Source organism: Leopardus geoffroyi, chromosome B2 (genome assembly GCF_018350155.1).
Source record: "Leopardus geoffroyi isolate Oge1 chromosome B2, O.geoffroyi_Oge1_pat1.0, whole genome shotgun sequence".
In the NCBI taxonomy this organism is placed as follows: domain Eukaryota; kingdom Metazoa; phylum Chordata; class Mammalia; order Carnivora; family Felidae; genus Leopardus; species Leopardus geoffroyi.
In genome coordinates, this window is record NC_059332.1 from 30,638,174 (window position 1) to 31,174,187 (window position 536,014).

The 536,014-nt window shown below is 51.0% G+C and overlaps 49 protein-coding genes, 5 long non-coding RNA genes and 3 other non-coding genes across 194 annotated transcripts in view; 28 read left to right on the top strand and 29 right to left on the bottom strand.

The window, feature by feature from the left end:
• Window positions 1-1,774: 1,774 nt before the first annotated feature.
• Window positions 1,775-3,794, top strand: AIF1 (allograft inflammatory factor 1). 3 transcript variants are annotated; one of them, XM_045497635.1, is made up of 6 exons: window positions 1,775-1,889; window positions 2,067-2,128; window positions 2,221-2,287; window positions 2,653-2,694; window positions 2,877-3,039; window positions 3,589-3,794. In XM_045497635.1, exons 1-6 carry the CDS (start codon window positions 1,865-1,867, stop codon window positions 3,671-3,673), a joined length of 444 nt encoding a protein of 147 aa, XP_045353591.1. In that variant the 5' UTR covers window positions 1,775-1,864; the 3' UTR covers window positions 3,674-3,794. The 3 variants fall into 3 exon arrangements, with proteins under 3 accessions (XP_045353591.1, XP_045353592.1, XP_045353590.1); XM_045497636.1 differs by lacking the exon at window positions 2,653-2,694; XM_045497634.1 differs by lacking the exon at window positions 2,221-2,287 and having other exon boundaries at window positions 2,556-2,694.
• A 4,819-nt stretch (window positions 3,795-8,613) lies between these two features.
• PRRC2A (proline rich coiled-coil 2A) lies at window positions 8,614-23,801 on the top strand. Of its 5 annotated transcripts, none has more exons than XM_045497637.1 (31): window positions 8,614-8,821; window positions 10,661-10,835; window positions 11,331-11,508; window positions 11,863-11,962; window positions 12,058-12,130; window positions 12,468-12,611; window positions 12,769-12,920; window positions 13,103-13,182; window positions 13,569-13,711; window positions 14,012-14,102; window positions 14,196-14,412; window positions 14,819-15,293; window positions 15,671-15,861; window positions 16,112-16,409; window positions 16,807-17,017; window positions 17,209-19,074; window positions 19,446-19,711; window positions 19,909-20,039; window positions 20,268-20,397; window positions 20,503-20,588; window positions 20,785-21,018; window positions 21,155-21,295; window positions 21,415-21,483; window positions 21,600-21,767; window positions 21,958-22,040; window positions 22,208-22,418; window positions 22,510-22,605; window positions 22,738-22,950; window positions 23,066-23,160; window positions 23,265-23,355; window positions 23,467-23,801. In XM_045497637.1, exons 2-31 carry the CDS (start codon window positions 10,724-10,726, stop codon window positions 23,605-23,607), a joined length of 6,486 nt encoding a protein of 2,161 aa, XP_045353593.1. In that variant the 5' UTR covers window positions 8,614-8,821; window positions 10,661-10,723; the 3' UTR covers window positions 23,608-23,801. The 5 variants fall into 5 exon arrangements, with proteins under 5 accessions (XP_045353593.1, XP_045353594.1, XP_045353595.1 ...); XM_045497638.1 differs by having other exon boundaries at window positions 19,449-19,711; XM_045497639.1 differs by lacking the exon at window positions 21,415-21,483.
• Window positions 11,009-11,139, top strand: LOC123610066. The gene has a single exon (XR_006718091.1). It is a non-coding gene; the product is annotated as a small nucleolar RNA SNORA38 (small nucleolar RNA).
• Window positions 23,802-23,906: 105 nt separating the features above from the next.
• On the bottom strand, window positions 23,907-36,307 carry BAG6 (BAG cochaperone 6). Of its 49 annotated transcripts, none has more exons than XM_045497647.1 (26): window positions 36,018-36,288; window positions 35,231-35,357; window positions 34,017-34,134; window positions 33,701-33,897; window positions 33,413-33,466; window positions 33,177-33,251; window positions 32,287-32,525; window positions 31,628-31,757; window positions 30,970-31,167; window positions 30,500-30,752; window positions 30,069-30,146; window positions 29,850-29,957; window positions 29,615-29,727; window positions 29,424-29,508; window positions 28,943-29,226; window positions 28,213-28,504; window positions 27,886-28,055; window positions 27,643-27,696; window positions 27,410-27,512; window positions 27,190-27,314; window positions 26,872-27,018; window positions 26,714-26,773; window positions 26,458-26,604; window positions 26,273-26,380; window positions 25,595-25,741; window positions 25,130-25,309 (listed from the first exon to the last, which is right to left on the bottom strand). In XM_045497647.1, exons 2-26 carry the CDS (start codon window positions 35,342-35,344, stop codon window positions 25,214-25,216), a joined length of 3,495 nt encoding a protein of 1,164 aa, XP_045353603.1. In that variant the 5' UTR covers window positions 35,345-35,357; window positions 36,018-36,288; the 3' UTR covers window positions 25,130-25,213. The 49 variants fall into 49 exon arrangements, with proteins under 49 accessions (XP_045353618.1, XP_045353615.1, XP_045353634.1 ...); XM_045497644.1 differs by having other exon boundaries at window positions 29,424-29,511; XM_045497646.1 differs by lacking the exon at window positions 36,018-36,288 and adding an exon at window positions 35,853-36,004 and having other exon boundaries at window positions 29,424-29,511.
• Window positions 36,308-38,210: 1,903 nt separating this feature from the next.
• APOM (apolipoprotein M) lies at window positions 38,211-40,553 on the top strand. 2 transcript variants are annotated; one of them, XM_045497706.1, is made up of 6 exons: window positions 38,277-38,603; window positions 39,001-39,155; window positions 39,441-39,514; window positions 39,613-39,711; window positions 39,892-39,990; window positions 40,410-40,553. In XM_045497706.1, exons 1-6 carry the CDS (start codon window positions 38,490-38,492, stop codon window positions 40,433-40,435), a joined length of 567 nt encoding a protein of 188 aa, XP_045353662.1. In that variant the 5' UTR covers window positions 38,277-38,489; the 3' UTR covers window positions 40,436-40,553. The 2 variants fall into 2 exon arrangements, with proteins under 2 accessions (XP_045353663.1, XP_045353662.1); XM_045497707.1 differs by lacking the exon at window positions 39,613-39,711 and having other exon boundaries at window positions 38,211-38,603.
• A 125-nt stretch (window positions 40,554-40,678) lies between these two features.
• On the bottom strand, window positions 40,679-42,348 carry CB2H6orf47 (chromosome B2 C6orf47 homolog). The gene has a single exon (XM_045497701.1). It carries the CDS (start codon window positions 42,346-42,348, stop codon window positions 41,455-41,457), a length of 894 nt encoding a protein of 297 aa, XP_045353657.1. The 3' UTR covers window positions 40,679-41,454.
• A 1,901-nt stretch (window positions 42,349-44,249) lies between these two features.
• Window positions 44,250-47,455, bottom strand: GPANK1 (G-patch domain and ankyrin repeats 1). 9 transcript variants are annotated; one of them, XM_045497692.1, is made up of 4 exons: window positions 47,208-47,455; window positions 46,372-46,590; window positions 45,405-46,121; window positions 44,250-44,865 (listed from the first exon to the last, which is right to left on the bottom strand). In XM_045497692.1, the coding sequence occupies exons 3-4, from the start codon at window positions 46,013-46,015 to the stop codon at window positions 44,421-44,423; spliced, it is 1,056 nt and encodes a 351-aa protein (XP_045353648.1). In that variant the 5' UTR covers window positions 46,016-46,121; window positions 46,372-46,590; window positions 47,208-47,455; the 3' UTR covers window positions 44,250-44,420. The 9 variants fall into 9 exon arrangements, with proteins under 9 accessions (XP_045353648.1, XP_045353649.1, XP_045353651.1 ...); XM_045497693.1 differs by having other exon boundaries at window positions 47,328-47,448; XM_045497695.1 differs by having other exon boundaries at window positions 45,405-46,118; window positions 47,208-47,448.
• A 10-nt stretch (window positions 47,456-47,465) lies between these two features.
• Window positions 47,466-51,755, top strand: CSNK2B (casein kinase 2 beta). Of its 2 annotated transcripts, none has more exons than XM_045497704.1 (7): window positions 47,466-47,801; window positions 48,412-48,494; window positions 49,210-49,312; window positions 49,904-50,019; window positions 50,466-50,541; window positions 50,689-50,878; window positions 51,523-51,755. In XM_045497704.1, exons 2-7 carry the CDS (start codon window positions 48,423-48,425, stop codon window positions 51,611-51,613), a joined length of 648 nt encoding a protein of 215 aa, XP_045353660.1. In that variant the 5' UTR covers window positions 47,466-47,801; window positions 48,412-48,422; the 3' UTR covers window positions 51,614-51,755. The 2 variants fall into 2 exon arrangements, with proteins under 2 accessions (XP_045353660.1, XP_045353661.1); XM_045497705.1 differs by lacking the exon at window positions 47,466-47,801 and adding an exon at window positions 47,887-48,080.
• A 112-nt stretch (window positions 51,756-51,867) lies between these two features.
• On the top strand, window positions 51,868-54,299 carry LY6G5B (lymphocyte antigen 6 family member G5B). The gene is made up of 3 exons (XM_045497703.1): window positions 51,868-52,655; window positions 52,803-52,931; window positions 53,225-54,299. Exons 1-3 carry the CDS (start codon window positions 52,535-52,537, stop codon window positions 53,623-53,625), a joined length of 651 nt encoding a protein of 216 aa, XP_045353659.1. The 5' UTR covers window positions 51,868-52,534; the 3' UTR covers window positions 53,626-54,299.
• A 2,662-nt stretch (window positions 54,300-56,961) lies between these two features.
• LY6G5C (lymphocyte antigen 6 family member G5C) lies at window positions 56,962-63,304 on the bottom strand. Its single transcript, XM_045500903.1, has 4 exons — window positions 63,224-63,304; window positions 61,229-61,340; window positions 59,985-60,152; window positions 56,962-57,210 (listed from the first exon to the last, which is right to left on the bottom strand). The coding sequence occupies exons 1-4, from the start codon at window positions 63,302-63,304 to the stop codon at window positions 57,047-57,049; spliced, it is 525 nt and encodes a 174-aa protein (XP_045356859.1). The 3' UTR covers window positions 56,962-57,046.
• Window positions 63,305-65,569: 2,265 nt separating this feature from the next.
• ABHD16A (abhydrolase domain containing 16A, phospholipase) lies at window positions 65,570-79,620 on the bottom strand. Of its 2 annotated transcripts, XM_045497708.1 has the most exons (20): window positions 79,420-79,620; window positions 78,381-78,437; window positions 77,584-77,650; window positions 77,285-77,371; window positions 74,411-74,496; window positions 72,672-72,745; window positions 72,390-72,512; window positions 70,133-70,247; window positions 69,938-70,039; window positions 68,942-69,005; window positions 68,476-68,525; window positions 68,028-68,151; window positions 67,460-67,564; window positions 67,165-67,228; window positions 66,857-66,913; window positions 66,648-66,710; window positions 66,424-66,500; window positions 66,241-66,339; window positions 66,094-66,140; window positions 65,570-65,901 (listed from the first exon to the last, which is right to left on the bottom strand). In XM_045497708.1, the coding sequence occupies exons 1-20, from the start codon at window positions 79,549-79,551 to the stop codon at window positions 65,818-65,820; spliced, it is 1,677 nt and encodes a 558-aa protein (XP_045353664.1). In that variant the 5' UTR covers window positions 79,552-79,620; the 3' UTR covers window positions 65,570-65,817. The 2 variants fall into 2 exon arrangements, with proteins under 2 accessions (XP_045353664.1, XP_045353665.1); XM_045497709.1 differs by lacking the exon at window positions 67,460-67,564 and having other exon boundaries at window positions 79,420-79,618.
• Window positions 66,335-67,891, top strand: LOC123608144. The gene is made up of 2 exons (XR_006717117.1): window positions 66,335-66,526; window positions 67,711-67,891. It is a non-coding gene; the product is annotated as an uncharacterized LOC123608144 (long non-coding RNA).
• A 1,530-nt stretch (window positions 79,621-81,150) lies between the features above and the next one.
• Window positions 81,151-89,778, top strand: LOC123608145 (lymphocyte antigen 6 complex locus protein G6f-like). Of its 3 annotated transcripts, XR_006717119.1 has the most exons (7): window positions 81,157-81,808; window positions 82,314-82,655; window positions 82,738-83,001; window positions 84,228-84,383; window positions 84,544-84,610; window positions 84,744-84,929; window positions 89,759-89,778. XR_006717119.1 is itself a non-coding variant. In XM_045497710.1 (6 exons), the coding sequence occupies exons 1-6, from the start codon at window positions 81,754-81,756 to the stop codon at window positions 84,766-84,768; spliced, it is 909 nt and encodes a 302-aa protein (XP_045353666.1). In that variant the 5' UTR covers window positions 81,157-81,753; the 3' UTR covers window positions 84,769-85,006. The 3 variants fall into 3 exon arrangements, 2 of the variants coding, with proteins under 2 accessions (XP_045353667.1, XP_045353666.1); XM_045497710.1 differs by lacking the exon at window positions 89,759-89,778 and having other exon boundaries at window positions 84,744-85,006; XM_045497711.1 differs by lacking the exons at window positions 84,228-84,383; window positions 89,759-89,778 and having other exon boundaries at window positions 81,151-81,808; window positions 84,744-85,006.
• Window positions 86,312-87,694, bottom strand: LOC123608150 (lymphocyte antigen 6G6e-like). Of its 2 annotated transcripts, none has more exons than XM_045497720.1 (3): window positions 87,571-87,694; window positions 86,831-86,956; window positions 86,312-86,701 (listed from the first exon to the last, which is right to left on the bottom strand). In XM_045497720.1, the coding sequence occupies exons 1-3, from the start codon at window positions 87,620-87,622 to the stop codon at window positions 86,478-86,480; spliced, it is 402 nt and encodes a 133-aa protein (XP_045353676.1). In that variant the 5' UTR covers window positions 87,623-87,694; the 3' UTR covers window positions 86,312-86,477. The 2 variants fall into 2 exon arrangements, with proteins under 2 accessions (XP_045353676.1, XP_045353675.1); XM_045497719.1 differs by having other exon boundaries at window positions 86,831-87,016; window positions 87,571-87,686.
• LY6G6D (lymphocyte antigen 6 family member G6D) lies at window positions 89,131-91,292 on the top strand. The gene is made up of 3 exons (XM_045497721.1): window positions 89,131-89,215; window positions 89,295-89,441; window positions 90,962-91,292. Exons 1-3 carry the CDS (start codon window positions 89,161-89,163, stop codon window positions 91,174-91,176), a joined length of 417 nt encoding a protein of 138 aa, XP_045353677.1. The 5' UTR covers window positions 89,131-89,160; the 3' UTR covers window positions 91,177-91,292.
• Window positions 91,293-92,057: 765 nt separating this feature from the next.
• On the bottom strand, window positions 92,058-94,943 carry LY6G6C (lymphocyte antigen 6 family member G6C). The gene is made up of 3 exons (XM_045497722.1): window positions 94,813-94,943; window positions 93,229-93,339; window positions 92,058-92,751 (listed from the first exon to the last, which is right to left on the bottom strand). Exons 1-3 carry the CDS (start codon window positions 94,862-94,864, stop codon window positions 92,537-92,539), a joined length of 378 nt encoding a protein of 125 aa, XP_045353678.1. The 5' UTR covers window positions 94,865-94,943; the 3' UTR covers window positions 92,058-92,536.
• A 1,018-nt stretch (window positions 94,944-95,961) lies between these two features.
• MPIG6B (megakaryocyte and platelet inhibitory receptor G6b) lies at window positions 95,962-99,605 on the top strand. 5 transcript variants are annotated; one of them, XM_045497715.1, is made up of 6 exons: window positions 95,973-96,473; window positions 96,673-97,020; window positions 97,178-97,268; window positions 97,598-97,638; window positions 97,754-97,852; window positions 97,963-98,079. In XM_045497715.1, exons 1-5 carry the CDS (start codon window positions 96,413-96,415, stop codon window positions 97,822-97,824), a joined length of 612 nt encoding a protein of 203 aa, XP_045353671.1. In that variant the 5' UTR covers window positions 95,973-96,412; the 3' UTR covers window positions 97,825-97,852; window positions 97,963-98,079. The 5 variants fall into 5 exon arrangements, with proteins under 5 accessions (XP_045353673.1, XP_045353674.1, XP_045353672.1 ...); XM_045497714.1 differs by having other exon boundaries at window positions 95,976-96,473; window positions 97,773-97,852; window positions 97,963-99,605; XM_045497718.1 differs by lacking the exon at window positions 97,178-97,268 and having other exon boundaries at window positions 95,972-96,473; window positions 97,963-99,605.
• A 320-nt stretch (window positions 99,606-99,925) lies between these two features.
• Window positions 99,926-103,389, bottom strand: DDAH2 (dimethylarginine dimethylaminohydrolase 2). Its single transcript, XM_045497712.1, has 7 exons — window positions 102,967-103,389; window positions 101,770-102,132; window positions 101,559-101,658; window positions 101,362-101,435; window positions 101,080-101,199; window positions 100,447-100,596; window positions 99,926-100,257 (listed from the first exon to the last, which is right to left on the bottom strand). The coding sequence occupies exons 2-7, from the start codon at window positions 102,064-102,066 to the stop codon at window positions 100,141-100,143; spliced, it is 858 nt and encodes a 285-aa protein (XP_045353668.1). The 5' UTR covers window positions 102,067-102,132; window positions 102,967-103,389; the 3' UTR covers window positions 99,926-100,140.
• A 117-nt stretch (window positions 103,390-103,506) lies between these two features.
• CLIC1 (chloride intracellular channel 1) lies at window positions 103,507-108,765 on the bottom strand. The gene is made up of 6 exons (XM_045497713.1): window positions 108,462-108,765; window positions 106,317-106,426; window positions 105,974-106,099; window positions 105,708-105,814; window positions 104,908-105,089; window positions 103,507-103,903 (listed from the first exon to the last, which is right to left on the bottom strand). Exons 1-6 carry the CDS (start codon window positions 108,498-108,500, stop codon window positions 103,742-103,744), a joined length of 726 nt encoding a protein of 241 aa, XP_045353669.1. The 5' UTR covers window positions 108,501-108,765; the 3' UTR covers window positions 103,507-103,741.
• Window positions 108,766-111,681: 2,916 nt separating this feature from the next.
• On the top strand, window positions 111,682-137,072 carry MSH5 (mutS homolog 5). 9 transcript variants are annotated; one of them, XM_045497729.1, is made up of 25 exons: window positions 111,682-111,788; window positions 112,196-112,352; window positions 112,626-112,749; window positions 113,207-113,287; window positions 113,471-113,533; window positions 114,474-114,595; window positions 114,770-114,879; window positions 115,150-115,185; window positions 115,725-115,807; window positions 116,601-116,646; window positions 120,888-121,026; window positions 121,148-121,210; window positions 129,078-129,206; window positions 129,499-129,571; window positions 129,735-129,844; window positions 130,081-130,161; window positions 133,434-133,521; window positions 133,750-133,939; window positions 134,056-134,182; window positions 134,835-134,984; window positions 135,598-135,672; window positions 135,881-136,024; window positions 136,159-136,368; window positions 136,530-136,603; window positions 136,816-137,072. In XM_045497729.1, the coding sequence occupies exons 2-25, from the start codon at window positions 112,209-112,211 to the stop codon at window positions 136,925-136,927; spliced, it is 2,574 nt and encodes an 857-aa protein (XP_045353685.1). In that variant the 5' UTR covers window positions 111,682-111,788; window positions 112,196-112,208; the 3' UTR covers window positions 136,928-137,072. The 9 variants fall into 9 exon arrangements, with proteins under 9 accessions (XP_045353685.1, XP_045353689.1, XP_045353686.1 ...); XM_045497733.1 differs by having other exon boundaries at window positions 136,231-136,368; XM_045497730.1 differs by having other exon boundaries at window positions 111,703-111,788; window positions 112,079-112,352.
• A 106-nt stretch (window positions 137,073-137,178) lies between these two features.
• On the top strand, window positions 137,179-139,061 carry SAPCD1 (suppressor APC domain containing 1). 2 transcript variants are annotated; one of them, XM_045497740.1, is made up of 5 exons: window positions 137,179-137,681; window positions 137,920-138,060; window positions 138,559-138,654; window positions 138,767-138,856; window positions 138,952-139,061. In XM_045497740.1, the coding sequence occupies exons 1-5, from the start codon at window positions 137,568-137,570 to the stop codon at window positions 139,042-139,044; spliced, it is 534 nt and encodes a 177-aa protein (XP_045353696.1). In that variant the 5' UTR covers window positions 137,179-137,567; the 3' UTR covers window positions 139,045-139,061. The 2 variants fall into 2 exon arrangements, with proteins under 2 accessions (XP_045353696.1, XP_045353697.1); XM_045497741.1 differs by having other exon boundaries at window positions 137,920-138,055; window positions 138,572-138,654.
• Window positions 138,644-148,731, bottom strand: VWA7 (von Willebrand factor A domain containing 7). 3 transcript variants are annotated; one of them, XM_045497725.1, is made up of 17 exons: window positions 148,470-148,731; window positions 147,898-148,146; window positions 147,281-147,562; window positions 146,441-146,537; window positions 145,766-145,876; window positions 145,127-145,322; window positions 144,839-145,008; window positions 143,441-143,553; window positions 143,092-143,208; window positions 142,443-142,628; window positions 141,827-141,959; window positions 141,561-141,713; window positions 141,354-141,446; window positions 140,616-140,917; window positions 140,395-140,534; window positions 140,008-140,254; window positions 138,644-139,901 (listed from the first exon to the last, which is right to left on the bottom strand). In XM_045497725.1, exons 2-17 carry the CDS (start codon window positions 148,129-148,131, stop codon window positions 139,737-139,739), a joined length of 2,739 nt encoding a protein of 912 aa, XP_045353681.1. In that variant the 5' UTR covers window positions 148,132-148,146; window positions 148,470-148,731; the 3' UTR covers window positions 138,644-139,736. The 3 variants fall into 3 exon arrangements, with proteins under 3 accessions (XP_045353681.1, XP_045353683.1, XP_045353682.1); XM_045497727.1 differs by having other exon boundaries at window positions 140,008-140,182; window positions 148,470-148,726; XM_045497726.1 differs by lacking the exon at window positions 148,470-148,731 and having other exon boundaries at window positions 147,898-148,413.
• A 145-nt stretch (window positions 148,732-148,876) lies between these two features.
• On the bottom strand, window positions 148,877-164,103 carry VARS1 (valyl-tRNA synthetase 1). Of its 2 annotated transcripts, none has more exons than XM_045497724.1 (30): window positions 163,714-164,103; window positions 163,023-163,445; window positions 161,816-161,950; window positions 161,582-161,720; window positions 161,219-161,343; window positions 161,046-161,130; window positions 160,718-160,818; window positions 160,454-160,581; window positions 155,732-155,896; window positions 155,422-155,503; window positions 154,803-154,922; window positions 154,612-154,720; window positions 154,425-154,519; window positions 154,057-154,147; window positions 153,694-153,818; window positions 153,505-153,608; window positions 153,261-153,419; window positions 153,040-153,130; window positions 152,807-152,912; window positions 152,646-152,716; window positions 152,434-152,559; window positions 151,970-152,074; window positions 151,819-151,887; window positions 151,654-151,732; window positions 151,405-151,532; window positions 150,881-151,036; window positions 150,494-150,700; window positions 150,310-150,421; window positions 149,872-150,197; window positions 148,877-149,024 (listed from the first exon to the last, which is right to left on the bottom strand). In XM_045497724.1, exons 2-30 carry the CDS (start codon window positions 163,407-163,409, stop codon window positions 148,956-148,958), a joined length of 3,795 nt encoding a protein of 1,264 aa, XP_045353680.1. In that variant the 5' UTR covers window positions 163,410-163,445; window positions 163,714-164,103; the 3' UTR covers window positions 148,877-148,955. The 2 variants fall into 2 exon arrangements, with proteins under 2 accessions (XP_045353680.1, XP_045353679.1); XM_045497723.1 differs by having other exon boundaries at window positions 161,046-161,133; window positions 163,714-164,093.
• A 627-nt stretch (window positions 164,104-164,730) lies between these two features.
• On the bottom strand, window positions 164,731-171,330 carry LSM2 (LSM2 homolog, U6 small nuclear RNA and mRNA degradation associated). The gene is made up of 5 exons (XM_045497742.1): window positions 171,087-171,330; window positions 170,375-170,442; window positions 165,529-165,559; window positions 165,352-165,411; window positions 164,731-165,252 (listed from the first exon to the last, which is right to left on the bottom strand). The coding sequence occupies exons 1-5, from the start codon at window positions 171,087-171,089 to the stop codon at window positions 165,127-165,129; spliced, it is 288 nt and encodes a 95-aa protein (XP_045353698.1). The 5' UTR covers window positions 171,090-171,330; the 3' UTR covers window positions 164,731-165,126.
• A 1,599-nt stretch (window positions 171,331-172,929) lies between these two features.
• Window positions 172,930-176,843, bottom strand: LOC123608159 (heat shock 70 kDa protein 1-like). 2 transcript variants are annotated; one of them, XM_045497739.1, is made up of 2 exons: window positions 176,567-176,843; window positions 172,930-175,175 (listed from the first exon to the last, which is right to left on the bottom strand). In XM_045497739.1, exon 2 carries the CDS (start codon window positions 175,160-175,162, stop codon window positions 173,237-173,239), a length of 1,926 nt encoding a protein of 641 aa, XP_045353695.1. In that variant the 5' UTR covers window positions 175,163-175,175; window positions 176,567-176,843; the 3' UTR covers window positions 172,930-173,236. The 2 variants fall into 2 exon arrangements, with proteins under 2 accessions (XP_045353695.1, XP_045353694.1); XM_045497738.1 differs by having other exon boundaries at window positions 176,720-176,788.
• Window positions 176,844-177,093: 250 nt separating this feature from the next.
• Window positions 177,094-190,386, top strand: LOC123608158 (heat shock 70 kDa protein 1). The gene is made up of 2 exons (XM_045497737.1): window positions 177,094-179,218; window positions 190,022-190,386. Exons 1-2 carry the CDS (start codon window positions 177,302-177,304, stop codon window positions 190,028-190,030), a joined length of 1,926 nt encoding a protein of 641 aa, XP_045353693.1. The 5' UTR covers window positions 177,094-177,301; the 3' UTR covers window positions 190,031-190,386.
• A 5,594-nt stretch (window positions 190,387-195,980) lies between these two features.
• On the top strand, window positions 195,981-216,680 carry LOC123608166. The gene is made up of 6 exons (XR_006717128.1): window positions 195,981-196,502; window positions 196,691-196,729; window positions 196,950-196,989; window positions 197,870-198,076; window positions 198,255-199,943; window positions 216,653-216,680. It is a non-coding gene; the product is annotated as an uncharacterized LOC123608166 (long non-coding RNA).
• Window positions 196,783-196,845, top strand: LOC123610062. The gene has a single exon (XR_006718088.1). It is a non-coding gene; the product is annotated as a small nucleolar RNA SNORD48 (small nucleolar RNA).
• Window positions 197,705-197,773, top strand: LOC123610059. Its single transcript, XR_006718085.1, has one exon. It is a non-coding gene; the product is annotated as a small nucleolar RNA SNORD52 (small nucleolar RNA).
• A 3,630-nt stretch (window positions 216,681-220,310) lies between the features above and the next one.
• On the bottom strand, window positions 220,311-224,108 carry NEU1 (neuraminidase 1). Its single transcript, XM_045497754.1, has 6 exons — window positions 223,835-224,108; window positions 223,195-223,387; window positions 222,210-222,472; window positions 221,516-221,698; window positions 221,162-221,384; window positions 220,311-221,058 (listed from the first exon to the last, which is right to left on the bottom strand). Exons 1-6 carry the CDS (start codon window positions 223,997-223,999, stop codon window positions 220,832-220,834), a joined length of 1,254 nt encoding a protein of 417 aa, XP_045353710.1. The 5' UTR covers window positions 224,000-224,108; the 3' UTR covers window positions 220,311-220,831.
• A 321-nt stretch (window positions 224,109-224,429) lies between these two features.
• On the bottom strand, window positions 224,430-236,504 carry SLC44A4 (solute carrier family 44 member 4). 2 transcript variants are annotated; one of them, XM_045497752.1, is made up of 21 exons: window positions 236,422-236,504; window positions 234,445-234,493; window positions 233,810-233,883; window positions 233,601-233,679; window positions 232,703-232,802; window positions 232,497-232,622; window positions 232,278-232,338; window positions 230,944-231,031; window positions 230,780-230,863; window positions 230,294-230,529; window positions 230,088-230,187; window positions 229,345-229,437; window positions 228,975-229,077; window positions 226,745-226,998; window positions 226,564-226,658; window positions 226,379-226,482; window positions 226,194-226,267; window positions 225,902-225,972; window positions 225,700-225,794; window positions 225,539-225,623; window positions 224,430-224,677 (listed from the first exon to the last, which is right to left on the bottom strand). In XM_045497752.1, the coding sequence occupies exons 1-21, from the start codon at window positions 236,453-236,455 to the stop codon at window positions 224,556-224,558; spliced, it is 2,127 nt and encodes a 708-aa protein (XP_045353708.1). In that variant the 5' UTR covers window positions 236,456-236,504; the 3' UTR covers window positions 224,430-224,555. The 2 variants fall into 2 exon arrangements, with proteins under 2 accessions (XP_045353708.1, XP_045353709.1); XM_045497753.1 differs by lacking the exons at window positions 230,088-230,187; window positions 230,294-230,529.
• Window positions 236,505-236,913: 409 nt separating this feature from the next.
• Window positions 236,914-250,287, bottom strand: EHMT2 (euchromatic histone lysine methyltransferase 2). Of its 10 annotated transcripts, XM_045497748.1 has the most exons (28): window positions 250,211-250,275; window positions 249,498-249,564; window positions 249,181-249,399; window positions 248,830-249,083; window positions 247,906-247,990; window positions 247,770-247,810; window positions 247,496-247,651; window positions 245,276-245,413; window positions 245,045-245,159; window positions 244,773-244,874; window positions 244,405-244,553; window positions 244,161-244,304; window positions 243,846-244,081; window positions 243,584-243,766; window positions 243,384-243,466; window positions 242,951-243,057; window positions 242,727-242,849; window positions 242,540-242,641; window positions 241,669-241,773; window positions 241,399-241,553; window positions 241,148-241,315; window positions 240,559-240,703; window positions 240,134-240,211; window positions 239,766-239,881; window positions 239,570-239,656; window positions 238,079-238,157; window positions 237,762-237,937; window positions 236,914-237,417 (listed from the first exon to the last, which is right to left on the bottom strand). In XM_045497748.1, the coding sequence occupies exons 1-28, from the start codon at window positions 250,250-250,252 to the stop codon at window positions 237,237-237,239; spliced, it is 3,636 nt and encodes a 1,211-aa protein (XP_045353704.1). In that variant the 5' UTR covers window positions 250,253-250,275; the 3' UTR covers window positions 236,914-237,236. The 10 variants fall into 10 exon arrangements, 9 of the variants coding, with proteins under 9 accessions (XP_045353704.1, XP_045353706.1, XP_045353705.1 ...); XM_045497750.1 differs by lacking the exon at window positions 247,496-247,651 and having other exon boundaries at window positions 250,211-250,287; XM_045497749.1 differs by lacking the exon at window positions 244,773-244,874.
• Window positions 250,288-252,269: 1,982 nt separating this feature from the next.
• ZBTB12 (zinc finger and BTB domain containing 12) lies at window positions 252,270-254,622 on the bottom strand. The gene is made up of 2 exons (XM_045497763.1): window positions 254,409-254,622; window positions 252,270-253,885 (listed from the first exon to the last, which is right to left on the bottom strand). The coding sequence occupies exon 2, from the start codon at window positions 253,863-253,865 to the stop codon at window positions 252,486-252,488; it is 1,380 nt and encodes a 459-aa protein (XP_045353719.1). The 5' UTR covers window positions 253,866-253,885; window positions 254,409-254,622; the 3' UTR covers window positions 252,270-252,485.
• A 31-nt stretch (window positions 254,623-254,653) lies between these two features.
• On the top strand, window positions 254,654-297,244 carry C2 (complement C2). Of its 2 annotated transcripts, none has more exons than XM_045497761.1 (18): window positions 254,654-255,133; window positions 285,893-286,099; window positions 286,710-286,895; window positions 288,626-288,799; window positions 288,886-288,984; window positions 289,181-289,314; window positions 290,405-290,543; window positions 291,151-291,291; window positions 291,948-292,037; window positions 294,876-295,016; window positions 295,142-295,236; window positions 295,333-295,444; window positions 295,562-295,727; window positions 295,837-295,913; window positions 296,055-296,146; window positions 296,351-296,477; window positions 296,638-296,687; window positions 296,841-297,244. In XM_045497761.1, the coding sequence occupies exons 1-18, from the start codon at window positions 254,728-254,730 to the stop codon at window positions 297,015-297,017; spliced, it is 2,613 nt and encodes an 870-aa protein (XP_045353717.1). In that variant the 5' UTR covers window positions 254,654-254,727; the 3' UTR covers window positions 297,018-297,244. The 2 variants fall into 2 exon arrangements, with proteins under 2 accessions (XP_045353717.1, XP_045353716.1); XM_045497760.1 differs by lacking the exon at window positions 254,654-255,133 and adding an exon at window positions 285,599-285,760.
• A 205-nt stretch (window positions 297,245-297,449) lies between these two features.
• Window positions 297,450-303,989, top strand: CFB (complement factor B). The gene is made up of 18 exons (XM_045497762.1): window positions 297,450-297,804; window positions 297,906-298,139; window positions 298,545-298,730; window positions 298,876-299,049; window positions 299,294-299,395; window positions 299,496-299,632; window positions 299,931-300,069; window positions 300,396-300,527; window positions 301,082-301,183; window positions 301,272-301,409; window positions 301,887-301,984; window positions 302,109-302,226; window positions 302,471-302,624; window positions 302,730-302,806; window positions 303,003-303,115; window positions 303,220-303,352; window positions 303,433-303,482; window positions 303,780-303,989. Exons 1-18 carry the CDS (start codon window positions 297,741-297,743, stop codon window positions 303,933-303,935), a joined length of 2,307 nt encoding a protein of 768 aa, XP_045353718.1. The 5' UTR covers window positions 297,450-297,740; the 3' UTR covers window positions 303,936-303,989.
• Window positions 303,990-303,991: 2 nt separating this feature from the next.
• NELFE (negative elongation factor complex member E) lies at window positions 303,992-309,979 on the bottom strand. The gene is made up of 11 exons (XM_045497767.1): window positions 309,860-309,979; window positions 309,336-309,418; window positions 307,861-307,930; window positions 307,612-307,757; window positions 307,048-307,122; window positions 306,888-306,925; window positions 306,363-306,700; window positions 306,099-306,243; window positions 305,890-305,944; window positions 305,535-305,637; window positions 303,992-304,300 (listed from the first exon to the last, which is right to left on the bottom strand). The coding sequence occupies exons 2-11, from the start codon at window positions 309,408-309,410 to the stop codon at window positions 304,203-304,205; spliced, it is 1,143 nt and encodes a 380-aa protein (XP_045353723.1). The 5' UTR covers window positions 309,411-309,418; window positions 309,860-309,979; the 3' UTR covers window positions 303,992-304,202.
• Window positions 309,980-310,069: 90 nt separating this feature from the next.
• Window positions 310,070-321,610, top strand: SKIV2L (Ski2 like RNA helicase). 2 transcript variants are annotated; one of them, XM_045497758.1, is made up of 28 exons: window positions 310,070-310,180; window positions 310,260-310,363; window positions 310,978-311,087; window positions 311,168-311,303; window positions 311,391-311,505; window positions 311,624-311,698; window positions 311,982-312,035; window positions 312,135-312,325; window positions 312,504-312,632; window positions 312,857-313,002; window positions 313,567-313,713; window positions 313,845-313,929; window positions 314,119-314,225; window positions 314,794-314,940; window positions 315,018-315,114; window positions 315,298-315,510; window positions 315,593-315,703; window positions 317,678-317,908; window positions 318,622-318,759; window positions 318,926-319,063; window positions 319,208-319,312; window positions 319,653-319,800; window positions 319,896-320,022; window positions 320,173-320,383; window positions 320,539-320,649; window positions 320,729-320,947; window positions 321,140-321,280; window positions 321,369-321,610. In XM_045497758.1, exons 1-28 carry the CDS (start codon window positions 310,159-310,161, stop codon window positions 321,567-321,569), a joined length of 3,759 nt encoding a protein of 1,252 aa, XP_045353714.1. In that variant the 5' UTR covers window positions 310,070-310,158; the 3' UTR covers window positions 321,570-321,610. The 2 variants fall into 2 exon arrangements, with proteins under 2 accessions (XP_045353714.1, XP_045353715.1); XM_045497759.1 differs by having other exon boundaries at window positions 311,186-311,303.
• A 57-nt stretch (window positions 321,611-321,667) lies between these two features.
• Window positions 321,668-324,070, bottom strand: DXO (decapping exoribonuclease). 3 transcript variants are annotated; one of them, XM_045497766.1, is made up of 7 exons: window positions 323,682-324,070; window positions 323,165-323,533; window positions 322,759-322,994; window positions 322,451-322,670; window positions 322,198-322,333; window positions 321,962-322,056; window positions 321,668-321,879 (listed from the first exon to the last, which is right to left on the bottom strand). In XM_045497766.1, exons 2-7 carry the CDS (start codon window positions 323,518-323,520, stop codon window positions 321,729-321,731), a joined length of 1,194 nt encoding a protein of 397 aa, XP_045353722.1. In that variant the 5' UTR covers window positions 323,521-323,533; window positions 323,682-324,070; the 3' UTR covers window positions 321,668-321,728. The 3 variants fall into 3 exon arrangements, with proteins under 3 accessions (XP_045353722.1, XP_045353720.1, XP_045353721.1); XM_045497764.1 differs by having other exon boundaries at window positions 323,781-323,979; XM_045497765.1 differs by having other exon boundaries at window positions 323,753-323,979.
• Window positions 324,071-324,195: 125 nt separating this feature from the next.
• On the top strand, window positions 324,196-330,006 carry STK19 (serine/threonine kinase 19). Of its 2 annotated transcripts, XM_045497769.1 has the most exons (7): window positions 324,196-324,306; window positions 324,437-324,573; window positions 327,708-327,803; window positions 328,123-328,262; window positions 329,076-329,173; window positions 329,281-329,428; window positions 329,574-330,006. In XM_045497769.1, the coding sequence occupies exons 1-7, from the start codon at window positions 324,207-324,209 to the stop codon at window positions 329,617-329,619; spliced, it is 765 nt and encodes a 254-aa protein (XP_045353725.1). In that variant the 5' UTR covers window positions 324,196-324,206; the 3' UTR covers window positions 329,620-330,006. The 2 variants fall into 2 exon arrangements, with proteins under 2 accessions (XP_045353725.1, XP_045353724.1); XM_045497768.1 differs by lacking the exon at window positions 327,708-327,803.
• A 565-nt stretch (window positions 330,007-330,571) lies between these two features.
• On the top strand, window positions 330,572-345,732 carry LOC123608167 (complement C4-A-like). Of its 2 annotated transcripts, XM_045497755.1 has the most exons (41): window positions 330,573-330,708; window positions 330,848-331,046; window positions 331,513-331,714; window positions 331,924-331,994; window positions 332,075-332,163; window positions 332,375-332,457; window positions 332,639-332,735; window positions 332,896-333,001; window positions 333,102-333,234; window positions 333,715-333,830; window positions 333,936-334,112; window positions 334,261-334,443; window positions 334,574-334,759; window positions 334,875-335,033; window positions 335,310-335,436; window positions 335,614-335,688; window positions 335,967-336,164; window positions 336,256-336,367; window positions 336,459-336,529; window positions 337,037-337,176; window positions 337,292-337,501; window positions 337,749-337,800; window positions 337,917-338,006; window positions 338,143-338,352; window positions 338,532-338,607; window positions 338,770-338,926; window positions 339,028-339,144; window positions 339,251-339,422; window positions 339,621-339,853; window positions 339,927-340,094; window positions 340,468-340,527; window positions 341,523-341,616; window positions 341,696-341,882; window positions 342,005-342,095; window positions 342,232-342,306; window positions 344,155-344,257; window positions 344,418-344,507; window positions 344,591-344,689; window positions 344,790-344,873; window positions 345,155-345,287; window positions 345,451-345,732. In XM_045497755.1, exons 1-41 carry the CDS (start codon window positions 330,644-330,646, stop codon window positions 345,590-345,592), a joined length of 5,232 nt encoding a protein of 1,743 aa, XP_045353711.1. In that variant the 5' UTR covers window positions 330,573-330,643; the 3' UTR covers window positions 345,593-345,732. The 2 variants fall into 2 exon arrangements, with proteins under 2 accessions (XP_045353712.1, XP_045353711.1); XM_045497756.1 differs by lacking the exon at window positions 344,591-344,689 and having other exon boundaries at window positions 330,572-330,708.
• A 2,325-nt stretch (window positions 345,733-348,057) lies between these two features.
• LOC123608177 (steroid 21-hydroxylase) lies at window positions 348,058-351,381 on the top strand. Of its 2 annotated transcripts, none has more exons than XM_045497780.1 (10): window positions 348,058-349,033; window positions 349,118-349,207; window positions 349,311-349,465; window positions 349,555-349,650; window positions 349,765-349,866; window positions 349,965-350,051; window positions 350,207-350,407; window positions 350,623-350,801; window positions 350,879-350,982; window positions 351,073-351,381. In XM_045497780.1, exons 1-10 carry the CDS (start codon window positions 348,835-348,837, stop codon window positions 351,336-351,338), a joined length of 1,479 nt encoding a protein of 492 aa, XP_045353736.1. In that variant the 5' UTR covers window positions 348,058-348,834; the 3' UTR covers window positions 351,339-351,381. The 2 variants fall into 2 exon arrangements, with proteins under 2 accessions (XP_045353736.1, XP_045353737.1); XM_045497781.1 differs by having other exon boundaries at window positions 348,918-349,033; window positions 349,288-349,465.
• Window positions 351,368-410,038, bottom strand: TNXB (tenascin XB). Of its 9 annotated transcripts, XM_045497779.1 has the most exons (43): window positions 409,886-410,034; window positions 399,382-399,792; window positions 397,180-399,018; window positions 396,570-396,685; window positions 391,671-391,827; window positions 391,225-391,488; window positions 389,634-390,383; window positions 388,098-388,466; window positions 386,749-387,042; window positions 384,673-384,963; window positions 384,013-384,318; window positions 381,772-382,131; window positions 378,188-378,490; window positions 376,398-376,697; window positions 374,639-374,926; window positions 374,068-374,376; window positions 373,227-373,535; window positions 372,799-373,101; window positions 372,054-372,404; window positions 370,192-370,515; window positions 369,447-369,797; window positions 367,540-367,836; window positions 365,194-365,544; window positions 364,451-364,789; window positions 362,076-362,408; window positions 360,214-360,537; window positions 359,473-359,823; window positions 358,589-358,876; window positions 357,925-358,200; window positions 356,399-356,686; window positions 355,276-355,599; window positions 354,641-354,976; window positions 354,231-354,353; window positions 353,969-354,112; window positions 353,709-353,828; window positions 353,462-353,605; window positions 353,235-353,365; window positions 352,970-353,102; window positions 352,722-352,873; window positions 352,525-352,621; window positions 352,272-352,433; window positions 352,029-352,192; window positions 351,368-351,661 (listed from the first exon to the last, which is right to left on the bottom strand). In XM_045497779.1, the coding sequence occupies exons 2-43, from the start codon at window positions 399,779-399,781 to the stop codon at window positions 351,557-351,559; spliced, it is 12,966 nt and encodes a 4,321-aa protein (XP_045353735.1). In that variant the 5' UTR covers window positions 399,782-399,792; window positions 409,886-410,034; the 3' UTR covers window positions 351,368-351,556. The 9 variants fall into 9 exon arrangements, with proteins under 9 accessions (XP_045353735.1, XP_045353727.1, XP_045353728.1 ...); XM_045497771.1 differs by lacking the exons at window positions 364,451-364,789; window positions 365,194-365,544; window positions 367,540-367,836; window positions 369,447-369,797; window positions 370,192-370,515 and having other exon boundaries at window positions 362,076-362,388; window positions 372,367-372,404; window positions 409,886-410,035; XM_045497772.1 differs by lacking the exons at window positions 353,709-353,828; window positions 364,451-364,789; window positions 365,194-365,544; ... (1 more) ...; window positions 369,447-369,797; window positions 370,192-370,515 and having other exon boundaries at window positions 362,076-362,388; window positions 372,367-372,404; window positions 409,886-410,037.
• A 5,454-nt stretch (window positions 410,039-415,492) lies between these two features.
• ATF6B (activating transcription factor 6 beta) lies at window positions 415,493-424,775 on the bottom strand. Of its 9 annotated transcripts, none has more exons than XM_045497784.1 (19): window positions 424,623-424,770; window positions 424,166-424,245; window positions 423,954-424,032; window positions 423,612-423,703; window positions 422,951-423,086; window positions 421,269-421,361; window positions 420,507-420,592; window positions 420,229-420,364; window positions 420,009-420,140; window positions 419,730-419,863; window positions 418,873-419,058; window positions 418,688-418,779; window positions 418,088-418,267; window positions 417,810-417,920; window positions 417,546-417,627; window positions 417,267-417,337; window positions 416,932-417,043; window positions 416,708-416,792; window positions 415,493-416,179 (listed from the first exon to the last, which is right to left on the bottom strand). In XM_045497784.1, the coding sequence occupies exons 1-19, from the start codon at window positions 424,726-424,728 to the stop codon at window positions 415,950-415,952; spliced, it is 2,223 nt and encodes a 740-aa protein (XP_045353740.1). In that variant the 5' UTR covers window positions 424,729-424,770; the 3' UTR covers window positions 415,493-415,949. The 9 variants fall into 9 exon arrangements, with proteins under 9 accessions (XP_045353740.1, XP_045353739.1, XP_045353738.1 ...); XM_045497783.1 differs by having other exon boundaries at window positions 424,614-424,762; XM_045497782.1 differs by having other exon boundaries at window positions 417,267-417,334; window positions 424,614-424,746.
• Window positions 424,776-425,239: 464 nt separating this feature from the next.
• FKBPL (FKBP prolyl isomerase like) lies at window positions 425,240-426,855 on the bottom strand. Its single transcript, XM_045497792.1, has 2 exons — window positions 426,659-426,855; window positions 425,240-426,401 (listed from the first exon to the last, which is right to left on the bottom strand). Exon 2 carries the CDS (start codon window positions 426,311-426,313, stop codon window positions 425,264-425,266), a length of 1,050 nt encoding a protein of 349 aa, XP_045353748.1. The 5' UTR covers window positions 426,314-426,401; window positions 426,659-426,855; the 3' UTR covers window positions 425,240-425,263.
• A 14,176-nt stretch (window positions 426,856-441,031) lies between these two features.
• Window positions 441,032-444,640, bottom strand: PRRT1 (proline rich transmembrane protein 1). The gene is made up of 4 exons (XM_045497803.1): window positions 444,501-444,640; window positions 443,069-443,607; window positions 442,258-442,443; window positions 441,032-442,115 (listed from the first exon to the last, which is right to left on the bottom strand). Exons 1-4 carry the CDS (start codon window positions 444,517-444,519, stop codon window positions 441,939-441,941), a joined length of 921 nt encoding a protein of 306 aa, XP_045353759.1. The 5' UTR covers window positions 444,520-444,640; the 3' UTR covers window positions 441,032-441,938.
• Window positions 444,641-445,773: 1,133 nt separating this feature from the next.
• Window positions 445,774-447,030, bottom strand: LOC123608192. The gene is made up of 2 exons (XR_006717130.1): window positions 446,823-447,030; window positions 445,774-446,417 (listed from the first exon to the last, which is right to left on the bottom strand). It is a non-coding gene; the product is annotated as an uncharacterized LOC123608192 (long non-coding RNA).
• PPT2 (palmitoyl-protein thioesterase 2) lies at window positions 446,076-453,436 on the top strand. The gene is made up of 9 exons (XM_045497802.1): window positions 446,076-446,238; window positions 447,170-447,363; window positions 447,616-447,769; window positions 448,230-448,325; window positions 448,414-448,521; window positions 449,277-449,360; window positions 449,480-449,564; window positions 452,395-452,449; window positions 452,623-453,436. Exons 1-9 carry the CDS (start codon window positions 446,229-446,231, stop codon window positions 452,764-452,766), a joined length of 930 nt encoding a protein of 309 aa, XP_045353758.1. The 5' UTR covers window positions 446,076-446,228; the 3' UTR covers window positions 452,767-453,436.
• Window positions 453,437-453,560: 124 nt separating this feature from the next.
• Window positions 453,561-457,141, top strand: EGFL8 (EGF like domain multiple 8). 4 transcript variants are annotated; one of them, XM_045497806.1, is made up of 9 exons: window positions 453,561-454,496; window positions 454,948-455,074; window positions 455,285-455,407; window positions 455,510-455,619; window positions 455,718-455,813; window positions 455,921-456,091; window positions 456,165-456,244; window positions 456,327-456,480; window positions 456,749-457,141. In XM_045497806.1, the coding sequence occupies exons 2-9, from the start codon at window positions 454,974-454,976 to the stop codon at window positions 456,832-456,834; spliced, it is 921 nt and encodes a 306-aa protein (XP_045353762.1). In that variant the 5' UTR covers window positions 453,561-454,496; window positions 454,948-454,973; the 3' UTR covers window positions 456,835-457,141. The 4 variants fall into 4 exon arrangements, with proteins under 4 accessions (XP_045353762.1, XP_045353763.1, XP_045353761.1 ...); XM_045497807.1 differs by having other exon boundaries at window positions 453,561-454,490; XM_045497805.1 differs by having other exon boundaries at window positions 453,561-454,454.
• AGPAT1 (1-acylglycerol-3-phosphate O-acyltransferase 1) lies at window positions 457,061-464,397 on the bottom strand. Of its 2 annotated transcripts, none has more exons than XM_045497810.1 (7): window positions 464,119-464,397; window positions 460,068-460,276; window positions 459,717-459,850; window positions 459,248-459,423; window positions 459,016-459,111; window positions 458,818-458,890; window positions 457,061-458,303 (listed from the first exon to the last, which is right to left on the bottom strand). In XM_045497810.1, the coding sequence occupies exons 2-7, from the start codon at window positions 460,265-460,267 to the stop codon at window positions 458,119-458,121; spliced, it is 864 nt and encodes a 287-aa protein (XP_045353766.1). In that variant the 5' UTR covers window positions 460,268-460,276; window positions 464,119-464,397; the 3' UTR covers window positions 457,061-458,118. The 2 variants fall into 2 exon arrangements, with proteins under 2 accessions (XP_045353766.1, XP_045353765.1); XM_045497809.1 differs by having other exon boundaries at window positions 458,818-458,871; window positions 464,119-464,381.
• A 2,415-nt stretch (window positions 464,398-466,812) lies between these two features.
• On the top strand, window positions 466,813-469,014 carry RNF5 (ring finger protein 5). 3 transcript variants are annotated; one of them, XM_045497815.1, is made up of 6 exons: window positions 466,813-467,042; window positions 467,990-468,008; window positions 468,104-468,216; window positions 468,327-468,381; window positions 468,457-468,574; window positions 468,681-469,014. In XM_045497815.1, the coding sequence occupies exons 1-6, from the start codon at window positions 466,903-466,905 to the stop codon at window positions 468,776-468,778; spliced, it is 543 nt and encodes a 180-aa protein (XP_045353771.1). In that variant the 5' UTR covers window positions 466,813-466,902; the 3' UTR covers window positions 468,779-469,014. The 3 variants fall into 3 exon arrangements, with proteins under 3 accessions (XP_045353771.1, XP_045353770.1, XP_045353772.1); XM_045497814.1 differs by having other exon boundaries at window positions 466,844-467,042; window positions 467,990-468,216; XM_045497816.1 differs by lacking the exon at window positions 467,990-468,008 and having other exon boundaries at window positions 466,944-467,042.
• Window positions 469,015-469,453: 439 nt separating this feature from the next.
• Window positions 469,454-472,832, bottom strand: AGER (advanced glycosylation end-product specific receptor). Of its 4 annotated transcripts, XM_045497799.1 has the most exons (11): window positions 472,336-472,499; window positions 472,054-472,160; window positions 471,730-471,922; window positions 471,484-471,548; window positions 471,253-471,340; window positions 470,970-471,152; window positions 470,727-470,854; window positions 470,385-470,526; window positions 470,089-470,112; window positions 469,849-469,975; window positions 469,454-469,725 (listed from the first exon to the last, which is right to left on the bottom strand). In XM_045497799.1, exons 1-11 carry the CDS (start codon window positions 472,385-472,387, stop codon window positions 469,626-469,628), a joined length of 1,209 nt encoding a protein of 402 aa, XP_045353755.1. In that variant the 5' UTR covers window positions 472,388-472,499; the 3' UTR covers window positions 469,454-469,625. The 4 variants fall into 4 exon arrangements, with proteins under 4 accessions (XP_045353755.1, XP_045353756.1, XP_045353753.1 ...); XM_045497800.1 differs by lacking the exon at window positions 472,336-472,499 and adding an exon at window positions 472,627-472,832 and having other exon boundaries at window positions 471,730-472,160; XM_045497797.1 differs by having other exon boundaries at window positions 472,054-472,620.
• Window positions 472,833-472,944: 112 nt separating this feature from the next.
• Window positions 472,945-478,086, bottom strand: PBX2 (PBX homeobox 2). The gene is made up of 9 exons (XM_045497801.1): window positions 477,851-478,086; window positions 476,843-476,916; window positions 476,358-476,605; window positions 476,069-476,259; window positions 475,751-475,886; window positions 475,482-475,635; window positions 474,999-475,087; window positions 474,806-474,892; window positions 472,945-474,679 (listed from the first exon to the last, which is right to left on the bottom strand). The coding sequence occupies exons 1-9, from the start codon at window positions 478,069-478,071 to the stop codon at window positions 474,587-474,589; spliced, it is 1,293 nt and encodes a 430-aa protein (XP_045353757.1). The 5' UTR covers window positions 478,072-478,086; the 3' UTR covers window positions 472,945-474,586.
• Window positions 478,087-478,964: 878 nt separating this feature from the next.
• Window positions 478,965-481,098, bottom strand: GPSM3 (G protein signaling modulator 3). 2 transcript variants are annotated; one of them, XM_045497811.1, is made up of 5 exons: window positions 480,929-481,098; window positions 480,658-480,702; window positions 480,340-480,448; window positions 479,944-480,143; window positions 478,965-479,720 (listed from the first exon to the last, which is right to left on the bottom strand). In XM_045497811.1, the coding sequence occupies exons 1-5, from the start codon at window positions 480,998-481,000 to the stop codon at window positions 479,583-479,585; spliced, it is 564 nt and encodes a 187-aa protein (XP_045353767.1). In that variant the 5' UTR covers window positions 481,001-481,098; the 3' UTR covers window positions 478,965-479,582. The 2 variants fall into 2 exon arrangements, with proteins under 2 accessions (XP_045353767.1, XP_045353768.1); XM_045497812.1 differs by lacking the exon at window positions 480,929-481,098 and having other exon boundaries at window positions 480,658-480,908.
• Window positions 481,099-482,371: 1,273 nt separating this feature from the next.
• NOTCH4 (notch receptor 4) lies at window positions 482,372-504,999 on the bottom strand. 3 transcript variants are annotated; one of them, XM_045497794.1, is made up of 30 exons: window positions 504,823-504,999; window positions 503,942-504,023; window positions 503,459-503,751; window positions 501,591-501,938; window positions 501,391-501,513; window positions 501,036-501,272; window positions 500,766-500,921; window positions 500,263-500,457; window positions 498,752-498,865; window positions 497,421-497,534; window positions 497,211-497,333; window positions 496,044-496,203; window positions 494,710-494,855; window positions 494,281-494,433; window positions 493,948-494,065; window positions 493,643-493,730; window positions 493,127-493,280; window positions 492,136-492,320; window positions 489,927-490,179; window positions 489,587-489,699; window positions 488,236-488,759; window positions 487,295-487,678; window positions 487,014-487,189; window positions 486,260-486,479; window positions 486,034-486,106; window positions 485,792-485,930; window positions 484,970-485,265; window positions 484,593-484,740; window positions 483,978-484,075; window positions 482,372-483,600 (listed from the first exon to the last, which is right to left on the bottom strand). In XM_045497794.1, exons 1-30 carry the CDS (start codon window positions 504,878-504,880, stop codon window positions 482,908-482,910), a joined length of 5,964 nt encoding a protein of 1,987 aa, XP_045353750.1. In that variant the 5' UTR covers window positions 504,881-504,999; the 3' UTR covers window positions 482,372-482,907. The 3 variants fall into 3 exon arrangements, with proteins under 3 accessions (XP_045353750.1, XP_045353749.1, XP_045353752.1); XM_045497793.1 differs by having other exon boundaries at window positions 486,025-486,106; XM_045497796.1 differs by lacking the exon at window positions 501,036-501,272 and having other exon boundaries at window positions 486,025-486,106.
• Window positions 483,597-487,130, top strand: LOC123608191. Its single transcript, XR_006717129.1, has 4 exons — window positions 483,597-483,705; window positions 485,795-485,911; window positions 486,218-486,482; window positions 487,017-487,130. It is a non-coding gene; the product is annotated as an uncharacterized LOC123608191 (long non-coding RNA).
• LOC123608193 lies at window positions 498,872-503,134 on the top strand. The gene is made up of 3 exons (XR_006717131.1): window positions 498,872-499,794; window positions 502,093-502,274; window positions 502,373-503,134. It is a non-coding gene; the product is annotated as an uncharacterized LOC123608193 (long non-coding RNA).
• A 25,932-nt stretch (window positions 505,000-530,931) lies between the features above and the next one.
• Window positions 530,932-536,014, top strand: part of LOC123608194 (butyrophilin-like protein 1) — a 14,747-nt gene continuing 9,664 nt past the window's right edge. For 2 of the 8 annotated variants that reach the window (XM_045497824.1, XM_045497825.1), the window contains exons 1-3: window positions 530,932-531,281; window positions 532,132-532,260; window positions 534,683-535,030. In XM_045497824.1, the coding sequence (XP_045353780.1) occupies window positions 532,176-532,260; window positions 534,683-535,030 (433 nt within the window). In that variant the 5' untranslated portion in view covers window positions 530,932-531,281; window positions 532,132-532,175. Of the gene's footprint in view, window positions 531,282-532,068; window positions 532,261-534,682; window positions 535,031-536,014 lie in introns of all 8 variants that reach the window. The other 6 variants (XM_045497823.1, XM_045497822.1, XM_045497819.1 and 3 more) reach the window with 6 other exon arrangements.

The window sequence follows — 536,014 nt, forward strand, 5'->3', positions numbered from 1 at the left end:
TGCAATAAAGGGAAGTCAAAAAGTCAGAGTTCACCCCAGCATCTCCCCTGAACTACATGGGTCAGGGAGAGGGCAGTAAGAAGTAAATACTCCCGGCTGCAGAAAGGGAAATAAGGTGGAAGGAAGAGGAGAAGGAAAGGTGTCTCCATCAATGCTGGGGCAGGGCGGGTAGAGCTCTGGGTGGAGAGTTTGAACAAAATGTCTCAGTGAGGGGAATGCGCTATCCTCCCCTCCCCTAGAAGCAACTACCCATACAGCAAAAAAAGGAAAGCATATATATGTAGTGAAGACATTTATTAGAGGTTACTTATCCACTCTCTTGAACCCACGGTGACTGGCATCCCCCCACACGCACACACACATCCCTAATGTTGGCTTCACCTCCTGGCTCTTGTGTCTACAAATGCTGTCTCTCTCAGTAACACTTTCAGTTCCTCCAAAGAATCCACTTAAATTCTCAAATTCCTGAGCTCTGTAGATTTCACTAAATATTTCAAAGGAGATAAGATGAGTGGGTTACAGTGCACATCCTAAAGTGAACAAATAAAACTCATTTGGGGGCACCTGGGTGGCTCAGTCAGTTAAGCGTCCAACTTTGGCTCAGGTCATGATCTTGTGGTCTGTGGGTTCAAGCCCCGCGTGGGGCTCTGTGCTGACAGCTCGGAGCCTGGAGTCTGTTTCAGATTCTGTGTCTCCCTCTCTCTCTGACATTCCCCCACTCAAGCTTTGTCTGTCTGTCTGTCTGTCTCCTCTGTCTTTCAAAAATAAATGATAAAGATTAAAAAAAAAAACTCATTTGTTAGACATTTCCACATTTCCAAGTGCCTCCGTGGAACTGCCAGACCAGAGAGTGAAGCTTCTCTCCCTTTCTGATCCCTCACATCTTGCATTCCTCCCAGATGTGCCAGTGGACTTCAGATTTTTCTCCCATTCATGGCCTAGAAAAATTCAGTCAGCCCTTCCTCAGCTGTCTATCCAAACCTGCATACCCAGACTCATGAAACCTGAGAAAATGCAAGCCTTGAGGGTTACCTGACCCTCTGGACCTGTTCAAAGACCATTTGTTCCTGAGAATAAATACTCCTCCGTCCCTCCCTACCGCCATACTTCCAGTGGCTTCTTTCCTTTCTTATTCTTCTTTTTTTTTCAACGTTTATTTATTTTTGGGACAGAGAGAGACAGAGCATGAACGGGGGAGGGGCAGAGAGAGAGGGAGACACAGAATCGGAAACAGGCTCCAGGCTCTGAGCCATCAGCCCAGAGCCCGACGCGGGGCTCGAACTCATGGACTGCGAGATCGTGACCTGGCTGAAGTCGGACGCTTAACCGACTGCGCCACCCAGGCGCCCCCTTATTCTTCTTTTTTAAGATTTATTTTTGAGAGAGAGAGAGAGAGTATGAGCGTTGGTGGTCAGAGAGAGAGAGAGAGAGAGAGAGAGAGAGAATCTGAAGCAGGCTCCAGGCTCCAAGCTATCAGCACAGAGCCCGATGCAGGGCTGTACTCACGAACCTGGGAGACCATGCATGACCGGAGCCAAAGTCCGAGAGTTAACAGACTGAGCCACCCAGGCGCCCCCAAGGCTTCTTTCTTTCATGCACACACTGGGCTCTCCTTAAGAGGAATTTGGGAGAATGCTATTTTCTCTTCTCCATCCTGCAGCACCCCCCCCCCTTCCTTCTGGGGTGCTCTTGTCAGCAAAAGCTGATGGGGAAGTGAAGCCTGGGACTAGAGGAAAAGAGAATAAGGGGAAAGGGGAAGTCTGGGAGGGAGGCGTCAGAAGAGGCTGATGGGAGAGGAGACAGAGAGGGCGCCAGCTTGGTCTGTACCCACCAGTCCACCGGCCTCTCCAGCAGCTGCTGAGCTATGAGCCACACCAGAGATTTACAAGGTAGGGAAGGTAGAATCGGCAGAGCCTAAAATGAGAGTAAAGAGATGGACAGACCTGGGCGGGGGCTAGGGGGTGGTGAGCAGGCCTAGGAAGGCAGAAATGTGATGGCCCTGGGCGGGTGTGGGGGTAAGAAGAGGAATGTGAGGTAAGGAAGCATTAACCTTTGTGCCCCCTCAGGAGGAAAAGCCTTCGGGCTGCTGAAGGCCCAGCAGGAAGACAGACTGGATGAAATCAACAAGGTAAAAGGAAGATCTAAGGGGGCAGGGCCTGTGGGAAGGGAACCCTGGACCAGGGGACCTATCCTGCCTCTTGTTCCCCCCCCCCCCAACAGCAATTCCTGGATGATCCCAAATATAGCAGTGATGAGGATCTGCTCTCCAAACTGGAAGCCTTCAAGAGTGAGGGGAAAACTGTCGGGGGGAGGGGGGGGGAGTGAGGAGGGCAGGATTACCCCAAGGACAGAGAAGAGACAGCAGAGACACAAAATCTACATTTGTGGTGGGAAGAAGGGAGGCTGCCCCTATTGCCCCCCTAGTTGCCGTCCCTTTCCTTGGGCTGCCCTGCCCAGCACCCTCTCTGTTTCCCTACACTTTAACAGGGCCCCTCTACCCGACCCGCACTTCCTCAGGCTGCCCTACCTCCTCCTTTCACATCTTCCCCACCTAGGGCTTGGTTAGCAACTCCTTTCTCAATCCCCTGCCATGCCCCCTCCCGCGGACCCTCCAGCCAGCGCTGACCCTATCTGCTTTCTCCCCTCACCCAGAGAAATACATGGAGTTTGACCTGAATGGAAACGGAGATATCGGTGAGAAAAGAGTGATCTGGGGAAGTGTGCAGACCCAGGAAGAGGGAGGTGTCTCCTGCAGTTCTTAGTGGTTTGGGAGAGGGCCCAGCTACCAGAGTAGGAGGGAGGAGAATGGGAATGTGAAGGTGAGGACAGAGAGAGACAGAGGCTCCTCTCCTCTCACCCCCATCCTCTGCCTCTAGATATCATGTCCCTGAAGCGAATGCTGGAAAAACTCGGGGTCCCCAAGACCCACCTGGAGCTGAAGAAACTAATCAGGGAGGTGTCCAGCGGCTCTGGGGAGACTTTCAGCTACTCTGACTTTCTCAAGATGATGTTGGGAAAGAGATCTGCCATCCTAAAAATGTGAGGGTCCAGTTCCAACCTCTCCTATACTTACCTGTTTTCCCCTCACCCCTATCCCCGTCCCCAGGCTCACCTACACATTACTCAGCATCCATTTCTTCCCTTCTTTGAGGGATCCTTCCAAGTTCCTATCCCTACCCCTTGTTCTAGTCCCCACAGCCCCAAGCTCTCCCATCTCCACTTTCCTTCCTCTTCCTCCCACCATAACAACCCCCATCCTCTTCCAGACTTTCTTAAAAGGTTTTTTTTTTAATGTTTTTTATTTTTTATATTTGAGAAAGACAGAGAGACAGATAGACAGAGCTCAAGCAGGGGAGAGGCAGAGAGATGGAGACAGAATCTGAAACAGGCTCCAGGCTCTGAGCTGTCAGCACAGAGCCCTATGTGGGGCTCGAACTCATGAGCTGTGAGATCATGACCTGAGCCAAAGTTGGCTGCCCAACTGACTGAGACACCCAGGCGCCCCTTCCAGACTTTCACAGTAGCCTAAAACGTATTCTCTTGAGAAGGCTATCTCCTGATCCCTCTGTCTTTTCCCATCTCAACCAGGATCCTGATGTACGAGGAGAAAGCAAGAGAACAGGAGAAGCCAGCAGGTCCCCCAGCCAAGAGAAATATCTCTGAATTGCCCTGATTTATGGTAGGGGAGATGTGGTGGGATTGATGGGGTTCCTAATCACCCCAGCATGGAAAAAGAACACAGAATTGTGAGCCACAGTTACACTAAATTAAATAAACTATCCTCCTTCTCCAGATCAAGTCAGCTCGGTCTCCGTTTGGGGGGAATTTTATCCTGGGTTTAGGGAGAAGTGAGGCCCTTTGAGGGAAGGGCAGCGAGGATTTGCCCAAATGAACAATCCATCCATGATTTTGTTTTAAATGTTTATTTATTTTTGAGGGGGGGAGGGGGAGAGAGATAGGAGGACAGAGAATCTGAAGCTGTCAGTGCAGAGCCTCACACAGGGCTCAAACTCACAAACAATGAGATGATGACCTGAGCCCAAGTCAGAGGCTTAACTGACCCAGCCACCTAGGGGCCCCTCCTTCACAATTTTGTAAAGTGTCAACCACAGCAGATGGTTTTGTACTCCAAGGGAGATTCCAGATATATGATAGTCCTGATCTCAAGGAATTTAGATGGAACAAAAAGACATGTGCAAACAAACAAACAAAAAATCACTCAGGTCCACAAGGAAGAGCAAGGATTATTTTTTTTTTTTTTAAGATTTTATTTTTTTTAAGTAACTTCTACACTCAACATAGGGCTCCAACTCACAACCCCAAGATCAAGAGTCACGTTCTCTATTGACTGAGCCAGCAGTCATCTCGAGCAACGATTACCTTGAACTGATATTCTCCATTACTAGTCTTTGTAAATTTTTAAAAGATGTTTATTTATTTTTGAGAGAGGGAGACAGAGAGAGAGCATGAGTTGGGGGGGGGGGGTGTTGCAGAGAGAGAGGGAGACACAGAATGTGAAGCAGGCTCCAGGCTGTGACCTGTCAGCACAGAGCCCTACATGGGGCTCAAACCCACAAACTGTGAGATCATGACCTGAGCCAAAGTCAGAGGTTTAACCAACTGATAATTTAAATGTTAAATTAGTCACTGAGGTCGTTTTGGGGAACAACCTGCAGAAACTAAGTTTAATGAAGGGAAAGGGGGCTTCTTTTAAGAGGTTATTGAGAACAGATACAGGGGATACTGAATCCCTGGGTAGCAGAAAGGATTAAAAAGCCAGTCCCAGGAAAGGCAGGAACCTCAGAGTTCCTGAGCCTTCAGTGAGGCTATCACTGGACCTTTCCTCCAACTGTAGGGAAAAATCTGTTTTATGATGGCTGACAGGACTGATCAGGGAATTTCAGTCCCTGCCTGAAGACTTCCCTTCCGGGTTCTTCTTCCCACCCTGCTTGCCTCAGGCGCCAAATTACTAATAATGAGGAACGCAGAAGTAACAGACTATAAATTGTCCCCTCTGTTAATGTTCTGTGCTCAGACCTCTGGAGAATGATCTCCTCTGAGCCCACCGTTGTAAATAAGCCTCCTTCCTTCCAAGATCTCCGAGTGCCGCTTGGTTCTTCTGCCGGGTGATCCAGACCAGTTTGTGTAACACAACGTGTCCAGATGAGTTAACTTAGCAACTCCCAGTTACTGGCTACTACTTCTGATTTCCTGACTTTCCGGGAAGAGGTAATCCAATTAGCCCAGCTCGTTTCAGGTACTGAGGACAGACTGTTGGCTCTTCCCAATGGTGAAGCCAGGTTGGCCTCCTAAAGAGCGCTACAGTAACAACTGTATGGGACTTCAGATGAGGAAGAGGTCATTTCAAGTTGAATAACATATCCGAATATAATGAAATCAACAGCTAACTTTATTGAGCACCTACTATACGTGAGATACCAGCCTAAATGCTTTCCATATATTAATTCTCTTAATCTTTGCAACAACCCTGGTGATACTAGGGAGGATACAAAGGATCTAGAGCTTAAATAATTCGTTCACCCAGGATAAATAAATTGGGTTATATTCATACCTCAGACTATTATTATGCAGCAACGAGAATGAACAAAGTACAACTATATCAACAATGTGGAAGAATTTCATTAACATAATGTTAAGCAAAAGAAGACAGATGCAAAAGAACCCTTACTGTACAGTTCTATGTGGATACAGTACAAAATCGGGTAAAACTAATACATGTAGCAGGATGGTCAGGGAAGATGAAAATTTTGAATGGGTGATCAGGGTAGGCCTCACTGAGAAGATGACTAACACTGAACAAGACCTCATGGAGGTAAAGGAGCGAGGCATGTGGGTTTCTGGGGGAAGAACCAACTTGGCAGAGGAAAGAGAAGCAAAAGGGTCCCAAGGTGAGACATGTCTGGTAGAGGTAGGGAGAGTAATAAAATCAGGGGGCAAGTCATTTAGGGTCTTGCGGGCTACTCCAAGGACTTTAAGAGAAACAGAGGCATTATAGGACTTTGAGCAAGGGAGTCCTTTGAGGCTTCCTTTGAGGAAAGGTCCACCCTGAGTGCAGTGTAGAGGACAGACTGTAGGGACAGGGGTAGGGACAAGTGAGGAGGCTGTTGCTATAACCCAGGTGAAAATTGAGAGTGGCTCAGATCAAGGTAGAAGCAGTGTATGTGAAAAAGCTGGATTCCAGGTATTTTCTCAAGACAGGAGTTCCTGTCTAATTGAGAGTGGGGAGTGAAATAAAGAAGAGAGTCAATGAGGATTCCAGGGTTTTTGGCTTAACTGTAATTTTTAATTTCCATCAGCTGACATGTGGAGAGGACAGGTTTTGAGGTTCCGGAGATCAAATGTTCAGTGTTGGACCTACTGACTTTGAAATGTTCTTTCAGAGGGGCACCTGGGTGGCTCAGTCCAACTTCAGCTCAGGTCATGATCTCGTGGTTTGTAAGTTCGGGCTCTGTGCTGACAGCCCAGAGCCTGGAGCCTTCTTTGGATTCTCTTTCTGCCCCTTCCCCAGGCACGTGCACTCTCTCTCTTTCTCAAAACTAAAAAATAAAACACTAAAAAAAAAAAAAAAAGAAATGATTAGATACCCAATAGGAGATGTCAAGTACATATATGTGTCTTCAAGTCTGGAGTTTGGGAGAGAGGTCTGCGATGAAGATATGCATTTGGGAGTCATCAGCACAAAAATGCTATTTCAAGTCAGGAGATTGATGTTCATGACACACGCAGGTTGGGTAAAGGGCTGGGGTGAAGGCTTGACTGGAGTCAGTTTAAGAATGCATGACAGGAGGGGGCCTGGGTGGCTCAGTCTGTTAAGCATATGACTTCTGTTCAGGTCATAATCTCACATTTCGTGAGCATGAGCCCCACTTTGGGTGAACATGAACCCCACTTAGGGTAAGCCCCCCCTTCTCTCTCTGCCCCTCCTGGGATACTCTCTCTCTCTCTCTCTGCCCCTTGCTCACTTGCACGCTCTCCCTATCTCGCTCAAAAAAAAAAAAAAAGGGGGCGCCTGGGTGGCTCAGTCGGTTAAGCGTCCGACTTCAGCTCAGGTCATGATCTCGCAGTCGGTGAGTTCGAGCCCCGCGTCAGGCTCTGTGCTGACCGCTCAGAGCCTGGAGCCTGTTTCGGATTCTGTCTCCCTCTCTCTCTGACCCTCTCCCATTCATGCTCTGTCTCTCTCTGTCTCAAAAATAAGTAAACATTAAAAAAAAATAAAGAAAAGAAAAGAAAAGAAAAGAAAAAAGAATGAATGGCAGGAAGGAAATCTGACTGTAAGTATGGATAACTCTTCCAAAAAATTTTGCTGTGGTAGGAGACCTGGAAGAGGGGATAAGAGAATCATTTTGAATGTTTAAGAACTGAACTCATCTCAACTATTGTAATGAAGCTCAGGATAAAATTCTTACCTGGTTCTTGCTAATTTTTCTGCTCTAATTTTCCATACTAGAGAGGCAGTCTCTTAATTTAGTCACATCAGCTGAGGCACAGATCCCGAAAACCATGCCTCTGCTCATCAGTTCACTGGGCCTGAGCTGTGCACCCTTTCCTCAAACTTGGCTAAATCCTAACTAGTTCTTCACATTTTTTAGTAAGAGTCAAGTTTTTCTAGAAGCATTTCTGAACCTCCCCAGGCAGGATCTGATTGTATTCCTCTACTTCCAGAATGTATTGTGGATGTCTCCGGCGGCTTCATAACAGTTGTGGAAGGATTTACTGAACGGTTAGTAGGTCTGATTGGAGCACAGTAATAGAAGACAAAGGAGGAAACTAGTACCGCATTTCGTAGAATAAAGCCCATCGTGAAGAGAATACAAATTGCCAATAGTATCAGATATATAAATACATTCATGAAAATTGTTATAAAATTAAATGTCTTAGTCATTGGTTGCTGATATGCTAATGAAGAGGTTATTCCTACCCTATCTTTGTTCAAATGATTTGCATGTATTATGCAAATAAACAACTATCGAAAGAATGCCTACAGTGCACGGTGCCGACGATACACTCCCCTGGACCTCAGGATTGGCCTGTCTATCCACTTCATTTGCATGACGTGATTTAATAACTAGAAGGCCCCACCCCTCTGGAGCTTTCGCCCCTTACAAATGGACGCGTGTGTCGGGGACTCTTCCCTATTATCTAGGCTCCGCCCTCCGGCAGCTAATCCTTTCTGTCCCCTGCGTTCGCTCGGTCTCCTCCACTGAAAGCACTATCAGCCTTGCATCGTTTCCTTCATCTTCGCATCCCTACGTCTCACCGCTCCCATCTTTCCACGAACGCACGACGCACGCTCCGCCTCTCCTCCCTCCCCCCCACCTGCCCCTATTCGTCGTGCAAATTCTGCGCCCCAACCGTCCGGCCGACAGACGCTGCATTCCCTCCCCCTCTACGCGTCTTAACGGCCGACGCCGGGGGCGCGTCTCTTTAGCCAACCGGCGTCCTAGCGCCTGTAAGTCCCTCCTCTTTATGCAAATTACCTGTGCCTGCTCCGCACGCCCTGCTTTTTTTTTTTTAAATAGGGACAGCCCTCAAAGTAAAGAAGGATAGGGTGGGAAGTGCCCCGCCCTTTATGCAAATCAAGGGGCGTGTCGTGCGCTGAGGGAGGCGGGAGGTGGGGGGGTGCTCCCGGGGGCGGCGGTTGCCCGGATGGGCCGTTAGTCGGAGCCCAGCCGCGGAGTGAGCGAGGGAGACGGGAGGAGCCGAACCCGGCGCCATCCGCCGCCATCCGCCCCCGCCCCACCGCCATCCCACCTCGGGGAGCCCCTAGGCCCCGGTCCCGGACCCCCGCGCACCCGGCCAGGTGAGTCTGGGGAGCCGAGTGCTAACGCCCTTTTCCGGCGCGGGAGCGGTGGTGGCGGCGGCGGCGGCGGCAGTGGCGGGCCGGGGGGAGGAGAAGCTGCCATTAGCCGCCGCCATTTTGTCCTCCTGCTGCTGGGGCTTGCCTGCCCCTCCCCCTCCGATACCCCCAGCTTGGTACCCGCACCTCCAACCCCTCACACAGAGTGTATGCCCTGCCCCTTATCACCCACTGTCCTGGTTTCTTGGAGTGACCCCTTTCTTGGGCCGGTAACTCCACACCATCCGTTGCGCTCTTGGCCTCTTCACCCCAATCTGTGGGTCCCCTTCGCTACCGCCACTCTGGGGTGGGCCGCGCCCGACGATCCTCGGAGTGTCTCCTTTCCTCCATATTGGACCCCCTCCACCATCAACCAGTGCTTGAGTTCCCCATTCTTGACCCTCCTGTTCGCGTCGAGTCACTCCCACCCTAGAACCCTGTTTTTATCCTGCATCCTTGATTTTTACGTTCCTCAGTCTTCCTCTGCTTTTTAGTTTTTCCTGTGTCTTTTCCCCTCTGTGACTCAACCCCCGTTTTCTTCTTGGGTGTCTTGACGTTGCCCTTTTATTTTGTTCTGTCTTTACCGTTTCTGCTTGAGTGTATTATTTTCCACCTGCTTTCGTGTTGATCCTTCTTTATTAGTGTTATTCCACTATTCTTCTGTGTCCTTTTCTTTCATATATTTATTTTCAAACATTCAGAGTCTTTAAACACCTACAGAGCAACCCCCATTCCCTCATCTTACCTGTCTTAAAGTTCTCCCTGATTTTCATCCTGATTTTACCCACTTTTTGCCCTGTGTTTGCCTGGATTTCCCACCACCTTCCATCTCTTTCCTGTACGCCATTCTTTCCTATAAATGAATGCCTGGTCACTCAGGAACTGACTGATGATGCAGAGTTTGGCCTGCTTAGGGAGGAAGGGATATTGGGGAAAGAAATGACTGCTGATGGATATTCTTACTGAGGGTAGGAAAATGAAGTTGGTTCTGGTTTTGGCCCTATGATTATGGAGTGTGCTTGAGGTAGCTCCATAATGTTGTTTTTCTCACATCTACGTAGGGTTAGTCAGAGCCCAGCAGTGTTCATTTCATCTTGACACAAGATTTTTTTCCAGGAGCTGGGATAGGGGCAAGTGCAGGAAATGATGGGGTGAATGTTCCAAATACTTGGGGTTCTGTAGCTTGGGAGTATGTAGAGCCCCAGTTGTTCCATAAGGAATTACCTGGCACCAGCCCTCAGTCTGGCTGAGCAGGCTCGTAAAATTGTTAAACTCCCAGCATACCTTCATGCAAACCTCCCCAGATGGGAGTGAGGCTTCTGGGAAAGGAACCTGGGGCACAGTTAGGGAGTTGGTGGTCTAATAAGTGGGGGATCTGAAGTTCTGTTACTTGCAGAATGGAGCTTTATGCCTTTTTCTGCTTTTGTCTAAGGCTGGGACTTGTCATGTTTTATTGTACATCTCTGGAATGATTTCTGTGGGGGGAGAAGAGATTATGAAGAGAGATAATGAAGTAGCTGCTACCCTTTATAGCCTGGCACAAAAGGAAGAGTGTGTTTACTACTAGGAGGATACTAAATTTTTTATCTGGATTTGCTTGGCAAGAGGTGTCTGGGGGAAAGAGGCACCATGGCATTTGGGCTCTGTGGGAGTTTAAGGGACTGGGGACTTTGAATAGGCTGGAGGCAAAGACACCAGAGGGCCACATATCTGGGTCCCTAATGAGAACAAAAAGGACCATCTAGGTTCTTTTGGAGTTAGTAAAGGGAGCAGAGACTGAAACACTTGGTGTCTGGCCCACAGGCTCCGGCACGTTTTGGGGGAGGTGCCTGCAGGACCCAACGTACTCAATGAGCTTCCAGCGCAATGTCCGATCGCTCGGGGCCGACTGCCAAGGGGAAGGATGGAAAGAAGTATTCCTCGCTCAACCTGTTTGATACGTATAAGGGCAAGTCCTTAGAGATCCAGAAACCCGCTGGTGAGGGTCCTGCGAAGATGTTCCTAATTCCTAGAGGCTGGGCATACATTTTAAAGCTCTTTGAAGGGAAATGGTTATAGTGCAAATATCAAAAGACTAGAGAAACACTAGAGACTTCCAAGTTTTATTTTAGGTCCCATAGGGGACGTTGGTCTTTGGATGAACACCATTTACCCTCCTACAAAGGCGTGTCTGTAGTTCCCTGTCTTTGGACACGTAAGAATCGGAGGAAGAGAAACGTGGATTTGGAGAAGTCTGGGGCCAGCTTGCTTCATGCAGGCTCAAGATCAACCATCCAACAGAGAAGCATCAAGTGTAATTAATGCATCTTAGTTTTTCCAGTGGAATTTCAGGGATTGCTGAAGGCAAAGAAAGGAGTGGTTTCTAAAAGGAGTTTGTCTATAAGACATTAAGGGCATATAAATGGGACTTAGGAGAGAAAGCTGTCAGATCACCCATGTGGGATGTTTTTTCACCCTCTCATCTTTTCTCCAGTTGCCCCTCGCCATGGCCTGCAGAGTCTTGGGAAAGTTGCCATTGCCCGGCGTATGCCACCCCCAGCCAACCTTCCAAGCCTGAAAGCCGAGAACAAAGGCAATGACCCCAACGTCTCACTAGTGCCGAAAGACGGAACAGGATGGGCAAGCAAACAGGAGCAGTCCGACCCCAAGAGGTAGACAGAGGCCTGGGGGATCTAGAGTGATGAGTATTTTAACTTTGAACTTCAGAATGAGTTGGGGCTTGGTCTAGCCCAGCCACATAAGATCCAGAGACAGAGGGAAGCCCCTTTCTTGGCTATTCCAGGACTCCTGTTAGAGGACTAAGGAATGACACTTTCAGCTTTCTGTCAGGTGGCAGGAAGGCATCAACAGACAGCCTACACAGGGTAACTAGGTTATAGTATTTTGTCGGAACTACTTGTGAACAGTAACAAATGGGCCTGGGTTCACTTATCCTCCATGAATCGGAGAAGTAGGGGAGGGCATCGCAGATTCTGGATAACTTTCCTGTCCTACCATCCCTTTAGTTCCGATGCCTCAACCGCTCAGCCGCCGGAATCGCAGCCACTGCCGGCTTCACAGACGCCTGCCTCCAACCAACAGAAACGACCCCCAGCAGCCCCCGAGGTATGTGAAGAACTGGATGTTACTGAAGGGCTGGAGGCAAGAATGGTTTGTAGCTCCACCACCCACCATCACGATTTATTTTTCTGCTTCCCCAGAACGCTCCTTCGGTTCCAAGCGGGGTAAAGTCCTGGGCACAAGCCAGCGTCACCCATGGAGCACATGGAGATGGTGAGTGCAGGGCTGCTTGGGGAGCTTGCTCAGTGCTCTTGTGGTAGGTAGGAGCCCTGCACTATACCTTCAGCAAAGTGTTCTCAGTCCTCTGGCTAAATTTTGGGCCCTGTATTCAGTTTCATGGGCCACATAAGCAAATTCATGTGTCTTACTGGAAGGTGAAGTGGTGTTCCAGAGCTGACCTTGTTTCTTGGGGAATGAGTATGCAGTACGTAGGGGGTGAATTTTAAGACAGGAACTTGATGATCTGGTGCCTATCAGAGCCTTCCACTTTCATGGTACGTTGTCTCATGGTAAATATGCTTCTGTCTTCTGTGCACCCCAACCCCAACAGGTGGAAGGGCATCAAGCCTACTGTCACGATTCTCTCGCGAGGAATTTCCGACCCTGCAGGCGGCTGGCGACCAGGACAAGGCTGCCAAGGAAAGGGAGTCTGCCGAACAGTCGTCTGGGCCCGGACCAAGCCTCCGCCCCCAAAGTGAGTGGTTGCCATTTGTGAGTTGAGTGGGTAGTGAGTGGTTGGTTATTTTTTGCCCAGAGCAACACCTTATTCTATCTCAGAGCCAAGTGTTGGCTTATTCACCTTCTTCTCCATTTTAAAGCTATGTTCCTTCTTTGCTTTTTCCAAAATAAAGATTCTACAACTTGGAGGGACGGAGGTGGGCGTGGCCCTGATGAGCTGGAGGGCCCAGACTCCAAACTTCATCACAGCCATGATCCCCGGGGGGCGCTACAGCCTTCAGGCCCACCCCAGTTCCCTCCATACCGCGGAATGATGCCGCCCTTTGTGAGTTTGCACATCTAGTTTTTGAGTGGTTGTGCTTGAAGCTTGAGATTTAGCAATTAGCACTTAGTTTTTGGAGGGGGCAGAGAGAAAGCAGGGGCCTATGACAGAGGGGAGGACAATAGGTTTAGGTAGCTGGTTGGCTCTTTGTCCCTCTAAGCAGCTGCTGTTGGGACGTTTTGCAGATGTATCCCCCGTATCTCCCGTTCCCTCCGCCCTATGGACCCCAGGGGCCTTACCGATATCCTACTCCTGATGGGCCCAGGTGAGTAACCCAGCTCTGGGTTTGTGATTGGGGACGGGAAGCCTATTAGGAAGGGAGATGATCTTCAAGGCCCAGAGTCTTCTATGTGTATTTTTTTGGTTTTGTTTTCTTTTGTTTTTGACATTTATTTACTTATTTTGAGAGAGGGGGAGCAAGCGGGCAAGGGGCTGAGAGAGAGGGAGACAGAGAATCCAAGCAGGCTCCACACTGTCAGTGCAGAGCCTAATGTGGGGCTCAAACTCACAAGAACTGACAAACTGTGAGGTCATGAGCTGAGTGAAATCAAGAGTTGGACACTTAACCGGCTGAGCCACCCAGGCACCTCTTGTATGTGGTTCTGTAACATGCTTTTACACTCTCTCTCCTATTTGTCTTTTCATATGCAGCCGTTTCCCTCGTGTGGCGGGCCCTCGGGGCTCAGGGCCGCCGATGCGCCTTGTAGAACCTGTGGGTCGGCCTTCGATTCTTAAAGAGGATAATCTCAAAGAGTTTGACCAGTTGGACCAGGAGAACGATGATGGTTGGGCAGGTTAGTGGATATGAAGGATGAAGTGTTTTGGTCTCAAAAGGCAAAATCCCCTGAATAAATAGGCGGTTGTGTTGGGAGAAAAGGAGACACCAAAGGGTAGGGCAATCACAGGGGGGAAAGCCAAGTCTTGGTAAAGAACTGGGAGGTGTGGGAATGCCAAGACTCACAGTGGCATTCACTTCACTCAGAGGGGGGTTGGCGTTTCCAGTAGTGCCTCCTGTTACGTAGTTCTAGACCCCTTTGAAAGTTACCTGAGATTGGAGAGAACACTTGGGTTATTGCTTTTCACTTTTCCCTCAGGGGCCCATGAAGAGGTTGACTACACTGAAAAGCTCAAGTTCAGTGATGAGGAAGATGGGCGAGACTCTGATGAGGAGGGAGCTGAGGGCCAGTGAGTTCAGAGGCTCAGTTTTTCTCCAAGTAATAAACTCTTAAGTGAGCTGTTTTACAGCTGATTTTAATTCCACTGTTGGTCTGCTCACAGCAAGGAGTCCCAATCAGCTGCTGGTGAGGAACGGCCCCCTGAAGCAGATGGCAAAAAGGGCAACTCCCCCGGCAGCGAACCGCCCCCTCCCAAGACGGCCTGGGCAGAGACCTCTCGGCCTCCAGAGACAGAGCTGGGGCCTCCTGCCCCAAAGCCTCCCCCACCCCCACCTCACCGGGGCCCCGCCGGGAACTGGGGCCCCCCTGGGGACTACCCAGTGAGTGTCTACAATGAGGGGTCAAGAAGGGTTAGTTGTGGGAGATGAGTGTTGGCTGAGAAGTTGAAGCAGTAGTAATAGAGGAAACTGGAGGGAGGGCCAAGAATGGGCTATAGGACGTGTAGAGCGGTAGAGTATCTCTGCAAAGGTCTGGAACATCTTTGGTGTTAAGGGAGTCTGGGTTATAAAAGGAAATTGGGATGCTAATGAGGAAGAACAAGGAGACCTGGGTGTCTCGGAAAGGAGAGAAGAAACAAGATTAGGATGAGTTTGCCCCCTACCCAGAGAGGCCACCAACCCAAGGCCAGTGCCTGCACCCGCAGCTAGAGACAGTTGATCAGTCTGTACAAAGATCAAAAACCTGACGACTGACACGTCTGGCCTTGCCGGATCTGCCCATTGACAGGATCGGGGGGGGCCTCCCTGCAAGCCCCCAGCACCCGAAGACGAGGATGAGGCCTGGCGGCAGCGGCGAAAACAATCTTCATCAGAGATCTCCTTGGCTGTGGAGCGGGCCCGGCGACGCCGAGAAGAGGAAGAGCGCCGCATGCAGGAGGAACGCCGGGCAGCCTGTGCCGAAAAGCTCAAGCGACTTGATGAGAAGTTTGGGGCGCCCGACAAGCGGCTCAAAGCAGAGCCTGCTGTCCCACCTGCTGCCCCTCCTGCCCCGGCTCCACCACCTGCAGTCCCCAAAGAACTCTCTGCGCCTCCAGTTCCTCCACCAGCACCAGCCCCAACACCAGAAAAAGAACCAGAAGAGCCGGCCCAGGCCCCTCCTGCCCAGTCCACCCCCACTACAGGTGTGGCTCCAGCTCCCACCCTGGTGAGTGGTGGTGGCAGTACCAGTAGCACCAGCAGTGGCAGCTTCGAAGCCAGCCCAGGTATGGAGATGGGGCTAGGGTACTACCAGGTGTCCCAGCTCTTCAGTGTTTGGGCTGAGGGTACAGGTGGTATGGGTGGGAGGAAATGAAGTTGGTTTATTGGACTGTGGCAGATGAAAAAAGCTCTTTGCTCGTGTGGATATTTGAATTCCTGGATATGTAGTGACCTAAAACCACTTCGTATAAGCTCAGTCTGGAGCAAGGGGTAGAAGGCGTCTGTCATTTTGGTGGTTTCATGGGAATTTAATGCCACCGTCATTGTTTTTAAAAGTAAGTGCTTATCTTGAGAGAGGGAGGTGAGAGCTGAGGTGATGGGTATTCGTGGCATACCTGTTGGTGTACTGGGCCACTGATGATTATCTTTTTTATCAACGCAGTGGAACCCCAGCTGTCCTCAAAAGAGGGTTCTGAACAACCAGAAGAGGTTCCTTCTCCTGCCACAACCCCTGCCCCGAAGGTGGAACCCAAGGGTGATGGGGTTGGTCCCAGCCGACAGCCCCCCAGCCAGGGCTTGGGCTACCCCAAATATCAGAAGTCATTGCCACCTCGTTTCCAGCGGCAGCAGCAGGTGAGATCAAGTTATTTCCCCCATTAAGAGCTGTTTCTGTCCCTGGCTTCGATGTTTATCCCGTTTGTAAGTTGCCTTCCGGGTCCCTCTACTACCTCTTGTCTCTCTTGTGTCTCTTTGGTTTCCATGTCGTCCAAGTGTTGATCACATGTGTGTATTAACTTTGCCTTGTTGTGTGTTTCTCTTTTTCTGTTGAGGGTGGTGTGGGGGTTTTGAGGTCTCTCTTGTCCCCTCTTCTGTCCTTGCCCAGGAGCAGCTTTTGAAGCAACAGCAACAGCAGCAGTGGCAGCAGCATCAACAGGGTTCTGCCCCACCCGCTCCGGTACCACCATCACCGCCCCAGCCTGTGACCATGGGGGCTGTGCCAGCTCCACAGGCTCCGCCCCCACCCCCCAAGGCCCTGTACCCAGGTGCTCTGGGCCGGCCCCCACCCATGCCCCCAATGAACTTTGATCCCCGGTGGATGATGATTCCTCCTTATGTGGACCCCCGGCTCCTCCAGGGCCGGCCCCCTCTGGACTTCTACCCTCCTGGTGTGCATCCCACTGGTAAGGGCCCTTGCATGGGAGTGGGTAGGGGACACTTCAGTCCCAGGAAGTGGGTATCGGCATCTTGCTGTGGGAATAAAGGGTCACCGGTGAAGGAGGTTGGGGCAGGTATGTGGTTGTATTGCTGAGGTGGCTCTTTGTTTCAGGACCATCTTTGGGAAAGAAACGGTGGTCTTTCATTGGCCAGGATTTACTTGGGATTCGTTGATTTAGTCTGGGCAAACTGAGTGGATAGGGTAACTCTTTCAGGAGTGCGCATCAGGCCCAGACTTGGCAGGTATAAGAGAGGAGTTGACATTGATGTGACTGACAGAAGCAGATTGGGGAGATGCTTTTTGAGCTGCAGGGCCTGTCATGCAAGAGAGGGTTAGCTTTCTCATCCCTCTTGTTTTCTTAGGCTTAGTTCCCCGGGAGCGCTCAGACAGTGGGGGTTCAAGCTCAGAGCCGTTCGAGCGCCATGCACCTCCCCTGTTGCGGGATCGGGGCACCCCACCAGTGGATCCAAAGTTGGCCTGGGTAGGAGATGTCTTCACCACCACGCCCACTGACCCCCGCCCGCTCACCTCCCCGCTGCGCCAGGCGGCTGATGAGGATGACAAGGGGATGAGGTGAGTCTGTAGTGAAGTGAGTGCATTGCCCCTGAAAGGGTCTGGGCTAGGAGAAAAGGTTCTTTGGATTATTGGTGCAGTGACAGGAATAAGTGTGAGAGGAGCGTCTGGGTGGTAATAAAGTGTTCTCTTTCTCCACCTAGTTGCAGTTTTTTTCATTCTAATTTCCAGTTTTTTTGTTGCCCTTTTAGGAGTGAGACCCCTCCAGTACCTCCCCCACCACCCTATTTGGCCAGTTATCCAGGCTTTCCTGAGAATGGAGCCACTGGGCCCCCGATCCCTCGCTTCCCCCTGGATGAACCAGCTCCTGCAGGGCCCCGTCCACTCCCTTGGCCCCCAGGCAATGATGAAGCCACCAAAATACAAGCTCCCCCGCCGAAGAAGGAAACCCCCAAGGAGGAGACTCCACAACTGACGGGGCCAGAAGCCAATCGAAAGCCAACCCGAGGAGTTGGAGGCCAAGGCCCCCCTCCACCTCGCAGAGAGAGCCGCACTGAGACCCGCTGGGGTCCTCGCCCAGGCAGTAGTCGTCGTGGGATCCCTCCAGAGGAACCAGGGGCCCCTCCCCGCCGTGCTGGGCCTATAAAGAAACCCCTGCCACCTACGAAAGCTGAAGAGCTCCCTCCCAAACCCCTGGAACAGTGTGATGAAAGCCCCAAGGTTCCAAAGCCAGACCTCCTCAAGACAGCAAAGGGGAAGATAGGGGTCCCCAAGGAGACCCCACCCAGTGGGAATCTTTCCCCTGCCCCAAGGCTTCGGAGGGACTACTCCTATGAAAGAGTGGGTCCTACCTCTTGCCGGGGCCGGGGCCGAGGCGAGTATTTTGCCAGAGGGAGGGGTTTTCGGGGCACCTATGGGGGCCGGGGGCGGGGAGCCCGAAGCCGAGAGTTCCGCAGTTACCGAGAGTTCCGAGGAGATGACGGGCGTGGAGGTAGTGCAGGTGGACCCAGCCATCCCCCTGCTCCCAGAGGCCGCACTGCCAGCGAGACGCGAAGTGAGGGTTCGGAGTATGAAGAAATCCCCAAACGGCGCCGGCAGCGGGGCTCAGAAACGGGTAGTGAGACCCATGAGAGCGATCTGGCCCCCTCAGACAAGGAGGCTCCTCCACCCAAGGAAGGAGTGCTCACCCAGGTTCCTCTTGCTCCTCCACCATCGGGAGCCCCTCCTTCACCAGCCCCAGCCCGATTTTCCACCGCCCGTGGTGGGCGCGTCTTCACTCCCAGGGGAGTGCCGTCACGCCGGGGTCGAGGAGGAGGGCGGCCCCCTCCGCCCATTTGTCCAGGCTGGAGCCCTCCGACCAAGTCCCTGGCCCCCAAGAAGCCTCCAACAGCTCCTTTGCCACCGAGTAAGGAGCCTTTGAAAGAGAAGCTGATCACAGGGCCTCTGTCCCCCATAGCCCGGGGAGGCAGCAGTGGAGGCAGCAACGTGGGCATGGGTGTGGAAGATGGGGAGCGGCCCCGACGGAGGAGGCACGGGAGGGCTCAGCAGCAGGACAAACCGCCTCGGTTCAGGAGGCTGAAACAGGAACGGGAGAATGCGGCCAGAGGGACTGAGGGCAAGCCCTCTTCCCTAGCCCTTCCAGCCCCTGCCTCTGGAGTGGAGGAGACACTCACGACAGTTTCCATGCCCCCACCCCCACGCCGGGCAGCTGCCAAGTCTCCCGATCTGTCAAACCAGAACTCCGATCAAGCCAACGAGGAATGGGAGACTGCATCAGAGAGCAGCGACTTTGCCAGTGAGCGCAGGGGGGACAAGGAGGCTCCCCCGCCAGCATTGCTGGCCCCCAAAGCTGTGGGAACTCCCGGGGGCAGTGGAGGCGGAACCGGACCAGGCATTTCAACCATGTCCCGTGGAGATTTAAGCCAGAGAGCCAAGGATTTGAGCAAGCGGAGCTTCTCAAGTCAGCGGCCTGGCATGGAAAGGCAGAACCGGCGCCCAGGCCCTGGCAGCAAGGCTGGCAGCGGTGGCAGCAGCAGTGGAGGAGGTGGGGGACCTGGAGGGAGGACTGGCCCAGGGCGAGGAGACAAGAGGAGCTGGCCCTCTCCCAAGAACCGAAGGTGGGTAGGGACAGGCTATTAAGTTTATTCTAAGGTTAGACTGAGGGGGAAGGGAGAGAATCTGAAGGAAAGGGAAGTTGGGCACCATGACTTTGAGATCTAAGGGCACATGGGCTGCTGGGCGCTGGAACACCCACATGTAGGGAAAATAGAAAGCAGTTGATTGAGTCTGGAACGTGTGTGTATTGTATGCATATTCTCTATTCTTTGCTCTCTATTCTGTAGACCCATGCCATACACCTAGAATTTGTTAGATGTGCTTAGAAACACCTGGATTTTAACAGGGAGGTGGGAGAGGTTGGAAGACTTGACTGGTAGGGAAAGAGTTAACAATTCCATGAATATTAGAGTTGATGCTCTGTTCTCTTCAGCAGACCTGAGGAGCGTCCCCCAGGGCTTCCTCTGCCTCCCCCGCCTCCCAGCAGCTCGGCTGTCTTCCGCCTGGACCAAGTTATCCACAGCAACCCTGCTGGCATCCAACAGGCTCTGGCCCAACTCAGCAGCCGCCAAGGGAGTGCAGCTGCACCAGGGGGGCACCCAAGGCCCAAGCCTGGGCCTCCCCAAACCCCCCAGGGCCCCTCCCCTCGGCCCCCAACTCGATATGACCCTCAGAGGGCCAACAACAGCGTCGGTTCGGGTAAGCTGGAGGGGCTAAGGGTGGGAATGTCTCCATCCCCAGAAAAGGTCAGGTGCTAAAGGGGGCAGAGTCTGCCCTAGGGACCTTGATGGGTGTCTGCACTGACCAAAGGTGGAAGGCTTGGGAGGGGCTAACAGGAAAAACTAGGATCAGATGTAGACCAAGGCAGATGCTGACGGATTTCCCCTTTTCCCCAGACCCCCACTTCGAGGAACCAGGGCTGATGGTGAGGGGGGTGGGCGGAACTCCCCGGGACTCTGCCGGGGTTAATCCCTTCCCCCCGAAACGGCGGGAGCGGCCTCCCAGAAAACCGGAGCTGCTGCAGGAGGTGAGGGATAGAGCTTGAGATTGTGTTTCACTGCTCTTACTCCTGAAGGTTCTCACTTATGTTTTCTCCACTTTCTCCTGTTCTGTCATTGCGTCCTTACCCCCAGATTCTCCGTTATGAGTCACTTCTTGTCTCCCTTTTTGTCCCACACCTCATTCTGGCCCAGCCACTTCCACTCCCCAGTTCCCACCTCACTTATGTTTTGTTTCTGGCCTTTCTCACCTTTAGGAATCTTTGCCGCAGTCTCATAGTTCTGGATTTTTGGGCCCCAAGCCTGAGGGCCCAGGCCCTCAGGGAGAGTGCAGAGAGGCAGGGACAGAGGCCCTGACTCCTCACATCTGGAACCGTTTACATACTGGTGAGTACAAATGAGCAGTGGTTGAAAAGGGCGATGTTAAAGAGCCAAGAGGGCAAGGTGGCCTCTGGACTGCCTCTCATCTCTGCTGTCTGGTGCTCTACCCAGCCGCTAGCCGGAAGAGTTACCGGCCTGGCTCCATGGAGCCCTGGATGGAACCCTTGAGCCCTTTTGAGGATGTTGCTGGAACAGAGGTAAGTGACGATGGGAAGGGAGTGTCTGAGCTGGGATTCTCTTGTGCACTGGTAGAGCTTCTCCACCTGGTCTGGGTTGTCCAGGGCTATTTGCTCACATAATTTCTCCCTTTTCTTCAGTTTGTATTTTGTAAACGTTAGGTACTGACTGCTGACTTGACTTATTTTGATTTAACTTTTTTCCCACTCCTCTCAGATGAGTCAGTCTGACAGTGGGGTGGACCTGAGTGGGGATTCTCAGGTGTCATCAGGTCCCTGCAGCCAGCGAAGTTCCCCTGATGGAGGACTCAAGGGGGCAGCAGAGGGGCCTCCCAAGCGGCCTGGAGACCCCTCACCCCTGAATGCTGTTCCTGGTGAGGGTTCACCTGGCTCTGAATCCTCTGAACCTCCTAGGAGACGGCCACCTGCTCCCCTTGATGGGGACAGAAAGGTAAAAGAAAAACAAGAGGAATGTTTCTGGGCCTCTGACTTTGGCCCTACATTTGTCGTCTCCTCTGTGCTTCTGTGTTTTGGGGATTCTTTCATTTGGGAGACGTGACTTGACTTCCTTTACTTCCCCAATGTAGGAGCTGCCCCGGGAGCAGCCTTTGCCCCCTGGCCCCATTGGCACAGAACGGTTGCAGCGTTCGGACCGAGGCCCAGAGCCCAGCTCCCTCCGGCCGTCCCATCGATCTGGGCCCCCGGTCCAGTTTGGCACCAGTGACCAGGTCTGCATGGGCAGGATCTGAGTACCTTGGGTTGGGTGAAGAGGGGAAAATCTGGAGGTGGGATGTGGAGGATACAGGTCTTGAGTCATGGGACAATCTCCCTTGCATCACTACCACAGGACTCGGACTTGCGCCTAGTGGTAGGAGACAGTTTAAAAGCAGAGAAGGAGTTAGCATCAGTCACTGAGGTGAGTGGGAGAATGAGTTTGGTGTAAAGGCCTTCGGTTTTTGGAAAAAATGTCTGGGTGTGACCTGGAATCCAGGAAGCCCAAACATTGCTTCTGACAAGGCTTTTTCCTCATAGGCCATCCCTGTATCCCGAGATTGGGAGTTACTCCCCAGTGCTTCTGCCTCAGCTGAGCCACAATCCAAGAACCTGGGTCCTGGGCACTGTGGCCCAGAGCCCAGTTCCTCAGGCCAGCGTTTGTACCCTGAGGTCTTCTATGGCAGCCCTGGGCCTCCCAATTCTCAGGTAGGTCCTATTTCCTGTCCCATGACCCCTTTCTGCCTGCTGCCCCTTAGTGTCTGTCTTTCTGATTTGTGTAGTTGTAAAATGCCATTTTGTTATTTCATTTTTCTCCTTGGCTTTTACTGTAGTAGGTGGGGTGGGAGATCCTTTCTTGACCAGAAAAATGAGCTATTCCAGCCTTGCTCTCCCTCAGGTCTCGGGGGGAGCCATAGACTCTCAGTTACATCCCAACAATGGAGGCTTCCGCCCTGGGACACCCTCACTTCACCCTTACAGGTGAGACTCAATGACTGTTGATCTCAGAAGGACACGCAACTGTGTCTCAGTGGGAGGGAAGGGGAAGACCTGTTTCTGGGGTATGAAACACTAGTAGACTTAACTTGGAACAAACGATTCTGGTTTCCTGACTCCTTCTCCCCACTTGACTTTTTCCCCCCCTCCAGATCACAGCCCCTGTACCTCCCCCCGGGCCCAGCGCCCCCCTCAGCACTGCTTTCTGGGGTAGCTGTCAAGGGCCAGTTTTTGGATTTCTCTGCACTGCAAGCAACAGAGCTGGGGAAGCTGCCAGCTGGGGGAATCCTCTACCCTCCACCTTCCTTCCTCTACTCTCCAGCTTTCTGCCCCAGCCCTTTGCCCGACCCACCCTTGCTTCAGGTGAGAGGTGGGCAGGTGCTGGGCTTCGGGAGTTAGGGGTGGGGGAGAATGCTTTTGGGAGTTGACATTTCTCCCTGTTGTCTCCCAACAGGTGCGCCAGGATCTGCCATCCCCCTCAGATTTTTATTCTCCTCTGCAACCTGGTGGCCAAAGTGGGTTCCTCCCCTCAGGGGCCCCTGCCCAACAGGTACCTTTTGTTACTTGTCCCTCATTGTTTCTCTACCCAATTTCTAGCTTTTTTGTCTGAGTTTGTTTCTGGTTTTATGACCTTCCTCCCTGCCCTTAATACCCTCCCCTCGACATTATTTCTTAATTACAGATGCTTCTACCCATGGTGGACTCACAGCTGCCTGTGGTGAACTTTGGCTCCCTGCCACCAGCGCCACCTCCTGCCCCACCGCCCCTTTCTCTGTTACCTGTGGGCCCTGCTCTGCAGCCCCCCAGCCTGGCTGTGCGGCCCCCACCTGCTCCTGCTACTCGGGTGCTGCCTTCACCTGCCAGACCCTTCCCCCCTAGCTTGGGGCGAGCCGAGGTAAGGTATAGGAACTGAAGTGTGAGGGAACTCCTAAGAGCTAGGGGTAGGGATTCAGAATCTCCAGGTGAATTGAGTTGGGAGGCAGGAGGCTCATGAATTTTTTTTCCTTCAGCTGCACCCAGTGGAACTAAAGCCCTTCCAGGATTATCGGAAACTGAGCAGCAACCTTGGGGGACCTGGGTCGTCACGTACTCCCCCAGCTGGAAGGCAAGAGGAGGGAGTGGGGATGCAGACTGCTCACCCTTAAGGGCTTTCTTACTAAGGGGCCAGGGAACAGGGGTCAGGCTTGCCTTAAAAACTTTTTCCTTTAGGTCATTCTCTGGCCTCAATTCCCGTCTCAAGGCCCCACCATCTACCTATAGCGGAGTCTTCCGCACCCAGCGCATCGACCTCTACCAGCAGGTGAAGGGGAGACCCCTGTGGCCCCAAGTCTGAATCCAAGAGTTACCATCTGAGTTCCTGTCTTTTCCATCCCTGACTTCCCAGTATGACCTCTATGTACCTATATCCTAGGCCTCCCCACCGGATGCCCTGCGCTGGATGCCGAAGCCTTGGGAGCGGACAGGGCCACCTTCTCGAGAGGGGCCTTCCCGACGGGCAGAGGAGCCTGGGTCTCGAGGGGACAAGGATCCTGGGTTGCCCCCACCCCGCTGAGGGAGTTCCCCTTGCCCCCCACCCCCCGGGGCTTGTATATAGATTATAAATATATAAGGGGGAAAGGGGTGGGTGGGGAGGGGTTGTGGGGCTGGGGCCTCACTTCCCCTCCACCCCCCTCCCCTGGTCCCCTATCCCTGGGGCCGTTTGTTAAAAAAGAGTAATAAAAGGATTAAAAAATTTTTCTGAAATGATTTTGGGGATGGGTTGGTTGTTTGCAATCTTTTTGTACCATAGTACAGTCCCCAGTGAAGTGGTTTTATGGAATTTACTTACCCCAGTGATCTGTTGTAACGAGCTATCTCAAAATTTGACCATTTTATTGTATATTGAAGTCTTATGGACTGGGAATTAGAGCTGGCTTCCACTGGGCGATCGGTTTCTTGTGCCAGTGAGTGAGGTCTGTTGGTTACCAGTCTGCAGCTGATGGTTGGGCTGGTCACATAGGGCTACCCTCAGGTGTCTGGGGCTTTGGTGGCACACCTGGAAGGTAGAATCCCACTGGACTGTCACTAGGGACATCAGGCCAATTATGTCCTTGAGCTAGTGCTCAAAGAGGTCCTGGTGGCTGCTGTAAAGTGTAGCACCTGGCCTTAGCAGGGCTCTTCTGCCACATCCAGTTGGTCCAGCACGGAGCTAACAAACATGGAGGGGACCACAACTGCATCTCAAAGGGAGTAGCAAAGGATTGGCATCCTTGTGTCGTTTTGGTCCTGGCTACAAACTTGAGAGGACATGCCTTTAAAGTTGTCATGGACTCCGTTCAAGCATGAACAGTAGGCTCCTTGGACCAGGTAGAGGAGTTCCACCATTGTCAAACTTGGCTAGGCCTGCTAAGAGTGTATTGAGGTCTGCAGCTGCTTGGAAATTAAAAGGCTTTTTACTGGATAGTCTGACAGCCCTATGCTAGCCTGGAGTAAGTTTTGTTCTCTCTGAACTCTTATTCACATGTAAAATGCTTTTGGGGTGCCTGGGTGGCTCAGGCGGTTAAAGGTCGGGATCTCAGTTTGTGAGCTCAAGCCCCAAATAGTGGAGCTCTGGCGAGGACAACCAGGAACCTGCTTGGGATCCTCTCTCCCTCTCTGCCCATCCCCAACTCGCACGCATAGGCCCTCACTCTAAATTTAAAAAAAAAAAAATGCTCCTGCATGAAAATGTTCCCTGTAAAGGGCTGTAGCTGTCAACAGGCTCATTTTAGTGTTGTGCTACATGAACAGTAAACCATGGTAGTGCCCATCTCCCAGGGAAAGGTTAAAAGTGGTCTTACACAGGTTCCTAGAAATTCTTAATTTTAAACAAGTTCAGAGAAGACAATGTACTGTTTTCATTTTTGAGAGGGCGTGTGTGAGTGGGGGAAGGGCAGAGAGCAAGGGGGAACAGTTTCTGAAGCAGGCTCTAGGCTGAGAGCAGAGAGCCAGATGGGGGCTCAAAACTCCTGAACCCTGAGATCATGACCGGAGCCGGAGTCAGACACCCCTGAAGTACTTAGGCTATTTAAGGAAGACAATTTAGAGACCAAAGAGCCAGGAAAATCTGACTTTTATTTCTTAAATACTGTGAAGGAAGATGGGGGAAATGGTCCCCTGATGAGGGAGGGCCACAAGAGCTAGGGATCATCAGCAAAGGCCCGGTGGGCATTAGGGAAGCGCTGGGGGCTGTAGTTGGGGTCTTCCTGCAGTCGCTTTTGTATATCAGCCCGGAGCTAGAGAGAGAGAGCAAGCAGGTCGGAGGGGCAGCGGCCAGGCCCCTAGGATCCCAGCAAGCACGCAAGGCCATCCCTTAGAAGCTAACACTTCCCCACCAGCCACACTGTCAGCCCAATATGGTATCGCCGAGCCTTCCCAGATGCCACTAGGGAAAAACTCTTTAAAAAAATCACATGGTAGCCCCAGACTGACCAGTTCATCTCTGAAAGGATCAGAAAAGAGGGGCCCTAGCCCAACCCCTCCCACTAGACCATCCCTATCCTGCTTCAAGGTGGGGGCACCTGCTGCCTGTAGCTCTCCTGAACCTCTGGTGCCTCCAGGTCCCGGCTCAGGCTCTCGGGGCTCGTCAGGGGCCGAGCTCCGGCTGCCTTAGCTGCCCGGCTCACGGCCTCTGAGAGAAGCAGCTGGGGGCCCTCACCCTGCATCGTCTGGGGGACAGGGGGTCGGGAGGGAAAAGAGGATCAACGTCAGATCCAGTGCCACCACCCAGCTCACCCTTTCCAGGAGTCAACCACTGAGTTCCTATGCTAGTGGAGAGAAGGGGACTAGTCCAGGCGGTTTTGACAGCAGAGATACCTTCCTAGTTTTATTCGGCTCTGGCCGAAACATGGCATTTGAGTGTGCTGGACTCGCTCTTCAAAATAAGAGGGGCAGGATGAGTCAGGCCAGCCAGCACTCTGAGCTGGCTAGTCCACAAGAGGAAGCCCACCTTAAGGAAAATAGGCCCTAGTCACATTCCTAGCCACCGGGCAGCTGAGGGAGGACAGGACTGCTGGCAAATGCTAACGTGAAGGTGTGCTGCAGCGACCGTGAGCAAGTCAATCCCCGGGAAGGTGTCCTCAGCCGTTAAATGACGGGACTAAACTAGGAAGAATTCCTTCTGACTCTGAGTAATTGGATTCTAAACACGACAGGGGAATTTGGATAAAGAGAGATCCTCAGGGAAGAAGCAGACCAACCTTGCGTCTCTTGGCAGGCATACCACTGAGGTAGGCATCGCTCAGGGGAGGCTGCGGCTTCACCTTCCGCTGGCTCTGAATGTCCTGCTGGATAATCGGAACCCACTCCTGGGGATGAAAAGGGGATGAGTAACTGGCACAACTTTCAGCTGCCTTGGCCCACCGGCCCACCTCCCGACACTTACTGGGGGGACTGCGGCCGCCCAAGGTTCTGTCTCAGCTGAAGCTCCATCCTGTTCGTCACGGGAGCCGCCGCCCTCAGGAGCAGGAGGCGGACCTCGGGACATGGCCTCTTCTGCTGTTGTTCCAGGGGCCGGGGAAGCATTCTCCCGCTGGGAGCCAGACACGTGGGAAGACACGGGCTTCAGCACACCCAGCTCCAGCCATCCCGCCCCCGGTCCCCCACTCCACATCACCTGGCCCCTCAACTCTCCCTGGTACCTGAGGCTCAGGGGAAGTTCTCTCTGATCCCTGAACTTCCATTGGCTCCTCGGGAAGTGGCTATAAAATTGGACAGAGAAGGAGAACACAGAAAGCCGTCTCAGGCCTCTCCAGTTCCCTCAAGTCCCCTGACCCCAGAGCCCATCTGGGTCCCTTACCTGGGGGGGATCACCAACCCTGCGAACATATCTGAGAATGGCATCAGGGCCTACGGGCATGTGCTCCAAAACCACCTGAAGCCTCAGTCCCATCATAGTGGTCAGCCAGCTCACCAAGGACGGGTTCACCCCACGAGACATGCGACGCTAAGGGCAAAAAGCAGCCTTAGAACACAGCATCTTCAACGAGCTCTTGAAAAGTGTCAAAGAGTAAAGGACGGCAGTTGGGGGAGAAAAAATAAAAACCGCAGGATACCAGAGAGAATGGAAACCCAAGGAAACAGAAGGCTGGGGCTCTGGGGCAGAGGTGGTGCTTACAATTCGGCCATTGATGACCGCGGCAAGCTCCATCTGCTGTCCCCCCAAGCAGTGCAGGTTGAGGGCCAGGCATTCAAACAGGCCCTGGTTACACAACTCAAGCAGGCGGGCCCCAAATCCACTGTCTGTGGGCAAGACACAAGGAGGAGATGCTGGCACCCGACAGCTCTGCACATCTAACACCCCCGCCCCACGGCCCCCCGGCCCCGCTGCCCCTAACCTGTGCAGTGCAGCACATGAGCAGCGATGCTATTGAACTGCTCTTGGAGAAATTCCAGGTTTGTCCGGATGATGTCCACCCCTGGCTGAACCTGCACCAAAGACTGAGAAACAACACACACAAAGACCCTCCAAATCAGGAACCCTGGGAGACCAGGAACCGAAAGCGGTAGCAGGAACAGGAGCTACCCTGACGGGACCCAGGAGAAGAGGGAATGTGGAAGGGGTACTCACAAAACTCTCCCGCACGTACTCTTCCAGCCCTGTGATCAACGTGTGGGTTGCCGTCTATGGGGGAAACAGCGCAAGTTTAGATCCAAGCCCCAGCCCTCAAGACACTGCCACCCCCTCTACCTCCAGTAAGTCCAGGGCTTGAGCTGGAGCAATCATAGCTTTAGATGACAGATAAAGAGAGTCAGGAATAAATAACAGAAAGTGACTAGAAAGAGAGCTCTGGGGTCCAAGATCTTCATTTACCCGTATGTTACCAGGTGTGGGCTCTTGGCCACCCAGGTAGTGCTGGTGGAAAAAGGATCGCAGCTGGGGCTGGAGCCGCTGCAGTGGCTGGAAATGCCCATGAAGAAGCATCACCACATCCACCATGGAAAAGTTCTGGCACAGCAGAGAGAGTAGGGCCCCAAAGAATCCTAGAGACAGAGACAGAAGTCAGCAGCGGCCTCTACCACCTGGCCTGCCCACCCACCACAAGCCCATTGGCCTCATCCCACCTCGGCAATACCCCTCAACAGAGACCATCGACCTATCCCTCCCTGTAGAAGGCCAAGGCACTCCCAATTTGCTCACCGAGGGCCCCATCAGCCCCAGGCTCAAAGATGTTGCTTGATCCACTGAGGCGCTGTATGAAAGCAGCAATACTTTCACTACTGCCAGCCCGAGCCCCCAGGGAGCCCAGCAGGGAGTTCAGCACGCCCTGCACCACGGAGGTAAAAAACTCCGGTGAAAGGCTCTCAAGACCCAGGCCTCCAGGACTCCCTGCGCCACCAGGAGGGGACCCTGGTGGGGGCATGGTCTGCTGCTCTGGGGCCGGGGGTGGGGGTGGGGGTGGTGGTGGGGGCGGAGGGGCCGTCTGCGTCGCCTGGCAAAGAGAAGGAACAAACAACAGAACACAAGGTGAGCACGGAGACAAGGATGTAAAACGACACCAGAAAGGCACAAACCAAGAGGGCCGTGGAAGATGGAGAGCTGTAATCTGCTCTTTACTCCCCAAAGCACAATGCACACACATAGTTACACAGCGGCAGGATGGGGCAGAGCACCGACCCTCTCTCCCTCTCGATGGGGTAGGTTACAAAGCAGCAACACCAATTACTTCGCTTTCACAGCCTCAATTTCCTCATCTCCAAATCGGGGCAGGGGTGGGTGGGAATCCGAGTCCACAAATTCCCAAGGCTCCCTCCCACCAACATGCCACCAGAGACTGTAGCCCAGCAGCAATACCACAGCAACAAGGCACCAGCGCCTGGCCGAGCCAAGGGAAAGGCAGGGTGAGGTGATGAGCAAGCTAGGCACTTACCTGCAGAAAGTCGGTCATGCCCTGGAGAAAGGCAGGGACACCAGGCATCGCCACGGTGATGGTGGGAGAAGCCATGCCAGGCCCTCCGGCCCCTGGCCCCGCAGGACCCAGCAGGTTCCCTAGGAGCTGTGAGAACTGAAGATCGGCCGCTGAGGGTTGAGGGGGTGGAGGCTGGGCGGGCCCCCCGGGGGCAGGACCAGCTGTGGTTGCTGTGTTGGTGGTGCCTGCACTGGCTGAAGCAGTGGCAGGGGCTGGAGGTGGTGCCATTCCTGGGGTCCCCTGAGCTACAGAGGCCAAAAGAAAAAAAGATGAAATCCAGAGAAACGAGACCCCACAGCATTTCCATTCTGATCTTCCCAGCAGGAAAGCAAGAACGAAGGACCTATGAAGAGAACTGGGAAGCACCAGTAAGGAGATTAAGGAGCATCAGCAGGGCCGTGGGAGTGACTACAGCTGGAGACAGGGAAGAACAAGGACTCACCCACAAGAACGGGCTGCATAAGAAGCTGCCCCACGAGGCCGCTCACCATCTGGGCCAAAGAGGCATTGGTACCTAGTCCAGCGCCCTGCTGAAGGGAGAACAAAGGGGGCTTTTAGTCCTGCCCTTTTCATTCCCCACCACAGGATTCTCTCCCCGAACTTCCCCACCAGAACCCCTCCACCCTTACTCACTAGAGTACCCGAGATTGGGGGCCCCCCAGGATGGGAAGGCCGAGCCTGTGGAGGGGTGGGCCGAGCAATCACCACCCGGGTCGGAGCTGTCGGGAAACCTGGCACCTGCTGTCCTGTGGGTGGCAGAGGGGAGAGACCAGAGAGGGCTGAAGGCTGGGCCCCTGACTGCCAGCCAACGGCACCCACCACCGTGGACCGTGCCCCGCCTCCCAAACTTCCCCTTCCAGGTCATTACCTGCGGCCGCGGAGGCAACAGCTGCCACCATGGCCTGATGAGTGATCTGGTGGGCGACGGCGTGCATGAACTCAGGGGGCAGGGAGGGCAGCTGGATGAGGGTGGAGCCTGGGGGGCGGGTCTGATGTAACCTTGAACCTGGACCCCCTTCAGCCCACCCATTCGGCCCTACCCCTTCTCTACCCAGAGCTCTGCCTGCTCTGATGCCCTCACTCTTACCCAGGGTTTGGCCATGACCAGGGGGTCCTAGGGGGCCAGTGGGAGCACTCGGAACTCCACCGGGCTGTGTGCCAGAATCTGGGCAAGGAGACAGAGAGAGTAGCCCTGAGACAGGCGGGGCCAAAGCCTAACTATATCCTCCTGAGACTGGCATCCTTCAGACCGCTACTCCCCCCACCAAAAAGCCTGCCTCTCCCTCCATCTAGACAGGAAGGCGGCACTCCCTTCACCATGCAAACAAAACTGCAAGGACAAGCAGTCACTCCTGCCCCTCCCCACGCATGCCAACTAAAAGTTTCTAGTCTGGTTAACCCTGCTACCTCCATCAGCCCTGACTTCTCCCTTCCCCACCCTCCCTCTCTCACACCTCGCTACAGACCCCCCTCCCAAGCCACATTGCTCTTCTCTACCAACAACCAATCCTAACTCACCTTGGATGTTCATGTGCATCATGACTACAGGTTCCACGCTCTGGTGGGAAATCCGGATGACCCTTGGGTGGCTGGTGGTCGGGGGGGGAGCCGGCCCTGGTGGGGGAACACCCTCAGTTGAGGACTCGACAGTGGTAGAAGTGGGAGCCAGGGATGAGCCCTGCCCAGGACCAGGGGGAGCTGCCTCCGCATTAGAAGTCGGGGGGGGCCGAGTCCCATTCCCCGTCATGGTCACGGTGGTTCCCACGTTGATCTGGAGGAGACAGATGAATGACACAGAAGTGAGTAAAATAAGAGCCTAACCCACGGCACTCCGTGATATACTTCCGAAGTCTCCCCCATTCTCCGTCACTACGTATTTCTAAAGTCCCTACCTCTTCTCACTACTGTCAAACCCGGTAGCTACCCTGGGTCATGCCACCACCAGCCATGCGGTCTCCCTCACACCAGGCTCCTCCCCTCCGACCCACCTGGATGGGAATGGCTGCCTGCTGGAGCACCATGGGGGTGGTGTAGTGAGACATGGGCCGGACCACATGCAGGTGTCGTGGGGGCGCACAGGCCAGGTTGCAGCGCAGGTCAGACAGCGCCACAAAAGTGTTGCCCAGCAGCCGTAGGCTCTCCCCCACCAAGTTGATCAAGCGCTGGTCCTCTTCGCGGCCCTCTTGCTATATCCCCAGGGTCAAGCACAGAAAGGCCAAAAATATTAGGCTGGGACGAATGTCAATAACAAAAGCAGTAACACCTTTGAATGACACCACGTTCTCTACACCCCCAGGCATAGCCTCAGAAGCTTCCAAGTAGACCCAACCTCTATAAATAAATTCTACTTCGTGCACACGGAAAGTTTCCTATTACAACAAACCCTACAGCAAATCAGTACAGCATCATCTGCCAAATTTCCTTACTCTGCCTAAGTTTCCTAATTAACCCAAGGTATGAAAAGGTACGAAGACAGTAGGTATCACAGAGATGATGACCCTCCCTATAAACAAGGAAAACATCACTTACAAGTCTACAGAGGAATCATCCTGTTGCAGACAATGTCTTTTTCTGGGGAAAGGATTAGCTGTATTTCGGCCTATTCCATTTGGGGCAAATGGGGGTGAGGGGGTAGGCGGGGCTCACGTTGTTGTTGTAGTCCGTGGTGGCGGCAGCGCCCAGAACCTCATAGTAGCGCTGCATGAAGGGCTGGAGGCGGCTCTCAAGCCGCTGTAGCTCCTGGAGCACTTCAACATACTCCGCAGGGGAAGGATGGCTGTGGGCAACCCCGAGAGGCAGTGAGCCAAGGCTCTCCTCAGACCCCCAACCTCAAAGTTGACACAGACTACACCTGCCCTGTCTGTCCGCAGCCTCCCCGACCCCTGGCCCAATCCCCTCTGGGACGAGCAGAGCATCTGTGCTTTACCTGTACCCACGGGAAGACAAGAGAAAATACACTGCTTCTCCCTTTCCCACCACATGATTCTATACCTGTGATGACAAGAAACTAACTCTGAAGAAAGAGGCGTGGCCTGTGAGAACTCAAGAGAGAGAATCTTAATCAGGCTCAGGAAACACCATCTGGACTTTCTTGCCCCAGGGACAGCAGTGCTTCTGGCTCAGATGCCAACTCTAACCTCATCAGCCGGTCCAGAGCCTCTCCCTGTCCCCCCCCCCCCCCCCCCGACACTAGCCCTACAGGAGAGACTGTCAAGCAGCCGTCTTCTCCCATCATACCCTTCTTGGCTCTCACACTTCACTTGGGATCCCCAAACCCCCTCCCAAAGGGTCCCTCTGTTTCTCACTTGGGTGCATTGGTCTCTGGGGCAGGTGTTGGGCCTGCTGGAGCTGGGCCGGAAGGGGTGAGCTCCGGGCTCTGGGCTGGGGCACGCTCCTCCACTTCTTCGGCCTCCATGGGCTCCCGAGGAGGCACTTCACTTTCAACTGGTTCTGATGTTTGAGAACTCAAGGCTACAGACTCCGGGGCCACGGTTGGCGTCTGTGGGGGCGGCTGACTGTGCTGTGCTTGGGGTCCCCCTCGACACTAAAGGGGAGGGATTCAGGATACCAAAGGCAGGATGAGACTGCTGCAGAGAATCACCCAGGACAAAGGAGACTGAGTGGAGAAGGAGCTCTAGCTGGGCTCCCTGCAGGCAGGGCTTTGCATTGGCCTCTTTGATTCCCTAACCACCAACGTAAAACTTAAATAAGATGCACAACAAACAGCTGTTGTACTTGTGAATTACTAGCAAAATACAAAAAGTATGGTTCACTAAATCCCCACAAAAAAAGAAAGAAAGGTCACAAGCTACAACCACAACACAAACTAATGAAAATAGTATCAACTATAGCAATTTAGAAACTAAAAAAGCACGAACTGCTTCTATAATAGAAAGAAGCAGCCGTGAGAATTATCTAACAAGTTTGAAACAAACTTCCCGGATACCAGGCACCCAGAGAATTGGCAGGAACAAGATAGGCTGACAAAGATACTTTTTCCTGCCCCGAAGACTGAAGACTGCAGAGAAGAGACCAGATTAGACAGGGACAATCCAACTGATATGGCCAGTCATGCCTTCACCACCATGCCTTCACCACCACTGGCCTTCACCACCAGGCCAGTCATGCCTTCACCACCAGAGGGGTAAGGGAGAATGAAGAGACAGACAGACCCTAGCCAGCCTTGTCCACTGACCTCCATCCGGGAAAGTAAGGTCTGTATATCTCTGATCATGTGCTGAGCCATCACCAGCCGTACTCGGGGCTCACTCTACAATAAGAGAGGGAAAATCAGGGTACACCTGAGATGAAGCCATGAACTCTACCACCCACTGAACCAGGTCCCAGCCATCTCCTTGGCCAGGTTCAATCCCCACCTCATGGCCTCCTTCTCCCAGATCCCCTTCCCTGACCCTCCCAGGCCCGTGATACCTGAATCGGGGCCTGTTCCATGTTGATGTGAACATCCACAGCAGAGCCGTCACTCTGAGAAAAGGGTAAGGGAAGTTGCTCTGGGAGAAGCCAAATACTAAGGCCCCCACACCTTCAACTCATTCTCTAGAGACCCACTCTTTTTCTCAAAGACTGAGGTCATGTCAGACCTCAGGGCCCTGGAAACCCAATCTAAAGACCAAGATACCTGTCTTATAAACTCTCTGCCATTACCACAACCAAACCACCCTTCCCACAAAAACCGTCCTATGTGGAACACAAGCTTACAGGAAGATTGAAGGTTCCAACCATGACATAGCTGTTGGCATTCCGGTCATGAACAGAGGCCCCAGGCCCCCGAGTACCAGGCGGGGGTCCCCCACCATGGGTGGCTGAGGCAGACCCTATCCCAGAAGATGCCCCAGAAGGCAGCTGCGTCTGAGGAGGAGCCCGTTCCACCAGGTGAATAACCTTTCCCCCAACATCTGCAGGAAAAAAAAAAAGATACACACCAAAGCATTATATGATCAGGTAAGCTCAAGGCCTCAGTTCATCCCTCTAGACAGCTGCCTCAACCTCTAAACTGCCTCCCCCAAACTCTTACTGTATTCCTGGAGCTTCTTATCATCCTGCAGAACTCGTCCCTGATAGATGAGCCGTTGTTTCTCAGAGGGAATGCTGACAGAGGCAGCGATGTGCTCCTTAAATTCCTTTACATTCATCTGCAAGGTAACAGAAATAAAAAACTATCAGCTAATGTAGGAAAGGGAAAGGACAGAAGGCGAACAACTGACTTTTGGGCATGAGGGGTAAAAATCACCCAATCATAAAATCACTACCCATTTGTCTTGATTGTGAGGTAATTATTGTGCAAAGCCCCAAACTAAGACGTGTTAACACCTGTCAAAACAGACAATAAATGTTAACAAAGTTCAGGTTATATGCCCAGAAGAAAATCACATGGCTGGATACAGAAAAGCTAACTGACCTTCACTTCTCTCCCTGGCTCCCAAAGGAATGTGTGTCTAAAGATACCAATGACCCCTCCCCAAACACAAAATGATACAACTCTGCAATCTCCAAAATAAACGCAATGATAAGGAAGGTGGGGTGGAAAAATCAAGCCAGAAAACTCAACTAAGTACAAAAAGAGAAAAGAGCAAACACTTTCCTAACTGGACAACATACTCTTGGGATGTACCAGAATGTTTACATACATCTAATCACGAAAGTCTACACGGTCTTCTTGTATGTGTTTTAAAAACTACAGACCTCATGATTTTCTCTCCAAGTATTAGAGGAATTAATGGCATAAACAGCTGTGTCTGTGGCATTACAATCAAGACTCAAATTATGCCACAAATACTAGAAAATCCACTCAATAGCCTATTAGGGCTCTACCTGCACTATGGGCTCTGATTTCCAGCCTTTAAAAACAGAGTACAGACTTGACCAATTTTTGCTTTTAAGACTTGTGTTTTGGATCTCCATTCTGTTTCCCTTCCCAAAAGCAAGAGCTAGGTCTGTCCCTTTGGGCTGGGGTTCCCTCATGATGATGGCATAGATTTCCCCCTTCCTCCATATTTCCCTCTGCATGAGTTCTATCACAGTGGAAAAAGGCAGAATGAAATCTGCCTCATCCATACCTTCCCACTCAACAAGCAACACCAGAAAGTATCCTGTCTAAAACATGAACAAAGGAACCGATGAAAGAAGATTTGAGGACCCCCCCCCAAAAAAACCAGGCTCTTCTCTCAGAATAAGGGGACTACAAGAGGAAGGGTGAATGGGGGTCTTCCAGAAATACTGGGGTCTCACCTGGGCCCCCACAATAAAGGTCCGAGTCTGAGAGTCCAAGGTCTTCACCAGCACCTCCAGGCTGTCAGGCTCCTCCATACTGGTAGTGGTACTGGTAGTATCACTGGGCTCCATGGCCGACAGCTCTCTAAGGAAGAATGGAGGGAGGGAGGCCTGCTGTCGCCCAAAGCAGATTTTATACACCCGGAAGCCTTCCCAGCCTGAGTCTCCGCCCTAATACCTAAAGAGTTTCTCCCACACAAGCACACACACACACACACACACACCCGCCCCCATCCCCCTTCTGATTCCGGGGCACAGGGAGAGAAACACAAAGGGCAGAAGATCGACGGCACAGAGAGCTGGAAGACGGGGAGATGGGAGGGGCTCCACAGTGCCAATCACAATAAGGGAAGGCCACTCAGGCTAGGAAGCAGGAAAGATAAGAAAAGGAGACCAGTGTCATCATCAGTCGCGATACGACAAAGGCCCCAAAGTTCGGCAAACCCTGGGGGACACGCGAAAGCTGGGGGGGGGGGGGGGGGGTCGCGCCAGACTCCGCGGAGACAGTGGTTTCGCGCACGCGCGCCACGCCCATCGAACCCGCCTAAGTCACGACAGACCCGAGATGACGGACACTCACGGGGGGCCAGACTGGCTAGCTGACTGCCCCCCTCTTCCACCTTCCCTCGACGCTCCAGCAGAGCGCCGGAACCAACACACACCAAACACCCCCCCCCCCCCCACACACACACACCCACACACACTACCACCACCCCGGACTCCGCCCCCCACTTCCCCAAGGTACCGTCACTTCCGGTCTCCCCCAACTTGCCACCGATGGCCACTTCCGTTTCCCCGATAGTATTTGGGGATCGCAAGGCGGTACTTCCGGCTCCCCCAGGTCCCCAAGATTTACTTTTGTGGGGCACGATGAGGAAGTTCGCGGCCCCCAACAGTGAGTTCCTTGGGGCGAGACGGGCCGGGGCCGGCCTGGATGGGAGGGAGCCGAGCACCCCGAGGAGCCGCGGCCACCGTCGCCCGGGGGACCGTACTGCGCCTGCGTGCGTCGCTCTACGCATGCGTACACTCTTAGGCACCGCCCACCCCCGCTGACGCTGTTCATTTCTTCTGTGCACGCGCTTGAGCTGTGGGAGGTTGAGGTGGCTACTATAAATGCCTGAAAAAAATTACTAGATGAGACTCTACGCCTCGAGAAGCTTTGGACAGTTGTATGCAACTTGGAGTTTGGGGACTGGGGATTGCGCCTCATCAATCCATGTTATTAAAGTCGTGGCCGGCAGAGAATTTAAGGCGGCACTGTCCTGGCCTCCTAAAATTCTGTCTTGTCACTCTGGCCCTCGAGGCTCTACTCCTTCGGCGCCTCCGGAAGTCATCCTTTCCTTAGACGGTTGGAGGTGGTTCGCGAGCTGGGCGTGCCGTCGCGTCGTTGGGGCTGACCTCGGTTCTGCTCGGTGGGCGTTTGGCGGGCTGTGGGCGCCATGTTCCTCGCCGGCGATGTGCGGCCAAGGGGACGCGCCATGTTTTGGAGAAACTAGGATTTACTGTTTCTTAGGACTTTCGTCAAAAAGGGGACCTCAGAGTTTGGGAATTAGGAGCAAATGGACTCAGATTGGACCGAAACACAAGAATCTGACCCTGGGGTTTTGAAGGGGGTGTTGAAGGGCTTCCGCAAGCCCCGGGTCCGCGGGCAGGCGGGACGGTGTTCGCTGCCTAAGCCCTCCAGCCCACCCGCTGCCCTCGGGCCAGGGCCTTGGCTCCCTGGCGCTGCAACTTTCCCAGCCAGGCCGGTTGCTGCCGGTGTGCCTGCCTGCGGTGTCCATAGCCTTTCTGGGATTCGTAGTTTCTACCCAGGTCCCAAGGACCATTTCGGTTAAGAGTTCTAATAAACACCTGTTTAGAGAGCTCTTGGTTTGTGTCAGCCACTTTACTAAGGGTTTTGCGTACTGTCCTTAAAAGCCTTTCAACACCTAGGATAGTTACTACTTACAATTTAAGATGAATATACCTAGGCGAAAGTAAGTGGCAGAACTGACAAATCCAGACCTACCAGACCCCGGGTAGAGCACTTCTACCAATAAGTTGTTGTATTTTACATGTATTTGTTTTTTATGATAAAAAGTAACAAACATTACCTGTAAGTAGTAATAATGAGCCCTCATATACCCATCACCCAAATTTTGTTCTTTTAATTAAATCGCAAGCGCATAGCAACCTCACCTCTCAGAACAAATTTTTTGGCAGTCTGTGGGTTATACATAATCTATTAAGGAAGCCATCTTTCATTGCATTAACTCCTCCACCCACTTGGCTCTCCTTACTATTATTTGAGAACTTAAAAACCACCAGAAACTGTAGTAAGTGCTTTTACAAGCATTAGTTATAGCGAATATTTACTTTGGACTTAACTATGTGCAGGCCTTTGTTAAGGACTTTATGTGCATTGTCTCTTTTAATCCTAGCAGATTGATGATTTGGTCATTTTACAAATAAAAAACAGACATAGAGATTCATAAAATTGTCCAAGATCTAACAAATAGTGGAGTTAGGGTTTGCACCCTAACACCAGTACCTATCCTCTAACCGTTAGATTATGTAGCCTCTTGTAGTAATAAATGTTGAGCAAATAGCCTCATGTCCGCGAACTTTCTCAGGGGTGTACATATTGTTTCCCCAATTATAAACTTCAGAGGGAAAGTTTTCCATCCACCAGGCCCCAGCGCCTATTTCATACCTGTTCTAAAACACTTACCAGGTTGTATTGCAATGATTTTTGTTTACATAGCTAGTTTTCTTTTTACTGCTTCAAGGCCAGGGACTATGTCATTCATTTTTATGTCCCTAGGGCTTAGCTGACAAACAGCTGGGACTCAAAACAGTTTGCTAAGTGAATGAATGAATCAGTCCACCTCTCTTCAGTGCTGCACAACACAGCAGAAACCCAGCTCAGATATAAGTTGAAAGGCCATAGGCTTCTACTTAAGAGGGCTCAGCTTTCCTAATTCTTGAGAGACCCTTGGACATGTCAGGGTGTATTCTGGAGTACTGGCATCTAGAAGAGGGGGAGGAAGGCCCAAACACTGTAAGTAATCCAGGCTTGGGTTGGAAAACAAGGTTGAAGTTACTCATTAGCAGGTGAAAGGGTCAAGGGTCAAGGCAAGGGGGCTGGAAGCCGAGTGGACTGAGTAACTAGCAGGGGGAGAGAGCAGTTAAGGCACCAGCCACTTCACGAAGAGCACCAGCTCCCTCCTGCCTGAAGATGTTCTACCAAATATGGGCAGCTCTATTCTACCTCTATGGTATTCTCCTTAACTCCATCTACCAGTGCCCTGAGTTCAGTCAACTGACAACTCAGGGAGTGGATGGGAAAGAGGTATGGACTGCGAATGGGGGGAGCTTATGGTGGGGGCTCTGAAGGATTTGGGTGGGTGGCCTTGAGTGACCGGAAGCCACACTGGGAAAGGGAGAAAGGGCGTGTGTGTTTGTGACAATGAATGCAAGAACAAGTAAAAAAAAAAATAGTAGTATGGCCATCAATGTGGAGACATGGTAGAATTGGGGGCGGGTGGTTACTCAAGGTGATTGAGAGGAGACAAAGGAAGACTCACTTAATGGCTCCCTGTCATAACCCAAACCTTAGTTGGAAAAAACAGCCACCACTCCACTCCTAAGTCTTGCTGTCTTAAGAGTGATGATGAAGAGGTTGAAAGGATCTTGTAGTGGGGACCCACCCTTTTCTGATCCCCTCCCCCCCACCTGGTTCTCTGCAGTTCCCAGAGCCACACCTGGGCCGGTGGTACTTTATCGCAGGGGCAGCTCCCACCAAGGAGGAATTGGCGACTTTTGACCCTGTGGACAACATTGTTTTCAACATGGCTTCAGGCTCTGCCCCCACACAGCTCCAGCTTCGTGCTGCCATCCGCACGTGAGTGGTGAGGAGGCAGAGGCACCAGTAGGTGCAGTCTCTGTTCAAAATATGAGCACCCACCCACAAAGAACTCGGCTCTTTGGGGTATCTGCTATTCTTGGCCCACTGAGTCAACAGTTCTATTAGTTTCCTTCTGAAGAGAGATGGGCCTAACCAACCATACCTTGGTAGCTTGATACTACCAAGGGGATCCAGGCTTCAAAAAGAAGTAAGATAAATAGAGGTTGGTATTGTGTGGTTGGGGTGCCACTCAGCCCTTCCTCCTTGTCACCACTTCTGCAGGAAAAATGGGCTCTGTGTGCCCCGGAAATGGATCTACCACCTGACTGAGGGGAGCACAGATCTCAGAACTGAAGGTTGGTTCTCTCCAGCCCTCATGCTCCCCAAGTCCCCTGGGCTTGCTTGGTTTTGCATCTCTGCCCTGACACTCTCCCCACCTCCCCGCCCCAAACAGGGCGCCCAGACATGAAGACCAAGCTCTTCTCCAGCTCATGCCCAGGTGGAATCATGCTGAAAGAGTCAGGCCAGGGTTATCAGCGCTTCCTCCTCTACAGTGAGTGGAGATGCCAGGCAGGAAGGGTTGGAGGAAACACTTGGAGGGCAGGAGCCTCTCACTCTGGGTCCTATGATATCATCCCAGGAAGGGCTGGGTGCCTCCATGAGGTCCTCACCAGGGTGGCGCTAAGAAACAGGGACTTTGATAGGCCTGCCTGGTTCTGCCTTGCTCTTCCAGATCGCTCACCACACCCTCCTGAGAAGTGTGTGGAGGAATTTCAGTCCCTGACCTCCTGTTTGGACTCCAAAGCCTTCTTACTGACTCCCAGGAATCAAGGTGAGGGGGTAAAGTCCCACAGAAGAGGACTAGGACTCACCAAGTCTTCTGTGCCAGATGAAAGGGACTCAAGTGATGTCACCGGAGGACATGGCCAAAGGCTGACATCATTAGAATGGCGCTGTTGACACCTCCGTTTGTGTCATAGGCTGTGATGGCATCAGAAGGATGTGGCCAAGAGCTATGATGTCACCCAAGGGAGCCAGGATGGGCTCTGGGCTACTCAAAAGAGAGGTTTCAGAGTTTGTGGTGTATAAATGGGGCAGAGGGGCAGAGATGTAGGGGGAAAGGCCTCAGAGACCCCTTCTTAGATGTGGGGAAAAGCAGGAATGCATTCTCCTCTACCCTGTTACCACCAGTGTTGCCTTTCTTCCTGGATTTCCTTCCTTTTCATCCTCTTTTCTCCCTCCTCCCACCAGAGGCCTGTGCGCTTTCCAGTGACTGACCTGTGGCTTCATCTGTGCCCCAGATGGATATGGTGGGAGCTGCAGTTGTGCTGCAGGGAGAAGCTGGAGACTCCCAGCTCCCTTTCAAGAGTAATAAAGATGGTTTTTCAATCCTCATCTCATTTTGGGTTTGTCTCCAGACATCAATCCCACTACCTCCATTTCAGTACTCCCCCTGGGTCTTCTGCCACCTAAACCCCCAGCTGGACGGCGTCAGGAAGGACACTGAGTGGCGGTATGTCTCACTTTGTAGTGATATATTTAGGATTTGGTGTGACACAGTTATTTATTGCTGAGTGTGCAAACCCCTAACCCCTAACCCCAGAGTGGAGACTGCAAGCTCCAATGCTTCCCCATACTGCCTGTCTGAGCTGCCAGTCCCACTGAACTGGCCCTCCTTCCAATACTGCCTGCACCATTCCCACTTCCCCTGGCTCCTGGGAACACCCAGACCCTCCCTGCAGGCTCCCTGTCACCTGGGGTCCCTATCTACACCCCCTAATCCACCCACAGAACAGTCCCATTCTCCTCTAGATGGCTCAGATCCCAAGATCTAAGGGGATCCTTTGGGGCTCCAACCACCCTCTAACCCTAGTCAGAGGTCTGTCTGTCCTGCCTCTGGTCTCCTCCAGCCCTGGGTAGTTTTGAAAGGTAAAGAGGACCCTTTAGTCTTTATTTGTCACCACCACACTTTTTTTTTTTCTTTTAAAAAGTAGAGGTGGAAAGAAAAAAAACGAAAGTGGGGGAAACGTAAAAGCAAAAAGTAACAACAGCTGGTGAATTCAAGGGCAATATCCCCATTGTCCATAAACAGATACCCTAAACAGCTCTATTCTCCCCTGTGTGTGAAGGGGGGGCCCTATGCCCTCATACCCTGGGGTTTATTCCCCATCCCTGAGGTCCCTGTGCTTACAATCTGGGTCATGACCCCCACTCTCCTCCTAAAGGCCACACTATCTTCACCCTTGCTCCCACCCCACTCAGGGTGGGGGCACTACGGTCACCCCCTATCCCGCAGTCACAGCCCCTTTCCCGGATCTCCCCTCCACTCCTCACCCTCCCTCTCCAACTTCTCACCCTCCAAGTCAGTGGCCTCCTCATCCCCACTGGGCTCCCGGAGGCTGACAGCCAGCACTAGGGCCTGTAGGAGACCAAAGAGGCAGGCAAAGTGCAGGGGGTGAGCAGTAAGTAGGCTCAACACAGCATGGAGCCCATGCAGGGCAGCCAGGAAGCACAGCAGCCCATGCAGCCAGAGGCCCACGGGTCCACGCAGGCCCAACGCGTCCAAAGCTGCCCTCAGAGGCCTTGAGCACAGCCCCAGCAGTGCTGAGGCCAGCAGCTCCAGCAGGTGCAGAGTCAAGTTGGTTGAGATCTGCAGACACTCCTCTGGGCCCCCCAGGTACTGCAAGGGAGCCCCTGCTCCCCCATCTGGATCCCCCCGTAGCCAGCCCAGCAGTTTCTGATGCCGCCCTGGCTTCTCCACTGGGGCTTCAGGCCCGGTGGGGCTCAGTCCCCCTTCAGGGGACACTCCAGATCTCCTGGTGCCACTTGAGTCCACAGGATCCCGTCCAAGTTTGGGAATGGTCTCTCCAGTCTCCAGTCTCCCAGACTCTTGAGTGTTAGAGATAGTCTTGTCCCACTTGAGGGAATCCATTCTTTTGCTTCCCAGTTGCTCATCTTGGGACTCCCTGCTTGGCTGTGGAGCAGCCCCACAGCTCCTCCGTACCCCTGGGTCTTTGGCCTTGGGAGGCTCCACATCTCCCATGGTTTCTGGGGCACTATCCCAGTCACTCCCTGAATTCTCAGAGGAGCTGTCCACTGGTCTGGGTTCTGGGGCAGGCAGGTCAGGTTTCATTGGTTTCCGGCGGCCCCAGGGGCGAGGTAGCCAGCCACCAAGTCGTCGCAGGAACATGGCTGGGATGTGTAATGAGCCCCCAAATTCTGCGGCTGCTTCCTAGCACTGCTTAGATTCTCAGGTTTAGGGGCTGAGTGTCTCCTCAAAAGCCAGGATCTGTTCAAGCTCAGAAAAACTGTTATCTTTTTGGTGATTCCTACTCTGAAATCAGAAGTGGCTCCACACTTTCCTGAATGGTCGTGCAGCTTCAAGTGTGACAAGCAGCTTGTTTCCTTTTCAGTTCTGAGGTAAAGAAGGGAGGCACATCCAAATTCATTCACCACCACCACCCCCCCACCACCCCACCACACAAGATTCAGAACAAGAATCTCAGGATCTGACAAGGCCTGGGTCACCCCCACGGTGACCTCCCTGCGTTTCCGGGTTTCCTTTCCTGCAGGCAGCACCCCAAGTTTCACTCACCAAGGCCACGCCCCAAGGTGCCCCAGAAACTGGGGAGGCGGTGCTCCATCCAAGAAGGAAGGAAGGTGGCCCTGGGTTCTCAGCTGCTCCCAATCTGGAGAGTCCTGAACTGCTGACCTAAGGGAGCTCAAGAATAGGCAGTCTCCTATTGGGGGGTTAGGAGAGAGGTGTTGAGCAAATTCCACTCAGCAGCGTTCTTCCTTTGATTTAGAGACCTATGAATCCTACAAAGCGGCCCGACCGGGACCCGAGCACGCAGCTGAGACGCGGCCTCCGCAAGGTCAGGCCAGAAATATCTTGGGAGATCCTCGTCTCGAGGCCAAGCGCGGGCCTGCCTGGGGATCCAGGCGTCCGGGCGCTGTGCGCTGCGACCCCTCCCGGGCCCGGCGTCGGGGCCGCGGCCTCACCAAGCCTTCTGGAGCCGCAGAGCCCGGAAGCAGCTGCACCGGGGCTGGAGGGACAGACGGGGGCGGAGCCCGAAGCTCGCGGGGCGGACCCTGCGGATCCACCGCCCCCCGCGCCCCCGCGCCTTTAGTACGCGCCACTCCGCAGGGCGCGAGTGGAGATCAGGCAGGGCCAGGGCCTGAGTGTAAACCTAGCCCCCCATTTTCGTCGCCCACAGGTGCTCCCCTAAACTCGCCCGCTTCCTTTAGTCCCCTGCCCTTTGGTTCTTCCCTGCAACACCCCCCACCACCACCACTCCTTCTCATGTCCAGGACTTCATGGAAGGGTTTTCCGAAAAAGAAAGGTGCTTTTCTGGGACTCGTGTAGCTCTTCCCTGCCGTTCTACGCAGATTTTACTTCCTGGATCTGACAACAGTGAGCTCTCCATGTGCCTGGCACCTGGCATGAGCAGCGGGAAGAAGGGGGAAGAGGGAGGGAAAGACAAGTGCAAACAAACAGAATGTGCTGCTTGCCCTCAGTTTTCAGATAGTAAAATGAAGAACCTTGACTTAAAGGTTACATTTGGGAGGCCAGAGTTCTGGCTCTAGGTTGGCTAACATAGTAGAGGATGTATATTCCTAGGCCCTCCCACCCATTGGCCTCTTCCTGCAAGATCCTACCTACTCTCATGACCTCTGTCAGCCTTCCCAGGTTTCCCCTAACACCATGCATTTTATACTGATCACATAGCCACCTCCTCCTCTATGAGCACTTAGAAGGTTGGGAATTTTTTTTATTACTCTTCTTAGCACGTAGTATGCGAACTTGTTTAAAATCAGTGATTGAATAAAGACAATGATTGAATTGGCTAGAGTAGTCAGGAGATCCTTCCTGGGGTAGGTGAGACTTGCATAGAACTTGGGCCATTCCTGGTTCAGGGGATTCAAAGAATAGGTGGGGCATTCCAGGCAGGAGCTAGGACGTGGAAGTGAACCAGACTGGCAAGGAGGTGATCGTATTATGCCACCTGGCTGAGGTGGGATTTGCGTGTGGCCCCTAGACTTGTTTGGTTTTCCCACAATAGCTTCCAGAAAAGTGAATAAAACACAAAAGAGGGAAAAGATCGATTTATTTTTCAATGCTCAGCCCCTCTCTCCCAAAGGCAGAGCCCCCTAAACAAAACCTGAGGATCTAGAAACTGGGCAGACCCCAGGAAGTAAAAGCCAAAGTGCGTACGTCCAAGTTCAGACTTCGCAATAGACCATGATCAGACCTTACCAAGGTCACAACTCAAGGTTCATGTATGTCCTTAGGTCCCGCTCCCAGGCCCTGTCCTTCTCCTTCTGCTTTCTTTCCTCCCTGCGGCTCAGTGTGGTCACCCGAGGGGTTCTCTCCCTCCCAGCCACAGCCCGAGTATCCCGAGCCAGGAAGTGTGTGACTCGGGGTTGGGGCACTGATCTGTAGCCTAGTCCTTCTTGGTCCCTCTTGAGGACAGTGGGGATGGGGTTGGTGCGGCCCTCACCCCGCGGTCCCAGCCCCATTCCAGGCTCCCAGCCTCCCCTCAGCAGCAGCTTGAAGCCTGGGCTGGAGGTGGGCACCCCAAGGGGCAGGTTGGGGGACCTGAGATCGCGGGACAGTGACAGCAGGTGAGCAGTGGATGTACAATGGTTAGAGTCTTGGAAGTGGGCATCGCAGGTCTCACAGTACCGGGGGGAGGGTGATTGTGACCTGCAGAGAAAAAAGAGAAAGAGTTGAGGGCAGGGGAAGGGTTGAGGCCTCAGAGGGGGGTGGCAAGGTGGGAAGTCCTTCTAGTCTTTCTGTTAAAAAACAAACTGCCTTCCAATCCACTTAGCAATGAGGGACCCAGAAGGGAACAGCTAGGAGAAGAAATAGCAACCAGGCTTCACAAGCTCTTGGCAAAGCATAATTATTTATAAGGCACTTATTATACGGGAAGCATCGTTCTAGTACTTTACATATATTGGTCCATTAAATCCTAACAACCCTACAACAAAAGTGATCTTATTGCCCCCATTTCTCAGATAAAGAAAATGAGGGACATAAAAATTAGATTAATTGCCCAAGTAAGTAGTCAGAATTTGGACCCAGGGAGATCATGTTCATTACTACTCTACTACACTGTCTTATCAGCCTACACTGGGGGATCGGGGAGAGAACCCTTCAGCTCTGTTCTGGACCCTCTGGTATAAAGGGGCTAGGAAAGACAGAACACACTGAAAGAGGCATGAGCTAAGGCTTCCCCTCACCGGTTCTCTGGACTCCTTGTCTCTCCATGGCTCTCTCTGACCATGCGGGCCACCTCAGGGAAGCCTGCTTCTTCAGCCAGCTGAGCAGCATCCTTGCCACCCAGCTCACAGACCCCTACCCAGGCAGCTCCACGGCCCAGGAGATAGCGCACAGCAGCTCCCTGGCCTGCTCGAGCAGCACACATCAAGGGGGTCCACCAGAAGGCATCCCGAGCATTGATGTTGCCCCCAGCTCCCCCTGCCTCATGGGGATCCAACAGCCTTCTTAGTTCTGCTAGGTCACCCTCTTGGGCTGCCCTCAGTATCCACTGGGTCATTTTGTCCTCCGCCTCAAGGGATCTCCTTTGTCCATGTCCTCCTGAGGTTCCTGCAGCAGCTTCCCTCATTATTCTTCTCTTCTTCCTCTTTCTCTTACTGGCAGATTCAGGCTGAGATCTCTGGGATTCAGGGGCACTGCTTTCGTCGCCAATCAGGGCCTCATAGAACGCCCGGGCTGCAGCCCCATCCAGGGTGGGCTCCAGCTCTTCAGGCTGTGACTGCTGCTGCCCATCTTTCCAGAGGTCACTGGCACTGGTGGCCGGGGTGAAGGTGATGAGGGAGGGCCTGGACATGGCTCTTGGGTAAACTGGGAGGATGAGACTAGACAAAGGGAGGCTGAGACAAGCAAGCCAATCGCTTCGTGGCTCTGCATTGACCAGAGCCACCTCCGGAGACCTGCTGGGATGAGGAAAAATACCCTTAAAGTCAAAAAACCCTCTCACTCCCTAAGTGAGCCCACAACCTAGGACTCTGCAGGGCCTAAGGACCATAGGTCATGTGGAAAAACAGAACCCTACAATAGCAGCCCTTGCCCCTTACTAAAGGTTAATTTAACAAAGACTCAGTGAGAGTTGCCACCAACCCCATCCTCAACAACAATAAATAAAAACAGCTTCTATCTAAAACTATTTGACCAGTTAAGACATACCATTAAGGAAACAATCAGCCTGGCCCTTTAAATCTTCCTTGATCCTACGGTCAGGGTATTCTTCCCAAACAAGAACAGACTTTAACACTTCTACGGAAGCAAGAAGCTAATTTAAGGGAGAAGCTCCAGTCTTGGTAGTCTCCGTACGGCAAACAGCACTACTTTAAGCAAAGGAGCTGAGGATCAAATAGCCACACGACCCCTAACACGCATGCGGGACTGGAAAAAAACAACAAAACAACACAAAACATTACTTGAGGACACAGGCCTGTGCTAAGCGCCAGGTTCAGCTTCCCCACCCTGGGATCTTTTCCAGAGCATCCGCTCAAAATGCCACGTGCTTAAGTAGCGCGAGGCCAGTCTGTCGGTTGGGGTCCTACTTTTACATAACGCCCCCACAATGCCTCTTGCCTCCCTGAACGTGGCCCCCTTTCCGAGCTCATTTTTTGGAACTGGGAAACCACTCTCTGAGTTAAGAAAGGCTCTGAGTTGGCGGAAGGAAACCTGTGGAATGCACAGAAGCTGTGAAATGAAATAACATCACCCTGCCCCTCACCATTATTCTGACCAGGGTTCGAAGGTCATACTTAGTGCCCGCAGCATAAGGCCCCCTTCAAGCCCTAAGAGGAAATGGAGAAGTGCAAGGGGACGAGCAACAGAATGGCTGGCGCCACCTCAGGTTAGAGCACGGGGCCGTCCCGGTTCTCACATCGCTCACCTCAGCCGAGCCCACCCTACCGAAGTCCCTCAGCAGGGAGCCCGGCCTCACCTCCCGCCCGAGGAGACCAGACGCCGGGGTGAAACACAAAGTTCCCCTCCCCCCCCCCCCCCCTCACCGCGAAGCCTCCAGTGGCGGGCCTAACTCGGGCGAGGGGCTCGATAGGCAATAAGGACCGGCCGGTTAGCCGGGGATGAGGTCAGTCCCCTGAGTAGGAGGGGAGCGCCTGGGACACAACCTCGCTGCGTGAGGGTAGCTGCAGGAAACCAACCAGCCAGCCAGCCTCGTTCACTTCCCCGCCCCCTCACGGCCCCTCAGTCGCGGGATCCTACGACTATATTTCCCAGGCTCCCCGGCCCAGAACGAGTACTGGACTTCCGCTTCCGGTGGCACCCCGCTGCGCTCGCCCCCGAGCGTCTGGCTCAGGGGCCTCGCGACACAAGGGTCGTGCGTGGGTCATTCTGGGATTCGTAGTTCACCTCTCCCTCGCTTCGCCAGTTTCTTTTTACCGGAGACTCCATCTCCCGGCGTTCGCTGCGGCGCCCGACCCTTGGCGCTTGCGCGTTGCCCTCTCCCCACCCTCCCCGATTTCCACTCCCCCCACCCCACTTCGCCTGCCGCGGTTGGGTCCGCGGCCTGCGTTGTAGCCGTCGCGGTTTCTTGGAAGCGGCAACTCCCCTCCCCCACCCTGGTCCCGGTCCCCGTCCAGCCGGTGAGTCTGAGGTAGTCGCCGCGCCTAGCCCCCTGCCCTTAGGCGCGGCACATGGGGTCTCCGCGCCTTGATGTGGGGGTGGGGAAGGAAGTGACCCGGTCCGGAACCGGGGGAGAGAGGGATGGCCTGAGGGGCGGAGGTGGCATGTGGGGACTCCTGTGAAAGGGACTTCACGGCCACCCCCAGGCCATGAGAGAAAAAGGGTCCCAGCTCTTGCACGGAAAGGATAAACTTCGGGACCCTTGGGAAAGGCGCCAGGGACATGCAGAGACCGTCGAGGTAGGGAGCTCGAGCCTGGGGCTCTGCTGGAGTTGACAGGAAGGGAGAGTGGGCTGGTCTTCTGGAGCGATAGGGATGTGGGTAGGACTGGTGGGTCAAGACCTGTCGGTTTCTTGAAAGCGGTGGGACTCCAAAGAATCTCTGATCTCAGAGAAAAGGGGCTGAGATGTGAATAAGAGGGGCCGGAGAGAGGTGCTCTAGAGTCTGGGATCCTTTAAGAAAAGGTTGCCCCAAATTCTTCCATGGTTAGAGATCTAAGTGTGGGAGGAGGGAGGATACCAGAGGCAAGGTGGGAGAGCTTGGACTTAACTTACACTCTCTTTTTTCCCAGCTGACGTGAAGATGAGCAGCTCAGAGGAGGTGTCCTGGATTTCCTGGTTCTGTGGGCTCCGTGGCAATGAATTCTTCTGTGAAGTGAGTTCTCAGTCTCCCAGCTATCTCTACACAAAGTTTGGCTTATATTTTCCCACATATTTAGCTTCCACACGCTTCTCTTACAGGCTTCCATAGAAACTTTTCCTGTCAAGGAAGAGTCCCATCAGTAACTCCCCTCACTAATTTGTGAAGTGGCAAGACTCCCCAGGTCCCAAACCTGCTACCCTCTGTAACATGGGACAAGTCAACCCTTTTATTGTTATTAAAGTTATTATTAGACTGGTACTGGGAGTGCTTCCCATTGGAGTGTATTAGAATTAAAATGTCACATGTGAAAATGCTTTGTAATGTGGAAAGTTGTCTACTAATAATATAAAGGATTGTAACTATCCACAGGACTGAAGCTGTTGAGTCTCCACTTTCCTTAGAGACCTAGCTGCTCTTAAGGAGAGGACAAAACTGGTTCCTAGGGATGAGGGCAGGAGTAGGAACAGGGCTTTTGAAAGGAATGTCTCTTTAAGTAGGAGATTGTTGTAGCTGCTTATCTGTAGAAAAGAAAAGCCAAAGCTTTTATGGGAAGGCTATGTATCTGAACTGGGGAGAGAGACTCAAGTACTTCTGCTGAGCTGGGGTTGAGGAATAAGGGGAAACCAAAGCAGTTGTGTTGAGAATAAGGCACCAGTTAGAGCAACGTGCCCAAGTCAAAGCTGAGGATTCTGCTGTGGGTTTCATCTTGACTTCCACATCCTGACAGGTGGATGAAGACTACATCCAGGACAAATTCAACCTCACTGGACTCAATGAGCAGGTGCCCCACTATCGACAAGCTCTAGACATGATCTTGGACCTGGAGCCTGGTGAGGCACCCTCAGTGTTGTTTAGTGTGTATATGTTCGTGGTTTTGTTTTTTGTTTTTTGTTTTTTTCATGTTCCTGTTTATCTGCTTCTTGGATTTCCATATTTCCTTTTGGTTCTCTGTCTTTATCCAAAGTTCCCTACTTCATTTTGGTCTCCCATCTGACTCTTGCCCAGTTTTGTGACTTACACCTCCTGTTCCCACACTCTGGTCCTGTAACTTGGCTCTGTCTCCTAATGCTAGTTTCTCCTTGGGTCACCTTTCCTGCTTTTTTTTTTTTTTTTTTTTTTTTTTTTTTTTTTGCCTTTCACCTTTCAGTTTCATCTTCTGCGTTGACATCTTTGCATTTATGTGTTGAGGAGGGGTTGGGAGGGAGAGAGAGCAGAGGCTGAAGAGATGTGGAAAGAAGGCAGAGCTGCCTTGGGTTGGTGGAAGGGTCAGAGGCCCAGGTTTCTGGGTCAAATGCTCAGGTGATGGGTGACTTAAAGATGGGTGCGGGGCACACTGAGTAGCTGGCAATCCCTGGCAGTGGGTGGGGCATCTAAGAAAGCTGTAAGACAAGTGGTTGCAATTGGCTGGGGCTATGTTTCAGATGAAGAGCTGGAAGACAACCCCAACCAGAGCGACCTGATTGAGCAGGCAGCCGAGATGCTTTATGGATTGATCCACGCCCGCTATATTCTCACCAACCGTGGCATCGCCCAGATGGTGAGGCCTCTCTGCTCCCACTTGACTCCTCTGAGGCAATAAGGGAAACAGAGGTTCCTGCAGCACGGGAGTCAAACGTTTCAAGCTTGTCAAGGAATGTAGCCGAGAAGAGGGGAAGAACCCCACAACCTGGCCCTGGGAATTAAATCCTAATTGGGGTTTGTGCTGACTGAGGTGTTTTTGGGGAGGGAGACATGACCTTGGACAGGGAGTTGTTGCAGTCTGCCTTTTCCTTAGGGAACAAACAGCGAATGGCTCTGATGGTCTGTACCCTGCCTCACTGGAGGAAAGGAAGCAGAGGAGTATGAGGGCCTGTCTGGGCCTGCTTAGAAGGGGTCTCTGGACAGAGGCAGGAGTTGGGGACAGTGACGTGGCTTGGGCTGAGGAGGGGATTGCCTCTTCTCTTTGTACCTACCTACCAACCCCTTTCATTTTATTCACCTCAGTTGGAAAAGTACCAGCAAGGAGACTTTGGCTACTGTCCCCGTGTGTACTGTGAGAATCAGCCAATGCTTCCCATCGGTGAGTGTTAGAGAAGGGGAAGGAGGCCACATCAAAAGGCAGGTCCTCTGGGAAGGAGTTGGGGTTCAGCAAGTCGGGGCCTCTGTGTGGGAGGGAGGTTGGGCAGGGTTGGGGACGCCCGGCCTGCTGAGTCTGGCTGTCTCCCAGGCCTTTCGGACATCCCAGGTGAGGCCATGGTGAAGCTCTACTGCCCCAAGTGCATGGACGTGTACACACCCAAGTCATCGAGGCACCATCACACGGACGGCGCCTACTTCGGCACCGGTTTCCCTCACATGCTCTTCATGGTGCACCCTGAGTACCGGCCCAAACGGCCCGCCAACCAGTTTGTGCCCAGGTGGGGAGCAGGGCTAGAGTCACCATGGGTCGAAGGAAAGGTTCGGGATTCCCCAGAGAGGAGGGAGAACAGGGCATGGTCCTTTCTTGAGGTTTGCTTCTCCCACAGCGAGTGACCTTGGGGAAGGTATTTGATTGCCTGTGCCTCAGTTCCCTTATCCATGAAACGGGGGTGATGACAGTACCTGCCTGATGGAGTGTATTTAAATATACCTGACAGAGTATATTTAAATAGTGAGTTGCTTTGAATAACATTTGGCACTGGAAGTACCATTTAAACGATAACTTTTTGCCATCATCTCGGGCGCTCAGCCTTTTGCCAGGAGAAAGTGTGGTTTATCTTCCTGGAACATCATGTGTACTGGGAAGAACAGTTTGGTGTTCTGTTGAAACAAGTGCACACAGAAGCAAGCAGTCACATTCCTATATGTGTGTGTGTATGTTTACGTATATCCTAGAGTAAGAGTTTTAATGGCTATTTAAGGTATATTTCCCAGTATTCTGGAGGGAAGATGTTTGGGAACCACTGTCCTTAAGCACTTAGCAGACCCATGGAGAAGCTGGGGTGGGGAGGGAGAAATGCAGGCCACTGGCAGGGCCAGAGTGGGGCTCACCCTACTGCCTCTGATCTGTGCCCTGGCCCAGGCTCTACGGTTTCAAGATCCATCCAATGGCCTACCAGCTGCAGCTCCAAGCCGCCAGCAACTTCAAGAGCCCAGTCAAGACGATTCGCTGATTCCCCACCCAACCTGTCCCTCTGCCTTTAACACCTCTATTCCTTTGCTGCCACCCTTTCAGGAACCCTCTATGGTTTTTAGTTTAAATTAAAGGAGTCATTATTGTGGTGGGAATATGAAATAAAGTGGAAGAAAAGGCCATGAGCTGGTCTGCTGGTGCTTGGGGATGGGGGATGGGAGGGTAGTGCTGTGCTTGATCCCAGGGGCCCTCATGGCCCAGCCCACCCTCAAGTTGAAAACCAGCACAGATTTGTGCCCAGTGGATTTGGGTGTTTTTAGCAGTAGAGCAGAACTAGTAGTGGATGAGGAGATGTGCAACGTCACATGGAAAAGACCTAGGGGAAAATCCACTTTCAAAGACTGGAGACATAATTTGTTCTTTTTTGGCCACCTATGGCTGTACATTTATACTGTAAGGAGTATAATCAACAACAAAATATTTCGGTTTTGATTTTACAGGGAAAGTGGTCCTGAAATAAATAGAACGGTAAGGGGTGGAAAGAGGGACAAGGTCCAGAGTTGCTGCTGGGTGGTGTCTGTGCGCCCCCTGCTGGGGGAGCTGACACGCTCATCTCAAGGACAGGGACCCTGGGCGCCTGGCCCAAGTGTTTCCCAGCACGGTAGGGACTTGCTGTATGTGTGGGGAGGACAGCAGGTGGTACCAGAGACAGACACTGGTCCATGGACCCTTGAGGTGTGGGAATAGATTTTTTCAGGGCATGAGAGAGACAGACAACTGGATAAAGGCCCAGGTGTTGTTCTTGTGTAGGCCACTGTTCCCACGTCCAGGAACCTGACCTTGTGGGTGAGGACATGCCGTCCCTCCAGCCAAGTTAATAACTGCCTCCCCCAGCCAAGGGATATAGCTCTACGTCTACAGCAACTCCTGCTCAAACTATCAAAATCACCCTGCAAGGAACATGGTCACAGGAAGGTGGGATTTCAGGATACCCCTCAGGGACTGCCCTTCTCAGAATTCCATCATGAAGTTCCATGTACTTGTAGGTGTGCTGGTCATGGTGGGCTTCGCAGTGGGAAAGGGTAAGTGGGGCCCAGGGGCAAGGAGGGAGGGGTGACTGAGTCCAGGAAGGGCGGGGGTGCTGTAGCCCTCGGTTCACAGGCTCCCTGCAAGGCAGAGAACTTGGAATGAGCCAACATTCCCATCCTTCCTGTTTTCTGCTTCCCCAGCTCCTGTTTCTGAAGTCCAGACCTGTCACCTCTGCCTCTTAGAAGACCCTTCTACAGGGTGCATTTCAGGCTCAGAGAAGTGCACCATCAGCAGCTCGTCGCCATGCATGGTGATAACCATCTATTATGGTGAGTCAAGTCCCAGGAGGGAGCTGCTGGTGGGATAGCCTGTGGCTTGGTCTCCTCTCCTCTCATAGATGAGGGCTGCTTAGGGCCTGGGGTGCAAGAAGAAGACAGGAGGATCCTGAAAAGAGGAGTCTGGGGTTCTCGGGGGTCAGCTAAGCCAATTTTTCTGGCCCATTCTGAAGGAGTCTGGGCTAGAAGTCAGGTCTGGGTGAGGGATGGGGAGAGTCTAGGGTGAGGATACCAGGTTTGGGGACCATGGGAGGCAGCAGGGGTATTAGCTGTTCCCTCTTCTCCAGATACCAAGATACGTTTCTTCATCCGAGGCTGTGGACAGTACAATTCTTACCGCTGCCAGGAAAAACGCAATACCTACTTCTCGGAGTACTGGTACCAGGCCCAGTGCTGCCAGTACGATTACTGCAACTCCTGGTCCAGCCCCCAGCTCCAGAGCTCCCTGCCTGATCCCCCTGCTGGGGCCTTGGCCCTGCCCCTGTCGGAGTTCCAAATCCAGTGGTTCTACAAGACTCTGAACCTCTCACTGCCCCTACCCACCTTCTGTGCTGGGAAGGAGCCTGAAGGCCTCGACCCCCTGGCCACCCTGCTCCTGAACCTGAGCTTGTCCATCGCTGACCTGCGCCACATATACTTGTCTCTCAACGGCTCAGGACTTTTGGTTCTTCCCTGGGCTGGGCCCTGATGCCTTATCCTTCTTGGATTTTACTCTTCCAGCATCTCTCTCCTAACACCCCAGCACCTAGTGCTGCCCTCCTAGAACACCCACATTCTCTGGTCTGTGATTTTTCAGGCCTCCCTTCCTCTGTGCTTCCAGCATCTGTATGGCTTAGGTTTCATTTCCTTCCCAGAAACCGCTGTGGCACTGCACCAGTACTCTTCTTTCTCCTAGAAAATACCAAGTTCACTTTCTGCCCAGGTTGACCTAGGGAAGGCACAGTGGTTTCCTCATGCCTTTCCCATCTTCCGAGTCCATCAGCCCCCTCATCTTTCCAATCCCCTGTCAGTCCGGCCATCTGCTATCTCCATTCAGGTCTGGTTGTAGATTGCAGCCCATGCCTATCTTAAGACCCAGACTGAAGTTGTAGCAAGAAGAATGAAGCGTAGACATCTGTGCAGATTTCCTGACCAGGCACTCTGGTGTCCCTACTTCACTGCCTCCACCTCTACTCCTGCCCTGGTTTCCTGCTTCTCTCCTTTTGCCAGTGTCTCTGGCCTCCTCAGCCCCACTTCACATCACTGAGTCCTGACACCCACTTCCGTAGGTTCTAGGGGAGAGGAGAGGCGAGGGTCTGCCCTGCTCTGCACTGTATCTCCCGCTTACTCTCCAGAACCTCCACAATAAATGGACTGGGCTAAGTCTGTGTCACACTGTTGATGGGGTCAGGCTCAGATATGGACAAGTGTAGACCTGTTAAAGTTAATTGGGCATGGGGAGCAAACAGTTTACAGCCTGGCCCACTCCACTTGGCCTTTGTGGCTTTCTCATGGCCTGCCCCCAAAGGGCTTGTATCCATCCACCTTCTGATTAGCTAGGACTTCTCCCAGCCTTTAACTTACTCCACAGGGGCACCTGTGTGGCTCAGTCAGTAGAGCGTGTGACTCAATCTTGGGGTTATAAGTTTGGACTCCACATTGGGTGTAGAGATTACTTAAAATCTTTAACAAAACAAAACCAAAAAACTTTGCCCTACAAAACCTAGAGAATTAAACGCTGGTTACATTGGCTTTTCCATCTAACAGAGGAGGAAAAACTCTCCTTTAAACCAGAAGAACTCAGGAGCAAACCAAAGGGTCCAGGCCTGTATCTGAGAGTCCCCTGGTGCTGAGGAACCTGGGTTCTTGCCTGTGTTTTCAGGATCCTGGCACCCAGGACCACCTCTTTAGGGAGCTAGGTTTGGGGGTTGGGGATGTTCACAAATTATACAGGTGAGGCTGCAGTTTAGGTCTTTGATTTTAATGTTTTATTTTTGGAAAACTACAAGCCTACAGAAAACAGTAGTGAATATTCATAACTTTTTTCATACATGCAGTTAAACACACTGTTCTGGGTGTGGTGTTATTGAGTACAGCCAGGTGCCCACCCTTCTGAAACTCACAACCCAGTGCTGGGGTTGTGAAACCTTTTTCTAAAAAGCAGTGTGCACTTTGTGGTTGGGGGACCCAATTCCAGCTCCTCTGCCACTTGGATAAGTTGGTTTCTGTCTCACTTTGGTCACCTGTCAAGGAGGGATAGTACCTCCTAGGATTGAGAGAATGCATGTTTGTGTGCACAGGTGAAAATTAAAGCCTCAAAAATAGACACATGGGACAAAGGTACCTACAGATTGTAGCATTTATGTATGTATGTATTACTACTACTTAAAAAAAATGTTTGTTTATACTGGCGCCTGGATGACTCAGTTGGTTAAACATCCGTCTCTTGGTTTCAGCCCAGGTCATGATCTCACAGTTCGTGAGATTGAGCCCCACGTCGGCTCTGCTGACAGCATGGAGCCTGCTTGGGATTCTCTGTGTCTCTCTTTGCCCCTCCCCCACTCATTCTCTCCCCTCACCTCTCAAATCCATAAACTTAAAAAATAAAATAAAACTTTTATTCATTTTGAGAGAGAATCCCAAGCAGGCTCTGTGCTGGCAGCAGAGCCCAATGGCAGGGCTCAAACTCACACCACAAGATCATGACCTGAGTCAAAACCAAGAGTCAGACACTTAACCAACTGAGCCACCTAGGTGCCCCACTACTTTTTAAAGTAATCTCTATCCCCAATGTGGGGCTTGACTCACTACCCCGAGTTCAAGAGTCACATGCTCTACCAACTGAGCCAGCCAGACACCCCTGGCCTATTTTTAAGCCTCTGCCAAAACATACCAAAGCCTACACATACCATAATGTGGGTTTTTCTGAACTTCACACCCAGATCACCAGTCCTCAAGTCACTATAAAGGCCTATATCAGCACCCAAAGCAACCTTCGTGCACCCTCCCAGGCACTTCTAACTTGGGTAGCCGCTGTCCTGAGTTGTAGCTGCTTAGAGGAATTTTGTCTGTGTGCTTGGTACAAAGGGCATCATGCAGCATATACTCTTACACAACATTTTGCACATATGTTAGCAGAGATCCCTGGTCCTTTAAATAACCTATGCTCTGGCAGGAAACCCCAATATTAATTGGTAGGTAAGAGAGCAGTGTGTGTGTGGGGGGGGGGGGGAGGTGTACAAAAATAAGTACAAACCTTCAGTGTGCCCCCCTGTCTGGGCCCACTTTCCCCCCATCATCTCTGACTTCAGTGTAGAAGTCTAGGTTTATACAGCTCTAGCAAGTCGAACTAGACGATGGTCTCAGAGGCTGAGGAACCCAAGGCCCAAGATTCAGCAATAACTTCCCACATGGTCCTTGAAGAGGGAAGCTGAGCCTGGGTTCCGGCCAGGGATCCACTAGATCTAGCGGCTCTTCCACAGGGTGCTTCTCCCTGGGCCTGGTCCCAGGCCTCATAGCTCCACTCCCGCCAGCCCTCACCTCCCACACCGTGGACCTCCCCAACCCAGGCCCCACATAGCACTGCCAAGGGTGCCCACTGCCCTTTTGCCCTTCGCCACAGAAAGGCTTCCAGTTCTTCACCTTTTGTGCCTAGAGCTGAATCCAAGACATGGAGGTCGGGCAGAAGCAGAGTTCAACAGAGCTGGGAGCCCCGAGGTGGGGCAGTCAGGTGGGACCTCAGCTTTCCTCAGCCTCCACCACTACCAGAAGAGAGAGACGAGCTCTACAGTTTGTACACCAATTTATTTGCGAGGAACACCTGGGGACTTGAGGCTAGAGAGGCCCATGGTGGGAGAAGGGGCAAAGCAAGGCCAAGAAGCAGCTGAGAGATGGGAGGAGAGAAGAGTAAAGCCATCAAACCGTGAGGACTTGAAGGGAAAACTCAGAGAATTCTGGAGAGGGGACCTGGGGGAGGGGCTGAGTGGGAAGAGGGGTGTTGGGTGTCAACTAGGAGGCCAATAGGGCCGGTAAAAGGGACTAGAAGTTGTTCTGGCTCTGCCACCCAGATGGAAATCAGGAAGGTGGATGGCAACTAGCAGGGTTTTATTCTAAAAGTCTCTGCGGAAGTTCTAAGGAATATAGAACACTCTGTTCTGAGGGTTATTGCAGAACTCCAGGAAGCAACATCGAGAAAATATCCAGAAGCCAAACAGTGGAGAAGAGCGGGTATACGAACAATCACTCATCTGCTCCTTGCGGCGGCAGTCACTCACCATGATGTCAGAACCACTGCCTGGGGAAGGATGGCAGCAACCAGTGATACAGACATCTCAGGTCCCAGGCACAATCCCAGACTCTTCCATCCCCTCCCTCCACATGGACTTACCATCACTGATCCCACACCCTTCCCTGACCCCCCCCAAATGCCAAGATTCCTGGAACTGGACAGGGGCAGGAATGCCAGGGAGTCACCAGCTATGGATCCCGTGAAAGGTTGGTGGGAAAGAGCCATTCAAAATAAAGTGATGCGGGGCACCTGGGTGGCTCAGTTGGTTAAGCATCCGACTTTGGCTCAGGCCATGGTCTCACAGTTTGTGAGTTCAAGCCCTGCATCTGGCGCTGTGCTGACAGCTCAGAGCCTGGAGCCTGTTTCAGATTCTGTATCTCCCTCTCTCTGCCCCTCTCCCACTTGTGCTCTCTCTGTCTCTCTCTCTCAAAAATAAATAAATATTAAAAAAATTTTTTTTTAAATACAGTGATGGTTGGAGGGGGCTGAGTTGGGTCTTGCTGGGGGAGAACCAGCACTTCAGCTGGGACCATATAAAAAAAAGTTGGGAGATGTATTGGAGGTCAGATTGCAAAGAAAAGGTGTTTGTCATCATTTTATGGAACAAAAGAGAAGAAGGTATCTCTTGCTATTGTATATATATTAGAGGGGGAAAAAAATGTGTTCACAGGGACATTCATTCCTGCCCTGCTTGAGAGAGGAAAAAATTAGAAGCAACCTACAGATCCGTCAATAATGGGATTGTCAAACTCTGCTATGCCCGTGCCATGGAGAACCATGCAGCAGGTCAGAAGAACAGGGAAGCTGTTTACTAACTGATAATGGAAACTTAAAATTCCCATGACTGTTCATTTTAAAAAACCAAGTGCAGGGTGCCAGGGTGGCTGAGTCAGTTGAGCATCTGACGCTTGATTTTGGCTCAGATCGTGATCCTGGGGTCATGGGATTGAGGCCCACGTTGGTCTCTGCTGAGCGTGGGGCCTACTTAGGATTCTCCCTCTCTCTCTCTCTCTCTCTCCCCCCGCCCCCCACCGTCTTCCTCCCTCACTCCCTCTGTCTCTACCTCTCTCTCTCAAAAATAAATAAATAGATGATAGATAGATAGATAGATAGATAGAGGCACCTGGGTGGCTCAGTCAGTTAAGCATCTGACTTCAGCTCCGGCCATGATCTCGTGGTTTGTGAGTTCAAGCCCTGCATTGGGCTCTGTGCTGACAGCTCAGAGCCTGGAACCTGCTTCAGATTCTCTCTCTCTCTCTGTCTCTCTCTCCGCCCCCCCCCCAAATAAACATTTTTAAAAGTTTTTAATTAATAAAAATGTATAAAAAGCAAGTGCACACCAGTGTTTACAGTGGTATGCTACTGTTTATGGAGGAAAGAAAAAGAGGTGAAACAACATATTTGCATAGAGTGAGATGTACACAAAAGATCACAGAAAGGATATCAAGAATGTGGAAAGATGTGGGGCATCTGGCTCGCTCAGTCAGTAGAGCATGTGACTCTTGATCTCAGGGTTGTAAGTTCGAGCCCCACGTTTGGTGTAGGGATTACTTAAAAATGAAAAAAAATCTTTAGGAAAAAAAGAGAATAGGAAGATTAGTTTTGTGTTGTTTGTGCATGAGAGCTGGGTGGCTTGTGCCAGGAGTGGGAGGGAGACTTCTCTTTGATGCGGTTGAGTACTCTGATATTGAACCAAAAGCATAATAAAAGGACTTGAATTTTAATTTGAAGGCAAGTTTATGCAGTGGTTGTTAAGAGCACCATCTCCGGAATCACCACAAATTGTGGTTCAGCTTCTAGGAGAGTTGGGCAAGATTTTGACCTTTCTGGGTGTCTGTTTCCTCATCGGTAAAATGGGGATAACAATAATTAAAAACCTGTCTGAGAGGGTGGTAAGTGCTTAGAACAGTGCTGGCACATAATGTGTTCTGTGTTTGTTAAAAAGAGCGGAGGAGGGGCCCCCAGCTGCTCAGTCAGTAGAGCATAGGACTCCTTGATCTAGGGGTTGTGAGTTCAAGCCCCATGTTGGGCATTGAGCCCACTAAAAAAAGCAGGGGTGGAGGGCGGGGAGTGAGGGATCGTGTGGAAGAGCAGGCATGAGAAACAGGGACTGCAGTTTCAGGAAGTTGAAACTGAGGTGGAGCTGTCCAGAGGGCAATTTCACATGACAATTTGGCCTAACATTCACATTCATAAGGAAGCAGAGCAAATCCTCTGGGGAGAGTGAAGTGGGAAGACAGCTAATGCCTAAATTTTGGTGAACGTGAACCATTAGGGGTCTCCCTGAACAGAGAGAAGGCAGCCTGAGGAGAAGCCGGGGGATCTAGTGATCACAAGCCTCCCCCACAAGGCCGGGTGCTGTAAGAAACGCATACGCCATGGGGCGCCTGGGTGGCTCAGTCGGTTGGGCGTCTGACTTCAGCTCAGGTCATGATCTCATGGTCCGTGAGTTCGAGCCCCGCGTCGGGCTCTGTGCGGACAGCTCAGAGCCTGGAACCTGCTTCGGATTTTGTGTCTCCCTCTCTCTCTGCCCCTCTCCTGCCCTGCTCTGTCTCTCTGTCTCAAAAATAAATAAAAACATTAAAAAAAAGAAACGTGGACACCAGCCAGCCCCATGAGGGAACAGGAGGGGTGGAAGTGGAGACAGAGAATGGCTCTGGAGGTGAGGAAGGAGAGAGCATGACGAGCACTATCTAGGTAGGGGTTGTAGGAACCAGACTGTGGGGTACAGCTGAGAGATGCAGCTCAGGAATGGGTCGGGCCAAGGACAAGCAGCTCACTGTTCTTTATGAGCAGAGTCATGCAGCTGCTGCCAGGAGGGGCAAGGCAGATGTCAGATCCCAGAAGGCATCCCAACTCCTTGGTCTCCAAGAGGCATCGATAGCAGCGCAGATATTTGGAGAACTGAGCTGGATGAGGGGGTTCCGGATTGACAGGATCAAAATTACCTAGAACACAGAGCAACACTGACTCCAACCCCACCTAATTTCCAGGCTGGTCAAGCCCATTCTTCCCTCCCCAGCTTCCCATCTCAGAAAACCATGAAATCACCCGTTCTTTAAAACCATCTGGCTTAATCCTCTATCAGAGGCTTTCGTCAGTTTTAAAACCTCCATTCTCTGCTCTTATACCTCCTGAAATAAGGAACTCATTAAGGAATTCATTTACTCATTCAACATGTATTTTGAGGTACTACCATGTGCCCAGCACTCAGCAAGCTCCTAAGTTCAAAGACTAAGCAGAGGCAGTTAATTCCAGCCTGGGCAGTTCTGTGAGGACAGTTCTTCTGGGACTTGGTTTCACAGTCTCCCCACCCCTATGGACCCCCTTTTGAATATGCTTTCTTAATCTGTAATGTTCAGTGAAAACAAGAGTGCATCACCACAGGACAAGAGGAATCTATGCTTTGTGTGGACAGGAGACTTCAAGTGGCCCCCCATCACATTATTTGGTGGTCTAATCACTGGAAAGACCCATATTAAACTTTGTCCACCAAAGCCTTCCCCACCTACGTCTATATATGCTCCCTCTTCCTCTTGTTCCAGGCCCAGATCACATGTCAGTGAGTCCCCAGACCCAGCAGAACACTTAGTGGGAGGCAGATACTGAACAAAGACTTTGAATCCTGTTTCTATATAGACGGTGTTTTGCAGCCATGTTGAGGAGGTTATCAGGCTAGATTCAGACTTGTTCTACTGGGTGGATCCCAGTTCTGTTATCTGGCATGTTCTCGGAATCCTCCCTATTCTGTACTGCCCCAGATTTAAATGGAGTCCTTTCAGTATCTGCATTTAGGTCACTGCTGTTGAGACAGCCCTGGGGTAATAACTAGAGATCTCCCTCAGAGTGAACAGCAGTCCATTACCAGTCCCTAGGCATTATCTCACCAAGTCCATCCATCCCATCTTTCCCTCTGCTTGGTTTTACCTGAGCATCCTGGGCAGATGTGCCCAGACACCTGGTATCTGTGGGTCTCTCTATCCAGCAGACCAGGAGACCCTTCTGACCCCTTAGAGCCACTTACCAAACACCAAGCTCCTCATGACCAGCACTATTAAAAGGACCATGTACAGGGCTTGGGAGGTGCTATGAAGGCCCATGGGCTCCATACTCCGGCTACCTGCAGGGCCTGCTGCCTACTAGCCTCCAGTTGGGGCTTATATTGGTGAAAGAGAAGTTGGCCAAGAGGAAAGAGAGAGGCAACACCCATTTGGGGTGGAGATCAGTCCCAGAACAGCCAGAGAAACAGAGTGTCCTCACCCACGGCCACTCTAAGACCTAACATCCTGGCTTGGGGACAGGACCCAGACAAAAGGGGAATGAGAGGGAAACTTTTTTTTTCATATTTATTCTACAGAAGTTTACTGAATCACTGTATCAGGTGTTGGGGATACAACATTACACAAAATCCCTGCCCCCACAGAGTTGTCTAGTGGGGGAGACAACAAACAATGATGGGGGGATGGAGGGGGAAGGATGAGTACTTCCCGGGAGCACCTGGGCAGTCCTGAGCACTGACCAAAGGAGCAACAAGATCAGAGTTCTGTTTGTAAAAGATTGCCGAGGCCGGGAAACCAGTTAGGAAGCTATTCCTGAGTCCCGTCACAAGATGGCGGCCTGGTCTGGCAGAAGAGAGGCAAGGAAAAGACGAATGAATCTGACATTTATTTAGAAGGAAGACTGGACAGATTTGCAGTTAGACTGAATATGGAAAGAGGAAAAGTGGGGGATAGGCTTGCCCAAGGAGGTGATTGGTGGTACCATTTTTCAAGATGGGAACAACGTGGAACTGTCAGAAATCTAGAAGCGAGGACACCTGAGTCCCGACTGACCTATTCAGCCCAGTGGCCCCTGTGGGTTCCAGGTAACTAGCCAGCACCTTTCCTTACGCCCCCTTTTACCCCACCCCGCCTAAGCTCCGCTGCAGGTCAGTAACTCTGATCTCCGGCGCCCACAAGGCTCCGGCGCCGGGCTCTCGCTCTCCGAGCCTGACTGCACTTCAGGGCTCCCAGGAGGAAGCGGGGGCGGCCCTCTGGCCACTCTCAGTTCTCTGCCGGGGGGGGGGCGGGGGGGGGAAGGGGGCGGGGGGGGCTGGCTGGCAATGAAACCTGGGAAAACATGCCTGGCGTCAGACCTAGCCTTCCGCCCCTAACAGACGCCCAGAGCACCACGCGGCTTCCCCGGAAGGAGGCGCTGTGGCACCACCAACCCACCGGGCCGGAGGCTAACGCCGCAACCAAAGAGCGGAGGTGGGCGTCCCAGGAGCCCCGCCCACGTCCTTTGCTGGGGGCCGCCTTTACCGGGGGGTTCGCCCGCTGAGCTCCTTCAAGCGAGCAGCTCAGCACGCACCTCGCCAGGTCAGGATCTCTGAGAGACTCAGGGTTTTCCCTTTAAGGGTCGGGGGTGCTGTAGTTAGAGCTCGGCGTACAGGAGCGAACCACCTGCTCCAGTTTCTGGTCTGGAGGTTTGGGGTGCGGCCCTGAGGGAGGGCTCCCTGCTTACAGTCCCAGACCATCCGAGAATCATTTGGCCTCGGGGCGCTGATGGGGAAGATGGGAAGAAATGGATTCAGATTTGAGTCAAGAAAGACGGACAGGAAAGAAGGAATACGAAAGGAAAACGCACGCCACTGCGTGCCCAAGAGCCTTGGGATAAATGAAATCAGACAATTGTATTATTGAAAAGTCGGAGTAATGAAGATTTGGGGAGGAGCGCCTGGCACCTGCATAAATGTCTGCTGAATGAACGACAGAGTGGTAGACAGAATCAGAGATCGGAGGCTCCTCTTGAAGCGAACGGGGCAGAAAGGAGTTAGAAGGGAATTTCACAGCGTCCTCTGAACCCGGCCTGCGGATAGCCGGAGGGAAGATAGGGGCGGTATTTCGAGGCCGGGTTCGGTGCGAGCTAGGAGAGTGGTTCCACGGAAGGGGCGTGGCCTCAGGGCCATTAATCCAGTCCCAGTTTCATTTTGCTACTCCTCAGTCTAAACGGCTGGGCGCGGCCAGTGCGCCTGCCGAGCCTGGTGAGTTCGTTGCCGCGGTGATGGGCTTGGTGGAGGCTTTCCAGGGGTGAAGAGGCGGGGCGCTGCTGTAGTCGCCATGGTGATAGCAGCCGAGGACAGTTTCTGCGCGGAGTGCCTTGGGGACGCGGGATACCGGTGGGGGTAAGCAGCCGAGTGACGAAACAAAGGAGGTGGGGCCTGAGGAGAGAATGCTACAGTCAGGGCTATGGGCGGGGCAAACAAGGGGGCGGGGAGCCAAGTTCTGTTCGCTGAGCAGCTAGACCAGGCGGTCTGGAGTGGAACTAGACAGCAGCGATCTTTAACCCGCATATAAATGAATGAAAGAAAAAAAAAAAAAAAAAAAAAAAAGACTTGGTTCCTGAGGGAGTTGGGATGGCTTGTTGGATGGATGAATGAACGGATAAGTACCTGGCCCTCACTCACTTGTGACAGCTGGGAGGGAAACACCTGACCCTCTCGGGGGAGTCGAGCAAATCCTCAGCCCAATCACCAAGCCCTGAGCCTACTCCCGCAACTCACACTGAAAGCAGCGCAGGGCGAGCCCGGGCCCAGCCCAGGGCCCACCTCTCCCTCCCAGGTTTCCTGCCCAGGTGTTAATCCTTCTTTGTCCCAGCCTCCATCCTCTCTCCCCGTGTACCCAGCTCCTCGGAGGCGCCTGGGCGTCCAGACCTTGCCTGGTGCCCAATAAGGCAAGGTCCAGAGTTCCAGCAGATGTGGGGTCTGCATCTCGGCTGTTCTTCTCCTGGGACTGTTCTTCTCCTGGGACTGTGGTGTGTGGTGGTGGTTCTAAAAACAAAGAGCTGATGTGAGCTTTATCACGTGGGGAGTAATCTAAGGAGGTAGACTGAGGCCCCTGGGGTTCGGTGGTCCAGAATTCAAATGTTAAGCCTCCCCTCTCCCCACCCACTTCAGTTATCTGAGGGCTCTTCATGGCATCCACTGTTCTTTATGCCGGAAGAAGGGGAAGGGGGAGGGGATGGTAGAGGTCAGTCAACAGAGTCCCTAGTGGCCTTGGCCAGGAAGGGGGAGTCCTTTGTCTCCAGGGTGTGGGAGGTGGGGCTAAGTGCCCCCTATTTGCATTCAAGGAGGTTGTTACCTTAACTGAACAGACTTGTTTTCCAGGAGGCTAACTGTCCTGGTGGATCCTGGAAGGTGAGGTTCAGAACCATCCAGCTGGACCTACAGCTTCATGCTCCACACTCCCCACCCTGTTTGCCCCCTGGGATGGGACAGAGGAACAGAGTGCCAGTATCAACTCTCCAGTGTTTGCTAAAGGTGGAGCATTCTGGAGCTGTGGCCACCTCTTCTCTTTTGACCCCAATTATCAGGTATATCACCTGACAAGTCTCAGATCACCCTTCCAGTGGAGACTCAGTATGCCCCCACTGAAGGAGCTGGTGAGCTGGTGAGGGCAGACAGCCTCTGCCCAGAGACTGAGGAGGAGCTTCATGCCCTGGGGTTCCAGGAGACACTGATATTAGCCAGAAGCTATCTAGGATATCAGAACATTGTTGCTTGCCCACGTTGAGCTTGTTCAAAACAGAGGGCCAAGGAGGGTAACCCTGGGAGCGTTTCAGCTAAAAGAGGTTTCCCAAGAAGAAGGTGGCCAGGCAACAAACTGACAGGTGGGAGGAAAACTCATTCTGTTCCATGAAGTCTGAGGATTGGAAATAGGACAGAAGTTACAGGAAGCCAATTTCCTTGGGTTCACCTTAGGGATTTTCTTCTAATAGCGTCCAGAAAGGTGAAGTGTGGCTCTGGGAAGCCTCAGTCCCTGGCAGGCCCTGTCACTGAACTGCAACAGATGCGTGAAAACGACAAAGGCACGGTGAAGAGGTGTGTAGGGTTTGCCGCAGAAGACATGGGGAGTGGGCTGTTCCTCACTCCCCCTTGGAACAGCAAGAGCTGAGTAAGGAAAACTGGTGATACTTAAGGTGAAGCCATGCAGGTTGGAGCTGGAAATCTGTAGAAGAGCCAAGTAGGGGAAATCAGGTACTAGAAAACACTTTGTAAGTGAAAGCTCTGGAGCTCTTAGCAAAGAGGGGGCAACCGTGAGCTCCTACAGTGGCTGCAGGGTTATGCAGGAAGGACTGGGGCGCAGGCTGGGGAGGCTGTACGTGTGATACTACTAGACACACTAGCCAGTGGGGAGGCTTGGGGACCCACTGCATGAGGATAGCTCAGTTGGGGGCTGGAGGCCTGGGAGAACAGCAGGGATGGGGAGGGTTAAGTTGGCCGGCTGGAGTCAGGTTCCCCAAAGCCCGGCTCTTTGCAGCTTCAGCTGTCACCACTACCGGCCCCAAGCTCCTGGACACTTGGAAAGTCACACAATTAGCCAGCCTGTAGAAAAAATACCTTTTTATTAATTATTGGGAATAATCCATTCACTGAATGCGGGGTATATGTTGGGGAAGGTTAGGTACTGCCAGATGGATGAGGGGAAACGTGCAATAGGGCAGTGAGAAGGGGGACAGCCCCCCACTTTCCACAAACTATAAATAGCAACGTGAACACAGAGAATCACAAATAAGAAGAGCCTTCCTCATGTCTCCTCCTATCCCACTCTTTCAGAACGAGTCCCACTGTGGTCCCTAGAGGTGCCAGGGCATCTGGAAGTTCGGGGCCGGGAGCGGGGTGCAGTGCGTGGCCTCGAAGTTGTGCAGATACTTCTGAGCCTGAAGGAAGAGGGCAGGACAGGTGGGGTGCAGAGCACCGCAGTATACAGCACCCCCAAACACCTCCACAGCCTCTGAAACCACCTCCCACACCCTACAAGCTGCCACTTCCAATGCTTACATGGTATCCCCTGTCTCCAAGCCCCCTGGCCATCCCGGCACCCCTTTCCTGCCCGCCACCCCTCAGCTCACCAGAAACAAGGCCAGCTGCCGCCTTCCGTCTGCACTCATGTCCTCCCCTGTGGAGAAGAGCCGCTCACACATGAGCCATACATCTGGGTATTCATCCCCCTTCCTGGCTTCTTCCCAACACCCCCTCCTGCCACAGGACGTCCTTACCCACACTCCAGGGGAAGTCAGGCCCGTGCTCTGCCTGGTAGGAGCGGAGGACGGACAGGCACCAGTCCTCCTCCACCTCCCAACGGCTATAAATCGAGGCTGCTCAGGGAGAGAAAGGAGGGCTTGTCAGTGACCTGGCCTGGCCAGGCCCCCACCCAAAGGCCTCACCGCATCCCCCTGCACCTTCCTCCAGCTGTGAGGAGGCTTCCAGCCACTGCCTCACCACTCGAAGACCCTCCTCTGCCATTACACGGGGATACCTACAGAGGGAGCACCAGGACGAGAGGTCAGGACCCAATTCTCTTCACTCCTCATCCCTAAACCCTCTTCCCTCCCTCCCTTGCCACGCCAGTGTCAGTAAACACATGCACACACACGCGCACGCACACACACACACTCCCGCTTACCGATACTGTAGGAGCTTCAGCAGGAGGTCATTGCCTCGGTTGGACATGATGTCCTCAGGAACCCTGGGGGTGAGAACAGTGTACACTGGAGGGGCTGGAGGTTGGGGAGGAAGGGTCTGGATACCTAGGTTTCTGGTGGGCAGAGGTGGGAAGGGCAACTTCCTAGCTACATCTGGAATCTAGGAGGGCAGAGGCTCCCAGGCACTCACGTGGTGGTGATGATCTCATCCTTGGTTCTGCGGATCAGCAACACAGGGCCCTGGTACCTTCAGAGGACAGTGTGGTGCTCAGAGGGAGAGGACGAGTGGCCACCCCACCCTTGCACTGGCTGCAGCCTAACCCCCTACTATAGCAGGGCCCCACAGGCTAGCCCTTCACTCAGGGGTGAGAAAATATTTAAGAACAGGCATGGCCCACATTCTGGCCTTACTGGGAGATCTGCTTGAATACCCAGCAAAGCCTGTACAGTGGGGAAGTGGGGAAGGGAGTTACACGCCAGTTACTGGCCTGCCCTCACCTGCACAGCTGTTCTGCGTTGTTCAGATTGAGATGCTGCCTCACGGTCCTGGTCACAAGGCCCCCTAGAGTGGGATCAGAGTGACGGGATGGCAGAGACAAAGCCCTTGCACAACATATAGTTCCCCACTGTTCACAAAGAAAACTAAGGCCCCAGACAGGGGAGCCCTCCTGCTTTTCATCCCGTTGGGTGACCCACTCCCCACCTACATAAAAAGGAACCATCTCCAGTTAGAATAGTTCCCAGTTCCAGCCCACCCCTTCCCTGGAAAGGCAGGCCTGGGAGCTGCACTCACTCCAGCTATCTGGCATAACCTTCAAGGCCAAGGGCACCAAGTCATCAAAGGAGGCATCCAGGATCACAGCACTAATGTCTGGGTAGGACATGGCTGCCCATGTGGCTGGTACCAGAACAAGGAAGAAAGGTGAGGACTGAGGAGCTCCTGCCCACCACCCCACCTTTGTCCCAGTGACCCTACAGGCTGACACCACCATCTCTACTAGGTTAGCCCCAGGTCCCCCTTAACCCCTCACTTCACTTGGCCAGGGCACTGTATGGAGAAGACGGAGAGAGAATATCAAAGTGCATCGAAGACCACGTGCAGAGGAAAACTTCACTTCCCTGATCTCCCCCCTCCAGGACCCTGGTCTGCTTCTTTTCATAATGGGCATAAGGTAGAAGGAAATGTGAACGTATACAAATAGGATAGGATACCATCTTCCAGACACACGCAGATATCCCTCCTCCGTCCTCTCCTCCCTTAAGCCTCTACCCCACTGCTGGGCTCTCAGGGCATTTCCCTACTGCTCTTTGAGGGGGGTGGGGGTGGCATAATTTGCCCAGGGAGGGGGGTAGGCTGGTACCAGTGAAGCCACCGATGGACCAGGCATAGATGATGATGTCCTGGGGCTGGAAGCCCAGGCGGTGGATGGCAAACTGGACCACCACATCCATGGCATTGGCCTCATTCTGAGGAAATGGCACCCCCTGCAGGAAGAAGGGCAAACGTAGGAGTGGGTTAGCACCAGAGGCTGGTTCATGGGCCACTTGCACGCTTCCAGCACAGAGCTACCCTACAAGAGACAGAGGGTGCAGAAGAGAAGGGTGGCGAGAGGGCCCGCACTCTCCAGAAATGCCACTTCTCACTGTGGGGTGGCGTCATGGTTCCCTGTCCTTGGCACCCAGGTGACAGATGAGTGAGAGCCACCAGAGAAATATACACCCCTTTTCCTAATTCCAGTGGCTGACCAGAGGGAGACAGACCATAACCATAAATTCAGGAAAAGAAAGGGATTTCAGAGAGTGTCTCACCGTGCTTCCAGCAAAGCCTGGATGATTCCAGCCCAGGACAGAATATCCAGCTGCAACATAGGAGGAGGAGGAGGGGCTATGACCTTGTGGCCCACACCTCCCCCACCTCCAGCCCCGGGGGAAAGACCAACACAACATGGGAGCTCTAAACAACCCCAAATTTAGAGATGAGTAACTCCAAGCTTTCTCAGAATGGGGAGATGACACCAGAGGTTCTGAGGCAGCAGAAGGGAGAGATGTGATTATGTCATGGGGACAGAATGAAGGCCATAATGTTAGGGACACAGCCCACAGGGAGGGAATGTAAGGTTGGCAAAGCGAATGGGGAGTAAACTTTCCCCCCAAATGTGAGAATTTCAAACCTCACTCAGACAAGGTGATCTGGCCCAGGGAAGTTATACTGGTGTGGGAAGGTGGGGACATTCCATTCCAAAGGGCAGAGACGAGTATTGTGCCCTGGGCCTACCTTCCAGAGGTGTAGAAATGCAGCCCACCTCATAGAAGCCCGCGTTCCCCTCACAGCAGATCACCTACGGAAGGAAGCAGGAAGGAGGGCTGGGAAGGAGCCAAGCTGGGACTGAAAATCCCCTGTGTGGCAGGACGTGGGAGCTTTACAGGGAAGAGGAAAGGGCCTGTCGTCTTCAACGGGAATAGAAACTTCTAATTTTACAAGGTGCATGAGAGGCAGAGTGGATGCAAAAGCTTAGCAAACTGAGGAAGACGAACTGCTCGACCACTCAGCAGTGTCGTTTTCCTTGGAAGACCACTGGAGGACAGCTCTCAGAAATGGGGTTATGGATATTTTTTTTCCTTTCTAGTTTTTGGGTCTATTTTTTTCATGACTGTTTCTTTTGTGTGGCATGCCAATCACTTTCCATCTCTGGGCCCCAGACTTAGAGTCAGATAAACTTTAATTTCATGGGGCCACGAGCCCAAACTCAGAGATGGTGGAGCTTGCATGGATTCTCATAGCAGCTGGGCAGTGCCGGAACCAGGAGTCAGCTCCCTGGACTGCTGACTCAGTGCTCTTTCCATGGCTCCCTCATGGAGGCAGGATATACTGGAGGCCAGGCTACCTGGGTTCAAATCCCAGCTCTCTCACTTACTGTGTGGTCTGGGAAAATTATCCCAGGCTCAGTTTCATCATCTGTAAAATGGGCTCTCCTAAAAATAGTACCTCTTCTGCAGGGTTGTTTTGAGGATTAAATATATGCCTTCTATGTGATAAATGTTGTCTAAGTGGTGACTATTACAAGATTACTTTTTGGTCCTTGAATGTCAACTCCTACTTCATCTATTTCCCTGTGGTAGGGTTTTCCTACGCCAACATGTCTTGAGGGTGGGGTGGGAGATGGGATTATCCCCAGATGTACTTCTTAGGGCTGCTGTAGAACTGAGGTCCCCAGAACCTCTACTGCTCTCCCCGCACCACTTTTGGGCTGGGCTCCCTGCTCCCTCTCACCAGCTTCTGTCCCTGAGGCTCAGCCGTCCCCCGCCGGTCCACAAACATGGTGTCGATCTCGTTGCCATCGCAGGCCAGCAGCTTTGCCCGGCGCCCGTTGCACTGAGTGGGGGAGATGTTGTGAGGGGCAGGAGGTCACATCCCTGGTAGGGGGAGAAGGACCATCGGGGGTGGGGTGGGGGCAGGGGGCCTCACCTCTTCCACCAGCCGGGCCTGGCCCTGCAGCAGCATGGGCATGAGGGCCTTCTGGAGCAGGTACACTGAGCCTGGATATAGCATCCGGCGCCCCAGAGTGTGCGCCACCAAGTAGCTGTGGGGAACATGGGGTTAACGAACCCTTGACCTCAGTAGGACCCAGGAATCATCCTAGCCCTAGCACTCAGAGACTCTGGGGCCTGCTTCACCCCTGACCTTTACAGTTTTGTTTCTTGACCTTTACAGCTTTGTTCTCCTCTTTCAGGACATAATGAAGTAATATATGTACCAGGCTGGTGTTCTTCAAAATTTTTTTTACTACAACCTTTATAATATGCACATTTTATATTGTGGCCCAGTACACACATCTATATTTATAATATTGAAAATTTTAGGAGATAATATTTTCTATATGCGATAAGTAATTCTTATTAATTAAGAGAGAGGGAGATACAGAATCGGAAGTAGGCTCCAGTCCGGGAGCTGTCAGGACAGAGCCTAATGCGGGGCTGGAACTCACAGACCGCGAGATCATGACCTGAGCCGAAGTCGGCCGCTTAACCGACTGAGCCACCCAGGTGCCCCTATTCTTTTTAATTTTTAAATGTTTATTTATTTATTTAGAGAGAGTGCGTGCACAGGTGGGGGAAAGAGAGAGAGAGAGAGGCAGAGACAGAGAGAGAGAGAGAGAGAGACAGGGAGAGAGAGAATCGCAAGCAGGCGATTCTCCACTGAGTGTGGAGCCTGACACGGGGCTTGATCTCACGACTGTGAGATCATGACCTGAGCCGAAATCAAGAGTCAGATACTCAGCCAACTGAGCCACACACGGACCCCAAAGCAAAGTTATTATTAACTATGATTCTGTTAATGTATAAATGCAACTTATTTAAAGGCCCCCTATAATACTTTAAAAAATGACAGCTGTAATTCACTCGATTTCAAGATTCATGAATGGACGGTAGTTTGAAATACACCACACTAGACTGCAGACTCCACCAGGGCAGAGACCTGACTGTTCTGTTCTGCAATATGCCCTATTCTGCCACGTAGCAGGTGGCTAGAGCCTGACAAAGAGGGGCTTAATAAATATTTACTGAACAAATGCACTAATCTAGACAGATAAGCTGTGGTAGGTATCTGAAAAAGACAATTAATCATTTCCAGTTAATCCTGAACTAGGATTTGTCCCCAGAAAAAAACAGGTATGTACCACCCTGTCCAGCATCCCCTCAAAACTGCAAATTTGGTTTGTCCCTCTGACCAATCGTCACACAGGCAACACTGATCACTAAATCCATCCCTTTCCTTGGTATCTTGGAACTGCCTCCCAGCCCCCAACAATAGAAAATTACCACAGCATCTGCTCTACTGTAAGGGAGGAAGGCTTACTGTTGTCACTTCTGACATCATCAGTAGCCACAACTTGGGCTTTGCTGTCAAGTACCCAGGCAAAGTAGTAACCCTTCTGAATATGTTACTCTACTTAATATACCAATCCTATAAAGTGCGTTATTCACGGATGCAGAAATTGTAGCTTGCTTAAGGCAGAAGAATCTAGGAGTAGAGAGGCCAGGTCAGGGGCACAGCTGTCACCAGATGCCACTCCAGCTAAGGCTATGTGTCTCCACCACACTCTCAACCTCATTGTTCTCTCTCAGCCTCGTTAGAAGGGCTTTTGTGGGGTGTCTGGCTGGCTTAGTCGGTAAAGCATTTGGCTCTTGCTCTTGGGGTCGTGAGTTCAAGGCCCATGTTGGGTGTAGAGCTTACTTAAATAAATTTTAGCAGCACCTGGGTGTCTCAGTCAGTTAAGCGTCTGTCTTTGGCTCGGGTCATGATCTTGCCATTCGCGGGTTCGAGCCCCACACTGGGCTCTCTGCTGTAAGCACTGAGCCCACTTTGGGACCTCTGTCTTTTCCTCTCTCTGCCCCTCCCCAGATCTCTTTCTCAAAAATAAATAAACATTTATAAACAAGTAAATTAATTAATTAAAAATAATAATAATAAAATAAAAGAGCTTTTGTGTCAGACAGAATTATTAATATCCCAACCCTTCATTCACCATCTGTGAGACTACACCTCCCTGAGCCTCTTTTCTTCACATATAAATGTAGATTAAAAACCATCACAAATAATACAAAATACATAGCACTAGGCCCAATAAATGGCAGCTATTTTATCCATAGCACCCAGTCCTGGAGTCCTCACCCGATGTCCCCTCCACCCCAGATGGCCTCTCTTCCCTGCTGCTTCTCACCTGGTGATCTGACAAGGCAGCTTCTTGACCCGGTTGAGGAGAGTGTCTGCTGTCCCCCGATGCAGGGGCTCTGGGCGAAGCAGGGCCACGCCCTGGCGGGAAGGGCCCCCTCGAGACTCCTTCCTGAGGATGGAAAGATGTAGGGGAGGTTGGAGTCAGAAGCAGCAAGCTGAGGTCCAGGAATGAGGAGATGGCACTGGAAAGGAGGCCCTGGGGCCCAAGATGGGGATGGAGGTGTGGGACAGGACAGAGCAGGATGGAGTGAAAGAACTGGGGCCTCACCGGCTGCTGGGCTCTTCCCAGTGGAAGTCCACTGGCCAGCTCTTGAAGTCAAAGTTGTAGTTGGCGAGCTGCCTCTGTGGTGGGCAGGGAGAGAAAGAGGAGGGGAGGAAAAGGGAAACTAAGAAATTGGGGCAGGCCCACCTACCCACCCTTGGCACCCTCATCCACAGGACTGGCCCCCACACATCACAGGGAGACAAGTCGAGGTCAACACACTCCTAGTTCATAGAGGGTAAGCTCTGTCACAGTCAGAAAAATCAGGCAAGAGAGGATACCCTATCAGGTATCAAAACTGGCCTGTCTGCTTCCAGAAGAACTACTCAACACTCTGCTTTTCCAAAATATAAAACTGACCCACCCCAAGAAGGGGTGGCTGGAGGTGCTGGTGCTTTTGAGGGAGGAAGTGGGGGCGGGGTCTGTTGGCTGGTCATACCCCTTGCCCCCACCGGGTCCTTTGCATGATGTTGCCCTAGAGGATCAAAATGACTGTCCTAAGGTTGGGTGAGAGGGAACAAGGGAAAGTAATGTCTACAGTGAGTGGTTCCTTTGCATTGGAATCACCTCCTGAACGAAGCCCTCTCTGCTCCATCCTCACAGCCACCTCCCTTCTCTCACCTTCGGCAGCCATGGGCTGGTGATGCCAGCCAGGCTATCGATGCCTCCAGTCACCCCACGAAGTCTGTCCACGTGCTCTCTGAGGGTGGCGGGAGCTGTGTCTGACTCTCTGCTGTACCCCCTCCCTCACCCTGAGAGCTCCCAGTGCTCTATTTTGAGAGCTCTTTTTATTTTCTGTCACAGGAAATTTTTTTGACATTTTCAAAAATAACTTGACTAAGGAAGAACAACAGAAACACTGTACAAAAATGTAAATGGCAAAACAAAACAAAATGGAAGAAAAGCAAATTTCAAGCCGGCTTTGCTCAGACCAGGCCTCAAATCCAGACCCAGCCCCTTCCTTTGCTCTGTGACTCTGCTTGTCACTTAACCTCTTTTTTCCTGTGTCCTCAGAGGTATAATAATGCCACCTCGTGTGGCTATTGTGAGGATTGGGAAGGGCGTACGCAAAATGCCTCAGACAGCGGCGTGGTAGAGCTTCATTACGTAGCTCTGTAAACGGCGGCGTGGAACAACCAGTAACACGATGATGGTAGGGTCACAGCTCTTTGATCCCAGGAATTCCTAACAGGGAAGAGCTTTATAGGGCCCCAAAGCCCCTTCTCAAAGATAATCACACTCCAGCACCAGCTGGGCTGGCACAACTCCAAGGACACTATGCCCTGGCTTTTCTCCCTCCTGGCACCACGCTGTGCTTCTGGGCACAACAGTGGACACACCTGTCCATCTTGACCCATCCCTGAACAAAACTAGCATGGTGTTCAATGCACACAGCCAAAATAAACAACACTTACAGAACCGAGCTGCTGTGACAGAGAGAAGACCCCCTTCTAAGATGTGGAATATTTCCACATCTAGACAATTCTTACAGATGGAGGGGAGAAGGGTGGAGGATTGTTCTAGTGGAACATCCCGTTAGAAGTGGTAGGGAGGAAAATTCTCTGGGTGGACAGTTCACTTGCACAGGGGAGAAGGGCTACAGCAATGTGCAAGCAAAAACCTACTGCCATGGGTGGCAACACAACTCCTCGCCCTGGCAGAAGCTGGTGCCCAGTGCTCTGGAGAGGCAGCTGAGAAAGCTGCTGCCAGGGCACCTGTCTGGCACCTTTCCTGGGACCCCTTACCTTGTTTTCTGCAGATTGGTTCCTATGTGTTGCCTCCAAGATGGTGATGAACTGCCGGTACTGGGGGTTGGTCCAGCGGCCGATGCCTGGTAGAGAGAGGATAGGAGACAGTGTTAGGAAAACTGGGAAGAGCAAGCTGGGTAAATTTCAGGAAGAGGATTGGAGATGGGCATGGAGAAGGCCCTGGAAAGGGAAGTGGGAGGGAAAGGAACAGGTGGCCCAGGGTCTGGGGAAATAGGAGAGTTGAGCTGACCCCCTTCCTCCATATCTAGCAACTGGCTTCAGTGTTCTGCTACCCAGCTTCTTCAGTTTGTTTCTTTATAGGCTGGCAACCCTCAACGTTCCAGAATGTTCACTTTGCTAGTCATGCAACCTTACTGTTGCATGCAACACACCGTCATGCAACCTTACTGTTCATCCTTGTGAACACTGAGTCCCTCTTTTTTTCCCTGCCACCCTTCTTCACTGCTTGCTTTCCATCTCTTTTCTGTATAGTCTAACTCCCTGCCATCTGGCCTCATGGCTCCTGCTCTTGCCCTGTAATCACTTCCTCACTGAATCCGAAGTCTCCTTCCTCCATCCCCACTCTCTTGCAACTATGCCTCTCTACACTATTCCTGTCCCCTGAGACTCCTTCTCTGCTTCCTGGGTCCATCTTTGCCACCTTCTGAATCCTGGACCGCTCCTCCCCTGCCTCCATTCTACTTCCCTCTCTGAAATAAGAGCCATCCTCAACACTACACTCATTCCTCTCTTCACCTGGCCCTTTGGCGATCACATCTGCTCTCCCTTCACTGCCAAGGAGTCTCAAACCCTGACTTCTCTGCTTCCGTTGACCCGACAGGTGTCATGTGCCAGGCACTGTCCTGACATGGGAGATAGCAGGAAACAAGACACACAGGTCCCAGCCCGGAGAGCTAGCACTTTGGCTGGGGGTGGGGTGGGGCTGGAGAAAGACAATAAGCAAGTAAACAAGAACATTTCAGAGAGGATTAAGTGCTATAAAGAAAAGAAAACTAGAATCAACTAGAATGCTATTATTATCAAGGGTAGAGACCCCAGACAATATTAAGAATGAAGGAAGGTGCAGAATGATTTGTATAATGTGATGCCATGTGTCAAAAAGGCAAAAATGAATGGCTATATATGGTTTATGCTTACCATATTTCATAGATTCTAAAATGCATAGTTTTTCACATTTGAAAACTGAAATTGGAATGTATTTTACAATTCCTAACAGCTTAGATTTGATCAAATGAGGTATATCTTTCATAAAAGGATAAAAATGTGGACCAGGAAAGAAACCACACCAAGTGACAATGGTTACCTCTGGGGAAAGAGGAACACAGAAGTGGGGAAGATTCCAACAGGAATGCCAACTCTGAATGCAATGCTTCAGAACTTTATTGACAAAAAGTATGTGAAGCTACATGACAGAATATAAGCATTTCAGTTCATGACACTTTGTTCTCTGGACTTCTCTATATTTAATTTATGTACCCAAATTAAGAATAAATAAAATTTGGGCTGCCTGGGTGGCTCAGTTGGTTAGGCATCCAACTCATGATCTCATAGTTCTTGAGTTCGAGCCCCACATCAGGCTCTCTGCTGTCAGCACAGAGCGCACTTCAAGATCCTTGGTCTCCCTCTCTCTGCCCCTCTCCCACTCATTCTCTCTCTCTCCCTCTCAAAAAAAAAAAAAAAAAACTTAAATAAATATGTAAAATTTAAAAATAAGACAAAACCCACTTTTAGGTGAGGTGGTCAGGGAACGCCTCTCTGATGAGGGAGCCCACCCCAATGGAGATCAGGAGGCAGGACACCGAAGGCAGAAGGTCCCCGCCCCAGGCTGGATATGACTGCAGCCATGCAGCTCCTAGTCTACCACCTCTCTCCAAGCATCCCCTCACCCAGTTTTCTTCACGTGCATCGGCCGAGGGGCAATGATTTGGACTCTCTCTTCATTTTTAAGTTGTGAGATATAACATACGTGTGTCCAATATATATCCAGTTTAAAAAATACGAAGCAAACATTCCTGTGACCATCACCCAAGTCAAGGAAGAGAACAAAGTCACGTCCCTCCAGGAGCCCTCCCCATCCTGTTCCCTCCCTCTCCCAGGTAATCACTCTCCTGACTTTCAAGATAAGCATGCCTGTGTTTTGCCACTTCTGTATGCGTCCCTCTTGAACTTTACATAAGTAGAAACACACTGCATACATCATTTGTTAGTCTTCTTTAAAAAAATTTTTTTTTTAATGTTTATTTATTTTTGACACAGAGAGAGACAGAGCATGAATGGGCTAGGGTCAGAGAGAGAGGGAGACACAGAATCTGAAACAGGCTCCAGGCTCTAAGCTGTCAGCGTAGAGCCGACGCAGGGTTCGAACTCATGGACTGTGAGATCATGACCTGAGCCAAAGTCGGACGTTTAACCGAGTCAGCCACCTAGGTGCCCCTTGGTAGTCTTCTTCTTGCATTCAACATTACAATTGTGAGACTCATCTGTGTTGCTGAGTGTAGCTTCAATTTGTTCATTTGCATTGCTGTATTGTGTTCTGCCCTAGAACTAGAATCCCTGCCATCCTACTATTTGTGGCCATGGACTTGTTTCCAGTTTCGGATTATTACAAACATATATACGGACATATGTGGAATTATTGTAGGGTATATGCATCTCTTCTAGATAGTAGCAAAGTGTTCTGCCAATTAGCTTTTCATACTTACAACCATGCCCTTTAAGAAAAAGATCATGCCTTCAACATTCCCAATTATTCCCCCTCAGGGCCCAACACAAAACTGTATTTGCAGAAGTGACTTCATAAATATTTACCCAGTGAGGGATAGATCCAAACCAGGCTCCCTCTCAACCTACCTCGGAGGCAGGCCACTCCTGCCAGGAGTAGCAGCAGTGTCCCCGCATAGTGAGAAAACGGCACCACTTTGGACAAGCTCAAGTAACCTGGGAGGGGAGAGGCATCACATGAGAAGCTCTCCCCACTGCCCCAACCCCCACCCCGTACCCTCTCTTTGGGACAGCCATGCCCTCTGAGGAAGAAGATGCCTGATGGAAGAGGGAAGCCAAGCCATCCTCTCAGGTCCCCTCTCCTCTTTAGGGGGGGGGGTCAGCTCAGCTGCCAACAACCTGCCCACCACCTTTGAAACCACACTGACCTTTCCTGTATAAGTAGAAGAAGGCGAAGGGAGAGGAGTAATAAGAGATGGACCAGAAGACTGAAGCCTGCAGCAGAGAGATGGGGACAAGCAATCAATACACACACACACACACACACACACACACACACACACACACACACACAGGTCTGCCATTTCCAGGCCTAACCTCTGAGCAAAGTGGATAACCTGAGGGAGATCATATCAAGTACCTATTCTGTGCATGACACAGTAGGTGCTTAATATTTGTTAAAAGGCAACGTATCAGAGCATAACAGAAGCTGGGAAAATTAGGTACGGGTTCTGTTTTCTTCCTCTCATCTCCAGACATAATTTCATCACATTGAAAGGCCAGTTTCTCTTTCTACTCAAGTTAATCAAGCCTTTTCACTCGGCCCACTCAGGACAGCACCTGGCCTGGTCCCCAAGAGATGCACAAACGTCACCATAGGAACCCTGCCAGAGAAAACAGCTGTCTTTGCAGCCAAAGAGGTTAGTTGCCAGGGAGGACAGGTCACTGGGGACCACAGGACTCAGCACCTGCAGATGGTCCCAAAAGTAAGCACAGTTTCCTCAGGGCTCAGGCTGCCCCAGAGAAAAAAAATGCACACACCAAAGGGGACTGCCAAGTATGTGCACTTGACAGCACATCCGTGTGTGTGTTGAAGTCTCTTGCAGAGCCCAGAACATCCCCACCCCCGGGGGCACTGCCTTCTCCCAAGCTGCGGGGGAGAAAATTCGGGAGGGCAAGTGGGTCGGAAAAGATGCAGTAGTCCCAGATGGCAGGGCAGACGTACCAGTGCCAGGATGCTGTCCGCATGCTTCTCCAGGGCACGGGGTTGATAGTACGTATCCTGCCAAAGCAGATGGCTGTGTCAAGGGCCGAGTCCATTGACAAGTCCTTCCCCTTCTCTTTTGAAAGCCCTGATTCGTGTCCTCTGGTTCTAGCCTTCAAAGCTATCCCTCCTGGGACATCCCTGTCTCCCACAGAAGCCCCTCTTCCCACCCCCCACCCCCACTCCAAACCTCATTTCCTATCCCAGACCGTGAGCTGGGATAGGACTTGGGAGCAAAAGTGAAAACATCACTGGATGATTTCTGCTCCCAGTTTCAGATGGGTTGTGGGCATGTGCATATGGGGAGAGGGGTTAGAGCAGCAGAAAGGAAAGGCACCATAACAACTTTAAGAGGGAAAGAACAGAAATAACAGTGGGGTGATTAAAGAAGAGAATGTGGCTGAGGGTGGACGGTTTGTAGAGGACAGTAAACATAATCTGAGACTACCAATAAAAAGGTGGAGACCGTGTAGGGGCACACCCTACCACCACCCTCAGCTTTCACGAATGCAAGGACCCTGGGGTCTCCAAAGTAGGTTGGGCGGTTGGGTGGGGGGCAGCGGGTCCGTGACATATTCAAGTCATGTTGAAATTCAAGGCCACGGTAAAGGGAAGATAAAACAGAACCAGGGAAGCACCTAGCAGGAAGAAATCGAGAGTTTGACGGCAAAATCATCCAGCTCTCGAATCCGCGCAGGGTCTCTTCCAGGACGTAGAGTCAAATGGGACCAGCACGAACCACGACAGACAGGGTGGGGGGCCGCGAGAGGAAAAAGCAAGGAGTGGTAGTCGGAATGAGAAAGCGGTGGCAAACCGCGATAAAGGAGGCAGCCAGTCCGCAGGCGTGACTTTAACCCAGGAAGCACAAAGAGCACTTCGCAGACAACTGGCTTGACAACCAGGCTCCCCCGATTTCCAATAATGGGCGCTTCTGGGGAGCAAAGGCCGCAAAGGGGTTTGGGCCGTACCATGTTTTTGACCAGGGGAGAACTCGACTCACCCAGGAGCTGGAAGGGGGGGTAGTGACTGAAGTTGGAGTCTCGGGGACGCCGGACGGGGCCCTTTCCGAGTCCCTTTCCCGGTAGATTTTGTAGAGCCGGGGGCCTAGGACGCAGCTCAGCAGCTTCGCCATGGCCCCCGCTCGGGCCGCTGCTCTCCCAGCAGCAGGTCCCCCTGCTGGCCCCGCCCTTCCCCGGCCTCTAAGGTATTGCGTGCCCTTGACGTCAGCACGTACCGGCTCCGCCTCGTGCCGAGCGGAGACATTTTCCGCGCTGCCTGAGACGGGCTTCGGGCAATTGGACCTACGGGTAGAGCGATGGTCAGAAATTAGTTGGAGGCGTTTGGAACGCGGAGAGTTACAACCTTATCAGGTGTAGTGCAGTCACTTATTTCTGTCCCTTAATATTGGCAGACTCTCGAGCGAAGTGGGAACGAGAGGCAGGATTAGGAGCACTTGACCAGAGAAACGGAAAAGAAAAGGTGTCTAGGAATACATCAAATCAAAGAAATGCAAGATTTTATGAAAAGAATTACAGAAGTTTTTGAAAGAGGTAAACTGAAGGCTTGAATAAGTGGAGAGCTACGTCGCAGTCATGGATATGGATAGGAGGACTCAGTATTGTTAACGTGTGTGAAATACTGGTTTAAAAAAATAAAGGATACATTATCGTTCTTAAGCGTGGATGAACCTCAAAACCGTAGTACTGACTGGAAAAAAGAAAGCCATAGATTACATACAACCTGACACCCCGTTTCAAAAAGAAAATTTAATGGTCAAGTAAGTGCAAAATAAAGAGCAAATTTGGAATAGTGTAACAGCATAGAGGATCTGTGAAATGGTAATACTGTTATTAAATAGACAGGTTTGTCTTTTCTTTGTACGTTACACCTACATTATATGTAAATTCTTTAGCTTTTTATTGCAGTAAGCATATATACATAAAAGTGCACCATTTGAGTATATCGATGTAATCAGCATCCAGGTAATACCGGGGGCAGGGGGGACATGGATTAAATAGGTGATGGGGATTAAGGCATGCACTTGTTGGGATGAGTACCCTGTGATGCATGGAAATGTTGAATCAGTATATTGTACACCTGAAACTATTATAACACTGTATGTCAACCAACTGGAATTAAAATAAAAAAACATTAAAGTGGCTCCTGGGTGGCTCAGTCAGTTGACCATACAACTTTGGCTCAGGTCATGACCTCACAGTTCACAAGTTCGAGCCCCACATCGGACTCGCTGCTGTCAGTGCAGAGCCAGCTTCTGATTCTCTGTAACCCCCCCACACCCCCCCATCCCTCCCCTGTTCACGTGCTCTCTCTCTTCTCTCAGTAAAAAATAAAAATATAAAAATATATGCCATATATACTACTTTAAAAGTAAATAACTTTTAAAAGTAAATAACACATTAAGAACTATTAGAGCTAGGGTGCCTGGGTGGCTCAGTTGTTAAGCATCTGACTTCAGCTCAGGTCATGATGTCATGATGTCGTGGTTTGTGAGTTTGAGTCCCACGTCAGGTAAGCACAAGCCCTGCTTTGGGGGAACGCTGCTTCCCTGCTTCTCTTTCTTTCTCTCTCTCTCTCTCTGCCCCTCCTGTGATTCTCTTTCCCTACCCCTCACTCACTCGTGCTCTCTCTCTCTCTCTCTCTCTCTCTCTCTCTCTCTCTCAAAAAAAAAAAAACCTCTTAGAGCTATATGAAGATCTGTTTTGAGAATCCTATCCTACCTGGGGTAGAGAGGTGAATTGGTGAATTCTGCAAACGCTTGTTATTCTCTTCTTTTAATAGTAACGTAATATACTCATCAGGGGTTCAGAAGAGATGTGTGGTGTGCCATAAGCCACACGGAAAATCATTCTAAATTATTTATAGGGTATTGGCTGGGTGTGCAGTCTTGTACTGAGTTCTGTGGAGACCAACGTGAAGATTCAGCTTCTGCATTTTATGGTTGGCATCTCTTAGGGTGAAGGAGAGAGCACAGAATGTACTTCCAGACTGAATGGAGGTGAACAGCTGTGCTCCCTTCTGTGCAGGCTTTTTAGCCTGAAGAGTCTTTAATCTGTGTCCTTCAGCTGATGTAGAGTCAGAAGTGTGAGGAGATCATCTTCAGAACAGACTGGACTGGGTCTTTTCCCCCTTGGGACTGGAAGGTGGTGGTCACTTTTTCCCCAGTAGACAGGAAGCTGGGCTTTATCTCCCCAGCATTCCCATCCCCTCAAGAGGACCGTGTCACTCCAGACCGGGGAGTGTGAGTCTTTATCTGGGTTCTGTTTCCTCCGTGGGGCACCAGGTCCTGGGCAAGAGAACTTGGCAGGCTCTCCCCATGGCGGTCTTATTCCTCCTTCTGTTCCTATGTGGCCCCCCGCAGGCTGCTGCAGGTAAGGAGCGGGAGGTGGGGGATTCTTCAGCTATTTGCAAGGTCGTGAGGAACTATTGCTGTTTCTCCTTAGGGGCCTGCAGATGGCATGTGACTCAAGAAGATAGATTTACCCCAACTGACTTCCCCCTACCTCTAATTCTGGGGAAGATCCAGAGAAAATGAGGGTCCAGATCATGGACAGTTTCCTTTAGAAAATAAGAATAGACACATAAATGCTTCTAGAAAAGGAAAAATGAGAGGAAGAGAGAAGGGTATGTGCCAACTATTCCAGCCTTTTCTCTCTTGCCTTCAGATTCTCTCACCCACTGGAGGAGAGAGGAAGAAAACCCTACCCTCTTCTCCCCTCCTCAACTTTTTTTATAGCTGTCATTTGAGAATTGTGCTCATAGCACATAGACCCATGCTGGGAGACCCCAGAAGGAGCAGAAGCCAGGAGTTAGAGGTCAAGTGGGAGCTGTTGATCTGATGGAGGTTTCTAGAACCATAAAACCCCCTCTCCACAGACAATATCCAGACCATCTATGTAGCCTTGGGGGAGGCAATGGAGCTGCCATGTCCCGCACCACCCACTCTGAGTGGAGACGAACTCCTGTCCTGGTTCCGCAGCCCTGCAGCAGGCTCCTCCACTGCCCTGGTGGCCCAAGTCCAAGTGGCCAGGCCTGGGAGGGGGCCTTCCCCAGAGCCTGGGAAGTCTGTAAGGGCATCCAGGCTCAAACTGCTGGGGAACTACTCTTTGTGGCTGGAAAAGTCCAAAGAGGGAGATGCCGGTCGGTACTGGTGTGCTGTTCTGGGTCAGCACCACAAGTACCAGAACTGGAGGGTGTATGATGTCTCCGTGCTCAGAGGTGAGTGGAGGCATGCAGATGGGGGGGCCACCGGGGGCCAGGAAGCCCAGCAAAAAACTAAGCGGTCCCTCTCTCCCCACAGGATCCCAGCTATCCGCGAGGGCTGCGGATGGATCCCCCTGCTCCGTCCTTTTATGCTCTGTGGCCCCTGCCAGACGCCTAGACTCTGTGACCTGGCTAGAGGGAAGGGGTCCTGTGAGGGGCCATGTACAGTCATTTTGGGGCGATGGGGCTGCCCTGCTCTTGGTGTGTCCTGGGGAACAGCTCTCTGAGTCCAGGGAACAGAGACCAAGAATCATCAGCTGCCTCATGCCTCATAACAAAGGGGTCAGCTTTAGCCTGGCAGGTAAACTGAAGGAGGATATGGGAGAGGATGTTGTCTCTAGCACATTCTGCACCTGCTGGCCAGGGGAGGAGGACGTGACTTTGTAATTGGCCAGATTTGGGTTGGGGGTGATTTCTGGTGGAGCAGACCATCACCTGTAGGGAGAAGGCTTTTTTCTCATTGGCCAACTCTGTAACAGAGAAGGGGGTTGATTAAGCCATCTTTCTGGTGGAATAGACCATTGGCCATGAAGAACAAAAAGGATTCCAGTGGGATATGCCATTATTCAGAAATAGGGTAACCTAGGATTTTTGTGGGCTATCCCATTTCAGAGAGGAAGTAAATAAGAATTATTGATGGGGGAGTTGTCTTTTTTTTAATTTTTAAAAAATTGTTTACATTTATTTATTTTTGAGAGACAGAGTGAGAGTGGAGGAGGGGCAGAGAGAAGGAGACACAGAATCCAAAACCGGCTCCAGGCTCTGAGCAAGCGTTCAGCACAGAGCCCGATGCGGGGCTCGAACCCATGAACCGTGAGATCACGACCTGAGCCGAAGTCAGACACTTAACCGACTGAGCCACCCAGGCACCCCGGGAGTTGTCTTTTGAAGAAAAGATATATGCACTGATGTTATAATGGCCTACTGAGAGTGAAAGGAGAAGGAGAAAAAAATGTATCATTGTTTTACAATTAAAAATCCATTATACACAGACAGAATGCCATTAGATGTAGAATAACCCATTTACAAGGCAGGAGGGAGGAGAAAATTGCCATTAGTTTGGAAGGCAAAGGCCAGTTAATGAGCAGTGCCTGGGTCTTATTTCTCTCTACATCTACAGCACCTAATGTGGCGCCTGGCATTTGGTGGTCACTCAGTGAATGCTTATGGAGTGAATGAATGAAAGAATGAATGAATGGAAGGCACTTTACTTTCTCTTGAAACTTTGGATTACTATTAAGGATATGAGGAAAGATTGCTCATATGGCTGCCAGTTATGGCCGCCAGTCTGCTCTGGAGTTAGCTGTTCATATATGGGAGGGGGTGTATTGCTATTGGTTCACAGGCTCAGGATGAGAGGCTTGAAAATGGGCAGAGTGGGTTGGTGGAAACTGGGGGCAAAGATGCATATGAGGTCTTCTGGTGGGAAGAGCCCACCAGACTATGGGGAGAGGCCTTTCTTTGGGGTATGGGAACAGACCCCTCACCACCTCCCTCCTTATCCCTATTGTCTTGCCCCTACTGTAGCCTCCATGGATGCCTCCCCTGCCCTCTGTGCCCGTGCAACGGGCTGGGATGTATCCTGGATCCTGATGCTGTTGCTTGCAGCAGGTCAGGGGTTCACCATCGTGGCCCTCAGCATCATGCTCTGGAGACAGAGGGTCCAGAGGGCTCAGTGCAGAGGTGAGTCCCTCCCTCCCAGAGGAAAGAAGAGAGCATGTGGGTGTGAGGCAGAGGGTTGCCTCTATACCCTATTTCTCTAGGGGAGGAGGGCAGTAAGGAATATAGCTCTGAATTATCTGATAATTTCTCTGCTGCACCCCATATGGCTCCTTCTTCTTAGATGCCTCGATTCCTCATTTCAAACCTGAAATCCAGGTCTATGAGAACATCCATATGGCCCGTCTCAGGTAAGAAACAATAGGGGGTACAGGCTTAAATCCCAGAGGAGACTGGGGTTGGGATGGGTGTGGAATCCTAATTCTGAGGAGGTGGAGTATGGAAGTATCCTTAATCTATCTTTCTGCTTCACAAAACCCACAGCCCACCTGCCCACAAGATCAGATGATCTCGATGACATCTGCTGGGAAGTGTGACCTGCTGTCTCTCCAGCCATCTGGCACCTGATTCGCCTGAAATCCCTGGCAAGGGGGGAGGGGCTGAGAGTGCTACTTTACAGTCCAGCTGGTCTCCAGCAGTCAAGCTGTGTGTGTGTGTGTGTGTGTGTGTGTGCACGCATGCTTGTGTGTTGGGGGGAGTTGTTGCTGAAGGAAAGGAGAAGCATTATCTTGTGACATCACCTATGAGAAAGTGTGGTCTCCTGTTTTATAATAGCCAGTGAAGGGGTGACCCTAAGTGCCCAGTCCCATGGGATTGAGGGGAGCCTGGGGTAGGGGGCAGGGGGTGTGGAGGGGTGGGGATGGACAGAGAGGAGACAGAAGAATCCAGAGACTTGAGCAATGGTGGAGTATCAGTCTTGGGGAAACCAAAGGATAAATGGAGGAAAGTGAAGAAGAGAGAAGGCAAGGACTCAAGTAAGAGGAAGAGATGGACAGAAAGAAACAAATGGAAGCATCAAGTAGGAGGATGGAATGACAGAGAGAATGGGAAGAAGACTCAGGTGGCCTCTAAATTAAGCCAGACCACCCCCCACCTCCAATCCTTCATCCCTGCTCAGTCTCATTTTCCCAGAGAAGAAGGTGAGGGAGAACAGGCACCTTTAATCAGACCCCAGACTTCCTTGCATGGAAGGGGAGGGCACTGAGTCAGGATGAGGGGTGGCTGTGCTCAGCCCCTACCCTGAGCCACCCTCCTTATCCTAGCACTTCATTGTGGCATCCGGAGTGGCAGAGGCTTATCAACATCCTGACATCCTGGGAGCTCCAAGAGTCCCATGGTATCTCCCTGGGGAGAGGGAGTGTCCACAAGGGTGGGTGGGTGGATTCACTGGTGGGGTGTGTAATTGGGCCCTGTGTGCTGGGCTGTCAGTGAACCCTGGACAAGTCTGGGCTGGCCAAGCAGGGAAGGGCATTGGCGCTCCCAACTTGTCCACTCCCCGGTCTCAGGCAGAAAGGAGCTGGACTCCCAGCCACATCCTTTTGTGTGCTCAAGCCTGGACCTCAGTGGAGAAAAGCTTTCACAGGAGTGTCACCAAAAGCCTTCATACTACAGCAGCTTAAGCTGACCTGTTAGCAAGGAGGAGGACGGGAATGACACAGATGGAGAGTGAGGTGAAAGTTAGGGTTCTAGTCCCAGCACCCCAACCAAACCCACCAAGCAGCTATAGTTTGTTTTTAGAGAGCACACGCACATACACACCACACAGAGCAGTGTCCTAGACTCACAAATAGCACTTTTATTAAATTTACTCTTCATAGTTCCCCAAGAACCTCCTTCCTGAGTTCCTAACCTGCCAAAGTAATCTTTCCTAGCAAGACTGTCCTCCTCACCATACCTGGTGCCCCTTCAATCCCCATGCCTGGGACCCACAGCTCCATCAAAACACCTGCCTTGCCCAAGACCTGGAGCTAAGATAGAGCATCAACATCGGGCAACTAGAAAAGACAAAAGGCATAGAACAGGTGTTCTTTATGAGGCTGGGCTCTGGGCAGGTACCTATAGGGGTTAGAGCAGTGCCCGTAGGAATCAGGCCTTGGGAAGGGTCTGGGAAGGTATTGGGCCAGAGACCTGAGGTCTCTTCAGAATCAGGTACTTGGGCATATCTCAGGTGAGGTGTTTCCAGGGTGGTGGTGATGGTGGAGGAGTCCTGGTTTGAGGCTAGTGGAGGAGGTGGGCTCCCCACATGAAGCTGGCCACGAGGAGGAGCAGAGTGATGAGGAGGGGGCTGGGGAGCCGCTGCAGCATGGTGGCTGTGTTGCACAGGTTCTGCTCACAGCAGTGGTGCCGCAGAGCATAGGAGCGTGACCAGTAGGTGGCATGGCCCTGCAGAGGGCACTGGGCCCTTGGGAGGCAGCCTTTCCGCTCGATGATCTCACTCTGCTCTGTGGGACAAAGAGGGAATGCTGAGGCCCGGGCAGGAAGGAGGCAAAGACTGTGTGTGGGGCAGCAGGAAAAGCAGGATGGATGGATGGAGATGGGCCTGGAGTAGAGCCATGGGACCAGAGTCCTACCTGAGGTGCCGATACTGATGCCACAAACTTCGTCATCCTGACACTCGGTGAGAACAGGATAGCAGGGTTTGCTGAAGCTGCAGGTGTAACAGCGGAGCCGTCCCCGGGTGGGGGACGTGGTGAGACCTGGGGGGTCAGCAGAGATCAAGAGAGGCAAACAGGCCAGTGAGAGGCTCGAGCCCAGACCTGCGACAGGGATTCACAGAGAGATGTGACACACAAAGTGGGGAGAGGGAAGTGGTGAAAGGGAGGGAGGAGGGCAGGCAGAAGTAGAAAAAAGACACAGAGGAGGGTGGGGGGACAACTCAGGAAAAGAGAAAGACACAGAAGCCAGAGGGATACAGAGGTTGTGAGAAGTGCACAGACATGACAGAAGCCACGAGAGTCAGAGATGAATGCAGAGAGTGACACAAAATGCCAGACCGGGGAAGGTAGGGTGGCGGTAAAGAGGATAAGTGAATGGTGCCACAGACAAGAGCGAATTAAGAACCGACACTGACACTAACCAAGGGACCCAGTAAAGAAGCAAAAGATGAGATAAAGGACAGGGGAGACAGAGGTCAGAGGCATGTCCAAGAGATGCTGCAAGGAAGAGATAGTTATTCTCAAATGTCTTCGGAAAGAAACTTCTTGTTCCACCTTCGCCTGGCCTGAGGCCATTCCCGGTAGCTCTTCCTTCTAAAGCCCTTACAACTCTCTTCTCCAGTCTTCCCCGCTTCTCCCCACTGGCCCACCCTTACCCAGTGCCCCACAGAGGAACAGGAGGCACAGACAGATGCTGGAGGTGCCCATGGCTGGACCCAGGGCTCAGGAGTCTGGGAGAATGTGATCTGCACCCCGAGGTCCCGAGAGTTGGAGCATCTGAGTGAGACAGGGAGGGACCAGTAAACAAACACACCTAGGGAGTGAATCTGGGGGGGGGGGGGTGGAACCAGGACCAGATCCACCAGCCTGACGTGGGAGGATCCTGGGCCTCTGCTCTTGCATCCCACATCTCTCACATCCTTTCTTCCCCCTACTTTAGTCTGCTCCAGTCTTCAGGGTCTTCTCCGTTCTGTGTTTGTTACTCTTGGCTGCGTCTGCCGCTCCAGAGTTATGTCTGTCACCTTCCCCCTCACTCCTCCCTCCCTCCCCTCCTCTCAAGCTGTTCTCAGCTCTGTCAACTCAGCTCCCTGTCTTTGTTTGCTCCATTTTTCCCCTCTCCAAGCATTTGAGTCTCTCAAGGTCACCCTCCTGGAAGCCCTGACCCAGAATGGCTCCAGTGTGGTGTTTGAATGTGAAATGAACACTACCCTCTTCCACCTGCCCCTCCACACAAAGCTCAGCTGTCTAAGTGGGACCCCACCCAGCTTCAGATCCCTTTGATCCCCCCAAGCCTCAACATTTGTACCCTATAATTATCCCTCCCAGCTTTACTACCACCAGGGAGGAATTAATCATGGGTGGGGCCAGAGGGACAGATGTGTTTCCACTGGGGGGGGTGTGTGGCTCAGAAAGACTTGGAAGGAATGTGGGGATAAGATTTAGAAGGTGGTGGTAGATTCTGGAAAACTGGGTTTAAGACATTGGGGAGGAGAGCCTGATCTGAGGCATCAGAACAGGGATGTGCCAGGAGTAAGATAGAGGAGGGAAGGCAGAGGAGACAGATCTCCAAAACATTTTTTTTTTTTTTTTAATCTCAGGACCTTCACCTCTGAAAAATTACTGAAGACAGAGCAGAGTTTTTCTTTGTGGGAGTTAATATTGGTATTTACTATATTAGAAATCAAAACAGAGCAGTTTAAATAGGTTTATTTAAAAATAAAAATAATAAACCTATTACATGTTAACAAAACAGTTTTGTGAAAAGTAACTTCTTTCCCAACAACATAGAAAAGTAGTATCCCTCCACACTTTGGGGAATTACATAAAAGTCAGGCTTAAGAGAAGATGGCCAGGTTTTCACATCTTCTTCTGCACAAAGTCTATTGGGATATGTTGTTTTGGTCGAAGTATACAAAGAAAATCTGACCTCACGTAGGTATGAAGTTGGAAAAGGAAGAACACTGAGGACCTTCCAAAAGGGTCTTAGGGCCAGGAATTCGGGGGCCACAGCTTTAGAACAGCTGCTGAGGAAGGAAGAATCTGGGGACTCCAGAGGATGCTGAGGGCTCTTCCTGCCATTGGGGCCCCTCCCTGTCCCCAATGAGGCCCCAGTGCCTGCTGGGGGAGATTCTTTCCTCCCTTTTTATTGCCCTATAAAGCCCAAAGCAAGGGGGATATAAGGCTGGCAGAGCAGGGCCAGGGAGGGGGGGTGGGAGAGAGAGGTGATCCTGACACAGGCAGACACAATGAACTCCCCAGTTGTCGGGGTCCTGCTTGGCACCCTGCTGGGGACTGCCTTGGGTAAGGAGGCAGCCCATCCCCCTCTACCCACACTGGCTCCTCAGTCAGCCCGGGTCAAGCACCTCTTCTTTCCTGCCAGGAAACCAAATGAGGTGCTATGACTGCAAAGGAGGCCCCGGCAGCTCCTGCAAAGAAACCGTGGCCACCTGCAGGGAGGGAGAACGCTGTGGCTTCCTGGAGCGCAAACCCCAGCCAGGCCTGGGACCGAACAAGCTATCTGGAAACCGTGAGTCCTCAGTTTCTCCCTCTTCCCCCAGCCCTTCCCTGCCTTCAGCTCCTACTTCGATCCTTCTGGTTTCCAGAACCTTCTAGGCTCAGTCTGGCTCTGGGCAGATGGTGCCATGGCAGAGTAGAGCAGTCTTAGAGCCCTCTGGCTCTGGCACAGCCCCTCAGCAGCCCACTGTCCCTATGTTCCTACTTCCCCCTCTTAACTCTCCAGAGTCTCATAGGCCCATTCACTCACAAATGGTTGAAAAAGTTCTGTCCCTTGAGGTCAGGGACCAAAATAGTAAACCAAACTTGCAGACATTAGATAAGGACCAGGTGTGTGTGTGTGTGTGTGTGTGTGTGTAATTTTGAAATAATTTTTGAAAATTATTTAGTAGAAATAGTACAGAGAGTTCCTGTATATCCTTCACCTCCCTTCCTCTAATGTTAACATTTTATATAGCCACAGTACTATTATCAAAATCAGAAAATAACAATAACACTGGTACTACCAACTCATCTCCAGACCTTATTCAGTTTAGCCAGTTGTTCTACGCATGTCTTTTTTTGGGGTCCTGTACTAGAGCCAAACCGAACGAGAGTTCATCCACTTGCTGCACAAGAAGCCAATAAAAACAGGCACCGAGCTTTGGCAGAGAAGAAAGATAGGCCATTTATTGGTGTGGTGCCATCCAAGATAATGGGGAGCTGATGCTCCAAAGTCCCACCCCCTCCCCAACTGCTTACCCATGAGGGTTTTTGAGGACAAAAGTGGGGATAGGGTTCTTCTGAGAAAGTGGACACTGTTGACTGGAAGTCCATGAGGTCATGCTAGCAGGTGTTCTAGTGCTACTTCGTCTGGTCCTCGGACATCTTTTCCATCTCAAGAGACTTGGAATCTCAAAAATATCTTTATTCTTTATGTTAGAGATTTCATTAGGTACATCTAATGATCATATCTTTAGGATAGTGCTGATTTTAATTACTTGTCTTACAGGTTCCTTCGAGTGAGACGCAAGCATTCCTATCCCTTGAGCCTAGGCTACGTGTTCCTTTGGCCAGCCCGGCTGTGCCTGGGGCTGATAGGACCTGTAGTGTTCATTTCTGCATCTGAACTGACAGTCCAGGACCCAGACCAGGATCCCACATTACATTTTAGCTCTCGTGTCTTCTTAGTCTCCTCTGATCTGTGACAGTTCTGAGTCTTTGTCTTCCATGACCTTGACACTTTTGAAGAGTCCTGATAAGTTATTTTATAGACTCTCAATTTAGATTTATCTAGTATTTTCTCATGATTTCTAGATTGCAGTCATGAGTTTTGGGCAAGAACAGCACAGAAGTGATGTTGGTCCGTTTCAGTGCACTGAATTAGAGGGTTCACAGTGTCAGTGTGTGGATTTTGGTCATTTGGTTTCATGGAGCTGTTTTTTTGAGGGGGGTAGAGAATCCCTTTGGGCTCCTTGAAGTCACATCCACTCTGCCCTAGAAGGCAAGTCCTCATGCGAAGAGTCCAACACCCCAGTCTCGTTCTCTCCTCAGCCTCAGTGACCTTGATTCATCACTATCCAGCCTGCGTGGCGGCCCATCATTGCAATCAAGTGGAAACAGAGTTGGTGGGAGATGTGACTTACACAACCCACAGAGACTGCTGCGTCGGAGACCTGTGCAACAGCGCCGTCGCGAACACTGTGGCCCTGCCATGCCTCCTGGCTGCAACAGCCACCACACTGGCCTGGCTCTTGCCAGCACTGTAAAGAGGGTAGTAGGCTCAAGGGAAGGGAAGGGCACAAGGGAGCGAGGGAACAAAGGAGATTCGAGGTGAGAAGACAAACAGCCCTCTGTGAGCCATTAAAATCTATCCACCACCCTAGAGCTGACTGGAAAATTCTATCTTTTTTGATGGGAGAATTGCAGGAGTATTATGGGGGCGTCCATGCTCTAGTTTAGGGGTTATCAAGCATCAGTGGACTTAGTTATAATGGTGTACTCCTTAACCAATGAAACCCCAAGGGACAATGGAGAATCTGCTCTAAGTGACTTCTGGTCCTATTGCTAGGGAGAGTCTTCCCCGGCAGTGAGGACCATGAGGGCATGAGGGGACTGGTCTCTGGGCTAAGTGGGGGTCATCAGAAATCAAAGAAACTGTTTGGGTTTGTTCCCCTTTCTCCCATTTGCCACTTGGTTCCCAACGTGACTCTATAGGATTGAGAAAGGAAACGTAAGCACCATGCTAGGAAGGTTGCTTGGTGCCCTGCTTAGTAGCCTGGTCAAGTGAGGCCCTTGACTCTAACCTGAGGGACTGAGGCCTGTTAAGAGGGTCCTGGATTCCATCCCCATGCAATTCTCCTACCCTTTTTGGTGAGCCCTGAAGCCAGGCTGCACCTCCTTCTTGGCAGTACACCAGAGGTGTGGCCTAAATTTGGGATAAGAATTGTCGCTCCAAACACTGAGACCTGTGTGCCAACCTCAGGCACAGGAAGGAAGGATAGAGGCCTGAAAAACCCATTTCTCTATTTGCCCCAGCCCAGCCTCTCAGGGAAACCCTTGAAGGATTCTTGGGGGAGGGAGGGAGCTGAAAACATCATTTCCCGAAAGGGGGCCTCTGACAAGAGGTCTGTTGACAATAAACACACAATTTATCAGACATAGACATTTATTACTCAAAATGGAAAGAGGTGATCATGGGAATGGGGTATGTATGAGGGCCAGGGTTTGGGGAATCAACCCCAGACAGTGAGGTCATCAGGTCCTTCCTAGGAGCCTTCGCTGGGGACAGGACAGAAGACAATTTCAGGCCCAGGTCCCCATTGCTCCCGGAGTAGGGCACGGTAGAGTGCAGGAGGAAAAATAGAGTGAGGAGCTCTATTGGGGAAGATTTGGAATGGTCTAGAGGGATATGGGCAGGGACTCAGGAGAAGCAGAGTGGAGGATGTAAAGTGGCAGGATGGGTAGAGAGACCATTGTCTAATTAAAGAAATGTGAAGAGTCTGGAGAAATGTTTTTCTGAGCAAAGGGAGCTAAGGAGAGGCCATTGTAGGGAGCCGGGGGACACAGAGACACAGGGCTCAGCTCAAGTTAAGGCAAGTGGGAGGAGGGGCAGCAATGGAGTGAGTCTCAGTGCAGCAGCCAGAGGCCAAGGCCAGCCAAAGAGGTCAGGAGGACAAGGGCCAGGGCCGGGGTGGGCCGAGGGGCTGGGCTGTTACAGTTGTCCTTGCTGCAGCAGGTAGTGTTATAGGTCAGACCCAGCTTGTGGTTGGTTTGGTTGAAGGTCTCCCGACAAGGCTCTTCGGGTGTGCCACATCGAAGGTTGGAGAAAACCCACATCTTACCTGAGGGTAGGAGTGGACAGTGGGGTCAGCTAGGATGGGCACCTGGCATGCCTGTGCCCACCTCCCCTCCCCATGCACCCACCTAGGAGGCTTCCTTCCCTACTCTGCCCCTGGCCCTCCCCTCTTTATCTCTTCTCAGTAAGTCTGACTGTCCTCCTTCACTTCCTTCCCCCACCCCCTCACCCCAGTCTTGGTCCTATCACTTGTTGGCTGTGAGGCCTTGGACTTGTCAGTGTCTCTTTCTGAGGCTGTCTCCTCAGTGTAATGAGAGCACCCACATCATAGGATTCTTGAACATGAACTCAAACAATCCATGTAAAGTCAGAGAATGGTACCTGGTACCTAAGAACCCTGGGCCAAATATCATCATTCCTGTGATTGTCTGTTCCACCTCAGTCTGAGCTGGAGTTGGGCCTCAGCCCTCACCAATAGAGTCTCCCACCGGTCCCCTCTCCCCACTAAAGAGGGGGATGTTACCGAGGTACACATTTGTTGTCAGGCACTGTTGTCCTGGTTCTAGGCGGCAGGACTGCCGGTCCACACAGCCCAGCACAGGGACCTTGTAGCAGGAGTGACAGCGAATGTCAGCTGGGAAGACACAAGTCAGGCTGAGGTGATGGGGTGTCTGACTCACCTGGGGACCAGCAGAGCTGTGGGGTAGGGTGGAGAAGAGCCAATCAAGTAGGTGTTCTAACCTGTTTGGTTTGGTAGTGACAGAGGAGGTGAGTAAAGCAGCAACAGTGGAGGTAGGGGAGGGTGGAGCACTGCTCTGTGAATGCCCACACACTAAACACTGTCCTTCACCCCACCCCATGGGGAATGAGTCAAGAGGGGTAGAGCTACCAACAAAAACACAGGGCTGGGGATAGATGGAATGTGAGAATACCGTGGGCAAGGAATGGAGGAGGTGGGGGAAAAGATAAAGGAATTCAGAAGACGTCACAGATGGAGACTTGAAATTGGGAGAAATATTACAAATAAGAATGATGGTTGCAGCACTTGCATAAATGGCTTGTAACTTGAGGCTGGCAAGAAAGCCACCTAAGGCCAGCTTTTTTTTTAATTTTAATTTTTATTTTTTTTAAGCTCATTTATTTTTGAGAGAGGCTGCGCTGTCAGCGTAGAGCCAAATGCGGGGCTCGAACTCACGGTGAGATCATGACCTGAGCCAAACCAAGAGTTGGACGCTTAACTGACTGAGCCACCCAGGTGCCCCTGTGGTCAGCTTTAGCAATTTACTCTCACCACCTGGGACCGCCGTAAGTGTGGGATCCTGTCATCCTGGCGGCTTTGAGGAAGAAAAGAAAAATATCTGGGAACCAGATCATCAGATTCCACCTGAGCACCTTACCAAAAGGGAGAGAATGGAAGCAGAAAGTGTCACCCTCCAAGTTCCCACCTCAGCTAATTGCAGGTTTGGGTGAGCCAAGTGTGGCAAAGGAGGGGTTCAGTCCAAGAGTAGAGGGGTCCGGTGACTGCACCTCTGTGCAACAAATCCATTTCACCCTGGGCGTGAGCAGCCTTGGCATTCCCTCCCTAGGAGGCTGGGATATCTCCCCAGTTTCCCAGGAGATTCTAAAAGATCCCTGGGACCCTCCAGAAGGCTTGTATCCCTGGGGGTATGCTCCCCAGGGAAGCCCAAGGGTGCACTAGAAAAGGCCACTGCCTCTCAGAATGACTGAGGACAAAATCTGATGGAGTAGATGGAGAGGGTGGGATGCACAAGAAGTCCCAGACTGGATGCCTAGGTTTCTGGGAGGACTCTGCTGAGTGCAGATGGTAAGAGGAGAAAGCAGTAAGCTGGGTCCCAGAGAGTTTGGTAGTGGAGTAGGGGAGAGGGGACCTGGAGCCCTGGCAGGTCTTGGAGGTGGGGAGAAGTGTGAAGGAGCCAGGAATCCTTGAGAAATGGAGCAAAGACCCTGTGACGGGGAAGCCTGGTCCTGGAGGCACAGGAGAACTGAGCCACCAGTTGGGGCCCTTGGGATCCTGAGCAGTGGGCAATGGAGGGCGGTGGGGGGGGGGGGCAAGCTGTAGAAGTCCTTGGGGCCCCTAGATGCTCACCTGAGACCCAGCAGAGCAGAGCAGACAGGGTGAGCAGCAGAAGACCTTTCATGATGAGGATCCTGAGAATGGTAGCAAGTACAGCAGCTGACAGTAGATTTTCAGGGATCCGGCTCTGGGAGTTGAGTGGCCTTTTTGGAATTTATAATCCCAATGGTCCCCTCCCTTCCCTGCCTCTGGTGGCCCCTCCTTCTCTATTTACACACAGCTGACCAGGGATGGGGAGGTACTAAGCAGAACTGGGTGAAGGAGTGGGGATGGGAGAGAGAGGTAGCGGAGGATAGGTGAACTAGTGGCCAACTCCATTTTGGTTCTTGATTTCAGGTCACGACACCCCTCCTGGTTCCCAGCTGACAGCCCTGCCTGCCCAGTCCTCTGAAGAGGCATCACCAAAGGCCCCTGTGATAGTACAGTGGCTGTGGTGGCGGTGCCTGCTGCTTCCTGGGAAATGGACAATGGGATGTGGTCTACATTAACTGCCAAATTTGGGTCCCTGGGGGGAACTGGTAGGGACAGGTGAGCAGAAACTGAGGATGGAGAGGCTCCTGGGTGGCTCAGTCAGGTGAGCATCTGACTCTTGATTTCAGGTCATGATCTCAGGGTCTGTGGGACTGAGCCCCGCATTGAGCTCCACTGCTGAGCATGGAGCCTGCCTAAAATTCTCTCTCCCTCTGCCCCTCTCCCCTGCTTGTGTGCTCTCTCTCTAAAAGAAAAAAGAAAAAAGAAATTAAGGATGGAAGAGGCCAACTTAATCTTGATTCAGCCCTGACTTGATCTTCCCAATCCCTGCTTAGCCACAGGACAAAGGATGAAGGGTTTTCGATGTCACCAGGGGCTTCCATGATGTCACAAGAACAGAGGCATAGGCTGGGGCTGCCTGCTAGGGAGGTGCTGCCTCAGGCCCTTAGAAGGTTCTCAGAACTTGCCCTGGCTAAACTAGGGCTTGGTCTGGCCTGGGTTGTTCTAGTTCAGTGAGGGCCAATGAAGTCCAGGGTGTGGGGCACGTGCACCTGCTCCAAAGTGTCTCTCAAATCAAAACCTGCCAGTCTGGGTGGGGCACCACTGGCTGGGAGGGACAGCGTGGGCACAGAGGTGAAGTAGAAGCTAAAATAAGAATAGAAATAATAATAATAATAATAATAATAATAATAATAATAATGGTGAGCACTTAGTGCTCCTATGTGTCAGCCATTGTGCTAGGTGTTTTACATGTATTACTCTTTTTCTTTCTCAATCCTCTATGAGGTAGGTGCTTTTATCCCTGTTTTACAGATGAGCGAACATGCCCAGAGAAGTTAAGCGACTTGCCCGCACGTGAAGTCAGGATTTGAACTCAGCCAGCCAGCCCGGACGCTCTGGGCCCCTGCTAGCTGTAGGAGTTAAAGTTTTGCGAAAGTGTTCTGTAACCAGCCCGAGCACCACTTTTAACCGAGTATTGTTTGAGAGCTGTGAAGGGCTCCTAGAGGGATCCCGGCAGCTGGTAGCCCCGCCCTCCTTTTATCGGAGCGCCCAGACCCGCCCCCCCACCCCCCCAACCCCTTGGTTTCCCTCCGGTCTCCTCTGCTGATCCACTCCCTCCTCTCCCCACCACATCCCAGTCATGGCCCTGGTTCTGCAACTGCTGCCGGTGCTGTTGGCGAGGGCCCAGGGAGACCCTGGGGGTAAGCCATGCCCCCAGGAAAGTTGGGATAGGTGCCAGGAAAGACCGAGGCAGGGGGCGGCGCGGGGGTGGGGGAGGGGAGGGTGGTGTGTGTGGAAAGATGAGGAGCGCAGGAGAGCAGAGGAGAGGGGAGAGAGAGGAGACGGGAGTGGGATTCGTCTCTGTGGACTTGCCCTAACCACTGCTCCCTCCAAACCCAGCTTCACTGGACGGCCGCCCTGGAGACCGGGTGAATTTCTCCTGCGTAGGGGTCTCGCATCCCATCCGCTGGGCCTGGGCGCCTAGCTTCCCGGCCTGCAGGGGCCTGTCCAAAGGACGCCGCCCAATCTTGTGGGCCTCATCCAGCGGGACCCCCACTGTGTCTCCCGTCCAGCCCTTTGCTGGTCGCCTACGTGCCCTGGACCCTAGTATCCGGCGGCTGGAGCTGCTCCTGAGCGCGGGGGACTCAGGCACCTTTTTCTGCAGGGGCCGCCGCGAGGAGGAGAGCCGTACTGTGCTTCATGTGCTAGGGGACGGGGCTGACTGCAGGGCTCCGGGGCCTGCCCACGGTAGGTCCAGGTCTTTGCGCACGGGGGCTTAACTCGAACACAGACCCTGGGGAGGGAGAGAGGCCTTGGCTGGACGTTCTTGACCTGGAGAGCTAGTTCTCTGTTCTCGCACCCCTGACCTCGGCATCCACCACCATCCCCTCCTCCGTTTCCCCAGGGTCCATGAATCCCCAGCTCCTGATCCCACTGCTGGGCGCTGGACTAGTGCTGGGACTCGGGGCGTTAGGCGTGGTCTGGTGGTGGCGCAGGTGAGCACAATGGGCGGGGCTTGAGGCGGGAAGGGCAGGACTAGAACCTTCGCAGACTTTAGCTAGATCTAGAGCTGGGGCATGTGGTTTAGAGAAAAATGGGGGAGGTCACAACTTGGGCCGAGGCCACAGACTGGTGTGTGGAGCCCTGGCTTGGAAGGTGAAGCTAGAGCTGGAGGAGGATCAGAGCATGGGCGGAATTATCGGTGGGAGTGGAGCCCAAATTGTTTGTGGGTCTGACCCTTCCGAGTTGCTGGGTTGCTGTTGGTCCCGAGGAGAACGAGAGACAAAACTGATGGCACTCAAAGACTCCTACACATCCGTTACAGGCGATCACCCCCGCCCCCACCTCAACCACTCCCCAGATTTGGTGAGACTAATTCCACCTCATTTTCCTTCTGCTCCCGCACTTCCCATCTTTCAATTCTTGAGTCTGAGCCCTTCCTGGGAGCAGACAAGTTGGTCACTTTCTCTCAATTCTTCAGCTCTGTCCCCCCCATATAGATCCACTGGTGAAAGTCGAGACCCAGAGGCCAGCAAAGGAGGAGGAGCCTAAGATCACAGGGGACCTGGACCAGGAGCCGGTAAGGGCCTGGGGATTGGAAGAGGGCTGGCCAGAATCCCCGAGGAAAAGCCTGTATCTCCCAGGGAGTCAGATCTCTGAGACCCTTCTGCTTTCCTGCCCACCTTTCAGAGCCTGCTCTATGCAGACCTGGATCAGCTGGCCCTCAGAAGGCCCCTCCGGTTAACCCCAGTGGTCCCTGCTGATGCCTCCACCATCTATGCGGTTGTAGTTTGAAGGGAAGTCCTTATTCCAAACCTCGAACCTCGCAAGCTGGGGCTTCTCAGCTCTCCACAACTTTCGGCCCCTCCTTGGCTCCTCACTTGGAAAAGGAATCCACCATGGGATAGAATCGAGCACTAGCCTGAGAATCAGGAGCCCTGGGTTCCAGGCTATCTCTGCCACTGATCTTGCTCCTTCAGCTACCCCATCTCATAACTTTCTTGTCTCCTTCACCACTGGTGCTCTCTCTAAACCTGATCAAGCCCTGTCTCCCTATCTTAAGACATCAACAACTCCTAGATAGTTGTCCTACTCTTCCCTTCCCTCCACAGTCCAGCTCTTTGAACCAGGGGCCTACACCCATATTTTCTTCTCCTTTACTCCACCCCCACTGCTCATCTGCTCTCTATGAGGTTGCCAGTGAGGTCCTGATGGCCACACCCAGTAGATTTTTTAGCATCATCTGGCTTGGTCTTTGATCACTCCCTTCTTTAAGCTCTGTTTTTCTTTATTGCTGGTGTCTTCCTTTTGGACTCTTTTTCCTTGCTCCCTACCCCCATGGTATTCCCCACCATTCTAGGTTTGTCCTTTCTTTATCAGACTTCCCTCTCTTTGGGAATCTGCCATCCGCAGCCAGTTCTCAGCCCTCACCTCTGCAAACAACTCAGAACTCTCTCCAGCTCACATTTCCGGGAATGGGATCTCCCAACTATCCCTGAGACATCTCTGTCTGGTTGGCCGTAGGCATTTTGCACACAGCATATCCAAAACCCAACTCATTGTCACTTAATACTTCTCTGCATTCTCTATTGATCAACCCAGTTGCCTAAGCCAGAAACTGGGAGTCATGCAGACCTTCTTCCGCTCACTCCCACACAATGAACCAAGTCCTATTTTAATGTCACTGTGAAATCCTACCCTTCTTCACGCCCAGGGCTACCACCCGAATGTACTCTCATTTCTTCCCTGGTCACCCATAGCCCCACCTCATCCTCTTGCCCTTGTCTTCCTCCCTCAAGCCAGAGGGGTCCTCCCCAAATGGTAACCTACTCCTCATGGTCTACATTCCAGAACTGCAGTATTTCTTTCCATAACCTTCAGCTCTGGAGCCATGGGCCTTAGCTTTGGGTACAAGGTACTGCAGCACTCTGCCTACTCTCCAGGCTTGTCCCTGTCACTCCACATGCACACAACGTGCCAGCCTTGGAGAGATTCTCTCCAGCCTCCAAATATGCCTTTGCGCAATGCAAGTCCTTCTTCCTGGATCACTCTTCCTCCTCCTCCTCCCCACCACCTTCCTGGCTAATTCTTCTTTATCCTCAGTTGAAATGTAGCCTTTCCTGGGAAGCCATTCCTGACCCTCTTTGCCTACCTCTGCGTACATCTTGATGCCTTAGGCAGTCTCCTTATTTATGTCATAGCAACAACATCCTGTGAATTGTTCCATCACAACCTGTATTTCAATTTCATATACTGTGAGTTCCCTGATATCAGGAGACTGACCCTTTTTAATTTTACTGCTAAGCCTCAGTAAATGAGTGAATGAAAATGAACGTCCCTGGAAGTGTCACTTCTTCCTCTCTATCATCTAGGAGTGGGTTGGTAATCTACCAGTTTCTGAATCATCTGACATTTGGATAAATTGAGTGATCCACCCATACTCTTTCTTCTCTCCCTCATATGTGCTGCCCACAATAGAAATTCTATCCTGTCCATCTTGTGCCCAAACACCTATGATAGGGCTGGGCAATGAGTCAGTAAGTGCCTAATGAGGGTTTGATGAATGAAGGAGGCCTCCTTCCCAGCACTAACCCCAGATTTCAGCCCTGCCCCTACCCCTCTGCCCCAATAAGACACAAGCCACAACCCAGTCTAAAAGGTCGGTTCTGTTTATTATCTCTGAGGAAGATGACTCACCCAGTGGACTCCATCCTTTTTCCCACACTAAGCCCTCCCCCCCCCCCCCCCCCATCTTGGGGCCCTCTCCGCACTACTACCTATTCACTGTCCTCTATCTAAGCCTCCTTCCCCTTCTCATCCCTACGCTGCCCTACCCCTGGCCAGCCAGGACCCCCCAAGGCCCGGCCCTCAGCTGTGGGGGCGTGTGCTGAGCACCAGGCAGAGGGAGCTGAGCCCAGCGCCTGCCTTCTCCAGTTCTGAGCAGGACACAGGTACCAGCGTGACATCAGAGAGCTTCTGCAGTGCCTGCAGGGAGGATATAAAGTGAGGAGAGGGGAGTAAGATCCTGAGGCCACAGCCAGGCCCTTCTTCTAGCCAGCTCAGGGTGGCACCACCCATGTGTCCAGAGACGGTACCCCTTCTTCCTCCCACTAAGAAGGCCTGAGACCCCTTTCTCTGGTTGGTGGCAGTGGTGGAGCTGCTGCCTTCCCTCACCTCCTGGCTATTAGGCAGGTCCCCGCCTCCACGGTGCAGGAGAAAAGGGGGCACACCAGGCAACCCAGGACGCAGAAAGAGACAGTCAGCAGCTGCGTCATCTGGGAGCGTCAGGGACGCATAGGGGTGGTCCGTCAACACTGCCATCGCCTGAGGGAGAGGAAAGAGGAAGTGCTGAAGCTCAGAGGGCTGAGGACACAGTTACATTTGCTGTATAATAATGCTAGCAAGCACTTAGCCCTTAGTATGTGTCAGGCAGTGTTCTAAGTGATTTAGTTACCTCTGTTCCACCTCATACTCACATGCACTTCTTTCTACCTCCAACCCTCTTCTCCCCCTCTCCAGCCCCTCCCAGTCAATTTCATGCATCCTTCAAGTCATAACTTAGTTGCCATCTTTTGGGAGTTACTTGAAACTCGGGAAGATGATGTGAATCTGCTGTGTTCCCTGTCCTTGTCCTGCTAGTATAACAACTTGCTTTCTCACAGGTTTTCACACTAGATAGTCCGCCCCATGAGGGCAAGGTTTGGAGTTAATTCTCTGAACCTCCCTGCTTTCAGCCTCTAGGGCCGGGAGCCACACCCACTTTTGTGGCCGAACCCCAACCTGCCCCACCCCTGCCCCGCCTCTCACCCTGACAGCCTTTTGGGCGGCTTCGCTGCTACCTGCTACCACAGTGCGGGGTCCCCCCATGCCGCAGAGGCCGCGCAGGTGGGAGGGGCTGGAGACTGGCACTGTGGAGACAGCGAAGTCCTAGGGGCAACAAGGGAAAGAATTCAGGGAAGTGGGAGGAGTGAGAGGATTCCCTAAAACACAAGCTGCTTTTGGCTCCTCCCTACGCCGCGCCCCACCCCGCGCCCTTCCTACCCCATCAGCTCCTGGCTCCCCCAGCACGAAGCTGGTCCTGCTCCTCACCCGAAACGTGTCCGCCACGATCTCAGCTCCTCGGTGATTGGTCCACTTGGAGAGGCCTACGAAAAACTCCCGGCCTGAGCCCAGGGAGGCCGCGGGGGTTTAAGAGCGAGAGTGAGTTGGAAACAAGGCCCGACATGGCCCAGTCTCAACTCTGCTTCCCAGTGCAAAGCCCAGGAATGCAGGCACCTCAGCCTCACCGGTAAAGAGAACATCAGTGCCATCCAGCGTCGCGTTCTCATCTCCCATCTCCACGATCCGGAGCCCAAGGTCCTGAAGGGCTTTGCGGACTCCATCGACCTTAGGACAGGAAAAGAGGGCGCGGGGCAGAGACATTCCCACCTGCAATTCTTAAAACCCCGTACGGCCAGCTACCCCTCTCCTCTTACCCACCCGCACCCTGGCGCTCACCTCCGGCCTGCGGGCGGGGCTCCAGGGCCGCGTGATTAGGGCCGTGTCCCCTTGGATCACGGCTGTGTCACCGAGAAGCGGTCCCAGCGGCAGCGACTCTTCAGGAGGCAGTTCTAGCAGCTGCAGCCCCAATCGCTGCCTCAGTTTACCCCCCAGTACTCCGTGCTCCCTCTGGGCTTTAGCCAGGTCCAGAGCCGGGAGGCCCGCTCCCGCACCCTCCCCCGAAGCCAGGCTCTCTGGGACCCCCCGGATCAGGGCATGGGAGCAGCGGCCCAGCCCCTCCCCCGGCGTCCCCATCCCATCCACACAGTCTCCCCCTCCGGCCGCTATGATTTCTTAGTTTTCTCTTTTTACTTCACCTGTCTGGGAGAAGAGACAGAAAGGGAGGAGGGCAAAGAAAGAGACATGCACAGAAGGGCGTAGGGGGTGGTTAAGAGCGCCCGGGTCTTCCTTCTGCCATCTCCGGGCGCCCCTCCCACTTCGCCCCACCCCCTCCAGACGTTCCCCTCCCGCCAACTCCATTCCACCCCGCACCCTTCGGGGTCTGCTTCTTTGGAGGGAGTCCGAGGAACAAGACCGGGACCCCTAATCTCTAAAACACCTGTTGCCCCTGTTCGGGGGCTTCGCGAGGTCCCTGCTAGGCGCCCCTCTTGGCAGCCGCTAGGATGCGCTCACTCCCTAAAAATGCAACGGCCCCGCCCCCTTAACCCTCAGCTGCTCGCTGCCATAGGGACCCGAAGTGAGGCAAGGGACCCAAAGGGGTTATGGGACAGGAGGAGACAGCTGGGGAGACAGTCAGGGCCTGGGAGATGGAAGTCCTGAATGCCCAACAAGAAAGGGAGAGAGGGGCAACGAGGGAGGAATTAGAGCCTAAGGAGTTAAATATCTTCTCTCCACCCCTGCCGGTCCTGCTACCCCTAGCACGACCCAGTAGAAACCAGACCGAGTCCCGGAGGACTGGGAGAGGTCTAAAACGAAATCCAAGGGGCGGGGAAACCGGGGGCGTGGTCCCAGGGAGCGGGCACCACTCCCGGCTCCAGGACCGTCTCCCCGTCCATCTCCCCCAAAGTCTACCCAGCTCAGCTCCGCACCCAAATTTCGGCCTCCTGCACTCTGTCGGGTATCGGGCACGGGCCCGGCAACCTCAAACTCTGGCCCGCACACGGTCCGGGGGACATCTCCAACCCCTAGACTTACCTCTAGCGGCCACCCAGACTCCAGCGCTCTTGTGTTCTTGGCTGGGGCCCCACCCCCCTGAGGACAGAGTTGGTTGGAGAAGGGAGTCCTAGTCTTCAAGCCTCGGGGGCTGGAGCTCTTGGCTTTTGAGGGGTCCCTGGGTAAGGCGAGCTCAAGAACCACGGTGGGGCGGGGGCGCGACTGTCTGGCGGCTCCGGGGCATTGTCTAAGCGGGACGGGGCGGGGCTCCTCGAGGCCACGCCCATTCCGCCCTGCTACGCCGCGCCCGCTCCACAGGGACTGCGCTCCCCTTCTCCGAACTCGGCCCCGCCCCGTGAGTGCTGCCCAGGCCCACCCAGATATGGAGGGCCCTGTCGGCTGGGCAGCAAATGCGACATGGACCGCAAGACAGCGTTATGGTGGACCGGCACGAAAAATGGAAGCCTGACCACAAATACCCCTCTTCTAAATTCCTGGCTTCTGCCCTGAGCTCAAGGTCACTGACCCACCTTTCATTCTGTTACCCACACTGCAGCCACCTTTGTGCAAAACGACACTACATTTTCATTCTGTATTTTATTACTGAAATACATTGTCCTACCCACACCCCCACACAATAAAAATCTTACCTAGATTCCCCATCTTTCCCCTCAGCCCCCCAGTCAGCCCTACACAAGTGCTCCAGGATTCTCTGCCCACTGGCCATTTTGGAGTGTGTCCATTGGGTAGCCACGTGGAAACCACCTGGTGCCTTTGTGGAGAAAATAGAGGGGGGACACAGAGCCCCAGGAGGGGCTTATTTGAGGGCCTTGGCCACTTGCTCGTAAGCCAGCTCGATCTCCTCATCATCTGGACAGGTGGAGGCAAACTCTTCCCGAGCATAGGCATTGCGCAAGTATCGATGCACTCCGCGGAACACCTCTGGGATGGAGAATCCCCTGTACTTCTTACATACCACCTGGGGGTGCAGAGAGGAGAGGGACCAACATGTTAGCCTCAGGGGAAGCCACAATGGCTCTTGGTCTTTCCCTTCTCCCAAGGCTTACATGATAAAATCTAGCCTTCCTGTCCAGGCATTCAAGAACCTCTACTATCTGGCTTCTCTTCCTGTAATTCTTATCTCCCATATGAATCATTTTCTCCAATGGGCTTTCTAACTCCTTGCTTTCTCCTACTGTCTTCACCCTTCCTCTCCATTTACTGAAATCCTGGTCATTTATAACCTGCTCCTTTTCAGACCACCCCATTCCATGGTGCCACTTCTCTCCTTGATTATATTGAGACATAATTCACAAATCATAAAATTCTCCTCTTGAATTTCCACAATAACTTTTGTCCCTATTTTTCATTTGGCTTTTATCATGTATTATTAATTCACTTTCATGTGAATGTTTTATCTTCCCAGCTAGATTTCAAATCCTTTGAGAGCAAGAACCAATCATTGTACATCTTTGTGTCTTTCAGCGTCCAGTACAGTTTTCAATACAGAGGTCTGTAGCAGACTGACATTAGGCCCATGTTTCACAAACTAAACCATAGCTTTGAGGCTAAGACAAAAACATGGGAACCGGCAGTTTTCATCTTTCATCACAAGAGGAAGTGGAGACTGATGCTATAAAAAGAGTTAAAGCTCTGATTTTAGGAAAAGCCTGCTTTGTCTTATCTGGGGATTTGGCAGTGACAGAGATAGGAAGAACACTCTTGATAGCAATACTGGGATATGTTACTCTCGGCCAATCTGTTGCACCCACAGCCTATGTCACGGAATGTAATTCTCTCAAGCCCTGGTCTGCAGCAATGGCTGCCGAGAAGGAATGGGGTAGTATCTGCTATTGGTAGCAATCCACAGAAACCATCCCAAGAAAGAAACCACCTTAGGAGTGGTTGTCATGGGAAACCTGTGTGGGAGCTTCTTAAAGAGCCATCCAGTGGCCACCTTCTACTCCTACAATGACCACCCACCTGCACTATGTGGAGCTTTGGCAACAGGTTGCAGTCAGCCAGAGTGAGCTCATTGCCATCCAGAAACTTCCTCTGAGAGATACCCTCATCCTCAGCACTGGTCTCATCCACTTCTTCTGGGAGGGGGGATGTCAAGTAATTGTCTAAAACTTTCAGGGCTTTCAGGAGCCCCTTCTCCAGATCTGTGCAAGAAAGGGGAATTGGTAAGAACATCAAAAGATCAACATAGTCCGGGAGGACCTAGGGAGTGGAGGGTGAATGAATACTAATGGTGAGGCCAGTCCAAGAGAATAATACCTAACACGAACGTAGTTTTCCATGTGTTATTCTAAGCACTTTACACACAACAACTCATCTAATTCTCACATCAACCCATGAAATAGGTATTGTTATCTTCATTTTATAGATCTGGAAATGGATTTACAGAGAAATTAAATGAATTGCTCAAAGTCACATAGCTAGTAGTGTTTGTACTCAGGTAGTCTGGATCTAGAGTTACTGTTCTTAAGCACAACCTATTCTGCCAGAAAACAGACCAGCAGCTAACCCAACTAATGTCCCCAGTGGGGCTGGAGAGACTAGGTAAGAAATGAGAGAAGCTTAAAGTCACAGCCATCATAAATACGAAGAAATACGGGGCTTAAGTAAAAGTAAGGTGGCTGGGGCGAGAGGCAGTGAAGGTTTGCCAACATCTGCTCCATCTCCCTGACAGCTGAATTTCCAGGTGCTCCTAATGTTTCCCAATCCCTATATCTTCTCCATTACTCCTAGGACCCTGGCCTCCAACCCGTGAAACTCACTGTCATTGAGTGCTGGGTTGGAATTCTTGATGTAAGCGGAAAATTTGGCAAATATGTCCAGCCCAGCCGTGTTGGATTCAGGGTTCAGAGCTGCCAACTTGGGGTACCTGAAAGCCAATGGAAGAAACAGGATAAGATATCTTCCGGGAAGGAGCCTCAGCTCCCCTGCTCTAGCCCATCACCATTCCCATTTTCCATTTCTTCAACACCTCTTTTTCCTAGAGTTTCCCAGTTACCCAATCCCTCCTTTCCAAGTGCCCTTATACCTGGGAGGGCACAGCACGGCCTCCAGAAACTCCTCAATCTTGTTGGTGTCTGTGTGCACTTCGGTGCCATACAGCAGGAATGGGAGCTGCCCTCCTGGGCACAGCTTCTGTACTGTCTCAGTCCGCCTGGAGAAAAGGCCAGGCATCAGGACAGGAAAAGGGGGTCAGGGAGAACCAGAAAGGGGAGATGGAGGGATGTGGGAAGAAAAAGGAGCTCTGGGTAGAGGGAGGGGGGGAAAAGGTGCAGGATGAAGGGCTAGGATTAGGTGAGTGTATGTGTGTGCATATATGTGTGCACATATGTGTGCACCAGGGGTGTTTAGAGGAACAGAAATTGGCCCACCTCTTGGTGTCAACAGTGGTGACGTTGAAGGTGACTCCCTTGAGCCAGAGTACCATGAACAGTCTCTGGGAGAAGGGGCAGTTCCCAATCTTGGCCCCATCACTGCCAGCCTGAAAAGCAACCCCCACCCCAAAGTTAGGCCTGGTACACCCCACCCAACCCCAGGCCATTCTCTGAACCTCCTACTCCCAGATCTAGCTGTTTTCTGCCTTGTCATAACATTCAGTCTCACCAGTTAAAGCTCCCCCAAGAAGTGAGCTCTCCACTCTGGAGGTAGAGCAAACCTAGCGCAGATCACTGGGAACATTTTCTGCAAAGGGCAACTTCTGGTTCCCCAGAGGGGTCAGGACAGGTGGGAATGAGGCAGAGGGATGGGGTTTTGGAGAACTTGGAGGATCTGGACCATAGAGAGGGAAGACTAAACAGTAATGCAGTTTTCTATATGCTATTCTCAGCACTTTACATACAAACACTTATTTAATCCTCACATCCATAGAGAGGGACTTGGTAGGTTAGAGGCCTGGATTCCTGGATTCCTGAACGGAGTAGAGTCTGCAGATTGGCAAGGTGCAGCAGGGTTTGGAAGCCAGGGTTCTGGTTCTTTATGTCTCCACCAAGCTGTTTCTGGCAGCCAGGTAGGGGAGTCAAGGGGCCCAGAGCCTGACCCTAAAGATGTAGAGGGCTTTGCAGAGGGGGGCTGCCCTCTAATTGGCAAGTGGTGACCTCATCCCCCAAGGGACCTCCCCCTAGGCTGAGGATGATTCATCTCACTGTGTCTCCGGCATTAGCAGCTTCCTTCCTGGCAAGGAGTGGGGGCAGGGACCTGTGAGGCTGAGGCCTGGGCAGCGGAGGGCCACCTCCCTCTTCCCCACACACTACTTGCGGGATCTCCCAGCACATGGCCCGTAGCTGCAGATAACTGTCCTCACACAGGACCCAGGGCTCTGTAGAGCAGCCTCACCCAGGAATAAAAATAGCCCTTGAGGCGAGTATGAGTGAGGTGGGGACCACACCTAAGGGGGGCGGGCCCAGGCACGGCTGGGCACAGGGAGAGGGAATGGCTTCCCGAGAAGCCCCAAGCATAAAGAAGGGGGAAAGCGGCAGGACGCACAAAGAAGGACGAACAAAGAGGGGGAAGTGGAGAGAAAGGCGGCAGGAAAGTGAAGGGTGGGGAGAATGTGAAAACAAGGAGACACAGATGGAGAGGGAGGTGCAGAGATGAGGTCCAGGATTGGGTAAGAATGCCCTGGAGTGGGGAGGGGAGCAGAGCAGCAACGGTGGAGTCTGCGGTCTGTGTTTTCATATTCTCAAAGGCCAAAGGACCACCGCTCTTCATCTACACCCACAGAGAGAGGAGAGAGTTGGGGTGACTCTTTTTCTCCTGTTTCTAAAACCCCCAAACCATGAATGCCCTAACCCAGGCTTCCCCCTCCTTCTGATACCTCTCTCCACCTATCCTTGTGGGAGCCCCAGCTAAACTCGCATCTAGCGACCTCCCTTTTTCTGGCTTCTGCAAGTCCCTGGTACCCTTCCAGACCCACCCCATCTCCAGCCCCGCTGCTATAACTCCACTTCCACTCTCTCACTTCCTTCCACCTACCAGTCCCTCCCCATGGATCCCCTCTCGGCCTCCCTTACCACACCCTCTCCCTTGAAACCTACCTTGCCACACACACACACTTGCACATTTCTCCAAGTCTCCCCCCAAGACACTCCTCACTCTGGTCTTCTCATAGGACCACCTGTCCTGATGTTTCCCTCTGACCCTCCAAACCCTGTTGGGTCCCACTGCACCATTCTCCCCCAGTCTTTCCTATCCGACCCTTCCCCCAGCCTCGTCAATATTCTCAACTCCTGGGAACCCTCCTAAGGCTGCTGGAAACTTCTACAAACTTTTCAGGATTGGGCATAGAATTCTCATTACCACCCCCCCACACAAACACACACACGACAATTGTCTTCCCTTTCCGAAGCCACCCCCCCCCCAACACACACACACACACACACACACTAAAGATTGCACGTGGGGTTGGGGAGGGGGTCAAGGAGGGAAGAGATTGGGGAGTTAAGGCTGGAGCGGGGTAAAGGTGAGAGTTGCCTTCCAGGAATTGGGAAGCTGGCCTAGGAGGGAGAAGGTGTTCCTACCTTCACGAACAATTCGACCTGCGGTTGTTCTTCAGCCATAGTTGCGACGGGGACCAGGAAGCGGTCGGCGCTGGGGAACTGGGAGGGGCCCGGGCCAGGGAAGGCGGGTCTCACAGGCAGGGATTCTCTACCCCCAAACCTAGGGCTGTCCCTTCGGCGCAGCACAAGCCGGATCAGACCCGCTCACACGAGACGCGACCTCCCCACCAGCCCAACGCACCCCGCACCCCGCTCCTCCAGCTCTATCCCCTCCCGGGCTAGATCGGGGAGCCGCTGACTCACGGGCCGGGCCCGCCCCGCCCTGAACCTGGGGAGGGGACTGGAGGGGGCGGGACTCGACGATCTAGGGAGTAGGTCCAGAGGGGAGATCCTCAGGTCTCTTCGAGGATAAGGGATGGGGGTGTTAAAGAGAGGGAATCCTGGGAACCTCCTCGTTTTTCCGCCAGTCTCTTTGAACACAGGATTTTTTTTCCTGCCTCAGTTTCCCTGCTGCATTAATCAGAGGACACTCGCACTCCTCCCTCACACGAGAAACAACATCAGCAGCTTGGTCAAGCCCATGAGGGTCTAGGGAGGGAATTTTAGAATGTGAAGGTGGTCGTTTATTCCTTTTTCCATATTCCTTCCAGACTCCAGGAGGACAGGGACCTGGAAATGGACACTGAGATTGGGGGAAGAGAGTGGTGAAAGGTAGGGCAGGGGATGGGAAGGGAGACAACCAGGCCTTGTGCTAGGGAAACAAGAAGCTGAGCCAAGGGGCCTCATCACTGGGGGAGGTCTGCTCCTCCTCAGTAGCCTGGTCAGCTTTAATACTTCCACTTCTGCCCCCATTCTGGGCCCCTTCCTGTGCCCCTTGTCCTTCTCTGACTGATTGATTGAAGATGGGAGGAGCGGGGAAGGGTGGGATTTTTATGGCCACAGAATAGAGCTGCACTGATCCTGGAGGGGATGGTAGCTGGTCCTATTATGGAAGAAAAAAAGCAAAGATCAGATGGAATAATGTAAGTGGAGTCCTTGGGGACCAAATAAGTAGGGAGGCAGAGGAAGAGTAGCTTGATTTTCGAGGTTCTGTCAAACTCTTTATGATCTGCTGAAAAATGGCTTAATAATACATCCTCCAAACTGGATATATTCCAGCCTCCATATCCTGAATCTCCCTCCTACCCTACCCTACCTTCTCTTTCTTCCTCACCACTTGCTCACAAGAGACCTACAGTTCCAGAAAAACATGGTGGAGTGCAAGCATATAGGAGCAAAACAGGCCTTGACACTTAAAGAAAGGGAGAGACTTGGGGGAGGACTGGGGCAGAGTGAGAAACATGCTGCTGGAAACTAACAGTTAGTGGTTTCCTCTCCTGCTTCCTTTTCTGTGGGTTTTCTCCTCTCTGGGGGAAGGCCTATCTCTCTCCTCCCCAGAGAGGAGATATATTGTGTTTGCTTCCTTGAATAGTAAGATCCTATAAGGTTGTAGAATGATTCCATGAGTGTGTATGTGTGTGTGTGGGGGGGGGGGGGAGTCTTCTCCATGGGTGATCCTCAAATTCTGCACACAGGACCCCTTCCATCTGAGGAAAGGAGGTCAAACCAGCCCTATTCCTAGGGTCCTCTTCTGTTTCAGCTGGTCAATGTCCATCAGAGAATATGCCCCACAAAGATCTCCCTTCTGGGAGACGCCTCAGGCAAATAGGGCCAGCCCTGAGCTGAAACAGGTTTTGGCAGCTTCTTCTCTGCCTCTCTTTTCTCTCCTACAGCTTTATAGCTAGAGCTGGCTTGATTATCAATATTGACTTTGGCTGGCTGGCTTGGCTACCCAAAAGGTATTTTGCCTTAATTTCCCAGATGACAGGTAATGCTGCCCTCTCCCGGTACTATTCAGCAGAGCCCCCTGGATTTGAAACCAGGGGCTGCAGCCTCAAATCCTGCATCAGAGAAGTGTCCCTCTGGTGTCATCTCCTTACCTCTGCTTTTCTCCTATCTTAATATCTATCCTTTTCTTTGAAAGGTGGTTTCTTTTTTCACTCCCTCCCCTTCCTTGGCTTGGTAAACCAGTCCCTAATCTCTTTTCACCCCAGATTGGAAGGTGTGTCCCTCTCTGACACGCCTTAGAGTTATGATGGTCTCTTCCAGGTTTCCATAGTTCCATTGCTCAACCGTTTGCCAGGGGTAACCATTAACCTAGCACTTAACTCACTCCCCAGCTTTCTTGCTAGAGGGGATTTCCCAATCATTGTTTAGCAGAGCCAGATTATCCCACCATCTTCTCTAACCTCTTGGATGGGATCTCCCCATCTCAGGGTACCCTGGACAAAGTTGGGGAGGAGGATGTATTTTTTAAAGTATATACTTGTTTATTTCTGTCCCCCTCACAATCTTCTCACTTACCCTCCCGTCACACACACTAAAAAGTTTCATGAAGCCCATACTTAATTAATGTTCAGTACTTTGGGTCTACCACCTGACCCAGAATAGGCACTAAATAGTTGCTGAGTGAATGAATAACACCCCTCTGTACTTAGGGATGTGGGTGTGTGTGCATCTGTAGGAGGGGTACAGACATGTCTCAGCAGGAGTGTAGCTGTTCTTATCAGGTCTACTTCTCTCCACCAGACTTTGGTGTAACTCGAATGCTTCCACTTCCTTGTGGGAGACAAAAATTATAATTGAGACCCAGTAGTTCCCTCGTTGGGGTGGTAATACCCTGAACCAAGGATATAGGCAAAAGAGGACTAGGATAGGAGTCTTGCTTATTTCTGTTTATTTATTTAAAACACGTGGCTTTTACTAAGTTTACCAGGCACTATTCTAAGCTGTTCATAAATACTAGTTCAGTGGGTACAAATATTAATTTAGAGTTGTTGGTACAGGTTTAATAATGTGCTTATCTTCGCTCTCCGGAAAAAAAAAAAAATGCAATTCGCCTCTGCCCCTTTAGGCTGCTCCCCCCAACCCGCCTAGACCAGTTAGTTCTGTAGGCTCTGAGTCAAGCTCCGCTTCCGACTTTCACAGGCTCCACCCCGCGTCAATCAAAGCCCAAACCGGGAAGGCCTAAGGCCCGAGTGCTAAGCAACGGCACTGGCGGCGGGAAGTTTGAACGTTCGGACACCGCCCCATATGCGAATAGACCAATCAGCGTCCAGCCGTCTTAGCAACAGCGATCCGCTCCTCCCTCCAGTCCTGTCGAAATCTTAAGCAGGATCCGGATCTCTCCGGCCAATAGCGGCTTAGAGGGGCGGGGCGTGTGCGCGCGCACCCCGCCCCCACTCAGGTGTGCCTCTCTTGCGGGAGGGCGTCTCTTAGTGAAGCGGTTTCGCGCACGTAGCTACCCAGGTGACTGAAAACGCGGGAAAGTGCCGCGAGTGTCCGCAACTGGGGTGGGAAGTCGTGAAGTTAGGGCAGCGATAGTGGGGGCGTGGTTGGCAGAGGCGGGGAGAGGAGACGTGCAGACTCGGCCCTCAGGGCCCTCCAGCCAAAGTACAAGCTCCGGGTGACCGGAATGTGGGTGGGGCACGTGGGGTTTTGCAGTCTGGACTTTGTTGATATACCTAAGAAGTCGCGCGTCAAAATGTCCGCAGATGTTAAAAACAAAACGTTACCGCATCTCTCCCCGGCCCTTGCAGCCCTGCGCCTCAGCCCTCTCCCAGTTCGGGTGGATTTGCGTGTCTAAGCACCCCCTATCCCAGCCTCCTGGCGGTGAAATCCCGCTCCTGAACCGTCTTCGTTTTCTGCGCCCGCAGAGCGTCCAAGGCCATGTTCTCCGTAGGAACGATCCCAGGCGGGACGCCGCAGAGCCCGGAGCCGGGGGCAGCTTCAGCCATCTTTCCCAGCCTGGCCCCAGTGTCGGGCCGTGGGGAGGCTGAGGAGGAGGAGGACAACGAGCAAGAGCCGGCGGAGGTCTCTGGGGCGGCGGTGTCTGATGTCTGGTGGAGCAGGCGCTTGGATCCTGAGAGCAGGGAGTTGGTTGGAACTTCGGGATGTTAGAATCAATGGGCTTGGAATAGCTGGCAGGTCACTTGCCTCTGCTCTGTTTGACACTGACTGAATGGGGACGATGATACTTATCTCAGGGATTTGATAAAATGATTAAAATTAAGTAGGACATGGCATAACCCTACACTTACCAGCAGTTTCCTTTCTTGTCGGTTTCCTTTCTTCTTCCTGGGATAGATCTATCTGTGTGCGCTGTGGACTTCGGGATACTTGGGCATCGCCTACTATGACACTAGTGACTCTACCATCCACTTCATGCCAGATGCCCCAGACCATGAGAGTCTCAAGCTTCTCCAGAGAGGTGGGAGCAGAACCATGGATTCCTCTCCTCTGAGACTGGAAGTGTATTTCACTCTTCTATCCTTACCTGTCTCAATTTATTTTATTGACTCCCAGAAGTTCCCCCTGTTGTTTATAGGAATTCATTTCATTATTCAACACTTATTGTTTATAATGTATCAGGTGCTGGGCAAATCAGTCATGTCCGTCCTGCAGGGCTTTGGAGTCTAGTGACAATCTCCAGGTCACTCTTCCCTCCTGCCACCCTGCCAGTCTTCTCATTCCTCAATCTCATGCCTGACTCCTACCTATGCTCCCAATATGCAGAGCACCTCTTACTTTTAGAGGGAGGAAATGAGGGTGCGTTTGTTTGTTTGTTTGTTTGTTTTGGAGGGAGTAGAAGGAAATAGCAAGGGGAGGTCTATGGATACCCCCTTAGAGGATCCTTTTACTCATTTGGTCTCCATTCTTCTTCCAAGTGTTGGATGAAATCAATCCCCGGTCTGTTGTTACGAGTGCCAAACAGGATGAGAATATGACTCGGTTTCTAGGGAAGCTTGGTAAGGACTGGGTAAGGGGAAAAGCAAAAATGGGAAAGGAGTGAACTGTGGAATATTCCAGGAGACTAAAGGGTCTTGGAGGAGCAACAGCCAGGAGGCCAGAATTGGGTGAGAGGGAAGGTGGGACAGAGGCAGAGGACTGAGATGTTCAGACTCATGGCCCTTTCTCTGCTTCCCCCACAGCCTCCCAGGAACACAGAGAGCCTAAGAGACCTGAAATTGTATTTTTGCCAAGTGTGGATTTTGGTACTTCCTTTCCTTTGCCCAATTCCTCATCCCATTTTTCCTACCCCTTTCTCCTTACTCTACTTGAGCTCCATCAGAAGTCTCTCCTCAGCCTTATCTTATCCTAACCCTTTGTGTTCTCCAAGTCCCATAAGCAGTCTCCTCAAGATCTCTCCTGCTCCTTACCCTTTAATAACCTGAAACCTTGTGAAGTTTCCACATAGGCGTGTCTAGGGATGAGGGCCTTCCCTGAGAAGAGGAAGTGGTGACACTTTGTGGATAGCTTTGATTGTTGGGATTTTTACCTTTAAGCCAAAGCCATTTGTCCCTTAAAAAAAAAAAAAAAAATAGACAAAACCTTCCCAGGTTTGTAAAAAAGATAAGGAATGTTCTATTCTACTTAGATATTAAGACATTAGTATTATTCATTCCTCTATTAATATGATCCTTTGACCCCAAAACCCAAATTCCAAATAGATACCTTAGGAATAGATATTCTGAATCACTTGTATTTCTCAGGTTGTGCTCTCAGCCAAAGATCTTTATATTCTAGGTAAAATAAAGAGATAATTAGACTAAGTCTGAAAATTTGGTACATTATTATTAGTATCATCATCATCATCATCATTTTATTTTGAGAGAGTGTGTGAGCAAGGGAGGGGCAGAGAAGGAGAGAGAGAATCCCAAGCAGGCTCCACGCTGATAGCACAGATGCAGGGCTCAAACTCGAGCTCTGAACCATGAGATCATGATTTGAGCTGAAACCAAGAGTCAGAAGCTTAACCAACTGAGCCACCCAGTCGCCCCTGAAGATTTGATTCTTGTTTCAGCTTTCCATTAACTGCCTGTGTAACTTGGCAAGTCACATCCTCTCTCTTGCTTCTATCATCTCATTCTTAAAATAGGGTGAAAATTGGGCTACAAGACCTTTCCCTTCCCTCTCATGCTTCCCCCAAAATAGGTCTGGAGATAAGCAAACAGCGCCTTCTTGCTGGAAACTACTCCTTCATCCCAGACTCCATGACTACCACTGAGAAAATCCTCTTCCTCTCCTCTATTATCCCCTTTGACTGCCTCCTCACGGTAGGAAGGGTCCTGGGAGATGAGGGCTGGTTGGAGAAAGGGACCAATACCCATTCCTAGGGTCGAGTCCTGGGAGGTACTAGTCCAATCCTGGAAAATAATAGTTTTCTCTGGTGTTGTCCAGCCTCCAGGACATTGGGATTTACCTCAACTCCATTACTGATTTCCTCCCAGGTTCGAGCACTTGGAGGGCTGCTCAAGTTCCTGGGTCGAAGAAGAATTGGGGTTGAACTGGAAGATTATAACGTCAGCGTCCCCATCCTGGGCTTTAAGAAATTTGTGTTGTAGGTGATTTACCCTAACCTCAAGCAAAGTAAGGTGGGATTGGGAGGTCTTAATAGCAAGACAAGGTGGGGGGGTGGTGGGAGGAGTGGGCAGTGACCCATCAGGTAAAGTGCTCTAGGACACATAGGAGCACCTGAAGGGGGTGTGGAGCTCCGGGGAGATGACTGAGACAGTATTCCAGGAGGGGGATCTAGGGGGTGGAACCTAAGAATGAACTCACACCGCTCCTACCCCAGCCACCTTTCTTTCTTCTTGTTTTCTGTCCTCAGGACCCATCTGGTGAGCATAGATCAAGACACTTACAGGTAAGGAGATGGAGGCAGGCTGTCGTCTCTGGGGAGAGAGAAGGATTAAGTTTAATACTCTAATAATCCCAGTGAGGCTCCAGTTTCTTTAATCCAGGGGTTATTAAGGTCTCTCTCCTTGAAGAAAAGGGAAGAGAGGGAGAAAAGCCCAAAGGTGTCACCCTCCTTTTCTAAAGAGAAAAACTGATAGAGAAGTGAGGGACAGACCTTACAACAAAATTTAATCTCAGGAGGATGTTCCCAATCTCCCTTCCATCTTCTCAATTCCCTTTAAAAAATCCAAGTTACCTTGGGGCTCCTGGGTGGCTCAGTCGGTTAAGTGTCTGACTCTTGGTTTCAGCTCAGGTCATGATCTCATGGTTCAGGGTTCAAGCCCCGTGTCAGGCTCCATGCTGACAGTGCAGAGCCTGCCTGGGATTCTTTCTCCGCACCCCCCCCCCCCCCCGCCTCTCCCCTGCTCTCTCTCTCTCAAAAATAAACTTAAAAAAAATTTTTTTTAAATCCAAGTTACCACAAGCTCCTTCACTTCTCCCTTACAGTGTTCTGCAGATATTTAAGAGTGAGTCTCACCCTTCAGTGTACAAAGTGGCCAGTGGACTGAAGGAGGGGCTTAGCCTGTTTGGTAGGTATGCCCCTTCCCTCATCCCACACTACAAAATGCTGCCAGAAAAGCAGCTGCCTCCCAACATGTGTCCCAGTCCCTCTTCCCTCCCACTTCACTCCTGTTGCCAGATGTCTCTTCCACTCCAGTCCAGCTTTCTTATGCTCCTTGTACCCTCCCTGAGCTTGGGCACCCTCCCCCCCCGCCCATCCATAGTTGTCCAGTGTCATTTGCATATCATCTCTTACTTTACCAATTCCATGTTCCTTCCTTGGGTTTCTATGGATGTTTCTGCTGGTTGTGCACCTGTCTAGGGACTTTGGGAGTCCCTATGTTTAGAGGAGAGTTATATAACTGCATAACTGTCCATAACTTATGCATAACTTATTTGCATTGAGTCTTTGTCTGCTGTCTCTGGCTTTAGGGTGTAGTGGGGACATCTCCCCAAGTAGCCGCATGGTTTTACTGTGCATACCTCAGTACCTCAGTGGATTGTGTCTAATGTTTACATGTATGTGTTGGCCTCTTTGTGAATCCAACCACAGCTGCTCTGTGTATTTTTCTGGCCAACTGTTCCTCTGAGTGGCTATCCCTCCCTAAGCCCATGGACGATAATCCTGGCTCAGACTTGTGGCCAGTCGCTGGCTTTAGCTGCCTTTGTGTTCTGTATCTGCGGAACGCCCCCAGGCCAGCCTGTCCAAACTCTGTCCTAACCGAACCTCTGGCCCGGATGCCTCAGTTTAGACACACCCACACATTCCTTTTTCTGCCCCTGCCTTGTAACAAGCTCACTGCCTGCCCCTGCTCCCCACAGGAATCCTCAATAGATGCCACTGTAAGTGGGGACAGAAGCTGCTCAGGTAAGTCTCACACATGTGCTGCAGGTTAATGCATTCATTCTACAGACTCACACAAACCACCCCATCTCATAGTGCTGAGAACTGCCATTTCCCAAATGCTGGCTAAACACGTTTAATCCTCACACCAATCCCGTGTGGTAGCTAGTATCCTCATTTTGTGTTGTCAGCACAGATATACGTATGCCCATTGATGGTACAGACTGGCACACATGCAAGCAGCAGAAACAATCACAAAACACTAATGCACACATAGTAATATCTTTTTTTATTGAAGTGTAGTTGATATACAATATTATATTAGTTTCAGGTATACAATATAGTGATTCAGTGTTTATATACGTTACGAAGTGATCACCATGATAACTCTAGCTACCATCTGTCACCATGCAAAGTTATCACAGTATTATTAACTATATTCCTTATGCTATACATTGTGTCTTTTTTTTAATAACTGGAAGTTTCGACCTCATATGGTACTATCTTTACTTTTTTTAAGATTTTTAAATTTTATTTTAAGTACAATCAACTTCCCAACGTGGCGCTCAGACTCATGACCCTAGGATCAAGAGTCACATGCCAGGCCCCACATGGTACTATCTTTAATTATAAAAACCACACTTCACATTTGAGCTATTGTCTGTTGACTTTCAAAATTGTGTCTCTATTTCTGAGCTGTATATGTGGAATGCTCACCGCACATCATCACCAGTTGCAATTTCTATAGGCAGTTCAAGCTCAGAGCATCTAAACTGATGCCCACTGGACCTGTTCGTCTTCCTGCATCCTTTTTTATCTGCATAATGGCATCGCTGGCAGTACTGCTTCTCAACCTTGGATTGACGCTTCTCCTTCACCCTTCATATTCAATTATTCACTAAGGCCTATTGATTGTACCCTGAAATGTCTTTCTCAGCCATCTCTCTCCCTCTTTCCACTGCTCTAACTCTGGCTGTAATCATTTCTAACCTTGGGCATTGTATTCACCTTCAGATTGGTCTCTGTGCTTTGAATCTCTTCTTTTTCCGATCTGTCCTTCGTTCTAAAATACTTGTCATTCCACAATAGAGATCTGAGCATGTCACTCCACTTTTTTTTTTTTTAAACCTTAAGTAAAAACAAAATAACATAAACCTCAGACTTCCCCGTTCTCCGTGGGATGAAGATTAACATCTTTAGCAGTATGATGTTCAGGGCCCCTCCCATTCACCCCAATTTAAACTTCCATGATTATTTTCCCAAGCCCTTCCTAAATCCATCCTTACTGGATCTGCCCTATGGTCCAGTCATTTGGGCCACTTTCCATCATGGAAATACACCATGCCTATGTTTATGCAGTTCCCTCTGGAAAGTTTTTCCCTTGTTCTTCACCTGTCAGAATCTTACATCTTCTTCAAGGTACAAGCCAACTATCACCTTCGTGGTGAAACTTTCACAGGCACCCATAAGGAGACTGACACACACCTTCCCATTTGCTCTCACGTTGCCTGTTTGTTTTCTAGTTGCACTGTCACGTCAGGTTGGAGTTAGCGGTCGGTGAATCTGCTTGTTCTCATAGCTGTGAGCTCCGTACAGCGGTCATTCCTGTTACCTCAGTGCCTGGCACATGGCCTTGTATGTAGTAGCACCGAGTGAGTGAGTAGGTACACAAATGCAAACACATTGGTCACGTCATCTGTACAAACTCAGAGCTGAAACCTTTGCTAGCCTACAGGTGCGCAATCCTTTACCCACCTCACCTGCCCTGCACTGTGTGTCTTTTAGAGGTTAATTTAGGATAATCTGAGGTCATCTTCAGGTAATTGGGATGCCTTCATTACCCACACATTCTACAGGTGCAGATCTCTAATCTCAACCAGGGATGAGAGAGAAGGAATTCTCAGGGGAGAAGAGATCAGCATTAAAGGGGAGGGGAGGAATGCAGATCCCCCCAGGTAGGATCCAGCAGGGCATGGAATCACAACCTGAATCATGAACTAAGGACCCAGTTGGCCTCCAACTGGACAGGGCACCAGGAAGGTGACTGAATGTCACATTATGCTCTAAAGAGCACTGTGCTCACAGTCTGGAGACCTGAGTTTGAGACCCAGCTCTAGATTTTGGACAAGCTGCTTGTCTAAGGGCTTCATTTCCTCAGCTATAGAATTAGGAGGTTTAGCTTGACTAAGATTTCTCCTGGCACTAGCAGTACGTGAGTCAGAAAAACCTAAGTATTTTTTTTAATGCTTATTTATTTATTTATTTATTTTTTTTTTTCAACGTTTATTTATTTTTGGGACAGAGAGAGACAGAGCATGAATGCGGGAGGTGCAGAGAGAGAGGGAGACACAGAATCGGAAACAGGCTCCAGGCTCCGAGCCCTCAGCCCAGAGCCCGACGCGGGGCTCGAACTCACGGAGCGCGAGATCGTGACCTGGCTGAAGTCGGACGCTTAACCGACTGCGCCACCCAGGCGCCCCAATGCTTATTTATTTTTGAGAGAGAGAGCGAGAGAGAGAGCGCGCTAGTGTGAGCACAAGTGGAGGAGGGGCAGAGAATCCAAAGTGGGTTCTGTGCTGACAGCAGAGAGTCCCATTCAGGGCTCAGACTTGCAAGCCGCAACATCATGACCTGAACCAAAGTCGGATGCTTAACTGACTGAGCCACCCAGGCGCCCTGAAAAACCTAGGTATTTTACAAGAAAGTCTGCTTGTACTCTCCAAGGTGGGGAAGGGTATTCACAAACTGACCTACACAGCTGCTGGTGGAGCTCTCTGTGGCTAAGGAGCAGAGGTGCCTAAAACCTACCCTCGAATCCAACCTAATTCTCCATTTTACTCTAACCTGGGGTGTTCTAACCCAGGGTAACTGGCCATAGACTATATAGTGTGAGATACATATCCTCGGGCCATAGTGTCTCCATAGGTTGGTTCTTTATATAAAGTAGCATGCCTGGGGTGGCTGGGTGGCTCAGTCCGTTGACTTTGGCTCAGGTCATCATCTCACAGTTTGGGGATTTGAACCCTGCATCGGGCTTTGCGCTGAGAGCTCAGAGCCTTCTTTGGATCCTCTGTCTCCCTCCCTCTCTGCCCCTCCCCCCCAAAATATATAAACATTAAAAAAATAAAGTAAAATAACATGCCTAATGGCTTGCTCTAATACAGAAAAGAATTCATGGGCTCACAGGTCCTTGCAGAGTCTCACACTCTTCATAGCCATAGAGAAGATAGGGGCACCCAGAATTAGACAAACACAGAAGAAACATTTATTACCGTATACTAATTTATTAGGAAATACCTCAGGCACACAAAATGTGGAAGTAATAATAATACAAACATCTATGTTTGCACGAACAAATTTAAGAATAAGGCAATGTTTTTGAAGGGGCGCCTGGCTGGATCAGTTGGTAGAGCATATGACTCTTTTTTTAAATCATTTTTTTTAAATGTTTTTGACAGAGAGACAGAGCATGAGCAGGGGAGGGGCAGAGAGAGAGGGAGACACAGAAGCCAAAGCAAGCTCCAGGCTCTGAGCTGTCAGCACAGAGCCCGACGCAGGGCTTGAACTCACAGTCTGCGAGATCATGACCTGAGCTGAAGTCGGACGCTCAACTGACTGAGCCACCCATACACCCCAAGCATATGACTCTTGATCTTGGGGTCATGAGCTTGAGCCCCAGAGTGGGTATAGAACTTACTTAAGAAAAAAAAAAAAAAAAAAAAAAGACAATGTCACTGAAGCCTCTTCAGTATCCTTCCCAATCCTTCTCTGCAGAGATGACCATTGTCATGAATTGAGGATTATCATTCCACATGGAATGGTTATATACTTTTACAGAACAACAAGAAAAGATGAACGTGTGTGCAATTACACCCAGAGACACTTTCACAGCTAAATGCAGATAAACTCACGCTGACTCACCGTCTCCTACTCAGCTGCAGAGAGAACTAGAGTGTTGGCACACAAATACCTCAATACGCTACACTCCCTCTAAATATTGACAAGCTCCATTACATATCCACATGGAATGACACATGGTTACATCCATCAAAACCATGATAAACAGAGTCGTGCTCACATGCAGAGATTTTTAGATCTGTGTAAACACGCCCGCATAGATAGGACACTGTACTTGCCAGTACAGATACTGATTACCACAATCCCCAGGGACCTCCAGACACACATTTTCACAAACTGGGATCAAGATAATAACGAGAACAGATGTAATTTCTGTCCCCACCCCCCGTGTCATGCCTCACTTCCAGGCTATGGTTCACACGTCCGACTCACGACCTGGGAGAGCTAAATTCTCGGTTGGATGTCATTCAGTTTTTCCTACTACCCCAGAATCTGGACATGGCTCAAATGCTGCATCGGTTGCTGGGTCATATCAAGAATGTGCCTGTGAGCCAGGGGTGGGGGCCGGGAGGTGGGTAAGGAGTTTGAGGGTCAATATTGGACATGGGGCTTTTTGAGGAGCATTAGAGTGGGAGAGGGAAAACAATGGCTGTCCTTTTGACTGTAGCTGATTTTGAAACGCATGAAGCTGTCCCACACCAAGGTCAGCGACTGGCAAGTTCTGTACAAGGTAAGTTCTTCCTTCTTGAATCCCAGAAGTCCAAGTTAAGTCCCTCAGCAATGATCCAGACCTTCTGTACTCTGGTCACCCTCTCCAACTTTATCCTGACACTTTTTTTTTTAATTTATTTATTTTGAGAGAGAGAGAGCGCACGAGTGAGAGAGCAAGCATGAGCCGGGGGGTGGGGGGGAGGGCAGAAAAAGAGGGGGAGAGAGAGAGAATCTTTTTTTTTTTTTTTAACATTTATTTATTTTTGAGACAGAGCATGAACCGGGGAGGGTCAGAGAGAGAGGGAGACACAGAACCTGAAACAGGCTCCAGGCTTTGAGCTGTCAGCACAGAGCCCGACGCGGGGCTTGAACTCATAGACTGTGAGATCGTGACCTGAGCTGAAGTCGGATGCTTAACCGACAGAGCCACCCAGGCACCCCGAGAGAGAGAGAATCTTAAGCAGGCTCCATGCTCAGCTCAGAGCACGACTCGGGGCTTGATCCCCCAGACCCTGGGATCATGACCTGAGCTGAAATCAAGAGTTGGACGCTCGACTGAGCCACCCAGGCACCCTATCCCAACACTTAAAAAAAAAAACAAGAGGGGCGCCTGGGTGGCGCAGTCGGTTGAGCGTCCGACTTCAACCAGGTCACGATCTCGCGGTCCGTGAGTTCGAGCCCCGCGTCAGGCTCTGGGCTGATGGCTCGGAGCCTGGAGCCTGTTTCCGATTCTGTGTCTCCCTCTCTCTCTGACCCTCCCCCGTTCATGCTCTGTCTCTCTCTGTCCCAAAAATAAATAAACGTTGAAAAAAAAAAATCTATTAAAAAAAAAAACAAGAAAAAAACTTTGTATTGTAGAAGTTGTGAAAAAAAAATTTTTAGAGTAATATAATGAGCCTCCATGTACCCACCATGCAGCTTTGACACTTGGACTCATGCCAATCTTGTTTCATGTATATCTTCTCCTTGCTTTCCCCTTCCTGGATTACTCTGAAGCAAATTCCAGCCATCATATAATTTCACCCATAAATATGTTAATATGATTTCTAAAAGAAAATTTCTCTTTTTTTTAAATGCTTATTTATTTTGGGGGCACCTGAGTGGCTCAGTCGGTTAAGCGTCTGACTTCAGCTCAGGTCATGATCTTGCGGTTCGCGGATTCAAGCCTCGCATCAGGCTCTGTGCTGACAGCTCAGAGCCTGGAGCCTGCTTTGGATTCTTTGTCTCCCTCTCTCTCTCTGCCCCTCCTTCACTCACACTCTGTCTCTGTCTCTCTCAGAAATAAACATTAAAAAAAAATTTTTTTAAGCTTATTTATTTTTGAGAGAAAGAGTATGAGCATGAGAGGGGCAGAGAGAGAGGGAGACAGAGTATCAGAAGTGGGCTCTGCACTGATAGCAGCTAGCCCAATGTGGGGCTTGAACTCATGAACCATGAGATCATGACCTGAGCTGAAGTCAGATGCTCAACTGACTGAGCCACCCAGGTGCCCCAAAAATTACTTTAAAAAAAGTTTTTAATGTTTATTTATTATTCAGAGATAGAGCATGAACATGAGAGGGGCCGAGAGAGAGGTGCCCCCCAAAACTACTTTTAAAAAGGAATAATGGGGGTGCTTGGGTGGCTCAGTCAGTTAAGCATCAGACTCTTGGTTTCTGTTCGTTTGATCTCACCATTTGTGGGATTAAGCCATGCTTTGGAGCCTGCTTGGGATTCTCTCTCTCCCTTTCTTTCTGTCCCTCTCCCCCACTTATGGGGGTGCTCTCTCTCTCACAATAAATAAAAACTTAAAAAAACATAAAAAGGAATAACAATATCATTATCTTACTAACAATCAGCATAATTCTTGAATATCACAAATTGTCCGATGTTCACATTTCTATTCTTTTTAAAAGCAGGTTTTTAAAAATTTTTTTGTAATGTTTTACTTTTGACAGAGAGAGAGAGAGAGAGAGAGAGAGCAAGCGGCAGTGGGGGAGGGGCAGAAAGAGGGAGACACAGAATCTAAAGCAGGCTCCAGGCTGTCAGCACAGAGCCTGACACGGGGCTCCAACTCATGAACCATGAGATCATGACCTGAGCCAAAGTTGGAAGCTTAACTGACTGAGCCACCCAGGTGCCCCACATTTTTTTTTATGTTTATTTATTTATTTTGAGAGAGAGAGAGAGAGAGAGAGAGAGAGAGAGAGAGAGAGAGAATCCCAAGCAGGCTCCATGCTGTCAGCATAGAGCCCCAACTGGGGCTCGAACTCATGAACCATGGGATCGTGACTTGAGCCAAAATCAAAAGTCAGATGGGGCGCCTGGGTGGCTCAGTCGGTTAAGCGTACAACTTTGGCTCAGGTCATGATCTCGTGGTACATGAGTTCGAACCCTACATGGGGCTCTATGCTGACAGCTCAGAACCTGGAGCCTGCTTCAGATTCTGTGTCTTCCTCTCTCTGCTATTTCCCTGCTCTTGCTCTGTATCTCAAAAAAAAAAAAAAAAAAAAAAAAATAGGATGCCCAACTGACTTGAGCCATGCAGGCCCTCCTGATGTTCACATTTCTAATCCTCTCTTAAATGTCATGATTTTTAAAACATTACATTTTGTTTAATCAGGATGCAAATATGTTCAACATATGGCAATGGTTTGATGTCTCTTGAAGTCTCCTTTGTGGGTTCCTTTTGCCTTTCACAGTTCTCCCTCCATCTCTATCTCAATCTTTATCTCTCTTTTTCCCCTTGCAAATTATTTGTTGAAGAATTTAGATTGTTTGTCCGACAGAATTTCCCTTAGCCTGGATTTTGCTGAATGTAATCAGTAGGTGTTTTTGACAAGTTTTACGCTCTTCTAGAATTTCTGTAAGTAAATAGTTGAACCTAGAAGATCGATCAAATCCAAGTTAGATTTTTTTCAGTACTGTTTTATAAGTGGAGGAATATAATGTCTCATATGTCTGTCTCTCCTTTTGTGATGTTAGCAGCTTTTGATGTTTAATACCTAAGTCCATTATTTCCTTATGGATTGCAAAGTAGTATTATTCTGTCATCCTTTCTTCATTTATTAGCCAGAACATTTCTGTAAAGAGAAACCCTCTCATCTGCTTTTTGGTTTTCCAGTGATATATTTCATATCATAGAAATTGCTTGATTTCCCTCCCCCTGCTTTTATTTATCAGCTATCAGCATATAGGAAATTGGTTCCCTAACATCCTCCAAGGTAGCCAGTGTGTTTTTTGTTGTTGTGTATCATCATGAACTCAGATTTATGCGTGTGTTTCAGTCCTCTGCAATTTTAGTCTTTCTACATGTTCAGATTATTCCATCTTTGGCCAATGGGAGCCTCTTCATGTTGGCTTCTGAGTCCTTTAAACATGACCCCAGTAGATTTTCCCACTTGGCAGCTTCCCTCCTGCTCTCTGATTTGATGGGATCTAACAAAAATATCATTCATATTTCCTGGTTTTATTTTATTTTATTTTATTTTATTTTATTTTATTATTTTTTATGTCATCTCTGCACCCAAAGTGGGACTTGAACTCTTGACTCCAAGATCAAGAGTCACATGCTCTTCTGACTGAGCCAGCCAGGTGCCCCTACATCTCATATCTCCTGGTTCTGACCCAGGATGAGACATTTCTCCAAGGAGCCCTGGTTCCTTTTAGTGAAAAATTGTATCACAGGCTGTCTCAGTCTGAATGCTAGAGGTGCACAGCATGTTTTACTTATTGTTTTTAAGACTTTTCTGTGGACATATATAGGAACTTTTAAAAAGTAAAATACATGCATGATAAAATTGGTACTGATACCACCAATTTAAATTCAGAAGTACAGCATCCTTACCTTATATATTCCTTTACTTATCTTCTTCAGTATTTCTTCTTCATACTGAAAATTCTGGTTCTCAATAACACTAGCAATGAGAAGATTAGAATATCATTCATTTGCCTTTTCCTACATTACATCCACAACGATCTTAGTATAACACTTCTAGCACTACTATCAATGATATTATTGAAAATAATTTAAGATTTTTTGGGAGGAGGAGGGAAGTTCTTTTTGTCCCTACTAAGGATATACAGTCAAATTACTGTGTTTTAGTCACTTGGAATAGTGCCTCTCTGTGTAGTTATGTCACTATCTGGACATACATTTATGTTCATTTGTTTCATTCTATTTTTGATTTTTAAGAATTTTTAAAATTTCATTTATTTTTATAATTACATAAAATATTTATGTAATTCCAAACTATTATGTAGTCAACTAATTCTAGTTTCTATCCACCCCCCCACCTATAGATAACATTTTCTTTTAAAAATTTTTAAGATTTATCCTTCTGTTGCTTTGTTTTAAATTCTTTTTTTTTTTTTTTTAATAATTAAGATGTAAAGAAAAGTTGCAAAAATTGTACATGGTGTTCTCACATATCCTTCATCCAGTTTCCCTTAATGTTAACATATTACCAAAACAATGTTGACATAACCATAGTACAGTTATGTCAGAAATCTTTTATGAGTTATAATTCAGTGTTGTATTTTTATTTTACTCAAATTTTTCTAGTTTAGTTCCTTAAGAGTTCTTTTCAGATTGACTTTTAATATACCCACTTATTTATTTTTTAATAGTTTTTTAAAGTGTATTTTTATTTGAGAGAGAGCTAGAGAGCAAGCAGGGGAGGAACAGAGAGAGGGAGATAGAATCCCAAGCAGGCTCTGTGCTGCCAGCACCCAGCACAGATCTTGATGTGGAGCTCGAACTCATGAGCACGAGATCATGACCTGAGCTGAAGTCAAGAGTCCGACATTTAACCGACTGAGGCACCCAGGCGCACACCCCGCCTTTTTTAAATAGTTTTTTTTTTTTTAATTTTTTTTTAATGTTTATTTATTTTTGAGACAGAGAGAGACAGAGCATGAACAGAGGAGGGGCAGAGAGAGAGGGAGACACAGAATCTGAAATGGGCTCCAGGCTCTGAGCCGTCAGCACAGAGCCTGACGCGGGGCTCGAACTCACAGACCGTGAGATCACGACCTGAGCCGAAGTCGGACGCTTAACCGACCGAGCCACCCAGGCGCCCCTAAATAGTTTTTTTAAAGTGTATTTTTAATATGCCCATTTAGCTTTTAGATTGGCTTTTCAGATTCAGGTAGGCTTTTGATATGCCCTTCTGACATGGCCCCCAGTCCATTTTTGAGCACTTCCTAACTTTTTACCACTACAAGATGCTCCAGAGTCATCTTATATTTTCCTTGCCTAAGCCCTAGAATCAACCATTTCTCCAAGGAGTCCTGGTTACGTTTGGAGAATAGTATTAGAAACCAAGATCTGGACACTAGATGTGGTTATTGCTACTGGGGTATCTGTCACTTCTTTTCACCACAGACAGAGCTAAAGAAATAAATGCAGTATGCTAACCCATGCATATACATCTGTATTCCTGAATCGATCTATCTATATAAGAATCCATGAGTTCATACTCATACCTCTGATACCACAGAGTTCACTCTATACCACAGTCAATACCACAGAGTTCACTCCAGACTTCCTCCTTTCCTCATTTGTAACTTCCTTCTCTGCCAGTGAGAAACCTGCTTCTTATTATCTTCAGCAGATTTCTTTTAACATGAACAGATATGTGGAACTATTTGTATCTTCCATTCTTACCACTGAACATTCATCAGCCAGGCCAGGCTATGCATTCAGGGACTCTGCACACTGTGTTCTCAACGTAGCGTGGTGGTTAAAAGCCAGACACCTGGGTTCAAATCCCAGCTCTTTTATTTACTCTGTGAGACCTTGAGCAAATTATGTTATTTCTTTGTGCTTCCAGTTGCTCCTCTGTGAAATGGAGATAATTCCTATCTCCTAAGATTATTTTGAGGATGAATGAAATTAACATATGTGAAGAATTTAGAACATTGCCTGTCACCTAGTAAGCATTCAATAAGTGTTGGCTCTTACTCCTACCTCTATTCATTTACTCATGCTCTTGCTTTCAAACAGAATACTCTCCTTCCTTTTGAATAGCCTTATTCACAACCAAGTTCATTTCCTTTTTTCTGTAAAGATAGCCCATATTAGTCTTTTTTAAAAAAAATGTTTTAAATGTTTATTTTTGACAGACAGAGCATGAGCGGGGAAGGGGCAGAGAGAGAGGGAGACACAGAATCAGAAGCGGGCTCCAGGCTCTGAGCTGTCAGCACAGAGCCCAACGCGGGGCTCGAACTCACAGACCGCGAGATCATAACCTGAGCCGAAGTCGGATGCTCAACCGACTGAGCCACCCAGGCACCCTAGTCCATATTAGTCTTATTCTCTGAACTTATTTCATAATTTTAATCAGTTCCATAACTTGGTCAATCTGTTTTGTGGGTATCATTATTTTTGCTGCTTGTTTATTTCCATCATGGCTAGAGTATAAACCCTTTGATTTATTTACTTCATATATCTTCTACCACCAAGTAAGGCTCAGTAGATGCCCTATGGATTTGGTCTGTCTGCTCAGTCTAACCTTGGCAGCCACCTCAGGGCCCTGAGCTTCACCCTGGGTAATTAACTGTCAGTGACTCTCACTCTTTCTCTCTTCTTGCTGTCTTTCCCCAGTGCTATCTTGCTCCTTCTGCTCATTTACTGTTCTGCCTTCCATATCTCTACTTCTCTTTCTCCTTCCTCAGTATAAAATCCTTTCCTCTTAGGGGCACCTGGGTGGATCAGTTGGTTGATCATCCAGCTTTGGCTCAAGTCATGATCTTGTGGTTCATGGGTTCGAGCCCTGTGTCAGGCTTTGTGCTGACAGCTCAGAGCCTTCTTTGGATTCTCTTCCTGTCTCTCTGCCCCTCCCCTGTTGTGTGCATGCGCATGTGCACTCTCTCTCCCTCTCTCTCTCAAAAATAAGTAAACACTTGGGGCGCCTGGGTGGCGCAGTCGGTTGAGCGTCCGACTTCAGCCAGGTCACGATCTCGCGGTCCGTGAGTTCGAGCCCCGCGTCGGGCTCTGGGCTGATGGCTCAGAGCCTGGAGCCTGTTTCCGATTCTGTGTCTCCCTCTCTCTCTGCCCCTCCCCCGTTCATGCTCTGTCTCTCTCTGTACCAAAAATAAATAAAAACGTTGAAAAAAAAATAAGTAAACACTAAAAATAAATAAAAAGTTTAAAAGATTCTTTCCTCTACTGAAGCACCTACCACTTTATTTTTACTTATTTATTTATTTACTATTATTTTTTTAATGTTTATTTATTTTTGAGAGAGAAAGAGACAGAGTATGAGCCAGGGAGGGTCAGCGAGAGAGGGAGACACAGAATCTGAAGCAGGCTCCAGGCTCTGAGCTGCCAGCACAGAGCCCGACACGGGGCTCAAACTCACGAACTGTGAGATCATGACCTGAGCTGAAGTCAGAGGCCCAACTAATGGAGCCACCCAGGTGTCCCTATTTATTTATTTTTTAAGTTTATTTATTTTTCTTGAGAGAGAGCACGAGCAGGGGAGGGGCAGAGAGAGGGAGAGAGAGAATCCCAAGCAGGCTCCACCCTGTCGGTGCAGAACCCAAGAGGGCTCGAACCCAAGAACTGTGAGATCGTGACCTGAACCCAAACCAAGAATTGGACACTTAAACAACTGAGCCACCCAGGTGCCCCTATTTTTAAATCTTCTGGGTGTATTTCTGTCTTCCTCGTTTGACCAAGAGCTCATCTGGGACTGGGCCCATTTTAGTTCTTTGTAGTCTCACTATTTAGTGTAGTGCCTGACACAGAATTTTACAGATGCCATTTTCCTCACTTACTGTTTCTTTTTTTGCCTTTGAGATCTTCTGTCTTTTATATTGTGTTTCCCCCTGCTGCTCTCTGTTCTTCTCAGTCCATCCCTGTCCCCTCACCTCAGCCCATCTTCTGTCCATTTCTGCTGCAGACTGTGTATAGTGCCCTGGGCCTGAGGGATGCCTGCCGCTCCCTGCCCCAGTCCATCCAGCTCTTTCAGGACATTGCCCAAGAGTTCTCTGATGACCTGCACCATATTGCCAGCCTCATTGGGAAAGTGGTGAGTGGAAGACAGAGGCAGAACCCCTGGGGACCTAGGGAAGAGAGGTGGGATTGGAGGACACAGAAGGACTGTGCTCTGGGGAATGTGCTATGGAAGATGAGAGACATCAAAGTCAGTTGGATGACCAAAGAATGAGATGGTGAGAGGAAGTGTCAGAATGTCAGAGACCTGCTTGGAGGGTTAGGGTTAAAGCAGGAACTGCAGGGAGGATTGGGACCCGAGTAGAGGTGAGGAGCAGGATTGGGAGATGGTTCTGGGTGATGAGCAACTGGACTTTTTATCTCCTCAGGTGGATTTTGAGGGCAGTCTTGCTGAAAATCGTTTCACAGTCCTCCCCAACATAGATCCTGAAATTGATGAGAGTGAGTGTTGGGTGCGCAGTGGGGCCTATGGGCCCCAAACACGAGCCTGCCCAGTGATGGGGTACCATCATCAGTAGGTGGCCACTACAACTGGGGCTAACTAACCATGGCAAACAGGGCAGGAACCTTACTTTCGATACTCATATGTCTTCCACCCTCCTAGAAAAACGAAGGCTGATGGGACTTCCCAGTTTCCTCACTGAGGTTGCCCGAAAGGAGCTAGAGAATCTGGACTCCCGTATTCCTTCATGCAGTGTCATCTACATCCCTCTGGTGAGGGCAGGAGGACGGGTGTAGCCTCCCGGGGTCTTTTATGGGAGATATTAGGTTTATGAAGGACACACTGCTGGATAAGAAAACCCCTGGGGAAGTGTGAAGAATATGAACACGGTGGTGGCTTTAGGCCCTTGAGAGAAGCACTGGAGAATACTGGGATCTCTGGCATCCTCTGGGGAGATAAGGTGCCCAGTACTTTACTCCCTGTTTTAACTCCTCTGCACTCTCCCCAGATTGGCTTTCTTCTTTGTATTCCCCGCCTGCCTTTCATGGTAGAGGCTAGTGACTTTGAGATTGAAGGACTGGACTTCATGGTAAGGCCCTTGACTTCTATGGGGGGGGGGGGGGAGGGAGGGTGATGAGGGAAATGAGTCAGCAGCTGAGGGAGGGCCTTCCCCCATCAGCACTGCCCAATATGGGATGTCTCTTCTACAGTTTTACTTTGATCTTTACCAGCTCTGAGATAAAAGAGAAAGAAGTCAGGTGAGAAAGAGATAAAAGACCTGTACCCTGAAAACTACAAAATGATGAAAGAAATTGAAGATGACATAAAGAAATGGAAAGACATTCCATGCTCTGGAAGTAGAAAAACAATTGTTGTTAAAATGTGGATACTACAGTTTACAGATTTAATGCCATCCCTATCCAAATACTAACAGTATTTTTCACAGAACTAGAACAAAGAATCCTAAAATTTGTATGGAACATCAAAGACCCTGAATAGCCAAAACAATCTTGAAAAACAAAAAACTGGAGGTATCACAATTCCAGACTTCTAGTTTTATTACAAAGCTGTAGTAATCAAAACAATATAGCACTAGCACAAAAATACACACATAGATCAATAGGACAGAATAGAAAGCCCAGAATTGCAATAGAGAGGGGCACCTGGGTGGCTCAGTCAGTCAGTCTGACTCTTGGTCTCAGCTCAGGTCTTGATCTCAAGGTCGTGAATCAAGTCTTGCATTGGGCTCCACGCCAGGCATGAAACCTACTTAATAAACTCAAAATGGATTAAGGACCTAAATGTGATACAGGAAACCATAAAAATCCTAGAAAGAGAGCACAGGCAGTAATTTATCTGACATTGGTTGTAGCAGCATCTTTCTAGATACCTCTCCTGAGGCAAGGGAAACAAAAGTGAAAATAAACTATTGGAGCTACATCAAAATAAGAACCTTCTGCATAGCAAAGGAAACAACCAAAAAAACTAAAAGGCAACTGTGGAATGGGAGAAGATATTTGCAAATGACATATATGATAAAGGGTTAGTATCCAAAATATGTAAAGAACTTATAGGGGCATTTGGCATGCAACTCTTGATTTCACGGTTGTAAGTTTGAGCTCCATGTTGAGTGTAGAGATTACTTTAAAAAAATTTTTAAATATTTATTTTTGAGAGGGCGGGGAGGAGCAGGGAGAGAGAGGGAGACACAGAATCTGAAGTAGGCTCCAGGCTCTGAGCTGTCAGCCCAGAGCCCAACGCGGGGCTCAGACTCACCAATGGTGAGATTGCCATCTGAGCTGAAGTCAAACCCTTACCCGACCAAGCCACCCAGGGGCCCCAAGATTACTTAAATAAATACAATTAAAAAAAAAGAACTTATATTACTCAATAACAAAGAAAAAACAAATAATCCAATTAAAAACTGGGCAGAAGACATGAACAGACATTTCTCCAAAGAAGACATCTAGATGGCCAACAGACACATGAAAAGATGCTGAACATCACTCACTGTCAGGGAAATACAAATCAAAACCACAATGAGATATCATCTCACACCTAAAGCCACACTTTAGTCAGAATGGCTAAAATCAAAAACTCAGGAAACAACAAGTGTTGGCAAGGATGTAGAGAAAAAGGAACCTTCCTGCGCTGTTGGTGGGGACAAAAACTGGTGCCATCACTGTGTAAAACAGTATGGAAGTTCCAAAGAAAATTAAAAATAGAATTACCCTATGATCCAGGAATCACACTGCTATTTACCCAAAGAATACAAAAACACTAATTCAAAGGGATACATGCTCCCCTATGTTTATAGCAACATTATCTACAATAGTCAAACTATGCAAGCAGCCCAAGTGTCCACTGATAGGTGAATGAATAAAGAAGATGTGGTACACACAATGGAATATTACTCAGCCATAAAAAAAGAATGAGATCTTACCATTTGCAATGGCATGGAAGGATCTACAGAGTATTATGCTAAGTAAGATAAGTCAGAGAAAGATAAATTCCATATCATTTCACTCATATGTGGAATTTAAGAAACAAAAATGAACAAAGAAAAAAGACAAAACCAAAAAACAGACTCCTGACTATAGAGAACAAACTGATGGTTACCAGAGGGCAAGTGGGTGAGGGGATGGGTGAAACAGGTGAAGTGGATTAAGAGTACATTTATCTTGGGGCACCTGGGTGTCTCAGTCGGTTAAGCATCCAACTTCGGCTCAGGTCATGATCTCAGGGTTCGTGAGTTTGAGCCCCACATCGGGCTCTGTGCTGACACCTCAGAGCCTGGAGCCTGCTTCAGATTCTATGTCTCCCTCTCTGTCCCCCTTCCCCACTCACACTCTCTCTCTCTCTCAAAAATAAACGTTAAAAATAAAAATAAAAAGAGTACACTTACCTTAATAAGCACTGAACAGTATACATAGAAGTATTGAATCACTATATGTACACCTGAAACTAATATAACACCATATGTTAATTATACTAGAATTAAATATATATATATATATATATATATATATATATATATATATATATCAGAAATTATCAAGGGGAGGCATAACTAAACTAGTGTTTAAGAATGAATATTTGGGTGATAAACTTACAAAGAAAATAAAGAATCGATTCCCAGAACGGTCAGAATAGAGGTTACTTTTGAGGAGCTGGAGAAGGTTGTGATAGGATGGCTCTCTGGGGTAGCTGGCAAAATTTTAATTTCTTAACTCAATTTGTAACCTACATGGTTAGTCACAAGGGTATTTGCCTCATAATAATCCTTCTACACATTTGTTTAATTCAGTTTTTTTTTCTTTCAATGTTTATTTTTGAGACAGACAGACTGTGAGCAGGGGAGGGGCAGAGAGAGGGAGACACAGAATCCGAAGCAGGCTCCGGGCTCTGAGCTGTCAGCACAGAGCCCGACGTGGGGCTCGAACTCAGGAACTATGAGATCACAACCTCAGTGGAAGTCAGATGCTTAACCGAGCCACCCAGGCGCCCTGTTTTATTTTAAAATATAAAGTTAACGGGGCGCCTGGGTGGCTCAGTCAGTTAAACGTCCGACTTCGGCTCAGGTCATGATCTCATGGTCTGTGGGTTCGAGCCCCGCATCGGGCTCTGTGCTGATAGCTCAGAACCTGGAGCCTGCTTCCGATTCTGTGTCTCCCTCTCTCTCTGCCCCTCCCCTGCTCATGCTCTGTCTCTCTCTGTTGCAAAAATAAATAAAAACATTAAAAAAATTAAAAATAAATAAAATATAAAGTTAAAAAAAAAGTTGGGGTGGGGCTGGAGGTGATGTTAGAGAAGATGGAGACCAAGAATGCAAGGCCCACAGCTTTGAACTCTTGCACCCAGTTTCTGTCAGAGGAGAAGCTGCACTATCGTAGTGCTCGAACCAAGGAGCTGGATGCATTGCTGGGGGACCTGCACTGTGATATCCGAGGTGAGGAGAAGCAAAAGGCTGGAGGGGAGCGGGCAGCTTGGAGGATATTCTAACAGGCTCCTTTCTTCCTGCTCTCTCACTCTGACTTTTACCTTTTCCTCTCAATGTCTCGGGGTGTCTCAGACTCTTTCTCTGCAAGCCTATTTCCAGGTCTTTCTGCTGGCTTCTTTGTCTCTTCTTCATTTTCTCCTGGAGCTAATGTCCACCCCCTTCCTCCCCTACCTTTAGACCAGGAGACCCTGTTGATGTACCAGCTGCAGTGTCAGGTGCTGGCGCGGGCAGCTGTCTTGACCCGTGTGTTGGACCTTGCCTCCCGCCTGGACGTCCTGCTGGCTCTTGCCAGTGCTGCCCGGGACTACGGCTACTCAAGGCCCCGTTACTCCCCACAACTCCTTGGGGTCCGAATCCTGAATGGCAGGTGAGAACAGAAGGGGCTGGAGGCATAGACACAAGGGGCCCAAAGGCCCCATCTCTGGTGCCTTCATTTATCTGGATTCACAGGCCATGTGCGAGGTAACTTTCTACCCACTGCAGACATCCACTGATGGAACTCTGTGCCCGAACGTTCGTGCCCAACTCTGCAGAGTGTGGCGGGGACAAAGGGAGGATCAAAGTCATCACCGGACCCAACTCCTCAGGGAAGAGCATATACCTCAAACAGGTGAGGAGAGGGGCACATGGGTAGCTCAGTCAGGTGAGCACCCAACTTCAGCTCAGGTCATAATCTGACAGTTCATGTGTTCAAGCCCCACATCGGGCTCGCTGCTGTCAGCACAGAGCCTGCTTTAGATCCTCTGTCCCCCTCTGTCTGCTCCTCCCCTACTTCTACTCTCCCCCAAATAAAACATTAAAAAAAAAAAAAAAAAAAAAAACAAGTGAGGAGAATCCCTGCACACTGGGCCTCTGGCATCTTTTTCATTGTCTCCATCTCCCACCTGCCTGCAAACATGGGTCCCTACAGCTCTTCCCCTGTGTTCTGACCCGATCTGTCATGAAAAGTCTGTAGTGCACACTCCCTGCTCCTCTACCTCACGTGTTCCCATTCTGTACTTGAGGGAGAGCCATGCTCTAACAGATCTTTCTGTGCCCTGAAATCCTCTCCCCCATCTCTGAATAGATCCATGCCATTCCCAGGTGTGCCTCTGCCCCCTCCCCCCTTCCTTTTTCCTGATTCTAAAGAAAGCTGAAGGGGCTCTACTCTCCTATTAAACTGTGTCCATCCCTCTTTGATCTATAATTCACCCCTCAGCCTTGACTCACCTTTACCCCAGCCCACACCATCAGGCCCCAGGCCCTGTCTCCTCCGTTTCTAGGTAGGCTTGATCACATTCATGGCCCTGGTGGGCAGCTTTGTGCCAGCAGAGGAAGCCGAAATTGGGGCGGTAGATGCCATCTTCACCCGGATTCATAGCTGCGAATCCATCTCCTTGGGCCTCTCCACCTTCATGATCGACCTTAACCAGGTCAAAGGGAGCAAAGGGGGGTGGGATTGTGGGAGGGTATTAGTAAGGAAGGAACTCTACTCTTGAAAAATAATCAGGGGCACCTGAGTGGCTCAGTTGGGTGGGCGTCTGACTCTTGATTTCAGCTCAGGTCATGATCCCAGGGTTGTGGGATCAAGCCCCGTGTTGGGCTCCATGCTGAGCATGGAACCTGCTTAAGATTCTCTTCTCTCTCTCTCTCTCTCTCTCCCTCCCTCCCTCCCTCTCTCCTCCTCTGCCCCTTCACACCCCCCCATGCTTTCTCTCTAAATGAAAAAAAAAAAATCTAAAAAGAAAAATGATCAGAACAAGAAAAATCTTCATTCTGCAGCATGCCTTCTGTATTAGGGGCAGGAAGCACCAAATTCAGAGACTGGGAGAATCAATACCATGAACTTTTACTGAACCTTTGATTTGCATGAGACACTGTTGGCAATGAAAGGATGAATGAAATGTGTGTCTTACCACTGAAGAACCTGCAGTCCAGTAGGGTGGACACATATATAAGCAGCTTTATTCACAGGCAGACTGTGGTCAGTGCATTACAGGCTTGAATGCCAATGAAATTCTCCCTTGTCCGCCTGGTACCCAGCAGGTGGCGAAAGCAGTGAACAATGCCACCAAGCAGTCTCTGGTCCTCATTGATGAATTTGGAAAGGGAACCAACACGGTGAGGAGACAAAAGGATGAGAAACTGAGGAGGGGAAGCCGGGGGAAGACAAAGGAGCACGAGGGTGACGCTGTGCCTCGGGAAAGGAACAGGGGTGCATGGGGCAGGAAAGAAACAGAAAAGTGCAAGATGGGGCAGGCCAGGGCAGGTGGAGAGGTGTACACAGGGCACCTCTGGTTCAGTACCCTCACCCCTGCCCTCTGCGCAGGTGGATGGGCTTGCGCTTCTAGCTGCTGTGCTACGACACTGGCTGGCACTTGGACCCATGTGCCCTCACATCTTTGTGGCCACCAACTTTCTGAGCCTTGTTCAGCTACAGCTGCTGCCACAGGGGCCCCTTGTGCAGTATTTGGTAAGGAAACCCATCTAGCCCTCTAGGGATCCATAGGATGAGCATTTACCAGAACTGAGGACAGGCTCTTCAGGTACGACAGGGGCTCCCTGAGCACAGGAACCACGTCCCTTCCCATTTCTCACTCCCCACAGGGATTGGCCAAGGGTTTCAGGGCAGGAAGCAGAGACATTGATGACACACTGTCCCCTTGTATCTCTTTTAAGACCATGGAGACCTGTGAGGATGGGGACGACCTAGTCTTCTTCTATCAGGTTTGTGAAGGTATTGCCAATGCCAGCCATGCGTCCTACACAGCTGCCCAGGCTGGGCTTCCCGGCAATCTCATTGCCCGTGGCAAGGAGGTGAGATCCAAACGTCAAGTACCTCCATCAGGGCTCCCTTCCGTTAGCCTGGCTTTCTGGGTCCATGGGATTTCTGACCCTTAGTTCCAGTTCTCTTACCCAACTCCCCCTCCTCCACATCCCACCTCCACCCCCACCCCCACCCTCCTTCTGGTTCCTAGGTCTCAGATTTGATCCGCAGTGGGAAACCCATCAAGCCTGTCAAGGAGTTGCTAAAGGAGAAGCAAATGGAAAAGTGAGTGTGTGGCCCAGTGTCCCAGCTCTCTCTAGCATGTCTGCAGCTCTTCTCCCCCTTTCAGGGACTCAGCCTCTTTGTCCTTCAGAGACCCACGATTTATCCTGAAATCCCTAAATTTTCCTGGGCTCCCTGTGCCATAGCCTCTCTCCTCTGCCTGGGGACTCAGTTATCTCTTCTCCCATAAATCCCATTTTTCTCTCTCCCATTAGTTGCCAGACGTTGGTAGATAAATTTCTGAAACTGGATTTGGAAGATCCCAACTTGGACCTGGACATTTTCATGAGTCAGGAAGTGCTGCCAGCTGCCACTGGCATCCTTTGAGAGTCCTTCCTTGGCTTTCCTCCACTTCCCAAGACCCCAGTGAGCTGCCATGCCCTGTCTCTTTCCTGGTCTCCCTCAGGCCCAAAATTCTCAATTTTCCTGGAAATTCTGTTTCACGTTAGGAATAAAGTTTATTTCAGAGCAAGGTATTGTTTCTTTAGAGCAGCCATCACAGAACAATAGGAAAGACATGAAGCACCAAGCAGAAGTCCACAGAGGGGCCTGCCCTGCCTCATTAAGAACACAGTGACACTGGGGCACCTGGCTGGCTCAGAGGAGCGTGTGCCTCTCAATCTCGGGGTGGTGGGTTGGAACTCCATGTTGGGTGTAGAGATTACTTTAAAAAAACAAGCTTAAAACAACACAGTGACACTGCTGTAGGGGGACCCTTGGGTTCTACCCAGGGGACTTCATGAGAACCAGCTCTTTCAACAGACCCTACAAAAGCAGATGAGAAGGAAGACAGAGAAACCCAATGGAAGTGGTCTTTTCCCCTTAAGTAGGAACATCCCAGCCTCAGAGAAACAGCAGGAAAGGCTCTGAGAGGCTGAAAAGGTGGGATGGGCACCAGGCAGGGGGAAGGGGAGGGACCCACCCTGAGCACCAGTGGGCGTGGCTCCACCCTTCCCACCTCCGAGCCATGGGGAGCCAGGGGCCCGGAGGGCTGCCCCTGGTACAGGCCCCCTACACAGTTCTGCTGCTGCCATTAGGGACAAGCCGCCAAGACCCAGGGGCCCGGAGCTTCTTCCTCTGGGTGAGTATTAGCCCAGCAAGAGGTCCCAGGGAAGCCTACTTCCTGGATCTGCCCTTACATTTCCACTCAATTTTCAGGACCCGTAAGTCTTCTCCCCTGCTTCCCCTTGCCCTCCAGCTCAGGGGTCAGTCTGGGTTCACACTCAGTGACCAGTGAACCCAACCAAGGGTTGAGAGAAATGGCCGGGGCTCAGAGCCCTGCTGGGGAGCAAGTCAGCCTCTGCTTCTGGCCTTTCCAGCTGCAGAAGATGCAGGCTCTGGAGAGGGAGCAGGACGCCCTGTGGCAGGGGCTGGAGCTGCTGGAGCACGGCCAGGCCTGGTTTGAGGGCCGTCTGAGGGAGGCACAGCAACAACAGCTGCGTCTGGGGGCTCTTGGTGAGGTACGGGGCTTCTGTGCGGCGCAGGGGGGCTCTGGGGGCACGGGGGACATGTGGACACAGCCTGACACCACCCTGGAAAGGCAAGAGTTAATGGGCAGGGATCATGAATTGTAATGACTGGATGCCACCAAGTGCAGGTTGGTGTTCATTGTCAGGATTGGAGGAGGCCGGTCTGCATTCCATTCAGAGGGACCTGATTTGGATCACTCCATTGAGATGGGGGAGTGGCCTGGATTATTCCAATGGGTCAGGACTGGACAGGGAGGATCCATAAAGAACAGGGAAAGGGGTACTATCCCACCTGAGGGGGATGTTGAAACGGGACTGTTAAAGAGATGGTAGGGAGAGTATTGGATTTTTCTACCTGTCTGGGGGGGGGCGGGGTGCGGTTCTGTGGTGAGGGGATCCAGCTGGAGAGGTAATGGCCTGTGGTGACAGAAGAGCGGCAGATGGACCTCAAGGTTTCACCATGTTGTCAGCCTCTAACTCCTCCTTTAGAATTTTCTATCAGATTTACACTCAGAGCCTGGTGGCCCCCAGTTAGCCCAGATTCAAAATATGAACATCTGTTTGCAGAATCTGATTCAGGAGAAGGTGAGTTTATTGTTTTTAGTTTGTACTCTCGGGAAGTGGGGGTAGAGAGGGGACTTGGGGTCAGCACTGGTTTAACAGAGAAAAGCAAATCCCAGCCTCCTCTCCCTCCCAGTTCTCCCCACATCCCTCGAATCAGGCTAGTTCCTGTGCCACCCAGGACTGGAAGGGAAGGCCAAGGAAGCAGACGGCATGGCAGCAGCAGGTAAACTGTAGGGAAGTGGGGGGCAGGGCGGAAGCCCCGGCCCACAGGTGGGGGAGGAGCACAGATGCCCACACCGGTTCTCTCCTCCTCTCCAGTTGTCAAGGCAGCAGAAAGGAGGCACTCAGCCCAAAGGGGAGACTGCTCAGCTGGGCTGTCCCAATATACGGAGGGGCCCCACCCGTGTGTGAAGCCTCCTCTCGATTTCCTCAGTTGGTGACAGGGGAGGCTGAGTCAGAACCCCCAGTCTCCTTATCCTGCTTCTTGACTTAACAGATAATTGGCTCCAGGTGGTGGGCCAACTGAAGTCCTAACATCTTGGTGTAAAGTTTCTTCTCCACAACTGAAAACTTCATTTCATCTGCTTGGTGTCTTATGCCCTCACTCGCCCTTAAGTGATCTGCATAAATGATCTTTCTTTGAAATCCCTCTCTGGAGAAGACATGTTTATTGAAACTGTCCTTCAGCTTTAAATACAAAAATAAAATAGGAGCTTCCTCAGAATTTCAAGTAAGAACAATTCTATAAATAAACCCCCCACTCTCAACTTTAGTCTCCTCCCCATATATCTTTCCTTCTACCTGAGCTTAGGAAAGCATGAATAAATAGTGGAGTAAAGAGATTTTGCTACAGAGAAATAGAGGCCAATTTTCTCCAAAAAGGAGTATTTGCTTTGGTTCCCAGCAGGGTTGGGGAAAGTGCATTGTGGGAAAGTCCATTGCCCTCTATCCCAATCTCACAAAGAAAGAGAGGGACAAGTGTGTGAGAAGGAAAACGTCCATCCCAGCTGGGAGAGGTCGGGTCCCAAGGCCCGGTTGCCTTCTCACCAGTGGGGCCAGACTGAAAATAGCGCTGCAGGCACATCCCTCTAGGGGTTCTGGTGTCACCAGGAGGCCAGGCCTAGCAGAAGCAGCACCCCTCCAACTGTGCCCCACCAGGGGTTGCCCACCAGCCCTCCCCCAGCCCTTCCCCGAGTCACCGAAGTGGAGGCAGGGCTGGTGGAGGCGAGGATAGGGCCAGATGAGTGGGCAGGGGCAGCCAGCGGGTCCTAGGGAGAAGAGGGAGAGCCGGTCAGCGTGTCTGCACCCAAATTAAGCCTGCACCTACCACCCCTTACACTGCTTATCCTGCAATGGAAAGTGGGGGTGCTTCACCTGCGGGGTGGGGGCCAGCACCAGGAGCCGGAGGAAGGCATGGGTCGGGGGCACTGGGCTGGCTTCTGGACCTGTCGCAGTCACAGTCACCATCACCACGGAGTCTGGAGCCGCTGAGTCCGGGATCTCCAACCACAGGCGCCCCCAGGCGGACTCATTTGGTTCCAGGCGAACCCTGTCGAGTACGGACGCCGGGCTGAAGGCCCAAGCTCTCGAATAGTTGAGAGCCCAGGGTCCGCGCCCAAAGCTGGAGGGGAGGGGAGGGGAGGCGAGAATCTGAAGGCCAAGCGAAAGTGGCTGCTGTGGGCGGGGCTTAAAGTACCAGCTCCCACGCCAGGGGAACCGAAAGGTGGGCCGGAACTGAACCGGAGAGTTCAGGAGCAATACCTGGAGAGGTTGGAGGTGAGAGCGAAGCTGGGCTTGACAGAAGTCCTAAGATCGAGATCCTGAGGGCCCGAGAAGCTGGCGATGCGGAGGCTGAGCGGGGCCTTGCTGCCTGGAGCCAGGAATCCCGGGGAGCCGCTGAGCTACGGAGGAGGGCGGGTCAGGCGAGGAGGAGCCGCTTCAGCTCTCTCCAGCCCTACCTGCACCTTCTTCCTGCGTCTCACCTCCAGAAGGACAGGGACCACGGTGCAGGGCTGGGGAGCAGCTCGGTGCAGGCTCTGCCCCTCTCCGTCCCGGCCAATCAACTCCAGAGAGAAAGGTCCCGCAGTGGACAGAAGTGCAGACGGTAGCGAGGCCGCGAGGAAACCTCGCTCCAGCGGTCCCGTGGGCTCCAAAGGCACCCGGCCCAGCTCGACACCTTCCGGGACCCCTCGTAGGACGACGTGAGAGAAATGCGGCAGAGGAGCTCCAGGGTTGCCTCTGGAGCCCAGCCCTGTCACCTCTACCAGCAGCTGGGTCTGGAGGCCTGGGACAGGGGAGGGGAGGGGAGAACACTGGTCCACAGGAGATTCAGAGACAGGGAGAAAGGAATGATCGGCTTTTGGAATAGGGGTTACCTCTGGGGATGAGTATGAATGGAGAAAAGGGGTTACCTCTGAGGGCTATTGTTGGGCAGGGTCAGGAAAGATTCTGGGATGCTGAAAATGTTCTAAATCTTGAGTCGAGTGATGGTTACATGAGTGCATTATATGAAATCCACCCAGCTGTATACTTAAGTTATTGCACTTCATTATATGCAAGTTATAACTCAATAAAAGGATATATATATATATATATATATATACACACACACATAATATACATACACAATATACAATACACATATGTATATAGACATATACATATACAATATATACATGTATATATATTAGTGGACAAGTTGGGGGGGTGGGTAGACGTACCTGCAACTGGCTGAGTCAGGGGGTAGAGGCCAGGGTGGGGGCCATCCTCCACAGGGATCCCAAAGTAGAAGAGGAAGTCCAGGGATGTCTGGGCTGAGGAGGGCCAAGGCAATCAGAGACCTTCCTGAGATGAATGTGATTGATACCGCTCTCTGAGCTCTGCAGCCTTCCCGTCCCTTCCCTTCCCAGCAATATCTCCCTCCTTACCTTGCACTCTCACCCGGGGTGTGCTCTCGGCTGTGACCAGGATCTCCCAGGTCCCTGTCTGTGGGGGGTCACTGATGGTAACTATCCAGAACTGCCCAAAGCGGCGAGTGTGACCTAGAGGTCCCTCGCCTTCCTCCTGGCCCTGGGAGACCCCTGGTGGGGGTGGGGGAGCAAGAGATTGGCACATGAGCTAGCTCCTGTCCCTTAGGATGTCACCCTTCATTCTCCATTCTTCCCTCTGCCTTGAGACACACGTGTGGAAATACCTGCAGGGTTCCTGATCCAGAAGCTGCTGACCTCCCCATGGATCCGGACTGTGACCCTCTGGAGCAGTGCATCCACGCTGAACACAAGTGGCCTTCCAGACACTACAACAGGAGGTTCCAGGGGAAGGGTAACCTAGAGGGACGGGCAGAGCCAAAAAATAGGGGAGAAGATGAGGCATTGAATGAAGTGGGAACAAAGACAGGAGAAAGGTGGAGACAGAAAGAAACTAAGTCACACATGGAGAAGGGATACCAGTGAAAGAGGGGCCCAGGACCAGGGATGAAGTTACGGTCAACGACAAATTGGAGGCAAGGGATTAAGGGTGAGGTGATTGCTTCTTGTCCCTCCTTAAAAGATGGCAGGACTTCCGAGGACAGACTACTAGAGGCCAAGACTGGGGGACAGGGGGCGGTGCTAATAGGGAAGGAGCAACGTGGAAGTTGGGTAGCCATGGATCTCAGAGAGAGAGAGAAACTTCCTTTCCCACCCTTCTGACTGCAGTGGCAACACAGCAAGCAGTGTTAAACTATTAACCTATGAGAAAGAGCAGTGCTGTGTTACCTGTACCCTCAGTTCTGAGCCAAAAGCATTAGTCCCTCCAGCCCTCATACTTACCAGGTCAGCCATGCTGTCCCCAACAACAGCTGCCACATCCTGAATGTGCTGGTCTTTGGTGAAGATTACCTCTCCTCCTGAGGCCAAGGCCACTGCTTCATAGGGCTCAAAACGCAGAGGGGACAAGACCTCACGCCGAGCTCGGCCCTGAACCCTCGATGGGTCCTCGGTCACGAGGAATGTTACCTGTGCCCAGAAAAAGAGGCCAGTACTGAGTACTCCAAGTGCTGTCTACCATTGTCAATGAGGATCTGTGCTCAAGTGTTCTGCGGAGCTGATGAGGAGGAGTAAGGTCTTGGTCTACCCTCTGACTGTTCCTGCAGGGTCTCCCAATGACACAGCCCCAGGCCTTCAGTTAGTAGTTGCCACTCCCTGTAACTGTCTCCATTTGTCATCCACAGCGGATTGCTGGCAACTAGATCTCCAGTTCTTCAAATGGTTTATTGGAGACCAGTTCAAATATGCACTCAGCATCATGTAAGGGATCAGAATGTGTTATACTCATTGTCTGCTTCTCCCACCCCATGCCAAGGCTGGTTCAACCACCAGAGTGTGGTGTGATCCTTGTTACGAGATAGTCGTCAACAAGGTATGGGAAACCCCATATCTCTGGGTGGCTAACATCGGATGTCCCATCAGCTGTGCTCACTCTGCAGCGCCGCTCCTGAGTCAGGGTCTCCACCCGGTTGGTGAGAAAGGCATCCTTGGGGGAGGCGTCGGTGAAGACAAAGATGTCTGAGAGTGGAGGTGTGTGCAGCAGAGCCAGCTGGCAGAGAGAGAAAGTGCTCGTGTTAAAAATGGCAGCAGCAGAGGAATGGGTAGAGGAAGGGAGGGCAGAATAGAAAGAAATATGGCCCTGGAACCCTGGAGTGAAGCTAGTGGAACTAGGCTCTGAAGGTGGGGTGGAGGGTGGAGGTCCCAGGAAGCCTCTAGTTCCCCTTGGTGGTGGGAACTGGAAAGGAAGGGGGAAGAAGGGAAGGGGGAGGGGGAGGGCAGACCTCCAGGGCTGACAGACACATCTCGGGCTCATCTCCACCCCCCAAGGCATGGATCTCATTGAGTTGTTGCCAGAAGCTGTCAGGGTCACTGGTGGTAAAGACAGGGCCAAACCCTGGGGAGGAAGAAAGAAGGTTGAGATGAGTGACGAGAGGGCTCCCCTCATCCCTACCCAGGGCCACCTCTCACCCCCCAGTCAAGAGGCCTCGCTGTGCTCCTGGGGTGAACAAGTATTGAAATAATAATATTCTCTGATATTTCTATAGGCAGGGCTGGGTAAGGGCTAGTTACCTTTGCGGGGAAGTGGACCTCATTTCCTTAACAAAATGGCAGCATTTCCTGTGGTCCTGAGAGGGCCTTTATTGGATATGTGCGTAAGTATAAAAAAACACCTGGGGCCTCAGATTCCTCACCGGAAAAACCAGAGAAATAATGGTACCTACCTCAGAGTGTCATTAGAAGGACTAAATGAGTTGATTTTGTAAACCTTAGAATAGTGACTTAGCATATAATTAATGCTAAACTCAAAGCTTCATCAAATATGTGATAAACCAGGGCGCCTGGGTGGCTCAGTCAGTTAAGCGTCCGACTTGGGCTCAGGTCATGATCTCACACTCTGTGAGTTCGAGCCCCACGTCAGGCTCTGTGCTAACGGCTCGGAACCTGGAGCCTGCTTCAGATTCTGTGTCTCCCTCTCTCTGACCCTCCCCTGTTCATGCTCTGTCTCTCTCTGACTCAAAAATAAATAAACATTAAAAAAAATTAAAAATATGTGATAAACCCCCGTTAAATTCCAGCTACTATGAGATTTGTGCAGGTAAATCAGACTCAACGCTTGCCTTTAGGGAATTCTCAACGCTGTAGCTATTTTATTTGATGGCCATTTCAACCCTAGAAAATCCTGCCTATCTTCTAGGGTTGAAATGGCCATCAGATAATATGGGTCAAGTACTGACTCATTTTATCGATGATGAAACTGAGGCAAAAAAAGTCTAAATGATCAGCCTAAGCATGCACAGTGACTGGTCAACCCGGGTCAGTTGGTCTAACTTCCAATCTGTCTCAGAGGCTTCACAGAGGCCTGGACCCATCCTCATCCCAACCTCTGTGTACAGCAAATGGGGAGAATTGAAAATCACTGACTAACATGGAAGCCTAAGAAAGCAGAGGCCCCTGGCTAAGCACAGATCATGATTAACCTCATGTGGAAAGTGCTGCCATTTTGGAAACAGAGGAAGAAGTGGCCGATTGTACACACAGAGGTACCAGTAAAGGCTCAACCATAGGAAACGTCACCATTTTAAGGAAGTGGAGCCATGAGGCCCTTTCCCCCACCAGTGGCATTTACCCCTTGCCCTAGACTTTCCTTCCTTCTGCTATCCTCGCCAGACCACAGTTACCTGGATCATGGAAAGGGACCAGAATGTAGTGGACAGGCTCCATGGGGCTGCCCCGTCGCTGTTCCACAATGTGGCGAGCCTGGATTTTGGCAGCATTGATCTCCTCACCCATACTGCCTGTGGTGTCTAGGACGAAGCTCAGACTGGAGGCTGGGCTGATGTCCAGCAGCCTGGGGAGCAGGCCAGAGATACGGTGAGGAGTCTGCACATTTGTCCCCAGCCCCCATTTACTCAGCTCCCCTAGGAGCACATGCGCATTAAGGAGCACATCGCCCAGAGGCCACTCACCTGGAGAAACCCCTGTCTCCCAGCCGGTTTCGCAGGAGACTGAGGGCCTGGATGGAGGCCAGAAGGGCCAGTTTTGCTGCCTGGAGGTGCAGCATGTGATGGGGAGAGAAGCCTGGGGATGTGCTATCCTTGTTGATGCCTCCCCGTGGTGGCTGGGAGCTGCTCTGGTCAAAACGGCCCCCATGGCTACATTTCCCTGGTTTGGGGAAAGAGATCTGGAGGGTGGAGGTAAAAAACCCACTGCCTCCTAAGAAAATGAGGCCCTTTTTGACCTGGCCTGACCTCTCACTCTTCAGCAAAGGATCAGCAAGAAAGATGACATTTGTGGAGGGCCAGTCTGGAGTAAATCTAGAGGGGTCAGTCATCACAGTACATGGTGGATCCCCTAATCCCTCCAGTCCATCCCCCAAAGCTACCCTTGGGTAACGGAGAAGTCTTACTGGTTGAATAAGAAGCTATTCCCCCACCCAACAATCATGGCCACTTCAGTGGGCCTCCATCCATTTACCCCATCCCCAGCATCCACTCCTTCCAGAAGTGATGCCATAGGAAATGGGACAAGGGCCTACAGTTCTGAGATCCCTAGGGAGAGGGTCAGGGGAAAGGAAGCGACTTTCTCCCCTTATTTCTGCCTGGTACCTGGAGGTTTGGAGGGATGAGTTCCAAAGTAGCCAGAGGTGAGGAGTGTAAAGCCCAGCAAATTCCTGGGGCAGCTCAACTCCTCGCAATCAGAGCAGGTAGGATCGTCCACTGGGAAGAGAGGACAGGGGTCTAGATCCCAAGATCCTGCCACCACTGACCTTTATCCCCATCCATCCAAACTTTGGCTTTTCCCTGAGCTGGCAAAAGCCTAAATGTACCCTTCTAGGATTTCTGAACAAAAACCTAGAGATCATCTAGTGATGAGACTGAATATGTGAGACCGGGACTGTGCTAGGAAACCCGGAAGCGTAAGCTGTGGACAGGAAGTGAACTTGTAATGGACAGAAGGCCGCGTCATAGCTCAGGTGGAAGGATGAGGGGACTGTGAGGAACAGCCCTGTATGTTCCATCCCATGTTGGAGGAGGAAGCCACACGAGAGAGAACTCAGCTGAGGTCTGCAGACCTTGGTCCTGGCTCTGTCCACCCCTGTGACCTTGGGGAAGCTATCTAACTGACCTGGCCTTTGGCTGGACTGGGGGACCTCACAGGTCGTTCCAGAGAAGAAACCATGTCACATCCTATGTGACCTGAGGATGTGACACAGTGTCTGGGGAGGCTGAGAGGACATGGCTTTAGTGGGCTTCCCCCATCCCCTGGGGTCATGGCCGTACCTTGTGCCAGGCTCCGGAGCTCCTGCCTAGGCCAGAGGAGGTGAGGGTGTGGCTGCTGCTGTCCCAGTTCCACCCAGTTGCTGTGACTGTAGAAATCCTGGGGGGAGGGAGGGCGAAGGGGAATGAGGCGCTGTCTGACCATTCTCACAATCTCCAGCGCTCATTCTCCCTCCTGGAAAGCCTCCTCCTACCCCCACTGCTGCTGTCAGATACCCCAAGTGCCCTCCACACCCTCTGCCTGTCGCCCAGAACAGAGCTCTCCCCAGGTGGGAGCCTCCCGGTTTTTCCTCCCTTCCCACTCAGAGTCCAATCAAAGGCCCTCCAGTGGCCTTCAAGGCCCACTCCCAGCCTCATGCCTCGTCGCTTTTCTCCAGCCACACTGGCCTCCTGGCTCTTCCCACAGGGAGAGCTGCCAGTTTGGAGGTGGGGGAACTAGGGACCAGTCTCAGGGCACTGGCAAGCAGTGCCCCATCACTTCTTGAGTAGGGGGAGGTGTGATTAAGAAGGCACCATTAGGGGGCGCCTGGGTGGCTCAGTCAGTTAAGCATCAGACTCTTGATATCTGTTCAGGTCCTGGTCTTGTGGTTGGTAAGATCAAGCGCTGATGGTGCAAAGGCCATTTGGGATTCTCTCTCTCCCTCTCTCTCTGCCCCTCCCCTGCTTTCTGTCTCTCTCAAAAATAAATAAATAAACATTAAAAGAAGAAGAAGAAGAAGAAGAAGAAGAAGAAGAAGGAGGAGAAGAAGAAGGAGAAGGAGGAGGTACCAGGAGGAAGTCTGTATCTGGGGGACGGGAAGACCCGGGGTGAAGAAACCCCTGCCCATTTTACGCAGTTCTCACCTGCAAAGCATGAAGTGCAGCCCCAAGGCGCTGGCGGGCCAGGGTGTGGTCAAGAGCTCTGGCCGCCACCAGGGCCTCCCGGAGAGCCCCCACTAGGCGTGTGCGCCCCTGGCCCAGCCGCTCAGCATCAAAGTGCAGGTCAGGGTCATTCCTGGATGTTGGCAGAAAGTCCTGGGCTGCGTTGGCACGGGAGACCTCACCTAAGGCTGCTCGGAACCTCCGGGAAGGAGACCCAGGTCCAAAGTAGGCAGCAAAGAGGTCGTCAGCAAGGAGGGTGCGGCCCTGGAGAGAGTGGGTTAGGGGACAGGGGCCCCTTGGGTTGGACCATTGCCCACATTTTCTTAGCAACTGGCACTCAGGTTGGGTGTGCAGGGAATTGAAGGTCCTGGGCCCTACGAAGGAAGGACAATTCTGGACCTTTCTAAGGGGCGGGGGGGGGGGGGGGACTCCTGATTTTAGGACCAGGACTCTTGGGTATTGTTACTGCAAGGGGTAGAGGTGGGGAGCCAAGGAAGAGAAGGATGTCCCTCCTCTTGGCCAGCAGGGCCCTGAAGAAGTAGAAGTCCCAGGGAATTGGGGAGTCCAGCTGGGATGTAACAGGACCTGGGGACGCTCACCAGGAAATCCTCAAGACGAAGCGGGGGACGGCCCGGGGGTGGCTGCTCCAGGAAGAGCTGCAGGGTGACATTGAGTGCCGCCTCCTCAGTCAGGTCCTGGTGGGTGACGGACCCGGGGGCAGCCAGGAGGCTCCAGATGTTGGGGAAGAAGGAGGATGCAGGGAGCAGCAACTGCAGTAGCAGCAGCAGCAGTGAAGGATTCAGGTGGGCCAGGGGCACATCTGCAGGGAGCATGGCTGGGACATGGACCTGAGGGACAGAAGGCTCTCGAGAGCAGGAAGCAGCAGCGGGTCCAGGGCAGGCCCAGCTCTTCAGCTTTGTCTCCACCGGCACCTGCTTTGGGCCCTTCCTCTGCTTTGCCTGAAGCACCTGGATCTGCCCCAGCCTGGCCTCCCCTCTCAGTTGCCTAGACAAACTGAGGGCCTTAATGGGCTAATGGGGACATACACCTGCAGGAAGGAACTGAGGCTCCTTCCCCAAGACCCCCTTCCCCACCCCCAGACCGACACCCACACCCCCAAACACCCAGCACAGAAAACCTGATGAGTCTCCTCTCTAGGCCTCTCCCTTACCTGGTTGCTGGGTCTCCCGCAGGGCCGCTGGGGCGTGGTGTCACAGGGCACTTAGGTCAGAGTTATAATTAACTCAGGACGAGTGGAGGGGGAGGGAGGCCCCGGCAGGATGGGGGCAGGCCAGACAGCCCCTGGCCCCTCTACTCGTGCCCGCCCAAGGCCACAAGCGGCAGCCGGCACCAGGGCGGGGCTCCCCCAGCAGCAGTGCAGAGGTGAGTGGAGAAGAGCTGGGAGGAGGAATGAGTGAGCAACATGACTCAGGCCTGGCTCAGCGCCAGGGACAGACCCAGGCAGACGCACCTCTCTGCTCACCCGGCGCCTCTTGCTCAGCCTGCCGCCCTTCCACTACCTTCCCAGGCACGGGCCCTCAGTGCCCCTCCCCGGCCCCACCACACACAGACAAGAGATGATTTTGTGGCAAAATATTTTATTGCTGCCACCCCCATGGCGGACTGCTGGGGGTTATGAAGGTCAGAGTTGGGTGCATCACAGCATCTTCTGAAATAGCACGATGGCCTCGTCCACCTTCCTGAGCTCTGCTTCTGTCTGCTGGAGCTGGGGGTGGAACAAGGGAGAGGGGGTGGTGGGTGGTGAGGATTCAGGCCCAAGAGAGACCTCCAAATTCTCGCGATGGCAGAGGGGTCCCAGTTGGAAAGATGGGTGGGGACCGCAGCAGGGAGTAGTTTGGGGACTGTGTGAGCTTGGCTGGCCTGTTCCCTCCGAATTCTCACCAACCTCCCCATCAGCACCCACCTTCCCCTCCATCATCACTGGCCTCTCAGGTCTTGCCTTTTGCCAGAGTGGTCAGTCCCCCAAAACGAAGGAGCCCATGTGCTCTAGCCGGCAGCCCGACCCCCAGCTGGACGGCAGCACACAGGGGTTAGGGACGCAGCCTCCCAGGCAGGCACTGGGCCTTCATTTGTAAAATGGCAATGGGGACACCCCCTGCCCTGAGCAGGTTTCCGGGAGATTGGACTGAGCCCTGCTCAGCGACCAAGGCTCCGTAATGCAGCCTCCGCTCATTCCTCTCTGCGTCCATGTGGTTCACCCCACTGCTCCTCCCTGGAGAGATCCCAGGTGAGCCCGCCAGGCTTCCTGGCTGTAAGTGGTCCTGAGACCAGCACCAGGCACTCAGGATGTTCTGGGCACTGGGTGGGGCACGAGGGCTCTGGCTGGGAGGCAGGATACCTGGTTCTAGGTCTGTCTTCACCTTGCTTGTGTGACCTTGGGCTGTGCCCCTGCTGCTGACCGTTTCTCATGTAAGAGGAGGGATTACGTGGGCCCCGCCTATGCAAGGGGCCCGGGCGGCCTGCTCCCCCATGGCTGCCCAGGGCTGGGCCTGATGATGGAGGGAGCAGATGGTGTGGGCAGTGGAGAAAGAATGCCCACCCACACCACACACCTTGACTTTGTCTGCCTCCTGGACGTCAAGGGGCACCTTCGTAGGGTAGTTCGAGGCAGCGCGGCGCTCCCGCAGACGCTGTGCCTGCCGCTGTGCCTCACCACGCTTGGCCTGCAGCTTGCCCAGCTCCCGGGCCGGGTCTACCAGTCCCTGCAGCTGCAGGTGGACGGAGCAGCGGTCAGAGGCCAGGGCCACAGCACAGCCCTGTGGCGCGGGAGCCCCCAGGGCCAGGACAGCCACCACGCCCGCGCTGGCCAGCGCCTGCACGTAGCCTGACACAGCCGATGCCAGAGCGCCCGTGGCCTCATCAGTCACTTCTAGGAAACCTGCGGGGAGGGAGGAAGGTGAGATGTGGCCCCAGGAGACGCAAGAGGAGGCAACCACGTCGGACAAGAGTCCCAGAGTGGACTGAGGGGCCAGTGGGACGAGGTGGCTCACAGTCAGGCCGGATCCGGGTGAGGTTGTAGTCGGCACGCAGGGAGCGCACAGCTCGTGTGATGCTTAGGGCCAGTTCCATGGCAGCTTCTGCCTCAGGGTCCTTCCAGGAGCACTGTGGGATGGGAGAGGGGGTGAGGGAGGCAGGGGGGCAGGCCAGAGCCCCCCTCTAGGCTACACCCCATACCTCCGAGGGCTCCGGATAGGGGGTAATACAGAGGCTAGGCGGAGCTTGTAGCGTCCGCCGGGGCAGCCTCTGGAACAGCTCCTCGGTCACGAAGGGCATGAAGGGTGACAGCAGCCGCAGGCCAACGTCCAGGCAGGTATAGAGGGTCTGGCGAGCACACTCGGCCACCACCTGGTCCACCCCATTCAGCACGGGCTTCAGGCACTCCTAGGGGACCAGGAAGCACAGAGCACGAGGCTCAGGGACGGAAAAGGCCCAGCCTGCAGCCCTCACTGTGCCTGTGAGGACCAGGAAGGGGACAGGTTGGCTCAGGTCTCGTGGCCAACCACTGGCAACGTGAGGTCCAGGGCTCTGCCGCCCCCCACCCGTCTCTCAGCTCCTCCTCACCAGGTAGACATCACAGAGCTCATAGAGCCAGAAGCTGTACTGGGCAGTGGTGACAGCTGGGAAATCATAGGCCTGGAAACCTTGGTTGCTGAGTCTCACGGCCTCAGTCAGCCGGCTGCGGATCCAGCGGTCCACCAGGCTCTCATGGCCTCCAGGCTTGGGAAGAAGGGGCACATCAGTGAGGAAGTACCATAAGCCCAGGGGGAAGGAGGCAGAAGCCCATGGGCGGCAGGAACCATGGGCAGATCGGCATTCCAGCAGCCTGATACGTCTGAAGCAACCACCATGTGCCCAGCATCTGGAGGAAAAAGGACCCCCACCCCCTTCTTGGAGGACCCCGATGCTCAGGCTTTCCCTGTATCTATCTGTCCCACCTGTTGCAGGAAGGCTCCTCCGGGGCAGGTGCTGGGCCTCCTGACTCAGTGGCTACAATCGTGACACAGCACGGACCATGCTCGATGCCTGAGCGGCAGATGAGCTGCCTGTGTGGGTGCTGCCCACCCTGCCGCCTACCAGGCCCTTACCTCAGAGGTGGGTGACGGCACAAAACCCTTCCCAAGGCCACGCAGGGCAAACTTTGTGGCGTTCCAGAGCTTGTTGCAGAAGTGGCGGTATCCCAATATCCGGTTCACATCCAGGTTGATGTCGCGACCTGGGCGGGTGTGAAGTGTGACTCCTCACTATTCTCCCTCCCAACTCGTGCCCATGGCGAAGGAGAAGGGTGGGCTCAGGGAAGGAGGAAGGACTCAGTGGAGAGGTTTTGGGGGCCATACCCTGGGACGTGTAGGCACACAGTCCAAACCGGAGGGCATCGGTGCCGCACTCGGGAATCCCCGCCGGGAAGTCTGCCTTCTGTGGGGAGGAGTCAGTCGGGGGCGTCCTGAGGCAGCCTCACCTACCTCAGCCCACACTGTAGCCCCAGAGCCCGTCCTCGGTACCTGCCCTTCTTTAGCCTTCTCCACCTCACTGGGATCCAGGTTGCTGTTCAGTAACTGGTCGTGGAGGCCCTGAGGGTGAGGTGGGAGCGGTCAGGGGGCCGTGGCCACAGCCCCACAGCCCTTCCCAGCCCGGCCCAGGGCGCAGCCCCACCTGCAGGGAGACTCCGTGGATGACGTCCAGGGGGTCGATGACGTTGCCTAGAGACTTGCTCATCTTTCGGCCATGGGCATCTCGCACGATGGCGTGGAGGTAGACCTGACAAGCAAGGGCAGGGAAGGCCCATGACAATGTGTCTCCTCACCCACACCGCAATGCCTGCCGGGGCCCTGCATCCGGTCTGCCCCGTTCTGAACCTCAGGCCCCCACGGTACCCCTGCCAGTGCATCTGGCACCTTCATGGGAATTAGAGGCGCTCCCTCATCTAGGAAGCCATGGCACAGAATCACTGAGTGGAACCCGGGCTGGCTTTCAGTCCCCACAAGCCCTCTCTGGCTAGGCCCACCCACAGCTGTCCGTGGGCTGTGCTGTGTCCCCATGTGTGTTGAGCCTGAGCTGTGGCACAGGAGGGTTGGTGATGGTAGGGACTGTGGGAAGGGTGTCGGCAGTCTTATCACCTCTCTGAAAGGCAGCTTGCCAGTGAGCTTCAGGCCAAGCATGACCATCCTGGCCACCCAGAAGAACAGGATGTCATGGCCCGTCTCCAGCAGCGTCCCCGGGTAGAACACATTCAGATCTTCTGACTGGGGGCAGAGCAGGGCATGATGGGGAGCCAGCACCCACCTCCAAGACCGCCATCCCACCCTGGGCTGGTCCCCCAGGAACATACGTGGTTGGGCCAGCCCAGGATGGAGAAGGGGAAGAGGCCAGAGGAGAACCAGGTGTCCAACACATCCTCATCTGAGGGAGGCCAAAGGTCAGAGATCAGAGGGGACAGAGATGAGGATCAGAACCCCGGCTCTGCCCTTCACCCCCAAGGCCCTGACTTGCCTTGCTGGAGACTGATCTTGTCAGGGGACACTCCAAATTCCTTGGCTGCCTTCTCCCGGGCCTCGGCCTCGCTGCGCCCGCTCACCCAGTACCGCCCATCAGGGTCCTGCCAGAGGTAGGGTGAGTGCCAAGGGGGTCCCTCTGCCTTGCCCTGACCCCTCCCCCCAGCAAGGACCCCACAGACCCACAACTCCCTGAGATGTGCCAGTGTCCAGCTCTGGCCCAGTTCTCACCTCCCCTGGGGGCACAGCTGGGTCACTAACTGTGATGAAGTAGGCTGGGATGCGATGGCCCCACCACAGCTGCCGGGAGATACACCAGTCCCTGCAAATGGTGGGGGGCAGGGGGATTAGGGGGAAGGGACGTGAATCAGGCAGGGGAGGGAGGTGCCCCGGCTTGTGCCCTGCTTAGCCTCTCACCCAATCACCCTCCCACATCAAGGGCCCTGACGCACCGGATGTTGTCCATCCAGGCGTGCCATGTCCGTTGATGGGCCTCAGGTAGGATGCGGAGGTCACCCCGTGTCACAGCAGCACTAGCGGCCTGGGCCATCTCCCCACAGCGCACGTACCACTGTGGCCTCAGGAGAGGCTCCACCACGTCCTTGGACCGGCTGTGAGAACACACGGGTGGGAGATCAAGAGGTGAGCACCCTGAGGAGCCCCTCCCCTGCCCTCTTCCCAGGCCCCCGTCCTCACTTGCAAAGCGGCACCACCATGGGGTTGTCCTCAATGCCTCGGAACAGTCCCCGCTCCTTCAGTGCCGCCAGCACTGCCTTCCTGGCCTCAAACCTCGGTAGGCCCTGGGTATGAGACAGGCCTCATCACGGCCATGCCTACATACCCCACCATCTCTCGACCTGGCCACCACACCCCAGGTAGTCTCACCAGGAAAGGCGGGGGCACGTTGATGAGGGCCCCTCGGGAGTCCATGATGCTGATGGCCTCCAGCCCGTGCCGCTGCCCAACTTCATAGTCATTCTGGTCATGTGCGGGGGTGATCTTCACTGCACCTGGGGTGTACGTGGGGGTGCCGGGGTCACGAGAACTCAGTGGAGTCTCTATACACACCCTCTTTTGCTGAAAGATGTGGCCCCCAGACCACCCTTGTCTCCCACCTCTCGAGTACAGCCCCCTGAAACCCAGCCCAAATCCTGCTGGTTTAGGAAAAGCTTCTTCTTTTTCTTCCAGGGGAAGATGAATGACCAAAGGGTGCCTCCTTCTCTCTCCAGAGGACAGCCCCCGGCTCACCTGTGCCAAACTCCATGTCCACAAAATCGTCAAAGACGATGGGGAGGCTCTGAGACGAGAATGGGTGAATCACGCTCCTCCCCTTCAGGTGCTGGGGGCAGAGGGAGACATCAAAAATTCAAGAAGGCAAAAGCAAACAATAAATCATTTCAAAGATGAAAAAAAATTCAAAATGGGCTGGACCCAATTCCTCTTACCCAGGTCCCTGATTGTCCCAAAACCCAGGGCCAAAAAGGAGCTGAAAATGAGTTTCTGATGCAATTTTCTCTCAGCCAAGAGGCTGAGCGCCCATCCCAACCTCATTCACAGTGTAGGAGCCCCTTCCGACCAGCACTCCTCCCCAGCTGTGGGCAGCACCCCTGCCACACCTGGTATCTCGGGTCTTTGGGGTGCACAGCTACGGCCACGTCTCCCAGCATCGTTTCAATCCGAGTTGTCGCCACTACCACCTCCTCGTCACTGTCTAGGGTGACACGAGGACTTGTGGTCTCAGCTCTGGCCCCTTCTCACCTCCTACCTCACCCAGCCTGGGACCCTGATGCCCCTGGCTCCTACCTGAGCCTTGGACCTTGTAGGCAAAGGAGACAAGGACCCCAAACTCCACCTTCTCCTTGTAGCCAGGCACGGAGAGCAGAGTGCGACCTGTCAGCTCCTTCTTATCCACCTGTGAGATGGGTGTTAAATAGCCAGGGAGCTGGAGTGGGGGGGCGGAGATGGAGAGAGCCTGGGTGGGGGTGGGGACACACCTCGATGTCAGAGATCGCAGAGTTGAGGGTGCAGGACCAGTTGACGAGACGGGTGCTGCGATAGATGACTCCTTCCTCATGGAGCCGGACGAAGGCCTCTGTCACAGCTGCTGAGAGTTTCTAGGGAGCAGGGGGAGTCACGCATGGGCCCAGGTGCCTAGGGACCCAGGCAGACTTGCCAAAGCAGCGGGATCTGGCGAGACTTGGGCTGTCCAGAGTCCCACCGTCAGCACACAGACCCCTTTGAGGGCTAGAGGGCAGAAGTATTTTTCTTGAGGAGGAGAGAGAACTATGGGAACACAAAGGCAGGCAACAAGCCTGAAGACTCTGAAGATGGCAGGGAAGCCACTCAGCTAGGGACAGGTGCTGGTGAAGACAATCCTGGGAGTTCAGGCTCCATAGGAGAGTGAGGCCCCAATGTGTGCCACCTGAAAGAATGTGAGCTCCCAGACCGGGTGACAAAGGGCCATGATAAGGGACAAGAAGTGGTATTTGCAGCTGAGCCCTTAGTGATTTCCTATGAGCAGTGGGCTCCCCTCCTAGGGGAAGGGTGCTCTCTTCTGTGGGTGCTCTGGGAGCTTCCCTGTCCTGCCTCAGCCCCAAGACCCCTCCTACTCACAGGGTCCATGGTGAAACAGGCTCGATTCCAGTCCAAGGAGCTGCCAAGCTTCTTCAGCTGGTGGTAAATCCGGTCACCCTTCCTGGAAGTGGACAAACAGGCCGGGATCAGCACTCAGGCCTGGGCTGGAGAGAGACACTGAGCAGCTGATGGGGTATTTTCACCCGTCCCTCTGAAAATGACCTGGGCCCCAGAGCCCACTGACCCTCAGCCTCCATGAGGGTCTGGCTCTGCAGCCACGGCCAGAGGCTACAGAGATCTTATCTGGACAGGGGGACAGGAGTGGGGGGGGGGGGGGCTGCGTACTCACTCCTCTTTCCATTTCCAGACCTCCCGTAGGAAGGCCTCTCGGCCCAGCTGGTGCCGGCTCAGCCCCCGTTCGCGCCAGAGTTTCTTCTCCACGACCACCTGAGTGGCAATGCCAGCGTGGTCACAGCCAGGGTTCCACAGGGTGGTCTCCCCTCGCATGCGGTGCCTATGGGAAGAACACGAGGACCCAAGGGGAGTGGGCTGGTGGTCCTGGCATCAAAGGAAGAAGGGGCTCCTGGGCAAGGAGTCAATGGACTCAGGAAAGAAAGGGGCCCAATTCTAAAGTTATAGTCAGGGAGGGGTGCCTGGATGGCTCAGTCAGTTAGGTGTCCGACTTCAGCTCAGTTCATGATCTCATGGTTCATGGGTTCAAGCGCCATGTTTGGCTCTATGCTGACAACTCAGAGCCTGGAGCCTGCTTCGGATTCTGTGTTTCCCTCTCTGCCCCTCCCCGACTCATGCTCTGTCTCGGTCTCTCAAAAATAAATAAATGTTAAAAAAAAATTTTTTTTTTTAAATGTTCTAGTCAGGGAGCAATGTGCAAGGACAGCCAGAGCAATCTGGCAAAAGAACAAAGAAACAAAGACGCTCTTGCCCAACTAGAAAACAAAACGTATGAGAAAGTTATGATTATTAAACAGTAAGTTACTAAAAAAATAAATAAATAAATAAAAATAAACAGTAAGTTACTACATAGAAACAAAGTTACAGATAAAGGGAACCAAACCGTGTCTAGAAACAGATGCAAGCACATTCAGTATTTGTCAAAAGTTGCATTTCTTATCAGTAGGGAAAGGATGAGCTACTGAATAAGTCTGTTTAGGACAGCTAGCTAATTAGTTCCCTACTTCGCAACACTCACAAAGATAAATTCTAATCAGACTGATGAACTCAACACTATCAGAAAAGCATTAGAAAAAAATAACACACTTTTCAAACTAAAAAAAAGACCAAGACACAGATGAGACTGTGACTCTGAGGTAAGAGAGGCCTTTGTTAACAAGACGCAAAGATAAAGCTAAAGAGCCCTGACAAATCAACTAGACCAAAATGTAAAAACCTCAGAATAAGACCCCTAAGTAAAGTTAAAAAGCAAGTGATAGGCCATTTAGGGGGAAGTGACTAGAAGCTAGTAACACATTAGGGAACTAATCAGGAGGTGAATTAGAGAAAATAGAGTAGCATTGCAGGGCTACATCTGCCACGCTCTGGTTCAAGTTCGTGCAGCTTATGCTTAAGCTCTCTGCTGATGTGGCACATAAAGCCATTAAATTCCAATGACCTTTTCTGTGACCTTTTCGAACTAAGCACATTAAAGCGGGGAGAGGAAATTATTATATAAACAGAGGCAACTGGGTGGCTCAGCCCATTCAGCTTTTGACTCTTGATCTCAGGTTCAAGCCCTGTGTTGGGCCTGGAGCCTTCTTAAAAATAATAATAATAATGAAATAAAATAAAATAAAGATATTAAAAAAATAACAAAGAAACACTACCTACACATCACTTTCAAAGACTCATCAAACTATATTATATTCATTACTTTATAATCTGATCATCCCCACTACAGTTAGATCTCCTTGGGTCCTGGGGAATAGGGACTAAAGCAACTCCACTCTCCTGAGCTCTTCAATCCTCAAAGTGTTGGTTAAACATGTACTGGATACGGGGGCACCTGGTTGGCTCAGTCGGCTAAGCATCTGACTTCAGCTCAGGTCATGATCTTGGGGTCTGTGAGTTTGAGCCCCGCATCGGGCTCTGTGCTGACAGCTCAGAGCCTGGAGCCTGCTTCAAATTATGTGTCTCCCGTTCTCTCTGCCCCTCTCCTGCTCATGCTCTGTCTCTGTCTCAAAAATAAAAACATGTACTGGATACAAACATGTTTTATGAAATCTGGTGTTTGTTAGGTATTACCAAAGAAGTAAAACATAACAAATGAAAATACAAAGAATAGGGGCGCCTACGTGGCTCAGTAGGTTGAGCGTCCGACCTCGGCTCAGGTTATGATCTCGCGGTCTGTCTGTGAGTTCGAGCCCCACGCTGGGCTCTGTGCTGACAGCTCAGAGCCTGGAGCCTGCTTTGGATTCTCTGTCTCCCTCTCTCTCTGCCCCTCCCCTGTTCATGCTCTGTCTCTCTCTGTCAAAAATAAAATAAACATTAAAAAAAAGAAAACACAAAGAATATTTTACTAAAAGCATTTCTCAGGGTTTGTATAAAGTTGACCAAAAAAAAAAAAAAATCAGTAAAATGTCATAGGTATTTGCATGAAAGTACCCTATTCTCTGCTGGGGAGAAAAAGAAAAAATATAGATATACAACCCACTTTTATTAATAATGTTTTGTTGATGGAAATATTTAATGTTGTGTTTCACGTGTTTTTTTTTTTAATTTACATTTATTTATTTTTGAGAGACAGAATGAGACAGAGCATGAGTGGAGGTGGGGCAGAGAGAGGAGACACAGAATCTGAAGCAGGCTCCAGGCAAGCAAGCATTCAGCACAGAGCCCAATGCGGGGCTCAAACCCATGAACCACAAGGTCATGACCTGAGCCGAAGTCGGACACTTAACCAATCGAGCCACCCAGGCACCCGTGTTATTTTTGATTCTAAAATGTTGATAGAAATCTATTTCATTTAAGTAAATGGGAGTTTCTAACATTTTATTTAGGCCATGTTCATTAGAAAAAAGGCTGCTACCTTAAAAGTTCTTTTTTTTAATGTCATTTGCTTCTTTTTTTTAAGTTTATTTATTTATCTTGAGAGAGAGAGAGAATGTGAGCGGGGGAGCAGAGAGAGAATCCCAAGCAGGCTCTGCCCTGTCAGTGTAGAGCCTGACTCAGAGCTGGATCCACCCAGGGGCCCCACCTTAAAAAGTTTTCTAAGAAGTGTTCATTCTTTTCTAGTGTTACTAAGTTGACTGTTGTATGTTACATGTATTTAACACAACTCTGTATTTTCAGCTTTCAATTCCTCACAAAATTCTAAATCTTATGTTGTATCCCTAGTGCCCAGAGCACAGCTGGCACATAGTGATGCCTGATAAGTACTTCCAACCAAATTAAGTTAGTAAATAAGACTCCAGAAAAATTTCTCAGAACTTAAATTAAAATTAAATAAACCCTGGCTTCTAAAGATAAAAAGTTGTTTTAAAATACTTTTCTAGGGGCACCTGAGTGGCTTAGTCGGTTGAGCATCTGACTCTTGATTTCAACTCAGGTCATGATTGCAGGATTGTGGAATCGAGCTCTGCTTTGGGCTCTTTGCTAAGTGTGGAGCCTGCTTAAAATTCTCTCTCTCTCTCTCTCTCTCTCTCTCTCTCTCTGTCTCCTTCTGCCCCTCTTCCCTGCTAGCACTCTCTCTAAAATAAAAGTAAATAAATAAATTGAATTAAGTACATTTTCAAAGAAACTTGCCATCTGGAATATTAAATTATATAAATTGTTAACTAATTAAAATATTAAAATAGTAAAAATTAGGAAGGAACAAGTACTAGAACAGGAGAAAACATACACAACAAACCAAAAAAAAATCAATATCTGAATATTAAAGAATCTTCCAACAAACCAATTAAAGGAAAAAAAAAAAAAAGAATCAATAGAAAAATGGACAAAAGATGGGTACAGACGATTCATATAAAAGGAAACCTGACCGGCCAAACATGAACAGGCACAGACTCAGTAATCACAAACAAACACGGATATGTCCAGGGTCGGAAAGGGAACAGGGAAATGAATACCCTCACATGCAGTTCACATAAGTATAAATCACTGAAGCTGCTTTGGGGGCAACTTAATATAAGCATGTCCCTCAGACCCAGAAGTTTCACTTCCTGATAGTATACCAGAGAATCCTTCCACTTGCACTTGAGAAAGCATATACAGGAATGTGTATTCCAGCAAGGTTTTCAAGAAAGAAAAATCAGAAACAGCCATTAATAAAAAAGTGATTCCAGGGCACCTAAGTGGCTTAGTCAGTTGAATGACTGACTCTTAAGAGCCTGCTTAAGATTCTCTCTCTCTCCCCCTCTGCTCCTCTCCCCGTCTTGTGCATTTACTCTAAAATAAAATAAAAAAAAAAAAAAAGTGATTATTACAGCACAGCCACATTATAGAATGCTATGGAGCAATGAAAGAGAATGAGATCAGTCTATGTATAAGAACAAGGAAAGATCTCCAAAGTAAACTGCTAAGTGTAAAAAAAAAAAAAAAAAAAAAAGTCGTAGAGTAATATGTTTGGGGTGAGCCCTTTATGTTAAAGAAGAGAAAAAGAAAAACCCACTCAAAAGGAAAATTATACAGTTCTATGGGCATGCATATTTGTAAGTAGATAGGAAAGATCTGGAATGATACACATCAAAGTGGTAATAATGGCTATGTTTCAGGAGGGAGTAGGTCTAGAGAGACGCAAAGAGACTTGAAGCTTTAAATTTCTTACAAAAACATATTCACAGATTTCTTGTTTAACTCAAAATAATGTTATTTTCCATAGCAAGAGCAGGGAGAGAACAGCATCTGCAAATGAGGGGTGTTGGTTGCTTGACTGGGGGAGCATGCTGAGGACGATGGGAATGATTACGAGAGAAGTGTAGCACCACCAGGGGGCACAGCTGAGGGCCAATATGGAAGAAGGGAGGACAGATGGCCTGTCAGGGAACAGAAGGGAGGACAGGAGTGAGAAGCCAGAGAAGGCAGAGGGAACCCGTTGAAGGAGAGGACAGGAACTCACCATCGGGTCAGGGAGTCCTGGATGGCGTTGGTGAGTGCGTGGCCCAGGTGCAGGGAGCCTGTCACATTGGGGGGTGGGATGCACATCATGAAGATTCCCCGGGGATTTGGTGCTGACACGCTGGCACGCTGATGGGGGAGGAAGGACAGGCACATGCTAAGGCCTCATGTCACCTCTCCCGGCCCCCTCCCAGGCAACCTGTCCTCTGGCCCTGCTGTCCCCCTCCCACATCTCCTCTAGGCCTGGGCAGTGGAGGCCACTCACTCCATACTCGGGCTTGAAGAAGCCCTGCTGCTCCCACCAAGGGTACCAGGCAGCTTCCACGTACTGAGGGCTGTAGGAGTCAGGCATGGTGCCACTGACATCTGGGGGAGAGAAGGGGAGGGTCAGTGCCTGAGGCTGGGAGCAGCTGGACCGATGGGCCTCTGGTGCTCACATCACAGGACAGGCATTGGGAGATCCGGGGGCTGTGCAAATCCTCACAAGCCAAGCAGTGGGAGCAACGGCAGAGTAGGAAGGGGTAACACCGCGCAGCAGCAGCAGCTGAAGAGGGTGGAGGTGAAGCGCTGGGGTCCCTACCCCCTTCTAGTACCTTTCTTTTCCCCAGATGGGGTTGGGAGGTCGTAGGTAATGACCCCAGGATCCCGTTTCCCCCTCTTCTCTGGTTTTGGTTTCTTCTGCTTGGGAGGGAAGAGATACAGGCACAGATATCATCCACCCATGTGTGCTACCAGCTTTCTTCCAGTCCTACCCTTAGCTTCTCACCTCCCCTGGGGGTGGCTGCTGCTGTTGGCTCTTCTGCTTCTGCTGGAATTTCTCTAGCTTCTCCCGTTTCTTTGCCTCTTTCTTGAGTTGCGTAGCAGTCTTTGGAGGTGCAGGGACCTCAGAGCCTAGGCAGAGGCACAGAAATGCCAACTTGGCCCATTGGGGACCCTCTGTGAACCTTACTACTATGTTTCAGATGGCCTATTCCAGCTGCCCAGTGCTCCTCCATGCTGGTCTCCCATCTCACCCTTCCTCAGGCCCCTTCCCCAGTGATTCCAGAATTCATAAGAAAAAAAAAAAGAAAGTGAACTACACGGAAAGCCCAGAGGAACCCCTCCCATTTTACTCCCTACCCTGCCTCACCTGGCTGTTGGGAGAGCAGTCTGGCCCCTGAGTACAGAACCACCTCCCCCAGCACTGCACGGAATTCTGGCTGCTGGACACAGGTGATAAACCAGCGTGTCACATTACCCCAGATCCGGCGCGCAGAGGGGTCCAGGACCTGGGATGGTGACAAGAAATGAAATAGCCTTAGTCACCCTATAATGAGGTCTGAGGGGAGCTTCCGTCATTCTTCTCTAGGCCCCGGTGACTTACGTAACGGAAAGGCAGCAGCAAGGCTGTGACAGCCGCCAGGTCAGCCAGAGTGGGAGCCTCCCCAGCCAGGTAGGTGTGCAGCCGAAGCCACTCTTCCAAGGGGCTCAGAGCCCTCCCCAGGGCCCCCAGGGCAGCCTAGCAGGAAAGGGAAGAGGTTATGAATACGATAAGGCTTGGCTCACCTCAATTCCACCCCTTACCCCCACCCAATCCAGGTGACCCCCTTCTACTCCACAAATAACCACCTCTGAGGTCAAATGGTCATAAAAATATTCCCATTTGTTCAATGAATTCCTGCTGAACACTTACTATGTGTCAGATGCAATATATCAAAGACAAGAAGTTAATGTTAAGATTACATGAGACAGCACAGTAATTGCTTCAAGAAGTATTAAGTACCTACTACAGGCCAGACACTTCTCTAAGAATGAGGAGATGAAAACAGACCCTGCCTGGTGGAGTTAACACTCTAGTGGGGGAGACAGACAATAAATATGCAAATATATAACACATTACCCTATTTTTCTTCCTAAGTGCTCTAAAGAAAAATAAATCAGGCTGAAGTGGGGACAAGGAATTCCAGAGAGGGAAACTCTATTTTAGACAGAATAAGCAGGATATAAGGAAGCAAGTCAGGGTCTAAGTCATATATTCATTTCATTCATTCATTCATTCATTCATTCATTCATTCATTCAAGAAATACGAAGTATCCACCATGTGCTCAAAACTCTGCAAGGAGGTGGTTGCTTTGAACAATTCCTGGCTACAGTCTGGTACAGTTCTCTCTCCTCTCCCTTCCAGCCCTTCCTCATTTCCCTCTCCCTCATCTCCTTCCAGCAGGGGCCACCTCTCACACCCCACTTGCCTCTCATCTCTCCTTCACCCAGTCTTTATTTTCTACACTTCACAGTAACCACGGCCTTCATCAGCCTCAGACTCCTCAAACTTCTGTGCCCAGACTTTAAAACACCTGGCACCAGACTGCTCTGCACACTTCTTTTAATCTTCTCGAGTTCCTCAACATGAAAACTTCTCTTTTCATCAACGGGAAGACCAAGTTTAAGAAACTGGCCCAAGGTTATCATACCAGGTGGCAATCTGGGATTTGATCAGTGTTTCTCCACATCTGACATGCTATCTTCACTACCCATTCCACCTTCTTTCTTCTAAATTTCCCCCTCTCCCTCTTCCCTTCTCCCCAATCACCTGGGGGTCCTGGGCAGAGCTTCGGAGTCCCAAGGCCGGCAGCGATGCTCCACAGGCAGCTGGTATCAGCTCCGTGTCGGCGTAACTGACCCACTGTTGGACCAGGACGGCGGCCCGGCTACCGCCAGGGCCCCCCAGGCCTGCTGGCCACAGCAGCTGGGCCACAGCGGTGGCCCCCCACACCCAGAGCCCGCCGGGCCCTTGCTCCAGGGCGGGCAGGCGGGGTGGGGGAAAGGGAGTCCTGCTGGTCGGGGGTGGCTGAAGACAGACGCGGGGGTGGGCTCCTCCCCAGCCCGGTCCCTCCCCAGCCTCCCCATAACGCGCAGCGATAAGGGCACGGAGGCTGGGGAAGGCATCAGGATGAGGGGAGACATACAGGATGGACATGGTTACGCAGGGGGTCCGAATGAGGTGGGCAAAAACCTAAGGAGAAGGAAAGACGGGAAGACTGAGGAACCCAGGGGCGTCCTACTGGAGGAGAGAGGGTACCCCCGTGGGGACTCCTGTACCGCAGGTGCCCGAGACCCCCAGGACTGGAGGTCTGATAGGGCCTTAAAAGCCAAGGGCCCGGCTCTCGGAGTGGCAGTGCCAGGGGAAACTCCCCAGGATCGCGCGTGCTCGGGGACTGCGGGAGGCGCGGGGTAGACCCTCGGCTAGCGGCAGGACGCGGGCTCGGGCCGCCGGTACGTACTGGAGAGAGGTGGTCAGGCCCAGCCGGACAGCCACCTCACGGCCGGGCGCCGGCCGAAGGTGGACCGGCCTGGAGGCCGGGGCCGAGAAGTCCGGCGGGCAGGGACGGTGGGCGGTTCTCCGGGCGATCCTAGCTCCCTGCGACCGCCGCCGGGCCGTGTGTGCCCACGTGTTCCCCCCCTTTGTGACAACAAGCGTTTCCGGGCCCGCGGGTCCTGGCGCGGGCGGCCGTGCTCCGCCTGCGTGTGCGGGTGCGGCCCTGCCCGACACTGGCCCGGGGCCGCGCCACCCGCCGCCGACCGCGCTCACGAGGGACCGCGCGGGACGCGGACGCAGGAGCGGAGGACGCCCCCGCAACCGCTCTTCGGTCAGGCGCCATCGCGGGCACCTTGCACGGGTCCTCGGGCGGGCCAGAGGAGGGCGGCGCCCAGCGGGCAGTCCGGGAACCTGCCGGCCGCGGCCGAGGGCGCCCCGCCTCTTCTCGGGGCCTCATTCCCTCCGCAAAGAAGAGGGAGTCAAGCTGGAGGGCCCGTAGGGTCCTCTAGCGCTGAGAACTCCTCTGTATAGAAAACTCCTATTTGCTGAATCAGCCAGTTAAGAATTCAGTTAATTCCCAGTTACAACTCTCCACAATAAAAATTGTCACTTATGTTAAACCTCTATAGATATTCAGGAAGCGTGTAGTGATTTGGCTGGGTTGAGGCGGCATGATAGAGCAGCATCAAACGCATGTTGGGGTCTCATTAACTGTCAGGTTAACAGAAGGACAGAGATGGAAGGGCAGCAAGTACTCGTTGTGGGTATAAGCAGAAGACCACGGTAGGCAGGGGCAAGTTCAAGAAACATGGTGTAGCCAGGTGAGGTATTACATGGTTTACGCCAAGAAGAGGGGCAGACAATGCTGGGAAGTTGGGTTGGATTCTTGGCTGAGGTGATGAGAGTAGCAGGGCTTGAATGCAACATCCCTTTCCCACCCTCCAGGCTCCTTCCCCAAACACACACAGAACTAGAACTCAAATGTGCATCATAAGTTTATTCCCGATGCGGGACAGATTCCTTCCATCCCCAAAACGAATCACATGGTGCCCTGGAGAAATCTAGGAGATTCTTCCACCAGAATCTAGGAGATTCTTCCCACTCCAGGGAAGGAGTGAGAAGGACAGATGCTGAGGACAAGGCAGACTTTGCAGTTCCCCAGCCTACTTATCCTCCCCTCCTCAACAGAGGAGAGCTGCTCCACACTATTTCCTCTCATCCACTCATCGCTGAAATAATAATAGGAAAAAAAAAAAAAAGGCTCCACTATTTAAAAAAAAAAAGACAACAAACCCTCAATATGGGGAGGGAGGGGTCCTGGCTGGGACTTGAGGTTAAAGGTCACCAATAGAAGAGGGACAGGGAGGAGAAGGAACCATCACTGTTTCTGCTGCAGGGCCTCCTTCCTTGCTGCGTCCTGTAGCAACTGTGTGTCGACCTCATCTGCCGGCAACTGCACATAGCGGACCACTGAGCCCCGGATGAAGCAGTTCTTCACTGATAACTAGACCAAGATAGACAAATGTGAAAACACCCTTAAAAATATCTGCTATACACCCGGGAGCATCCTGCTTCTGTTTCCTCTTCACCATCGCCAACTCACCATGTGAGGGTATTTCTCAGGGTCTGTGACACTGATGTCAGTTAGTTTGATGTTGAGATACTAAGAAAAGAAGATGAATAGCATCATCAGCTCTAGAGAAAACATGCAAGTACCCAGCACCGAAACTCTCCCCTCTCCTTCCCCAAGACCCAATTCTAGGCTCCTACGATATCTCACCTGATCCACAGAATGGAGGGTTCCACAGATGCTGCCGGGGGAGATGGAGGAGAGAACCAAATCAGTTTAAACCAAAATAAACAGAGATGTCTTCAGAGCATGGATAAGAACATGGTTGGGGGAAGTCAAGGACTTAAGGAAGCCAGAAAACGTAGAACCAAAAGGGGGCATTCCTAAACCCAGGAGCAAAAAAGACAATGCTTTTACTGCAATATGTTATTTTACTTATTTAGTTTTTAAATGTTTATTTATTTTTGAGAGAGAGAGAGAACGTGAGTGCATGAGCAGGGGAGGGGCAGAGAGAGAGGAAGACACATAATCTGAAGCAAGCTCCAGGCTTTGAGCTGTCAGCACAGAGCCTGACTCGAGGCTTGAACTCATGAACTGTGGAATCATGACCTGAGCCAAAGTCAGACACTTAATCGACTGAGCTACCCAGGTACCCATGCAATGTGTTATTTTAGATCTCATGTCTCCTCTCCTAAAACCAACTCTTTTAAATTTTTTTTTTTTATTTTTGAGAGAGAGAGACAGAGTGTGAGCAGGGGAGGAGCAGACAGAGAGGGAGACACAGAATCCGAAAAAGGGTCTAGGCTCCAAGCTGTCAGCACAGAGCCCGACACGGAGCTTGAACTCACAAACTGCAAGATCATGACCTGAGCCAAAGTTGGCACTTAACCGACTGAGCCACCCAGGCGCCCCCAAACCAACTCACTCTTAACAGCTACCATTAAACAACTGTCATGCACTAGACCTGTATTCCACATATTTGCAGTCTTTCTAGCCACTTTGCAAGATAGCCATTACCCTCTAGGGACTCAGAGATTGTGTAAGGTGCCCAAGTTTAGGACAAACAGGGACTTGAATCCAGGTCTGTCTGATTCCCCAAGCCATCAGCTATTTTCAAACATTTCTTGCCTTGGAACCAGAGCCCCATAGGTTAAGTAGACAAAATAGCTTAACATTGTTCTTGATGCAGGCACAGGGATGTCCTGTCCCTTCCTCAATCCCTGGGCCCTCTGAAATGTGAATGAGGAATGCTATCAGAACACCAGTACTCCAAGTCATGCTACCTCTCTTTCCCAACCTCTTTAATTTCTGTCAATGGCTTCAACAGTCTTACAACCTCAAATCCTGAGTAGTACTTCACCATCCTCCATGACCCATGTCCCCATCATTTGATGACATTTTTCTAACATTTCCGTAATTCTCTTTCCAATTTGACTTCTACAAACCAAGGTCTAATTACACCTCAATCCAGGTCAGCTTCCATCCTGGCCGCCCCGCATGTCATCACAATTCTATGTTCCTTAGGACTGTGGTTCTCAAACACTGATGTGTGCTCAAAGGTTTCTTAAGTCTGTGACAAAAGAAACACAGGTTGGGGCGCCTGGGTGGCTCAGTCAGTTAAGCGTCTGACTTCAGCTCACGATCTCACTGCTTGTGAGTTCGAGCCCTGAGTCGGGCTCTGTGCTGACAGCTCAAAGCCTGGAGCTTGCTTCAGATTCTGTGTCTCCCTCTCTCTCTGCCCCTCTCCTGTTCACGCTCTGCCTGTTGTTTAATAAACAAACATTAAAAACAAAACACAAGTTAATACAGCGTGTGTTGAGTGTGTATGTAGTGTGCTAAAGATTACCAATATTCTTCCCTAAGAATAACTCTTTAATTGCCCTTACTTTCTGGTATGAACAAAAATTTTTAATAAAAATGATTATAATAAATGGTAATTTTAGAAATGTCCTTGCCAAAAATAAATTGGCAGTTCTCTGTGGACCCCAATTTTTGTTAAATTCTAAGTCTCTGAAATCCAGAGACATACTGCCTCAGTGGTGGCTTCCCCACATCCCTGACTGCTGAAAAGCCTTTGAGAGCACCCTACTACCATCTGCAACAGCGAAGTAACTTTCAGGAATTGTGTAAGGTGGTGTCATTTCATTCAGTCCTTTAACAGTATCTGGCAGAAAAATAGTATGACATCAAGCATGAGAGAAACAAGCTCTTCCCCCAACCCAATGGACTACTTTCAAATCTTGTAAATCCCTGTCGTAGGGCATGTAGAAGACCCAGGAAGGAGAGAAGAGGAAAACCAATCATCTCACAGAATTGCCTAGGGTGGTTTTGGCTTCCACACTTGTCTCTCTATATGGCCCCAACCTGTATACCATCAATACCATATGCATCACTAGTGCCATAAATGGGAATCTCTGATCTAAAAGGCAAGTCTAGGGTGCCTAGCTCACTCAATCGGAAGAGCACGCAACTCTTGATCTCGAAGTTATGAATTCAAGCCCCACATTGGGTGTAGAGACTACTTTAAAAAATAAAATCTTAAAAATAAATAAGGCAAGTCCCTCTCTTCATCATTCCTTACGACATCAACGTTTCCCCAACTAAGAAATTATTTCACAAAGAAACATGGAAGATATTGTTGGGGGTGGGGAATACACTGATTCAAAGTTTCTAAAAGAGGGACGCTTGGCTGTCTCAGTAGAGCGTGTGACTCTTGACCTTGGGGTTGTGGGGTTGAGTCCCACACTGCGTGTAGAGATCACTTAAAAATAAAATCTTAAAAAAATTTGAGGGGCACCTGGGGTGCTCAGTTGGTTGAACGTCTGACTTCGGCTCAGGTCACAATCTCGCAGTTCGTGAGCTCAAGCCCCACATCAGGCTTGCTGCTGTCAGCCTGTCAGCACAGAGGCTGCTTTGGATCCTCTGTCCCCCTCTCTCTGCGCCTCCCCTGCTTGTGCTCTCCCCAAAATAAATAAATATTAAAAAAAAAAAGTTGGGTATTAAGGAGGGCACTTGTGATGAGCACTGGTTGTATGTTAAGTGATGAATCACTAAATTCTACACCTGAAGCGAATATTACACTGTATGTTAGCTGGAATTTAAATAAAAACTTGGAAAATGAAGTTAAAAAAATAAAGTTTCTAAAGGAGAGTCAGGTAATAAGTAATGATACTTTAAATATACACTTCATTCAAAGGATTTTTTTTCCTAAAGAAAGAGATGGGAACAAAGATGCATGCATGAGGATGTCCAGGGCAGCATGATTTATAAAAACAAGGGACTGGAAACAGCCTAAATGTGCAACAGCAAAGTCGGTTAAAGTAGTTCCAGCCAGCGAATAAAAATGCCATACAGACATTAAGAATGTTAAAGATCAACTTTATTGACATGGAAAATATCCACAACATACTGTCAGATGAAAAGCAAGTTTCACAACTGCATAAAGAATATGACCCTTTTTTTCAAGTTTTTATTTAAACTCTAGTTAACATATAGTGTAATATTAGTTTCAGGTGTAGAATTTAGTGGCTCAACACTTACATACAACACACAGTGTTCATCACAAGTGCCCTCCTTAATATCCCTCACTCATCTAGTCCACTCCCTGCCCACCTCCCCTCCAGTGATCCTCAATTTATTCTCTATAGTTAAGAATCTACGGGGCGCCTGGGTGGCGTAGTCGGTTAAGCGTCCGACTTCAGCCAGGTCACGTTCTAGCGGTCCGTGAGTTTGAGCCCCGCATCAGGCTCTGGGCTGATGGCTCGGAGCCTGGAGCCTGTTTCCGATTGTGTGTCTCCCTCTCTCTCTCTCTGCCCCTCCCCCGTTCATACTCTGTCTCTCTCTGTCCCAAAAATAAATAAACGTTGAAAAAAAAATTTTTTTTTGAAAAAAAAAAAGAATCTATTTTCTGGTTTGCCTCTTTCCCACTGCCTATGTTCATTTGTTTTGTTTCTTAAATTCTACATATGAGTGAAATCATATGGTATTTGTCATGCTCTGTTTTTAATTTAAGGGAGCGTGCATGCACGTGTGCACACACCAGACAGAACTGGACTTCAGTTCTGTGTCATTCACTAACTGTGTAGACTTGAGCAAGTTTCTTAACATGTATGTCTATGCTTCAGTTTCCTCATGTGTAAGACAGCAACAATAGTATATGTCATATGGACATGTTATGAGAATTAAATAAATTCATACATACAAAGTATTCAGAATAGTGCTTAGTTGATAAAAGGTTCTCAAATGTTAGCTATTTTGCTTTCTTTCGGCACACAGCTATTAAGCACCTACTATATACCAGGCCTATGCTAAATACACAATGGTGAGCTGAGGTTCTGGCCCTGTAGGAAGGACAGGACATAAACCATAAACATTTCGATGAAACCACAATTTGAGAAGCACCCACTAGGAAGAAAATTAGACTATATGACAGACTTTATATGGCTAGACGGACCAGGAAAAAAGTGTCTCCAAGGATACAGCATTTACTCCAAGTCCTGAACAGTAATTAGGAACTAATGATACAAGGGGGTAGAGGATGTAAAAGCAGCATAGGCATAAGGGATTGCATTGGTCTTTGGCTTACCCTTTACATTTTCTTTAACAAAAGGAAGATTGTGCCATATATACTATTCTGCAACAGCTCTCCATATCAATGCATCGTATTCCTCTGTGACAGCTGTATAATATGGAAGTACCACAACTCAATCAACCCATTCCCTGTAGACAGCTATTTGTTTCCAATTTGGGGCTATTGAAAGTAAAACCACAAACCTCTTTGCACATACATCTTTACCTGTGGCACTGATTCGTACATTTCTGTAAGCTGGGTCAAAGGAGTCTATGATTTAGTCAGAAAAAAACAAAACTATGTTCGTTTCGCAAAGAAGGAAAAAATGTTATTGATGCCTGCGCTGCCCTCTTTCTAGTACTTTAAACTTAAGGCACTGGTCATTTATTTCTTCTGTAGCTCTCCCACTGTGCCCAGCCCTCAAATACTTGTCAAAGAGGTTCCAGAGCCCTGCATATCTTCGCCCCCTACAGAATGGGTACCTACCTCAGGTCATTCTTGAGTTCCACGACCACATCCTTGCCCACGAGGGACTTGAAAAAGGAATAGAAGAGCTATTGGGCGAGAGGGGGAAAACCATCATATGGGAAGGCACACAGTAGGGAGGAGTGCTCCTTTGCCAGTATCCCCAAATACTGGTATTGGGATCCCCACCACATCTCTGGCAAGTTCTCAAAACTTCACAGGAAAGAATACTGATAGGGATGACCGCCTGAAGCGCAAATGATTCTGCACCCTTCACTGAGCCCCTGGCTGAAAGCCCCAGAGAGACGCTCTGCCCTGCACTCCTCGGGCTCTCCGGGTGCGTCTCTCAATCCCCCACCTCTCCTGGGGCCCTGCCCACTCGCCCCAGTGAACAGAATTGTACAAAGTATCCCATTCGCACCCTCCCAAAGCCTCCTGAGGTCTCGCTTTTTCCCTCCCCTTGTTTCCAACTCTCTCCCGCGTTTGTTTTGTTTCCCTCATAAGTTTAAAAAAAAAAAAAAAAAGAAAGAAAGAAAAGAAGGAAAATCCCCATTTGCTCCCAGGTGTCTTCCCCCGCACCCCAGAATTTGAGGCGTGAGAACTAAGGATGGAGGCAAGACCCCTGGGCCCAACTCCGACCCCGCGGGTCAAAGCCTAGACGCCACCCCGACTACTATCCGCCGGCACGCCCGCGCTCCGCCCGGGCGCCCCCTTGTGACGTCACGGTACCTACCATGGTGCTCAAGCCGCTGCCGGCCGGGCCGGGAAAGCGAGAGCCGGGAACCGCGGGACTGGGGCCAGACGGCAACCGAGACGCTAGCCCGCGCGTGGGAATGGGCGGGGTCGCGCAGGCGCCACGAGAAGCTCGGAGGAAACTCCGAGCAAGCACTACGGCACGCGGCAGGGTCGCACCGCCGGGAGCGCTAGCAGGGGAGAGCCGAGGGGGCGCTTGAGCCAGGAAAGGGGCGGGTCTTCCTGCCTTTCCACTTCCTCCCGAGTGGCGGGCTTCCAAACACGCAGGCGCGGGCCCCAGCTGTTTGAAGAGGTACACCGCCTCTTAGAGGTTTTTTTCACTGACAGTGCCATCCACAGCACGATTGCTAACACCTTACATTCTGCTGACAACTGTGGAGGAATTTGCGAAAACTCCTGATTTGTACACTTTTCTATATCTGTCACACTTCGATAAAAACTTTAGAAAATAACATGGTGCAGAACCCCCGAAATCAGGAGCCTGAGCACTCCTTCATTCTATCAAAGGCTCCCAGTAACATATTTCTCCCAAGGACCCAATCTCAGTCCATATTTCTCAGACCCTTTTGCCTGTAAAGGACTGAGTAAAACCAAACAGAAACTTGCTCAGGGCTAGAAATTCCCATTGTAACATTTCACTTAAAACACAAAGGGACACAAGTGCTGTTACACATACTTCTATGCTCCTGTCCCCAAGGGTTTTATAGATATGGGATATGACACAATAGGTGAAAATATTTTTCAATAAGACTACAAATCCTCCATTTCTCATCTTGCACAAAAGTACCCATTTGTCAGCACTTTGTTGTAGAAATGTTTTCTGCATGTAAAAGATGTAATAATCGACTCTGAATACACAGATCTTGGATCTTCTGACCCCACTATAAGTATCATAAGGATATCAAGCAGAAGTTTGTCCCCACCCCCCGCCCCCCAGCTGAACCCTAAGCACCTAAACCACTCTATCACTGAGTACAAGCATAGCAACTGCTCTACCTGGAGCTAAAGGAGGCTGATGATCAAAAGTTATTTTCCTGCTTCAGGGACGCCTGGGTGTCTCAGTTGGTTAAGCATCTGACTCTTGATTTCAGCTCAAGTCATGATCTCACAGTTCCTGGGTTCGCACCCTGCATAAGGCTCTGCGCTAATGGCACAGTGTGGAGCCTACTTGGGATTCTCTCTCTTCTCTTCTCTCTCTCTCTCTGCCTCTCCCTGTGGTCGCTCACTCTCAGAGTGAATAAATAAATAAACTTTACAAAAAGCTATTTTCCCTCTTAAAACAATTAGCTCATGAAAATTCAAATACTTTCCACTTACCAGTTTAATGATTCACAATGAGCTCACAATCAGACCACACACACTCTCTCTTCATTGATTCTTCTTTTCCTATTTTCAAGGTACAGTAACAGTCTAAAGATACCAGAAGAGGGGCACCTATCTAGCTCAGCAGGAAGAACATGTGACTCTTCATCTTGGGGTCATGAGTTCAAGCTTCACGTTGGAGGTAAAGATGACCTAAATGCACTTAAATATATTTTAAAAAATAAAAATAGGGGCGCCTGGGTGGCGCAGTCGGTTAAGCGTCCGACTTCAGCCAGGTCACGATCTCGCGGTCCATGAGTTCGAGCCCCGCGTCAGGCTCTGGGCTGATGGCTCAGAGCCTGGAGCCTGTTTCTGATTCTGTGTCTCCCTCTCTCTCTGCCCCTCCCCCGTTCATGCTCTGTCTCTCTCTGTCCCAAAAATAAACGTTGAAAAAAAATTTTTTTTAAATAAAAATAAAAATAAACTTTAAAAAGGTAAAAAAATAAAGATACCAGAAAAAATTTTTGTTTTAGGAACAAATTTACTGAGTGACAAATAACCATCCACACAGGAAGAAGAAAGTTGGGAAGGTTGGAAATAAATAACAGACATTCAAATTCATCAAATGGCTCAAAGAGGGGCCTAGTTTTCCTAAGAGTCAGAAACAGGGATTGTGAAAAGGTGGTATACAAGACTCTTTTGTCAGAATCTGAAAGGGATGGTAACAGGTTCAGGTCCAGTCAATTCAAGAATCATAACAATGTTTGAAGATGAGGGGAACAAAATTCACCTTAGAGGCACCCTAGAGCCCTCCAGCTCCAGATAAGATTAATCTACTTCTTCGATGGTGGGGCCTGTGGCAGCCCTTCCAGGAGTATACCCTGTCCCACAGGTAGGCCCAGCACATCCTCCCTGGTAGAGTTTGGTGATGACTGGGTTACACACCTGCTCCAATTCCTTTCTCTTGTGATCAAACTCTTCTTTCTCAGCCAGTTGATTGGCCTCCAGCCACGAAAGGACCTCATTGCATTTATCCAGTATTTTCTTTTTATCAGACTCACTAATCTTGCCCTTCAAGCCCTCATCACTCACAGCACTCTTCATGTTAAAAGCATAAGATTCTAAGGCATTTTTTGCAGCGATTTTCTCTCTTTGGACCTCATCCTCAGCTTTGTACTTCTCAGCATCCAGGACCATGCGTTCAATCTCCTCCTTGCTCAGCCGGCCCTTGTCGTTGGTGATGGTGATCTTGTTGGCCTTTCCCGTGCTCTTGTCCACGGCTGTTACATTGAGAATACCGTTGGCATCGATGTCAAAGGTCACTTCAATCTGAGGCACTCCCCTGGGTGCAGGAGGGATTCCAGTCAGGTCAAAGCGCCCCAGCAGGTTGTTGTCTCGGGTCATGGCCCTCTCGCCCTCATACACCTGGATCAATACCCCTGGCTGGTTATCTGAATAGGTGGTGAAGATCTGCGTCTGCTTGGTGGGGATGGTAGAGTTGCGCTTGATCAGGACAGTCATCACACCCCCGGCTGTTTCCAACCCTAGGGACAAGGGAGCCACATCCAGCAAAAGCAGGTCCTGTACCTTTTCAGATTTGTCCCCCATCAAAATGGCTGCCTGTACAGCAGCCCCATAGGCCACTGCCTCATCTGGATTGATGCTCTTATTGAGATCATGACCATTAAAGTAGTCCTGTAGCAGCCTCTGAACCTTAGGGATACGGGTGGAGCCCCCTACTAAAACAATGTCATGGATCTTAGCCTTATCCATCTTGGCATCCCGAAGAGCCTTCTCCACAGGTTCCAACGTGCCTCTAAACAGGTCTGCACACAACTCTTCAAATCGGGCTCTGGTGATGGACGTGTAGAAGTCGACGCCTTCATAAAGTGAATCAATTTCCAAGTTGGCCTGGGTGCTGGACGACAGGGTCCTCTTGGCCCGCTCGCAGGCGGTGCGCAGCCGCCTCACGGCTCGCTTGTTCTGGATGATGTCCTTCTTGTACTTCCTCTTGAATTCCTCCACAAAGTGGCTCACAAGCCTGTTGTCAAAGTCCTCTCCACCAAGGTGGGTGTCCCCAGCTGTGGCCTTTACTTCAAAGATTCCATCATCTATGGTCAGGATGGACACATCAAATGTTCCTCCACCCAGGTCAAAGATCAAGACATGTCGCTCTCCCTGACCTGCTTTATCTAAGCCATATGCAATGGCAGCAGCTGTGGGTTCATTGATAATTCTTAGCACATTCAGACCCGCAATCACACCTGCATCCTTGGTGGCTTGACGCTGAGAATCATTGAAATAAGCTGGCACAGTTATCACAGCATTGGTGACAGGATGGCCCAAAAAGGCCTCAGCAGTCTCCTTCATCTTTGTCAGTACCATAGAAGAGATTTCCTCAGGATAGAAAGCTTTTTTCTCCCCTTTGTAGGACACTGTTACCTTGGGCTTGCCTCCTTCATTGATTACTTGAAAAGGCCAGTGTTTCATATCTGCCTGCACTACAGGATCATTAAATTTCCTGCCAATCAGACGTTTGGCGTCAAAGACAGTGTTCTGGGGATTCATGGCTACCTGGTTCTTGGCCGCATCCCCAATGAGCCGTTCCGTGTCGGTGAAGGCCACATAGCTGGGGGTGGTGCGGTTGCCCTGGTCATTGGCGATGATCTCTACCTTACCGTGCTGGAACACCCCCACGCATGAGTAGGTGGTGCCCAGGTCGATGCCAATGGCCATTCCCTTAGCAGCAGCCATGGTCTTCCGAGGCCTGAGAAGAAAAAAATGAGATAAAGTTTTGGCAGAGTGCTTTTTTTTTTTTTTTTAACTTTATTACTTTTTTAATTTAGAGAGACAGATGGAGAACACGAACGAGCAAGGGAGAGGGGCAGAGGAACAGAGAGAGAACCTTAAACAGGATTCACGTTCAGCATGGAACTCAACACAGGATTGATCCCACAATCCTGAGATCATGACTTGAGCTGAAAAAAGAGTTGGATGCTCAAGGGAGTGAGCCATCCAGGCACCCTTATTACTTTCCATTGTACTAAAATACACATAATGTGAAATTTACCATCCTAACCATTTTTTAAGTGTACTGTTTAGCAGTAAGTTCATTCACATTGCTGGCCAAACAACCTCCAAAAATCTTTTTATCTTTCAAAACTGAAATTCTATATTCACTAAACAAACCTCCATTCCCCTTCTCTCTCCAGCCCCTGACAACAACTATTCTATTTTCTGTCTCTATGAATTTGATTACTCTAGTTCTTCATAATAATACAATTATACAGTAATTTCTTTTTGTAACTGTTTTTTTTTTTCACTTAGCAAGATATCCTCAAAAGTTCAAGTATGTGTTACAGCATGTGTCAGAGTTTACTTAAGCCTGAATAATATTAATTATATATATATATAGGGGCATTGTATATGGGGCACATTTTGTATATTCATTCCTTCCTTGGACACTTGGGCTGCTTCTACCTTATGGCTATTGTGAATAGTGCTGTCATAAACTCCATGAACAAGTTTATTGCTAGTGTACAACTATTCCAGTCTCTTCTCTCACGGAGAGTGCTTTTTGGACTAAAGTATTCTTAGCGAATTGGAAGTAAGAGGGAGGACAGTTGGCATATATTCTGTTTAATTTTCACAGAGTGTAACTTCATTGTCCTGTTTCTTTATCTGTGATATTTTATTCTGAGATTGTAACTGTCTCCTGCTGAACTAAGATTATCTTATGTTCTGGTCCCTTCACCAGACATTAATCTCCATCTTTCCGTTTAGCTACCTTCCACAACTCCTTTACCCTCCATTAGGCATTAGTTGGCATACTATTGGGCTAGTCTGAAAATGGCTACTAGGAACCTAATCTAACCCTCACAAACTTTCTCAGACGAGATAGAGCGTGACAAGCAATCTCTCCAATCTTCTCTGGAATAAAACTATCTTAAGACATTAACAGATCAGCTCCTCCACTTCTTTCCAGCAGTTCTGACAAATCCCACCCACCCTGACTCCTTACCAAAGGATTCCCCCTTCCCTGATTAGTCAATGCACCCCACAGATTGAAACTACAGAACTTTCCAGCACTTTCTCAAACATGGATCTACTAGTCTTGCCTATTGTCATTCCATTTCAATCAGAGCCCTCCTGGCTCACCTATTGTTCCGCCGCCTTCGATCCAGTTTAATAATGTTCCAACTGCGGAGCCCCTGTGCGTGGGGGGCTCCTTTAACATCCAAACGGCGCAGCCGGTGTTCCCCCACCCCCCACCCGCCCCGCCCTACAACTTTGAGCGGACTCCGGACCTACCATCCCCTACCATCCCGATTCCTAAATAGCCCATGAGGTCAGAGGCAGCACCCCCATTGTAACGCGTCTGGGGAGCCAGCGTCAACATACCCGCCCCCGCCCTGCCTCCGGCCCTGCCAGCCCCTCCCACCTCCTCCCACCTCCTCGCGCCGACCCCCGCCCTCCTCGAAGCTTTGCAAGCCCAGCAAGCCCCAGAAGAGTCTGGAGAGTTCTGGGAGGGGCGGCACCCAGAGCGCTGATTGGTCCCAGAAAGCCTGGAGGCAGGACGCGATGCGAAACCGCTGGAATATTCCCGGCCTGGCAGCCCCGCAGAGCTCCGTGATTGGCTGAGGACAGAAAAGGTGGGGCTCGATGAGGCGTTATAAACACAGAGCCGCCCCGTCCCGAAAAACAGCAAGCCTGCCGAGAAACCTTCGGGGTTCAGGCGGTGACCGCTAGCGCAATTTCCGCAGACCGGCTGAGTCGGGCTCCCCGCAAGTTCGAGTTTGCAGCTTCGGAACAGACCGAGTTCCTCGTCGCGTATCCCGACCGACGTTCACAAAGGCTGAACCTCAGCGCCGGGCAAGGGAGCAGGACACCGACATGGCTAAAACCGCAGCCATCGGCATCGACCTGGGCACCACCTACTCATGCGTGGGGGTGTTCCAGCACGGCAAGGTAGAGATCATCGCCAACGACCAGGGCAACCGCACCACCCCCAGCTACGTGGCCTTCACGGACACCGAGCGGCTCATCGGGGATGCGGCCAAGAACCAGGTGGCGCTGAACCCGCAGAACACCGTGTTCGACGCGAAGCGGCTGATCGGCCGCAAGTTCGGCGACCCGGTGGTGCAGTCGGATATGAAGCACTGGCCTTTCCGGGTGATCAACGACGGAGATAAGCCCAAGGTGCAGGTGAGCTACAAGGGGGAGACCAAGGCGTTCTACCCCGAGGAGATCTCGTCCATGGTGCTGACCAAGATGAAGGAGATCGCCGAGGCGTACCTGGGCTACCCGGTGACCAACGCGGTGATCACCGTGCCGGCCTACTTCAACGACTCGCAGCGGCAGGCCACCAAGGACGCGGGGGTGATCGCGGGGCTGAACGTGCTGCGGATCATCAACGAGCCCACGGCCGCCGCCATCGCCTACGGCCTGGACAGGACGGGCAAGGGGGAGCGCAACGTGCTCATCTTTGACCTGGGCGGGGGCACCTTCGACGTGTCCATCCTGACGATCGACGACGGCATCTTCGAGGTGAAGGCCACGGCGGGGGACACCCACCTGGGTGGGGAGGACTTTGACAACAGGCTGGTGAACCACTTCGTGGAGGAGTTCAAGAGGAAGCACAAGAAGGACATCAGCCAGAACAAGCGAGCCGTGAGGCGGCTGCGCACCGCCTGCGAGCGGGCCAAGAGGACCCTGTCGTCCAGCACCCAGGCCAGCCTGGAGATCGACTCCCTGTTCGAGGGCATCGACTTCTATACGTCCATCACGAGGGCGCGGTTCGAGGAGCTGTGCTCGGACCTGTTCCGGAGCACCCTGGAGCCGGTGGAGAAGGCTCTGCGCGACGCCAAGCTGGACAAGGCCCAGATTCACGACCTGGTCCTGGTGGGGGGCTCCACCCGCATCCCCAAGGTGCAGAAACTGCTGCAAGACTTCTTCAACGGGCGCGATCTCAACAAGAGCATCAACCCCGACGAGGCAGTGGCCTACGGGGCGGCGGTGCAGGCGGCCATCCTGATGGGGGACAAGTCTGAGAACGTGCAGGACCTGTTGCTGCTGGACGTGGCGCCCCTGTCGCTGGGGCTGGAGACGGCCGGCGGCGTGATGACTGCCCTGATCAAGCGCAACTCCACCATCCCCACCAAGCAGACGCAGATCTTCACCACCTACTCGGACAACCAGCCCGGAGTGCTGATCCAGGTGTACGAGGGCGAGAGGGCCATGACGCGGGACAATAACCTGCTGGGGCGCTTCGAGCTGAGCGGCATCCCCCCGGCCCCACGGGGAGTGCCCCAGATCGAGGTGACCTTCGACATCGATGCCAATGGCATCCTGAACGTCACGGCCACGGACAAGAGCACGGGCAAAGCCAACAAGATCACCATCACCAACGACAAGGGCCGGCTGAGCAAGGAGGAGATCGAGCGCATGGTGCAGGAAGCGGAGAAGTACAAAGCCGAGGACGAGGTGCAGCGCGAGAGGGTGTCTGCCAAGAACGCGCTGGAGTCGTACGCCTTCAACATGAAGAGTGCCGTGGAGGATGAGGGTCTCAAGGGGAAGATCAGCGAGGCCGACAAGAAGAAGGTGCTGGACAAGTGCCAGGAGGTCATCTCCTGGCTGGACGCCAACACCTTGGCCGAGAAGGACGAGTTTGAGCACAAGAGGAAGGAGCTGGAGCAGGTGTGTAACCCCATCATCAGCGGACTGTACCAGGGGGCGGGTGGCCCTGGGGCTGGTGGCTTTGGGGCTCAGGCCCCCAGAGGGGGCTCTGGGTCAGGCCCCACCATTGAGGAGGTGGATTAGGAGTTCTTCCGCAGATTGCTCGTGTTTGTTGAGGAGACGGTTGGGATTCATGCCTTTTGTATTGCGTTATATACCTGCATTTCATCATCTCTCAACTTTGCAACTTGTTTGCCAAGTTTCGACTGTCTCCTTTGGTGAAATGATGAAGTTCCTTTTTTTTTTTTTTTTTTTTGTAGAGCCTAAACCTAGCAAGAATTTATACTGCCATCTTTTGTGCATTTTCTTTTTTGTAATATTTATCCCAAACTCAGGCCTTTTTGTTTTGTTGTTTTAACTGTTTTCTGTAGAGTAAATAAACTCAATAATTTGATTTTCTTGACTGTTTCTGTGTTTTATTTTGAGGCTAGAATAATTTGCATAGGTTGTCTTGTTAGTCTAAAGTTGAATGGTAATTTGTATCTTAGATAAAGGTCAGGGATCTGGAGAAGTACATCTGTATATTGCCTTGTCATCTATTTCTTTCAAGCGAATGGTATCCTTGGGAGAGTTGAAACAAATGCTTGGTATGAGTGGGTTGGGTCTGTGGATGCAGAAAAAATTACAGGCTACTGACACAGTGGTGTCAAGTTGGTGAGGGGGTTGACCTTATGTAAGGGTGGCCTCAAAAGAGGGGGGAATGGGGATGTTACTGGAGAAGCTGACAAAAAGGAGAGGCAGTTAGGGAGTAAGGCCATGCCTGCCTGTTCCTGTAAGTACACCTGATATGTCAGAGCAATGATATATAATCTGGTTTCAGCATGAAAGAACAGGTGAGTCCTAAATTGGTAGTGAGGAAATGTGAGTTCAGGCACTGGCTTGCCCAGTTATGCATATGCCACCCTGATCTCTAGTTCTCATGTGTTAAAATGAAAGGGTTTTTTTGTTTGTTTGTTTGTTTTGCCTGGTGCCTCAGCCTTTACTTCTGATTTCCGAGAGGTTACTTAGATAGAAATGTCACGTTTCTGGCTTTGGTTATTTACATTTTAAGTATCCGGTATCTTCAAGCAAACTTCCTTCAAGCAAACTTCCTTGAGTTTGGTGCCCCAAGAGAAGGACCCAGTAGTTCAGTGCCCTTAGGTACTAGGCACCGTTTTGGGGCTATGTGTTTATTAATTCTCATTCCACCACACCAAGTTTAGGTAGTGTTTGACTTGCACAGGTGAACATAACAGGGAGATTTAAAAGTTACTGATTTAACTGAAATTACTTCACTGGTTAAAAAAATTTCCAGTTCATGGGGCACCTAGATGGCTCAGTTGGTTAAGCATCTGACTTCGGCTCAAGTCATGATCTCGCAGTTTGTGGGTTGGAGCCCCTCATCGGGCTCTGTGCTGACAGCTCAGAACCTGGAGCCTGTTTCAGATTCTGTGTCTCCCTCTCTCTCTGCCCCTCCCCTGTTCATGCTCTGTCTCTGTCTCAAAAATAAATAAACATTAAAAAAAAAAAAATTCCAGTTCAGCAAAGGTGTTAAACCTGGATTCCAGCTCCAGTTTCCTCAGTTGTTGCCAGGCTGTCCCAAGTCCACAGGGCTTTTGTCTTTTACATGCCTGGTTCTGGGTTATTTCTAACCTAGGTTTCTCAGTCACTACCCATTTGCTTTTATTTTGTGCAATTCTAAACAATTCTATCAGAGAAACAATAGGATTGATAACAAAGGTTTAGTATTTGTTAACTTGGAAGAGGAAGGACCCTGCATCCCTGTACTAAGAAGACTTACTACAGGCCTCCTTCCCACACACTACCTTCCCTTTGAGATGCTTCATATCCCAACTGCTAGCATTCTAGAAATAATTCCCCCCACAATTTCCTTGTTAGAAAATGCCTGCCCACAATTCTCCGGGCTTGATGAGTGAACCCTTTTAAAAATCGATTGCACCTGGGGGTTACAAAGTTGTTTTAGAACAAGATAGAGGGGGTAGGTGGAGATAATTGCAAGCACCCCTGAATTGTGCACTTAACTTTTTTTCAGTGTTTGTTTATTTTTGAGAGAGTGTGTGAGCAGGGGAGGGGCAGAGAGAATTGAGACAGAATCCGAACGAAGCAGGCTCTGAGCTGTCAGCAGAAAGCCTGACATGGAACTTGAACCCACAGTGAGATCATGACCTAAGCTCAGGTTGGACATTCTACCGACTGAGCCACCCAGCTGCCCCTGAATTGTGCACTTTAAAATGGTTTTTATGTTTTGTGAGTTTCACTTCAACAAAAAACAAAGGTCTCACTCTACATTCCATAAAAGCATTTTCTTTTTTGTTTTTTAAAGTTTTATTTATTTTGAGTGAGAGAGAATGAGAGCATGAGAGCAAGAGAGAGGGAGAGAAAGAATCCCAAACAAGCTCATTGCTATAAGGTCGGAGCCCAATGTGGGGCTTAAACTCATGAACCTTGAGATCATGACCTGAGCCGAAATCCAGTCTAATGCTTAACAGACTGAGCCACCCAGGTGACCCCATAAAAGCATTTTCTGTGTTCTTCAAAGCCCATCAAACCTTTTAGTAAATAATAGCCTTTGAAGAAAATCAGTGTTATGAGAATGACACATACATGGTAGACCTTGCCCTGGAAGTATGGAAATGGAAATCTACAAGATGCTTAGGCTTCTAGACCATATTATAAAGGCACTTTTAACCTTCAGAAGAGTTGAGCTGTAGGGCTGTGGACTCTAGCCATAGTGTAAATCAATTTTGATGAGGATACGCATTTGCTACAGGACCTCATCTGCCCCTTAGAGCTGCAGTGACTGTCATTTGCAGATAATACAGTGACTCTTCAGCAGCCACTACCACTATTTAGCGAAGAGGTGCAGGGGATAGGCAGGGCAGATTGGAAACGGGTGGAGATTGGGAAGGAACTACCAAACAACTTTGATAAGAGTTTAGGGAAATCTCTAGAAATAACCCTGGACAAAGTAAGTTCCTATGGCTAGTCAAGTTACTAAGTAGGTGCTTTATTAAGAAATCAATATAAGACGTTGTTGCCTGCATACCTTTGCACAGACTGAAATAATCACTTTGTAAAGGCAAGGAGTTAAGGCTGATGAAATTGTAGATTTAAATAAAGTAAAGAGAATGTCAGAGCACCTGGGTGGCTTAGTGGGTTGAGCGTCTGGCTCTTGATTTCAGCTTGGGTCATGATCTCACAGTTTGTTGGGTTCGAGCCCAGAGTCAGGCTCTGTGCTGACAGGCTGACAGAGGGGAGTGTGATTGGAATTTTCTCGCTCTCACAAAACTAAAAAAAAAAAAAAGAGAATGCAGTGTCATCGCTGAAGAAATTTGTGTTTTGGGTAACAGAAGAAACTTGGGAGTAGGGGAGGTACATTGAGGAAAAAGAACTGTGGGTGAGGAAAGAATTTTAAAAATCTAGTACTTTCCCTAATACACCTTTGGGCCTAAGACTGCTTTATTAGCAACATACATACTGTCATTTCTCGTATTTAACAGGATTCTGTCATCAAAAATGAAAAAGATACCAAAACAACAACAAAAAAACCTTTTTTACATATGAGAGAAGCGGGCAGGAACATGGGCTTTCGGTAGAAATGGGGTTATTTTAGGTGAGAGGATGATCCTTATAGTAGAGATAAGAAACAGTAACTGACATCAACTTTCAGTCTAATTGAAATCCTAAATACGTCCCCTTGGATCACCTCTTGGGAATCCGCTGCACTGGGACAGATCAATACCACCAGTCCCGCCCCTTTCCTCCAGCCGCTCACAGAAAGCCTAAGGGGTCGGGCCGCACAGGGAATTCCGGACATCGGGGTGAACCCAACCCGCCCCACCATCCCTGTCGGGCCCAGTCAAGGATCGGAAGATCGGGCACAACCGGGAAGCATTGAGGCAGGGGGAAGAAGGTGTCCAGAAGACGAGAATCACTTCCGAGGGCCTTTAAATGGGGAACTAGAGCCAGGAGGTGAAGGTGAGGCGGCGACAGGGCAAGGCCACCGGGTGCGTCTCCGCCGCACGTCCTCGCCAGGCCCCGGGTGCGTTCGCCTCGGGCTGTGTGGGGACCTTCTCTTCTGGCGTCTGGCCACCCAATTCGTCCGGCCTAATTGTAGGAGTTACGCGACTTTCCAGTGTTTTCGTCGCATAAATTAGCTAGTGTGAGAAATCCTCTGAGGCTCTCGCCTTTTTTCTCCTTTAACCCCGTTTTGGAAAAAAACAATCACAAAACCCCGGTACCGGCCAGGCAATTCTGCGGCCAGCCCCGCCAGTTAGGCCCCAGCGGCGGCCTCCGCGCTCTGCGGCCCCGCCCCCGCCGGCTGGCGCCCCCGCCCTCGCCGGCTGGCGCTCTACGCTCCCTTTCTCCGCTGTCCCGAACTTTCTGGAGTTTTCTGGGTTCCAGGGCGGAGACTGACTCGTAGGAAAACTCATCAACAAACTGCCTCATCCAAGTCTCTCCACACCCTCAACCCCGCTAACTCCCGCCCTAGAAAATCAAGCTTAGTCATCTCTCTATTTAATTTCCAGAAAATTCTGTGAACTCTGTCCCAGCCTAGCCACAGTAACAGGGCTCCCTGCTTTCCCCTTTTCGAGGGAACCTTCTGTTATGAAGGGAAGGGGAGGCAGGGCTGGGAGAGCTGGAAGGGTGGGAAAGGTAGGAGTGGGCGGTGGGGTTGGGATGGTCAGGAGTCAGAAGTGGCAGCCCAGAGAGAGGAGTCCCTGGCTGGTCACATAGCCCCGTGGTGTCCCTAATGTGCTCTGTCAGAGCCCTGACATTCACTTCACTCCCTTTTGTGGCCATTTGTTTTCCTCTTCAGAGAATGAAAGGGATAGGATGCCCGTGCCAGCCCTGAGAGAAGTTCAAAACGGGAAATATGAGGACCTGTAGGTTCAATCCCCTGTTCTATAATTAGCTGAGTGACCAGACCAAGCCACTGAACCACTGATCCTTTGTGTTCCTCTCTGAAAATGAAAAGGTTTGCCTGAATGGCCTCTGCCTGAAAATCTTAAGATAGTTTCTCCAGGAAACTGAAAGTAATGCCATTGTCCTGGCAGTTGTCCCCAACCTTGTAGGCAACTCAACAGGAAAGACTTGAGATGTCAGACCTGAGTATGGAATCCCAGCTAAGAAGCGAGAAGGGAGCGAATTTTAGAGCACTACTCTGTCACAGGCACAGAACTAAGGCCTTAGAAGCATTATCTTATTAATCACTGATGCCTACCATCCTATAAAATAGATTCTGTTGATTCCATTTTAGAGATAGAGACTTTTGTAATTTAGGTAACTAACAAGCATTTCCTTGTGAAGAAGGAGGAAGAAGAGGAAGAAGCAAACAAACAAAAACCAAAAAACAAAACAGCCTGAACAAGGAAATAGAGTCAGATACAAACCTGGGTATTTCTCAGTTTTTTCCAAGCTGCTGGAAATCTGCAGCTTTCCCAGGTCACTGCAGCTTTTGCCACCGACTTGTTAAAAATGCCTGGTTCTAGGTTTCCTATCAGTTACCTCTTTTACTTTTTTCTGGCTAACCTTAGAATTATACCATCTTTTAAAACTGAAAGAACTGAGGAGAAAACAGTAAAGTTTGAGAAACTGCAGGGAAAAAGGAGAAGAAAAAAGAACCCGCAGCAGCTTCAGGGTGATAAAGGCTCCCCTCCTCCATACTTCCTGCCGCCAGCAACGTTCTCGGCTCTCCCTCTCCCGTCTCCCCACTCCCCGCTTAGTTAAGTACCTGACAGTTCCACCAGCTTGAGGAAACCTGATACTCTATCCTTTCAAATGCTAAACCCGATAAAACCTAATTGCAAACTTAGTCAAAGTAAAATTCTAGAAAATTTCTTGGGGTTCTTACAGTCACTTTAGACACCAGTTAAATCTGTGACCGGGTTTTTGCCTTGGAAGGCATCCAGTGTAAAAGACAAAATCCAGGAGACACTCTCCTTGCCAGGAAATGAAAAGGAATATAGATGTTTCGGTTTCCAGACCAGTCCACAGAGAGAGAGTTAACTCAAAAGGTAGGTCAACTATAGAGTGTAGGTTTCTGATTCATGGAAAACAGCATTTGTAATGGATCTTTTTCTGCTATGCCAACAGCAGCAAGATTTGAACCCCTATCACCATGTCTACCTGCCAGGCGGTGGGTACAGTGATGTCCTTTGCTTCCAGCCAATAAAGTTTAAACTGCAGATCTGGAAAGAAGGAAGGAATAAATCCAGAACTGCCGCTAGTAGCAGGTAATGGCAGGGAAGCTTCCAGAGGGAGGAGGTGAGATTAAGGGCCCCTAGAAGTGTTGACACATTGGGCAGCTATAATGGAAGCTTGGGGAGTTGCCAGAGAGCGCATAAAGAAATGGAAAATTCTGTAAGTTTGACCAGTTTGACCAGATTAGGAGGTGACTCATTAGGGAGCCACAACTGAATGTAAAAAAAGTTATCACTTGCCTGCACAAACACACACAGGATTGTGAAAGCAATTCCAATTGAGCAAAAATGTTCAAAAGCAAGATTCCTTCACTTCATCAAAAACTGTCTTCTCATATAAAAACAAATAAACAAAAACACTGTTTTCTCTCATTGTGTTAGGTTTTCTGTGTTCAACTATGTGGGTACAGCAATGTGTTTATTTTTGGTGGGTTGTGAACCTGGTACTATTTAATGTCACTTCCAGTTCACGCGCCCAACAACTGGTCTTACATATCCACAAAGAATTTTTTATTTTTATTTTTTTAAGATTTATTCATTTTTGAGAGATAGAGCGCGCGTGAGCAGGAGAGGGGTAGAGACAGAAAGGCACAGAATCTCAAGCAGGGTCCGGGCTCTGTGCTGACAGCTCAGATGCTGACTCGGGGCTGGAAATCAGGACCACGAGATCATGATATGAGCTGAAGTCCAACGTTTAACCAACTGAGCCAGCCAGGTGCCCAAGAGCTTTTTTTAAAAGACTAAAATGGGGGCGCCTGGGTGGCTCAGTCGGTTGAGCGTCCGACTTCAGCTCAGGTCACGATTTCGCGGTCCGTGAGTTCGAGCCTCGCGTCAGGCTCTGGGCTGATGGCTCAGAGCCTGGAGCCTGCTTCCGATTCTGTGTCTCCCTCTCTCTCTGCCCCTCCCCCGTTCATGCTCTGTCTCTCTGTCTCAAAAATAAATAAATGTTAAAAAAATTTTTTTTTAAAAAAGGCCAAAATGATCAAATGTGTTTGTATTTAAAGGAGAGAGGAAAACATGCAGAAAGTTGGAATCTAGGATAGAAAACTAAGTGGGTGGATTAAATGCATGACAAATAATCTTAAATTTTAAAGGAGCTGTAAGTAGAACCTGGGTCCGGCCAACCCCTCCCACCTTCCAGCATCATCCCAACCAGTGTGCTTAACAGGGACCACCTGCAACCAGCTGTGGCTTATACTATTAAAGACTAAACATCCTCACCTCTCCCTTGCCGACTCACCTCCCTCTGCATTTCATTTAAAAAGGAGGGCCAGCCTACGGGCGACAGAGGGCAGAAGATCGAATTCTGGGGTCTGAGTATGAACCGGGAATTAACAGGCAAACCCTCTGGGAATGGGGTGGCCCAGACCCCCCAGCTTGATAGAGGAGGGAAATGGAGAAGCCCCAAGGTCTTAAAGACAGCTGAAGTCCTACGGAAAGTTTTTTCTTCCTCTGGCCCGAGCCCCGCCCAAAGCGAAGGGGAGCAGCGGATCCCAGCCCTAGCCTACCCCTTCCCCTGCCCCACCCCTTCCCCCTCCCCCCGCCCTTGACCCAGCACGTTCCTTCTGGGGCACTGGGGACGTTCTCCAGTTTAAGAATCAATTGTTGGGGCGCCTGGGTGGCGCAGTCGGTTAAGCGTCCGACTTCAGCCAGGTCACGATCTCGCGGCCCCTGAGTTCGAGCATATGGCTCAGAGGCTGGAGCCTGCTTCCGATTCTGTGTCTCCCTCTCTCTCTGCCCCTCCCCCGTTCATGCTCTGTCTCTCTCTGTCCCAAAAATAAATAAACGTTGAAAAAAAAAAATTAAAAAAAAAAAAAAGAATCAATTGTTTACTTAAGTGTTTTTCTTTTAAAAATTCAAATTCTCCCATCCCCAGGTATTTCAACCGTGTAGGTTAGAGACGATGTCAAAACTATATTGCATTATCTCTTTCCTTCTCATTTCTACTTTAAATCGAAAGTGGGAAAAACGCCACGGCTGGCTAAGGCAATCCGCAGGCAGCTCAGGCCTTTGGACCAATGCACCAGCGGGCCTAAACGCGACCCTATCCGTCAGCGCCACAGTCCAATCAGAGTCTCTTTGACCCGCCGATACCCCACCCACTTCGAGAAACTTGGGAACTTTACGTATTTGGGGTATCCCTGGGAGTCGTGTATTCCTTAACCTTAATCTTAAACCGCAAAACTAGTTTGAACCCCAGGCGGCTCTCACTGGCCTGCGATTATAAATGCCAGTCTTTCTAGTCAATTTCAAAGTCCGTGGACAGCATCGCTGGGAGGTACCGAGACTGGGTGGGCGGAGCCAACAACCGCCCTTCCCATCTCCTCTCCTCCCTCCCCTCAGGACTCGGGTCCCTTCCCAAGAATCCGAGAAGAGTCTGGAGAGTTCTGGGAGGGGCGGCACCCAGAGCGCTGATTGGTCCCAGAAAGCCTGGAGGCAGGACGCGATGCGAAACCGCTGGAATATTCCCGGCCTGGCAGCCCCGCAGAGCTCCGTGATTGGCTGAGGACAGAAAAGGTGGGGCTCGATGAGGCGTTATAAACACAGAGCCGCCCCGTCCCGAAAAACAGCAAGCCTGCCGAGAAACCTTCGGGGTTCAGGCGGTGACCGCTAGCGCAATTTCCGCAGACCGGCTGAGTCGGGCTCCCCGCAAGTTCGAGTTTGCAGCTTCGGAACAGACCGAGTTCCTCGTCGCGTATCCCGACCGACGTTCACAAAGGCTGAACCTCAGCGCCGGGCAGGGGAGCAGGACACCGACATGGCTAAAACCGCAGCCATCGGCATCGACCTGGGCACCACCTACTCATGCGTGGGGGTGTTCCAGCACGGCAAGGTAGAGATCATCGCCAACGACCAGGGCAACCGCACCACCCCCAGCTACGTGGCCTTCACGGACACCGAGCGGCTCATCGGGGATGCGGCCAAGAACCAGGTGGCGCTGAACCCGCAGAACACCGTATTCGACGCGAAGCGGCTGATCGGCCGCAAGTTCGGCGACCCGGTGGTGCAGTCGGATATGAAGCACTGGCCTTTCCGGGTGATCAACGACGGAGATAAGCCCAAGGTGCAGGTGAGCTACAAGGGGGAGACCAAGGCGTTCTACCCCGAGGAGATCTCGTCCATGGTGCTGACCAAGATGAAGGAGATCGCCGAGGCGTACCTGGGCTACCCGGTGACCAACGCGGTGATCACCGTGCCGGCCTACTTCAACGACTCGCAGCGGCAGGCCACCAAGGACGCGGGGGTGATCGCGGGGCTGAACGTGCTGCGGATCATCAACGAGCCCACGGCCGCCGCCATCGCCTACGGCCTGGACAGGACGGGCAAGGGGGAGCGCAACGTGCTCATCTTTGACCTGGGCGGGGGCACCTTCGACGTGTCCATCCTGACGATCGACGACGGCATCTTCGAGGTGAAGGCCACGGCGGGGGACACCCACCTGGGTGGGGAGGACTTTGACAACAGGCTGGTGAACCACTTCGTGGAGGAGTTCAAGAGGAAGCACAAGAAGGACATCAGCCAGAACAAACGAGCCGTGAGGCGGCTGCGCACCGCCTGCGAGCGGGCCAAGAGGACCCTGTCGTCCAGCACCCAGGCCAGCCTGGAGATCGACTCCCTGTTCGAGGGCATCGACTTCTACACGTCCATCACGAGGGCGCGGTTCGAGGAGCTGTGCTCGGACCTGTTCCGGAGCACCCTGGAGCCGGTGGAGAAGGCTCTGCGCGACGCCAAGCTGGACAAGGCCCAGATCCACGACCTGGTCCTGGTGGGGGGCTCCACCCGCATCCCCAAGGTGCAGAAACTGCTGCAAGACTTCTTCAACGGGCGCGATCTCAACAAGAGCATCAACCCCGACGAGGCAGTGGCCTACGGTGCGGCGGTGCAGGCGGCCATCCTGATGGGGGACAAGTCTGAGAACGTGCAGGACCTGTTGCTGCTGGACGTGGCGCCCCTGTCGCTGGGGCTGGAGACGGCCGGCGGCGTGATGACTGCCCTGATCAAGCGCAACTCCACCATCCCCACCAAGCAGACGCAGATCTTCACCACCTACTCGGACAACCAGCCCGGAGTGCTGATCCAGGTGTACGAGGGCGAGAGGGCCATGACGCGGGACAATAACCTGCTGGGGCGCTTCGAGCTGAGCGGCATCCCCCCGGCCCCACGGGGAGTGCCCCAGATCGAGGTGACCTTCGACATCGATGCCAATGGCATCCTGAACGTCACGGCCACGGACAAGAGCACGGGCAAAGCCAACAAGATCACCATCACCAACGACAAGGGCCGGCTGAGCAAGGAGGAGATCGAGCGCATGGTGCAGGAGGCGGAGAAGTACAAAGCCGAGGACGAGGTGCAGCGCGAGAGGGTGTCTGCCAAGAACGCGCTGGAGTCGTACGCCTTCAACATGAAGAGTGCCGTGGAGGATGAGGGTCTCAAGGGGAAGATCAGCGAGGCCGACAAGAAGAAGGTGCTGGACAAGTGCCAGGAGGTCATCTCCTGGCTGGACGCCAACACCTTGGCCGAGAAGGACGAGTTTGAGCACAAGAGGAAGGAGCTGGAGCAGGTGTGTAACCCCATCATCAGCGGACTGTACCAGGGGGCGGGTGGCCCTGGGGCTGGTGGCTTTGGGGCTCAGGCCCCCAGAGGGGGCTCTGGGTCAGGCCCCACCATTGAGGAGGTGGATTAGGATCCTTACCTTCCTGACTCGTATTTCTTTCCAAGTCGAGGTGACTTGAGGACCTTGCTATCACACTGTATTTTTTCCTACTTCCAGTTTTCTGTTATTTCAATTTGTTCTAAAGTTAGGTTGTAACCTGATAATGTTTGTCTTTATTATTTCCTTGTGATATACTAGTGTTTCTAGTAGAGTTTTTGTCTTGAAAGTAAGTTGGTGCTTTTTTTCCCCTCCTCTGTAAAATGAGCAAACACTGCCACCCTCTGTCCAATTTTGCTTTGTAAACACCGGAAGTCATGGAATGGCTTTTTTTTTTTTTTAAACAATTTGTATACTTCATGATGAAAAATAAAATGTTACAAATACAAGTCTATTTTTATTTGAGGGGGGATAGCGGACCTTTCTTGGAATGTCTGAATTTCATAGGCTGAAAAATACAGTACTTCTGAAGAGAGGTACACTATGAGGAGCTGTGACTTTGGCTATTTATTTTAAGACTTAATTGTAGGTTTTAAATTATATCTGTGCTAGAAAACAAAATTTCAGCTGCCCATTTTTGTGGGTGACACTTTTTTTTAGGGGAAAAGGGGATGGGAGCTGCAAAAATGGTTTTGGGGAGAACTTCTGGGTTAAAGGCAGTGTTGAGAGATGTTCACGGTTCTTTACTCTCACACTTAACGTGTCCAGAGCCCTTAATTTGTCACTTCTGAACTGTGAGTCTTAGTCTTTTATTTAATTATAAATTATTTTAGAGGTGTGCAAAACAGCAAAAATGAGATGCAGATTCACACTCTAGGGCTGTAAATGCCAGCTGGGTGACCAAGTGTAAATTATTTAACCTTGATTTGGGTTGTCTCATTTTAAAATATTTTGTCAGAATGACCTTTTTTTTAACTTTATTTTTTATTTTTTTTTTAATTTACATCCAAATTAGTATATAGTGAAGCAATGACTTCAGTAGATTCCTTAATGTGACCTCCCTTTTTTTAAATTAAAATTTTTTCTTAAATGTTTTTGAGAGAGCGATGGAGTGCGAACAGGGGAGGGAAAGAGAGAAAGGGAGACACAGAATCTGAAGCAGGATCCTGGCTCTGAGCTATCAGTGCAGAGCCTGATGAGAGGCTCCAGCCCACAGACCTCGAGATCATTACCTGAGCTGCAGTCAGTCACTTAACCGACTGATCTACCCAGGCACCCCCAGTACAACCTCACTTTTAAAGATCTAAATCATTTTGAGCAGAAACGTGGCATAGACCAGTAACATTTTTTGCCATGGTCACCCTTGCTGCAGTTATCAAGCGCATGAAGATCAAGATTCTGAGGATTTGGGAGGCATGACAATTGATGAGGAAGCTTGGGGCAAACTGAGGGCAAAATACAGGCTGGCACACAACACTCCATCCCCAGGTGGAATATGTGTGATACCCCTCAGACACTCCTGGCTACCTGAGAACAAAGGAAAGTGCTTGCCATGGTAATGTGGGAAACAAGTCCTTGAAACTTGCAGAGTCACATGTCTCTAGGAACTATGTTGCCTCAATGATAACACTTTGCTGGGGGCGAAAGAGAACTCTAGCTTAACATTATCCCAACCTCAAGGATCCTGTAAGTCTACTTCCTTTATCTTAACTGCCCCAAGATATATGCTGGGAATCATATTCCAAGCTTATGCCCCCCACCCCCCCATATACATCTGAATGGTCTCTTGACTGGGGTTTTATTAAGCAGTAATAAATGGCATTTCCCTAGCAACAGCTAGTCCCTCAAGGTACTGGAAACCTTGCTTCCAAAATTCTTAGAGACTTACTCTATCCCTGACCCCCACCCAACCTGAGGATATAAAATGTTACCAGTCAGGACACCAGTGCAGCTCTTCCTGCCCATAGGTCCTGTCCCCATGGTTTAATAAAATCACCTTTTTTGCACCAAAGTCCTCTTCAAGAATTCTTTCTTGGTTGTCGGCTCAAGACCACCCCACGGTCACCCTAAATAACTTCATCTATAATGAGGCAAGTTCTGTGCTTCCCCCCAGTAATCTTCAGTAATTTCTATCTCCCCATCTTCTAAATCAGGTGTCCTAAAGTTTTTTCACAGATTAGCATGTGGGAGTGGTCACCTCAACTACATCCAGGGCAAAATTAGCAACAAATGCTGTTTTTTTTCCACACTGCCTGAACACCATTGGCATTGGGTTCCTGTCCGGTTCTAAGTGATGGTTTTACCCCAGTTTTAACAATCAGTAACCTCTTTGTCCTTTTTATGGACAATCTCAAAACCAGAGGAATTTAAAGTAAGATCAAATTTAATTAAGGAGAAGGAGCTGAAAGCTGGGTACAGGATACAACTGGGAAGATCAAGGAAATGGGCTTTCTTCCCTCTACAAGCTCTTCCCCAGGGGGTTCTTCCTGCCAGAGCAGTTAGATGTCCTTAACATTTTCTTTAGCCTGATAGAATCTCAACCTCTACCTCCCCCAAACTGAGCCTGGAAATAACTACTCCAAAATAAAAACAAATTGAAGCTCAAGTTCTGTTTTTCAATAAATCTGCACCCTCTGGGAAAATCAAACATTTTAGGAATTACAAAATATAGGAAGCTCTCCTTGAAAGCTTGTAAAGGAAATGGAATATAGTAAGTTATTTTCGTTCCTGGGCCAATTCTCAAAGGCTTGCTTTACTCAGAAAAATAGATGAACTATAACACTGTAGCTTCCTATCATAGAATATGGTAAATGTAGTTTTAACTGCAGCAGCAGCAGCAGCAGCAGCAGCAGAAATTGGGTTTGTTAGGGTTTTTTTTGTTTGTTTTTTGTTTTCCTGTAACCTGGCAGGTAAGATAGGGAATAAGTAGCTGCAAGCTATTGGAAACATGTTTCTCTGACTTAGTGGTATACTAAAATCAGTGGGGGAAGTTAAAAAAAATACTGCTGCCAGGCCTCCACCAGAAGTCAGAATCTTTGGGAGTGGGCTAAGGCATTGTATGGAAGTAAAGCTGTCTGAGTGTTTCTAGTGTGCAGCCAATAGTGGAGAAAAATGATCACATCAGAGGCTATTGCTGATTACATTTTTAGAGGGCTGGGGCATGGAAGAGGGAGGAAGGTGTCTGCTAGTGGGAACAGCCCTTGGTGGTAATGGGCTTTCTACAGTGAATGGGAGCCTGAGGCTTGAAAGGCCTGGAAGTGTTGATTCACTGGCAGCAGCAGTGAGAGAGGTTAGGGAAATCTCCAAGGACAGCTTGATGGGTCAAAAAAGAGAATCCCTGAGGCTGGGAAGTGGTTCTTTAGGAAGCAACATCAGAATATGGTAATTCAGGGGCACCTGGCTGGCTCAGTCCATAGAGCTTGTAAGGCTTGGGGTGGCTGGGTGGCTCAGTTGGTTGAGCATCTGATCGCGCAGTTCATGAGGTCAGGCTCTGCTCTGTACTGACAGCTCAGAGCCTGGAGCCTGTTCAGAGTCTGTGTTTTCCCCTCTCTCTGTACCTCCCCCACTTGCACTCTTTCTCTCTCTCAAAAATAAATGAACATTAAAAAAAATTTTTTTTTAATAAAAAAATAAAAAGATGAACATTTAACTCTTGATCTCAGGGTCCTAAGTTTGAACCCCATGTTGGATGTAGAAATTACTAAAATAAAATAAAAAACAAATTTTTTAATGTTTATTTATTCTTGAGACAGAGACAGAGCGTGAACAGGGGAGGGGCAGACAGACAGGGAGACACAGAATCTGAAACAGGCTCCAGGCTCTGAGCTGTCAGCACAGAGCCCGATGCGGGGCTTGAACCCACGAAGTGTGAGATCATGACCTGAGCCGAAGTCAGACGCTTAACCGACTGAGCCACCCAGGTGCCCCTAAAAAACAAATGTTAAAAAAAAGAAAAGAAAAGAAAAAGCCTCCCAAATTTTTTTTTTTTTTTTTTTTTTTTAAATACGAGAATTCATTAGCTACTGGTACACATACACATTTTGGAACTTAAAGCAAAGTCTACTTTGCAACATCAACTGTGGGCAAAACTCAGCCCCTAAGAGTTGAGAAATGTATCAAGTGAACAAGTGAATACTGCAGGATTCTTGGAAGAGATTTTTTGTTTCTTTTTTATTTTTATTATTTAAAAACATTTTTTAAATGTTTATTTTTGAGAGAGAGAGACAGAGCATGAGAGGGGGAGGAGCAGAGGGAGAGGGAGACACAGAATCCAAAGCAGGCTCCAGGCTGTCAGCACAGAGTCGAACGCAGGACTTGAACTCACAGACTATAAGATCATGACCTGAGTTGAAGTCGGATGCTGAACCGACTGAGCCACCCAGGTGCCCCTTTACAGCCAACGTGGAGATCAAACTCAAGACCCCAAGATCAAGAGTCTCATGCTCTCCCAGCTGAGCCAGCCGGGTGCCCCTTGGAAGAGACTTTTTTTTTTTTTTTTTTTAGCAGTTGTATTTTTTATGTTAGAGGAGAGAGAGACAGAAGGAGGAAGAGAGACACTCTCAAGCACACCCCATGCTCAGCGTTCAGCATGGAACCAGATGCGGGACTCAATACCACGACCCCAGGATCACTGCCTGAGCCAAAATCAAAGCTCAGAAGTGCTCAACTGACTGAGCCACTCAGGTGCTCCTGGGAAGACATTTTTTTGATGGAAGTCTGAAACCTTGGGGCAAGATGGAAAGATTATTGCAGAAGTAAGAGGATATATTTTCTGCACCCACAATGGCCTTCTTCTGCATTTTAATCTGTGTCCACTGTGCCTAATTATGGGACTTAAGAAGAAGACTGGGGCACCTGGGTGGCTCAGTTAAACATCTGACTCTTGCTTTCAGTTTAGGTAGTGATTTCACAGTTGCTGGGTTTGAGCCCTGCATGGCAGATTCTATGCTGGTAGTGCAGAGCCTGCTTGGGATTCTCACTCTCCCTCAGTCTCTGATCCTTCCCTGCTCGCTCTCTCTCTCAAAATAAATAAACATTAAAAAAAAAAAATAATGATAAGGGGCGCCCGGGTGGCTCAGTCGGTTAAGCCTCTGGCTTTGGCCAGGTCATGATCTCCCAGTTCGTGGGTTCAAGTCCCATGTAGGACTCTGTGCCGGCAGCTCAGAGCCTGGAACCTGCTTCAGATTCTGTGTTTCCCTCTCTCTAGGCCCCTTCCCTGCTTACTCCCTGACACACACTCTCTCTCAAAAATAAATAAAAATAAAATAAAATAAGACTGATTTTGGGAGTGCCTGGCTGGCTGGGTAGAGCATGTGACTCTTGATCTTGGGGTCATGAGTTTGAGCCCCACCTTCGGTATAGAGATTACTAAAAAAAAAAGATTTTGTATGATGTGGAACCCCCGACTCATATATTCCTTTCTCATAAAAGATGAAGAGGCCAACATACATCACCAAACACTAACTACATTTATAAATGAGGAGGTATAGAAGGGTCCGTCCAGGAAGGTGGGATTTGGGATAATTTATGAGTTGATGGCCTCTTAATAGAGGCCAAGAGCAAATGACCAGATTTCTGGGGGAGAAAAACTAGCAAAGGGAGAACAGGGTCTGGCTGTTGCTACGGCACCCCTATTTGTTTTCCTTCTAACCCTCCTGAGATATACGGTTCTATTTAGAGTGTACTGAACACGTCCACCGTTTCTGGCCAATTCCCAGTCCATGAACTGCTCATAAAGAGGACAGGAAACGAAACTGGGAGTCGTTTCATGGGTATAGTAGGATAAAGTTCTGCAGATAGGTTGCACAACAACGTGATACATTCAACATTAGTGAACTGTACACTTAAAAGGTTAGATTTTTTTTTTAAGTTATCAAATGGTCTATGTTAAAAAACTGTTTATTGTATGTTATTTATATCTTAATAAAGCTGTTAAAAAAAAAAAAAGACACTAAGGTTAATGTGACTGATAGGTCTGCGGGCTGGAGTGGGCGGTGAATTCAGATTTCGCTGGCTAGACAGAACAGGTGACAGTCTCTGAGCGTGACCAGGACCCCGAACTGGTGAGGACGAGGGAGGAGTTACTCCAGCGGGGACTTTTTAACCCCGGGAGGCCAATAAGGAAAAGCACTCAGCTGCGCAGGCTTTCAGCTGCGCAGGCTTCCTGCCGCGCCAGGGACTGTCTCCGGCCCGGCCGATGGAGAGACGGTCATCTATCTTTTGTTTTTCAAAATTAACAACATAGGTCTGAATTATTTGCCCGGAAGAGTGTGAAACATTCACTCCTGGCCTCTCTTTCACTTGCTTTATTCTTGTTTGAACGAAGGGGAAAATGCCGTGGGTCGAACAGGCATCGACGAAGACAGCCATGCCCGTCAGGCCTCCGACCCCACGTCGCCATAAATAGCCGGGACTCCGCCATTATAGTTCTCTTTGTGCATGCACCTTCCTCTGGAGGATGTCCGTGTGCTGTGTTGCGCCGGGGGGCTGCTGTGGCGCCATCCCCTACGCCAGGGGGAGGCGGCGGCCCCGGCGACCTGCGCTGTCTCTGCCAAGCTTCCTTCGTGTAGGTATCTCGGGTTCCTGTTGGGTGAGGGGACCGCAGTCTCGGGCTGAGCAGGATGAACTGCCATTACAGACTAGAGTTTCAGATGTGTACGTGACGCCATCGTTTGGAACTGACCCAGCCCAGGGCAGGGGGGTACTCGGCTGGGGTCGCCCCTGGCCCCTGCTGACTCATGGGTTTCTTCCCAGGGCCCTGGTCTTCGTAGGCTGGTTCGCAGCGCCACGAGGGTGAGTGGATTGTGCGAGATGGAATGGCTGGCGGTGGCCTTGGGGAAGACGGGGGTGATGATGAACCCAGGTGATTCTGAGTGTCTCGCTGACGCCGTCACCGCAGCGCGCTGACCATCTCCCTCCCCCGGGCTGGGTCTTCCTGGTACCTGTGCTGGGGAGAAGCTCGTGGCCAGAAAACACAAGTGTGGCCTATCCCTGTGTTTCATTTTTCCACTAGGTGTTTTAAGGTGCTCGCCGTGTGTTACCCTTGAATAAAGGTGAGTATTAGGTGTGAGATTCTTCTCCGTGCTTCTCAGACTGTTTTGATCCCAGAACACTCTTTGCATGGGGTCACTGTGAAGTCTTTTTTTTTTTTTTTTTTTTTTTAACGCTTATTTCTGAGAGAGGGAGACAGCATGAAGGGGTGCAGAACCTGATTGATGGCCAGCTCGAACCCATGAGCTGTGAGATCACGATCAGAGCCGAAGTCCCGCGCTTAACCGACTGAGCCACCCAGGCATCCCAATGTTTTATTAATTTTTAAGAGAGCGCGAGTGTGATGGCAAAGAGAGGGAGACCCAGAATCTGAAACAAGCTCCTGGCTCTGAGCTGCCAGCACAGAATCTGATGTGGGGCTTGAGCCCACGAACCCTGAGATCGTGACCTGAGCCAAAGTCTGATAATGCCACCCAGATGCCCCTCTTGAACTTTTTAAAAAAAATTTTTTGGTAACTTTTTATACATTTGCCTAATTGTGGTTAAACCTGCCTCCTTACTGTACATTCTGTATTCCTCAGTGGAGGTTTTTTGGTTCTGTGTGTGTGCACACGCACAATTTTGGATTTTTTTTCACTGTAATTTAACTCTTGAGCTTGCCATCTCTGCACTCTTCTTTTGCTGCATCCTTATTTATACTGGATGAAAGACCATTGTCTTTCAGTATATTACATCGCTTCTCAGAATCGCCTGCCTTCATCCAGGTCTCCCTAAATTGGGAATGATGATTGTCTCAGACTAGAGTCTCTGATGCTGGGCTTGATGTCAAAAATTAAGTTCTGACTCATTTGGAGAACTGGAGGCTTGGGTCTGAGAAGGGGCCAACAGGAGGGCCTTTAAATTTGCTTGTGCTTCTCGATGGTTGTCTTTTTACTTTTCTAGCCTGATTATTCTAGAAGCCTACTTGGGGCAGTGCCCTTTTACAGATCAGTGTCTAATCTGGTGACTGAATGGCTGAAGTTGGGAATTTAGCCTCTTGGAGAAGTGCTGTTGAGACTTCTGGGTCGCCTAGATAGTGGCTCCTGCCACTTGAATCTTTGGGCTGCAATGAGGAGTGAAGAGCCATGTCCTTTCTCCCTGGCTCCTATGGTGAGTACCAGTTTCTCTTCAGCTCCAGAATGGTAAATGGTAACTTTCTTGGACCATTAACATTTCTCTGAGGATATTTGAAACCACGAATCACTCCTGCTTTCTCTACCCACCCAAGTTCATGTTTTAATTCCAGTTGTGTGCGTGTTTCTAATAGATGTTCTTTTATGAATTTCAGGATTTTGCTAACGAGAGGATGTGTCTTATTTGGTGTTGAGCAAATCCTAGGAACTTCATCTAGCTGTCCTGCATTAACCTGTGAGCAGCTTTGAACTTGAGAAAAAAAACTGCATAGAAATTTTGAGATATTTAAATATCATTCAGACCACTTTGCTTCATTGTAATCAAATACTTGGTCTTGTCAAATGGATTCTAATAAAATGCTTTAGAGCAAAGTAAAAGTTTGGTTTTTGTATAAGCAAAGTCATACAAAAAGATTTAGGGAAGTGAAAGGTAACTGAATGAGCATCACAGTTGACATCTAGCTATGTCTTCGCAGCTATATACAAGATAAAAAACTAGGTTGACGCTAACATTAAGCATTTCTAGGTGGTCTGCCATAGGATTCTAATGGGTTAGATGTACTTAACAAGTAGTGAAGATTTTTAGGATGTCGAAATGTTAACACAGGCACTTAGCTTGCGTTCAGCTCAGGTCATGATCACCGGTTTGTGAGTTTGAGCCCTTCGTCTGGCTTTTTGCTGCGCACCTGGAGCCTGCTTCAGATTCTGTGTCTCTCTCCCCTCCCCCCCACTTTGTGTCTTTAAAGAATAAGTATTAAAGTTAAAAACAACAAAACATGGTCACCACTGTGGCTCAGTGGGTTTAGTGCCTGACTTTGCCTTGCATTATGATCTCATAGTTCGTGGGTTCAGGCTCACTGGTGTCAGCATGGTGTCCACTTTGGATCCTCTGGACCCTTCTCTTTGTCCCTCCCCTGCTTGCACTGTCTCCAAAATAAATATTAAAAAAAAAAATCCATGCCTGTGCTAGTTGCCAGGGGCTGGGGAAAGGGGTAAATGGAGTTTAATGGATATAGAATTTCAGTTTACAAGATAAAGAATTCTGGAGATAGATGGTGGTGTTGGTTGCTTAGTATTACTGAAATGTGTGCTTAAAAATGGTTAAGATGGTAAGTTTTTTGTGTAGCCAACCACAGTAAAAATTGGGGGGAAAAGATCCATACTTGGACTATTTCAAAAATGGTTTCCTACCCACCAGCGTGTACAAATTTGTGTTGTTTTAAGATTATATTATAAATTACCCAGTTTCTAGGAGGAGGGCATTTAGGTTTCTAGTCATGCTATATACCCTGTTGTTTGTACCCATTTGAAGTTGTGTTGTAGAATAATACATTTCAAAAGTAAAATTTGAAAGGGTTTAATAAGCAAAACAATGCATGGTATATTTCATACCAGTTTATGCTCATGGCCTCAGTGTCCATAAGATTGCCTGTCTACCCTATACCTATCATCACTACTCCCAGTTGTAACAGTTTTAGCACGGGTTTGGTTCTATTAACTCATTCTTTGTTTTGTTTTTTAATTTTGAGAGAGTGTGAGTAAGGGAGGGGCATCTCTTTCTTGTTTAATGTTTATTTTTGAGAGAGAACGGGAGCAGGTGAGGGACAGAGAGAGGGAGACAGAATCTGAAGCAGGCTCCAGGTTCTAAGCAGTCAGCACAGAGCCCCATGTGGGGCTCAAACGCAAACTGCGAGATCATGACCTGTACCAAAGTCGGACACTTAACCAACTGAGCCACCTAGGAGTCCCCAACTCCTCTTTAAAACATTTGCTACTGGGGCGCCTGGGTGGCTCAGTCGGTTAAGCATCTGACCAGCTCAGGTCACGATCTCGTGGTCCATGAGGTCGGGCTCTGGGCTGATGGCTCAGAGCCTGGAGCCTGCTTCAGATTCTGTGTCTCCCTCTCTCTCTGCCCCTCCCCCGTTCATGCTCTGTCTCTCTCTGTCTCAAAAATAAATAAATGTTAAAAAAAAAAAAAAATTGGGGGGCACCTGGGTGGCTCAGTCAGTTAAGAGGCTGACTTCAGCTCAGGTCATGATCTCACAGTCCGTGAGTTCGAGCCCCATGTCAGGCTCTGGGCTGATGGCTCAGAGCCTGGAGCCTGCTTCCGATTCTGTCTCCCTCTCTCTGCCCCTTCCCCACTCATGCTCTGTTCTCAAAAATGAATAAATGTTAAAAAAAAAAAAATTAAAAAATTTTAAAACATTTGCTACTTTAATTTTTACTATTTTAAGTAATCTCTACCCCCAGTGTGGGGCTTGAATTCACAACCCCAAGATCAAGAATTTTATGCTGTATTAGGTGCCCCTACCTATTAACCATCTTTTAAAAATTACATTTCTTCTGTATTTTCCTACTGAACGTTTCCAGCTTGGCCTCCACCCCTGGAAATTAGCAAAGATTTTTCCCAACCTTTATTTTCTTTGATCACCTTTACTAGTTTTGTTTTTTTTCTTCCCCAAATTGCCCTGGTTGATACTCTCTGGAGGACAGTTTAGTCTGCAGCTCCCATTGCTATTCTCTGGCAAAGGGTTCCTTGGCCTTGGTGCTTGGCCCAGAATTTGAGGATTAGACCTGTTTAACAGGGACTTGTTATCTAAAACTTGGGTTAAAGTAGGGAATATTTGATTAAAGTTTTTTAAAATCCTTCACTTGGGCTCTTTTGTTTTTAGGACAAGAACAAACTAGCCTGCTAGCAGATAATGTTACTTTTGTGGAGGGGATTGGGACTGTGATGGGGTGAGGGTACGAGGAGACTTTGGCTTTTTTCTCTACAGATTTCTGAGTAATTACCTCTAGGAATGCACTGCTTTATGATCAGTCCCAAGCACATAATTGTATTTGGCTCTCAGGCATCATTGTGTTTTATCTTCGCAGCCAGCAAATATTTAGTGTTTGGATGTGTGCTAAGCTTTTCATGTGCTTCACTTCATTGAATTCTTAAAACTCAACCTTGCAACTTTGATGTTATCTACCCCACTTCACAGGCAAGGAAAGGAAGGCTCAAATTTGCTTAAGGCCAGAGAGTATCCGTCTGGATTCAAATTCCTTTGTTTGTTACACTGGTCACCCAGCTTTAGAACATTACCAGTAACTGAAGCAAACCTGCCTTTGATTCAATTTGCTTCTAATCCCTGCCACTCAGGAAACTACCCAGCTGAATTGTGCCTGTATCAGTCCCTGACGTAGAGTTTTACATTGAATGTATCTCTAAACGACATACTGGGTTTTGTATCTTTTTGAACTTAATAAATATGGGATAATTGTTCATGTAGTTTTACTGCAACTTGATTTTTTTGTTCATGTGTTTTCTTGTAATTTAGATTCCACCCTCCCATACACATTTCTGTCCATTTTTGTTTTGGAAAAAAAGTCCTAAAAACTATGTTGACAGGTGTTTTTGGTAGTATTATATGAGGACATCTGTTTGTAAGTGCATTTAAAAAAAAAAATTTTTTTTTTTTTTTAACATTTATTTTTGAGACAGCATGAATGGGGGAGGGACAGAGGGAGACACAGAATCTGAAACAGGCTCCAGGCTCTGAGCTGTCAGCACAGAGCCCGACGCGGGGCTCGAACTCACGGACCACGAGATCATGACCTGAGCCAAAGTCGGCCGCTTAACCGCCTGAACCACCCAGGTGCCACTGTAAGTGCATTTTTTAGGTTAATAGTATCACGATGTATAGGGGACTGGTTAAGATTCTGGAGCAAGACTGATTAACTTTGGCTGGGTTACTTATCCACTCACAATTTTCTCATTTGTCAGTGGAGTACCTACCCTTACAAAGAATTACTAGGTTTATTTAAAAATTTTTAGGGGCGCCTGGGTGGCGCAGTCGGTTAAGCGTCCGACTTCAGCCAGGTCACGATCTCGCAGTCCGGGAGTTCGAGCCCCGCGTCAGGCTCTGGGCTGATGGCTCAGAGCCTGGAGCCTGTTTCTGATTCTGTGTCTCCCTCTCTCTCTGCCCCTCCCCCGTTCATGCTCTGTCTCTCTCTGTCCCAAAAACAAATAAACGTTGAAAAAAAATTAAAAAAAAAAAAAAATTTTTTTAAATGTCTGTTTCTGAGAGAGTGGAAGTGAGGTAGGGGCAGAGAGAGAGGGAGACGCGGAATCTAAAACAGGCTGTAGGCTCTGAGCTGTCAGCATGGGGTGGGGGCTCAAACCCACAAACCACGAGATCATAACCTAAGCCGAAGTTGGCACTTAACCGACTGAGCCACCCAGTCGCCCCAAGAATTATTAGGTTTAAATATATGCAAACGAACTTAAACCATGCCTGGCACATACATGTTAAACCTTATTTAGGTATTAACCTACAATTTTATTTGAAATAGCTTAATCATTAATGTGCATAGCCTAGTTGGTATCTCACACACTCATCCTTAGTTCCTGATGGCACTAGTAAGTAGATGGTCAACTTCCTTTCTTGTCCCTAGGGTCTCTAATACATTCTCTTGCCCTTATTTGTTTTTAAGTTTATAAAACTTAAAAACCAGGGGGTGGGGAGGGGAGGGACAGGGAGAAACAATCTTTTTTTTAAGTTTGTTTTGAGAGAGGGGGAGAGAGTGTCCCAAGCAGGCTCCATGTTGTCAGCCCAAAGCCCAACAAGGGGCTGAATCTCATGAAGCATGAGATGACCTGAGCTGAAATCAAGAGGCGAATGCTCAACTGATTGAGCCACCCAGTGCCCTCTTGCCCTTATTTGTGTGATCCAAGTCTTCCCCTGGGTATTGGGACCCTTCTTCCTGTGCCAGCCCCAGGTTTGGGGTATAAGATGGAGCTATAGCCATGGTGAAGATGGTTATACGACTTTATTTCAGGCATGGAAATCATGTTTCAGCCTTCTATATCCTTGAGCCCCACAGCGTTCCTCCAGGAGTGATGGTGATTGGTTAAGACTTCTGTCCCAAAACACTCTTTTCTTCATCTCGCCCTCACCCTACTCTACAAGTGAAGCAACTTCAGAAGTAAACCGTCTTCCACCTAACCGACTGGCAAGATCTCACAGCTTTCTACAGTTACTCTAAGCAGAGACTGGCCTCTCTCGGCCACTGCAGACGGTGAGCCTCCAGAGCCTAGCCTCTCCAGGCCTCTGATCTCGAGTCCTCAGCCACTGGCCATTCTGCTAGCCTCCCCAAGTGACACCTCTTCCCTACCAGTTGCTCAGGCCAGAACACTTGGAGTCCTCTTGACTTCTTTATGTTATGCGTAATTCTAAACGATACGTTGTTTAGCTGTAAATGGTCTTAAACATTACATACTGTATATGTATTCTGTGACTTGCCTTTTCTCTGCACATTATCTTTGAGAGATTAACCCATGTTGGCATGTTAGTTACACCACTGTTGCTACTGACAGAGCCAGCCAAGCTCCCCCCCACCAACCGACTTGTGTCATTAATCTTATATATGCATGTTAGTTTGAATAGTCTCCCATCCTTACATGCTGTATCCAATTTGTCAGCACCTCATGCTGGCACTACTTTAAAAATAACACCCAAATCTGACTGCATCTCATACCTCCATTACCATTCCACTCTGGTAGGAGCTATTATCAGCTCGCCTACATGATTGCCACAGCCTCCTCACTGGTCTCCTGGCTTCCACCTTTACCCTGTTACAGTCTTTTTAAATTTTATTTATTTTATTTTTTCCCATTACAGTCTTATATCCACACAGCAGCCAGAAGTTTCCCTCCAAACCATAACTTGGGACTCGTCTCTCCGCTGCTCAGAATCCTGCAATGGCTCCCATTTCGCTGAGAGTGAAAGCCAAAGTCTTTGCAAGGACCATCCAACAAGGTCTTCCCAAGTCTAGCTCTGTTGTCTCTAACCTCATTGCCTACTCTCCACTCTGCTCCAGCCACATAGCATTAAGCCAGGAGCTGGCGGGCACTCTCCTGTCAATGTTCAGGGAGAAAATATTTTGCTTGCTGGCTGGGGTCAACAACCACATGCCTTGGTCTGTGGGGTAGGCTGAAACTTGTGCCATACGAGCTCGTGGATATAATTTGGGTTGTGAGGAAATCCTAGAGCGGAGAAACTTAAAAACGGTTTTGGACGTTGTGGCACCATGACTTTATATAGTCTATTTGGAAAACAACTTGGCAATACATACTGAGTATGATGCACATTCACTTCAACCCAGTGTTTCCACTTCTGGTAATACACCCTAAAACATACATGCATATAGAAGGATTATGTACACAAAAGTCCTTGGTGGTAATGGGTGATTGTTTGTCAGGGTGGGGGGAGGAAACAACCTAAATGTTCTCCAACAGGAAAATGGACATAATTGTGGTATTTTTATACAATATAACACAGAGCGTGATGTGTTACGTGCAGCGGTGGTATGACTAACAGAGTGGATTATTCTCACAAACTAATGTGAAGGGAAAAAAGGCAAGTCACAAAAGAATACATTTGTACATAATGTTTAAAGACATTTACAGCTAGGGGCACCTGGGTGCCTCAGCGAGTGAAGCTTCCGGCTCTTCATCTCAGCTCAGGTCTTGATCTCAGGGCTGTGAGTTCAAGCCCCATGTCAGGCTCTGTGCTGACAGCTCAGAGCCTTGAGACTGCTTGGAATTCTGGGTCTCCCTCTCTCTGCCCCTTTGCTACTCAAGCTGTGTCTCTCTGTCTCAAAAATAAATAAACATTAAAAAATTGAAACACAAGTTTACAGCTAAACTATTGCTTAAAGTATAGTAAAAGAAATGCATAGGATTGCTAAATACTAAATTCCACCTAGTAGTTACCTGGGCTGTGACAAGGGGGGGAGTAAGAGAGTGTGATGCAGTCAGAGCAGTGTACATGGAGCTCATTGTATAATTTTTCATATTTTTGTAGGTCTGAATTATTAATAACTTAAAAACACGGTTTGGGACCTATGACTCCTGAAGGGCTGAGCAAGGGCAAAAGCAAAGTCACTCTCCAGGGACACCTGCAGATTCTGAAGCTCACACATGGAGCTCCCTTGGAAAACATCCAAAATGAGCTAGTCAAAAACACTGGCATCCGCGCCAGCAGGAACAAATCAGCAGGCTCAATAACAGGACTTTATAGCTAAGCAGCTCAAAGAACAGCATGTGTGAAGGCTGAAGTTGTATTGCTGGTGGGAGTGCAAACTGGTACGGCCACTCTGGACAACAGTATGGAGGTCCTTCAAAAAGTTAAAAAAAGAACTACCCTATGACTCAGCAATTGCACTACCAGGTATTTATCCTTTATCGAAGAGATAAAGGAAAGAATTTAATCTGCTGTGCCAAACAGGGTATTACAAAGAAAGAGCAAGTGGATTTAAATTAGAAACAAACGAGGGGCGCCTGGCTGGCTCATTCAGAAGAAGCATGTGACTCTTGATCTCGGGGTTGTAAGTTGGGGTCCCATGCTAGGTACAGAGATTACTTGAAAATAAAATATATATTTTTTTAAATAAAAAAAAACAAATGAGACAAATAGAAATTCTAAAATTGAAATAAGTACCTAAGCATAATAAACAACAGAACAACTGAACAGCAAATTAGTCAGTGGAAGGAGAAATCCATAATGTGGAGCAGAGAAAATGAGTGAATAATTTGAAAAGGAAGTTAACATGAAGGATGTAATGAGATGCTCCAACCTTTGGCATTGTTTGTTTAGAGCTGCCCTCACCTTGTTGGCTTGTTACAAATGCCACAGCCAGAACAGCTCTGCCCAGTGGCACATGGGGGCATGTGGATTTGAGCAGCTCAGGGCCATCTGTTAGTTTATTGTAATATTTCCTGTCCGTTAATCCTGTCCCACTTTTCCATGATTATCTTGTGGTTGCTGTGTTATTTCCCAAAGAGGAAGGAAACGGGCTGTCCCTTTAAAGTACTTGCTGACTGCTAAATGTTATTGCTGGCAGTCAGGTGAATCAGGTGGAAGTATGTCACACGCTAGGCTAACTATTGCCTGGCATTAACCCACTGAATTCTAAAGAATGTCGCAAAGATAGAGATGTGACCAATAAACCCCAGTTATTTGCTGACATCAGGTAATAAACTGGGGCTGAGGGTGTGGGAGCTGTTTCTTTTTTTTTAATTTTTTTTTTTCAACGTTTATTTATTTTTGGGACAGAGAGAGACAGAGCATGAACGGGGGAGGGGCAGAGAGAGAGGGAGACACAGAATCGGAAACAGGCTCCAGGCTCTGAGCCATCAGCCCAGAGCCTGACGCGGGGCTCGAACTCACGGACCGTGAGATCGTGACCTGGCTGAAGTCGGACGCTTAACCGACTGCGCCACCCAGGCGCCCCATGTGGGAGCTGTTTCTAAAGGGTCTTGTGACTCTGGATCAGGGAGCCTCCTATTTTCTAGCAGCTTACAGAGTGGCTGTGCTCCACGCCAGGTTGTTTTCTTCTAAAGGAGACCAAGCAATTGTTACAAAAACTAGTGTTTAAACCTTTTATTATGAAAGTCTTTTTTAAGTTTATTTCTTTATTTTGAGAGAGAGTGTGAGAAGGGGAGGGACAGAGAGAGGGAGAGAGAATCCCAAGCAGGCCCCACGCTGTCAGGACAGAGCCCAGTGCGGGGTTTGAACCCACGAACCTCGAGATCATGACCTGAGCTGAAACCAAGAGTTGGGAGTTCAACTGATTAAGCCACCCAGGTGCCTATTAAACTTTTTTTAAAAGTAAGTTCTAGTGTTGTATGGAAACCAATTTGACAATAAATTTCATATATTTAAAAAAATAATAATAATAAATAAATAAATAAATAAATAAATAAAATAAAAGTAAGTTCTATGCCCAATGTCAGGCTCAAACCTACTACCCCAAGATCAAGAGTCGCACGCTCTACTGACTGAGCCAGCCAGGTGCCCCTGAAGTTTTTTGTTTTTTTTTTTTTTTAATTTTTATTTATTTATTTTTTAATGTTTTTATTTATTTTTGAGACAGAGAGAGACAGAGCATGAACGGGGGAGGGTCAGAGAGAGAGGGAGACACAGAATCGGAAACAGGCTCCAGGCTCTGAGCCATCAGCCCAGAGCCCGACGTGGGGCTCGAACTCACGGACCGCGAGATCGTGACCTGGCTGAAGTCGGACGCTTAACCGACTGCGCCACCCAGGCGCCCCGTCCCTTGAAGTTTTTAAAACAGGAGATTAAAACCACAATGAGATACCACCTCACACCTGTCAGAATGGCTAACATTAACAACTCAGGCAACAACAAATGTTGGTGAGGATGCAGAGAAAGAGGATCTCTTTTGTATTGCTGGTGGGAGTGCAAACTGGTGCAGTCACCCTGGAAAACAGTATGGTGGTTCCTCAAAAAGTTAAAAATAGAACTACCCTATGACTCAGGAATTACACTACTAGGTATTTATCCAAGGGACACAGGTGTGCTGTTTCAAAGGGGCACATGCACCCCAATGTTTATAGCGGCGCTACCGACAATAGCCAAAGTATGGAAAGAGCCCAAATGTCCATCCACGGATGAATGGATAAAGAAGATGTGGTATATATGTACAATGGAGTATTACTCAGCAATCAAAAAGAATGAAATTTTGCCATTTGCAACTACATGGATAGAACTAGAGGGTATTATACTAAGCAAAATTAGAGAAAGACAAATATCATATGACTTCACTATATGAGAACTTTAAGATACAAAACAGATGAACATTAAGGGAAGGGAAGCAAAAATAATATAAAAACAGGGAGGGGGACAAAACATAAGGGACTTCTTTTTGTAATTAACAGCTTAATGTTTAACAGGTTCTTTCTGTATTTTTCTTTTTTTTTTTAATATGAAATTTATTGTCAAATTGGTTTCCATACACCACCCAGTGTTCATCCCAACAGGTGCCCTCCTCATTGCCCATCACCCACTTTCCCCTCCCTCCCACCCCCCATCAATCCTCAGTTTATTCTCAGTTTTCAAGAGTCTCTTATGGTTTGCCTCCCTCCCTCTCTAAATTTTTTTTCCCCTTCTCCTCCCCCATGGTCTTCTGTTAAGTTTCTCAGGATCCACATAAGAGTGAAAACATATGGTATCTGTCTTTCTCTGTATGACTTACTCCACTTAGCATAACACTCTCCAGTTCCATCCATGTTGCTACAAAGGGCCATATTTCATTCTTTCTCATTGCCACGTAGTACTCCATTGTGTATATAAACCACTATTTCTTTTTTATTTTTATTTTTTATTTTTTTTAACGTTTATTTATTTTTGAGACAGAGAGAGACAGAGCATGAACGGGGGAGGGGCAAAGAGAGAGGGAGACACACAGTTGGAAGCAGGCTCTAGGCTCTGAGCCATCAGCCCAGAGCCCGACGCGGGGCTCGAACTCACGGACCGTGAGATCGTGACCTGAGTTGAAGTCGGACGCCCAACCGACTGAGCCACCCAGGCGCCCCTAAACCACAATTTCTTTATCCATTCATCAGTTGATGGACACTTAGGCTCTTTCCATAATTTGGGTATCATTGAAAGTACTGCTATAAACATTGGGGTACAAGTGCCCCTATGCATCAGCACTCCTGTATCCCTTGGGTAAATTCCTAGCAGTGCTATTCCTGGGTCATAGGGTAGGTCTATTTTTAATTTTCTGAGGAACCTCCACACTGTTTTCCAGAGCAGCTGCACCAGTTTGCATTCCCACCAACAGTGCAAGAGGGTTCCTGTCTCTCCACATCCTCTCCAGCATCTATAGTCTCCTGATTCGTTCATTTTAGCCAAGGAGACTCTTTTTTTTTTTTTTAATTTTTTTTTTTTCAACGTTTGTTTATTTTTGGGACAGAGAGACACAGAGCATGAACGGGGGAGGGGCAGAGAGAGAGGGAGACACAGAATCGGAAACAGGCTCCAGGCTCCGAGCCATCAGCCCAGAGCCCGACGCGGGGCTCGAACTCACGGACCGCGAGATCGTGGCCTGGCTGAAGTCGGACGCTTAACCGACTGCGCCACCCAGGCGCCCCAGCCAAGGAGACTCTTAAGTACAGAGAAGAAACAGAATTGCTGGGGGGGGGGGGGGGGGGGGCGGTTGTGTGGGGGGGGATGGGCTAAATGGGTAAGGAGGCATTAAGGAAGACACTTGTTGGGATGAGCACTGGGTGTTATACATAGGGGATGTATCACTGGAAACTACCCCTACAATCATTATCGCATGGTATGCTAGCTAACTTGGATGCAAATTAAAAACAAACAAGGGCGCCTCAGTGGCTCAGTCGGGTGAGCATCGGGCTTCAGCTCAGGTCATCTCACAGTTTGTGGGTTCGAGCACCGCATCGGGCTCTGTGCTGCCAGCTAAGAGCCTGGAGCCTGCTTGGAATTCTGTCTCCTCTCCCTGCCCCTCCCCCGCTCATGCTGTCTCTCTCTCTCTCCTTCAAAAATAAATTAAAAACATTAAAAAAATTTTTTAAAAACAAAACAGAAGGAAGAATAGTACAAAGAACACCAATACACCCACATCTAAATCCAACAATTGTCAGCATTTTTCCATATTCAAAAAAAAATGTCTCTCTATATAAAATTAGGGATGCATAGCTGGCTTGGCCAGTAGAGCATGCGATCTTGATCTTGGGTTCACTGAGTTCAAACCCCATGTTAGGCCTACAGCTTACTTTTTTTTTTTTTTTTTAATGTTTGTTTGTTTTGAGAGGTGGAGAGGGACAGAGAGAGAATCCCAAGCAGGCTGCATGCTGTCAGCCCAGAGCCAGATGCAGTGAAATCATGATCTGAGCCGAAATTGAGAGTGGGTTGCTTAACCGACTGAGCCACCCAGGTGCCCTGGGCCTAGAGGTTACTAAAAAAAAAAAAAAACAAAGAGGGGCACCTGGGTGGCTCAGTCGGTTAAGTGTCCAACTTCAGCCTAGGTCATGATCTCACAGTTCATGAGTTCGAGCCCTGCAACAGGCTTTGTGCAGCCTGCTTCAGATTCTGTGTCTCCCTCTCTCTGCCCCTCCCCTGCTCCTGCTCTGTCTCTGTCTCTCTCTCAAAAATAAACATTAAAAAAAATTAAAAAGAAAATTAAAAAATATATACATTAAATTATATGTGTATATGTGTGCACATGTGTGTATATATACACATTTAGCAGGTTCATTTCAAAGTGAATTATCATGACATTTTATCTCTACCTCAACATGCATGTCCACAATGTAAGGCATATCCACTATACTGTTATCATACCTAAGGAAATTGGCAATAATTCATCCTTTTACTTATACTTGATATTCAAAGTTTTCCAACTGTTCCCCAAATGTCTTTTATGGCAGTTTTTTTTTAAAATGCTTACTATTTTTTTTTTAGATTTATTTATTTTTGATTGACAGAGAGCACGAGCGGGGGAAGAGCAGAGAGAGAGGGAGACACAGAATCCAAAGCAGGCTCCAGGCTCCGAGCTGTCAGCACAGAGCCCGACACGGGGCTTCAACTCACAAACTCATGCGAGATCATGACCTGGACCAAAGTCGGACGCTTAAGCTTCTGAGCCACCCAGGTGCCCCTAATGCTTATTTGTTTTTGAGAGAGATAGAGCATGAACAGGTGAGGGGCAAAAGAGAGGGAGACACAGAATCCGAAGGAGGCTCCAGGTTCTGCACCATTAGCACAGACCCCGACTCGGAGTTCGAACTCACGAACCACGAGATCATGACCTGAGCCCAAGTCAGATGCTTAAGCAACTGACCCATGCAGATGCTCCCAGTTGTTGTTTTTTAAAGAGCCAGTATCCAATCAAGGATCAAACACTTTATTTTATGTTACATCTTTTGATTCTAGAATACCCTTCTCTTTTCTCCCTTCTGGGGGCATTGATCTTTCGAAGGGACTAGGCCAGTCATCCAGTCATCTTGTAGAGTATTCCACGTATTGGCTTTGTCTAATTGTGCCCCCTGGGTGTCTTTAACTTGTTCCTGGATCTCCTCTGTATTTTCTTTAAACTGGAGGTTGCCCCTAAAGGTCTGCTTAGAATGTGGTTACATAGTCTGGCCAAGAAGACTTCACTTGGCTGTATACAACCACAGATATTTATTCCCTCACAGTTCTGGAGGCCAGAAGTCTACAACAGTTTCATTGGGCCAAAATCAAGTTGTCCACAGGGACCTGTGCCCTCCAGAGACACTAGGAGAGAAGCCATTGCTTGTCTCTTCCAGCTTCTGGTAGCTGTTGGCATTTCTTGTGACTTGTGGTCACATCACTCTAATCTGCCTCTGTGTCACACTGCCTTCTCTTCACTCTGTGTTCGTTGAATCTTCCTCAGCTTTCCATATATATGGTTACATTTAGGGCCCACCAGATAATCCAGGATAATCTCCCCATGTCAAAATCCTTGATTTTTTTTTTAAGTTTATTTACTTATTTTGAGAGAGACAGAAACAGCGCAGGTGGGGGAGGGGCAGAGAGAGGGAGAGAGAGAAAATCCCAAGCAGGCTCCACACTGTCAGCACAGAGCCCAATGTGGGTCTCCAATCCACGAAGCCACGGGATCATGACCTGAGCTGAAACCAAGAGTCGGATGCTTAACCAACTAAGCCACCCAGGTGCCCCTCAAAATCCTTGATTAGATTACACCTGCAAAGATTCTCTTTTTCCCTAGAAAGGCAGTATTCCCAGGTTCCAGGGGCTAGGATGTGGATATTCTTTTAGGGGGTCATTTTCAGTTTACCACATGCTATGTACTTCACAGGGCCTAGTATCAGGGGGATCATACCTACATGTCCCATTCTGGTTTTTGTTTGTTTGTTTGTTTTGTTTTTAAAGTAGGCTCCATTCCTGATGTGGGGATTGAACTTACAACCCTGAGATCAAGAGTCATATGCTCCACTGACTGAGCCAGCCAGGTACCCTCTGTGTGTCCCATTCTTCTTCTTCTTTTTTTTTTTTTTTCCTTTTTAAGCTTATTTATTTATTTTGAGAGAGAGAGAGAGAGAGAGCGTGCATGTGTGCATGCTGGGGAAGGGCAGAGAAAGGGAGAGAGAATCCCAAGCAGGCTCCATGCTGTCAGCGCAGAGCCCTTAAGTAGGGCTTGATCCCACGAACCATGAGATCATGACCTGAGCTGAAATCAAGAGTCAGACACTCAACTGACTGAGCCACCCTGCGACCTCATGTGTCCCATTCTTTAAAACTATTTTTTTTTTGTTTTTTTTTTTTTCAACATTTATTTATTTTTGGGACAGAGAGAGACAGAGCACGAACGGGGGAGGGGCAGAGAGAGAGGGAGACACAGAATCGGAAACAGGCTCCAGGCTCTGAGCCATCAGCCCAGAGCCTGACGCGGGGCTGGAACTCACGGACCGTGAGATCGTGACCTGGCTGAAGTCGGACGCTTAACCGACTGCGCCACCCAGGCGCCCCTCATGTGTCCCATTCTTGATCTCAGCTTGGTTGCCCAGTTAAAGTGGTGACCCTTAGATGCCTTCATTGTTGAGGTACTCTCCCTGCTTGTGATTGGTGCCAAAAAACGAAAATCCATATGAACGAATATCCAGTTCTCTATCAACCTTTAGCCTAATGATTTTAGCAACCACTGAGGATCTTGAGGGGGGAAGTGTTCCCTGACCCTTGTAGGGTCCCTGGCTGGGTCTGAAAATTAAGACAAATTAGCAGGAAAGAAGCATACAAATGTACTTAATATAAGCTTTACATGACAGTGGAGCCTTCACATGGAAATGAAGACCCAGGGACATGGTGAAACCTACTTGCTTTTCTGTGGGACTGAACAAAGAGGCAGTTGTGGGAAAATGACCAAACTGTGGGGAGGTGACAGGAAATCAGAATAATTTTAACAAGGTCTCAGTGTAGCATTCACTGAGTCTCAGCCTCTTGTCCTTGAAAATGAGAATGTCTTCCTTCCTCTGGCTAAAGGGAGGGCAACTCTCACATGGGAGGTTTATCTCCTGCTTTCAGGAAGAAAAAGGAAGGCCAGAGGGCTCTTTTTGCAGTTGTCGTTTCTCAAGTGCTCTTAATACAAAATAATCAACATGCCAAGGCAGCATGTTTTGGGATGATGTGCTCTGAACTCCTTCACCTGAGTTATTTCATTTGTTTGCAAAATGATGATCTAATTTGATTATTATTCCTACACTTATTAGATGATATTGTGCTGTAAAATAAGTAATAAATAACTTATCTCATCAACTGATATTTTGTCTAACTTGAATTACTTGTTCCTGCTGAAAAGGCAGGATAAATGATTCATTCTTTTCTTTTATTTATAGTATAATATGTGTAAGGAGTTGGTATAAAAGTCTCTTCCAATGATGGTAAATGAATTCCCTCTCTTTTTTGTATACATGACTCCAGTGAAATTGCCCTGTGGTCCCCTTTGACCTTATCAAATGCCTTGCTGATACCCAGACATGCTAAGACACTGTCCTCCCCTAATCTCCGCTTTTAAAATTGTGGCCAGCGAGGGGAGCCTGGCTCACTCAGTCAGTTAACCATCTGCCTGCCTCTTGATCTCAGCTCGGGTCATGATCTCACAGTTTATGAGTTCTAGCTCCATGTCAGGCTCTGGGTTGACAATACAGAGCTTGCTTGAGATTCTCTCTCTTCCTCCCTCCCTCCCTCCCTCCCTCTCTCTCTCTCTCTCTCTCTCTCTGCCTCTCCCTCTCTCTCTCTCAAAATAAATAAATAAACTTAAAAAAATATTGTGGCCAGTGAAATGCTGTTGGGGTTGGCATGACAACCTCAGCAAACCCATGATAGTTCCTGGATATTGCTTGGGCTCCTGCCTCCAATAGTAGTAAGGGCATCTCAACATCTCCAGGGGGTTAATTTTTTTTTTTTTTTAACATTTATTTAGTTTTGAGACAGAGAGACAGAGCATGAACGGGGTAGGGTCAGAGAGAGAGGGAGACACAGAATCTGAAACAGGCTCCAGGCTCTGAGCTGTCAGCACAGAGTCGACACAGGGTTCGAACTCATGGACCGTGAGATCATGACCTGAGCCAAAATTGGACGTTTAACCGACTCAGCCACCCACGTGCCCCATCCAGGGACTTAAAAATAAAAGAACCTGGGGCGCCTGGGTGGCTCAGTTGATTAAGTATCCAACTCTTGATTTCAACTCAGGTCATGAGCTCATGTTTTGAGAGATTGAGCCCCACATCAGGCTCTGAGCTTACAGCAGGGAGTTTGCTTCGGACTCTCTCTCTCCCTTTTCCTCTGCCCCTCCCCAACTCGTGCTCTCTCTCACTCTGTATCTCTCAAAATACACAAATAAACTTAAAAAAATATTATTAAAAAAAGTAATAATAACAAATAACAGAATCAAGATCTATAGATGGCAAACAATACATGTCCCTTAAATTGGTTAATTGATAGGAACATAACAATGTTAGATGGGCTTAAGATACTGAGGCAAAAAGCCAATTATCTATATATTATAAATACAGTGTATATAATAATTATGTACAGTTTATTACTATTACTTTTTATTTTATTTTTAATTTTTTTTAACGTTTATTTTTGAGACAGAGAGAGACAGAGCATGAACAGGGGAGGGTCAGAGAGAGAGGGAGACACAGAATCTGAAACAGGCTCCAGGCTCTGAGTGGTCAGCACAGAGCCCAACGCGGGGCTCGAACTCACAGACTGCAAGATCATGACCTGAGCCGAAGTCAGACGCTTAACCGACTGAGCCACCCAGGTGCCCCTACTATTACTTTTTAAAAGTAAGCTCTAGGCCCAAGGAGGGGCTTCAACTCATGACCCAGGCAGCCAGCCACCCCTAATTATGTACAGTTTAAAGAAGACTAATAACATGTATTATCACTGAACTTAAGATCTGGTGCCGCTAAACTTGTGGCTTGCAAATTTGGAGGCCACAGAGAATGTGATTTCTGGTCCCAATCCCACAGGAGTATGAACTTCTCTTAGGAGTTTTCCAGACACACTTCCCCCACCTGAATCCAGAACAAAGATGGAGGCCAGTTCACCCACTGAAGATACTTGGTTTACAAAAAGAGGCAGCCAGCTTGTGAGCTGTAGTTTGCCAATTTGGTTTTTAGAAATATTGCCTTCAAATATTATTTATCTTGATTCCCGAGTTTTTTGGTGTTCCCTTAAGTTACGCACCCAAAGTACAGTCCTGCTTTGTTGGGGGTAAAGGAGGGGGCAGGAAGAACGTTCTTGTTTAATTTCTAGTCCTCCTCAGGTCCCTGGCTTTATCTTTGGACTGCAAATCTGAGGTCCACTGAAACCTCGATTTTGGCACTGAGCATTGGCTGATGTCCCCAGGGCAAATGGAGCCTCCAAGTCCACTTGATTTTCTGGATTCTTGCTTTGTATTATTTATGGTTTGTGAAGATCCCTTACTTTTGTGTTGGCTAAGCCTTACAGTAAAAATGTGGGTTTTTTTTTTAAAGTTTATTTATTTTGAGAGAGAGTGTGTGTGAATGGGGGAGGGACAGAGATATATATAGAGAGAATACCAAGCAGGCTACATGGAGCCCCATGCAGGGCTCAAACTCAGGAACCACAAGATCATGACCTGAGCCTAAACCAAGAGTCAGACACTTAACCAACTGAGCAACCCAGGCACACCTGACCTTTTCCCACTGTTTAAAGGGCAGCCTGAGGACTGGGAGAGAGAGCCCAGAGTTGGTTCAATTCTGAGCCAAGACGCTGGGGAGGGCTGAGAGTGTGTGAGGGGAGGCGGCTGTGCTAGGGGTGGGCTCCATGCTAGAATATGGCTGCTTACCTAGGAGGCACTCCACCAGGCTTCAGTCTCTAGTCAGCTCCGTCCCATTTGTACAGATAAGCACTATAGCTTCCTCTTCTAGCTTCCTGACATTCCTTCCAATTCCCCTTTTACATTAAAAGAAAAAAAAAAGCCAACAAAAAGTTCTTCTACCCTTTCTGCACACTTGACATTTGTTCTAATCCTGGTTTTCAAACTTGAATGTGCATAAGTCCCCTGGAGAGTTAATACACTGATTGCTGGGCCCCACCCCCAGAGCTTCTGGTTCTGTAGGTCTTGGTGTAGGAGTGGCTTTGGGGTTCTGGACAGGGGGCAGTCAAGCATTTCTAACATGGTCCCAACATGTTCCATCTGGGACGACACGTTCCATCTGGGACGACACTAGCTCCTTACCCACCTAGATTTGTCTTTCCTCCTGTATGAGGCACCCACCATGTGTGGCGGGTATTCAAGATGGGGTGCCTGGCTGGCTCAGTCAATAGAATCTTAATCTCGGGGTTGTGAGTTCGAGCTCCATATTGGCTGTAGAGATTAATTAAGTAAATAAAACTTAAAAAAAAAAAAGATGCTTGGGTAAACAGGTAGGTTTCAAAACAGCAGGTTAACCCTGCTAGCTTTAAGGGTTATTGGTTTCTTTAGACATAAATTCTTCCTACTTAGTTTCTCTTTTGAGATCTTTTCTACAGTGTTTTGAAGTTTATTCTTTCTGAGTCTAGGCTAAATGTCTAAGAGAAAGTTTCCCAAAGTGCAGTCTAAAGACCCCAGCATCAGCCTCTCCTGCAGTTCCTGTTAAAATGCGAGGTCCCAGGGGCGCCTGGGTGGCTCAGTCAGCTGAGCGTCCGACTTCGGCTCAGGTCATGATCTCACAGTTCATGAGTTCGAGCCCTGCGTCGGGCTCTGTGCTGGCAGCTCAGAGCCTGGAGCCTGCTTCGGATTCTGTGTCTCCCTCTCTCTCTGCTCCTCCCCTGCTCACACTCTGTCTCTCTCTCTCTCTCTCTCAAAAATAAATAAAGATTAAAAAAAATTTTTTTTTAAATGCGAGGTCCCAGACCCTCACTAGAATACTGAACCTGAAGGTCTGGGGTGGGGCCCAGGGCTCTGCCCCACCCACTCCTGGGGAGAATCCTCTCTCAGCTGAGGGTTGGTGGCTAAGAAGGAACATGGTCACTCTTCACAAGCCTTCTGCCATGTCTACTTCATGACACAATAGCTCATGGGTCAGACATTCATGGCATCATTTCCTCTCTTTCTTCCAGTATTTCTAATAAAGTTGTTTAGCAAGACTTTGTCAGATGTGCAATTTTTAGTGGTATTAGCAGATGTCCCAACTGCTGCAGATGCCACCCCCTTAATTCTTCCAATGCCATACCTATTTCGTGATCTGCATTAGAAAAGCAGAGCCTGGGGGCACCTGGGTGGCTCATTACGTTAAGTGGCTGACTTCGGTTCAGGTCATGATCTTGAGGAATGTGAGTTGGAGCCCCATGTCGGGCTCTGTGCTGACAGCTCAGAGACTGAAGCCTGCTTCGGATTCTGTGTCTCCCTCTCTCACTGCCCCTCCCTTGCTCACACTCTGTTTCCCTCTCCCTCAAAAATAAAAATAAACTTAAAAAAAAAAAAAAGAAACAAAAGAAAAGCAGAGCCCTACAACCAAGCTGCCCAGGGTTCTCTTTTTTTTCTTCCCTCATATAACCCCCTGCTTCCGCCTGCCAGCCAGAGATTCTTCCTCTCTGTCTCCCGTGTGGTTGGTAACAGTGTGATTTACTGGGCAAGTCAAAGTATTACATCAGTTTACTCACAACTGGCAAGGAAAAGGGGGAAATTAAGCATTTACCCTGCCTTTCCCTACAAACCATGCTTCAGGGTAATCCAACAGTCTTGATGAGGGACAGCTCTTTTTTTTACCGAAGAATTCCAGGTAATAAATGGGGTAGAAATAATAGAATTTAAAAATCAACATTTCACAACCCCTCAAAATAATTGATTCAGGCAAAACCCACCTGTGAATGAAATTGACAGTTGGAAGGTTGTTGGGGGAAACTTACAAATGAGGGGTCAGGCTGTGGCCATCTGAACCCACTGCTCAATCTCAGCTTTACTCTGAGAGGGAGGGGCAGACAGTACTTGCCCCCCACCCCCAGGACTGGCAACAGGAAGCACACAGCACCTGTGAAGGATCTTGTCCCACTGACCACCCCCCCTCCTCAGATGGAATGGGAAGCCAAATCTTCAGCTTTGATCATTGGAAATGTGAAAGACGAAGGAGTTAAATGACACTCTGAGGAAGCTGACAAGTCAGAGTGGAACGTTCTATAGGATGAATGCCTTTATTTCTGCATAGGTGTTATCAAGAAAAACAAAGAGGAGAGGTGGGACTATTGATCAACCTAGGTTTAAGACACATCAAAATAAAATGTACAGGGTTTCAGGGTGCCTGAGTGGCTCAGTCGGTTAAGCATCCAATTCTCGATTTCAGCTCATGATCTCATGGTTTGTGGGTTGAGCCCCGCATCCGACTCTGCACTGGCAGTGCAAAGCCTCTCTTGCTCCTAAACACAAATAAATAAACTTAAAAAAAAAAAAAAAAAAAAAGGAAATACGTAGGTTTTTTGGATCCTGATTTATTTTATTTTATTTTATTTTATTTTATTTTATTTTATTTTTTGAGAGAGAACAAGCAGGTGAGGGGCAGAGAGAGACAGAGGGAGACACAGAACCCAAAGCAGGCTCCAGGCTCCAAACTGTCAGCATAGAGCCCTATGCGGGACTGGAACTCACAAACTGTGAGATCATGACCTGAGCTGAAATCAGCTGCTCAACCGACTGAGCCACCCAGGCACCCCTGGATCCTGATTTGAACAAATCAACTATAAATAAGACATTGAGACATTTGATGAAATTTGCACATTGACTGGGTATTAGATGATACCAGAGTTAATGTTACGGGTGTGCAATGGCATTATGGTTACATAATAAAATGTTCCATTTTAAAGGGTGAGATGCACACTCAAGAATGTAAGGGTGGAGGCACCTGGGTGGCTCAGTTTATTGAGTGTTTGACTCGATTTCAGCTCCGCTTATATTTCAAGGTCGTGGGATCCTTGTTGGGCTCCTTGCTGAATGTGGAGCCTGCTTAAGATTCTGTCTCTCCCTCTGCCCCTCTCCCCTGCTCTTGTGCGTGCACTTTCGCTCTTAAAAAGAAAAAAAGGGAAAAAAGGTAGGGATGAATGTCACAAGGTCTGATATGTGCTTCAAAGTATTTCAACAAAGAGGGGTGCCTGGGTGGCTCAATTGGTTAAGCATTCAACTCTTGGTTTTGGCTCAGGTCATGATCTCACAGTTTGTGGAATCAAGCTCTGGGTCAGGCTTGGTGTTAACAGTGCAAAGCTGGCTTGGGATTTTTCTCTCTACCTCTCTCTCTCTCTCTCAAAAAAAAATCAAAGTGAAAAAGAAAAAATAAGAAGCAAACGTTGGATACATAGGGTGTACACGGGGTTCATTAACCCATTTTCTCTACCTTTGTTTTCACAAATGTCTGTAAGTCAAAAAATTAAAGTATTACATTATTGATCACAAATTCTGGATAAAATATAACAAAATTAAATTACACCATATCCTCATATACAGTGAGATTATTCCATTTTTTCACTTTTTCTGATGGAATGAATTATCCTAACATTTCTTAGAGAAGGAAGCTGAAAGTAAAATAAACTGCAACTGTATGTCAATGTGACCCTTATTCCTCAGTCTTTGACATTCTTTCATTTTTTAAAATTTTTATTGAGGGAGAGGGGGGAGGGGTAGAGGAAAAGGGAGATTTTTTTTTTTTTTTTTTTTTTTTTTGAGAGAGAGAGAGAGAGAGAGAGAACATGAGTAGGAAAGGAAAGGAAACAGAGAGAGGAGAGAAGAATCCCAGTCAGGCTGCACATTGTCAGCACAGAGCCCAATGTGGGGTTTGAACTCATGAACCATGAGATCATGACCTGAGCTGAAACCAAGAGTCAGGATGCTTAACCAATTGACCCACCCAGCGCCCCCTGAGTCTTTGAGATTCGGACCACCAAAGCTTATGTAGGCATTGTATTTTCTTTCCACATGGAGTAAAGGCATGGCTCTTCCACTCATCTGTTCTTTTAATAGCATGTGCCTTAGGATGGTGCTATTTTCTCAGGTAAATTGTCACAATGCTTATTTCTCTGCTGGGCTGGGCTGGCCTGGGAAAGGGTTTCCATCTGCATTTCACACACCTGCCCCCTGGCTTGATGGAAGACAGTATCCCACTCCATCTCAGATATAAAACAGAGCAGATTGCTTAATATCTCATGGGGCTCCCCCTGCTACTCCTCATGACACCTATGAAGATGAATCTGTTTTTCTGTGATGAGGAAGATGTGAAAGGGAAAAGAAGATTTAACTGCCAAAGTGCTGCGACTTTCATGGGCAACAGCAGCTTCTTCCACAGAGCTCCTTCCCAGCCTCTTACAAGTGTACGTGAAGAACACGCATCTGCATGGACAGAACCACAGAGACATTACAAGTGCTCACTCTCCTTCATTAAAAACGTTAAGTTACAAATAGTTCAATTTATAAATAGTCTAGGTGGGTGGCGCACCTAGTTCTTTACCCTGAATCCAAATATTGCCCTTACAGTACTTTCACCAACCTGCTCCATAGCCAGTATCTTACCCTAAAGAGGAAGCTCAGCCTTCCCCAATTCCCTGAGTCTAAATATATCCAATTCCACAGGCCTACCTAACCCCGCCTAAAAAAAGGACCAATCACTGCCCTAGGAAGGCAGAAGGGGGTAGGGGGCCAGAGCCAGCAATGATGTGGAAGGGATGTGCTCCCAAGTGAGGGCAGGACACCCCGTGTGGAAGAAGCCAGGCTTGTAGTCCTAAAAGAGTGACTTCCCTGTCAAAGAGAAATCGATTTTGCAAAAGGCTACAGTCTACAGGCAGGTGGAACTGTCTTTTAGGCACCTCTAGCAGACCCGCTACGGGCCCATGGTTCTGAAGGCTGAGTCCAGGGCCTTCTACTCTGGTGGCAGGTGTGCAGCTCAGAGTGTCCCATACACGCTGACTTTGGCCAGGGAGATGCTCTCGGTGTACTGATTCCGGCCTTTCTCATACAGGACGTAGAGCTGGGGGGCCTGGTCCTTCCCGCCCATGTTGCCCTCCAGGGCTGCCAGTGAGGAGTAGCCACTGGGGCCTGGCCACAGCTGGACTGTCTCTTTCCGCCATGATGTACCATTGCTGAAACTCCAGCGCAGGGTCAGGTTCACTCCTGGGGAGGGCAGCAGAGTCAGAAAAAGGAGGGTCTGTGGCCACACCTTCTCTAGATAAAAGGGGCTCCCCTGACGACCCCCCCCCCCCCAACAGACACTCACGGAACTCTGGATGGGCTGGATTGGAGAAGAAGACAATGCCGGAGCTGGTGGCTACAGCTCCTGCAGCTACCACAGGGTCCACAAGCTCAGGGTCGAAGGTCACATCGCGAGGCCTTATGGTATCACAGGCGTCGTAGCTGCGGAGGACAATTCGGCAATGGCAGTGGTAGTTGTTCTGGTTCCGGGCGTTGATGACGACTGAGCCATCTGGGAGCTCATAGGGCTGAAGAGAGGGAAAATGGCTTCAGGAAGACCCAAGGAGGGGGCAGGGCAAATCCTGGGTCTGTGAGTGAAATGGTGCTCTGGAGGGCAGGGCCGGTGGAGTGGGTGGGGAATAGCCCATGGACTCCTGACCTGGCACTCATCAGGGTTGAAATCGTTTTCCCGCTTGGGCTGGCCATAGGGGATGCCGCTGACCCCACTGCCATAGCGCCAGGTGGCACCGTGATCATCACTGAGGAGGCAGAAGACCCCATCCCGCTCCAGTGTCCCATGGCCACACACGATGAGGCGGCCCTTCCGCGGCTCCCGCTGTTTCTGTGGGAAAGGAAGCTGGATGTCACTGAGGGAGACACTGTAGAAGCTCACAGGTAGAGAAGGAGAACCCATCACCTCCTAAGTGTGAGAATACATCTGGTCCTCTTCAATTCTGTCCTTGGTACTGAGGGTCCCGGGAGGATCCCATAAGTATCCACTGCCTGAATTAAGAAACTCTTGCAGAATAAGCTCCTTTAGGACATCTAGGGTGTACACCGGATAGGTTGTGCATCAAACAAGGGGGTCCAGCCACAGAGGTGTATGGGAGCTTAAACCCATGCTTGGTGTGCTCACTCACCAAGCTGTGTACAACCCCCAAATGGGAAGACAATGGCAAAATTCTATCTTTCCTCAGGAGGGGGTTCCTCCCAGGATGCCCCTTTCTTCCAAGGAATCCCATCTAAGAGAAAATCTGACTTCATAAGTCCTTCTCCCTGGGAAAAAGTCTAATTGTGGGCATCTTCCAGACTCTCCAAAGGGCAGCCCCCTCCACCCATCTCAGGATAGAGACCTGAATGCCTGAGCCTGGTCCAGGGGCAAACATCTCGGTGCCAATATCCAAGGAGAGGTTCCGGGGAGGGCTCCAGGAAACACCATCATCTTTGCTCCACACCAACATAGTGGAGGCCACCTGGCAGCCAGCCTTGTGAGCACAGAGGGAATAGAAAAGAAACACCACTCCTGTCTCCATATCATTCACCACTGCCCCCAGGTTCAGCCCATCCGGGGTGTCCCCATCATCTACAATGAAGGCTGTAGGAGACCATGTGCTGCCTAAAGAAAAAAGAGAAGAAATCCAGGGTGAGCACTCGAAGCCTTTTCTACCTCTCCCTGTTAATTTCCACCTCTTGCTAGGGCCCCAAGGCCTTAGAATGGCCCCAGAGCCCTAAAAAAACCTGCCTCCCCCACCCCCCGCCTTACGTGTCTGACCTTATCTATTCTACCCTTGCTCACTCCATCCTATCCCACAAGCTCCTTCTCATTCCTCAAATAGTTTTCTCCTGGAGAAAAGTCACAGGCTTGTGACATCTGCCTGGTACATTCTTCCTCAGGGTTACTCTCACCTTCTTTACTCAAAAGTCACCTACTTAAAATTGCAACCAATCTGCAACATCTTGTTTTATTTCTCTCCATTATATTTATCCCTTTCCAATACAAAAAATAAACTCGCCTATTTATTATGCTTATTGTCGGTCTCCCCACAGACAATATAAGCCCCATGAGGACAGGGATTTTTGGTCTACTTTGTTCACAGCCATATTCACACAACCTAGAACAGTGCCTGTATATAGCAGGTGCTCAATAAATTTTGAATGTTCAACCCTAGGTGATTACAATTTCCAGATCACTGGTCTGTACTGCTTCCCTCCGTAAGTCCCCTCAGGGACTCAGGCCTCCAGCCTTCCCAGAGGTCCTATGTCAAGAGCCCTTGGGCAGGTCAGTCTCCCCACCCATCCAGCCTAACACCAGCACTTGCCACTCAGGAATCTTTATACCTTGGTCCAAGGACCTACGAAGAGCAATGAACTTGGCCCCCTCATCCGATGTGGACATTTTTCTGGCCTCAGCGAAGGCAAGGAGAGTGCCCTGAGGAGTGGTTGTGATGAGCGGAATTCGGAAGGTGTGCACAGAACCGATCTGCCTCCCGCTTACCCACAGCAGCTGCTCCATGGTCACCAGCGGCTGAACCTGCGAAGGGAGGAGGAAGGATCAATACAAATTTGACTTCAGGTTTTAGGACGGTTGAATAGTGGCTGGGAGTCGAGTGTCCCTCGGAAAGACGGGGTGCTGGGAATCAGAGTGGGAGGGGGTGTGTGTCCTAGAATAAGGAAGGGGAACCTGAGGACAGTTTGGAACAAGCTGGGGGCTCGGAGCGGGGGAAGGGCTCTGAGGGGAGAAGGAACCTTCTGGGAGGCTGGAGCTGGAGAAGGAGCTGGAATGAAGAGGAGACTCAGAGGGCAAGAGGACAAGGACCCGTTGAGGAAGAGGGGTTGGGAATGGATGGAGGGAACGGGGTCCGAGAGCGGCGGGAGAGTCTCTCGGAGGAGAGGGATCTCAGCAGCCCGCGTCCCGGGGGACGCTAGATACAGACCACCCGCGTGGGTCGGGGATGGGGATATACGTGGGGAGACTCACCAGGCTGAAGTCATTCTTTGCCCTAGCGCCAGATTCTGCCAGAGACAAAAGCAGCAGGAAGATGATCGTGGCCAATACCTGAACTCTACAGCCTCCCCAGAACCCCGGCATCCGCGGGTCCCCGGGTCTGCCCAGGAGCACTTGTCCGGCTCGATCCGCCATCATCTCTCCCGGGGCAGCCAGACCCAGGCCCCCTGGGTTAGACGCGGGCTGGCGTCTGTCAGCTGACCGGGCCCTTTAAATGTTAGCTATTCCCTTCCCACCACCCCCACCCGTCCCGAGTCGAGCCACCTGCCGCACTTCCGCGACTCTAATTGGCTGACTCCTCACTCTGACTCCTCACATGACCTTTTAGCGCCTTGGAGCTGGACCCTCCAATTGGCTCTTTTTGAAGCCCCAGAGCCTGTGACCTGGACTTCATCCCAGCTTATTGGCTGGGATGAAGAAGAGGCTGGCATCATTCCGCAGGAACCTTTTGATTGGCCGTGGCACCGGGGTGCGTCATGGGGGCGGAGCCTATTTTAAAGAACTAGTGGCGAAAAAAAAGCGACAAAAAAAAGGACTGAATGTCATGGAGGGAATGAAAGTCTCAGACTTTTTGAGAAAACAAAATATCAACCTTTAATAAATTTTTTTAAACTACAAAATCGAGATCTGGAAGGAGGGGTGAGGCTGGGAGGCTGTACAGGAGGGGTGCAGCCCTGAATCAGGGCCGCATCTTTCATTTCTTCCTCTTCTTGTCTCCCGGGAGCACTTCGTTCTTCTTGCCTAGAATCTTCAGAAGGGCTGTGGGCATGTAGTACGGCCTGTCTAGGGAGCCGTCGTTCCTCTCCAGGTCTTCCACTGAGCCACAACACAGACCGTTAGAGCGGACCCTCGGGGGCCACCCCACTCCCCGGGAAAATCAGGGAAGACGAGACAAGCTGCCTGGTTTTAGGCTGCAACGCCACGGGCTGTTCTTTCAGGGTCAGGTTTTGTAACCTACTGGGTAGGTTATATAATTTGTTTCTCATCGGTAAAGTGTGATCAGTAATATTTCATAGCGTGGTAACGCTAACAACAACAACAAAATGCATGTCAATCGCGAATTGCAGATTGGAGTAGGTACTAAATCTTGAATGTAGAGTTGACCCTTGAGCGACACATGGGCTAAGGGGCGCTGACCTCAGTGCAGTCAACAATCCACCTATGACTTTTGATTCCCCAAATTTAATAGCCTACTGTTGATCCAAAGTTGGACTGATAATACAAACAGACAAGACATATGTTGTATGTTATATATACTGTATATTGTATTCTTACAATAAAATAACCTAGGGAAAAAATGTTAAGAAAATCCTAAGAAAGAGAAAATACATTTACAGTATTGTACGGTATTTATCAAAAAGAATCCACACTTAAGTTGATCTGTGGAGTCCAAACCTGTGTTGCTCAATGGTCAACTGTATGTAGGAGGGTAAGAAAATCCCCACTCACTACAGCCATCTGCTGGGAAGTCTTTTGTGACTAACTTCTAGTTAGGGAAGGGTACCAGAGTCCTCTCCCTTGAAATGTTCTTTCTTGGGGGACCCTGCCAATTAGCAAACTAGCAAAGTTGTTGTTAACTAGCAAAATTGCTGTTTCTAAAAGCACCAGGTCTCCAAAAAACCCTAAACAATCTGGCACCTTGAAATTTGGGGGAACTGGTAGAGGGTGTCTACTTACAGAAACAGAGAAAGAGTGTGTCCACACACATGCCAAAAACACTGAAGAAGCCGTTGGCGATGACGTAGGCTCCCAGGATGGAGACCTGGAAGATACAGGACGTGTTAGACTTCCTTTGGGGGGGTTGCTGGACTGCAAGGCAGAGCCAGGGAATCACTCACCATGATGGGCAGCCAGTAATAGTTGAGGGAGGGGCTCTCAAAATTTGTGCCCAGCCCCTGGATGCGACCGGTGAAAAAAAAGAAGGACAGGACCCCTGTGGGAGACGTCCGGAGGTCAGTGTCATCCCTCCTCTGAGGTCACCTGTTTGGCTGCCCTGTGCCTCTGCCCTTTGTGCCTGTATCTCCCATCCCTGGCTCTTACCAACACCTCCAACCACCAGCAGCTTCCCAAAGAACAGCAGCAAGTCTGTAACTTTGTCCAGAACGACCACCCTGTATGGGAAGTTGGGGTGGGTCGGGCATGAGGGGACTGGCAGAGCTAGAAACAGGACTAGCTATATAAGTTGCTGTGTCAGATGTAAAACGAAAATTGGTCACATTTGAAGATGGATGGAGGCAGCAGAACATTAAACCAAGCTCGAGGCCCTCTGAGCACAGCATGCCCAGGAACCCGGCCTTGGGTGGGAGATCATGGGGGTGGGGGACAGCCTGACCTGACAATGTTCCGCATGAGCAGCATGAAGGCATTTTTGGCTGAGACACAGAAATTCTTCCCGTAGATGGCAATCTGAGTGAGGTCGAAAGATCAGAGTTATCTGTGCACAGCCTACCTGGGCCAGGGCAGGGGCCTGGGCCAAGGGACCCCAGAGCAAGGGGCTGCTTGTGTAGGAGGGCTTACCATGATGTAGGCATTGCGGTTTAGGAACTTGATAAACTTCTCCAGGCACCAGAGGCAGCACTTAAAGCAGCACATGATGCAGCGGGCCACAGGGTTCTGGGCTCCTGGGAGTAAAGGGAAGGGGGGACGACTTATGTTTGGTCACTGGCCCCTGACAGCCGCTCCCCAAGGGGCTAGCTGCTCACCTCTCAGTTTGTTGTCAATGTACTCCAAAACGACCCGGGCTATCTGCACAAGGGTCAGGATGAGGGCTCCAAAGGCTAGCGACCCAGTGTGGTATCTGCAGAGGGGTTAGGTAGTCAGAGGCAGCTCCAGGACCCCTGGACTCCCATGCTCACAATTCCCAGCTCCCTGCCCCAGGCTTACCGGAGTGTGCGGATGAAGGCAGAGATCAGGGGGAAGGTGGGGATGTCCCGACGCTTGTCCAAGGCCCAGTAGAAGGAGGCAAAGGCCCCAGCCAGGACACACTGGCCCAGGGCCAGTACCCAGTTGAGGGTCCAGAATAGCCCAAGGACCCCATAGATTTGCAAGTTGAACAGAGAACGCTGGACCAGACCCGTGGATGAGTAGCTCTGGAAGATGCACATCAGTCCTGGGCATGAGGAGTTCACGGGTTGGGCCTGGGGGTGACAGAGTAGGGTCATTCCCAGCCAACTCCTGCCACTCCCAGAGTAGCAGCCTCCCTGAATTGGGGAAGCCATTTCCTTCCAGAAGATTCTTCTCCAGGTTCAAGTTGGGTTCAGATTGCCTATCATGTGAGAGTAATTAGTTTTCCCTCAGTCTCCATATGGACACAAGTGCATCCAGGCCTCGTGGGCTGAGCCTTAATGGCGTGAAGGCAGTGTGACCAGCACCTTGGCACCCAATCAGCAATCCCCTCTAAAATAGCCTCTGCAACTTCCACTGAAATGCTTTCTAGCAAAAATGAACAGACTGGGTATTAGCTGGTATTAAGGAATCATTGTTAACCTTGTTGGGTATGATAATGGTATAGTCGTTATTCTTTTTAAAAATCCTTATCTGTTGCGGCACCTGGTGGGCTCAGTCAGTAGAGCATGTGACTTTTGATCTTAGGGTCAAGCCTCACATTGGGGGGTAGAGATTACTTAAAAAAAAAAAAAAAAAAAAAAAAAAACCCGGGGTGCCTGGGTGGCTCAGTCCGTTGAGCGTCCAACTTCTGCTCAGGTCATGATCTTGCGGTCCGTGAGTTCAAGCAGCGCATCAGGCTCTGTGCTGACAGCTCGGAGCCTGGAGCCTGCTTCAAATTCTGTGTCTCCCTCTCTCTCTCTGCCCCTCCCCCACTCATGCTCTGTCTGTCTCTCTCTCTGTGTCAAAAATAAACAAAAACATTAAAAAAAAAAAAAAGTCCTTATCTGTGGAGATCCATCCTGATGTGTCTACAAGTGAATTGGCGCTCATGTCCAGAATTTGCCTTTAAAAACTCCAGAAAAAAAGAATTGCAAGGGTGGGGAGGAATGGATGAAACAGGACAGTGGGAAGTTGAGGGTTTGTGTGTGTTTGAAAATTTCCATAATAAAAAGTAAGAAACTGAAATTTAAAAACCACCCTGTCCAACAAATGTGACAAAAATCTTGATAATTGCTGAAATTGCTCAGCGTGTGTTTGAAATTTTATAAGAAAATAAACTACTTTGCCCTTCGTGTGGCTTTGTGTCAGTCTCTGCTGCTAGATCCTGAGCAAGTCGAAAGCGAGAACCAGGTCATTTGCAGCTTTGCATACCTAGTGCCTGGCACATGGTGGGTCCTCCCTAATGTAAACCAGCCTCCCTCCCCTTTTATAGAGTGAGCTGATGCCTGTGCGTCCCAGCTCAGATGAGGTGGCTACATGAAAGCTCTGAGGACAGCAGATTGCGAGCAGTTCAGTGCCACTTTCTGAGAGCCTGCAGGGAGTGTGGGGAAGGCCGAGTCCCACCCGCCTCTTGCCTAGGGTGCCGCCATGTTCCCAGGGAGAAAGATTTCAAACGACTAAGCAAAACTGGAGCACCTGGGTGGCTCTGTCGGTTAAGTGTCACACTCTTGATCTCAGGGTCATGAGTTCAAGTGTTACACTGGGCCCCGTGCTGGGCTTGAACCCTATCTAAAACAAAAACTAAACAAAATGCATCTACAACTGTCAGCTCTTATCAGGTGCCAGACATTGTTCAAAGCACTTTATGTGCCCAATGTTGTTTAATCTTCTCAGCTCCCCTGAGGACAGATATTAGGATTATCTCCATTTTACAGATGAATGGACTGAGACCGGAGACTGAGTAGCTAATGTCCTCCTGGAAGAGGCAAGTCCAGGGGAGGAGTGGGAAGTGCTGGTAGCCAGCTTTCCCAGGGCCAGTATGCCTTCTCTTCCAGCCTCAGTTTCCTTCTCCGAATAAGGAGGTAGCTCGGCAGGAGGAGTACTGGATCTGGAGTCCAGTGCTGGCTCCCTTTCTGGCTCTGCTGGGGGCCTGTTGTGTGACCGTGAGTGAACTCCTTTTTCTTTCTGGTCCTCAGTCTCTGCTGCACAATGAGGGATTTGGAGCAGTTGGCCCCTAAGGTCACTTCACCCCCATGGATACCTCCATGTCCACCCTAAGTCCCCTCACCATGGGGTTGCATGATGTATTCATTTGCACTTTCTCGCAGCTGGGCAAGCTGGCGTTGGGTGCCCAGAGGACATATTGGGGTTGCCCCGATGTGGCCAGGTACCCAGAGGGGAGTCAAGGAAAGCATAGTCACATGGTGGTCTCTACAGGTCTCCTCCTCAGAGACCCATTCCCAGGTACTTGTGCAGGTCGTTCACTGCACAAAGGATTGGAATTCAGCCTGGGCTCACTCCTTCAACTCGGTCCAGGGGCAGGCCTGTGTCTGCCCAGGGGAAGGGGCACCTTCTTCCAATTGCACTAAGGCATTTTATAGGTGAGTATTGCCCCTCCCCTCCCCCCAGGAGGACCTGGCCATGTGAACAAAGGATACAGGGCGGTCATGGCCCAGTAGACAATGCAGATGAGCAGGAGGACAAAAGTGACCAGCGGGTAGAACATGGTAGACATCATGTGCCCCACAGCCCTGTAGGAAGGTAAGAATAGTCTACCAGCATGGCCCCGGTCCCCAGCCCCCACCCAGCTTCTCATGGGGCTGACCCTGGCAAGGTCCCCACCTCTGTCCTTGCCAGGGTCTGCTCTGTCCCCCCAGGCTGGGCACATAGGAGGTGCTCATTGAACAAACTGAATTGAATAAATCAGGCACTAGGGACCCTTGGAGGAAATTAGAATCACAGAGAAGCCATCTGGGCAGCTTCTGGGAGAGTAAGGGAACAGGGTCCTCAAAGTATGGTCTCTGGATGGTCCTAGTTGGGAAAAAGCTGCTACTTCTCCTCCGTGTGTCTGGGCTCCTGCTGTAACGCCCATCAACCACAACCACCACCACCGCAGCTAACACTCACTCCTCCTAATGGAGGGTCTGCTTCACGTTCTGGGAACCTGACAAGACACTAACTCACTTAATCCTCATGATAACCCTACAAAGTAAGAACTATTATTACCCCCATTTTATAGATGGGCAAACCGAGTCTCAGAAAAACGGAGTCAAACGGCAGTGTTAACCACTGCATAATTCTGCCCTTCCCCTCCAGGGCTCCCTGCCACCTTCCCAGCATTGCCGTTCCATGCCTGCACCCCCCGTCCTCTACCCCATCTCCCTCCCAGACAGGTCCTGACTTGCTGGCCTCCTTCAGGAGGGCGATGGCGATGCGAATCCGCTGCCGCAGGAAGATGAGCATTAGCAGCAGAATGCCTTCAAGCACAGCCAGCACGATCACTGAGGGCGGAGAGGGAGCAGAGGGGCCTCCGTCAGGCCCAGGGCTCAGCATGGCCCAGGGCAGCCCTCAGGTGGCTGGAAGTCCAGAGGTGGGCAGGGCACTCACAGGCCACCAGCCAGGTCTCCTGGACATTGCGGTAGGCGCTGAGGTTGGTGGTGATGCCCTGCTGAGTGATGGAGGCGCCCTTGTCCCGCAGCACTCGGTACTCCATCCAGCAGTGGTAGATGCCATATGCCAGCACGCCCAGCACCCCGAGGATCAGCACCAGCACCAGGGGCCCGGCCACCAGGCGCAGAAGCAGGATAAACAGCAGGCTCAGGACCAGAGCCACACCTAGGGCACTGGAGGCAGGGTGAGGTAGTTGAGGGTCAGACCTCAAATCTTCTCCCCTTCAGAGGCCCCCAAATGCCTCACATGCCCAATGTCCCCAGAGGTTAGTCTCCCTATCTCTTATAAATCTTGGTGGGCTTGGGGACAGGGGCCCTGGTTCCTTCACCCCTGTCCAAAGTTTCTGTTTCAGACATTAGGGTGGGGGACAGAGGATCGGGGAGGGCAGAAGGGAAGGAGTGAGCAGCGGAATCGGTGACTCACACAAGAATCCAATACCAGGATTGGGCAAAATCTTCAAAGATCTTAACACTGATGTCACGGGCATTGAGGCTGTCAAGAAGACCACTGTTGGGGAGAGACAGAGTCAGAGGGGTTGTGTGCGGGAGGGGTGCAGGACAGAGATGTGGGGGCAGGAGGATGCCCACCTGATTCCCTGGGAGATGGAGGTGTTACTGGAAATCCCTGGGAGTTCAGGTGGAGTACTGTTCAACAGTGGAAGGCAACGCCCCAGAGCTGGAGGGAGAGAGCCAGGGCTCCTGGGTGGGAGGGCCCAGAGCTTTGCCTTTGAAAGCCTCTGGCCTCCACCCAGCCCCCTAGTGGGCTTAGGGAAGGGAGGAGAGGTGGGCTTTGCTGCTCCCCACTCTCACCCTCCCTCCAGCTGCTCTTGACTCCCCAGCCAAAAGAGAGCTCATGCCCCGGGGAGCCCAGTCCAGGCTTCCTTCTCTGTCTCTGAATACCCCCTTCCCTCACCTCCTTGCCGCTGCTGGGTTCAGACCCTAATTTCCTCTGGCCTAACTCTTACACTCCACCCCAACCTTGCCACCCTTCCACCCACCCTCTACGCGGGTGCTAGGGAGACCATGCCTCATCATTACAGGGCTCTAGGTCATTCGGCTGCTCAGACACTTCTAGGAGCTCTGCCCAGGAGTGCCCATGCTCCCTGGCCAGGCTTCAAGGCCCCTGCCGGCTGAGCTCAGCCCAGTTTCCCCTCACCTCTGTGCTTCTGCTCTCCCTGCTCCTCTCTCTGAATGTTCTCCCTCCAGAAATCCCATCCATCTCACCTCTTCCAGGAAACCTTCTCACCCCTTCCCCATCTCCTGATGCATGTATCATGTGCCTACAGAGGCATGTATCTCCATCCTCACAATGACTTTGCCCGGCAGGCTGGCTTTGACATTTACATTCTTAAGATGAGGAAACAAAGCTCAGAGAGGATACGTAATTGGCCCAAGACCATACAGCTGGAAAGTGCTGGAATCCAGATCTGATTTGGAGCATTCATTTGAGATACTTTTTATAGCATCTATATTGAGAATCGGATATCTTTTCTCATGCTATAATTAAAGCTTTTTCTCTTAAAAAATAACATGTACTATTGGAAAAAAGAACATATAGGAAGAATGAAAAAGTTGACTGTGATCCCACCACCCGGCCACGTTTGCTTGTACGTTCGAATGGACATCCGGTCTATTTCTGATTCTCGGGCAGTGTCTTTGTGAACACCTCTGATCTCTGTACCTAAAACGTAGCTCAAGCCGGGAGCAGTTTCATCTGCCCTGTGTCTATCTGGGTGCCTGGTGCACAACAGACACAGGGTCTGTCTGTAGGGTCCTGCTGCACAGGAAGATCAAGACCTCGTGCCGATTCCAATTCTGTCATGCAAGCTGTATGACTTGGCTCTCTCTGGGTCTGCCCTCCTCACCTGAGCAATAAAATCATAGGACTAGAGGATGCCTGAGGAAGGAGCACAGCTTCTCACCTGGAGCGGAAGGGAGGAGGAAACTGGGGCAGAGCTCTTGTTGCAGGCTTTGGATCACTGGCTGGGGGTGGGGGGAGGACATACAGACACACACAGAGCAGCATGAAGGAGTGAGCTTCCTCATCACCACCACCACCGTAATCACCTACCCAACTCCTCCTCACCCCCACCCATGTGCTCCCCGTTGACCACAGTGATGACATTGGAGGCAGCTCTCACCATGTCCCAGGGCACCCCTGGCAGACAAAAGTTCCTGTTTGCAGTGTAGAAGACCTCCCCAACCTTCTGTGAGAACTGGTTTACTTCCACGGTCCATGCGACCTCTGGGCAGGAGGACACGCACACCTGGGGGCAGAGAGCATGCTGAGGGGCTGGTACCCAGACCCTGGGGGAGATCTGGGCAGAGGCAGGTCCCAGGCTCTGACCTGGGGTGTGGGACACTGCAGGCCGTTCTCAGCCACAGTGATGATGTTGGTGGCCAGGACGCAGCTGAAGATGTTGAAGTAGAGAAGATATGGTTTATCTCTGCAGGAGGGAAGGAAGTGTGGGCATCAGGGCCTGGTCAGGTGTGCGGAGAGGGGAGGACTGCCAGGACTGTGTCTCAAGAGTACAGTGGGCCCAGCTGGGGGGTGGGGGTGGGGCGGGTCCATACCATGAGACACACCACGGAGCTCCTGCCCTTAGGAAGCTCAGGCTAGGGAGATACAGGGGCCACCCAGAAGATTTCCCAGAGTTAATTGAACATCGAAATTGCTAACAAATGATTAAGAGGTTTATGACCTTGAGTAAGTCATTTAACTGCCCACTGCCTCAATTCCATCAGGTGTAAGATAATAGTACCTACTTCATAGGGATTAAATGAGTTTGTGTGTGCAAAGTACGCTGCCTGGAACATAGCACACACTGTAACTGCTAAGGTTTTATTATTTACTGAAAGTTTCCTGCATGAGGAACTGATGGCATCGCTTGGGGGATCACCCTTGTGTTTCAGATGAGGAAATCAAAGCTCAGAGAAGTTGAGTACCTTGCCCAAGGCCATACAACCAGAACTTATTAGCCTGGTTGGGGATTCAAATACCAAACTCTGAACTTGAAAATCCATGCACTTAACCATGACTCCGCCTCCTACTTTGGGGGGCGGAAATCAGAAGCCAGGTGCCCAGGATTGGAGGCTGCTCAACTTGGCCTAGTGTGGTGAGATTCAGGAAGGGTGGTGGGGGGTGGGCAGCAGAGGAAGGCTCTGGAGCTTGAGTGTTGGGGTTCTCTGCCCACCACCCACCTCACCTCCTCCTGTGTGTCCCCTTTTCCTTCCTTCATACTCACTTGTTGGCCCCCACCCCGCAGTAGGCCCCAGTAGAGTTCCTGGGGTAGAGGACCTGCCGGGGGTCTCCGTACACCCAAGCTGGAAGCAGATGCAGAGATGAATCACTGGAGGGAGGGACTTTCGGGGGCAGGGAGGAGCCATGCGGATGGGTCCCTCCCCAGGTTATTGCCCCAGCCATGGCCCCAGCACAGCGCAGCTGGAAACTCACCCACGATCCCCACCACGATGTAACCCAGAATGAAGAGAAGGAAGAGGATACAGCAGACGATATCTGTACAGCTCCTGGGAGAGAAGTGGGGGAAGTTTTTGGAGAGGGGATGTGGGGAGTATGGTCTGGAGGAGTCACGGGCTGGAGAGTGGGGGGATGTTGGAAGGTGGGTACTTTTTATTTTATTTCTTTAAGAAAACCTCTCACAAGGCACCAGGAAATAAATAAGACGCACTTGTTTCCATTTGTCGGGGCAGGGGCCACAAAAGAACAAAATACCATTTTTCTCGGTGAGTAAACTTTCTTCTGAAGTATGACACAGAAAAGTACACAACTTGTAAGTGCTCAGCTGGATGAATTTTCCCAAAAAGCAAAGGCCTGTGTAGCCAGCTCCCAGGTCAAGAAACCAGGTGAAGACTACCACTAGCACCCCAGAAGCCCCCGTGTGCCCCCTCCAGACACAAGAATCCCCCCAAGGGCCCCATTCTCTTGGGGCAGGAGTTTTATTTCCTTCTTTCTTCTTCTTCTTCTTTTTTTTTTTTTTTATAAGCTTTTTACCAATATTTCAGCAAATACAAAGCAAAACCAACCTACCCCCCCTCCCCCCACCAGTTGGGGCAGTGCCCAGAACTCACCTGTTCTTGATGGGACCTCGAAAGGAGGGGTCATACTTGGCTGGTTTCCCTGAGGGGCACAGGGAGGAGTGCAGAGTGAGACCCTGAGTGAATGTCTCTTCCCATCTCCTGTCCCTCCCACATCCTCCCTTACAGCATTATCCTACCCTGGCCCAGGATCCTTCCTGGGCCTCAGGAGTTTGCGGGGAGACGGACAGGGGCAGGGCTGACTGGAGAGGGAACTGGAGAGCAGGAGAGGTAGGATCAAGGCCTGGTCAGCAGCCTGACTGCTTACCATGAACTCTACCAAGGTGGCCTTGGAGGGAGGGGAAAAAGGGGCTTTAACAGGTTCTTTCCAGCTCATACCTCAAGGCTGGCAGCCAGGGAAATAGCTTTTGCTTTCTGTCTCCATCCTGGCCCTTTTCTCTTGTGTCTCCCTATGGCTGGGATGTGGGACTCTGAGTTAAGCCATCTCAGTGGCTCTCACGCCCGCATCCTTATCCCTTTCCCCTCCCTGAACCCATTCCAGGGTGGGCACAGGTCTAGAGCACCTCAGGGAGGTCACAGCCCCTCCCCACAGCTGCCCCAGGCCCTACCTCCACCCTCTGGCCCAAGGCCATAGGGAAAGAAACTGGAGCCAAAGGCATTAACTCCTGCAGGGCCAGGGCATGGACGGCCCCTGTAAACCCTGATCCCAAGGAACCCCAGGCTCCTGCCAGTCTCTGGACGAGCGGTCAGGGTGACACCTGAGCCTGGCAGTTGAGATTGTGGCCGTTTGAGATTGTGGCCATGTCCTGTTCCTGGTCCTCCCTGAGTACACACAGGGAGGAGCTGGGGCCAGGCAGCTTAGGGTCCTGTGTGGGCACAGAGGAGGGAAGGGTTGGGCAAGAGTGTGGGAAGGGGTGGGATCTGTTTTCCCCAGGTGCTCTGGACTCTGTCCCTCCATGGCTCTCGGATATGAGATCAATGATTGACCCAAAGCTGCTCCAGGAAGTTGACTGGGGAGTCCTTACTGCTCCTTCCCCTAGCGTGCTTAGGAGGTCAAGCTATGCTTCTGGGAGGCCCCTCCCTTAGGGTTCCCTCCCCTCCAGACCAGGAGCTCAGACCCCCAAACCCCAAGGGACCCCTGCAGGCAGGCTCCGAGCCCTTACTGCTCACAGGGGTCCCAGAGGCTGTGTCCCAGTTTCCTCTCAGACTGCCCCCCACCCCTAATCTTAGGGGTCTCTGGGATAGGCTCCTAGCCCCTGTTCCTCATGGAGATTCTGCAGATAGGCTCTCTACTTCCTCTCCCCTCGGACCCTACCATTCTCAGGAACCTCCCAACCCCCCTGCCTGGATCTCTCATGGTACCCTGAGAAGGCTCCCCCTCCTAACAGAGACCTCAGGGGCAGGCCGTGGCCCCTTCTCCGCAGAGGTCCACAGCCCTAACTCCTCATAGGGACCCCCAAACACACCCCAGTCCTGCTGTCACTGCTCACAGAGACCCTGGCAGGCAGACCTCTAGCACCTTGTCCCCTCAGAGACCCCAGAGTCCAGGCTGGAACTCCTCCTCCTCACAGGGACCCCATTCCTCCTGATGGGAGCCAGACCCCGGCCTCACCACAAGCTCTGCAGCACATAGACCCTCCCAGTCCCTGAGCCCCATCCTTCTGCTCAGGCCCCTGACCCTGCCTCCTTCCCTTCAGGCTTTGCTTCCCAGGGCCCTGCCCTGCGGGACCCAGATTCCACATCTAACTTCTCATGGTGAACCCAGCTTCACTCCCCAAAGTCTCCTCAGCAAAGGCCCCCGGCCCCTAAACCCAATCCTCTTCGCAGGACTCTGGTTCTACTTCCTCCCATCAGCTCTTTTCTGGGCCCTCCCTTCAGGGACCCAGAACTCCACTCAGCTCCTCTCCTTGGGGCCAGCCCCAGCCATCATTCCCCTAGAGCAGGCCCAGGCTGGCCTCCCCTCCCTCTGAGGGTCCCGGGCCTCTACCCTAGCCTTGCCCTCAGACTCACCATAGGCCTCATCCCCGTCCTGTTTTCCCCCCATGGCTCAGTCTCCAGAGTGATTGGAGCCAGGGAGACCTAGCAGCTCACCTGCCGCCCGCCCCGCCCTCCCACACGTCACAGCCCCACCTCCGCCTGTGGTCCTGACACATTCTAGTTCCTCCTTCCAACTCCGTGCCTGGGCAGTGCCCTGCTGGAGGGCTGGAAGGCCAAGCCTGTGACAGGGGCTTGGGGCTGCCTGCCGCGGGCTCCACGGACCATGGCTTGAAGGAGCTGGCACGCTTTAAGAAAAAGCTTCATGTTTTTGCAAATTATTTCGTGGTACACTCACACCCATGACTGGACTCTGTCCACAGAGGTCTCTCACAAGCCTCCCCTCCCCTTGGGTGGCTGTCCACACCAGTCCATCCTGCTCAGTCCCTTGGGCCCACATTCCCTCTGGCTATGTGGGCTTCCTCCCTGGCCAACCCCCTCTGGCCCCTCAAACAATCACCAAGACAGTTTATTACCAAACCCAGTATTTATTGAGAACAAAGGAAACCAGCTGGCATAGAGGCCCAATTTCAATTCATCAAACTTCAGCTGAGGATGGGGAACAGGGAGCGGCCAGCCCTGAAGTCACCCTCCCAGGGAAGAACCAGCTCTGGGAGAGAGGGGCTGTCAGACCTCCAGGGCCCGGCTGGGGGTCTCTGGCCGAGGAATGTGTGAAGGGGTAAGGGACAGAAGAAGGCAGCACCCCCAGGTGTAGGCTGTGAGCAGCAAGTGGCAGAGGGGGCTGCTGAGCTGGTGGCCATCCAGGGGTGGGGGACGTGTGTGGTCCGCATTCAGGGATTGACTGGGGGCAGGGAGCCGAGCTCAGGCAACAGCTCGGGGTGGGGGTCCAGGCGGGCCAGGCGGCTCTGTTCCAGGGCAATGGCCTCGGCTGAGTGCTTGCACTTCTCAGAGCCACACTGACAGGTGAAGTATTTGCTTTTGATGTCCCAGAAGCGGTCACCATAGTCAAACCTGTCAGAGGAGCAGAAGGAGGCTATGGGATCCAAAGCCAGCTGCCCAGGCCTACCCCAAAGCACCCACCCCCATCTTCTCCGGACGGACTCCAAGCCCTTTTCTGTTTCACGGACCTGCAGCACTGGCACTGCCTGTGACTCATTAGACATGCAGAAGAATCTTGGGCCCCATCCCAAATCTACTGAATCAGAATCTGGGAGGCTCAGGACTCCATCTACACGGACATCAGAGAGGCTCTGCTCTACTCCATGCCTGGAAACCAGGCACTCTCCAGTCTTCAGCTTCTGGTCCCAAGCTTACCGCATCTCCCACACCCCTGGCACACACCAGAGACACCTCACCCCAGCTCCTCCCCAGTCCGGATGTCTCGGGAACTGAAGAAGGCAATGCGTGGGAACCGGAGGTCCTGGTGCAGCATGAAGACACGGACGGGGATGATGTTGGGGTCACACAGGTGGTTGATGAAGCGGCTGATGTTGCCATAGTAACGGGCATCAATGCAGTACACCTCTCCGTCCTGAGAAGAAGGTGTCACTCTTCACATCTACTACTACCCCGCTTGCCTGGCCAACCTCCCCACCCATGGACCATCCAGTCCCTCCTCCCCAGCTTTCCATCAGCTGGCTGGGAGCAAGGTACAGAGGGGTCTCCTGCTTACCTTGTTGTCTAGGTCGAAGAGATAAGAATCATCCTCTCTTACATCAGCCTCAGCATCGGAGATCAGCTCCCCAACGTACCTGTTGAGCAGGAAGTGGTGGTTCTGAAGGTGAACAGGGGTTATCGGGAGCTCGCTCCAGGCCCTGTCTCTCCTCAGAACCCCATGGAACCCTCTTTCACAATTTGTCAAGTGCCCCGTCTGTCTATGAATCCCACAGACCTAGATGGCTGAGGTAGGCAGCCAAGGCAGAGTGGACATGCAGGACAGCAGACATCTTGGGAGTGGGGGAGGAGGTGGGTGGCTCCCCTCTGGAATGAGAATGAAAAGGAGGAACAGAGAACACAACAGAGGGAACAACACTGGGCATACTCTTGCCAGCTGGGGTCTCCACCGGACAGCTGGAACAATGGGCAGGACCAGCAAATGTGGGGGAAGTTGGGGCCGGTGGGCTGGGGACGAGCTGGAGATGCAGTGGTGGGGAAGGTAAAGGGAAGGGCCTGAGCTGCACCAGAGGAAGAATCAGCGAGTAGGGAGACACCAAGCCCCTGTGGTTACAGGGATCAGTATCTATAGGCAGGTGGTTTGGGCAGGGAAATCCACGCAGGTTTAGTCACTGGGAGGTTTCTGGACTAGGAATCACACAGCAGGTGGTGGCGATGCCAGGCAGTAGGACAGGAGAGGTTGGGGCTGTAGGAAGGGACAGAGCCACAGGGGCTGTGAGGAACTCTAGGAAGGAGCTGGACACAAGGACACCCACATTTAGAAAGTGGAGGAAGAGAAGTTGGTGAAAAGGGAGGATGGATGGGTCAGAGGTAGGACAGCGTCATGGGAGCCACAGCAAGGGAGAGTAGCAGACGCTGGGAGAAGGAGGATCAAGATACGGGGTGACGGGCGGGTTGTCGAGAGGTGGTATCAGCAGAAGGGCAAGGGCAAAGGCAGATTCCGGCAGGGATGAGCAGTGAGTGGATGGTGGGGAAACTGAGGCTCAGGAGGAAGGGGCCATTTGAACAAAGTTGAGAGATGACCCAATAAGGAGAAAATGGATGGTCCTGTAAAGAGGCAAGTGGGGCCAAAGGAGGCCTAGATTAAGTCTGCAGGCCATGGAGTAGGAGCCAGGGGGCAGGAGGGTTACAGATGCTGCGAAAAGAAAGAATTGCTGGAGAGAAGTGAGGCCCTGGTGACTTGGACAGAAAGGTAACTTTATCACCTCCATTTTGCAGATGAGCAAAATGAGGCTCCAGGAGGTTAAGAACTTGGCCCAGGATACCCAGTGACAGAGGCTCAATCCATGTCTGTCTGTCTCCCAGCTTGGAAAGGCAGGAGAGGGAAGATGTGGTAGTGGTGACAGAAGGTTCTGAGGTCTGAGCAGGCTGGGAGCAGGTACAATCTGGCCAGAGACGGGCAGTGGGAAGGGGTGGGACCCATCAAGGAGGAAAGCAGATGGAGGCTTGGGAGTCAGCTACGGCTGTGCACCCTTCCACCCCTACTCACTCGCAGATGAAGGTTCCCTGGGGGATGGTCTGCAGGGCTCGGACCCCCCAGCCCATCTTGGCTGTTCGGTAGAGCTGCAGTCGCACTCTGGGGGCAGCAAAGGGGGTGACATTAGGTGGAGGAACCCAGAAACCCCCACCGGAGGGGACATGGGGGTGAGGTGGGGGTGAGGGTGGGCTGCAGGGGTGGGCCTCACTTGATACCACTCTGCACCACCCGGTTCTTGCAGTTTCTCCAGCAGGAACACGCCTGGTTACACTCGAAAATCAGTGGGGGCTCGATCTTGTTAAATTCCTGGAGCAGCCGTCCATCCTGGGGTCAAAGGAGGGAAGGACAAGTGGTTTCTGTGTGGCGCCCACCTCGGCTGCTAAGGACCCCCAGGACTCCACAGAAAAACCCACCATGGATCCCAATGCCACAAACAGGGAGAACGGGCTAAGGGAGGCCACATGCTGGGTGCAGAGAACAGGAACCACGCCACCATGCCCTTGATTTGCATGTAGTTGGGCACAGGCTCACCTCTATCCTGGCACGCCCCTGGAAGCCCAGGGTGAGGGCACATACCTTGTCATACCAGCAGCGAATGCTGAGCTGGCCACATAGGCAGTTGGAACTGGAACAGTCGTCCACACACGTGCAGTGCTGGGGCAGGAGGCAGGGGATCAGCTCGGCCCTCAGAAGTGGCCTTGTCCCCTCAGCAACTGGCGCTCTCTGCCCCCCAACTGCTGTCCTTTCCCTGAGGTGGTTATATTAGTATGGCGGGTGGTGATGCTCCCGGGGTGAGGGACAATCAAGGTATTGCTGATTGGGGTGTCCCCAGGGCTACCAGGAGCCCATATGATACCTTCACGTGTCCCAGAAAAAGGACCCCTTTCCCAGATGCATGCAAGCCCACGCCAGAGGTCCCTTTCAGCCCCACTCCACTGGCCAGGTGCCTTGTCGGCACACAGCCTGTGTGTCCCTCCAGGAGGTCCCGGGCCCCTGCTCACTTGCAGGTGGGTGATGTTGCGGTCAATGTTCATGGTGGACGTCTCACAGTTCTCTGAGATGTACTTGTAATCCTCCGGGCAGGGCTCCCCGTCCACGCCGTTGACGCAGGGAATAGGCACGTTCTCATAGCCCCGAGCCACATCCCTGATGGAAGGGAGATGGGGCTGGGGGTGCTACAGGATGGGGTCAGGGGGTCCACTAGGTACAAGGAGAGGCCTAGGAGGTTCCTGGGGCTGTGGGAGGGAAGGGCATGATTCTGGGGGTTCATTGGGGCATGGGAGGTAAGGTCGTCAAATAAACTGCAGGACACCCAATGAAAATTGGATTTTGGATAAGTAAGACGTAATCTTTTACTATGGATACATTCCAAATACTGTGTAGGACGCTCTTAATGCTAAAAAAGTACGTGCTGCTCGACTGAAATTCCAATTTAACTCTATTTCTGTTTACTGTATCTGGTATCCTAGCTGGGGGTTGGTTCTGGTGATCCAGTGGAGCCTGGGGAGGGTCTGAGGGATGTTCTGGAGGTTTAGCAGGGCTGGGGGAGAAGGCAGAAGGCTGTCCTGGGTGCAGAGGGCCCGGGCTCACCGGCAGATGATCTTCTCAGTGCGGATGGCCCGATTCCCCACTCCAAGACGAAGCTTGCGGTTCAGCTGCAGCGCAAACCACACGTCGGAGCGCTCAGGAGTCAGGTCCCATGCTGTGTCCCCCTCCTTGTTCCGCAGCTCAGGGTTCGCCCCGCGTGACAGGAACAGCCTGGGAGGGGACAGGAAGCCTGTGGGGTCTGGGGCTGCGTGAAGGCGCTGGGGCGTCAGGGCGTGGGGTGGGCTGGGGCTCACAGCACACAGTCGTGGTAGCTCTCCCGCGCTGCGATGTGCAGGGGCGTGTCACCGTGGTAGTTGACAGCGTGGAGGTCACAGCGTGCGTTGAGGAGGACCTCAGCGATGGCAGCACTGCCAGTGAAGGAGGCCCAGTGCAGGCAGATGTTTTCCTCCTGTGGACGTGGGAGGGTAAGGGTGTGTCCAAGCAGTGAGCCCTTGAACCCAGCCTCGTCCTTGCTCAGGGGGCCAGGACAGTCCCCACCTCCACTACCCCCAACCAACTCTCACGTTGTCTGTGAGGGTGACATCGGCGCCCCGTGTCAGCAGCATGCGGATCACCTCAATGTGCTTGTGCTCCGCAGCCCAGATAATGGGCGTCCATCCCCCACTGTCCTGTGAGTGGGGAGAGAGGGAGGAGGGTGAGGGGTCCCCCTTCCCCTGCCCCGGGCCCGCCCAGCAGCTGGCCCTGCTTCCCAAAGGAGCATGTGGTCAAGAGCACAGGCTCTGGGGCTAGACTCTGAGTGTGAGTCTCAGCTCCATCACTCACATGCTTTGAGACTCCAGGTAAGTCTCTGGGGTCTCAGGTTCCTGATCTGTAAAATGGGACTAATAGTGTCTATTGCTCAGAGTTGTGGAATAATTTTTCTCATTCTAAAAGACACATACTTTCTAGGTCTTTCCACTCAAAAGTCCTAGAACACAGTGGCCCAACAGCAATAACTGCTGCTAAGGACACAGACTGCAGTCTCAAAAAAAATCTCTTTGTACTAAAAGATGCACTTAAAAGCGGTTGGGTCCTAACAAAAACCACAGGAGCCTAGTTCAAGGGGCTCCTCCTGGACAAAGAATGGAATAATTCAAAGATCAATAGGCTAAAACACACCCAACATATGACAAAGTGAGAGGTGATAAAGAGTATCATTGCACACTTCCAGAGATTAAGGCAGCAACTCATTATTCTGAAAACTGACAGAAAAAGCAAAAAGGAGAAAGGTAAAGAAAAAAACACAAATGAGGAGGGAGAAAAGAGGGACACGCTAGAGCAAGGCAAGATCACGGAAAGGGTTGGAGGTCAGCTGAGGTCGAAAGGGGGCCCAAAGCCCGAAGCTGAGCCAAGGACCCAGACGAAGTGGGCTGGGCAGGCAGCCAGGCCGCTGACCTGGGCGTTGACGTCCACCTGTCCTGTGCTGAGCAGCAGGCTGACCATCTCCAAGTTCCCAATTTTGGCTGCATGGTGGAGGCAGGTGGAGCCATCCTCCTCCTGAGGAAGATGTGGGCAGATGAGTCCCCCGCTGGCATCTCAAACCCATCTCAAACCTAGGCCCCGGCTGGCCCAGTCACCACACCTTGCTGTAGACACAGCCGCCACGCTGCACCATGTAGCGTGCTACCTCCAGGTGGTTGTTCACCACAGCCTCCATCAGTGGGGTGCGCTGCTGCTTGTCCACTGCATTGATGTTGGCTCCTGCCTGCAAGGAGGGGGCATGGGGGCTGGCACCTCAGAAGGGCTGGGGAAGGGAGGGCGTCTGAGGGCCCGGTCAATGAGGCAGAGGGCTGGGCCCATGCTGACCTGCAGCAGCACGTGGCAGATCTCCACGGAGCCCTTCTGGGCGGCCGCGTGCAGGGGCGTGCGCTTGCTCTGCTGATCGCTCTGGAAGTTGGGGTCCAGGTTGTCCACTGTGGGGAGAGCCCACCACACCGGAAGAGGGAGGGACAAGTGGTGAGCAAGCTAGGGGGCAGGTGGGACCTCCTCCAGGAAGGCTTCTTAGGGCCCTAACCCATGTCAGGGGCCCCTCCTGAGCAATGTCATTAACTCCTCTGAACACCCACTGGGAAGGCACAACTGATGGGTTAGCTGTGTGTCTGTCTCCCCTACCACACTAAGTATTTCAGGGCAAGGACAATGGCCTCCGTTGCTGCGCTCCTGGCCCTGAGCCCAGTGTCTGGTACATAACCAGTGTTACTCAAGGTCTGCAGAACAAACGAGTAAGTGGAATACTCACACAGCATCAGGATCACCTTCTGCAGCTCCCCTTGCTTCACCGACAGGTACAACTGCCGGGGGTGGAAGCGGAGTTTCTTCCTCCTGTCATGGCGAGGGAGAGGTGTAGGCTCCTCAGAAGGAGCATCAACCTCAAAACCTGCAGATCCACCTTTCAGCCCCAGCCCTGGCCGCCCAGACCGAGAGCAACCCCTCATTCACCTCTCCGATTCCTGGATGACCAGGGCCTTCTCCAGGGCCTCTCGGCCTGGCCCAGGTGGCAGCCCCACGGCTGAGAGGCAGCCCCCATTGGGAAGAGTCAGGGAGGGCCCTGAGCTGTCGATGGTGTCAGCCAGAGGGTCACAGGGTGGCCGCCGGGGCTCCCCATGCCCTCGCATCCGGGCACTGTGGGAGAAGGTGCTGATGTCTACAAGCAACGGGGCCAGGGCAGGGAATAGACAGTCGGGAAGGGGGAGGCCAGTACCTGGGCTGGGAAGTATCTGCTCTCCCGGGGGCATCCTGAGCCAGGGGTGGGGGGGCAGGGGCTGCGGTGCCAGCTGGTGGGGTCACCCCATCCCCCCGGGGGATGGTCACCTCCTGGGCCTCAGATGCATCCTCCCCACAGTGAGGACAGAAGACCATGCCGTTCAGCTGGGACACACAGGCCTTGTGGAAGCGGTGGGCCACACGGAAGTCGGGGTGGCACTCCAGGAAGGTGCCCTGGGAAATAACGTGGTCAGGATCTAGAAGACCCCTCCCCTCTGGGGCATGCTGCCTGTCTGCCCCACCGGTCACTCACCGCCGTACAGAAGTAGCCACAGCCTGGGCAGCAGTGGTGTTTGACCATGCGGGCACGGTGGGTCTCACAGAGCACCATTAGTGCCACGCGGCTTGACGGCCTCATGGTCTCCCGCTTGAGGATTGCGGCATTGCAGCCTGACAGCTGTGGCAGCGTGAACGGGTAGGAAGAGGGTGAGGCTAGGGCCCAGGGCTGGATCCCCCCTGACCCACCGGCACCTCTCTTCCCAGCTCACAGGGCCCACCTCTCCATCCACACTCTCTGTGGCCATGCACTTGTGCCCAGCTCTCTCGCTGATGCGGTCAATCTTGGGTGCCTCCATGCGGCAGCTGCAGAGGGGCAGCTCCTCAAACCCCCGCTCTGTCTCCAGTGAAGACGTGTCATTGGATACCCCTTGGACGGAGGGAAAAGGGAGCTGAGGGAGGCCATACCCATCACCCACAGGGACCACTGGTAGGGCCTCACCCCCGCCCTGCCTTTCCCTCCAAGCTCTAGAACTCCCAAAGCCTGGCCATGGACAGACACCTCAGCTCCGGTGGGGTCCCCCTCCCCGTTCCCTCCAGCCCAGAGGGTGCCCCCTAGTGGCTCGCCATCCCAGCAATTGGCAATTACCAGCGTGGTTGGGGGAGAGGGTCCCCTCGCTGGGCAGCTCCAGGGACCCCAGAGGGACCTCCATGTACTCACTGGGGCCTGAGGAGCCCACACCATTCACTCCTGACACAGAGACAGAGAGAGTGAGAGTGCGAGCTCACAGGTGCCTGGACGCGTGGGTACATGCGGGTGTACGTGCATGAGCACATGCATGAGTGTGTGTTCGTGCACGCTCTCTGGGGGCTGGCAGGGGGGCTGGAGGAGGGGACCCAAGAGCAGAGGAGCCTCCTCACCTCGTGGCTCCTTGGCCCGTGGAGGCTCGCGCTTCCGCCGTTTCCGGGATGGCTTCACCCATGGGCTGTCCTTCCGCCACTTCTTCTTAGCTTTGCGCCGGCCACTGGAACCACTCTGGGATGGAGGAAGAATTAGAGAGCCTAGCCCCCAGCCCACTACCCCTGCTCTGGGGACTCAGACCTCCAGCCCCCCAGCCCCCACTCCTCAGGATGCCAGTCTCCAGCTCTTACCCTGTCAGACTGATTGCCAGACTCCTCATCTTCCTCTTCTTCTTCCTCTTCTTCCTCTTCCTCCTCTTCCTCTTCTTCCTCCTCCTCCTCTTCCTCCTCTTCCTCACTTAGTTGTTCAGCCAGAGCTTCAACCTCAGACTGGGAGAGAAGCAAGGCAGGGCTGGGGAAACAGCAACCCTCAGTCCACAGCCCTCTCTTGGGAAACAAGCAGGGCAGGACACATCCAACCCCCAAGAATCAATGAAGCAGGATAAATAAAGAACTATTACTACTGGGGTGCCCGGGTGGGTCAGTCAGTTAAGCGTCCAACTTTGGCTTAGGTCGTGATCTCACAGTCCTTGAGCTTGAGCCCTGCGTCGGGCCCTGTGCTGACGGCTCAGAGCCTGGAGCCTGCTTCGGATTCTGTGTCTCCCTCTCTCTCTGCCCCTCCCCGGCTCGTACTCTGTCTGTCTCTCTCTCAAAAATAAACATTAAAAAAAAAAAATTTTAAAGAACTATTACTACTGTCCCAGGATGGCTCCCTGGAGGAGGTGAATGGACAGGAAAGGAAACAAAGGGTGTGGGATGTTAGACAGCTGTGAAAAGGAAGGCACCTCACTCACAATGATGAGTGTGAATCTTGATGACATATTAAGCAAAAAAAAAAAAAAAAAAGTTCCAGAAAACAAGCACATGTTTTATGCTTTTTATGAAGTTCATATGTAGATAGGACTACCAGTGGTTGCTAAAAATACCAGATGAAAAGCTAATGAAGAACTTTGTAATAAGGAGAAGGTTGACGTCACAGAAATCTACCATCAATCTTAAATACCACTAACAAAAAGACAAGATGTCCCATGCCCGCTTACGTGATGCAAGAGGAAGCATGCATACCAGCTATCAAATCTTCTCACGATTAAAAACAAAAAACAAAAAAAACACCCAAAGCTGATTATGCTTCTAGATCTAGTTTATAAAAAATATTGAGGGGGCACCTGAATGACTTAGTCGGTTAAGCATCCTACTTTGGCTCAAGATCTCACAGTTCGTGAGTTCAAGCCCTGCATTGGGCTATCTGCTGTCAGTGCAGAGCCTGCTCTGGAACCTCTGTCTCCCTCTCTCTAAAATAAATAAACATTAAAAAAAAAGAAAAAAGAACATGTCAGTCGCCACCCAGTCAACTAATTTTAAACGTGAGAAATTCTGTAGGACAACCAACCTGGCTTCTTCAACAAATAAATGGCAAAAAAAACCCTTCTTTTTCAAAGACAGGTAAACCTACCTTTACATCAAGAGAGGCCTAAGGCAAATGTCAATCAAACCAATGTATGGAGCTCATTTGAATCTGGACAAACAAAAACCCATCTATGAAACAACTGAGAACACGTGAACACTCATAGCAAGGTGATGGCTACATTTTCTAGGTTGTGAAAACAGTTAAGCAGTGATATTAAAAAACAGGAAGAGGGCGCCTAGGTGGCTCAGTCAGTTAAGTATCTGACTTCAGCTCAGGCCAGGGTCTTGCAGTTCATGAGTTTGAGCTCTGCGACGGGCTCTGTGCTGACAGCTCAAAGCCTGGACTCTGCTTCTCTCTCTGCCCCTTCCCGGCTCACACTCTGTTTCTTTCTCTCTCTCAAAAATAAATAAAAACACTAAAAAATAAAAATAAAAAACAGGACGAGGCCTGATGTTTAGAGATACATACGAAGACATTTCCAGATAAAACGATGTGATGGCTACTTTAAAGCAGTCAGGGAGATGGGTGTGCTAGGGGAGGAAGAGAGGAGTCAAGAGTGGCTGTGTACTGAAAATTGCTGGAGCCAGGTGAGGCTTCATGAGGACTCACCCTTTGCTCTTTTGTATGTTATTTGAAGTTTTCCGTGAAAAAATGTTAAAAAAAAAAAAAAAAAAAAGCACAACAGGTAAGACAGCATTATACTGCACAGGCAAACTTGTAGGAGATAAAACCAAACCAAGAGCAAAAGAATAAACAAGCAAGCAAACAACAAAATGGAATGCTAAACCCCAAGTCCAGGATGGTGGTTGCCACCATGGAGAGGAGCAAGGGGAGGGACTGGGGTGGAGCATGCACTGGAAGTTACGGACCGGACCGCATGGGGCCCTGAATTAGGGGGTGTTCACAAGGTAAAAAGGAAAGAGACAAGGCAGGGAATGAAAGACTGGCGATTGAGCCTTGAACAAGGTACGTGCTGGCAGGGAGGTAGGCTAGCTCCTTCTCACCTTGCTGTCAGAGTCCACACGCTCATCCACAGAGTAGGAGTCGTAGTAGAGGCTGAAGTCGTCCCCCACCACTGTCTCCCACTCCTCTAGGGACCCTGGGTCCCCTTTCTCCATGGTCACTTCTCCTGAACCCCGGGCAGAACCCAACTCCTCCGACTAGGAAAAGATCAGAAAAATGGAAGCTGCTGGTACTTCCCCCCCAGCCCATTTCCCTTGAGGGCAGGATGAGGCCCCCTAGGTGGAGAGGCCTTGTTTTCTGCCTCTCCAGGCTCACCAGGCCACCACCGGAGTTCAGCTTCCTCCTTTTGGCCACATCTAGAAGGAGAGAGAGAAAGGAGTAAGGCCTGTCCTTAACCCTCAGGACCCTGAGGTCTCACCCAGCAGCAGGTTGGGTGGGAGGTGGGACTGACCTGAGGTCATCTTCCCCAAGGAGTGCACGTCATCACTCATGCGGAAATGCTGCACTTCAGGGGGCCGCTTCTCAGGGACTGGGGGCTGGGGGCCGAGAGGAAGCACACTTAGGGTCGGGAGTATCTCTGGTTGGGCCCGGGGGCCTGGATTAGCCTGCAGCCCTGGGTGAGGTGGAGGGTAGGTGAGCCACACCCTCAAAAACGCCATTTGAAGCTCCAGTGAACCAGAATGTGGCAATCACAAGAACTGCTGTATCCCCAGAAATAGTATGTTAAGCACATCCCACACCTAACACTTATCTCTTCAAGATCGCAGAAGCAGGCCCTTTTTTACCCATTTTACAGATGACAAAACAAAGGTTCATGCTTTGCCCAAAGCTACCTAAACCATACCCAAAACAAAATCATACCAAGAGCCCTAAAAATATTGTCATAAAGCTTCTGAAATTCTGGGGCTTTGGTCCTTTCCCTCACCTCCTACCCCTTAGGGATTCATAGTAAAACCCTTAGAACCTTTAAAAAAGGGAGCAGGGACAGTGTCAAAGGGAGGAAAAAGTTCCCTTGGGGCTTGCTTTGAGGTAGAAAGAAAGAGTGGTCTGAAGTTTCTTTAGTCATTATCATAAGAATAATTATAAAAGCAGCTACACAATTAACTCTCTAACCTTTGTCTTATCTACTTCCCTCTCCCCAAGAATGTAAACTACAGGAAGACAGAAATTTGTCTGTTTGTTCAGATTAACCCCCACCCCAGAATTTGACACACTGTAGCCCCTAGGTAAATATGTGAAACTGGGAATAGATTAGAAAAGGTCTGAATAAAGTGTAAAAAAAAAAAAAAAAAAAAAAAGTGTAAAGAAAGTCCACAAGGGGTTTACAGTGGATTACTCCTGTCTCCCCACTCCAACCCTCTCCCTCAATCCTCACCTGCCCATTTCCTGGTTTGGACATAGTTTTTCTGGCTCGGTGGACCTTGGGCTGCCCCTCTGGGCTGGGTGTGGCCGGAGGGGGTTCAGGCCCTGCTGCTGCTGCCCCCTGGGCGCCCGGCATACTCAGCAGCCTCATAGCTAAACTCTGGACCGATGGGGGTGATTTTCCAGCCCCTGTCATTGACATCTTGGCCCGGCTGGGACAGGCACCCCCCTTGCTGGGGGAAGAGGGGAATGACTTTGTGGCATGGCCTGGAAAACAGACAGGCAAGCAAAGGCAAGATAAGAGGAAAAGTAGTCAGAGGATACCCCACTTCACCCCCCACCCCAAGACTCCCCAGCCTCTCACCCAGCAGGATGCGGCCCCCATGGAGGTCCCCATCTCCCTCGAGATTCTCAGGTTCATCCCCAATGAGTGGTGTGGCTCCTACAGGGGTGTCAGCCCCCTCATCACCCACGGTGACCGTGACAGAGGCTGGGGATGAGGGGCCAGCAGGCTCCAGGGAGTCGGGACTGGCCTTGGGTAGGGTCTCCTCACTACGAGGGGTGTCCCCCAAAGAGCCATGAACTGTAAGGGAAAAGAAAAAGTTTGGGGCTAAGCTCTCAGGGAATCCTGTGTTGGGGGAGGTGAAGGTCCAACTGGGCCCGTTTTTCTGCTGTACTCACCTCTTTCAGTGGCTCCTCTAGGCTCCTTCTCCAGCACCAGCGCCCCCATCTCAGCAGGGGCCTCCCCCTGGCAGGGGACACAAGGTAGAGGAGGGCTGGTCAGCCCTGTAGGAAGTTGGGGAGCCCAGGACGCCTGGGCTCTGGGAAGAGAGAGTAGGCTCCGGGGCCTACCTCTTCCTCTATGGGGCCCCCCCCTTCCGCGGCCTCGGCTGCCCGGGGGGGCCGCACGACCCCTCCCCCGGGCCCGCATCAACCCCCTCCCTCTCGGTAGACCCCGCATCTCTGGGGCAGAGAAGAGAGGAGGGGGAGGGGGCGGGGCCTCCGCGCCCCGGCCCCGCCCCCTCCTCCCGGCTGCACGCGCCGCTCCCCCTTTGTCCCCCAGGCCGCGGGGACCCCGGGCACCAACCCCTCCAGCGCCCGCTGCCCCCCAGCCCGGTGGACGGCCCCTCGTGCCCCTCGCGCGTGCTCCTGGGGCCCCGGCGCCCGCCGCCCACTCGGGGGCAGCCGGCGGCTGCACGCGCGCCTCCGTGCCCACTCCCCCCACCTCCCACCCCCTGGTCCCCTCATCCGCCCCCGGTGCTGGCCCTCCGGATTGCTGTAGGTCCCGTCCGGGCCCCCCGGCCCCGTTGCACCCCCGGAGCATTGCACGGGCGCGCGCTTCCCCCGGGCGCGCGCGCGGGCATGCACCCGCCTCTCCCCCTCCCCTTCCGCACCTCGGCGGCCGCCGCCGCTGCAGCTCCCGCCGCCGCCGCCATCGCCGCTTGCGCGGGGGGCTGAGCCGGCGCGCGGCCGCCCCGGGTCACGTGGGCGGGGGAGGGAGGACTAGGAGGAGCCTTAAAGGAGCCACTACGCGCCTTCTGGCCATTTTCCCCCGAGAGCAGCCTCGGAAATGGCAGTGGCTGTCCTAAGCTGGGACTGCAGGGGAGAATTCCTGCCATTCCTGGTGTCAGCTCAGCGGGGAGCCGAAGGTGAGGCACGCCTGGGTCCAGGTGTGGCTTCTCCATCCCCCGCCTGGTTTTAGGTAACGAAAGGAATGTCTGACCCTCCCAGCTCTCGGCTGCGGCTGTCTTTCCAATCTGGCCCGCGTATGCTTCTCCCGCCTCTGGGTGCTTTCTAGTTTGTGGGTCACCAGATAGAAGGGTCGGGCTCAGTTTTGGCCTTGCTTCCCTAACGAGCAAGGAGGGGGCAGTGGGGACGCGCGGACACCTTTACTTTCAACTGCTTCATGTCTCCTGGAGCAGCGTCCACTTTTGAAAACCTGGGGCTAAACGTCTGTTCTGTTTATGCCATACGTGTTACTCCACCATGTGCACTAGCGATCTGGGTAAGACCCTAGAGGCCCGAGAGTCATTACTGCCTGGTGATACTACTGAGTAACTTTTTTCTTTTTTTGCCAAACACCTTATATACATAGGCACTGCGTGGGTCACAGCCCAACTAACAGTATGAATGATGTTACACCAATATATAACCTTGGTAGCATTATTTAGGGTACCATCCCTTTACGTATTACATTCTGGTCAAAGTCTGGGAAAAAAAAAAAACCTGTGTGATTTCACACGCAGTATTTGATAGAAGCAGGTGGCTGGGGTATTGGGCACCTGAGGCCAATTCAAGGCCTTCTGGGAACTGTAGTTCTCTTTGCTTAAGAACTATTCCAGAGCTTTGTGGGAATTGTAGTCTTCCCCATACCCTAATCTGAACTGTTTTTTGTTTTGTTTGTTTTATTTAGCTTTCCCGAGGACATGAACCCTTCCTCAGATCATAAATGTCCAAACATTGGCTCTTGCTTAAAGTTTTGGTGGACACAATGATCACACATATAGCTCTTCCATAGTGCAGATCCAAAACTCTTCCAATAGAGGGGGAGATAGTGTGTTATCACCACTGCTAATTATGAAACATAAGTGTGAGATATCTGCCAGGTGCTGAGGTTGTAGAATTTGGAGGGTCCCCAGAGAAGCCCACTTGCACAATCCCCTTCTCTTCTCAAGTCTCCTTCATGCATGAGGCCTACAGGAGTTGTGTGGAGTGTAGAGCAAATGGCATGAGAGAGAAGCTGTCTAGGGTGGGATAGTCATACACATGCAGTTGCCAGACAGAGTATAAAGAAAAAATAAAGTGTTTTTTTTTATTATTTTTTATTTTGTGGAAAACAAAAGCAGAAAAACTAAAACCCCAAACTCCAGAAAAAATCCTAAAAAATACGTTTTGTTTTCTTAAAAAATACTGTATAAGTCTCTACTCCTCTCCCTCCCTCCCCAAACAGACCTCCATGTATCCTTTCATCTAAGTGCCCTACCTCCCACCCCCACCACTGTTCATCCTTCTTGCTATTGTCCCCCACTTCATATCTACCCAGGACCCTTATCCCCATGTTCTCTTACCTGGCACCTGACATGGTTCTCCCTAGTTTTGGTGAGTCTTTACCCATAATCCCATTCCCCCAGCATGCAAGAACTGTCTCCCTACTTCCTTTTCTGGAATTCAATAATCCTTTCCCCCTACCACTCCCTCTCCCAAGGATCTATTCTATGCAGGAGCACATAAACTGCCTCCTGCCAAATTCCCTCCCAATTCCCACCCCCCCACCCCCCATCTCAAGATATATCAGAACCTCTCCCTGGGCAGCCTTAACCAGGAATAAAGCATTTTTGTCTTTTTTTTTTTTTTTTTTTTTCCTCATTCCGTAACACCCTTTCCCTCCCTCCACATATCCATGCACGTCTAAGAGAAGAAAATCTTTCTCTGGGAGCCCATATTCTCTTGGTCTTCTCAAAGAACCCTCTCCCTCTCCATTCTTTTTTTCCTGAAAAGGCAGGGGTCCTCTCTCCAAGAAATCTTCAGCCCCTCCCTCAGGATATATCCGCTCAGGTTCCCCACGTACCTGCCTGTTCCCGACCCTCCCACCCCCCTACCTATTCTCCTGGGCCAGGGAGCTCCCTTCAGCCCAGGGACCCCCGCCTCCTGGCCCCCGAGCCTGCCCCACTAGCGGATGAGGACGTTGATCTCTGCCACACTGGCCTCCAACACGTTCTCTGCTGTTGTCTTGCCATGCTGCTCCTTGAGGTGCCGCCTAATGGCAGGCTTGTGAGCGAAGCGCACGTCGCAGTAGGAGCAGCGATAGGGCCTCGCTCCAGAGTGTAGGTTGAGGTGGTCGTGCAGCGTGGACTTCTGTGTGAAGCACTTGCCGCAGATGCCACACGAGTGCGACTTGACGCCGCGGTGCACGTTCATGTGGCGGTTGAGGTTGCTGCTGTGGTTGAACTGCTTGCCGCAGCGTGGGCACATGAAGATGAAGTGCTGTGCCCGCATGTGGAAGACCAGCTTCTCCACGCCCTGGAACACTTCCGGGCACTTGGTGCACTTGATGTTCTTTAGGGGGTTTCCACTGGAAAAGCCCCCGGGCAGGGGTCCCCGGCTGCTCCCTGCCCCCAGGCTGCCCCCCGCCCCCCGGGCAGCCATGGCCACCGCTGCTGCCTCCACCAGGCCCGAGGTGGCCCCCACGCTGGCTCTGCCTCCAGGGATCAACAGCAAACCCTCCCCTTCTGCGTCCTCGGACAGGCTATAGCAGGCTTTCACTACACCCTGTGGTGGGGCCACAGTGCTGGGGGGCACGCTGCTTTGGGCCAGCTCCCCAAGGTGGCTGCCCACCGAGCCTCCGATGCTCAGGCCTCCTCCCAAACCTCCGGGAGGTTTGAGCCGGTGTGCCACCTCCAGGGCCGACTCCACTTTGACGATGCAGATGTCTGACACGTCCTCGTCCTCGTCCTCATCTTCTTCCTCGGCCTTCAGCTCCAGATCCTCATCCAGAGGGAACTCCAGTTTCACAGGCCGTAGGAGTGGAGGGGGCAAAGGGGGTGGGGGTGGGGGCTTGGGGGCTGGCTTTGGGGTCCTAGCAGGAGGGAGCAGGGATTTGGTGGCACTGACACTGCTCACAAGGCTGGCATCGCTGACCCCATCCTCTTTGAGGCCTATTTTGGGCTCAATGAACTGGCTGAGGGCGTTCCTGCATTTCTCCACCACGTGCTCCATCTGCAGGTAAGAGGCAGCCGTCAGGTAGTTGACGATGTCCCTGACGGCGAATTCCAGAGCGCCCGTGTAGCAGGACAGGAGCAGGTCGGCCACGATGCGTGCACTGTGCATCAGTGAGACCTGCAGCTCAGAACTGGGGTTCAGTAGGAACTGGTCCCGCAGGAAAGGCGAGCAGGCGGCCAGGATGACCTTGTGGCCACGAAACTTGAGGCTGTCGGCCACAATGGTCACGTCGCAAAACCGCTCCTCTGCGCGGAGCTGGTTCATGTTCCGCAGGGTAGCGGCCTCGTGGCCCGGCAGCTGGAAGCGCAGGACTTCCACCCCAGAGGCCATTGTGGCGGGGGTGGGCAACCCTGGTTGGGAAGGAAACCGGTCAGAGACAAAGGTCTCTGGTTCGCCTAAGCCAAGAAGGCTCCAGGCCCCTCGCTCCCATTCTTGCCCAGCATCCCAGCTTCAGATCTCCTAGTCTTCAGGCCCCTTCCTCAGTTTCCCCAGTCCCTGGGGAAGCGCTCTCCCTCCGAGAGAACGGAGGCGTGGTTCCCGGGGGCGGGGCAGCGGCGTCCACACCCCCCCCACACCCCCCCCCCGCCGGACCGCTCGCGAGGATGGGGCGAGCCTGCGCGCCCAAGGGGAAGGCTGGAGAAACCTGGAGCAGAGGCCTGGGGCTCTGGGCTCCGGGGTGGCCCGGGCTGCAGCCTTTTCTCACCCCGCCCCCTTTCCCCGCTGCTTCATTCCTCCGCCCCCCCTTTGCACGTTTGCACGCGCCTTTCACGTCCTCCCCCCGCCGCCTGCACGCTTCGTGCACGCCCCCCCCACGTTCAGAGCTCCGTGGCACGCCCCCCCAGCCCCACGACCCTGAGTGCACGCGCCTCTCACCTGGCCCGGTTCCGCGCGCTGTTTTTTCCCCCCCTATCTCCCCCACCCCCCCAGGGTCGGCAGCGCCCCCAAACACGGGCAGAGCCTGGGCAGCGCGCAGGCGCGGGGGTGCACGAGGCGCGCGCGCGGGGCCAGCTCCGCGTGGGCGTAAGGAGGGAGGGGCGGGGGCGGCTCGTGCAGTGTGTTCCAGGCCCCGCGCGCCTCGGCGTCGGCGAGAACTCGGGGAGGAGGAAGAGGGGAGGGAATTAAAGGAGCAGGATTCGCCCCTTCCAGACCCCCCTTTCTTCACCAGCCCCCCCCCACGCGGTTAAAGGGCCGGATGGCCTGGCCTCCCCTTTGGCCGGTATTATTTGTCCGCCAGAGCGGAAATACGTTCCACACCCCCCTTTCTCGCTCCCCCTCCTCTGTGCCTCCGGGCCCCGCGGCACGTCTGCGCGTGCGTGCCAAGAGCCGCGCGGAGGCCCGCTTGCTCGGGCCCGCCCCCCGTTCCCGGCTGCCTGGGGCGCCGTCCGCTCCGCGCCCCGCAGAGCGCGCCCCCGCCCGCGCTCCCCGCCAGCCCAGCTCCAGCAGACAGTGCTGCCACCTGCTCCCTGTGGTAGCGCCGCTCTGGCCCAGCTGTGCCGAGCAGGACAGGGTTGCAACCGCAGCCCTTCCCGGGAACCCAGACCGCGCCGCGGCTATCGGAGCTGTTGGTCGCTGTTGCCCACGCGTGCATCCTCTGGTATGTTCATAGTTTCTCCAGCCACACTTCAAGACTTTTTCAACTCTTCTGAAGTTAGTGACCACTCTAGCCCTCCTGGCCCAAAAGATTATTTAACTTCCTACTGAAACAATGCAGTGTTCTCAACTTTCCTTCGTCTCACAGTCGTGTAACATCACACCCACCCGACCTTCCCCTCCATTCTCAGAATTGATCCCACTTCTTGCCAAGGCAAACGTCCTCCACTTTTATGTATTGTCGATGACCTCGCCCATTTCACCCCTACTGTGTAATTAGCTCAAGTATTAATTTTTCTAATTATGCGATTATTTATGTCAGTGTGATTTTACCGTCTTTAATCTTTCCAACTGCAGCCGTCCTTCCAATCCCTTCCCTGCTCCTCCAAGGGACTGACAAGGTTAGAGCTCCACCGCCTTAAACAAAACCTCCCATCAACTCTGCACCTCTCTCTTCTCTTTCTGTGTCACCTGCAAACTAACCTGCAGTCTCCACAGATTTACCAACAGCATTTATTAGCACCTCAAGGACTGCCCCCCTCTTTCTTGCACACTCACTTCCCTACCCATTGAAGTCCAGGTGAAAAAGCCTCTGCTTCCCACTGATTGGATTGGTTTATCACATACTCCAGGAGACTAGAGCATTTTTCTTAGCATCAATTCTGATGAAACTGCCTGTTATATAATGGGTTCGACCTCTGGCTTCCTTCGTAGATCGTAAACTTCTTGATTGCAGGAATTATGTCATGGGTTATATTTTGCAAATAAAAGGTATGCAATAAATGACTGACTGCTGAAGTCATTCCTCTTCAGTTCAGCCAGCATCCACCCATAAAAAGTTTGTTCCTGACTTAAACTGAATTCCTGAACTCAAAGGGATACCCTTGAGTGGGAGAGTGGGGGCAGTGTTTAGGTGGTGCTTGACTCTGCCTTTCCCTTTTAAATTCTCTGCCTTTTATGCCTGCACTCAGTTCTCTTTATTCTAAAATGCCCTCTTTGTAGAACTCTCCTTTGTAGTCAGGCCATATGAATCTGAGAAAGAACTTTGGCTTTTGTGTCAGACACACCTAGGCTCAAAGCTATATTCCACTCCTTTTTTTTTTTTTTTTTTAAGTTTATTTATTGAGAGAGAGAGAGGGAGGGAGGGAGAATCCCAAGCAGGCTCCATGCTGTCAGTGCAGAGCCTGATGCAGGGCTCAATCCCATGACCCTGGGATCATGAACTGAGCTAAGATCAAGAGTCACATGCTCAACCAACTGAGCCATCCAGGCTCCCCGAGGTATGTGTATTTTTTGTGTACATCTGGGGAAAGTGGTCTAGGACTAGCTAGCTCATGGCTTACAGCACCATTCTTGGTTACTGATGGAGGCAAACAGTGGTCTAGATAATCCCAAACAGGAAGAGTTACACATTTCTCTGAGACATTCCAAGTAGCTTTGACAGTGGATGTACTTTTGCATTCTGCGTAGCCTAGACTGGAAAAATTTATATTCCTTGAGCTACCAGTAGGAAAGGAGGAGGGAAGTTAGTCTGGACTTTTAATCCATAGGCTTGTACAACTTTTCCTGTATAACAATAAAACCTCCAACTTCTTTTTCTTTCTTTGACCCACACTCAGCTCTTGCCCTCGCTGTAGGAACCTTGAGTCCTGCTCGGCTGCTACCTACCTCTCCTGTTGTCTGAGCTACTTCCAGACCTGTGGTACCTGCCTCAGGCCTGCCGGTGTCCATGCAAATGACCCAATCCATACCCCAATTAAAAAACAAAAATGGTCCAGTGTATTTTATGTTTTCTTAGAATTACTTGCATGGTTCAGAATTCAAAAAGTGTATTTATTGAACAAGAGAGGGAATCAATACGAAATGGGGATTCCTTGCTTGATTATCAAGATAATACCTTTGATATTCCTTTGGGAGAGCATTTTTACCTTGGTGGGGAATAAGGGCTCAGAGCACATGATCAAAAAATCTTTCTATCATCTTGGGAATTTTGGCCAGCGAAACGGTTCAAGTAATAGCTCAACAAAAAGTAGAAACCCGGGGCGCCTGGGTGGCTCAGTCGGTTAAGCGGCCGGCTTCGGCTCAGGTCATGATCTCGCGGTCTGTGAGTTTGAGCCCCGCGTCGGGTTCTGTGCTGACAGCTCAGAGCCTGGAGCCTGTTTCGGATTCTGTGTCTCCCTTTCTCTGACCCTCCCCGTTCATGCTTTGTCTCTCTCTGTCTCAAAAATAAATAAACGTTAAAAAAAAATTAAAAAAAAAAAAAAAAGTAGAAACCCACCTTGACGAGATTAGAGGACAAGACATTTGGCTGCAACAGATTCCTACCGAAGTCCCAGGAACAAAATGAGATTGGTATTCTGGTCTGTTTTTCTGGATTCCTTAAGGAATTCGATCAATACTCTGGGCATTAACCCAAGCGGGATTATCTATCTTGGCTATTCTTTTAATGATTTATCTACTCATAAATGGGGCATGAGATGCTGCTTAAGGCAGCAAAAGCAGAAACTAATTAATGGTTGTCCAAAGCTTTGAAGTTAGGCCAGGCACCAGAGTACTTACGGTTAGGAACAAAATACTTTCTTTTTTTTTATTAAATTTTTAAATGCTTATTTATTTCTGAGAGACAGAGAGAGACAGCGTGAGCAGGGGAGGGGCAGAGAGAGAGGAAGACACAGAATCTGAAGCAGGTTCTAGGTTGTGAGCTGTCAGCACAGAGCCTGACGTGGGGCTCAAAATCACGAACCTCGAGATCATGACCTGAGCCGAAGTCGGATGCTTAACCAACTAAGCCATTCAGATGCCCCAGGAGCAAAACACTTTCATTCCCTATGATCCTGACCTCCACCCCTCCTCAGCAGGAAGTAGCTAGAGCAGTCATTGTCCCTATCCCTCAAAGCTCCCTCAATTTAGACATAGCTGCCTCTGACCAGTCACAGAGCCCTTGGTTACTGTTAAAGAAACCTGTAAACTTGCCTTAGGAAGTAACATCATGTTGCCTCCTGAGGAGTCTGTGGGGTGCTGTTCTGCCTGAGATGTCAAACATAACGTGCCACGTGTACAAGAAAAGAAATAATAATAGTTTGCAGCTTAGGAATAGTCACGGGATGTACAACTTCTGCCTTTGTACTCTAGAGATGATATCACTGAGCACAATCTGCTGAGAGGGTCTTGCAGTTCCAGGCCCCTAAAGAGGAACAGTCAAGCCCCTGCAGTAGAGCGACCACCTCACTGCACTCACACCAAAACCTGACAAGGAGATGCTGAGAGGGAGAAGATGGTCAAGAAAGGAAATATTACAATCGATCAATTGGCATGATCCAAGACCCTAAGACCCTTACCCTGAACTTTCACCCTTTAAGAACCCCTGCTTGTAAGCCAACGGGGAATTTAGGATGTTAAGCACTAGCTCCCCATTCTCCTGGGTGGCACCACACCAATAAATAGCCGATTTTTCTTCCTTCCAAAAACAAAGCCAAAAACCAAACCAAACCAACCCAAGCCAACCCCCCCAACAAAGCAACCAACCAACTAAACAAATAAAACACCCCAAAGACCACAAATTCAAAAAGTGTAAAAGGGTACAGACTGCCCCACTCCCCACGAGGCCTCTGGGCATCTTGAGCATCTCCCCCTTTCTGTTACGTCCCCTCCTTCCCTTTCTCACGTGCAGCACTCAGCTGCTCTGACTTTAGCGGCACCCTTCAGTTAGGTTCTGGAGGGGGGGATGCTTTATGTACCTGGAAGAGCCCCTTCCCCCACCTCGATGCCCTTCCTACCTGCCCACTGTCCTGAGTCCCCTACCCCTCTCCTGATCAATCCCCTTCTCTCAGCAGACTGGAGTGCTCTCCTTCACACCCCAAACATCCCTTTCTTCATTCATCCTTATTCCCCTTTCCTTAATGTCAGAGCCTGTTGAAAGCCCTCCCTTCCCTCTTATATCCCACTCTTAATCTTGCCTTCTGTTTCTTGCCCTCCTGGGCTTTATACTTGCCCCTTTACTTTAAACCCAGACAAATCTTTGCTGCCTTAAGAGAAAAAAATCTTTCTTCAGCTTGATCCCTCTCTTGGCTGCCACCATGCTCCACCCTCCCCTTCCCAGCGCAACCGGCATTGCGATTGTTTACTCTCCTTGACTCGCTTCATGCTCATCCTCTCTCCTAAGAACCTGTATTGTGAACACATTATACACATTGAAGAGCGTATAAAATGAGCACATATAAAGACAAATGAAACAAAATATTTGGATATCTGACTGTAGCTTAAGAAATAAATTCCCAGGGGGCACCTGGGTGGGTCAGTTGGTTAAGCGTTTGACTCCTGATTTTGGCTCAGGTCATGATCTCCAGGTTCATGGGTTCCAGCCTGGAGTCTGGCTCTGCGCTGGTGATGTGGAGCCTGCTTGGGATTCTCTCTCTCTCTCTCTCTCTCTCTCTCTCTCTCTCTCTCTCTCTCTCCCCCCCCCCCCCCCCCCCCGCTCTTGTTCTTTCTCTCTCTCTCAAAACAAACAAACAAACAAACAGAAAGAAATTCCCAGGACCTTAGATGTCTCTTGGGCTCCACACTGACTGCATCCCTCTCCCTTCCTGCAGGGTGACCACTACTCTGAATTTCTCAAATATAGATCCATTTCTTGTCTTGAAATTTCCTTTGTGCACGTTGTAGGTGTTCCTAAATAGCATGCTGTTTAGCTTTGTGTGTTAGATCTTTGCATAGATGGAATCGTAGTTTATGTGTTTTTTAACTCGTTTTGACTTTGTTGAGTTGTAATCTTCTTTCTATTGGGTGCTTATACCTAGTTAATCCTTTGTCCTGTTGATGAGCATTTGTGTTATTTAAATTGGTGGTTATTACTACAATGCTGCTGTGAGCCCTCTTTTAGTCTTTTCTGGGTATGACATGTAAGCTTCTCCAGGGCAGCAGGCTTCAAACTAGGAACGTGTATCCCTGTACTGCAAGAGGACTGTCCAGGGGGTAGGTGGACCTGGATAGATGTAAGGGAACCCTTCTCAGATCGGACTCTCCCAAAAGGGATAGGGGTGCTGATGGACCTGAAGAGGCCCCTGTGAAGGAGAAACACGTGTCCCCATCCCCTTGCCCAACTCTCCCTTACCACAGAAACTAGGCCCCAGGGGGAATCAGGAGGGTGAAAACACCAGGGCACCAAAAGGGACAATTCCAAAATCTATGTTGGTTCTGAGAAAGTGAGTTACCTAGTGACATCATTCTACAAGTCAGCTACTTTCTCTGTATTTCAACAAAGTTACGTGTATTTATTATTTTATCCTTTTTATTATTGAGGTGAAATCTACATAACATACAATTAACCATTTTGAGGTGAAAAATCCAATGGCATTTAGTACATTCACAGTGTTGTGCAACCCCAACTTCTATCCACTTTTGTCTCATTCCAAAACATTTTTATCACCCCAAAAGAAACCTTGTACCCATTAAACAGTTGCTTCCCTCCTTCCTCCAGCTTCCAGAAACCACCAATATGTGTTCTGTTTCTGTGGAATGATCTATTCTGGATATTTTGTATAAGTGGAATCCTACAGTATGTGGCCCTATGTCTGGCTTCTCTCACATGCATAATACCTTTTTTTTTTTTTTTTGGTATAATTTGGTTTTTTAAAAGTTTATTTATTTATTTTGAGAGAGAGAGAGAGAGCGAGCATGTGAGCTGGGAATGGGAAGAGAGAAAGTGAGAGAGAAAATCCCAAGGAGATTCCACACTGTCAGTGCAGAGCCTGATGTGGGGCTTGAACTCATGAGCCATGAGATCATGACCTGAGCTAAAATCAAGAGTCAGACGCTTAACCAACTGAGGCACCCTGGCGCCCCTGGCATAATGCCTTTTGAGTTCATCCATGTTGTAGCATGTATCAGTACTTCATTCCTTTTTTTTTTTTTAATGTTTATTTATTTTTGAGACAGAGAGAGACAGAGCATGAGCAGGGGAGGGGCAGAGAGAGAGGGAGACACAGAACCAGAAGCAGGCTTCAGGCTCTGAGCTGTCAGCACAGAGCCCGATGTGGGGCTTGAACTCACAAACCGTGAGATCATGACCTGAGCTGAAGTTGGACGCTTAACCAACTGAGCCACTCAGGCGCCCCAGTACTTCATTCCTTTTTACGGCTGACTGATACTCCAGTATATGTATAGACCACAATTTGTTCATTCCTCTGTTGATGGACGTTTGGGCTGTTTCCACCTTTTGGTGATCATGGATAGTGCTGTTATGCACATGTATTTGTTGAGTGCCTGTTTTTAATTTTTTGGGGTATGTACCTAGGAGTTGAATTTCTGGGTAATATGGTAATTCTACGTATAGCTTTTGAGGAACCATCAAACAGTTTTCCACAGCTGTTGAATCATTTTATATTCCCACCAGCACATTGTATGACGGTTCCATTCTCTCCACATCCTAGGTGTCACTTCCTAGTGGGTGAAGTGGTATCTCATTGTGGTTTTGATTTGCATTTCCCTAATGACTAACGATATTGAGTATCTTTTCATGTGGTTGTTGGTGCCACTTGTATATCTTCTCTGGGAAATATCTGTTCAAGTCCTTTTACCATTTTTAAATTGAGTGGTTTGCCTTTTTGTTGTGGAGTTGTAAGGGTTCTTTATATATTCTGCATACTAGATCCTTACAGGATATATGATTTACAAATATTTTCTCCCATTCTGTAGGTTGTCTTTTTTACTTTCTTGATAAAATGTCTTCAGATTGGGGCACCTGGCTGGCTCATTCGGTAGAGTGTGCGACTCTTCAGGCTGTATGTTGGGTGTAGAGCTTACTAAAAAAAAAAGCCTTTAGATGCACACATATATATATATATTTTTTTTTTTTTTTAACGTTTATTTATTTTTGAGACAGAGAGAGACAGAGCATGAACAGGGGAGGGGCAGAGAGAGGGAGACACAGAATCTGAAACAGGCTGCAGGTTCTGAGCGGTCAGCACAGAGCCCGACGCGGGGCTCGAACTCACGGACGGTGAGATCATGACCTGAGCTGAAGTCGGATGCTTAACCGACCAAGCCACCCAGGCGCCCTGAAGATGCACACATATTTTTAATTTGGATGAAGCCCAATTTATCTGTTTTTTCTTTTGTTGCTTGTGCTTTTGGTGTCCATATCTGAGAAACCATCACGAAGGGGCACCTGGCTGGCTCAGTTGGAAGAGCGTGCCACTCTTTTTTTAATTTATTTTTGAGAGGGAGAGAGACACGTGAACGGGGGAAGGGCAGAGGGAGAGGAGGACACAGAATCCAAAGCAGGCTCCAGGCTCTGAGCTATCAGTATAGAGCCTGATGCTGGGCTCAAACTCACAAACCACGAGATCATGACCTGAGTCGAAGTCAAATGCTTAACCAACTGAGCCACCCAGGTGCCCCAGGAGCAGGCCACTCTTGATCTCAGGGTTGTGAGTTTGAGGCCCACATTGGGTATAGAGATTGATGAGGGAAACAGACAAGAGAAATGTAAGATAAATTAAATCTCCTTACAGTGTAGCCCACTGATAGACACCTGGAACACGCAGAGTGTGACCTTGCTCAAGGAGCTCATGGCTGCCTTACTTCCTTGATGTTTTTGTCTCATTAAACACTAAAAGTAACCTTATCTTCACAGTAGCTAGCCCCTTAAGGTCCTGAAAGCCTTTCTTTCAAATTCCTTAGAGACTTACTCTATCCGTCACCCCCACTAACTGAAAAGTGTATGTCAGTCACTCCTCACAACTCCAGTGCAACTCTTTCTATCCCCGGGTCCTGTCCTCGTGCTTTAATAAAATCATCTTTTTGCACCAAAGACGTCTCAAGAATTCTTTCTTGGCCGTTTGCTCAAGAACCCCATCAGAGATTACTAAAAAAAATAGATAAACTTAAAAAAAAATCACCAAATCAAAGGTCATGAAAATTTAGGTTTTCTTCTATCAGTTTTACGGCTTAAGCTTTTATATATTTATGTTGCTGATCCACTTTGAATTAATTTTTGTATCCAATGTGAGGTAGGGGTTTAACTTCATTCTTTTGCATGGGAATATCCAGTTTTTCCAGCACCATTTGTTGAAGAGACCAGCTGATTTTTTTTTTATTATAAGTCACCATGTTTTGGTACATAACTTCGTGTGATTTCAAAGAACTTCAAAGAAATTAGTGAGATTGCTATGACAAAACTCTTTCCATTTCCATCTGCATATGAAATAAAATGTTCAGTTCTTACGTCTACAAAAATTATTAAACTAGGAATATAATTCATGCTGAATCCTGCCTAATTCTAGCAAATAAGTAATGTTGACCCATAAATACATGAATTAATTAAAAAGAAGGTGTCCCAACCATCTTAGACTTTCACTTCTTTTTTAAAAATATTACATATTAATGGGGCGCCTGGGTGGCGCAGTCGGTTAAGCGTCCGACTTCAGCCAGGTCACGATCTCGCGGTCCGTGAGTTCGAGCCCCGCGTCGGGCTCTGGGCTGATGGCTCAGAGCCTGGAGCCTGTTTCCGATTCTGTGTCTCCCTCTCTCTCTGCCCCTCCCCCGTTCATGCTCTCTCTCTGTCCCAAAAATAAATAAACGTTGAAAAAAAATATTACATATTATTAACTTATTTTTTTAACATTTATGTATGTACGTATGTGAGCTCTACACCCAACATGAGGCTTGAACTCAACACCCTGAGATCCAGAGTTGCACACTGTACTGATTGAGCCAGCCAGGCACTCCTAGGATTGCACTTCTTTTTTCTTTTTTAATTACACAAATTGTTTTAATGTTTATTTATTTATTTTGAGGGGGAGGGGAAAGGCAGAGGGAGACAGATAGAGAGAATCCCAAGCAGCTCTGAGCTATCAGTGCAGGGTCCCATGTGGGGCTCCATCCCATGAATTGTGAGATTTTGACTTGAGCCAAAATCAAGAGTTGGATGCTCAACCCACTGAGCCACCTAGACACCCCTAGAATTGGACTTAAAAAAAAATTTTTTTTAATCTTTATTTATTTTTGAGAGAGAGACAGAGCGTGAGCAGGGGAGGAGCAGAAAGAGAGGCAGACACAGAATCTGAAGCAGGCTTCAGGCCCCAAGCTGTCACACACAGCCCGATGCGGGCTTGAACTCACGAACCGTGAGATCATGACCTGAGCCGAAGTCAGACACTCAACTGACTGAGCCACCCAGGCGCTCCTAGAATTGTACTTCTAATCTAATATCATTTTATTTTATTTTTAAAAAATATTTATTGTTGAGAGTGAGAGAAACAGAGCGTGAGCAGGGGAGGGGCACAGAGAGAGGGAGACACAGAATCCAAAGCAGGCTCCAGGCTCCAGGCTCCGATCTGTCAGTGGAGAGTCCAATGCGGGGCTCGAACTCATAAACTGTGAGATCGTGACCTCAGCTGAAGTCCAATGCTTAACCGACTGAGCCACCCAGGTACCCCTATTTTTTATGCTTAATTTGTATATATTCATGTTGTTTTGACAAATTAATTATTAATGATAATCATAATAATTACTTAATCCAGAAGAAAAAGTTTAAAATTTAGAGCTGTAAGGCCACAAGAAATTTTAAAAATTCAATTAAAAAAATGTTTATGTATTTATTTTGAGTAAATAAAATAGGTGCCAGGCAGGCACCCCTAAAAATTCAGTTTTAATCTACATACATATTTTTGTTGCAGAGAATAGAATACTTTCAGGCATAAGGTACATTTTTTAAGCTAATGTTTTGAGGGGCACGTGGATGACTTAGTTAGTTAAGTGTCTGACTCTTCATTTAGGCTCAGGTCATGATCCCAGGGTTGTGAGATTGAGCCTGGTGTCAGGCTCCATGCTGAGCATGGATTCTGCTTAAGATTCTCTCTCTCTCTAAAATTAAAAAAATTAAGACAGAGGCTTCTATCTTATTTATATTAAGCAAAGATAATGTTTTGATAGGTTGAAATAGAAACGTGAATTCAGAAGCAATGGAACAATGTGAAATTTCTGACTGTTAAATAAGAGAGTGGTCATGTGCTTTTTTTTCTACTTTTTAAAATATTTATTTTTATTTTATTTAAAAAAAAAATTATTTTTTCAGCCTTTATTTATTTTTGGGACAGAGAGACAGAGCATGAACGGGGGAGGGGCAGAGAGAGAGGGAGACACAGAATCGGAAACAGGCTCCAGGCTCTGAGCCCTCAGCCCAGAGCCTGATGCGGGGCTCGAACTCACGGACCGCGAGATCGTGACCTGGCTGAAGTCGGACGCTTAACCGACTGTGCCACCCAGGCGCCCCTAAAATATTTATTTTTGAGAGAGAAAGAGCGAGTGGGGGAGGGGTAGAGAGAATGGGGAACAGAGGATCTGAAGCAGGCTCTGTGCTGACAGCAGAGAGTCCAATGATGGGCTCAAACTCAAGAATTGTGAGATTATGACTTGAGCTGAAGTCTGATGCTTAACCCACTGAGCCACCCAGGTGCCCCAATAACATTTTTTTTAAAGGTCAATGTTCACAACACACTGGACATTGCACCTTTTTGCAACTATTTAAACATTTGAGGAAAATTTTAGATAATAGCATAAAAATGTGCAAGGGGTCATGCGTAGTTTGCAAACTTTTTTAAACACAAGCAAAAAAGTTTGAAGATGAAGTGTTTCTCACACTCACAATTCACTGTGCACATGAATCATCTGGAGATTTGTTCAAATGCAGATTCTGAGTCAGTAGGTCTAGATGGCACCTGAGATTCTGCATTTCTACAAGCTTCTGGTGATGCCAATGCTGCCGGTGGATCACACTTTGAGTAGCAAGAATCAATACACAGTAGGCCCCCACTTAGCCATGGGGAGACACATTCCAAGACCTTCAGTGGGTGCCTGACACTGTGAAGGTACTGAACCCCACATATACTATTGCGTTTTTTTTTCATTCTTTTTTAAAGTTTATTTATTTATTTAGAGAGAGACAGAGAGAAAGAGAGAGAGAGTGGCAGAGAGAGAGAGGGAGAGAATCCTAAGCAGGCTCCACACTGTCAGTGCTAAATCTGATGTGGGGCTCGAACTTACAAACCATGAAATCATGACCTGGGCCGAAATCAAGAGCTATATGCTTAACTGACTGAGCCACCCAGCCGCCCCTTGTTTTTTGTTTTTTTTAAGTTTTGTTTTGTTTTGTTTTGTTTTGGAGAGAAACAGAGACAGCAAAAGTGGGGGAGGGGCAGAGAGAGAGAGGGAGAGAGAGGATCCCAAACAGCCTCTGTGCTGCCAGCACAGAGCCCATGTGGGGCTTGAACTCACGAAACCGTGAGATCATGACCTGAGCCAAAACCAAGAGTCACTTAACTGACTGAGCCACCCACACGCCCCATACTATTGTTTTCAATACTTACGTACCTACGATAAAGTTGAATTTATAAATTAGGTACAGGAAGAGATGAAAAACAATAACCAAATAAAACAGAAAAATTATACCAATATACTGTAATAAAAGTTGTATGAATGTGATCTCTCCCAAAATGTCTTATTGTACTGTACTCAAACTCTTCTTTATTATTATTTTTAATGTTTATTTATTCTTGAGAGAGAGAGAGAGAGAGCACGCGCGTGTGTGAGCCAGTGGGGGAGGGACAGAGAGAGAGGGAGGGAGACACAGAATCCAAAGCAGGCTCCAGGCTCTGAGCTGTCAGCACAGAGCCTGACGCAAGGCTTGAACCCATGAGCTGTGAGAACATGACCCAAGCCGAAGTCGGACACTCAACTGACTGAGCCACCCATACTCAAACTCTTCTTATGGTGATGTGAGATGATAAATTGCCTGTGATGAGATAAAGGGAGGTGAATGACAGGCATTAGGTCCTGTTGATCTATCAGAAGGAGGATCATCTGGTTTCAGACGGAGGTTGACTGTGGGTGAGTGCAGCTGCAGTAAGGGGGGTACTGCTATGTGTCTACAAGGGATGGGCTCTTCACATATTCAACCCCCCTGCCTGATGCTGAATAGGTTCTGAAGCAATTGTACCAATTTACACTCCCAAACAGCACTGGCACTGCTGCTGCTTGTGAAAAGGTCACTAAAGGCTTCCTGATTTTCAGTGCTCCCCTCACTTAAGCCTTCCGCAGCCAGTGGCACATTTGACCATGCTTGTTTGATTCATTGCCTTCCTTCGGTTTCTGACACCTCTTTCTTTGGGTTCCCTTCCTTCTACAACCTCAGCCTCCTCTGCAACCCCTCGCTCTTCTTCCTTTGTCCATCTTTTTACTATTGGGGTCCTTGGCCTTTATCTTGTTCTCCCTGGGTGATACCTTGTGCTTTTAAGAGGTCGGTTACCACCTTGATGACTCTGTGATGGTTAGTTGTATGCGTCAACTTGGGTGGGCCACAGTATCCAATTGTTTAGTCAAACACTAATCTGGATATTTCTGTGAAGATATTTTGTAAATATGATTAACATCTACACTCAGTTGACTCTGAGTAAAGGAGATTATCCTTGATAATGTCGGTGGATGTCAACTAATCAGTTGAAGGCCTTAGGAGCAAAAAAACCAAGGTTTCCCAGAGAAGGAATTCTGCTTCGAGACTATAACATAAAAATCCTGCTTCAGTTTCCAGCCTGCCAGCCTGGTCTACAAATTCCAACTCAAGACCACAACATCAATTCTTCCCTGAGTTTCCAGCCTGCTGGCCTGCCTTATGGATTTTGGACTCAGCAGTCCCCATAATTGCATGAACCATTTCCTTAAAATAAGTCTCTATGTATTTATGTTTCTGCTGCTCTGGAGAACCTGGACTGATACAGATTCTCATGTTTCTGTCTCCCACCAGACCTGCCTCCTGTTTCCAGTCTAGAATATCTATTTCCTCCTGAGTGTTATAAAGGTACTTAAAACACGGTGTGTCCTGGATAGAATCTGTTCTCTTTCTACCCAAACCCATTTCTTCTCCTATAGATGTCACCATCCATCTTATCAGCCAAGCTAAAACCTGGGATTCAATATGGACTTCTCTTTGCACTTCATCCCTCATATATAGTTAGCCACCAAATCCTTTCCCCATCCATTTAATAAGTATATAAGTTTCTACAATGTCCCAATGGTGAGCTAGTGCTGGTGGTTCAAAGGAGAGTAAGACACATTTGCTGAAACCCTTGTTAATGGGAATATAAAATGGGACAGCCACTATGAAAACGGTACGGTGTTTCCTCAAAAAAATTAAAAATAGAATTACTGGGGCACCTGGGTGGCTCAATTGATTAAGTGGCTGACTCTTGAATTTCAGCTCAGGTCATGATCACGCAGTTTGTGAGTTTGAACCCTGCAATGGGCTCTGCACTTACAGTGGCAGAGCCTGCTTGGGATTCTCTCTCCTCCTCTTTCTTTGCCCCTCCCTTGCTCTCTCTCTCTCGAAAATAAAAATAAAAATAGAATTACCATATGATTCAGAAACTCCACTTCTGGGTATACAGCCAAAAGAATTGAAAGCAGAGAGATAGTAGTACAACCATATTCACAGCAATATTACTCACAGTAGCTAAAAACAACCCAAATGCCCATCACCAGATGACTGGATAAGCAAAATGTGGGTACACATACAATAGACTATTAGTCTTAAAAAGGATGGAAATTCTGACACAGGCTACAACATGGATGAACTTAAGGACCCTGTGCTACGGGAGATTAGCCAGATGCAGAAGGACAAATACTGTATGATTCCATTTATATGAGATACTTAGAGCAGTAAAAATTATAGAGACAGAAAAAGCAGGGTACCAGGGGGATACCAGATACTAGGGCTGGGTGGGGGCGGGGAACAAGGAGTTAGTGTTTAATGGGTATAGAGTTTCAGTTTTACAAGATGAAATGAATTATGGAGATGGATGGTGGTGATGATGCATGACATTATAAATGTATTTAATACCACTGAATTGTACACTTGAAAATGGTTAAGATGGTAAATGTTATGTGTATTTTACTGCTTAAAAAAACTTCTAAAGAAATGAGAAATAAATTGATTTAGTGGTGAATAATCATTTTAATACAGAAAATTGTCCTGTCAAATAATAATTCTTGAAAAAGAAACCTATCTCTTTAGTAGCTAAAAACCTGTATCTGTTTATTGGACACATTTTGCTTCACTTGTTGGTTTCCCAGGAAGCTAAAACCTCCCTAATATTTCACTGCCCTTTAAATTGAATAATAAAATGTTAATTTGTAAAAAACCAAAAAGACATTTCCTACCCTCAAAAAGACTATGGTTAATAAACAGGCAGTCAGAGTATGCTGGGGTAAGTGCAGAGATGCAGGCAGCTGGGTGTCCACGGAGCTCAGCGGAGAGCGCAGAGGGGCCTCCGGGGTCTTCTCCTCACTTGTCCTGGCTCTCCTTCCCCACTTCTCTGCTTCTGTTTAGGCCCTTGTCTCTTGCAAGGATTATAAATGTCTCCTAACTGGCCTTCCAGTTCACCATCTATACTGTTTCCAGAATAATATTTTTGAAATGCAGATGAAATCCTATCACTTCCTTTATCTAAAATGCCATAGAACTAATTGCCTTACAGGGTACCAACCTGGCTCCTTGCATAGGGCATGCTCTCCTCCACGGTTTCATATTACTGTGGCCTCCCCTTCCCTCTCTCACCCTAATACTTCCTACACGTCCTGCAGTTCCCTAACTGTACTCTGGGGTTCCAGACTCCAACCGGTTACTCACGCAGATCGCTTTGCCTGGACTGCCCTCTCTCTTCCTTGTTGGGTAGTTGAATATATTCATCTTAAAAAAATTTTTTTTAATATTTATTTATTTTTGAGAGACAGAGCACAAGTGGGGGAGGGACAGAGAGAGAAGGAGACACAGAATCCGAAGCAGGCTCCAGGCTCTGAGCTGTCAGCACAGAGCCCAACACGAGGCTCGAACCCACAAACTGTGAGATCATGACCTGAGCCAAAGTTGGACACTCAACTGACTGAGCCATCCAGGCCCCCCTGAATATATTCATCTTTTAAAGCTTATCTCCAGTTTCTCTAAGAAACTTTTCTGAACCTCTGAGAGATCTGATACCTTCTTCTTTGCCTGTCTGTGAACTTCAGATGCACTCTTACCTCAGCTTGTATCAGTCAGAATGGCTAAATAATGCTGCAGTAACAAAGACCACCACAATCTCAGTAGCTTAACACAACAGTTTTGTTACTCATTCATGTTACCTTTTGGGCCAGTGGGGTGGGGTTAGGGGGCCTCTGATCACTGTAATCACTTGGGGATCCAGGCTAAAGAAGGCTCCACCCAAAGAAGGCGCTTCAGTATCTCCGGTTGCATTGGCAATTAGCACTCCTGTCTGGAAAGAACAACACACAAGGCTTATGCTCACGTTTCACTGGGGAGAGCAAGCTATTTGGCTATGCGTAACTTCAAGAGTGCTGAGAAATTCAATCCTACCATGTGCCTGGAAGAAGGCAGAAAATAGGAAAATTGGTGGACAGCCTTAATGACTACCACAGCTTGGTGCAGTGCTTACCTGCTTCCTTCTCTCCTACTGGACACTGGGGATCCCAAGCGTATCACAGGGTCCCTGCCATTGACCAGTTGGTGTTCCAGTAATGGGGAGAGACCAGTAAACCAATGGATTGTAATTCTCTGTGTTAATGTTACAGTCCAGGTTTGACCTGTTGTGTTGGTTGAGGAAAGCCAGTGAAAGGAGAGCAATGGATTATGGGAGAGGTGAACGGGGAAAGGGACAATTTTTGTGACCCTGAAAGCAGAGGCTGAGATGTAGGTGTAGGCAGTTAATTTAGGTGATTCCAGAAAGCAGAAGTGAGGCAGTGTGATATCATGAAGAAGGAAAAGCCAATTTAGGGGATAATAGCGAAGTTACTGTTGTGTGAGATGGAAATTTGATTCCACTGGAACTTTCTGAAGAGAGAAACAGAATGTCTCTGGAAATTGCCCACTGGAAGGACAGGAGACAGGAGCATTTAGCCACCAGTTCCATTCTCTGATTGATTGCAGGTTGGCTCTGGGGCATTACTTTCCCTGCCTTTCCCATTTGTGCTTGCCCACTGGGCACTGAGGCCCTGGAAAAGGCCCAGGTTGGGATGATTTAGCACAAGGTGAGTCTGAGCTCCAAAGATCTGTCCACATCAGCCATAGCTGAAATCAGAGAGGGGCAGAGAAGATACAGGACCCAGGAAGTGGCTGCTACCCAGGAAGTGGCCTAATGTTTATTCAGTTAGTGCTTCCTGTCAGTTGCTATGCTAGGTGCTAATTTATGTAACTTACCCTCATTTAATACAGCAACCTTATGAGGTAGGTTTTGTGGTAATGTATAGAAAGATGGTAGCATGTCATCTGAGCAAGTATAATAGGTGCTCTGACAGGGTGGCTCTACCTTCTCTTGGTCATTTCAAAAAGGTCTATCTCAGAAATGGGATTTTAAAAATGCAGATATGAGTGGGCTCCAAAGAACTGACTCATGCTAATAACACTCATGAAAGACTAATGTATGAATGGCTCATTTATTAATTTCAGTGGTAGGTGTAACTTGCAAGATGATTCAATACGTTCCCCAAGCTTTATTATTTATTTATTTTTTATATTTTTGACAGTGCTTATTGTGGCAGGGTCTTTGTATCTTATCTAGGCTTTTTATTTGTTTGATCTGAGTGGTCAAAGGGGGTTAAATTTTTTTATATTTTAACTTTGTATTATGGAAACTTTCAAACATACACAAAAGCAGGTAGAATAACCTGCAGATAACTCAGCTTTAATCATTTTTGACAGTTTTCCAGCCTTGCTTCATCTGGCCTTCCCCTTCCACTGGAGGATTTTAAAGCAAATGCCAGACTTCATATCAGTTCATCTGTATATACCACTGTTTGTATACTTAACATCAAAAGAATTTTAAGACAACATCACCCCAATGATCATACCTAACAAAATGAACCATAATCCATAATATCATATGCTATGGCCTCTCTATGTTCAAATTTTCCTGAGTCTCAGAAATGTCCTTTTATAGTTGATTTGTTAGAATCAGGATCTAAGCAAGGGTCACACATTGCATTTGGGTGATATGACCCTTAATTCTTTCAGTCTATAACAGTCCTCTTCCATCTTTTCATGACAGTTATTTGTAAAGAATCCAGATCCTTTGTTCTGTTATTCCATATACTCTAAAATGTGGAATAAAATTCTAATTCAGAGAACAATTAAACATTTTATAAAAAATGTTCAAAAGAGGCATTTCATTTGGGAGAGGCCAAAAAGTGGAAAGAAATGTTTTAAGGGAACTAAAAGACTTGAGCTTTTACATAAAAAATTTATAATGAAATTATGTTTTAAAATTAAATTTTGGGGAGAGGGTGGGAAATGGCTGGAAAGGGCACAAGAGAAACTTGTGGGGTGGGAAATGTTCCATATCTTTTTTTCCTTAATGTTTATTTATTTTTGAGAGAGAGTGAGAGAGAGCACAAGCAGGAGAGGGGCAGAGAATCCAAAGTTGGGCTCTGTGCTGACAGCAGCGAGCCTGATGGGGGCTCAAATTCAGGAACTGCGAGATCATGACCTGAGCCAAAGTTGGACACTCAACTGACTGAGCCACTCAGGCGCCTCAGTTCCATATCTTGATATGAGTTGTGGTTACTCGAGTGACAATCCGTGTAAAAAATCAATAAGTTGTACACATAAGACTGTGCACTTTATGTGTGTTATATCTCAATAAAGAAAAGATAATGCAAGTAGTGTGTCAAAGGTGAAGAGTCACATGTTATTAAAAATAGATTTGATCATTTCATGTAGGTTTTCCAATTTGCTAACATGGTTGCTCACAGTGCTTACTTATAATCCTTTTTATTTCTGTAGAATCAGGAATAACGTCCCCAATTTCATTTCTGATTCTAGTAATTTGTGTCTTCCCTTTTTTTCTTAGTCTGGCTAGCTAAAGGCTGTCAATTTTGTTGATCTTTTCAAAAGAACAACTTTTGGTTTCATTGATTTTCTCTATTGTTTTTCTAGTTTCTATTTTATTTATCTCTGCTCTGATCTTTATTACTTCCTTCCTTCTGCTAGCTTTGGGTTTAGTTTGTCCTTTTTTTAGTTCCTTTAGCAGTAAATGCAGGTTGTTGATTTGAGAACTTGTTTTTTAAATGTAAGTGTTTATACATTTCCCTCTTACTACTGCTTTTGCTGCATCCCATAAGTTTTGGTATGTTGTGTCTTCATTTTTCATCCATCTTTAAGTATTTTCTAATTTCCCTTGTGATTTCTTCTTTGATCCATTGGTTGTTTAAAAGTGTGTTGTTCAGTTTCCACAAAGTTATGAGTTTTCCAGTTTTACTTTTGTTGTTGGTTGCTAACTTCATCCTATTGTGATTGGAGAAGATACTGTGTGTGGTATCTACCTTTGGAATCTACTGAGATATAATTTATGGCCTAACACATGGTGTATCCTGGAAAATGTCCCATGTGCACTGGAGAAGGGTGTGTGTGCTGTTGCTGTTGGGTAGTGTTCTGTACATCGTGTCTGTTAGATCTAGTTGGCTTGTTGTGTTGTTTAAGTCCTTTATGTTCTCACTTACTTTTTGTCTGGTTGTTCTGTTTATTATTAAGAATCAGTTATTGACATCTCCTGCTGTGACTGTAGACCTGCCTTTCTCCCTTCAATTTTGACCCTTTTTGCTTCATATATTTTGTTGGTCTGTAATTAGGTGTGTAAATGTTCTGATTGTTATATGTCCTTGCTGTATCGAACCTTGTATTTATGTGTAATGTCCTTCTTTGTCTCTTGTAAACTTTTTAAATTTATCTTTTTATTTTTAAAATAGTCTTAAAGTTTTTTTTAATGTTTGTTTATTTATTTATTTATTTATTTTTGAGAGCGAGCACAAGCAGGGGAGGAGCAGAGAGGGGGGAGACAGAGAATCCAAAGCAGGCTCCACGCTGTCAGTGCAAAGCCTGACATGGGGCTTAAACCCAAGAACTGTGAGATCATGACTTGAGCTGAAGTTGGACCCTCAACTGACTGAGCCACCAAGGCGGCCAAACATTTTTTTAAGGTTTACTTATTTATTTTGAGAGAGAGAGCAAGTGGGGGAGGGTCAGAGAGAGAGGGAGAGAGAGAGAATCCCAAGCAGACTGCAACTGTCAGCACAGAGCCCGATGTGGGGCTTGATGTGGGGCTTGAACTCACAAACCACTGTGAGGTCATGACCTGAGCCGAAATCAAGGGTCAGACGCTTAACCAGTTGAGCCACCCAGGTGCCCCTGTATTTTTTTAAATCCAGTCTGCCAGTCTCTGTATTTTGATTGGTGAGTTTAATCCTTTTACATTTAAAGTAATTACTGATAAGGAGGGACTTCTGTCATTTTGCTATTTTTCTTTTTTTTTTAAGTTTTTTTTAAAAGTTTATTTATTTATTTTGAGAGAGAGAGCACAAGCAGGGAGGGGAAGAGAGCATGGGAGAGAGAATCCCAAGCAAGCTCCACACTGTCAACATGGATCTGGATGTGGTGCTTGAACTCACGAACCATGAGATCATGACCTCAGCCGAAACCGAGAATTGACCTCTTAACTGACTGAGCCACCCAGGTATCCCTTGCTTTTTCTTATCTGTATGCCTTATAACTTTATTTGTCCTTCATTTCTTGCATTACTGTCTTCTTTTGTGTTTAGTTGATGTTTTCATAGTGAAACATTTTAAATTACTTTATTTCCTCTTATGTATATTTTAGAGTTATTTTCTTTGTGGTTACCATGGGATTACTTAAAAAATTTTTTTTTACATTTACTTATTTTTGAGAGACAGAGCACAAGTGGGGAGGGGCTGAGAGAGAATGAGACACAGAATCTGAAGCAGGCTCCAGGCTCTGAGCTGTCAGCACAGAGCCTGACGCAGGGCTCAAACTCATAAACCGCAAGATCATAAACTGAGCTGAAGTCGGATGCCCAACTGACTGAGCCTCCCAGGCATCCCAGCATGGGGATACTTTTAATACCTTAAAGTTATAACACTAATTTCAATTTATACCAGCTTAATTTCAATAACATACAGACTGCTCCCTTATGACTCTGTTCCGACTCCTTTTGGTTGGTGTTGTCAAAATACTATATGGATGTATTTATTACCACTGAACTGTAACTTAAAGATGATTAAGATGGTAAATTTTGTTATGTACATTTTACCACGGTAAAAAATTTTAAAAATAGATATTGCTAATTTTTTAAAAAGTGGGATAATTGGAGGCATCACAATCCCAGACTTCAAGCTATACTACAAAGCTGTAATCATCAAGACAGTATGGTACTGGCACAAGAACAGGCACTCAGATCAATGTAACAATAGAGAATCCAGAAATGGACCCACAAACGTATGGCCAACTCATCTTTGACAAAGCAGGAAAGAATATCCAATGGAATAAAGACAGTCTCTTCAGCAAGTGGTGCTGAGAAAACTGGACAGTGACATGCAGAAGAATGAACCTGGACCACTTTCTTACACCATACACAAAAATAAACTCAAAAAGGATGAAAAACCTCAATGTAAGACAGGAAGCCATCAAAATCCTTGAGGAGAAAGCAGGCAAAAACCTCTTTGATCTTGCCTACAGCAACTTGTTACTCAACACATCTCCGGAGGCAAGGGAAACAAAAGCAAAAATGAACTGCTGGGACCCCATCAAAATAAATATTCATCAAAATATTCATATTTCATCAAAATAAATATTCATCAAAATAAAAAGCTTCTGCACAGCAAAGGAAACAATCAGCAAAACTAAAAGACAGCCGACAGAATGGGAGAAGATATTTGCAAATGACATATCAGATAAAGGGCTAGTATCCAAAATCGATAAAGAACTTATCAAACTCAACACCCAAAAAACAAATAATCCAGTGAAGAAATGGGTGAAAGACATGAATAGACACTTCTCCAAGGAAGACATCCAGATGGCCAACCGACACATGAAAACATGCTCAACATCACTCATCATCAGGGAAATACAAATCAAAACCACAATGAGATACCACCTGACACCTGTCAGAATGGCTAACATTAACAACTCAAGCAAAAACAGATGTTGGCGAGGATGCGGAGAAAGAGGATATCTTTTGCATTGTTGGTGGCAATGCAAGCCGTTGCATCCACTCTGGAAAACAGTATGGAGGTTCCTCAAAAAACTAAAAATGGAACTACCCTACGACCCAGCAATTGCACTACTAGGCATTTATCCACGGGATACAGGTGTGCTGTTTCGAAGGGACACACGCACCCCCATGTTTATAGCAGCACTATCAACAATAGCCAAAGTATGGAAAGAGCCCACATGTCCATCAATGGATGAATGGATAAAGAAGATGTGGTATATACATACAATGGAGTATTACTCGGCAATCAAAAAGAATGAAATCTTGCCATTTGCAACTACGCGGGTGGAACTGGAGGGTATTATGCTAAGTGAAATTAGTCAGAGAAAGACAAAAATCATATAACTTCACTCATATGAGGACTTTAAGACACAGAAAAGATGAACATAAGGGAAGGGAAACAAATATAATATAAAAACAGGGAGGGGGACAAAACAGAAGAGACTCATAAATATGGAGAAGAAACTGAGGGTTGCTGGAGAGGTTGTGGGATGGGGGATGGGCTAAATATGTAAGGGGCATTAAGGAATCTACTCCTGAAATCATTGTTTTACTATATGCTAACTAATTCACTATATGCTAACTAACTGATGTAAATTTAAAAATAAATTAAATAAATAAATAAAAAGTGGGATAATTGTATTATTGTTGCATTCTCAAAAAAAGGAGTACTTATCTTGTAGAGATGCATACCTATGTATAGTAACAGGTGAAATGTAATATAATGTCTTGGGTTTGTTTAAAAGTAATCCCAGAAGGAGTGGGTGGGTCTACAGATTGTCCATATATTGCTGATTGTTGAAGCTGGGTGATAGGTACATGGAGGTTCATCATATTATTCTCTTTTCTGTTTCTTTCTCTTTTATTTTGTAAAACTTCAGTCTGCAGAGAGGATGCATAAGGAATAGGAATACAGCAAGGTGGCTTTTTTGGTGTATTGGAACATTTAGGTAGACATTCAAATCACTTTTTCCTGTAAAATGACTTTTTTTTTTTTTTTTTTTTTTTTATACTGGGAACAAGACTGAGGATGCAAAGAGGTGCTGAGACTCCCCAGAGACCCTCTTCAAGAATCTTCCTGCCTGGTTCCAGAACTTTCTTCCATGGCTCCCTATGTTTCCCTTCATCTGTTTGAATATGTACCACATGTACCCAATAAAAAGTGCAAAGAGAAATGAAGGGGATTCCGTGATGAGTAAATCTCTCTCCTTGCCCCACACTCTATTTTCTAGCCCCCAGTTCTCCCCAAAGACAAATCTTCCATCCAGTTTTTTGTGTACCTTTCCAGAGAAATTGTATACATGTAAGGAGCATATGTTGGAAAGAGAATAGGACTGGGAGGAGGTTCTGCTGAGGTATAATCTTGAGGCTGGGGTGTAACCATGAGCCTTGATGTTACTCATGGAGCTCGTTGTTTCATTAGACCCCCTTGTGTCCTTTCTCTGGGGAGGCTGAGGTGAGCACACAAAGAGCTAAAAGGCATATGCCCTGTGTGGGCCCTATAAGAATCTGGAGGACTGAGAGAGCTTCCTGAAGGATGAAGGATTGGAGGAGAATAGAGAAGGTGTCCCAGGAGATGGGATAGAAAGAGGCAAGCGTTCAGGAGATAGAGGACTTGGGGAGGTACAGTGCAAGGGGATGGGTGGGGCACGGCCCTGGAGGGGGATTGAGGAATCTCAGAAGAGCCACTTCAGAGAAAGTATTAGGAAGAGGCGCTGAAGCATCGGCTATGAGTGTGGACTCAGGAGCCATGCCGCCTGGGTTTGAACCCTGGCTCTGCCACTTAGCACCTGTGTGAATCTGGGGCCAGTCATTTAACCATTTCTGTGCCTCAGCTTCCTCATCTGTAAAGTGGGGATGACAACAGAATCTGGGTCATAGGCTTTTTTGTGAGGGTTTAGTGAGCTTCTACATATAAAGGGTTTAGAATAGTGTCTGGCACATAATGGGTCCTGTTAATATGAAGTCTTCTCCAGAAGCAGCCCCCAAAACAAGGATTCAAGGGCAAATAGTGCATTTGAGAGGTGGTGCCAGGAAACATGGGTAGGGGAGTGGGGCAGTGGGATAGGGAAGGAAAGGAGTCAATAAAAGACAAGCAAATTTACCATTGCAGATGAGTGGAGATTAGCCCCACTGAGGAACCCTGGACTTGTGTAGAACAGCATAATTGTCCCATGGGGGCAGCGAGCCAGCTGGGATATTTATATGCCCATTTCTTGTAGTCACAGGTTGAGGGTGGCTTTCAGGGGGCCTTAGTTCTCTGGCATTCCCAGCTTTCTATACACAGGTGAAGCAGGACACCAGAGAAACCTTCAGGCAAAGAGCTGCTATTGGAAGTCAGTGTCCCTCCCCAATGGTGGGGCCCAAAGGATGTGAGTGAGGTAAGGACAGATCCCCTACAAATATAAAGAGGCATGTTGAGTAATATTGACTCCACAGCTAAAATCACCTGGTAGCTATGAATCAGGCCAAGTCAGCCTAGTTTCCAAAACTAGGGCGTGATCTGGAAATGAGAATTGGCACTACAGTCACCATGGAAGGTTGAGGGTGGCAGATCCTAAGATGTCAGTTAGATCCATGTTTAAGTGCCCAGACTGGACAAGGAATAGACTGTGGCCAAGAGAAGACACAACAGGGGCCCTGCCTGGTTTGCCAGCCTGTTTACTCTTTATAGGAAATTTTCAAGGAGCTGAGCTCTCCATGGGAGTAGTAAGGCATCTTGAAAGGACATCACATCATCATTTCTTATTTATTTATTTATTTATTTATTTATTTATTTATTTATTTATTTATTTATTTTAGAGCACGCATGTGTGGGTGAGGGGGGAGAGAGAGAGAGAGAGAGAGAGAGGGAGAGAGGGAGAGATTGAATCTTAAGCAGGCTCTGCGCTCAGGGCAGAGTCCACCTGGGGGCTTGATGTCACAACCTGAGACTAAATCAAAAGTCTGACACTTAATTGACTGAGCCATCCAGGTGCCCCTGTCATTTCTTTTTATTTAACCTGTGATAGGAGATAAGTCACAGAGTATGGTGTGTTGCTTCCTCCCTTTAGAATTGGTTCCCTGGAAGTAAGTATTAGAAGCCTTGAATTGATGAGAAGAAATTTGGACAAGAGGGAAGACGCTGGCAGGAGTGGAGGGGCTGTCATTTTAAGCATTAGTTACCTCCTTCCTTCTATCTGTGGTGAAAACAGGTGCATTTGCCAGGCTTTTTAATGATGCAAAAAATAGACTAGCCAGGATCACCTTCACCAAATGGGGATCTACTGAAAATCTACTTGGGAGTCTAAAGAAGGGAATAAAGATCTGATGTCTTCAGGTCCAGAGCCTCTCAGGTAATGGTCCTCCCACACTAGACTGGGCCTCATGGAGAACTGGAACAGGGACCCAACTCCAGTGACCCACTTTTTTGTTCGCCTTGATTTGCCACTAGGCTATGTGGTGTTTCCACGAACAGTTTCCCATCATAGTTGACCTCCTCTGTTTTGCATGTTGTTGTCTCCTGAAATCCATTCTCTTCCAATATAGTATTAGAGTTCCAACTGTGCACATGGTAAGCAAACTAGAGACCACATTTCCCAGCCTGTCATATAACCAAGTTTTTGCCCACAGAATATAAGTGGAAGAGTTGGGTGAATTTCCATGACCTTACTTGTCCTCTATTTTTTTCTTTTTTTTTTTAGGAGTATTTTTTTTACTTTATTTATTTATTTTGAGAGAGAGAGAGTTCAAATGGGGGAGGGACAGAGAGACAGATGGAGAGAGAGAGAGAGAGAGAGAGAATCCCAAACAGACTCCTCACTGTCAGCATGGAGTCCAATGTGGGGCTTGAACTCTCGAACCACGAGATAATGACCTGAGCCAAAGTCGGACGCTTAACTGACTGAGCCACCTCGGTGTCCCCCCCGCCCCCCATTTTTTATTTCATTCCACTTACTTGGGACTGGAAGACTTTGACCATGCAGACAAGGACAATTCTCAATGATATGGCAGAGCCACCCGATGGAAGGAGCCTGAGATCCTGAGTGATACTGATGAGCAACAGTGCCCTGCCAGCCAAGGCCACCCTTGTCATATCAGCCCTGTCTGCTTACACTGAGGCTCTTATTTGGGAGAGATGTAAACTTCTACCTTATTTAAATCACTGCATTTTGGGCTGTCTTTATGTATAGCAGTTTAGATTAGACCTTGATAAGCACATGTCTGTGGGTGGTGCCTTTGGCTCTCACATTGATTTCTGGCTAAGTGTATTAGTTAGAAACATGTTTGGCTGCTAAAACAAAGGCTAGAACAACAGTGGCTTACATGGGCTGAGCATAAGTGGTCCAGGGGAGTCATGGTAGGCCTGCAGGATTGGGGAGCAGAACTTCTTTAATTCTGTTTCTTTCTCATCATCAACATGTGACTTCCATCTTGTGGTCTAAGGTGGCTGTTTTGGCTTCTACCCATCTGTCTGCATTCCAGCCAGGAGGAAGGGGAGAAGAAAAAATGGAGGAGCACATCCTGTAAAAAAAAAATGTTTATTTATTTTTGAGAGAAAGACCAAGGAGGGGGGAAGTGCAGAGAGAGAGGGCGACAGAGGATCCAAAGCCAGCTCTGTGCTGACAGCAGAGAGCCTGATGTGGGGCTCACACTCACAAACCATGAGATCATGACCCGAACTGAAGTTGGATGCTCAACTGACTGAGCCATCCAGTGTGCCCACACACCCCTTTCTTTAAGAGCATACTCCAGGGGTCCAGTGGAAAACTTGCAAGTTTTAATACTTAAGGAAGAAGGGATAATGGGTTCTGACACACTGCTAAGTTTATTTAACTTAACAAATGCTGAGAAAAAGTCACGAAAGAAAGACACCCTATTACTTAAAGGCAGCTATTACATATGAGCTGGGTGGATGTGTTAGTCTGCTCGGGTTCCATAACAAAATACTCTAGACCGAGTGGCTTAAACAGAAATATATTTTCTCACAGTTCTGGAGACGGGAAGCCTGAGACCAGGGTGTCAGCATAGTTGGTTTCTGGCGAGGACTCTCTTCCTGGCTTACAGACAGTCATCTTCATGTGGCCTTTCCTCTGTGACACATGGGGATGGGAAGGAAGTGTCTAAGATAGAGAGAGAGAGGGAGAGAGATAGAGAAGGAGGGGGAGGAGGAAGAGGAGGAAGAGGGAAAGAGTGAGGGAGGGAGAGAGAGGGAGAGAGAGAAAGAAAGAGCACTCTGGTGTCTCTTATAAAGACACTTGTCCCAGGGCACCTGGGTGGCTCAGTCAGTTAAGTGTCTGACTTCAGCTAAGGTCATGATCTCGTGGTTTGTGAGTTTGAGCCTCACATCGGGCTCTGTGCTGACAGCTCGGAGCCTGGAGCCTGCTTTGGATTCTGCGTTTCCCTCTGTCTTTGCCCTGCTCGTGCTCTGTCTCCCTCTCTCTCAAAAAATGAATAAACATTTAAAAAATTTTAAATAAAGACACTTATCCTATTGGATCAATGCTCCATATGGTCTCATAACCTTAATTCTCTTTATAGACCCTATCATCTTTAAATATAGTCATATTGGGGCTAGGGCTTCAGGATATGAATTTTGGGTGACGTGATTCAGTTCATAGCAGTGGCCTAAGGAAGGTACCCCAAATTCAGGGACTAAGTATTCAGTCAAGGTGAGGGTTCATTATGTTCTGATAACTAACAGCTCCCAAATTTCACTTGCCATAGTGGTTTGCAAAATGTGGCCGTAAATCTCTCCTATTCTAGTGTGTATGCCTCTTTGCAATATGACTTTGCTATTCTTCTCATCATGAGGTAAAGTTTCCCCCACCCTTACTGGCCCTGTGATTTGCTGTCACCAGTAGAACATGGTGGAAGTGACGTTGTGTGACTTCTGAAGATAGGCCTCAAGAGACTGTACAGCTTTCGCTTTGGATCTCTTGGAATGCTTTCCTGAGACTGCTTATGCTCTGCAAGGCTAAGGATGAAAGACCATGGGAGAGAGAGAACCCTGGGTGTCCGACTGTTCTTGCTGAACTCAGCCGTCACTGCATGATGTGAGTCCAGGCAAGAGCAGCAGCAGAATCACCAGGCCAACCCACAGAATCATGAGAAAGAAGAAATCATGTTTTTAAGTGCCTAAATTTTGGGTGATATCTGTTTTTTCCAACAGCAGTGGTAATGTAATAGATTAAAACAAAGATTTGTTTTTTGCTCATATTATGTACATATCCTATGAGGGTCAGCAGAGGAGTGCTTTTGGTGTCAACTCAGGAACGTGAGCTGGTGGAGCAGCCACCATCTCGAATGCTGCCATACAGGGGGAAAAGAGCACAGTGAGGACTGCACTGGCTCATAAAGCTACCATCTAGAAATGATACATGTCACTTACGTTCATATTTCATTGGCAATGCAAGTGGATAGGGAATTTCAATCCTGCTATGTGACTGAAGGGAGACAAAGCCAGAATCTTTGTGAACATCTCCCTTAAGAGAGTTTATTTCTCTGTTAACAATATGAGTAGTAGGGCAGGGCTGGTATGACATCAACACAGCGTCAGGGACCCAGGCTTCTCTGTCTGCTTGCTCTGCCATCCTCTGGATGTTGTGCTTGAATCACCATCAGACTGATATTTTATTTTATTTTTGTTTTCTTTTAAAGTTCATTTATTTATTTTGAGAGTGGGGGAGGGGATCCCAAGCAGGCTTTGCATTGTCAGCACAGAGACTGATGCGGGGCTAATCTCATGAACTACAGGATGATGACTTGAGCCGAGATCAAGAGTCAGGCACTCAACAGACTGAACCACCCAGCGCTCCTACCATCAGGTGTATATTTTAGCCTATGGAAAGGGGAGGATACTCCCCTTTTATTTTAGGGGCATAACTTGGAAGTTACATGTATCAGTTCTGCTCAATTCCTATTGGCCAGAACCAGGTCACCAGTTGCCTAGCTGCCGGGGTAGCTGGGAAATGTAGTCTTTGGCTAAGTGACTATGTGTCCTGCTAAACATCTTACTGAAGGAGGGAAAGAGAACAGATACTGGGTGCCAGGGAAGCACCAGCAGATGTGCCACAGCAGCAGCTTTGGGACCCCCAACACCGAGGGTATCATGGTCTTCCTGCATTCAGTCAGTTTTGTCCAAGTGTGAGCCCTATTTTGCATATGTGTTTAGAAGAAGTTATTTGTGTGTATGTATGTATATATGGATATATATATATATATATATATATATATAATTTTAAATTCTAGTTAACATATAGTGTAATAATGATTTCAGGAAATAGAATAAATTTAGTGATTCGTCACTCACATGTAACACCCAGTACTCATCCCAACAAGTGTCCTTCCTTAATGCCCATTACCCTATTAGCCCATCCACCCACCCAACACCCCTCCAGCAACCCTCAGTTTGTCCTCTGTAAGAGTCTCTTATGGTTTGCCTCCCTCTCTGTTTTTATATTATTTTTGCTTCCCTTCCCCTATGTTCGTCTGTTTTGTTTCTTAAATTCCACATATGAGTGAAATCATATAGTATTTGTCTTTCTCTGACTGACTTATTTCGCTTCGCATAATACCCTCCAGTTCCATCCACATAGTTGCAAATGGCAAGATTTCATTCTTTTTGATTGCTGAGTAATACTCCATTGTGTATATATACCACATCTTCTTTATCCATTCGTCCATCGATGGACATTTGGGCTCTTTCCATACTTTGGCTATTGTCGATAGCACTGCTATAGACATTGGGGGTGCATGCGCCCCTTCGAATCAGCATTTTTGGATCCTTTCGGTAAATATTTAGTAGAGCAATTGCTGGGTTATAGGGTAGTTCTATTTTTATTTAAGAAGTTATTTGTAAATCAAAAGAGTTTTCACAAACTTAAATGATTACTTCAGAGATGTTTCACATCTTTCTGTTTATTTATTTATTTTAAGAGAGAGTGAGCATGTGGTTGCATATGTGTGAGGGAGGGAGGGGCGGGGGGTGGGAGAGAGAAAGAGAGAGAATACCAAACAGGCTTCATGCTCAGTGCAGAGCCCTACTCGGGCTTGATCCCATGACTCAGATCATGACCTGAGCTGAAATCAAGAGTCAGACACTCAACAACTGAGCCACTCAGGTGCTCCATTTCTTTTTTTTTTTTTTTTTTTCAACGTTTATTTATTTTTGGGACAGAGAGAGACAGAGAGTGAACGGGGGAGGGGCAGAGAGAGAGGGAGACACAGAATTGGAAACAGGCTCCAGGCTCTGAGCCATCAGCCCAGAGCCCGACGTGGGGCTCGAACTCACGGACCGCGAGATCGTGACCTGGCTGAAGTCGGACGCTTAACCGACTGCGCCACCCAGGCGCCCCATCAGGTGCTCCATTTCATCCTAATTTTTTTATTTAAAATTTTTATTTATTTATTTATTTATTTATTATTATTTTTTTAATGTTTATTTTTTGAGAGAGAGAGAGCCCATGTGAATGAGTAGGGGAGGGGCAGAGAGAGAGGGAGAGAGAGGATTTGAAGCAGTCTCTGTGTTAACAGCAGAGAGCCCAATACAGGGCTTGAACTCATGAACTGTGAGATCATGACCTGAGCCGAAGTCAGACGCTTAACCAACTGAGCCACGCAGGCTCCCCTCATCTTTATTTTTAATTGATCTTATTTATTCATATCCCACATTGTTTGACAAAGTATTAAAGAGACTTCTGTGGATAGGGGGGTAACATGTTAGCTTAGAGTTTCTTTCCTTCCGGCATTTCATACAACTACAGGGTGTAATTTAAAGACACATCCAAAATCCCCAAATACTTTTGTTCCTTTGGGTAACCAATCCCAGACTTATTTATTTTATGAGTGGGAATTTTTTCTACTGGACTTCCCGTAGAAGTGTTTTACACATCTTGCAGTCTCCAAAACTAAGCATTGATTTCATTTTTACCTCCAGATTTCACTCTAGAGGTTGCAAGGAAGAACAAGATTGTGATTCTTCCAATTTATCAAGACTGTCTGAGAAAATTAGCCTCCATTCCTTGGAGATTTATGTTCAAGAACACAGTGCTGTCCCAGGCTCTCAGGAAATAAAGTCCACTTGGACACCCAAGAGAAAACTGAAACTTTACTTAAATAAACAATTTTGCAATATCTTGGATGGTTTGTGGGTTTGCGTGCTTGAGACAATGCATGCAAAAGCATGTGTGTGTGTGTGTGTGTGTGTGTGTGTGTGTGTGTGTGTGTGGGGTGTGCAGGCTGAGAGCGGTAGGAAAAGCTTATGGTGCAGATCAACTGACTAGGATATGTGGGGATTAGGGAGATGGGCAAGGCCTCACCCTCTCAGCTCAGTCTCCAATCCCTGATTTTTTTCCATGCTAAGAGCACATCCCCCTTGCCACTCCCTAGTTGTCCTTCTCTGGCAGCAAATAAAGCAGCTGCTGAGCCAGCTCTGGGTTTCGGGAAGTCAGATGACCTTTTCCCTCTGCGGGCTCTCTGCCTCTCTCTGCCTCAAGGTGGACACCATGGACCCACTGATGGCTCTCCTTTGCCTGTTGTCCCTATACCCAGGTAGGAGCAGGGGAGGGGAATGCTGGGGTCCCTGTGCTGCCCAGGTTGAGTTCCCACTTGTAAATGGACAATCTCTCTTGCTTTCCTTTTCTCATCTTTTCTCCATTTCTGTGTTGTGTCCCACACTCACAGGCTTGGCTGCAGCCACCCCCTCCTGCCCTCAGAATGTGAATATCTCCGGTGGCACTTTCACCCTCAGCCATGGCTGGGCCCCTGGGAGTGTCCTCACCTACTCCTGTCCTGTGGGCCGCTACCCAGTCCCAGCATCGCGGCTGTGCAAGAGCAACGGACGGTGGCAGACCCTGAGATCCACCCAGCTGACAAAGGCGGTCTGCAAACGTGAGGCTCTCTGTGGGCCTTGCTTAGGGTGCCCACCAGTGGCTTCTCCAGATCTCCATTTAGGAGTTGCTCAGGGTGGGGCTTACCCTGACTAGGTGATGTGCAGGGATGGCCGAGATGCTTTTCCATGGGGCTTTTCAACATAGTGGGAAAATGCCCATTGTCCATAGCAAGGCGTTAGAGGAAGGCTTTGATGGAGATTGTGGGGTACTAAAGCCGGATTTTTTTAAACACTTGGGATGATTTTTTTTTTTTAATATTTAACAATTGACTGCATAGTCCCAATCATTCAGAATATGTGCCGGAGTCCCTTGTCGTGCCAGGTGTTACGCCTTTGGTTGTCCACTTGTGGGACATCTGAGGACCTCAGGGGAGAGGCTGGGGTGACCATGCCCTCAGAGGGCTGAGAGTAGTGGTTATTTATCAATCTATTAGGTTGAACTGTGTGAAATTGCCAAAATTCAACCAATTGCCACAAGCAGCGATTTCACATACAACAACCCAATATTTTGACAACCAGTTGGCTATTCCCATGCACCCAAAATGAGCATCCCTCAGCCCAGGTGTTATCCATTCATGCCTATATTCTCATTCCCTTCTCTCCCTCCAGCTGTTCGCTGTCCAGGTCCTGTTTCCTTTGAGAATGGCATGTTCACCCCACGGCTCGGGTCTTACCCTGTGGGTGGCAACCTGAGCTTCGAGTGTGAGGACGGCTTCACACTGCGGGGCTCGCCTGTGCGCCAGTGTCGCCCCAATGGCATGTGGGATGGGGAGACGGCTGTGTGTGACAATGGTGGTGAGTGCCCTGACTGATGGCTGTATGGTGGCTGGGGTCTCCTGGGAAACTTGGAGTAAGATGTGTGCCCGGGGGGCCTCTGTGGGGACAGGGGCCTCGTGTTTCCGATGCCAAAATAATATTTCCTGAATTTTGGTAAATTGAGGTCTACAGGTCACACATCACCAGCCTGCAGGGAGCCTGGCTGAGGCAGGTGGTGCTAAGCCTCGGATCCGACATGAAGGCTTCACACACTCTGTCCAGTTTTTCCAAATACCTCAAAGCAAGACTAGTGCTGTGCTTAGTGCCTGCCCCTACTGCCAGTTTGGGCCCAAGCCTGGCTCTGACTTGGGCAGCCTTTGGCCAGGTTATTTAACCTCTCAGTGCCCCAATTTTCACATGTAAAATGGAGATAGTAAGAGTGGCCACCAGATGAGGTTGCCGTGTGGATTAAGTGAGTTGATGTTAGTAAGTGTCTAGAAGAGTCCCTGGGGTCTGGTAAGTGACACATATACTTTTGTCATGGTTATTACTGGCACTGTCAATGGTGGGGAGGCTCTGCTTGATAGAAGTGGGGCTCCCAGGAGTCTCTGGAGCCACATTGCCTGTGGGTTTTGGGAGCTTCCTGGATGATAGTTCTGAGCACATAATACAGAAGACACAGAGTCCACGAGATGGTAGGACCATACCGTGACCCAGTGGGCCAGCCATTGGTTCTCTACTTATATTCATGACTCTGCCAAATAGCCATTGATTCAAACATAAATAGAATCGATTTGAAAATTGAGGTGCAATCTACCTAAAGTGTACAAATCTTAAGTATTCAGCTCTGTGAGCTTTTGCACATGTATCCACCAGTATAATCACCATGCAAGGTAGAGAACATGTCCGGCAAAGTAGGAGGCTCCTCCTGTCCACTGCTGACCTCAGGGTCACCACTCTGACTTCTGTCCCCATAGTTTATTTTAGTTCATTCTTACATCTCATACAAGTGGAATCATATAGAATATGTTCTTTTGGCATCTGGCTTCCTTTACTCAACATTCTGCCCGTGAGATCTATCCGTTTGTTATTTTTTATTGCTGTGTAGTTTCCTTATACAAATAGATTATAATTTATTTACGCATTCTCTTGTTGATGGGAATTGGGGTTCTTTCCAGTTTGGGGCTATTATAAGTAAAGCTCTATGAGCATCCTTATACATAACTGCTGGTGCACATATGAACTTTCTTCTCTTGAGCATGTTGTCTAGGAGTGGAATTGTCCACTCGCAGATTGGCATTTGTTTAGTTTTAGTAGAGGCTCCAGCAATGTATCTGAGTGCTGGTTGCCTGACATCCTCTCTGACACTTGGAATTATCCAAGTTTTAGCCATCTTGGTGGGTGTGTAGTGATGCCTCACTGTGGTTTATGAAGTGCAAATAATATCTGTGGTGATGTAGGGCTTGTCAGCTAGCATCTTCCCTGGGGCTCTGGGACGGATGCAGGCTGAGTCCCTGGGTTGGAACTGGGATGCTTTAGCTGGCATCTGAGGCCACTGAGTTCTAAACATTTTGCCCTATTAAGATTTTCCACACATACCCTTGGGAAGCACAGTTGTGGTGTCTCCCAAGGAGGAGGCCAAATGACCCACAGAGCCTCCACAGGTCTGGAGAGGAGGAAGAGCCCCGAGGGAGAAAGTGGGTGAGCGGGGCCAAAAGGCTGGGGAGGGGTGCCCCTGCTCACTGCCATCTTCCTTTGTTCACTCACAGCTGGCTACTGCCCCAACCCAGGCATCTCGGTGGGCGCCGTGCGGACAGGGTCTCGTTTCGGCCTTGGAGACAAAGTCACCTACCGCTGCTCCTCAAATCTGGTGCTGACCGGGTCTGCGGAGCGGGAGTGCCAGAGTAATGGGGTCTGGAGTGGGACGGAACCCATATGCCGCCGTGAGTAGCCAGCTGCCCTGACCCTCCAGAGATTCCCTGGGCATCCTACCCCTGACTCTGACTGACCTCAGTGGCTTTTCCCACAGAGCCCTACTCTTATGACTTTCCTGAGGATGTGGCCCCTGCCCTGGGTGCCTCCTTGTCCCACCTACTTGGAGCCACCAATCCCACCCAGAAGAAAAAAAGTGAGTGTTTGGGGTGGGGACAGTAGGGTGCTGGGCCTGGGATTGGAGGAGCAGTCTTCCCAGAAGATGCTCAGAGCTTCCAGAAAGCTCAGTGGCGGCTGAACTGACTGGAGGGGAGGCAGGGAGGCCCTATCCCTTAGCAAGAGGGCTGGTGGGAGGTGACTATGTGAATCAACCCCTTCCATGTTTCTCACAGAAAGCGTGGGCCGTAAAATCCAAATCCAGCGCTCTGGTCACCTGAACCTCTACCTGCTCCTGGATGCCTCTCAGAGTGTGGCCGAAGATGACTTTCACATCTTCAAGGAGAGCGCCAGTCTCATGGTGGACAGGGTCAGGAAATCGGAGTCTGTTTACAGAGGAGGCCTTCCTATGCCCACTGTCTCTCTCTGGTTCCTTCCCTTCCTCAGAATCCCACTTACAGCCCACTTCCTCCAAAAAGCCCTCCTAGAGTATGGGCATTCCATGCAGGAATCGTGGATTCAATTTATAGGATCGCACAAACACTCCTGGGATACTTACTATGTGTCAGGCACTGTGCTGGGTGCTGGGTGCTGGGGGACATCAAAGATGAACAAGGCTGAGGTCCTACTTCCCAGGAACCCATCATCTAGAATGGTGGTCTCCACAGAAGGGTATACAAAATAATCCAGTGCGGTATGGTAGACAAGTACTGGTATCCTTGTTGAATAATTTCAATTTAAATTAAACCGATAACTTAATATTTAAGATTTTCCTTTAAAAATTCCAAATTTTTAAATATTTAAAATGTGTATAATATATTTGAATGGCATGCTTTATAAATATGAGTCACTTTTTATAAATATATATACCTATATTTAGATATGTGCTCAAAATGTTTTTAATGATGAGATGCATGAACAGGAGAGTTTGGAAGCCACTTAGTATAGATTCTTTGCCAGCACTTTGCCTGGTAACTTTTCACAATAGTTTATGTAGATATATGTTTTCCTTCCCACCTACAGTAAACAAGGCAGTTTTTATGCTCCTTAGAGTCTCTTAAGACCTGTAGTATCTCACTAAGCTGTGGGGCAGCAAAATCTGCCAGTTAGAGAAGTGCCTCAGATTCATGTGGACAGGTGCAAATTCGACCTCCACTTTGCACCAGTGGTGTGATCTGGGGCAAGGCAATAAGCTTCAATGTCCTCATCTGTAAAATAGGGCCTTCTCACCCCCTCCCAGAATTGATGTAAGGATGCATGAGGAGTGAGTGAGCCTATCAAAGACAGTAGATGGTCCACAAATGTCAGTTTCCTGGCTCCCTGCAATCAGCAGTCTCTTAGTAAGTGACTACTTGTGGCCCTTGCCTCTGTCAGCCTTGGTCCAGGCTCTCTGCCTCCTCTGGAGCCCTTGGCTTGCTCTCTAACCCTCTCTTCTTTGGCCTCTCACTTGCCCTTCACAGATTTTCAGTTTTGAGATCAATGTGAGTGTCGCCATAATCACCTTTGCATCAAAGCCCAAAATCATCATGTCTGTTCTGCACGACAACTCGAGGGATGCGACTGAAGTGATCAACAGTCTGGACAATGTCAACTATAAAGGTACAGGTGTCATCAAATGAAGGCGATGAGGCAGGGAGGAGGATAAGCTGTCTGCGCTTGCAAAGAGATTCGGGACAAATTAGAGAGCGAGGCCTTTTGGTGACATTCAAGTCTCAGGGCTCTGGGGCTCAGGTTCCTCAGGTGGGGATAGCTTCCAAGTCAGGTTCGTGGTGGCCGACTCCCAGCTCCCACCAGCTCATGGCTTACTCTAATGTGCTACATGTCCAAATCCTTCACACAGGTCTTTGGCTCCTTCCTCATGCCAGAACTACATGGGCTGGCTTTCTTGGCTCACCACTGGAATCTCCACCATGTCATTATGAAACTACCCGGGTGGTAGAGACCAGATGGCTACAACCACCCAGGTTCCTTGGAAACTCCATCTTTGAATCTTGAGAGTATAGAGTGGCCACTGGGTTATGCAGTCTATCTAAGGGGAAAGGTTTTTAATGTTTGAACAGGCAATGATGCCAAACCTTTGGCTAGCTAAGGTCTGAGTTTATCAAGCCAGTTGATAAATGCATTTCCAATGGTTGGGAGAACAGAGTGATTCCCTTCTCCCAGGTGGGAAGTGTTTAAGACAGTCCTTCCTCTTCACATAATCCAGACCATGAAAATGGAACTGGGACAAACACCTATGCAGCTTTAGATAGTGTCCATATCATGATGAATAACCAGATGCAACGCCTCGGAATGAGCACGGCGGCCTGGCAGGAAATCCGACATGCCATCATCCTTCTGACAGATGGTGAGTATGGTCATCTCTGCGAGTGAGTCTGGCACAGTGGAAGGAGCACCGATGTAGTGTCAGGACACCTGCATTCTGGCTCTCCCTCTGCCACTTTGGGACTAAGTTTCTTGTTTGTGTAGTAGAAATAGTGTTGATGGTGACAATGGAATGACAATGATGATGATGATAGTCATAGCTGCCCTCCTTCCCTTACACAATGTTTATGGACAGCAATTGAAGTACTTTGTGTAAAAGTGCTTTGTGATTACAAATATCAATTATTGTTACTACCTGGGAGGTTGCCTTGAGTCAGCTGGCGGGGGAGGGGGTTGGCTTTGGGGCAGGAATGTCAAGGCGCACAGATAGGACAGACTGTGTAGTGGCTCTGGGCTATGCCATTTATCTCTTGATCGTGTCCATAGAACTTGGTTTTCTTGCCTGTATAATTAGGATACCTACACTACCTGAGGTTTCAGGAGAATCAAATGAGATACAGTTTATGAAGCTCCTGGCCCAGTGCCTGGAATGTAGAGAATTTCAGTAAATAACATATCTTGAAACACACGTGGGAAGTGGTAAAGGTTGAGATTCCCAGGCTGAATGCCCACTCCTCCGAGACTATGGGGAGTCCGGACATACACCCCAGATGGGCAATTCTTTTCCCTCCGTTCTAGGAAAGTCTAACATGGGTGGCTCCCCCAAGCTGGCTGTTGACAATATCAAAGAGATCTTGAACATCAACCAGCAGAGGAACGACTACCTGGGTGAGCCTCTACCCCGCCCCCAGCTGTGCTGCCCCTGCAGGGGCACAAGTTGGGCAGCCAGCAGTCTGGTCCACACCTTGGCTTTGTTTCCAGTGAGACCCCAGGCTGTGTCGTTCTGTGTGAAGGCAGCTTAGAGTCATACCGAACAATCTGGAGTCAAATGGCCCCAAAGTTTTAGCCTTTGAGCCTTGGTTTCATCTTGGGTTGGCCATGGCTGTGGGCAGTTTCTGCATTTGCAGAAACTAGAGGGGGAGGGTGCTAGGACCTACCTACCACCTACCTCAGAGGTAAATAGGGGCGAATGCTCAGCTCTTACCTGGTACAGGGGAACAGTGTATGTGAGTGGCCACTGCCACCATGGTGGCCATGAACCTCTCCAGAGAGGAAAAAGGCCTGGATTCCTTGTAGGGACTGTCCCTGGCATTTCCTCTTTCAGGGGTACAGATAACTAATGCTTTGGCAGTTGTAGGTTCGAAAGGAATAATTCCTCAGGTTCAGACTAAACACAAATTGCACTGATATTTTACCAGAAAAGAATTTCAGACAGAAGTGCTCTGGGTAAGTGAGGATTATCTTTTGAGCCTCCAAGTTTCACTTTCCCCTTGGGTCCTCTCTTTCTTGTTCATGCCACCAACCCTACCTGCCCAGTAGGGGCAAGCAGATTCCTTTTTAAAACTCTAGCTTCGGGAAGGCAAAGCCCAAACTCTCCTCCCAAACTCCTTAGCATCACTGGGCTAGAGCTAAATGCTCAAAACACCTTATTGAAAAGAAGCAGGAACTGAAGGGACGTAGTCACAGAAAACACATGGGACATAATTGTCCAACCCTCACAGTGACCACTTCTGGCCTGCCTGAGGATAGATTGCTTCCTGAGAAAAGCCTTATCTCCCAGTCTATCTGAGCATCTCACTCTTTGCATGCCACCCAGGATCCTCTGGGAGTCAAAAATGGCCAAAAGGGATGCAAAGTGTCGTACACTCTGGGTCTAAAGTTCTCTCTTGTCTAGCAAAAGAGCGGGATGCAGGATTGAAAGTGAGAGATGGCTAATGTCCGGGAAAAGACCAGAGCCCTGAATAAGGTCCTTGCCCCATTTTTATTAGGATCAGAAGGCTTACAAACATGGCAATGGATGTGCACAAAGAGACAATGAATCTGTGAACATTAACTTGTGGACGTGAGGGAAAGGGGGTCTTGAGGATATTAGTGGTTGGGGGTTTGGGTCAATACAAAACAAAATCTGGGTGCCAGACAGTCGGGAAGAGGGTTGTTTACAGCCGATGTGAGGCAGCGCCTCTGTTTATCTTAGCTAGCCTAGGGAATGAGACAGGTAGGACAAATAACCTCAGGGTTGACAAGGCACCTTTTCTTTTGTTAGCCATCTCTGCTCTGGGCTGCTTTGCCTGCAGTGCAGCGGTCCATAGTCCAATTCACCAGTTTACCTAACCCGGCCCTATCCTTCTGTGAAAGCAGCTTTCTGCTATAGTACTAAATTTGGGGTGCTTTCACCCTGAATATCTAATCTTGTTCATTTCGTATTCCTATGTATTGGGCACCTTTGTGCCATTTCTATTTCAGGCCTTTGCCTCTATTTTGGGGGCTCTGCACCCCTATTTTGTGGTACCTTTGCACCGCCCTATTTCTGGCACCTTTGCACCTCCTTATTCTCAGGGTGCCTTTGCACCCCCCTATTCTTGGGGTGTCAATCTGGTTTACCCAAACTCGGGTGTGAGCACTTTATGACTTTGTATTTCTTTATGCCTTGTCAACCCATTGGTGTAAGCCCAGGGGATTCCTAAGCTTATGTCCCACAGCAAAGCATGGGGGAAGACTGGAGTCTGTGGGCCACCACCCCAAGGCAGCTCTGACTAGCACCCATGCTGGCTGGGAGGGAGGGCACGGATGATTGTGTGGGTCCAAATTCTCCAGTGGGAAGAGATGGCTCCAGGCCCCTCTCTCAGAGCCTACACTTTACAGAGGAACCAGATCTGAAGTTTTGCCTCCATGCATGCTCATGAGCTCCTTATTCAGTCATATAAGTGTGCTTACTGAAAGTCTCTCCTGGACACCATTCTAAGGATGCAGCTGTGAACAATACAGACAAAAATATCTTGCTGGGGTTGTCATCCTGGAGGGGCCATGTATTAGTCTTCTAGGCCCGCTGCAACCACAAGCTTGCGTGGCTTAAAATAACAGAAACTTATTCTCTGACATTCAGAAGCCTAGAAGTCCAAAATCAAGGTTATCAGAAGGGTCCTGCTCCCTCTGGAGGCTTTAGGCAAAGACTCTATTTCCAAATAAGGTCACATTGACAGGTACTAGGGGTTAGTATTTGAATATATCTCTTTGAAGGACACAATTCTACCCACTGTAGGCATTAAACAAGACAAATAAGGAAACTATATGGCATGGTAGACAGTGACACATGTCAAGGTATAAAATGGAGCAGAGAGGGAATGGAATTGTCTGAGGCATTGCAGTTTTAGACAAGGAGCCCAGGGAAGGCCTTGCTGAGATGGTGACATTTGAGTCAAGACTTGAAAAGGTAAGAAAGTGAGCCATGGGGACAGTCTGAGAAGGAGTGAACCAGGCAGACGCATAGCTTATACAAAAGGCCTGGGGTGGGAGTGTGCTTGCAAATTTGTGGAACTTTGAGGAGGCTCTATGGGAAGGGAGTGAAGGGTGAGGAGTGGTAGGAAGTGAGTTCAGATAGGTAGTAGGGGGTGAGGGTCCAGCTCATTTAGGGCTTTGTAGGACCCAGTAAATTCCAAATGATAGTTTCCTGTCTCACAGGGTAGCCCTTCAGCCACTAGATTCTGGTGATTTCCTTCTTCTCATCAGACATCTATGCCATTGGGGTGGGCAAGCTGGATGTGGACTGGAAAGAGCTGAATGAACTGGGGTCCAAGAAGGATGGTGAGCGCCATGCCTTCATTCTACAGGACACAAATGCTCTGTACCAGGTCTTTGAGCACATGCTGGGTGAGTGCGCTTTGCCCTCTTCAGAGTGGGGTGGGTGGTGAGGAGCCAGCAAGAGCTCCAGGTGGGGAACGTGCTCACAGTGCCCCTCACATACCTCTTTCCTCCTTTGCTCCCAATACCCACAGATGTCTCCAAGCTCACAGACACCATCTGTGGGGTGGGGAACATGTCAGCCAATGCCTCTGCCCAGGAGAGGACACCCTGGCATGTCACTATTAAGGTACCAGGAAGGAGGGATGGGGCTTGGATCCCAGAGGTGGAAGAAGCCATGGGCCAGAGACATAGCAGTTCCTGAAGATCACCTGTTTCCCTGCAGCCTAAGAGCCAGGAGACCTGCCGGGGGGCCCTCATCTCAGACCAATGGGTCCTGACAGCTGCTCACTGCTTCCGCCATGCTGAGAACAGCTCTCTGTGGAGGGTCAATGTGGGTAAGGCAAGTCCCACACCAGGTTCCTGAGCCCATGGCCAGGGCTGTCACCCTTTGTTCCTAGTCCCTGGCCCCTTCAGGGGCCCTGGGCCAGCCTAATCTGCCATATTATTCACAGGGGATCCTAACTCCCAGTGGGGCAAAGACTTCAGTATTGAGAAGGCCGTGATCTCTTCGGGGTTTGATGTCTTTGCCAAAAAGAATCAGGGAATCTTGGAGTTCTATGGTGATGACATTGCCCTGTTGAAGCTGGCCCAGAAAGTGAAGATGTCCACCCATGCCAGGTGCTGGAGTCTGGGATGAGAGGGCATCCTCTGGGGGAGAGTGCTCTGGGGAGTCCCAGAGGAGGGGACATAGAGAATGCGCCTGTGTGACCCTTGTCCTTCTTCCCAGGCCCATTTGCCTTCCCTGCACGGTGGAGGCAAATCTGGCTCTGCGGAGACCTCCAGGCAGCACCTGCCAAGACCATGGTGAGTGCTGGGGCTTAGGGTGCATGAGGAGCTAGGACCAGGGCTTAGGAGTGATGACATGGGCTGTGCAACAGCCCCCAATCTGGAGCCTGGATGCTGGGTAAAGGGACCAGCACCACACCCCTTTCTCCTTGACCACAGAAAGTGAACTTCTGAACAAACTGAGTGTTCCTGCTCATTTTGTGGCCTTGAATGGGAGCAAACTGAACATTAACCTCAAGACGGGGACAGAGGTGAGGATCTCAGGTCTGGGATGCTGCGGGGGAATGGGACTCCTCTGTGGCAGCTCCTCAAAAGTCTCTCTTTGTCCCTTCCTCCTCCAGCTCTGGCCGCTTTCTCCATCTGACCCTGTGTTACCCCTCCTCCAGGCCTAGTTGAACTTCTAGGTGTCCCCTGGGACTGCTCATTCTCTCCTCTCTGTTCCACCCCTGCCACAGTGGACAAGCTGCATCCAGGTCGTCTCCCAAGACAGAACCACGTTCCCTGACTTGACAGATGTCAGAGAGGTGGTGACAGACCAGTTCCTATGCAGTGGAACCGAGAATGATGACAATCCCTGCAGGGGTGAGCCCCTCCCACTCCCACCCACGAGCCTGGATTCCTGAGGGAAAGTCCACCAATGTCCCTGTGACCAGCATGCATGCCAGGGCACTGGTGCACTGCCCTGATAACAAGGGAGCAGGGTGAGTCAGGATGACAGTCTCTTGCCCTTCCTTTCTGACAGGAGAATCTGGGGGAGCAGTTTTCCTTGAGCGGAGATACAGATTTTTTCAGGTGAGGAGAGAAGGGGGAAGGAAGCTCATGGGACTCGGGCTACAGAATCTTGACCTTGAAGGAGGCCGAGGGAGGCCTTTGGATGAGCCAGGGAGGTTGAAGCTTGGAGCTGGGGCTGTGACAGCCTCCCACCCCATTCTCTCCTTTTTCCAGGTGGGCCTGGTGAGTTGGGGTCTCTACAACCCCTGTGACAACAGCAATAAAAACTCCCGCCAAAAGGCCCCCAGGGGCAAGATCCCACCACCACGAGATTTTCACATCAATCTCTTTCGCCTACAGCCCTGGCTGAGGCAGCACCTGGAGGGTATCTTGAACTTTTTGCCCCTCTAATTGTTACTGACTCCTCTGTTGTCTTGCCAGCATCTGTCAGTCTCCCACTCTTGAACTTCTATCAGACCCCATGACCTATCTATGCTCCCAGTTCTAGGACTCTGTGCAGCACATCCAAGCTGCGGAAACCCCAGGGCCCCACCCTCTGCTGTGCTTGGCTCACTCTCCTTTCATTTTCATGTGGAATTTCCCAGTTTTGAAATTAATAAAAATTGATGATTTCCTCATCTGTCTGTGTCTCTGCCTGGGGGCTGGCCAGGGGGCAGAGGATTCCAGAATGATTCCAGGAACAACAGGGAGGCAGGTCAGAGACCCTGCTGGACAAACAGTGGGTGGACTCTGCTCCATAACAGAGTCAACAGGGAGTGAGCCAGCCTTATTTCTGGTCCCTAAGGGGGTGGTCTGGAATTACTGGGGAGGAACTGGAGCTGAGAGGTGGTATTGAAAGGGTAGGGCTTATGCAGTTCCTATTTCCTTGACTGGCACCTCGGTGGGGGCCCTCCCACCTGGACATTCCGGAAAGTGATGTGGGTAGGTGGGGTTAGCCACAGGTGCCAGAACACAGATTGCATAAAAGGCTGGAGGTTGTGGGGGGCAGGGGAAGGGTGTGCGACCAGGCCCAGGTCTGAAGTTTGTTTGGACATCAAGCCAGCAGACAGGCAGCACAAGCCGGGATAGACCATCTTGTCCCCATACCTGGTTTCTCTCCTGCCTTCCATCGCTATGGGGAGCAGTCTCAGCCCCCAACTCTGCCTGGTATTCTTGGTGCTGGGCCCCTTGTCTGGAGGTAAGAGAGAGGGTCACCACTCCCCCCCCCCCCACTTCCTGCTGCCCCCAGTATTCCTCCTTGGCCTTGGGAGGCTGGGCTTCATCAGCCTTTTTCTTTAGGTGGGAGCATACCACCATTGACTGTGGTTGGGCCCCAAGGCTCCTGCTCTCTGGAAGGAGTAGAGATCAAAGGTGGCTCCTTCAGGCTTCTCAAGGAGGGCCAGGCACTGGAGTATGTGTGTCCCTCTGGCTTCTACCCATACCCTGTGCAGATTCGTACCTGCAGATCCACAGGGTCCTGGAGCACCCTGCGGACCCAAGACCAAAAGATTGTCAAGACGGCAGAATGCAGAGGTTGGAGGGCAGTGAGGGTGGGTACGGGTCAATGGAGGGGTGGAACAGGTGGTGACCAGGGGCCAGACTAGCATACTATTAGAGTTGCATTGAGGCCAGGCAGGTTAGCAGGGGGAGCTGAGCAAACACAGGAGCTGTCTAGGGCTGAAGGAGGGAGAGAGGGAGGAGGAAGGGAGTGAATCTTCACTGAGCATCTACCCTGTGTCAGGCAACCCTGGCAGTAAAAAGAACACTCAGAAATTGGAAGCGAGGAGAAGCAGGAGTCATCATAGGTTGAGCGTTGATGCTGTCTGTGGGACCAAGAAGGCACTGTTTCTCTGTGACAGGGTCCCTGAGACCAGGAGGGAAACTCTCAAGTGAAGCCCTTCCTTCTCAGTAACTTCTACTTGTCTCCCTCCCCCAAAGCAATTCGCTGCCCAAGACCACAGGGATTTGAGAATGGGGAATACTGGCCCCGGACCCCCTACTACAATTTGAGCGATGAGATCTCTTTCCGCTGCTATGATGGCTACACTCTCCGGGGCTCTGCCAATCGCACCTGCCAAGCAACTGGTCGGTGGGATGGACAAACAGCCATCTGCGATGATGGAGGTGAGAAGCGTCCCCTCCCCTGGTGATGGTGTCTTCTCCCTGACCATGTTCCAGCCTGAGGAACCAGCACCACAACTCTTGTGCTCTACCGTGCCATCTGGGCCTCAGGATTTGCCCCTCACCTCCATGTTTCATGCTTCTGCAGCGGGGTACTGCCCTAACCCGGGCATCCCCCTTGGCACAAGGAAGGTGGGCAACCACTATCGCCTTGAAGACAGAGTCACCTACTACTGCAACCGGGGTCTCACCCTTCGTGGCTCCCAGCAGCGAACATGCCAGGAAGGTGGCTCTTGGAGTGGAACAGAACCTTCCTGCCAAGGTGACTCTTGACCCATGCCCAGGGGTCAAATCCTGCTCTTTTATCCTCATATCCCTACACCAGTTCCCCCCTAATGCAACCCAGCTCCTTCCTCACTTCTAAACCTGCCTGTAGAACTTCCTCCACTACTGAGCCCTTCCCATCCTGGAAACCCACCATCCCACCTCACTGGCCACTGTGTCTCTGACCCTCACACCCTTGCCAACACCCCCAGACATTTTACCTGATTTCTGACCTCTCCCAGACTCCTTTATGTATGACATCCCCGAAGAGGTAGCCGAAGCCTTCCTGTCTTCCCTGACGGAGACCATTGAAGGAGTAGATGCTGAGGATGGGCATAGCCCAGGTTTGGAGGCAGAGAGGGGAGGGAGGCAGGAAATTGGGGGAGGATGAAGGGCCAGGAGAACCATGCATGCTGGAGCCTGAATTTCTCTGGTGGCACCCAGGGGAACAACAGAAGAGGAAGATTATCCTGGACCCCTCGGGCTCCATGAACATCTATCTGGTGTTGGATGCATCAGACAGCATTGGGATCGGCAACTTCACAAGGGCCAAGAACTGTCTCAAAGACTTCATTGAGAAGGTGGGCCCCCTTCCCCCCTGAATGTGAACTCACTGCCCAGCCAGGACTAGTTCCCTGATGTTTCCAGACCCTCTGAGACACAAGGTCCCAGAAAACCTCTGGTCCTATTCTGTCCTCCTTCCCTTCCTTTTACTGGAAGCAGTTTCTTGACCTTTAACCCAATCATCCATCAGCCTCAGGGTGATCAGTCAGCCCTTGAGTCTCTGACTGTAACTTTTCCTGTCCCAGAAAAGCTGCTGACCTCTCCCAACCATAGTATTCTTTCAATGCCATGACCCGTTTCTCCCCTAACCCACAGGTGGCAAGTTATGGGGTGAAGCCAAAATATGGTCTAGTGACCTATGCTACAGTCCCCAAAATTTTGATCAGAGTGTCCGATGAAAACAGCAGCGATGCAGACTGGGTTACAAGGGCAATCGACAATATCAACTATGAAGGTCAGAGGTTGGGGAAGGGACTGGTGGGGAGTTCACTTTGGGGTCAGAGAAGTCAAAAGGTTCAGGGTTGTTGTGAGGAGGAGGTAGTGAGACCAAGTGGGAAGGCAGGGTGGACCACTTTGCAGTCTATGGTTGGACAGCAGGCTTGTTGAGGAATATGGATTACTGGGAACTTGGGGGCTGAGAAGGTCACTTTGTGGTCAAAGGGAAGTCAGCGGGGTGACAACTCAAAAAACTGAAAAATGTGGTATCTCAGTTGTGATAGGCCTTGAATGTTCATAGATGACTTGGAAGACCAGGCAAGGTGAGATCTTCCTTTTTCACAGATCACAAGTTGAAGGCAGGCACTAACACCAAGAAGGCCCTCCAGGCAATTTACAACATGATGAGCTGGCCGGGGAACCAACCCCCTGAAGGCTGGAACCGCACCCGCCACGTCATCATTCTCATGACTGATGGTCAGAAGGGACCTTTTCCTGCCCCAGGCTTCCCACGCTTTCATACCAGTGTATGGCTGTTTGGTCCACATGTAACACTAGACTCATGGTTGGGGCTCTGAGCAGCACTGAGGGCCCCAACCATGTTGATCTTTCCTGTGACCCGTTACAAGGAGACACCCTTCTTAAGTCTCTCTGTCACTTCCATCCCCTTAACCTGCTTACCCAGGGGTACCTGGGTGGCGTGGTTAGTTGGGCTTCTGAATTCGGCTCAGGTCATGATCCTGCAGTTCGTGAGTTGGAGCCCGGTTGTCAGGCTTCGTGCTGATATCTCAGAGCCTATAGCCTGCTTCAGATTCTGTGTCTCCCTCTCTCTGCCCCTCCTCCACTCTCTCTCAAAAATGAATAAACATTAAAAAAAGATTTTAAATTAAAAAGCTGAAATTTTACCTGCAGCCATTAAAAACAAAAAAACAACCTGCTTACCCAGCCATGTGTCACTACTAGCCAATTTATCTTCCTTGACCCTCTTCTTTACTTGCCTCTCACCTTCACGGTCCCTGTCTCTTCTGCAGGCTTGCACAACATGGGTGGGGACCCAGTCTCTGTCATTCATGAGATCCGGAGCTTGCTGGACATTGGGAGGGATCGCAAAAACCTAAGGGAGGATTATCTGGGTGAGTTTTTGGCCTTGGACCCAGCACCTTGCTTTCTCAGCTCCTGCCCCCAGGGCTTGGACACTCACCCTCCCTCTTTCTCCCTCAGATGTCTATGTGTTTGGGGTTGGGCCTCTGGTGAACCAAGAGAACATCAATGCTTTGGCTTCCAAGAAGGATAAAGAACAACATGTGTTCAAAGTCAAGGACATGGAAGACCTGGAAGATGTTTTCAAACAAATGCTTGGTAGGAAGATACCGGGAGGGTATAAAGAGGTCAGGAAGTCCCCCAGGTATCTCAAGGTCACTCATACTTCCTCTCCTCCTGAAGCCTTGGCAGTCTGGGATGGCTTTCTCATTGCTCCTTCTCTACCTCAGTCACACTCTGGTCTCCTGGCACTATCCACTTCCTGATCTTAGAATCACCGAGTTCTGAACAACATTGGAGATCTTGTCAAGTCTCTCATTTCACAGATGTGCAAAGTGAGGCCAAGAGCAGCCCAGGCACAGCAAGCAAGCAAGCGTTGGGCCTGAAAACAGCCAGGTCTCCCAACTCTTAGTTCCAACTTCTTTTCACTATACTGCCACAGTTCCTTGCCCCCAATGTAAGGAAACAAATGCCCCTTTCTTTTCCTTATGGGCTTCTGCTCCTCATAGCTGTGTAGGCGGGCCTCCCCGAAAGGCCGAGCATCCCAGGTTTCAGCACATTCTCCTTTGTTGTTAGATGAAACCCGGACTCTGGGACTCTGTGGAATGGTTTGGGAGCACAAGAAAGGTAGTGATTACCACAAGCAACCGTGGCAGGCCAAGATCTCAGTCACTGTAAGCACAGCTTCCTGGTGGTGGGGACCTGTGGGAGGTGAGGTCAGGTGGAATGGGGGTAGGGGAAGGGCAAAATGTGGTGTTTGTGGAAGTTAAGCTTTCCCCCCTGCCATTCTGTTCCCAGCGCCCTTTGAAAGGACATGAGACCTGTATGGGGGCCGTGGTGTCTGAGTACTACGTGCTGACAGCAGCACACTGTTTCACGGTGGATGATCGGAATCATTCAATCAAGGTCAGCGTGGGTAAGGATGCAGTGAATCAATCCTGAGCTTCAGCTGTGCTCCCTGGGCAACACCTTCTACTTCCTCAGGAGCCCACCCTTCCAACCCCCCCCCCCCCCCGGTCCTCAAAGCAGCCCCCTCCCTTGCACACTGGGCTGCTTGGGGGCAGGGCAGAAGACTTGGGAGTTAGGAAGAATGTGGAGCCAGAAGCAGGAGGCTGCCCAGAGAAGTAGGATGTCCTGACATACCCACTCTCCTACCTTAGGAGGGATGAAGCAGGACTTGGAAATAGATAAAGTCCTATTTCACCCTAACTACGACATCAATGGGAAAAAAGCAGAAGGCATTCCTGAATTTTATGACTATGATGTGGCCCTTATCAGACTCAAGGAGAAGCTCAAGTATGGCCAGACTCTCAGGTGAGCCCTCTGAACCCCTGAGGAGAAAAGTCTGGGCAAATTGGGGCTACAGGCCTGGGGCAGGTCAAGTCTGCTGTCCCTGAGTTTCCCCATCTCCCTTAACAGGCCTATTTGTCTCCCCTGCACCCAGGGAACAAATCAAGCTTTGAGGCTTCCACTGTCAACCACCTGCCAGCAACAGAGTAAGACATTCAGGGAAAGTAGCACAAGGAAATGATGCCAAGAGACAAGTGGGGCATGACAGGGTGCTGCAGGAGCCAGCCTGGTCTCCAGCCCACAGAAAAGGGTTGAAGGACATTTGCTGAGTGACAAAGGCAATAGAGAGATGGTGGGGGGCAGAGAGAGTGCTAAAATGACCCCTACTGTCCATTTGTCCAGTGGAAGAGCTGCTCCCTGCAAAGGATGTCAAAGCTCTGTTTGTATCAGAGTTGTCCAAAGATAGGAAGAAGTCGATGATTCGGAAGGAGGTCTACATCAAGAACGGGGAAAAGGTGAGGAATATGGGATCCTAAGCAGGTCCTCTAGGCCCCAATTCTTCCTAAGCATGCTCTGTTTATCACCCCTTTCTCCTCCGTGCTTTATACCTCACCTACAGAAATCCAGCTGTGAGAGAGATGCTCAATATGCCCTAGGCTATGACAAAGTCAAGGACATCTCTAAAGTGGTCACCCCCAGGTTCCTTTGCACTGGAGGGGTGGATCCCTATACTGACCCCAACACTTGCAAAGGTAAGAGAAGGCTCTTTGGTTGTGCTACATGTTCCTAAAGCTCAAGAATCGTTTTCCCTACAGCCTCTCCTCTCCTGTAGGTGATTCTGGTGGTCCCCTGATTATTCATAAGAGGAGTCGCTTCATTCAAGTGAGTTTCCCCTCTCCTGTCTGTGGGGAGATGCCAAGTGGTCAGCATGGGCCCTAAAGCAGGAAAGTTCAACGCATGTGGCTGGAAAGGGAAGGACAGAGCCTGCCTCCTTACATCTACTTCTTGAAATGGCCGGGTTGGGGCAATGTCTGGCCTGTGTGCTAGAGAGCAGGACTGAGCTGGGTCCCCAGTTTAATTCTCCTAGGTCAACTCAGATGCACTTGGGAGTAGTTGAGCTTCCTGGGATTAGGAAGGAATTCTACCAGATGATTGGTGGCATCCCCTTGCCCTCTCCAGGTTGGTGTGATCAGCTGGGGTGTAGTGGATGTCTGCAAAGACCAGAGGCGGTGGCGGCAGGTACCTGCTCATGCCCGAGACTTTCACATCAACCTCTTCCAAGTGCTGCCCTGGCTCAGGGAGAAACTCAAAGAAGAGGATTTGGATTTTCTATAAGGGATTTCCTGCTGGAAAGGGGGATGAGATCAAATTAAAACAGCTGCGACAATACCTGTGTTCAAGATCCTTTTGGGGTAAGGGGGAGGGGAACGTGCACTGGCCATGTGTTACAACTGAGATAAAATCTAACAGCCGTTTTTAAAGGCTCAACCCCAATCCCAAGTGCTGAAAAACCAGAGGCTGAGGGAGATGTGTGAGCTTCCACCTCAGTGTTTTACTGAGACCAGTGTTGGCGATGAGGCACACGGAATCCAGCTCCATTCCCTAGAAGCCATCCACAAGGTTCTCCTTGTAGACATCATCACTGTAGACAATCTGGGTCCTCTTGTCCCGGTGGCAACCCTTAGGGCTGTTCTGGACAGCTAGGGAGGGAGGAAAGGATTGGTTAAGGTCTGAAGCATTGCATCTGAGCACTGGTGAGGCCAGAGGCTCAGAGTCTGACCAGCTCACTCCTTGCCTTTGGCCCTTGGAAGCCCAATTTCAATGCTGCCCTCTGGTGGCCAGGCTGGCCTGTCCCCTTTGGCTCCCTTAGGCCAACCCATCCCCATGGCAAGGAGCACATGCTGTTATTGTGGCACATGCAGATACTGCAAGGAATGTTTTGTTCTTAGAACAGCTCCCAAAGGTAATCGTTGTGACAACTGAATGATGTTAACTCACTACATCAAAATATTAAAAATTAGAAGATCTCTGTAGCCCTTTGTTGACATGTTAGTCATTTCTTGTTCCTTCTTTTAGTTTGGAGGGCCACTCTTGCTCTGAACGCCCCTTTCTGCCTAACTCCTTTGCCAGGAAAGCTAACAGGTATAGTGGGCTATTCACACTAAGAAATGCTACTAGCCTCAATAGGGGAGCTCATTCTGGGTGTGGCTTTGGCCTAAAACATTCTTCGAGCCTCAGGTTGTTCCTTCCCCTTCTTTTTTTCCTCCCTACATCGACATGTCCCTCTTGCATCTCATCTCGGAGGATTCTATCCCTGCCATTCTGGGACTACAGTCACTCACCCCACAGCAGCTTCCATTCTCTTGGATCTTTGTACCTTGACACTTCTATCACTACCCAGGTTCCATAGTTTGTGTTCTTTGGTTTTGATGGCCTCTGATGCTGCTCCCTGAATATCCCTCAGGCCCAGGCCTGCGTAATTTTTTTCTTCAAATTCAATCTTCCCTGAGATTACTACCATTCCGCAGCCACTCTGTGATACAGAGGACTGTGATCCATGTTTTCAGTCCTCACTTCACACACAAGTTCCAGATCTCTAATTTCAAATGCTTATTTTATAAAGCCAACTATACTCCATCTCAAAATAAACACGGTCATGTTCACTAACCTCACTCACTAACCTCACTCACTTCCACTTTCTTCCCTGTTCCAGTTATTACTGCTTCGGGAGTTGTTCTCAATCCTTCTCTCTCCTTCACACTAAGAAATCTTCCTCCATCTCTAACTGACAGAGAGTCTGACAATTCTCATTCCCATGGCCTCCACACAGATCCAGACATCTATCAACTCTAGGGAATCCTGGGACATGCAGGGGAGCAAAGAGAGGAGGCGAGCTGTGGGAAACAGGATGAAAGAGGAAGAATCCATTCTTACCAAGGGAGCCCCAGACAGACTTGCCAGTGGCAGCGTCCAGCATGGGCTGTTTGCGGGCAATGCTGACTTTGAGCTGTACGGACTCCACCTGGGTCCCATTGAGCTGGGGAAGAAGAGGGGTGGAGGTAAAGGATGGGGGGGGGGGGCGCGGAAACATTACAGACAAAGAAAAGGAGAATTTCCAAGAGTTGCCATCCTAGGAACAGACTAAGGATCTAAGAATACATTTCTTGTGTGGATAGAAAAAGACTTCCTCTATCAAGAGGAAATGATTTCCTCCTGGCTCCCAGTGTTTTAAAGAGAAAACATGAGGATGGCAGTAGGGATGGGAAGAACAGGTCTGGGAAGTCCCAACCTCAGCAACGGCCTGATCTGCTGATTCCATCTTTTCATAGGTGACGAAGGCACAGCTAGGATGAGAGAAAACAGGATCAGTAGAGGGCCTATGGGCTCTTGTGGACCCAACCAAACCCAGTGCTCATAGGCCACCGGAGATAGGCTGGTGTTCTCCCTCAAACCCAGGTCCTCCCAGGACTTATCATCTTGTCCCACTACCATCCTTACTTTCTGGGTGGGTCCATGGAGAGGTCAATGATGTTTCCAAAGGGAGAGAAGGCCCCACGGAGGAGGGTGGGTGTCATGTCCTCTCCATACACATAGAGAGTATTCCCCTTCCGAGGGGCCCTGCGTTCAGGGAACGAGTCCGACCCTGTGGGGTCAGGAGTCACAGTCACAACGTGCAACCCATCTCAGGCTCCACTTTAAGAGGCCACTTTAGTGGGACCTGCCTAAATCCTTTCACTTTTCCTACCAGCCCAGATCACTCACTGCGGAAAGGGCCCTCTCGTTCTCGATCACGGTCCCTGTCCCGATCGCGGTCCCTGTCCCGATCGCGGTCCCGTTCCCGATCTCGGTCTCGATCCCGTTCTCGATCTCGGTCTCTGTCTCGGTCTCGATCCCGTTCCCGATCTCGGTCTCTGTCTCGGTTCCGCTCACGACTGTGGTCCCGGCTGCGGCTTCGGGGAGGGGAGGCTGAGGAGCGGGCACCACCACGTTCTTCATAGCCCCAGTCAAAGCTTCGAGGAGGACCGTCACCAGCCCCTGGGCCCTCTGCCTCTTCCCCATCTGGCCCTAGTTCCCGAAGCCGATCACTGGAAGACACAAAACTGGGGAGAGGCAAACAGTGAGGATCAAAGGGGCCCTTTACTTCATCTTCCCAGACCCTGTGGAGACTCAACACTCCCTCTGCAGCCCCAGCTCCTTCCACTCCAGCCCTAAACCTCCCAAGGATCCAGGCAATTGACCTCCCCTACTCCCCCAATTGGGACTCAGTCCTCTCTCTAGCTCTCTAACCTCTCATACAGAGATTTCCTCTGGGGCCGTCTGGATGACTGCAAAAGAAACCAAGGACAGTTAAGATGAGTCCTAGTTGATGGCATGTGGCCCCAAATACGTGGGTCTCTCATTTTCCTCATTCCCCAATCTCTCAGGGACAGAGAGTTGAGAACCATACCTCCTGCAGATCGTCGTCAGCAGATATGCTTCTCTGGAACGGCTGGAAAGTGGGGACTGGCCCCTTCTCAGGGTCCTGGGAAGGTCGTAGAGGTCTACTTCAATGTGAGAGCAGAAGGCTGCCTAACCATGGGACAGAAGGGATTCCTCTTCCCTCACCCTCTTCTTGGCTTTCCTCTGGCCTTTTATCCTCCCTTTTAATTCCTTTGCGCATTTCTTATTTGATTATGTGGTGTCTTTCATAAGTGACCTAATATATACATAGAGTATTTAGCTTATCTGTACATTTCTTGGACCTGCTGACATCTTCAACCTGTTCAACTTCTCAGAACAACAAGACCCAGGAGCTCGAATATGTGCCACAGAATGTATGAGATACGGAATTTGGAAGTCAGTCAGTGTCTTCACATTTTACAGATAAGAAACCTGAAACTCGGACTGGTACGACAATTTTCCCAGAACTGAATAGGCATTACTTTCCCCCTAAATGTTACCTCCACTCCAACTTGGAAGGACGCCCTCTGAAGTCAAGGGTCCCCTGAGCAATCCTTCTGCTTGTGCTCACCTTTAACTTCCCCTCTAGGGTTCGAGAACGTTTGAAGCCCGAGTTCTTGGTCTCGGCCTTGATGGCACTGATGGCTCCTGACTTCACCAGCTGCTTTGCCTGCTCTGTTGCCGTGGCTGTGTCCACCACAGGCTGCTCTGACAGTGCTGGAGTGGTGAGGGAAGGAGGCATTATTTTGGCCACGCTCTGAGAGAGGTCAGCACCATGTTGCCCATTTCCAGTCTATCCCCAGTTCCCCCCGTCACTCACAGCGTTTCACACCGCCTTGGCTGGCTGTGCTGCTACTACTTTGCTTCTTCAGAGCCAACAATGCCTTTTTCTGGGAATGAGAGCGAGAAGAGAGGGGTTGGTGAGGGCCAGTCCCTGGCTAGGTCCTCTCCCAAGGTCCCTGGACACTTCACTCCAGGGGACGCCTTTCTCAGAAAACAATGCAAATGGTGTCCCTGGAGTGGTGCACTGAGGCAGCCCTACCACTCACACATGATTCACTGGATCATCTACAATACCAGCGATACGTAATCTAGCCAAACCATTGTATCCAGAGGCTTTCCCAAGCCTCAGTTTTTGAAGTGGAAGAAAAGGAATTTGACCATGGACCAGAACCCTAAGATATGAGCTATAAGTAAGCACAAGCCTACATGCCTTTCTCAGGGGGCTTCATCCATTCATTCCCTGCATATTTAACAAGGACACGCCATTATTTTGTAACAGGGGTATGCAAGAGTATGAGACATTGTTCCTCCCCTTAAGAAGTTTACAGTCTGAGAAATAAGACCATTAGACACAATTATCAAGAGTGATCGTAAGAGGTGCAAATTGCTTGTAGCTGAGAGCAAATAAGATTATCTGATGCCAAATGACTATTAAACTGGACCCTGGGTAGAAAGTATGCAAAACAGATTGAAAGAAAAGGGCATTTTAGACAAAGAACACAGACTGGAAAAGATGTGGAAATAAGAAGGCTTTGGGAATGTATGTTTTGGGACTAGTGAATAGTTCTACCTGACTAGAAAGAGATGCCAAGGTAAGGCTGTGTTGTATAGACAATGGGAAACCACTGACAGGTTTTGAGAAAAAGAGAGAGTTTTTTTGATTTCAGTGGTTCATTTTAATAAGAGTGAAGGAAGTCTGTCCAAAAACACACTGAGCAGCTTCTTGAGAAACCATTACAACAGACTACGTGAGCGTCAGCAAAAACTTGATCTACGGAACACGCGGGAAAAAATAAACAAAAGACATTACTTCAGAGTAAGAATCAAGAAGACTTGGCAAACGTTTGGCCATGCAAATAGTGGAGATGTCAGAGAGGAGATTTTGATTCCAAACACATGGGAAAACTGAATATAGTCAGTCCTATATGGAAGACCAAGAAAAGGAACTAAGTTAGAATAGATAGAAAGATGATAGCTAGCTGCAACACTGGGAATCTGCAGGCTATCAGCAAGAGCTCGGATAGAATTGAAAAAACAAACCTGGAGATTACCACCCCTGTGGTGGTACTAAAAGCCATGGAAAAGTTAGACAACTCGATGGCAGAATACACAGAAAAGAGAGAAGGCATACATCAAGACTTGGGAAGAGCCCCCTTGTGAGGCTTCGCGGAGAGGAGGTATGTCTCCAGGTATGAGCTGGAAGAACCCCCCCATCCCTCACACTCACCCCAGGTGTTCTCAAGAGTGTAGAGTCTGTGAAAGGTTGGGCCACGCCCCCACACACTCCCTCACCTTTTTCTTGAGTTTGTTGAATTTCTTCTGCAGAGCCTCCTCCTCCTCGCTCAGTCCGGGGGGTATCACCAACATGGTGGCTCCTGGTTCAGGGGCAGGGCCCAAGACATCTTTCTCCACTGTCACCGCCCAGGGTTCACACGCCGTCCACACTGCACCCAACCGCACCCTTCCAGGCCTACCTACTCCTGTCTTTTGCCTCTCCCTATCCCTTGCTTAAACCAGGCTGCCATCCAAGCCCCCGCTCGTCGGATTCAACCAGCATTCCCTCTTCTCTCCAGGAATCACGGCCACCAGCGCCTTGAGGGACCAAGTGGCCCGGGAAGGGAGAAGCACCCCTTCCGTCGCCAAGACGATGGCATCAGACACCCCCTACCCCCGCTGGGGTTAGTATGGCAACCGCGGGTTCCAAACGGTACAGGAGGCAGTGGAACCCCCGCAGCGCTCTCAGAACAACGAAAAGGGGAAGAAGAGAGAAGGAGCTCGTTAAAAAGGGGCGAAGGGTGAGAAGGAGAACACCTTACCTGAGGGGGCGGTAACCGGGGTCCCACGGTCTCGGGCGGCGCCCGCGCGGGCAACGGAGAGCTGGCTCAGAGCGATGACGTCGCGAGGGGTGGAGAACGAGGTAACCAAGACGGCTCAAGGCTACACACTTCCGCCCGGCACTTCCCCGGCTCAGGTCAGCCTCTCGGTAGCGCTCATCCCCACCCCGGCGGGGGTGTGTGACGGAAGTCGCCTCCACTTCCGCCCGCTTTGGGGCGGGGCTTACCCCTAGGATTCTCGTTGCACTTCCGGTCTGCCCTGCAGCTGCTTGGGTTCCAAGATGATGGAGACGGAGCGACTTGGTGAGGGGGAGGGGGTGGAAAGAACGAGTGTTAAGGGGGGGTGGCCCTTGACCTTTGACCTCTGACCTTCCCTCTGTAGTGCTGCCTCCTCCAGATCCCTTGGATCTGCCCCTTCGGCCTGTGGAGCTGGGATGCACAGGGCACTGGGAGCTGCTGAATGTGCCTGGGGCTCCAGACAGCACAGTGAGTGACTTTTGACCCTAACCTTTGACCCACTTTGAGCTTAAAACCTCCTCCACCACCCTTACTGTTGGACCCTAGCATAACCTCATTCTCCTGTCTCTGGATTCCTGTCATCTGGGCCTGCCTTGTGCTGGACAGACTCCAGCCCAGTGGATTGTGCTTCCAAATGTGTTTTTTCTTTTTGGAGTCACCTGTCTCCAAGCACCAGGGCACTTTGTTGGTGGCTAGGCTTTGAGGCCCTGACTCTCATCCTTAGTCCTGGGCCCCCTTTTCCTAAAACTAGTGGTTCTCAAATTTAAGTGTACATCATAATTAGTGCGGATGGGGGATTTTTAAAAATACAAATTCTTAAGCGCAGCCCCAGAGATTGTGGAATGATTGTATTTCATGTTGTATCATACTGTTTTAGTAATCACTGCTCCAGGTAAATCAGTAGCAGGTAGTTTGCCCTGTAAAGCAAGATAATCTTTGGAAAACATTGCTTCAGCTTGACAGTCCTAGTTGGTCTAGAATATCTACCATTTCTGGTTTCAACACAAATCACATCACTTTCTTTTTTGTCTATGTCTTCTCTTCTCTCCTTACCTAATGCCTTTCGTCTTGTCCTTTACCAGCTTCCCCACGGCCTCCCTCCCTGTGCCCCCGATCTGCAGCAGGAAACAGAGCAGTTGTTTTTATCATCTCCAGCCTGGTTGCCTCTGCATGGTGTGGAGCACTCAGCCCGGTGAGGGGTCTGGAGGGGCCTGGACTAGGGAGATGGCCTCTGAAGGAAACTGGGAGAGGAGAGAAAGAAGACCTGAAAAGTGTTTTCATTTTCTGCAGAAAATGGCAGAGGAAGATGGATCCCTGGTCCCTCCTGGCCACACTGGGGGCCCCTGTCCCCTCAGACCTTCAGGCCCAAAGACACCCAACCACAGGCCAGATACTGGGCTACAAAGAGGTAAGAGGTCAGGCGCCGTAAGAAGCAGAGTTGGGAAAGGGTCCGAGGCAAGCTCAGCCTCACTGGGGCTGTGGTCTCTTGCCTCAGGTCCTGCTGGAGAATACAAATCTATCGGCCACCACCTCCTTGTCTCTTCGCCGGCCCCCAGGGCCCGTCTCCCAGTCCCTGTGGGGGAATCCAACACAATACCCTTTCTGGCCAGGTGACTTGTGGAAAATGGGATGGTAGGAGAGGGTGCCCTCAGTCTCCAGGAAAGGGTTCCCCACCCATCTCGTATCACTCCCACCCCATGAATCCCTGTTTGTCTACCCTCTCCCCAGGTGGAATGGATGAGCCTACCATAACAGATCTGAGCACTCGGGAGGAGGCTGAGGAAGAGATAGACTTTGAGAAAGGTGAGGCAGTGCCAGGATGGACCCTTGGGAGTAGGGCTGTGAGTCAGCCCTGAGGAAGAGGGGCCCAAGCCTATCAGTGGGCCACTGTTAGTCCTCTGTGCCTTTGAGAAAATTAGGGAAAGGCACCCTTGTCATAACAGTCTTTACTGTCATCTGTTGGAAAGATGGCAAAGAACCCCATTTTCAATGTCTCTGCTGTGAATGGCATCCTGTAGCATTAGGTATCGTATGACTTGTATGACTCTGTGCACTAATGCTGATTCTCTTTGTCCTTGTTTTTCAGATCTTCTTACTGTCCCACCTGGCTTCAAGAAAGGTGTGGACTTTGCACCGAAGGGTGAGTTTTAGTTTTGAGGTGGAGTGTAGGAGTGGTGGCCTTCTCCAGTGGAACAGAGATGGACATGACCAGGTTTCACTTTTTGCCTTTGCTCCTCAGATCACCCGGCTCCAGCTCCCGGCTTGCTCAGCCTCAGCCGTTTGCTGGAACCTCTGGATTTGGGGGGGGGCGATGAGGATGAGAGTGAGACAGTGGGCCAGCCAGGAATTCCCAGAGGAGACACTGTTTCAGCACCCCCCTGCAGTGCTTCCCTGGCCCGAGCAAGCAGCTTGGAGGACCTAGTGTTGAAGGTTGGTGGTTTTGGGCAGTTGAGGTAGGAAAGAAGAGGCCTTACTGGGGGGCTGGGGGTGGGGGTGGGGCGGCTGGCTTGGTTGGGTCTAAGAGGAAAACTGGAGCATCTTTGGGGAGGAGTGGTAACAGAGAGCTCTCTGACTGTATCTTTATCACCTCTACCCCTGGCTTTTCCAGGAAGCATCCACAGCTGAATCCCCCCCAGAGCCCCCCAAACCCCTGCCTCAGGAGCAGTGGGCTATTCCCGTGGATGTCACCTCCCCTGTTGGTGATTTCTACCGCCTCATTCCCCAGCCTGCTTTCCAGGTAGTGTGGCCCAGTCCTCACATGCTCCCCTACCTCCTCCCCGCTGCTCCCTTCATCTCCTCTCCCCACAGAGGCCAGATGCCTTCTAGCTTAGTCTTGGGCCTCACTCCCAGCCTTGCTTCGCTCTGGCATGCCAGAGCCACCTTGCATGCCCCTAGAGCTGGAGGCAGGAGGGCCCCTTTCCTTTTTCCGGCCTGGCCCCCATCTATTTCTCTCTCCCACAGTGGGCATTTGAGCCAGATGTGTTTCAGAAACAGGCCATCTTGCACTTGGAGCGGCATGACTCTGTCTTTGTAGCAGCTCACACATCTGCGGGGAAGACGGTTGTGGCTGAATATGCCATTGCCCTTGCCCAGAAACACATGACACGGTATAGGTCCCCTCCCCAGCCTCTTCCTTCACCAGCTGGCCCTGTGTTCTCCTGCACCCTTTCTAAGTGTCATCTCTTCCCCACCGCTACCTCATCCTTCAGATGGGAGGTTTGGGGAAAGACTGAGATAGGGCCAGGAGTGGAGTGGGAAGGTGTGGCGGGGAGAGCAGTTAGAAGACCTGCGTGGGGTGCCTGGATAGCTCAGTTGGGTAAGCATCCAACTTGGGCTCAGGTCATGATCTCATGGTTCGTGGGTTTGAGCCCCACATCGGGCTGACAGTGCAGAGCCTGTTTGGGATTCTCTGTCTCCCTCTCTCTCTCTGTCCCTCCCCTGTTCGCACTCTGTCTCTCTCAAAGATAAATAAATGTTTAAAATAAAAAAAAAAAAAGGAGACCTGGGTCAGCTTAGGAAGAGTTTTTGTGGGGTCATGTCATGAAGGAGAATGTGAGGCCAGTTCAGGGGGGGAAGGGAGGCACCTGGGTTCTGGCATGCTTCTGTGGGGGCTTGGGGTGGAAGGGCAGTGCTGACCAGGAGGTGGTGCTGACTTCATGCCCTCTTCCCAGCACCATCTACACTTCGCCCATCAAGGCCCTGAGCAACCAGAAGTTCCGCGACTTTCGAAACACTTTCGGAGATGTGGGGCTGCTCACTGGGGACGTACAGCTGCACCCGGAGGCCTCCTGCCTCATTATGACGACAGAGATCCTTCGGTGAGAGATAGACACTTAACACAGGTGGATTTTTGGTCAGGAAGGTTAGGCTGCTCTGGACAGCACGTTGACTGAGAACAGGATGGAGACAGGAGTCACTGGGGAATCAGCCTTTGGCCTCTTCTCCCCAGCTCCATGCTGTACAGCGGTTCAGATGTCATCCGGGACCTAGAGTGGGTCATCTTTGATGAGGTTCACTACATCAACGATGCTGAGGTAAGAGGCCTGGGGGCCCCACACCCCAGTAGTCCTCTCCTGTGGGTCTAGATCGCACATCCTGGTGCACACACCTTTGTGGACCTTAACTGCCTTCTTTGCCCTCAAATGTAACCCTGGGTGCTTCCCCAGGGGCAGAAGGGCAGTCCCCTCTGAGCTGACAGTGACCGGTCTTCTCTCTCTGCCCAGCGTGGGGTTGTGTGGGAGGAAGTGCTTATCATGCTCCCTGACCATGTCTCCATCATCCTTCTGAGTGCTACCGTCCCCAATGCCCTTGAGTTCGCTGACTGGATCGGGTGAGATGCGTGCCCTGGGATGCTTGGATGAAGGGGGCTGCAGCATTCCTTGGTTAGGGGTGGGGGTGAAGACTGCCACAGCAAGGAGAGTGTCTTGGGGGTGGAGAGGAGGGAGGGTTGGGGCTGGGGCACGTGTCTGACTCAGGCGACTGCAGGACCCCACTTGGACCCAGATCATTTTGTGTCTTGGGAGATGGGATGATGGGGCCACCTTCCAGTCTGGCTCCCAGAAAAAACTGGGTGAAGCTTGGGGTGCCTGGGTGGTTCAGTCGGTTAAGCGTCTGACTTTGGCTCAGGTCATAATCTCATGGTTTGTGGATTGATCCCCATGTCGGGCTCTGTGCTGACAGCTCAGAGCCTGGAGCCTGCTTCAGATTCTGTGTCTCCCTCTGTCTCTGGCCCTCCCTTGCTCATGCTCTGTCTCACTCTCTCTTTCAAAAATAAACAAACGTTAAAAAAAAACTAAAAAAAAAAAAAAAGACTGGGTGAAGCTGGAGGGGGAAGGTGGTGGGGATGTGGGTTACTTCTCGCACTCTTGCCACTGACCTGCTCATTTCTACCCATTCAGGCGACTGAAACGGCGCCAGATCTATGTGATCAGCACTGTTGCCCGTCCCGTACCCCTGGAGCATTATCTCTTCACGGGGAACAGCCCCAAGACCCAGGGGGAGCTCTTTCTGTTGCTGGACTCCCGAGGTGCCTTCCACACAAAGGGGTAAGCTGGTGATGGGGCAGAGTCAGGGCTGAGTCCGCCGGGTGTGACTGTGATCAGTGACCCTCCCTGTGCGCCAGGTACTATGCAGCTGTGGAGGCCAAGAAGGAGCGGATGAGCAAACATGCCCAGACCTTTGGGGCCAAACAGCCCACGCATCAGGGGGGGCCTGCACAGGTGAGAACCGGTAGGCTTTGTGCCTGCTGCCCCCTGTTTCTGCATTCTTCCCTCGTTCCCCAGAGGTTTGGACTTGAGCTTTGAGTACCATCTGACTTGATACTGCTTTACCACCCCTCCCCTCACTTTGGCCCCGACTGGTTCAGGGACTCAACCTTTGCCGCTTTTTGCCCCCTTCCCCAGGACCGCGGTGTGTACCTATCCCTCCTGGCCTCCCTCCGCACCCGTGCGCAGCTGCCTGTGGTCGTGTTCACCTTCTCGCGGGGTCGCTGTGATGAGCAAGCCTCGGGCCTCACCTCCCTGGACCTCACCACAAGTTCAGAGAAGAGTGAAATTCACCTCTTCCTGCAGCGCTGCCTTGCTCGCCTCCGTGGCTCTGACCGCCAGCTGCCCCAGGTGTGGATGGGGGTCTTGAAGACTGATGGGGATAGGATTCTCCACCACCCTATCCCTGATCATGGACCTTGGCTCCCTGCAGGTCCTGCACATGTCTGAGCTCCTGCACCGTGGCCTGGGTGTGCACCACAGTGGCATCCTGCCCATTCTTAAGGAGATCGTGGAGATGCTTTTCAGTCGAGGCCTGGTCAAGGTACACACACTGGTAGAAGAGGGACTCTTCAGAGCACTCGTTGCTCCCTTACGGGTTGCCCAGAGGGTGGAGGGGCAGGGCTCAGACAGGACCGTGCGGTGGTTAAGAGCTTGGGCTCTAGGTCCAGATTGCCTGGGTGTGCATCCCGGCTTCTCTACTTACTCACCGTGTGACCCCAGGCGGATTACTTAACCGTCCCGAACTTTAGCTTTGCTATCTTAAAATGGAGATGCACAGAATAGGCACAGGTGGTATTCAGAAGGGAAACCCAAAAAGTTAGCAAGCATACAAAAAGTTACTAGTCATCAGAAAAATGCAAATTAAAATAGTCACGAGAGATGACGTTATAGCTACTAGACTGGTAAAATTTAGGAAACTGGCTAAGGCCAAGTGTGCCAAAGACGTAGGAGACTAGAGGATTATGGGAACTCTTATATAGGTGTAGCCTGTCTGGAGTGCACCCTGGCATTCATGAGGCAAAAATATGTACAATGTACTCTTTGACCCTAAATTCCATGTCTGGATATATACTGCGAAGAAGTTCTCACCCTAGTCTCTGAGGGAACACGTCCTCTCTCCTTTGTTGGCTGTAATCTTGTGGTAGGGTGCTGGCGGTACCAAGGTACCCTTCACTGGGAGAGCAGGGAGGTCACTGTATGGGATGCATGCCACGGTGCTCTGCAGGAGCTGGAAACAATGGATTAGGTATAACCACAGGAATGGGGATGGGCATTGAAAACACTATGTGGAGAAATTAGCTAATTAATTAACTAATTAATTATTTTTGTTTAGAGTGTAGTTGACACACAATGTTTCGTTAGTTTCAGGTGTACAACATGGTAATTCATTGTTTATAAAATAAACATAAGTTTATGTTTTATACTGTATTCACCACAGTTGTAGCTGCCGTCTGTCACCATACACCGCTACCAGGATATCATTGACTGTATTCCTTATGCTGTGCGTTTTATGCCTGTGACTTACTCATTCCTTGACTGGAAGCCTGTATCTCCCACTTTCCTTCACCCATTTTGTCCATTTCTTCTGGCAATCATCAGTTCTCTGTATTTATAGGTCTGATTCTGCTGTTTGTTTCTTTATTCATTTGTTTTGTTTTTTAGATTCCACATGAGTGAGATCATATGGTATTTGTCTTCTTCACTCTGACTTATTTCACTTAGCATACATTCTGCCCTATTTGCCTGTCCATGTTGTCACACATGGCAAGATCTCATCCTTTTTTTTTTTTTTTAATTTTTTTTCAACGTTTATTTATTTTTGGGACAGAGAGAGACAGAGCATGAACGGGGGAGGGGCAGAGAGAGAGGGAGACACAGAATCGGAAACAGGCTCCAGGCTCTGAGCCATCAGCCCAGAGCCTGACGCGGGGCTCGAACTCCCGGACCGCGAGATCGTGACCTGGCTGAAGTCGGACGCTTAACCGACTGCGCCACCCAGGCGCCCCAAGATCTCATCCTTTTTTATGGTTACATAATACTCTAACGTACACACTGCATCTTCCTTATCCATTCACGTATTGATGAATACTTGGGTTGCTTCCATATCTTAGCTATTGTAAATAATGCTGAAGTAAACATAGGGGTATGTATATCTTTTTGAATTAGGGTATAATGGCCTTTAACACAAATCATGAATTATATGCACCCAAAACAAGATACAATCTGGAAGAGTACATTCACACAAAAAGATACTCTAAATACATTGGGATGATTGACGGTGGGGAGATGGGAATTGGATATGGGGGTTATAAGAAAGGAAGTAGGTAGCCAGATAGACAAAGTGAAAATGATAGTACTTGCTCTATAGTTTTGCTCTGAGAGTTATTAAATGAGATCCTGTGAGTTAACTGGGACCATGCCTGGTGCCTACTCAGCCTTGGCTACAGAGTAAGGTACACTTGGCCAGGGCTGGGTGTCTGTGTGTAGCCCCTTTACTGATCTTCTCCCATTCCAGGTCTTGTTTGCCACGGAGACCTTTGCCATGGGTGTTAATATGCCTGCTCGAACAGTGGTGTTTGACTCTATGCGAAAACACGATGGCTCCACCTTCCGGGATCTGCTACCTGGAGAGTATGTGCAGATGGCAGGTCGGGCAGGCCGGAGGGGCCTGGACCCCACCGGCACTGTCATCCTGCTCTGCAAGGGCCGTGTGCCTGAGATGGCAGACCTGCACCGCATGATGATGGTGAGTCAGGGCAGTATGAGGCTGAGCTGGGAGGGCCCCAGCTCTGGGGACCTGCTGGATTCTCTCTTCCAACCCTCTTCCCCTCTCTCTTCTTTCTACAGTTGACCCTTGAACAGTGTAGGGTTAGGGGGTACTGACCTCCTGCACAGTCAGATATCCACATACAACTTTTGGCTCCCGAAAAACTTTACTGCTGATAGCCTATACTGTTGGCTGGAAGCCTTACCAATAACAGACAGATGATGAACACCTATTCGTATATGTGTTATTTGCTGCATTCTTATAATAAAGCTAGCGATAAGAAAACGTTGTGAGGAAAATTATAGGAGAGAGAAAATACTTAACAGAACTGGACAGTATTTATTGAAAAAAATACACGTGTAGGTAGACCCCTATTGTTCAAGGGTCAACTGTACTTTTTTCTTTTGCCTGGGAGAAACCAAGGTCAGAGCAAGCAAATCCAAGGATTAGACTGAATCTCACACCTTGTGGTCTTTTGTCATTGTGAAGACAGAACTAGGTAAAACCTTTGAGGGTCTATTTATTTAGTTTTGTTCCCTTATTTCGCAGAGGAGGTGAGTAAGCAGTTTGTCTAGGGTCCCATGGTCACAGCATGGGGACTAGATCTGCTACGAGCAGAGCCGATCCCCAGAGGGCTGGCTGGGGGGCAGCAGGTCCCATGCCAATCTCACTGCTTCTCTGATGTGGCCCAGGGAAAGCCATCGCAGCTGCAATCTCAGTTCCGCCTCACATACACCATGATCCTGAACCTGCTGCGGGTGGATGCCCTCAGGGTGGAAGACATGATGAAGAGGAGCTTCTCCGAGTTTCCATCCCGCAAGGACAGCAAGGTGAGGAGGTTGGGATGACCAGTATACCCGGCAGCATGTTGGGACAAGGGAAGCCAGGCTGAGAGGTGGATATCTAGAGACCACCTAGAAGGTGGGATGAAGGTGGGGAGCGTGGCGTCCTGGGCCTGGAGACTCTCCTTTCATACCTTGCCACACTTCCACCCAGGCCCACGAACAGGCTCTAGCTGAACTGACCAAGAGACTAGGGACCTTAGAGGAACCTGATACGACTGGCCAACTGGTTGACCTGCCTGAGTATTACAGCTGGGGGGAGGAACTGACAGAGACCCGGAGCCTGATCCAGGTGAATGAGTGTTGTGGGGGTGATGGAGGAAGGGAGGAAGAGAATGCCACACACTGGGTGCTCCTGAACCTAGTCCCAACCTATTCTCAGTGTCCCTGTGATGCTTCCTTCATTATCCCTTTTGTGCATGTCCCCACTCCTCAGCGACGCATCATGGAGTCTGTGAATGGGCTGAAATCTCTCTCAGCAGGAAGGGTGGTGGTTGTGAAGAATCAGGAGTATCATAACACATTGGGTGTTATCCTGCAGGTGAGGACAATGGAAATTTAGACCCCAGAGGGAGGGAGCCACATCTCCCATCTTCCTTACTTGGTGGGGGCAGTTGTAGTCACAGCAGTGCACTCATTTTCCCCTCCTGCCCTCCTTTCTCTCCCATTGCCACCACTTCATGCCTACCTCCTTGTCCTCCCTGCCCCCACTACCCTCCTCCCTCCCACCCCTGAAGACTGTTCAGATTGACTTGGCTACCAGTCCATACTGATGGGCTCTGCAGTTGCTCTGTGGTCCCTGCCTGAGGGTGGGGACCTGGTCTCTATCTTTGATGTCCACTCCTCACATTGCCCTGGCCTGGCCTCCCCACCTACCCTAGGTCTCCTCAAATTCCACCAGCAGGGTGTTTACAACCCTGATCTTGTGTGATAAGCCTGTGTCTGAGGACCCACAGGAGAGGGCACCAGCCACCCCAGATGTGCCCTACCCAGATGACCTTGTGGGATTCAAGCTGTTCCTGCCTGAAGGTGAGCATGGGGCAGATGTCCGGGTTCCTGACAGCAGTGTAGGCAGGATGTTTGGGTCCACGGCAAGGGTTGACCCTGCTCTTCCCTTTTCACAGGGCCCTGTGACCACACAGTGGCCAAGCTCCAGCCAGGAGACATGGCTGCCATCACCACCAAGGTGCTCCGGGTGAATGGGGAGAAGATCTTGGAGGACTTCAGCAAGAGGCAGCAACCAAAATTCAAGTCAGAGATGGCTGGGGAGATCCTTTTCCTGGGGAGGGGACTGTGTAATGGAGTGTAGGGAGGGGTGGTTGGGGTGTCTCCCCAGCCAGAGAAGGCTTCTCTGGAAAGGAACACTTTGCCCTAGGTCTTAAGACCTTGCTCCTTCCTCAGGAAGGATCCTCCCATTGCGGCTGTGACCACTGCTGTCCAGGAACTGCTGCGTTTGGCTCAGGCCTACCCAGCGGGACCCCCTACCCTTGACCCTGTCAATGACCTGCAGCTCAAGGATGTGTCAGTGGTTGAGGGAGGGCTCCGGGCCCGGAAGCTGGAGGAGCTGATCTGGGGGGCTCAGTGTGTGCACAGTCCCCGTTTCTCTGCCCAGGTAGGGTCCTGCATGCCAGCTCCCAAGCTCAGAGGGGGAATTTTCCCTTCTGTTCTCCTCTAGACCAGCCACCCCATCTCTGCCCTTGTCCTCAGTGCCTTCCTGCCTTGGGGCAAGGGGAAGGCTAACATGCTTCTGCTGCTGGCTTTCTGCAGTACCTGAAGCTGCAGGAGCGAATGCAGATACAGAAGGAGATGGAGCGACTACGTTTCCTGCTGTCAGATCAGTCACTGTTGCTGCTCCCAGAGTATCACCAGCGAGTAGAGGTGGGAGGGGCAGGGGTGGGGGCAGGGGGCTAGTGACAGAGAAGAGAACAGGCTCCCAACACCTACCATCTTTCTTCAGGTGCTCCGAACCCTGGGTTATGTAGACGAGGCAGGCACCGTGAAGCTGGCAGGGCGGGTGGCTTGTGCCATGAGCAGTCACGAGCTGCTTCTCACTGAGCTCATGTTTGACAACGCTCTGAGTGCCCTGCGGCCAGAAGAGATTGCAGCCCTGCTCTCTGGCCTGGTCTGCCAGAGCCCTGGGGACCCTGGGGAGCAGCTCCCAAGCACCCTCAAACAGGTATGGGACACCCACCCCACTTTCTCTCCCTTGGCTGTGGCATTCCCAATCCCCACCCCCAAGTATTCCCCAGGTGAACCCTCCAGCCCTGTTAAGTGCCTCAAAGAGCTGGAATGGCTTCTTCCTTGATCTGGGGCTCCGCACTCCTAAAGAAGGAAGGCAGGGTCTGAGCCTCTCCTTGGCCATCTGCAGGGAGTGGAACGTGTCCGGGCTGTGGCCAAGCGGATTGGTGAGGTCCAGGTGGCCTGTGGCCTGAACCAGACTGTGGAGGAATTTGTCGGGGAGCTGAATTTTGGGCTGGTAGAGGTGGTGTACGAGTGGGCCCGGGGCATGGTGAGTAACCGGGGCTTTGTGGATGGCTGGCTAGGGGAGAGGCTACCCAGGTCTAACACACTCAGTCCTCACCCTGCTTCCCCCACAGCCCTTCTCTGAGTTGGCAGGGCTGTCGGGGACTCCTGAGGGCCTGGTGGTCCGTTGCATCCAGCGCTTGGCCGAGATGTGTCGCTCGCTGAGGGGGGCGGCCCGCCTGGTAGGAGAACCTGTGCTAGGTGCCAAGATGGAGACGGCAGCTACTTTGCTGCGGAGGGACATCGTCTTTGCGGCCAGCCTATACACTCAGTGAGTGGCCTGTGTAAAAATGTAGTAATAAAACAGCAAACCACCTGTGTGTACTTCAACTGTTGGGCAGGGACAACTCGGCGCAAAAAACACAGCAGGAACAACCACCTAGAAATAGGCTTTTATCTGTGCACACGGAGACAGGACCAGCCCCTCTGAAATCTCAGTTCTTGGGGGAAGGCGTCTTGGGGGGTGATGGGAGGTCTTGTGTCACGGCTTCCACATACCACGTGGGCAGGAAGGCATAGGGTGCATCTTGATGTTTTGACACTGTGACTGGGCTGCCAGGCTCCCACGAGAAGAGATAGACGAGCCTAGGGGGCACATGGAGTCACAAGTTGAGGACTGGAGGCAAACTTCTAGGACCCAGAGGGCAGGGACAGATGAATGCCTCACCTGGGGTCGTCCTGGACAACTGTGTTCTGGGCAAAGCTAAGGAAGGCGGCACAGAAGTTCATGCACACGGAGGGATTCCAGCCATCACGGTCATTCTGCAGAGGGCCGAGGAGGAGGCAGAACACAGGCAGTGAAGGTGAGGCCAGAGAAGGGGCAAGATGGACTGTGACCCGGGACACTGGACCTGTGGTCTTGGTGTGGGGGTATAGGTGGGAGCTGTAACACCACTGCCTTACCCTGACATACTCGAACATCTCCATAGTAGGAAAGGTCTTGAGGGAACAGATGAAACCCTCTGGGTTACGGAAGCCAGCAACGACATTTGGGATGCCCAGAAGGAATGACTGAGCCCACCATTTCAGAAGCTTGTGTCTGTCAGGAAAGGCAAGGGGTCAGTAGGACCCTTCCTCCACCGTCCAGCCTCTTCCCCCAAGTCCAATTTCCAGCTGTCTGTTCTAGGTTCTCACCCTGCCCACCCCGATCCTGAACCTGTAGAAGCTCCTCCATTGGCCAGGGCTGTGCATCTCTTTGGAGGTCTTGAGCTCCACATAGCAGGTGGGGGGCTGTGTGGATGGGGCCTGAGGGTCTATACAGTCTACCTCCCCTGAGAAGAGCAGAGGGTGGTTTCCCAGGCGGCTGCGTAGCACAGAGCAGAAGGCCACATTGGTGTTAACCTCCCCAGAGGGGTCCGGGGAGCTTCCAGGTTTGTCTGCACAAGGAGAAAAGCAGCAACAGGGGTGGGGGCTTTCAGTCTCTGGGGAAGGGGGAGGGGGCTACAGAGCAGGGGCAACTCTCACCTGCGCACATGTATTGCTCAAACTTGTACCCCATGTACATCAGCTCTCGGAGGAGGGGTGGCCGGGCAAGCCTCTGGGCCCGAGCTGCCGGCGTCTCTACCTCACTCAGGTACAGTGTCCCCTGGAAGCGGGAGGCCGCCAGCTGCCAGCCCTCCTGCCGCTCATACGGTGTCGTCAGCAATTTTGTCAGGTGCCCTCGCCATGTCACTATGGCCCCTGCCAGCCAGCCTGGACCCCTGAGAGGGAGGAGTTAGAAGCTGAAGGTCTGACACAAGCGTTAACTCAGACGACTTCCCCAAAGAATATCCTAAATTCTTTCCAAAGACTGAACTCCAGTTTTCACTCTCCTAATTTTAGAGGGTAGGTGCAGGTCTCTAGATCTACTTGTGTGCTATGCTTTGCTCACCCCTCCAGCTGGCCTCGGTGATCCAGGAGCCAACGTAGCAGGTGATCCAGCCCCTCTCGGATCTCCTCGTCCCTGGGCTGGTATCGATCAGGGTATCCGTCTCTGAGGTCAAAGTTGGGGCCTTGACCATTGGTAGGGGGTGGGCTGTAGTAGCGCAAGGCTTGAGCATCTCCATGGTACTGGCGTTGTGCATCCAGGGAGAAGCAGCCCAGTTCGGAAGGGCGCCGGTAGAAAGGGAAGGGCCCAGAGTACAGGGCGGGGTCTGTGGGCATTGAGGGTGCTGGGCCGGAGAGTTTGTTCCGAGGCTCAGCTACCTCTATGTTTTCCCCTCTTCTCTTGGTCCCTCTGCGATCCATGAGGTCCTGAGAACTGGGGGGTTGGGAAGTTACCCTTTTACAAAGGAGGCCCGGAAAAGGGGGACTCTGGTTCAGGACTAAGCTGGCCTCCGGATGGCCAGGCTCTGGTCCTGAAACAGAACCAAGGCTAGGTGCACATCCCACCTTTTCCCTTGACTTACACCCCCACCTCCAGATGCCCCAAACTCAGCTGAGGAAGGCTGCCTGGGCTTCAGATCGAGGATCTGGTTACCTCAGAGCTCGCCAACCTGGACCTCTACCTCTGTGGAGCTAAGACGTCACGGCAGGTGTGTCCAGAAGTCGGGGAGGTATGCAAGGGTGGTTTCCGCACTCCTAGACGCAATCAGTCGGCGACAGGGACGGGCAGACCCCTCGGGGGCGGGCAGGGGGTGCGCTTCACCCGGGGAGGCGGACCACGAGCCGGCCGCCCGCAGCCAGCCGCGCCGCCCACGCGTTCCCGTCCCGGAGTGCCAGCGGAGGAAGCCAATCCGAGCAGGCGTGCGGCGGGCCTCCTCCTGGCTGGGCCGAGACGGCGAGTTGACACCTTCCTCGTCCCACGTAGTCCTTCCACCCGGCCGGCTGGTCTCCAGGGAGCCCGACGTCACTGCTCTGCGCCGGAAGACGCCGTCTTCGCGTCCTCTTCCCTCAACACCGATCTCTTCCCTGGCAACCTGAGACCCCGGGATATGAGCCGGAAGAGACATCGCCTGGTCCCGGACTCCTTTGGGCTGAAGAGGCGGCGGGAACAGGGGCAGGCTGAGGCGGACCCCCTCAGGGGCGAGTCAGGTAGGCGTGGCAACCCTGGGCCGAGGCGGAAGGGCCCCTCTGGGAGCCGCCTCGCCCGCCGGCTCGCTTGACGGGAGCGCCGCGCCCCCCGCCCCCCTTCCCGTCTCGGTGACCGGCTCTCTCCGCCTAGGGTCCGCGCGCGCGGCCGTCGCCCAGCTGGTGCAGCTGTTCCCGCGCGGCCTGTTCGAGGACGCGCTGCCGCCCATCGCGCTGAGGAGCCAGGTGTACAGCCTTGTGCCCGACCGGACGGCGGCCGACCGGCAGCTGGTGAGGGGCGTCGGAGCGACGGACGGAAGTCGCTTCCCTGCCTCGAGCGCGCTCCCGAGGGCCCCCAACACTCAGACACCCGGGCGGTCAGCCAGCCGCTCTGCGGTTCTGCAGGCGTCAGGTCTCTCCAGGCCGGGCACTACGGGGCCTAGGAAAATGTCACAGACCCTGTTAAAAGACCCGCCGGCAGCAGAGAGCATGCCACATCGTGGAAGTGGAAGAACTAATCTCTTGGGGAAACTGAGTCACCGGGCATAGTTGGAGCTTTACAGCGCTGGGAATGCAGGCAGACGTCAGATTGCGGCAGACCTTGTGCATCAGTGTTGTTTCTGCCTTACACCGAAGGCGAGGAGCTAGGAGAGAATGTTAACCAGCAGAAGGAACGGGTGTTGTGTGGATTGGGGGAAGTGAGATGAGGCAGGGAGATGGGCTCGGAAGACAATGCGACAGAGAACTGGTGAAGTTCTAAATTAGGGAAGTGTAGTAGGGAGGGCGAGGATGGGTGGAGGTGAGGGATGTGGACAGTGGGAAGAGGAGTCAGGGATAACTCAGGTTTTCTCGATGACAGACATGAGTGGTGAGTGAACAGAGTAGGAGGACGCTGAGTTGTTGGGGCAGATGACATGTTTGATTTTGTAGGAGTTGGACGTGCATGGGGAACATCCAAAGGCAAGTGTGTTGGATATGAGGGACTGGAGGGAATTCTGGGCCAGTGCTGTAGAATTGAAGTCATTGAGATGTGAGCAGTGGTTCAGTCTGTGGATGTGGGTGAGATTGGGTAGGAAGAGTGAGTAGAGGGGTAACTTTTAACCTTTTTATAAACTTTAAAAGATAATGAAAGCTATGGCTCTTTCTCTCTAGAAAAATGCATATATGCCCCATACCTACAAGGTGTATGTGCGGTTTTTGTCGGGGCAGGGGGGTTGTTTCACAGATCCTCTGGAGTCCAAGATTAAGGACCTCAAGTGTAGAGTGAAAGGGCCAAATCTATAAAGCTGAGAGATACCCACATTTAAGGCAGTGTTTCTCAAAGTACGTCCTGAGTTTTACCTGTATCAGAATCACCTACTATTAAAAAAAAAAAAAAAAATTAACTGGGCTGCTTATTCAAAAATACAAGTTCTTGGGACTCACCTAAGGCTAACCGATTAAAATCTCTTGAGGTAGGACCTGGGAACCTACATTTTTGAATTACTGTCCCATGTGATTCTTAGTGATGTAAGGGGAAAGCAGAGGAAGAGGATTTGGTGGAAGAGGCTGAGAAGGAATTGCTAGAGGTAGGAGGAACCCAGGAATAGGCCTATTGAGAAAGCAAATAGATTTTTCAAGGAGGTGGAGTAGTTGGCAGTGTTAGAACCTGTGGTTTAAGGCAATGGTTGGTAAAGAGATCAAGTAAAATAATATCCAAAGTCTGTCCATTGGATTTAGCAGGCGGAAGATTAATGGCAACCTGTCAGGAGGAAAAGAGGAAAGAAAAGGAAGATGGAGACTAGCTCCAGTTTCATGAGGAAGTGAGTTAGATGGAACCACTCCTTATAGAGTATTTGTTCTTTTTAATTTACTGATGTTAGCCTAAATTTTAAAAAAGCTTTAAAAGTTGCACAAAGGAAAATATAAACACACACACTTTACAGAATGTTTATAAAGCAGATACCCATTTAACCACCACCCAGGGCAGACTACAGAACACAGCCAATATCCACATACGTCACTCTCCAGTCAACATGACTTTTGTCCCTGGGAGGTAACTGTGATCCTGACTGATGTGATAATTGTTCCTTGGATTTTCTATATACCACCTATGTGTTTACCTGTAAACAACATAGCTCAGTTTTATTCATTTTGGATCTTGATCTAAACAAAATCCTATTGTATGTATGTATTTATATCTTATTAGATGAATACTTTTGAGATTCTTCTCAGTTTCACATAGCTACAGTTAATTTCATAGATTTCTATTTTATAAATATGTCCCTTTTTTTCTGTTCTAGGGAAAAAAGTTTTATGTTTATAGGAATTTAATTTATGATCTGAATTTTCAAATTTATTGGTGTAAAGTTCATTTTATTGACTATTGGATGTGTAGTGATTACCCTTTTCTCATTCTTTTTATTGACTATCTGTGCTTTTTCTAGTTCCTTCCCCCATTTTCTTGATCAGTCTCACCCGTGGCTTACCAGTTTTAATAATCTTTCAATGAATTAATGTTTAGCTTTGTTGCTCTCTCATATGCGTTCTATTTTATGAATGTGTCCCCTCTACTGTTGGTTTATTTTACTTTTTTCCCCCCATTAGTTTCATCATCTCCTCCTTTCTAGTATATGCTTGTCAGGTTGTAGTTTATCTTAAGTACATGCAGATGTATATAGTTTGGGCAGATATTTTAGTTATTATTCAGCTTAAAATATGTTTTAACTTCTTTTGTGATTTTTTTCTTTGACCAAGAGTTAATTATAAATGTATGCCATAATTTGAAGCATTTTCATATTACCTTGTTGTTACTGATTTCTGACACAAATGGTATTGTGGCCAGAGAACATACACAATATGATTTCAGTCATTTGAATTTTATTGAGACTTGCCTTATGCTATGTGGTCAGTTTTGCTAAATATTCTATGTATATTTGAAGAGAATATGTTTTCTTTAATTATCAATTTCTTAGTAACTGAAGGCATTAATGAAAGTTATTTCTGTACTGATTATTTTGTCTGTTTATGAGTTTATGAAAGGTAGATTAACATACTTATGCGATTATGGGTTTGCTATTATCTCTTCAAATATTTTCCCTACTTTCCCACCTTCCCTCACCCCACATCTAGACTGTTAATTCCTTGAAGACAGGGCCTATGTCTTAATCACTATTTTATTTTAGTGTCTGGCATATGATTGGTCTTAGAAAATATGTATTGATTGTTTGATAGGCAACGGATGAGGTGGGTGGATGGGAAGGTGGGTAACTGATTTGAAAAGACTATTTAATAATCTACCTGATTCTCTCCCCATACTTTGTCCTTTGCTTAGAGAAAAACTCCCCAGTATTGGCAATAAAATCTCCCCACCCAAAAGTGCCCAGAGTATAACAGAGTATCTTACCCTGATACCCTTCTTTTTACTCCTATCTCTCTGGAGACAGAAGGAGCTTCAAGAGCAGGGGGAGATCAGAATCATCCAGCTAGGCTTTGACTTGGACGCTCATGGAATTATCTTCACTGAGGACTACAGGACCAGAGTGCGTGTAACTGTTGTGTGTGTGTGTGTGTGTGTGTGAGAGAGAGAGAGAGAGAGAGAGAGAGAGAGAGAGAGAGAGAGATGGGTGTGGGGGGTAGGCAGGGAAATTGGAGAGTGGAAATAAAAAGAAAAAGAGACAATTCTACTCCACATCTCACAGAGAGGGCACAGCGTTCTGGTAATATGAAGGAGAGGAAAAGGAGGAAAAGTATGAGAAGTAGAAAGATGAGCGAAAGAGAAAACAGGAAGAGTAATGTCCTGGAGGTGGAGGTCCGTGGCCGAGGGTGGAGCCACACCACATCTCCCATCTCTGGTTCCAGGTCCTCAAGGCCTGTGATGGCCGACCATATGCTGGGGCAGTGCAGAAGTTTCTGGCTTCAGTGCTTCCAGCCTGTGGGGATCTTAGCTTCCAGCAGGACCAAATGACACAGACCTTCGGCTTCAGGGACCCAGAGATCACGTGAGACTTGGGGCATCAACAGAATCAGGCATCTGACATTTCTCTGCCTCCCTCTGATCCCATCCTTCTCCTTCTGGTGCACCTCCCAAAAAAAGGACTCTTATTTTTAGTATAATGCCCTAAATTTGTACTCCCCCAAGAGAGGAGGCCTATCCTACCTGGGGCCTTGAACTAAAATTCAGACAATCTGGGTGGCTAATCCAATGATTTAGAGGCCTGGCAGGCACCATAAATGCCTATTGTGGATCTTGCTGAAACTAAGAGAATGAAGAAATGGTAGGAGCTTAGATGCCCCTAAAGCTTTCACATTAAAAAACAATGACCGGGCAAGGGTGAAGTAAAAATACCATTTCAGGGGGCCTTATCTGGCTCAGGCTCCCTATTTTGCAACCCATGGTACATGTGAAAGCATTTTATAAACCTTTTAGCAAGATGGAGCCGTGTTGAGGCATGTGTAGGCAGGGGCAGGAGCACAGAAGAAAGGCCCTCATTTCTCCCCGGGGGTTGGACTGAGAGTGTGTCAGGGCATGTGGTCAAGGAGGGCTTCTGCGAGGAGAAGCTGCTTTAGTGAACAAGTAATACAGAAGAAGAAAGTCGGGGGGGGGGGGCAATCCAGGTAAGGGGAGTGGAGGCAAGGGCACGGGGCACTGAACGGCAGGGTGTGGGCAGAGGAGCACTCCAGAGTGGGCTTCTGTTATCTAGTCCCCTCGCAGGGTTGCCCACGTTTTTGTGGAGACTTAGTGTCCAAACATCAGTGGGCAGGGAGATGGTTTTCATAGCTGAGGCCTCCTCCTGGCTTCCCACCCTTCTTAGGCAGCTGGTGAATGCTGGAGTCCTCACTGTCCGAGATGCTGGGAGTTGGTGGCTAGCTGTGCCTGGAGCTGGGAGATTCATCAAATATTTTGTTAAAGGTATTCCATTCGCAGCTCAAGCCCTCAGTCCCTCAAGAACAGCTTTCAGTGGCTCCTCAGGACCCAAGCCTTACTCACCTTTCCCCTCTCCTCTGCCACTTCTCCAGGGCGCCAGGCTGTCCTCGGCATGGTCCGGAAGGCCAAGTACAGAGAGCTACTCCTATCAGAGCTCTTGGGCCGGCGGGCGCCTGCAGCGGTGCGACTTGGCCTCACCTACCACGTGCATGATCTCATTGGGGCCCAGCTGGTGGACTGGTGAGTCTACCCCCAGCTTCTGGTAGATGACAGAGCAATGGCCCAAGGTCGGATTCCCTTCTGGGACCAGCCCAGACCAAGTTCTGAGTTTTCCCCAGACTGTTGGCCTGAGTATCTGGTTCCAGCCCTGTCTTTTCTTTTACAGTGTCTCCACCACTTCTGGAACTCTCCTCCGCCTGCCAGAGACGTGAGGATTCTGCTCATCATTGCATACCTCCCTGGAGTGGGATGAGAGGGATCCAGGAGTACTGTCCAGTGGTGCCTGAGACAGGGTCACCTTGGGAGCCAGGATGGGTGTTGAGTTTGCATCTGCACAAAGGGTCAGATGTGACTGCTGCTATTTACCTGGGCTCTGACCCAGTGGTGGGGTTTGGGCAATGGTTCTCTGCCCTTCTGTGGAAGTGGAGCCAGAAACCATGCCAAGGCCATGGCTGTTGCCTTTTATGCAGCAAAGTATTGCTGTTACTCTCTTGGGATAGGAAAATGGAATTTCTGGGGAGCCTGATAAGGGAGGGCAGAGTTCTCTTTTCTTACATGTTGGGTTAACACTGCAAATAAAGTACTTCTCTGCCTATGCTGTTTCTTGGATGTCTTTTGTTTAATGTGATGTATATTTGGGCGCCTTGTTTGGGGGTAGAGTTCAAGCCAAATTTGGGCCTGAGCTTTGCCTCATTGTTCAGAGAAATAAGTACATTAAGGTCGGTTCTCCCTGTAGGATGGTGAAGGTATGCCCGATCTCCTAAACCACAGAATTTCTGTTAAGGCCTACACAAAGCAAAGGCCTGGTGTCATTCAGGTTTTGTGGGGGTTGTGGTATGAGAGAAGTGTCTTGTGCCCCCTTGTGCTGAGCCACATTGGTCTCTACTCTGCCCATGCCTACTGGACCATCTCTATATACACATGTACGCAGATACATGCAGTAGGGGGGCTGCCCAGGGCTCTGGGGTGAGAGGGGTTAACAGGGAAGGACAATATGTAACTCCAAGCCAGGATTTCCTCAGATTCTCTCAGAGACCCAGGTGCCCGGGGTGTGTGCCCTACCCCCTCCAAATACTGGGCCTAGGGCCAGTTGCATTTCTTGCCTGTCACATGGTTTCCCAGCTGAGTTTGGCCAGGGGAGGAGCAAGGTCCAGAGTCAAATCTGCTCCAAGCTCTGGGCTGACTAGAAAGGAGCAGGCAGACAGACGGGTCTCATCTCTCTTGGATCTTCCAGCCATGAGGCTCCTCTGGGGGCTGATCTGGATGTCCAACTTCTTCGCCTTGTCTCTGCAGAAGCCCAGGTCCTGGAGGAAGAACACTGTAGTGCTTGAGCGGGACAGGGCTGGTGATGGGAGAGCAGGCGTGGGGGACCTAATTGTGGAGTGAGGGGTGGAGGGGCCCGAGTGTCACTGAATGCTGACCCCTTCCTGTTCTCCCTAGGTTGCTCCTGTTTTCTCCTTCTGTGGTTCACCTGGGGGTTCCTCTATCAGTGGGGCTACAGCTCCAGGATGCTCCCCGGGGACAGGTAGTGACAGGATCAGTGTTCCTGAGAAACCCATCCGACTTGAAAGCACTCTGCTCCCCACAGGTGGACTTCACCCTCAGCTCAGAAAAAGACTTTGTGCTCCTTAGCCTCCAGGTAACTGGACTCCACTCCCTTCTACTGCTTCTTAGCACTTCCCACCCTGTCACCCTGTTCCCTTCTGTCTTCTTCTTCTTCTTTTTTTAACATTTACTTATTTATTTTTGAGAGAGAGAGAGGGAGAGAGAGAGAGAGAGAGAGCACAAGTGGGGGAGGAGCAGAGAGAGAGAGGGAGACACAGAATCCCAAGCAGGCTCCTGGTTCTGAGCTGTAAGCACAGAGCCCGACTTGGGGCTCAAGCCCACGAACCTCAAGATCATGACCTGAGCCGAAGTCTGAGGCTTAACCCACGGAGCCACCCAGATGTCCCCGCCTCTGTCTTATAAGTGCTTTTGCCTTCTCACTAGCCTCCCTCCCCTCCTCTTCTCCCCCCATCTCCACACTGTTGCCTTTCCTGTTTCTGTCTCGGACTCTGGCTTTTTCCTTCTGCTCTGTGATCTGCTCCCTCTCCGTCTCCTGACAGGTCTCCCTGAAAGATGCAGAAAGCTGTGGCCTCCACCTCCTCCTTGGTGGCCCTGAGGTCCAGCTAGTGGCCAAGTCACCGTGGCTGAAGAATTATCTGTCCAGAAATACAGACATTCAGGGTGTCAACCTGCGTTTCTCCTCTCGCCGAGGGCATCTCTTTCTGCAGACTGACCAGCCCGTTTATAACCCTGGCCAGCGGGGTGAGTCTGAGCCCCAGGGCCTCTACCTTTGTCACCCAGTCTGCTCAAGACACGTTTGACACCCTGTAAGTGAGATAGCCTGATCATGCCGCACAGGAAGGCTGCTTAGCAAATATTTGTTGTCCTTCCCCTCAATCCCTGGAAGCAATGGGGGCCGGACCCACCCTTTGCAAATGGATTCCTGCTCACCTCTTGCCTTCCTCTCCTAGTTCGGTACCGAGTCTTTGCTCTGGATCAGAACATGCGCCCATCCACTGACACTCTTACGGTTACAGTAGAGGTGAGACCCTGACCTCTGACCTTCTGTTCAGCAGGGCTGCTAATCTGACCTCCCTCTCATAACCACTTCTCCCATTGCAGAACTCTCATGGCCTCCTTGTGCGGAAGAAGGAAGTGTACACTCCCTCCTCCCTCTTCCAGGATGACTTTGTGATTCCTGATATCTCAGAGTGAGCTCCCCTGACCTGGAGATGGCCCCTCCCATTCCTATTTCCCTTGGCTGTCCCCCTCCAGTGCCCAGTCAGACCTCGAGTTCTCCCCCACATCCCCCAGTTCGGGTCCCCCCCGCCCCCTGCCAGTCAGTCCTCCTCCCGGGAGCCAGGCCTCTGGCTGTCTGTGTGCCTCTTGCACAAGTGGGCTGAGTCCCTCTCCCACTTGTAGGACAGGGACATGGAAGATCTCAGCCCGGTTCTCAGACGGCCGAGAATCTAACAGCAGCACCCAGTTTGAGGTGAAGAAGTATGGTAAGAGCTGGAGACACGAGGGACAGGCAGCTCCTTTCCTAAAGGATATATGGATAGAAGGAGAGGTGGTGGGGGCAGGGCAGGAGCAGGGAGGTATGGGTACCATAGCCCTGAGGGGAGGGACGTCTTTGAAGGGTCCTTTCGCTAGAGTCTGACCTGCCACCCCTTCACCCCGGGTCAGTCCTTCCCAACTTTGAGGTGAAGATTGTTCCCGGAAAGCCCTACATCCTGACAACGCCTGGCTTTCTTGATGAAATCCAATTAGACGTCCAGGCCAGGTAACTCTCCCATCCCCCACGTGGGGCACCCACGGCTCGCCACTCAGTATGAAGGAACTGTGAAGCCCTGCCTCCCCTTTGCCTCAGCGTGCCCCCCTCCCCACCTCGGACATTGCCCTTATTTCCTAGACCTAACTTCTTGATCTCTCTGTGGTGGCAGGTACATCTATGGGAAGCCAGTGCAAGGGGTGGCATATGTGCGCTTCGGGCTCCTGGGTGAGGATGGTGATAAGACTTTCCTTCGGGGGCTGGAGAGTCAGACCAAGGTAGGAAGGAGGGTGGGGGTGTGGGGAAGGTGAGGAGGGTGTGGGGGAGGTGAAGTGGGAGACAAATCGCACCCATACCCTGTTTTCTTCTTTGCCCCAGCTGGTAGATGGCCAGTGCCATATTTCCCTCTCAAAGGCTGAGGTTCAGGGTGCCCTTGAGAAGCTTAAGGTTAATGTTGCTGACCTCCCAGGGCTGCGCCTCTATGTTGCAGCTGCCATCATTGAGTCTCCAGGTGAGAGGTTTCCCTGATTATGATCCCAGACCCTTGCCTCTGACCTCTGAGCTGACCCTCTGTTCTCCAGCATCGACACCATCCTCTGTTCCTCTTACCCTTGTCTTATACGCGAAGCCAGGGAAGATCCAGGAGACTGTCTCTCCCCAGCTGTGTTTCTGGGTGGTTTTGGGAGAAGATGTCTTCCCCCCCCTCTTTTTTCACTCATCCTTCCATACTTCCTTCCTTCCCTCCCTCCCTCCCTCCCTCTTTCCCTCCCTCCCTCCATCCATCCCTCCAGCCAGCCAGCAGACATATAGTAACACTATCTGTGTGCTGGGTCCTGTGTTGGCTTCTGCAAACAGAGATGAATATAAGATGACCTGTGCCCTAAGGGGTTCACCGTCTGGTGGGCAGGAAACACTTGAGCTGTGTTCCCCCTTGCTCTCCTGTTTCTCTCTCCTTGGCTATGGCTTTCTGTCTTCCACCTCTGTCTTGCAGGGGGAGAGATGGAGGAAGCAGAGCTCACATCTTGGCGTTTTGTGTCATCTCCCTTCTCCTTGGATCTTAGCAAGACTAAGCGACACCTCGTGCCTGGGGCCCCCTTTCTGCTGCAGGTTTCATCTGGAAGGGGAGGATGAGTCGGGGGAGGGGATGTTGCCAGGAGGGCACACGGCCTCACTGACCACTCTCCTTTGCCTGTCCCACCCTCACTCACCTAGGCCCTGGTCCGAGACATGTCTGGCTCCCCAGCTTCTGGTGTTCCTGTCAAAGTTTCTGCCACGTTGTCTTCTGGATCTGCTTCTAGAATCCAGGACTTTGAACGAAACACAGATGGGAGCGGCCAAGTCATTATTCCCATTGCTACCTCTCCGACCATCTCAGAAGTGCGGCTCTTGGTAGGACTCCCACTCGTGAGACAGGGTAGCAGAAGGAAATAAAGGCTGGCTGGCTGGCTTTCTAAGAATCCATGTCCCAGGCTGGGGGAAGGAGCTGGGTACCGGGTCCTTGCCACTGACCCTATGCCTGCTCTGCTCTTCTTTCCAGGTGTCTGCAGGCTCCCCTCATCCAGCCATAGGCAGGTTTGCTGTGAGAGCCCCACGCTCAGGCTCCCCATTCCTGTCCATTGTGCGGCCAGATCCTCGACCCCCTCGTGTCGGGGACACTCTCAACCTGAATCTGCAAGCTGTGGGCATCAGTGGGGACAGCTTCTCTCATTACTACTACATGGTGTGCATAAGCTGGGTTGTCGAGGGGGGGGGTGCAGGGAGGATCTTAGGCAGGAAAGAACCCTTGGGGTTGGAGGGAATGGTTTCAGGATTGGGGATGTGCAGTGAAGAGGAAACAATTCTTGACCCAGATCCTATCCCGGGGCCGGATCGTGTCTGTGAATCGAGAGCCCAGAGGGGAACTGACCTCAGTCTCTGTGTTTGTGGACCATCACTTGGTACCCTCCTTCTACCTTGTGGCCTTCTACTATCATGGGGGCATCCCAGTGGCCAACTCCCTTCGAGTGGACGTCCAGGCCGGGGCCTGTGAGGGCAAGGTAACTGGCATTGGGAGAGGTGGTGTGTCTGTGTGTTAGGGGGTTAAGAGAGAAAGAAGAGGGAATGAAGAAGCTCTCCCCACTCTGACTGCCCCCTACCTCCTGCCTCTGCCAGCTGGAGCTGAATGTGGACAGCAGCAAGACGTATCATCCTGGGGAGCCTGTAAAGCTCCAGTTGCAAACAGATTCTCCAGCCCTGGTGGCACTGGGAGCTGTGGACATGGCTTTGTATGCTGTGGGTGGGAGGTCCCACAAACCCCTCAACATGGGCAAGGTTTGTCAAGACCCTCTGTTCTCCCCAGCTTTCCCTCCTCTCTGTGGCTCATTCTCCTGCTGTCCTGAGCCCTGAGCCCTGGGCCCAGCCCCTAGATCTCACTCAAGCTCCCCACGGACTACCCCCAGTCTTCCCTCAAGCCCAGCCCCTTGTGGTCTCTATTTCCCTACTCTCTGTATGTCTTTCACGGTTGCTCGTACCCTGCCTTCTCACCTGAAGCCGAGCGCCAATCTGGCCCCTCAACTTGTCTGCAACATCCCGGCCTTTTCTTGCCAGGTCTTCGAAGTTATGAACAGCTATGACCTTGGCTGTGGTCCTGGAGGTGGGGACAATGCCCGTCAGGTGTTTGAGGCCGCTGGTCTGGCCTTTTCTGATGGAGACGTATTGACCTCAGTCAGAAAGAGTGAGAACAGAGGAGGAAGGGGGAGTTGGGTGGTAGGGAAATCAGGAAGGAGGAGGGGTCTGAGGGTGTAAAATGGGAAGAGGATTGGCAGGATGGGCTGGGCCAGTGAAAGGGGGCAGGGAGGGGAGGTGAGAGGCCATACACCCTACTCTTGGCTGCACTTCTGCTTTCTACCAGGTATGAGCTGTCCGAAGGAGAAGAAAACCCGGAAAAAGAGAAACGTGAACTTCCAAAAGGCGATTCATGAGAAGCGTGAGTTGTGGGTGCCTATGTAGCTCTCCACTTGGGCCCAAGGGTCAGGGTGAGGGGGTTCTGCCTCTTGGCTGCTCTGCTACTAAGTGAGCCTGTATATGGTATTTGGGGCCAGAGACCTGAGTTCTGGGGTTGAATGTGGACGGAGGCCCTCTCCACTGGCCTCGTTTGAGTTCCTGATCTCTCAGGGTGAGTCCTCGTGTATCTGGAGGTCAGGGTGGGGAATGGGATGTATCTCCTTTTGGTTCCCCCACGTTTACCCTCACCTGGCCCTGCAGTGGGCGAGTATGCTTCCCAGGAAGCCAGGCGCTGCTGCCAGGATGGGCTGACACGGTTGCCCATGATACGCTCCTGTGAGCAGCGGGCGGCTCGTGTGAGGCAGCCAGGCTGCCAGGAGCCCTTCCTGTCCTGCTGCCAGTTTGCGGAGAGCCTGCGCAAGAAGTCCCAGTCCAGGAGCCAGGGGGGCCTTGCCCGAGGTGAGGCTCTGGGTGGGGCTGGGGGACAGGAAGGAGCACCTGGAAGGGCAGAATGGTCCCCTCCTCATTCCCCTCCACTGTGGTTCCCTAGCCCTAGAGGCCCTGCAGGAGGAGGACCTGATCGATGAAGATGACATTGCTGTGCGTAGCTTCTTCCCAGAGAACTGGCTCTGGAGAGTGGAAACAGTGGACCGCTTCTACCAGTGAGGGGGTGCGGTGGGCCTGGCCTTATCTCTGCGCTGTGTTTGCAGCCAGCCTAGGGTGTGACAGGGCTTCTCTCCTTTCCCACCACAGATTGTCACAGGTGCTTCCTGACTCTCTGACCACATGGGAGATCCATGGTGTGAGCTTGTCTGCAAGCACAGGTGAGATTGCCCTGCCTGGACCTCAGGCCTGCTTCTGTCTCCCTCCAGCCTAGGCTCCCCACTTAGCCCTTTGCTCTTTTTTTTTTTTTTTTTTTTTCAACGTTTATTTATTTTTGGGACAGAGAGAGACAGAGCATGAACGGGGGAGGGGCAGAGAGAGAGGGAGACACAGAATCGGAAACAGGCTCCAGGCTCTGAGCCATCAGCCCAGAGCCCGACGCAGGGCTCGAACTCACGGACCGCGAGATCGTGACCTGGCTGAAGTCGGCCGCTTAGCCGACTGCGCCACCCAGGCGCCCCAGCCCTTTGCTCTTAGTATAGGACTCCGGGCAGAATGCTGGAGAAGTCTGTGTTGGCATGCACTGGGGCTGGGAGGCTAGAATGTGGCGGCAGGTGGGGGCAGATCTGGGTCATCCCCTGCCCCTCCTGCCTGGGGCCCTGCGGCCATGGTGCCCCCTGCCTCTGGTCTCTGCCCCCTCTTCCATCCCTCCCTGCCTTGTCCTTCAGGCCTGTGTGTGGCTACACCGGCCCAGCTCCGAGTGTTCCGTGAATTCCACCTGCACCTCCGCCTGCCCCTCTCTGTCCGCCGCTTTGAGCAGCTTGAGCTGCGACCTGTCCTCTACAACTACCTGGATAAAAATCTGACCGTGAGGCCTTGCAGGAGCCTGAGCACACAGGGGAGTGGGTGGGAGCTGGGGCAGGTGAAGGGTGAGGAGCCTAACTGGGCTGAGGCTCTGGCCATCCCTGTCTTCCTGCACCCAGGTGAGCGTCCATGTGACCCCAGTGGAGGGGCTGTGCCTGGCTGGAGGGGGAGGGCTGGCCCAGAGTGTACTGGTACCTGCGAGCTCTGCCCGGCCTGTTGGCTTCTCTGTGGTGCCCATGGCAGCTGCTGCTGTGTCCCTGAAGGTGGTGGCTCGAGGGTCCTTGGAGTTCCCTGTGGGGGATGCAGTGTCTAAGGTTCTACAAATTCAGGTGAGTGGAGCACCTGAATCCAGGTCCCCAGGCTCCCAGATTTATACCCCCACACCCCTGCGCCCTCTCTGCTGGCCAGGCCAGAGACCCAACACCCAAACCCAATGCCTTGGTCTGTTTACATCTTCTACGATTCTGATTCAACTCTGTCCCTGAAGTTCAAACTCTAAGTCCTGGGGAGTATGCCCTGGGAAGGGCAGGCTGTGGTACTATGTGACCTCTCACAGCTATGTTTTCCCTGAGACAGAAGGAAGGGGCCATCCACACGGAGGAGATGGTCTATGAACTCAATCCCCTGGGTGAGCAGCCCCCTGCCTCCAGCCATTAGTGTCTTAATGGGGTTGTAGGTGGTGGGGGCGGGGTGGGGGGCGGTATGGGCAGCAAAACAGACTGCCAACTTCCCCCATCTCCACAGACCACCGAGGCCGGACCTTGGAGATTCCTGGCAACTCTGATCCCAATATCATTCCTGATGGAGATTTCAGCAGCTTTGTCAGGGTTACAGGTGGGAGCTGTCCTCCAGTCTCTTCCCGGGAGCATCCTCAGATTCATGTGAAACCCACAGACCCCTGTTTGATCCCATGATCCCAATGGGTTCCCAGACCTGCTCTCTGATCCTTAACCCTCCACCTCCCCTATAGCCTCAGATCCATTGGACACTTTGGGCTCTAAAGGGGCCTTGTCGCCAGGAGGCCTTGCCTCCCTCCTGAGAGTTCCCACTGGCTGCGGGGAACAAACCATGATCCTCTTGGCTCCAACACTGGCCGCTTCCCGCTACCTGGACAAAACAGAGCAGTGGAGCACACTGCCCCCCGAGACCAAGGACCATGCTGTGGATCTGATCCAGAAAGGTTCTGGGCACAGGGGCAAGCAGGCATGGGGCTGAGAGAGGGCAGTTAAAGGAAGAGGGGCAACCCAAGTGGCTAGAGGGGAGAAGAAGGGAGGCACCTGGTGGGAATGGGGAGTGTGGCCTCGGGCACATACAGTGGGAGAGTGAGTGTCGCCTCAGCAGCTGCCTCTCCTCTCCAAGGCTACATGCGGATCCAGCAGTTTCGGAAGACAGATGGCTCCTATGGGGCTTGGATACAACGGGACAGCAGCACCTGGTGAGGTTGGGAGAATGTTTCTGGGTCTCAGAGAGGGGCTGGGGCTGGTGGGGGCAGAGCCAGGTACCCTGGGAGGGTGAATAACCAGGTGTCTGAGGGAATGGGGATGTGTCCCCTACAGGGACCAGTCACTATTCCCCACTATCCCTTCCTCCCCTTTAGGCTCACGGCTTTTGTGCTGAAGGTACTGAGTTTGGCTCAGGAGCAGGTGGGCGGCTCACCTGAAAAGCTGCAGGAGACGGCCAGGTGGCTGCTGTCCCAGCAGCAGGCTGACGGTTCATTCCAGGACCCCCACCCGGTCATACACAGGGCCATGCAGGTTCGGGGCTGGGAGTTTGGACAGAGGAGCCTAGGTGGGAGGACTCTCCTTGCCCCTCCCTGCTCCTAGTTGACATCTCCTTTTCTACCCCCTTCAACTAGGGGGGCTTGGTGGGAGATGATGAGACTGTAGCACTCACGGCCTTTGTGGTCATCGCCCTTCAGCATGGGCTGGCCGTCTTCCAGGACGACAATGCAGAGCAGCTGAAGCAGAAAGTGGTAAGAGCACCTAGGGGTCTGCCCTTTCCTGTTCCCCAGCTCTCTCCCTTTCTCTTCAGGAACCCAGGTGTCCAGCTCTGTGACCTGCCTTCCCACTTTCTCCTAGCAAACCTCCATCTCAAAAGCAAATACTTTCTTGGGAGAGAGAGCAAGCGCTGGGATCCTGGGGGCCCATGCAGCTGCCATCACTGCCTACGCCCTGACTCTCACCAAGGCTCCCGAGGACTTGCGGCGTGTTGCCCACAACAATCTCATGGCCATGGCCCAGAAGACTGGAGGTGAGTCAAGTTTTGGCAATGAGCCAGGGACCCCTGAGTGTGCCCAAAGGGAGAAATTGAATGAACACCTCAAGAGGGAATGAAAGCATAAGCAAGATAATTGGGGTAGAATCCGGAGAGCCCGACACAGAGAGCGTCACAGGGCCAGGCAACAAGGACCTGGCCCCCATTCACCTGTGGATCTCCCTTCACTTCCAGATAATGTGTACTGGGGCTCAGTCACTGGTTCTCAGAGCAATGTCGTCCCACCCACCCTGGCTCCTCACAGCCCGGCAGACCCCCTGCCCCAGGCCCCAGCCCTGTGGATTGAAACCACAGCCTACAGCCTGCTCCACCTGCTGCTACAGGAGGGCAAGTCAGAGACGGCCGACCATGCTGCAGCCTGGCTTACTCACCAGGGCAGCTTCCAAGGGGGATTCCGCAGCACCCAGGTAGGGGCTTCCCTGGGGCTCTGGGGTAGGTGGCCCTGAGACCAAGTACCTGAGTCCTGGTTCACCTCCCCAGGACACGGTGATGGCCTTGGATGCTCTGTCTGCATACTGGATTGCTTCCCACACCATGGAAGAGAGGGGGCTCAATGTGACTCTCAGCTCCATAGGCCGCAATGGGTTCAAGTCCCATGAGCTGCAGCTGAACAACCACCAAGTTCAGGGCCTAGAGGAGGAGCTGGAGGTGAGCCACTCCCTCACCTGGCTTGCCATGACACCTGGGCCTACTGCGGCCAGGCCAGAAGCCATCCCCAGCCCACCTCCCCCCTTGTGGAATCCCCATGGCCTCTCTTGCTGATATCCTCGTGGTAAGACTTGCAGTGTGACCTGGAGAAAGTCACATAACCTCCGAGCTTCATTTTCCCCACCTCAAAATTAATAAATGCAGAGGGTACCAAACAGCGTTTTTAGGAGGCTGAGGTGAGACAGTGTACATGAAGGTGTGTGAGAGTGTGAGGTGGAAGAGAAGAGGTGGTTTTCAGGGAGGAAGTAAATTGGAGCAACGTTGTGCCCTCTTGTGCCTTTCTGACATCCTTTCCCTTTTCTGTTCCTGCAAGTTTTCCTTGGGCAGCAAGATTAACGTGAAGATAGGAGGAAACAGCAAAGGAACCTTGAAGGTGAGAGCCAGCAGCACTGGATGCCTAGGGCCCAACAGGGAGGGGCTGTGGTCTTGAGTGGGAGGCCTGAGGGCAGAGCTCATGGTTGGGGAAGGAGGGAGACACCACAGGGTTGGTGGCCCCCCTGCTCTTTCCTGGGCATTTTCCCTCACTCTGGTCTCTACCTTCTCTGGGCACCTGCTATTTCCTTTTACCCTTTAGTGCTGACGGTGCACACACGCAGCACCTCAACCCAGGCTGCTCCCCTGAGTCACAGGCCCATGTGTCCCACAGCACCTCAGACATGGCACGTCCCAAACCCCTTCTTCCTCCTGTGCCCCCTCATCTGGCTGAGAGAGCCCCTTCCCCACAAGAGCCCAGCCGCCACTCTGGAGGCCATCTTAAGTGTCCCCGTCCCAGCACTTCCTTATGTCCCAGTAATTCCTCCTCTGCTCCCCTGCCACCCTGGGCTCTTGTCACTTGTTTCCTGGACTCTGCTAAGATGATTTGGGAACTTCTCCCTACCCCCATATCTTACCCCTCTGATCCATTGTCCACACTGCCATGAGATCAACCTCCTGACAACACTAGTCAGATTAGCCCTGGAGAAAAGTCAGACTCTTCCACATACACGATCGAACCCCTGCCCACCTCCCCGGTCAGACAAAACCACTCATCTACATAGTTCTCCTCGCTTTCAGTGTCCTTACGCTGCTTTTTCCCCAAGCGACACATTCATTCTTCTCCTTCAAGCTTTGGCCAGAAGCCTTTCCTGAGCTTTCCATCCCAGCCTCCTCTGTGCACCGTGTAGAGTGCTTGCCCCTGAGTACTGGTCCCTGCTCCCCATGACCCACCAGCTAACCCAATTCCCGGGCCTCCCATGTTTATGGACTGGTCAGGAGGGGTGAGAGGGGCTGAAGGCCTGGAATCCCTCAGCCCAGGAGATGCCCCAGCTGTGGCTCTGGAGAAAGGCCTGGGCCCCAAATGTCCTCTGTTCTCACTCCTTGTCGAGCCAGATCCTTCGTACCTACAATGTCCTGGACATGAAGAACACAACCTGTGAGGATCTTCAGATTGAAGTTACGGTCATGGGCCATGTCGAATACACAAGTGAGTGTTGGGGTTGGAGGCTGTGGGGCCCTCAGGGGGCTGGTGACAGGGGCCAAGCCACAATGCCATCCCTGTGCAGTGGAAGCAAATGAGGACTATGAGGACTATGTGTATGAGGAGCTCCCAGCTAAGGATGATCCAGACACCGGTTCCCAGACCGTGACACCCCTGCAGCTATTTGAGAGACGGCGGAGCCGCCGGCGGCGGGAGGCACCCAAGGTGGCTGATGAACAGGAGTCCAGAGTGCAGTACACCGTGTGCATCTGGTGGGTGCTGGGGGCTGCACCTGACATGGGGGAACTGCTGGGCTGGGAGACCGAAGCAGGACCGAGGCTGGGGCTGGGCATCTGCAACCCAGTGCAAGTGGGACCTGGACATGTCTCTGCAGGCGGAAAGACAAGGTGGGGCTCTCGGGCATGGCCATTGCTGATATCACCCTGCTGAGTGGATTCAGTGCCCTGCGTGCTGACCTGGAGAAGGTGCGGTCACCTGCCCAGAGGGACCCCTTGTGCCCTCTGGAGCCCTGCTCCATCCCTGAAGCCATTCCAGCTGCTGAGCCCTGTCTTGTACAGGGCCCGGGGCCACCTCCCTGTGACCATCTCTCCTTCCCCACAGCTGACCTCCCTCTCTGACCAATACGTGAGTCATTTCGAGACTGAGGGGCCCCACGTCCTGCTGTACTTTGACTCGGTGAGCAGGGAGAGGTGACGCAGGGAATAGACCACACTAGATTTACTGAGCATGTGTTACGAAGTTTCCCAGGAGACAGCTGTATGAGCAGCCAGTGCTCTTAGAGAGAACTTGGGATGTGAGCAGGGAGACAGGACAAAAGTGTGCCAGAGCAGAGTCAGGGGCAGGCCCGGGAGTCTGCGTTGCCTGTAGGCGATGGGGCTGAGCCCCTAATGCGGCGTGGGGGCCAGTGCCAGTCAGCAGGAAAGGACTTGAGAGTCAGCTGCTCATAAAGCTGAATTGGTTCAACTTGAGGGCTGCCTTTGTTTTTTGTTGTTGACCTTCCTAGTTTTTTCTGGTTTTGTTTTTGTTTTTTAAAGTTTGTTTATTTATTTTAATTTTTTTAAACCTTTATTTATTTTTGAGAGAGAGACAGAGTGCAAGCAGGGGAGGAACAGAGAGAGAGAGAGAGGGAGACACAGAATCCAAAGCAGGCTCCAGGCTCCAAGCTGTCATCACAGAGCCTGATGCGGGGCTCAAACTCATGAACTGCGAGATCATGACCTGAACCAAAGTTGGATGCTTAACTGAGCCACCCTGGCGCCCCTAAAGTTTATTTATTTTTGAGGGAGACAGAGAGAGAGAGAGAGAGAGAATGCACATGTGCACACGAGAGCCAGGGAGGGGCAGAGAGAAAGGAGAGGATCCCAAGCAGGCTCCGCACTGTCATCTCTAAGCCCTAGCGAGACCATGACCTGAGCCAAAATCGGTTAAGCAACCGACTGAGCTACCCCAGCACCCCTGGGGTTTGTTTTTGATATTAAAATGTATTTTCTTTTATAAAGTGATACTGGTCTTGGATGAGTTTTTGTCTTTTCGTGCCATTATTTGGCTAAAACAAAGAATTATTAACCCTTTGAGTGCCCTCAAGCGTTTTTTGAACATCAACTGTAATCTCTTGGGGAAAATGTGAAAAAGCTGTGTCAATACTGTAACACCATTAGCCAGGTGTGTGTGGGTCAGGGAAGACAGACCTTGTTAGCCTGGGAAGCCAGGCAGAGGAGTTTGGTTGAACACCATCGAAGATGAGGAGCCAGGAAGATTTCTAGGCAAGGAGTTGACCTAGGCAGCCCAGCGCAAGAGGGAAAGGGGCAGTGTAGGGGCTGAACTGGACCAGTGTGTGCGTGAGGAGAGGAGTCTGGGTCTAAGCTGTGAGCTGCAGCGTCATGGAGCATGGGAGAGTGACAGCAGCTGCCATTAGGGTGACAGATAAAGGAGGGCCCAGTTGCATCGGTGAGGAAGCAAGGCTGTCAGGAGGGTGGGTAGGCTTCGGGGGCAGGCAGAGTGAATTTGGAGAACTTATAGGTCCCACAAAAATCCTAATGCAAGAATGAGGCAGAATGTTTAGTGTGGGAATCATCAGCCCGGAAGGGTTTGGTGAAAGCCAGGGAGAGGCTGAGACCTCCTCAGGGAAGTGCAGGGGACAGGGGGAGCCAGGGCCAGGGAATGCGCCTCTGGGAAGGAAGAAGGGGGATGGTCAGGAATGGCGAGGTCAGAACCAGGGATGACCTTAAAAACCTTAAAAACTAACCTTAAGCTTGGAGAGTTTCGTGCAGAATATGTCCATTATGTGGGACTCTGCCAAGGGGCCAGGGGCACTGGAGACTGGAATGAGGTCACTGTTTGGCAGTGAGGTCAGCAGAGACCTTGGGGAGCAGTTCTTAGAGTTCTGGCAGCCGGGAGGTAATAGAATGTGATGGACACTGGAGATAAGACCAACGAGTACCAGAGACAGGTCAAGGATATGCAGCACAGTGGCCTTCAGGGTCCAGGGTGTGCGCCCCTGACCACTTCTCCCCACTGTGCCAGGTCCCCACCTCCCGGGAGTGCGTGGGCTTTGGAGCTGTGCAGGAGGTGGCCGTGGGGCTAGTACAGCCGGCCAGTGCAACCCTGTATGATTACTACAACCCCGGTGAGGACTTGGGAGACACTTGGGAGGTTTGGAGTAGGTGTCCCCATATGGGACATTGGGACCTGGGGCAATGCAGGGTGGCAGGGGTGTCCTGTGGCTCCTTGGGACTGGGGAGGCAGTGAGGGGGACCTACATTCTAACTGCCCTCTCTCTTCTCCAGAGCACAAATGTTCTATCTTCTATGGGGCACCCACTAAGAGCAAACTCTTGTCCACATTGTGCTCTGCTGACGTCTGCCAGTGTGCTGAGGGTGAGAGCCAGGGCCTGGGGCAGGGGGTGGGAAGACAGCGAGGCTGGGGCCTACACTGTCTCATCTGGGCCCCCTGACACCAGGGAAGTGTCCTCGACAGCGTCGTGCCCTGGAGCGGGGCCTGCAGGAAGAGGCCGGGTACAGAATGAAGTTTGCCTGCTACTACCCCCGAGTGCAGTACGGTCAGTCTTCCCTCGCGCCCAAGGCCTCTCTGCCTGGGCCTGCTCCTCTCGGCCTCAGGTGGGACAAACCTGTGCTCCCGTCTCTTGAACTCCCTTGTAGGCTTCCAGGTTAAGGTCCTCCGAGAAGATGGCAGAGCTGCCTTTCGCCTCTTCGAGACGAGAATCAGCCAAGTCCTGCACTTCAGTATGAAGGGAATAGTTGGGCGGGTGGGGCTGGGGGGATCTAGGGAGCTGAGGTCAGGGTTTGCGGCCTGGCTGCTTGGAATAGCTCAAGTTCAGAGTCTGAGCTCAAAGCCCCTCAGCATCTTAGAAGCTCTGGGCTTGTCCATAAATAGGAAAGCAGTTGTATCTCCCCATTAAGCACAGTGAGGGCAAAATGAACGGGTCCGTGCATAGCCCCTGGTCCCTGCTTGTCCTGTACCTTCTCTTCTCCTCTGACAACCCTCATGCACATTATCCCCTCAGCCAAGGACACCAAGGCCACTGCTGGTCAGACCCGAAACTTCCTGGTTCGAGCCTCCTGCCGCCTTCACTTGGAACCTGGGAAAGAATATTTGATCCTGGGTCTGGACGGGGCTACCTATGACCTCAAGGGAGAGTGAGTTCTCCGGGCCCCTCTGTCTCTTGCTCTCCTCACACCTCATGAGGGAACAGATCCCCAGCACCCAGACCCTGCCCCCACAGAAGCCAGGCGCTTCATGCTCTCCTCTCCCACCAGCTTATCCTCCCCACCCCTGCTGACCGTCCCTTTGCCCCTACAGCCCCCAGTACCTGCTGGACTCGAATAGCTGGGTTGAGGAGATGCCCTCCGAACGCCTGTGCCGGAGCACCCGCCATCGGGAAGGCTGCGCCCAGCTCAATGACTTCCTTGAGGTGTATGGCTCTCAGGGGTGCCAGGTGTAAGGGCTGCCCTCCCATCTCCCCCAGGAGGAGCCCGAGCCAGGGAAAGGTGATGCCTGGATTGTTGCTGTGCCCGGACCCCTGGACATGGTCCCTGGGAAGGACCAGGGACTCAATAAAGGTCTTTGGCGGCAAAGTGTCAATGTGTGTCTCCAGGACTGACTGCAGTGCCCCCCTCCAGGGGGGCCCAGGCCAGGATTTGCATGGTCTTAGGCTGTCAGAGCCTGGATGACCCTTGGGGTATCCAGCACTCCCTGAACACTCCCAGATGACACCCTGCAAGCTCAATCCATCATAGGACCACCCCGAGTAGACTTGTGACCTATCAGCCTGCACAGGATCCAGCACCACACCGAGGCCTCTCTTCTGCTGTGCCTGTGGGGGCGCTCCACTGTCCCGCTGTAGCCAGTCACTGTGGCCTCACGCAGGGCTTGTGCTCAGCTTAACACCTCAGCTCTTCTGCCTTATGAATGGCTGTCTGGCCACATGTTTCCCGCTCTGCCCTTGTGCAGTTGGGAGTTCTGGGGTTTCCCGCTTTTGGCTGACATCTGGTCTCTTGAAAGCCTGTTGATGTTTGGTCTTGTTACCAGTGGCATTAGGTAACTTTCCCAGTGTTATGCATGTCAGTACACTAAGGAGACTGCTCTTTTACTGGATGAACCCTTCTCACCTGCCTGCCTAGCTGCCCCCTGTGTGGGGGCACCCCTTGGGTCTTCAGGGCTGACCTAGAAATCCTTCTAGAGAAATTTGCCGAGATCAGTTTTGATGGAAGCTGAGTCTGTTCAGCAGCCTGCCATTCAATCGTCCAACAGCAATTTGTGGGCCTCTCACTCCCTGCCACACCTTCCTTGTGCCAGGTCCCCATCCCCTGTGAAGTGTGTGATGCCCGGGAGCTGAATGGTCCCAAGTGGCACACAGTTGGGGCATCTGACCCGATCTGGGAGAAGTGAAGAGGGACAGGCTTCCCGGAGGAAGTGACATGTAAGTTGGGTTCCGAAGGCTGAGGAGTCAGGCAAAGAGACTGGGGGTGCACGAGGGGCATTTGAGGCAGACGGAAGAGAATATAAAAGGCCCAGAGGCCAGGGGCAGGACTGGGCACAACTGGGGGCACTGCATGTAATCCGTTATGTCTGAAGCTTGGATTTGGAGGTGGGGGCTGGTGGAGGGATGGGGCTGGCAACAATGCCATTGGTAACAAGATCAAGCATCAACAGCTTTCAAGATACCAGATCTCAAGTCAGTTTGTGAAGGTTTGTTCACAATCATGCCAGCTTTCCAGGTCACTGTTCTTTTGAATGGAGTCCCCTCCTATTCCATGCAACTTTGAGACGTTCTGGCCTTCTTTGGGATTTCAGAGGCTTCCTAGGGCTCTTGTCTCCATGGCCCTGTAGTTGCCCATCAGATCTCTCTTCCCAAACTAGTCAGCATGGGTGGCATAAACCCACTTATGAGAGCCAGGGATTCAGCTGCAGTTGTGGCAAAATGCAGCCTGGGTCCAGGACGTCGACTAGGAGGAAGGGAGCAGCTATTACTGCCTGCCCAACCCTAGGAATCCCACCCCTGCCTTCTGCCTCCCGGTCCTGGGCATGGGTCCAGGCTGAGCCTGAGCCTCTCCCACCAGACTTCCTGCAGTTACCTCTTTAAGCTGGCGGGTGGCACAGCCAGTGTCTGTACTCAGGGTCTCCAGCCACATAGCCTGTGCTCTGAGTAAAGCTCGAGGGGAGAAGGTCTAATGAGTCCTGGTGCTGGGATCAGTTTACAGAGCCAGGGATGGAGAGTTGGGGGATGGTCTGGGCCTTAGGTCACCTCCCACCCCACCCCCACAGGCAGCCCTGACGTCTCGGCACTGTCACCCCTTCGATATGCTCTCTCCCCCAAGCCCCTCCTTTGAGCCCCTCAACTGCCTCCTCACTCAAAGAAGGTGGTTCCTGGGGCGCCTGGGTGGCGCAGTCGGTTAAGCGTCCGACTTCAGCCAGGTCACGATCTCACGGTCCGGGAGTTCGAGCCCCGCGTCGGGCTCTGGGCTGATGGCTCAGAGCCTGGAGCCTGTTTCCGATTCTGTGTCTCCCTCTCTCTCTGCCCCTCCCCGTTCATGCTCTGTCTCTCTCTGTCCCAAAAATAAATAAACGTTGAAAAAAAAATTTTTTTAAAAAGAAGGTGGTTCCTGATTGTTCTGCCAGGTCCCCACCCCCTATGGCAACAGCTTCCAGGAGAGGGCTGGACCCATGATCCCAGCTGTGGCTATCTGGTTCCTTCCTGGGGACTTTGGCATCTATGGGGGGCACGTTCAGTCATACCGGGAACCCTCCCTCGCCCTGGGGCTGGACCTATAACCTGTGGCCTCTGACCCTGAAGGCAGCCCCATTCTGCCTGTACCTGGGGTCACACACAGCTGGACCACAGAGAGAGACCAGAGGGTGGGCGGCAGACAAGGAGGAGGGAGGAGCGACAAGTGAGGAGCTGGCCCCTCTCTTCAGCTTTTCCTTCCCCTGTCCCTGTCCTTCCAAGGCCAGTGAGGTCCCCTCTCCTGCTCTTCATTCAGTTCTCTGAGATACCACTGTGTTTGGAGAATAATTCTTATTTTTGGCTCAAGCCAGCTCTAGTTGGTCTCTTTTCCTTGCGACCAAAGAGTATATCAAGCACATAGCAAGAGCTCCAAATTGGGGGACCACATAATTCTTCATCTTCTTCAACTTTTGAGGCTGAAATACGGCACAGTGAATAATTACACTGGGACGACCCAGGCAAAGCAGGCCGCGTGGCCACCCCATCTGTAAGTTAACACGCAGACCACTTTCAACTCATTTTGTTCCTCAGGCGATCCTGGACAGCATATAGGTAGGGACAGCCATTGTCTCCCCGAGACAAAGTCCGTGGCAGTAACGTGGTCCAGGGTGGGGTGGTGGTGGGCTCAGGCCAGACGAGAGGGCTCAGGCCAGAGAGTGACTACGTGTTTCTGCCTGGTTGACCTGCAGCCAGAAAACTGATTCCAGCTGTGGGAGAAAAGGTCAGGGTTGAATTTCCCTTCCTTTCTTCTTGATGGATGAGAAGCTTGCTCTTTAAAATGTGGACTCTCCAAGGCCAGGTCGACTGGTGTCTTGCCAAGACTGTGTGGGTGGGACAGTGGGCAGGGACCCGAGGGAAGGAGACCAAGGAGGCCCCAGAAGAGCCCGAGCAGCGAGGTGGATGAAGGGCCTCAAAAGCTATAAGTGGCCGCGCCAGGGCCTGTGCCTGGGTCTCTGGCCATGCTACTCCTTGGGCTGCTGCTGCTGACCGCGCTGGCCGGCGCCCGCCTGCTGTGGAACAAGTGGAAGTACAGGAGCCTCCACCTCCCACCTCTTGCCCCCGGCTTCCTACACCTGCTGCAGCCCGACCTTCCCATCTATCTGCTTGGTCTGACTCAGAAACTGGGCCCTGTCTATAGGCTCCGCCTCGGGCTGCAAGGTGAGTTTGCTTCCTCCCTGGCCCCACCACGGTGGGGAGGTAGGGGTCTCTCCCTGCTGACATCTTGCTTTGGCTGTCCCCCAGATGTGGTGGTGCTGAACTCTAAGAGGACCATTGAGGAGGCCATGATCAGGAGATGGGTGGACTTTGCTGGCAGACCCCAGATGCCCTCCTGTAAGCATCGGGGCATTTCTTAAGGGAAGTACCAGGCTGGGGGAGGCAGGAAAGGTCAGGCCTGTGGCTTCCTTGGTCAGTTCGACCCCTCCCCTACTCGCAGATAAGCTGGTATCTCAGCCCTACCAGGACCTCTCACTAGGGGACTATTCCCTGCTCTGGAAGGCTCACAAGAAACTCACCCGCTCGGCCCTGCTGCTGGGCATCCGCAACTCCATGAAGCCACTGGTGGAGCAGCTGACCCAGGAGTTCTGTGAGGTGAGGCTGGACTCCCACAGGCACCCCGGGTCAGCTCCACTTCTCCCTGCAGCTCCGTGGCCCGTTTAGTTCCCGCTCCTTCTCCACAGCGCATGAGAGCCCAGGCCGGCACCCCTGTGGCCATCCAGAAGGAGTTCTCTTTCCTCACCTGCAGTGTCATCTGTTGCCTCACCTTTGGAGACAAGGTAAAGGCTCTCTTGCTCTCACCTATGTGCCTGGGCCCTTCCTTAGCCCCTCCCTGGTCCTCTCTGGTCCTGAACTGAAAGGATTGCCCCCGCCCCCCCTTTTTTTTTTGGCAGGAGGACACCTTAGTACATGCCTTTCATGACTGTGTCCAAGATTTGATGAAAAGCTGGGAGCACTGGTCCATCCAAGTTTTGGACATAGTTCCCTTTCTCAGGGTGAGGAGGTGGAGCCCAGACTCCCTGGGTCCTGGGAGGAAGGGCTGGGAGAGCAGGCTTCCTTGCCAGCAGCTCCACTCTCTTGCTCCCTGCCCCAGTTCTTCCCCAACCCAGGCCTCTGGAGGCTGAAGCAGGCCTTGGAGAACAGGGACCGCATTGTAGAGAAGCAGCTGAGGCAGCACAAGGTGGGAATGCTGTGTGGACCCGGCTGCCCCCTAGCCCGCAGCCAGGGATACCACTGCCCCAGAGCGAGGCGTCCCACCAGTCCTGGACCCGTTGCCCCCCTGAGACTCCTCTCCCCAAGCCAGGCACTCAGGCTGGTTTGCCTTCCCCCCCACAGGACAGCATGGTGGCAGGCCAGTGGAGGGACATGACCGACTACATGCTCCAAGGGATGGGGAAGCCAAGAGCGGAAAAGGGCCATGGACGGCTCCTTGAAGGACACGTGCATATGTCTGTGGTGGACCTTTTCATTGGTGGCACTGAGACCACGGCGACCACCCTCTCCTGGGCTGTGGCGTTCTTGCTTCACCACCCTGAGGTGCACCCTGGGGGCAGCCTGGCCGGGGCCACAGGAACTCAGCCCCCGGGGCGCCCACGCAGACTCTGTTCACCCAGGGGGCGGTTTCTCCTAGCTGGCAGGAAGGTTCCGCTGGGTTGCTTCAGGGAGCGGCCGGAGCCTGGGAGGCCGGGCGGCTGTGGGTCAGCTAGCACAAGGTTCTGGCCCCAGACACCAGGCTTGCTCCCATTTCCCAGATTCAGCAGCGACTGCAGGAGGAGCTGGACTGTGAACTGGGCCCTGGGGCTTCAGGCTCCCGAGTCCCGCTCAAAGACCCTTCACGGCTGCCCTTGCTCACCGCCACCATCGCTGAAGTGCTGCGCCTGCGGCCTGTTGTGCCCCTGGCCCTGCCTCACCGCACCACGCGGCATAGCAGGTGACTTCCGAGCGCTGAGGATGCATGGGATGGAAAGGGGGAATCGTGGCGGGTCTCTAACTCCACCCTCTCCTCAGCATCTTAGGCTACGACATCCCCGAGGGCACGGTTGTCATCCCCAACCTGCAAGGCGCCCACTTGGACGACACAGTCTGGGAGCAGCCACATGAGTTCCGGCCGGGTGTGTGGCGGGGAGGTCGCCCGTGGTGTGGGGGTGGCAGATGCTAGTCCCGGCGGCTACCGAACCCTGGGTCTGTCCTTCTGCCCACAGATCGTTTCCTGGTCCCAGGCGCTAGCCCGAGAGTGCTGGCTTTTGGCTGCGGAGCGCGAGTGTGCCTGGGCGAGCCGCTGGCACGCCTTGAGCTCTTTGTGGTGCTGGCGCGGCTGCTCCACGCCTTCACGCTGCTGCCCCCCACGGGCCCGCTGCCCTCTCTGCGACCCAGGTCCCACTGTGGCATCAACCTCACAATGCAGCCTTTCCAGGTGCGGCTGCAGCCCCGGGGAGCAGTGGCCCCGGGGCCGAGCCAGCACCAGTGACAGGGCAGGATGCACGCCGGACACATGCCTCAGTTTCTCCTTTTATTACTCCCGTACAAACCCCTTCCCTCCCCCCCTGTAAACATGGTGCTGTGAGATCGCTGACGGAGAAGGCTCCCTCCGGTGGCTGGAGAGTGAAGGTGGCCCCTGGCTCTTCTCTCAGCGCGACCCCTCAGTGCTCGGCAGTCATACTGGGGCGCCGGAGAGGTGAGCAGTGGTCAGCCTTCCCGGGCCGCTGGGGGCCGGTAGCTTCTTGGTCTCAGCTTCATTTCCGTGAAGGGTACAGAGAACTCGAAGCCTTTCCAGTAGTACCAGCTCACCCCCTGGGCGAGGAGTTGTTGAGACGGAGTCAAAGGCAGACATCCCATTGGCTGCCACCACCCCCTTCTCCCCCCCGCCCCTCCGCCCCTCCGGGGAGATGGTTCCCAGAAGTCAATCGCCCTTCCTCTCCCCCACCCGCTTCAATGATCCTCAACCGCAAAGACTGAGGCTTAATCTGGGCTGGCCCTTCACACCCAATAAAGCGTGCTCATTTCCCCCTTCAGATAACTTGGTGAGATTGGCATCATTCTTCCATTTCATAGAAGAGGGCCCTGAGGCGCCAAGCGGCTTGGTAACTCGTCCTGCCACACCCCAGCAGGTTATGCCCCAACCCACTCCCCACTCTGGGCTGCCTCCCAGGCCCCTCACCTGGTGGTCCACTGTGCTCCCATAGAGCCCGTTGAGGTTGGCATAGTGGCAGTTCCTGTACCACCAGGCGCCGCGGTACGAGACGGCGCAGGAGATGAGCAAGTTGTTGGGGTCTCGATCACGGGCAGAAAAGACACTGCCGCTGTGGTAGCTCATGGAGTCCCCTGCACAGGTGTAGAAGGAGCAGTGAGGGCCTCCCCTCCCCCTGCCCCACCTTCCGCGGCCCCCAGGCCCACCCCTCACCTGCTGTGCCATGGTAGCCCTCCAGATGGAGGCGGTAGTACTCGGGAGCAGAGTCTACTCGGAAAGAGTCGTACTGCGCAAACACGGCCTCGTCCCCAGCCCGCAGGTCCACGCGCATGGAGTAGTCGCCGGCTTTTGTCAAGCTGTGCAGGGCCTCGTTGCCTGGGGGTAAGGGAGAGTGCTCTCATCAGGGTTCTGGTGCCCACAGGGCCTCCACCCCTTCCCCGGTCCCCAATCCCTGTGAGGCACTGACCCAGCCAGAACTCCCCAGAGATGTTCCCAAAGCCATGGGCATAGTCCTCCCAGTCCCTCCAGAAGTCAGTCTGTCCGTCCATGCGGCGCTGGAACACCTGGGAAGCAGGGAAGCAGGTGGAGGCACCGTCAGCCTACGGCTCCTGACTCAGCAGCCCCTGCCCCGTGCAGAGCCTCGGGGGCCCGTCTGCCACCCACCAGCCAGCCGCCCCCGTCGGTCTCCATGTCACAAAACACATTCAGGGGCCGCTCGCGGTTGCCATTGAGGAAGATGGTGGTGGCCCTTGAGGTGCTGGCTCCGTTCTGCATCTCTTCCCCACAGTCCCGAGGGAAGGGAATCCGGAGTCCACCTGAGAAGAGGAGAATGAGGGGCCGAGTCCTCTTCCCAAACCCTAGACCCCTGCTGCCTGCTCAGCCCCTGACCTTAGGTCCCAGTGCCCAAATACCGGTGGTGAAGGAGGTGGACACGGGCGGTGTGAGGCTCTCGCCCCACATAGCTCGGAGCCACACGCTGTACGGGGTGGAGGGAAAGAGGCCCAGGAGCTGGTGAGAGGTGACTCCTCCTGGGAGCAGGATCTCCTGTGGGACACACAGGGAGCAGGTCAGGGGAGAGGGAGGTGGAGCCCCACTGGGAGAAACAGAGGAGGGGGCAGTACCTCCTGGAGGGGGGCCCGGGAGGGGAGTTGGCCAGTGAGGGAGGGGTGGGGGCACCTGGGTCTGTCCACCAGGGGTGTTGAAACTGAGCAGGTAGCTAGTCGGTGGGACTTGGGGCTCAGTCCAAGTGAGCAGGGCCGTGCGGGGGGTCACTTCCTTGGCCTCCAAGTCTTGGGGGGCCTCCAACCCTGGGAGGGGAAGGTGGGAACAGAAGATGGAGACGAGGCCCATCCTAGCTCCCCTGGACCTTCCCTCCCCTGTCACGCACACCTCACAGGCCGTACCTGTGGTGAAGGTGATGCTGGCCGGGGAGGTGAAGTTGGGGCCCCGAAGACCCCGTACCGTCGCCGTGTAGTTGGTGTGGAGCACAAGGCCACCCAGAGGGTAGTCCACAGCACTGCCAGGGGTTGAGCCCTGCAGTGGGGGGGCTGGGAGTGGGGGTGAGCATCAGCATCTGTCCCCTTCGTGCCCTGCCAGAGCCCCTCTCCCCACCCTCAGCGAGTCTTCTCCAGAGGCCTCAGCCTCGCTCACCCCCTGGGGCTGTGACACGGACGTCATATGTGTCCACAGGGGTCTGGGGGGGCTGCCAGTGCAGCAGAGCGGATCCCTCCGTCAAGTTCAGCGCACGAAGCTGGGTGGGGCCGTCAGGAACTGGGAGAAGGGAGGGGGCTCAGAGCTGTCCCCTGCTCCTCTCCCCACCCCTCACCTTCCCAAGCCCTGCTGGCCTCACCCCCTTTTCCCTCCCCCTTCATTCTCCCCCTACCTCCTGCCCAGGTCTCAGTCCATCCTACCTGTGGTGAGGAAGCCTGTGAGTGGCTCGCTCTCCTCAAAGCCACGGACGGAGACCACCGTCACCTCGTAGTGAGAGCCTGGGATCAGCCCCTTGAGTTTCTGGGTCCGGGCTCGGCCATCCACCTGCACGCTCTGTGGCTCCCCTGCAAACATGTCGGGCTTGGGAGTTTGCCCAGGGAATCAAGGAAGGGCTGCAGGGTTGTTAGAGTGCAGGGAGCAGGAGAAATGAGGGCAGGTGAGGACATGGCAAAAGGGTGTCACCTCCATCTGCCAGCTGGTAGGAAACTTTGAAACTGTCCACTCTGGATGGTGGAGGCGTCCAGCTGACCAGGGCCGAAGTTTCCCTGATTTCGCTGAATTGAAGGTCACGGGGGCTTTCCAGAACTGAGGGGGGTGGGTGCCAAGGAGTGGCAATGAGGGCACGGGGCAGGGGGCCTCTGGCCCCAGGATCCGCACCCCTTCTTCCAAGGCCCCAGTGGCTCCAGACTTGCTCACCACCACCCCTTTCCTCTAGATCTAGAAGAGGAAGTCTCTGTAGATTCCTCCAAGCCTTCCACCACTCACTGACCTTCCCTCTGGCTGAGGCACTAGGTCCCACCCTACAAAGTACAAAGACCTCCCACCCCACACTTTGGTGCAGCACGCGAACGTGCCCAACGTGGGGGCCTTACCTGGGCTAAGGGTGCGGGCCGTGCCCTGGATGCTGTCGGCCTTGTGGGGCCCACGCAGCCCATACAACGTAAGGGTGTATAGGGTCCCTGGACGCAGGTCCCGTAGCACCGCTGAGCGCCGTGTCCCTGGAACCATCAGCTCCCTCTGCAGCAGGGGACGCAGGTGGGGCTCCAGAGTGCTTGGTGATGGGACCCCAAAGCGGAGCAGGAAGGAGTCAAAGGCCCCAGATGGGGCCTCCCAGTTGAGCCGCAGCGAACTGGTGGTCACATCAGTCACCGACAGCTGGGACAGGCGGGGCCCTGGCTCCCCTGGGGTCTGACCGGCAGGAGCAGGCCCTGCACAGAGTGGGTGGGAGACAGAAGCACACCACCTTGGTGGCCTGGGGCAGTCTCTTCTACCACCCCACCACGGCCTCCCGTTTCCCATCTGCGAAATGGAGCTAATGTGGGGCTGGCACTGACAGGTGGGACCCACAGTGAGCACGCGTGTGTAGAGCCAAGGACTGCTAGTGCACGCCTTCCTCCCTCTATAGTACCCTGCTTATGTGTCACCACCTCTAGGCACCCCCTTTAGCCCTTTCGGTCCCAGACTAGAGGTGGGGAGGCCTAGATACAGGGCCCTCAACCGGCAGTACCTGTGGTGCCCTCAGCTGAGATGGGCCCCAGGCGCTTCCCTTCATGGAGGCCATAGAGGAAGAACCTGTAGGAGGTGCTGGGCTCCAGGCCCGACACTAGGACCTTGTTCTGGTTGCCATCCACGAGCAAGGCCTGGGGCTGCCCATCCGTGTCCTGATACTGGACCACGAAGGAGTCAAAGGGGCCCTGAGCCACACTCCACGAGAGGTGCAGGGAGTCTGGGGTTATGTCGCTCACTGCCAGTGTCCTTAGCTGGGGCCCTTCAGGGTGCTCGGGGGCCTCTGTGGCTGGGCGCCAGGGGGCTGGCGTGTCCTCTTCTGGGGCTGTGTGGAAGAAGCCCAGGGGAGATGCTGAGCAGGGGTGACTGAGGCTCTTCTGGCACCTTCCTTCTCTTGACTCTGTCATTTCCCTGCCACCCCTGGGCCTCTCTGAGTCAGCACTGTGGTCCCATTACCCTCTGTTGGCTCCCTTGCTGTGTCTGAATCAGGGGCTTGCTTCCCCTTTTCTACCTGTGTGTTTTCTTATGCCTCAAGATGTCTGCACAGCCTGCTCCCTCCCCACCCTCCCTGGGTGCCTAGGCTGATGGTCTGCGGTGGGAATAGCTGCTCACTCCCCGAGCTCGGGGCACGTGGTCCTCCTGAGAAAAGCTGAGGAAGGAGCTGGCTGGTGAGCCAGAAAGGCACATCATGCCCGCCATGTTGGGCCCAAGTGCCCCGTCCTGCTGACCTGAGCTGGGTGTTAGTAACTCCCGAGGAGGAGCCTGCTCCATCATGGCAGCCACTTCTACGGGTTGCTATGCCCCCTGCCTACTTTCTGTTCCAGTTATTTTCCATTTGACAAAAAGTGCTCCTGACTCACCCACAGGAGGGGTCTGCCCCTATCTGGCAAGGCCACCCTGCGGGGAGGAAAGAGCTGCCTCAATAGAGTGATGGGGCACAGCTGGCGGCGCTGAGCAGGGTGGGGGCCGGGACGCTGGGGACCGCTGCCAGGGCCTTTCCTCACGCCTGCCCTGGTTCCAGCTTTTGATGGGCTCCTTGGTTACCATCAGAGCTGGCCCCACTGCATTTCCGTTCCTCCAGAGCCCTCGGCAGGCCTCCTTACGCCCCAGGTCCTCCTGCTCACCTGTCACTCCCAGGACGGAGATGGGGCCCAGGCGCTGTCCTCCGTGGATCCCATAGAGCAGAAACTTGTATTTCCTGCCAGGCTCCAGGCCCTCTATGGTGACTTCCCGCTGGTCTTCGGCCACAGGCACTGCCCGGGGCTGCCCAGCTGTGTCCCTGTACTGGACCACAAAGGAATCAAAGAGGCCCTGGGCCACTGTCCATGAGAGGCGCAGGGAGTCTGGGGTCTCATCTGTCACTGTCAGCTCCCCCAGGCGGGGCGGGCGCTGCTGCTCCTTCTGCAGGGGAGCTGTGGAGAGTGGGAGGAGAAACTCTTGGTCAAGAGCTGCCTTTACCCCAGCCCTGGCAACTTCGGTGAGGCATGAGGGTCTAGGAAAGGGTCCCTGCATTGTGGCTGCAGTCTGCCCAAAGGAAGGAGAGCGAGCAGCTTGATCTCTCCTCTGGAGGCCACTGAACAAACTCCTTCCTGCGCCCACTCCCTCCTCGGCGTGATCAGGGTGCTGTAAATGCATAAAAGATCACCTTGTGAGGTAGGGTGCCTGGGGGTGTAGAGAAGGGCCTCAGTTTCCCCCTGGCTCCTAACCCCTTCAGCAGGGATGTGGCTGGAGCTGAAAAAGGCTCCCAGAGGGTATCTGGGTTGTCAGGGAGACACCCCTAAATACTAAGGGCTGGGCTGGGCAGCCAGAGCTTGGTCAGGACGTCCCCCTCTCTTGCAAGCAGCCTGGGCCGTCCTTCTACCCACTTCCCCAGCCCTGCACTAACACCACTGGACCAGGGCAGCCGGGTGTGGCAACACTGGGAGAACAAAGGGCAGAGCAGAACACAGAAGAGACCTGCCCAGGTGGGGATGGGTATTGGATGACGGGGTCAGAGGAGAAGACTGTAGTCACTCCCCATAGTGAGGGTTTGGGGAAGAGAATTATGCAGTCTGATTGTCCCAGGCCCCAAGTGACCATGTGCCCCATCCCTGTCTGGCCAGGGTGACTCATGGTCCTGGGAGTGGAGTAAGGGTCAGTGACCCACCTCCACCCTTCCTCAGGGGGCTGAGTAATGGGCACAATGACAGCAGATTTTTTCCATAGTCTTTTTGCAGCCAAATCCTTCCATATTTTCCACTTCTTGCCTCCGTTGGGACACAGGGAGGAGGATGTGATCATTTATTAAGTGCCAATAGGTATTATTATTCATAAGTATTATGCAGGTGCAGAAACTCAGGTTCAAGGGAAAGAAGTGGCTTGCCAATGGCCACAAAACTGGCAGTTGGAATTTGAACACAGGTCTGCTTGGCTCCAAAGACTGGATTTTCTTTATTACATCAGCGGTCGGTGAATGAAGGAAATAATGCATGTAAAATACTCAGAATAGTGTCTAGCATGTGACAGGGACTCAGTAAATGTTTGCTTTTGGTGTTATAAAGGCTGAAGGCAGGAGAATTAAACTGCATGGATAGGCAAGGGTTCGGGGCAGCTCTGGGGGCTTGGATAGGAGGCAGCTCTAGAAAAGGTGGGGTACAGGGCTGGGACTCACCTGTGGTGCCATCAGCAGAGATGGGGCCCAGCCGCTTCCTACCGGCCAGCCCATAGAGCAGGAACTTGTATTTCCTACTGGGCTCCAGACCCGAGATGGTGACCTCGCGCTGGTCTGAGGCCACAGGCACCACCTGGGGCTGCCCGTCTCTGTCCTTGTACTGGACCACGAAGGAGTCAAATTCACCCTCAGGGACTGTCCATGAGAGGCTCACAGAGTCTGGGGTCAGGTCTGTCACTGTCAGCTCCCCCAGGCGGGGAGGTTTTGTGTCTGGGGCTGGAAAAGAGAGAGAGATGTATGGGAGAGTGACAGAAATGGTGACAGAGGCAGACAGAGCTTCCTCAGGGTGCTAGGGCTGTGGGAGCTGGTTCCAGGAGCTAGAGGGAATGGCTAGGCCACATGTTAGGAAGTGGGGCGGCAGAGGAGTAGGGATAAAAGATGAGCCGAAGAAGAAAGCAGTGTCCCTCGGGATGTAGGAAAAGTAGGGAGAAGGATGAGAATGAAGGCTAAGCGGGGAGCCCTGGACCTGGATTTCACTGGACTCAGTAAATAAATAGGTCTGGAGCGTGGAGCACGGAAACAAGGAACTCTAATGGTCACCACAAGGGGGCGAAGGACACTGGGAAGGCTCCAGTGCTGAAGGTGGCCTCCAGCCTTCACTTACGGGTCTTTGCATCTGCAGCTATAGGGCCATGCCGCTTCTCATCCTGGAGTCCAAAGAGTAGGAACTTGTACTTCCGGCCGGGGGCCAGACCCGGAATGGTGATCTCACGGAGGTGTCCACCCACAGGCACCGCCTGGGGCCGCCCCTGCACATCCTTGTACTGGACCAGGAAGGAGTCGAAGACGCCCTGGGACACGGTCCATGAGAGGTGCACTGTGTTAGAGGTCACGGCTACCACAGCCAGCTCCCCTAGGCGGGGTGCCACAGGGGGCTCTGTGGGCTGGGAGGCTGGAACAGAGCAGAGGAGGCCGAGGGGTCACTGGCAGGACCCTTCAAAAGAGAGAGAGGGACTGCCTTGCTCAGGCTATGAAATGAATGTTTTGTAGCAGGTACTTCTAGAGTGCTTAATGTGTCCCAGGCATTGCTATTAGCAGCTCACAGAGTAGCCTCACACAACAACGTGGGTGCCAATATCATTATCATGCCAATTTTGTGTGGCTCTGCAGCACAGAAGTTAAGAAATGTTTGTGAATTCACACAATTAATACGTTCAGAGCAGGATTCAAACCCAGAGACCCTGGTTGTGCAGCCACATTCTGAGTCACTAAAACACCCAGCCAGGGAGCTTGAGGAAGCCATACAGGAAAAACTAAGCAAGTCTGAGGTTCCATATCAGGGAACTTAAGAGGTAAAACTTATAAGCACAGGGTACATGCCTACTGACCCTAAACACAGTCTCTATCATCCTCATTCAATGAAAGCATGAGGCAGGATCACCAGCACCATATGAGGAAAGAGAGGGGCCTAAAGGACCATTTGTGAGGAGTGCTGACCTCTAACGGGAGAAATCAAGAGAGCAAAGAAAGGCCCCAGCTCTCACTCACCAGTCACACCCACGGTGGACACGGGGCCCCAGCGCTGCCCCCTGTGCAGGCCATACAGGTGCATCTTGTACTTGCGCCCCGGCTCCAGGCCCCCGACGGTGACCTCACTCTCCTCACCCCCGACACGCACCACCTGGGGCCGCCCGTCCCTGTCCTTGTACTGGACAGTGAAGGAGTCGAAGTGGCCCTGGGGGACGGTCCACAAGAGGCTCAGCGAGTCTGGAGATGATCCTGTCACTGTCAGCTCCCCCAGCAGGGGCTCCTCGGGGGACTCTGGGGCCTCCGTGCTGGGCTCTGTGGGGCTGGGGGTCTCCTCCACCTCAGTAGAGGTTGGGGTCTCTTCCTCTGCAGCTGAAAAGGAGACACACAGAAAGGATGAGGCAGGATCTCCAAGAGATGTCCTTGGATCTTAGGAGAATGGAGAGCTGTGACCATGTCTGGGGGCCCCAAATTCAGTTCAGAGAAGCCCATGCTTGGGGCTGGCTGGGCTTGCTCAGCTGACATCTCACAAACATGCAGGAGAGTCTCCAGGATCGGCTGTGGGGAACCCTAGAGAGCCACCAGCACAGCTCATGGAGGCCCTTTCTGCTCAGGAGGACCCCTTGGTCCCCAAGGGGAGGCACAAAGGGCACCATGGCTCAGCCTCCAGCTAAGGGACCTCCTGCACCCCACTCACCCATCACCTGAGAGAGGTGACCCCCCCCGGCTGGCCCCACCCTGGGGCTTCCACCGTCCACTCACCCGTCACCCCAAAGGCAGAGACGGGGCCCATGCGCTGGCCACCGTGGAAGCCATACAGGTTCATCTTGTACTTGTGGTCTGGCTCCAGGCCTGAGATGGTGACCTGGTCCTCATTCCCTGGCACCCTCACTGCCTTGGGCTGCCCATCCCCGTTCTTGTACTGGACCAGGAAGTGGTCAAACTGGCCCTCGGGGACAGTCCAGGAGAGGTGCAGGGAGTCGGGGGTGGCATCTGTCACTGCCAGCTGCCCCAGCCGTGGCTTCATGGGAGGCTCAAGGGCCATGGTGGACGGGGCTTGGGTGGTCATGGCTTCATATTCTGGAGCTGCACAGAGACACACAGGGACAGGTGAGGACAGGCAGGCAGGTCAGAGTATAAGCAGGTGTATTACAAACATAAGATAATGAGGAACACAGCATCGCTGGCCACAGTGGCTCTAACTCATCTACTCTTCCCAGTCCCTCAATGTTGGCCTTCTCTGCCCCTTACCCTCATCTCGCCCTGCCCTCACCCACCCCTACCCACACCCCGCCACCTCTCCCAGTTTTTCCTGCACCCACCTCCCCTGCACACTGTGCCCTGGGCCTCCCTCCACTGGGGTCTCCTTGGCACCTCACTCCCTTTAGCTCATGTTGAGTGCTCCCAAACAGCTCAGAACCCCCTTCCCCAACTGGAAGCCTGGAATCTTCCTGGATCTGTTCCTGTCCCCAGCTGCCATCAGACTCAACAGTGTGCAACTCACTCTCAAGTTCCTCCTGGGTCTCCTCACTCCCCACACCTGCACACCTGCAGCCCCACCAGCCTGGCTTGCCTCACCTGCACTCCCCCAACACCGTTGCCTCTCACCTGAATCTCCACGTCCCTACTGGGCTCCCTGCCTCCCTGTCCCACCCGTTCCTCACAGGGGGCCAGGATGAGCCTTTCAGCGAACATTTGATGGTGTCAGCCTTAGCTTAACTATGCAACAACCCTCTCTTTCCCCGGGAGAAATCCCTGGCTTCTGAGCTGTCCCTACAGCCCACCCCTACTCAAGACTCTCTCCCCAGCTCAGAGGATCTCACACAAAACCCTCTTGGTCTCTCTCATGGGCCACTAGTTTCCAGTCCTTGGCACCAGTTGTGACGTGGATCTGACTCCAACACCGTCAGCAAGCTAACTTCTGCCCAACTTCGGTTCTCAGCTGTCCCGTGGACTCCTGCAGGCAGGCTGGCTTAGGCATGCTCCCCAGTCTGGCCTGGCCCTGGGGCTTCCTGTCCTACAAATATCCCCTGTTACCTGACTGCTGGTTCACAGCCTGTCTCCCTGTGCTTGGGAGCCCCATCACCATAAGAACTTGTCTCTCTGCCATGATCAGGCTTACCCCAGGGAACTCCCACAGTGCTTGGCTCAGGGCATCCAGTCTTGTTGGCCCTTGGGAATCCTAAGTCTGGTAATACCCCAACCATGGGGCCCGGAGGTGCTTCCATCAGCATGCTGTGTCCTGAACACCCTCTGTCTCCCCCTCCCCCTCAGCCTCCAGTGAACTACAGAGAGGCTGAGCCTCTGGGAGAAATCAGGGATGCAAGTACAATTCTGTCAAAAAATTCTAGGAAAGCATCCAATTGCTTTGTTGTGAGTGAGGAGTTCTGCTACTCAAAGTGTGGTCCTGCGACCAGCAGCATCCTCATCACATTAGAATGAGAATCTCTGGCCCCAGCCCAAACCTGCGCCATCTGAGCGTGCCCTTTACCAAGATCCTCGGGCCATCTGATGTGCAGAAGAAGATGTGTTGCGTCGAGTATTTGTTTTCATGCAGGCGGGTAATAATGGGAAAGTGTTGTAGGGCCTTCTTCCCCACCAGCCCAGCTCTCACCCTCACTCACCAGTCACGCCCACAGTGGACACAGGGCCCCAGCGCTGCCCCCTGTGCAGGCCATACAGGTGCATCTTGTACTTGCGCCCCGGCTCCAGGCCCCCGACGGTGACCTCACTCTCCTCACCCCCGACACGCACCACCTGGGGCCGCCCGTCCCTGTCCTTGTACTGGACAGTGAAGGAGTCGAAGTGGCCCTGGGGGACGGTCCACGAGAGGCTCAGCGAGTCTGGGGATGATCCTGTCACTGTCAGCTCCCCCAGCAGGGGCTCCTCGGGGGACTCTGGGGCCTCCGTGCTGGGCTCTGTGGGGCTGGGGGTCTCCTCCACAACCTCCTGGGGGGCTGAGAGAAGACAGGGGAATGGAGGCTTAGTTGTCAGCTTCTCTGCTGCTGATGCCAATTAGGGCAACAAAATGCTTCCAGTGATAACTCCTCCAGCCGTGGAGTAGAGGCTGGAGAGCCTTTGGATTAGCCAGCTAGTAACTCGTTGATGGAGAGTGCTGAGAAGGGCTCCCAATTCCCATCACGCACGGACTGGCAGGCACCATAAACATTCAGAAGGTCATTCAGACATGTGCCAGGAGCCAAAATAATTCTCATTTACTTTGACCCAATAATCCCATTTCTGGGCAGCAATCCTAAGAAAATTATGAAAAAGCAGGAAAAAGTTGTGTCATGGGGGTCCATTACGGGATTATTCATAACAACAAGATGTGTCAGGGACCCAAATGGCCCACAGAAGATGATTAACTTTGTTGTGGCGCTTTTACCATGAAGCATCAAATAACCATTAAAATGATGATTAATTCAGGTTGTGCAGCCGCAAAATAAATGCTCACAATATAACCGATGTACAAAAACAAAGGATGAGCCAAGAATCATATGACCACTCTGTAATGTGAAAACATGCGCTGTATGGGAAATGCAGAGAGAGCACGTGTTATTGATATTGTTATTAATGGCAATTATTGGGTCAAAAGGTGTCCTCATGAGAGACTTTTTTCCCTATTTTTCCCTATTCCATACCAACATATTCTATAATGTTGATATTATTTCACCAGAATAATGTAGACTTAGAAAGAAACCCTGGACTATAAAAATTCATCATCGGATAGTGGGTGTGGGGGGTAGGCCATGGGTCCCTTACACTGTCCTCCTTACTTTGTGTATGCTTGTGATTTGCTGTGACAGAGGGCAACAAAATTGACCAGTGGATCATAAGTAACACATTCCTTCACGGCGGGAGCTGTTATCATGTCCACTTTCTGATCATTCCCGTTCTCCCCATCCTGCTACACTCCTAAGAAGGCACATAGAGAAAGAGGCCCATCCCCCAGGAGTCAGAGAGGCTGTGTGAAATCGCTCCTTTGTCTGGAGTATGTTCAGGAGAGGATAGTGAACCTCTCAGAGCCGCTCACTGGATGTCATAAAGGTGGTGAGCCCCATGCCCACGGGGAGGCCTTCACACGACGGCCTTTGGAGCAGGCAGATGATCTCTGTGAAGGGCTCTCACCAGGCATCAGCACTGGGCTCACACTGATTTAGAAAAGCCACCCTGACTGCCCTTTTAGAATTTAATTCACCTTGTGATTTGCCCCCCTAATTTCTTACATTAGAAATAACTTTTTCAAAATTAGGAATGAAAGAAGTGTGAGAGTGATGGGGAAAGAGATGAAAAGAGCACAACGAAGGAGAAGATATTATGTTTAAAGGAAATATTCCCTGACTATAAAAGAAGTACTCATTATTTAACAAAATTTGGGCAACACAGAATAGAATAAAGCAAGAAAAGGGCTGGAACATTCTATCCTGCCCCACAAAACATGCATCTTGTGAGACGTGTTTCTTTCCAGTTTTCTTGCCATGCCATGTTATTTTCCAGTGGGTGTGATTAGCATCCTTACAAAACCTGGGGGCTCCTTTTTCAATGTAATATTATCAAGTAACTGTCTTATGTCAAAACATTTCAGTGATGGCATAAAAGCTCATCTTCTAGATGATGCCTAATTACTTAATCGTCCCAATGTGATTGGATGTTGTCGTGTTTCTTTCTTTCTTGTGTGTGTGTGCATGCTTGCATGTGTGCATGTGCAAATGCACCTGTACACGCATGTGTGTACGCGTGCTTGGCCTGTGCCTGACACACTTCTTAGCAGCCCAGGGGCTGACCATCAGAAGGAGGTCATGCTGGTGTGTACGATGAAGCTTCATGTCAGCAAATGCCACACTACTAACCACAGGCCACAGACCATAGAGGAAAGGCATGAATGGGGGCCAAGGTCTGGATCCTCAAGGACTAGCAAAAGAGCAGAAGACTCATCCAGGTTACTGATGACAAAAGGTAGCTCTCCCTGAAAACCTCTGATCCCTGCCCCATCACTCACCGGTCAGGCCCACGGTGGACACGGGGCCCCAGCGCTGCCCCCTGTGCAGGCCATACAGGTGCATCTTGTACTTGCGCCCCGGCTCCAGGCCCCCGACGGTGACCTCACTCTCCTCACCCCCGACACGCACCACCTGGGGCCGCCCATCCCTGTCCTTGTACTGGACAGTGAAGGAGTCGAAGTGGCCCTGGGGGACGGTCCACGAGAGGCTCAGCGAGTCTGGGGATGATCCTGTCACTGTCAGCTCCCCCAGCAGGGGCTCCTCGGGGGACTCTGGGGCCTCCGTGCTGGGCTCTGTGGGGCTGGGGGTCTCCTCCACCTCAGTAGAGGTTGGGGTCTCTTCCTCTGCAGCTGAAAAGGAGACACGCAGAAAGGATGAGGCAGGATCCCCAAGAGATGTCCTTGGATCTTAGGAGAATGGAGAGCTGTGACCATGTCTGGGGGCCCCAAATTCAGTTCAGAGAAGCCCATGCTTGGGGCTGGCTGGGCTTGCTCAGCTGACATCTCACAAACATGCAGGAGAGTCTCCAGGATCAGCTGTGGGGAACCCTGGAGAGCCACCAGCACAGCTCATGGAGGCCCTTCTCTGCCCAGGAGGACCCCTTGGTCCCCAAGGGGAGGCACAAAGGGCACCATGGCTCAGCCTCCAGCTAAGGGACCTCCTGCACCCCACTCACCCATCACCTGAGAGAGGTGACCCCCCCCCGGCTGGCCCCACCCTGGGGCTTCCACCGTCCACTCACCCGTCACTCCAAAGGCAGAGACGGGGCCCATGCGCTGGCCACCGTGGAAGCCATACAGGTTCATCTTGTACTTGTGGTCTGGCTCCAGGCCTGAGATGGTGACCTGGTCCTCATTCCCTGGCACCCTCACTGCCTTGGGCTGCCCATCCCCGTTCTTGTACTGGACCAGGAAGTGGTCAAACTGGCCCTCGGGGACAGTCCAGGAGAGGTGCAGGGAGTCGGGGGTGGCGTCTGTCACTGCCAGCTGCCCCAGCCGTGGCTTCATGGGAGGCTTGGGAGTCATGGTGGGTGAGTCTGTTGGCGCTGGCATTTCTTGGTCCTTTCCTGGGGCTGGATCAGGAGATAAAGAGACTGTGTGGAAATACCTTGTGGGTTCCCTTCTCATAAAAGATATTGGATTTCTCCCAGGCACACCAAGGCATCTCCCCAGGGTTAAGACATCATTTCCCTGGTTTGAATGTTCAGTAACTAACAGACAGAGCATACTCTTGTGGTGACACCATGGTGGTAGGCTGGGACTGCCATGATACTCAACACATGCATGCATTGAACCCTTGGGAGCTGCAGAGCAAATCTGTGCATAGGGACAGAACTAAGGCTTTATAATACCACCAAGCATAGCAGATAAGTCACATCAGAAGGTACATCTACTCAGGTTTGGAAATTCTACTTTGTGAGTATTTTCCTTTAATACCTCCTTTGATTTAGAAGGCTTCTGAGCATTTTAATTTTTTTTAACATTTTTCATTTTTGAGAGAGAGAGAGAGGGACAGAGCATGAGTGGGGGAGGGGCAGAGAGAGAGAGGGAGACACAGAATCCGAAGCAGGCTCCAGGCTCTGAGCTGTCAGCACAGAGCCTGACACGGGGCTTGAACCCATGGACCGAGAGATCATGACCTGAGCTGAAGCCAGATGCTTAATTGACTGAGCCACCCAGGTGCCCCTATTGAGCATTTTTAGAGATGAATTTAGATTTCACAGTTGAGGCCAAAGAGATGAGACCACATGTGATCATCTTTGCAATTGGGTTGTTTTGGACCTTGTATTAGCTCTCTCAGTAATTTATGGTACAGATGACCCATCACGCCTTCAGATTTTTCGTCTTTTCTGTTCTGCATAGGGTTTCATTCTTCCTCTTTTTAAAAAAAATTTTTTTTTAATTTTTTTTTTTCAACGTTTATTTATTTTTGGGACAGAGAGAGACAGATCATGAACGGGGGAGGGGCAGAGAGAGAGGGAGACACAGAATCGGAAACAGGCTCCAGGCTCTGAGCCATCAGCCCAGAGCCCGACGCGGGGCTCGAACTCGCGGACCGCGAAATCGTGACCTGGCTGAAGTCGGACGCTTAACCGACTGCGCCACCCAGGCGCCCCTTAAAAAATTTTTTTTAATGTTTATTTATTTTTGAGAGAGAGAGAGACAGAGACGGAGACAGAGCACGAGCAGGGGAGGAGCAGAGAGAGAGGGCGACACAGAATCTGAAACAGGCTCCAGGCTCTGAGCTATCAGCACAGAGCCCAACACAGGGCTCGAACTCAAAAACTGTGAGATCATGACCTGAGCCAAAGCTGGACGCTCAACCGACTGAGCCACCCAGGTGCCCCTTCATTCTTCCTTAATCGTTGAATTACAAAAGCATCTTGTTTCCTATCTGTTCTGTTTGGAAACTGGGTCTTAAGCATTGAAGGGTAATAGCTCCAAAGGACCTTAACAAAAGCAACGAACAGCCCTGTTAGTGAGTAATGAAGGAGGCGAAGTGCCTTGTGAAGTTGCACATTTGACTAATACTCACCATTGAATTAATAGCATCCATGCTGGCAGGATTCTCATAATTATGAGAGTTCATTCTAAGAATTTTCAGAGACTAATTTTCTTCCTCTTCTTTCATTACAGATGAAGAAAAGGAGGCACTGAGACATTCAGTGACTCTCTTGGGGTCACACAGCTCAAATAGGCTGAGGCTTCAAACCCAGGTCTGCCTGAGTCTATGTTATTTCCCTGATGTCCTGCCTCTTCAAGGACCAAAAAGCCTGTAGGTAGGGGCACCTGGCTGGCTCAGTCAGTAGAGTGAGCAGCTTGTGATCGCGGGGTTGTGAGTTTGAGTCACATGTTGAGTATAGAGTTCACTTAAAAAAAAAAAAAAAAAAAAAAAAAAAAGCCTGTGTGTAAAGGCTGAGGTGTCTGGGTAACACCAAAGACTTGGAGTAGAGACACTAGCAGAACCACTCTCAGGAGCTTGGGAGGCTCAGTCTCAGGGACAGTGGGACAAAAATACCTGAATACTAACAGTGAAAGAGAAACTGAGTCCAGCTAGGGCAGGGCCCAGTGTCCTGTTGCACACTCACCAGTTAAGCCAACAGTGGAGACGGGGCCCACACGCTGGCCACCGTGGAAGCCATACAGGTTCATCTTGTACTTGTGGTCTGGCTCCAGGCCTGAGATGGTGACCTGGTCCTCATTCCCTGGCACCCTCACCGCCTTGGGCTGCCCATCCCCGTTCTTGTACTGGACCAGGAAGTGGTCAAACTGGCCCTCGGGGACAGTCCAGGAGAGGTGCAGGGAGTCGGGGGTGGCGTCCGTCACTGCTAGCTCTCCCAAGTGTGGCTTCAGAAGGGTATTGGCAGGGGGCTCCCCTTCAGGATCTGGGAATAGATGCAAACAGAAGCTTTCCTATTGCTAGAAGAAGTAGTTGAGGCCCCGGCTCTCCTGGATTCAGACCAGAAGGTGGGCCAGCTCTGTAAGCCTAACTTGAGACCCATTTCTGCTTATCATCAAACTTCTTGTGGTCTCCTTATGGTCTGTCAAACTTGGTAGGCAGCCTCTTAGCTCAGGGCCTTTGTAGTGACTATCCCCTTTGCATGAATGTTCTGACCCCAGATGCCTGCGTGGTTCATGTCCACACTTCCTTTAACTCTTTGTTCAAATGTCACCTCTTCAGGGACAATCCTGATCACCCTATATAAAATTCCAATTCTCCCAATTGCAATGTATCCTCCCGTTTTTGGACCTGATCCCAGCAACAAATTGCAAAACAACACTTATGAGACAATCAGGAAACTAACACTACCTACATACGTAATGATATTAACGAATGTTCATTTTTAAAGAAAAAATAATAGTGTGGCTATTTTTAGTCTTTAAACATTTTTTAAAATTTTAGTCTTTAAAAAAAATTTTAATGTTTATTTATTTTTGAGAGAGAGAGATAGAGCATGAGCAGGGGAGGGGCAGAGAGAGAGGGAAACACAGAATCCAAAGCAGGCTTCAGGCTCTGAGATGTCAGCATAGAGCCTGACACGGGGCTCAAACCCACAGACTGCGAGATCATGACCTGAGCCGAGGTTGGAGGCTCAACCAACTGAACCACCCAGGTGCCTCTATTTTTAGTCTTTTTGAAAAGAGTAATACACTTAAATATGAAGCAATGAAGTATAGAGTGTCTGGGATGAGCTTACAACAGTATATCCATACACTGGAATACTATTTGGACAAAAGGAATGATGTACACCTACAGGTTACAACATGGAACCTCAAAAACACGTTCAGTGAAAGAGGCCGGACACAGAAGAACACATATTGGGTGATACCACGTGTCTATGTTCAGAAAAGGCAAATCTACAGATATAGAAAGTAAATTAGGGTGGCCTGGATCTGCACATCTGCACACCAGTTTTCTTCTTGGGCCGAAGGAAAGTTCTAAAATTAGATAGGGCTGATGGTTGCACAACTCTGTAAATATACTAGATATCATGAAACTGTATACTTAAAACAGGCGATTTTATGGCATGTAAATTATATCTCAGTTAAGCTGTTAATAAAGAACATATTCTGGTGGGAGGAGGGCAGAAAGAGAGTGGGATGAGCCAGGCTGGCCAGGAGGTAACATTAGGATGGCAATGGACACATAGGATTTCATTTGCTATTTTTTTCTCTTTTGTGTGTAAATTCGAGTCGTGTATAGTAAATACTTGCCGAATGAATTAGTATTTCATGGCATTTGTTTCAACCACACACACAAAAAAGATCTTTCCAGAGTACCCAGGCAAAGCAGAAAGCCACAAATGGGTCAAGGTATCACTGCCTCAAAGGCTTCCACTCCAGACACCACATCACACTTTCCTGAGATGTTACTGGACAAAGGGTGGGTTAGGTGGGGTTTGAGGATCCTGGCTCTCCAGTGTAGGACACCCCGGAGCTCTACCAATGGAACCTTACCTGACGCAACCCAGGAGGCTCTTTAACCCTCACTCACCAGTCACACCAACAGTGGACACAGGGCCCCAGCGCTGCCCCCTGTGCAGGCCATACAGGTGCATCTTGTACTTGCGCCCCGGCTCCAGGCCCCCGACGGTGACCTCACTCTCCTCACCCCCGACACGCACCACCTGGGGCCGCCCATCCCTGTCCTTGTACTGGACAGTGAAGGAGTCGAAGTGGCCCTGGGGGACGGTCCACAAGAGGCTCAGCGAGTCTGGAGATGATCCTGTCACTGTCAGCACCCCCAGCAGGGGCTCCTCGGGGGACTCTGGGGCCTCCGTGCTGGGCTCTGTGGGGCTGGGGGTCTCCTCCACCTCAGTAGAGGTTGGGGTCTCTTCCTCTGCAGCTGAAAAGGAGACACACAGAAAGGATGAGGCAGGATCCCCAAGAGATGTCCTTGGATCTTAGGAGAATGGAGAGCTGTGACCATGTCTGGGGGCCCCAAATTCAGTTCAGAGAAGCCCATGCTTGGGGCTGGCTGGGCTTGCTCAGCTGACATCTCACAAACATGCAGGAGAGCCTCCAGGATCGGCTGTGGGGAACCCTGGAGAGCCACCAGCACAGCTCATGGAGGCCCTTCTCTGCCCAGGAGGACCCCTTGGTCCCCAAGGGGAGGCACAAAGGGCACCATGGCTCAGCCTCCAGCTAAGGGACCTCCTGCACCCCACTCACCCATCACCTGAGAGAGGTGACCCCCCTCCCTGGCTGACCCCACCCTGGGGCTTCCACCGTCCACTCACCCGTCACCCCAAAGGCAGAGACGGGGCCCATGCGCTGGCCACCGTGGAAGCCATACAGGTTCATCTTGTACTTGTGGTCTGGCTCCAGGCCTGAGATGGTGACCTGGTCCTCATTCCCTGGCACCCTCACCGCCTTGGGCTGCCCATCCCCGTTCTTGTACTGGACCAGGAAGTGGTCAAACTGGCCCTCGGGGACAGTCCAGGAGAGGTGCAGGGAGTCGGGGGTGGCGTCTGTCACTGCCAACTGCCCCAGCCGTGGCTTCATGGGAGGCTCAAGGGCCATGGTGGACGGGGCTTGGGTGGTCATGGCTTCATATTCTGGAGCTGCACAGAGACACACAGGGACAGGTGAGGACAGGCAGGCAGGTCAGAGTATAAGCAGGTGTATTACAAACATAAGATAATGAGGAACACAGCATCGCTGGCCACAGTGGCTCTAACTCATCTACTCTTCCCAGTCCCTCAATGTTGGCCTTCTCTGCCCCTTACCCTCATCTCGCCCTGCCCTCACCCACCCCTACCCACACCCCGCCACCTCTCCCAGTTTTTCCTGCACCCACCTCCCCTGCACACTGTGCCCTGGGCCTCCCTCCACTGGGGTCTCCTTGGCACCTCACTCCCTTTAGCTCATGTTGAGTGCTCCCAAACAGCTCAGAACCCCCTTCCCCAACTGGAAGCCTGGAATCTTCCTGGATCTGTTCCTGTCCCCAGCTGCCATCAGACTCAACAGTGTGCAACTCACTCTCAAGTTCCTCCTGGGTCTCCTCACTCCCCACACCTGCACACCTGCAGCCCCACCAGCCTGGCTTGCCTCACCTGCACTCCCCCAACACCGTTGCCTCTCACCTGAATCTCCACGTCCCTACTGGGCTCCCTGCCTCCCTGTCCCACCCGTTCCTCACAGGGGGCCAGGATGAGCCTTTCAGCGAACATTTGATGGTGTCAGCCTTAGCTTAACTATGCAACAACCCTCTCTTTCCCCGGGAGAAATCCCTGGCTTCTGAGCTGTCCCTACAGCCCACCCCTACTCAAGACTCTCTCCCCAGCTCAGAGGATCTCACACAAAACCCTCTTGGTCTCTCTCATGGGCCACTAGTTTCCAGTCCTTGGCACCAGTTGTGACGTGGATCTGACTCCAACACTGACAGCAAGCTAACTTCTGCCCAACTTCGGTTCTCAGCTGTCCCGTGGACTCCCGCAGGCAGGCTGGCTTAGGCATGCTCCCCAGTCTAGCCTGGCCCTGGGGCTTCCTGTCCTACAAATATCCCCTGTTACCTGACTGCTGGTTCACAGCCTGTCTCCCTGTGCTTGGGAGCCCCATCACCATAAGAACTTGTCTCTCTGCCATGATCAGGCTTACCCCAGGGAACTCCCACAGTGCTTGGCTCAGGGCATCCAGTCTTGTTGGCCCTTGGGAATCCTAAGTCTGGTAATACCCCAACCATGGGGCCCGGAGGTGCTTCCATCAGCATGCTGTGTCCTGAACACCCTCTGTCTCCCCCTCCCCCTCAGCCTCCAGTGAACTACAGAGAGGCTGAGCCTCTGGGAGAAATCAGGGATGCAAGTACAATTCTGTCAAAAAATTCTAGGAAAGCATCCACTTGCTTTGTTGTGAGTGAGGAGTTCTGCTACTCAAAGTGTGGTCCTGCGACCAGCAGCATCCTCATCACATTAGAATGAGAATCTCTGGCCCCAGCCCAAACCTGCGCCATCTGAGCGTGCCCTTTACCAAGATCCTCGGGCCATCTGATGTGCAGAAGAAGATGTGTTGCGTCGAGTATTTGTTTTCATGCAGGCGGGTAATAATGGGAAAGTGTTGTAGGGCCTTCTTCCCCACCAGCCCAGCTCTCACCCTCACTCACCAGTCACGCCCACAGTGGACACAGGGCCCCAGCGCTGCCCCCTGTGCAGGCCATACAGGTGCATCTTGTACTTGCGCCCCGGCTCCAGGCCCCCGACGGTGACCTCACTCTCCTCACCCCCGACACGCACCACCTGGGGCCGCCCGTCCCTGTCCTTGTACTGGACAGTGAAGGAGTCGAAGTGGCCCTGGGGGACGGTCCACGAGAGGCTCAGCGAGTCTGGGGAAGATCCTGTCACTGTCAGCTCCCCCAGCAGGGGCTCCTCGGGGGACTCTGGGGCCTCCGTGCTGGGCTCTGTGGGGCTGGGGGTCTCCTCCACCTCAGTAGAGGTTGGGGTCTCTTCCTCTGCAGCTGAAAAGGAGACACACAGAAAGGATGAGGCAGGATCCCCAAGAGATGTCCTTGGATCTTAGGAGAATGGAGAGCTGTGACCATGTCTGGGGGCCCCAAATTCAGTTCAGAGAAGCCCATGCTTGGGGCTGGCTGGGCTTGCTCAGCTGACATCTCACAAACATGCCGGGGAGTCTCCAGGATCAGTTGTGGGGAACCCTGGAGAGCCACCAGCACAGCTCATGGAGGCCCTTCTCTGCCCAGGAGGACCCCTTGGTCCCCAAGGGGAGGCACAAAGGGCACCATGGCTCAGCCTCCAGCTAAGGGACCTCCTGCACCCCACTCACCCATCACCTGAGAGAGGTGACCCCCCTCCCTGGCTGACCCCACCCTGGGGCTTCCACCGTCCACTCACCTGTCACCCCAAAGGCAGAGACGGGGCCCATGCGCTGGCCACCGTGGAAGCCATACAGGTTCATCTTGTACTTGTGGTCTGGCTCCAGGCCTGAGATGGTGACCTGGTCCTCATTCCCTGGCACCCTCACTGCCTTGGGCTGCCCATCCCCGTTCTTGTACTGGACCAGGAAGTGGTCAAACTGGCCCTCGGGGACAGTCCAGGAGAGGTGCAGGGAGTCGGGGGTGGCGTCTGTCACTGCCAGCTGCCCCAGCTGTGGCTTGATGGGAAGTTCTGAAGGTTCATCCTCCTCTTCCCTTGGGACTGAACAAAGACAGGAGAGAGAGAGACAGAGAGAGAGAGAGAGAGGGGTAGGATGACCATGGGGACACTGCTCTCCTCTGCGCTCTCACAGCCATTTGGAAGGTAGCAGAGCTCTCCTTGCTCACCTGTGAGGGCCTCAATGTGGGCAGGACCCACACGCTGCTGGCCATGGAAACCATACAGGGTCACCAGGTATCTGTGGTCAGATTCCAGGCCAGTAAGGATGATGTCATTCCGGTCACCATCTACTTTGACTACTTGGAGTTGCCCATCTTTGTTTGTGTACTGGACCTCAAAGGAGTCAAAGTCTCCCTCCATCACTGTCCAGGAGAGATGCAAGGTGTCTGGCGTGGCTTCCTCCACAGTCACCTCCCCTAGGCGGGGCTCAGGCCCTGGAGGACCTAGGGCCTCGGTTTCGATATCTTCTCTGGAGGCTGGTTCAGAGAGACAGGGAGAGATGGGTGACCGGTCTGTCATTGCAAGACTCTCCAAGAAGAGAGAACGAGGGAAAGAGTGAAGGACGTGACGGCAAGAGTTCAGCAATAAAAAGGACCAACTATGATACAGGGGGATGAATTTCCAAGGGATTGGAAACCAAGCACAGAATATGTATTGTACGTTCTGTTAAAAGAGATGCTTACAAAGGCAAAACTGTAAGGAGAGAAAACAGTTAGTGGCTGCCAGAGGCTGGGTTTGGGAAAACTGATTGCAAAGGGGCATGGGGAAATGGGTTTCTTGGGTCAATGGAAATGTTTTATATCTCAGTTGTTGCAATGGTTTCATGACTTAGACATTTACCAACACTCATTGTTCACACAAAATTATATGTAAATTATGCCTCGATAAACCTCATCCCTTCCCCTAAAAGAAGGGAAATGGGAAGCTCAGAAATCCCCTGACTGGGTCAGGCCAGGCGAGCTGAAGCCAGAAGGAGGGACGGCATACTCTGGCCACAGCCTCACTCACCAGTCATGGCGATGGCAGAGATGGGACCCACACGTTTGCCCTGGTGCAGTCCGTACAGCAGGAGCTTATACCTGCGGTTTGGGTCCAGGCCCGGGATGCGGACCTCCCTGAGGCTGCCCTCCACAGGCACCACCTGCGGCTTCCCGTCTCTGTCCTTGTACTGGATCACAAAGGAGTCAAACTGGCCCTCAGGGACTGTCCACGAGAGGCTCACAGAGTCTGGGGTCACGCTGGTCACCTGTAGCTCCTCCCCAAGACGGGGCTTTAGGGGATGCTTTGCTTTAGCATCATCCACCGCACTCCGGATCTCTGAGATGGAGACAGAAAGGAAAGAGCTGCGTGTTTCTGGTGGCCTGGGTGACCTCAAAGGGCAGGACTGAGAGGTCTGCAGACAGGGCTTTGCCACAGCTGAGTCCTATAGGGCCAGTGCTATGGGATTGTGCAAGGAGAATAACAACTGTGATGGCAGCCACCACAAGTGGCCACCTGCTTCCCTGGCCTGGCAGGTTGCTGATGCCTTCCCTGGGGGAGTCCCAGGAGTACAGCCTGGCCCTGCAGGGCATGTTCTCACCTGTGGTGCCTTCGGCAGTGAGGGGGCCATGGCGCCTCTTGCCCAGGAGCCCATAAAGGAGGAATCTGTACTTGCGGCCAGTGTCCAGAGGGGTGATGGTGACTGAGCGCTCATGGCCCTCCACAGGCACCACTTGGGGCCCGTCCCTGTCCTTGAACTGGACGACAAAGGAGTCAAAGTGGCCCTCGGGGACTGTCCAGGAGAGGCGCAGCGAGTCCAGGGTGGGATCTGTCACCCACAGCTCCCCAAGGCGGGGCGGGGCCCCAAGGCTGGCGTCACCTTGGGCAGCTAAAAGAGAGGAAAGATTCTTATGTTTATTTTTTTCCAGGATGACTCTTTGACTACTTCCCGCTAGAGCTGGAAAAACCCAGGACTGCCCACATGATCAGTGCTTCCCCAAAATATTTCCATCACCCTCCCATCTCTGCTACTGTCCCCAACTGGCTCATGCCTCCCTCCACTTAGCCAGTGTGACATCTCCGGGAAAAAAGAATCCCTAGCTTCCTGCTTATCTTATTCCTCCGACTTTCCAGACTCTTCCCGCCTACTAAAGACTATTTTCCTAGTAGGGTGCATCTTGGTTTACTTATTTTCTTTTACCAAGAAGCCTACCCTTTGTGATTTGACTGGCCTCTGGGGAAATTCTGAGGGTCCTGGGGACATCAGAGGGGGCACAGGATCCCCAGTGAGTGCAGACAGCAGATGGGAAAGCAGGATGTTATGATGGAGGTGGCCCTCACAGGACCTGGGAAAGTAGTGGGGGCTGCCAACTTGGGGTGGGGGGAGGAGAAGGGGAGCTCACATGGAGAAAGGATCTGGTGTCTGTCCCAAAGCCATCCTGAGGCCTGAGAAGGAGCTGGCCCACTGCCTTCTTGGCCAGAGAGGACGCTGACAGCATTGTTATTGCTAGAGTTTTCTGGCACCAGGGAGCCCCCAGGGGCAGGGGAGGGCCTGGACTGAAACCCAGGAAAGGGGCACAGCTGGGCTGGAATTGACTGAGACTGGCTGGGCAGCCAGCCCTGGGCTCCTCTGGTTCCCAGTTTCTGAGGCTCCAGGAAGAGGCCACAGGAGGGAAAGGGTCCTCTGGGGGCTGCAGATAGGGGATGCAATGAGCATAAGCCAGTAGCATAAGAAAACTGGGTGATGGCAAAACTCTCAGGAGGTGACGGCTGCACAAGGTTGATGGCGGCAAGACCCAGGCAGGCAGAAAGGGCTCCTGGCTCCCGTCACCCCTCCCCCAGCACCCCCAGTCTGTCCCACCTTCCAGGAAGTGTTCTGAAGGGGCTTCCCCCATTCAACAGAAGTGGAAATTATGAAAAGAGAGACAAAATCAACCGGCAGAGCAGACCCAGGAACTGGGCTCGTTTTCCTTGAACTGGGGCAGGCAGTGTGGCTTTTCTTTTCTTTTCTTTTCTTTTCTTTTCTTTTTTAAGTGTTTATTTATTATTTTGAGAGAGAGAGACAGATAGAGCGTGAGGAGGGGAGAAGCAGAGAGAGAGGGAGACACAGAATCTGAAGCAGGCTGCAGGCTCTGAGCTGTCAGTCAGCACAGAGCCCGATATGGGGCTCAAACTCACAGACTTCGAGATCATGACCTGAGCCAAAGTCAGACTCTCAACCGACTGAACCACCCAGGGGTCCCACTGTGGCTTTTCAAATGAATCAAAAGAGATGGACAGAGGGCAGACCAGCAGAAGGAAAGAGATAAGGCAGTGTGAAAAATGGTGGGAAGGCCGCTGAGGTGCTGGGGGGCTCTCACCTGTCTTTGCCTCCACGGAAACTGGGCTGCGTCTTTTCCCATCCTGAATCCCAAAGAGCAGGAACTTGTATTTCCTACTGGGTTCCAGGCCAGAGATGGTGACCTCGCGCTGGTCTGCGGCCACAGGCACCACCTGGGGCTGCCCATCCCTGTCCTTGTACTGGACCACAAAGGAGTCGAATTCACCCTCAGGGACCGTCCACGAGAGGCTCACAGAATCCTGGGTCAGGTCTGTCACTGTCAGCTCCCCGAGGCGTGGCTCCTGGGGGGACTCTGTGGTTGGGGCTGGAGGGAGGGGAGCTAGGATCCAGGAAAACAAAGAACATGGCTGAGGTCTTGGGCAGGAGAACTTCCCCCTTGAACTCCTGGCCTCCCAGGGCCTCAAGGGATCCTTAAACTAAGATAAGAAACAGTTACATCCATATTTTCCCTGACGTGTAACTGAAATGTAGCATTTCCTTCAATGATGAATATAGGTGACAAACCACTGAGGTACCAGCAGTACTTGTGATTCTATTGGATTGTGATTCTATTAGGAATCAACAGATGTTTTCCCATCACCTTAGAATTACTACAGAAACTTCAAAATACCGTTTACTCTCATGACCAACTACTTCTAAACGTGTTATTATACAATCCTCTAACTCTTATTATTTAATGAATAAAGAAGTTCCTGTATTACTAAATCATAAATTTGAATTTAAAATATTTTGATAATTGAATATCAATATAATTGGCTTCCTCTGTAATCCTATGCCTTTATTTTATGTATTTTATTTTTTTTATTTATTTTTTTTTCAACGTTTATTTATTTTTGGGACAGAGAGAGACAGAGCATGAACGGGGGAGGGGCAGAGAGAGAGGGAGACACAGAATCGGAAACAGGCTCCAGGCTCTGAGCCATCAGCCCAGAGCCCGACGCGGGGCTCGAACTCACTGACCGCGAGATCGTGACCTGACTGAAGTCGGACGCTTAACCGACTGCGCCACCCAGGCACCCCTATTTTATGTATTTTAAAACACTGCTCTGAGGGGTGCCTGGGTGGGTCAGTCAGTTGAGAGTCTGACTTCAGCTCAGGTCATGACCTTGAGATCACAGGTTCGAGCCTCATGTCAGGCTCTCCACTGTCTACATGGAGCCTGCTTTGGATCGTCTGTCCCCCCTCTCTCTCTGCCCCACCCCCCACTCACTCTCTCTGTCTCTCTCAAATAAACTTAAAAAAATAAACTTAATTTAAAAAAGATAATAAAACACTGCTCTGAGAGGAGTCCATGGGTTTCGCCAGACACTGGCAGAAGAAACGGCGGCAACCTGTGCCCAGGAAGCTAAGAGCAAGGGCCGCTTCTGGGAGGAAGGCAGGCTATAGCACCCAGGGTACTAAGGGCCTCTGAGAAGAGATTCAAGGAATGCGTGCCATTTAAGCTCAACTAGAAAAAAAGGGCATCAGGGGAAGGTGGCAGCTGTGTCCAGGTCACAGCAGGGTTGTAAAGAGAAAGGAAGGGAACAGCTGTGGGCAATCAGGGGAGACAAACAGTCTGCAACTGGATTTAGATCAAATGGAAGCAAGACATTCCTGCCTGGGGGAAAGGGCAGAATGGAGATGGGGACTGGGAGGGCAGGGAAGGTTCTAGCTGGGGAAGACGCCAAGGGGCCAGGGAACAGAGTAAGGTGCCTGTGACCTCAGGAAGGACCTGTGGAAGCCACTGAGGCAGGATCTCAGAGAGGGTTGTGGGGTGGGGAGGATTCTGGGTAACCAGGGATGGGGACTGCCTCATCCCTGCTCACTCACCAGTCACAGCTACCACAGAAAGGGGGCCCACACGCTGGCCACCATGTAGCCCATAGAAGTTCATCTTGTATTTGCGTGCAGGCTCCAGGCCGGGGATGGTGACCTCACGCTGGTCTGAGGCCACAGGCACCACCTGGGGCTGCCCGTCCCTGTTCTTGTACTGGACCATGAAGGAGTCAAACTGGCCCTCTGGGACTGTCCATGTGAGGCCCACGGAGTTGGGGGTCACATCTGTCACTGTCAGCTCTCCCAGGTGTGGCTCCAGGGGGGGCTCCGTGGCTGGAGTCTCTTCCGGTTGTGGAGCTGACAGAGATGGTGGGAGACTGTTAGGAAAAGCCCCTCTTTCCCTTGTTAGTAGTTATGTCTGTTGTTTTTGTGGTGTCCACGAGGTGGTTCTGATTAAAACTACACTAATTTGGCAACATCTGTCCGGCCACAAACCCTCACTCAGTCCCTGCCAGGATCTAGGGCTGTGCTGGGGCTGGGGAGGGATGTGCACCATCACTGAGACCCTGGTAAAGTGGCTGAACTTCCCTTGTGCGTCAGTGCTCCAAGTCCCCTCTCCGGGGACCCGCAGACTCAGTGTTTGCCTGGCATCTTCGTTGGGTGCCTGGTCTGTGTCTCAAACTCATTAAGTCCAAAACCGGGCTCAGAGACTCCCCCACACACACAACTGCTCAGTCCACAGCCTCCCCACCTTGGCAAAGCCACAACTTCATTCTGGACATTGTCCGAGTCCTCTCACACCCCACATCTAGCCTGTGAGGAAGTTCTATTGTCCCCTTCAGCAGCTGATGCCCCCTCACTAACTCCGCCCTGCTGCCTCCATCCCCAAGCACCAAGTGCCACCGGCTCTTACTGGACTACCAGCGTCTCCTAAATCATCTCCCTCCTCCACCCTCATCCTGCCTCCGATCAATGTTAGTCAGAGCCTGTTCCCAAAATGACTTCCATCTCACTCAGGGCAAAAGCCTCTGAGGTCCCAAGTGATTGATCATCTCTCACATATCCCCCTCCCCCCATTCCAAACATTCCTGGCTTGCCCACAAATGGTCAGGGCACTTTCCCTCTGCCCTGGATCTTCTTCCCAAAGGCCCGCGTGCCTTGTCCTCTCCCTCCCTCAGGTCTTCCCTTAGAGAGGCCATTTCCTACCCCCTTTCTACCCATTCACCATCTCGCCTGCTGGACTTGGCTTTTCTCTCCAGGGCTAATCACTGTCACGTTCAGTAGCGCTGACAGGTTTGTGCAGTTTGGTGCCTGTTTCCCTCTGCTAGAATGTGAGCTCCATGGGCAGGGGCTTAGCCTTGCTCACGGCTGTGTCCCCAGGCCCTGGCACACTGTGGGTGCTCCACAAATGCTTGCTAAATTACTGAATGGTCTGCACGACTCTGCTGGGAAAGGCTGAGCTCAGAACCTGTTGGTCCCCACTGCCCCAGAATCAGCTGAGTGTGGGCGGCATTCCTCAATAGTGACCAAACCTGGAAGGTGGTCCCAAGAAGTAAAACAGTGGAGGAGGCTGCTGGGTGTGGTTCCCAAGAGCTGTTTTCTCTGGCGTCTGCAGGAGGATAAGACTAAGCTCCAGACAGATAAAACCTACTTTAAAAATGGGCCGTTGGTGAGGCCTCAGAAAGACAGAAATGATTCTGAGCGGGGAGGGCAGGGCTGAAGGCAGCTTAAGGTGGGTGGGAGTGGCTGCATCTACTCAGTACCAGGTATGAGAGCTGGTATTGTATTTCATGTTCCTTCTAGCTCTGATAGGTCCTGTAGCATCCATTGCCTGCTCATTTGTGCCCTGTCCGTACTTCTTTCTGTAAGGAAGAGAAACTGTCCCTCACTGTCAAATAAGCCTTACTGTTGTGGCTTGGCTTACCTGGAAAAGGTAGAACTACAACTACCCATGGGCATGGCAGTACCATGCTGCATTTGACGTAATCTTTTTCTAATTTAGAAATGTTTCTTTTCTTCCTTCCTTTTCTTCCTTCCTTCCTCCTTCCCTCTCTCCCTGTCTCTCCTTTCTGTCCTTCCTTCCTTCTTTCCTTCCTTCCTTCCTTCCTCCCTCCCTTCCTCCCTCCCTTCCTCTTTCTTTCCTTTCTTTTTCTTCCTCCCTCCCTCCCTTTTTCTTTTTTCTTTCTTCTTTCTTTCTTTCCTTCCTTCCTTCCTTCCTTCCTTCCTTCCTTCCTTCCTTCCTTTCAGTAGGCCTCATGCCCAGCACAGAGCTCAATGCAGGGCTCAAATTCATGACCCTGAGATCAAGACCTGAGCTGAGATCAAGAGTCACACACTTCACTGACTGAGCCACCCAGAGGCCCCTAGAAATGTTTCTAATAGGCTGTGTACATTTTTTCTCCTGGCAGTGGTACAGCATGTGCTTTATGCCAGGCACAGCCCCTTGGTCAGCTCAGCAGGCTCCAGCTACCCATCACTTTTCCTACTCTGACAATGGAGCTAACTGAAGAACAAAAAGAAATTAGGAGTAGAAGGTTCTGTAAACTAAGCCAGCCAAGTCACTGTAAGGTTGGGCTTCGTGGGAGTACAGAAACCATGCTCTGAGGTTGTGCCTGGGTGGTGCAGTCGGTTAAGCGTCCGACTTCAGCCAGGTCACGATCTCGCAGTCCGTGAGTTCGAGCCCCGCGTCAGGCTCTGGGCTGATGGCTCAGAGCCTGGAGCCTGTTTCCGATTCTGTGTCTCCCTCTCTCTCTGCACCTCCCCCGTTCATGCTCTGTCTCTCTCTGTCCCAAAAATAAATAAACGTTGAAAAAAAAAAAAATTAAAAAAAAAAAAAAAAAGAAACCATGCTCTGAAAACTTGTTTTTCTGCTTTTAAGTGTTTAATCTTTCTCTTTATACTAAAAGTTGTTTTGAAAAAGGTGTGTCTGTTTCAGTGAGCAAAGGGAAAAGAGAGGCCCCTTCCTGTGACCGAGGTGGGCAAGTCAGCAGGAAAATAGCCAAGTCCCAGAGGTCTGCCTTGGTTCTGGTCCCCAGCTGCTGAGGCCCTGGAGGGATTCCCCAGGCTGCTTCCTCAGTGGTGCCCAGGTGGCCCCAACCTGGACCCGAGGCAAGGAGTGGAACGGATGTCCCTCTTTGCTTCAAAGTCACTCACTGGATGAGTGGTAAACAAAGTTTCTAGCTACTGATGGAGAGACCCAATGCCTCATGCACATCTGACCACCTAAGCAGCTAAACAGCCAAAGAGGACAGAGCAAACCCCAGACTCAGGATAATTATAATCATCTTTGTGGCAACACTGGCAGCATGTGTACTCTGTGCCTGCCCTTTCTTAGTGCTTCATGTCTGTTAACTCATTTAATCCTCACTACAATTCTGTGGGCGGCTGTTACTGTCCTCATTTTACACATGAGGAAACAGGCACAGAAAATTTAAAATTGTTAAAGGTCACAAAGCTGGTTATAGCCCAATCCCTGGCGAACTGCTCTTTTTAGGTCCTCCCTCAGTAAGGGGCAGGGTAGGAGGAGGTGGTGGGGGCAAGGGGTCATACTACCACTGCAGCAAGGGAGAGCAATGGCCACAGGAAGGCTGGGGGCCACTGGTGGGAGGAAAAGGAAGCAGGCCCCAGCTCTCACTCACCAGTCACGCCCACGGTGGACACGGGGCCCCAGCGCTGCCCCCTGTGCAGGCCATACAGGTGCATCTTGTACTTGCGCCCCGGCTCCAGGCCCCCGACGGTGACCTCACTCTCCTCACCCCCGACACGCACCACCTGGGACCGCCCATCCCTGTCCTTGTACTGGACAGTGAAGGAGTCGAAGTGGCCTTGGGGGACGGTCCACGAGAGGCTCAGCGAGTCTGGGGATGATCCTGTCACTGTCAGCTCCCCCAGCAGGGGCTCCTCGGGGGACTCTGGGGCCTCCGTGCTGGGCTCTGTGGGGCTGGGGGTCTCCTCCACCTCGGTGGGGCTGGGTGTCTCCTCCACAACCTCCTGGGGGGCTGAGAGAAGAGATGAGGATACAGACTTACAGCCTAACTTGCTTTGTTGGCGAATTATGACAATCAAGTATATCCAGCAAAGAAAGTCCTCAAGCCATAGGCTTTGGGGTTCGGGTCGCATTTGTATCAGCCATTCAGTAACTCATTGGAGAGAGTTGAGACAGGCCCCTGAACCCTGTAGGTACTGCTGGCAGGAATTGTACTGGTGGATTCTGTGGGGGTGGGGGTGGGGGTGGGTGTTCCCCACCCCCACCCCCACCCCCACCGACCGCAGTCTGAGAAAAGAGCTGAGATGGGAAGAAAGGAAATTCTGGGGAACTTTCTCCCATGTCCTCTGACAGTGCTGAAATCGAGGGGGCAGTAAGGCGTCTTCACATTTGCCTTCTTCCCTTTCAGCTCCAGCACCTCCCTAGGGCTTTCCAGGTGCCCCACCGCACTTACCAAGACACCAGACAGAATATACCTTGGCTAGGGCCTCCCTGGACAGTCCTGTCCCTCCTTCTACTTCAGACAAGAGTGGGAGAAAGATTCGGGGTAGAAGGCTAGGGAGGGCCATGCTCTTCCCTGGCAGGGTCTAGAATCACAGCCCTGAGGGTACCTATCCACTGTCTGGCAACTAGGTCTCTGCTGAGGCTCCATGGAGACGGGAGACTGGCTTCTGTAACCCACTCCCTGGTCCACAGGGTATTACTCAGGGGACAGGAGATTGAAGAGGGAGGAGGCAACAATGGGGAAGTTAGGGAGATAAAGGAGACAAAAAAGGATACTGGGAAGGGAGAGAATCAGGGAGAAATAGCAGCTCATTCTTTTTTTTTTTTTTTTTTTTAATGTTTATTTATTTTGAGAGAGAGACAGAAAGAGAGAGCAGGGGAGGAGCAGAGAGAGAGGGGAAGACAGAATCTGAAGCAGGCTGCAAGCTCTGAGCTGTCAGCACAGAGCCTGACGCAGGGCTTGAACCCACAGACCATGAGATGATGACCCAAGCCAAAGTCAGATGTTTAACTGACTGAGCCACCCAGGCATGCCCCTAGCAGCTCATTCTTATAGGTTTCGATGTGCCAGGCACTGTTCTAAGTATGTATGTTTGTACGTTAACTGATGTAATTCTAATGACTGTGTGAAGCAGCAGTGACCGTTATTATCCTCATTTGACAGATGAGAAAGCTGAGGTACAGAGAGATTTAGTAATTTGTGCAAGGTCCCATAGGGAATAAACTGTAGAGCTAGGATTAAAATCCAGGCAGTTGGATCCAGAGCCCATGCTCCCACCCATGATGCTACAAAACCACAGAAATGGTGCTGACCCAGGGCGGCGGGCGGGGGGGCTGGACAAGTGGGAGAATGAGGGCAAGTAGGGGGACTGAGAGGGAGCCCTTTGCCCTGCTCCAAGGTGGCTGGGAACCAGGGATGTGGGGGCCTGGGAAGAGGCCTTTTCATGCCAGAAACATGGGAAACATGGGACTCTTGTCCCTTGGATCCACCAGCTCTGAACAGGGCAAGCAATGGCGGGAAGGTGCAGGGAGCCCGCAACAGAAGCTCAGAAATGACAGCACCCCAAGCCAGGCCATGATAGGGGAAGGAACACAGTGGCTGAGGATATCTGTGGGGAGGACAGCCTGGGGCGGAGGGATGATTCCAGGCATTAGGAATGGGAAAAATGAGGCCGGTTCTTGGAGATGGAGAAGCAGGGCTGAGGAGAAGGTCAGGGGCTGCTGGCTGGGTGAGAAGTCCTGGGATGTGGGGAAGTCCAGGGTAGAGGCTTGGCAGAACTGGAGCCCAGAAAGAGAAGGTGGAGAGAAGTACGAAGAAGTCCCGGGGCCAGGTCCTGCCCAGAGGACCGGGGGCTGGCAGTGGAGGGAGGCCTGTGTGGCCCTGACTCACCTGTGACGGCCACCACAGACACAGGCCCCACACGCTGCCTGCCATGAAGCCCATAGAGGTTCATCTTATACTTCCGGTGCGACTCCAGACCAGGAATGGTGACCTCATTCTCATCACCCCTGACGGGCACTGCCTGGGACTGCCCCTGCGCGTCCTTGTACTGGACCATGAAGGAGTCGAAGGAGCCCTGGGTCACTGTCCAGGACAGGCGCAGGGAGTCTGGGGTCGCATGAGTCACCATCAGTTCCCCCAGCAGGGGCCGCTCTGGGGACTCTGGGTGGAGGAGCTCCTCTCTCTTCTCTGAGGCTGTAAATAAGAGGATCCACTGAGGGCTATACTGGCAGCCCCAGATTGGTGTTTGGGGTTTGGAGGGGTTGTCATACCTGGTGGGTGGGTCACTAATCAATCAGCATGAGTGCTGAACTCCTGGGAAGTCTGGCAGAGCCAGGGTATGATACATCTTCTGGGCCTCGGGGAACAGCTGAATGGGATGGAAGGGACCCAGCAGTACAGGGGAGGCTGGCTATCCCTCAGCCTGGGAGTGGGGCCAGGATTCAGAGTCCGCCATCTCACTGGGAGGCCCCAGCTGGTTCCTGGCTGAGGGCAAGGGTGTGGAAGGCTGGGAGGGGTCACGGGGGAGCTTAGGTAGTTGCCCCTCACCTGTGGTGCCATCAGCTGTGAGGGGGCCGTGCCGCTTCTTGTTGGCAATCCCAAACAGGGTGAATCTGTACTTGTGGTCAGGGTCCAGGGAGGAGACAATGACCGAGCGCTCAGGCCCTTCCACGGGCACCAGCTGGGGCTGTCCGTTCCTGTCCCTATATTGGACTACGAAGGAGTCAAACTGGCCCTCAGGGACAGTCCAAGAGAGGTGCAGTGAATCTGGGGTAGGATCTGTCACCCACAGCTTTCCCAGGCGGGGTGGAGTCACTGGGCTGGGATCACTCTGAGGCACTGGGAGGAGGGGTAGAGAAAAAGGAGGAACACAGGTCAAAGGAGAAGGGAGATCCATCTCCCACATTGGGATGCTGGGTGAGGTTGTGTAGGCTGTTCCCTGCACAAAGCCGCATGGCTGAGGGAGGACCAAGAGACTAAAATTCAGCCAGCCTCTCCTTGCCAAGCTGTGTGCCCTGGCATGGGGCTACGCTCACCTAGAGAAGGGGTGCCTTCTTCTCAATGGCACAGAAGCACCTTATGGACTAGTGCGGCCCTGAATCTATCCGCAGCCTAGTGACGGACTTCAGAGAGAAGGGAGCCCAGCCATCCCTTTCTGTTGTCTCCGTAGCCAGGGAAGCCTTCCAGGACAATCTCTACTGCTTCCAGGCTTAACTACTAGCTGCTCTCTCCTCCAAGAGAGGGAAGTGCGATCTTTGGAGCGTTTTACTGTGGGAGAGCCTTCCACACCTGTGCTCTGGGCCCCACTTCCTCCTTTCTCACACCGCACCACCAACCCCTCACTCCCTGCCACTGTGCCCTCAGCATTGACAGGAGCTCCTCCTCTCAGTTGCTAGCTCTCTCCAGCTTCCACCCTCCCTGCTTGCTCTCTCTTCCTTGCCCAGATTCCAGAAAGAGACGTCTATACTGGTTGTAGCCATGTCCGTACCTCCATCACCCTCTCAATCCGGCTCCACCTTCCACTGGCAGCTCTCCCCGGGGTCAGTGGTGGCCTCGCCATTGCTAAGTCCTGCGGACGCTCTGTAGCCCTGAATCACTCTTATGGAATCTGACATGTCTGGCCACACCCTTAATTTTGGCATCCAGGACACCACTCTCTCTGGCCGTGCCCCTCTCCCCAGATCACCTCCTTGGGCTACCTTGCATGCTCCTCTTTCTCTGCTCAGGCCCTGAGTGCTGTCCATCTCCAGGGTTCCAGCCACCCCATCTCTTCTCCCCCTACAACCTCACTCTGGCTCCTGCCCATTGGCACTGAGGACACCCAAGCACCCTCTTCAGGCCTTCTCTCTGCTCTCCAGACCTGTGAGGGCAGCAGAGATAACCCCTCAGCCCACCACTTTCTGCTTGAGTGCCCTCTCCCTCTCAGTGCCTTGACTCTCCTCATCCATAAATGGGCATGTCTCATGGGGCTGCTGTAGGCAGTAAGTGTGATGACGCACTTAGAACATCTTAAACACATTTGACAGTTAAATGCTCACGCTGTGCTGTTCCTCACCTCTGCTGTCCCTTGCCTCAGGGAATGGAACTGTCTGATCTAGAACATGGGAGTTCTTGGGCCTCCTCATCATCCTTCACCTCCCACACCCAGCCTCACTGCCACCCTTCCAGCCAGGCCAGCATCATTTCCTGCTGGCTCTTAACTCACTTCTCCAGCTATTCTCTGCAGCGGCCTCAGTGTTATTTGTAAGATAAGCATGAAATCATGTCACTCCCACTTAAAACCCTTCAGAGGCCCCCTGGGGCCCTCAAATGAGTGCCAAGCTCCTCAGTCAGACACACAAGACCAGTCAGTCCCTTCAGCTCTCCAGGTATCCTGCTCTCCATCCAGAGGAAACAGATTGTACAGGGCCACACTCACTGCCACCTCATTCTCCATGGCTCCCTCTGTCTGCACTGCCCTCCTCAACCTCTCTGCCTGACCTGCCACTATTTTCCCTTCGGGATTCACCTCAGGCACCACTGCCTCCAGGAAGCCTTCCTGGAGTTCCCAAAGCACTGGGAAGACCTCCTTCAAGACTTTGCACGGGGGCAGAGATAGGAGTGTGTGTGAAGGCTCTCACTCACAGATCTTGGCTTCAGCCACCAGGGGGCCATGCCTCTTCTTGCCCAGGAGCCCATATAGCACAAATTTGTACTTGCGGCCAAGGTCCAGGTTGGTGATGAGGGCCGAGCGCTGGGACCCCTCCACAGGGACAACCTGAGGCCCGTCCCTGTCCTTGTACTGGATCACGAAGGAGTCGAACTCGCCCTCAGGGACCGTCCATTGCAGGAGCAGGGAGTTGGAGGCCATGCCAGTCACTGTCAGCTCGCCCAGATGTGGCAGGGCCAAGGGCTTCCCAGGCTTTGCCCCATCCCTGTCTGGAATGTGGGGAACAAAAGTAAAGCAGGTGGATTCAACCCCTGCCTTGTCCCTGGTCTCCTTCTCTTTCCTCAGCCCATTAGGTCCCTCCTTCCTAAAGCTTCCATTTTCCTACCCTCAGCCCTCTGTGAGTAGCCAGCCATCTCTGTTCTGGAATGAGAACTTTAGCCCTTCCCTTGTGCTAGCCTCCCCGCCCCTCCCTCTCCATACCAAGACCTTTGAGGGAGTTTCAGGTCCCCCCTGGTTCTTCCTGAGTCAGAACCTCCTCATTGCTGTTTTGGAGCAGCTGAAGACTCCTCCACCCACTTGGACTTTTCTCTCCCTCACCACCCTCTCTCCTAGTGCTGAGCTTGATCTGGAGTGGCAGGGAGAGCGACTTACCCTAGTCCCGTAAAGAGGGACCAGGAGGGAACACGAGAGTTGGGAAGCCCAGGCCCTATCCCTCACTGTTTTCACAAACCTCACCCATCTCTGATGCCCTGCTGGCTGTGGAGTCCCCCACGCTAAAGAACTTCCCTCCCCGGGAGAAACTGGCTGATGGGACCATGGAGCACTGTCCACTGCAGGCCAGGCTCCCAGGGTGGTGGGCTACCATCCCAGTGAAGGGATGGCGGGGGCTGTGGGGAAGAGAAGGGGAAGAGGGGGCTAAGGGTCAGTATCCTCAGGGCTAGAGGCCTTCCCACACCTACCCACAGAGATCTATGGGGTGGGAGGGACAGAGGGGTGACCAGGAATTGGGGAGGACACAGGCAAAGAAAGCTGCAGGTGGAGAGCCAGAAGCCTACAGCCTCTCTCCTTGACTCCCTGTCGTACCCTCTGACCTTCCTCCCATCTGCTATTCCCCTTCCCTACCCACCTTGTCATTGTTCTAAGACCCCCTCCATTCCTCTTTCCTCTGAACCCTCAACTCCAACCTTTTCTCTTCTTGTTTGCTTTTACCACTCCAACCCAAACACCAGCGCTGCCCTTCAATCCTCTCCCACCTCAGAAGCCCTGATGGCCCAGCCCCTCCCCCGCCCTCAGGACACTAATCTGAACAGAGTTTAGGATATACCCATAATGCCTTGGTAGATAAGAGGGGCAGAGGACTCGCCCTCCGGGGGGACCCCACGAAGCGACAGCTCATAGGGGACGCCGGGAGGTGGTGAGGGCACCAGAGCCTGGCGGACGTCCCCTGGCAGTAGTTCCTCATGTGCCCCTGGCCCCTCGGGCACCCGGAGGCGCAGATGGAAGTGGGCAAACGTGTCAGGCTGAGCAGTCCAAGCGACGCGGAGGTGCCCTGTCTTGTCTTTGCCCAGCACCCTCAACTCTCCTAGTTCCTGGGGGCGCTGCTGTAGTTCAGGGGCCCGGGCCCCTTGAGTGGTTGAAGGGCCTGAGGGAGGAGGCTCATCCGTGGCCGCCAAGAGGCCTGAGGGAGAGGACCCTGGGAAGGGGCAGGGAGAGAAAACAAGAGAGTCAAGAATGAGAGCAAGAAGGGAAATCCCAGCCCCCGGGTTCTGCCTTCTAGCCTCTCAGAGCCTACAGACCCTCCCTCTTCTGCTTCTGAGTCCACTCGCTGGACCACCTCATCCTTCCAAGGGTCTGCCCCATCCTCCCAACACCCCTGTCCACCCCATTCTTAAACAGACAAACCTGCAGGCAATAAATAAAAGAACTAAATCTGGCCATCCCTCCCCTCACAAGGCTCCTATGACCCCCAGCCCCACAGATTTCCATGTTCTTCCCTAAGTACACCCCCTTCCCTACTGGGTGGTGGTCGTGGCTTCCATTAGTGCTGCAGTGAGAAGCCTGGAAGAAAGGAGGAGATGTGGTGTTAGGGAAGGCGGATGCAAGTAGAGAGTGGGTAGTGAGGAGAGAGGGAAAAGAGGGTGTGTATGGGGGGTACATCCAGCTCAGGTGGCATCTGGGCCCTAGGGGGGAAGAACAGGTCCACAACCCTCCCCAGGGCAGCCAGAGAGCACCCCTCCCCTGAGCCCGGCATCGTTCCTGTGGAAGAGACAAGCATGAAGTGAGCCAGGAGATCTGGAAAGACAGCTCAAGAAGCAGTGGTTTCACCTCTCACAGACACAAGCTGCCTGATGGTTTCAAGGCCATCCCCACGCCGCAGTCCCCATGTGTCCCTTTGAGGTCAAGGCCAAATTGTGGAAAATAGTAACCGCTGACCACAGCCTTCTGCCACCCTCACTCCAGTGAGTCAGAGTTGGGGAGTGCTGGTTTCACTCCGGTGCCCACCCCAACTGCTCCAGTGAGTTTTTGCAGACCCTCCCATCCCCCTAAATGCCCCTTCCCTTGCCCAGGATGGCAATCCTGACAAAGTGTCTGGGGAACCTTAAAGACCAGGTCTCCCTGGCCCCGGGTATGCCCGAGGGCCCTGGGGTGGAGATGGCTTCTAGGAACACAGAAGGGCATGCTTTGTTGTGGCGTCCCCTGGAGCCTGGACCGGGAAGGGCTTGAAGGCCGAGGAGTGTGGTGGGTGGGGGTGGGGTGGCAGTCTGAGCAGAGGCAGTGGGAGGAACTCTTGGATGCTGACTCCAAAGGCAGGTGAGGCTGGGCAGGGAATGGGTGGTCCCGCGGCCCCAGCCCATGCTACCTGTGGTGGTGACGAAGGCGTAGGACTTGGAGGTCTGCCCTGCCCGCACCCCGTGGACCTCCACGTGGTAGGTGGTGCCGGGCCTGAGGTCGGGTAGGCTGACGGTGCGCGTGGTGCCCGGCACGGTCAGCTCCCCGCCGGGGCCCTCTGCCGGCGGCTGGGGCCGCCAGCGCAGCACCACGCGCTCGAAGTGGCCGCGAAGCCCGTCAAGGGATACGAGTAGTGCGCCGTCCGCGGAACTGCCCAGGACCTCGGGCTTGGGGTGGCGGGGCGCAGCCACCCGATCGACGCCTTCGGGCGAGAGGCCGTAGATGCCCTGGTTGGAGTCCCGCTTCCAGGTGCCGGGGTCGGGGCTGGCGGTGGGGCGGGGGCGACGGGGCGGGGGGGCCGGGGAGCCGACGGGGGCGGCAGCCGCCCGACGCCGCTGCAAGTATTCGTGGATGTGGCGCGCCACCGACGCGTAGGTCTGGTTGGCCCGCAGTGGGTAGCCATGAGCCCGCAGGTGGCGCTCCAGGTCTTGCACGGTGCCGCGGAAGCGGCCCAGCTCGGCGGTCAGGTTGCCCCACGCCCGCCGGGGGGGCTGCGGCAGGCTAGGCCCAGGCCGAGGCTCCTCCTCCCCATCCTCCGCGGGCCGCGAGGGCCTAGCGGGACGTGAGGGCCGAGGGGGCCGCGGGGCCGGAGCAGGCCGGGGGCGGGGCTTGGGGGGCGGGGCTGGGGGGCGAACCTCCGGGTAACTGTAGTGGCCGGGTGCTGCCGGGGGCAAAAAAGGGGGAAGGGGAGAGCAGGTCAGTGGCAGCCCCCCTCCCCACCGCCCCTGCGCTCCTCCCCACGGCAGCCCCGCACTCCCCCCCCCGCCCCGCCCCCAACCGGAGCCAGAGGCCTCTTGCTCGTGCCCCAGCCCCACCTGGAAAGAGAACCAGAGAAAGGAGTCAGTGTCCCAGGAGCCCCTCCCCGCTCGCCCTCCAAGCCCGCCATTGTTGCTGCCCTAGAAAGAAGAGAGAAGCCAGCAGGTGGGGCCCTGTGTCTGAAGGAGAGAAAGGGGAGTGGGAGGAGAGAATGTGAGCTACAGCGAGGTGGGCGTCCCTCTGTCACAGGAAAAGAAATTAAATATCCATCTGTTAAGAGACCTTGAGGATTAGTGGAAAATTACTGCTCTGAGACCAAATTCCCCCCAGCCCCAATCCTAAAGTCAACAGGAATGCGGATCTCTGATCTGCCCAATTCCAGTCCCTACAAGGTCTGACCACCGACTGTGAGCACAGGCCTGCGTCTAAATTTCAAGCAAAATCTACCCCATCTGCGTGAGTCAGACATCATCTTCTATTTACTGCTTCTCTCCATGGGGCAGGTTCCTCCCCCCTCCCCCCACCCCTTACTCCAACCTGCAGCCTTCCTACAGGCCTCCAAGCACCCTAGGGCTTTGTCTTCCCGTGCCCCAGTTACAGAGCAAGTCCCCAGCAGGTGATTTGTGACTACCCCTGCCCTGCCCAGGTGCATTCAGAGGAGCCTGTGAACCCTAGATATGGGCTCCCAAGGAAGGGGCTGCTCCACAAAGAAACTGGGTCCTTCCCTAACCCCTGGCCAGGCATACCTGTGTTGGCCCTGACAGAAGCCGGGTAGCTTACTGCCCGGCCCCGCTCTGCAGTGACAGTCACTACATATTCCACGCCTGGCATCAGGTCGGTCAGCAGTGTTCCATCTGCCTCAGGGGGTACCTCCAGCCGCACCCTCTGGTTGCCGGCACTGACATAGGACACCACGAATCGGTCCACCTCAGCCTGAGGTCGCAGCCAGCTGAGCTCCAGTGTGGTTGGCGTCACAGCCACCACTCGGAGGTCCTGGGGGCCGTCGATCACTAGCCAGGTTAGAGAGAAGAGGGATCAGGTGGGAGTCTAGTTCTTCAGTCACCAGCTTTCACTCTAAGAGCTCTGTCACCATCCAGTTCCTCCCTTCTGCTTTCCTGGGGGACAGATTCCCAGCCACCCCTCTCAAATCCAAATCTCCAACCAGGACCCTTCCCTCAGCCCCAGCTCTCACTGGTGGTGATGGTCTTGGAAGCAGGAGGGCCCCAGTTAGTCCCTCGAAGGGCACGGACAGTGACCTGGTACTCCTGGCCAGGAGCCAGTCCTCTCTGGTCATAGGCTGAGGCAGAGCTGGGTACTCGTGCTGTGAATGGGGGGCTCACCCCCTCTGTCTGCAAGAAAGAGAGCACCAGGTGGTTTAAGGCTGATAGTCTCACCCCTGCTGCCCAATCTTCCTTATCTCTTCTTTCTCCAAACTCCAGTTGCTGTCAACACGGAATTGTGTAGAACTTGGTCCTGTGCAGCTGGGGAGCGTGGTGGTAGCAGCAAACACATCTAAAATGCTTAGTCCCAGGGCACCTGGTGGCTCAGTCATTAAGTATCTGACTTCAGCTCAGGTCATGATCTCAGGTTCATGAGATGGAGCCCCACGTTGGGTGAGCTCAAGCCCTGCTTCTCTCTCTCTTTTTCTCTCTAATCCTCGCTCACTTGCACTCTCTCTCTCTCTCTCTCTCTTTCTCTCTCAAAAAATGAAATGAAATGAAATAAAATAAAATAAAATAAAATAAAATAAAATAATATATAAAATACTTAGCCCGTACCAGGTGCTATTCAAGGCAACTTGCGTATATCAACTCACTTAATCCTCATAAGAACCGTATGAGGTAGATCATGTTATTCCCATTGGACAGATGAAGAAACCAAGGTACAAAAGGATTAAGTATCTTGCCCAACATTTGCCCCAGCCTCAGCCTCCCCACAGACACCCGCCCCTGGCTGGGTAATGTGGGTGTGACCCTTGTCATGACGCATTAGGCACTTCTCTGGTCTCCTGAGCAGGGTTGGAGGCCACTCAAAAACAAAGTCCACCTGCTCTAAATTCTTTACAAACGTTTCCCAATTTTGTACCTGGCATTGTGCTGGGCATGATGAACGATATGTCCCCTGTCCTCAGCTCATGTTAAAGCTGATTAGATCTCTACCCAAATCTCTGTGGCATACATGCCTGTGAGTGAACCACTGCTCCAAGTGCACACATAAGGTATTATGATTATCTGTGGTGACCCCACAGGAAATATACCAGCTCCAGAAGGGTCTCCTGGAGTGCCAGCCACTGGGGAAACAGGAGGAATGGACATCTGTGAGCAGTCTAACTGCCCCGAATTTCACTGGGCTGTCTAGCTAGGACAGCTAATAAGGACACTCTGTTCTGTTTAGCTATGTTGGCCATGATGAGGACACCTCCATCCAGCCAAGTAGGATTGGAAATTTCAAAAGGTACTCTCCTAAACCAAGAAAATTGTGGGGAAACCAACAGAGTAAATAGCAAAGTACAAAACCAGATGAGAGGCCACGTAGAGATTTCTGGGTTGAGGATGAAAGAAAGCTTTGTCAGAGTTTTGTTGGTTGAAAATTTTTCCGGGCACACAGGACCCCTGCTCCTCTCCTACTCACCCTGCCCTAGGATACCCCAGTCTAGGAGGCCTTTGGATGGGCTTCACCTGAAGACCCGTGAAGTCCTCATCCTTCCTAGAACTTTCTCTCTCTCTCTTTCTTTCACCCCTTATTCCCCCAACCGAACAACAACAACAACACACACACACACACACACACACACGGCCCTTGGGTGCTCCCTGATGATGTCTGGTCCTTCCAGCAAGACAAGCCATCTTGTTCTTCAGACCACCTTCTCCCTTCAGACTGCCTACGTGAACCTTTTAGACACCTCTTAGTCCCTGCTAAGATCAATTTGGGAATCGTCCCCTGAAAGTGCCACTGTCAGTCTAATCGACATCTCTCATTTGCCTGGTCTGAGACAGGCTCTCTACCAGATGCTGGCGTCCCTTGCTGCTTCAATGTCCTTGGCGAGTTTCTAACCTTATTTCTGATACCAACTTCATGGTTCCAGGTGGGGGTGCCACCCTGCTTGGGCGCTGGAGTTTCCCCCACCATCTTCCACCTTTCAGACCAGCCCTCAAACACAAACTTTTCTAAGGCCATGAGGTCTTGTGTCCCAATGAAAGCATGGCGTAGTCCAGTTTCTAGGCTGCAGAATACAGCCAAATCAAGAATGCTGGGCCCTCCTCTTCAAGGGCTCACCTTCCTGAGTTTCCTCATGCTTCCTCTCACATTCAGAGAGGAACCAGCCTTTTGCAAAATAGCAACATTCCTTGAGTTAGTGGTCCTCCCTCAGGCTTGGGGTGTATCAGAATCCCCCGGAGGGCTTGTTACAGTGCAGGTTACTGGGCTCCAGGCCCAGAGCTCCTAATTCAGTAGCTCTGGAGCTGGAGTCTGCCCGTTGGCATGTGTAACAAGCTCCCTCCTGGGTGATGCTAATGCTTCAGGTCCCGGGAATATGCCTTGAGAACCACTGAGTCAGAGTAGCAATGCCACGTATGCATGGAGAAGGAGAAATGTTTCTACTTCCACGTTCTGAAAACCATTCCAGTGACTAGGTGTGTCCCTTTGCCAGCAACAGCAGAGGCTGGGCTTTGCGATGGAGTGCTTCTGGAAAAGGGAGTGGATAAGGTAGAGATAGGCTTCTAAGAAGATAGCAGTGCCCGAGGACAGCCAGCTACCAATACTCTGTGCCAACAGAAATGGGCAGAGAGCGCTGGCCAAGGAAAGAGGCAGGATTCCAGAGGCCAGCCACAGAAAGCTTAGAAAGCAGTCTGAAGGCCAGTAGCACAGGCTAACGTGGAGTCCAAGAGAGGTGTCGGGGACCAACTTTACAGGAGCATTTTCCACACCCGGGCTCAAAGGGAACCCAGAATGTGACAGAGGTTCATACCCAGAGATGAGTTGAGCCGGACCCAGGCCAGCTCGACCTCACCTGGCCCCATGGTGAGGGAGGAAGCCTAGAGCTTTGGCTGGGAAACTTCTTGGAAACACTTCTTGAAAACACCTGAGGATGGGTTTGCATTTTTTTTTTTTAATTTTTTTTTCAACGTTTATTTATTTTTGGGACAGAGAGAGACAGAGCATGAACGGGGGAGGTGCAGAGAGAGAGGGAGACACAGAATCGGAAACAGGCTCCAGGCTCTGAGCCATCAGCCCAGAGCCCGACGCGGGGCTCGAACTCACGGACCGCGAGATCGTGACCTGGCTGAAGTCGGACGCTTAACCGACTGCGCCACCCAGGCGCCCCAGGATGGGTTTATATTTACTAAGAGCAGAGGACAAAGCTTTCCTGCAAGTCCCTTCTATCTCAAGTGTTTAATTCTTCTTTCCCTGCAGTTGCTTAAGAAAGTTGTTCCTTTTAAAAGTCCTATCCTCTCAAGATCAGAGCTATGTAAATACTATGCACACAGAAGAGAGTGGGAGCAACACTTAAAAATGTTAACAGTGCTTGTTTTAGTGTGAAGCAGCCAAGAATTATTTGCTTTTTCCTCTAGTTGCCAAATTCTTGTCTTGTGATTATATTATTTTTATAACAAAAAACAACAACAAAAACGCTTCACAGAAGGAAAAATCTAAGCTGTACTGGTTGCACTGCAAAGCTGGGATTTCTGCCTCTGTTTCTACCAGACAGTAAGGAGAGACAGAGCATGGCAGGGGTCTGGTCTTGCGGCTATAACAAAAGGACTTAGAATGAACATCCTCTCCCCCTCCCTTGCCAAAAAAAAAAAAAGAATGATCAGGTCAATTAGGGTGGGGTTGACAGCCAGCACCTCTGAACTGTCCCTTCTGTCCTTGACCCTTCCTAGGGTTTAGGCCCTGGGAGTTTTTCATTCTTCCAGAGTTCTGGCCAGGCAGAGATTAGGATAAATGGCCTACTCACCCATGGCATTTGTGGGAAGATGCAGGAAAACATGAGCTAGACAGTAGAGATGTCAAATGATTTGGAGCTGGGAGGCCAAACATATCATAAAAGCCCAATCTGCATAAAAGGAGGTCTCTAATGAGAGGCCATGAGGCTTTGACCTTAGGGTGCCCCCAAATATTTTAAGAGCGAGTTGGAAGGAGACAGAGAAAGAATGCTTTGCAGTGCACTGATGACACGGAGGCGGGAGAAGCAGTTCACAGACTCAAATTATTGCAACAGCCTAGACAGCTTGGCCCAAACCAGAAAAGATAACACTGAACAGAGCCACATGCAGAGGCCTATATTTAGGCTGAGAAAGTGTATATAGTTGGATGTCATCTTTTTATCCTTTTTTTTCTTTTCTTCTTTCCTTTTTTCCATGTTTATCTACATTTTCTAAAGTTTCTACACTGAGCCTACATGACCTTTATAATAAAAGTTACTTAAAAACAGTTTTGATTGGAAACAGCTGACAGTTTTTGTGACCACAAGTTAATACACACCGACTCTTAAAAACAAGTGCCCGTGTCTCCAGAGTTAGCCAGGAGAACTACTGGACTCCTCCTTGCCCCCACATTTTGGGGGCAAATGCAAAAAGTACGAGGCACTAGAGGAGGGAACCCAGGAATTGTAGGATTCGGAAAACAAAGCCTTAGGGAAAAGGGGTGAAGAGACCAGTGGGTCTGGCCTGGAGAGAATGAAGAGTGTGGTGATCACTGATGTTTCCAAATACCTGAAAGCCTGTGGTAGAGGACGTGGGGAAAGCAATGGCAACATTCTGATGCTGGTGGAGGCCCAACTAGGGCCAATGGATGGATGTCAGAATGGGGCAGATTTAGATTCAGCAACAACAGAAAGAACTACCAGTGATGACCAACAACGGACTGGACAGCCTCTGGAAGTAGTGAGCTCACTGTCACCAGAGGTATTCCAGCAGCAGTGACTGATGCTGCAGAGGCCTTCTGGACCCAGTGTGGGGTAGGACGAGAAGGCCTTCCATAGGAGCTTCAGGAACCTAGCCACCTGACTACCTAGAACTTCCTGCTTGAGGTGAGAACTCCCTCCCCCGAGGCCTGCCCACTCAACCTCCTCCTGCAGCTGGGCTCTCACCGTGGGAATGAACTGAATTTCATAGGCATCCACAGTGCCAGGAGCCCGGGTCCACTCTGTCCGAACCGTCGTCTCCTCCAAGAGGTGCATCCTCATGCCCTCGATGGCTGGCACCTCTGCCCAGGAGAATGAGATACGGGAAGGTGGTTAGCCTAAGGCAGCCCCTCACCCCCTACCCCTATCACACCCCCCCCCCCCTACTCAGGGTCACACCAAAAGATGGATCCCAGTTCCTGCTCCTCTCTGGAGGTGGGGCAAAGCTGGCAGAGGCCTCAACAGGCCCTGGGGTCTCCTTCACCTCACCCCCCCTGCCCCCCGCAATCTCCGGGAACACAGAATCTCTCTAAAAGCAACTAAAGGAGCTCCAACCTGCCCATTAGAGATTTGAAAGCAGGTCCTGCCTGCAGGACCCCCCTGCCCCCATGGTTCTGCTGCTCCTGGTGGACACTGGCTCTCTGTCTTCTATGACTGCCCCCCACCCCAAACCCAATAACTGACTTCCTTCACACTTTCTCCAGTCCCTGGGTTCCTAGGCCTCAGGCTCAGGTCTTCCCACGGGCTCTGGATCCCAGTTCCTGACCCATCCTATTGGGGAAGGCTGCCTGCTCACCTTCCCCGCAGTCCTCCCCTGCATAGCCATCTTGACAGACGCAGCTGCCCTCACGACACTCTCCCCTGCCGCGGCAGTCCCCGGGGCACGTCTGAATGGCGCAGTCCGGTCCTCGGAAGCCCTCGACGCATACACACTGGCCCGCACGGCACAGTTCCCTGGGCCCACAGCCCCCAGGGCAGGCGCTGGCGGGAGGCTCCTCCTGCCCACAGTCCTCGCCGCTATAGCCCACGTGGCACACGCACGCTCCCTGCACACAGCGCCCACGGCCCCGGCAGTCTGCCGGGCAGGTGCGGGTGGCACAGGAGGGCCCAGTGTAGCCCGAGTCGCACACGCAGCGCCCGTCCTCACAGCGGCCGCGCTGGTGGCAGTTGGAGGGGCAGGTACGAAGGCCACAGTCCTCGCCTGCGTAGCCCTCCCAACAGGTGCACACACCGTCCTGGCACAGGCCATGCTGGCTGCAGTCGCGCGGGCACCGCCTTACGCTGCAGTCCTCGCCTGAGTAGCCATCGTCGCACACGCAGCGCCCGTCCAGGCACTGGCCGCGACCGTGGCAACCTCCTGGGCAGCTGCGCACGCCACAGTCCTCTCCCTCGTAGCCCGCGTTGCACACACACACGCCGTCCTCACAGCGGCCGCGACCGCGGCAGTCCCCAGGGCACCGACGGCTCCCGCAGTCCTCGCCCGCGAAGCCCGGGTTGCACACGCAGCGGCCGTCCACGCAGCGGCCGCGCCCACGACAGTCGCCGGGGCAGGCGCGCGTGCCGCAGTCTCGACCTGTATACCCGGGCCAACACACGCAGCGGCCACTCTCGCAACGGCCCCGGCCGCGACAGTCCCCGGGACAGCTGCGCACCCCGCAGTCCTCGCCGCTGTAGCCCGCGTTGCACACGCACACGCCGTTCTCGCAGCGCCCGCGGCCCCGGCAGTCGCGGGGGCAGGCGCGTGAGCCACAGTCAGGCCCCGTGTACCCCGGCCAGCACACGCAGCGGCCGTCCTCGCAGCGGCCCCTTTGGTTGCAGTCGCCCGGGCAGCTGCGCACTCCGCAATCGTCCCCGCTGTAGCCTACGTCGCAGATGCATTCACCGTCCTCGCAGCGCCCGCGGCCCCGGCAGTCTCGCGGGCACGTCCGGGTGCCGCAGTCCTCGCCCGCGTACCCAGGCCAGCACACACAGCGGCCGTCCACGCAGCGCCCGCCCTCGCCACAGTCCCACGGGCAGCTCCGCGAGCCGCAGTCGTCGCCGGTGTAGCCGGGGTCGCACACGCAGCGTCCGTCCTCGCAGCGGCCCCTCTGGCTGCAGCCCCGGGGGCAGCTCCTCACCGCACAGTCCTCGCCGGTGTAGCCGTGGTCGCACACGCAGCGTCCGTTCTCGCAGCGCCCCCTCTGGCTGCAACCTCTAGGGCAGCTCCTCTTCCCACAGTCGTCGCCAGTGTAGCCGGGGTCGCACACGCAGCGCCCGTCCTCGCAGCGCCCCCTCTGGCTGCAGCCCCGGGGGCACGAGCGCAGGCTGCAGTCGTCGCCAGAGAAGCCAGCCCGGCACACGCACACGCCCTGCACGCAGCGCCCGCGGCCGTTGCAGTCCCCGGGACAGGAGGGCCAGCCGCAGCTGGGGCCGCTGTAGCCAGGGAAGCACACGCAGCGCCCGCGGACACAGCGACCCTGATCGTTGCAGTCATCTGGGCAGGACCCGGAGCCTGAGGGTGGGGAGGATGGGGGCACCCCAGCGCCTGTAGGGTCTGAGCAGGTGGGCCCACCCCAGCCTGGTTCACAGGAGCAGGCACAGCGGCTCAGGTCAAACACGCCATGGAGACTGCAGAGGCTACGAACGTCTGTCTGGCCTGGAGGAAGAGGGAGAGGCAGGCCTCAGTCTCTCTGGGGAGAGAGATGGAGCCCATGCAGTGCTCTCCTGGCCAGGAGGGCCAGGCTCGTTTCATAAGGTCATCTTTGTGTCCAGGTACTCCTAGTCAATATATGTGGCTTCTGGAGGCCCCAGCATATGCTTGGGGACAGGAGAGGGAGGTGCTGACATCAAGCCTGGTCGCTGCTCTCTCCGACTTGTGCCCCGAGCTGCACTCATCACCCCCAAGGGGGAAGATGGGATGCCTTTTTCTAATTAATACCAAGGTCCTTTAGGGACTAGTGATGCCCCACTTGCCCACCTTCCTCTTTTTTTGTGCCCCCTCGCATGATCATCTGCTCACCTGTGCCAGCCTGGGCAGCGGCAGGACAACATGTCCCAGTGCACTGTTCCTTGAGGCCTTTCACCAGCTCCTCCAGGATCTCTAACCGGACCTTCAGGGCCTGCACCTCTGAAGCAGGGACTGGGGGCTCCGTGCCCGGGGGACAACCACAGCCAGATGAAGGGGGCAGGTTGATGCGGTGGGTAAACACCACCTGCTTCTCCCCTCCTTCCACATTGTGCTCATAAAGCCGAGAAGAGGGGCTTCCCCCTATTGGCTCCACTGTGCGGCCTCCTGGCTGGGGAGGGGGGCGTGGGGCTGGGAGTGTCACATTGGACCGTGGAGAGAAAGGGCCTGCTCTGACTGTGCCCAGCAGTACCAGGAAGGCCAGTCTGGAGATTAGGAACCATTGGGCTGGCATCACTCAGGAGGCTGTGAGGAGAGAGGACACATGTGAGCAGTTCTCAGAGGAGACAAGATGGCTCCCCACCTCCCTCAATATACACATCCACAGTCCCACCACCCACAACCAATCTACCCAACTCACATGCATGTAAAACTCCACATTCAACCCAACCTAAGGGATACCCTCCTTGGGCAGAGGGCATCCTTTTTTTTTTTTTTTTTACCGTTCCATCCACACTGGTCTTTTGTTTGTGCCACAGATACTACAAGCTTACATTAGCCCAAGGACCTTTTAGCTGTACGTTCTCTGCGTCTGGGATGCTCTTCAAGACTGGCTCCTTCTTGCTCAAATCTTAACTCACATGTCTTTGATCCCAGAGACCTTCCCTGCAGCCCAGTAGGAATGTTTTCCATTACTCTCTATCACAGTATCCTGCCTATGTTCTTCATGGCATTTACTGCTGCCTGAATCACCCGTTCGTTTAGGTACTTGCCTATTATCTTTCTCCCACCACTGAAGTGGGAACTCCATCAGAACAGGGACCTCGTCTGTCCTGGCACTGCTGTATACCCGTGCCTGACACCCAGGGGCTACCCAACACATTTATGTCGAACAGATCAGCAGATAAGTGTGTGAGGCCAATCCTTCCACAAGCATCTGGCTCTCAGCGTCCACTGTCTTCTTAGGTGAAGATTACCCTCTCTCTCCCTTTTATTCAATCCCTCACTCTCCACTAAATCCTTCCCATCAATTTTCATAGGAGCTTGGGGCGCCTGGGTGGCTTAGTTGGTTGGGTGACTTCAGATCGGGTCATGATCTCACGGTTTGTGGGTTCAAGCCCTGCATCGGCCTTTGTTCTGACAGCTCGGAGTCTGGAGCCTGCTTCAGATTCTGTGTCTCCCTCTCTCTCCCTCCACCCCCCCTCATGCTCAGTCTCTCTCTTTCCCTCTCTCTCTGTCTCAAAAATAAATGAATATTAAAAAAAAATTTAACTTTCACAGGAGCTCAAATATCTCCCATTGTTTAAAAGAATCCTTCTACCTGAATGTGAGACAGGAAACCATCAAAATCCTAGTGGAGAAAGCAGGAAAAACCTCTCTGACCTCAGCCGCAGCAATTTCTTACTTGACACATCTCCAAAGGCAAGGGAATTAACAGCAAAAATGAACGATTGGGACCTCATGAAGATAAAAAACTTCTGCACTGCAAAGGAAACAATCAACAAAACTAAAAGGCAACCGACGGAATGGGAAAAGATATTTGCAAATGACATATCGAACAAAGGGCTAGTATCCAAAATCTATAAAGAACTCACCAAACTCCACACCCGAAAAACAAATAATCCAGTGAAGAAATGGGCAGAAAACATGAGTAGACACTTCTCTAAAGAAGACATCCAGATGGGCAACAGGCACATGAAAAGATGCTCAACGTCGCTCCTCATCAGGGAAATACAAATCAAAACCACACTCAGATACCACCTCACACCAGTCAGAGTGGCTAAAATGAACAAATCAGGAGGTGCTGGTGAGGATGTGGAGAAACGGGAACCCTCTTGCACTGTTGGTGGGAATGCAAACGGGTGCAGCCACTCTGGAAAACAGTGTGGAGGTTCCTCAAAAAATTAAAAATAGAACTACCCTATGACCCAGGAATAGCACTGCTAGGAATTTACCCAAGGGATACAGGAGTGCTGATGCATAGGGGCACTTGTACCCCAATGTTTATAGCAGCACTTTCAACAATAGCCAAATTATGGAAAGAGCCTAAATGTCCATCAACTGATGAATGGATAAATAAGTTGTGGTTTATATACACAATAGAATACTACTTGGCAATGAGAAAGAATGAAATATGGCCTTTTGTAGCAACATGGATGGAACTGGAGAGTGTTATGCTAAGTGAAATAAGTCATACAGAGAAAGACAGATACCATATGTTTTCACTCTTCTGTGGATCCTGAGAAACTTAACAGAAGACCATGGGGGAGGGGAAGAAAAAAAAAGTTAGAGAGGGAGGGAGGCAAACCATAAGAGACTCTTAAAAACTGAGAATAAACTGAGGGTTGATGGGGGGTGGGAGGGAGGGGAAAGTGGGTGATGGGCATTGAGGAGGGCACCTGTTGGGATGAGCACTGGGTGTTGTATGGAAACCAATCTGACAGTAAATTTCATGTAAAAAAATAAAAATAAAAGAATCCTTCTTCCTCAGTTCATACATTACCAAAAACCTTGCAATTAGAAATGTGCAAGGAAGGATAGAACAGAATAGTGTCCATATACAGACCCACATGCATGTGGTCGGTCACCTGACAAAGGTGACACTGTGATTAAAAACAGATGCTCTTTCTTCAACGTTTATTTATTTTTGGGACAGAGAGAGACAGAGCATGAACGGGGGAGGGGCAGAGAGAGAGGGAGACACAGAATCGGAAACAGGCTCCAGGCTCCGAGCCATCAGCCCAGAGCCTGACGCGGGGCTCAAACTCACGGACCGCGAGATCGTGACCTGGCTGAAGTCGGACGCTTAACCGACTGCGCCACCCAGGCGCCCCTAACAGATGTTCTTTCTGATAAATGAGAAAAGATCCAACTGGAAAAAAATCTGTCTCTACCTTATGTCCACCAACAGAAATTAATTTGAAGTGAATCTCAGTGACCTAATTATGCAAGGTAAAGCAATACCTTTCAGAACAGTATCATATAGAAGAAAAATAGGAGAAAATTTTTGACAAGCTTAGAGTAAGCAAAGATTTTTTAAAACCTGACCACACAAGATTAACCATAAAAGATTTCACACAAAACCTAACCATAAAAAAGAGACAGATACATTAGGACTCATGAAGTTGATCACTTCTGGCCATCCAGGGACACCATTTAGAGAATAAGAACACAAGCCATAGACTGAAATAAAATACATGAGAAATGCGGAGAGGTAGCGAGGGAGGGAGAGAGGTAGAGATGGATATGGATCGAGAGTGAGACAGATGGTTAAAATCTGAGATACAAAAAAAATCTGCCAAACAAAAAATAACAAACAAAAAGACAGGCAACACAGTCTTTCAAATTGACAAAAGCCTTAAATAGATACTCTAGAAAGGAATATATCCAAAGAGCCAATAAACATATGGAAAATAAACATATATATGTACATAACAAAACTAGCAAACAGGGAAATGCAAATTAAAACCACAATGAGCTGCCATTATTTTGCCGTCAGAATGGCTAAATTAAAGGGCTTGTTGTTGCTTGATATTGGCAAGAATGTAAAGCAAATGGAACTCTCATCTATTGCCAGCAGGAGCAAAAATTAGTGCAACCACTTTGGAAAACTGTTAGGCAATATTTGCTAAGACATATAGCCTATAACCCAGCAATTCCACTTCGGTAAATATCCAACAGAAATGACTGCATGTATCCTCCAAAAGACATGTACAAGAATGTTCATGAATTTTTTTCATATTAGCCAAGTGAAACAACTTAAGTGTCCATTAATAGTACAATGGATAAACAAATTGTGGCACAATCATACAATGGACTATTATACAGTGATGAAAACACCCTCCTGCTACATGTAACAACATAAACAATTTCACACACATAATGCTAGCAGAAGAAACCAGACATAAAAAGAGAACGTTGTAAATGATGTTGTTTACATGAGGTTCCAAAACAGAGAGAGTTAATCTTTACTAGAAGACAGGATAGGATTACTGAAAATATTTTGTACTTTGATCTGGGTGGTGGTTAAACGGATGTATACATATTCAAAGATTAATTGAGCTATACACTTTAGATTTGTGCATTTCACAATATGAAAGGTACATCTTTTTTTTTTTTTTTGAGAGAGAGAGAGAGAGAGAAAGAGAATGAGTGGGAGAAGGGCAGAGGGAGAGAGAATCCTAAACTGGCTCCACACCCAGAGTGGAACTGACACGGGGCTTGAACTTATGGCCATGAGATAATGACATGAGCAGAAATTAAGAGTCAGACATTCAACTGACTGAGCCACCCAAGAGACCCTGAAAGTTATGTCTTAAAGCAACAACAACAACAACAACAACAATCTCATCTCCCTCAATCTCATACTTCTTCCAGGCAGCACATATTTTGCTCCCCAACTTCATGGCCTCAGTTGTCAAAAGATTTACCTGTAATGGAAATGCAAGCTGGTGCAGCCACTCTGGAAAACAGTTTGGAGGTTCCTCAAAAAGCAAAAAATAGAACTACCCTATGGCCCAGCAATTGCACTACTAGGCATTTATATAGGTGTGCTGTTTCAAAGGGACACATGCATCCCCATGTTTATAGCAGCACTATCAACAGTAGCCAAAGTATGGAAAGAGCCCAAATGTCCATCGATGGATGAATGGATAAAGAAGATGTGGTATATATATATATATACAATGGAGTATTACTCAGCAATCAAAAAGAATGAAATCTTGCCATTTGCAACTACGTGGATGGAACTGGAGGGTATTATGCTAAGTGAAATTAGTCAGAGAAAGACAAAAATCATATGACTTCGCTCACATGAGGACTTTAAGAGACAAAACAGATGAACGGAAGGGAAGGGAAACAAAAATAATATAAAAACAGGGAGGGGGACAAAACAGAAGAGACTCATAAATATGGAGAACAAACTGAGGGTTACGGGAGGGGTTGTGGGAGGGGGGATGGGCTAAATGGGTCAGGGGCACTAAGGAATCTACTCCTGAAATGATTGTTGCACTATATGCTAACTAATTTGGATGTAGATTTAAAAAAAATAAAAAATTAAATTAAAATTAAAGAAAAAAGATTTACCTGTACTTGCTGTTTCCATTTCTCCAAATCCCATGAATGCCCCTCTGCACTCCCCTCTGGCTTCCCCACCTCCTTTCAACCTATCAAACAGCCCTCCCTAAGATCTCCCAAAGATGTCAATGTCACAGAATCTAAGAAACATTTGTCTTCATCTTACTTGACCTGTCTTAAAAATCACTGGACATAGTTCACCACATCTTCCATTTTAAAACATTCTGCTTCTGTGCTGTTAATATGGTAGCCAGGAGAGCTATATGGCTCTTGAATACTTGAAATGTGCCTAGAGTAACTGAAACACTGATTTTACTCAGTATTTAAAATTTTTTTAAATGTTTAGTTTTGAAAAAGAGAGACATAGTGCAAACAGGGGATGGGGCAGAGAGAGAGAGAGAGAGAGAGAGAGAGAACCCAAAGTAGAGTCCAGTCTCCGAGCTGTCAGCACAGAGCCCAATGCGGGACTCAAACCCACAAACCACGGGATCATGACCTGAGCCGAAGTCAGACACTCAACCGACTGAGCCACCCAGGTGCCCCTATTCAGTATTTTTTAAAAGCTCCCCAGATGATTGTAATGTGCAACCAGAGTGGAGATCTACTTCTCTAGTCACTCACCCAGTACTTTCACCCAGACCCATGATTTTAATTTCCAAATTATACCCCAATTTATAAATTAGCCCAGTCCTCTCCTCTTAACTCCAAGTAATATATCTAATTGCCTACTTGCTTGGCATCGCTTCTTGAGCACCTCATATTCAACATGTCCAAAACTGAACTATGGTCACCCTTCCTGTGCCCCATCCCTTCTCCACTGTGTTCTCCACCACAGCTCACGGTGCCACCTTCCATCCAGCTTTACAACTAGAAACCTAACCCCCATCAACACCACCATATTTTGACATATTTGCCCTTTGTTTTTTTTTAATGCTTATTTGTTTATTTTGAGAGAGAGACAGAGAGAGAGAGCTGGGGAGGGAGAGAGCGAGAAAGAGAGAGAATCTAAAGCAGGTTCCACACTGTCAGTCCAGAGCCCGATGCAGGGCTCAAACTCATGAACGAATGGTGAGATCATGACCTCAGCCAAAATCAAGAGTCAGATACTCAACTGACTGTGCCACCCAGGTGTCCCTCTCATTAACATCTCTTTAATTTGCTCACTTCTCTCCCTCTTGACATTGTTAGAATTCAAGCCACCACCTGCCCTTTGCTTGACAACTGTATTCACCTCCTAGCTGGTCCCTCTGCTCCCCTGTCACCCCATACAATCTCACAAAGACAACTAGGATGTCCCACTCCCCCTAAAAACTCTCCAGTGTCTCTCTTCTGAATTCCTTTCAAAGGCTGACAAACAGCCCTGCCTCATCTGGCCCCTGTTGACCTCCCCCACCTCATCACCCATAACACTTCCCTCCCTCTCTCCATTCCAGTCCCACTGACCTTACATCCCTCACCCTCTTCCCAGACTTTTGTATATGTGAAACCCTCTTCCCTTCCCTCGTGGCCTCCTTATCCCTTATGTCTCAACTTCATGTTGCTTCCTCAGGGAACCTTTCCTGCCCAGGTCAGGTTCCCCCTCACATCAAAGCACCATGTAACTCCCATTTGTACCATGTATAACAATTTATAATCATATATTTATTGGTGGGATTATTTTAATACTTTTTTGTCTACACTCAATCTTACCTACTAGATTATAAGGTCCATGAGGGCAGGCATGGCCCTGATTTTTTTCTTGGCTGTTGTATCCTTGCATCTAGACATATTAGGTGCTCGATAAATATTGACCATATGAGTGAGTGAAAAGTTCAGTTTAAGCTGAGGACTAGCATCAGGGCTAGAACCAAGAACAGGACCAAGGTCAGGGCTAGGACCACGGACAGTGTCTGGGACAGGAAGTTGGATAGAAACCACAGCACAGGCAGAAACTGGCTAGAGAGGCCAGGTGTGGATTCTGGCAGGGCCGGATAGTGCAAGCACTTTAGAAACCCATTTTTTTTTTTCAACGTTTATTTATTTTTGGGACAGAGAGAGACAGAGCATGAACAGGGGAGGGGCAGAGAGAGAGGGAGACACAGAATCGGAAACAGGCTCCAGGCTCTGAGTCATCAGCCCAGAGCCTGACGCGGGGCTCGAACTCACGGACCGCGAGATCGTGACCTGGCTGAAGTCGGACGCTTAACCGACTGCGCCACCCAGGCGCCCCTAGAAACCCATTTTGCAGAATCTATGAAATCTACCAGAGCTCTACGAGAACCCTATGATACCCCAATTCCACCCCCAGGAATATACCCATCAGAGCAGTACTACTCATAATAGCCCAAACCGGGAACTACCCAAATATCTCACCTCAGTAGAATGGATTAAATAAAGCATGGTTTATTCATACTGCAACTATATGTAGTAACATGGATGGATGTCACCAATATGGGGTTGAGCAAAAGAAGCCAGACGCAAGAGAGAATGTGCTGTAAAATTGTATTTATATGAAGTCTGAGGAGGGACAACGTTAATCATTAGTGTTACAGGTCAGAGGTGTGGTGCTCTTGGGGGAGTAGCGACCAGAAGGGCATAGTGGGGAAATTCTGAGGTGCCAAGAATATCCTGTGTCTTGATCTAGGTGCTGGTATCCAGCTGTTTGTGGAATCCACTGAGGCAAGGATTGGGCCGCACAGAAAGACAAAAGGTGTTCAGGGTGAGCCAGGGCAGGGGGCTGCGGCAAAGGGACACGGAGGGTTCAGTCCAGGTGAAGGGTTAAGGAGAGGTGTAGGCAGGCGCTCAGCTCTTCTGGACCAGAGACTGGAGAGAGGAGGGCAGGGTGAGTGTGGAAACGCTGACCGGCGAGGAGGGAAGGGACGGTGACCAACACACACACATTTCCTGGCTTCCTACCCATAAACTTCTTGAGTCTGAGAAAAGGGAGTTTTCAGGGCTCCCCACCACCAGCCCAGAAGAGACGGAGGGAAAGCTGGACAACAGTGAAAGAGCATTTCCACACTAAGAGGCACCATGCCGGAGAAGGTCCAGGCAGAGAGGCCTGGCATGCAGACAGCTGCCCTTCCCTGGGCCCCTTGACCCTTCTGTCAGCTTGGAGTGTAGCCTTGGGTACAAGGTGGGCTCTGACCTAACCTCAAATCCTGTCACTCTGTGTCTAAGGCCATGCAAACCAAGGGGTGCATGCACACACAAACACATGTACACATCCAAATACACCGGAGTGTGCACTCATCCACAAATACAAGTATGAACACACTTATACACAAATAAACCTGCATATTTGCAGGCACGCATGTGTGAGTGTGTGCACAGGTGTGTGTGCGCACAATCTCCTCTTCACGTCTCCTCCACATGTATTCATTGGGTGATGCCTAAGAAAGCTGATTTCTCACTGGCTCAGGGGGCAGCTGTGTGAGGCAAAGAACACAGTTGGAACCAGATGGGAGGCCCTGCTCTAAAGGGAAGCAGCAGATACCTGGTGCCCCACACCCCTGGGGGCCTTTGTCAGTTGTCCGGTCCCCCTCCCCACCACTGGATCCTGCATCTTTCCCTACTCAGTGGTGGGTGGGGGAGGGGGACAGGTTCCCTGCTGCAGGAAGGAGAGAAGCTGGAAGGTAGCAAGGCAGGCCTGAGAGGATAGGGGTAGCCTCCCCAGTTCACAGCCTGGAGCCTCCTTCCCCACCCCCACTCCTGCCCTGTCACCACCTCTCCACTCCCCACCTCCAACTCTGGGAAGAATTCTGCTCTTCTCTCAGCACTAGGAAAGCAAAGAACTTGGGTGTTTCTTGTGTTTCCCCCTCATCATCCCCCCCTACTGCTGTGTCTGGGGCGCCTTTCTGCAGTGGGGAGGGGGGACATGGCTTCCCCCTTTTGGCATCCCCCTCACAGTTGGAGGGCTGGCAGGGATGGGGGCATCCTCCCAAGCTGTGACTCAGCTTGCCTGGTATTCATGTTGTGGCCAACTTTGACACTTTGCTCATCAGGGACTGTTGGTCCCAAGAGGTGTGAAGAAGGGCCGGCTTCCATGAGGGATGTTCCAGAGTTGGGCGATTTGGGCCCCACCCCCCTGCCTCCCTCTGCCCCTCATGCCACCTGAGTGGTGAAAGTAGAAGGATTCCAGGAGTGTGAGAGGAAGGAGGGAGATGGGGGGTGGATGGTTCCAGATATTGGGTTGAAACCAGAAGGTAAGGAGGTGCCAGGGAGGGGGAGTTTGGGGGGATCCAGATGCCCTTTATTCTGGGGAGCTAATGGGCCAGAGGAATGGAAAAAGTAAGAGGATTTCTGGGCCCCCAGTGGGAAAGAGTCAGGGGGCAATGAGAGACAGGAAGGCGGGTTCAGGTCCTGCACTGAGTGACCAGGACTCAGGGGGAAGGAAGTCTGAAGAACTAAGGTGCAGTGTCTCCAAGGGAGTGGAGACAGGGGAGAGAAAGAGGGGAGGGAGCGGGGATGCGGGAAGCGGGTGGGGACTGGAAGCTGACAGCCGGCAGCTGTGGTGTTTCCGACTTGCTTCCCAGTAGTTCCTCCGGGTTCCATTTCCAGTTGTTTCCAAGCCATTAAATTCTTTCCAGGCGAGATAAGGGGCCCGCCCGCCCCACCCAGGGCGTGTCACGTGTAGGGGGCAGGGGGAGGTTTAGACGGACAGAAGCAAGGAGAGCCTGGAAGGGGGACGGAAGGAAGACGGAGCTCCTGTGCCCCTGGAGGCATCTCTTAGTCAGCCCGCCCCGCTGAACCGTGAGTCATGGGTGCAGAGCTCTCAGCCAAGAACAAGTTTTAGGATCCTTTCCGCAAGCTCTGTGCCCTTCCCAGACCTGGGAATCCTGACTTTGCTTCATTTCAGTTTCTTAAAGGCTCAAGACCCCCAGACCTCCCTCCCAGATCCTGTAACCCACATGCTGAGGCTCCCTCTGGCACCTTCCCGGAGGTCTAGCCTCCGCTGCTCCAACCAGAGCACTTGGGGTCCCAACCAGAGCACTTTACTCCTGAGATCCAGCTGGCCACTGGTTCAGCCTCCAGCCCCTTGTTTCCCCTAGTGAGGGCACCTCCGAGTCCTACCTCATCGATAACCACCTTCACCCTGGTGCCATCACCTGATCCCATCCAAACCCTGCGCGCGCGCACACACACACACACACACACACACCCTCCACAGGGAGTCTAGTCCCCAGTGCAACGTCCCTTTTCCTCTGTCCCAACAGAAAGTCTCTGCTCTGCGAGGCTCTCCTGAGAGCTCTCCCGTCACACCTTCGCCTGGGGTGTAGGGGTAGGACAGAGTCCCCACCGCTCCCAGCTCTTCCCTTGTTCTCCCCAGAGCTCTGCTGCTTACCTGGGCAACAAGCGGCTGCAGTGCCTCTGCACCTGCTCTGTCCCTGACCTTGGGAGGGGAGTTCTCAAGACAGGGCAGAGCTACCGTGTCTTGGCAGCCCTGAGCTCCCTGGAGGTCCCCTTGCTTGTTCCCTGCAGCAGGGGCTCACGGAGCTGCGACCCGACCGTCGATCTCGGCAGCGACAGCAAGAAGGAGGGAGCCTGCAGTGAGCAGGGGGAGGAGAAGGGGAGGACCAGCATGAGGTCAGGGAGGGGAGCGGAGATAGGGCAGGTCCTCCCACCCCTCCAGTCCCTGCCAGGCCTTCCCAACGTCATCGAATGCCACCCCTCCTCCCCTCCCTGTCTGGGATCACCGAGTCTCACAATATCGTCTTGCCTCCTGCATCCCTGGTCCTACCTCCCACACCCTTTCCTTGTCCCATTTTTACTCTTCCTCCCCACCCTAGTTTTTGCCCAACCTGACATCCCCAATCCTTTATGCCATTTCTCCTTCCCCCCCACCATTTCCCCACCTGTTGCTCCTGCTCTCTCACTGGGTTCTCCTCTCTACCAGCACCCTTCCTCTTGGCCAGCCCCTCTTCCTCCTCCCTCCCTGGCACCTCCTCTCCCACCTCTGCCCTGCTCCCACTTTGCTCCAGCTTGGATCCTGTCCCTCCTGCCTGTTGCCCAGCACCGGTTCTTTCTCTGCTCCCCCACACCCCCCTTCCCCACCCCAGCCACTGCCATTCTTTCCTGGGAGTGTGGGGCAGGGGCAGGGGTGAAGGAAACCCCCCTCGACCCTTTCCTGCCTGGTCCCTTTGCTTCCACCTGCACCTGTCTCTTCCTCTCCTATCTTTTCTGCTGGCCCTGTCCTTACACTGCCTCTCCCATCTGTTCTGGTCAGTCCACCTGTTCTCAGCTTGGGATCATTGCCCCCTTTTCATTCGCCTACCTCAGCAAATTCCAGAGAAATGGCAGATGAGGCTTGAGTGCTTGGCTAAGCACCAAGATATATGACTTGGGAAGGAAGTTGGGGTTCAGGAGAGACAGGGAAGAGAAGCTGGAAATTTAGGAGAGAGGCTTAGGGAGCCTTAGCTCCCTTAGCTAGAGGCGGGAGGCAGATATGGGGGTGGGGGAGGTAATGAATGGGAGGGTGTAGTCAGCAGAAAGCCGAAAGGAGCTGATGTTGTTTGGGTGCTACAGGGGAGGAGGAGCAGAGGTAGGAAGAGTTGGGGGCTCAGGAAAGAAAGCACTTTGACCTCAGGCAGAGACAGGAAGACTGATGCCAGAGGACAGGGCAGCAGACACTCCCACATAAGGATGGCTCTTTCTCTGGCTCCATATCCCTTTATGCTCCCTGCCCTTATGATGGGCTGAAAAGAAGACTTTTGTCACAGAAGTATCCAGGGTGAGGAAACCCCACCAGGTTTCACAGGGATTGAGTTCTTGCTACCCCGCTACCAACCTCATCATCAGGGAGTAGCCTAGTCACAGGTGATGGGTGAAAGGGACCTGGAGGAGCCTGTATGTGCCCATCTGCCACTTAGGTTGGGGCACAGGTGTCTGCACCCCAGACTGGATCCCCCTGGTTACAGGTGTGTGTTGTTCCTGCATCAGGGCACACTGGCACAGTGTATGGCTGCCACATGCCCAGTTAGCTCCCTGTGGCCGAAGGCAAAGGCTTGCATGGACCCTCGCGTGGGTGTCCCCGTGTGTGTCTGGGTGTGTGTGTGGCTGTTTTTTTCCTGGCTTTGATGGGGAGGATGAAGTCAGCATCTTGGACGGAACTGGGCTCAGCTTCCTTCCTCTGCCTTGGCCCAAAGCCCCCAGAGCCTGGAGTGGGTAATAGCTTCCCTCTGATTGGGAGGGCTGGGAGGAAGCACATGAAAGGGTGAGGAGGGAGAGTCTGAAACAGCATTATTTGGGGAGAACAGACTGCACAGAGGATGAATTTTCTCTCACATCCCCAGATTTTGGTAATTCCATCTCATGGTTATAGCCATTGTTCTTTCTATGTCTTATTCTTGGTTTTATGATTTACTAAGTATGGCCACCATAAGTATACTTGTCCCACAGAGTGGCCAGGAGCCCCCGGAGATGTGAGAACTCGAAGGATGGCTGTGGGGTGTTCTGAAGTCCAGGACTAGGAACAGATGGGATACGAATCTCAGAGAACAGAATGGGATTGCAAACATTTACAAGGTTACAAGGCATTTGGAGAAGCCACTGTAGGCTTAAAGGACATAATTCCAGTTTCTGAGATCATCATTGTCTAAAATTTGATTCACCCCCTGGATTCCAGCTCTTGGAGGAGCTCCCGTCTTACATGTTTGCATTTCATCAGTAAAGCACAGACATTGCATCGTGCAGGTGCCTAATGAATTCTTGTCACTGTTGAGTTATGAAAAGACTGGGTGAGAAGGATGGGGAAAGGGAGTCTGGCAGGAGCCCCAGACCTAATGGTCAGAGCCGGTTGCCTTCACTGAGGTGTTTCAGGTGACGGTAGAAAGATCGGTGTTGCTGACAACTGTCCACATGCTCTGGCTTGTGGTCTCAGAATCCTAGGTCCAGGTGTCTTCAGCTCTGGGCGCCCATCCTTGAAAGAACCTCCATGTCCCTGTCCTGACCTCAGGAGGATACGGGAGAAAAGATACAGACAGGAAGGAAAGGAAAGACCAGGAGAAGGGAGGGAAGAAAAAGAATGAGGGCAATTAAGGGCAAGGACCTGAAGAAGAAGAGAAGGAATGAAGAGAGGCCAGGGGCTGTGATCCAAGGGAGCAGTCCCAGAGAGGGGGAAGAGAGAAAAACAGTTGTACTGGGCTTCCGTTGACAAAACACTTTCCAACACAGTGCAGGCATTTGATCAATCCCACTTTGTGGCTGAGGAAATGGAGGGTCACAGACATTAGGTGTCTTGTCCAAGGGACTTTGCTAGTGGTGATAAAGGTGAGCCTCAACCCAGGTTTTCTGATTCCAAAGCATGTATTCTCTCCCCTTCCCCAGGAACAGCCTTGGAAAGATGCAAGGCTTAGGGCAGAAACAAATGAAGGGGCTTCTGGAAGAACTTGTTTGAGAAGGAAGGGTAGAAGATCTGGATTTCTAGAACTTTTTTTCTGCATTCAGTTGCTATGCAGATTCGGTTAGAAACCACCAAGTTTAAGATAGGGGACTCAACATTCCACTACTGAGGGGTGGGACTGGGAGATGGTGAGGAAGGGGAGCTCAGAGAGAGGAGACAGCCTGACATGAGATGGAAGAGAACCACGAGGCTGGGGCTGAAAAGGGGGCCACAGAGCCACAGAAGGAAGGATTTGGACCCATAAAACTTCCTTTGCCTGGAGACGCGGGTGTGGGGAGAAGGGAGGGGGGAGGACATTTCTATCTCGTGACAAAAGAAAGTCACACAATTGTTTTGTTCTCTGCTCTGGGGCGGGTGGGCGCCTGTATTTACCAGAGGGACCGAGGTCGCTGTGGCAACCACACATCTGGGCCCCCGAATCCAGATGTGCTGTATCCAGAAGCCATAGCAGAACGATGAGGCAAGCACTAGGCTCTCTAGTCCTGGCCCCCACAGCTGGGAAGAGGACGGGGGATTGCAGTGGTGAAGGGGGAGGAAGGGGGAGAGGGCTGAAGCCGGGGAGGGGAGAGGAAGTCGCCCCACAGGACAAGGAATGTGGACAGAGGAACAGGAACGGGGAGGGGGTGGCATGAAAAGGGAGGAGTTGAGCACAGGGTCAGCAGCAGGAGGAGGTGAGAAGAACAAGTAAAAAGAAAGGGAAGAGAAGGGCAAAACACAAAAGGGACAAGAAACAACAAGATGAACATAGACTGAAGAGTCCAAAAGAGAAGGTGAGGGCTCCCAAAGGGACAGAGGGCAAAGAGAGGTGGGAAAGGAAAGGAATTTGGTGCAAAGAGGCAGAGGCAATGGGTCAGGGAGGATAAGAGGAACAAAAGGCCGGATCCTGAGGAAGGAAAGCGGCCCAACAGAAAGACAAAGCGGGCCTGGGACAGGAGGGGCCAACAGGAGGTGCAGGAGTGACAGTGGCCATACACTGAGGTGGCCTGGGATAAGGCTGTGGCTGCAGAGCCACATGGGCCTGGAGGGCGGCAGCCAGAGACTGACCTGCCTTCACCTTCCTGCCTTGTACACCCCTGCTCCATGCCTCTCCTGATCCTTTCCACCACTCCACTCACTGGGCCAATAGTGTCGACTGCCAGTTCACATCAAGGTGCCAGCTGTCCCCTGCCACTCAGCCAGATGCGCTGCAGGCCCCACCTCAGGGCCCCAAGTCTGAGATGCCAACACTCAAGCACTTTCCTGAGCTGGGGTCAGCACAGAGAGAGATGGGACAATGAAACAGTGATGAACCCAGTTGGGATTAAGAGTGGAATAGAGGAGAAAAGGACAGTGTAAATGGAAAGAGAAAGGTGTAAGGAACAAGGGACAGGTGCACCTTCCAGGGACCAGGCACTGTGAATATCTTTTACCCTTACACCAACCCTGAGAAGTAGGTAGGAGTATTCTGCTTTACAGATGAGGAAACTAAGGCCCCAAGTGTTTAAGTTACATATCAAGGGCATCCACTAATGAAAGGTAAAGCAGGGAATCCAACTCAGGTGATCTGTCTCCCAAATCCTTGCTCTTGCACTGGGCCTGGATAAGCCTCGAGGGATGTGGGGACAGGGAAGCCGAGAAGCTAGGGCTGTGCTCCGGAGGGAGGAGAGGCCTAGTTCCTGGGAGCCCTGGTTCCAGGTTGCCATAGTTACTCAGTCTGTTTTCACCCCAAACACAGTAATGGGGAGTGGGGGAGCCTGGCTAGACACGTGAGGTTCACCCCTCCTCCTTCAGGCCTGGGCTTGTGGCCCGGGCGGCCCCTGTCCAGTCATCTGGGCGTTGAGCCCAGGCCCAGCCCACACCCTCTAGCTGACCCAGGACACTCCTGCAGGGCCAGGCCTGAGGCGCTGCTGGACAGGAGCCGCCGATGGGATCCCCCCAGCTTGAGTGAGATTTGGCCCCTCACCCTGTCCTCTTCCCCTTCCTCCTAATTAGAAGCACAGCCTTTCCAGGTCAGTTCTCATCCTTTTCTTTCACCTGGACTCACAAGTCTCAGTTTCCCCAAGTTTAGGGCTAAGAAGATGCTCTTGAACATCTCCCCTTCCCTCCAAACACTGCCCCCTTCTCCACTGTGGCCCCTCCTTTCTGGCTCACAGCCTTCTGGCCCCAGCTCTGCTGTTTGTTCAAGTTGCTCGTCCTGGAAATCAAGGGAGGGGAGGGAGAACCTGCTAGAATGCAGGAGACCCAGGGACGCTGCTTACCCCAAAGGGCGTGGGGCCCCCTGTCCTTCCTGTTTACTCAGACACATTCCAGGGATCTGTATCCTCAGGGCTGTCATGCCAGGAGACATCCCACCCTCATCCCCCCTGCCCCCCGCCGCCCCCACCGCTAGACACAGACATGCCCCAGTGTTGTAGGGGCGGGGACAAGGGAATGACATGAGGTCTGGGATCCCACACCCATCCCACCCAGAGCCAGCTATGTCTTCAGTGCTTGGTTGTCTGATATACTGTCAGTACAGAAGCCACTTTCCCCCAATTCCCCGTCCTGAGCCAGGAAGGCAGTCACCATTCCTTCAACTCCCTCCAAGTTGTTTATTTAATAATAAAAAAGAAGATATACATATACATAAACCTGATCTCCCACCACCATCCCTCCTTTACTCCCAGTAACTAGCTCCAAAATGTAAAAATGTCCCTTGTCCCTCCCGGGGACCAAATTCCCACCTCCACCCCCTAAACAGAGAAACAAAAGAATAAAGAGTGTGCAGGAGTCCACCTACCCCAAAACTTAATCTCGAAAGAAGCAGGAATTAGGGGTTCAGAGAAATGAGAGGAGCCCTATATTCCAAAAAGGGGTGAGAAGAGAGGTAAACCCCCTCACCCCCAAATAAGGGCTTAACCCCACACCCTGTCTTTCCTTTACCAATTGCCCCAAGCCCAGGGATCAGAGAACTTAGAAAAAACCCACTTGGTCACCCCCCACCTCCCGTCCCCCACCACCAGCTCTAAGTCAGTGTGAGTTGCACAGGTCAGGGGTGATTGAGGTAGAGGGGCTGGTGGGAGGCCTGGCGTGCCTGGCTGGCTGCAGAAGCTGGCAAGGGGCCACCTGTGGCATTGCCTGGGGTCGAGGATGGCTGTTTTCGGAGCGAGGGAGGCACCGTGGAGGTCTTGATGTGAATCACCCGGGTGTCCATGACCTCACACTCGATCTGCATCATCTCCTCATAGTCTCCTGGAGCCCCCCGGCCTGACAGGGTCTCTGTGAGAAGGAGAGAGTTAAGAAAGAGGAGAAGCGCAGGCAAACAGAGAGGAAAAAAGTAGAGGTGGGCAGGGAGGGAGGGGCAATGGTGAGGAGACGGTCCATAGCAGGAGTTGAACGAGAGGGTAGGGATGGGGTTGGTGCAGGGAGAGGAAAGGGGCAGGAAAAGCAAATGACATCGATGAGTCACAGAGGACACATATGATTGAGGTCACAGAGGAAAGGACAGCAAGAGAACACAGAAGGTGAGAATCTGGCCATTCCCAGCCCACCCCTTCTGCCCATACCTCCTTGAGCACCGTCACCAAGGGATGGCCTGCACCCTCGTCTTCCTCCCATGTCTCCTGCATTCGGTTTTTCTCTCCATCCATTTCCTGCATCTTCTCATCCAGGAGTCTAGTCTCTCTCTGGAATGGCCCACTCCTCTCTCCACTTCCCCCTCAGCTCCTCATGCTGGATCTCCTTATCAGAACCTCCCCATTCCTCGATTTCAGGACCCCTCCCCAGATCTGGCAGGGAGAGAATTACCATTGGGGGCCATGGCAGGCATCACCAGGGACATCTTGGGCCGAGAGGTCTTGTTGTGGCTGATGGCAGGGAGCAGCAAGTGGTCCTGGGAAACAAAGGGGTCGGGCCAGAGGGCTGGAGGAAAAGATGTGGACAGGCTCTCCCCACCTCTACTCTATAGCCTCAGCCTGAAGACAGATTGCTGGAGAGCGCAGGGTGACGGGATGGGGCAGGGAAGGACTCACCCTTCGGAAGGACACAACATAAAATGTGTCTTCTCGTCGGTCAATTGCATCCAGGAACTCTGGCTGCGAACGGTCTGGGTGGCGATATAGCTGCAGTTGGCCCACAGAATCCCTAGCCAGGAGGGGAAACAGGATTTGGGAGAAACTAAGCCCCATGCCCAGTCCCCACCGGGGAAGATGGGAGAGGGTAAGAGAAAAAGACACGAGACCCCAGTGGATGAGGGAGGCATAACGCCATTGGTGGCAATGATGACAGACACAGGATAGCTCCTGGGGGTGTAGCTCTTTAGAGTGAAACCTCCCTTAGTAACAGACAAGCACCCTCATAGACTCACCTTTCTGGGGGCCCAGGGGGTTGGGTGGGAACTGCCTTAACTGGAGGCGACTTCTTCCAGAGCTGAGACTTCTGGAAGGAGAAGTATCTAAGGATTTGAAGAGGGTGAAGGGAAAAGGGAAAGAGACAGACGGCCCCTGGAAGCTGATGCCACCTCACACCCACCCCTCCACTTCCCCCAAATGATCCCTCAAACCTCCACAACGAGATGCTCCCTCAAAATCCCCAGGACATTTAGTCTTCCAGTGGCCTTCCTTGAACCAGCCCTAGCCCCTCCTACCTGTTTCTCCTGGGCCCTCTGGGGGATCTTCCGCCGGCCTCTCTGGTGACGCTGGACCCAGCCGCTCAGCTCGTCCGCAAGCCTAGGGAAACAGAGGGGTAACACCTCTGTAAGGAGCCAGAGCTCCCATTTTCCTTGCCTGCGCACAGGAGAGGGAAGAGAGGGCAGGGAGAGCTGGTACTTCAGTACACAGGGATAGCCAGGCCGCCTGTGGAGGGGGCCTCAGAGGACAGGGAAGATGCCCCAGCTGGGGATCCCCCACACCTCAGGGACTCGGTTCGGTTGAAGTGCCGGCAATCAGAGGAGAGGAAGAGCTGGTCCAGGTCTCTCAGCAGCAGCTCCTTGGCACTGCCCCCCGGGAAGGCTGTCAGGTTCCTGGAGTGAGGCAGGGAGGAGGCAATGATTAGAGGCTACCCCACGCCCCTCCCCCAACAGAACAGGCAACGATGGCAGGAGAACTCTGGTTCCCCTAGGAAGAAAAAGTAAGTTTTGGAGAGGAGATACACTCAGCATCCCCAAAAGAGAGAGGGCCCTCTCCTTACCTGAAACTTGGCCGGCCTGGGGGGCTGGGCTGGGGCTCCTCAGGGCCCAGGGAGGAACCCTGGAGGGGTTCAACTCCATGAACCGGCTCTTGCGCTGAGAACTCCAGCAAGTGTCTCCGGGGTCGAGGCTCCTCTCCGCTCATCCGAGGAGAGATGGGAGCTGGAGGAGGGTCACTGATGCTGAGGATGAGGAAGGATCGAGTAAGGAATTCCAGCTTGGTCCAGGGGCTGGTTAAGATCATGGGCTCTGCAGAAAGCCTGCCTGGCTTCCAATCTATTTGCTGCAGAGCAAATCCCTTCATGTGTACAACGGGAATGAGAACCATCGCTACCTAATAAAGCCAGGAAGCACGAGGAGCTCAGCAAGCACTTAAAAGTCACTATCTTTACCATTGTTATTACCACCATCTGCTCCAGGACACACCATTTGAGAGAAATGATGGAAGGAGAAGGGACTGGCTGGATGCCCCGTGGGTGCTGAGGACAGCTGTGCTGCCTGCGTGTAAGTGGAATGAAAGGGCCTGTGCCAAGGCAGGCAGGCAGGCAGCTGTGAGGGTGGGCTCTACCCAGAAGCTATGAGGGAGGCAGGGAAGGTCTCACCTGACAGGTCCAAAGTTGAAGGCAATGAAAAGAAGGAACACCATGATGCAGACCACCTTCCTGTTTCCAGACCCTAACTTGAGCTCGCTGTTCTAAGGTGAGAGAGAGAGATGAGAGAGGGGGTGAGTCATCCCCAAGGAGTCTGCCTGTATTCCCAGGAGCCTCCCTGGGACGGACCGTCTTACTTCGGCCAGCAGGGCCTCCAGCCGCCGCCGGAGGGCAGCATTCTCCCTGCGGAGCTGCTGGTTGTCGGCCAGCACAGCCTGCAGCCGAGCCTCCAGCCCCTGCAGATACTCCTTCTTCTTCTTCCTGGACTGGCAGGCCGACTCCCGGTTCTTGATCATTCGCTGCTGCCGCTTCAGCAGCTTTGCCTAGGGTACCGGGAGGATCAGAAAAGGAATGACAGAGGGATGGGAGAGGGGAACTATGCCTCCCAACTTCAGGAACTGATTACCCAATGCTCACACTGGCCACTCTATCCCCTTCCTGACCTCTACCGACACAGCCAGAGACGGGTTATTCCTCTCCGCTAAAACATTCCACAGAAGGAGCCCTTCTCTCAACCACTCCCTGCTCCTGTCCCTCAGAACTGAGAGAAGTCAGACTGTAGGAAGGACTTCCTCCATCCTGGTTCCTGGTGCAAACTCAGTTCCTTTCCTTGGTGGGTGGGGTCTTCCTTCCTCTCAATTCTTTTTAGGGCCCACACTTTAACTTTGCCATAATTAAAGAACACTTTACCTGGTTTTCCCCTAGGAAACAGCCTCCCTCTTCCAACTACTGCCACAACCGTAACACAGTATGGGCCCCCTGCCTTAGATTTACTGACACCAATGCCATTTCTTCATCTTCAGTGTTAGCAAAACTAAGGATCCTAAAATTACAGAGTTGATACTCATATATAAACAGGGATCCACTCTGACCTTCAGGATCAGCTATGGCTTTGCTTCCTCACTTTTCGATCCCTCCTCATTCCACAATTCTCTCTTCCATGGCAGACTTCCTCCCCATTACTAGTCTTACTCCTCTCCTCCCCAGTACTTACATCCACTTCAGGTGGGCAGGAGTTCCCAGGCATAGGAGCTGGAACGATGCTCTTCCTCTCAGGCCTTGGAGCAGGGGGGGCCGGCCCCTCAGGCTGGACCCGAATAGCACCTTGGATGAGGACAACTGGTGACACTGGGGCAAGTGAGCAGGAGAAGGAGGTGAGAGCTGTTCTTGTGTCCATACCCGTACCTGAGCACCCAAGGGCTGGGAGCCTCAATGGCTGTGAGCTCCCCGAGAAAGTCAATCCAGTCCGGCTCCTTCTCTCCTATTTTAGTACCTGGGGGTGGTTGGACAAGAGGCTGCAAAAGGATGGTGGTGCTAGGAGGCACAGCTCTGGGTGGCATTGGGACAGTGGTTATCACCACAGGTTTGGGCTGCAGCGGTGGCTTCCGGGTGGGCAGGGCTTTGCCTGAAGGAAGGGAAAAGGAAGAAAGGAAGGAATGTCAGGACTAGAGGCCTCTTGCCGGGGATCCCAACATATCAGCTTGCCCCATTACCTAAGGAGCCATCGGAGGATGGGCCCATGCTGATCTGGACACCTCCAAGTGGGGGGCCTAGGACATCCCGCAGGAGACACCCTTGAGGGGATGGTGACTCTGTCTTCACTTCCAGTACCTCCTCTCCTATAAAACCCTGTGTTGGGCATTCCAAAAGATATGTGAGTCAGGGGGGATATCAAGGAGAAGGAGCTGAAGAAGAGAATGCTTTCATACCTCTGAGAGGCAGAAGGAGCTCACTGGAATGTCTGGAGAGAGTAAGAAAGGTTGATGCTCACCTGGTTGGGGGACTCTGCTGAGAGCAGGGAAGCCTCAGAGTTGATGGAGGAAGATGGAGAGACAGGCTCTAGCTTGGTCTGGACATCTGTGGGGTGTCAGGATAATATAAAATGCTGGGTATCAGATAAACACTGAAGGAGAAGAGGATTAAGATAGGGGATAGAAGACATGGTCCTTCCCCCTTGTACCCAAAACTAAGACTATTCTGGCCCTAGGCATGCAATCCAGAAGGCAGAGAACTATGGGGTTGCTGACCTGCTGGCTCTCTTCCTACCTCTTTGCCCAGAACTTTCCTTTCTCCTTCACTGGCTCCTGAAGCTGTCTCTATGCTGACAGCAGTCAAGTCTGAATTTCTACCCTTGACTGCTCCCCTGTGTCCCAATCCTGACTCCCAAGGTGCCTGCTGGTCATTCCTTTCTTGTGCCCCACCACCCACCCAAATTCAAGCTGGCCTTAAATGGGGCTCACAGCTTGTCCCTTCACACAAATTCCCTTTTTACTCTGTCAGGCTCCCAGGCACCAAATCACAAAGCCTCAGTCACCTCTGAGCCTTCCTGGCCTCTGTTAAATCCATCTGTGAGACTTGCTGGTCACCCCATGTGGGTGAAATAAAAGTCATCTGAGGGCCAGATTCAACCCCAAGGTCAACAGTCTGCCGCTACCTTTGGTCCATACAACTCTTTTGGGTACTTAATTATAGAACTGCCAATATTGCTATTTAAAAATTTCAACTTATGTTTATGAATACGTAATATACTCACAAAACTCCAAAGGACCAAAAGGTAATTCAGTGAAGTGGATCTCCTTCCCTTTCTTGTCTACCAGCCACCTGGATCCCTCCTCAGAGATGATCACTATTTGATTATTAACCACGTGTTATGACACTCATGAGACTCTCCAAAAGCAAAGATTATGTTTTATGCTTCCTGTCTATCAAACTGATGGGTAAAGCACAGGCCCTCAGAAGATAACCTAAATACAAGGGGAGAATCGACTCCTCTGCAAAGTCCTCAACAGTCAAGGTTTATATCCTTATCTTGTTGGCAAATGTGATCTGTTTCTCTCTCCAAATCCATTTTCTATACTAACCTGCCCCGCCCTGAGGCTGGGGAGGAAAACAGAATGGACTGCATCACTGGGCTCCCTTGCCAAAGACAGGCAGTGCCAGGAAACCCTGAAGGCGCTTTGTAATCCACAACAGTGAATTCAGCACATTCCCTGGCCTGGGGGCTTGTGCTCTTGCAATACCTATCTGCCCTAGCATGAAACTCTGGCATCAAATCCTACACAGGAAGTCACTGCAATTCTTCCATTCTATGTCATTCTTTCTGCCTCTTTTCAGAATCCAAATATCTTTCTTGAGGAACTGTATCCAGTCCTGCCTCTCCATGATCCATTCTCTCTACTCTGTCACCAGAGTCAGCTTCCTAATCACACTGTTCTCCTGCTCGATTCTTCAGTCTCCCAACTGCCCACAGGATAAAAGCTAAGAGTCCCTTAGCACGGTTCTCACTTGGCCTGAAGCCTCTGCAACTTTCTTGCCATTTCCCACTCCCTCCTCACATCCACTCTGAGGAGATACAAGCTCCCTAGATACACACACACACACACACACACACACACACACACACACGTGTGCACACATGCCACAGTCCCCACATTCATCTTGTGCCTAATTTCTATGTGTCCTTCAAACTTAGTTCAGGAAATGCTTCCTCCGGGAGCACATCACTGATCCAGCCCCAATAGGGTGAGCTGCCCCTCTTATGAGTTTTCATGGCACCTTGCGATGTCTATCCTGGAGTTCCCACACCTGCAGCAACTGGTATCTGTCTTTCCCCTCCCTCCACACTACAGGATTCTTGGGTCAGCATGATGCTCACATCTTCTTCATCTTGCATTCCCAGCACCCCGTCCAGTATGTGGCATGGAGTAGGTGCTCTATAAATGTTTACTGTGTAAGCACCTAAGAGTAAATAAACTTAGTAACACTTAGTGAAATAGTGCAAGTAATGTTAACTGTAGGATCTAGGAGTTGAGTATATGGAATTTCAACTTTTCTGTATGTTTGAAAAATTTTTATAATAAAACTTCAGGGGTGGGAAATAAATAAATATGCCCTAAAATACTGTCCATAAGTTTTTTAAAAATGCAAAGCAACGGGGCCAGGGCAGGGGGGACAGGTGCCTGGGTGACTTAGTCAGTTAAACGTCTGACATCAGCCAGGTCATGATCTCAGGGTCCCTGAGTTTGAGCCCCACATGGCATCAGGCTCTTCCGGCTCTCCTCTATCAGCACAGAGTCTGATTCAGATCCTCTGTCCCCACTGTCTGCCCCTCCCCTGCTTGCTTTCTCTCTCTCTCTCTCCTGCTGCCTTGGTAAAGCTCCTCTCCTATCTACCCTGCCTTGGTAAAGCCTGGGGGTGGTAGCAGGCTGTTATTACCTGAGGGGTCATCAGAGGTGGGACCCACATTGATCTGGACCGTTTCAAATGGGGATGTTGGATCATCTCCTAGGAGGCAGAGTGGGGGTGCCAAGGACTCTGTCTTCACAACCAGCACCTCCCCTACAGCAGGGACCTGGGTGAGAGTTGGGTGAAGTGGTGGGGGGTCAGAAAAAATAAAACAAGGAAGGTGTTGAGAGCAAGAGTAAGAACAAAAGTTTTTACTACTTTTTGACTAGCTTTTACTAATTACTAATTATTTGACATTCTGGTTTTACTGAATATCTCCTTAAGCTGTCTCTGGCCCCTCGTTTTCTCTATATTATTCCTGGGAGGGTTGATGAAGTCTCATGATTTCAAATATTGCCTTAGAATGGACAACTGGGGCAAGAGCAATTTCAGAATTCTCAGCAGTTAACAACTCTCTTCTTCCTGGCCCCACCATGGCTGCCACATATCTCTATTTATTAAAATGACTCCATCTTCACTTACAGACAACCACAGAGGAGACATGGAAAATGAGGATATTAAAGAAATCCAAAGGCACCACCACTACTCCATGACCCATAGCACACAAAACATTTTCTCAGCACCTATGCATGAAGGGACTGGAACACCATCCCTGCCACAAACAGCAGAAGGAAGGAGATGGTTCTCTCACCTGGCTAGAGGGCTCTGTGGAAAGACGCGATGATTCAGAGCTGAGGGAGGAAGAGGAGCAGGGGGAGGACGGCTCAGACTTCACCTGAAGATCTGGAAGAAAGGGGTTGGGGAATAACCAGGAAGCAGAGCCTGAAGAGTCCAAAACGTGCCCAAAGGCTTGGAGGTGAGGATCCCCTCACCTGGGGCAAAGGGGAACGAACACATAAGGGGCTGAAGGAAAGAGGAGTGCACAGGCACTTATGAAGAGGAGGTGTGAGGATATAGGGGAGTGTGTAGTTCCTGGAAAACAGTGGAAAGAGAGGGTTTTGTAAGGATGCAGGAATCACAAGGGATATCTTACCTGGAAAGATAGGCAGGGGGTCCCAGGGTGGCTCAGGAGGGCTGACATCCATCCCCACGTCCAGGGAACTGCTGCCAAACTGAATAAAGAAGGACATTAGATGGCAAGAATGTGAAGGCAACGGCTTCATGAGCTCTGGCTTGGGGCCGAGTCCTTGTTCCGGGGCAACTCCCGACCCCCAAAGGTTAGAGACAAGGCTAGAGAAGCAGTACCGGGACATCCTGCTCTGGGCAACGGAAGAGCTGCGTCTGCTCCTCCGCGACATCATCTAAGCCAGTATACAAGGTGCTGTCTGCAAGAGATGAAGAGCATCAGGGGGTCGTCCGGTGGCCCAGCCTACAGATCTACACACAGCCCCGGGACCATCCCTCATTGGCTCGGCTCGGCCAGACCTACAGCCCGCCCACTTGAAACGTGATACAGCCAAAGAACTTCAGCTCCTCCTTCCCCCACCCCGGAACAACTCGATGTTTCTGCAGGGAGCAGAGGTCTTTCCCAACTCCCGCATCCCCCCGAATGCACAACGAGCCCCCCTGCTCCGCCCTCTTTCGGGTGATGGATTCCGTATTTGCCCAGCCTTCCTCTATGGACCTCCGCTTCCTCCCTGCGTGCCTCAAAAGCATAGTATGCCACAGCCCTCCTCCCTCCCCCAGGCCTCACTCCGCAGACCCCAGTCCTCCGGGCTCAGCAAGTTATCGGTGAAAAAACGTGTTGGGTCCGCAATCTCGCTGAGCAGCATCAGTTCCGCCATCTTTCCCTCCCGCCCCCCAGCCATGAGACGGTCCCCAAGACCCGCCTCTCCCCATCATCAACTAATCAGTTGACTCTTAAAAAAAGGGGGCGGTGTCCCGGAAGCTCTACCGACCAGTAAGAGACCTGGGTGCTGAATACTTGAGATGGCTGGATAGGGCGGGCCAATGGGAGCACGGCAGAAGGACAGCACTCCCGCTGAACCGGGCTGTATAGTTTGCGCATGCGCCGGGAGGGACCCAACGAGAAAGCCTGGGAGATGTAGTTCCCGGGATTTAAAGGCCCACCATCTCCCCCAATCCTAAATTCAGAAGTTTATGTATCGTCCATTTATCCTCGGATATGAATAAGCCCCCCCAAAATGTAGCACAGGTGATCATATGGCTTTTAATGGTAAAAGAGGGAAAGAGGCGCACTGAGTCCACTGTTATCTCCCCTAAGAAAGCAAAAGCTAGGAATGAATGGGACATGGCTGAAACCCTCCCTCTTGGTCCCCTCAAAATCTCACGGCATAAACCACAATTCACAGGTTCCTGTCTCTTTTAAGATTTAACTTTTAATCAGCCAAACATCTTGCGCAGACCCTGAGCCAGCCCTGCATCTTGTTTCTTCCCCTGAATGATCACCTTTCCCAGCTCTTCCTGGGCTGCCCGGTTTTTGGGGTCTACCGCCAGCACCTTCCTGAGGTCAGCAGTTGCTTTTTCAAGGTTCCCAAGGGCAGCCTGGGCAACCCCCCTTCGGTACAAGGCCTTTAAATGGCCAGGTTCCCGCTCCAGCACTCGGTCACAGCTCTGGGCTGCCAACTGAGGCTGCCCTAGCAGCAACTGACAGGCAGCCAGATTGGCATGAAGAACAGTTCGTTCTGGAGGGCCGGGTGGGGGTAAAGTCAGCAGCAGCCGAAGAGCCCGTCCATAGCATCTGGCAGCCGCTTCAGGGTTCCCAGCTCGAAATAATTCTGTGCCCCTTGCACGTTCTTCCCTGGCCAAGGCCTCCTTCTCACTGGCCTCCAGCTCCCAGGAGTCCCTGCCCTGAGTGAAGGAGGCCAGTGTGAGCCTGAAAGGAGGTCCAGAGTGTTCAGAGAGCTGAAGCTCTGCCTCCTCACCTTGACACATGGACTCCAAGCATTTCTCTATGAGTTCCCCCCAAGTCCCCTCCCTCCATGGGCCTAACCCCATAGTTAGCTCTGTCCATCCCTCTGGCAGGCCTGACCCAAAAGGAAACCCAAACGCCAGTACCCGGCAGCAGGAGCCCAGTTTGGGTTTGTCCAAGCCATGGCCACGGATTATGATCTTTTTAACAAAGCTCCCATCCGGACAGTACCAGAGATCAGAAGCTTGAAGGGGCTCTGGCATCTCACTGGTTGATCCACGAGACTTAGCAGAGTTTCCTTGAAGTCCAGTGGCCAGTTTTTCAGTTCCTTGAGAATTCTCTAGAATTTGGCTGGCTTGATTTGGGCTCACTCTCAGCTCAAGGATTTCAGTAGGAGGGTCTGGGGACTGCTGCTTGATCTGGGTAGTTGAATCAAGGTTCTCCTGGGGGTTCTTTTCCCATTGTTGTTGCGGTTGAGAGGTGTCCTTCTCTCGCACTGGATTGACTGGTGGCATCTCCATTGGCTGCCTGGTCCCTTCCACTGTGGGTGAATCCACCGTGGGTGAACAGTTTTGGTCAGAAAGGGGTGGATCAGTTTCAGGTCAGCACCTAAAAAGAACACCAAAACAATGCTAATGGCAGAATTCTTACTTAGACGTCCTTTTTGTCCTCCCCTGTCCTGGGACCCAGGCCCCCAGTCCTCAGTCTTTTTTTTTTTTTTTTTTTTCTCCAAAAATCCCTGTCGGAGTAGAGCCTCCGGCCCACCCAAAACTAATCCAGAACTAATGCAGAACTATAAATTCCACAAATCCCTGCGGTTCGGGTAGCCGCCCCAACTACGGACACCCGATCGAGTCAAAAAGTACCTGGGCAGCCGAAACGCCTAGCCTGGTGGCAATATCCGGACCATTCGAATCACCTCTCCTTCCGAAGCTAAGTGCTTCCTGAGTACTGTCCTCAGAGTCTTGCTCCACGGGGAGAAGACGGCCGTGGGCCAGGGGCATCTGGGGACAATAACAGCTAACCCTGAGCCCGCGAGGCTGCGAATCTAATCAAATTCCTGTCAACCAATCCGGCGGAGGGAGAGACCTGGTTAGCCCGCCTTTTGGACGTGACATCATTCCCCCCGCCCCCCCCCCCCCCCCCCCCCCCCCCCCCCCCCGCAACCGGGAAGCTGTAGGCCTTAGCAACCGAACCTGGCCGAATCAAACCGAGCTAGCGAGTTCCGACTGGTCAGGTCATTGAGACTAAAAGTCTGGAGAAGTCCTGAAATGGGAGGCTGGGGCTCAGGAGGGAGAGCGGGGGAATGACGGAGCTGGCGGTGACTGATGGCGGTAGCAATCTTTTTAGGTGAAGACCCCAGGCCCACCCGTGCCCTATGTTCAGGGCTCCCAGCCAGAGCCATCCAACCTACTCCTTAACCCATTCAGTCCAGGGTGCTGCAAGAGAAACCCCCAGGCCTCTTTTTCCTCACTTGCCCCTATGTCCTGGGATAGGGATTCCCTGGGATCACCTGCAGCTTCTTAACCTGTTCCCTCATACTCATCACTGCCTTTCAAGTCTTCTTCCTGAAGAAATCTTAGTCCTTTTCAAACTTTGATGTGCATACATATCATTTGGGGAAACTTAAATCTCAGGTTTGGATTTAGGAAGTCTGGGTTGGGCCCTACATTCTGCATTTTTCTTTTTTTCTTTTTCTTTTTTTAAATTTACATCCAAGTTAGTTAGCATATTGTACAATAATGGTTTCAGGAGTAGATTCCAGTGATTCATCCCTTATGTATAACACCCAGTGCTCATCCCAACAAGGGTCTTCTTTAATGCCCCTTACCCGTTTAGCCCATCACCTCACCCACAACTCCTCCAGCAACCCTCAGTTTGTTCTCTATATTTAAGAGTCTCTTATGTTTGGGGTGCCTGGGTGGCTCAGTCAGTTAAGCATCTGACTTTGGCTTAGGTCATGATCTCATGGTTTGTGAGTTCGAGCCCCGTGTCAGGCTCTGTGCTGACAGCCCAGAGTTGGAACCTGCTTTGGATTCTGTGTCTCCCTCTATCTCTGTCCCTCCACTGCTTGCACTCTGTCTTGCTGTCTCTCAAAAATAAATAAAAACATTAAAAAAATTTTTTTAAGTCTCTTATATTTTGTCCCCCTCCCTGTTTTTATATTATTTTTGCTTCCCTTCCCTTATGTTCATCTGTTTTGTATCTTAAAGTCCTCATATGAGTGAAGTCATATATTTGTCTTTCTCTGACTAATTTCACTTAGCATTATACCCTCAAGTTCCATCCACGTTGTTGCAAATGGCAAGATTTCATCCTTTTTGATTGCCAAGTAATACTCCATTGTATATGTATACCACATCTTCTTTATCCCTTCATCTGTCCATGGACATTTGGGCTCTTCCCATACTTTGGCTATTGTCGATAGTGCTGCTATAAACATTGGAGTGCATGTGCCCCTTTGAAACAGCACATCTGTGTCCCTTGGATAAATACCTAGTAGTGCAATTGCTGGGTCCTAGGGTAGTTCTATTTTTAGTTTTTTGAGGAACCTCCATACTGTTTTCCAGAGTGGATTCACCAGTTTGCACCAGCAGTGCAAAAAAAGATCCTCTTTCTCTGCATCCTCACCAATATCTGTTGTTGCTTGAGTTAATTTTAGCTATTCTGACTGGTGTGAGGTGGTATCTCATTGTGGTTTTGATTTGTATTTCCCTGATGATGAGTGATGTTGAACATTTTTTCACGTGTCTGTTTAGCCATTTGGATGTCTTCTTTGGAAAAGTGTCTATTCATGTCTTTTGCCCATTTCTTCACTGGGTTATTTGTTGGGTGTTCAGTTTGATAAGTTCTTTATAGATTTTGGATACTAACCCTTTATTTGATAAGTCATTTGCAAATATCTTCTCCCCTTCTGCCAGTTGCCTTTTAGTTTTGCTGATTGTTTCCTTCACTGTGCAGAAGATTTTTATGTTGATGAGGTCCCAATAGTTCATTTTTGCTTTTGTTTCCCTTGCCTCCAGAGACATGTCAAGTAAGAAGTTGCTGTGGCCGAGGTCAAAGAGGTTTTTGACTGCTTTCTCCTCTAGGATTTTGATGGCTTCCTGTCTTAACGTTTAGGGCTTTCATCCATTTTGAGCTTATCTTTGTGTATGGTGTAAGAAAGTGGTCCAGGTTCATTTTTCCGCATGTTGCTGTCCAGTTTTCCCAACATCATTTGCTGAAGAGACTGTCTTTATTCCACTGGATATTCTTTCCTGCTTTGTCAAAGATTAGTTGGTCATATGTTTATTGGTCCATTTCTGGGTTTTCTATTCTGTTCCATTGATCTAAGTGTCTGTTTTTGTGCCAGTCTTGATGTTTACATACTGTCTTGATGATTACAGCTTTTTAATACATCTTGAAGCCCAGGATTGTGATGCCTTCTGCTTTGGTTTTCTTTTTCAGGATGGCTTTGGCTATTTGGGGTCTTTTCTGGTGCCATACAAATTTTAGGATTGTTTGTTCTAGTTCTGTGAAGAGTGATGATGTTATTTTGATAGGATTTTTAATTTTTTTTAATGTTTATTTATTTTTGAGAGAGACAGAGCATGAGCAGGGAAGGGCAACGAGAGAGGGAGACAGAATCTGAAGCAGGCTTCAGGATCTGAGCTGTCAGCACAGACCCGATGCAGGCCTGAACCCAAGACCTGAGCCGAAGTCGGTCACTTAACCAACTGAGCCACCCAGGCACCCCTACATTCTGCATTTCTAACAAGCTCTTGAATGGTGATGCTGCTGGTCCATGAACCACACTTTGAATGATATGATTCAAGAATAACCTCATCCCATTCTCTTCACCCTTGCTCTGTGCCCCTTCAGTTGGTCCTGTATTTTGTATATATAACTGGCATAACCTGTTCCATTGGGCGTGTCACTGGATGGAAAACTGGTCCTCTTCCTCCTCCTAATAAAAGAAGTAGGTCCCACACAAAAGTGTGATTCAGCCTTGCTTGACCAGCTCCCAGCACTGGCTGGGCCACCACAGCTCTTCAGAGAAGGAGAATCCCATTCTCAGTACTTCACTTTGGCTCCTTCTTCACTTTACTCTCTAACAACCTACCATTGTGTCCCAGACTACAAAGACCATGCCAGGACAGCCAGGAGGGGAGGTAGTTTCCTCATTAGGCACAGAATTGTGTCAGAACAGTCCTCTCCATTTTGTGTTGAGACTCAGGTCATTAACCTAGACTTTTTCTCAAGTTTTACTTCTGGGTTCTGGGTCAGAATAACCTTAGTCCACTGCTATCTTTTCCCCTATGGCTAAATAGTCTGATTCTTGTAATCCCAGGCTCCCTTGTAAGCCCAGGCTCCTATTGAAAATTAATCCACATTTTCTCCCTCTCTCCTTCCCCCTTTCCATTTCTAGGGTTTTTTGAAAAGGCAGGAAGTCTAGAATGAGTTGCAAAAGTTTGATTACACCCTAATCCATGGACAAAGTTTGCTAATTTGTGTTGTATGCTTTAACTGAGAGGGCCACTCTGATGACCCTTCAAAGATCAACTTCTCTCAGTGAAAAGAAACTGTATTCTGCTACAAATGTATTGCTTTGTAATGTTCTCTTATTGTTTTGTGTGTGTATATTTCAGTTCCAACAGACTCCAGAGGGCAGAGGCCTTGTCTCTATATTTTTGTGTTTCTCCTTCCTTTCTTCCTTCCTTCCTTCCTTCCTTCCTTCCTTCCTTCCTTCCTTCCTTCCTCCTTCAACAAATGCTTATTGAGCACATGCTATGTTCCAGGCAGCATGCTAGGAATTGAGGGTACATAGATGAATGAGATAGACACAGTCTCTGCTCTCATGGAACTTCTAGTCCATCAAGAAAATAGTAATTACAGTAGCACGGAGAAGTGTGAGATGCTATGAGAGTGGATGAAGGATTAGGAGATATTCCTTAGGGATGAGACATTCTTACTGCCATTCAAAGAATGAGTTAGAACTACCTCTCAGTTCTATAGAACCCATATTGAAAACCACTGAATTAAGTGGTCGACTTTGTCTCTTCAGGTGATCCCTTGTCACCATTGTGACTATAAAAACAAATACAAGCATAGGCACATAAACTCCTAAAGAAAGTAATCCAAATCATCCAAAATGAAAATATTTTTAAATTTTTATTTATTTTTTATTAAAAATTTTTTAATGTTTATTTTTTGAGAGAGAGAGACAGAGGGTGAGCAGGGGAAGGGCAGAGAGAGAGGGAGACACAGAATCCAAAGCAGGAGCTGTCAGCACAGAGCCAGACATGGGGCTCAAACCTACAAACTATGAGATCATGACCTGAGCCAAAGTGGGACACTTAACTGACTGAGCCACCCAGGTGTCCCGAAAATATTTTTTTAAATAAATAAAATTTGAATTTCATCAAAATGAAAACACATTTAAATTTTATGTAAGAAGACTCGGAATTCTCAGAGGAGGAATCCATGGATCTTTAGGTTCCCCCAGTGTCAGCTTGAGAAACAGAGGAGTAGGAAGGGACAAAGATGTGAAGACTCAGAAATGGGGAAAAGCATAGGTTCTTCCCCAAAGTGTTGCTGCATGAATGTTAACTGACTCACTGCTTGCTCTCTCCTGGTTCCCTGCCCCTTGAGCCTCATCATGCGGGGGCTCCGCTCTCTAGGGATAGTCACTAAGGAATGGGGAAGAAGTGGGGAAACACGCTAGGAGGATTATATCCCCAGGCCTGACTAGAGAACATGGGATCTGAGTCTGAAGAGGACACAAAGAGGATGACAAATGAAAATTTGCTTACCTGTTGGGGTAGAGGCTTGGATTGAAGAGTGAGGAAGGAACACTGTTTCTCATCTTTCTCTTTCCCCTAAAGATTTGAGAATGAACTGGAAGAAGAGTAGCCTTGAGGGAAAGAGATGAAAAGGAACTTTCTTCTCCAAGTCACTAGATTCAATCCCAACCTCCCACTACAAGTGTCTCCTGCTCTCCCTCTTCTTTTGGTGTTTCAGGGACTAACCTCACAGCACCAAATTGTATGGGTGCTTTGGAACATGACTTACCTTGTATCTAAGACATTTCTCCTGTCTCAGGTGAAAGGGATGGGGGGGAGTAGCACACAGGAACCTCTGGAAAGGAAATGAGATCATAGGAGACTCTGTGTTAAGAAAGTCAGAGAGACATCTTGGGAGAATGGAAGGACTTGGGGTGGGGGTGGGGTCACTGCTTTTGCAATCTGTGATTATAGACAATAGACCCTATTCTGGAATAATTCTTCCTTCATCCAAGTCATTATAAAGGACATTTAATGCCTTGTTGAAGATCATTCTGAGGGAAATCTCCACATATGACAAGTTTGTGAGGATTTACCTGTAAATAATTGTTTTTAAACCCCACCTGGTGTCATTTCTGTCCTGTCTTTCTTCTTTCTTCTTTCTTTTTTCTGAGTCATCTCTTTTCAAGGTAACTCAGAGTATCTGGCCATATTCTGGTGCTCTCCTTGCCCTATCTTATAAGGGCATTGTGTGTGTGTGTGTGTGTGTGTGTGTGTGTGTGTGTGTGTTTTAATTGAAGGATAGTTGACACACAATGTTACATTAGTTTCAGGTGTACAATGTAATGACTGGACAAGTCTATATGTTATGCCACGCTCAACCACAAGTGTAGAGCCCGTTTGTCACTATACAGTATTATTGTAATAGCATTGACCATATTCCCTATGTTGAACTTTTAATCCCTGTGACTTATTCATTCCACAACTAGGAGCCTGTATTCCCTGTTCTTCATACATTTTGCCCATCTCCTTGCCTTCCTCCCCTCTGGCAGCCATCAGTTTGTCCTCTGTATTTATGGGTCTGTTTCTGCTCCACGGGGGCGTTGTTTTGCCGTCATCAAAGATCTAACCTGATGGCAGAAGCTGAGAGAAGAGGTTCAGGAACTGGTGCAAGATAATTTGTGAGCTGGTGGTTGTTCCTTGTTGTCTCCATACACACAAAGCATATGGCACCTGCCCTCTAAATGGGTGAAGTAAGATTCTTATTCATTCAATAATCTTTACTGAGTACTCAGCACTTGTCAATGGAACACAGAGAGAAATATAGAGAGATCCCCACCAGCAGTCTAATAGGGTAAGGTCATAGTTAACAAAAGCTCCAGAGGCAAGCATACAACTGATAAGTGGCAGGGAGGTTATTTCCAACTGGGGGGTGATCTGAAAAGGAGTCCAGAGGGTTGAGTCTTGGAGGATGGACATGATTTTGACCTGCAGAAATTTCAGGAGTTTGTTTATTGCAGGTGAAGGAAGCAATACAAGTCAGGAGAGATAAGGGAATGAAAGCCACTTTACATCCAGTATTATTCATCTCTGGCTTGTCAATCTCAGCTTTCTCAGAGATCTCAATATCCCATGCAGGCTGCCCTGTCACCAGGCATCAAGCTGGTTGGAATTTTTTATACCCTCACATTCCCCTGCATTCCATACTCACCACATGGCACCATATGCTGCAGTTACTCTCTGCGATTTATCATCAGCACGAGAGACAAAAATTCTAGCTTTCCAAAGGCTAAATAAATTTCCCCTTCTGTTTAGCTTTGGTGGTTTCTGTGGTTTTAGTTCTGCTGGGATTTATGTCAAAATTGTTCCTCCCTCCTCTGCTCCCAAAGCATTTTAGGGTTGTATTATAGGCAGGGTTTTCAGGCAGGATGAAGCAGTGAAAGGCAGACTTTTCCACAGTGAAATGTTTAATGATAAGAGCTGCTCTTTACCGAATCCTGGCCATGCATTATGACCACAATACCAGGCACAAGGCTGTTTTTTATTTATTTTTTAATGTTTATTTATTTTTGAGAGAGAGAGAGAGCATGGGAGGGGCAGAGAGAGAGGGGGAGAGAAGGATCTGAAGCAGGCTCCTTGCTGACAACGGTGAGCCCATTATGGAGCTCAAACTTATAAACCATGAGATCATGACCTGAGCTGAAGTAGGACACTTAATCGACTGAGGCCCCTTGTGCTGTTTTTAATCATGATGAGGAGAAGCTTCCTTGTAGAGGTGATATTTGTGCAAAGACATGAATGAGCAAGGGAGCAGGCGTGCAGATAACTGGAGGAAGAGTGTCCAGGAAGACAAAAACAGGAGTGCAAAGGCCCTAGGCAGAAAGGAATTGGATTTTTATGTTAAATTCCTAGCGGCTCAGAGACCAGCAAGGAGGCCAGAGTGGGTGAAGCAGAGTAAACAAGGCAAAGGGTGGGAGGGGATGAAGTCAAGGAGGTGGGGAAGAAACAAGGTCTGGTAGGCTTCATAGGCCAACATATTTTGGATCTTATTCTAAGTGTATATATGGTAGCCACCAGAAGGTTTGAGCAAGGTGAGTGATAGCATCTGGTAATTTACAAGATCACTCTGGTGCTCGCTTGGGCAAGATGTATAATAAAAGATCACTTTGATTTCTTTTTTTTTTTTAATTTTTTCTTTTTTAATGTTTATTTATTTTTGAGACAGAGAGAGGCAGAGCATGAACAGGGGAGGGGCAGAGAGAGAGGGAGACACAGAATCTGAAACAGGCTCCAGGCTCCGAGCTGTCAGCACAGAGCCCGACGCGGGGCTTGAACTCACAGTCCGTGAGATCATGACCTGAGCCGAAGTCGAACCTTAACTGACCAAGCCACCCAGGCGCCCCAAGATCACTTTGATTTCTGCATGGAGAATGGACTGTATCAGTCAAAAATGGAAGCAGAAAATCCAGTTAAGGGGTTAGTCAAGGGACAGTGGTAGCTGTGGGAGCTTGGATTAGGCAGAGGATCAAGGGAAGGGTCCTGAAGCCCTCTAATATGTAGGTGTCTGGAAGAGGAGTAGGAGCTGTCAATGAAGACAAAAGGAGCAGCAGGTAAGGAATTAGGGAATACAATACTTTTTTTTAGTTGGATCCAGAAAGAGTATTAAAGTGAAGAAAGCATTACAAGGAGGAAGAAGTGTTCGACTGTGTCACATATTGCTGATGGTCTAGTTCAGCATTTCTCAATCTTGACACAGGTATATTCCAAAGTAATTTAATGAACATCATGCAGCTTAAGAAATAAAATCTCCCTGGGGCACCTGGGTGGCTCAGTTGGTTGAGAGTCCGACTTCAGCTCAGGTCATGATCTCATGGTCTGTGAGTTCGAGTCCCGCGTCGAGCCCCAGCAGGCCTGGAGCCTGCTTCAGATTCTGTGTCTCCCTCTCTCTCTGTCCCTCCCCTGCTCCTGCTCTGTCTCTCTCTGTCTCAAAAATAAATAAAAACATTAAAAAAGATTTTGAGAAATAAAATCTCCCTGCCATTGTTAAAGTTCCCTGTGTGTCCCTCTCCAATTGGATTTCCTCTCCTGCCAAGGGGTATCTACTATTCTGAATGTTGTGCTTTCACTGCATAGGTAAATAGAAAATGAGAGGTTTTTTTTTTTTTCCTTCTCAAATGTGAGCTGTATGATTACAACATCTTTGTATGATGATGGGAATGTTTCAGTAAAGAGGGGGAAACTGATTATGTAGGAGAGGTAGGAGATAATTTTAAGAGTCTCATTTCTGAAAGGTGGGAAAGGACAGGACCCCAATGTACAGATGGGGTGGCTACTGGGAGCAGGTCAGCTTCTCTGCAGTAACAAGAAGGCAATAAATACAGCGGAAAACCAAATGAACTAGTAGATTTGAGGGTGGAACCAGGGGGAAGTTCTCTTCTGAAATTTTCTGTTTTCTCACTGAATAGGAAGGAAGGTTGCCATCTTGTGAAATTGCAGTCTCAGACTTGGGGGATGTGAACAGCTTGGGGCAATGTGAGCTTGCAGGCCATACTGAGGGCTGATAGGAAGTGAGACCAGTCAATATGACTGTGTATTTTCCCCCGGACATATTCAGCTGTTGGGGGCAGGTGCGGAGCAGGCAGAATTGGATTTAACCAGGACTAAAATGTGTCTGAATGAGAGGGGCCAGGAATAAAAGGGCAAGGGCTGAGAGGTGATGACAGTATTGAACCGTGAGATCTATACTGGGTAATGAGGGAAGAGAAAAATTGAGGGGAACAAATATGAAAGAAGAGTGAGAGAGTCGATGGATGGAAGGTCTGGGTGGGATTGAAGAACTTTTGGAATGAGGTACTGAATGGAAGAAGGGGTGACATGCAAAGACTGAACAGATTTGGGAGGGGTGGCAGTTATTGATGGTAACCCAGCTGGAGGTAGGACACAGAGAGAAGAGTGGCTAAGGAGTGGGGTTTGAAAACCTTGGTGGAAGTGATGAAGCCCAGGAATTGATCAGGGTGCTGGATGGTTATTTACAGGGCTATTCAAGCCCCCCCCCCCCCCCCGCCCCCGCAAAGTAATGAAATGACAGACGTGGTGGTAAAGAGGAAGGAAGGCAGTAACCTACGTACTGAATCTTCAATGAACGAGGGGGAATGATGACCCAGAATCAAATGATTGGGGGAATCAGACCACCCAAATAGATGTTAGAAGGGTCCAGAGCCTCTCCTAGGGGATGGGATCTCTGTCTGTAGTGGTGCAAGAATCAAGAGCACCACACAGGGAAGGAATTCAGGTAAACGGGGAGGGAAATCAAATTGGAATACACTTCTTAAGGGAGGAATCTGGGTGAAGAGATCTGGAGGAAGCCATTGTCATTCAGAAGCCATTGTCATTCATTTCTTCCTCTGCCTAATTCTTTTCCATTCAATTGAGTTTAAAGAGTGGTACAAGAGGTTTTATCTGATGAGGATCTGAAAACCAGAGCAAACCAAATTTGGCTCCTGCCTTCTAGTAGCTCACAAAGTGAGATGTTTACATCAAGACCTCAGGTGGGGGGTCCCTGGGTGGCTCAGTGGGTTAAGCCTCTGGCTCTTGGGTTCAGCTCAGGTCATGATCTCACAGTTCTGGGGTTCCAGCCCCGTGTTGGACTAGCACCTGCACAGCTTGCTTGGAATTCTCTCTTCCTGCCCACCCCCCAATAAGTAAATAAACTTTCATTTATTTTTGTAAGGATTTTTAAAAGGTTTATTTATTTATTTTGAGAGAGAGCGCGCGCGCATGAGCAGGGGAGGAGCAGAGAGAGAGCAGGACAGAGGATCTGAAATGGGCTCTGCACTGACAGCAGTGAGCCTGATGTGGGGTTCCAACTCACAAACCATGAGATCATGACCTGAGTCGAAGTCAGATGCTTAACTGACTGAACCACCCAGGTGCCCCTAAGTAAATAAGCGTTAAAAAAAAAAACCCCAAAAACAGAAACAAACAAAAACAACAACATCTCAGGTGGGAAGACAGGGAAAATGCAGATAAAGTGAACAATGTGTAGGTTTTAGATCTGCATACCTTTTTCTTAAAGAAAGTTGCTCTAGTTGAAGCCATAGGCTCCCCCCTCCTCCTCCCTTTGTGGTCCCTAAACTTCCTCTAAGCCTATGGTTCGCAATCTTGGCTGCCCTTTGGAATTACCTGGGGATGTCTAAAAAAATATTGATGCCTGAGTCTCACCCATAGAGACTGTGATTTAATTGGTTCAGGATGTGACCTGGGCTTTGGGATTTTTAAAAGCTCCCAGATGACTCTAATGTATAGCCAGGGGTGAGAATCATTGCTCCAAGGAATGCCTGGAGCTCTGTTTAGAAGTGATTGCTTTAGTCAAATCCATAGGAGAGAAATTCCTTCCTGCTTGAGTTGGGGTGAATTGATCTGAGCCCTAAAGGATAGGTAAATTTTGGCCAAGTGGAGACGCAAATGTGGACGGAGAACATCGTGAGCTCAAGCTTAGATGTGGTCCGAAACACATGACAAGCAGCAAACAATTTGGTTTGTAAGAGACAGAGTTTAGAGAAAGAGGTCTGAGATTTGAGAACAGCTGGGCAAAAACCTGGGGGTGGAATGATGAGTAATGCAGTTTGGTCGGAGATTAGGATGAAGAGAGAAAGCTGGATGGTTTTAAATTATGGAAGGGAGTGAAGGCCAGATTACAATTTTATAAATAATTGAGTAAGCAATAGGGAATCTTGAAGGAGTTTTGAGAAGTGGAGTTATAAAAAAAAAAAAGCATGTTTAGGGAGGGTAACCTGACAGCAGTGTTGAGGGAAACTTGGAGCTGCGAGAGGTAGGAGAGGTAGGAAGCAGGGAGATCGTTTAGAGGAGCTGTTGCAGCAATCCCAGATGAGGTCATTATTCAGACAAGCGCTGGAGAAAAGTTACAGATTCAAAAGATATTGTGATGATAAAATTGATTTAGCTTGACAGCACACCAAAAAGTAAAGGCAGGAGAAAGATGGAGGGAACATTAAGTTTTCAGATAAGGGTGATGGGGAAAATGGTGCCATTAAGAGAGACAGAGAAGCAGGTTTTCAGTAGCATCTCATCATTTTGGTTTGGAACATGCTGAGTTTAGAGGACAAGCAGTATGGTCCATGTGGCCGTATTCCACAGGCACTGGAACAATGCCTGCATATACATATATAGGTTGGAGAATGTCTCTGACAACTCAGACTGCTGTAACAAAATACCACAAACTGTGAATGGCTTATAAACAACGGGAGTTATTTCTCACAGTTCTGGAGGCCGGGAAGTTTAAGATCCAGGTGGTGGCAGATTTGGTGTAAGGTGAGAGCCCCCTCTGGTACATGGAATGCTGTCTTCTCACTGTGTCCTCATGTGGTGGAAGGGACAAGGGAGCTCTCTGGGGTCTCTTTTTATAAGGGCACTAATCTTTTTTTTTTTAACATTTATTTTTGAGAGAGAGAGACAGAGTGTGAGTGGGGGAGGGGCGGAGAGAGAGGGAGACACAGAATCTGAAGCAGGCTCCAGGCTCCAAGCTGTCAGCACAGAGCCCGATGTGGGGCTCAAACTCATGAACCATGAAATCATGACCTGAGCTGAAGTCGGATGCTCAACCAATTGAGCCACCCAGGCATCTCAAGGGCATTAATCTTATTCATGAGGGTCTGTCCTCATGACTAATCACTTCCCAAAGGCCCCACCATCACGCTGAGGATTAGATTTCAACTGATCTAATTAATTTGAGGAGAACACGAACATTTGGTCCATGGCAGAAAAACATTTAGTTAGAAATGATCTGGGGCGCCTGGGTGGCGTAGTCGGTTAAGCGTCCGACTTCAGCCAGGTCACGATCTCGCGGTCCGTGAGTTCGAGCCCCGCGTCAGGCTCTGGGCTGATGGCTCAGAGCCTGGAGCCTGTTTCCGATTCTGTGTCTCCCTCTCTCTCTCTGCCCCTCCCCCGTTCATGCTCTGTCTCTCTCTGTCCAAAAAATAAATAAACGTTGAAAAAAAAATTAAAAAAAAAAAAAAAAGAAATGATCTCTGAATTTGGAGTGGATGGGAAAGTCTCAGAAAAGGGTAAAATCTAGAGATAGACACTTAGGGGAAGGGAGGGAAAAAAAAGAGGGGGGGCATGATTTGAAGTATGTACAGAGGTGGGGGGGGGAGATAACATGTCCGTGAACTAGGTGAGTGGAGAATCTAGGGACAAGGGACAAACATGGGAGGGTTCAGAAAGGCACTGCATATATACTGTGCAAATGCCTTTGATTTTGGTTCCTAGTAATTTCTGGTAACTTTGGTTCTTGGCAACTTCTGGTATTTGAGAGAGCAGTTTCAGTAGAGGAGGAAGTGGAAATGTTTTAAAGGGTTAAGAAATAGTGGGTATGAAAAAAAGAGAGACACAGACACATCTCTGACAATACTTATATAAGGGAGGGGGGAATGAGTAGGTGGTGAGGAAGTGGAAGCTGCAAATGTGAATTCTTTTTTCAAGATCTTTGGTGAACAAAACACATTAAATCTGAAACGTCCAAAGGGGAACCCGTGATTTCCATAGTCCATCTCATCCTTCTCCCATGTCTCCTATCTTGGTGCATGGTTTTCCTTCAGATTCTCAACTCCATGAGGTCGGTGTTCACATCTATTGTCTGGGCAGATGTCTTGCCAGCATCCTGCATGGCGTCTGCATGTTGTATGAATGCACAAATTCGGCATAGAACCCTGTCCTGCAGGTGTACAGATGGATACCAAGTCCACTGCTTATGCACCCCTACACCAGAGGCCTCCTGGCTGACCTCAGGGTACCAGTGGGCAACTAGCCCTAGCTGGACTTGAAAGCCTAGTGACCTCTTCTCTGGGGCTCTGCTGTGGTCTGAATATTTGTGCTCCCCACCAAATTCATACGTTGAAATCCTAATGCACAATTTGATGGTATTAGGAGGTGGGGGTCTTTGGGAGGTGCTTAAGGTCATGAAGGTGGAACTCTCATGAATGGGATTAGTGCTTTTGTAAAAAAGACCCTATAGAGCTCCCTTGCCCCTGCCACCATGTAAGGATACAATGAGAGGTCTGTAACTCAGAAGAGGGCCCTCACCCAACTATACTGGCAGCCTGCTGTCAGACTTCCAGCCTTCAGAACTGTGAGAAATAAATTTGTTACTTATAAGTCACCGAGTCAATAGCATTTTTGTTCTAGCAGCCTGTGTGGACTGCGATGGCCTCCCATAGCACTCTGCTCCCTTTGCCTTCCCCATGCAGGTACAACATACCATGCAGGGCTCTAATCCAAGTTGTTTACCACCCTCCAGCCTGAAGGCAGGAACAGCTGTAAGCAGTTGGCATCTTTTCCCTGTCACCCTATTAGAATAGTCTGTCCTGGGGCGCCTGGGTGGCGCAGTCGGTTAAGCGTCCGACTTCAGCCAGGTCACGATCTCGCGGTCCGTGAGTTCGAGCCCCGCGTCAGGCTCTGGGCTGATGGCTCAGAGCCTGGAGCCTGTTTCCAATTCTGTGTCTCCCTCTCTCTCTGCCCCTCCCCCGTTCATGCTCTGTCTCTCTCTGTCCCAAAAATAAATAAACGTTGAAAAAAAAAAATTAAAAAAAAAAAAAAATAGTCTGTCCTTTTCTCCCGATTTCCTGGAGTTCTCGGATAGATACTTGGGTCTACTTGTAAATTCCCTCTCTTCAAAGCCCTAAGCCCAGTCTAATAGAAAGTGAAAAATGTGTGCTGGGGGAAAGAAATCCCCACCAAGAATGGACCCCATACCAGATTTCCCTGGTAGGATTCCTAAGGAGCCTCCCCTCCCCCCTCCCATGGTTGTGTCTGTCTCTGTGGTGTCTTGGGAATCTGTCTCCTCCCACTTTTGTCTCTGTCAGTTTTCTTTTATCTTTCTTTCCCTCGGAAGGGAAGCTAAGAGGAGGTAAAAGAGGGAACCAAAGGAGGAGGGTCTTTGTAAGGCGGCAGTCTTCGGAATTGCGGGTGATAAATCCACGTAGTCTCTTTAATATTCTTTCAGAAATTCACACACACACTCACGCACAGATCAGAACAAGGTAGGGACTGCCGAGGGGAGCGGGGAACGGGGCTGGCTCCTCCTGACGTTGGGAGGTCCTACCCTGGGTTACCTTCTGCCCGGCTGCCCACTGATTGGAATAGGTGGAAGGGAATATTTACAGAGAACGGGGACGTTCGTCATCCCGGGGTGAAAGGTCCTAAACTGGGAACCTCCGAAATCTCATTCCAAAATTACCAAAAGTAGAGGTTCTGGGATTAGCAAGAAAATAGTAAGAGACCTGGGTGGAGAAGACAAAACTTTACCACCAAAAATGAGAGAGCGTGGGGGCGTGACTACCTCGGGGCTAGGTCCCCGCGCCAGGAGAAGGGGAGGAGTGTGTCAGTCTGGGGGCGAGGCCTAGCGCCACAACCCAATCACCGGACGCAATCACCTCGCGGTGAAGGAAAAGAAGGCGGAGCCTGCCGCCCTGGAGGCGGGGGTTTGACAGAGCCAGGGCGGAGCCTATAGAGGAGGCGGGGCCTTGGGGACCGGTCTCCCAGCTGTGAGTGGAGACCCAAGGAGCTCCGCTGGGGTCGCTGCATTTAGAGGCGGCGGGGTACTGGAGTGACTGAGGGCCCGGCATTTGGCGGGGATCCCGGAAAGTGGCATCCCTGGGGGGGGGGTGGGTTTTTTCGGGGTTCCTGAGGAACTGGATTCGGAGCGTGCCCGCAAGGCGAGAGGTTCCGTGGAGGCAGAGTTTAGGATGTGTCGAAATTCGGTGGCCCCAGAGGCAGGTGTGCGGGGCACCCACTGGATCCGCTGCGTGGCTGCAGAACGCGCTTGGGAGGTTGAGGGGCGCGGGGCGGGGCCAGGCCGGGTGCGTCCTTACGGATCCCAGTAGTTCTCATGGTGCTGAGCGGCAATGATGATGACTACGGTGAGGATGGTACAGAGCACCATGGCTGCGATGCCCACCGCTAGGGAGATGAAGGAGAAGTTCCGGGCCTCGCGGGAAGCGATCTCGGCAGACACCATGTCTCCGCGGGCCAAGGCCGTGCGCACCTGCGGGAGACGGGCGGAAGAAAGCTGATCAGAGCTGCTGCTCCCTCTGAGATGCTTCCCAGAACATTCGGCACTCCCTTGGAATAAGAAAAACCGGGTGAGGGCTCCCTTCCCAGATGCCCGCCCTCTCCCCCACTTCCACCTGCACTGCCTTGAAGATGGCGATGATGCCTGTAGGCCAGAAGCAACAGATGGTGGTCAGCACCGCGATGGGCATGTAGTCGTGCGGCGGGCGCCTCGGCTCTAGCAGGGCCAGCCCTGGGGCCTGGGGCGGCGGGGGGAGCGTGGAGGTTACTCCCGTCCCCCCCGGGGTCCCGCCTGTATAGGGCTGTGTAGAGAAGGTTGGGGGGAGAGAATGTCATTCCCATCGTCTCTGAGCCCACCAACATTCTGTGTCTGGCACGATGGTTTTTAAAGCACAATTCTTGCACGTTGCTTCTCAGAGAAATTTATCATCCACGACCCTTCCAGGACACCCATAAATTCCACTAGGTTCTTCTCTCTTCACTGCTGTCATTAACCCTATATTCTTGGTGATCTCCACACTCCCTCTCCCAAGGTATGGCCGCACCAGGGCTGCCCTGGCCTCACTTCAGACCTCGTTTCTTCTCTCCAAATATCTGCCTGGCCTTCCCTATTCAGTCAGTTCCAGGTTTACTCTCCCTTATCCTCCTCCATGGTTCCCAGGTTTCGTTTCTTCTCCCCCTCTCTCCAGGCTGTTTCCTTCTTTCAAACCTCCTCTGGACTTCTAGGCTCCGTTCCCCTTCTCTGACCCCAAATGACTACCAGACCCTTCAACCCCCCGACCCCCATTCCCAAGCGTTTCCTAGTCCCTCCTCTCTCTAGGCCTTGTCCTAGGAACGCCGCCTGGTCCCAGGCCCTGTTTCTCTATCTCACTAGCCCCCTGTGTGTCCCCACCCCTTCCTCCCAGGCCCCATCCGCCCTGTACTCACCGTGCCCACTGGGTAGACCGGCACGTAGGCAGTGCAAGGCTGCAGCTGTAAGGGGTAGCCGGGGGCTACATAGCCCCCCAGTGGCAGCGTGCCTACCGCCCCCGTGTGCGTGGGCACTACGAAGCCCGGAGCCTGGGCGGTATGGGAGGGCGCCGGCGGGGGTGGGGCGGCGGCGGCCGGCGGCGGCGGGGGCAGTGGGCCCTCGAAGCGAGTCTCCTGCAGGTAAGGGTCGGGTGGCATGCGGGGCAAGGTAGCGCAGCCGGGTGGGGGCGCCCCGGCGGCCGGGCCAGGTGGAGCGTGGTGTGGCGGTCGCGGCAGGGTGGCGGAGGATGAGGGACCGCGCTGACCAGTGGCCACGGAAGAAGCCAGGCCGCCTGCCCCCAAGCGCGGGAGGGTGGCGGTCCCGGACTGGTGGTAGTGGTGGTGGTGGTGATGGTGAGAGGAAGGGGCTGCCTGTGGGGGTGGGGCAGGGGGTTCGGCCGGGGGCTGGGGGGCATTATAGGGTGGTGGAGAGGTGTGAGGGACTGAGTCTGAGAGGCCTGGGGGCAGTGAGCACAGGAGAGGGTATGGGGAGAGAGGCAAGACAGGCAGAGAAGAGATAAGGGGGTAGGGGGAGACACAGGGCCAGGGATGGAGAAAGATAATGGGAGAGACAGAGGAGATGGGTGAGAAGACATCTCTTGGTCTTAGGGGCAGGAAAGGGGTTGTATCTAAGCCATCTGCCCACCCACCTTGTTTCTTTCAATCTAGTTTTGAAGTGGAAACCCTCCTCTGCTCATCTCCCCCTTCAGCAACGGTGCCCACAGCTTTCACCTGCACACCCAAGCTATGGCTGCCTTGGGCTTGCCCACCTGAGCTAGTCCTGTGTGTGCACGTGTGTAGACATGCAACACTGTGTTAACATGTGCTCAGTTCAACAGTTGTATAAACACATGAAGGATGACATATTCCACTCTGTCTTCTTGCACTGGGGATGGGTGCCCTAGCCTCTCTGGGAATCTCAGCACCTCATTTAGGGCAGATGAACAAGGGTCTTCTGGATTCTACTCCCCTGACAACCTCCATCTCATCATGTTTTTATTTCCCCACTGAATGTCTCCATGTGAGCCAGTGTCATCTGTCCATCTGTCACTCCCAGTGATGCTATCCCTGCAGTACCTGGCTGATGCTAAGCCACTCTTGTACTTCCTTCACCCTTTCAACCTGTCCCCTTTCCATGTTGTTGGCAAGGGGACAAGGCTGAGATTGGAAGGAGAGGAAGGAGGGGAATACAGAAAGAGAAGGGGATGGGGGGGGGGGTTGAGAGCTGGACCGAAACGAAATAGAATCGCCCCCCCCCCAACGGAGGGGTGAGGGGGGGGGTTGGGGCCAAGGATGGGGGGAGAGTCTGGAGATGGTGGAAAGGGCAGGAGGTTTTGTTGTTGTTTTTTACCTGACTTTTCCGATGACATGCCTGTGGTGTCGCTGGGACAGGGTGTCTGCAGCGGGAGTCGGGGTCCCTGGCTGGCGTCGGAGTCTTGGTGTGCAGATTGCGCAGCCGGTGGCGGCGGCAGCACAGAGATGGAGAGATGAAGACAGCGGCGGGGGGCGGAGGGAGAGCCGGGAAGGGGGGGGGGGAGCTTAAAGGGGCCGAGGAGAGGGAGGGGGAGAGTTTCCGAGGTACCCTCACTAGGTCTCTCCTCCTCTCACCCCGGCATTCAGGCCCCCAGTTTGGGCTCCCTTGGAGTTGTCATGGAAACAGGGAGGCGAGCAAGACCAGGCAAGGCGGGTGGGACTAAGGGAAGGAGGGAGTGGGGGGGGAGGGGGGAGAACTCTCTAGAGTCTTCCCCTCCAAGACTGGCTACAGTGATTATACTGTGGGAGGAAGTGAGCAGGTGCTCGGTGGATTCAATACCCCAGTCCCCACCGGATCTGGTTCACCCTAGTCAGATGTCCCCTCCTCAGCTTCCCTCAGAGTCCCTGCAAGTTCTCAGGACCTTCTCCCCAATGCTTGGCCTTAGCTGCCCCCACTTTAAGAAAGATAACTGCGTGAGAGAGAACTGCAGAGTTGAGACCCGCGATGACCTGAAAGAGTTCCCAGGGTTATGGTCTGGGTGAATTGCAGGTAAAATGGGGGGCTTGGGTCTAGAGTATTTCCAGGGGAGTTGGACCTGCGGTTAGGGGGGGTGGGGGTGGGGGGGAGAAGGACAGAGAGTAAGTTTGGGGGATAATATATGCTCTTTCCCCACTTGATTATCGGGCTTCCTAGAGTTCCTGGGCCCCTCAGTGTTCAGATCCATTTTTTAAAATCCCACCCATCCACCCACCACCTCTGCCAAGACGCAATGTCACCTCCCGAGTCCACGGGAGTGCAAGGTTCAGGGCACAGCAGTAATTGCAGTCTTTTATTTGTTCATTGTATCTTGGGGGCACGTATATGGGGAGGGGAGGTGAAGACAGGCCGTCTACCGAGACTTACAGGAGTTGGGCTTTTTGCAAAAACGCAGTCGGGGACCCTCCCCTACCTCCACCTTCAGATTAGTACTGCCCAACCCCCACCCGAGGCAGTCGCCCTCCCGGGCTGTGTCCTCACCCTCGCGTCCAAGTGGAGCCTACAGAGCTCCAGACGTTTAGGTCACGGCCCCAAGCTGGTTGTTCCAGTTTCCAAGGCGTTTGCCTGAGCCCCCGACCCCCCACTGCCACCCCATCCTCACACTACACAACTCGGGGCACAGATTGGTTTTATTGAGAGACTTTAGACCGGCAAAGACCTTGTGAACAGGAGGGATTCAGACAAGCTTCGAAATCCTTTTCTCAACGGAAGCGTCTTTCAATGCTAAGCAAAAGCCCACCTAGGTATCGGGTAGGGATCAAGGCGGAGTTGCGGGACGTCTGGAGCTCGGAAGTCTGGAAGGGGTTCGAAGGTCTGCGTCGGGAGCCGCACACGGGAACTCCCGGCTAAGGGCCGATTGTGGGGGTCTCTCAAGTTGAAAGACTGGTGGAAACCACGCACGCGTGAGTCAGCGCTGCCCCAGGGGCCCTCCGCCCCTTGGAGGTGGGTCGTGTACCAGGAGTGGAGTAGAGTAGGCCAGGAGAAACTGGGCCAGGCTGCACTTTTAGCTCGAGGGGCCTCGAGGACTCTTCGCGTCTCTGGAGACAAGGGCACTACACGCACTTCATAATGAAGAGTTGTAAGACGCTGACCTGGGGCCTGCCGGCAGGCGGGTGGGGATGGGGAGGGGTCCGCTTGGGCTGGCTTCAGCCCTGATCCGGTGGCCTGAGACGAAATGCGGAGGACTGCCTTTCCGCAGCGCCCTCCCACCTCCCGCGGGGGCAGGGGAACTTCACGTTCCGCAGCGGAGCCGGACGCCTGAATTGGGAAGTGGGGCGAATCGAGACCAGGAGTTCGGACCCTGGTGTCGCTGGTGCCTGGCAGGGCCAGAACTGGCCTTCTCATGATTCCCAGGATGTGTTTGATGCTTCTTCCTCTCCCCACCAGTCTAAAATGGATCGCTCTGTCTTTTTCCTCCCCCCGCTCGCGGAGTGCAGTGGAATGTTCCATTGCCCCTCCAGTCCTGGGCCTGCGTTACAGGGGACGCGGGCACGGTTGCCAGGGAAAGCCCCGGACGTGACGGCGAAGCGCGACCCCTAGCAGCCTCCCCTCTCCCATCCGTCATTCCCCTGCGCGAGCTCTCTTCACACCCTTCCCCTCCCCCCACCTTGCGGGTTCCAGTCTAGGGAGAAGTAAACAGCTGGCGGAGCCAGGCTCACGGACCTAGGCCAGGTGGGAGCTTGCATTCTCCAGAAGCCTGCGCTGCTGCTCGGGGGTCTTTCTTGCAAAACCCAGGGTCGTGCATGGCTGGGATGATGCATACAGAAGATCCTCGGCCTAGGGACCGAGTCCCCGTAGAGTTGGGGGCGGGGCTTCGGGTGCGCGTCCGTGCGTCAATGTGTAGGGGTGTGTGTTTCCCCACAACCTTGAAGTAAGTTAAAAGTAGGCTGTTTTGTGACCTGAACCTAGTGTGAGCACGGGCGAGGAGGGGGATCTTGATGCCAGGCGTCTGCTTCGAGGGGAGGGTGTGTTGTCATCTCTCTCACAGGCCCTCATCGCCCCCTTCTCAGGCGGGAGCATGCTGGGGCTCAGGGGGCTGCGGCTGCCCCCGGCGGGGATCCTGCTCCTGTTGCCGTTCCTGCCGCTGCTGCTGCTGCCCGCAGCCCCCGCGCCCCATCGCGCTCCCTACAAGCCGGTCATCGTGGTGCACGGGCTCTTTGACAGCTCGTACAGCTTCCGCCACCTGCTGGAATATATCAACGAGGTCTGGTAGGGGACACCCTGTAGTGGGGCGTTGGAGGCGTCTGTAGTGGCTGGGGAAAGAGAATGGGGAACCGAAAGTTGCCATTCTGGGCCTGCTCAGTTCCTGGAGGAGCTGGTGCTGGCGTTGGGAGATCGGGGGATGAGATCCCTGGTTCTAGCAGGGCACAATTAGGCATGTGGACACTGCCCAGGGGGGCGGTGTGGAGGGGCTCCACAGTCCATCCCCTATTGCAGCATTGCCCCCTTCCCACAGACACACCCCGGGACTGTGGTGACAGTGCTCGATCTCTTCGATGGGAGAGAGAGCTTGCGACCCTTGTGGGAACAGGTGCAAGGGTTCGGAGAGGCTGTGGCCCCCATCATGGCAAAGGCCCCTCAAGGGGTGCATCTCGTCTGCTACTCGCAGGGTAGGCGCCCTCCCCCTCCCAACTCCTAAGCCCTCTCTGAGGCTTGATCTTTATCTGAGGGACACATTCTAGTGTCCCCTTTTCTGAACCACATTCTTCCAGCCCTGGTACCTGAGCCCTACTTTTCTGACTTCTTCAGCACTTGGGTCTTATCTCTGTGTCCTGAGTGGGAGGGAGGCTCCCTGCACTGCTGTCCCCTTTTGCCATTACCCATGGTTCTTGGAAATAAGGGATAATGGGGAAGTAAAAAACACCCTACAGTTAGAGTCAGAAGACCCAGAATCTAATCTGGCTCTGTCACTTACATGATGTATATAGCCTCTTGCCACAGGGTGTGCCTGTTTTCTCTGGGCCTCAGTCTCCTTATGTACATTGTGGTGGGTGGAGGGGGGTGCCTAGTGGAGAGGCTGTTGGCCTGGCTGTCCCTGAGTCCCTGTCCAATGTGGTGTTCTGCCTCCAGGGGGCCTGGTGTGCCGGGCGCTGCTCTCTGTCATGGATGAGCACAATGTGGATTCTTTCATCTCTCTCTCCTCTCCACAAATGGGACAGTATGGAGGTGAGCGGGGATCGTAAGGTCAAAGGGGGCCCCGAGTTTTGAGGACACAAAGGTTTGGGGCCACTTGATACTGCTGTTCTCTTGCCAGATACAGACTATTTGAAGTGGCTCTTCCCTACCTCCATGAGGTCTAACCTCTATCGGATCTGCTATAGCCCCTGGGGCCAGGAATTCTCCATCTGCAACTACTGGCACGGTGAGTAGGGGATGCCAAACGGGACTCCATGAGAGGGCACCCTGGAGGGTAGGGCCGGCTGCTCCCACCTGTAACATAACCAACAGCAGTGATAATGAAGATAACTTCATGTAATGAGCACTTACTGTGTGAACAGTCGCTGTTCAGAATGCTTTATGTGTGTTACCTTATCACCTCAGAGTATAGTCTGGTGCAGAGATCACAAGCCAGATAGTACATATTTTTGGTTTTGCAGGCCATATGGTCTCTGTCGCAAATACAATTCTGCCACAGTAGTTTGAAAGCAACCATACACCATATGTAAATGCGTGTATCTGTGTTCCAAAAAACTTTATTTATACAGGTAAGCAGTGGGCTGGGTTTGGCCCATGGTCCCTAGTTTGCAAACACCTAGTGTAGTTTTTAAGACCATGGATGCTGGGTCCAGACTACTTGTGTTTGAAGCTTGACCCTGTCGGGTGACTGTGGACAAGTTACTTAACCTTACTGTGGCTGTTTTCCTTATCTGTAAAATAATAATCTAGTATCCACCCTATAGGTGGTTGTGAAGATTGAATAAATTAACAAATGTAATGTACTTTGAACAGTATCTGACATAGTAAGTGCTGGACAAAGGTGTTTGGTATCGTGTTTACAATTATTATTATTGTTGATACTATTCACCTTACCTGCTATTGTAGTCTCCTGGTCGTTTTTTCAGACTCTGATCTTGCTTCTTTTCCCTGCTTCTCTTTCTAACTGCTGTTTGTACCTAGACCCCCACCACGATGACTTGTACCTCAACGCCAGCAGCTTTCTGGCCCTGATCAATGGGGAAAGAGATCATCCCAATGCCACTGGTGAGACTCCAGGCTCCTGCCTGGGTCCCGTTTTCTGCTTCTCCAACCCCTTGTGTTTCCCTCTCCAACCTGGCCTGACCCCTGTGACTGACTCAGGCTCTTTTCTTCCCACCCTTCAGCATGGAGGAAGAACTTTCTTCGTGTGGGCCGCCTGGTGCTGATTGGGGGCCCTGATGATGGTGTTATTACCCCCTGGCAGTCCAGGTAATATGGGACCGTGTGGCCCAAAGATTGGCTAAGGATACCCCTTTGCCCCCAACAATTAATCTCCTGCCTGAAACTGGCCTGTACCTCCCACTGGTCAGCTAATGCTCCCATCCTCCATATATCCTGTCACTCAACAACAAAACCTGGGAGTCATTCCTCAATGCCTTGTATCTAGCCTGTCGGACTCTACTTCCCCTCCATCCCTAAACCCCTGCTTTGTAAAAACTTTTAACTTTGAAATAATTACAGATTCATAGGAAGTTGCAAAGATAGTTTAGAGAGGTCCTACATAGGTATCTTTTGCCCGGTTCCCCCAGTGATTGCATCCTATGTAACTACAGCACAGTATCGAAACCAGGAAATCGTCATTGGTAGGATGTGTGTGTATAATTCCATGCCACATTTCCTTCCACCTCTTTTATATACCTGGACTTTTGTAATAGCCTCCAGCCTTATCTTCTCCATCCGATTGCTCAGGAAAATCTATGGCTCCATTGTGCTATGTGTGGGCCTCTGCTGCAATTCATCATGAGTGATCTGAAATGTCACCTAAGCTCCTTTAGTCATTCAACAAATATTTATTGAGCACTGTATATATGCCCAGGCCCTGTTCTGGGCCATTGGGATGCAGTGGTAAATGAAAGAGAAGTCCCCACTCTTACGTAGTTTAATGTCTAGTGTGGTAGACAGAAAAATAGATGCAAATATGTATGTCAGATGGTGATGAGACAGGCGGGGGAAGGGATTAGAGGGTGACTGGACCCTATGTCAGATAGTGGCCAGATAAGTCCTGGAAGACTTGTCATGGGAGTAGAAACTTAAGGAAGTGAGGGAAGGAGCTGTGCAACAATCTGGGGGCGGAAAACAACTCAGGGAAAAGGAGTGGCACCTACAGAGGTCCTGGGGCTGGTGTGAGGAGTAGGGTTGCCGGTGTGGCTAGAGCCCAGGGAGCTGGGAAGAGGGTGGGAGAGGAGATGCAAGAGGTAGCAGGGAGCCAGTAATATTGACCCTTTGTAGGGCAAAGTAAGGCCCTTGTTTTTTATTTTTGTTTTTTCCTAAAATATACAGAACATAAAATTTACCATTTTAAGTGTGCAGTGCAGCGGCAATGAAGCACATTGGCATTCTTGTGTAACCATCACCACCATCCATATTCAGAACTTTTTTTTTCTTCCCAAACTGAAACTCCATAGCCATTAAACAAGAACTCCCCATCCCTGCCTCCCCCCAGCTCCTGGCAACCATGGCCCTTGATTTTTTAATCTGAGTGAGATGAAAAAGGCATTGGAGGGTTTTAAGTGAAGGAGTCATGTTCCTGATAATAGCAAGGGTTGGGATTTATTCTATCTCATTTTACATCTATGACCCTCTGAAGATTGTAATAGCTCACAGTTATATAGTACCTTTTATGTCCCAAGGCACAATTCTAAGTACTTTTCAAATAAATCTCCTTTAATCCTCCTTTGACATATAAGGAGACAGGGTTCATGGTAATTACTATTATCCTTGTTTAACATGTAAGGAAACTTAGGTGCAAGGAGCTTAAATAACTTGTCTCCATTCATAGAGTTAGTAACTGGTGAAGTCAGGCTATCTAACTTAACCAGGGTGTTTCACTTCCTCTCTGAAAAGGAAGTATTCTTAAATAGGACAAAGAGGATAAGTAATATGCTCAACCACATACATTTGGGAGTGTGTGGCAGAGCTGGAGTTCACATCCAGGTCTGTGTGCCCCTACTGCTCTCCTATACCTGATGAAATCCAGCCCCTCCATGTGGTCTTCAGGCCCCCAACCCAGCTCCCCCATGTGCCTAGCTGGGCCTCACCTCTGTACCTTTGCTCCTGCTCTTCTGTTTGCTGGGGGATCAGCCTTCCCTAGTGGAGAGTACCTCACTGGGAAGGCTTTGTTGGTGCTCTAAAACCAGCGGGGTGGCCTTTTTTTGTTCCCATTGTCCCTTGGACTTAGCACTATTAACGTTTGTTGTTCATGGTCAGTGCCCACTCACTGCCCATGACAATTAAATATTACTTTTCAAAATGTTAAGACCTTTTTATTTTGAAATAACTTCATACTTAATAAGTTGCTTAAGTATTACAAAACAATTGTGTGTACTCTTCACCTAGATTTTCTAAAGGTTACCATTTTGCCATGTTTATGTCCTCATTCTTTCTTCCCTCTAAATATGCATACGGGGGTATAGGTGTGTTTGTGAACCATTTGAGAGTAGGTTGTAGACATGATGTCTCTTTACTCCTAAAACTTCAGTGTGTCAGTGTCTGTTTTGTGTATACAGGACTTCTCTTTACATATCCACAATATAATTATCAAAGTCAGGAAGTTAACATCAATAAGATACTCTATAGACCTTATTCAAATATTTTCCAGTTGTTCTCATAGGGGAAAAAAAAAATGCAGTGCAAGATCTAACCTGGGATCATGTGTGGCATTTACTTGTCCGTGTCTCTTTAGTCTCTCTCTCTCTCTCTCTCTCTTTTTTTTTTCCCCCTGGGATATTTCCTCTGTCTTCGTCCATTACATTGATATTTTTGAACTATTTTGTAGAATGTCCCTCAGTTTGGGTTTGTTGGCTGTTTCCTCATGATTAGATTCAGGTTTGCATTTTTGATGGGACTCTGTAGAAGCAACGCTGTAGCCTCTGTGTCACCTTGTGAGGTACATGATATCCACTTGAATATTTTGAGTGTCTTCCTTGCTGCCTATCTCCCAATAGGCCATGAGTTCCTGAGGTCCCTCCCCTAGCCTACCTTGATTTTCTCCCACTCTCCTGATAACCTCCTCCCCTACCCACCCTCAATCTCTTTGTAGCTTCTTTGGTTTCTATGATGCAAATGAGACGGTCTTGGAGATGGAGGAGCAACCGGTGAGCCCCCTGGGATGACTTCCCCTTTCTTCTGGCACAGCCCCACCTCAGTCTGTAGCCCTCCCTGCCACTGACCCCTTGAGCTGAAGGGTTCACCCTGTGGGGAGGGGACCTGGGACACCAGGAGGAGCTCACTTTGTTTCTCCTTTTATGACTCTTTGCCCACCTTGAAGGTTTATCTGCGGGATTCTTTTGGGTTGAAGACTCTCTTGGCTCGGGGAGCCATAGTGAGGTGTCCGATGGCTGGGATCTCCCATACGGCCTGGCACTCCAACCGTACCCTTTATGAGACCTGCATTGAACCTTGGCTCTCCTGAGGATGTCCTCAGGGATCCCTCAGGAACTTCCCAGCCCAGAGACCAAGCGGTGGCCTTGGAAAGCAGATGTCAGCTCCGGTGTGCCTGCAACCACCCCATTGCTCCCACACTGCCCCCACCAACCAGGGCTCCCAGGACTCCCTTCCTGTGCTCCTCTGTAGATGACAAATCCTGGTCTCCCCCCACCTCATGTTTGGGGTTTGCTCCATGCTCTCTCACTCTCCCGAGGCCGAGGCCGAGGTCGGGAAGAGAGAAACCAGGTTTTTATCTCGTGGCTGCTCCTGCTGCTGTGGCTGCTCTGTCTCTGGCTGTATAGGAGAACCCAGCCCCTGCCCACTACAGGGGTCTCCTTCTAGGCCACTCAGGACATTTTTAGCTCCTGTTCTCCCCATGTTCCCTTTTTCTCAGCCCTCCCAACTCCCAGGAAGGACTACCCATGAGAGTGGGGTTCTGAGGCTCCCCTATGGGGACAGTTCCGTTCTTGAAATGTCAGTGTTGGGGAATATCTATGGCCTGTGAGGCCCATCTCAGGTTTGGGGATCCCCCAGTCCCTCTGTTCAGTGTTGGGGTACCCCCTGGGAGCCTAGTGTCTTTGAGGCCCCAGCCCCTTTTAGCTATCATTGAATGGGTGTTAACCCTGTATTTATGGAAATAAAAGTCCATTTCCTCAGTGTGGTTTGGCTCCTTTCCAGGTGAGGGGGACCTGGCTCCCCAAGGAGGGTGGGGATGGAGAGCCTGAGGTCTGGGTGCCCGGATGCCTGGTGTGGGGTGGGACCCCCTTGGTGTTTCCGCTCTCTAAATGCCCATTCTGTGTGGGTTCCTGATTCTCTGTGGGTTCTTTCCTGCAGAGGACAATTCTCTTCCTGTTCCAGCCTAAGCCTGGGGGGCTGAGCCCAGGGCTTCAGTGGTTTGTGCCCTAGCCTCATGGGTGGAATGCGTCTGCCACCCCCAGGCTAGACGAGGGGGCTAAGGGTCAGGGTGGGCATTTGTTGCACCCCTTTTCGACCTTTGTAGGCCTGAGTTGGGTGAGGGGCTGGACAATGAGCCTCCTCTTCCTTAAAAGAAGGAATTTTGGTGGAGACAATAGGGCCCTGTCTGCTCTGGTATGGGGGGCGGTGGCTGACTCAACTCTGCCCCCCACCCCCAGGCCCTAACAAATGTCATCATCAAATGGGGGCAATTTCCCCTTAGTGCCATGGGCTTCCCACCCCCCCCCCCCCCTTGTCCCTTTGTGACGATTTGCCCTCCTTTCTTTCCTCATTGAATCTTGCCTCTTCTCCCATGACCTGACCCTGTTTTTCTCTGCCAGCTCTCTCTCCCTGTTCCTCAGTTCTCCCTGAGTCTGTGTTGGGTTGAGGGGTGTGTCAAGAGCCAGGGGTACTGGTGGTGTTACAGAGCTGGTAGCCTCTGCTAATCTGGGGAGTCCAGAAATAAGGGGGTTCGAAGAGTTTGGAATTTACTTCTAGGGGGCCCTTTGCTGGGGTGGTGGTGAAGGTAGTGCGATTAGACCCCATGGAGCTGATCAAGCAGGAGCTGTGAAGGAGGCTTGTGGGAGGGGGCAGGGATGGGAGGATTCTGTCTGGCCCAGCCCCTCCTCTCCTTTCCAGCCTGCCCAACCCGCCCACCAGTCTGAGCTGCTGTTGCTGAGGCTGGTCTGCTGGAAGTCTCCGGGAGAGAGGGAAAGACAGGTGGGGAGACAGTGTCAACGGGGAATGAGCCTTAGCGTGAGTGTGAGTTGGGGAGTGTGGTAGGAGTGAGGGTGTGGGTATGTGGGCTAGTAGGAATGTGTTTAAGGTGCAGTTTCCAGGTGCATGGGTTTGTGTGCAGGGTGTGAGGGGGTGTAATGGTGAATATCTGAGACTTTGAAGGTAGAAAAATTAAGATAGAAGAGGGTTTGTTACAGATAGGAAGGTTATGGGCAGAGTGTGTGTGTAGAGAAGATGGAGGGAGTGTGTTGGGGTGTGCAATTGCATGATGCATGCTTGGACCATGCTGTGCTGGATGAAGGGGTCGTGTTAAATGTACACGCAGGTATAGACAGTCCTGGTGGCTAGTGCAAATGTGTACAAGTGAACGTACTAACTCCCTTAGAAGGCACTAGCAGACTGCTTTTGGAGGGGCTGGAGCTGGAAAAGTTATGGGAGAGGGGAATGGCCTCCATTAACCTCTTCTTGCCTGCAGCCTGCAGTTTGGAGTCAAGGAGAATCATGGGGTCCAGGGATGAACCGTGCAGTCTCTTAGGCGGACTCTCATTCCTCCTGCTACTGATGTCAGTCCAGGGGGCCAAGGGCGGATCCCTCAAAGAGAGGTGATGACAGGGGGCGGGTCCAGGGGTGAGGTCTTCAGAAAACCTGCTGGGGGTGGGGCGTCAACAGGTGACAAAACCATGAAGTTTAGAATGGGGGTGAGGTGGTCACCTCCAGGGAGGGCAGGGCCTCAGTGGAGACTTAAGGGAAATGGGACTCCTGACCGCTCCCAGGTCACTGAATGTGTCTTACCTTCTCTGGCATGGGTGCAGCCAGGGGGTCTGCTCCAGGCAGATGCTCGTGGTCCCCCTCCATTACAACGAGTCCTACAGCCAACCAGTGTATAAGCCCTACCTGACCGTGTGTGATGGAAGACGCATCTGCAGCACCTACAGGTGAGGGATAGGGAGGCTGGACTCTGGAGTCTTTCAAGAAGAAATTCAAGAACCCAGACCAAAACCCATAAAGCAATGTTCAGAGCCGGGTCTATGTTCCAGGACCACATACCGTGTGGCGTGGAGGGAGGTGAGGAGGGAGGTGCCGCAGACCCATGTCGTGTGCTGCCAGGGCTGGAAGAAGCGGCATCCAGGGGCCCTCACCTGTGATGGTGAGACTGGGTCTTCCCAGGCCTGGGGTCAGGGTGCTCTGCAGGGCTGGGGAGGCAGGCAGTGGGTCTGGTTTTGAACCACCCTTCTGTGCCCACAGCCATTTGTGCCAAGCCGTGTCAGAACCGAGGCGTCTGCGTTAGGCCAGAGCAGTGCGAGTGCGCCCCAGGCTGGGGTGGGAAGCACTGTCATGTGGGTGAGTCAGCTCGCCCTGCACCCCCATACAGTGGCACCGGGACCTCATACCTTTGGGGTGCCAGCTCGCCCCCACCCTTCAGCCCCCATCTTCTCTCCCATAACTAGACGTGGATGAATGTAGGGCTGGTGTTGCCCTCTGCTCGCACCGTTGCCTCAATACCGCAGGCAGCTTCACTTGTGGCTGTCCTCAAGGCCTGGTGCTGGGTCTGGACAGGCGCACCTGCACAGAGGGCGCCCCAGAGCCCCCAACTGGTGCCAACATCCTCAGTGTGGCAGGTGAGTGGGAGCATGGGTGGCAGTGAGGGCCTGCACTCAACTGGGCAGTGGGTCATGCCCTCTTTTGTCCCAGTTCGGGAAGCAGAACAAGATGAGCATGCCCTGAGACAGGAGATTTGGGAGCTTCAAGGGCGCCTGGAGCGGCTGGAGCAGGTGAATGTTGGTGCCTGGGTCCAACCCCTCTTGGCAGGGTGTGCTCCACCCCCAACACTCTGAAGCGTCTCTTCCTTTGTAGTGGGCAGGTCAGGCCGGGGCCTGGGTCCGAGCCATGCTGCCCATGCCACCTGAAGAGCTACAGCCGGAACAGGTGGCAGAGCTATGGGGCCGTGGCGACAGGATCGAGTCTCTCAGCGACCAAGTGCTGCTGCTGGAGGAGAGGCTAGGTGCCTGTAAGTCCTCATGCCCTTCTCTGCTGAATCCCCATCCCCATTAGCTGCCCCCAGCTCTCCCGGACACCCTTCCCCGGTTCACTTTTCTCTTTTCCCCAAACCCTTCCCCAACACTCAGTCTCCGCATACTGTCCTCAGATACCCATATTTCACCCCTTCTTCTGGTACCCTGTCCCCAGTCCACTTATTGCTGGGTGAGAGTGTCTCCAGTGCCCTGGCAGCCCCAGAAGTCCACAGCCAATGTGTCTGCCTCCTTGTCATTCACCAGGCTCCTGTGAGGACAACAGCCTGGGCCCAGGCCTCAATCTCAATCGGCGGCCAATAAGGAACCCCTCCAGAGCCCCTGCACCCTAATTTATACAGAAACTGGCCCCACTAATCCTCTGGGATTGGCCAGCTGGGGAAGTGAAGATAAGGTTATCTGCCACTAAGGAGCAATGAGTGATGGAAACTTATGAGAGCTGAAGCAAGGGGGAAAGATGGGTGCCTTGGGCCCACCCCTGAGTATTCTGGCTGGGGGAGGTGGCCTAGGCGAGAACCACTTCAACGCCTTAACAAATGCAGCCAGAAAGTGCCCAGGTCTCTCTCTCTCTCTCTCAATCTTTATTCTCGGGTTTCTTGCTGTTATCCAGATAATTAATAAAAACCACACAAAACTGGGTCCCACCCTCTCTTTTTGCTCCCAGCCCACCTTCCCAGTTGTGGGCACAGGTCTGGGGTGGGAGGCAGGAGTGGCTAATGCCACAGGGAGGAAATGAAAACTGGCTCAGAGAGGGGAAGCCTCAAAAGAAAGAGAAATAAATTAAAAGCCCTCCCATCCCCTCCAGCCAGGGTTCAGTTCCTTTCCCCAACTTCCCAGGGAGCAGAAGTGAGTGCAGCACCTAATGTCTGCCTCTTCCCCTTGTGTCTGGTTAGAATGGTACAGCCGGGCTGCAGGGGACTGGGTTGGGGCCAGGACCACTGAAGAACTGTACCACAGGGATGGGGGGAAGCAGAAATGTGGAGACCAAACTGGCATCTAGGAGTATGCTCACCCCTGGGCACCTGGGTATGGGCAGGATGAAACCTCTGAGTGAGAAGAGTCCAGCCTCCACTGATAGGAGGCTCCATGGGAGGGAGGGTGAGGGTGCTGAGGAGTGTTCCCAGGATAAGCCAGGAATGTTCCAGGCATTGCTTCCAGCCACAGTGTGAGGAGTCCTCACAAACGGATAAGTCCACTGAATCCATGGACTTGTGGTAGGGTATTGTTCCATAGAATGGATGAGTCCACTGGCCAATGTGGGGTGGAGAGGGAGAGAAGATCACAAAAGAAGAGGGTCCCCTGGGGAAAGGATGGTGTGTTCCCACCCTTGTGTAGGTGAGCCACTGGAGATGAAGGGGAGGCAACCGTCCCAAAGACAAGATGGCACAGGAGGTGGGTGGGGGTCAGAGTGGAGACTGCACCGAGGCAAGAGAGTCCATGGGGGGAACTGGGAAGGGGCAAGGAGCGGTGCTATATCCACATTCACTTCAGAAATTGAAGATTCCAAAGAGGAGAACAGTGGGGAGAGGAGAAACAAGGAAGTGGGCTTGGCCCTGCTTCAGGGCCCACTGGGTTGGTAGGTGTGGGAGGAACATGGGGGTAGATGGGAAGGGAGCTCAGAGCCGGGCGTCGCCCACCCCTCCAGGCTTCTTCAGACAGTCACCACCGCCCCGGCCATCAGTGGAGATTTCCCGGAAAACGGTGAGCATGGAGTGCCGGACTCTGTCAGCCAGAGCTGGGACGTCATCTGGTGTCAGCCCTTCTGTGGGCACTGGGGGCAGCACCCGTACCTGACATCGCCCTGGGAGGGGGTGAGCACCATCATGGGCTGTCTACCTAGGCCTTTGCTCACAGGCAGGGCCCAGTTCCTGAGCTCTCCTGTTACTCCCTCCCCAACCTTTCAGTTCTCTTCCCCCTACCCTGGACAATTGCCCCTCTGCTTGCCAGCTGCTATCTGTTTTAAGGCCCTCTTGCACAAAGCCTTCCCAGTCTGGACACCTCCTTAGCACCCTTCCAGCCCCCATCATCTAGGATTAACTTTTACTGCCAAGTGTTATTACAGCTTTGCACACACAGGTCTTATCTTTCCCTCTGGGCAGTAATGGCCCCTATTGGAGGGATCAAGTGTTACCCATGTAGCAGGGTATGGTGGGCGCTTAATAAATATTTATTAGTTGATGTGGGGTCACTGGATGATCCTTTGGACATCTCAGTTCTGACACTGACCAATCCTCCTGTCTCATGGGGATGTCTACCCTCTCTCTCCCATGGCCTTTCTAGCCACCCCCAGCCCCAGATCTACTCAGAGCCCTCACCCGAAGTGAAGCGACGCTCCTTCTTGCAATAGAAGTCTTGATAGGAGGACATGACTATGGGGACAATGGGAACCTGGGGAAAGGGAAAAGCAAACAGCCCACAGTTCCCTTCCAAGGCCCCCATGACAAACCTCTGCCAAGAAAGAAAAGAATGGTGGAAGCTGGGGGCTCAGTAGCAGAGGGGGAAATAGTAATTACCTGGGCCTGTACTGCAAGGTGGAAGGCGCCACGTTTGAAGGGCAGCATGGAGCCATTGTGGTTTCTCGTGCCCTCTGGAAAAACCCAGACCCGCACCTGGGGAAGACAGAGGTCAAGAAGACATACACAGAGGGGTCCGAAAACGGTCATGAGGCTGTAATGCACCTTTGAGGGCCGCTGGCCCTGCTCTACTCCCCAGTGTTGCCACCCCCCTTTGCCACAGGGGACTCACGTCCTGGGTGAGCAGGGTCTGGGCAACTTCAGACATGACACTGATGGCATCCCCAGTGCGCTTCCGGTCGATGAAGATGACTCCTGCCAGCCAGCAGGCCAGTCCAGCAGAGCCAGCCCACAGCAGCTCACGCTTGGCAATGGGCACACAGCGGCCTGGCAGTACCTCCATCATCCCTAAGGCAAAGGTCGGGGGTGGGAGTGAAGATCAGGGTAGAGGTAAAGTGTCATGGGAAACAGGCCATCCCCCACATTCTTAAGGATGGAGATGGGGGAGAGGGGGCGGGAAGCCCTGAGGAGGATGGGGTGATTAAGTACATATTAGCCTACTTATGAGGGTAAGAAGGACTGGGGGAAAGGGAAAGGGAGCAATGTCCAGACGAAGGGGAGTTGCGGAGGCCTAGCAGAAGAGATTCTGGGGAAAGGGGAAGGGCATAACTGGGGGAGGAATGCCCTACGAGGGGTCTCACCAAGCAGGTCGAGTGAGCTCTGGTGGTTGGAGACCACGACGTAGGGCTGTGAGGGAGGGAAGTGGTGGGCCCCACGCACCTCCACTCGGATCCCATACAGGTATTTGATGTGGAGCAGCATCAGACGCAAGATCCTGTGGGGTCACGGCAAGGGGTTCCAGCAGGACCCACTGATGTCCATCAGCACGCCTCACCCGCCCCCCGCCACTGCCTTTCTGGGCATCTGCAGTTCTCTCTCCTTCCTTGTCCCTGGGCCCTCTCCATCTTCCTTACACATCCCACAACCTCCCCACCCACTGCTCACTTCAGACTCTTAGGTTCTCTCATCACCCAAAACCCCTTGGCCCTCACTTCATGTTCTCAACGTTGCGTCCTCGCACAGCACACACAGGGATGGCGAGCACCGCCAGGAAGAGGATCCAGCCATTGTAGAAGGCCATCTTGAAGAAGTATTTGGCACTGGGGCTGCAGAACCACAGGGTGGGCAGCAGGAAGAGCAGCAGCAGGAAGAGCAGCAGCAGCACAGGCCATATCCCCGGCCACAACTCCATTCTGGCCACCTGCAGGGGACAGGCAAGAGACAGTGGGCCTCGCTCCCGGAGGGGAATGGGACGGGCAAGGCACAGAAGGCACGGTTTGGGGAGCTAGGAGGACAAGGGCCAGAGACACAGGATGGGGTCAGGGCTCCCATCAAAACCTGCCCAGACAGCTTCTCTAGGATGGGGGCGGTGGGAACAGGAGCTCGGGACTGCTCACCCAGCCCTCTCTCAGAAGCCTCCAGAAATATTCACAAAGACAAGAGACATGACACATGAACACCCACAACTCACAGACATGTGATAATAGGACAACAATAACAATAACAAACACTTGTAGCTGGTAAGGGTCTTAGGATGGTCTATACCTGTCTAATACAGTAGCCACCAGCCACATATGGCTACCGAGCACTGGAAATGTGGCCTAGTTTGAACTGAATTGTGCTGGAAGTGTAAAATATGTATTAGATTTCAGACTTTGAATGAAAAACAGAATGTCAAATATCCCATTAATAATCTTTTGTATTGATTACATTTTGAAATCAACCTTTCTGGATACTGAATTCAATAGAATATATTATTAAAATTAATTCCACCTTGTTACTTTTTACGTTTTGATGTATCTTCCAGAAAATTAAAAATTACACCGTGGCTTTTATTATATATCTGTTGGATTAGGGTTGATCTATAGACTATGTTAACCTTAAATATGAACCACATAATTTACATTTTTCGGAGATAGGCCCAGAGAGGTTAAAGAACTTACCTGTGGTGATATGGCTCCTAAGAGGCACTTCCTAGTTGAAACCTAAGTGGCTTGTGTTCCTAACCACAGTTATGCTGCGGCCAGTATGTATGCACACAGGTGGACACACAGCAGACAGCAAATACAGTGAAAGGCACAAAACACCCACAGACATTCTCAAGGGCAGACTGGCAAGAATAAAGGCTCTGTCGCTAACAAAAACACAAACACACAGTCATACGAAGACTGACCCACTGACACACACATGCAAACTTACAATAACACCCAGTAACAGATAAAGGAAAGTAAATGCATAACTAGAAAAATCCCTCTCCACCAAGGTGTCCAACCTCCCTCCCCTTCCTGTTTCCAGATAAACCCATGGACATACCAGGAGTTGCTGCCTCTATCAATCCTGCCTCCACAGGCAGGCAAACAAACCCTTACTCCTCCTTCTTTCCCTTCCAGGGACACCGGAGGCGACCTGGTCAGGCAGGTATATAATATGTTAAGGCCTGACCAAATGAAAGAAAGAGGGGAGAGAGTAAAAGCGACTCACACCATCTGCCCTGGGAGAGGAAAGAGTTGAGGAGGAAGAGGTGCAGGCACACAGAACCTGCCTTTTAGGTTCTTCCTCCTTCCTCCACTCTGTCCTACTGCTGGGGGCAGGGTCACAAGTCACAAAAAGGTGTTCAAGCAAATACCTGTCACTTTCAGCAAGGCTACAGTCACTGTCTTCTAATGACAGGAAGGACTGTGTTCAAAGGTAAAGGCCATTGCCAACCAGTGAAGGTTCAGAAGCAATAGAGGAAACAGGAGACTCTGCCAACTCTAAAGCTGTAGGCCTTGATTTGCTCTATCCCACTGCCCTTGTAAGTCTGGACCAGCATTTCTCTCCCCTGGACTATTTGCGACAGGTTCCTAACTCTGCTCCTCCAATTCGTCATCCACATGGCAACCACAGAGATTTTTCTGTAACACAAATCTGAGCATTTCTCCGTCTTCTAAAAGGCCCTTTCGACAAGTTGACTTCTGCTTACATCTTTGGCCACATGCCCACAAGAGTCCTTTTTGCTCCAAATTGATTTACTTCAGTTCTTCAGACACACCATGATCTTTCATGCTTCTGTGCTGTGAACAGGCTGGTCCCTTTGGCTGGAATGCCCTTCTGCCTTTCACTTGCCTGACCCAGCTCAGCGTCACACTTTGGAAGTCTTCTTGAACCCCTCCTGGCCTGAGTTTTCATTACACTTTTATCTTGATCACTGGTTCTCAAAGTGTAGAAATACATATTCTTGGACCTCACCCCAGATCTCCTGAATCAAATTCTGGGCCTTAGGCCCAAGAATAGGTATTTTAACTCCCCCAAGTGAGGGACAGCCCTCCAAGTGAGTCTGATGTGCACATCAGTTTGAGAACCACTGATCTTGACACCACAGTGTAAGTAACTGCTCATTTTTGTTTCCTTCCCCAGTCTGTAAGCAGCCTGAGGGCAGGAACTCTGTCATTTCCCCAATACCCAGGACAGAAGGAGGAGATAGTGCTCAATAAACATGCTGAACAGATTATAAGGCTGTATACACAGCCTGTCATAATTAATGACAGAGCCAATCATGAATCAGATAGCTACACTCTTGAGGACTATTAACTATGAAAAGAAAAGTCATCAATAAAGCAATGAACACAACAAAAAGCCTAACGGTAACCTACTGTGAATATACACATACACTATATGGTCACACTGAGGGAGGCAACAACAATCAAGATGGTACATCCCATCTCACACAAAAGAGAAACATACAGAATGGGGATTAACATGCCACCAGGGAAAGATGCTGCTGTCATCAAATACATGCCAACAGTGCAAAAAGAGTGAGGGACAGATAATGTGCACAGCAGGGTTGACCTGAGGCATGCATTGAGCTCCATGAACACAGACTGTACACAGCCACGAGAGAGATAATGTATGTGAAAAGACATAGACCAGGAAGGTCAGCAAGGTAAGGCATATGGGAATGGTTCTCTGGGGACATGGAGGCCCAGTTACCTTTCTCTCTAGTACGTGACATTAAGTGACCCTCTCAGGAGCAGAAATGTCAGAAGATTTATAAGCACTGTGAAGTGCCATATGGGTTAATGGGCATATGACTCACAAAATATACTGTCAATAAAATTATTAAATAAATAGAGTGTGTAACCAGAAGCACACATGCTGCGGTCATGTCACATCAGCGTATCATGCGAAGGAGCATGCGTATGTGCGGTGTAAACCGTGACTGGGAAAACATGCAGCAAACAGGCCAATCTGATCACATCATGAGTGTGCACTAGTGAACTAAACCACAGGATACCACACATGAAGACTTGCATACGACAGGATCATGGACATAACATACGAACCAAAACAAGGAAGGTGTAACCTTTACACGCAAAAAGTAAACACGCAAAAGCATAAAATGTGCAAGAAACATGAAACCACATAATAGATGCAATATATAAAAACTCACACATTTGAACAATGTCAAGACTGGACATGAGATATGGACATAAGATATGAGAATGGGCAATTCTGATGGAAAATAACACATCATCTCTCCACAGTCCATGGATAGCATAGGGAGAAGCTAGCCGCACATAAGCCATTAAACATGTCAAAGGCACACAGATTCAGTGTAGAAAACATGGCCCCCCACAAAGCATCTGTGTGTCAGTAAGGATCTAGCCCAGTGTGGATGGCCACTGAGAAAGGTCCTGTGCCTAGATGGAAACAGAGGTGTCTGAGGGCATTCCTAGGAAGCAAATTCTGCTGGGGGAAGGAGGGCAATAAACCGCCTTCTCCCGGCCACAACCCCCCAAGAGTCATGTGGGGCCAAAGGGCAGGAAAAGGAATTGGGGAAGGTGTCGGGAATTCCCTCTTCAGGGCCCTGTCCACACCCCCATCCCAAATTCGCAGGGTCTCCGCCGTGTCTTTTCCATCCTTCCTCCCTCTCAGGGCCCCTCTCCTTTCCCCAGCAACCCTCTCCCCAGTCCGCCTCCCAGACCCAATCTCTCCCCCATCCCCTCCTCCAAGTCCCTCTCGGCACCCTCCTCCCGCCTCCTCCCATCCCATTCCCGCCCCCACCTCAGTGGGGTGGGGGGCCCGGGGGGCTGGCCCCCTCCCCAGCCAGGCTGCGGCAGCGGTGGTGGCGGGTGGCTGTCTCTGCCTCGGTCGGGGTGTCGGTGCCAAGGGGGCGACAGGATTTGGGGGTGTCCTAGCCCCGGCCGATGGAGGGGAGGTGAGAGTGGGAGGCTGGGCCCATTGCGGTAGGAATGGTGGGGGGGTTGTCCCCCCAGCTCCCTCCCTCCCTCCCTTCCTGCTGTCTCTCTGAGGGCTGGGGCTGCTGTTGCCGCTATCCCCCCCCTACCCCTCCCCAACGCCTGCCGGTTTCCGGGGCTGGCCAGGAAGTAGAGGGCGGTGATGGGCGGCCTGTTTTGCCAATCGACTCCCAGGGACCCACGCATCTTTTCGCCGCATCGACCAGTGGGCTCTTGGTAGCTCCGCCCCGCGAGCGCTCCGCTGGGCTCTGCCTCCGCCTCTGGCCTTCTCTGGCTCCAGCTGCATCCTTTTTTTCCTCCAATTCCCTTTCAGCACACACGGCTTGTGTGTCCCTTGGTGCTGTATTCCTTCCTTTGCCCATTCCTTCTTCATCAGGTCTCCTCTTCCTGGAAATTTCACTGGGTTTCTTCCTTTCTCCTTAACTCCCTTATCCGCTGTTTATTCCCTCCAACTCTTTTCCAAAAACCTCTTTCCTGTCCCCCATTCATTTCCAGGTAGTTTCAAGCACCTACTAAATGCCAAGCACTGAGTTCTTCACCTGTCTTCTCTCAAGGGCCCCATCTCACCTCACCTGGCCCTCCAGCTCTCTACCGGTTCTCTTTGACCTTTGCTCTCCCCACCCCTTCCCGCATTAGCTCCCAGCATCCCGGCTCCCTCTTCCAGACGCCTCTCTGGTCTTTAAAGAGAAGGGATACTTACTTTCAGGCCCTCTCCCTGCCCCTGTCCTCCCATGCTCTTTATTTAACCTCAGTACTTTTTCTTTTCTAGTTCCTTCCTATCAGTCTCCCTAGTCACTGAGGCGATGTGAGACAGCCTCCCTCCCCAACACAGAGTCTGGGTGCATCTTTTCTTCCAATGAAAACTGGGCATTAGGGTTGCTTTTTAAAAAAAAAATGAGAATGCTAGATTACTCTGGGATGAGCATGCCTCCTTAATTTTGTAGCCATGTATCTGTTCCCTCTCCAGCCCTCGATCTCCTCTTTCCCATACTTCCACATCCCTTTACCAAGATCATCCATCACTCCTCTCCTTGTTTCCACCTCTCTGTAACTTTTTTCCTGAACCTTGACAGGCCTCCGGTACTTTAACCTCCCCCGCCCTCCTCTAGGGAACTCCCAACTTCTCACCATGCCTCACTTGAGTCACGTGGGACCTTTTATCTGGGTGTTGCTGTACTGCCCTCAGCCTGTGTCTGTCCCCGCTGCCAGACACACCTTCGCCCTGCTTGAATTTACTCTCCCTGAGGTAGAGGATGCAAAGAACACTGGGAGTGGGAAGGCTGTTACCTAGTTCTTGCTCCTTGGGCCACAGTGAGGGTCAATGACTGTAGAAAAGACCCAAACTCGTACAATATGCCCAAGCTCTGAAGCACCTTGCCCAAGTGCCAGGGGTCCAACCCTGGAGGAAGACCCCAGTTCTGCGGGACACATTATAGGACGGAAGGGGCGGGCCTAACCTCATTCCGCCTCGGATCGCCCGAAAAGGGGCGTGCCTTGCCCCCTCGGTACCCACTCACAAAGAGGATTTAAAACCTGCTTTTAAGGTTTAAAACGGAGTCGAGGTTAACTCTGTCATACTGTGTCACATTAAAAAGGTGTGGGCCTTTAGTTCTGTTCTGCAAATCACCTAAGGAGGAGCGGGCTGAGTCCTCCAGCCGAGGGAGATGGGCTAACACCAGCTCCGCAAATATGTGTTCGCACAATCCAAACGTCGAGCTGATCCCAGTTCTGCTCCCTTCTTCATTAAAAGGGAGGGGCGAAGCCAAGCTCTGCTCTCTACGTCACCGAAGGAGGCCGGAGCCATTTTGAACCCTGAGACCCTAGTACTTGCTCTCTTGCCGAGCTCTTCGCCGTCTTTTCCGATCTCGGCCAATCAGAGGTGAAAGAAACGGCCCAATCAGCCTGGAGAGACCACAGCCGGAGGCCCCGGATGAGGCCGAGCCAAAGTCTTTGAACCTCAAACCCCGCCAATCGTAGAGCAGTCACCATGGCGACAAGCTAGAGGTGAAGGGGTGGGACCAGAGAAGGCTTAACCTTCACAGGATTGGCCCACCTCTTCCCGCCGTCTGCAGCTCATGCGCACTTTCCTTAACCACCATTTTCCATCGAGTTCCAGCCAATCAAGGGCTTTGGAGCCCTAAGCTCCAAAGTCCAATAGGAATCCGGACATTCTCTGAAAGGGGAAGTGAAGGAAAGAAAGGGGACTTGTAGTAGGCGAGGCCTGTGTAGTCCCGAACCAATTGCTTATGGCCTTTGCTTATGATTGGCAGTTACTCAGACGAATAAAGCTCCCCCGGGTCGGGCCACCGGACGTATCGAGTTGTTACCAATCCCGTCGCATTGCATACTGACTGAGACTGTATCAGCCAATAATCATTGTGCAAGGGCGGGACTGCGCAAACCCCACCCCTACCTTTGGACCAATCCTTTCTTTTGAACTGTGTGATTGGCGGGCACTCAGGCCAATAGTGCCTAGAAAACTTTGAAGCCCGCCCAAAGATCGTGGGCCGGAGGCGGTTTCTTGTTGGGGCGTGTGTGTGTGTGTTTTTGAGGGGATTGAGGGGTACGTAAAGGCGAAACAGAACAGTCCATGGCGGCAGCGGAGGAGGAGGACGGGGGCCCCGAAGGGCCAAACCGCGAGCGGGGCGGGGCGGGCGCGACCTTCGAATGTAATATATGTCTGGAGACTGCTCGCGAAGCTGTGGTCAGTGTGTGTGGCCACCTGTACTGGTGAGAATCCGGGAGTGGGAGAAAAGTGGGGCTCACCTCCATACTAGGGAGGCTGGGGGCGGGGTGGCATACAATCATACAGATAATAGAGGTCACGTCCCCATAGGTGAGGCCCGAGAAGGGGACTTAATGTCTCTTTGAGTATGTGTGGGCAAGAGAGTCACGTCTGTACAGAGGAGACCCATAGAACGGAGAGTCATTGGAACTAGGAGCTGAGAGGTATGGTGTGTTAAGAAGAAGTGGGGCCGGACCGGGGGTAGGGCGGGGACAGCACATCTGTACAGGCGAGACCCGAGCTATCTTACCCCGGAAAGTGAGGGGTCTTAGCTGTACAGGTTAGACTCAAAGGTTAGGGGTGGCACACGTTGCTTGAGTAGGTTGAGACCTAGGGATGTGGAATCCCATTCAGATGAGATATTGGTAAGCAGTGGTATGACAACCTGAGGACAAGGGCACTGAAGGAGCAACCCTGAGAAGTTAAAGGTTTGTGGAAATAGGGACTTTATTGAGCCTAGAAGAGAGGAAAAGGAGTAGTGGGAGAAGGTGCTAGTAAAAGGGGGTCTGGTTTGGGAGTGATAAGGCCAAGGACAGGGCTGGGACTGAAAGAGGAGATCTGGAAAGCTGTGGTTGAAAAGAACTGGAAACTAAGTCGAAAGGCAGAGAAGGGAGGAGATGGGTATGTGTGTGTGTGTGTGTGTGTGTGTGTGTGTGTGTGTGTCTTGTGTGTTTGGGGAGAGGAAAAGGTTGAGCATGTTGAGGATGGATATAGCTTTAGATGTTGTAAGATCAGAGAAGAAGGAAGGCCAGATTGGCATGGTAGAGGTTGCAGAAAATGGGAAAAGAAGCAGGTAGTACCTGGGAGAGGGGGTGAGATGGGACTCTATGAGGTTGGGTCCTTGTCTCTTTTCTGTAGCTGGTTTGACCTTCTTTTTTTCCCCCCCATCCAGTTGGCCCTGTCTTCATCAGGTGCGTACTCAGAGGAGATGAAGAGGGAAATGGGGAGGTCTGAGGAGTTCAAAGACCCTGCTGTATACTGGAAACCACTTCATTTTCTCCCCCAGTGGCTGGAGACACGGCCAGAGCGGCAAGAATGCCCAGTGTGTAAAGCTGGGATCAGCAGAGAAAAGGTTGTCCCTCTTTATGGTCGAGGGAGCCAGAAGCCCCAGGACCCCAGGTGAGAGAGAGGGGCTGGTGCTGAGGGAAGATGGAAGGCTTCTGCCCTGGCAGTGGGGTGTAGAAGGGGAGAGAACACTTCTTCTTGCTAGTCCCTCTCCTATTCCTCAGATTGAAAACTCCACCCCGCCCCCAGGGCCAGCGACCAGCTCCGGAGAGCAGAGGGGTGAGTCTTGTCTGATTGTGTTCTTTCCTTGCAAAGACCTGCCCTGTTCCCCTCTGACTTTCTCCACCTTCCTAGGGATTCCAGTCATTTGGTGATACCGGGGGCTTTCACTTCTCATTTGGTGTTGGTGCTTTTCCCTTTGGCTTTTTCACCACCGTCTTCAACACCCATGATCCATTGCGTCGGGGTACAGGTAAGAGCCTTCCCTCAGCTCCTAGCAGGGAGCCCTCTGAACCCCCTCAGTCCCCTTCCCAACGTAGGAGTGGATGCTTCTTCCACAGCTTTCCTCTCTCCTACAGGTGTGGATCTGGGACAGGGTCACTCGGCCTCCAGCTGGCAGGACTCCCTGTTCCTGTTTCTCGCCATCTTCTTTTTTTTCTGGCTGCTCAGTATTTGAGTTTTGTCTCCTTCCTACCCACCTCCGGCCAGAGGAGAATCAGTATTGGGGGTCCTTGCTGACCCTTCCTGACTCCTGGCCCCTCCTCCCCAACCACTCCATTTGTACTGGCTGAGGCCAACCCTGGCCACTTTCTAGGAGGGTGCGGGGAGGAGGAGTGACAGAATATGGAAGAACCTTCTGCTCTGAACTCACTGAGTAGCATCATAACTCCCAGCTCTGGGACGGGAGGACAGACAGAAGAGAATGTTTCTTCTCTCTACTGATCCTGATTCTCTGTTTCTTCTCTCTACTGATCCTTTGCTTCCCCCCACATTTCTTGATTTGGTGTTGAAAGATGGGCAAGTCTCCCTCTGACTCTCCCCTACTTTCCCCTTGTTGATTTAACTTAATTTTTCTCTCCCCAGTGTCTATTATGGGTTCTGACTTAAGTGCTTCCTTCCCCTCACTACCTCCTTTATTATAAATTGAATAAACAAGGTGAGATGTATTGATGGAAGCTCTGCCCACCTTTGTCCTTACCTCCTTCCTTCCAGAACAGGAGCAGCTTCTCTCTAACTTGAGTAAATATCTGCGTGGTGTGGGGAAGCATGAGGGTGAGCCTCTCTCCTTCAAGGCTTTCAAGGGTTCAGGGGTGAGGGCATCTTACACATACACATACACACACACACACACGAGCAAATAGGGCAAGGTGTTTACTTCTCACTGTTGGGAGGCTCTGGTTGTGGAAGCACGTTTGGTGAGGTGGGTACAGTTACACAGGAAAGAACTAGCGTGGGGCCAGAACAGAGCAGGGGTGGGGGGGAAAGAAAATGGAGGTGATGGATGGAGTCTGGCTGTGCATCCCTCAAGGCCCTGCTGCACTGCCCTCAGCTGCCTCAGGCTCCTCTGACTGATTCAGCTCTTCGCGCTCCTCCTCCTCCTCCTCCTGGTTTTCTGGGGCCTTCCTGAGGAGGAATATGGGGGAGAATACTGCACATGGTTCCCAGCACTCCATCATTGCTCCCCCTTACCTCCCTTCTTGCTGCCTGGAAGTCTCAAGTCTGAGGTCTCTGGCTTTCTCCACTTACCTCTCCTCTCCTTGGCGTCGCTGTCTTTGCCATATGATGGCCCCAATGAGCAGGGCAGCTATCCCCAGGCCTCCCAGGATCCCCAGGGCTAGGGCTACAGTTCCCAGCCCCTGCCCTTCCAAAGAACCTGTAGAGAGATGCAGAGAAGTAAGGGCCTGGCCCCTCCCACTCACCATTCCTTTCTTGTCAACCATCCCCCCGACCATCCCCCAGTCACTTTGGCCTTTGGGAAAGCCTCACCTGCAGTTGGCCCCTCCTCTGTTTCTGAAAGACAAAGTCAGAGCAAGTTAGAAGGGAAGGTCTCAATGTGAGAGAAAGTAGGCTATTTAGTGGGAGCCCCAGTGGAGTCTTTCCCTTTCTTCAGTTCAGAGGAGAGAGGGGACAGGCTGTCTTGGTATGGCTTGGGTGGGGCAGAGGAGGCCTGGGTATGGGTACATGGAGGGGACAGTGCCAGGATGGAGTAGGGAATTCGAGTCTGCACCATCCTTTAGCCCAGCCCCAGGGTTCCTGGGATTTGGAGAGAGAGGTCTCCTCACCGATGATGTGGACACTGACAGCACGGCTTTCCTGGGGCCCATGGCTGGGATGGGTGGCTACACAGCTGTAGGTTCCCTGGTCCTGAGGTCTTACCTCAGAGAGGAGCAACACAGGGTTGGGGGTAAGGGGCAGGGGCACGCCCTGTGGGGAGAAGGGGGATAGGAGACTATTACAATGTGTAATACGTTTCCACACGTCCCATACTCCTATCTTTGTCTCCATATCTTCCGATATTCTGTCGTCTTCCCCAGGTCCTTGCCTGCCTCTCTATGAGCCTCCTGTCCTCCTAGTTGCCAGTGATGTGTCTGTCTACTTCCCAGCCCCCTCTCCAGGTCACTCACGTCCTTGATCCAGTGGATTTGAAGGGAGGACTGGGCAGGGGTTTCACAGGTCAGGGTCACGGTACCACCAGGAGCTACTGTTCCACCTTCTGGCTCTACCACCAATTGGACCTCCAGAGGCACAGGCTCTGGGGGTGGGGGCATGAGGTTGAGAGTTATACCTATGTGTGGTTCCTGTGGCCATGGGCTTCACTCTTCCCTCCTTGAGGGCCAAACTTTCAGGCCCTCCCCACCTCCACTCACCCCAGACGCTGAGCTGGATGGGGGCCGTGTGTAGGGCTCGGCGCCGGGGAAGGCCAGGACTGAAGCTACAGGAGAAAGTGGGATGGGGAGCTCCTCCCCGGGCTGGGGTCACCATCAGTTCTGACTGGAGTGTGAAAAGCCCTGTTTCAGGGTGTCTCCTGGTCTCTTCCTGCACGGACACTCCTATGGCGGGGAGGAGAAGGGAGGACAAGGCAAGACCTCCCAGGGTGGATATGGGAGGGGTCAGAAAGAAGGCAGCAGGAGGGGGAACTTTGGGACTTACCTTTGCCATCAGGTATGAGGGGTTTCCCATCCAAGTGCCAGTTAAGAGTTCCGGCAGGGTAGCCCCCCTTGGACAAACATGTCCCCACCTGGGGAGAGAGTAACCATCATCTTTGAAAATAAGAGACTACACACACATGCGCACACAGACGCATACACCTACACGGACACGGCTTACACCCCCTTCCTCTTCTCAGGACTGCTTTCTACTTCTCCCCTTTTCTTCCACTACCTTATTGGGGACACCAGCCATGAGTTCAGAGGCAGGATCCACGATTTCTGGCTTCCCAGGAATCTCTGAAGGAGGGAAAATTTCAGTCAGAGGCTGCAGCTCTGAAGACTCTCATACCCCAGGTGCGGGAACTGGGGCATCTGAAGTCACAGGTTCTCACACACCAGGGCCAAGGAGTCAAGGGCTGGGGTTGAAGACTTTTCCTTAGATGAAAGGTGGGCCATGGAGAAGGCCCTGAACTCTTACGGTAGACTCGGACTTGGTAGGTTGACCTCGTCTCCTTTCCATTCCTGCTTTTTGCCCGGCACTGGAAAGTCCCCTCATCCTGGATCCCTACTGCCGGCAGGAGGAGGGAGCCATTGGGGAGCACTCGAGCTACACTATCCCAGGGGCCTCCCTGGGGAGACAGGACCTTCCAAGCTTCTGTTCGGCCTGTGTTCTGGGGACAGAGGAGAGGGGCCTGAGCAGGGCAGGTCCTTTGGGAAAGGACTCCTGAGGCAGGGAGGTGGGGATACAAATCATCACTGGTCTCTCTGGAAGTGGGGAAGCTGTGACAGGAGCCCTGCTTACCAGTTTCCATTCCAACTGCTGGGGTGGTTTCTTGGGGGCCCCCCTACAGTTCAGCACCAGTGGCTTCCCAATCCGGGCTGTGACGTTTCGGTCGCCTACTACTGCCCCTGGGAGACAGTACAATGGTGGAAGGGTAGGAGGGAAATGGGGGCTAATAAAACTAGGACAAGGTGGGTGAGGGAGCTTGAAGAGCAGTGCCCAGGTTCCAGGAAAGTTCTGGGCAGATTTGGGGAGGACAGAGTGCTTTCTGCAGGGAGGATTGGTGTGAGGGGAGTGGCTCACCCCACAGACTGAAGACCAGCACCCAGGCTCCAGCCGCTGCCCCTGCTGCCATCCTGCTTCCTTCCCAGGCTCCTTGCTCTGTCTGCCCCTCACTGCTGTGGCCACCGCCCTAGGTGGGGCTTGCACCTTCTCCCCTACCCCCATCTTCCCGTCCTGTCCCGTCACAGGGAATGCTAGGAATTCATGCTTCTTGGACAAGAGTACTTCAGGTACTAGGAGAAAGTTATCACCCCACCCTTAGGCACTGCCAGTCTCTGGGCCCAGCCATATCCATGGGGGTGGGGAGTGTACCTCCTAGGGTCTCTTCTCACTCAGGACCCCCAACCCATCCCGTCAGTCCACGGAGGGCTTGCCTGGTAGACAACTGGAGACCACTGAGGGCTTGCCTGGTAAGACAATGGGAGCCCCAAATGGCTTAGGCAAGGTTGCTAGGCAACAGGGTTCAGGCCAGGCTTTTTCCCTTGAGGAGGGGGTGAGGGTGAACCCTGGGGCCTGGGTGGTGAGGGCAAGGCTGGGGGAACTTGGGAAAAACACCTGTTTGGGGCTTTATGAGAAAAAGATTTTTTTTTCTGGGGTTTTTCATGTTTTTGAAAATAATTCTCAACTAAACCCAGGGAAAAAAGAAAATTCTTTATTTAAAACTGTGTGTGTGTGTGTGTGTGTGTGTATGTGTGTATGTGTTTTCTTTTTTCCTGTGAAACTACAAGTTTACAAGTGAGGAGAGAACTGCCCCCAGCCCGTGCCTCCCACCCACCACCCATTACCCATCTAACCTGCTCCCCTTCAGTCCTGCCTGGATCTTTGACAGAAGAGGTTCCCCACTAGGACAGTCTCGTAAAATCCTGAGGATGTTTGAGGGGTTCAGATGGTAAGAGTTCTGGCCAAGGATGGGACATTGGTGATTTTACTTTCCCACATACCTGGCTTTTTGCAACCTCCCTCCTCTCTCTCCCCACCCTCCTGATTTTGGACTGAGAATAAAAGATGCTGCATTTCTGGGGAAATGGAGGGAGATAACATAACACAAGCACCCAACCCACATTAACATATTTGGCAATAAGCCCCTCCCCATTCTTCCCCCTCCAATCTGCAAATAGTAGTTAAAAAAAAAAAAAAAAAAAAGATTTAAAGACGTGTCACTCACAGGGAAAGGTGGCATTTCCTCAAAGTTACTGAGTCCAGCCCTGCCCAAGGATTGAGGGAAGTGGGGGGTGGGGACAGGTCAGCAGAGCAAGCCCCTGACTATCTCCACAGCAAATGCAGCAAAGAGCTGCCTGCATAAGCAAAGAACATCCAACTAAGTGATTTTAGGGGTGCAGGCTTGGTGCCCTGCTAAATGTACTTTCTGGTGGACAGGACTGGAGCCAGCTGGGCCTCTTTACAAGTTCTATTTGTTCCCCTTTCTCTTATCATGACCCCTTTGGCTATCACCCCTAACATGGGAAAGCAAGAAATTAAAAAAAAAAAAAAAAAAAAAAAAGTCAATATATTTATAAAAACATCTACTTCCCCAAGCTAAAAATTAAGAACCAATAACAGCAACAAAAATTTTTCAAAATACAGATGGATCCCAGGGTTTTGTTTCTTTCCTTAACAAAACAAAACAACAACAAAAATTCAACCCCAAAGCCCAGTCAACAATTCCCTAAAGTAGCAGAAACTCCCTCCGAGGTAGATATCTGAGTCAGACACTCTAGTCCACCGAGCGATTCTATTGGTTTAAGATGAGCTGCGTATGAGGTAATAAAGCCATCTGGAGGGGCAGGGGGTGGGGAGGCACAGGGTTCATGGCCCATGTCCTCTGTCCAGAAGGTGTGTCCCCAGTTTTGGCATCTCTGGTTGGGCAGGGCTGGCTTCTCCACAGATCCCAGAGCAGATAAGTGGGGTGGGGGAGCCCAGAGAAAAGAGAGAAATGGAATATAGTACGGGGTGGAGGGGGATGGAAAGACAGCAGAGGGAAAGGGATCTGAACAATAGGATTCTGGGTTTTGTGACAGAAAGGAAGAGAAAGGCTGAAAAAAAAGTTAAAAAGAGGGAGACAGACCCCACTCTCCCCTTAGGGGGAGCCCATTCTCCCTGCCACGTAGTCAGCACCCCCAGCACTGAGAGAGTCTGGTTGGGGAAGGGATGACCCCATTTGCCCTTCTCTGTCTTGTGCTTCTCCTGTGTCTGGGGTTTGTCCTCTGGATGCCTGTGTCCTCTTCAAGAGTCGCCTTGTGAGCCCCCACCCCTGTGGCCCTGAGGGGCAAGATCAGTTGGAAGTGTCAGAGTGAACGCTCCCTGGTCCCTCTGTCGGGGACGTCACTGAGGATGGGGTTACAGCCTCCTGCCAGCCACCGTTTGCCTGAAAAAAGAGAGAGACGGTTGGGGCAGGGCTCTGGGAAGTCTAGTGTGGGGACAACACTGCCAGCGAAAAGGCCCTCTTGTCCTGGTGAGAGTTGGACAAAGAGAGCTTCACGTATCCACTCACCCTCATTTCCCGAGGGCTGTACATCTGGCCTCCCCCAAGGTTATCCCCGTAGCCCCCTGGCCCCATTGAGTGTCGGAGTGATTCCACCTGCAGGCAGCAAAGAAGGATATGACACAGTGACGAGTCTTATACCTTGAAGAGAGGGAAACCGAGTTTGGGAAAGCCCTACTCAAGGGGAGATGGGCCACCTGACCTGGGAAGCAGAGTAGGAATCTCCGTTGAGCCCGGGCATCCCCAGAAACATGTCTCCGGATCCTGAGAGATTGAAAGAGCCGCCAGAGCCTTGGTGGGGGGAGAGTAGAGAAGGGATTAGAGAAGAGTATAACACAGCCTTTGACGGCAGATGGGATTCTCACCACAGCTCTGGTTTCCAAAAAGCCCTATGAACTGGTTCTGGGGGTGCACCGCTATATGCAAATTATCCATAAGACAACACTGCAACACTCAGAAGGAGCAGGCAGTTTCTGAGCCTCCCCCCTCCGTCCCTGGCCACTTGCTGGAAGATAGAAGTAACTTCGCTGGAGTGGCCTCTGTCCCCTGACATCTCCATCCCATCTCAGCTAGGTCCTTCTCACCCCCAAAGGCCCCCTCTCAGCTGTGATCCTGCCTAGATAGGAAGTGGGAACAAAAGCAGGAAGCGTGCAAGACAGCCAGCCAGGATGGCAGTGGGGTCCACCTGCAGACGAAGGGGGTGTCGGGGAGCTGGTGCGGCTGTGGCCCCCCTGGGTGACTGACACGGCGGTCTTGACAGCATAGATGTTTGCTTCCTCTTGGAACTTTCCAATATTTTTCTTATACCGAATCCGCTTGTTGCCAAACCAGTTGGAGACCTGTGGGGTGTTGAGCAGAAAGAAGGGTCAGGTAGAGAACTTTATGTTAAGTCCCTCAGTCAGTAGAATCAGAGAGCTTTTGACCTGAAAACTCCTCCCCAAGCCTCCCCAATACCTGAGAGACAGTGATTCCGCACTTCTTGGCAAGCTCCTCCTTAGCCTCTTCACTAGGATATGGGTTACTCAGATGCGAGTAGAAATACTCATTGAGGACCTCAGTGGCCTGTTTGCTGAAGTTGCGGCGTTTTCGTCTACAGAAGAGGGAGAAAGGTGGTGAGGAGGCCGGCTGTTCGGGCAGGGCCTCCATCTTGCCTAACTCTGGAGAATGCCACTGCTATAGGGTACCATGTTGTGTTGCACGGTGGCCCAGGGGCTTGGAGAAGAATGGGAAGGAGCCCAGGGTTGGGGGCTGGCCTGGGCCTCTGAGCCCCACCTGGCATCCAAGAAGCGGGAACGCAGGATCATGACAGCCTCACAGGTGCTCTGCTTGAGCTGCATCTGGATGGCGCTGAACTTCCGATGGATGATGCTCACCATGCGCTCCATCTCCTTGGGTGCCACAGGCCGTGTGCGGCTCTGTTCCCTCAGCAGGTTCATGACGTGGGTTGTGAACTCGTTACATGCCTATAGTGGGAGCCAGTGGGTTGTGAGGAGGGGCCCTTTGGCCCTGGGATTCCCCTCAGGAGCCTCTCCTTTCATCCACTCCAGCCTTGTCTCCTCACCTGCTCATATTTCTCCAGCTCTGAGTGGTAGATGTGGCGGATCTGAGCAAGTTTGCTGCGATAGTCCGAGTGTTCGATGGAGTTGTCAGGGGACACGCCGCCCCCGGAGGCTGCTGCGGCCGCAGCTGCTGCCGCTGAGCCCCCTCCTTTCTCAGGCCCAGCCACACCCTCTGCCAGAAGCATGTTGTCCAGGCGCATCAGCTGTGGGTCCACCGGCTCCTCCTCTTGGGAGCTTCGAATGCTAAGGCCTAGCATACAGGCCAATGAACTTAGGGACCCAGGGAACCCACAGCCAGCTCTCAGCCCTCCTAGTGTCTTCCTGGAGACCCAAGTTTTCAGGTTTTGGTTCCCTCCCTAGTTCCCCTTAGCAACTTCTCTAACCCCTACTGTTCTCAGGGCCCCAGGGTATCAAACCCTGAGCCTGAGTCCTATAAAGAACAGGATTCTGTCCCCAGAAGGGAGAAATCAGAGGGGGTCCCACATACCGGTTTTCTCCTTGATTTCACACAGGACACTAAAGAGAGCAGGCTTCATGCGGTGGCAGTTGAGGGCGTGTTTCCTTGGGAGGAAGGGGAGAGAAGAGTTGAGGAGCTATAGAAACAGAGGAGGGATCGAGTGAGGGAGACCATGAGGGTGAGAGGGGAGCCTCCGAACCAGCAGGGAGGTACAAAGTGGGGGTGGGGGCAGAATGGAGTTGGGGGGTTCTTGGGAAGAGATCAGCTCCCTGAGTGTGGAAATGTGGGGAAGCTGCTTGGCTTAAGGAAGATGGAGGGAAGATGCAGGCAGCAAGATAAAGGCACTGTGGGCATGCACGGGGGCTGTGGAAATGGGTCTACAGGGGTAGAGAAGGAGAGTTTGGGGGTGACTGCTGACATGAGGGTGACTAGGTAGACTGCAGAGGAAAAGAGATGCAGACTGCAAGAAGAGTCAGAGTTTGAGGTGCCAGAGAGGGGTTGGAGTTGAATATAGATGTGTGTGGAGGGTCCTGGGACTGAACAAGGCAGGAGGCTCTGATGCTCCTAGTGTCCCGCTGAACAGGGGCCAAGGGTGGGGGAGGACCCTTGAAGGCTGGGCCATGGTGGAGAGGAGCGGTAGGAGCTTTGGGAAGGGCTGTGGAGGTCCCCAGGCCTGGAGAGTATGGGGGTGGGCTGGGAGGAGAGTTAAGACAGCATAGCAGTTTCTTAGTCTGAGAGCCAGAACAGGGCTCTGGAGATGGAACATGTTCGAGGGAGTATGGGGGTCAGTGGGGAGTTTGGGGGGGGGGGGTGAGGCCACCCTGGGTTCCCCTCTTTGAAGGTTTCAGGGCCTGGGGGTGAAGGGAGGTTCGTGAAGGAGGGCTTATCTTGGAGCTCCCAGGAGTAAGGAGAGAAGAGAGCTTTAGGATCCTGGAGCCGATCCTGGAGTAGGGGGTGGGGGCGACTCCCAGAAGATTCAGAGCTTGTGAATGGGGTTTCTGCTGGGTCTGTGTGGGGTCCCGGGGTGGGGGCACTCACTTGGCCTGGGCCTCGTCCAGGCTCTGGTCGGTGATGGTCATTATCTGCTGCAGAATGTCCCCGATGTCTTGCTTCCCTCGGCCTCCCGGGACCCCCCCGCTACCCCCACCGGGGTCTCCGCCACCGGGAGGCTCGCCAGGGCCCCCAGGCTCCCCACCCACCAATCCCAGGCCCCCCCGGCCCCCACCTGGAGGGGGCGGCCCCAGCAGCCGCTCGTCCATAGTTGGGGGGGGGGCCCTGAGGCCCCCTCCCTGCTCCGCCCCTCCCCCCGCCTGGTTACTTCCCCCCCACACAAACTCGGTGGGGCCGCTGCTCCCTCCACCCCAACCCCCGCCCGTCTCCCCCCTCCCGGCTCTCCCGGAGGTTCACCCCGGCCCTGAAGGGAGACCTGGGGTACCGGCTGGGCCCCCCACAGGAGACCCCGGCCCCCGGCGGCGGAGAAAATGGAGCCGGAGAGAGAGAGGAGGCCCAAGCGGGGGTGTGTGTGAGAGAGAGAGAGAGAGGGAGGAGGGAGAAGGGGGGAGCGAGGGAGGGAGGCGGGGGGGGGAGGGGAGCGGGAGAGGAAGAGGAGGGGAGAAGAGAGGAGGAACAGGGAGGAGCTGGGGGCGGAGAAAGACACATAGAAACAGAGGAACTAGCATCGAGTGGAGGAGGGGAGAGGGAAGAGGGGACGAGGGGAGGAGACTAGACCTTGTTGGGGGGGGGGGGTGGGATATGCTTAGGCCCGGGGGCTGGACTTCGGTGGCCTCGGAAGGGCGGGGTGGGGGTGGGGAGGCGTATTGGGGCTCAGGGGCCGCAACTTGGGTTCTGAATTAGGGAATCTAGGTGTTGTGGACTCCGGCCCCTAGAATCCCTGGGTTCACAGACAGCTCAGTTCATATTTCTTCTCCTAATGACTCCCCTCCCTGTTCTACTTAATTAAAACCAGGAGAGGGGGGGCTGGGGGGGTATAATTAGGGAGGTCTCCAACCGCTGCTTAATGAGCCAGTAATTAACCAGCCAGGGAGGGGAGCTGGCCTCTCGCCAAAGTAGGGAAAGAGGCGGCCTCTTGGCCTCACCTTCCTATCCCCCCCTCGGCCCCCCCCCCCCAGCCCCAAACACCAGTCTTCGTCAGTCCAGAGGAGAATTACATTTATTCATACAACCAAAACATCGGACTCGGAGCAGCAGTGGGGAGGGAGGGTGGGCAGTGCTAAGTGTCCATTCACAGCCTGTAGGCCCCTCAGTCCTGGGGTGGGAGTGCTGGTGGTGGGGTGGGCGAATGGTCTTACCTTTTTGTAATGCCCTCTCTCCCTTTCTTCTTACTGGGAAGGAGGGTGGAACTGTCTCTCAGGCCCTAACTTTGGGAGATTTGCCTTCTCTTGGGAGATGGAGGCCTGAGCCCTCAGATGCTGCCTAGTGGCTAGACTACTGGGGGTATCCCCACAGCTCAGGACCAAGACTTCCAGCCACTCCTTGGGATCAGGGGAGGGGGTGGGGTGTTCCTCAGTGGCTGGGATCTTCTCATTGCTTCAAGCTCCCATGTACTGGGGGAGGGAGTTAAATGACCATCCTACCCTATTCCCAGGACTTTCACCTCCTCTGTTCCTCGGGAAGGTGGATGAGGATGATGGATATTGAGATTTATCCTGGGTCTTCCAGTCTCTGGTGCCCCTGCCAAGCAGGGGTTGAGGGCATGCTGCCCAGCTTTGAGCCCCAGGAGTGTGGAGGGGCTGGTGGAGGGGCTCACGTCTCAGCAGGTATGTGTGGGGGGCCGGGACCTTTGCTCCTCCATTCGACCTCCACCCTGAACTCTCAGTAGCAACTCCAGGAGCTCCTGTCCCCCTGGGGGTAGGGGAGGCTCTGACCGCTGGGCTTCCATCCGCTGGCACTAGAGGAGTGGAGGGAAGGGAGTATTGGTGAGATTTTAAGAGGGGCAGGCCTTGCAAGGAGCCAAGGCTGGCGAGAGGGGTATGTAGGATACCTGTGATGGGGATGGAGGGACCGGGGCCTGGCCAGGGGGTAGATGGTGGGGAGGAGGGGTAGGGCCCAAAAGAGAACAAGGGCCAAGAGACCAGAAAGCCTGGGTCTTGCCTTCTGGGGAGGTGTCTCACCTGGTGACTGAGGATAGTGCTGTAGAGCTGTTCTCTGTCCTCAAGAGGCCGAAGTGGGGCTGGGGCTATGCTTGGGGGGTTCTGGGGGATGTGGAAGGTGGCTCTTTGCTCCTCTAGGCGGCGGGACTGGGCCTCAGCCACCAAATCCAGAAGGAGCTCAGTCTGCAGGGAGAGCAGGGAGGCCGAGCGGGGCCCCAGGGCTGGGGAGAGGAGGGGTAGGGCTCAGAGACCCAGAGAAGTTGGCAGACAGGAGGGGTGGTGGTGCGAGATGACTTGGAGTGAGAGCTGAGGGGGTGCAATGGGGAATCAGGAGGAGGTGGGGAGAGGGCCTTGGTAATGGGATCAGGAAGGATGTGGGCACCAAGGTGAGGGAGCTCCCTGGGCGAGTGAGGGTACCTGTGTGGCGGGTCCCTGGAGGAGGAGGGGACGGAGGAGCAGATCGCCAAGGCCGAGTGGTGGTGTTCACAGGGGGCCAGCCATGCTCATCCTGATGGGGGCCCTGATGCTGGGAGACATCCGGTCCAATCAAGTGGGGGTGTGGTGGGCAGGGGGCTAGGCTGACAGCCCATTTCCTCTTTCTGTGTCTCTGTTCCTGCCTCAGTTTGCCCAAGCCCTTCCAAGTCCCCGGAGTCCCCTTTCACTGCGTCCCTGCCCCACATCCTCTTACCTCCCTCTCTCCCAGTGTCAGCCTCCCCAGCCCAGTGCGCAGCTCACCTGGTCACCATTCTCTTCTTCCTGGGGTCTCTCGGCCTCCATCCCCTGGAGGGGAGAAATTGATGGGGGTGGGGTAGCTGGGATTTGGGAGGAGGGCTGGAACCCTAGGTTCCTGAGGGGAGTGGGGGCTGGAAGGGGTGGGGGTGAGCCAGGGGCTGGATGCCTGGGTACTGAGCAGGAAGCTGGGTTCCTGGTCAGCCCCCCCACGGGCCCCGCCCATCCCTGTCAACTTCCTCCAGTTCTCTTTTCCCACCCAAACTACTTGCTCAACCTCTCTCGCCCCAGGGGAGCACAGAGACTGGGAAAAGCGTCTCCAGCTGCAGTAGTGGAGGGGGTTTATCATAGAGAATGACTTTTGGCCTTCACATCTCCAGAGTTTCAGTAGTCCCTCAACCCTAGGCTCTGTTCTTTCCACTCCCCTCCTCCCCTTCAGCTCTTTCTGTCAACACAGGAACTAGCTACACAGGAAGTGGTTTTACTCCTCAGAACCCCCCCCCCCCCGCCCACTCCCCCAGGTCCCCTTCCTAAGAGGACCCTGATGTAGGCTTTGTCCCTCTTCTGTGTCCCAGCTTCCCACAGACTTATGGGGACTGGGAGGGGCATGGTTCCAGTGGGAAGCAAAGTACTCAGACCCAGGGATGTTGGGCCCTCAAACATGTACATATACCCCTAGCAGTGGCTCCAACACACAGTAAGTATTCAATAAATATGTGTTGGATAGTTATCCCTGCCCTCTAGGTGCTTATAGTCTATTCAGGGGACAAGATATGTACCAAATATGAGACAAGGGGCAGGGGAAACTTTCCTCTGGTTATGAATGAAGAGTATAGAAATGGAAAAGGGAGATGACCTTCTCCCTGGCTTGGTCTCAATACTGGTCAGGCGAGCTGGCACCAGGATGGGAACAGGATAGAGATATTTGGGACCTCTAAATGGCAACCTGCCATATTATGAAGTTTACAGCTGAGTGACTTGGAGCATGAAGTCAACTCTAGTGATCAAGAGATCTAGTTCTACCACTTAATGCCTTGCAATCTTGGGCAAATAAAATCTCTGTGCCTCAGTTTCTCAAAGAGTAAAATGGAGCTTTAATAGCGCCTACCTTATAGAATTGATGTGAGGATTAAGTGCGATAATTTGGCATATAGTGAATGCTCAATAAATGGTAGTTACTATTAGCTTTCAAAATGCCTCATGCCTCCATGTCTCAGGCCCATCACCATTAAAGAGGTGTAACCGTGTTTCTGAAAGGTGTATGTTTGAGATGCTCTCTCCATCTGCCTTAACTTGAGGCCTTAGGAATCTCCTAAGTGTTCATAACTAAATGCCCTTTGAAGAGGATAAAGGGTATACATAGTTATGTGTGGTTTCTCCCTGGGCTACTAGAGACTCTTACTTTCAGGTGATACTCTAAAATAACAACAGTATCCCGCAAATCTTATTCTCGCTCTTGAACTGTACTCAAAGCCTCCATCCAAAGAGATGACTTTTCCTTTTTTTTTTTTTTTTTTTTTTCCTACGTAGGCTTCACACCCAGCGCAGGGCTCTGAACTCATGACCCTGTGATCGAGTCAGACGCTTAACCAACTGAACCACCCAGGTGGCCCCTAAAGGGATGCCTTTGTTCTTAGAGCACAAAATTCTGAAGACTCTTTGCAGCCATTCCCATGAGTGGAATTTTTTTCCCATTCCACTCAACTCTTCCAAAAAAAGGTTAACACTTCAAATAAGCTTTATTATGGGATGACAGATTTGAGGTTCTTAAATAGATAGTGGTGGCGAGAAGAATGACGCTTCATCCCTGGGATGGTTTGTTGAGGAGGGAAGTGGGTAAAGTGCAAGGAGTCATCAGCTGGAGTGGCCCTTGGCTCACACACTTCAGCACCTACACAGTGCCTGGCACATAGTAGGTACTCTGTAAATATTTGTCAGCTATTTGTGGATGACAGAGGTTTCCTTCGGATACCGTATACAGGAAAGAACTTACATCCTTTACGTTTGTAGTAATTGGTTCCACTCCACCCTTCTGTAGCTCCTCACCCTTATTTTCTGGGAGAAGGGCTGGGCCCTCTTCATTCAGGGCTGCAGCTTCTCCACGTGTAAGACGAGGAGGAGTGGGCATAGTCACTTTGGGAGGGACACAATACTCTTGACTCCTCACTTTTGGGGATCCAGGATCTTAAAATCTGGAGTGTTTCCAGGCTGTCCTATAATGGGTGCTCATTTTTAGAATCCCTGTCATGTAGCGTCCTATTTTTGACCCTCGCCTCCCGCGTTTAAAGTTGTTACTTGGTGGGTTGGAGGATCCCAGGCGACTTGAGGGGATCCCCGCTCCGGGGACGGCGTAAGGCAAGGAGGCGGGATTGGAGTGTTGGAGCCGCAGGCTCTCAGGGTCACCCAATCGCAGGGCCAATCGTCGGCTGAGGCCCCACCCCCGCCCCCGGATCTTCCTGGCACAACAGCAGGGTTGGGCCGAGGCCCGCGCATGCCTGGAGAAAACCTACGGCCTCCAGGGGACAGGCCGCCTCCTGCTCCTTTCGATGGGCTCTGGCAATGCGAATAGGCTCCACCCCCACGCGCGGCCCATTCTAATGACAAAGTCTGGGTTTGCAGACATGCTCCGCCCCCACGCGGACCAGCCCCAGCTGACAGCGTCCGGTTGCGCGGCAGAGCCCCGCCCCGACGCGGGGGCAAGCTTCCCGACGCGGTACGCGAGCGCGGGAAGGCTTCCGCCCCGCGGCCGGGCGTGGCTTTGTGACGCGCTTCCAGTGACCCCGCCCCCTCCAGTAGCGTCAGCAGATCCCAGTGGTTACGCTGGCGAGCGATGTCTCCGGGCGCTAGCCCGGCGTGGTCCCGCAGTCCTCGGGCCGCTCCTAGTCCCAGCAGCAGTTGAGCTACTTCCACTGCCCCTTCTCGGGCCGCCAGGAACAGCGGCGTCTGCTCCTGTACCGGAAGAAACAGCCAGAGGGCGAGATCAGGGAGGGCCACGCCCACAGGGCTGGCCCTTCCGGACTCCACTCTCTTGACGACTGGCCCCTCCCCATTCAGGTTGCGTGGCATTCCCGCTCTTTCTGCCTCTCCCACGCTCGTTTTCTTTTCTTTCTCTTTCTTTCTTAATTTCTTTCTTTCTTTCTTTCTTTCTTTCTTTCTTTCTTTCTTTCTTTCTTTCTTTCTTTCTTTCTTTCTTTCTTAATTTCTTTCTTTCTTTCTTTCTTTCTCTCTCTCTCTCTCTCTTTCTTTCTTTCTTTCCTGTCTCTTCCTTTTTCTTTCTTTTCTTTTCTTTTTCTTTTTTTTTGTAGGGAGCCCACTCTCGGTCTAACCCTGCCGTCCTGGGCATCTTTATCGGCTCCGGCCTGGAGAAGGGAGCGGGCGGCCCGGGCGTTGTTCACGGCGGCGGCCCAGTGCAGCGCGGTTTTTCCTAGGGGACGACATGGGAGGTTGTTACCCAGAGGCTGGGGACCAGACGCCTGGGTTCCTGTTTCCCACGGATTCTGGTTTAGAGGGAAGGACTTACTCGGGCTGGCTGGGTTACTTCAAAGGCGGAAGCGTTGCCTGGGTGACCGCCGGTTGGCCGGAAGCCTTGCTTCTAGTAACGTCACCGGCACGCGGGAGGGACAATGGGGCATTGTTCTGGGCACGGTGGGACCGGGAGACCTCCCCCCACGAGACCCTTCCCCCTTCTCACAGACACTTCTTCCCCAGCCTATTTTCCAGTGGATTAGGGTAGTGTGTGTATGTTGTTCAGGATGAAAGGGGAAGACGACGTTTTATACTGACACCACACCGCAGGTTTACCACCCTGACAGCTAGGTGGGATGGAATCTCCCAGCCTCCAGTTGGTCCTTCAGCTGCTTCCTTTTTTTTTTTTGCCTCTTACTCACACCCCATCTGTGCAACTTCTCCATAGCACAACTCCAACCTCTCCGGATTCATACCCCATTTATCTCTGGCCCCCACATCTGCTTGGGCTGCAATCAGTTCTTCAACCAGGTCCTCCACCGCCAGCCTAGCGGCCAGCATCAGGGCTGTGGTCCCGTCCTCTGTCCGTGCATCCACTGCAGTCTGTCTGCTGCGGAGCAGGAGCTGGGGGGCCAAAGAGGGGCAGTGATCCCTGGTATGTTCTGGACTGCTAGCTCAGGTCCCTCACACTCTAAACCACCCCCAAACCCATATTCAGTTATCTGTTGTTTTTCCTTTCAGATCCCCAATCTCATATCACCTTCCTCTCTGCCAAACCCTAGGGGATGCTTTTGCCCAGGTTTACTTATGAGTTTGCCCCCTGTTCCCTTTAGCGATCCCAGTGTGCACTGACCTGGCAAACCTCCCGAGCGTCAGCAGCCACAGCGGTGTGAAGAGGGGTGCGCCCTGCTCGGTCTGGCTGGTTGGGGTTGGCTCCAGCCTCAAGGAGACGGCGGGCAGCGGTTGGCCGGGAGAATCGGGCAGCCAGGTGCAGGGGTGTCTCCCCAGTACCCACAGTGTGAGCCTGGGGACAGGCCCCTCCACCCAACAGAGGTTCCCAGGGTTCAGGGCTTCCCAACCATGACCCCTGGAAGGTCCTGGACTCCACTCCCCCACAGCAAACTGCTGACATCAGGGCTGTCACCCCATCTGTGGGTGAGAGACATGAGGGATGGGAGACAAGTCAATCAAAAGGACGTAACGGGTAGGAGGAGAACTTGGAGGTTAATGGAGAATCATAGCCTCAAGTGTCAGGAAGCCCAGCTCTGGCTCTTGATTTTATGTGGCTTTAGTCAAATGACTTTTCTACTTTTCTCTGTGCTTCAGTTTCCTCATCTGTAAAAGGAGCCAGTAGGCATAATTCTTTAACATTCTAGGGCAGTGGTTCTCAAACTTGAGTCTGGATCAAACTTACCTGGAGGGCTGGTTAAAACACAGATTTCCCAATATCTTGAATTTCTGAGTCAATAGCTCTGGAGTGGAGCCTGAGAATTTGTATTTCTAACAATTTCCCTGGTGAAACTGATTCTTCTGTCTGGGGACCACACTTTGAGAACCACAATTCTAAGGCACTAACTCTAAGGTTAGTTTTTTCAGCTCGAATATCAAAAGGCTTTCTGATTCTAGAAGAGTCAAAGGGAGTTTTCCTTTTCTTGATCTGGGTTGTCTTACATACCAGGCCCACGGGTATCCACGTCCGGGACATCCATCTCAGATTCCTGGGGAGGAGTCAGCATGGCTGCCTGGGGGAGCTCCTGACAGTCACCCCTCAGAGGACAGAGCTGGCACTTGGAGGGTGAGGCCATTTCCTCAGCCTTGGGGATCAGAACAAGGATCAGTGAAGGAAAGTTGACTTGTCCCTTTAACTCCACCATCACCTCAGGACCATTTCTGTCCCAGTGGTTTCACCTGGCCCACCTCTTCGCCTTCTTTGGTGCCTGAGCACATCACAACTCCATCCTCATCAACTTCTGCCTCTGGCTTCAGTGCCCTGGAAGGGGGTGTGTGGGTAGGGGACCTTCAGGGTCCCCAGGATTTCCAGCAGCCTTCCTTCCCCCCTCCCCTTCCTCTGTCATCAACTTCTGATCATCAATCTCCACAGGAAAGAGTCTTTCCCAGAGCCTGGGTTCATCCTCACTCTTACTTGAGGCCGATGCTATCTTCACCCAGGGGAGGCCGGCGTCTGCGGGGAGTGGGCTGAGTTCGAGGCCTTCGAATGAACCCAGGGGGCAGCCAGAGGGCCCCATGCTCACGGCGCCGCCGCCGGATGAGCTGAAGGACGAGAAGAGCCCCAAGGGCCAGGAGGAGCACCCCAGCCACTGGTGAGCACAGCACAGGCCAGGGAAGCTGGTTGGTTGGTGGTGCTGGTGGGAGAGACACAGTCACAAAAAGAGACCATTTCTGGTGAGGCTGAGTACTACTGTGAGACCTTCGGGCAAGTGCAGTAACTTCTTTTTGTTTCAGTTTCCCCATTAAGTGGGAACAATAATTGTACCTGCCTTGTGGCATTGTTGGAAGGATTAAATGAGTTAATGTTATAAAGCGCTTAGAGCAAGGTCTGGCACCTCATAAGTGCTATAGAAGTTCTTTCATGTACTGTGAGCTGTTTGGCAGAGGGATGATTGGACTTAGTAGACAGGATAGACCAGAACCCAAGGTTTGTGGGAGGTCTATGGTAAAGGCTAGGATAAAGTACTTCGGGAAATAAGGGAGAAGACTGGAGAGCAAATGGGTCATGAGGAGATCCAATTAGAGAATGAGAGGTTCATGAGGGTAAAGTCTCCACACAGAACATTTGGGGTCCCTGCAGTCCCGTGTCATTTGGCCTCCATTGCTCGTTGCTGGCATGAAAGGGGGTCTGGGAGCAAAGTCAGCGGAAATGACAGGGGGTCACCTACCAGTGCCAGCACGAGGATGGGCAGCCAGCAGTGGTCCTGGCAGTAGGTGCTCCAGGGCCCCCACTGCAGCCATTGCAGCAAGGAAGCGGAGCAGGAGCCCAGGGTCCCAGGGACAGCGGGATGCAGGGTGGTCAGGGCCACAGCGGGACAAATCCACACCCATCACTACCACAAACCTGTGGGGGAGGCGCCTTAGAGTCCTGTGTGCTGCTTGCTGGCTCCCTTCCCTCCACCCATTAAAACACTAGTGTCTGCCCCATCCTCCTGCCCGGCCTTCTTACCCAGTACTGAGAGAGTCTGTCTCCTTGCCCCCAGGCTGTGTTTGAGGGGCTGCTCTCTCCTGATGAGAGGGATCCAGGGTTCCTACCAGCTCCTCTTCGGCCTGGGCCCCAGGATAGGGGTACACCATGTCCTTGCCATCACTGTCCTTCCTTACCCAGAGCCCCACTCTCAGAGTCAGGGATAGCACCCGGGCCAGGGCAAGCAGCTGCTGGTCCAGGGCTGGGGGGCTCAGCACCACCAGCAGGGCCAGGGAGGGCCCCCATTCTGAATCTCCATCTTTGGGCCTGCAGTCACCCCCATCCCAGCCACATTCTGCAGTGTTGCAGCCTTTCTCGCAGTGCTCGTTGTGGAAGTGATCACGGCAGTACTGGTCATAGGCTGGACTGTGGGGTGAGGAGAGAGGGACTCAGGATCCCCAAAGAAACTTGACCCCCTTCTTCATTCCAGAGAGATGTCTGATATTCCACTGCCTCTAGGGCACAGGTTGCTAAGTGGGTACAGCTCCAGAGCAATGGGCTTAGTCAGGCCCTGGGTGGTAGGTAGTTGAGACACTCTAATGTCTATGACACCCTTGTTTCCTAAGACTGTCCCTTCTCCCTACCCTCCCAAGCTCTCCTGTCTCCCTGAAGGAGAGTCCAAAGACCTTTTCCCTCAGGGGTGCTGGTTGTTAGCGGAGATACTCCATGGCAACAGGTCTTAGAGAGGCTTGAGGCCAGAGCTCTCACAACTCTTAGGAGCCCAGACAGAGGCAGTGCCCTCCTTCCTGGTCCCCATGTTAAATATTGATGCTGCCCTTTTCCCCTGGGCTGGAGCCTAGTGTCTTCCACCCCTACTTGGCAATGGTTATCAAGGGTGGAAACTGCCTGGAGCCTGAGGCTGTGGTCACACTGTAACTTAGAGGCCTCCCACCCCCAACCTGAAGTCAGGGTTTTAGGCTCACGTGCAGGCTGGAGGAGTCTCACAGTCGTAGCCATCAAACAGACATTCTGCAGAGTCACACTGTGGGTGGCACTGCCCATCCCGGAAGAGAAGCCAACACCGGGAGTGGGAAGGACAGCCCTTCCAGGGGTCCGGGACCCCTAGGGAGCAGTCTCCCCCATCCCAATTTCCTCCAGGGCCGCTGCAGCCAGCATCACAGGCCCCATCTCCACCTCTGCCCTCACATCCCTTTGCTCCAGGCCTCTGACACCGGGGCCCTGGAGAGCTGGGAGGGCAGGAGCATCGGAAGGCTGGGGACCCCAGCCCAGGGATCTCTGAGCAACTGCCATTGTGTAGGCATGGAGAAGGAGGGCCACAGCCATGAGGAGCAGGTGGGGTCAGGCAGTCAGGGCCCCCGTAGCCATTGAGGCAGGCACAGCGGGGTGGGAAGCCAGGCTTGGGGGAGGGCAGACACAGGCCACCGTGGTGGCAGTGGTGGTGGCCACAGGAGGGGGCTCTGTGGTTGCAGGTGGGGCCCTCAAAACCCTGTGGAGAGGAGAAAGATGTTTGGGAAGGCCCTTGTATTATTCTTCCCACTCCCCCCCAAGCAAACTCTCGGGTTAAGATAACACAGATGGCCCTAGAATCTCATATCTGGAGGGGCCTCAGAGAACATCAAGTTTATATCAAGTCATTTTATAGATGTTGAAACCTGGCCCATGGTTTTTTCACATAATGACATATTACACAGTGAAAACGGACGAACCACAGCTGTGTGCAACAACCTAGAAGACTAAACACTTAATAGAGTGGTAGTAAATGAATATTATCTTAATCCTTGGACATAGGGTGATAAACTCTCTTTCTCTGGAAGCAGAAGAGGATAGAGGAAGACATAAGTACATGTGAGTCATCGTTACTGTTGTAATTCTTAGGTTAGGTTCCTGGGTATTATGTTGTAAGAATAATAAAAAGAAGGCCATGCACAAACCAATGATGATAGTGTATCATGAACAAAGGCTTATGATTAACCTGATTTCATGCATCTGAGGTCCATGCGTGCGCGTGCGCACACACACACACACACACACACACACACGTAAAAGAACTTACCCAAGGTCGCCCAGCTTGACTCTGGGGCCTTACCTTAGGCAGTGCCAATGATTTCTGAAAATCCATTCATGCTAACACCTGATCCTGCCTGTCCCCCTGAAGTGCTTCTGAGAGCCACTCATCGCCATTAACATGGGCTGGTTCTCATCAATAATTCCCACTCCAGTGCTCCCTAGACTCCCCTCTAGGATCCCACTCAGGCATTCTCACCTGGCACCAGTGTTGAGGGAAACAGAGAAGACTGCTTTGTGGTTACTTACCTGGAGGCAGTGGCAGGTGAAACCCAGGGGTGGTCCTGCTGTTGTCTCACAAGACCCTCCGTTGGAGCAGGGCTGGCTCTGGCAAGGGTCTGTCTCCACTTCACACCACTGGCCTGTGGTGGGTGGGGTTAGATGTCATAAGCTACTTCAGTCATTTCCCCCTTCCTAGCTCATTACTGGGAATTGACCCAGTACTACCTGCACAGGAAGGGATCCTGGGGCATATTCCCTGGGGTGGGGAGACAGGGGGATGGACATGATGACTAGGCTGCCTTGTGGGTGGGGGTTGTCAACTCAGCTGTGCCACAGAGATGCCTACACACACCCTCCCAGGCCTCACCCGTGTATCCAGGCAGACATTGGCAGTAGAAGGCATTGGCCAGAGAGTGGCAGGCTGCAGTGCCTGGGGGGTGGCAGGGCTGGTCCAGACACTCATCTACGTCCCCTTCACAGCGCAGCCCCACAAAACCTGGAGGGCAGGTGCAGTAGAAGCCTCCAGGTTTGGGGGTGCAGGTCCCATGGTTGTGACAGGGCTGGGATTGACAAGCGTTGGATTCCTTTGAGCAGTTCTGTCCATTGTAGCCTGGGGCACACTGCCGGCAAAGAGGGTCAGACAGGGAACCAATAATCCAGCCCATCTCAACAGTACAGGGGAGCCAGCTCAAGACAGTCTGCCCGATCCCTTCCCTACCTTCCAGTTCAGAGTATCACTCAACTGATCATCCATCACAGCCCTGCGTAGCTTCACCCTTGTATCTCAACTCCATGCTATACCCTTGTTCAATAGTGGGCAATTTAACCGCTCCAGCAGTCCCAAACCATCTTATGATACAATGCTTTTAAACATAGTTCTGTTTTTGGTAAGACCCCCCTCCCTCAATCACACACCTCACCCCCAGGTTCTGCCATGCTTTCTTAATTAATTTGTAAGTGTTTATTGAATGCCTGCTTCGTGCCAGGCACTGTTGTAGGCCCTAGGAATATGAAGAAAATTAGAACTCATCCCTGCTTCCATGACGTTCTCAGTAAACCAGAGAGACAGCTAGCATTTGTTGCATGATTTCTATACAAAAGCTCATTAAACCCTCCCAACAAACTTGTATGTGAATTATCTCATTTGATTCTCACTTTACAGAAAAGGCAAATGATTCCTGGAAAGACTGCATGACTCGGCTAGCAGGTGGCAGAGCTGGGATTCAGTGCAAGTCTGTGACTTCATAACCAGTACCCTTAGCCATTTTCCAATTGTTTACCTTTCTGCTAGTGGGAGAAGGGTCATCGATGAGGTCTGTACCATGTGCTGAGTTCTTGCAAGAGGAAGGAGAGCATGTAAGAATGCAGTACCAGGCTTCAGAAAGGTGGAGCAAAAGGGAATTGCAGAGAGTGTGAGGAGTGGCTGGAGGGCTGGGAGAAGTGGGTGAGGGGGTATCTTGGAGATATCAGAGGGAAGGAGTCTCAGGAAGGGGGAGGTAAAGCTGAGTGTTGGGTGAAGGGGTGTTGGCTACTAATTAGTACACTGCTTTGTGTGTTTGAAAATGGTCATAATAAAAAGTTAAAGAATAAAATTAAAAAGTTAAAGAGGATGGTTGGGGGATTTGCATCACACCTTTTATCCAAAGTCAGCCTTCTGAGTACAGGCATCAGGCTGCTTGGACTTGAATCCCAGCTTTGCCTCTTCTGCTCAGTGATCTGAACCACGAGGGAGAGGCCCAAACCCAGTCTGGAGAGAAGTTAGGGACATTTCCCTGAGGAAGGCACCTCTTGAGCACCGTCCAGTGGAAGTGGGTGGGGAAGGACACTGGAGAGCCAGTATAAGGGGTGTGTAGGGAAGCCAACAGCAGCTGGAGCAGAGAGTAGGAGGGCGGGGATGTGGGGACATGAGACCTAAGAAGCAGGCAAGGCTGGGTCACGCTGGCCTTAGATTTCACTATCAAAGAGCCACAATGGGGTGCCTGGGTGGCTCAGTCAGTTGGGCGTCCGACTTAGGCTCAGGTCATGATCTCGCGGTCTGTGAGTTCTAGCCCCGTGTCGGGCTCTGTGCTGACAGCTCAGAGTCTGGAGCCTGCTTTGGATTCTGTGTCTCCCTCGCTCTCTGCCCCTCCCCCGCTCATGCTCTGTCTCTCTCTGTCAAAAATAAATAAACATTAAAAAAATTTTTTTTTTTTTTTTTAAAAAGAGGTGGGCAGCCACTGAAGGGTTTTAAGCAGGGGAGTGACAAGTCAGCTTAACGTTTTCAACAGAGCACCCTGGTAGTGGAGTAAAGGTTGAGCCTATAGGTGGACAAGTGGGGAGGCAGGGACAATAGGAGGGTGCTCCATGTGTCCGGGTGGAAGGCAGCAAAGGCCTAGACTGAGGCAGTGGGACAAAGGGTGAAGGAGGAAGGACAGAATTGAGAAAGATTTAGGAGGCAAAATGGCATGACTTGGTGGTTGGTTGGGTATGTGGGTAAAGGAAAGGGAAATGAATACATCACTACACGCCCCCTCAACTACTTCTCCCACATCCACCCACGCTTGTCTCCCCTACTGCTCTCCTCTAGACCGGCTTACCTGGCAGAGATACCCAGTGGGCTGGGCCATGCACGTGGCCCCATGTTGGCAGGGCCTGGACTCACATGGGTTCACCCTGTCCTGACATACGCTGCCTTGGAATCCAGGGGGGCAGTGGCAGAAATAGGAGGAGCCACTGTCGATGCAGAGACCTCCATTCTGGCACAGGGAAGAAACTTCTGTGCCTGAGAAGAAAGGCAAACAGGGATAGACAAAGCTAAGTTAGGTTCTCAGGGGCCCCAGACACAGAGCAGAGAGGCTCATGGGGATCACTGACATTCCTGGGGTGGGTGGAGGCCACTTGGAGCCTGAGGAGTCAATAAATTCTGGTGCTGAAGAGATTAAGACATCAAGATCCCCCTCCTGCCTGTTCTTCCAGAATGGAGAGAGATACCTCTTGTTAAACTTATTAGAGCATTATAAGCAAGTGTATTCTTGGCTTAAAACAAGTCTCAAGGAAGAAAGAACTCAGCAGAAACTTTAGGTGCCTAAGTCTGTCCCCTGAATTGGCATCCTGTGATGTTCTCTCACTGTGATTCCCATCCCCTAACCCCACAGTAGTCTCTTTCCTGAGTTCTGCTCATATTAAACCTCATTTGAATGAGGGTGGGGGTATTCTTTCACAAGGGGGTTGGCATAACATGAAAATGATTGGGAGCAGCAGTTGAGTGAAGTTGGGTTAAGTGTGATCCATTCTAGCTGAGTTATGATGATAGTGACAGAGTTGAGTTGCTTCACATGGAGTTATGTCTCAGTGGTTGTGATAAACTGGAGTCTTGTTGTCTGGGTTGGTTGGTGTTGTTTGAGTTGCTTTGAGCATGGTGATAGGAGGGCTGAGCTATAGAATCAGCAGTAGTGGTTGGTCTGTGTTACTTTGACTCTTAGTTGGTTGTTTTGGTCAAAGGTTGTATGTGGATGCCCTTAGGGATCGGGTAGAGAGGGACACCCTTTCTCTCTTCATCTGTTCCCCAGTTGGTTCTTGGGTTAGTACCTTGGCTCAAAGCAGCCTTCTGGCAGGAGGACAGCGGAAGGTTGCAGAGAGGCCCGGTCCATCCCTGGAGGCACAGGCACTGGAAGGAGGGCCCAGTCTGGAGGCAGTGGGAATTGTGTGGACAGGGCTTCTGGGCACAGATGTCCACCAGAGTCTGAGGTTTAGGAGAGAGCATGGGGCAAGACTGAGTGTCATGTGTTCAGGCCCAGAGATGGTCTTCTGCCAGCTGCTCAAAATCCTTACCTGTCAAGCCCTCTCCTGAATGGTCTGGGGCCAGGTGATAGCCTCCCTCCCCCACCCCCCCCCCCCCCCATCCCAGAACAGTTCCTGGGATCAGAAATCCTTTCTGTACTTCTACTCCATGCAAACCTCAAGCTAGAGCTCAACTCCCAGATTTCACACCCCCTTTCATGTGGTTACCTTCCCAAGTTCCCTGCTCTTCTAGTCCCTGACACCCTCCCACTAGAGCCCTTCAGCCACCGCCCTCCTCAGCACACGTGGCTCAGCACCCCTCACCTGGCAGCTGTCTCCTGTGTAGCCAGGGGGGCAGAGGCAGTGGGGACCCTGAGGGCCATCTTGGCAGGTTGCCCTGTTCCTACAGGGGCTGGACAGGACAGAGACAAGGCATGGTGGGAGGCAGTCCCGGCAACCAAAGGGGAGGGAGTGTGTGACGCGGTGATGAGATAGGAAACCAGAAAGGGAGTCATAGTGAAAGGATGTGGGATGTGGAATTCAAGGCAGCCTGGAGCTCCAGAGGAGATGGACAGGAAGGGTGGGAAGGCTGAGGGGCCCCTTCCCTTCCTCTAGGGGTCTTTGCTCACTTGTCTGCACAGCTAGGACGGGTCCTTCCCTCACAGCGTGGGCCTTGGAAGCCCGCAGCACAGAGGCAGGAGGAGGTGCCAGGCCTGTTCACACAGGTACCCCCATTGAGGCACGGGGCTGGAGAGAGGAGGCTGTGAGGGGTTGGGTTCCTTACCCATACGTGGGCTGTGACCTTAGTCACACCCCGCACAGGACATACACGCACTCCCTGCTGCCCCCATCAAAACTGCAGCTCGTGGTGGCCAGTTGATTTTTATCAGATGGCACCAACACACCCTGACCAGTTCCTCCATCCACCTGTGGCCCAGCCCCAGAACATGGTAGGTACTCACCAGAGGCACAGTGGTCAGTGCTTGTCTGGCAGCGGGGCCCAGTGTGGCTCCGAGGGCAGGTGCAGGAATAGCCCCCAGAGCTGGGGTTACAGGAGCCACCATTGAGACAGGGCCCTGAGTGACAAGCCGTTAGCTCCTCGCTGCAGGTGGGGCCTGAGGGAAATGAGTGGGGTCTGAGAAAGGGCATCCTCTTCTCTCTGTCTTCCTCCACTTATCTCCCCTTCCTTTTCCTCATCCCCATCCCTTTTGTCTTCCATCCAACCTCTTTTCTTACCACCTCCTGCATATCGCCTGTGGTCCCTGCAGCACATGCCCAGTTCTCCTTGGTGGTGACCAAGACCCAGAGACCTAGGACACTTGCCTCTACTGGTCTTGCTCTTGGTTAGAGGTGGCCAGCCCAGAATGTCTGTGGTTTGGGAAGGGCCTCACCTGTGTAGCCTGTGGGGCAGGTACAGTTGTAGCCCGAGGGCTGGGGGTGGCAGGTCCCCCCATGCACACAGGGCGTGGAGATGCAGCCCCCCAGCTCTGCTTCACATTCTGGTCCTGTCCATCCCACATCACACACACATGAGGATCTGGTCATAACGAGAAAAAGAAGGGTGTTTTTCTTCTTCTGGTGATTTTTTCTTCTCCCCTCCCCACTCCTCATCATTTTTTTTTTCTTTTTCATGTTCATTTTTGAGAGAGAGAGAGAGAGGGAGAGAGAGAGAGAGAGGGTGTGAGTGGGGGAGGGGCAGAGAGAGAGGAAAACACAGAATTTGAGGCTGGCTCCAGGCTCTGAGCTGTCAGCCGCGAGATCACAACTTGAGCCAAAGTCAGATGCTTAACTGACTGAGCCATCCAGGCACCTCTTCTGTTTTTAAGTAGGCTTCATGCCCATTCCAGAGTCCAATCCAGCCTGGAGCCCAACGTGGGACCTGAACTCACCACCCTGAGATCACATCCTGAGCTGAGGTCAAGAGTTGGACATTGAACCAACTGAGCCACCCAGCCCTCTGATCTCTTCTTTTTTTTGGCCCTGAGACTCTGGTCCCCTTCTTCAGTGGCTCTGTTCTCAGCATTGTCCCCCTTCCATACCTGCCTCCTGCTTGTTTTCTCCGACTATATGTATGAATATGTATATACATTTCTTCTATAATTTGTTTATTATCTGTCTTTCCTCATTAGAATGAGAGCTCCATGAGAACAGACACTTTGTCTCTTTTGTTTTGTGCTATTCCTCCAGTGCCTGGAAAAGTATCCACACATAGTAGATGTTCAATATTTGTCTAATGTATGATTTTTTTTTCAAGTTTTTCAATTTTTTATTTTTGAGAGAGACAGAGACAGAGACAGAGTGAGAGTGGGAGAAGGGCAGAGAGAGAGAGGGAGACACAGAATCTGAAGCAGGCTCCAGGCTCCGAGCTGTCCGCACAGCTTGGACGTGGGGCCTGAACTCATGAACTGTGAGATCATGACCTGAGCCGAAGTCGGACGCTCCACCGACTGAACCACCCAGGTACCCCTCTAATGTATGGTTAATTGGCCCTGGGATTCCATGTTTTTCTTCCTGTTCTGACCCTCTAGCCCTCCGTTTCTCCTGTTATTTATGAACTCTCCCCTCACGGGATAGCACTCACTAGTGGATCCCTCACCTTGGCTTTGACCTCAGAACTTGGCCATTTCCTTCTTCTTCCCTATTGGTCATTTCTTGCAGACTCACCCCTCCCTGGTTGTCTCCCCCTGGCCTAGCTGAGGAGGACCCAGAGGACGTGGAAGTTTACCTCTGGCAGTGTCCGTGGTGGCAGGTGCAGTTGTCCTCAACGGGGGCACAGCCAGGGCTTCCGTCAGGGCAGAGGCAGTGGGCCTTGTCTTCCTGATCTTGGCATTTTTGCTTGGGCTGGCACAGGTTGGGGGCACACAGGGGAACCTCACAGAGATGACCTGGGGTGGGGAGATGGGTCAGAGGGAAAACAGAGTCCCTCTATGTCCTTGATGGGGCCAAAGCCACTTTTTACATATGACTTGCTCACTCCCCACGAACCTGTCCTTCAGTGGCTCCCTGTTGCCTCAGGATACTGTCTAACGTCCTCAGAATGGCACACAGGGTCCTGCATGGCATCATTTCGCAATGCAGTTACCTGCAGCTAAAACATGTAAGCATTCTGTCTTGACAAACTCCTACTCATTCTTCCAGACTCAGCTCAGCCATTACCTCCTCATGAAGCCTTCTCATCTCTAGTCTGGTTGGCTGGTCCTTTGTGCTCTTACAGAATCCTGTGCAGTCTCTCTCAGAGCACCTGTGGCCATAACCAACAGGAGACTTCTTGGTCTCTCTGCAGTAGATTTAAAGCCACTTGAGGAGAGCAGGTCTCTTACCAACTTGTGTCTGTGTCTGGCTGTGCATAGTAGGCACTTAATACATTCTTTTTTTTTTTTTTTTAATTTTTTTTTTTTTAATTTTTTTTTTTCAACGTTTATTTTATTTTTGGGACAGAGAGAGACAGAGCATGAACGGGGGAGGGGCAGAGAGAGAGGGAGACACAGAATCAGAAACAGGCTCCAGGCTCTGAGCCATCAGCCCAGAGCCTGACGCGGGGCTCGAACTCCCGGACCGCGAGATCGTGACCTGGCTGAAGTCGGACGCTTAACCGACTGCGCCACCCAGGCGCCCCAATACATTCTAAATAAGGAAATGAATGGCTTCCTCTTGAACCCCATCCTGTTTCTGAACCCTAATCACACCATTCATGTTGGGCCCAGTGTGGGCCCTGTAAATAACACCTGCTGTCAGCCTCAGGTTGTGCAGGTTTTGCATTGAATAATTTGAAGGGGTTCCATTCTCATTCTCTTTTTACAGTCCAACCCTTGAATATCCAGCAATGACCTCTGCTCCACCCCTAATGGACTCAACTATCCTGCCAGTCCTTTCTAACACCTCCCCTGCTTACCTGTGAAGCCAGAGGGGCAGAGGCAAAAGAAGGCTCCTGGGAGATCCAGGCAGCTTGCTCCAGTGGGGCATGGGCCACTCAGACACTCATCCACCTCGGCCTGACAGCGAGGGCCTTCAAAGCCTAGGGCACAGCAGGAGGGTCAGGGACCTGCAGGGGAGTCTGCACTTGGCCCCCACTCTTCCCTCCAGTGTTTGAGCACTGGTCTACCTGGAAGACACTCGCAATGGAATGATCCAGGCTGGTCCTGGCACTGCCCACCGTTGGCACAGGGAGAGCTTCCACACTCATCGATGTCCTCCTCACACCGGGAGCCAGTGAATCCTGGGCGGCAGGGAGTAAGTGGGGAGAGATGGTAAAGGTTATCTTTCCTTTCCTTTCCTTTCCTTTCCTTTCCTTTCCTTTCCTTTCCTTTCCTTTCCTTTCCTTTCCTTTCCTTCCTTTTTCCCTTCCTCTCCTCCTCTTCACTCCTCTCCTCTCCTCTCCTCTCCTCTCCTCTCCTCTCCACTCCTCTCCTCTCCTCTCCTTCTTTTTCTTTCTTTTGTGACTTTGGATTCATCAGGGAGTTTGTTACAAATATTTGTGACTGAGATGTACAGGTATGATTTCATGGATTCGAACAAGAAATTTAGAGTTAATGTCGATATTTAACCTTCTATTTACACAGACAGAAATAACATTGCTATGAATTGCAGTGAAGAGAATCTTGTTTCAAATGGCTTGGTTTGGAGGTTCATCTGCATGTATCATTATATAATGAAGGTACCAATCTGGGGCCTGCTCAAAGAGTGATTTGAATTTCAGAACATAACAGCATATCTTAGTAACTTCATTCTTTATATAAAGAAGGTATAACTGGCTGTGTGTGTGAATGGTGAAAATACTATGTATCAAAAGCATAAATGCAAGTCGTGGCCCCTCCCCTCACCAGGAAAAGTGAACCTGGGGGGCTTCCCAGAGAAGACACCTGGGGCAGGTGGAGGTGACAGGAGGATGATGTTCAGCACCTGCCAGTTGTGTGACTTTGGGCAAGTTACTCAAGCTCTCTAGGCTGCAGTGTCCTCTTCTGTAAAAGGGGAATAATAGAACCTACCTTATGGTGTCATTGGAAGGATTAAATGAGGTAATGCCTGAAAAGTACACAGCCAAGTGCCTGGCCTGGAGCAAATATTCAAGAAACATCTGTTATCATCACAGCAGGGAACAGAGGGATCGATAATGGTGGAGAAGGAAGGCCGGGGGCAGTTTTCCCTGCATCCAGGGTGAGCAGTGCCAAGACCAGCCTGGGATCCCCACGAGCGGACTCTGGAGGAGGGCCAGAAGGGACGATTTGGGTAATTTGGCAGGACAGAGATAAAGGTGGATGAGTACGCGAGGAAGGTTTGGGATGTAACAGAAGAGAGTTGGGGGAGCAGAGGAGTTGGGAGAAATGGGAGCCTCGTTGGCCAAGCCAGGGTGAACTTCAAAAGGTTTGGGATTGTCGGGCCTGCACTGTGGTTCAGGGGCCTGGGCTGAAGGACTGGAGTGGAATCTGTACTCACCAGGCAGGCAGACACACAGGAAGCCGTTGAGGAGGTCCTGGCAGTCAGCCTGGTTCAGGCAAGGAGCAGAGGCACACTCGTCTGTCTCCACCTCACAGAGCTGCCCTTCTAAGCCTGGGACATGGAGATGTGGTGCAGGCTGAGCCCTGCCCGGGCTGCTCACCCCTTCTGCCCAGGAGGACCAGGGTTCTAGAACCCTCCCAGGGTGCTGTCTGCCTGAAGGTTGGGGCGACAAGCCTGCGGTCCTGCTGCTCTGCTGTGTGGCTCTGCCCCCTTTAAATGTGAAAGCTCAGGGAGCAGGGCACCTGCTGGGACCCGAGGGGGCAGCAAGGAAGTACCTTTGGGGGCCATTCTCTGTGCCCAGACGGCAGGCTCACTGGGCTGGGCTAATGAGCCTGGAGGTCCTCAAGGTCAAATGAAACAAATGGGCATCTGCTTGGAGGTGAGTCATGCCTCTTGTTCTACCCCAGCAGGCTTCTGTGCCAGGGAGACCAGGAGTCCCCAAGGGGGGGGTATTTGAAGGGCATTTGGGTAGCTTGTTGGTCACATATTTGTCCTGTATCTTTGGGCTTGTCCTGGTATCCGCAGTCTCACCCTGAACTGAAGCTGGATCAGCCTCTAGACCTCGGCTGCCTCCCACTTCTTGCCTGGGGATTCTGCCTCTGAAGTTCCTTGGTATCTATGACCTTGTCCCTTGGAGGACTGCATGGTTTTCTCAGCTTTTTTCCTTGGATGCTGCTCAGTTTAGGAAGGCTGTTTGGTGTAGTGGTTAAATCTACTGAAGCCCTGGGTTTGAATCCCGGCCATGCCACTTACTGGCTGGACAACTCGCTTAATCTCTCTGTGTCTGTTTCTTGTAAAATGGGCACAGTAACAATACTGACCTTAGAGGGTTATTGCCAAGATGACAAAATGCATGTAAGATGTTCAGGTGGTACTTGGCATAAAGTAAGCTATTATTTTTTTGGTTACATTCCGTTCCTGATATCGGGTTGGTCACTATACCCCTGGGGAGAGCTGTCTCCCTTAAACGTAACTTGGAGGTAGGTGCAGCCTTGTGGCACTTTTGTTTTTTCTATTGTACCAAATTCAAGCATACAGGCCCTTTGGGGTTTTAAGGATTTACTCAGTCTGTACAGGGGAGAGTTTCTGTGATTAGGAGGAACATTCTGAGTTGGCCTGAGCCGAGGCTGCTGTTGTTCTGCTCTTCCTTGATGGGCCTCTGTGTACAGTGGACCAGGCTGCACACTTTACAATGACTATGAAGTGAATGCTTTCCTCTCACCCCCAGAGTTGAGCAGTGTACAACCTCAGTACCATCTGTGGCTGCCCTTCTCCTAGAGGCCATGGGTTTCCCAGAGTGTTCATCTTGGGTGGGGAGATGAGAAAGAGGTATTCTTTGATAGCTGATCCCAACTGGCCTGGGGCTATCTATGTTCTGGAGGGGTCATGCCTAGTGGGTTCAGGATTAGTTCCCTGTGTCCTCTACTCAGGGCCCCATCCATCTCTACCTGGTGGGCAGAGGCAGTGGAAGGTGGCAAGCAGGTCCAGGCAGGTGCTGCCTAGATGGCAGGGCTGGGACAGGCACTCATTGTGATCAGCCTCGCAGCGGGAGCCCGTGTAGCCAGGGGGACAGAGGCAGTCAAAGGAGCCAGGGGTGTTGAGGCAAGAGCCGCCGTGTTCACAGGGACTGGGGCCTCGCTGGGCTAGGAGGAGAGGGGTCAGAAGTTCACAGGGGCCCAGGGCAGAAGGGCAAGGAGGCCAGACTGCCAGGGAAGGCACGAGGGCCTGCTTGTGGCAGAATGAACACATCGGAGAAAGGGCTGGTGTCTTTAAGACAGACGAGGACTAAGTGGGGCCCGGAGGGCTAAGCACTGGTGAGAAGACCGTGTAGGGAAGAATTGCCAAATCTGGACAAAATTGGGAAAAAAGAGATGATTGTATTTTTAATTTGAAAAACAATTTGCAGAGGCTGTTTGGGACTCAGAGAGGATCTGATGTGGGGGTGCCTTACCCATCTGACACTCGTCCAGGTCCTGGTGGCAGGTGGGCCCCGAGTAGCCAGGCTGACACAGGCAGAGTGGAGAGCCTGTCAGGGGATTGGTGCTGCATTGGGCTTCCCCGTGGCATGGCTGGCTCAGGCACATGTCCTCCATGTGGCACAGGAGTCCTGGAGGGCAGGATGGGCATGAGGCTCTTGGGCCGCTTGAGGATCCCAGCTGCCCCCCTTATGCTTCTGTCACTTGGCATCCTCACGGCCACCTCCCCGAGCCCTCTGTCACACCTGTGCGGCCAGGTGGGCAAAGGCAGGAGAAGGAGCCCACACGATCGATGCAGGTGGATCCCGGGGCACAGGTGGCAGCAACACAGTCGTCTAGGTTCTCTTCACAGCCTGTGCCTCCCCAGCCGCTCACACACACACAATGGAAGCTGCCCGCTGAGTTCTGGCAGGTACCCCCATTTTGGCAGCGAGGGGGACCCTGAGCCTCACATTCATCCACATCTTCGGAGCAATCCCAGCCTGTGGGGGATGGGATGGGAAGGGGACAAAGGCTGGAGTTGGGAGCCCTGTGAGGAGGGGAGGCTAGGGGCTGATCATATGGGCCACGGGTGCCATGGACTTGGCTTAAACGACTCACCGGTCCAGGCCTCTGGGCAGAGGCACGTGTAGGTGCTCAGCCCATCCAGGCAAGTGCCCCCGTTCTGACACTGGTGCCCAGCACAGTCATCTGCATTCACCTCACAGCTCGGGCCTCTGAAACCTGACAGGGTCATGGGATTAGCGAAGGGAAGGGGACCTCCCTGCCCCGAGAGAGGGGTGGCAGACGTGAGGACGCACCTTGGGGGCAGAGGCAGAGGTGGAGGGTGGAGTCTCTCCCTGGAACCAGCTGACAGGTGCCCCCATTGGGACAGCCCGTAGGGGGGCAGGGTCCTGGCTGGAGCTCACAGTGTGGACCCTCCTGCCCAGTGGGGCAGTGACACCAGAAAGATCCCAAGGTGTTATGGCAGGAAGTGCCTTTGGGGCAGGGCCCTGGGTCCAGGAAACACTCATTGATATCATGTTCGCAGGCATGACCCTCGAAGCCAGGTGGGCAACGGCACTGGATCTGCGGGTATGTGGCCAGACACACCCCTCCATTGACGCAGGGATTGGCTGAGCAGAAGTCCCGAAGCTGGCACTGCTCACCTGAGGCAGAGGACAGAGGGCGCTGTTCAATCCCCGCCCCCCGCTCCGCTGGGAGAATCCAGCTCTCACTCTGGATTATCTGTGTCTGATTTTCATGTTGCCTTCTCTTTGTTCCCATACGCTTTTTGCCCTGCTCCACCACCCCTTGCCTCAGTTTTGGCATTCTGGGAAATGGGAGCTGTCGTTGTTGGTGGGAGGATTGCAGGCTGGCCCTGCTGAGCAGACCTGAGACACAGTGTCCTTCCAAATTTGGTGGCCTTTCCTTGGTGGGGAGGAGACAAGCAGCTGGCCTCCAGACTCGGCACCTTGCTGTGCACCACCGCTGTGTGCCCTCAGGTGTGTCTGGCCTCTCTTGTCTGGATTTCCGAATCTTTAGGTGGGTACAGTGTTGCAGATAATGACAAGGAGACAGACGTCTCATCTGTTCCCTCCAGTGGCAACGGCGGTGGTGGCGGCTGGCACTGGGCTAAGCGGCCACCTCCTGAACATCACTCCCTTTCCTCCTCTCGACAACGTTATGAAGTGTGGACATCAGCTGGCAACTGAGGATGCAGAGGGCTTAACTACCTGATGCGAGGGCGCGCGTCTCATCGGTGGCAGAGCTGGCACTGGACACGTGGGCCGCTGCTCTGAAGCACAAGGCCTGGCAAGTTGCCACTGACAGTCCTCCTTGTTGTCACACCACGAGAGGCTGGTCTCCCACCCCCAAATCCTCAGAATTACCCAGGCACTCAAAATATCTCCATGCCTGGGCCCACCCCAGACCCACTAAAGCAGCCTGTCTGGGACGTGGGCACCAGTATGTTGCAGGCTTTCCAGGTGATTGCTGTGCCTTGCCACGTTTGAGAAGCCTTGCTCTTCTAGTCCACCCCTCACAGATCACTTTCCTCCCCGTGTGGTCTTCACTGCCCTGTCCAGTCCCCTCCCTCCTGGTAGATCAGGGGAGCCTTCCTCTCCAGGGGCTCTCACCTCTGTCCCATACCCCTGACTGCTTCCCCAGGCTAGGACGCCCTGCCCACCAGGGGTCCCACACCCTCGTCCCCGGGTTGCACCCCTCTTCCTTCCCTTGATGCCCGTTCCTCTCTCTGGGTCAGATCCCTTCCACCCCCATTACACCTCCCACCACCACAGTCTTTCCAGGTGCTGTAATGGGCTCCTACTTGGAAGAATAAAGGCCAGATGCCCATTATGCAGAATCTAGGAGGTTCCCCTCTTCCTGCCTTGTGCTAGGCATGAACCCTCTGGCTACTGGGTCGAGGGGCCAGGCTGGGGCACTAAGGGGACTGTGGCGGTAGCCATTTACTAACGGGTTTGAAAACACTTCAACGTTTTAACCATTGGTACAGCCATGCTGATGAATGTGTCTCGGGTCAATGGTCAGCAGGAGGGCTCGTTGATTCTCACAGCTTCTATCCTCAAAGGAGCTGGCTGTTTTGCAGACTCCAGTTCCATCTTTCCCACCCCACTTCCCAGTCCAGTGTTCCTGCCTGTCCCATCCTCCCCACCACTGCAGTGCTCACCTGTCCATCCAGGCAGACAGGAACATCGTGGGCGGCCTGAGGCCTGGATATGGCAGCGGCCCATTTTGGAACAGAAGGAAGAACAGGGGTCCTTGAGTTGGGCCTGGCACCTCTGGCCAGTGAAGCCAGAGGGGCAGGTGCAGGAGAAGCTGGGGGCCAAGGGAGAGGGAAGGCTGGGGGAGCCTGGGAGGGCGGGAAGCAGAGCTTGGCAGCTGCCCCCATTCTGGCAGAGCTGGCCATCGTGGCAGGGGTCAGGAAACTGGCATGTCTCACCCAGGAAGCCAGGGGCACACCTGAGCAGGGGAGGAGAGTGGAAACTTAAATCACTGGGTCCTCTTTGCCTTCTCTCCCACCTCCCTTCCTTTGCCTTCATTTGTTTCCCTCTAGAGCCTTTACCTCCTCCCTTTCTCCTTCCTTCCCAGTCCCTCCTCCTCCCCAGCTCTCCCTCCCCATTTCTGGTCTCCCACTCCCAGGAGAACTCACTGGCAGCTCCCTTGTCCCTGAGATAGGCTTAGGCAGGTACCTCCGTTGGCACAGGGTTCTGGGACGTCCCCACACCGAAGCACTAGGGATGGAGATGAGGAAGGCATAGGAGTGGGGATCGCTGTGCTCCCAGATTTCTCTGGGTGCTTTGCTGCCTGCAGCAGCCCCGCATGTGCTCTCAGCCACCACCACTTCTGCACTTGCCTGATCCCTACTGGAGTGGTGCTCTTGCCCTCGCATCGCCCCGCCCCCATCCCAGGCCTGGGGATCCTCTCAGCTCCTAATCCCCACCCCCTTTCCTGTTTATTATCCAGCCTTCCAAGTCCAGCCTCAGGCTCCATCCCTTGGAATGGAGACAACAGGGCTCAGGAGGGGGGCCCAGGGGACTCCAGGAAGGTGAATGGCTGAGACATTGAAGGGATTTCCTACCGGAAGGGCCCAGCATTGAGCCATCCGGGGGGTGGGGACAGCTGGACCGGGAAAGGGACTTGGTCAGCCCTTGACCTTCCCATGTCTCCATCTCCTGCTTTTTTCTCATCGCCTTCCCTAGCAGGTGGCCAGTCTTTTTCCCTCTTTACCTCCTAAATGTGATTGCAAGAGCCTGCTGTCCGCCAGCACTAAGGCCAACTGGGTTCTCCCTGAGGCAGGCACCCTCCCACCCATTCCCCAGACAGTCACCGCCCCTGGCACAGGCCCCAAAGCCTTGGTTTGTGCAGCTGCAGCAGCAGAGTCTTCTCTCCCTGCATTTGGGGGGTGATGGTGGTGAGATTCTCTTCCACCCAGTGTCCTCTCAAAGCATGGGGCTTGGCCCTCCGCCCCCAACCCATCAACACCCTCTTAAGGAAGATGGGTCCCGTCACCTCTCCTACCCCATGCCTCACCTCTGGTCTTGACGACTGAGTGACACAGCAGCAGCAGCAGCAGTGAAGGGGGCTGCATTCCAGAGCACCGCCCCACACCCAGATCCTCTGCCTCCTCAGGCAAGGACCCTCAGAGCCCTCACCGAGGCCGGAGCCACCTCCTCTGCTCCCACGGCCCCTTCCTCCTCCTCTGCCCACTGCAAGCCTCACGTCTGAGCTGTTTCCTGAGTCACACAATGTCCTGGACACCCTAGTGATGGGAGGGGGAGGAGTGGAACAACATTGAGGGGGATGAGGGAGGGGCCTTCTGTCCCTGACAACCCCTGGGGAGAGGGGGAGTGGGATGGTGTGGCAGGTGAACAGGATGGGAGCACCGGGCTGGGGGGGGGCGGTTTCTGGGTTCAGTCCCAGCCCTTCTGTTGTTGTGTGGTCTCCCCTTTCTAGAGATGAGAATGACAAGGTGGCTTACCCTTGCCCTGGGAGGGTCAGGGCCTGGAACAGAGGTGTGGGGTGCTGAGGCATCTTCTGTTCCAGGTTAGTATCTGTGCTTCTTGGACACTCTGAAACTTTCTATAAGTCGAAACCACTAACCTTGGCAGCGGGAATGCAGGGCACTCCTCGCCATTACCTTGGCCCTTGCTGGGGACTTAGTTTTCTCCTTTGGGGGAATGGGCAAGTTACTGGGCTGGTTCTGGGGGAAATCTTGGCCTTCCTTTGTTGGGAAACGTATGAAACCAATATCAATGATAAATGGACGTTGTCGGTACTGAAATGTGCAGTCTGGATTATCCAGCGCAAACTCTATATTTAGGTAGGTTCCCTTCCCTTTCTCTACCACAGAGATCTCTGAGATATACGGAATGTCAGTTTCTGAGTTCAGAACTGGAGTAAATAAAACGACAGAGGAGAATTCATTTCCCTTGACTCATCCTACCTTTTTTGAGTCAACCCAGGACAGCTCCAGGGTCAGTCACACACTGAGTTTCCTTAGTAGCACAGAGAGCTGAGAGTCTGGGGTGGCTGGAGGTGTTATCAATAGCCATGCACAGCCCCAGCACTGTGGTACCCAAAGCTGCAGCCTGGTGTGCCCGGAGTACCTTCCCTTTTTAAAACTCTTTTTTATTAGCATAAGAGACTCTTAAAAACTGAGAACAAACTGAGGGTTGATGGGGGTGGGGGGTGGGAGGGAGGGAAGGGTAGGTGATGGGCATTGAAGAGGGCATCTTTTGGGATGAGCACTGGGTGTTGTATGGAAACCAATTTGACAATAAATTTCATATATTAAAAAAATAAAACTCTTTTTTATTTGGAAATAATTTAAAGCTCACAGCAAAGGGGCAAGAATATAATTCCAGGATACTCTTCACTCAGATTCACCAACTGGCATCATGACCACATCTGCTTTATCATTATTTCTCTAAATAGACAGTATTTTTTTCTGAACCACTTGAGAGTAAGTTGTACACAAGATATTCCTTTACTTATAAAAACACGGGTATGAATGTCTTAAGAACAAGAACATGTTTTATGTAACTACAGTACAACTATCAAAATTGGGAAACTTAAGTTGATACAATAGTATTATCTAATCTACTGTCCATGTTCCAAATTTGCCAATTGCCCCATAATGTCCTTCATACTGAATTTTTTTTCTTGGTCCAGGATCATGCCTTGCACTTAATCATCATGTCTTTTCAGTATCCTTTAATATGGATACAATTCCTTAGACGAACTTTGCCTTTTATTATATTAACAGGTTTGAAGAATACAGGTCAGCTATTTTGTAGGTTGTTTCTAAATTTAGGTATGTCTGATGTTTGTTCAGTTTACTCATTTTGGGCCAGGAATACCACCAACGTGAGGCTATAGCCTTCTCAACGCAGCACACCAGAAGACACACGGGCTAACATCATTCTTAATGGTTGGCAAGTATCTCACTGCTTGATGAACCCTTGTTCATTGAATCCAGTTTCCCATTGTGGGGGCATTTAGTTGGATCTCAATCCTTAAAATTACGGTAAGGCATGCTGCAGTAAATATTCTTGAACATACATATTTGCATGGTTGCCTAAGTGATTCCATAGGCCGAATTCGTAGAAGTGAAACCACTGAGTCAAAACGTCAAAGGTTAGGCTTATTTTGAAAGCTTTTGGTATCTAAGCGTTGCCAATCATTCTCCAGACAGCAGCACAGGACCGCACCTGGGCCGTAGTGTCTGTGCATGCCCTTATTCTTGCCTACCCTGCTGATCAGAATCGGAATACCTACCACTTTGACAGGTGAAATGGTGTCTCATTGTTTTCAGTTGTGCTTGTTGGAGAGCTGACATTATTTTCATCTATTTAGTGGCTATTCTTGTTGCTTCTTCGTGAGTTTCCTGGGTGTGTTTCTGTCCCGTTGTCCTGTTTATGTCATTGCCACTTTCCCATCATCTTTGTTAGTTGGTGGCAGCTCTGAGGATGGAGTCTTGGGCAGAAGAAACCTAGTGTGAAAAGTCTCTCCTTTTGCTACCTTCTGGTTTGTTGACTGGTGGACGGGGTGAGATTTGATGTTTGTGAGAAGGGAAAGGAAAATAAGAAGGGACACTACGCTTCTCGCGGAACTATGAAGACCTGAGTGGAAAAAATGAAACTCTCCATTTCTTCCATATTCTTGACCCCACATTTTTTTGTGTGTGTGTGTGTGGAAAAGGAGGCTAGTGCACTAGGCTTCAGCTTGAGACAATGAAAGGATAACAGAGACAGAAAGGGAGTGGTTGGGTAGAAGGGGGACGTGGGGTGTGATAGGGCAGAAGCTGAGTTTAAAGACAGTGTCAGTGGGGTGTATGGGTGGCTCAGTTAGTTAAGTGTCCAAATCTTGATTTCAGCTCAGGTCATGATCTCGTGGTTCATGAGCCCAAGTACTGTGTCAGGCTCTGCACTGGTGGCTTGAAGCCTGCTTGGGATTCTCTGTCTCCTTCTCTCTCTGCCCCTCCCCTGCTCTCTCTCTCTCTCTCTCTCTCTCTCTCTCACACACACACACACACACACACACACACACACAAATAAATAAACATAAAAAAAAAAGATGGGGCACCTGGTTGGCTCAGTCAGTTGAGCACCCGACTTCGGCTCAGGTCATGATCTTGTGGTTCGTGAGTTCGAGCCCTGAGTCGGGCTCTGTGCTTACAGCTCGGAGCCTGGAGCCTTCTTTGGGTTCTGTGTCTCCTGCTCTCTCTTCCTCTCCCCCACTTGCACTCTGTCTGTGATTCTCTCTCAAAAATAAATAAACATTAAAAAAGAAGACATTGTCAAGAAAGTGCACAGCCCACTTCTTGCCTTATCCCTGCCTAAGGAAGACAGCATGCACCTGTTCAGGTGTTATGAGCTGTGCTTGGGTCACAGACACTCTCCCTGGCCTTTAGGATCTTACCGTCCAAAAGAGTATTGATGCTTTCCTAAGAGCTTGTTTCTCTGTCCCAGGAGACACAGAAAGTTCTTTTTGGTGTAAAGTGACATCATTCCTTACAACATCCCATCAAATAGAAGTTTGTTTTACTCAACTGACTCTTCTTATATTGTATATCCCTGAGGAGAATAAACTTGTCAATCATTCACACTTTAGTCCTGGGGACTTTTGACCTTAAGATAGGATCCATCTCTGAGCTGGGCCTTGATAATGTGACCAAACACAGAGAAGATGCTCACGGTAGATGTAGAAATGCACAACAGTTGGCCCACCCTGAGAGATTACTTGTGATTATATAGTTCAGGAGACTTGGAGCCTCTCTTGTTCCCTCAGACCTCCCTTCCCTGCTGGTGACTTCTCGTCTCCTCAACTTTGTACCACAGTGGTGTCCATGGTGCAATCTCTGGGCCCCTTCTATTTTTCATCTGTCCCTGGGTGATCCCATCCAGTCTCATGTCTTTGCCAGATTTAAATATCACCTAGGAAGACTACCTTTGTGTTGATGACTCCCAAATTAGTGTTTCTAGATCAGACTACTCTCTTAAACTCTTAATGTATACTTCCAGGGTCTCATGAGTACTTCAGACTGGTCATGTCCAGAACTGATGCGATCTTCCTCTCCAAACCTTCTCCTTCCTCTCAATGGACTTGGCCTTTGCCTATTCTTTTAGTCTGTTCAGGCCCAGATCCTTGGAGACATTGCTGACTCCTCTCTCTCATACTGTATATCCAATCTGTCTTAAATCCTACTGGCCTACATTCACAATCTTTCCAGAATCTGACCACTTCTCATCTCCTCTCATCCCCACTGGTAACACCCTAGTCCAAACCACCATCATCTCTTGCATCTCCTAACTTGCCTCCTTGCTGTTGTCATTGCTCCCTTGGCTATTTGTCTATACAGTAGTCACAGTGAGTCTGCTAAAATATGAGTCAGACCATGTTGCTCCTATGCCCAAAACTCTCCCATCACTCCTGCATTCACTCATAGTAAAGCCAAATTTCTTAAAGGGCGGGCAAGGCCCTACATATTGGCTCCTTTCCTCTCCTGCCTTGTTTACCTCTCTGACCTCATCTCCTATTACTCCTCCCCTCCACTGTGCCACACTGACCTCCTAACTGTTCTGTAAACAGGCACATTCACACCTGAGGACCTTTGTACTTGTTCTTCCCACTCCCTGGACTGCTTTTTCCCCCCAGCTACCCGTATGGCTTGCTCCCTCAACTCAAAAACTTTCATAAAATTCATAGGAAATATGAAGGACTCAGAATAGCCAAAACAATAGATTTATATTTCCCAATTTCAAAAGTTACGACAAAGCTATGGTAATCAAGGCAGTGTGGTATGGACGTAAGTTTAGACATTAAGCTCAATGCGATAGAATTGATTTATGGTCAATTGATTTTCAACCAAGGTGCCGAGACAATTCAGAGGGAGGAAGAAAAGTGTTTTCAACAAATGGTAGTGGGGGGCATCTGGGTGGCTTGATCAGTTAAGCACAAGACTCTTGATTTTGGCTCAGGTCATGATCTCATGGTTATGAGATCAAGTCCTGCATCGAGCGCTGAACGTGGAGCCTGCTTGGAATTCTCTGTCTCTGTCTCTCTCTGCCCCTCTGTCCTACTCACTCTCTGTCTTAAAATAAATATGTTAACATAAAAAAAAACCCACAACCAAATAGGGGCGCCTGGGTGGCTCAATTAAGCGTCTGGCTTCGGCTCAGGTCATAATCTTGCACTTCGTGAATTCAAGCCCCACATCAGGCTCTGTGCTTACAGCTCAGAGCCTGGGGCCTGCTTCAGATTCTGTGTCCCTTCTCTCTCTGCCCCTCCCCCACTCATGCTCTGTCTTTCTCTCTCTCTCTCTCAAAAATAAATAAACATTTAAAAAATTTAAATGTGGAATGTGGAGCCTGCTTGGAATTCTCTCTGACTCTGTCTCTCTGTCTCTGTCTCTCTCTGCCCCTCTGTCCTACTCACTCTCTGTCATAAAATAAATATGTTAACATTAAAAAAACCCACAACCAAATAGGGGCGCCTGGGTGGCTCAGTCAGTTACGTGTCCAACTTCGGCTCAGATCATAATCTCTCACTTCGTGAGTTCAAGCCCCACATCAGGCCCTGTGCTTACAGCTCAGAGCCTGGGGCCTGCTTCACATTCTGTGTCTACCTCTCTCTCTGCCCCTCCCCTGCTCTTGCTCTGTCTCTCTCACTCTCAAAAATGAAAAAATGTTAAAAAAATTTAAAAACAAACAAACAAAGAAACACCAAATAGTACCGGGACGATTGGTTCTCTACATACAAAAAATGAGTTTGGACACTTACCTCACAAAATACACAAAATTTAACTCAAAATCAATCATAGACCTAAACATAATAGCTAAAGTATAAAAATGTTAAAAGACACCCTAAGAGTGAATATCATGATTTTGGATTGGACAATGGTTTTAACATGTGATACCAATGCATAAGCAACAAAATAAAATTTTGATAAATTGGACTTTATCAAAATTAAAAATTTTTGTGCTCTGAAAGGAGCCTTAAGAAAATGAAAAGACAAGCAACAGAATGAGAGCAAATATTTGCAAATCATATATCAGATAGGGGACTTGTATCCAGAATATATGAAAAATTCATAAGTCAATCATGAGACTCAGAAATGGGCAAAATATTTGAATAGGCTTTTCCCCCAAGAAGATGTACCAATGGCTAATAAACACATGGAAATATGCTCTTTGGGATTCACTTAGCTGCTGCTTTTTTTTTTTTTTTTCCTTTTTCTACCCCAGGTAAAAATTGAGACATACATTTATTTATTTATTTATTTATTTATTTATTTATTTATTGCTTTTTATTTATTTATTTTATTAATTTAATTTAATTAATTTAATTTTTTTAACGTTTATTTATTTTTGAGACAGAGAGAGACAGAGCATGAACAGGGGAGGGGCAGAGAGAGAGGGAGACACAGAATCTGAAACGGGCTCCACTCTCTGAGCTGTCAGCACAGAGGCCTACGCGGAGCTCAAACTCACAGATTGCGAGATCATGACCTGAGGCGAATTGGACACAACCGACTGAGCCACCCAGGCGCTCCGATTTTTTATTTTTTAAAATTTACATCCAAATTAGTTAGCATATAGTGCCACAATGAGTTCAGGAGTAGATTCCTTAGTGCCCCTTACCCATTTAGTCCATCCCCCCTCCCACCGCCCCTCCTGTAACCCTCAGTTGGTTCTCCATAGAGTCTCTTCTGTTTTGTCCCCCTCCCTGTTTTTATGTTATTTTTGTTTCCCTTCCCTTATGTTCATCTGTTTTGTCTCTTAAAGTCCTCATATGAGTGAAGTCATATGGTTTTTGTCTTTCTCTGACTGACTAATTTCACTTAGCATAATACCCTCTAGTTCCATCCAGGTAGTTGCACATGGCAAGATTTCATTGCTTTTGATTGCCAAGTAATACTCCATTGTATATATATATCACATCTTCTTTATCCATTCTTCCATTGATTGGTTCGGCTATTCAGGGTCTTTTCTGGTTCCATACAAATTTTAGGATTATTTGTTCTAGCTCTGTGAAGAATGCTGGTGTTACTTTGATTGCGTTGAATATGTATATTGCTTTGGGTAGTATCGACATTTTAACAATATTTGTTCTTCCTATCCAGGAGCATGGAATCTTTTTCCATTTTTTTGTGTCTTCTTCAATTTCTTTCATCAGCTTTCTATAGTTTTCAGTGTATAGATTTTTCACCTCTTTGGCTAGATTTATTCCTAGGTATTTTATGGTTTTTTGTGCAACTGTAAATGGGATCAAGTCCTTGATTTCTCTTTCTGTCGCTTCATTGTTGGTGTATAGGAATGCAACCGATTTCTGTGCATTGATTTTATATCCTACCACTTTGCTGAATTCATGAATCAATTCTAGCAGTGTTTTGATGGGATCTTTTGGGTTTTCCATATAGAGTATCAAGTCATCTGCGAAAAGTGGAAGTTTGACCTCCTCCTGGCCAACTTGGATGCCTTTTACTTCTTTGTGTTTTCTGATTGCAGAGGCTAAGACTTCCAATGCTATGTTGAGTATCAGTGGCGAGAGTGGACATCCCTGTCTTGTTCCTGACCTTAGGGGGAAAGCTCTCAGTTTTTCCCCATTGAGGATGATATTAGCGTTGGGTTGTTCCTATATGGCCTGTATGATCTCAAGGTATGCTCCTTCCATCCCTGCTTTCTTGAGGGTTTTTATCAAGAAACGATGCTGTATCTTGTCAAATGCTTTCTCTGCATCTATTGAGAGGATCATATGATTCTTGTCGTTTCTTTTATTGATGTGATGAATCAATTGTTTGTGGATATCGAACCAGCCCTGCATCCCAGGTATAAATCGCTCTGGGTCGTGGTGAATAATTTTTTTAATGTATTGTTGGGTCTGGTTGGCTAATATCTTGTTGAGGATTTTTGCATCCATGTTCATCAGGGAAACTGGTCTATAGCTCTCCTTTTTAGTGGGGTCTCTGTCTGGTTTTGGAATCAAGGTAATGCTGGCTTCATAGAAAGAGTTTGGAAGTTTTCCTTCCATTTCTATTTTTTGGAACAGTGTTAAGAGAATAGGTGTTCACTCTTCCTTAAATGTTTGGTAGAATTCCCCTGAAAAGCCATCTGGCCCTGGACTCTTGTTTTTTGAGAGACTTTGATTACTAATTCGATTTCCTTCCTGGTTATGGGTCTGTTCAAATTTTCTATTTCTTCCTGTTTCAGTTTTGGTAGTGTATATGTTTCTAGGAATTTGTCCATTTCTTCCAGATTGCCCATTTTATTGGCATATAAGTGCTCATAATATTCTCTTATTATTGTTTTTATTTCTTCTGTGTTGGTTGTGATCTCTCCTCTTTCATTCTTGATTTTATTTATTTGGGTCCTTTCCTTTTTCTTTTTGATCAAACTGGCTAGTGGTTTATCGATTTTGTTAATTCTTTCAAAGAACCTGCTTCTGGTTTCATTGATCTGTTCTACTGTTTTCTTGGTTTTGATAGCATTAATTTCTGCTCTAATCTTTATTAGTTCCTGTCTTCTGCTGTTTTGGTGTTTTAGTTGCTGTTCCTTTTCCAGCTCTTTATGTTGTAAGGTTAGGTTGTGTATCGGAGATCTCTCTTCCTTCTTTAGGAAGGCTTGGATTGCTATATTCTTTCCTCTTATCATTGCCTTTGCTGCATCCCAGAGGTTTTGGTTGTGGTGTTCTCATTTTCATTGGCTTCCATGTACTTTTTAATGTCCTCTTTAACTGCTAGGTTAGCCCATTCATTCTCTAATAGGATGTTTTTCAGTCTCCAAGTATCTGTTACCTTTCCAAACTTTTTCTTGTGGTTGACTTTGAGTTTCATAGTGTTGTGGTCTGAAAACATGCACGGTATGATCTCGATCTTTTTGTACTTACTTAGGGCTGATTTGTGTTCCAGTATATGGTCTATTGTGGAGAACGTCCCATGTGCACTGGAGGAGAACGTATATTCTGCTGCTTTAGGATGAAATGTTCTGAAGTTATCTGTTAAGTCCATCTGGTCCAGTGTGTCCTTCAAAGCCATTGTTTCCTTGTTGATTTTCTGATTAGATGATCTGCCCATTGCTGTAAGTAGGGTGTTGAAGTCCCCTACTATTGTGGTATTGTTATTAATGAGTTTCTTTATGTTTGTGATTGATTGATATATATATTTGGGTGCCGCCACATTTGGAGCATAATGGAGCATAAATGTTTACCATTGTTAGGTCTTCGTGGTGGATAGACCCCTTAATTATGATATAATGCCTTTCTTCATCTCTTGTTACAGTCTTTATTTTGAAGTCTAGATTGTCTGAGATAAGTATGGTTACTCCGGCTTTCTTTTGTCGACCATTAGCATGGTAGATGGTTCTCCGTCCCCTCACTTTCAATCTGAAGGTGTCTTTTGGTCTAAAGTGGGTCCCTTGTAAGCAGCATATAGATGGATCTTGTTTTCTTATCCATTCTGTTACCCAATGTCTTTTGATTGGAGCTTTGAGTCCATTGACGTTTAGAGTGGTACTGAAAGATATGAATTTATTGCCATTATGTTTCTTGTAGAGTTGGAGTTTCTGGTAGTGTTCTCCGGTCTTTTCTAGTCTTTGTTGGTTTTTGTCTTTTTATTTTTTTGGCTTTTCTCCCTTACAGAGTCCCCCTTAAAATTTCTTGCAGGACGGGTTTAGTGGCATGAACTCCTTTAATTTTTGTTTGTCTGAGGAACTTTTTATCTCTCCTTATATTTTGAATGACAGCCTTGCTGGATAAAGAATTCTTGGCTGCATATTTTTCTGATTCGCACACTGAATATATCCTGCCACTCCTTTCTGGCCTGCCAAGTTTCTGTGGATATGTCTGCTGCACACCTGATCTGTCTTCCCTTGTAGGTTGAAGACTGTTTTTTCCCTTGCTGCTTTCATGATTCTCTCCTTGCCTGAGTATTTTGTGAGTTTGACTATGATATGCCTTGTTGATGGTTGGTTTCTGGTGAATCTAATGGGAGTCCTCTGTGCTTCCTGGATTTTGATGTCTGTGTCTCCCCACAGGTTAGGAAAGTTTTCTGCTATGATTTGCTGACATAACCCTTCTACCCCTATTTCTCTCTCTTCCTCTTCTGGGACCCCTATGATTCTGATGTTGTTCCTTTTTAATGAGTCACTGATTTCTCTAATTCTTAAATTGTGCTCTTTTACCTCAGTCTCCCTCTTTTTTTCTGCTTCATTATTCTCTATAAGTTTGTCATCTATATCACTGATTCTCTGCTGTGCCTCATCCATCCTTGCCGCTGAACATCCATTTGAGATTGCAGTTCAGTGATAGCATTTTTTATTTCATTCTGACTAGCTTTTACTTCTTTTATCTCTGCAGAAAAGGATTCTAATCTATTTTTGACCCTAGCTAGTTTTCTTATTATCATGATTCTAAATTCTGGTTCCGACATCTTGTTTGTATCTGTGTTAGTTAAGTTCCTGGCTGTTGTCACTTCCTGTTCTTTCTTTTTGTGTGAATCCCTTCATTTCATCATCTTGAAGGGAGAAAAGGAATTAATGAGGGAAAAAATTTTTTTTAATTAAAATTAAAAAAACTTAAAATTTAGGAACTAAAAACAGCACACACACACAAAAAGTCAAATAAGTGATGCTAGATCTAAGCTGTGTTTTGGTCTGGGTGTTGAAAGGGGCATGATAGATTAGAGAAAAAAGGGAAAGAAAAAAAAAAAGAAATCATTTGAAAATTTGAGACCCGATAGGAAGATGGCGGCGTAGGAGGACGCTGGGCTCACCGTGTCCTGACGCTGATTACTTAGATTCCACCTACACCTGCCTAACTAACCCAGAAAACCACCAGAAGACTAGCAGAACGGTGTCTCCGGAGCCAATGGCAGACGAGAGGCCCACGGAAGAGGGTAGGAAGGGCGGAGAGGTGGTGTGCGCTGCATGGTCTGGCGGGAGGGAGATGGGGCGGAGGGGCAGCCTGCCGGCCAAGCAGAGCCCCCGAGTCTGGCTTGCAAAAGAGGAGGGGCTGGGATGGAGTGTGTTCCGACAGCAAGCGTGACTTAGCATCTGGGAGGTCATAAGTTAACAGCTCTGCTCAGAAAGCGGGAAGGCTGGAGGACAAAGGGAGGGAGATTTGCTGAGCCCTGGGACGACAGAGCTCAGTTTGGCAGGGAACAAAGGCGCTCGCCAGTGCCATCTCCCTCGCCCATCCCCCAGCCAAAATCCCAAAGGGAACCAGTCCCTGCCAGGGAACTTGCTCGCTCCGTGCAAACACCCAACACTGTGCTTCTGCGGAGCCACCCCTCCGGCAGCGGTCTGACTCCCTGCCGCTGCCACAGGGCCCCTCCTGAAGTGGATCACCTAAGGAGAAGCGAGCTAAGCCTGCCCCTCCTGCCCCCGTGCACCTTGCCTACCCACCCCAGCTAATACGCCAGATCCCCAGCATCACAAGCCTGGCAGTGCGCAAGTAGCCCAGACAGACCATGCCACCCCACAGTGAATCCCACCCCTAGGAGAGGGGAAGAGAAGGCACACACCCGTCTGACTGTGGCCCCAGCGGTGGGCTGGGGGCAGACATCAGGGCTGACTGTGGCTCCGCTCACCAACTCCAGTTATACACCACAGCACAGGGGAAGTGCCCTGCAGATCTGCACCACTCCAGGGACTATGGAAAATGACCAAACGGAAGAATTCCCCTCAGAAGAATCTCCAGGAAATAACAACAGCTAATGAACTGATCAAAAAGGATTTAAATAATATAACAGAAAGTGAATTTAGAATAATAGTCATAAAATTAATCGCTGGGCTTGGAAACAGTATAGAGGACAACACAGAATCTCTTGCTACAGAGATCAAGGGACTAAGGAACAGTCAGGAGGAGCTGAAAAACGCTTTAAACGAAATGCAAAACAAAATGGAAACGACGAAGGCTCGGATTGAAGAGGCAGAGGAGAGAATAGGTGAACTAGAAGATAAAGTTATGGAAAAAGAGGAAGCTGAGAGAAAGAGAGATAAAAAAATCCAGGAGTATGAGGGGAAAATTTGAGAACTAATTGATACACTAAAAAGAAATAATATATGCATAATTGGTATCCCAGGGGAGGAAGAGAGAGGGAAAGGTGCTGAAGGGGTACTTGAAGAAATAATAGTTGAGAACTTCCCTGAACTGGGGAAGGAAAAAGACATTGAAATCCAAGAGGCACAGAGAACTCCCTTCAGAGGTAACTTGAATCGATCTTCTGAACGACATATCATAGTGAAACTGGCAAAATACAAGGATAAAGAGAAAATTCTGAAAGCAGCAAGGGATAAACGTGCCCTCACATATAAAGGGAGACCTATAAGACTCGTGACTGATCTCTCTTTTGAAACTTGGCAGGCCAGAAAGGATTGGCACGAGATCTACAATGTGCTGAAGAGAAAAAATATGCAGCCGAGAATCCTTTATCCAGCACGTCTGTCATTTAGAATAGAAGGACAGATAAATGTCTTCCCAAACAAACAAAAACTGAAAGAATTTGTCACCACTAAACCAGCCCTACAAGAGATCCTAAGGGGGATCCTGTGAGACAAAGTACCAGAGACATCACTACAAGCATAAATCATAGAGACATCACAATGACTCTAAACCCGTATCTTTCTATAATAACACTGAATGTAAATGGATTCAATGCGCCAACCAAAAGACATAGGGTATCAGAATGGATAAAAAAACAAGACCCATCTATTTGCTGTCTACAAGAGACTCATTTTAGACCTGAGGACACCTTTAGATTGAGAGTGAGGGGATGGAGAACTATTTATCATGCTACTGGAAGCCAAAAGAAAGCTGGAGTAGCCATATTTATATCAGACAAACTAGACTTTAAATTAAAGGCTGTAACAAGAGATGAAGAAGGGCATTATATAATAATTATAGGGTCTATCCACCAGGAAGAGCTAACAATTATAAATGTCTATGCGCCGAATACCGGAGCCCCAAATATATAAAACAATTACTCATAAACATAAGCAACCTTATTGATAAGAATGTGGTAATTGCAGGGGACTTTAACACCCCACTTACAGAAATGGATAGATCATCTAGACACACGGTCAATAAAGAAACAAGGGCCCTGAATGATACATTGGATCAGGTGGACTTGACAGATATATTTAGAACTCTGCATCCCAAAGCAACAGAATACACTTTCTTCTCGAGTGCACATGGAACATTCTCCAAGATAGATCATATACTGGGTCACAAAACAGCCATCATAAGTATACAAGAATTGAAATCATACTATGCATACTTTCAGACCACAATGCTATGAAGCTTGAAATCAACCACAGAAAAAGTCTGGAAAACCTCCAAAAGCATGGAGGTTAAAGAACACCCTACTAAAGAATGAGTGGGTCAACCAGGCAATTAGAGAAGAAATTAAAAAATATATGGAAACAAACGAAAATGAAAATATATCAGTCCAAACGCTTTGGGATGCAGTGAAGGCAGTCGTTGATGGGTATTGAGGAGAGCACCTATTGGGATGAGCACTGGGTGTTGTATGGAAACCAATTTGACAATAAATTTCATATATTGAAAAAAAAAATTATAAAAGAAAGAAAATTTGAAAACATGAATACACTGAAATAGAATAAAATGAAATGATGGAAGTAAAATAGAATTTGAAAAAATTTACACAAAAGTAAAAAACATAGTAGAAAAATTAAAAATACTTTTAATAAAAATTGAAAATAAAAATAAATTTTTTCTCTTTGTGCGTTCAAGAAAAGGAAAAGAAACGAAAAGAGTAAACATAAAAAGGAAATAGAAAGAAAACTGAACAGATGGACCAGCGAACAGACTGAAATATGATTGAAATTAGTTCGTTTTCCCCTCGAAGTCAAACTATGAAGTGCTTTATAGTCTGTAAACTAAGCAGGCAGAGAGACTTGTGTTCCTGAAGAGTGAAGTTGGCCCAGTTCTGTGGGGCTTAATGTAATGGCCTTGTTCTCCACTAGATGGCGCTGCTTCGCTTCCTGGGGTGGATTGTTGTGGCGCTTGTAGGGGTGTATGTGCATGCGCCAGAGTGGTGAAAGTGGTGTCACCCAGCTACCCAGTCTCTAGTATCGGAACCCTGTTTTCCCCTATCAGCAATCACTCACCCATCTTTTGTCTTTGGCTTCTGTCCACTCCCCAATTTTACACTGTCCATGCCCAAGGCCCAGGCAGCACCTCCCTCCTGAGTTTCATCTCAGATGCAACTGTGTTTCCTGACCCCTTAATTCTGAGGGCCTGTTTCTTTGACCCATTCTGTCCCTGTGTGGGAGGGTCTTACAGAGCAAAGGACAGGTGCCAGCTGCACCCAGAAACGTTCGTGGGACTGTGCTGCTGCCAATGCCAAGGGACTATGGCTGGGTGCCAGCCTGCTCCAGAAAGAGTTCACACGATTGTGTAGTAGCACTGTGTCAGGGATTATGGCAACTCACAACATGCATCTGGCACCAGGCTTCACCCCCAACAACTTGTTCCAGCACCAGTGAATATGATTGTTCTCCTGTATCCACTGGGGCCTTTGTCTTATGGGGGGACCACACAGCTTCTACCAGATGTCCTCCCAGCAGGGGAACCTCCTCTCCCCGTGTGGCCTGAAGATCCCCGGACTTCACTCTGCTCCTGGGGATTCACCCTTCCCACCAGAGCACCACCAGGTATCGGGCTGTGGAATTTCAGACTCTGTGCTCCCCCTGTTTATAGAGTTTTAATGGAATTTAAACCCTCTCCTTTCTCCTTTCTCCCTTTTTAGTTTAATCCCTGAGACTGTTTCCACTTTTCCCCTTTCTCTCCAGCTGGTTTGGGGGGGTGCTTTTCCCATATTCTCCCCTGCCCCCCTGTCTCCATCCTTTCTCTGCACGCAAAAACAGCTCCTTGCCCTCCGTGGCTTCTGTCTCCCCCAATTCACCTCTCCGTGCCATGTACCTGCTGAATTTTGTGGTTCAGGTTATGCAGATTGTTGTGTTTATCCTCAGATCAGTTTTCTAGGTATGCAGGATGGTTTAGTGTTGATCTGGATGTATTTCATGGAAGCAAGACCCAAAAAAACCTTCCATGCTGTTCTGCCATCTTGGCTCCCTGCCATTTGCTTTTTAGGATAGGACGTATACCATGTTTGTTTTCTTGTGGGTGTGATTTTCAGAGGGAAAGGCAGCATTGTAGAAGAGGGAGGGTTGCAGGAGGAATGTCCTTGAATAGGTGGGAGGGGCTGGGGTTCAGTGACCAAGTGGAGGAGTTGGTTATCAGTTGAAAGTGGAGGGGAGGGAGGGTGTGTAATTAAGAAGAAAATGTGAAATAATTGCCTTGAAAGTTTGTGAGTGAGTAAACGGGAAAATTCTGTGTCCTTTTATCGACAAGCTTGAAGTTTGTGATTATAAATATTCCATAGGCATGTTTGAGTATTTTTATCCAATCACTTAGCTGCTTGGATTTAGACATGGAGTAGGTGGGAAGTTGGATTTAGGCAAAGCTGGATTTTTCCAGGGTGGTATGATGGAGAGAATGCGGAAAATGGGAGTTGAGTGTGCAAGGTAGTTATAACAATGGGTCTGGAAATCTAAGTGGGATATTGTTAAAATCGGGCAGAAGCGGTTGGAAGTCTGGGAAGAGGACAAATTATGGGGGTGGGGCAGAAGAGTGACTTGCAAAAACAGGAGGTGTTGAGCACAGTGTGGGATACTTAAAATTTTTCAGTATTTCCTAAATGACCTCCTTCCAGCTTCAGAGAAGCTTTTCCATATCCTAGATCCTGGGATCTTGTGAATCAGGCTAATTGCCTTTCTTATAGGGACTGCTCTCCCCACATGCATCTCTCAGCTGCCCTGGCCCTTTCCCCATAGATGACCCGTATGTGGTTCTTGGTTCTTGGATATTCTGGAGAATTTATTACATCGAGTGACTGCTCTGTGCTCATGGAAGGTATAGATAGGGCCCTTGGGGCTTCTGGACAGTGGCTCTGAAGCTGACCCTGAAGATGCTGACATCCTTTCATGATGTGAGAGCCCAGAGTAGTACCTTCTGGAAAGTCTGACCTGGGAGGAGGGGTGGGCTGGGGAAATGGTTGCCTCTCTAGGTCTGGGATCCAGAAGGGGCTGAAAGCGGCTCCTGACATAGCACAAAGTGTGCTCTTCCTAAGTCAGTGAACTGTGCCTGTCCCTTTTCCTCAGCACACTAGTGGCCCTGGGCACTCAGACCTTGGCCGGGGAGGTTGGGGCTAGTGTGGGTCCGTCAGTAGGTGCTGGATTAGGAGCATGGGAGGTGCACAGGGAGGTACATGGGTACTTGACCAGTCAGATACTGTCCTTGAAGACCCTAAACTGGAGCTGCTGGGTGGAGCAGCTGGGTGGTGGTTATCCCTTTGCCAGAAAGATTGGCAATTAAACCCGTAAAATAGACTAACATTTTTACTGGACACACATGATCATAGACTGATTCAGAAAATTCTCCATTTTAAAATTACAAACTATTGCATAAGCAGACAAAAGTTAAAGATAGCACACCGACTTATTTGTTCTTTTCCTGAAGAGAAGCAGTCTTGTACTGGGGCCTAATATGAGGAACAAATTTATTTAAATATTAAGGAAATTTAAGTCCACAAGTTGATAAGTATTAAAACAATTGGCAGGATAAGTAAGAGAAGCAAAACTACTACTTGACCTCTAGTAAATGTCTCTACGTCCTAAGCCCCAGGGACCCAAAGGGTTTGTGAATCTGTGTGTTTTCTCCTTTTTTTTCTACCTCTTTTGCCAAAGTTTACTGAATTCTTGGTGAAGAGAGAGGACTGTTGGATGTGTTTTCAGTGGAAGGGTAGTGCTTTCTCAGTGGTAGGAGGAAGAAGCCCTTAGGCAGTGGCTGGGAGTGGGGTGGTGGAGGGTCTGGAGTGAGCAGGGGACGTGGCTGGGGTGGGGGGGGGTGGGAGAGTTGAGGTTAGGATGGGGAGAGGTGGAGTTGGGGAGGTAATGGGGGTGGGTGTGACTGGGGTGGGGGCAGCAGGCTGGGGCTTTAGGACTTGTCCTGGGGGGAACTGTTTAGAGGGCAGACTCAGTGAGGATGCAGAGGGTCCCAAGATGCGTGATGTGGGGGCAGAGAGGTCATCATGCAGCGAAGGCAGCCAGAGGTGGTGAGATTGGAAGCTAGCTACCTGCGTGGGCTGCTCTGGTCTACACACAACCCATCCTCCCTGGGTGTTTGGGACAAGGTGTAAAGTGTCTGGTCCATGGCCTATGTTGATGGAAAGGCTGGGAGTGGCTCTCCTGGGTCCTGGGCCCCAGCCTGGCACAGTCACGGGGCAAGAGCTGCCCAGCATGGTACTTTCCTCATGGGTTCTCTGGGCCTGACCCAGCTTTACGTGTTGGGAGGATCTGTGTGCACTAAAGGATCTTTGACCTTCCACTGCCCTCCAGAGGTTCCCAAACTGTGTGGGAGACCCGGACAGTTATAATAAGTAAAACTGTGGATGTGAAGGGAGGTGGTATGAACATCCCCTGTGGAAGCTCAGAGAGAAGCCAGCTGTTCTCCATCCCCACTGCTCTGACCACCATCAAATGGTCCTGTAGCCACACAAAGGGTGTTTCCAGCCCAGAACTTTTCTTTTTTTAATAATGCTTATTTATTTTTTGAGAGAGAGAGAGAGAGCGAGCATGAGCAGGGGATGGGCAGAGAGAGAGGGAGACACAGAATCAAAGCAGGCTTCAGGCTCTGAGCTGTCAGCACAGAGCCTGATGCAGGCTTTGAACTCACAAACTGCTAGATCATGACCTTAGTCAAAGTCTGATGCTCAACTGACTGAGCCACCCAGGCGCTCCAGAACTTTTCTTGGGCTTAAGACCTACATGTTCAACTGTGTCTTCCACTCCCCACCAAGATGTCTAACAAAAAAGTCAACAGAAACATATCTAACCCCAAACTCTTGATTCCCTTCCCCGAAATGGAGTGCTCTGGGCTGGATGTGGGCAGAGGCACTGTGGATTCTGCCCTTCTGGGCACAGGAGCTCCTTGGGTGCAGTTGAGGCCTGAAGACTCTCCCCTTCTGTGACCTCTGGGACTTGGGAAAAGGGGAGGCCCTTAGGAAGCTTCTGGCAGACTTTTCACCCCCATACCCCCAAAGCATATCCTTTGGTGCATGTGACCTGTCACCTGCTCTCTGGGGAGAAGGCCTCCTTGAAGCGTGGGTGCTGGGCTTCTGCCCACTGAGGGTGTCCAACTCTTGGCTGTGGAAACGGCGAGGAGCAGCCTGACCCCTGTCTCCCAGCAGGTGCTGATGTGGCCTGTGTCCTGCAGACCTCTTCAGAAGCCAGTGGCCAGGCTTGGCACTCTGGAAGAGGGGCAGTGTACATGTGCTGGGTGCAGGTCTAGGGCATTACAGGAATCTTACCCTGCAATGGGGGAAGGCCCAGGGCCAGGGAAGGCCAGGTTGCCTCAGGGAGAGGCAGCCAGCCACAATCATTGGGAGCCACTCCCTCTGCCCATCTGTATTTTTAGCCAAGGAGAAGGTATCACTTTAGAGGTAGAGAAGATAGAGCGGGAAATGGTGAGCAAGGTCAGTGGATAACTTGAACCCAAGAGTTTGAACCAGAAGTTTCCAGGGCTCCTTTGGGTCTCCTATCTGACACCTGATGGCAGTGAGTAATTTGAGGAGGGACTGAGAAGAACTGAGTGGCAGGGAAGACTTGGAGGGGCCGGTCAAAGGAAGTTGAGGATGGTTGTTGCCCACAGAAGCTAGTCTGTGTGGGTGAGGGTGGTGCACGAGAATAAGGCTGGTGAGTGCAGGAAGGCAAGGCGGGAGAGGAGGAGCTGGGATCATGGGGTTAAGGCACTGGGCTTCCCAGAGCAGAGAGGTGTGACAGGAGAGTCCTGAGGGGATGGAGAGACATCTGCAGAGTAAATCTGGGGCATGGGGAACAGCCTCAGAGCTCAATGGGGTGAGAGATTTGGGGAGAGGAGGTGGTTCTGGAATAGCCTGAGGCTGGTCCCACTCAGCTACTGTGCTTGGCCCCCTGGCCAGCTGTCATTGTATAGGCCTGTGAGAGCCTTGTATTTTGACAATCCTTCTTTTCTGTGTCCTTATGTTTCCTTTTGCATTTCCTATGCTAAGTTCTCTAAAAATGAATCTCTACCTTTTGAGTGTGAACTAAAAGGATGCAGGGGGTGACTCTTCCTGGCTCTGTGGTGGTGACGGTGGCAGAAGTGGATGGGGGCTGTCCCTGGGGAAGGCTCCTGGGGGTAAACCTACACAGAACCTAGTCCTCAGGTCTTTGTAAACACCTGCTGGGAGGCTCCCCACCGTTCCTAGTCTGGGCTATGACTTTGGGCCTGGAGACATCAAGAATTGTGTTTTGTCCACTGCAGAGCTGCCTGGCAGGCCTCCCTACCTCTCCCACCTCTATATGCACCCAGATTCCCCACTCACTGGGCTTGTCACTGGTGTCCTTATCTTTGTTGGGGGGAGGGTTGTCATCGGGCAGAAGCAGTAGTTGGATCACTTGGGAAGGTGCTTGTGGCAGAGATGGATCAGGTGGGGGTTCTCATGTTAACCTCTTCCCCTGGGTCCCTTTGTCCTTTGTTGTGTTACTCCCTGTCTGCCCCCTCTTCCTTGTCTTTTCTCACCTTTCCCTGCCTCACTCTGTAACTGGGGACACTGACTCCCTGGATTGATCACAGGGAGCGAGGGCTTAGGGACTTGCTGGTGGCTTGTCACCGGGTACAGCCAATGGGAGGCACTAGAGGGAGGCTTTGGTGGAGGGAGAGTAGGTGGGGTATTCTCCCTCCCTCCCTGCCAGTATCTGGGCTCCTCTTCCCTGTCCCTTTAAGGCTGGGAGGGGGAATAAAGGCTCTCAGGTGCCTCAGAAGCCCCTGCTGTTCCCCTGTCCCACCTACCCCCAGACAAATTACTTCTTTACAACTTCGTAATTGAACCATCTTAATGGAATTCTGCTTCCTTCTGGGGCCCTCCACCTCTCTTCTCTCGCACTCTGGCCTCAGGTGGGCTGGCTAAGAACTGAGTTTCCATGTGGTGGGAGACACGCTCTCCTCACTCAGTTCTGTGCTTTTTCTCACCACAAACCGTAAGGCAGAATCTTCAGCTTCCTTTGCATCGCTCACCCTCTTGGGATTCAGTCTTTAACTCCCTCTCTCTCCCTTGAATCTCTGGTTCCAACGGTGAGTCAGTGTCTCCTCAGCAAGGAAGCTGTCTTCTCAGAGGTGTCACACTTGGACTAGCCACTTCCAGCTTTGTTCCAGGGAATTTGGAGTTTCTCAAGGGGAGTCAACATTGCAAACCTAGGGCACTTCTCCTGCAAGTCTGCCCAGGGCCTCCCTTAGGTGTATCGTATCTTTAGTGTATCTGAGGGTCCACGCTTCTTGCTCACATTGCCTTGCGGTTTCTCTGCTTTGCCATGTGTCATATTAAGTGGCCAGGTTGTGAGAATGTCTGGGGCAAGAGACTTTCTTTGTCTCCCCCAGATGCTTGAAGCCAGCTGTCAATAGATGCCCACTGAACAAGTGAGTGTAGAGATTGTGTCCTATGACCTTTCACTAGGGGCACAGTGAGGGGTGAAAGGGGAGGGGGCAGGTGGAGAAGACAGCTTTTGGTTTGGGGGAAATGGCAGAGCCAAGCCCTGGCAGTGTGGACCTTTTGCAAAGACAGGATGCAGTGATGTGTGTGTGTGTGTGTGTGTGTGTGTGTGTATGTATGGGGGTGTCTGTGAAGGGGGATCCTCACCCTACCAGGCTTTAGAGGAACAGTGAGAATGGGGAGCCAAACCAATGTGTGGAGGCTTGGTTGGACAGAGATGCTGACATCTGTCCCAACACTTTCCTGTGGGAACTCAGTTTTGTTCTTTACAAATGAATAATATTTAATTACAATAAATACATAAAATAAAAATAATAAATAAAATGAATAAGCTAACTTCAGTAAGTCGATAAGTATGAATTGAGCCCCACCACCCCAGGATAACTATGTGGTGTCCTTTCCTGTCCTAACTACCCCTCAGTGCCCCGGAACCCTCTACCCCCGATGAGGACATCGGCCTTCTGCTACCGCGGATCCGTTTTGCCTTCCGTTTTGCCTGTTCTCTAATTTCATCTATCAGGCGTCCTGTAGCCTGCGGTCTTTTGTGCCTGGTTTCCTGTGCTCCCATCCACATTTCTAAGATTGTATTCTGTCCCTCTGTCCTCCCGCAGGGAAGCGCTCCTTCGGTGCTGTGCGTGCTGGCCACAAGGGGGCAGCAGAGCCTGATGGAACCTGGGAGACTTGGTAGGGTCTCCAGGGTTACTCTCCCCTCACAGCACCCTCTGTCTGGTTGCCTCCCAGGCAGCTGCTGCAGCATAGTCCTCCTGCTTCCGTCTCTGAGACCTGCTGCTTTAGAGAGTATTTCTGGGCCCAGGGCCTCCAATCTGGTGCCCTCTGTTTAGGGCTCACCTGAGTTTTGGGGTGGACCTGCCTCAAGTAGGGTTTGGCCCTGGGCAGGTCCCCGTGTCCCCGTGTATTCTTCAGCTTCTGTCTCTCAGCTTTAAAGTGAGGAAAGATTCTCCTCTGAGGATTAGAGTAAGTCATTTATTGAAACAAAGTACATAATGACCAGAGTGAAATAGCACTAGATAAATGGTGGGCCTGAGTATTTGGTGAAAGTCAGTAGTGGGGTGGGGCCTGGCCTCGGGGCTTCAGCCTACAGCTCAGCCTGTGGAAGCAAGTCTCCCTGACATGGAGGAACAGGGTGTTGGGCATGCTGGGGACTGTTAGAATCAGCCTCTCAAGCTTGGCCAGGGCCCCTCCTGACTTTTCTGCCTCGGGCCTCTCTCCTCTGATTCTTTCAAGGTCAGAGGCTAAAGTAGCAGATCTCCAGGCCCTTTTCCCATAACTTGGCACTCACCCTCCTACGAGGACTTAACTGTTTCAGCCTTGACTGTGGATGGGCCTGATCTACATGGGATTGGGAGAGTGAGTAAATGCTTCCCAGGTTATGACTGGGTCACCTATATGTGGGCGGTACTTGTATTCACTCACTGCAAAACATTCACTGACATCTCAGTGACTAGTGAATGTACTTGAGACACTGTGGGCATACCTGTGTCCCATTCAGGTGTCTTGTCCCCAGATACATCAGGGCTGAATGCAAGGTGGGGCTTGCACCTTCTCTTTTCCCTTTCCTTTCCTCCCTGCTTGCCCTTCCCTCCCTCCGTCATTCTGTTCTCCCTTTTCCTCTCCCTCCTTCACTTCTTTCTTCTTGCTCTTTCCATTCTTTTTTTCCCCTGTTCTTTCCATTCTTACACCATTTTTCTCTAGGCTTTCTTTCAATTTCTTATTTATCTTTTGCTAATTGATGGTGTAATAAAATTTATTAAAATTTCTATAAGAATGTCTTTCTCCCTGGTATCATTCCTTTGCCTTTATATAGCTCAGAGGGGTGGGAGTGATGCCTCTTCGTGTCCCCAGGAATCTCAGACTTTGGAAGCAAAGGGACTTGCCCATTCAGAGGGTGCCGGGGCAGGTGCCCTGGCCGGTTGGGCTTTGCCGTTGACCTCTGAGAGGCCTGGGCAGGCCCCACTCCTGGGAATGAGTAAGGGTCTAAGGAATTTTCTGAGGCATCCTTGGTTGGATAGTTCAGATATGGGAAGACAACCTCCATTAGGAAGGGCTGTGCTCACCAGAGGGGCAGGTGTGCAGACTCAGGGGATACTGATCATCCCTACTGAGCCCTTGGTCTTGTCCTCAGCAGACTCCCAGGGCAGAGCTCAGCCCACCAGCAGGGTCATGCTGGTTAGAAAAGGAAGGAACATTTTGAAGTCTACACAGAAACTATCGCCTTATGTGTGTGTATGCGCATGTGTGTATGTGTGTGTGTTTCCTGTTATTTTTCAGTTTTTCCAGATACCAAACAAGCAGGAAACACTTGTATAAACTTTTTTCCTGCAGTGGAAGATAACCCAGTGAACCTTCACCTTCACAGCCTCAAAATAAATTCAGATTCACCAGATTGCAGATTTTTAAAGATGAGGTTTAATCCTTTCCACCAAATGTCACATTTTAAAATTACACTTCTTTTTATAATAGCCGTTGATTTATGTCTTAATATTTATCTGAAAAGTGTTTCAAAAGTACTTGAAACAACTAAAGATAAGAGGCATTACATGGCTGTTAAAGGAGAAAGTATAATATTAACACACGAGCATCGGGATCACTTATATTGAGCAAGAAAAATCATTCATGGCCAGTGGACAGCATTTGTTGACGAACAGCTGGAACATGAGTCTGAGAGCTGGGGGAGGACGGTGAAGTTTGCTGTGTGGTGTCCTTCCTGCAGTGTCCCCAGGTGTCCTTCCAGCGTCCTTCAGGAACATCTTCCCTGTGCTTTGTCATTCCTTCCTCTCCCCTTCCTCCCATCGTGGGATCGAAGGACTGGCCTTCAAGGGAGATAAGCTTTCTGGCCATATCATCCTGGTCCGTTGCTGAGTTCAAGGTCCTCTTCCTGCTCCTCTTTCACCCAGAGCTGTGTGGAGCTAGGGGCTGGGCTGGGCTCGTGGACTGGGTCGTGTGGGGCAGGAAGGAGGGGTGCACCTTGCAGGTCCAGCCTTCCCTCCTCTAGGAAGTTCCTGGATTAAAGGTTAATAGAGGGCAGGGCTCATGTCTTCCTTCATCTGTGTGTGCATGTGTGAAAATGAAGTGTCATAAATACAGCTTGTGTAGCTCAGTTCCTGGCACTTAGTAGGAACTCAGTCAAATTCTTCCCACAGTCTTTTCATCAAATTCCCCTAATGTCTCTTAGGCATTGAGGAGTCTCCCTGTTGGGCAGGGATTGGTGGTGGCATGGATGGGGGGGTGGATCTGGAAACTGATATTGGTCCTTATCTCATTTGTTATTTTTCTTTCTTTTTTTTTTTGAAAAAATATTGACTTTTTAAAAAGTTTATTTATTTTTGAGAGAGAGTGAGTGTGCGCACCCAGGTGAGTGGGTGAGGGACAAAAAGAGAGGGAGGGAAAGAATCCCAAGCAGGCTCCTCTCTCAGCACAGAGCCCGACAAGGGACTTGATCCCACAAACTGTGAGATCGTGGCCTGAGCCAAAATTAAGAGTCAAATGTTTAATGGACTGAGTCACCCAGCCTCCCCTCATTTGTTATTTTTCCGTTAAGGTACATTTTCCCAATAGTTCCAAGTCTAAGTGGATATTGGCAGAATAGACCTTTGTGGATGACAACCTGGGATGTGTTCAGATATATCCAGAGGTCTTGGATTTGTGCAGAGTTTTAATATCTCAGACCAGACATCTAGGCAGAAAACTATCAAGCCCATGCACCATGAGCCAGTCAGGCCTTGTTTCATGAAAACAAATCCAGTGAATTATTCAGAACAATCAAGAGTGAATGCAGGCTGGGTGAGGCTTTGCTGGGTGTGTGGTTGCAAAACTCTGAGAGATTTGGTTTCCTCTCCTGTAGAATGAAGATAAATGACAGCAACCTGGCAGAAATGTGACCAGGGGAGCTGTAGCCCAAGCCAGTGTCTTAACACCAGTCACTTAACTCATGAACACCCAAGCACTGGGAAGGCTTGAGGGAGTAAGCAAAGGTGGTTGAATCTGAGTTTCTAGCCTGGGGATGTTTCAGTGAAGCATATATATTTGAGGCAGGAAGAAAAAACGAGCAGGATAGATGGTGGGGTTGTGCCACCGAGGGGCTGGGCTGACTTGTTTAGGTCAGAGTTAACCGTCTTTGTGTTTCTCAGTGGAATGAAATGTTTTCCAAATTTGGACAAGGCTGAGTAGCCAATGAGCTGCTGCAGTGAGTCCTCTGCAAATGAGCTCAAGCAAAGTTTATTGTTTACGGTGTCCTGGGCACGTGAGCAGGGCACACAGTGCCTCCCTTCGTGGATGCCACAGACATTCCACAGAAGAACCAATGTCAGAGCTGTGCTGGAGGACAGGGTGCCAGTAAAACTCCAACAAGCACGTGTATGGGGCACGTATGGGGATGAGCAGGTGGGCGAGGGTTCCTCTGAGGAAGGTCACATTAGGCAAGACTGAGACATTAAGGAGTTTGGGGGATGAGAAAGAGAGAGAGAGAGAATGAGAGAGCAAGATGATACAATGACTTGTGAGAAGGCCCTAGGCTTCGGAACGGAGGAACTCACTGGAGGAACTCACTCAGGCCAGTGAGGGACAACTGGCAGAGTGATGGAAAGAGGTCAGAGAGGAAGCTGTGCCCTGGGAATCACAGACAAGAGGTTTATGGGGGGATTCCTTGAACAGATTAGGCAGATCTGACTGAGAGGATCATGACCTTGGAAGGAAAATGAACTTGAGGAGGTCAGGCTGGAGGTGGGCAGGGGACACTCATGGGGAAACAGGGACACCCTGCTTGGGCCAGGGGAGAAATGGGGGTGGCCAGGAACTAGGTACTGGCCACGGATATGGATTTGAGAAAAGTCTTGAACATTTCTGGTGCATTGGAGGTAGACTGGGTGGGAACATGGACTGTGTAGTGGAATGACCCTCCCGTTTCTGGCAGATGTAACTGAGTGAACCAAGGTGTCCTGCTGAGGTGGGAACATACAGGTAGGGAAGGGCTGGAGGAAGCTCCAGTGCTCCAGGGTTTTCCTTCAGAGACCATAACATCCATCTTTCCTAGAGCACACTGCAGCCTGGCAGGGAGGGGACTGAATGGTGTATCCAGGCCATGCATACTTGTAAAATACGAACAAGCCACAGGGTGCTGCCCATTCAGCTTGGGCAGGGCCAGAGTCCTGGAACTGGTCCTGGAAGCTCCTGATGCCCAGTAGTAACCTCTCTGTTGCCACACCTATGTGGTCTCCGGGTGAAGAAAAGCAAAGCAGCTACACCAGGGGCTTTTCAAAGACTCTTGCCTGATGGTATTCACCAACTGTCATGAGTAGTCTCCGTAGTGAACAGCCATGCATAGGGCTAGGTATTAGTCTTGGCTGTGCCATACACACTCTCTGCTTATGGTTTAGACGTTAGCCAACCTGGAGAGTAGCAGTTGTTCATCAAACTATTGCTGAGTCTGTCCCTCTGTGTGACTCCCTGCAGGGTGGGTCAGTGTACCTGGACCTGCCCTGTTTCTGTGGCTCTGATCACGTTGCTTCCTTACTGATAACTGGGGCGCACCATCCAGAGGGCAGGGCAGAGTCTGCTGGGATTGTTTTCTGTAAGCTTTCACTTTCAAATGGTGCAGGAGTCAGAGAAGGGTGGATTCTCCTGTTTGGGAGTGCTTAGTGGGGGCCCAGGACCCTGTTTTGGCTCAGACCCCTGCAACCTGTTCAGGTTCTGCTTCCCACTCATCTGGGAACCACCTGCCTCTCAGGCAAGAAGACCCTATGGCATCCAACGTTGGAATTGGAAGCAGGGTTTGGGGCTCAGAGCAGCTAACTGCAAGTGCAATCTCTGAGAGCACATTTGGGGTCTGCTGAGATCTCACACTACTGAGTTAGAGACATTCCAGAAGTCTCAGCTTTCTAAGCAGGTAAGTTGGGTCTGAGGATGCTTTTGGCCAATAAAAGGAAAGGTGGGAGCAGCTGGCTTTGAGGAAGTGGCTGAGATTGTGGTGAGGGTGGTGGTGCTGGGTAATAATGAGGCTCTGAGAAGACCCAGGACAAATATAGTGATGCTGGCACTTCATTCACTTACTGACATTTGTGTAGCATTACATCCTTGTATGTTGGGGCGAGATCCTGTTACTATCCCCATTTGACATTGAGGAAGCTGGGGCAGAAAAGGTCAAGAAACTAGCCTAAGGTGGTTGCCTCGAGAGTGGCTGAATCTGGACAAGTCAGTAGTCACCTCCAGCATCTGTTCTTCTCAGTACTATTTGCTGCCGGACCCCCACTCCACCCAGCAGTAGGTGGTTTGAAGGCCTTTTTTGTCTGACCAGGACAAATTTTATCATTTCTGTGCTCTGTCTCTCCTGGGATCCTCTTATTTTTTTTTTTTTTTAAGTAGACTTCACACGCTGTGCCAACGTGGGGCTTGAGCTCATGACTTGAGATCAAGACCTGAGTTGGAATTAAGGGTCAGATATTTAACCAACTAAGCTACCCGGGAAGGCCCCTCTTGGATTCCTTTCTCTTGGGGCAGAAAGTCCTCAGAGATATAGAGGATGAAGGTCAACTTTTCATGGGGAATTCATGGAGCCCTCTGTTGGGAGTAAGGCCAGTTGCTTTGTCCTGAGCAGCCTTTGTCCTGGGGCCCCCAGCCCCATCAGCATAATGACTAGTAGCAAAAACTCTTCTTGTTCTGGGGATTATTATCAGCCTTGAGCCCTTCTGTCTGTTCTGAGGCCCAGAGCTGTGGACTGGCCCTCCTCATCTCTGTAGGTGTTCTCCTGCCTCCTGCCGTGTGTCTCCCCAGCCCTGAGGAAATGGAGGATTGCCGCAGAGGCTCTTTGCTCTCCAGTCTCACCTCCCTGCTTCTCTTCTTCCAGTTGCCTGCTGGGGGTTCTGCAGGTAAGTGTGTCCCCATCCCCCTTCCTGCATCTCCCTTGGGTGGGCGAGAGCCTCTGGGAGCCCTGCTGTGTCTCCATCAGGACAGATGGTTATTGGTGGAAGCCCTGGCTGTAGGAAAGTTCTGGTGGTCCCCCAACCACTAGGTATAATTAAATATTAAGAAGAGTCCCAGAACCAAATGCAACATAGTGCAGCCACTCGAGAAGACAGTATGGAGGTCCCTCAAAACAGTAACAATAAAACCACCCTACAACTCAGCAATTGCACTACTAAGTATTTATCCAAAGGAAACCAATGTACTGATTAAAAGGGGCACACACACCCCAATGTTTATAACAGCACTATCAACAATAGCCAAAGTATTGGAAAGAGCCCAAATGTCCATTGACTGATTAATAGATAAATAAGAAACAGCATAGATAAATAAGAAACAGCATAGATAAATAAGAAACAGTAGTACAATGGAATACTACTCGGTGAGCAAAAAGAATGAAATCTTGCCATTTGCAACAATGTGGATGGAACTTGAGGGTGTTATGCTAAGCGAGATGAGTCAGAGAGAGACAAATAACATATGATTTCACTCATCTGTAGAATTTAAGAAACAAAACAGCGGAGGGGAAGGAAAAGTAAGATAAAAACAGAGAGGGAGGCAAACCATTAGAGACTCAAATACAGAGAACAACCTGAGGACTGCTAGAGGATAGGTGGGTAGGGGATGGGCTAAATGTGTGTTGGGCATTAAGGAGGGCACTTGTTGGGATGAGCACTGGGTGTCATATGCAAGTGATGAATCACTGGGTCCTACTCTTGAAACCAATCCTACACTGTATGTTAACTAATTTGAATGTAAATAAAATAAATTAAAAAAAAAAAAGGAAGAGTCCTAGGACCATAAAATAAGGGCAGGGGACCAAGACAGTTGTCCAATGAGGAGTTTATGTTTTACAAAGTGAAAAAAAATGTGAATTTCACTATGAAAAGTGTGAAAATAAATTTCCTTTTATTTTATGTTTGCTGGCTCTATTGGTATCTAAGTAGTTATTCGGTTATTAATTCATTACATTCCATAAATATTTATAGGGTATGAAGTTTGTGTAAGGTGCTGATCTATGTACAAACCGGAGTCCCTGTCTCCACAGAGCTTACATTCTGGCAGGAGACAGCGAGTACTAACTACCTCCACTCCATGGAGTCTATGTCTGTTAGAGGAGTGGACAGTATGGGAGAAGGAAGTAGAGCAGGGTGGGCAGTCAGCGGTGCAGGAGGGTGTGTGGGCGGGCAGCAGTCTCCATAAGGTGGTCGGTGTAGGCAGTGAGATGGGAATGAAGATGTGGAGTACCATCGTGTCCAGGTCGCCAAGGAAAGAGGGTTTCCAGAGTGGGGAGCAGCCAGAGCAAAGCAGGCAGTGTGCCTGGGTGTTGAAGGAGCAGAGGAGGCACGTGTTGGGTGGAACAGAGTGAGCAAGAAAGAGAAACAAGAGTTGGATGTCAGAGAGCACTGAGGGATCATCCTTATTGGGCTTGCAGGTCACTTCGGGAACCAGAGAGGCATTGGAGGGCTTGGATAGAGAGGGGACATGGTTTTACTTACAGGTTAAAAGGGTCACACAAATGGGGCCGGGAAGAGGATAGTCCCAGGGAGACTACTCACTGTCATTCCTCAGGTGAGACAGATAGTGACTCAGCCAAAGTCGAGTAGCACAGGAGATGAGAAGTCACTCTTTGGAAATCCAACAGGGTTCTTTCTGCAGAAGTGTCATGTCATGACGTGTCCACCACGTCTCAGAAGACCAAGGCCTGTGAAAAGTGGTGGTGATTCGGGTGCTTGTGTGATGAAGTGAGGGCAGGTTTTAATGGAAATAACTGTGGGCTCTAGTTTTTAATGCACATGTAATTCAGCAGAGGAGAAACACATGGGCAGAAATAATCAACTTCAGTCAGTTTTCAGTCCTGTTCTAAGAGGAGCCAAGCTGGAGCTGTGATCTCAGAGTATGGTCCCTGGAACATCAGTCTCAGCATCCCTGGGAACCCCTTAGAAATGTGCATCGTTGGATCCACCCCAGATGTACTGAGCCAGAAGCTCTGGGGGTGGAGCCCAGCTGTCAGTGTTTTACAAGCCTTCCTGGTGATTGTAATGCTTGTGGAAGGTTAGAACCCCTGAGTTAGAGAGTCCTTCATGGAGGGCTGGAAACCAGGAACACAGGCTGCTGAGGGAGTCTCTTTGATATCATTTCCGGGTTTCAAAGGTGTGGTAAGATGATCTTGTCCCAATTCAGAGTGGTCACAGCTCAGTCTGTCAGGTCAGAGCCTCCCACCTGCTACTCACCCCTGCCTGCCTGGGCCCCCCACCTGACAGTATGTGTTCCATGCCTCCCTACCTGTGTCTCTCCACTTTCTCACTCCTGTGTCTGTGTCCACAGAGGAGTTTGTGGTGATTGGCCCCTCGGACCCCATTGTGGCAGTGCTGGGTGGGAACGTCACGCTGCCCTGTCATGTGTCCCCAGCCATGGATGTGGAAAACATGGAGCTGCGGTGGTTCCGCTCCAAGTTCTCAGAAGCAGTGTTCATCTATAAAAACCAGCAGGAACAGAAAGAAGAGCAGCTGGCTCAGTACACAGGGCGGACCTCGCTGGTGAAGGACTTCCTCAGCCAGGGGGAGGCCACTGTGCGCATCCACAAGGTCCAGGCTTCCGACAACGGGCTGTATACCTGCTTCTTCAGAAAAGGAAGTTTCTATGAAGAGGCCGGTTTGGAGCTGAAGGTGGCAGGTGAGTGGCTCATCTATATTTAGTGTCCTGAGTGTTGGAGTGGGGAGGGACCTCAGGGGCCAAGTGAATTAGTCCTCTCATTTTAGAGTTGAGGAAAGGAGCAATTTTCACGTATTGATTAGTTCAATAGGAATCCTTATAATTCTTTTAAAAAATTTTTTAATGTTTACTTATTTATTTATTTATTTATTATATAATGTATTGTCTAAGTGGTTTCCATAGAACCCCCAGTGCTCATCCCAACAGGTGCCCTCCTCAATGCCCTTCACTCACTTAATTCTTTTCTTGTTGTTGTTAGAAAAATCATGTTTATTTCTTTTTTTAAATGTTTATTTATTTTTGAGAGAGACAGAGTCAGAATGCGAGTGGGTTGGGGTAGAGAAAGAGGGAGACACCGAATCTGAAGCAGGCTCCAGGCTCTGAGCTGTCAGCACAGAGCCCGACGCAGGGCTCGAACTCACAAGCTGTGAGATCATGAAGTGAGTTGAAGTCGGACGCTAAACCGACTGAGCCACCCAGGTGCCCCAATCACCAGTTTATTTTTAAGTTTTCTTTCCTAAAATAAAGTATTAAGACTTGAGTATAAAATCACATTTTTGTTAAATTGATGAAAAGTAAATCAGAAATATTTCTTTTGATTTACAACTCTGTCATCAATGCATGCAAGTTCATGAGTACATTCTTTTAAAAATTTTCCTCTAAGGACTGGCTAGTTATCTGTTACTCAACACCCCTTGCCCCCATTTTTGCATTAATTTGTCTATCCTAACAATATACCAGTATCTTTTTCTTCCCACGCCTGAACTTTATTTATTTATTTATTTATTTATTTATTTATTTATTTACTTATTTTTTTAAGTTTACATCCAAATTAGTTAGCATATAGTACAACAATGATTTCAGGAGTACATTCTTTAGTGCCCCTTACCCATTTAGCCCATCCCCCTCCCACACCCCCTCCAGTAACCCTCAGTTTGTTCTCCA

Bases quoted from the DNA above. Each gene is read 5' to 3' on its own strand.
- AIF1 (XM_045497634.1), top strand. From the start codon at position 1,865: ATGAGCCACACCAGAGATTTACAAG. The intron at 2,129-2,555 runs GTAAAAGGAAGA...TTCCCCACCTAG, and splicing joins GACTGGATGAAATCAACAAG to GGCTTGGTTAGCAACTCCTT. The intron at 3,040-3,588 runs GTGAGGGTCCAG...CATCTCAACCAG, and splicing joins AGATCTGCCATCCTAAAAAT to GATCCTGATGTACGAGGAGA.
- PRRC2A (XM_045497637.1), top strand. From the start codon at position 10,724: ATGTCCGATCGCTCGGGGCCGACTGCCAAGGGGAAGGATGGAAAGAAG. The intron at 12,921-13,102 runs GTGAGTTTGCAC...GACGTTTTGCAG, and splicing joins GCGGAATGATGCCGCCCTTT to ATGTATCCCCCGTATCTCCC. The intron at 15,862-16,111 runs GTGAGATCAAGT...GTCCTTGCCCAG, and splicing joins GTTTCCAGCGGCAGCAGCAG to GAGCAGCTTTTGAAGCAACA.
- BAG6 (XM_045497643.1), bottom strand. From the start codon at position 35,344: ATGGAGCCCAGTGATACTACCAGTACCACTACCAGTATGGAGGAGCCT. The intron at 34,135-35,230 runs GTGAGACCCCAG...GTTACCTTGCAG, and splicing joins CCTTTATTGTGGGGGCCCAG to ATGAATGTAAAGGAATTTAA. The intron at 28,505-28,942 runs GTAAGTGCCTAG...TCTCTTTGCCAG, and splicing joins GCATGACCGACTTTCTGCAG to GCGACGCAGACGGCCCCTCC.
- APOM (XM_045497706.1), top strand. From the start codon at position 38,490: ATGTTCTACCAAATATGGGCAGCTCTATTCTACCTCTATGGTATTCTC. The intron at 38,604-39,000 runs GTATGGACTGCG...GGTTCTCTGCAG, and splicing joins AGGGAGTGGATGGGAAAGAG to TTCCCAGAGCCACACCTGGG. The intron at 39,712-39,891 runs GTGAGTGGAGAT...TTGCTCTTCCAG, and splicing joins TCAGCGCTTCCTCCTCTACA to ATCGCTCACCACACCCTCCT.
- CB2H6orf47 (XM_045497701.1), bottom strand. From the start codon at position 42,348: ATGTTCCTGCGACGACTTGGTGGCTGGCTACCTCGCCCCTGGGGCCGC.
- GPANK1 (XM_045497692.1), bottom strand. From the start codon at position 46,015: ATGTCCAGGCCCTCCCTCATCACCTTCACCCCGGCCACCAGTGCCAGT. The intron at 44,866-45,404 runs GTGAGGGGAAGC...TTTTCTCTGCAG, and splicing joins ACAAGGAGTCCAGAGAACCG to GTCACAATCACCCTCCCCCC.
- CSNK2B (XM_045497704.1), top strand. From the start codon at position 48,423: ATGAGCAGCTCAGAGGAGGTGTCCTGGATTTCCTGGTTCTGTGGGCTC. The intron at 50,542-50,688 runs GTGAGTGTTAGA...GCTGTCTCCCAG, and splicing joins TCAGCCAATGCTTCCCATCG to GCCTTTCGGACATCCCAGGT. The intron at 50,879-51,522 runs GTGGGGAGCAGG...GCCCTGGCCCAG, and splicing joins GCCAACCAGTTTGTGCCCAG to GCTCTACGGTTTCAAGATCC.
- LY6G5B (XM_045497703.1), top strand. From the start codon at position 52,535: ATGGTCACAGGAAGGTGGGATTTCAGGATACCCCTCAGGGACTGCCCT. The intron at 52,656-52,802 runs GTAAGTGGGGCC...CTGCTTCCCCAG, and splicing joins GGGCTTCGCAGTGGGAAAGG to CTCCTGTTTCTGAAGTCCAG. The intron at 52,932-53,224 runs GTGAGTCAAGTC...CCTCTTCTCCAG, and splicing joins GGTGATAACCATCTATTATG to ATACCAAGATACGTTTCTTC.
- LY6G5C (XM_045500903.1), bottom strand. From the start codon at position 63,304: ATGGCGACTACAGCAGCGCCCCGCCTCTTCACCCCTGGAAAGCCTCCA. The intron at 60,153-61,228 runs GTAAGTGGCTCT...TCTGTGTTCTAG, and splicing joins CATGAGGAGCTTGGTGTTTG to GTAATTTTGATCCTGTCAAT. The intron at 57,211-59,984 runs GTGAGCTGCTTG...ATCCTTCCCCAG, and splicing joins GACTCTGCTCATAAAGAACA to GCAGTGGTTCTGACATCATG.
- ABHD16A (XM_045497708.1), bottom strand. From the start codon at position 79,551: ATGGCGAAGCTGCTGAGCTGCGTCCTAGGCCCCCGGCTCTACAAAATC. The intron at 66,914-67,164 runs GTGAGGGCAGGC...TGTCCTCTGAAG, and splicing joins AACGCAGAACAGCTGTGCAG to GTACCAGGGCCCTGTGTTGC. The intron at 65,902-66,093 runs GTGAGCTGAGGG...CTCTTCCTTCAG, and splicing joins GGCAGCTGGCCTTGTTTCTG to GCTCAGAAGTATCTGCACAA.
- LOC123608145 (XM_045497710.1), top strand. From the start codon at position 81,754: ATGGCGGTCTTATTCCTCCTTCTGTTCCTATGTGGCCCCCCGCAGGCT. The intron at 81,809-82,313 runs GTAAGGAGCGGG...CCCTCTCCACAG, and splicing joins CCCCCCGCAGGCTGCTGCAG to ACAATATCCAGACCATCTAT. The intron at 83,002-84,227 runs GTAAACTGAAGG...CCCCTACTGTAG, and splicing joins GGTCAGCTTTAGCCTGGCAG to CCTCCATGGATGCCTCCCCT.
- LOC123608150 (XM_045497719.1), bottom strand. From the start codon at position 87,622: ATGGGCACCTCCAGCATCTGTCTGTGCCTCCTGTTCCTCTGTGGGGCA. The intron at 87,017-87,570 runs GTAAGGGTGGGC...TCCCTGTCGCAG, and splicing joins GTTCCTCTGTGGGGCACTGG to GTCTGGGCTCGAGCCTCTCA. The intron at 86,702-86,830 runs GTAGGACTCTGG...TTTGTCCCACAG, and splicing joins CATCAGTATCGGCACCTCAG to AGCAGAGTGAGATCATCGAG.
- LY6G6D (XM_045497721.1), top strand. From the start codon at position 89,161: ATGAACTCCCCAGTTGTCGGGGTCCTGCTTGGCACCCTGCTGGGGACT. The intron at 89,216-89,294 runs GTAAGGAGGCAG...CTTTCCTGCCAG, and splicing joins CCTGCTGGGGACTGCCTTGG to GAAACCAAATGAGGTGCTAT. The intron at 89,442-90,961 runs GTGAGTCCTCAG...TTCTCTCCTCAG, and splicing joins GAACAAGCTATCTGGAAACC to CCTCAGTGACCTTGATTCAT.
- LY6G6C (XM_045497722.1), bottom strand. From the start codon at position 94,864: ATGAAAGGTCTTCTGCTGCTCACCCTGTCTGCTCTGCTCTGCTGGGTC. The intron at 93,340-94,812 runs GTGAGCATCTAG...GTGTCTTCCCAG, and splicing joins TCTGCTCTGCTGGGTCTCAG to CTGACATTCGCTGTCACTCC. The intron at 92,752-93,228 runs GTAACATCCCCC...TCCTACCCTCAG, and splicing joins GACAACAAATGTGTACCTCG to GTAAGATGTGGGTTTTCTCC.
- MPIG6B (XM_045497714.1), top strand. From the start codon at position 96,413: ATGGCCCTGGTTCTGCAACTGCTGCCGGTGCTGTTGGCGAGGGCCCAG. The intron at 97,639-97,772 runs GTGAGACTAATT...CCCCCCATATAG, and splicing joins TCAACCACTCCCCAGATTTG to ATCCACTGGTGAAAGTCGAG. The intron at 97,853-97,962 runs GTAAGGGCCTGG...CCCACCTTTCAG, and splicing joins GGGACCTGGACCAGGAGCCG to AGCCTGCTCTATGCAGACCT.
- DDAH2 (XM_045497712.1), bottom strand. From the start codon at position 102,066: ATGGGGACGCCGGGGGAGGGGCTGGGCCGCTGCTCCCATGCCCTGATC. The intron at 101,436-101,558 runs GTGAGGCTGAGG...CCCTGGGCTCAG, and splicing joins CACTGATGTTCTCTTTACCG to GCCGGGAGTTTTTCGTAGGC. The intron at 100,258-100,446 runs GTGAGGGAAGGC...TCCTCCCTGCAG, and splicing joins ACCTGCCTAATAGCCAGGAG to GCACTGCAGAAGCTCTCTGA.
- CLIC1 (XM_045497713.1), bottom strand. From the start codon at position 108,500: ATGGCTGAAGAACAACCGCAGGTCGAATTGTTCGTGAAG. The intron at 106,427-108,461 runs GTAGGAACACCT...GTTGCTTTTCAG, and splicing joins AGGTCGAATTGTTCGTGAAG to GCTGGCAGTGATGGGGCCAA. The intron at 103,904-104,907 runs GTGGGTGGTCAT...CTGCACCCCCAG, and splicing joins CAAAGCTCCACATAGTGCAG to GTGGTATGTAAGAAGTACAG.
- MSH5 (XM_045497729.1), top strand. From the start codon at position 112,209: ATGTTCTCCGTAGGAACGATCCCAGGCGGGACGCCGCAGAGCCCGGAG. The intron at 112,353-112,625 runs GTCTCTGGGGCG...TTCCTGGGATAG, and splicing joins ACGAGCAAGAGCCGGCGGAG to ATCTATCTGTGTGCGCTGTG. The intron at 121,211-129,077 runs GTAAGTTCTTCC...TTTCTGCTGCAG, and splicing joins ACTGGCAAGTTCTGTACAAG to ACTGTGTATAGTGCCCTGGG.
- SAPCD1 (XM_045497740.1), top strand. From the start codon at position 137,568: ATGGGGAGCCAGGGGCCCGGAGGGCTGCCCCTGGTACAGGCCCCCTAC. The intron at 138,061-138,558 runs GTACGGGGCTTC...CTCCTCCTTTAG, and splicing joins GTCTGGGGGCTCTTGGTGAG to AATTTTCTATCAGATTTACA. The intron at 138,857-138,951 runs GTAAACTGTAGG...CCTCCTCTCCAG, and splicing joins AGACGGCATGGCAGCAGCAG to TTGTCAAGGCAGCAGAAAGG.
- VWA7 (XM_045497725.1), bottom strand. From the start codon at position 148,131: ATGCTCCCTGCAGATGTGCCCCTGGCCCACCTGAATCCTTCACTGCTG. The intron at 146,538-147,280 runs GTGAGAACTGCG...CCCTCCCCCCAG, and splicing joins CTGCACTTCATGCTTTGCAG to GATTTCTACAGTCACAGCAA. The intron at 145,877-146,440 runs GTACGGCCATGA...CTCTCTTCCCAG, and splicing joins GCTCCGGAGCCTGGCACAAG to TGGACGATCCTACCTGCTCT.
- VARS1 (XM_045497723.1), bottom strand. From the start codon at position 163,409: ATGTCCATCCTGTATGTCTCCCCTCATCCTGATGCCTTCCCCAGCCTC. The intron at 161,951-163,022 runs GTGATTGGGGAG...CTTTCCTGCTAG, and splicing joins GCTCTGCCCAGGACCCCCAG to GCTGCCCTGGGGGCCCTGGG. The intron at 153,819-154,056 runs GTGAGCCGGGGG...CGTACACCCCAG, and splicing joins GGACATGGAGTTTGGCACAG to GTGCAGTGAAGATCACCCCC.
- LSM2 (XM_045497742.1), bottom strand. The intron at 165,412-165,528 runs GTGAGATATCGT...TTCTTTTCTTAG, and splicing joins CCCTCCATTCTGTGGATCAG to TATCTCAACATCAAACTAAC. The intron at 165,253-165,351 runs GTGAGTTGGCGA...ATCTTGGTCTAG, and splicing joins CTGAGAAATACCCTCACATG to TTATCAGTGAAGAACTGCTT.
- LOC123608159 (XM_045497739.1), bottom strand. From the start codon at position 175,162: ATGGCTGCTGCTAAGGGAATGGCCATTGGCATCGACCTGGGCACCACC.
- LOC123608158 (XM_045497737.1), top strand. From the start codon at position 177,302: ATGGCTAAAACCGCAGCCATCGGCATCGACCTGGGCACCACCTACTCA.
- NEU1 (XM_045497754.1), bottom strand. From the start codon at position 223,999: ATGATGGCGGATCGAGCCGGACAAGTGCTCCTGGGCAGACCCGGGGAC. The intron at 222,473-223,194 runs GTATAAAGATTC...TTTTTTCTTTAG, and splicing joins TCGTAGGTCCTTGGACCAAG to GCAGCACATGGTCTCCTACA. The intron at 221,059-221,161 runs GTGAGTGTCTGT...TGCCCTCCCCAG, and splicing joins TCCAGCCCATCCAGAGTTCC to GAGTGAACCTGACCCTGCGC.
- SLC44A4 (XM_045497752.1), bottom strand. From the start codon at position 236,455: ATGGGGGGAAAACAGGACGGGGATGAGGCCTATG. The intron at 231,032-232,277 runs GTGAGAAGCTGT...CTCTCCCTCCAG, and splicing joins CCTCCTCCCTTCCGCTCCAG to CTCTGGGGCGTTGCCTTCCA. The intron at 226,268-226,378 runs GTAAGCCCTCCT...GACCTCACTCAG, and splicing joins ACCGCAATGCCTACATCATG to ATTGCCATCTACGGGAAGAA.
- EHMT2 (XM_045497743.1), bottom strand. From the start codon at position 249,777: ATGCGGGGTCTACCGAGAGGGAGGGGGTTGATGCGGGCCCGGGGGAGG. The intron at 247,811-247,905 runs GTCAGTCCCACC...CTCTCCTTCTAG, and splicing joins CTTGGGGAAGATGACCTCAG to ATGTGGCCAAAAGGAGGAAG. The intron at 240,212-240,558 runs GTGAGCAGGGGC...CTCCTGCCCCAG, and splicing joins GCAACATCACCCACCTGCAA to CACTGCACGTGTGTGGACGA.
- ZBTB12 (XM_045497763.1), bottom strand. From the start codon at position 253,865: ATGGCCTCTGGGGTGGAAGTCCTGCGCTTCCAGCTGCCGGGCCACGAG.
- C2 (XM_045497761.1), top strand. From the start codon at position 254,728: ATGGCCTGGCCTCCCCTTTGGCCGGTATTATTTGTCCGCCAGAGCGGA. The intron at 255,134-285,892 runs GTTCATAGTTTC...CCACACTCACAG, and splicing joins ACGCGTGCATCCTCTGGTAT to GCTTGGCTGCAGCCACCCCC. The intron at 288,800-288,885 runs GTGAGTAGCCAG...CTTTTCCCACAG, and splicing joins GACGGAACCCATATGCCGCC to AGCCCTACTCTTATGACTTT.
- CFB (XM_045497762.1), top strand. From the start codon at position 297,741: ATGGGGAGCAGTCTCAGCCCCCAACTCTGCCTGGTATTCTTGGTGCTG. The intron at 297,805-297,905 runs GTAAGAGAGAGG...CTTTTTCTTTAG, and splicing joins GCTGGGCCCCTTGTCTGGAG to GTGGGAGCATACCACCATTG. The intron at 300,070-300,395 runs GTCAGAGGTTGG...CCTTTTTCACAG, and splicing joins CGACAATATCAACTATGAAG to ATCACAAGTTGAAGGCAGGC.
- NELFE (XM_045497767.1), bottom strand. From the start codon at position 309,410: ATGTTGGTGATACCCCCCGGACTGAGCGAGGAGGAGGAGGCTCTGCAG. The intron at 307,931-309,335 runs GTGAGGGAGTGT...TCTCATTCCCAG, and splicing joins TCAACAAACTCAAGAAAAAG to AAAAAGGCATTGTTGGCTCT. The intron at 304,301-305,534 runs GTAAGAATGGAT...CTCCCTCCCTAG, and splicing joins GTCTGTCTGGGGCTCCCTTG to CTGTCCAGAACAGCCCTAAG.
- SKIV2L (XM_045497758.1), top strand. From the start codon at position 310,159: ATGATGGAGACGGAGCGACTTG. The intron at 312,326-312,503 runs GTTGGTGGTTTT...TGGCTTTTCCAG, and splicing joins TGGAGGACCTAGTGTTGAAG to GAAGCATCCACAGCTGAATC. The intron at 318,760-318,925 runs GTGAGGAGGTTG...ACTTCCACCCAG, and splicing joins CATCCCGCAAGGACAGCAAG to GCCCACGAACAGGCTCTAGC.
- DXO (XM_045497766.1), bottom strand. From the start codon at position 323,520: ATGGATCGCAGAGGGACCAAGAGAAGAGGGGAAAACATAGAGGTAGCT. The intron at 322,671-322,758 runs GTGAGAGTTGCC...CTCCTTGTGCAG, and splicing joins TGAGCAATACATGTGCGCAG to ACAAACCTGGAAGCTCCCCG. The intron at 322,334-322,450 runs GTTCAGGATCGG...CTTTCCTGACAG, and splicing joins CAATGGAGGAGCTTCTACAG to ACACAAGCTTCTGAAATGGT.
- STK19 (XM_045497769.1), top strand. From the start codon at position 324,207: ATGAGCCGGAAGAGACATCGCCTGGTCCCGGACTCCTTTGGGCTGAAG. The intron at 324,574-327,707 runs GTGAGGGGCGTC...CTCTGGAGACAG, and splicing joins CGGCGGCCGACCGGCAGCTG to AAGGAGCTTCAAGAGCAGGG. The intron at 327,804-328,122 runs GTGCGTGTAACT...CTCTGGTTCCAG, and splicing joins CTGAGGACTACAGGACCAGA to GTCCTCAAGGCCTGTGATGG.
- LOC123608167 (XM_045497755.1), top strand. From the start codon at position 330,644: ATGAGGCTCCTCTGGGGGCTGATCTGGATGTCCAACTTCTTCGCCTTG. The intron at 339,423-339,620 runs GTGAGTCAAGTT...CTTCACTTCCAG, and splicing joins CATGGCCCAGAAGACTGGAG to ATAATGTGTACTGGGGCTCA. The intron at 342,096-342,231 runs GTGCGGTCACCT...CCTTCCCCACAG, and splicing joins TGCGTGCTGACCTGGAGAAG to CTGACCTCCCTCTCTGACCA.
- LOC123608177 (XM_045497780.1), top strand. From the start codon at position 348,835: ATGCTACTCCTTGGGCTGCTGCTGCTGACCGCGCTGGCCGGCGCCCGC. The intron at 349,034-349,117 runs GTGAGTTTGCTT...GCTGTCCCCCAG, and splicing joins GCTCCGCCTCGGGCTGCAAG to ATGTGGTGGTGCTGAACTCT. The intron at 350,408-350,622 runs GTGCACCCTGGG...CCCATTTCCCAG, and splicing joins TCTTGCTTCACCACCCTGAG to ATTCAGCAGCGACTGCAGGA.
- TNXB (XM_045497779.1), bottom strand. From the start codon at position 399,781: ATGCCAGCCCAATGGTTCCTAATCTCCAGACTGGCCTTCCTGGTACTG. The intron at 384,964-386,748 runs GTGAGTGAGAGC...CCCTCCTCCCAG, and splicing joins GGTGGCTGAAGCCAAGATCT to TGCCTCAGAGTGATCCCAGC. The intron at 374,927-376,397 runs GTGAGAGCCCCC...CCTCTCTTTTAG, and splicing joins TTCCGTGGAGGCAAAGACAG to CTGCCCAAGGTGACGCCAGC.
- ATF6B (XM_045497783.1), bottom strand. From the start codon at position 424,728: ATGGCTGGGGGGCGGGAGGGAAAGATGGCGGAACTGATGCTGCTCAGC. The intron at 424,246-424,613 runs GTGAGGCCTGGG...CATCTCTTGCAG, and splicing joins GGAGGACTGGGGTCTGCGGA to ACAGCACCTTGTATACTGGC. The intron at 416,793-416,931 runs GTGAGTCCTTCC...TTTGTTTCCCAG, and splicing joins ATGTTGTGTCCTTCCGAAGG to GACCACTTGCTGCTCCCTGC.
- FKBPL (XM_045497792.1), bottom strand. From the start codon at position 426,313: ATGGAGATGCCACCAGTCAATCCAGTGCGAGAGAAGGACACCTCTCAA.
- PRRT1 (XM_045497803.1), bottom strand. The intron at 442,444-443,068 runs GTGAGTACAGGG...TTCTCTACACAG, and splicing joins CGGTCTACCCAGTGGGCACG to CCCTATACAGGCGGGACCCC. The intron at 442,116-442,257 runs GTGGAAGTGGGG...CGTCTCCCGCAG, and splicing joins CCATCTTCAAGGCAGTGCAG to GTGCGCACGGCCTTGGCCCG.
- PPT2 (XM_045497802.1), top strand. The intron at 447,770-448,229 runs GTAGGCGCCCTC...TTCTGCCTCCAG, and splicing joins TCTCGTCTGCTACTCGCAGG to GGGGCCTGGTGTGCCGGGCG. The intron at 448,326-448,413 runs GTGAGCGGGGAT...TTCTCTTGCCAG, and splicing joins ACAAATGGGACAGTATGGAG to ATACAGACTATTTGAAGTGG.
- EGFL8 (XM_045497806.1), top strand. From the start codon at position 454,974: ATGGGGTCCAGGGATGAACCGTGCAGTCTCTTAGGCGGACTCTCATTC. The intron at 455,075-455,284 runs GTGATGACAGGG...GCATGGGTGCAG, and splicing joins GGCGGATCCCTCAAAGAGAG to CCAGGGGGTCTGCTCCAGGC. The intron at 456,245-456,326 runs GTGAATGTTGGT...CTTCCTTTGTAG, and splicing joins GCCTGGAGCGGCTGGAGCAG to TGGGCAGGTCAGGCCGGGGC.
- AGPAT1 (XM_045497810.1), bottom strand. From the start codon at position 460,267: ATGGAGTTGTGGCCGGGGATATGGCCTGTGCTGCTGCTGCTCTTCCTG. The intron at 459,851-460,067 runs GTGAGGGCCAAG...GTGACCCCACAG, and splicing joins CGCAACGTTGAGAACATGAA to GATCTTGCGTCTGATGCTGC. The intron at 459,424-459,716 runs GTGAGACCCCTC...CCTTTGCCTTAG, and splicing joins GAGCTCACTCGACCTGCTTG to GGATGATGGAGGTACTGCCA.
- RNF5 (XM_045497814.1), top strand. From the start codon at position 466,989: ATGTCTGGAGACTGCTCGCGAAGCTGTGGTCAGTGTGTGTGGCCACCT. The intron at 468,217-468,326 runs GTGAGAGAGAGG...CCTATTCCTCAG, and splicing joins CAGAAGCCCCAGGACCCCAG to ATTGAAAACTCCACCCCGCC. The intron at 468,382-468,456 runs GTGAGTCTTGTC...CCACCTTCCTAG, and splicing joins CAGCTCCGGAGAGCAGAGGG to GGATTCCAGTCATTTGGTGA.
- AGER (XM_045497797.1), bottom strand. From the start codon at position 472,479: ATGGGGGTAGGGGAGAAGGTGCAAGCCCCACCTAGGGCGGTGGCCACA. The intron at 471,153-471,252 runs GTAAGTCCCAAA...TCCCCGCCATAG, and splicing joins CCTCATACCTGATGGCAAAG to GAGTGTCCGTGCAGGAAGAG. The intron at 470,855-470,969 runs GTGAGTGGAGGT...CCCCACCCCCAG, and splicing joins CATCCAGCTCAGCGTCTGGG to AGCCTGTGCCTCTGGAGGTC.
- PBX2 (XM_045497801.1), bottom strand. From the start codon at position 478,071: ATGGACGAGCGGCTGCTGGGGCCGCCCCCTCCAGGTGGGGGCCGGGGG. The intron at 476,260-476,357 runs GTGAGGAGACAA...CTCCCACTATAG, and splicing joins AGCTGGAGAAATATGAGCAG to GCATGTAACGAGTTCACAAC. The intron at 475,636-475,750 runs GTATTGGGGAGG...AACACCCCACAG, and splicing joins GCGGAATCACTGTCTCTCAG to GTCTCCAACTGGTTTGGCAA.
- GPSM3 (XM_045497811.1), bottom strand. From the start codon at position 481,000: ATGATAAACCCCCTCCACTACTGCAGCTGGAGACGCTTTTCCCAGTCT. The intron at 480,449-480,657 runs GTGAGCTGCGCA...GATGTCTCCCAG, and splicing joins AAGAAGAGAATGGTGACCAG to CATCAGGGCCCCCATCAGGA. The intron at 479,721-479,943 runs GTGAGACACCTC...CCACTCCTCTAG, and splicing joins GCACTATCCTCAGTCACCAG to TGCCAGCGGATGGAAGCCCA.
- NOTCH4 (XM_045497793.1), bottom strand. From the start codon at position 504,880: ATGCAGCCCCCTTCACTGCTGCTGCTGCTGCTGTGTCACTCAGTCGTC. The intron at 501,939-503,458 runs GTGAGCACTGCA...CCTCTGCCTCAG, and splicing joins CTGTCTGCCTGGATGGACAG to GTGAGCAGTGCCAGCTTCGG. The intron at 487,190-487,294 runs GTAAGAAGGCCG...CCTCCCCCACAG, and splicing joins ACAGACTCTCTCAGTACTGG to GTTTGTGGTAGTGATGGGTG.